Consider the following 576,716-nt stretch of genomic DNA (forward strand, 5'->3'; position numbering starts at 1 on the left):
TTCTAGTCAGGCCAAAAAATCTGCGCTACTGTCTAACACTATTGGTTTATGGATGGAAAAACATTTTTCCATAAAATAAAACCATAATATGAGTATACTCAATTGGGCAGTTTTGAATTTTTAAAGTGCTTAAAGCTTTCCAATCATATGTTTCTCCTCTCCTCTCATCTCAGACAATGACTAGAAACACAAAGACAGCATCTATACTTACAAATTCATTAATAAATGAGTTATGTGAATGCTTCATGATGTTCGGCAACATTTATTTTGCTGTAGATTAAATGTTTCAGTGTGAGTCTAATCTGCCAGAACATTCTAAAGGGATCAAGAAATGCAAAACTCTGGGCAACTAGATTATACAAAGCCACATCACCAATCACATTTTATCTTAATTTCATTTTAATTGAAAATGTTTAATGGAATGCCTATCACTGAGTCAGCAGCAATGGAATATATGCATAAAAATACTTATGTAGGGAACTTGTACAAGAGATTCTTTAGTTAGTGCTTTCATAAAAGTTAGATTCCAAGTTAGTGCTTTCATAAAAGTTGCTTTTCAGTCCAGGGAAAACACATAGAAGTGAATGAAAGCAGTATTCGACTTAGTTTTCAGAACTGCGTAACATACTCCTTTTGCAGAGTTCCAAGTTAGTTCCACCTCTTATTGATGCATTGGAAATAATCCATAATTATTATATATTTTTTCTTTTCTTACAACCTTGACTTTCTATACATCTTTATCATTTAACATACCGTTTACAGGAGCTATAAAAACATGAGATGTAAAATCTCTGAATTCAAATACTGGCTCTACCACTAACTTCATATTATTTGAAAATTACTTAATCTCTCTGTGAATCCATTTCTGCATCAGCTTACTTCATAGGGCTGCTGACAAGTTTCGATGGCCTAATACCAGGAAAGGGCTTAGACAGTATTGGGTACACAGTATATGTACTAAACACCATTTTGTGATTCTGCAGCTCATCTGATATAGGAAGTGACATCCAAACTCTAGAAACGGTCCCAACCAGAACTAGCCAAGAAAGCCAGGGATATGACTCCACTTAAGCAGTATTTAAAGTACTTTGCTTTAGACTCAGAAGTAATATTGAATCCAGTAAGATGCAACGAAGAATATAACAGTACTTAATATGAGTGCCTGTTATCTATATGAGAGGCAACACAGGTTTTAAAGTGTTGTGAATTCATAGACCACCCTAGGTACATTCCAAATTTTATTTCTTTACTGTGCTATGGATCTCATCTCTGGTTTTTAAAACAGATGAAAAGAGATTGACTAAGTAGGAAGTCAGACACATCCTTGGTACAGCAAGAGACAGAGAGGAAGGATGGGTGCAGTTGTGTGAAAATCTCAGGTTCGGTGATAGGTGGTTGATGAAGTTTTATCTATTGGCTTGAACCAATGATAAATTTCTCAAGAAAGGGCTGAGTTGGTTTTTCAACATTATTCTTCCTTCCCAACAATGACGGGTATTGAACTCTTTACCCTTTGAACATTCAACAAATGACCTGTTGTTTTCTGAACAACAGAAGTTGTTGGAGTCTTCATTACTCTCAGACACAGAATGAAAAACCGTAATTATAAATTAATGGGACATTTCTATAGTTCATACATGTCTTCCACTCTGATGGAGCTTCTGAAACAGGGATAACAGTATTTATTCCTCTAACCCATTACTAACAGAGAAGCATTCAATGGATCTTTGGGAAGAAATCAAGAGAACAAAACTCATTTTTAGGTAGATGTCCTTAACAGATATTATTTTTGTTGTTAAGTACTGAGGTAACATTTGAAGATTACGAAGCTCTACATAGCGGGAAGACACATGTTTGATTAACATTTGAATGTTATTTGAATTCCAATTCTATTCATTTGAATAGAATTCTATTCTAAATAATTCTTGATTTTCATTATTGTTCTCTATTTTTAAACAGAGTGTTCTAAAATGTCCACATAATCTTTGAAGTACTTTGTTTAGCTTGGAAAGGTACAAAAGCTTTTAAAATAAAACAAAGAGCTTGGGTGATTTCACAAGAATATTTACTGTTAGAAGTTCTATTTTCAGAACGGCTCAGCTTTGTCATTTCCTTCAGATTAAAATAAAACACAATTGTGTAAGGTAGAATTTGTCATCACTTAAAAATTAAATGTTCTTTGTTCTTTATTAGACACTCATTTCTCACCACCACCCCTCCCCTTCTTTTTGTTCCAGTTACATCCAGGAGCATTTGCATCCTTCAAGCCACGATGCACACATCAGATTATCCCTCTGGATGAGCCTATTGCACATCTGTATATACTGTAAATATAAATTTGAAGGTACAAACAAGAAGCCACAATTCTAATAAAGGCACCATTATTCTCTGCTCCCCATCAGCCTAACCAGCAGGAAGACAACATAAGGCTGCTGACCCACATGAATGCCAGAGAGGTAGAAGTGAAATTATTTTAATGTTCCAAAGATGTCCTTCTGTGAAGCAAGAGGTGGGAAGAGTTATGTCATTTGTTGTGGTTCTAGTCAGGAAAATATTTAGTGATGCATGACGTTCAGCACATCACTACTGATAGAGTTAAAGGAGCTTGGGCCTGCAAGGCTGAGATATCTTGTACCAAATATAAGCAGATATCTTTGGCTCTCTTGAGTTCTCTGAGCCGAGGTTTACTTATCTTTAAATTGGAGACTGTAATACCTAGCTGGGGCAGACTGTATTTTCTAAAAATGGCCACAGCAATATTCTGGTCCCACACACTCTTCTAGAATCTTGTCACTTCCAGCCAAAAGGCAGGTTCTCTTCTCTAGAACCTGCACTGAACTTTACAATCACCTTTACAGACAGAGTCAGTACAGGTTCTTTCTGGGGATGTGAGCTTCTGGTGCCCTGTGCGGTCACTTAGGAAGCCCAGCACCCCTGAGGCTACCATAGAAGAGAAACTATGTGGAGTCTTCCAAGCCCAGGCACCAGACAGGAGAATGAAGCAGCCCTAAGGCCACCATCTGTCTGCAATCTCCTGAGAAACCTAAAGCCAGAACCACCAGCCAAGCTCCTCTTGAGGTCCTGACCCATAGAGACCATGAGAGATGAGAAAGGATGATCACTGTTTAAAGCCAGTAAGTTTTGTGGTGATATGTTACAAAGCCATAGATAGCTAATACACTGCCATTTCATTGATTTGTGCACATTGGAAAGTGTACTTTAAAACTTTGTTAGAGAAGCTTCTCAATGAAAAGCAGATGTTTATTACCATAGGCAGATATGATACACACACATTTATACTTCATTCATCCATCTTTTTTTCCCAACAATTTCCAAATATAATATGAAGAAGAAAAAGAGGAGGAGGAGGAAAGGAGAAGAAGAAAAAGAAATGAAGAAAAAAATAATTATTTTCTTCTGTAACACATTTTTGTCTCTGAAATTCTCAACCAAGCATAATTTTATTAAGAATCATATAACGTTGGTGAGAAAAGGCACAGACCTTTATCTGATGCCCTTTCTTTTTAATACACCTGAAAAAATGAATTAATTAGGCCTCTGTATCCAACATTTTATCTCATCTTTAATTCCTTGCATTCCTAATCTACAAAGCAAGTGATTTTGTCATGGCGAGGAATATTATAATTATGGCAGGACAACCAAATATAATTAATTAGGACATTCTTAATAGTAATAATTATAAATCATAGCATTCCATAATTGAATCAGTGATCATTTTTGGCATAATAGGCCATGTACAGATGTATAAACTATAACTGACAGAATGAAATTGCTTTTCCAGCCTCACAGCAAAGACCAGTAAAAGTGTTTGTGTCCGTGTCCTGGAGCTGAGGGGGACCTTTAGAAGATATTCAGCATGTGTTGGCCATGCTGAATGAGGCTAAGCCAGAGGAACTCTCTTTACCTAAGAAATTGGAGGAATGGGGGCTTTTGTTCCTGGGAGTGAGGGAACAGAGAACATAGACGACAGAGAAAGGGGTGATTGTCTAAACAACATGACGGAATTGACCAAGTCTTATAAAAACAACAATGCAGATGTCTTAACGTCAATAATTTTTGTTTTGCATATGCGCCATGTTACATCCTTCCGTCTTTACAACCCGGCAGTAAAGTCTGCTGTATATTCCAAACAACATCCAGATGGTTTCCCAATACTGAAACCGATGTGAAAGTGATGTTACCTCAGGAACCAAGATGGGAATGGAGAAAGCATGCTTACCTTTATATATAAAATAGCCTCCCACCCCTTTGCAAATGTTATATAGTTGATTAGCACTCAGGAAACTTTCCCAGCCAGTCTTTAGAGATGGCTGAACCATGCTGCAAATTACAGCACTTTGACAAATTTTATTAGTAGTGATGCCATCTTTCCAGCAGCTAGCAAGAGGAAAAGTATGGTGATTAACATCATGCCATTGCACACTTCACATCAACGAAAAATCCCCTTCCACTAGAAGTTGGAATGATTTTGCAACTTCACCAGCGTAGCTACTTCTGTTTCAAATTAAGAATTGGCAAACCCCAGGTCCGTGGTCTATGTACTCCACAATAGCTATAAAGTCAAGTGATTTTTGTGGAAGACATAGACTGAATGATTATATCCTGCAGGAAAAAAAGAGCGTTGGCTACCTGAGCTATTAGAGTTCATTTAAAAACTGCTGGAAGTATTTCATATCATTATATTTTGGTGACTTCAGGGTATTCTCAGAGCTGCAATCCTAAACAGCATACAGAAGCTAAAACACTTCTCTCTTTCTCTCTCTCTCTCTATATATATATACATACAGAGAGAGATTGTTCACATACCACATGTGCCGGTTTGAGTGTATTGTGTCCCCCAAATGCCATTATCTTTGTGGTCTTGTGTGGGGCAGACGTTTTTGGTGCTGGTTAGATTTGCTTGGAATGTGCCCCACTCAGCTGTGGGTAATGATCATTTTGATGAGATGTTCCCATGGAGGCATGGCCCCACCCATTCGGGGTGGGCCTTGATCGGTGGAGCTACATAAATGAGCTGACTCGGGGGGAGGAAACGAGTGCAGCTGGGAGTGATGTTTTGAAGAGAAGCAAGCTTGCTATAAAGGAACGTCCTGGGAGAAAGCCGTTTTGAGGCCGGAGCTTTGGAGCAGATGCCAGCTGCCTTCCCAGCTAACAGAGGTTTTCTGGACGCTCTGTGGCCTTAAGACTGTAATTGTGTAGTGAAATAAACCCCCATTTTATAAAAGCCTATCCATCTCTGGTGTTTTGCATTCTGCAGCATTAGCAAACTAGAACACCACACATACCATACAACTATCCAAAGATCCAAAGTGTACAATCAATTTCCCGTGGTACCATCATACAGCTGTGCATCCATCAACACAATTAATTTTTTTTCAATTTTTAGAAAACTTTCATTACTCCAGAAAAGAAATAAAGACAAAAAAAGGAAACTCAAATCCTCCTATACCCCTAACCATGCCCCCTTCCATTATTGATTCATAGTTTTGTTATAGTACATTTGTTACTGTTGATGAAAGAATGTTAAAATACTACTAACTGTAGTATATAGTTTGCAATAGGTATATATTTTTTTCCTATATGCCTCTCTATTATTAACTTCTAGTTAGTGTCATACATTTGTTCTAGCTCATGAGAGAGATTTCTAATATCTGTATAGTCAATCATGGACATTGTCCACCACAAGATTCACTGTTTTATACATTTCCATCTTTTAACCTCCAACTTTCCTTCTGGCGACATATGTGACTCTGAGCTTCCCCTTTCCACCACCTTCACACACCCTTCAGCGCTGTTAGTTATTCTCACAGCATGCTACCATCACCCCGTCCATTTCCAAATGTTTAAGTTCACCCTAGTTGAAAATGCTGTTCATAATAAGCAACCACTCCGCATTCTTTAGCCTCATTCTATATCCTGGTAACTTAAATTTCATGTCTATGAGTTTACATATTGTAATTAGTTCATAACAGTGAGACCCTGAAATATTTGCCTTTATGTGTCTGTCTTATTTCACTCAATATAGTGCCCTCATGGTTTCTTCATAAACCCATTTCTTTTAAGATGGTTTTGTTCACACACCATATATTCCGTCCTAAGTAAACAATCACTGATTCCCTGTATAGTCATGTATTTATGTATTCATCACCATCACCACTATCTATATAAGAACATCTCCATTTCTTCCACAAAGAAGGAGGAAGCATCAAAGAAGGCAGAGAGACAAAAGAAAAAGAAAAAGAGAAACAGATAGAGAAAAATAAACAAAAACGAAAGCAAAAAAAAAAAAAAAAAAACACAAAACTTGACAGCTAGAAAGCAACAAAAGGAAAGATAGCATTAACCTAAAGTAGAATAAAGAGTCAGACAACATCACCAATGCCAGGAGTCCCATAACCTTCCCCTATTTCCCATCCCCCCATATGCATTTAGCTTTGGTATATTGCCTTTGTTAAATTAAAGGAAGCATAATACATTGTTTCCATAAATTATAGTCTCTAGTTTGTATTGATTGTATTTTCCCCCCAATCCTACCCTATTTTTACCACCTTGCAATGTTGACGTTCATTTGTTCTACCTCATGTAAAAACATATTTGTACCTTTTATTACAATTGTTGACCACCCTAGATTTCCCTGAGTTAAACAGTCCCGGTCTTTATCCTCCGTCTTTTGTTCTGGTGTCCTGCATGGTCCCAACCTTCCTCTTTCAACCATACTCACAGTCATATTTGTTCCATCTACTTACATTCCTCTGTTACTATCTCCCCAAACTGTTTTCCAAACCTCTCACTCCTGTCTTTTCCTTTCTGTCTGCAGTGCTTCCTTTAGTATTTCCTGTAGAGCAGGTATCTTGTTCACAAACTCTGTCATTGTCTGTTTGTCAGAGAATATTTTAAGCTCCCCCTCATATTTGGAGGACAGTTTTGCCAGATTCTTTGTTGGTAGTTTTCCTTTTCAGTATGTTAAATATATCACCCCACTTCCTTCTTACCTCCATGGTTTCTATTGAGAAATCCACACACAGTCTTATCAAGCCTCCTTTGTATGTGATGGATTGCTTTTCTCTTGCTGCTTTCAGGATTCTCTCATTTTCTTTAACGTTTGATAAACTGATTATTACGTGTCTTGGCATAGACCTATTCAGATCTATTCTGTTTGGGGTATGCTGTGATTCTTGGATCCATAATTTTATGTCTTTCGTAAGAGATGGGAAATTTTCATTGATTATTCCCTCTATTATTGCTTCTGCCCCTTTTCCCTTCTCTTCTCCTTCTGGGACACCAATGACACATATCTTCTTGCTTTTCATTTTGTCCTTAAGTTCCCGGAGATATTGCTCATATTTTTCTATTCTTTTCTCTAGCTGTTCTTTTGTGTGTAGGCTTTCAGGTGCCTTGCTCTCCCGTTCCTGAGTGTTTTCTTCTGCCTCTTGAGATCTACTGTTGTAGGTTTCCATTGTGTCTTTCATCTTTTGTGTTGTGGCTTTCACTTCCATAGATTCTGCCAGTTGGTTTTTCAAACTTTCAATTTCTACCTCATTTATACCAAGTGTTTTCATTATACAGTTCATCTCTTTTGCCATATCTTCCCTAAACTTTTTGAATTGACTTATTATTAGGTGTTTCAATTCCTGTATCTCAGTTGAAGTATAAGTTGCTCCTTTGACTGGGCCATAACTTTGTTTTTCTTAGTGTAGGCTGTAGTTTTCTGTTGTCTAGACATGGTTTCCTTGGTTACCTCAATCAGGTTTTCCCAGAACAGAACAGGCTCAGGTCCCAGAAGGAAGAAATATTCAATGTCCAATTTCTCTGAGGGTGTGTCTTGGAAAATTGGTATACCCACTGATGCCTCAGGTCACTGTGCTTTTCTGCCCAGCAGGTGGTGCCTGTCAGCCTGTAACTCCAGACTGGTGTAAGGAGGTGTGGCCCGTGGCTGTTGTCAGGCTCTGGGGTCTGGTTCTAAATGAAAGGTGGGTAGTAGAGCTGGGCCCCACTTCTTTTCTCTTAGGGAAGATAACTCCCCTAGGGAGAGGTCATTAGCATTTGAATAGACTCTGCCTGTGCTATCTGGACCCTTGTCTGGGTCAGAGAGCTGGGAACTGAAAATGGCTGAGGCTGCACTGAGCCAAAACAGGGACAGAAAGCCCCCTTCAGGGCCAGTCCGCGGTGAACCTCTGGCTCTCCAAGGTCAGTCATCACCCAAAGCCTCTGTCTACTTGTTGGGGATTCATACTTTGTATCAAGCAGTCCATGCTTGTTAATTAAAATCCCAGTTGGAGCTCAGCTGAGCTATATTCGCTTGCTGGGAGAGAGCTTCTCTCTAGCACCACGAGGCTTTGCAGCTTGGGCTGTGGGGGGAGGAGACTCCCAGCTGGGATCTGCAGTTTTTACTTACAGATTTTGTGCTGCAATCTTGGGCATTCCTCCCAATTCAGGTTGGTGTATGATGAGTGGATGGTCACGTTTGTTCCCCACCACAGTTATTCCGGATTATTTACTAGTTGTTCCTGGTTGTTTATTAGTTGTTCCAAGGGGACAAACTAGCTTCCACTCCTCTCTATGCCACCATCTTAGATCCAAGTCCTAACACCCTTCTTTTGAAGTTAGATACACCTAAAACCAAATGCCACCTCAGTCATTAACTAGCTGGTGACCTTGATCCAGTTACTTAACCAGTCTGAGCCTTAGTTTTCTCCTCTGAACTGTGGACAATGGGAGTAGCTATCCCCTGGATCTGTGCTGAGGATTCAATGAGGTCATCCATGTTCCAGGCCCAAAGTAAAAACTCAATAAATATTAGCTCTTATTGCTATGTTCAATTTAAAAGAAATTATTATACACACCTGCAATAATATAAGATTTCTCCTAATGACTAATACTGACAAGAGTCCTTTATAGTTTCAAAGTGCTTTCATACAATCTATCTCACTCTTTACACCGACCCTAAGCACCACATATTCTGGTACCTCCAGTTTAGAGATGAGAAAGTTGAAGGTCAAGGACTTTCCCAAGGTGGCTCATGTACTTTCCAAGCAGAATCAGAATTGGAACCTGAAGACCAGGTTTAATACACTGATAACACCATGCTGTCACTATTATCATAGCAACTAATTTCAAAGCTTAAAAAAAGGCAACAGGAAGTAATGTGTCTCAAAACTCTTCAATTTAAAATATCACATGTTCATTTGCAGTCCTGATATCTTGATATTATTCCCAGCGATGCATCGGTATCATCTCACTCACGTTATTCCTTTCCCTACCCTTCCTGTGCTTTCATTCATGCAACTCTGATGCATCTTGCTCACTTCTCCTTCCTCCACAATCAGCCCCATCCACTGGAGTCTACATACTAGTTTCGGGGAAAATGGCTACTCCACAAAGAGGAATGTGACCCAAGAACTAAATGAAATGTTACAGGTTGTTTTGTATCACTCCCCTGTTCAGACGACAGACAAAACTGCATCCTCTTTGCAGAACTTGAACTGGAGCAATAGATTGAATTCCTAGCTGGCAGAAGATTTGCAAACCTTCTTGTGTTTAAAACACACAAAGGGAAAAAAAGTCCACCTCCTTTCTGACTACAGCAGTAATGTCTTTCAGCTACATGTTTTGCTTCACTTGAGCTTGTTTTGTGGTGGGGTCAGCTCATTTGTGGACCTCTGTCTTCTTCACCCTATTTCATCTTAAATACTGGGCTTATTTGTCAACAAGATTCAGAATAGAGAGCAGAGTTTCAAAGGTGAAGAGCCAAGGGTCTCTCAGCAATTCTGAGTAGGACAGTCAAGTAAAAAGGGCACTGGAAACTACAATTAAGCAGCCTTGAAGAACTTTAAACAGTCAAGGTAGATAGCAGCTCAAAATGTGCTGTGGGTCTTGGAATCACTGAAGATTTTTCCACAAATGGTTTTCTGTCTCCCAGAGTTATTTGGTACATGTGTCTTATGCTTGCTTATAAATTTATGCTATAATACCCTTGTTTCTCCCCACAGCCAGAATGATATCAGTAATGGTTCTTAACTGAGAGGCTGGCTCCCTTTGTAAGGCAACCATGGCTAAAGGGACTAATTGCATATTTCTTGTCTCTGATTTATTCCCTAGTGTATCCTTCAATTATTTACCATTTATGGAGCAAGGCAAAGAAATCTGGAAATACCATCATGATCTTGTTGTGCAGAGCTAGTGATATCATATGATTCATTGCCAATACCATCTCTCAAGACGTGCATTCCAGGAACCTCCCACACAAAGTCTACATAAGGAGTGAAGCCTGTTGCTGGCCGCAGTGGCAAAATCTTCAAGAGAATGCACAGTGACAATTATGGTCATTGGAAACCTTTAAGAATATTCCAGTCCTGTTATACCACAAGTGGAGTTGGACATATTATGGCATATAGATGGTCAAATATTTTAAATTGTAAAGGAGGTTTCCCCATCTTAGTCAATGGCACCACCCTCTATACCAAGTTTCCCTAGGAAAAAACTTAGAAGTCAATCTGGAGCCCTCTCTTTTATATATTCCATAAAATTCTCAAGTCCTTTCTGTTCTCACTCCAAAATATATTTTGAATCTCTCTCTGTCTCTCCATCTGCACTTGCTGCTAGACTTGCCCAGCACTCCATCATTGCTGGCCTGGATTGCTTTAATCTACTCTCTTTGTTGATTCCCACTCACTACTATCCATTGTCTACACTGCACTATTAAATTCACACTCTTTTATCACAGACTTATTGCTGTTTAAGCTCAAGTTCCTGCCTCACTCTCTCTTTGTCTACTACTACCCCTTGCCAAATTGGCCTTCTATATCTTCTCTGAATACTTGACACCTATTGTTGCCTCCTGCTTTCTCACCATTCCCACATCTTTCCTGCATGGCTGGCTCCATTGGCCGTGCAGGTCTCATCTCAGTGCTACCTTCCTTCCTAAATAATGCAACCTAAGTAACTATCCATCAGTGTGTTTTATTTTGCCATTACCTTTGCTATCTGACTTTTTTCTAAAATTTGTTTTCAATTATGGTCTGTTTATAGTATAAGCTCCATGAGATTAGGGAGTGTGTCCATCTGGTTAATACATTGTGCCCAATGCTTGGGACTTTTCATGGACTTTTCACGGTATGAAGTAGTAATCAGTAAACATTTTTTAACGGGACCTATAAGATATAAATAAGAAAAGTACAAGGAGGAGAAAAGAGAAAGGAAAAAGATATGCCATATAGATTTTATCCTAATTTCAAGGTTTAAAACCAAAGATGAACCTTTGAAAAGTGACAATTTTTATAATATTTTAACATACATTTTATAAAATATTGGCAATATATCATTTATTTTATCATACACTGTTTTATGAAGACATGTAGCAAAAAGGGTTTACTGTTACTTTTCTGAAATTTTATTTACATTCTTATTGGTTCCTAGAAAGGCTAACTCATGAAATGCCTATTAAGGAAGTAAAATTTGATTGCAAGAATTACCAAAAGGCAGTGTACATTGGGCTTTATTCCTTGATGAAAGACTGAATGAGCTGAGCTTGGTATTTTGATGAGAGCTGTGAAATGCAAGCATATTTGAGAATACAAACATATTTTTAATAATTAATGTTCATTAATAGCCTCTAATCAAGGCAGAACTTGTTACTTAAACAAATAATCATCTTTCAGAATTGAAAGGCAAATAAGAAGATAATTCATACCTTTGTTTATTTTTCTTTCTAATGTGTTTTCAAACAGGTAATACATGTTCCATATGGGAATGTGAGCAAGGATTCAAATAGTTGCATCTATCTGCAAATGAAATAAATGGCCTTTAGAAAAATTTTTAGGAGACATTTGGGGACACTCCACCACATAAAGGCTGTTACCCAGAGTTCAAAAGTATCTAACTTAGAGAGTTTGTTCTCTTTCTTTGCTTCCCCAATTTATGGAAGCCATTTCTTACAACCTGAATTTTCACAAGTGCTGACTCAACGGGAACAACTTCACACTTGCCTACTTCCTCCTCTGTGATATCAGGTATCTTACTTATTTTTTAATGACCCTTAATCCATATTCCATGTTTCAGCAAAGCCATTAAGCTTTTGGTCATTTTGGGAGCAGCATGTTGTGGTGGAAAGAATGTAACTTACAGGGTCAAACAGACTTTGATTTCTAAGTCTGCTACTTGCTGGCTGTATGACTGGAAGGTTTCACCTCTGTGAGCCTGAGTTTCCTCATCTAGGAATCATCAATCTCACCAGGTTATTTTAAAAGTTAAACGAGCTGGTGGATGTAGAAGTGCCTACCACATGTGTGGCACACAGGGTCTTCTCTATGTCTCTTCTAGTCTCAGGTCTGACACTTAGTAGCAATGAGACTTGTCAACTCATAACCGGGTCTGGGTTTCAATTGTCCTCTTCAAATAATGGCATGTTTTCCTACATGTTCTTAAAAGGACATATTAGATCAAAATTCTAAGAATGTTACTAAGAGTGAACAGTGCAATCACACATATGGGAAAATGTTTGCTCCCACATCTCTGGTAATTCCTTACACATTCACTTCTGTTTTCCAGTCTTTCATCCCTGCTTTCCCATTAAAAGTGCTAAAACTGAATATAATTTCCCTGCAAAAGTCACTAGTATCTTTCAGATGTATCAAGGGCTGAGCCTGCGGGAAGCTCGGTATCCAGGGTAGATTCTAATGGAAGACGCAGTGGCCCTTGTGTTCTTGGCAATGTCCTTAAAGGGACATGCACTGAGAGTTTTAAATTAAATCAAACATCATTTCTAAATGTTTCCAGTCTAACATGGGACATCTGTGTTTTAAAAGGCAATTGGGAGGCTAGAACACAACGGCACCAGACTGACTCTTGCTTTTCTCAAAGATTCAGCCCACTAGCCCTAGATCAGGACTTACCAACAGACGCAAAAAGTTTCCCTCTCCATTAAAATAATTCCCTCCCCATTTAAAAATCCCCTCAGCTTCAGTTTTACTCTGTCCGTATACTAGAGCCCAACTTGATTCTTTTCATATTTTGTCAAGTAAGAACACAGCATAGATTAAAAAATATATATATGTGGTTGAAAATGCATTCGTATTTTAATTGAGAACTGTGTGTTCAGGAATTATCACTCATGCAACGGAGAAAGTCATCAATCATAAGTGCTCCTTTGAATGTGTAGCAACTTATTACAGAAAAAAGAAGAATTTCTGGATCCTGAGAAATTTGCTGTCAGAAATGGTACACAGAACTCCTTTCCTTTTTTAATTTCCTGCTAGCCCCGGAAAGGAGAGATGAAGTAGGAGAGGTGCTTTCATCCTTTGTTGTGGCCTGAATATAAGAACAGACATTAATCTGTGACACTGCTGGTTAAATCATGACCCTGGAAACAGTAGCCACCACTTTATTCTTTAGTACTAATAATTGTAATAGCACAGGTATAATATTTTATAGTTTATATGTGTGTGTGTGTGTGTGTCTGTGTAGGTATGTGTGTATAATTTGATTTATTCAAAAACTATAAAACTATTTTAACTGCGACTCAGGGAAAAAGTAGGACTTGGGATGTGAACCCAGGTCTTCTGACCTATGTTATTTCCATATCATATTGCCTCATTTAATTTCCTATATAAAAAATCAAAGATTCAGTTGGAATAATAAGAATTTGAGGGATTTGAACAATACTTTATTTGTATCTGTATACACACACATATACACATATCCATATATATATATATATATATACAAATTTTATATAAGCATGTGTGCAAGTGTACATATGTCTGTCTCTATCTAGCTGGATAGACAGAGAGGTAAATAAGATATAACTACAAAGCAACAAAATTGTTTTCATCTCTAATATTCAAGATTTTGGCTAACCTTTGTGCAATGTTGGAGAAATCTTTTTAGTGTTCAATATAGACCTACTTTCTACCTCTATTTTCCACATTTAAATGATCAAGTTTCAGAAATGCCCAATAATTTAAACCTCCAATCATTGTCAACCAGATACGGGACTGAAGATCATCTGCAAGCTGCTTGATAAATGCTCTTGATTTCAAATAACCTGTGAACAACTTCATGGTGGAAACCATATTTTCTTTTTTATGATCTCTTACACTATTAAGTATTGAGATATGTGTACAGTGGGATCCTTGCAAAATTTGGCTGTCTGAATCTAATTGTGCAGGCCTTTAACATTCCACTAACATCTCAGTTATGTGTCTTGACATTCTTTTCTTATACTTTAATCTATCAAGTGGAGAATTCAGCGGAAGAGCATTTAATATAGGTCTGATCTTAACATAGGAAATAAATCTACGTTCGCTCCATCCAGAACTCATCCAACCACTACTAATGGGTGCTAAGCAGTGTTGTAACTTCCCAGATGTGTGTGGGAAACTCACGTGAACACCAAGTCCTACAGTCCTTGAAGCAGACAGTACTGTCCAGTCATTAAGAGTACGATGTTTAGAGTTAGACAAATCTAAATTCATATGGAACTTCCTGTTTGGGGTCTAATTGTGTCACCCAAAAAGATGTGTTGAAGTCCTCATCCCTAGTACCTCAGAATGGGACACATTTGGAAACAGGGCCATTACAAATGAAATTAGGCAAGTTAAAATGAGGTTCTACTGGAGCAGCTGGCCCTTAATCCAGTACGAGTACGACTGGTGTCCTTATAAGAGGAGCAGTGGAGACACAGGCACCCACAGAGAGAAGGTGTCCAGGTGAGGGTGGAGGCAGAGAATGGAGTGATTCTGCCACAAGCCAAGGAACAACTCGGTTTGCTGGCCACTGCCAGAAGGCGGGGGAGAGGCAGGGAACAGATTCTTCTCACCAACTTCAGAAGGACATGGCCCTCTCAATGCCTCAATTTCAGATTTACAGCCTCCAGCAATAAAATTCAGTTGTTTGAAGCAACATACTTCGTATTACTTTGTTACAGCAGCCTTAGCAAATGAAGACAGTTTTCTGTGTGATCTTGACTGATTTATGCCAGCCATTTAATCCTCAGTCACCATATCTGTAGGGTGGAGACAATAATGGGAACTAACCCATTGGCTACGTTTGATAAGGATCATAAATTAATGTATATATAATACTTTAATGAGTGACTGCCCATGGTTACTCTTCAATTAGTTGACAATACTTGGTAGTCACTGTTTTATGATGTTATTTATGCTTCTTTTGATACAGCTTACCTTTTTGCCTACCATTCATTCATTCAACAACTATATCTTGGGTGCTAAATATGTAAAAAGATATATTAAATATGTTTCAGGTGCCAGGTGAGCAAAAGCACATGTCTCTGCCCTCATGGAATTTATAGTTTCTCTATGTGAATGAATACATTCATCATAGTTTTGTATTATGTATTATCTACTATAGTTTCTAACATATTCCTATATTAAATTCATTCTCAAATAATACCACAAATAAACATAAAATTGAGACCAATAGATGGCTCAAAGGTAGGGTAGTGTTATGAGGACCTTGTTGCTTGCCCACATTGATGAGCTGCCCTGATGCACAGCTATTGTCCACAGAATCTCAAGGTTAAAGAGCACTGAAAGGATACCCAGTTCAACATGTTCGTGTTTGTATTTTATTTTCTGTAATTATTCCCCCCATGTATTTCCCACTACTTATTCTAATGGAAGTTCTTTCTCTTGATTTCTTGTCACTTTCTTAACTTACTATGAGGTAAGATAAATAATTATGATCAGAAAAAAGGTTGGGATATAGATGAGAAAACAATGTAGTAAAATCTTGTTAATCCAATGTGAGTTCATTCAAAACAACATTCAAATCGAATCAACAGTTATTCCCCAGTCAGATAGATATGGTTTTCTCATTAAAATTGTTCATTTAATACAAAGCATGCGCTATGAATAATTTAAGGGGGAAATTAGGCCCGAAAACTACCTTGCATTATTAAAAAGATAGCAAGATTCCAAGGAATGCCCTAAAACAGCTGTACATCAGTTACAAGGGGAACTCTGTCTGTGGACCTACGTGATCGCAGTTGCAGGATTTGCTAGATAAGACAATTATTCATTTACCTCTTCTCTTCCAAACAAATATTTCAGACCCTTTCTATACATGGAACATTTTCCAGAAGGACAGACCTTGTTTCTCCGGATAGTGTTCTGAAACCTGGTGTCAGATTATCTAATTTTGATAATTAAAAATTACTAATCCAAGAAGTTTTCTCTCAACTATGATCTAATTTTCTGATCTCATGTTTCAGTGGGAAACTAGTCTCTTTATGATCTCTCTGAATTTCTAAAATTGGAAAAGTTTCCATTGCAATTGCTCTGCTTCTATCACTGAAGAGCAAAAAGAAACTAGCTGTTAAGTAAAGGTTCAAAGTGTGCTTTGGGGAACTCATTGGAAGACACAGGGCTGTGTTTTTGAGAGACAAATTTCCTCAGCTTTGAGATCTTGAAAATGGAGCTACAGAGGGTCTCTGAGCTTTGTTTTCCAGACTTAATACAATTGTTGTGTTTAAGGGCTTGAGGATTATCAGATTAGAAGAGCCGTGAGATTACAAATATCTGGAATATATAAAATGCACACTGTATCATCTCATTATTAAAGGAAATCTTATTTTAGTTAGAATTCCTGGGGGTATGGAGGGTATTTCTCTTTTTAAACCATTAAACAAACTTAGAGCCTGCAGTACAGTAAATGTGGTTTCAGTTCCCAGGCATGATTTTAGCATAAGATTCCCCCTCTGCATAACCATTGAGAACAATTATTCCCTGCTGCGGCCCAAGTTGTGTCAATATGACAATTCATTTGGGAGATTTGTAAATCATTAGAAAGGGTTTGCAGTATTTTATCCCCCTAAGGACCACAATGTGCAATGTCACCATGGTGATTTATGACTCCTTCTGAATTTGTCTGGGATAGATAAACCATGTCAGTTTAAAATCCTATACTCTTTAAATTAACCAGCATAACCATCTCTACATGATCCATTTGCAACACAGAGAGGGGTAGATTTGAAGATTAAATCACAAAGGCATGCTAACACAGGGTATGTGTTTTATAGTAATAATCCATATAATGATTATTACAGTTTTAAAGACAGCCAATTTAGCTCATGATAGGGTCATGATAGCATTAACTTTGCCATTGTAATTTATTAAAACAGGCATCCATCCAAAAAACATTTTTGTTGACTATTTTCTGCTCATCTTCCTAGGTGCAAACAAAGGTATCTAAGATAGGTGCCAATCCGCAAAAATTGTAGGCTAAAAATCTTTGTTAATTTCAGGTCTATCAAACCAGAAACAAAACAAAGAAAACTACCAAACACACTAGAAGCTTCTCTCTGCCTTCTTCCAGTTTTTCTCTTAGAGCAGAGCTAAGATCACTGACCTAATAGCTACTAAACCCTGATTTATGTGAGACAGTCAGCTATAATCGTCTACTCTTTAAATATATTTCAAAAGCCAAAAGAAGTGGAAAGTCAGCTGAAGTGCCCCTGGGAAGACCCTGGTGTTGACATCTTCAAGGGAGGGCTTGAAGAGGTTTTTCTGTTCCTGATCAAGGGAGGGAGGTGTGTGGAGTGAGTTGCTATATGGTGTGTTGTGGGAACACAGGCTCAGGCACAACAGGAAGTTTCAGCAAATGACCACTTTATTACTTACACAGCCCAAGGGGCACAAAAGAGCAGGGGAAGAGAGCCCATCATTGCCCGTCTCCTGGGAAGGCCAGTGGGATTTATACAGCCCCAGGGAAAGGGGGCCTGCCACTGAGAGTTCTCCCTTGATCAGCAGCGGGGGCTGCTTTGTTCCAAGTTTTGGGTTCAAGCTATGGTCAGGCTGTTCCCTCAGACCTAACATCATCCTGGGGCTGTGGAATATTTAAACATCTGCACACGACAGGAAAGGATGGGGGTAGGACTGGCGAGGGATGGGGGGATGTCTGCTAGGTGTGTCCCTGACTTCCCCAGAGAGATGTTTCTCCTTTTCTCTTCTGGAACCCCCAGATATTTAAACTCTCCATTGCTGAGCCTCCAAGATCTTAACTCTTTCAGCTTCCAGACTCTGAGCCTGAGTTCTCTCACCCTTTGCCATGTCCTCCTACCATTGCCCACCTATGGTTCTTGACATTACTGCATTTTGCGAATAACATTGTCTCCCCAGAGTTAAAATACAAATTGCATGAGAACCCAGATCTCATCTTGATCATCCTTGCATTTCCAGTGCTTAGAAAAGGGCTTGACATTTATGAGATACTTGATGAGTTAATTGATGGATGAGCCCTCTTCTGAATTACTACATTCTAATTTACTACAGGGGTTTACACAAGATAGAGTGAGGGACTTGCTTTACAGAGCTCCAGAATCAGAACAAAGCCCTGTGAGTGGAAGTTCTGTGGAGGCCACATTGGAATGGACATAAGGAAGGGATATCAACCCAAAAGGATCCATCAATAACTGACTAAAGCCATCACTGGACATGTTCAAGTAGTGAATGAATGATACTTTGGTGGAGGTGTTACACAGGAGAATCCAAAAATCAAATTCGTTTGTTCTAGATGGACTTCATTTTTTCTCACCTTTTCTGTTGTCTATGCAGGTACCAAGAGTGCAATTATTCACTTTTATGTTTCATTTTTAAATAAATGAACCATGGACCTGTTTTCGGTGTGATAGGAAAGGAGCACAAGCAGAACATGCACTTTGAGAATATAAATCTCCATGGTTGATTCTGTCTACTTCACACTTTACTTTCTTAGTCTCCTTGCCCAGATTCAAACTAACCTGGCAAGTGAGGTCTCAGCTCACGCTCCTGGCTCCCTGGGTTCCAAATCCTTGGTGTGGACCTAGCTCTTCAGGTTTCCAGACGGGGCTTGTTTCCCTGGATAGGACTTCCTCCCTTGTTTTTCTGAATCATCAGCCTCTGCTTCCTTCCTCATCTTCACCACTTTTTCTGATTTATCGGGACCATCTGTCACTCTCCTCTCTATTTCCTCCCTATCACCCAGTCCCCTGCCTCAAACGACCCCATCCCTTTAGCCCATGACCCAGCTTGCTAGAGTCAAATATTTTTGGCAGCTAATTGCATGAAAAAGCTTCGGCTCAGTCCACCCAGACTGTGGAAAAGGGAGAGACTGAGTCATAAAGTAGAGAATTGGCTCAGTTTTAAACATCACAAAAGCAGTGGCAGCAGAAACAAATTCTCCATCGCTTTCTATGACCACAGTCGTCATCACCATGTCTGTTTTTCCTGCTTTTGGTCAGGGTCCTGTGACAAGCCCAGGCAGAGGAAGTCGTTTTGATTTTTTTTTTAATTGCAAAAGAAACTCTTCACTCTAAGTGTTTGTGCACACCTGTCAAAAGGTCACCCTCAGACACTCAGAGCTTTGCCATCTGAACTCAGAAAGCAGAACCATCCATGTCGAGGACAGGAATCAGTGTTGTATAACGATTCCAGGTCAGACAGGTGGGACAGTGAGATGACAGCGGCGTTGGCGGCCCCTCGTCACCCCGCGTTTCCAGGGTTACACATAAATGTAATTAAGGGGCCCGCGCGGGTGTGCCTCCGGCCTCAAGGTTAATTAACCACGGGAAAATGGCACTTTCAGGTGTCCTGTATCATAGCAGCACTCTCGGAGAGAAGCACGACTTTAAACTGACAGCCCTGACACCACCAGGCAGCGCAGTGGAAACCAGCAGGACTGACATAAGTTGCTGCACTCCCATGAAATGGAAGGAGGACACTTCACTCCTGCCCTTGGGAGAAATAACATTGAAACAGAGAAATAGTCACCCCGATGCCTCGGCGTTGAAGGGGAGCACCACACATTCTTAGCTGCACAGGGAAAGCTGCATTCGCTGTTCCTTCTGCCAACGCCGTTCCATCACACTTAGGCTTGGCATTTCTTCCTCTAATTCTTTCCCTGCATGGGCCAGCACAGGACCAGCTAAAGCCCCTAACTGTCCCAGGCTACTGAGAACTTCCAGCAGGCCCCTCATCTTCTTGTAGCGCCTCAGCTGCTTGTAGGAAGTTTGTTTTCTCTCAGTTTAATGGCCCCTTTTTAAACTCTGTTATCTTTTCTTTATCCAATTCTTAAACTACATTCCGACTGGTCTGCTTTTATACCTTTGTTTCCCAGCTGCTAAAACAAAAACCCAGCTTAGATAACAGGAATCTATTGGCTCACTGTTCTAGATGAGGGGCAAGATGGCTGGCGTCCCCCTGCGGTGGTAACATTTGGGCTGGCAGGTAATCCTTCAGTCCCTAGGCTTTCCTGGTGACAGGGCGTTGTCCTGTGCTTTCTCTTCTGAGTTCCCACCACTGACATCTGGCTTTTGGCTCCTCCCCTTGGCTATCTCTCACTATCTCTGAATTTCTTCTGCTTATAAAGGATGCCAGCAAAACAGATCAAGGCCCAGCCTCATTTAATTGAGCCACACCTTAATTAAAAACACCCTCAAGAGGTCCTATTTACAATGGGTTCACACTCACAAGGACGAGAATTAAGACCAAGAACATGTCTAAATTTGGGGTATATTGCACAAGCCACCACATTTGGGATCGTGCATATCCATGAGAAAGAAATAAACTTTCTGCCCCCTCAACACTGAAGATCCTTCGGTCTCTTTCTCAGCAGGTGTTTTCTGCCTGCCCACGGACCTGGGCCTCTGCTACCTGGTCAGGTGTGTTTGTTGGGGAATGGGAAGGAGGTGTTTTTCTCTAGGGTGACTGGAGCCCAACCGATGAGCCTAGAGCCCTACTCGGTTTTCTCTAAGCCCGAATTGCGACCCGCTCAGCAATCTCTCCAACCAAATCCCTCTGCTATCAATTTGTAAACAACTCAGCTCTGCCTGCATAATGTGTGAGCAGGCGACGCCAGTGCCCACTGTGCCCTTCCCTGCTTCCAGCCAAGTGCACCTGCTGCCCAGGGCTCCGGTGGCTGCTACAGCGGCTGCTGTCATTGTGCTCGGCCGTTGCCGGCCCTGCTGCTTGCTGGGCTGGCGGCACATCTCCGGCATGGGGAGGAATGTTTATTAGTTTTAATTGGTAGACACGGGTGGAAGGTGACATTTGGGGAGTATTGTGTGTCATTCACCCTGCACCGGGTGCCGGCTGCGACGGCAGATGTAGGTGGATCAACTTGGAATACAACCTGCAGATTATTGCCTTTCCAGAATAATGCACCTGCTGTGGTTCTCCTACCTACGGGAACACAAACTCTTCCCTTTCTTTTCGCCACCTCTTGTGCTTTCCTAAGTGGAGAGATTTTATTTATTCCAAAATATCATGGTCTTATTTAAAAGAAAAATACCCATCCTCTCTCCTAAAACCATAAATATCTAAATTCTACAAACGCAAGTACCTTTCTTTATGTTTAACCAAGCTTCTCCCTGACTTTAAAGTTAATATCCCATATGTTGCAAGAACTCTTGTTTTCTGGGTGATGTGCAGGATATCAACTTAGGACATCTTTTTATACACAAATGAAATGTTTTACCCTCAGAATCTCCTCCTATTCAAGACTATAACTACCCCTTCTCTGATAAGAAGCCTCAAAGCGGCATGCTTTTCAATCTAGCAGAGTTAGTTTTAACATGTTTAGCTGTACGTTGCCCCGTCGTTGCCCCATTGTTCCCTTCCTGCAGGGCTCAGGGCTAGAGTCAGTGGCATTGCCAACTGCCTCCCTTCGATGCATCACTCCTGGACAACAGCACAAAATCACACACACACACACACACACACACACACACACACACACACACACAAAGCCTAACCTCGGGAAACAGTCATTTTTCAGGATTCCTTCCAGAATCCTGAAAGCCCATTAGCAACACATCGCCTGCACCAGGCCATCGGAAAGCCAAGAACTTGGCTTGGAGTTCAATGTTGCTCCGTGCTTTAATGACGATGATGTGTGTGTCCCATATAGCTTCTGCTGGTTTATACATTTATATCAGCCTCAGCTGCTGTGGGAAGGAGCACAGAGGGTTAAGAGCTTCCGAAGCCCAAGAGCCAGAAACTGTGAGGCTCTCCTGCCACCTAGCGGCAGAGCCAAAGCTGCAACCTTCAGGAAGTGTAACCATGTTTATAGGGCCTGGCCCAGGAGATCAACTTGTTCAACTTATACCCTGTGTCCTTAAGGGTAGTAACTAAAAGTGACCTAAAAAGTGATGTTTTGATGCTGCCAGACCTTTAAAGGCTAAACGCCTCAGCAAAAATACCTTATGCTGATAACTAATTATCTTGCTCTGAATGTTGATTTATAAAACAAAGTGAGCCAAGCAAATAAAATCATTATATTGAATTTCTGCTCCGGATTCTCATTTCTATTTTACCATTTGTTGTTGAGGTATATATTGTTTTGAAGTGGAGGGAGGGCTCAGAGTGTGGTTATTGTGGAAAGGAGATTATGAGTTTTGAAGAACGCATAGCTCACATCACATCATAGAGTATATATGGTCACAGAAAGTGACACTCATTTTAAAACATTGGAAAAGATCAGGATCCACGAAACGCACACACTATGAAACTGTAACTGTCGAACCCTATCTTTGTGTAGTTTTAAACAATGATGCAAAATGCATAAACACTGCAGTATAAACCAATGCATTTTAAACCATCCCCAAATCACTGCTGAAGGAGCGCTGGCTGTTGCTTTAATGCAAGTAAGTGTGATTGCCTAATGGAATCACTCCATGCATAATGAGAAACTGATTCCTCTCCAACAGACAATAGGGTTTGAGAAAGAATGAGTACCCTAAAAGGATCTCAGGAACATACTCTACATAGCTGATAGTACAACTCCTTACGGAGGCTCAGTGCTCAACACTGAGACACATCCAGATATTGCTAAAGGTGTAGAAATTGCAGAATCAAGTATCTTTCTCCCCTTTAAAAATGTAAAATAAGAAAACAAAACCTATGCATAATTTATGGATGCCCCAGGACAGTCTTAAATTATGCAGCCCACATAGTCAGGAAAAGTTGCTTAATGTATTCCTTAGTTTGGGTGTGATTTTAATGCACCTCCACCCCAGAGTCCCACATATACTTCCTTTCAGAGATGTCAATCAGAGAATCGTGCCTGTATCCACCATGTGAGATCATACATCTCTCTAAAGGAAATATGCCAGTGAGCAGGGAAGCACAGAAGGCGTTTGCTAACTAAATGCTTCTTTTATCAACTCAGTGGTCTCCCTGCTCAGAAAGCTGCTCAAATGAGCATAATGGGATTAAAGGCACTCTCAATAAAGTTCATTACCTTAGTGGTCCTTCTCATCTTCATGTGAAATTAACTGAATCTCCTAGATGTGCATCTACTTAAGGTGGTAATTTAATGGCAATAACATCTATATCTAAGAGGCTGACTTTTCCCTCGGATCTGCTTCACACTTAGAGATCTCTTCATGTTGTTTAGAATAAAAAGCAGAACCACTGTTTTACATCTGCTTTAGTGAAACGATGAAAGAAGTGACAAAGGAGAAAAGTTTAAGAATTTTAAAATTGGTAATCCTAGAAATCAGTAATACTACAAATGAATACTTAAAACGAGTTTTCAATGGGGCAGATGCAGAATATAATGGACTATCCATATAGTGGATTCATATTAAAAATACTCCAAAAACTTCAATCTTCCATCAGATACTCTCTTTTCATCTCCTCTCTTCATCCCTTCCCTTCTCTTGCCCTCCCTCCCTCTCTCTCTCTCTCTCTCTCTCTCACACACACACACACACATATACACACACACACTCATAACCTTGCTCCATCTCTTTATTTTGGCAAACCATGTCCAGCTCCCCTATTTTCATACTTTCAAGGTAGGTATTCTTATCCCATATTTTAAAGAGACATGTTCCTTCGGTTTGCTAAAGCTGCCAGAATGCAAAACACCAGACATGGGTTGGCTTTTAACAATGGGAATTTATCAAGTTATAAGTTACAATTCTAAGGCTGTCCAAATTAAGGCATCAAGGGGATACTTTCTCTGAAGAAAGGCTGCTGGATCTGAGGTTCCCTTGTCAGATAGCAGGGCACATGGCTGGCATCTGCTGATCCTTTGCTCCCAGGTTTCATTGCTTTCAGCTTCTGATTCCAGTGGCTTTCTCTCTGAGCGTCTGTGGGTTCTCTCTTAGCATCTCTGGGGCATTTCTCTCTCTACTCTCTGCCTTTTATCCTCTTATAAAGGACTCCAGTAAAGGATTAAGACCCACCTTGAATGGACTAGGTCACACCTCAACTGAAAAACCTAATCAAAAGGCCCCACCCACAACAGGTCTGCCCCCACAGGGATGGATTAAAGGAACATGATCTGTTCTGGGGTATGTAACAGCTTCAAACCAGCACAGGTGCTTAGTGTCATAAATGCTAATTTCCCCTCCTCCTCCTTTGTGGACAGAGCCTGATTTATTTTTAGCATTTCCATCTTGCTCCCAGGTGACTTAGGAAAAACATTCTTTCGGGCTCCAGTACTAAATCCCCATTTGCCTAAACTAATCATTATAATCTCATTATGTTAATTAGCTGAGGGTGGGCACATGGCCCAGTTCTGCCATATGTAATAATGCAAGGTGTTCTGAAGGGGTGGTGGGTGAAGGATGATTCTGAACACCTGAGAAGACAAGGCCAGGAAGAGGGAGACTTCTTTGCATCTTTGGACATTGGCCTTTCAAGAAATAGCTCCTGGAACTGTTACAGCTATCTCATATGCCCAAGAGAAAGCAGCCTTCAGAATGATGGCAGAGATTAATGAAACTTTGGTCTGTGATGGCATTGGGTGGTGAGGGTCAACTCAAGTCAGAGTTTTAGTGTACTTTGCCCAAAAGGATCCTAACCTGGTCTTGCCCAGTGGCACACAGCTGGAAGAATTCTAACCCAAGCGTCTCTATTCCTTCCAATGCTGAACGATACTAAAATCTTTGCCTTTTCTATGTTACTACTTGAAATTATCCCAACTGCGTTCCATCCTTCCACCCCTCACATGTAGTCATCTATCAGATCCTATAGATCTTTACTTTCTAAATCTCTCTTAAATTGGCCTTTACTAATCTATTGCTACATTCAATATTTCAGTTCAGGTTATCATGGTTTTTCTCTTTGACTAGTGTTACAGCTTCATAACTCCTCTCTGTAGTTCAAATAAATCCTTCGTTTTGCCTCTGATATGACCCTTGTAAATTTCAACTACAATAGGTCCCTTGCATGCTTAAATGCATCCCCAAACTTCCACTGAGTTCATGTTCAAAACTAAGCTCTTTTGCATGGTAAACAGGCCCTTTCTGATTGTCACATGCCTGAAAATCTAGTTTCTTTTCTCACTCCTCTCATCTTTATCCTGTATCATTCTGCCATACGAAACCATAGATCTAAAATGTTATTTAATGCCTCTGGGCCTTTGCCCTTTGGTTCCCTCTGCCTGTGATAGCCTGTGGCTCCAATCAACTTCAAGTCTAGCTTACTTCTGCTGGTTGCTTTATGATTGGGTATCTGAGAAGCCATCCCAACCATCCAAACTTCTGTTTTGGTTGCATGCCCCTCTTCCTCTTTCCATAAAATACTGCATTTACATCTTACATACCACCACACACACTTCCTGTCATTTTAGTTGCTATTGTTGATTCCCAAATTTGCCCCATTAGCTCATGAGCCCTTTCCAGGTATGGAGCATATCTTGACCAACACCTTATATACTATCCCTGATGCTGATAAGGCTTTCACTAAATGTTGTGGTTTTGTTTTGTTTTGTTTTTGTTTTTGTTTTTGGATAGATGAATGAATATCTAATGACCTTCCAACATAAAAAGTAATAATTCTAAAAGTCGTGGAGCTATTCATTGGCACCAGTGCAAGTAGAATTGAGGCCTCTTGATTCCCAGTCTGGTTATCTTTCTACTACAATATACTTTATCAGACTTAGTTTATTCTGGAACCTATTGGTTAAAAGTCAGAGTTGTCATTCATGACGAATGGCTTCTTCTAAGGGTTTTACCAATGGCTTATAGTTAGAATTGCCTGAGGCAAATCTTTTAACCTTCCTATCATTCTCATTCTTATTTACAAAATAGGGCCAACAGTATTGCTCATCTCTTTTTGCTAAAGAATGATTAATGCAAGGGCCAGGGAAACCTATATCCATGGAAATGATGACAGGCATCATTTCCAGAGGTCGAAAAGAATGTCCTCTTGCTCCTTTTTGGTTTGCTAACATCCTTCTGTGTATTTACTGCTACAGCTGAAGTCCTTATAAGCAAAGGAAATTGAATGCAGAAAAAGAAACCATGGAGAGCAGCCAGAAGCTGGAAGTCAGTGGAAGCTGGTACATTGCCATGTGACAGAAAAGCCAAGGAACCCCAGGTTGCCAGCTAGCCAAAAGATAACGACCTCAAGAGGAAGGAAATTTTCCAGCCTCTGAAACCACAACCCAATAAATACCTGTTATTGAGCCATTTTATGGCATGTGGTTTAGCAGCTAAGACACCAAACACTAGATGATAAGCATTTCTATCTTGATATCCTGATGTTATTGCATTATTCAGAAATCATTTCAAGTGTGGACTCTGGAATTTATAGTCCCTGATACTTCATCTCACGGAGGGCAATAGACAATTGATAGAAGGCTAAAAGAAAATTAATAGTTCCACACTTTATCCCACTGCTTTTAAAAAGCTGCATTTATCCTCAAAGATACAAAACATGAGGATGTAAGTTTTGAGAGCAGAATGTCCCCTTGGCTTACAAAGTGCTCTCTCAACACCAACTAATGCTACTTCTGGTAATCTGCATGCCTCCACAGGAAGACAGCAGATGAAAGTCTGTTTCTAAGTCAACCACATTTTCTTTAATGTCATCTGTTGTAATAATAGGTCCTATTACTTTGAAGATCCCTTGGAATTTTGCAGGTAAATAAAAGAGTGTAAATTAATTTTAAAGAAGTAAGTATACTTCCCAAAATAACTCCAAATAATTTTATTTTCTCATTTGTAAATGTTGCAATAACTTACATCAATTCATACTGGGCTGCCACATCCAAGACAATTCAAATATTTCAAAAGTTAGACTACATGTTAATTAAAGAAGTGGCCATTGATGGAAAACTTACTAATTTTGAGGGAAATTACTTTTTCGGACAATATCAGAAAATAACGGACAATCACATATGAAATTGCAGACTTTATTCTACCATCCTTCTAAGGTAGGTATGAGTTTATTTGAGCTGACCATGCCCAATTTTCTTGATGAAGTGGAGGGAAGAATAATACTGATACATTTGAATGAAATAAAGTAATTCATAGATTGAATGAGTTATGAATTTTCCATGCAAAAAGTATTTCAGGAAAACACACAATAAGGTAAAATCATGAATAATTCACCACTCTGATTCCAAAAAATACTCCACTCTGACTTTAGTCCTGAGCTATTTTACTCGATATAAATATTATATTTCCATCTCGTGAATGTTACCAGAATATGTTGTCGAAAATTATTTCAAGCATTTTTATGTGATGTTAAAAAAGAGAGAGCAAGAGAAAAAGAACACTTGCAATATATTTTTGTTTTAAAAAATTTTTAATGAAAGAATATTTATTTTAAAAGTAAGTTTTATGTGATAAACAGCATGTTTATGGGATAAATTTTGAAAATTAATAAAAAAAACCTGCCCATTTCCTATTCAAAAAATGTTCAAGTTTATAAGACAATTCTGTAAAGTTTGTTTTCTCTTGTATAGGTAAATCCACGTGGAGAAAAGCTAGGAATAAAGACAGAAAATAATTATAAATTTAAGGAATAATTAATGAGTAACTGCTACAAATGGAGGGAAATAGAACAGGAAATAGGACAGTGATAATACAGATTATGGTAAATGCCAAAAGGGATACACACACAATTTCCTAAAGGCCTTGAAAATGCAAATGAAATATCACTTCCTTTATGCCAGCCCTCACACCAATCAGATTTATAACACAGACAAAGGGCTATTACAAATGTTAACAAAATAGATGTAAAGAGATCAGAGCAGAGCATTGCATTCATATTTTCAACTCATTCTAGTAAGACCAAGACCATGAACTCAAACATTCACTTTACTGTTGCATGGTTTGCTGAAATTCGTTCCTTCCTTCCATTATGTTTCCTTCCCAGGCCTCACAGAGAACCTTCCGGAGCTGCAATTCACTCTGACCCTCTCAACTTGACAGGCTGCCATTTGATATCCCCTTTTGTTCCTTCAGCCGGTTTTCAACACATGTGATTGGTCTCATAGCCAAACCAGCTTATTTTGGGAGTAAGATTCCATTAAACACTACATCATATGCCTCACAAAATCAATACATATTACATCCACACCTCATGGCCTTCCCTTGCTCATGCTGAAGTTCTGTCAAGCTCTGGCAACAAATAGGTGCTCCAACATCTACACAGGATACCTATTAGTCATGCTCGGTTATCCTTGGAAAGTTTACAGAAATATTTTCCTTAAATTTCAAATTGTTCTTTACTAAGGGGAGGGCCAGACATAGCTGAGTAAAAAAGCTTAATGACCCTGTCTATTTTCGAAATTTAATTACACATTTTGCCGATAATGTTTTCTAGTTTTCAGGTTCTGTGACTTCTGCAAAGTCAATCATTCTTTATTGGATAATGTGTTCATTCCCTTAAACCATTTCTATCCATTATGTTCTCAGTTTTGCATGATGAAAATACATAAAATACATTCTGTAATTGAATTACCATGGTTTACATTAATAAGCTCTGTATACAGTAGTAGCTATTTATTGGAAAAAAAATTTTTATAGTTGAATGATACATGTTTTGACTAAACTGAAAAAAAAATCTGCCTGTGAAAGATACATGCTACTTTCTATATTCTGAACAATTGTAATGACGGCTTCAATGAACTCACAGAACATTAAAAGTCAAAGCATGCTCGTCAAAGGCAGTCCTAAAGCCAAACAATTGCTTTTGGGCCATGATTGAAAGGGCAGTATGGGATGAAAAGTCCTCTGTCCCCTCTGGCCATGCCTACCTGCACCCAGCTGAGACGGTAAGGCAATTCAACATTTTCTCTTAAAATTTATAAACAAGTACAAATAGCAGCTTGGTTATTTTTGGTCTAAAATTACTGGTAATTTCTACATGTCTCTAGTTTGCCTTTTTAAGCAAAACTCTAAATTCACTGGATCTACTTACCACTTCTCTTCAGGTCAAAAGTGACACTAGGATGAAACTAAGGAAAGACAAACTATTCATAGAGACACAAATATTTAGAATTTTACAACGTTTGAGCAGAGAAGATCCCTAGAGAACACTGACTTTAACTTCCTTATATAAATTTCCTCATTCTTCAACAGAAGGAGGGTAACACTGCTGTGGAGTTAACGGGACTTGAAATACTTCTGAAAAATTGTTATAATGTCTAGAGTTTCTAATTCCTAGGAGTATTGGAGCAAGGAGAGAGAAACTATATTGATGCCTTGTTCAAAATCGATTGCTATTTTGCATGGATAAAATAAATATTTTATTCCTCATATACCACTTTATAAGGAGAAATATCTGGTGTAAATCAGCAGAGACAGTCTCTCTACTTAAAATAAAATTCCATTCTGTCACATGATTTCAACTCCCAGGTACATGACGATGATTATTACATACTCTGTATCTCCAGCCCAAGTTTTGCTTTGGCAACTCAGCCTTCTATTTAATGGTCAACCCTACCTAATGACATTGAGTGCTTCAAATTCAAAATGTCAAAAGTGGAACTCATTATCTTTCTCCCACCACTGAACCCCACAAAAATGAAGATTGAATGAATGAGTAGATGGATGAAAACCAAGCCAAGCTTTTCACTTCTTATTATCAGAGAACAGAACCAGTACCCAGCCCTCAAGCAACCCATAGCCTAAACCATACTGCAAATCCTCCAGCTCCTTCACTTCCCACATGGCATCAGTTACTAAGCTTGATCTCTGTATCTCCTAAATCTCTCTCACCTCCTAAATATCTCTATCTCAACTCCCATCCACTTCTCCCTCCTCCTACCACCAGATAAACCTTACCTCAGACCCCCACATTGTTCTGATGTATTAGTAGAATAGCCCACCACTACATCGTCACCAGTTTTATTTCTAAAGCCTGCAATTTCATCTCACAGAGCACATTCTTTACTCTGGCATACACGGACTTCCATCATCTGACCCAGGATTTTCTCCTCAAGTTCATTTCTACTCATTCTTCACTACTGAATCTTCACCCAGAATTATTTGCAGTTCTCCTAAAGTTATGTGTTCTCCTTCATCTTCAGGCCTTTACAGAGTTCATTCCCTGTGGATGGAGTAACTTCCCCTTCCCTAGACATCCTCAACTGGCTCTATCTTTATAACTGAGTGAAGATTCTCTTCCTTCAAACCCAGATATTAACTCCTCCAGGAATCCTGCTGGTTTCTATAAAAAGTTAACTGACTGCTACTCTAAAAAATTAAATATAACTCAATTAGTAATTGCCACACAGTATTGTCAACTTCCATTTGAAATCAATTTTTTAATTTATTTTAAATTTTATTATGCCCTCCAATTTCCCCTTCAGGAAAACAAGGAGGTTGGTTTAGATGACCTTCAATAACCTCTTAAGTGTAAATATTCTGTATTTCTAATAGCCTACTCTGCACTGATTTTAAGGAAGAAGAGGACTTCTTAAGCTCTATTTTGTATATGGTATTATCCATTGTATCTTTTAATTTGGTGTCTATGTGAATAGCTTCCATTACAATAACAGAAACTTAATTTAAACCAGCTCAAACAAAAAGTAATTTTTGCCTCACAAAACAAAATAAGTCCAGAAAAAAAATGCAGCTCTAGGTACAACTGGATCCAAGGCTCAACATCTCCAGGATTCAGTCTCTTTTTCTCCTAATCTCTTCTCTCTTACTTCCTCCGAGTTTGCATCTCAGGCCTTCTTAGAAACAGTGGCCCTAAATAGCTGAAATTTCACTATCATTCAGCTAATAATTACAGGAGAAAAAAAGCTTTTCTTTCCCAGTAATTTAAAGAAAAATCCCAGGATCAGAACTTACTGGACTAATGTGGACCAAGGACCGATCTCTAAATAAATCCCTGTGGCCAGTGAGATTGAAAAGCAGGATTAACCAGGCCTCAGTACCCAGACCCAAGGTAAGGGGTGGCAGAACCGAGCCCACTTCCATTTGTGGCTTCAGATCAGTGTTTGTTGCCCAAAGAAAATCCCTTACTAGAAAAAGTGAGATTTATACTGGATCAGGCAAAAACAGCAGCTAGTCCACAACACATTCCAACAATTTGTGACGTTGGTATTATTTATTCCCACATATTTTTCCCACTAGACCACTGATCAGGAAACTTCAAGAAAGAGCCAGATAGTAAATATTTCAGGTTTTGTGAGCCACATATGGTCTCTGTCACATAGTCTACTTTTTTTCTTTTTGTACACTTCAGAATGTGAAAAACTTTCTTAGTTCAAGGGCTATATAAAAACAGACTATAGGCCCAATTTGTCTCACGGGTCATTGTTCGTCTACCTTGACACTAAAAGTGAGTAACCTGAAGGCAGAAGTCACATCTTATGTTTGTATTTCCAGGGTCAGCACATGGTAAGTGCTCAGTAAATGCCTGTTTGCTGAATAAATGTAGACTTGCATCAATTAAATTGAGAAGAGCAACGAGAAAATTAATCATTTCATAGTTTGAATTATAATAACCAGAAATGGAAGCTCTTTCTTATAAACTTGACAAACTTCATGTGGTCTCAGCTTGGGGAAAACAGAGTTAGGGGAGAAGGGGAAGGAAGGGCAAGAGAGGCAAATTGTAATCTCAGAAAGCCATTCCTCTTGAAATTCATCAAAACCACATAGAGACCACTGTGGAGTTTCCTTTCGGAACCGTGGAAGAAAACTAGAGGGTCTGAGAAAACAAGCTCTCGTGAGGCATCACACAGTTGATACAATCTCCATTGCCCACCTAAAGTCCTTGAGTGAAACTGACCCAGAGGTACGTGGCAATGCCCACAATTGTATTTTTAAGCACAGACCTGATCTAACTTATGCTTCCAAGCTCCTAAAGCCTACAGCAATCAGTTTCCGACAGTCATGCTTGCTAAGACCCATAACTGGAGCATAATCAGAAAAGATGGAGCTTTTGTAACTGCTAGAATGAAATGATATAGTGAAAGAAAATTACTATCTCTTATTAGGAAGTTTTCCTTTAATTCATGCTATATTCAATATTTTCTCATTTATCTTTGATTAATATATTTCTCAATTTATATACAGATCCCACTCTGCTTCCCTCACTCATTTCAGTTTATTCCTTCTGGAACTATGACTCTGACTTTCTTTCAAACTCACCTAGACCCCTATCCTTTTGATTTCAGCATCTTTTTCATTGATTTGCTCCTTTTCCTTTCCCCCATTCCAGTTTAAAAATATACATTCATAGGAGTGATTGCATACAACTTCAGCTTAGTATTTCCACATTTTTCCCCAGTCCCTCATGGGAGGTTGAAGGGGGGGGTCTTCACAAATACTTTTTTATTTTCTCCCCAAATTACGCTGGGATGTATCAGGACTTCACACAACCTGTACAAACCAACCAGATCTCACTCCCTATTCAAGATTCCATGTACTTACATGTTTGAATAAACTGACCATACAAGTTAAATTATATTGTGTACAGTCCCATTTCTTTACTCTCTTTGATAACAAAACTCCAGTAAGATTTGTCTGAAATACTCTCTCCGATTCCTGACCTCTCATTCTCTGATAAATTCACCCCATCATGCTTTGGTCTCAACACTCCACCACAGCACTCTTGTCAAGGCAAATTATGACCTGAATGTTGCTAATTTGGTGAGCAATTCCTTTTGCTCCTATTACTTAACCAATCAGTAATACTTAGCAAAGGTTATCACTCCTTAATATTGTGTCTTTACTTGGCTTTTAGAATCCCATGCTCTTTACTTTCATGCCTACCTTACTAGTCATTCTTTCACATTCTCCTTTCCTAGTTCCTCTTCTTTATCCAACTTCTTAATGTCGGCATGCCCTAGAGATCTGTCCTTTGTTCCTGCTCTAACTACGCTGTCTTTTATGGCCTCACCCAAGCTCAAGAATTAGAATGTCATCTATTAGCAGATTATACCTAAATTTATAGCCCCAGTTGAAATGCCTACCCCAAATTTTAGACTTCTGTATCCCACTTTCTATGTGACGTGCCCATTCATCTGCACTCAGAAAGCAGACACCTCAAATTTAACATATCCCAAACAGAAGCAATTTTCTCCCAATGTCTTCCCCATCTCAGTTAAAGGCAATTCCATTAATTAGTTGCTGAAGTCAAAAGGTCCATGAGCTGTTCTCATCTTTGTTTTCATCACATGCTTTAAGCTAAGATTTACAAATTCAAGAGACTGCAGAAGCCAGCCAAGCAATGAAAATGAGAAACCTGGGCAAATGTTCAAATAAATAAGTAAATAAAAATAATAGTAGTGACTGCAGAAAATAAAGGAATTTTTCTTTGCTTACTAGAGATTGGTACAACTCAGCTACAGCCACTTGTTACCATTTCTGTGGACTCTCAAATCCAGAAATTTGAGACATTTTGAGAAACCTCTGTAGTTATAAATGTTAGCTCAAAGTTTTTATAACACTGTACAGACAAAACAGAACACATTGGAAGGTCAAATTCTGCCCCTGGCTTCCATTTTATAACTTCTGCTTTAAACTCTCATTGGTTATCTGGGACCAGAAATTTTAAAGCAAAGGATGAATGCATGCACACACACACACACACACACACACACACACGTGCCCTCTCATGAAAACTTTTGTAAAAATGTCATTTTTTCCTCATCTTTGGTATAACAGACTTCTTAAATTACACTTGGACTAAGTTGGATATTTTTAAGTGGTAGGGTCATGAATTACTCACACATACTCAGAAAAACATAGTTTCTTTATTCCATAACTGACTTGAACTTCCCTCATGAAACACACCCAACTGGATAGTATAGATAAGAAAAAAAATTCCAATCTAAGAAAGCAATCTGTTTTTAGGCGATTCATTCTCTTTGAGATTAATGCTCAATCTTATAAAATCTCCTCTTCCTCCCCAGCTCCTTGCTCAGATGGCACCTGTGTGTATGGGGTGAGGTGGCTTGTGTGAAGATATTCTGATATTCTTCTCTAGCTCTTCTGGTCTGTCTACCATGGTGCCATTTGCCTGTGCAGTTTCGGGGGGCCCTGAGGACAGTCAAGAGCACAGGCTATGGCCGGTGAGATGTGGTACTTCCCTTAGGCCCAAGCAGGACTCTAAGGGAAGTCATTCCCTCTATAGGGACAAGGTCTCTTTTAGCTTTCTCTGGCTCTTTGTGTCCCTGAAGTCTGGCAACGACTCAGGTAGTCCACAGGAAAGCTCTTGCTACAGGGTCTTTTCACCCAGCCACAGTGACTTCTCATCCCCCTGCCTCCTGTACCCTCCACGTGGATGTCTTTGTGACCACGTGAGCTGAGATGGTTTCTAGGGTGCGAAGCCTCCGGCAACACTTTGCTTAACCAAGATGAGCTGCCATCTCTACCCCATGGCAGCCACCACACAGGCTGTGGAGGGACATCTCCTCCCACATTCTCTCCTTAATCCAATAACCTAGGACAGGCAGGTTTGGGCAGTTCCTCATTTCTCCTCTTTGGGGATATGAAAAATATATGATTAAGACAACTGAGATTTTGATGATGGTAAAGGAGTAGATACAGGAATTTAGAAAATACTTTTCTCACTGGGTAAAACAAGCTCCAAGCCTTCTGTCTTATTGGGGACTGGAAAGTCCTATTTTGAGTGTCGGAAGCTGAATACTGCTTTTCATCTTGTTTGGGTGTATATGCCATGATTTCCTTACACTCTTGGAGGCAGATGGATGCACCAGGCTGAACAGGGAGAAGGTCACGTACAAGAAAATAAGGAAAAAAGCACAGTAATATATTACTCATTACCTGTATATGAACAGTAAACTAGAACAGGGATTTCTAGCATATTTAGTTTGGATGCTCTACTGAACAGATTGAGGGGACATCACAGATTCTTGCTTGTGCCTTCTAGTCCTCATCTCTAGACTTGACAAATATTTGAAAACTATGAGAGCTGGAGAAAATAATTCTTTCAGCTACGGTCAGTTTGAGAACATCTCTTGCTTTACTTTTGCTAACTTGCAACCTCCTCCGATTTTTAGGGACCAGGAACCAATATACATTACTCTTGGTATAAGTCGCTTTCTTCCATTAATTTTTCTTCTTCAACACTGGATCATTTTCTTCTTGCTCCTAAAAATTTCTTTTAATTTAAAATATCTAGCATTCTAATACCAAAAGTGTCTTTTTCCATGGCAACATATCACAGCGTTATTCTCTCATTCATTAAATATTTATTTTAATACATTCATTAAAATTTTAAAGTAAAATTACTGCTAAAAACTGTTTTTCACTTTAATATATACAAGGTTTTCTTTTCTGAACTTTGAGAGTTTACTTTTGATAGATTTTTAATGGCAAAGTCATCTTTCTTCCATGTTAAATTGATTCTTGAGTTCTCAATTTTTCTCCGAGGTGATGCACCAGAATTAACCTGAACATATCTTTGATGTTTTAGGATAAGTAATATTTCTTAAAATCTGTTGCAAAGTATGTTCTTTGTTTCACAGCAAATATGCTACATTGACAGACACATACAATTTTAAACAAAGGGTCTTTTCCAAAACCTCTTTGTAAGGTAATTAATCTCATTCAATTAAAACTAAGCATTAGGGTAGGAAACGAAACTTCAAATTTAACTGAGAGTTTCACAATATTCTTCTAAATGACCTTGAAAAATACACATTCACTCTGGGCCATGTTCTTTCAACAGTTGACAGAAAGTAGATATATTCTCACCCACCAGATTACATTTTAGGGTGCTTGAAATGACTAAAATGAATCATTTTCTTGCTACCTGTTTTGGAAATATGTTTGCATAAATTCTCAGGAAACAAGAAAGTTCTGTTGTTTCTTTTCAAATGGCATTGCTTTATTAAAGATAAATTCTAAATCCATGGGAACATTGATTCTTGTAGTTCAAACCTAGATCCAAACACCCACCATGCTTGACACATACTAGCTTCTCACAGAGGATTAAATGTTGTAATTCAGTAACATCCACTCTCACTCTCCATGCCATCAAAGTCGGGCTTGGCCATACGAACATGCATTGGTTAGTGGAACATTGGTGAAAGCCAAGGAGTGTCAACGCCAATGGAACCTTTAAAAGTCAGTGCACATTTCTGCTATCTCTCCTGCCCTCCTGCCATCTTCCCTCTGCCATGCAAATAGCACTTCCAAATTAGAGCTGCTCCTTCATACTCAGTTCTTGAATAAGATGTCATGGGGAGCAAACTAAAATATGACCCTCAGCTAGGAGCAAAGCTGCAGCAGCCAATCCACAGATTTCTGGATGAGAAATCAGTACGTATTATTGTAAACCACTGAGATTTTGGGATAATTGGGTTCATAGCATTGTTGCAGCAATAGCTTTTAAAAATAGAAATCGAAACTAAGAAGTGGCATGCTGCCACAATGAAAACCTAAAATACATGGTGTGTGGCATTAGCACTGAGTGGCAGGCAGCATGGAAAGTGTTTTTCCAGGCTAGGCAAACGGTGATTCATATTATGTGTGACAAATATTTGGCAAAACCATCAACTGCGATAATTTAGAAGATAGGAAATATTTCTAATGAACCTGTGGCTCTGGGCGGAGAGATTTTGTGATGGAATATTCCTAGCATGAATCAGTTGTTTGCTGCATTTGACAAGTATTATGAGAAAGAGATGAGCTGAAGAAAGAACTGGGCTATTTACCAAGAGGGATGAGTGGGAAAAAAAATCCAAATATCCCTGGACTTGCAAAGTTTAAAGATGAAATTGATTCTCATCTCTAGCCTCTTCAGCCTGTAAATGATTTCCAGATGAAGAGGGAGCTAGGCAGAAGGAAGAGAGTATAAGGCAAGACTGCTACCCATTCTCTTAAGACCCCGGCTTGGATTAAGATGCCTTCCAGTAATTTTTTTTTCAATAAAATGGTGTGAAAAGAGACTGAAGACATAATCCTCAGAAGGCTAATGATCTAAGGATAGCCATAAGTTGCTAGAGATACCTATGCATGGTAATGCGCGAAATCAAATACACTAAAAAAATTTTTTTAAGAGCGCTGCATTGTCAAGCGTACTGTCAAACTGGACTGTGAAAGAGTGTGACTGTTCAAAAAGTCAAACAATCACTGGCCCTCGAATTTCTAAGAACGAGGGCAGACCGAGAATGTTGCTCAGCCCAGCCCCTAAGGAGAGGACTTTTCTCAATGCCTCCCTCGGATGCGATGAAGAAACATCATATAATAGGAAGGAGCTTCTAGCGGGTAGAGTGCAAAACTGTGGAGAACCATGAAGTGGGGAGCTGCTCTCAGAAACAGAACCGGGGTCTAATCAGGGAATATTTCCTCTACCCAGCATAAAAAGCCTCACAATACCTTCCTGCTGGGATTCATTGCTATGCATAAATGACCACTGTGTGATTCCCATTCTTCTCCTTTTTGAATGGGAGTGCTTAGCAAGAAGATCTTCATCCTGTTGGACTACTGGGTGTTGGAAATGGGGAAGAAGATAACTTGTTTTCCTCGAGTACAGGTTGCCAGATGATTGAGCTGCATCCAGCTGTGAGCTAGAGGTTATCGCAAGATGTATTACCCCATTATAATTGCCACTTACATGAATGAATTGAGTAAACGTTAATTGAGATGGTATTTAAACTATACATTTTGGCCAGAAAAAATCTATTGTACACAATTTAACCATTTAATACACTCATTCAACCACATTTATAGATGCAATAATGGACCAAGAAATCTTCCAGGTACTGGGGACAGAGCAGTAGCCAAAGAGACAAGGTCCAGGCTCTCCCACAACTCACGGGTCAAAAGCAAACAACTTTAAAAAAATTATTATCTTTCTCTTGCTGCGTGTGTATTTATCCAACACTCGATGCTTGTACACATTCCCCCTTGGTGCTAAATCCCTGACAATATCTGTAAACATAGAGGTCCTAAGAGAAAAGCACTATCCAGCTTAAACTTCTAACTGAGGCATGGAATCTCCAAAGCAATATCCCTGATAGGAATTTCAAGTTTCTGCTAGATCCTTTCCCCAAGGCACTATTACACTGGGAAGTTCCCCACTTACAAATCAGAAACCCATTTTAGCGAGTTGAACACTGCCCCTCCTCCCAAAGATATTTCCAAGTCCTATGCCCTGTCACCTGTGAATGTGACCTTATTTGGAAAAAGGGTTTTTATAGATGTGATTGAATTTAGGATCTTGAGATGAGGTCATCCTGGATTAGCTAAATCCAATGACTCATGTTCTTCTTATAAGAGACAGAAAGAGAAGAGGTAGAGGCATAGGCGAGACAGCCAGGTGAAGATGCAGACAGGGATTGGAGTGATGAATCTACAAGCCAAGAAATGCCAAGGATTATTAACAGTCATGAGAAGCTGGACAAGGCAAGGAAGGACTCTCCCCTAGGGCCTTAGGGGGAGTGTGGCCATGCCAATACTTTCATTTCAGATTTCTGGACTCCAAATTTCTGTTGTTTTAAACCACAGAGTAATTTCTTACCGTAACCTCTGAAACTAACAGTCATCCTTCATGCCTCTCTCTCCACTCTCCCCCAGTTGCCTCCCTGGAAATTTTCTTTAATCTTTCTACTATTCTTTTCCCTATAACCACAATTCAACTTCAGATCCTCATCATGTTTAAATCTACAAGAATCCTCTAACTGATCTCCCTTCCTTCAATCTTAATGAGTAAAACATTTCCTCCACATAGCCGTAAATTCATTTATCTAAACAGCAGAGCTCACCACGTCAGACACACCTGTACAATTAAATCTGGGTTGTCCTTTTTATCATCTATTGGATAAGGTTCATACCCCTTTGTAAGTTATACTGGCTTCTCCATAAAGTGGTTCCTGCCTTCTTTTTTAATCTCATGTTTGCCTCTTTGTCCTCAACATTTAGAAGTCTAAATATTAAATTGATGAGAACACCAGTTGTTTGATTATTCGCAAATTAACTGATTTTACTAGATATATCCTCATACTGCAGAAGTGACCTAACCAAACAGACTCGGCATCTGAGATATTTCAGCAAGAACCCAAACAAGGAGTGATGAATTGACAAGGACATCTGTGTTACATTTGTTTTGTTTTGTTTCAGAGTCCCTTGACTCACCCTTACTTGACCAGGAATCATTTTACTGAATTTACTCTTTGAACTGAGCAAAGGCGAATTACATGCTCAGGCTTAGAAACGTCAGCCTACAGCATTATTTGTTGCTTAGAAATAATAAAATAATGACAGTACGAGGGGAAGAATCATATGAGAGAATGGTTTTCTTTTATTTATTTCTCAAAATGTCAATATACAGAAAGAAAGTATTTGTGGAGAGAAATCTGTACTTGGCAACTCCCAAACCATCAAATCTTGGTCAATTTGAGGCTCAGAAGAACACTGAGGCAGTCAGATTGTATATAGATACATATCTGTCAGAAGCCCATTAAAACCCACAAAATTATACAAAATGTCAGCTGATTTTACCTGAATTATGTTGATTATACCAAGTGTTTCGGTTTGCTAATGCGGCTATTTTGCAAAACACCAGAAATGGATTGGCTTTATTTGGTTACAGAGTTACAGTCTTAAGGCCATAAAATGTCCAAGGGTAAGGGATCAACAGTAGGATACCTTCACTGAAGGATGGCCGATGGTGTCCAGAAACATCTGTTAGCTGGAAGGCACATGGCTGGCATTTGCTCCAGCATTCTGGTTTTAAAACAGCTTTCTCCCACATCGTTCTTCCCGAGGCGTCTGCTTGCTCCTGGATTGCGTTCTCCAAAATGTCTCTGTAAGCTGCAGCTCCTCCAAAATGTCACTCACAGTTACTCTGAGGTCCTTCTGTCTGTGAACTCCTTTATACAACTCCAGTGATCTGATTAACACCCATCCTGAATGGGTGGGGTAACACCTCCATGGAAATTATCCAATCAAACATTTCACTCACAGCTGATTGAGTCACATCTGCATGGAAACAATCAAAGAATTCCAATCTAATCAACACTAACACGTCTGCCCATACTAGACTGAATCAAAGATAATGGCGTTTGGGGGCCACAATACACCCAATCCAGCACACCTCAAACTCAGGACTTGTTGATATTTTAGGCCACATCTTTGCTGTGTGTGCAGAGGGGTGGGGAGTTTCATGTCCTATACATTGTAGGATGTTTATCAGGACTTGAAGCCTCCACTCATTAATTGCTAGGGACATCTCCCCATTCATGACCATCAAAAATGTTGCCAGACATTGCCAAATATCTCCCGGTGGGATGATAAAGTATTTTGAAAAACGGGTGTAATTTTCCCCTTCATTTTACTCACCTAGCTTTATCTCTGTGCACGTGTACCTGTGGCACTTGCAAATCATCCAGATGGCCCTCTCAGTGAGATTTTATGACAAATTAGTCCTCCAAGTATTCAGAAACAGTAGAAAAACTTCCTTGAACTAAATTTCCCCACTGGACAACATGACAATAAGGCAAGTACTTTTGTAGCTTACTACAGTTGAAAGAAAATTAGACTTTTGGCCCAAAGATCTTGTGTTCTAGGTGTGATTTACAAACAGGCAGTCAAAAGCTCTTGGGAAATCATTTAATTAACTTAGCTTCAACTTCCTGATATGCAAAATAAAAATTATAACTGCGGATTCAACTTTAATGGATGGCCCTGAAGATCCAAAAATTTAATGAATGTGAGAGTATAGTGTTTATATGGTAAAGCATCCTAAACAATCATTTATTTTTACCAACTTTTTATTGAAGTAACAAATATACATCACAAAATTTCCCATTTTAAGGACATTCAAGTTACAATTTAGTAGCATTAATTATAGTCACAATATTGTCCTATCGTCACTATATCCATTACCCCTACATTTTCATCACCTCAAACAGAATCTACTCACTCATCAAGCACTAACTCCCTCTCTCCATCTTGCCCTCACCCCCAGCTCCTGGTAACCTATAAATCATCATCTAACTCTATGAAGTTTGCTTCTTCTAGGTAATTAATGTAAGTAACATCACATGACATTTGTCTTTTTGTGCCTGGCTTATTTCACTCAACAGGAAGCCTTCAGGATTCACCCATGTTGTGGCATACATCAGAACTTCCTTCCTTTTTACAGCTGAATAATATTCCATTGTATGGCTCTGACCCAATTTGTTTATCCATGCATCTGTTGATGGACACTTGGGTTGCTTCCATCTTTTGGTTATTGTGAGTAATGCTGCTATGCACATTGCTTTACAAATAAGTTATTATTTTTAATAATGCTATTTCTCCAACCCTACCTTCAATATGGGAATTCAGATATTCAGCTTGGGTGACATCTCTAGTCTACTCCCAAACCTCTAAATTAAGGCACTTCTATAAAAAGATCAAGAAGGAATATGATAACAGTTAACTCTTTTTAAGTCACGTAGCAAGTATTTTCAGAACCAGTTAAATTTTAATTGCTTGAACATGGATTACTCTATAGTAACTTTGCTCAGATAAGTGCTTAATAAGTACTTGTGGAATTGAATTAACTGAACCAAAAAATATATTTCCTTTTAATAGTTATAGCAGTGTGACAGTTACTAGTTCCATCTTGCAGAGATAAATTATAATGCTTTTAAAAGGCAGTTTCACAAGGAATTGATAAAATAAGTTCAGAATAAAATATTCTATATCCATTTATCACTGTTTCTATATTTTCTTTAAGTTCACTCCTATACCATGGATATTAATAATAATTTTTAGAATTTACCTTGAAGCTGATAGTTTTAATACAGTATTTTTTTATCTTAGTATTCCCATCCCACCTTTCTGAAATGTCCCCATTCTTAAAAACCCAAATCAATTTCTACCCTCTGCACAAACCTTCCACACATACTCTGAACCACATAAATCTTTCTTTTGAATTTCATTTGACTACTGACTCTACAAAATCATGAAATTCAACACTTTACTATGTTATTGTCTAAAGTTCCATGTGTTTTGCATTTCATAATATCATTCAGTAAATGGATGTCAGTTTTGTCTGTCTCTGCAATGTGTAAATTCTACAAACGTAGGGACTGTCTCTTACACCTATTTTGCATTCCATGAAGAATACTTCTTTCAACAAATATTTGCTGAATATCTGCTTTGTGCAAGTCACTGTGCTGAGTGTTTGGGGGTGGGGGCGGGGCAGACACAAGATGTGTCAGCTGTGATCTCTACCCTCCAGTAGTTAAAATGTTTAATTGATAAGTGCCCTGAAGCCTAACTTATAATTACATGAGTTCATTCAATTTAGGTTATTTTAATATTTTCATTTAATTTCCACTACCACCTATTTCTAGTTTTGCTGTTGTTGATATTTTTAAACTCAGCATCTCAATAGGAATTCAAACGAATCCCTTGCGTATCAGAAATTCTGTGATGTGTAATGACATTCTTGATTTTACTTTCTTGTTATATTTCTTTTCCATCAAAAGAATGCCAGAATACACATTTAAATCAGAACAGCTCTCAACTTGGTCAGTTGGAAAGTCAACTTGTCAATCTTTAGTCCTTGTCAATTATGTATGTACAACCATACTATTCTGTTTCAAAAGACGTTCCTCTTCCTGCTTACCTTAGCTTGCCGGGGCTGCTGTGACAAATACCGCACCACAGGTTGGCTTCAACAACAAGCATTTATTGTCTCACAGTTTTGAAGGTGAGGAGTCCCAAATCAAGCTGTGGGCAGGGCCATGCTTCCCGGTGGAGTCAGCTGCGTTCTGTTGATGGCTGCCCTCTGCCACACACCTGAGCTACTCCCGTGGCTTCCTCTGATTCCAGCTTCTCTAAGGTCACTATAGCATGGATGCAGACTCGCCCCTGATTCAGCTGGCCACACCTCACTAATAACATCTTCAAAAGGTCTTATTTACAAATGGGTTCCCACCCACAGGAACACAGATTAAGATTTGAACATGGTCTTTTGTATTTTGTGCACAATCGAATCCCTAACACCACTCCAAGTCTTACTGCATTCTTTCCTTTGAGATAACTCTGGAAAATAGAGTCAACCTCTGGGTAAACAAAGTCTGAATAAATGAATTGCTACCTTTTTAGGAGCTTATCCTTAAGATACTGTAATTGTCATCACAAATGCTACTTAGGCTGGAAATAAAGGCCTTCAAAGGCCTGAGGTGCGTTGGATGAATTGGTCCATGATCAATTCCATGTAACTTTTTAACCATTCATAATGCCACCTATCACACCTAAAACAATCTGCGTTTCATTTTCTTTCCTGCTATTCAATAAACTTTCTGTATATCATGCTTCAAGTTTAAGTTTTTTAGAACTGTTGTATTAATTGAGCTCTTTAAGCCATTAGTTGATCATAAATTAACCCAGGGGAATACATAGGCTCTAGAATTCCAGGAAAGTAAAGAGCTTCCTATTTATCATCTGATTGTGCACATTATTTATTGTTCCAGGATACCTGATATTTCTGTTAACAATATGAACACTGACTAAACACTATTTGCTGGTAAAACACTATTTGAAGGAAAATGGATATGAAAACAAGCCCCATTCAAGATATCTCCATGCCATATTCAGGAACTTGGGAACTGACTTGATATCCTGAACAGTTATCCTGAGCTTCACCTTTTGACAATGCTGCCTAGACCCGTTTGAACTGGAACTACATCCCGGCAAGAATCTATACAATAGGCCTCTACTCTTGATTTAAAACTATCCATTAAATTATTGTTATGACTGAATGCAGTAGCTATTGGAATATTCCCCCAAACCAGTGGATTCTGCAGTCTTCCCCATCACAGTTAATGCAATCCTATTCTTCTAGTTGGTCTGATCAAAATGCATCATGGTTTCTTTGAAACCTCTCTTTCTCATTCCTAGAGGCCACTTGGTTCTATTTTCAAGATAACTCAGATTCTAACCATTTCTTATTATTCCACTGCCCCTAGCCCTTCCCACATCACTATCATCTTTCAGTGGATTTAGGCAATAGACTTCCACTGTTCTTTCTGTCACTGGCCCTGCTTCTTTGAAGACTTGTCTGAATATGGCTGCTAGGCTATGCTATTGAAACAGGTTAGACCTCTTTTGTTGCTCAGATGTGGCCTTTCTCTCTAAGCCAACTCTGCAGGTAAACTCACTGCACTCCCCACTACGTGGGACGTGACTCCCAGGAGTGTAAATCTCCCTGGCAATGCAAGATATGACTCCTGGGGATGAATCTGGACTCAGCATCATGGGATTGAGAATATCTTCTTGACCAAAAGGGGGTGCAAAATGAATTGAAATAAAGTTTTACTGGCTGAGAGATTTCAAATGGAGCCAAGAGGTCACTCTGGTGGACATTCTTATGCACTATACAGATAACACCTTTTAGGTTTTAATGCTTTAGAATAGCTAGAGGTAAATACCTGAAACTATCAAACTGCAAACCAGTAGCCTTGACTCTTGAAGATGATCATATAGCAATGTAGCTTACAAGAGGTAACAGTGTGATTGTGAAAGCCTTGTGGATCACACTCACTTTATCCAGTGAATGGATGGATGAGTAGAAAAATGGAGACAAAAAACTAAATGAAAAATAGGGTGGGGAGGGGATGATTTGGGTGCTCTTTTTTACTTTTATTTTTATTCTTATTTTCACTTTTTCTGGTACAAGGAAAATGTTCAAAAAATAGATTGGGGTGATGAATGCACAACTAGATGGTGATACTTTGAACAACTGATTGTACACTGTGGATGACTGTATGGTATGTGACTATATCTCAATAAAATTGCAAGGGAAAAAAAAACAGGTTAGATCATTTCATGCTCAGATCCCTCCTATTATCTTCCACCTCACTCAGAGCAAAAGAAAAGATTTTCAAATTATCCAGAAGGCCTGATACAGTGGACTCACCAGACATGACCTCCTTCTACCCTCACATTTTTCTCACTTCTCCCACCACATGAGCCATGTGTGGTCACTCAAACAAGCCCAGAATGCTTCTGTCTCCAGGTCTTTGTCCCCACTTTTCCTTCTGCCTAGAATGTTCTTTTCTTAGAAAGCCCCCTGGTTGCTCCCTCACTTCCTTTAGGTCTTCACTCAGTGGTCACCTCCTCTCTGAGGCCCTCCCTGGTCACCTACATAAAACTTCAATTCCCATCTCCCTACCTCCCTCCAACATTTCCTGTCCATCTTAACTGCTTTTTTTTTCTTAAACATCATTACTTCTCACACTATTTACTTGTCCACTAGATTATTCTGATCTCCCATACACAAAAAATGTAAACTCCATGAAGGCAATTTGTGTTTTGCCCCTCGCTATTGCATTCCCAGCACCTGGCACAGTGTCTGGTACATGGTAGACTCTCTCAAGACACTTATCGAGTGACAAAATAAATGAATGATTCTTTCCCTAGTTAGAGTATTTTTTAGATTCTCTACCACAGTCTTCTGTTGAGAGTCTCTAAAGGGCAAGAATCATAACCAGTTACTTTCCTGATTAAACAAAATGACATTAACTGAATATATAAAATGTTTATGAATTTGATAATAGTGTTCATCATGAAAGAGATAGATAATAAAATCAAAAGTATAACCCTTATGCAACAACCTAGTTCATCTACTTAGGAATCTTAGTGTGGAAATGCATGACTTGGAAAGATTCACAGAAGAGAAAATCAAAAATACCCAAAGGGATGCAGTAGCTTCCATTGCTAAAAAATGTTCTTCTAGCCAAAAAAAGAGCTTGAAAGGGCTTTGTCTGCATCTTTAAGGTCATTATAAGTGTGACTAACATGTAAACTAATTTGTCCAATTATCCAGAATGTTCACATGAGGGAACAGTCCTTGAAGCTATAAAAAAGAGTAACCCTGATACTTTATAGAGCAGGTAATAAAAATACACAATTCATTAAGAGTGCAGAGAGCTAGGAAACAGAAACAAGATAAAAGGAATTTCGAAAATATATGGGTGAAATTAGTCCTTAACTAGTAGTTAACACAAAAAAAGAGGGTTCAAGGTTTATCCTCTACCTTTAGAGATTTATGTCGTGAAGAAACACCACCAAGTAATTTTGCTAAACCTTCCTCTTGCCCCATCAGATGTAAGACATTGGGATGTACCTTTGGTCTGATAAACTGTAACATTTTTTATGTTCTTAGGTCTAAGTATCTCAGCTCCATCTGGTTCAGCTGCACTTATATAGACCCTGCTTCGGTTTCTTAAATAATAGAAGTATTTTACTAGGGAAATAAAAATAGCAAATGCTGATCACTGGTTATGAGTTATGAAAGAACACATTGCTTGTAGCTATAGATATATATTGAGTCCTGATGAGTTAGAGTTTATGATTGCTCACAAAGCTAAATTAATCTTCTCATATGGCACAGTAGAGCAAATCAATGTAAGAGATGATATACCTTGTAATCAAGCAAGGCAAATAAATCAAATAATCAACATAAAATCAATATGCAAGTAAAAATGAAATATAAAGTAATAACCAGAGGTAAAGTCTCAATATGAGTAGTGATGCAAATCATTTAACCTTTTTTTTTTCCCTCAATTATGGCTAATGATTAGAGTCATCCAGGGAGATTTTTTTTTAAGTGCAAGTTTCTAGGCCATACACCCAAAGATTCTAACTCAGTAGATATGGAATAGGATCATAAAACATTAGTAAACCATTCATATAAACATTCTTGGTAATCAGAAATTATGATGCAGTGCTTTGTTGGTACTTTTAAAGACACTGGTGATCATTTGAAATAAAATGAGCTTAACATGAAGAGAATCATCTATAAACTTTAGTACTTGTCAAATACTTTTCAAAAATCGTTACAGTGATTTGACTTGCATAATGTAGTGATACAAGTTGAAGTAGCTAGAAATATCAGGAATGTAAATATTTGGGACATTGTGTGTAACCCAGTTTTGGTTATAGATGGGGAACCTATCATATTTGGGGAAACTTTTTGGACTCTATCAAGCCACTGGAATGCAAGGTCAACCCCTCCATTAGGCAGCTTTTCATGGCCTTTGAAGAAAACTCAAAGAAAGACGGAGTCAAATTAAAAAACAACACACAGACACAAAAAAGAGGTCAATGTATTAATTTCCGTGTTGCTTGTCTGATCAGTAAGATATTATTTTAACAAAGCTTCTAGGAGTCGCAAAACATCAGTTTCCATCTAGGGAAAGCATAGGGGTCTCCTTTCCAGACCCATTCTCACAGAAGGTGCTCTTCGTGCTATAAGTTCCCCGAAGATTTCAATATCCAGTTTCAGACATTCTGCATTCCCCCCTTTCAAAGTTAGATCTCTCAACTCCAGTTCCTTCAACAGTAAAACGAGGATAACAGTAGCATTTGCCTGTGTCTGTTAGCCTCTTCTGTTACAACTGGCAGAAAACCCAACCCAAACTGACTTAAACCAAATGAAAAGGCATTGTCAGCGCCCAGGGCTAGGGCTCGGCTGGAGCTCATTTGGATGAAGAGGCTCAAATGAAGTCACTTAGATTAGATTCATTCTTTTTTTTTTATTTTTCACTTAAACAAAAACATTTAGACATTAAAATTAAAACCTGGCTTAAGAAAAAAAGCATTATAATATAATGAATGGTCCCTCTTATACATCCTTGATCTTATCCTCTTACCTGACCCTTCCTACCATCCACACTTAGGCACTGACTTGTTTGGTGTTTGGAATTTTACTATATATACTCAAACCATAAATAAATAGATACTGAATAAATAAATACATACAAACACGCACGCACAATTGTTTTGCAATGTTCCAAATGTTTTACAAAGGTCTCAGCATATATTCTTCCACAGCTTGGTTTTGATGCTTGACATTTTTGTGGAATTTATCCATGTAAATATATGCAGCACTAGTTGATTCACTTTAACAGCTGTATAATATTTTAATTCCAAGTTTTGACCATTTAGGTGGCTAGCAATTTTTTTTTTTTACTACCAGAATAAGGTTGAAATAAAGATTCTTATACATATCTCCTTGAGTAAATACACAAAATTTTTTTCTTTGGGATTTCTTGTCTTTTTCTTATCAATTTACAGGCATTAGTTATATGAACTGCATTGCGATTATTTGTTATTGATGTCTTGCCAATTTCTTCTTCCAATCCATAGCTTACCTAATGTCTTGCCCCAAAGAATATTTATATTTAAATATTATCAAATATTGTGAGTTTTTCCTCTGTAATTTGTGCTTTAGGAGTATAATTTTAAAAAACGTATTCCCTAGCCAAATATCTTAAAATGATTTCCCTTTTAATTGCTTTTATATATTTTTTTTTCATATTTAGTGGTGTAATCTACCTGGAATCAATTTTTGGATATAATATTAAATATTTTCAATTTATTTTTTAGATAAAGACTTGCTTACTGGAGAAACACTTATGGGATCCACTAACTGCCTCAGGTCTGGGACACATATTGTACTCCTAGAGTTGCAAATAGGTCTCCCAGACCACATGGAATAGGAACAGAGAAAATCTGGATCCTACACATTCCTATTGGTAGTGGTTTGATCAAACTATTAAATGGGAGCAGAAAAAGGGTTTTGGGGGTTTTCATCTACCTTGCCCAAACTAACTCAGTTTAGGGAAACATGAACTCACAAAATATATGACTCTTTCTCAGGAACAAAGAGTATGCAGATTGCTGGGAGGTAGCTTGTAGGCTCTCTCAGAAGTATAAGCTTAGAAGTGGCCAAATGGGGAACAATGATAGGAGATAATCCTCAGTATGAAATTTCAGTAATAAAAAAAAAATCCCCACCACATTTCCCAAGCAACTGGCTGCCTACCAATTTATCCCTAGGTGAAGCCATACATTTGACCACCTCACCCCCTCACAGACTTTAAAGAGCCAGCCTTTTCATTCAGAGGGAGGCCTATCATGTAATCAGACACACAAGAGAAGAGGAAACCCAGCCCAGCTTTCCAGATTAATCCAACTCTATCATTTTACAATATCAATAGAAAGTTACTCATGAAAAAAAGCAAATAGTCGCAGGAAAGAGAAAGATAAAAACAAATCAGCAAAATAACAATGAAAAGAAAAGAAGCAAACTAAAAACCTGAACTCTGAAGAAAAACACAGTCCACAGAATAGAAAAGAACAACAACAAAATCTAATGTAAGAAGAACATACATTAAAAGGAACAACCCAGGATAAGAAAAGGGGTTTAAATTAAAAGCTAGGCAGAGGAAAAATAAGAGACAGAAGATCAGCCAAAGATTTCCAATATTAAATTAATAAATGTTCAAGAAATGAAAATAGAAAGTAGGAAATTGTGAAGGATAAAAGTCGAAGAAAATTTCCCAGCAATGAATACATAAGCCTTCAAATTGAAAGGGCTCAAAGAATGGAAAAAGTTCCAGTTCTAGACTCAACCTCCTAAAGTTTCAGAAAACAAAAGACAAAGATAATATTTCCATTGTGCTAAAAATAAAGCATATACAAGGGAATGCACATAAAACTGGAATCAAAGTTGAAATCAGCAACATTGCATGCTATAAAAGTTCTGAGACAATAACTTTTAAACTGTAATTCTATGCCAATACAAACCATCAATCAAGCATAAGCTCAAAATAAAGAAATTTCAATACATATGAATATATTGTTAATTTCTCACATTTTTTTTGAGGAAGAAGGACACAGGCTATAAGAAACAATGTGAATACTAAATCTTTATATAATTTTTTTTTCTTAGTTGCTAGGGTATTAGAATAGCTAGAAGTAAAGGACTGAAATGGTGGAACTGTAAACCACCACCCCCCTCAAAAAAAGAAACTGTGATAAGAACAATTTCCAAAGGATGCCTGTATGGTTGGCATGAAAAGACATTGGACATAATTAGAACAGGAAATCAGTGATTTATGAGAAAAAAAATCTTCAACAAAAGGTACAATGTATTATATCTAACAGACACACACTGTAGAAAAGCCATAATTTTTACATCCAAAAAAAAAACCCCACAGAAAATGATATGAGAAATCCATTTTCCTTGATACTAATAAACTAAGAATTACAGTATTATTTTGACCACCTGATGGAATGTACGATAAGAGAATCTATTAGAACTTGATATTTAAAACAGTCCCCTAGAGTTCACAGGGGTCATTTTGTATTTTCACAATGTGCTTCGGTTAAGTTTTTTATCTTTACTTAGATTTAAATTTATAATATATCCAAAATAATATATATAAGCATATATAAAATATATTTTATATACTTAAATGAAATACAAGATAACTGATGAAGAACAAGGATAGTTTACTTAGCCCAACTCTATATGTAACTGCTAAAATATATAATGCAGCTCTGCCTCATTGATTCAAAAAGAATAAAGCTGTTGGGGCTGGTAGTAAATTAATGGGCTTTCCTTGGTTGGCAGAGGGTTTCAATGAGCAAAAGAAATGCCTCCGAGGTGGGTAATGAGAAGGCTATGTTGGTTAAAAGAAACTCAGTTACCTCATTCTTTTTATAATGTACTATCATTTTAATAAAGTATTAATAAAATATTTTGGCCCCTAACTACATAAAAAATAAAGGCAATACAGTATTGGAAGGAAATTTAGTTCATAAAGGAATTAGCACTTTTTAAGATGCCAAGAAAATGCTGCAGTTATTAAAATAAACCTAATAAGGCATTGTTGTTCTCCAAACGTTTTTCTATAGAACTAAATAATATTTTTATTTTATAATAATCATTATTTCTTTTAAAAATTTAAGAGTATCTTAGTGTTGCCTTAATGAAGAATAAATACAAATATCCTAATTTCTAATTTTCTTTGACATTTCTAAATAGAAAAATTAGAACATCATTGGGTTTTAATGAAAAGCACACTTGCAAGATTACTAGTGAAACTAATTAAGAGCTTTTTACATAACTTTATGTATCTTCACTTAAAGTGCTATCTAATACCCTTAAATTATGTATGATGCTTTCAAGGAACTCCAAAAGATGTCATATTCTTCAAAGTCATTTTGTCATTTTAAACCAACTTCCCTGAAGAGCAATATTTACACATCTTTTTTTTTTTTTTTTTTAACTTTCACTACATCAAAAGTAAGGTAGGTATCTTAGCTTGCCAGAGTTGCTATCACAAATACCACTGACTGGTTTTGACTTAAGCAACAGGAATTTATTGGCTTACAGTTTTGAGGCTAGAAAAGTCCCAAATCAAGATGTCATCAAGGCTTGCTTTCTCTCCCAAATCTGCACACTCTAGCACTGGTCTTTGGGGTGCTTTGGCTTCTATCTCTGCCTCCTGTCACATGGCAATGTGCTTTCCTTTCTCTTCTCTAATTTCCCAGTTCTCCTTATGAGGCCTCCAGTAAGCCTCTAGTTCACCCACAGGAATGCATTAAGATTGAGAACATGCCTATCTATTTTGGCATACATAATTCAATCTACCAAACGGGTGTGGGTGAATTTCTGATCTATGTATCCAGTGATACTGTTTTTTTTTTCCCTTCTGTTTATTAGAAAACACATCTGAAAATCTGAGAAACATTTTGAATTCTTTTCCAGATAGGGGCTACAAATGCCATTTTTTACAGGGGTTCTATACATCTATGAAGTTCTGGATATTGTAGACAAATATGACTAACATTTTTGGTACAATTAAAGGAAGAGTATCTATATTCTCCACTATAGTTTCAAAGTCATATAAAACATTTATATTGAGTTAATAAGTATACTGATTTCAGAAATCAATTACATTGTTCTAGATATTTTAGGGCATGCAAATGTATTGATTTTTTAAATGTTCAGTATTTTAAAATTTAAATTATTAAATAAAAACAAACTGATTAGAACTAAGACTAACACAAAGGAAACTGGGCAAATGATACACTTTTGATTCATTTCTATATTTACCCTAGATTAAAAAATGTTATTCATAATATTGGAATCATCCTCTGACAATGAAAAACCCATGAAAGCCTTGTTGTATCCATGATTAAAAATTGAAAAATTAAAGCCATGTACTCAGAGATCCTTAAGATATCTTTTGTGCTATTGTTACCAGAGTTTTATGACTCTATTTAAAGAATGTATGATGACAGCATTAAATAAAGCCTTACAGTGGCAAATACAATTCCCATGACCTGCAATTTCCTCAAGATCATGCTTAAAAAGGATCATTTATACACACTATACTTAATTTTGGGATCTAAAATAATAGTATCTGTGATACAAACAGTTTATTTGTACAGCAGCTCGTTTCCCTTTCTCTCCCGTGCACACAGCTCTATTGCATTTCTTTACATTCAGATCCAATCACAGGACTAACCTCTGCCAAAGGACTGCAGGCTGGAGAAGGTACTCCTCTTCCCAACTAGCTCCTACCAAACCTCTGGTGTGACTTTCAGCTTTCCTTTGTCTTGCAGGTGAACAGAGACGGCAAGAAGGAAGGAACCTGTGTCCCCAAAGGCTTGCAGAGCCCCTCCTCAATGCCATGCTTCCGACTGCAGCATGGATGAGCAATTCATTTTTAAAGCCACTGAAATGTTGGGTCCCTTGTAGCAGCTAGCCTACATATATGTTCTGCAAAATTGTACCAAGTCACCAATAATACGGTAACGTAAACATCCCTAGGTTACAAACCAAGAGACCTAGAGCCTGGCCTGGCCCTGCCATCTCTTGCACAGTCAGCCATAGTTAGCGTCAAATGTGTGACTTCAGGTGAATCTTCTCCAGGCCACACTACTGCTTATTGATAATTCTGGTAGGAACTCATGCAATAATTACTCTTTGCTGAGCACCAACAAAGTTGCTTACAAGGCAAGACAGATATTAAGCTAATTTCACAGCTTTGCTTTTACAACAAATAGGCTCAGAGACTTTCAGATCACGTAGGTACCAAGTGGCAGAGGGAATGGGAAAATCCAAGTCTTGCCTCTCAGTGACTCCTGGGAAGATTTTGCACAGTCCCTCTACTTCTCGATGCCTCAGTTTCCTCATTAGTAAAAATAAATGATTGGACCAGAAGAGCTCTATAAACCCTTGTGACTCCAAGATTTCTCTGTGAGAAAATAAACAATAAATGTCAGGAAAAGAAAAATGGAAATGGTGGCTGCCATGCTCACATTGGTGTGTCTTAGTTTGCAAGGATGCTATGACAAATACCACACACTGTTTGCCTTGACCATGGAATTTACTGCCTCATGGTTTTGGGGGCTGGAAGTCTGAAGTCAGGGTGTTGGCAAGACCATGGTTTTTCTCTAAGTCTGTAGCTTTCTGGTGCTGGCTTGCTGCAGTCCTTTGCGTTCTGCCTCCCATCACATGGAGATCTCCATCTTATGGTATCTGTTCTTACAGTTTCCACTTCTAGTTTCTGCCTTCTCTGGCTGTGCCTGGATATCCTCTCTTAGTAGGGTCTCCTGTCATATAGATTAAGGCCCACCTTCATTCAGTCTGACCATACACATATAGGATCATAGAAGATCCTATACACAAACAAGCCCATAACTCAACTGATAATACAGCTTTAAAGGATCCAATTTATAATGGGTTCATACCATTGTATGTGGATTAAGATTAGAAGATTCAGGAATGCAGATTAAGTTAAGAACATGTCTTTGATGGAGTACATCATTCAATCGACCACATGATACTAAACTATGAAACTTCAATCAACCATATAGTACTAAACTATCAAACTGTCCTCTCCAGAACCGTATGGAGAAGCATAGTGGCCATGGTCACTCATATTCCTTCCATCCCTCCTCTCTCTTCCTCCCCTTTCCTACACACACAGCCCCACACCCACACAACATCCTCTATCATCTGCAGCAATCCAAAATGAGAGTCATTTATTTGGCAAACTTATTTGAGAGTTGAATGTCAACTAGAGACAATATATGATGTTAGGGAGACTTAGGAAGACTAAGTTACCTATGATATGAACTTTACACTTAAATAAATTTTACATATTACATGGGGAGGTAAGACCTACCTAAGAACCTATAATCCTTAATAGAAAGGTGGTATTCTCAACAGGGATGGTGATGTTAGTTCAAAGAGCTTTCACAAGTGAGGGAGCCAGCCAGGGTGACCTCTGAAGGAAAAGTAGGGTTTGTTTATGTGAAATGGGTACTTGATAATCCCACTGGAGAAGGCTTAAGAAGCTAAGTGGTCATGAGGGTGGGTGTTCTAGTTGGCTAATGCTGCCGGAATGCAAAACACCAAAAATGGATTGGTTTTTATAAAAGGGGGTTTATTTGGTTACACAGTTACAGTCTTAAGGCCATAAAGTGTCCAAGGTAAGTCATCAAAAAGCAGGTACCTTCACTGGAGGATGGCCAATGGCATCTGGAAGACCTCTGTTAGCTGGGAAGGCACGTGGCCAGTGTCTGCTCCAAGTTCTGGTTTCAAAATATCTTATCTCCCAGGATGTTCCTCTCCAGGCTTCAGCTCCTCAAAAATGTCACTCTTTGTTGCTCTTGGGGCGTTTGTCCTCTCTTAGCTTCTCTAGAGCAAAAATCTGCTTTCAAAGGCCATCTCCAAAATGTCTCTGTAAGCTGAAGCTCCTCTCTCAGTTCCAGTTTGTTCTTCAAAGTGTCCCTTTTGGCTGTAGCAAGCTCCCTCCTTCTATCTGAGCTTATATAGTGCTCCAGTAATCAAGGCCCAAGCTGAATGGGTGGGGCCACACCTCCATGGAAATTGTCTCATCAGAGTTGTCACCTACAGCTGGGTGGGGCACATCTCCATGGAAACACTCAAAGAATTCCAATCTCATCAGCACTAAAATGTCTGCCCCACAAGATTACGAGATTGCGTCAAAGAATATCGCTTTTTCTGGGGAACACAAAACATTCAAACCAGCACAGTGGGAAACATGAGAACATCTGTGATGTCTGATTACAGTATGTGTTATTTCTCTCTACATAGTCTTCTCTTCTACTCTCTGACTTTAACGATGTCAGTGTTTCTGAGGATCTCCTGTCCTGTCCTCCTTCCATGTCTACTACTTTACCACCTATATCCCAATGCTTTCCTAATCAATATGCTTGTTTTATTTCACTTAAAAAACATATACATGGCACTTAACTATGTGCCAGACACTGTTTGAAGCATTAACAAATATTAGGTCATTTAAACCACATAACTCCAGAAGGTGGGGGTGTTTTACAATCCCCACATTATAGGTAAGATATTGAGGTTCAGAGATTGAATACCTGGCCCAAGAATGCAGAACTTGCAAGATGAAGCCAGGAAATATCCATCCACTGTGGATTCCTGAGCAGTCATACTCAGATACTTAGGGTATGGCATGAATTGGGGGAAAATGTGATTGTTGAAAATTTGAGAGGGCTCAGTGTCTGTCAATATGTACAGAATGCTGTGAAAAGAACAAGGGATAGAACCCTGGAAAGGCCAACTTTTAGAAGCAAAGAAGGAATTAATCAGGGATAGAATTGGAAATTAAGGCAAGGGAAATGAAGACCTCCATTGTCATATGATTTAGGGGAAAAGAGAGGTTTAACCAGAATGGGGACAAAGAGACTGGTGCAAGCACTAAGAACTCACCACAATACTTGGTGTTCTGTATAGAGCATACTGAGGTTAATGAAGTAGACTGAATTATGTACCCCAATTTAGACACATTCATAGTCTTAATCCATGTCCCTGTGGGCATGACCCCTTTGTAAATAGGGCCTCTCGAAAATGTTATTTTCAGTTAAGCTGTGGCCCAACTGAATCAGGGAGGGTCTAAATCCAGATTACCAAAGGCCTTATAATGGGGACCTGGAAGTCACCGAAGTAAAAAAAAAAGGAGATGACATCACTGTATGACAGGAGACAGAGAAGACGAGAAAGCCCAAGGATTGCCGAGCAGCTAGTCCCAGAACGCTGTGGTCTTCAGGGAGAAAGAAAGCCTTGCTGATCTCTCAATTTTGAACTTCTAGCTCCTGAAACCATGAGCCAATAAATTGCAGTTTATGGTATTTGTGATAGCAGCTCAGGCAAACTAAGACAGTAATAACAATGAACTAGAGACACCGAATGTAAATTTATAGGGAAAAAAAGTGACATATAGACAGTGCCTTAGAACACCTCGTTCTGCTCAGAGATTTGGGAATGCTTTTTTTTTTTTTTTAACCTGTCTGACCTTACTTTCCTCAGCTTATAAAAAAGGATTTGGCCAGTGAGTTTCTATTTAGATTTATGATATTTTCAGAATATTGATTGCATATGGAGAAAGGAGGTAATTTTAGAGGTGGGCGTGCATGCTTGAAGTAAATGTTTATCGGTGGGGGCACTGAGGAGTAAACCAGCTCCACTGACAAACCAGTCACGGAGGAACCCAGCTAAACAGGACTCACAAAAGTGCTCGAAGCAAACTAGGTAAAAATTAAACCTAGCAGACATTCTGTTTTATTTTCTAATTTCACCTTTGAAGTGAGCATCCTCGTGACTTCTTGAGAGGCTAAAATTACCACCGAATGCTTCTTTTTCTATGTCAGCCCTTAATTTTGGCCCTCTTAGTCCCTTCCAATCCCGGGTTCAGACAGAGCCATCAAGTGCTCTGGGTGACCAAATGTGAACTTCTGCTATTTGCCATCATTTGATGTAATTTCAGTGTCAACTTGTTAACTTTCAAAATGTCAGCAACACTTGTTCAAACTGAATCAAACAGAAAAACTTTGATTTGTCTGAGCATTCCAAGAAGTCATGGAATGAGAGATAAATCCTAACTGGCAAGTGTTCCAAAGAACACAGTGGAGTATTAGCACTGACCTATCAAAAGCCATAAAAAGACACCATAATCTATACACTGGAACTCCCTACCAAACCTCAAAGGCATTTTAGGATATGTAAATGCAAGTAGAAGAATCTAATAGATGTAAGCAAGTCCCATTTTAAAGGGGATCCCAAAAGGCTACTGTGGGGAACAGGGCTCAGGCTCCCCATCCCTAATGGGGAACTAGGACCCACAGCACATAGCAGTCTGCGTGACTGGGACAGAAACTGAAGGTCATCAGACCTTCTCAAGGAAGAAAGTATGTACATATGGCATTGTGAACAGAGCTTTGAAACTCCCCTCCCCTGATCACTGCTGATAACAAATTCCAGACCCCTGTGTCATGAGACCCTGCTAAAACTCTGTTCTCACACCCTGCAGAATGTCTTGGTCCTAAACCACTATAAGATGTCCCTTCACACCGCCAGCCTTGTGGAATGCTAATTCCATTGTCCTCGGCTGGCCACCACCGGGGACCCTCATGCTTCTAAGTCCTAATAAACCCACGTCTAACTCTGTGTCTGGAGTGTTCTTTGGTCTCAATCTCAAGGCTGCACCGACCCGAGTCCTCCAAGAGCTAGGCTGGAACAGCTACTTAATTCAACTGCTGGTTCCTGCATATGTTCTTAGGGTGACGTGGTGGACATGTCTTACTAGAACCTTCAGAACACCCTCTTATGTAATTTTATACGCAATGAGTCCTGATTCCGCAAGGTGGAGACCCTCCCACCAGCTTCTCTTGCAGCTGAGGCACAGGTATACAGGTTCTACAGTTGGGCTAATAAGATGCAGGCATCTGAGACTTCTTTTGGGAAGAGCTATGTGGAGAGAACAGCACTGACTGAGGGTGGCAGAGAGAAGGATGGTCACTTCTTAGAGGCAGCAAGAGGAGAGGTCCAGGCCTAAGGTCTCACACCCAGAGACCCCTGTGTGGGCCTCCTGTGCTCGTAGACAGTGTCTGCAGGGGTACCTCTGAGTCCTAAGGAAATTCACAGCTTTGCAGCCTGGAGTCTGACTCCTCATTCTATGAAATGTCCCTTTCTCCTTATACAGGATATTCTTTTTTTTTCTTTAAACTCAGAATGTTTACCTTTAAACGGCATATACAAACAATTGATTTTTGAAAGATACGCTGGTCCTATCTGTTGTCGCTGTCCATTGTGCTGATTTTTCCACGGGGGGGGGGGGGCGCGTTTTTTTTTTTTTTTTTAATTTCTCTCAAACCACTTCTGGAAATGCATATGGAGCCTTAGTTGTGCTGGCTTCATTCACTTGTGTATTCATTCGACTGTGATGTGGTGAATATCTACAAGGCTGTCTAGTATCCAATGCATGATGATGAATGAAACTGTCCTTGACCTCAGGAAACTTACAGGGCTATTGGTAGACATGCACTAGGAAACAAGTTATGTACAATACAGTTAACTTCAGGTAATGAATTTTAGGATGGGCGTGGGTACAATTTGCTAGGGGAGCACAAGGGAGAGGATTCCAACTACCCAAATTGGGGGAGACAGGAAATTTAAGAAAGACTAGATAAAGAAAACTTCAAGTCAAGAAATAAAGGCTGAGTAAGGGGTAGTAAATGGGGAAGGGAGTGATTGATGGAGGTAAGGAACAGCATAATCAAAGGCTTAAATCCAAGAAAAGCCATTGTATGCCTGAGGAATTACAAAGTATGCAGCAGGAGTTGAGCTATAATGAAGTACACTGTGAAAAGAAATGAAGCCAACAGGTATACATGGACCACATCACAATATTCCACATTGAGGAGCTTCTATCTTACCTTGTCAGCAAGGGGAAACCAGTGGGGAATTGAGGATCTTTAAGGCTTGAACACAAACATTCAGTGAACTAGAATGGAGTGAATGCTGATGCTATGATGACTTCTAAAGGGATAGTTATTGAAGCCTGATGGATTAAAGAGGCTTATCATTTTTCCATAAAATGCAAAATAATTGTATTTATAATTGCCTCACTGTAGGGTCCTAATGTAACTGTCTTGTCCAATTTGAAATCAGCCTGAGTTCATATGTGCACATTAAGTGCTGAGCAGAGGAGAGTGCTAGTGTTTTCCTCCCTTCAGAGAGTAATTATCAGGTTTCTCTCCTTCAGTCATCCCCTAGTAGCTTGGCCACCCCAAGGTGCAATGCAGATCAGGTCTCAGAAATGAACCCAGACTCACGTCTACTTGGGTCTTTATATCATTATTCCCAATTAATAACATCCCTGCTATTTTGCCCCCAACAAAAGATCAAAATCTTTTAACATATTCTTACTTCTTCTGTCTCAAATCTCTCTCCTTTGCCTGAAAATAAAGGGCTTTCTACGAAGCTCTCCTTCTCAAGCCAGGCACTGTGATATTTTTTACTTACTCCAACTTTTCTACAACTGTATCAATTATCCCTGTGAAGGGAAGTTCCACTCAAGGGAAGCTCCACTCAACCCCTTCCCACCTTGTTAAATCACCCCAGAACCTGGTTCCCAAGGTTGATTACCTTACCTATTCTTGGGTTTTTTTAATCAGGTTTCCCCTTTCCACAACCCTGTAAGAAATAACTAAAGGCTAGAAAAAACCATTGGGTTGCTTGGGACTCTGCAATATCCACTCATTCTGCAAGCACCGAACATGGACATCATTTCAAACATGGGGCAGGGCACTGAAGAGCCAAGGAACAAAGCAGACATGATCCCTGCTTGCAGCGCTCACAAGCTAGTAAGATACATTTGCTTAGTCTAGAAGTCCTGGAGGGTTAAGGACTCCGCAACGCTAGTTACTTCTCAGTACCCAAGCCTAAGGTTGTGCTCTATTAGGTTCATTTCAAATGTGTTTTGTTTTTTTGTTTTTTTGTTTTTTGTGTGTGAAATCAGCTCTGAGCCAGTGAATGGTGTCTTATACTTTGAATAGACTCAGAATTCGGTTTGTATGCAACAGAAAGAAAAGGGTTCACTTCTAATAATAGCTTAAATTGCTGATGTTCATATTATCTATCATTGGCAAATGAGTGGGAAAAAAATTTTATGGCATTATTATAAACTGACCCTTATAACCTGTCCTGTATCAAACTCTTGATACTTTTATTAAAGTGATCCTTTGTTCTGGTATCGAGTTATAACTTTGAGATCAATAACAAGTATGCTAAATAATGAATGGCAGATATATTCAAGACTCTTTTTACTACGACTCCTGGACATGACTGTAGACCAGCGGTTCTCCAAGTTCAGTCCCCAGACCAGTACATCAGTGACACCTGAAACATGTTAGAAAGGAAAATTATCTGGCCTCACCCAAGACCTACTGAATCAGAGACTCTGAGGTGGATATCACAAATCTGTTTTAACAAGCCCTCCCCTGGCTGGTTCCAATGCACAATCAAGTTTGCGAACCAAGGCTGCAGAAAACACAGCCTTTACATTTTCAGCCTTAAAGAACGTGAAGAGAACCTCATAAAAGGATACAAATAGTTGCATAAAAGGGTACTTCACCACAGATTAAATAAGTACACACTAAACAAACATATTATTCTAAGTTTTATTTATTAAACTGGCAAAGATTTTGTAAAACCACAATGCCAAAGTTGGCAAGGGGCCAGGGGAAAATACACTGGTAGAAGTATAAAAATGTTCATGTTCTCGATGGCAATTTGTTAATCGTAATCAAATTCTTTAAAAATATTCAACCTTCTGGCCCAGAAATTCCAATTCAAGGAATTCAGTGTGAGGAAATAATCAAGATGAAGAGCTTCTGCTCTGAAGTTAAGCAGAACAGGACACACATTTTACTTCTTTCCCTTATTAGCTGTATAACTTTGGGGCAAGTTCTTTATGCCAAGTCTAATTCTTCTCTGTGTCTAAATGGGGTTAATGACAATCACCTCATAAACTTATGTTTTAAAAGAGATAATCCATATATTTAGGGTTGTCAGAAAAAATACAAGTCACCCAAATAAATGTGAATTTCAGATAAACCACAAATGCATTTTTTAGTATAAATACACCTCAAATATTGCATGAGACACACTTAAACTAAAAAAAAAAAAAAAAAAAAAAAAAAAAAAAAAAAAAATTCATCATCCTCTGAAACTCAAATGTAACTGTGTCCTATATTTTTATTTACTGAATTTGGCCCTCTACAGATAATATCCTCAGTATAACACCTGTATATGGTACATATTCGATAAATATTAGCTTTTTCATTATATTATCATTACTTAAAAGATTTTAAAAAGCAAATCAATAACAGGAAGGTTTACTGGTCTAAATCCAGATTAGGAGTTCTGTGAAATTCAGAAAAGTTTATATGTAAGAAAACTTTATGAAATGCAGATGAATATGCTAAAATACAATCTTAGGAGATCTCATATCTAGAAATACTCCTGAGTAATCAAAGACATTCAGTATCCTGGGTTTGAATAAACCCAAATTAACTGGAAAACCTAATTTGTTAAAACATTTGAGCATCCCAGTTCTGGTGCAGTACAAGAAAATATTTGCTTATACATGTATCAAAAAACTTCTCTGATAATAGAACAAAATATAGAAAGAAGGGCTGCTGACGTTGTAAGAAACAGAAAGAAACCCATATGCTATCAATTTGTTACTAATAAAATGTAAACATCCTGGAACTTTAAATTGCATTTGATTCAGCAACCAAAAATAAATTCATCTTTTTAAAACTGTAAAGTTATCTCTTTATGCCAATAAGACTTAGTGACTTATAATTATGCCCAAAAATGTATGTGGCACAGTTTGAAACAAAGTATCAAGCAGAACAGCGATGGTTACAATTTGTCTTTTTCTCCCTGACTCAGAAAACTGTGACTGGATGCAAATGATGACAGAGGACAACACTGTGACAGGATCTGTCTGTACCATCAAAGTGACTAGCTCATGACTGGTCAAGAATGACCAAGTCATTTTGGTTGTCCTAATGACAGATGGAGATACCTCCCTGATCAATACTGCCTGCTGCCGTGATGGGTATTGACCGACAAGGCAGGTGGAAATGACTGAGCTGAGGTTTAATTCACTGGCTCCATAAAGTTAAGCCTAAAGTTATGGTTGTTCAGATAAAAGTGAGATCATTTTCTGGTGCCACTGTCAAAGGAAGATCCGTGAATTTGGTCTTGAAAATGAGTAGGATTTAGCAGATGGAGAGGGAGAAAGAGGCATTCCAGGCAGATGGGAAGAGGTTAAGAGCAAGTCTCTAGGGGAGTAATGAGAAAAGTGGAGCAAAAGGTTCCTGAAAAGACAAAATGGGAAAAAAAAGGCTGGAGAAGTAACTTTGAGCCTGCTTACGAGGTACGTGGTGTACCATAAGAGGAAAATATGAGATAAAGAGAGAGGTGATAGGTACGAATTCAGTTTTCAGAAGGCTAATCCCTCAGGTATATAGAAAGTGTGCTGGTGGAAGGAGGAACTGAAAGCAAAGAGTCCGGTAGAACCTCTCTCAGAAGTTTCAGCATTCACAGGTGAGGGACTGGCTTTCTGGAAGCAGAGGTTATTGAAGATAGAGCAGCCCTAAGAAGCAACAATTGCTAAGACATGGTTTATACTGGGAGTGAAATGGACGGAGAGGAAACCTGTTTACAGCAGGTAGTGGACAGGGGTCAACCTAAGGAGCAATGATGTCTGGCAGGGGTGACCGTGGAAATGTCCAGTAGCAGCTGGAAATACAAGATTATATTTCCAGAAACCTCTTGAAGAAAGATTATTATGTGTGGTTAGAATGAACAGTTCAGCCCTCTGGGTTGGAAGAAGGATAGTAAGCATTCAGGAACACCCCAGTCCCATCCTGGCCAAGCAAGTTCCATCTAACATACAGCAGACATTTCCTCAACCGCTTTTGAGTTAAGCAGACACTGCAGAGTTTTTGTTTTCAAAGTGGCTTGTGCCCTATGGCCATCCCAGGGGGTTTCATTTCAGTGCCTATTCCCTATTTGAGGCTCGTTGTTCCATGTAATTAATGCTGAACAAATACCTGAAGACTATTTTTTGAAGAGGGAGGAATTAATTTGCTTGAAACAGCCACAGGTCTCAGCCTGACCCTGACCTCTATTGGGCCATCCGTCACTGGTAGCTACCCACATTCGTACCCAGCTAGTGTGGCTTCTTCACGGATCTATGTAATGCAGCAACGAGAGAGATAAACACCACAGATTCAGGAGAGACCACAGGAGGGTACACATGCCAGATCAGGGGAATGAGGGCTTTATTCTCTGGGCTAAGGAAGACACTGAAATTAGAATTTAAAAATCTATGTGATAAGTGTTCTGGAGACCTCCATTTTAAACTGAGCCCTACATGTACTAACTGTGTGATCCTGAGTAAGTTGGTTAACCTCTCTAAGCCCGTTTCTTCACCTATGAAACTAAAATACCAGCGCCTACTTCATCAAGTTGTCGCTGTACCCACTGGCAATTTGAAGGCAATAAGATGTGGTGGAAACCAACATGAAGGGGATTAGAAAGGAATGAAAAGTGAGGGCAACTCTCACAGACATTCACAAAGAAGGCTATGGGCAGAGGGAAGCGGGAATCAGTGTTGGATAATCCCATCTTCCTCACTCACTCTCTTTCCCCCTTCCTTCCTTGTTATTTCTTTCTTAATCAGAGAAAAATTATTTTTGTTTAGAGCAAAGAAGCAGCCACAAAGGCAGTTAATGGCATGCATAGATAGACAGAGAGATAGAGAGACAGATACATTGATAGATAGATAGATAGATAGATGATAGATAGACAGATAGGCCAAAATGATAGTAAGCACAAATGCCACATAAAAAAACTAAACTTTTTAAAAAAAAAGGTCTTTCTGCTCTGAGGTATTTTTTTTCTTCTTTTATATACACTGTACAGAACATAGGGTGGAGTACATTTATATACATTACAGAATTTCCCTAGTATTTGGGACACTGTTTTGTTGTTTTTGATTTATTAGTGTATTGCTTGTCAAATTATTCTAGGTTTATCACTGAGGTAGCTGCCAAACCCATTTTTTTAACCGATGAATACAAAGGATAACAGGTCTAATACTGGCTACTGACAGAAGCCCTGGTAGATATTAGTGAGTAAAACACTTTTTAAGGTGCTGCCTCAGGACCCTGTGTTTCCCCCAAAGAACTGCTCACAGACAACTGTGCTTGGGAGGTTACAGAGTGGATGGAGACTGAGTGATATCGTCAAACTCAGAGAAGCTTATTCTATCACTAAAATAACCAATATTCAATTCCTGTTTGCTACCTGATTACTTGTTTCCATTCTTGTTTCTGTCTTATATGAATCATACAAAAATTTACTTTTATTGTGGTCAAGACAAAAGTGAAATTTGTATTTTAAAAGCACTAGAAATATTCGCCTACCCTGCTTCCCTCATGGCCCACCGTGATCCCCAATCTCTGTGTGATAAACAGGTAATTAATGACACCATTAACTGATGGGAAGTTACCATTTTCTGCTGCTTCTTTTGACCTCTCTTCTCCAGTCAGATATGTAGAACTTCTGTATGGGTCATGATGTGATCTCTAAGAAAAGCCACTGCCCTTTTATATCCAAAGGAAAATGTTCTACTTTCATGCATCTGTAAACAAGGAATGGGTGACAATCCCAGAAGAGTTAGGGTGATTTCCATTTTAATCAAATGCTATAAACTATTAATGTTTACTCTTAAATTTATAATAAGAGATTAAATAGTAATATTGCTCTCTGGGAAAACAGATACCTGGGTGCCGTTTCCTTCAAATTGAATTAATAGATAATAGAATGGTTGTTTTGGCTTTGGGTCTGTCATACATTACATTTTGAATTTCATCAATTTAAAAAAAAAATGTAAACCATTTCTATTAAAAAAACATAATTAACGCTGTATATTATTGTAACTGCTTTATTGCTAAAATAGGCATTTTAATTTCATTTTATATTCTACTTATTTGAAAAATGTAAGTTGGAAAGTCATTTTTCTAAGTCAACATGGCACAGTCAGGTATAAATTAATTGAATAATGGCTTCACAGAACTAGAGAGCATAAAATATGTATTTTCCTCTCATCTAACTTCAAGCAGAGCACACTTACACCATCTCAAATGGAGAACACCATAATCCTTTTAAAGGACCCGAGATATATACCCTCCCCACTCATTTTCCTCATCTGATTAATGTGATATTACTAACTTCATAGAATTGAAATATTAAGGAAATTATATATGGCAGTCAGCACACTTCATAGCACATAATATCTATTTTAAAAGTTGACTATCTTCTTCTTATTCCAAGAAAAATTTCATATATATGTACAGGTGTGTAAATATATATGAAAAGAAATTTCAAAAATGCAAACTAGAATGCATTTCCATATAGATTCATTTATTCCAGTCCACGTTTTTTGTTAACTTACATTTGTTAAGCATGCACCTTGCACCAGACAATTTGCAAGTCGTTAGGAATAAAAAAGCTACGCACAAACCTTGGCATTGTGGACTTTGCATAGTTTTACATCATGACAGCAGGCAATTCCTTCCATCCTTTTACAGGCTAGTTGCTCTAATGTCTTATATAAGAACTGTTTGGAAAGGTACAATATTAGAAACTGCTCACTGCTATAACAGAAAGGATGCCGTACAGAAATTATTATTTTTCGTGCTTATTTTTGTAAATCAGGTTTTTTATCTTGCTCATAAAACGAGGAAATGAAATCTTGATTTATCTCAAAATCAACAGGGTACGAAGGATGCACAAATCACAGTTCAATACCCATTACCTGTTCGAAATCTGTTTGATGGATAAACTCACAAAATTTGAAAGCTGTAAACAAAAGATCATTACCTCAAGCACAGCAATTATATAAGCACAGCAACAACCAAATGTAATCCTTTTTTCATATAAAAATAAACATATGAAATGCCAAGTTAGCCCAGCAGCCTATTAACAACCACCATGGACTCGTGAGAAAGCATTCTTCCAGTGATGAGATGAAAAAAAAAAAAAAAAAAATCATGTCACAGAACAATACAAGCACAGTGGAAGACTTGGTAGACTACGCAAATGAATCAATGTGAGTCCTGAGATGAAGAATCACTTTAGAAATGCAAATGAAATAAAAAGAAAGCCTGACCAAAAAAAAATTGTTCCTTTAGGGCTGTAAAACAAGGGCATTATGCTTTTTACCTAAAGCAATGACTCTGCTTCCACCATGAAGGAAATCTTATTTTAACCTGTCTAAGCAAGAGAAATTGTTTTCCTATTCATATAAATATTTGTTCCATGTTTGTACAATATTGTAATTCAATAGGAAACAGAAGCTTATTATCCATCCTTCTTCAGCAACGAGGCCTGTGCTTCTTCATTCTTTATTCTGATGACTGTGTCATTGACAACATCATCAATAAACACTTATCATTAAGCCAACAAAATTGTAGCCATAAAGACAAAAATGTATTGTTACACATGGATTCCTCCACTGAGAGAGTTTTAAATTGTATCCCAAGAAAGTTTCAAGAACCCTGGTAAATAACATTGTCATCCATTTACCAAAGGATTAATATCTATTTCCTTTGTGCTAGAGATTGTGCTCGGTACAAAAGCAAATAAGTTCACAGTCCACTGGTGGAGAGGGACACTAAACCTATACATAACAATATGAAATGGAAAAGTCTATAATGATGATATGCCAAGGGAAAATGTGACTTCAGAGCAGATTTGATTCTGTCTTCCATTGACTTCAGCAGGCAACAGACTTCTAAATATACAAGCCTTCATCACTGCAACAAAAAGCAGGATTTCTTAAAAATTTTTCTATTGGTGAGAGAAAATAAGAAAAAGAATAGAAGCATTCTAGAAGACCTTGGAGAGAAACCAAGAAGGAAGATGAAACAGCAAGAGTAATTATTGGATAAATTTCTGCAGACCTTTGGTTCTGAAACATTCCTTAAAAAATCAAGCTATGTTCTTTTCTTGATGGAGCTTTGGATAGACCACACAGCAGAAGCATTTTAGCCTCCCCAACAAACACTGCTTTTCCAGAAGCTCTTGCAACTCTTCACATGGGCAAGGAAAGCATGACTACTATTTGCAATCAGATCTACTTCTATGACTTCATATTTGCCAAAGGATTTTTTTAAAGGAAAATAAATTAAATTCATTAGTAACTGAATTTAACTCCATTGGTGAGAGGTTATATTTCAAAGGAACACCTTTTATCTCTCTCTCTATCCTTTAGTAAAATACTTTATTTCTAAGATGCATGGACCACTTTTCCAGGTCTGAGAATTTTCCAAGAAGAGGGAGAAGGGGGCATGGCCCAAGGACATTTACAGAACAGGACCCTATATGGAGACTTCTCAGTCACTTGCTTTTTCTGACTTCCAAGGAGAGGAAGACAAAACATGCAGGCATCCTCTCATTTTAAAGGGAATCGCTTCTAATTCCTAGAAAGAAATAGGGAATAACTAAAAACTTAAGTAGAGTTTAGTGAAATCTTATGAATTCTTTCACTGCACATGGCTCACCGGGGTGCTCACAAAAGGTAGTTCAATGAATGATCTGTACTCATTAGTGCTTCCTTCTTCCAGTTCTTAAATGAAAAGGGGGAGGGGCTTGGCTTTTCTTACAACATGTGGACTTAACTTCCAACATGTGGACTGTAACTTCTGACCACGTCTTAGACTGTGGTCAAAGAAGAGAGGAGCCAGCTTTCAGGCAGAAGTCAGCATTTGGCCCAATATCTTTCAGGATCAATAGGAAGAAGAAGAATGTTTTTCAGTCTTTTTTGCCCTAGAGATGAACTCACTGGAGAATATCTGAATAATGGGGTGGAGGATAGCTACAAGAAACGAAAATGGTTTGAATTTCATGACAAGCTTTGTTCCTACATAAGGAAATCAGTACAGAGACGTTGAAGAGGCCATTTACTAAAATCTGATTACATCGATGAATCCCAATCACATCCTGTTGTCAAAAGGGTCATTTTCAAAACTGAAAACAATACTGGAGTCTTCAGAATATAGGGTAGGTTAGGAGCAACATGTATCTGAGACATCTGAGACAGCATCATTCCAAGACAGCATTTCTTCTCTTTCCTCCACTGACACATTGTGTCCCTAAATCACCAACCCCTCAACACCTTTCACATCTTCTCCCAACACTTTCACCTTATGTTGCAAACCTTTTCAGACTCTGCCTAAAAACTGCCAATTCTTAGCCCACCACTGCCTGCCACTGTTGGTTTCACCATTTCACCTCTGTGACTACAACACCAACATGAGTCATCTCTTTAGCTTCCAGAGCCTCTCAGTCATCCTTCCTCCCAGCTCACCTGCTCCACATCCAAAATCCCTCTCTCACCCGTGCCCTGCAACTTTCTCAACTATCATCTCTCTATCATTTTGGTCAGTATCAATGTAAATGCAACGATATAACACTAAGAACAACAACTCCTCTTTCACCTCAAACATTTTCTGTACCTACCTCTCAGACATTCTCAAAACTTGAATCTTAAAACTGGGAGAATTTATGTAAAGTAGATTCAACTGAAAGTTCTTCCAAATTCTCAAAAATGAATTCACCTTGCTAACTTGCCTTTCTTACTTTTACTTGTTACAAAACAAACACACACAAAAAACAAAACAACAAAAAAACAATATGGCTGCCATGATAAACATTAAACAAAAATCCAAAAAATTTTAAGTATTTCCCAGACCTAAAAAAAAACACTAAAATTATTGATTGGCTGCCTACTCTGCACAGAATAGAGTACTTACTTTGGTGAGAAGAAATTCGATCTAGGAATCCAAATATCTTAGAAATTATAGGAAACAAATACATATAAATAAATATCATTTTTAATACCCCTGCATCACCAGATTGTATCTTTATATAATACTCAACCTCACAACCTATTAGCAGACTGCTTGCAGGGTGGTCTAGACTTGCTTTAAACAGTAGCAGTAAACAACACACACACACACAATTGATGAAGGGCAATTTCAAAATCCTTCCCCAAATCTGTGAATATTTTAAGAGATGTAAATAGTGTAGCAGTTCTTACATGTTATGAAATCCTGATGTAATTTTAGAACATCTCCCATTTCTCCAACAATGTTACCGTCTAAATAAAAACCAGGAGTGGTTTTTATCACTATCTTAGTGGTGCTATCCAATTCAGTCTGTACTCCCCTTCTTTGAGGATTTTAGCCCTACCAAGTTCCTTTCAGTGATCTATTTGCCTTCCATATTGTTAAAATGTGGTCTTCTTGCCTCTTTGATGGCCAGTTTTGAACTTCTAGCTTTTACTGTTTTTTAACAGTGAGCTGAAATACTCTTTCCTCTTCTAGACTTCATAAGTTATTCATACGAAATACTGAAAACCTCTCACCAAGAGTTCCTCCTTGCATCTTCTTACTCTTTTCATTTCAGATCACATCGCATTAACATTATAAATTTTTTTCTTATAAATGAATAAACCTATAATTTTTTTCTATAAGCAATTTAGAATGAGCTCATGGGTGCTTTTGAAAATGGATTTCCCATTTTTATTATCCAGCTACTAACCTTAACCCATCTGATATTTCAAATTTTCCTCTAAAAGGTGAAGGGTGAGAACAACTATAATTAGTAATTTTCATCATTGAAGACTATAATTTCTATCTGGGACACACTTAGAAATCATTGATTAATCATCACAATGCTTTTATGAAATGGATATTATCTCCATAGTTACATCATTTAGAACTGAAGAAACTTTTTTTTCTAATAAACCTTACAATAACCTAGTTTGCAGAGGATTCAGATCATTAGGGAAAATGTGTTAATATGTAAATTTGGTGATATAAAATATAATCAATTCATCAGAGTATGCCACTGCTTACCATTGATTATTCTTTTAATATACCTTAGTTTGTAATGAAAATCATATATGTTTTAGGACCATACTCAGAGAAAAATTTGTCTAGAAATATTTCTAAATATATTTCTGAAAATATTATCTTTTAAAAAAGATCCTGGGGTTGATTGCATAGGTTTGCAATCTATGTATGTATAAGAGCTTCTATTCAGAATGCCAGCCTAAAACATCAACCAAGAGAACTCTTTATAAAAATAGCACGTTTAGAATTTGGCATTGAAAAACTCTGATGGGAAAATGTGCACTAAAATCTCCATGACACTTCACTGTCTCAAGGAGATATATGAATGAAAGTAGTTAATCAAATCAACATTCTCTTTTGTCTGTCTAGCACATCAGTCCACATCTATCCTTTCCACATGATTTTTAGACTTACAAAGAATCAGTTCTCTTTGTTCTCAGACCTATCCATGGAAGTTGCACTTTATGTTTTAATTATGTAATTTAATAATATGTAAACTGATGAATTACGAGCACAAACAAGAAATCCCTTCTCCAAAAGGTAATCTGCTTAAAAAAAAAAAGGGTCAAATTAGATGTGGGTTAAACGATTATGAGATTGAATATTATAAAAATACAAACACCCCACCTTTAGATTGCAGGATTTTACCAAAAATTTTTGTAATTTCCAACTACTTCATATAATAAAATCAAAATCAGTAATCATTAAGGGCTGCTATATGCACATGGCTTTTACAGAAACAGTTATATTAAATTCTTAATAGCAGTCTCACATTGAGAGAACATGCCTTGCTCTTTTATTCAAACATGAGTGAACTTACTAGGTACATACATTGGAAATTAAAATAATTTAGATATTTGTGTATCACCTTTAATGATTCTACATTGTCTCTGATGCTTTTGATTAACCAACCAAAGACACCTACAGACAGAACTGGATAGAAAAGTTTCTAGTGTAATATCTCTAACCACAAAAAAATCAACCATATGAAGAGACAATTTGCCTCCAATGTTCAGGATTTAGACGGTATAGATGTATTTTTCTAAAGTATAACTTAGTGGTGAGAATCTGCCTTTTGTTTCCCAGAATTAAAATGGAACCTAAGAAACCAAGCGTGCAATCTCAATTTTTGGCAAAAGGAAATCGTAAGGTTAATCAGAAATGCCTTATTTCCACTTTTTGCTTCTCCCCCTTTTAATGGGTACCTCTGCCCACCCTAAATGAGATGCCAAGAACTGTTTTGTCTACCCCATTTTAATACCTCATTTATGTTTGTACTCCTGAGTCATACTTCTTCTAATGTTTTTCTCCATTATTCTAATATATTAGACCCAAGAGAGGCCTGGTCAGGTACACTGCACCCATTGTATTGAGAAAAAGAGATTGACTATTGTAGGAAAAGAACATGAATCACCAGCCCAAGATTAGGTTTCATTCTTTTCTCACCCTCTTACTAGTTATATGACTCCTAAGAAATCACATAATCTGTAACACTAGAGAGCAAAACTAGAATTATAATGGCTTACAATCTACCAGATGCTCCATTACACATTTTCCATTTATTGTCTTATTTTATTCTCACAACACCTATGTTAGGTAAATATTATCCCCATTTTACCTATAAACAAAGTGAGGCTTTCAAGTCAGACAATAGCAGAGATAAGAGGCACATCCAGGTTTACCTGAGCCTCACATTCAACAGGATAATTCAAAAGCCCCCTTTAAAAAAAAAAAAAAAAGCATCTTATTGTTGTAAATTAACCAGAATGGCTGAGAAAATGATTCTGCCTGCCTGAATATTTGCATAATTATCTGCCAACTTTGTCAACTGGGCATAGATAAAGCCCAAGCCAAATGACAGCAAAATAAAATGACAGCAGAATAAAGGCAGAACAGGATAGGCAGAAGTCAACGAGATTTCCCATTTTGCAGCATTTATAAACTGAGTTTCCAGGCCAGTCACTTCACCTCTGTGAGCTTTTTAAGTTTTGTTTTGTGTTTCATCTGCTACTTGTTTATTTGCTTTACCATTTCTGGCATCATTAGCAGAGAAGCAATACTTTGAGGCCAAAGGATTAAGAGACATATATGGAAGACCCACTTTAATTTGAGGAAAGTCTATGAATTGCCATATTTTCTCCTGAAAATCAGGAAATGTTTTGGTGAGGCACCAGTTATTGCCGTAAAAGCTCCCTAATATCAGATTTTGTTTGCTTATGTGATAGTTCAACAGGGTGTGGGCCAGCACTCTTCCACTTGGTGAAAAGAGGACACAGTCTCCTCCGACTTGTGGTTCTTCCAACTCCTGAGGATTTCAGAGCCTCCACTTCATCATCTGCATGTGGCCACAGGACCGAGGAGAGAGAGCGTGTAGGATCACTTGGGAAGTTTTAGGGGCCAGGCCTGGAGGTGGTGTGTATCGCTTCTACCTACTGTCCACTGGCACAAAATCAACTGCATGCCCCTGCTGAATTGCAGAAGCCTGGGAAATATAGTCTAGCTGTGTGCCAGCAGGAAAAGAAAGCACTGCAATGTCTTTGCAAGCTTTTTTAAGTTTTTCATATTTTTTATGTATATTATCCTTAAAGCAAATAAATGCAAGGTTTCTGGATCAGGAGAAACTATTACTTACATGGGTTCCCCATGCCCCACTCTTCCTTCTTAAGGGCAGTGCAATGAGAGCCTGATGCTCCCTTCGCTTGCCAAAGGGGCTTCCTTTCACCACAAGGGAGGAACCCCAAAATTATGAATCTGGGAATTCATATGGGCTACATCCTCCCCTCCCAGCTGTTTACTTTCCTGAGAGGAGGAGAAACCTTACTCCCTTTGAGTAGAGGAGAAAAGAAGGTGCTTGCCCCCAAATACAAGCATTTGGCTCCAAGGAAGATAAAATTCATTATCCTTTGAGCCAGAGCAGACAGCTCCACCATGGAGGAGACAAGCAGCTGTAGCTCTAACCCTCTAACATCCTAAGAATGGGAGGAGCAAATGGGTCCAGAGAAAAGGAGCCATGCTCCATCTGTAAAGCATATAAATTTTATTTTTATTTTTACTTAGAAAGTCTTAACCATGTGGAAATATGAAAACATTCACATTGCTTCCCAATACCGCTGAGTCCTCATCTGTAAAATACAAAATCCCAAAATCTCATCCAGTTATGTCATAATAGAAGAGATAGCTCTACTTGGAAAAAAAATTTTAAAGTCTAGAAACAATAAAACTAACTTGACATTTATGTTGGCAAAATGGTTAAGTGGAAAAATCACCATTCCTTGTATTGTTGGGCCTCTGATTTGGGACAAATCACTTCAACCGCATCAGCCTCCATATTCTCATTGAATAAATGAATAGCATGGGCTAAATGGAATCTAATATTCCTTTTGACTATAAGATTATAAAATTATACCTGAAGTAGAATAAATGGATATATTGTGTTTAAATTATATATAGATGTGGATAAATGTATTTGTGTGTATATGCATATATATAAAATTCCATTTCCCATCTCAAATTTGCATCAGCAACTTTATTGACCAGATCCATAGGTGCTAGGTGAAGTAAAGAAATATTTAGTCACTCACCCAATTCAGGCCATGAGTCTGCTTTTCATTAATCCTAATCGAGAACAGGTATTAGCTAATTTTCCTTATTTTCCCCGAGAAAACCTGGAAAAGAATGATACTTGAGCAGCGGCTTTTGCACTTTAGCAAGCATCAAAATCACCTGGAGGGCTTGTTAATATGTAGATTGCTGTGTCCCACTAGAGTGCCTTATTTATTCAGTAGATCTGAACCAATATGAAAAAGTTATATATTTTTTTAAGATTTCTTAGGTGCTACTGATGTTGTTGGCCCATGGACCACACTTCGAGAACTACCGAACTACAGGACTCCAGCAGTATGTCTAAAACTTGAATGTATAGTAATCACTGGGGAGCTTGGAAAAATGCAGATTCTGATTTAACAGGTCTGGGGTGGAGCTTGGCATTATGCATCTCTAACAAGCTCCCAGCTGATATTGCTGCTCCCTAGCCCATGAAACACACTTTGAGTAGATAAGGTCAGCACTAGTATCACCTGGGATCTTGTGAGATGCAAACTTGGAATCTAAATGTACAAACACATATGGATAGCCTACCATGTATCACAAACTATAAAAGTTGCCAGTGCACAAAAATGAATTAGGCATCTGTCTGTACACTCTAGGAAGTTTAAAGAGGAAGTCAGAAATTTCAACTAACACATACGATAAGTATAATGATAAACACATATGAAAATGCTGCAGAAATACATATAATGAAGCAATTAGCTTTGACTAGAAAGGGTGGTGTCCGGGAACAGAAAGAAGGGACCATTTTCTAAGGCAGGAAAATACGATTTTATTTTTCCTAAAAGACTCAGAAAAATTAAAGCTAGGCTGCACAATGAGAATGTTGGACTTACCTGAATAAACACAGGCAGGAGAGTAGGCAAAATAAATAAATAAATCATCACTTTAAGTAGCTCAAGCAAACAACCATTTTCACTTTTAAAAGGCCCTGAACTTAGCTAACCAAATAAACAGGCATTTTAAGCCCTACTTAAAAAAATAATAAAATAAATAAGCAAATAAAATGAGCCCAAAGGATTTCAAGCAAGATAAATAATGCTCCAGAAACACTACTCACAAATCGAAGGATTTAAGTTAATGCAAATACCACATAAGCTAGTGCAAACAATGCCTTACCAGCTTCCTTACACGTCTCAGGAGGAGGTACGGCCCCGCTGAGCATTTTGGGCCAGATTTTAAACCTCATCAGAACTCTGATTGGCCAGGAAGTCGCGAACCTCCCAACATTCCCTGGCCTCATAGGGTATCCTGAGCCCCGTATAATTGAAAGGCTGATGGAGAAGTATTTGCTTCTGACGTCACAGAAAGTGTAAAGACTGCAAGTCTTCAGCACCCCCAGGCTTTTTGTTGTTGTTGTTGAGGAAGTAAACAAAACAACAACAATAAAACCGTGCTTTATATCTGAACAGAGAAACAACTTACAAAGCAAAATGTAAAACATTCCGACAAATAATTAAGTATAATTTATACAGCCCTGAAAAAGCCGTTTTCTGGTAGAATTTCACGGCATTTCCACAGTATGAGAGCAAGGAGGATAAAGATGACAACGGATGGGGGATTTTTGATAGCTGTGCTATTTGAAGAAGGAAATGATGATAGGGCTGTAGGAGCCTCACAGTGTCACCTGATAAAAGCATTGCCCTTTAACCCCTGGCAGGAGAGAAATAACTGGAGGTGAAGCTAAGGCTCCTGTCTTCCGCTCCTCCCTCCTCTGCGTTTAAGCTCAACCCCTGATCTGTTTTCGAAAGTGAAGAGACAGCAAATTGTATTACTATAGCAAAGGCACAAATGTGTGGAGAGTTCAAGTCGAGCGGTCTTCTATCTCTTCGGATAGAGAATGAAACTTCTTGCAGAGAAAGGGGGAAGCCGATCCACCCACTGCACTGTCAACTCCTGTTACTTAAAGCCCCAGCGGGGAATATTAATGCGCTCTCTTCCTTCTGACCCATGATAATGTTCTGTGTTTATTGAATGCCTACTATATATAAAAAGATACAAATATATAACTTCAGGGAAAACTCCATGGTAATATTGACCAGTTTGCAATTTAGATTACATTGTATGTAATGAAATACCATCGAATACACAAGGCGATTGACTAGGCACCATCAAAGGCATCTTTCAAGTCCATGCCCTAGTGTGGCCGTTGCATTGTAAAACAACTTACAGCGGTGCCGCACACAGCTACAACCTTGGGGCCATCACTCACCTCTTGTTTATTTACTTCGTTTTAATGCATGGCAGAACGGAAGGGGCTTTTATATGCCTAGGAATGAAAGTACTGTCCCTGCTTAATGGAATAATACAAAATCTGCAGGATTCATGGCCCTGACTTTTAGGTAGGCTAAATGGAGAGAAGAGATGAGAGGACTAATAGGAATAATCTTTTTTTTTTCTTTTTTAGAAAGAGGCAACAATTATTTTAAAGAAAAGGCACCTCATCTTTCTCTTTTATTTTACTTAGTTTTGAAATTCCTATTTCTATAGTTAAATATGCAGCAGTTAAAGCCCATACAGTAAAAAGGCAGAACAGAAAATGAATGTAAACATTTTCTGAGAATTGCCCTTTATAGATTTTAATGTGATGTTACCCTCTATTTAAACATATGCTTGTAAGTACACTGACTCAGAGTATATTGGATATGTCAGAGTGTGCAGTTTTAATAACTGGGAAAAGATCTCAGATAAACTTGACTCTTAGACATGAACAAAATGTCATTCTTTTTGCAGCTAGATTTTAAGGCATCCTTCAAGGTGAAAGGAGTGTGGGAAATCAATAACAAATCCCAGGATCCTTCTGCTGAGATATTCAAAATGTTAACTCTAATGGGAGTCATATTAGGAAAAAAAAAAAGGCAGATATAAGCTAGGGCTGAGCAGTTCACACAAGAGCTGGAAAGAGCTATTGCTCAAAATCTAAACACACCTTGTGTCTTTAAGAAACAAAATAAACCGTTTATTACTCATCATAATTTTAGCAAACAATGTAGCCATTTTCAGAACTGAAAGCACCGATTCGAATGCAGGTAATTTTGGAGAAATTATTTTCTCTTGTTTGGTAATTATCAATAATGAAAGAAAGATTTCTTAAATACTAATAAATCAGAGCTGAATTGACTGACCATGCATCCAAATTGCTGCATTATTCACACTGGAATTACTCCAAAGATTAGCTGCAAATTGCCCTCTAAATTGAATTTATGGTTTCATTTTTCATAACTACTGTGTTGTGACAGATGAGAGGGAACTGAGAGGAAAATGGCAGCGATGGGCCCAATTTCTTAGTATTCCATCTTCAAGATAGAGCCAAACTCTCTCTGTAATTTACTTTGGCAAGCATAAAACCCTGAAAGACCGAAATTCAGGATATTCTTCATCATTTTCCACCCGGGGAGAATGGAAGGAAAGATCAACATTGCATTTGCATTAGTGGAAACGGTTCAAATCAACATACCCAACGGAGGAAGGAAGTTCCCATATATGATGTAATGATTAAATTTTATATTTTATTTAGTCCTCACAACAGCACCATATCCCCATAATAGAGAAAACAAAAATGAGGTGCAAAGAGGCTGGGTAATCTGCACAAGCCTGGGATGTTGGGAAGTCGCACCATCTGCAAAACTCATGCCCAGAATCCTTGCCATGCCACCTCCCAGAGATTCTTTACTAATTTCACCTATTAATTTTATGTCTGGCATATCACTTGTGGTTTCACTTGCATCAAGGAAACATAAACGACTGCAGTCCAAGTTAGACACGGAGAAACAAACCAATTCTAGAAACTGGGGCATCATGAATGCGCCTGAATCCTTTTGTACAACTGTTTTTAGACTATTATTGAAAAGCTGAGACAAACTAAAAGCTGCCAGATCAGAGAGACAATAATGGCCTCCCCTTCTATACAAGGTATACAACTCAATGCAATACGGAGAGGGGAAGACAATTTTGTTAGCCTTTAAATTGGGTGCGTATCATCCAGGCCTCTTGGGTTAGAAATGATTGAAAAAAAATATTGGGTTGGAGTTAGTGACAAATGCAGTTGATGCCTTCAGGTTCATAAGACATCAGTGTGAACATTTTCTCTGTGCGTAAGACAAATGATGGGGCAGCCACCTACAGTTTTCTGTTTCTAAAGGTTTGGAGAGTGCCACCATTTCTCTTCTGTAAATGCCTCAGCTCTCCTTTCTTTTCTCAAACTGGCTCTCAGGTTAACATAGACATATCCAGGCATTAATGGGCATTTCTAAAATGTGCAGAGGCAAACGAGGTTATTTTTATTTACAAATGAGCATTTTCACATTTTTACACCAAGCTCATCAATACAAATTTAAATGTTCCTTTAAGTTGATAGGAAAAAAGAAAAGTTACCAGTTAATGGGAAATTGCAAAGTTCTGGAGCTCTGGATAGCTAGACTCTTTGTGCCTTTTAACCTTTCAATGCAGTTATTTTATTACTGAACTTAAAATGCATCTTTTCTTAGAGACCTATGATCTAAATTTTTTGCTCTTGCTAAGAATATTTTTAACTTTAATATACATTTAATTTAGTGTAAGTTATCAGCTCCGTGTATTTCTACTCTACTGGTGTCAGGTGCTGCTAAGCCTCATGAAACTAATCCATTTGTGTTTTCCCTTTGATTATTTTAAATGGAACTAAAAAGTTGATATTTGAATTTAAAGTCAAAGGCTATCCTCAGATAATGACAAATGTGAAAACCGAAACTTTACTCAAAACATTCGTAGAAATGGACAATAATATAGCCAACTTTGGATATCTAGAACAAGTAACCTCTTTTCATGAAGAATGTTGACATTATGTATGAAAGAAAAGCCAAGGTCCATCGAGCACAATGTATTTTAGTGGAGCGAACACAAATGTTCAACCAACTGTGTGACTCCAAACAAGTTCCCTAATGTTTCTGAGCTGTAATGTCCTTCTTAATGATGGGGTTAATAATACGTATCATAGGGGCATTGTGAGGATAAAATGAGATGGCATACTACCTGTATCTTTTCATAGACATGTCTTCAGCCTTTACACCATTTCTGAGAAGAGGTTGAACTTCACAAGAAAAACAAAAAGATTCCAGTGATCAAGGCACAAGCAATACAAAATGCACATCACTGACTTATATTTTGGTTTTTAAGAATGACTTTAAATGTATGGTATATATAAAAATATGATAGGGAAAACCAGAAGAATAGAATTTCATAATCTTGGAACGTACTTCCTATTACCATGATATTGTTTACGAGGTAAAACATCAATATTAATATATCAATTTGAACTGTATGTAATTGCTGTTTTTGTAAGTCAAAATGGTTTAATATCAGCAATTTCATGATTCAACTTAATATCAAGATAATTTTAAGACAATATTGCATCCAGGTTTAAATGAAGATATCCCCCAAATAAAAGCATTTCTACTTTTATAAACCTCAACTCGACAGCTGCTAGAGATTCTCAGATTTTTCTAGACATTTTTTGATAATCTACATCAATGGATGGAAACAGCAGCATATATAAGCCAAATTGACTGAAAGTCAAAAAGTTCTTCATTTATGGCTTTCAAATATTCACCAAGGTAAAACAATATATGCCTTGGTGAGCGATGTCAACCACTGGTTGGACAGCTCTTCTGTTAGACCATAAGATTAGCAACTCAAATGCAGGGTGTACAGAATGGAGAACCCTCAACTTCTCCAGCCAATAATGGAACAGTTCTGTCATGCCAATGATTTAAACAGAGGAAACTTTAGCAAAGTAAATCACACTCTAAGGACAAATAAAATCTTCTTCATCCTGAACAGAATCATCGTCTCTTGTATCATCAAAGCCCTAACTGACAGAAATTATGAGATGTAAGTAATAATGGCAACAACAAACAAAACCATAAAGTACAGTACCCTGAAGAAGCAGCTGCTTTGATGATTAAATTTGTGTAACCCTAAACTGTGTTTTTGGCACTCCTAGAGGAACTTGAGGTTACTGCCAAGACTCAACTGGAAAACTGCAGAAAACAATTATGTATGAAGGGATTCTTGGGACTTCCAAAGAAGTCGGTATTTCTGACTACCCTGTTTCTGACATCCCTTTCCGGGTAAAGGAATGAACATTCTGTGGCTGGCACTAACCCCAAATCAAAGTATATGATTTGACAAAATTTTGTGCACTGAACACATTCATATAACCCATTACCATGGCAAAAAAATTAAAAAAAAAACCTTATCATTACCCCAGAATCCTTCCTTATACTGCGTTACAATAATTATAACACTGTCTCAAAATAGTAACTGCAATCCTGAATGACCAACTACTTCTAACCCAAAGACTACGTCTGCCTGTTTTTGAACTTCGGAACAATGAGACTATGCACACATTCTTTTGTTCCTGTCTTCTTTCACTCAACTCATGTTTTTGTATAAAGAGGACTTTTGCTTGTTTTGTTGTTTGTTTTAATTATCATTGCTGGATATATTCCATTGTTTTTTAATGACACAGTTTATTTCTCCATTCTATTTTTGATGGACATTTGGGTTATTTCCACTTAATTATTTTATGAACACTCATGTACAAGTCTTTTGCTGCACATATAGTACATGTTTGGGGGAGGTATGCACATAGAATATTATTATGTAGAACTTTAGCAGATAAGGCTAAACAGTTTTCCAAAGCAGTTGTACTAATTTACACTTCCAGCAGCAGTGTATGAGATGTCAAAAGATAATTTCTGTAAAAGGGTGAAATCATCACACTCATACAGATATAAAAATGAGCACACGTAAAGACTTTAACACATTCACTGAGGGAATCAGGTAGATGTTATAACTAGTTCAAAAGAGAAGCCAAGGAAGAAGGATATGCATACAGAGCTGTAAAACTCTCAAAGACCATAAACAGCACAAGAATCACTGAAGCACAGATAGGAAAGGACAGGCTGGGTGTAGAGAACGCATTGTTGTAGAATAACTCAATGACAAGGAAAGACGAGAATGAAATGACTTGAAGGGTTGTCCACAAGACAATGTATGGTGTTTCATTGAAACACTTAATTTGTTTCTTATAGAGTGCTCCAATTGACCCATAACTTCTCTAATATGTAGTCTTTTTTTATGTTAACTATTCTTAAGAGTATGCACTGTGGATTTCATTTGGATTTCCCTGATGACTTAGAGGATGAAGCCATTTCCACAAGGTATTTAGCCAATGGGCTAGTCTCTTTGGTTCAATATCTATTGAAAAATTTTGCCCTTTATTCTAGTGTGTCTGTCTTTTTCTTACATATTTGGAGATCTAGATACAAGTACTTTGTCGGTACATGGATTCTCAATATATGTATGTGTATCTATTGGTATTGGTTTGCCCTTTCGCTTGCTTAATGGTGTCTTCCGAATAACAGAAGGAACTACCATAAAATCTTTGCTCAATACTATTCTTCAGTTCTGTGACTTATTTTAGATTCATGATTTTTTTTAAATCTGAGCCCTTTAACGAGGTTATTCCATTCTTCACAACTTCTTTTTGCTTTTAACATATAGGCTGTGAGTTTATTTATTAGCCTTTTGCAGATCTCTGTGGTTGCTTTTAAAATTTTTTTCTCAGTTCAGAAGTCTTTATTTTGACTTTAGGGTTCTAAGATTCAGTACTATGTGACAAGATTTGGATTTAATTCTATTTAACCTACTTGGAATTCTCTGTGCTTTCTGAATCTGAGAATTCAGGTCATTCAGCACTTCTCTTCAAATGTTTCTCTTAAAGACCTTACTTCTCCCTCATTCACTCTATTTCTCCTTCAGGAACTCCTATTAGACATGTGTTTGATCTTCTCATTCTCTCTTCCATGTCTCTTTTTTTTATTCAATTTTATTGAGATTGTTCACATACCATACAATCATCCAATGTGCACAATCAATTGCCCACAGTACCATCATACAGCTGTGCATCCATTATTCCAGAAAAGAAATAAAAACAATAAAGAAAACTCAAATCCTCCCGTATCTGTAACCCCACCCCCTCCATTATTAACTCATGGTATTGGTATAGTACATTTGTTACTGTTGATGAAAGAATGTTAAAATACTACTAACCATAGTACATAGTTTGCAATAGGTATATTTTTTCACTATATACCACCCTATTATTAACTTCTGCTTATAATGTCATGCATTTGTTCTAGTTCATGAAAGAGATTTATAATATTTGTACCATTAATCATGGACATTGTCCACTGTTTTATACATTCCCATTTTTTAACCTCCAACTTTCCTTCTGGTGACATACATGACTCTAAGCTTCCCCTTTCCATCACATTCACACACCATTCAGCACTGTTAGTGATTCTGACAGTAACATGCTACTGTCACCTCTGTCCATATGCAAACACTTAAGTTCAACCTAGTTAAACATTCTGTTCATAATATGCAACTGCTCTCCATTCTTTAGCCTCATCTATATCCTGGTAACTTATATTTCATATCTATGAGTTTACATATTATAATTAGTTCATATCAGTGAGACCATACAATCTTTGTCCTTTTGTGTCTGATTTATTTCACTCAATATAGTGCCTCAAGGTTTCTTCAACATACTGATTTTTGTTTTTTATTTTTTTAAGAAGGTTTTATTCACCCACCATACATTCCATCCTTAGTAAACCGTCAATGGTTCACTGTATAATCGCATATTTATGCCTTCATCACCGTCACCACTGTCTATTTAAGGACAGCTCGATTTCTTCCACAAAGGAGGAGGAAGAGTCAAAGAAGATAGAGAGACAAAAGAAAAAGAAAAAGAAAGAAAAAAAAGACAACCAAAAAGCAAAAAAAGGAAAGATAGAATTTAACTAAAGTACAGTAAAAGAGTCAGACAATGTCACCAATGCCAAGAGCCCCATACCTCTCCCTTAAATCCCTCTCTTATAGGCATTTAGTTTTGGTATATTTCCTTTGTTACATTAAAGAAAGCATAGTACAATATTTCTGTTAACTATAGTCTCTAGTTTGCATTGATTGTATTTTTTCCCCAATACCACGCCCATTTATAACACTTGCAAGGCTGACATTCATTTGTTCTCCCTCTTTTAAAAACAGAAAACATTTTGTATATTATTTCACAATTGTTGAGCACTGTAGGTTTCACTGAGTTATACAGTCCCAGTCTTTATCTTTCCTCTTTCCTTCTGGTGTCCCACATGCTCCTAATCTTCCTCTTTCAACCATACTCACAGTCATCTTTTTTCAGTGTACTTACATTTTTGTGCTATCATTACCCAAAATTGTGTTCCAAACCTCTCATTCCTGTCTTTTCTTATCTGTCTGTAGTGCTCCCTTTAGTATTTACTGTAGAGCAGGTATCTTGTCCACAAACTGTCTCATTGTCTGTTTGTCAGAGAATATTTTAAGCTCTCCCTCATATTTGAAGGACAGTTTTAATGGATATAGGATTCTTGATTGGCAGTTTTTCTCTTTCAGTATCTTAAATACATCACCCCACTTCCTTCTTGCCTCCATGGTCTCTATTGAGAAAGACACACATAGTGATGGATTGCTTTTCTCTTGCTGCTTTCAGGATTCTCTCTTTGTCTTTGACATTTGATAATCTGATTATTAAGTTTCTTGGCATAGGTCTATTCAGACCTATTTTTTGGGGGGTATGCTATGCTTCTTGGATGTGTGTAATTTTATGTCTTTCCTAAGAGATAGGAAATTTTCATTGATTATTTCCTTTATTATTGCTTCTGCCCCTTTTCCCTTCTCTTTTCTTTCTGGGACACCCATGACATGTACATTCATGCACTTCATGTTGTCATTCATTCCCTGAGACATTGCTCATATTTTTCCATTCTTTTTCCTATCTGTTCTTCTGTGTATAGGATTTCAGGTGTCTTGTTCTCCAGTTCCTGATTGTTTTCTTCTGCCTCTTGAACTCAGCTGTTGTATGTCTCCATCATGTTTTTTCTCTCTTGTGTTGTGCCTTTCATTTCCATAGATTCTGCCAGTAGTTTTTTCGTACTTTTGATTTCTACCTTACATTCACCCAGTGTTTTCTTTATATCCTTCATCTCTTCCCTCAACTTGCTGATTTGGTTTTTTATTTAATTTAGCCTATTTCTTTGGAAATCTTTGATTGACTGTTTCATTAAAGTGAAACAATATCTCAACTATATCTTGATTGAGGTACAAGTTTTTTCCTTGGACTGGGACATATCTCTGCCCTTCCCAGTGTAGTTTGTAGTCTTCCGTTGTCTAGGCATCTGGCTTCCCCAGTTACCCCAATCAGATTTTCCCAGACCAGAGTGAGTTCAGGTCTCCAAATAAGGTTATATTCAGTTTTAAGACTCCCTGAGGGTGTGTCTTAGAAATTGACAGACTTTCCTGTGAGGCCTCTAGCTGCTGTGCTTTTCCTAACCTGCCCAGCAGGTGGCGACTGTCAGCCAGTGACTCCTGACTGGTGTAAATAGGTGTGGCCCTTTAATTCTTAATTTAGGTTGTTTCTGTTTTGACTGTTTTTCCCCCAAGGGTCTGAGTTCTGAGGGGAGGGCAGGCCCTTGAGCTGGGCCCCACCTCCTTCCTCTTAGGGAAGATACACCCCCTAGGGAGCTCTCTTCTGCATTTCAATAGTTTCTTTGTCTCTCTGACTCTGTCAACTCCACCCCTGTCTGGGTCAGAGTGCTGTGAACTGAAAATGGTTGAGGCTTCACTGAGCCATTCAGGTTGACAGAGAGAAAAAGGGAAAGAAATCCCCCCTTTGGAGCCAGTCCATGGCTCCCCAGTTTCACCCATCAGTCAGATAGATCACTTTGTCTTCTGAGCTCCCCTTCCTGGGGCACAGGTGTTTTCTGGCTCTCTAAGGTCAGTCTCTAAAAGTATCTGTATGTTTTTTCTTTTTTAATTAATTTTTGTCCTCTCCATCAACCCCACCTCCTCTCCACTGGGAGTGACCTCGGGGTACTTTGCTGCTTGTCTATGTTTGTAGCTTTTTTTCAGCAGTCCACATTTGTTCATCAAAACCCCAGTTGGAGCTGGACTGAGCTACATTTGCTCACTCAGAGAATGCTGCTTTCTCCCACAGTGAAGTCCTGCAGCTTAGCCTGCCATGGGGGAAAGGGGCTCCTGGCATGGTTCTGCAGTTTTTACTTACAGATTTTATGCTGTGATCTCAGCCTTTCCACCCAATCCAGGTTGTTGTACGACATGTGGACAGTCACGTTTGTCCCCCAGCAGTTGTTCCAGATTATTTACTAGTTGTTCCTGGTTGTTTATTAGTTGTTCCAGGGGAATAACTAAATTCCACACCTCTCTATACCGCCATCTCTCCCCACCCCCTGTTTTTCCATGTCTCTTAACATTTATATTTTCCATCTCTTTATCTCACTCTGCTGGGTTTCATGTAATTTTCCATATGCATTCTTCAGCTCACCGTAACCTCCTATTTAGTCCATCCTTTGTGTCCCACATTTAAATGACAATATGAAATTGTTTGTGTGGTCCCATTTCTTAATTGCCTATTGTTTTATTATTTTTTAGCTTCTTTTTCTTTTTGCATTCTTTCATTAACCTCTTCTATCATTTTTAGCATATGGTTTTTGAAGTCTTTCTCAAATTATCTATCATTTGAAGTTTTTGGTGGTCTATTACTGCAGTTTGTTGTTTCTGCAATCCTTATTTGGTTTATATTACTTCCCTGTGTATTTGTGACTTAGAATTGTGAGCTCACCACCTTTGTGTAGGAATGCTGTGTAGACTGAGTTGAGGTCTTGTACCTGCATGGAAGTTTTGGGTTGGCTTCAACGAGTCCTCACATTGGTACCACTCACCCCAGACCAATCTTATCATAATATACTGGATAGGAGATTCCTGGATCATGCAAATAGTGTAAATATAACCAACCATAGTATGTGAAATACATTCCCTTAGTAAAAAATTCTCAGGGAAGCCCTCCCACTTTGTATATTTACTCAGATCTCAGACAGAGCTAGCAAACTTCCTTATCATGACATACAACTGGTGGTCAGATTTTCTTTCCTTTCTTATTTTTATGAGCATTTTCTTTTCACATTCTAATCTTAAAAGGAAAAAATTAATATTTTTATACAAGTCTGTCCTCAAAGATTGCTTCCTAACTAAAGCAATGGTATTTCTCGAATCATGATGTTTCCCATACTAGTTTGGAAACTATGTACTCTAATCCTAACTTGTCAACCTATAAAATAAATCAATATCATCACCATCCTCCTGAACAATGAAAGGCCATCAGAGCTCATTAACAGTAATCATTCTTCTCCTAAGTTATAGGTTATATAGGACTCATATTTTTGGTATATGGTTTTCTAACAATTTCACAAGTTTGTATTATTTTTGTTTGTTGTAATTAACTCTTATTTATCCATGTTTACTACTTTCTTTGCTAATCATTTTTTTAAAAATTCAGTTTTCTTGAAATATATTCACACACCTCACAATCATCCATGGTACACAATCAACCGTTCATAGCACGACCACATAGCTATGCATTCATCACCACAGTCCACTTCTGAACATCTTCCCTACATCAGAAAGAATCATAACAAGAATAAAAAACAAAAGCAAAAAAAGAACACCCAAACCATCCCCCCATCCCACCCCACCTGTCATTCAGTTTTTATCCCCATCCCTCCACCCATCCATCCACACGCTAGACAAAGGGAGCATGATCCACAAGTTCTCCACAATCACACCGTCACCCTTTGCTAATCATTTTTGCTTGCTTCTCAGACCTTGCAACTGGGATCATTTTCTTTCTGTCTAAAGTACATCAATTAGAATTTCCTTCCATGGGGATCTATTGACCACAAATTTTCTTATGTTTATTTGTCTGAAAATATCTTAGGTGTATCTTCATTTTGAAAGATATTTTCCCTAGGTATACAATTTTAGTGCAATTTTAGATGGGCATTTACTTTCTCTCAGTACACTGAAAATATTTTTCCAGCATCTTCTGAATTTTATTATTATTGAAAACTCAGTTCCCAATCAAAATTATACTTCTTTAATAATGGTCTGTGTTATTCTCTTCTGCTATAAAGATGTTCACTTTTTATTCAGAGTTTTGCAAATTCAGTCTGATAGGTCTCATTATATGAGTTTCACATTCTCTTTAGAGTCTAAGGATGGAAGGCTTTCATAATTTCTAGACACTTCATTGATTTCTCTTAACTTCTGTTTAATTTTTTTTAACTCTTACTGTCTCTATGCTGTCTTTGGAATAATTTGTCACAAATTTTCTCTTCAGCTATGGCTAGATTGCTGATTGACCCATTCATTACATGTTTAATTTAAAATATATTTTCAGTTCTAGTAATTCTATATGGTTGCTTTTCAAACCATTTTGGACATTTTAATAGTCTTTTGCTCCTTTCTGTTATTGGCAATCCATTAAATAAATTCTTTTAATCAAATTACATCTACATTATATTCTGGGGCTGATACTTCATGGACAAGAATTCTTAGCAGATCTGATTCTACTGTCTATTTCTACTGCTTGAAAATTCATGAGGACTTGCTTCCTTGAATGGTTTGTAATTTTTCACTTTGAGTGCTCATATTTCTTAAATTTTATCTGTGGCAATTATTTGAGTCCTGGTATGAAAGAGGATTCCTCCAGATAGAATTTTTTTCCCTGCCACATGTCTGGCTTGAGTTTATCAGATCTGCCACATAGTATGGATTTGGGTTGCAAATCCACCAAAAGTCTACTTAGGAATTCCAGGGTCATTTCCTTGCATCTCTACTCAGCACAAAGTTTCAAGAAAGGCCATTGTCTTTGCAGTCCCATTGGGAACAGGTTCATTTGTAATCACCTGTACACTAGTGGTATAGTTCTTTAGGGTTTCCATTGATATTTTCCATCCTGCAAGGCAAATGCCCTCAAGGCCAAAGCCAGCTTCGATGCTCTGATTACCACTGGGGGTTCTGCCTTCACTTAGGTTTTGGTCACTGAATAGACTTTATAATTTGTCATCCATCAGTGCATTTTTTAAATAGATTCACTGAGCGGGTAGTTCTCTACCAGACTTGGGTGTGGGTGAAGGGTGCAGGGGTGATGTCACTTTGTCTTGGTGGTACACATCAATACAGGAGAAGCAGCCCCTTAAAAGATCCAGCTTTTAACAGGGTGGTCTCAGCTCTGACTGCCAATCACAGGGCTTAACATCCTATCCCCTGGCTTAACATGAGTTTTAAAAACTCTGCACCCAGATTGCCTAAACAAATACCCTCCTGCGATTCTCACCCCTTTTTTCTCCAAATAGGACATCTGCAGGTTTTTAGTTTCCTCTTCATTTTTCGTCCCTGGAAATTTTCATTACTTGATTTAAAGTTCAGCCTGGATGAACAAAAAGAATGTTTGTTGCATTTTATAGTATTTTCTGTCATATTTCTAGACTTTTATAGCTGGTGTATTCAGGTTATCTATCCCACCATGGTGTTCCTTAAAAGTGTAATAGAATTACACTTACAAATTTAAAATAGCCAATTGTATGGCTTAATTCAACAAACATTTACCAAATTTTCTGAACCATATACAAGGTATAGTTCCTTGAAAATGTGCTATGGTGTCTTGCTCATTTCTGATAGTAATTTTATGGCATTTTTCCAGTGTGCAACATATTGTCATGTCTGGGGAAAACATGCTGTTTATTTCCATTTATTATAAAATGTCCTAATCTATGAAGTGGTTCAGACAAATCACTAGGTAGTAGAAGTACTGGATATGCATTCATTCCAAATATATATTAGCACTAAATAGTCTAGGTACAAATGTATAATCTAAATAATCTAGGTGCAAATTTATAGTCTTATCATCCTTTACATATGCCCAGTGCTTAAAAGTTCGAAACAAATATTCTCATGTATATCACTTCATTTCATCTTCAGGTCCTACCTGCAAAGTACTATAATGCCATTCTTATGGATAACATTAAGATTTAGTGACTTGCTTAAATTCTCCAAACTGATAACTAGCAAATCTTGAGTCCAACTGACTCAAAATTCAGTGATTTCCAGCAGAAACCACAGTTTCCACCTTAAATGCTTCAGTTTTTTTCTTTCAAAAAAGAATGTATCTTGTATTTTTTGTTTCCTCACATCCCCACAAAAAAGGATGATGTCATCTTTGTCTTTAAATTTCTTTAGAGTTATTTGTACATTTGACCTAAGAAATGGGCATCAGTTTGGTTAACAAGTACATGTCCATTTGTTTATTTTAAGTTAGAGGTTAGCTAAAGAAGCTCACTATGAAGCAGTGGTTGAATTCCTTTCTCTTATGGAGGGTCTCTGCTGAACTTGATTTAATGCAAGTACAGTGCTGTATAATGAATATTGCATTTTCCATTTCTATAGTGAGCTAAAATAACCCATTGTGAGTGTTAGAATGTAATAATCCATACATTATTATGTTTTATTGATAGGGCTTTGCATTCCGGAATCCATTCAGGCATATCCAACCACAAATACCTTTAACTGAATTTAATTCTGTGCATGAAAGGTGTTATATACATCATCACAACTTTTTACCTAACTGCAAAATATTTAATTTCATGACCATAATGGGACTGTAGACATTAGCTCTGTTTTCATATATTGGATTGGGAAAAATGAAATTCTTTTTTTACTATGATCTAAGGTGAATTCTTACACCATGGCACTTAATTGAAACTAATATTTCTTCCTGGTTGTTTCAAAAGAGTAGAGGTGATGGATCAATTAAAATCAGAGGGTTATAATTCATCAGACTGGGTTTAGGCTAAGAGATAATTCCATGTAAGGCAAACAAAAAATACTATTTTTATTATATTTTTAGTTTGTAATCAATTTTTATCTCTAGAATTTAAATAAGTATCTGAATTTCCTTCCAATATATGCAAAGGGTATTTTGACATAGAGAAGTACAGCAAAGTAAGACATATTGTAATAATTAACTGAATTATTCCTGGCATCCCGTGAACAATTACAGGATTAATAACCACCCAGCCAAACGGTGTTATGTTGGAATAAATTGACCGACAAGGCTTCTCAGCTAGGAAATGAAGCACGGATAGATCATCAATAAAAAACAACTGTGACGAGAATTGCGTGAACTCAGTGTTTTACATTTACAAAATATGGACATGATAACTGTGCTTAATGATTGGAAGAAGGTATTTAAAAATTCATTTGGAATATTTTGCCCTTTTTAATTGCCTGCTGAAAGACATAATGTTTGATGGACACAAATACATCATGCAATCTATATTTAATTAGATATCTCTAAGCCCTAAAAACCACTGAAAAAGTCTCTCCTAAATATAGAAAAAAGAAAAGAAGAAGATGATGTTGGGAGCTGCAGCTTGATCAGAAAACGCCATATGCATCCATATTTAGAATGATATTGGATAAAATAGATACTTTTTTTAGAATGAATGAAGCCGTATATCTATACTCTGAGAGTAACGTAACCTGATGTGAGAGTATATAACCTGCCTTAAGAATATATTTATAAAAATGTTTTGACTTAAATAGCTTAAAGATCAGGTATACTACCAATATTTATATTTTCTTTTACATACAGTCTTTTTTAATAGTTGATAATTTGTCCCAAGAAAGCTACTGTGAAAAATAAAGTGGACAATAAAAGTATAAAACATTTGAAAACCTTTAAAATGTACCTTGATATAAAGTAAATAGTACCCATAACAACACTACCAAGTCCAAAAGCATCTCTCTGCAGCCTGCTCCCTTTGGTCTTACTTTAAAAATCAGGTTTTTCACAAAGTCTCTTCTTTCATCTCTCTGACTCTATACATTTTTATTGGCAAGCTAAGTCACTACTTCAACTACAACTTGGCTGTGCCTGTCTCTCTCTCTCTCTTTTAAATTCTTTTTTCATCCTGAACATATCCACTTGGATGCCCTTATATACCTCAAACTCAACATATTCAAAACAAAATTAGCATCTTTATTCTTTAAACTCCTTTTGTGTTCCCTCATGGTAGAATGGTATACCTCCTCATCCTTACCACTTATCCCAATGAGCTTTCAATTCCTCTCATTGCTACCATCTTATATCTTTGTCTCAGTTTTCCTGACCTGCTATCACAAATACCACACAATGAGTTGGCTTAGACAACAGGAATTCATTGGCTCACATTTTTGGAAGCTAGAAAGCTTGATTCCTCCTGGGGCCGGTAGCATTCTGACTGGTTGGCAACTCTTGGGTTCCTTGGTTTTCCCATCACTTGGTGATGCCCTTTTCATTCTTTTCCTTCAGGTCTGCTGACTTCTGGGTTCCCACTGATTTTGGCTTCTAGCTCCTTCCCATGGGTTTCTCTTTCTATCACTGAATTTCTTCTGCTTAAAAAGGACTTCAGTAATACGGATTAAGGCCCAACCAAAATAAATCTTCAAGAAGTCCTATTTACAGTGGATTCACAACTACTAGACCACAGACCAAAACCAAGAACATCTCTAAAATGGAGTATAAAATTCCATCCACTTCAGTCTTGATACTGTCCACCCCTCTCTACCTGGGTTTCCATAACCATTTCTTAAGGAGACTTCATGCTTCCTCCCTCACCTCATTCCAGCCCATGCTGTCATTGCTGCCTAAATGACCTTCCTGACCTTCAGTAGTCTAACTGTTCTCCATGTAAAATGCAAATTTCTCTACATGAGATATCAGGTCCTTGCCTACCATTTCATCATCATGCTTCTCCACTTTCTCTCTTGCTTATAGGCTAACATCACACTGAACTACCAAAAGTTTTCTGAATATGCCATGCCCAGTCATGGGCCTTTCCCTTTGCACATACTGCTTTCTCTATCTAGAAGGTGCTTCTCTTTCCATCCTCCCTGACAATAGCTTGTCTGTCCAACTTATAGTGATACTAAAATCTAATTTCAGAGGTCACCTTTTCTAGAAAACCTCTCCTGATGCCCACTTCCAACCCAGTCTGGTCTAATTGTCTTTCTCCCAGTACCATGGGCTTACCTCTACTAAAGTGACTTTCAAAATATGATCACAATCATTAATGCACACAGTGGTCCTTCCAAGCAGACTGTGAGCTCCCATTGATGGTCAGTTTCCCCGGGAAGCAGATGCTGAGATAGAGATTTTCATGTAGTACATTTACTGGGGAGTGTTCTATTCTCAGGATCAACAAATATGGGAGAGAAACTGGGGAATATTTTAACAGAGAGAAGTTGAACTGTGTGTTGCTGCAATTATAACAAAAGCCTCAGCTAATCTTTTGGGGAGTTCTGAAGCTAGGATGACATTTTAGAGTAGTCCCAAATAGGATAAAGAACAAAAATCTCCACTATGACCAGTCATTGGATGAGGCCTTCCTCTGGGATGTGGTCATGACCTTGGGTGAAGGTGACTTTTTACAATAATGGGCAAGACCCCAAGAGGGACTCAGTTAAGAGCTGTCAGCCCCAACTCCCCCAGCTGGAGAAATGAGTGCATCAGTCTTGGTAGATGGTATATGGACAGGGCACCATGGAATCCACTACAGCTCCTTAAAGACAAGAACTTTTTCCATTCATTTTTATATGTCCTGCTTTAGCAGAGACTGAATTACAGCAGGCATTCAAAAATAAATGTTTATTGAATGAGTGCACAGTATGATTTTTAATCAAATTCATCTTTCTGAAAGCAATCTGTGCTGCAGATACCTTATGTTCAATCTGAAAATAAAGACCAAAGAAAATACAAAGCAAAAAATAAATGGCTTTTAATCTAGCTGCATTCCCTTGCCTTTTGAGAAGATGTGTAATGATCCCGTATCTTTAATCTCCTCAACAGAATACAAAGTTAAAAAACACAGCAGCTGGGATTGAAATACAGAAGAAAATGCTTTGTATTAAGAGAAAATTCATATGATTTTTCACTTGAAGAAATTATAAGGCTGCAGCATTCCTAGAACTTGTTGAATTCCAAAGGAGAAATAGAAACCAATTGGATAGCTATATATATGTATGTATATCTTGCTATAAATCCCATTTGATTTATTTTAAGGAATTGTCTCACAAGACGGTGTGGACTTGTAAGTTCTAAATTTGTAGGGCCAGACTGGCTGACTGGAAACTTAGGAAGGAGTTAATTCTGCAGTCTTATAGCAGAATTTCCTCTTCTCCAGGTAATCCCAGTTTTTGCTGTAGAGGCCTTCAACATAATGGAGGAGGCCCAACCCCTATTATAGAAATATATATCCTTTATTTAAAGTCAACTGAGTCTAGATGTTAACTACATCTACAAAATTCTTTCACAGCAACATGTAGATTTGGGTTTCATTAAATAACTGGCACTAAAGCCTAGACAAGTTGGCACATACAATTAATCATCCCAAGTGGCCAAGTGTAGGCTTAGACAGTCACATGCTATCCACCTTAGAGAATGTTTTCATGCGTAATTTTTACCTGAGCAACAGAGAGTAACAAGAACTCCTATGGACGCTAGGTTTAGGCTTACTAATAGACAGGAGAGAACCATGAAAAAGGCTATGTTTGGTGAGCAGGCTGGGAGTGGCTGCTGTGAAGATACAAGGAAGGTTGGTAGCTTCTCAGTGAGTTAGTACTCAAGAGATCAAGCTGTCAAATGTGGCACTGTCAAAAGTAGTTAAAAACTACTGAAGGTGACGGTAGGCAGAGGAGTAGAATAAATTACTATAAATCAGGCCCTGACCATTGAGGCTGGAGAAGTGGGGCATTTTGAATGGAGAAGAAAAATAACCGATTGTGGCAGAGATTCAAAAGTCTGTCCTATTTTTATATTGATTACACATTAAAATAGTACTATTTTGGGTATACTGGGTTAACTGAAATATATTATTAAAATTTTTTAGAAAGTCTATAGAGAAGACTTGTAAATCAACTATGGAGAAGCAAGGAAATATGCAAGAGAGAAAGGGGAAATACCCCAACTCCCACTGCACTATACTCATACACTCACTGAATGAGAGGGAAGATGAAACTCGGGGACCTACTTCACAGAGGGCCTTGGACAAGAGGGCCACTTGGAAGAGGTTAGGAAGGGCCAAGACCTAAAAGGCTTTAGCACTTGAGTTTACATAAGAATCACGCTGGCAAACAGTCAGTTCTGTTATCAGGGTGGTTTTGAAAACGTGAATTAGTTCCAATGTCATTGGCATATTTGGTAGCTATTTGAGCAAAACGCAAATTTCACATTTGCTTATGTGCAATTTCATCAAGAAAAAGGACAGGTGAACTTCATCAACTGCACCCAGTTGAACTGAGCATCAAAATGCACACACACACATTAAACATCTACCAGTTACCTCAGTTCACCATGTGTATCATGAGTCATACCCATGCATATCTGGTGTTTCAATGTTCCAGCTGATTTCAAATAAACCAACTTCCATTATTAAGCTACAACTCTTCCAATGCCTACTTCCACTAGCAAACTTCAAGTCTTTTTCAGGGAAAAGGGATATTTTTATTATAGTATTTATATATGTCTTGACCATTTAACTTGTGTCAACTGTGCTACCATTTTCATTAACTGCCTATCTTTCTTTTAATGTGTCACTGACTAAGTTTTTAAGTGCTGTCCCTCTAACTCCATTTTCCCATAAGCTCCATGGTTTTCACTGTGCAATTTTGTATAGTGCAGTGATTTACAGGAACAGATAAATCACAGAGCAGAATTGACTGCATTTATTTAAAAAAAAATGAAGATTCTCAAATTTCTTCCAAGATTCTGATTCAAAAAGTTTGAGATTGGACACAGTGTAATGGAAAACTAATTTTTTTTCCTTCCAGGTTACAAATGTTCTTCCAATTTTGGATACATATTCCATTGTTCAAACTCAGAGAAAATCAAGACACAGGTACTTAGCCACTGGATGTTCCTAACTAAGATGAATATGGAGTGACCTAAGAAAGAATCTCATGAAATACGATTATAACTGAGAAGTTATTCCCAGAGGCAGTAGAAGCAGTGTCACTGAGCTAAGAAGAGAGGGATGGCAATGGCAGTCGTCTTGGTGTCAGTGGTGGTATGGGGTACCAACCACACTTGTTGACCACAGCCATGACTCTGCTGCCCAGCTGTCTCAGTTAGGGTTCTCCAAAGAAACAAAGCCATGGTATATATGTACATATATATAATCTATTATACGAAAATGGCTAACATGACTATGTGGGCTCGCAAGACTGAATCTAGTAAGGCAGGCTGGAGGCTGAAAATTCCAGTAAGAGTGGTGTTGCAGCCCTGTCCAAATTGCCTAGGCTGAAAGCTTAGAAAGGAGTAGAGGATTTAGTCTTGAGTCAGAATTCCTTCTTCCTCCCAGAACCCACACATTCTTGCAGTTAAGACATCCAAAGAATTGGATTACCCATATTGTAGCAGGTAATCTACTTGACATAAAGTCAAATGACCATAGATTCTAATCCTATCTACAAAATACCTCCACAATAATAGCTAAGTTAATCTTTGACCAAACAACTGGACACCAAAATCTGCTCAAGTTGACACATATAATTAACCATCATGCCAACCATCCTTAGTTCCTGTCCATTCTTCATACCTTTGTTCTGTTATCCATACCAACTTTGTGAGCTGCCCACTAGACTTCCAGTAAATTTATTTTCTACTTGGAAAAGCCATGCATGCAAACAAGAAACCTCAACACTGGAACAACTTCTGGGGAAGATAACAGGGTAGGGAATTCCAGGACACTGTCCTTCCACCAAAACAACTATTAAACAAGCAGGAACTGTCTTAAACAATTATTTTGAAATTCCAGAGGCCAGAAGAACACTGTACAACCCCCAGGGAGGAAGAGGGAGATAAATTATGGTAAAGAACAGTAATTGTTTTCTGCACAGGATGGCTATTAGCACCCATCCCTCACTCACTCAGCAGGCAACCACGGGACTAAGTCCCTAACTAGGTCACTGATGACAGAAAGGGACATAAAAATCCATCCCCAAGAACAGGGGTGGACATGGCCAATTGTGATCATGGCTTTTGATTAGGAAATTCTGATTGCTGGGTACTGACTGAGGGCAACTGTCGTTTCAATCCACCATGAAAATAGGCAGTTACAGCTGTTGTTTCAACCTTGCTCTGAGAAAGGCAGCCATTGTTTCAACTCTCCCCAGACAGGCATGGAAGCAGCAAAAATTAAAAGATGCAGCACTTCCTCGGGGATGTGGGGGAGAGTTAGCTGAAGGGCTGCATTTGCTGGACAGACCATAAAAGCTCAGCTTTGGGGAGTCATTGGAGAAGATTTTGGAGCCCTTCCTTATCCCCTTATCCCCTGCCCAAGGCACTCACATCCCCTTTGTGAGTCTCTGGCCCTGATTTGGCTGGAAAAGATTGACTTGGGAGTCCTCTCTGAGGTAACCCTCCTCCTAGAATTTGTTGTCCAGGCAAATGGAGCATAAGACAATGAAAGCTGGGTAAGAAACTACAGAGGTGAACAGTCTGGGACAAAGGCTTGTCTGAGTCACAAACCCTGGAGAGGGAGGTCTGTCTCCTGGGAAACAAAGGGGGCAGTTAAACTCCTGCAAATGGGGGAACTCCAAAACAACTAACAAGCAAAATCCTGGGACAAAAAAGAGGCCCCAAAATACAGGGAAAACCCTACACATTGCATTTGCCTTTGGCAGACCTTCCTGATAGAAGGACTGAAGTTCAAGAAAATCTCTATCTAATCACCAACTGGTTACAAAATCAAGAAACAGACATCCCAGGGAGTATATTCCAGAGTTAACCTTTTAAATTATTAAAATGCCCAGTGTGCAACAAAAGAGTACAAGACAAACAAAAAAGCAGGAAATGATGACCCATCCAAATGAAAAGGATAAAAATATAAGAAACACCAATGAAGAAGAAGACAATGTGTACATACTGAACAAAGCCTTTTAAAAATGTTCTTTTAAAATGCTAAAGGAGAAGAAGGAAAGTACAGAGGAAGAACTAAAAGATATCAGGAAAACAATGAATGAGGAATACGAGTGACTAATGAAAGAGATTGAAATATTAAAAAGGAACCAAACAATTATTGGAGTTGAAGACCACATAATTGAAATTAAAAAATGCCCAGGAGGGTTTCAAGAGCAGATTGGAGCTGGCAGAAAAAAAGAATCAGTGAACTGGAAAAAGAAACACTTGAAATGAGTCATCCAAAGGAGCCAAAAGAAAAAAAGAAATATTAAAAGTGAAAATAGCCTAAGACAGCTATGAAACACTGTCAAGAGCACCAATATATGCACTATGGGAATCATAGAAAGAGAAGAAAGAGAGAAAGGAGCAGAAGGAATAGTCAAAGAAATAATATAGAGATCTTCTAAAACTTAGCAAAAGCCATGAATATGCACGTCCAAGAAGCTTAGAGAACACCAAACAGGATAAACATGAACAAAACTACCCCCTCCATATATTGTTCACACTATCAAATGCAAAGGATGATAAGAGAGTTCCAAAAGAGGCAAGAGAAAAGAAACCTGTTATATGCATGGGAGTCCCAATTAGATTAGGTATCGATTTCTCATGAGAAACCATGTAGACAAGAAGGCAGTGCTGAAACACTTAAAATGCTGAAGGAAAACAACAGCCAACCAAGAATTATACCTGATGAGAATCTCTTTCAAAAATGATGGACAGATTAAGACATTCTCAGATAAACAAAAGCTGAGGGAGTTCATCACCACTAGACTGTCCCTACAAACAATGATAAAGGGAATTCTTCAGACTGAAAGGAAAGGACACTAGATAGTGGTCAAAGTAGCATTAAAAAAAAAAAAAAAAAGTCCTGCAGTAAGGGTAACCATTTGGGTATTTGTAAATGCCAGCATTACTGTATTATATTGTTGGGTATGTAACTCCATTTCTTACTTCCTACAGGTGCAAAAATGCAAATGCATAAATAGTCATGGTAAGTTTAGGTTTTTGGACATATTCTGTACAAAGATGTAAGTAGTAACAAGTAGAAAACAAAGGTGGGGAGACAAAGGAGTATAGGAAAATAATATTTGCATGCTATTGAATTTAAGTTGGTATCAAACAAAATATGGTTGTTATATGCTTTGCATGTTAAATTTTAATCCCATGGTAACCACAAGGAAAATCAATGAAAAATATATCTACATAGAAGTTAGAAGACATTCAATATGGTACAAAGCAAAAAAGCAAATAAACATAAAGATAGAGTTCAAAGGAAATGAGGGACAAAAATGGTTTAAGACTTAGGAAGTCCAAATAGCAAAATGGCAGAAGAAAGTCCTATATTATCAGTAGTGACTTTAAATGTAAATGGATTAAACTCACCATTCAAAAGGCAAAGCTTGTTAGAATAGATTAAGAAAGCATGACCCACTTATATGCTGTCTGCAAGAAACTCACTTTAAAGTCAAAGATACAGGTAGGTTGAGGGTGAAAGGATGGAGAAAACTTATGCCATGCAATTTTGCAAGTAGTAACTAAAAGACAGCTGGAGCGGCTATACTAATGTCAGATAAAATAGAGATTGAATCAGTATTCAAAAACCTCCCAACAAAGAAAGCCTAGGACCAGATGACTTCACAGGGGAAATCTACCAATCATTCCTGAAGATTTAACTCCAAATCAGCTCAAACTCTTCCACAAAATTGAAGAGAAAGGAACACTCCTTAACTCATTCTATGAACAACTTAATATTGAAAGACTGAAAGCTTCCCTCTGAAATTAGGAACAAGACAAATATGTCTACTGTCACCACAGTTATTCAACATAGTACTAGAAGTTCTTGCCAGAGTAATTAGGCAAGAAAAAGAAATAAAAAGCATCTAAATTGGAAGAAAAGAATTAAAACTTTCCCTATTTGCAGATGATATAATCCTATATACAGAAAATCCTGGAAAATCCATATGAAAACTCCTAGAGTTAATAAATGAATTCAGCAAAGTGAGAGGAAACAAGAATGACACCCCAAAATCAGTAGTGTTTCTATAGATAAACAATGAACAATCAGAAGAAGAAATCAAGGAAAAAATTCCATTTACAGTATCAACTAGAGTAATCAAATACCTAGGAATAAATCTAAACAAGGATGTAAAGGACTTCTACATAGAAAACTACAAAACATTGCTAAAAGAAATTTAAAAGTTCTAAATAAATGAAAGGACACTCTGTTCATGCATTGGAAGACTAAATATTAATAAGATGTCAATATTATGCAAAGCAGTTTATAGATTCAATGCAATCCCAGTCAAAATTCCAGCAACCTTCTTTGCAGAAATGGAAAAGCCAATCATCAACTTTATATTACAAGGTAAGCCATCCCAAATAGCTAAAGCCATCTTGAAAAAGAAAAATGAAATTGGTGGACTCACTCTTCCTGATATTGAAACTTATTACAAAGCCACAGTAATAAAAACAGCATGGTACTGGCACAAGGACAGACATATAGACCAATGGAACAGAATTGAGAGCTTAGAAATCAATTCTCAAATATGTGAGCAACTGATTTTTGACAAGGTGGCAAAGACCACTCAACCGGGAATTAATAGTCCTTCAATAAATGGTGCTGGGAAAACTAGATCTCTATCCACAAAAAAATAAAAATAAAAATAAAATATGAAGGAGAACCCCTACCTGATACCATATATAAAAATGAACTCAAAATGGATCAAATTCCTTAATATAAGAGTTGAACTACCAAACTCCTAGAAGAAAATGTGGGGAAGCATCTTCAGGACTTTGTGCTAGATAATGGTTTCTTAGACTTTACATCCAAAGCACAAGAAACAAAAGAGAAAGTAGATAAATGGGGCCTCATCAAAATTAAAAACTTTTGTTCCTCAAACTACATAATGGCAGAATATATTTGGAAACCACATATCCAATAAAGAATTAATATCCAGAATATATAAAGAAAGTCTTCAACTTAACAACAAAAAGACAAAAAAAAAAAAAAAAAAAAAAAAAAGAATTAAAAAGGAAAAAGCCTTGAACACACATCTCTCTAAAGAAAATATAAAAATGGCCAGAAGGCACATGAAATGATGCTCAGCATCATTAGCCATAAGGGAAATGCAAATCAAAACCACAATGAGATACCATTTCACAACCATTAGAATGGCTGCTATTAACAAAATGGAAATTAGCAAGTGTTGGAGAGGATGTGGAGAAATAGGAACACTCATTCATTGCCAGTGGAATGTAAAATGGCACAGCCACTGTGGAAGACAGTTTGGCAGTTCCTCAGAGAGCTAAGTATAGAACTACCATACAACCCATCAGTCCCACTACTAGATATATACCCAAACTAATTTGAAGCAGGGACTCAAACAAATATCTGCACATTTATGTTTATAGCAGCAGCATTATTCTCTATTGCCAAAAGACGGGAAGCAGCCCAAGTGTCCATCAACTGATAAATAGATAAATATAATGCAGTATATAAATACAATGGAACATTATTCAGCCATAAAAAGGAATGAATTCCTGGTACATGCAACCACATGGATGAACCTTGAAGACAACATGTCTTGTGAAATAAGCCAGACACAAAAGTACAAATGCTATATGATCTCACTGATTTGAAATAATTAGAATAATCAAACTCAAAGATTCATAATCTAGAATATAGGCTACCACGTGATGGGGTGGGGATAGGGAAAGGAAGTTAAGGCTTAAAATGTACAGGGTTCCTATTTGGAATGATGGAAATGTTTTGGTAATGGATGGTGGTGATTGTAGCACATTGTGAATGCAATTAACAGCACTGAAATACATGCTTGAATATGACTTAAAGGGGAAATGTTAGGTTGTATGTAGAACAGCAGAATAAATTAAAAAAAAAAAAAAATCCATGGACCTGCACTACACAGTGAACCCTACGTTAAACCATGGACTTTAATTAATAGTACAATTAAAAAACGTGCTATCATCAAGTGTAACAAAGTTTCCATACCAATGTAAGGTGTTGGTGGTTGGATGGTGTATGGGAATCCTGTATTTTGTGCATGATTGTTCTATAAACCCACAACTTCTGTGATAAGAAAAGGCCTCTCATTAATTCTTCCTGAGGTCTGATGATTCTGACAAAGGGGACTTGAGGAATTTGATTTGAGAATTATTGTTCTTTGGCATATCACAGAAAAAAATTTTTGAAGCAGTTCAAGATAATACCATTTAAATTCACCAGCCACTTAAAAATGTTTTTCCTTTTTTTCTGGGATCTGTGTTACTAATTATTAGAGCTTTTAAAAGCAATGTTAATTTTGCCACATGAATCCAGCACAGACAATTTTTCTTGAGGTATTCATGCATTTAGGAGATATGAGGACAGAAAGCAGATAACACTTTCTTCCTTACTTTTCTTAACTCTTAATTCTCTAGGCCAGAATAGTAGTCTAAAGTTATCAGTATTCTAATCAGCCGTCCTTTCTACTAACAGAAAAGGATGCTGGTACCTATGGAAAGCAACAAAGAAAAAACAAATCTTGTAAGCTTTTGCTCAGCAAGAATAAAGGAGATAGACGCATGATGGTTGGCCATATCCCCTAGAAAACATTAATTTTTAATGGCAATAAAACTTTGAGAGTAAATCACAAAGCTTCATACATTTTTCCCAGTAACCCATTTCTACTTCCCCAAATATTTGGGTTTTTAAAATCCAGCTGAGGTGATAGGCGGAAAACCACATAGGGTGAAGCTGGTTATGTTTTATGGAGTCTTTTGGTTCCGGATACTGATTTCATTGCCTTTAAAACACATGGTGTTTACCTGTGTATTCCTCAAGATTCAGCAAGTAGCACAGTTAAATATTGGACATGTGTTGTACATCATATACACCGAGTGATGTGTTCTTACAAAACTGCATATTAATTTACGATTCAAATGCTGATTTGTAACAGCCACCATGGTGTGTGAGTGGGTTTCAATTTCCTCACCTGTAAAATAAAATGGAAGCTGTCCATGGCCCATTCTTACCCTAACATTCTCTTGCTTTTATAAGCACTAAAAGCAGTGTACTGTGCACATCCTTTCTTGATTCTTATTCAAAATATTTAATCAACCCATTAGTTATGTATTTTTCAAGTGTAAATCCCTCTTTTCCATTTCCAAGTTGACATAAAATGGTGTACAAATATTTTTATTATGCACCTTGTGCATTACGAGCATTATTTTATGGTCACTAAAGTATCTAAAGCTAATCCTTCCTCCAAGGTCAAGTTACCCAGAAAATTTAAAATAACAATGAGATATCAAATCACTAAACCATAATGAGACCTCGATTATCTGGCAATGGGTGTAAAATTGGTCATTTTGTATAACTGAGTTTTCAAGTTAAATGATGATTAACACCTACATAGCAAAATCCCTTAGCAGAAATATTCCTTTTTTGGATTCACAAAGATTCACAGATCTTTAGGAAGAATATGCTAATTTACTCTTTTATGAACAGTTAGCCCAAACTTGGAAATAAAGTAAGAGAGTGGGCAGCACTTCTTTTCGATATCATATGGGAGTTAAGGACACTTAAGCATTACCTAGGGTTTAGGTGAACATACTTAGTTTGAATCACTGTTTACTATTGATTAAAAGTCTCAGACTAAGTGAAGTTATATGTTGTATGTTAACTTGTAGACTTTTGTCTAGATTAGATGCCAAAAATTTCTGCCCTGTGGAATAGATAATCCCAGAGGTTATGGAATATTACCCTGTAAGCTATTAACCAGTTTTGTATCTAAGCCAGAAATATTCTTAATTTTCCCTATTAAATTGTGTGTATGTATACATGCACACACACACACACTTGCACACACACACACACACAAACACACCAGCTTCTCAAATGCTCTTTGAACTGGTTTTGATATCTTAGCCATTAATTAATGAGCTGAATAAAAGCTTTGCCACCTGTTCACTTTATCTTTGTCTGAGAGTCATGATATTACCCAATTGAAAAATGGACTTTAAGAATTCATTCATTATAAATGTCCCTAACATCTGAAACGCTTCCGTAACTGTGCTGTGGGCTGCTCAAAACAAACCAGTGAAAGTAGATCCCTGTCCTAGAAAAACTCCCAATTTAATCAAACAGCTAACTAACTAGAGAGTAAAGAGATAAATGCTTTGGCAGAGCGTTTATCAAATTGCCAAGGAGCTCTGAGGGAGTCTTACCCTCAACAGGATTTAAAAAAAAAAAAAGGAATATTCCACAAAGGAAGCAGCATTTGGACTGATCTTTGAAGGGCACAATTGATTCTCATTTCTTGGGAGAGAAGTGCAGGTTTTGTTAAATTCTAAGCTCAGTGCATAACTTGAAAGTCACCCATAAACAAAACTACCCTTGAAAAGGCCCTTGCATTCCCCCATAAAGTGCAGTGTTCTTTGTGTATATATATATATGTAAAACCCTATATGGGTGCTAGGGATGTATGAATGTCTAATGGATAGAGTGATATAAAGTTAATAATTCCAGAGAGAGTTCATCTTAAGAAATCTAATCATTCAAAAATTTTTTGCTGCTTGGAAAATTTGAGCAAATTGTGGCTTGTTCTGTTCTTTGTCATCATTTTCCTACAGATCATTCTTACCAGCTCTTTCGACTCTTATGCATTGTTTCTCTATAAATGCTTCTGTAAATAAAAGCCATCACTAACAATTCCATGGCCAACTGAACAATATAGCTCACTTATTTATTAATTGTCAGGAAACCACTAAACTTATTCACACATTTTTTTTTCCATTGGTTTTGGCCAATAGACAATCACTGCTTCAGGCTTAGGAGCAGCCATTCATTGCCTGGGGGCATATAGGCTCCTGGCCAAACAGAAGGGTAGAAGTTACTAACCTTACAGGTTTTTTGTGCTATTGTTTGCAATTTGTTTTGTGCCTGTGTGGTGATGTGGGAGGATTCTGTTTGCTGAGCTCTAAGCATGTATAACTTAATTTAAGTAAGTTAAATGTGTTTATGTACCATGGAATTCCATTGTTACAGAAAAGCTACCAGAATGTATACAGCAAATGGGAATTTATAAGCAATAGCAGGTGGCTTGAACCAATGTGGCAAGTTCTGCTATCTAGGCAAATCCTGGATTGGCTCTGATTCTTCCTTTCATAGTTTTTTCTTTTAACACAACACTGTGAATGTACAAAACACCTTCATGAAATACCAAGTTGGGGTTACCAAACCATCATATACCATTGTGAAGTGAAGGTATTTAAAAATGAATTTTGATGGATTAAACACAATTATTTATCATACCTATTGAACTTGAAAACATGCCATGTAATAAACTTTTCTAGAAATAAAATGAAGCCTAAGAAGCTGAAATTAGAGAATTAGGAAAAATTGGAAAATGGAAAAGCAAATGTTTTAGTTTCCTGGGTTACTCAAGCAAATATCATTGAATAGAATAGGTCAGTATAAACAATGGAGATTTATTTGTTCACAGTTTTGGGGTTAGGAAAAGTGTCCAAATGAAGACATCAACATCAAGGAAATCCTTTCTCCCCAAAAGACTAGCATTCCGGGGCTGGCTGTCAGTGATTCTTGGTCCTTAGCTTATACCATGGCAAGGCACATGGTGGCATCCCCTGGTTTCTCGAAACTTCTCGTCTGGTTCTGTTGTTCAGCTCCTGACTACTCCCTCTGATTTTTTTCTCCCTCTGTCTGAATTTCATTCTCCTTCTAAAGAACTCCAGTAAAAGAATTAAGACCCATCCTGATTGTACTGGGCCACCCCTTAACTGAAGTAACCTTATCAAAAGGTCCTACTTACAATGGATTCACATATATGGGAATGAACTAAATTTAAGAACATGTTTTTCTGGTGTGCATACAGCTTCAAACCATCACAGTGAGTAATGACAAAATAATAATTGAATTGTCCTTGAATCTGTTAGCTGAATAAGACAAGACAAAATCTATTTTTCAGGGTTGAGTGAAACAATACGAAAATTCTTGGGAAGTAAATCAAGAGAGAATTTAAAAACTAGAAGCCAGTTTAAAAATCTTCTAGTCAAGCATTTCCTAACTCCAAGAGGCTCACTTTCATTGCTAGGGTTATAAATTCCTTTCTAACTTAAATAATGATTTCAGTATTTCCTTTATGTTAAAACAAAAGAATTTGAAGTTGAATGTATATTGAAAACAGAGCAACATGTACAAATTTTAAACATCTAGCTTAAAATCACTAGCCCTAGCATTGAGTTTGATCTTCATGTAGTTTAAAATGATTTTTAATTGTAGTTATATTTACACATAGCTATATGTAGTTTAATAAAAAATTAATCTATTCTGGGTAGTAGAGTCAATAAAAGAAGCAGAAGCAACACTGTTAAACATCTTATGTATGAAAATTATAATAAATCTGGAAAATTATTTTGAAAGGCACTTACTAGATACATAATTTGGAATTTCTTGCTCAGAAATGGAATATAGCACATCAAGAAAGTGCAAATATTTAAGAAAGTATTAAAGGGCAAAAATAAGTTGACAAATACCTCTAATTCAGATTAAAGGATAACACCTAACCAAGCCCAACATGTAATGTATGAAACACTCCTGCAGCTTAAAATCATTTTTTTATAGGCATTTAAGAAACAAACAGAAAAGCAACAAAAGATTATAAAAACATGTCAGGCAGAAATGTAAGAGCTAAAACTATAATATTCTAAGAAAAAACACAGGGAAAAATAAAGCTATGTTATCTTGAGGTAGGCACATATTTCTTAAATATGGCAAAAAAGCATGGTACATAAAAGAAAACATTGATACATTGGACCTTATAAAAATTAAAACCTTTTGTTTTTGCAAAAGACCTCATTAAGGAAATGAAAGACTCAAAAAATCAACTCAGAAAATATTTGCAAAACATTCAATAAAGAAATTGTATGCTAAATATACAACCTTGTAATAAGGCTAACTAATAATAAGTTTAAAAGGGTGAGTGTGGGGGAGAGATTTGAATTCACCAAAGTGGCAGTGAGCTTAAAATCATTAATCATCCCAAAAATATCCTGTACACTTAAATTGGGAAAATTTAAAGATATATAAATTGTCCCTCCATAAAGCTGCTTTAAAAAATAAACCAGATTATTTTATTCAAGCACTCTATGCTTCAATATGGATATTTTCTACTGGCCCATTTTTTCATTTCACTAATTCCTTCTGTTGCGTCTGTCTATTGATTTCTTAATTTCAATTACTGCATTTTAGGGATCTAGAATTTCCATTTGATTTGTTTCCACAACTACCAGTCCTCTACTAAAATTCTCCATCTTCTCTTCAATTTTTGGAAACACTGGATTTTTTTTATAGTTGTCAAAGAGAGTAGTATTTTAATAGTTCAGGTAATTGTGCATATTCCTTTTTATCATACAATTTTATTGAAATTGTTCACGTACCATACAATCATCCAATGTGCACAATCAATTCCCCATGGTACCATAATACAGCAGTACATCCATTATTCCAGAAAAGAAATAAAAACAATAAAGAAAACTCAAATCCTCCCATACCTGTAACCCCACCCGTTCCATTATTGATTCGTGGTATTGGCATAGTACATTTGTTACTGTTGATGGAAGAATGTTAAAATACTGCTAACTATAGAACATAGTTTGCAATAGGTATATTTTTTCACTATATACCCCTCTATTATTAACTTCTACTTATAGTGTCATACATTTGTTCTAGTTCATGAAAGAGATTTGTAATATTTGTACAGTTAATTATAGACATTGTCCACCCCAAGATTCACTGTTTTATACATTCCCATCTTTTAGCCTCCAACTTGCCTTCTGGTGACATCCATGACTCTAAGTTTCCCCTTTCCACCACATTCACCCACCATTCAGCACTGTTAGTTATTCTCACAATAACATGCTACTGTCACCTCTGTCTATTTCCAAACATATTTTACATATTATAATTAGTTTATATCAGTGAGACCATACAATATTTGTCCTTTTGTGTCTGACTTCTTTCACTCAATATAGTGCCCTCAAGGTTTCTTCATCATCCTGTGTTTTGTTTTTGTTTTTAAGATGGTTTTGTTCACCCACCATACATTCCATTCTTAGTAAACCATTGATGGTTCCCTGTATAATCATGTATTTATGCATTAACCACCATCACCACTATCTATAAGGGACATCTCCATTTCTTCCACAAAGGAAGAGGAAGTGTTAAAGAAGGTAGACAGACAAAAGAAAAGGAAAAAGAAAGATTAACTAAAAAGTAACAAAAGAAAGATAGAATTAAGCTAAAGTAGAATAAAAGTCAGACAACACCACCCATGCCAAGAATCCCATAACCCTCCCTTATATCCCCTCCTTATAGGCATTTAGCTTTGGTAAATTGCCTTTGTTACGTTAAAGGAAGCATAGTACAATGTTTCTGTTAACTATAGTCTCTAGTTTGCATTGATTGTATTTTTTCCCCAATACCATCCCATTTTTAACACCTTGCAAGGCAGACATTCATTTGTTCTCCCTCATGTAAAAACATATTTGTACATTTTATCACAATTGTTGAGCACTGTAGGTTTCACTGAGTTATACAGTCCCGGTCTTTATCTTTCCTCTTTCCTTCTGGTGTCCCACATGCTCCTAACCTTCCTCTTTCAACCATACTCATACTCATCGTTGTTCAGTGTACTTACACTGCTGTGCTATCATCACCCAAAATTGTGTCCCAAACCTCTCATTCCTGTCTCTTCCTATCTGTCTGTAGCATTCCCTTTAGTTTTTCCTGTAGAGCAGGTATCTTGTTCACAAACTCTCTCATTGTCTTGTTTGTCAGAGAATATGTTAAACTCTCCCTCAGAGCTGAAGGACAGTTTTGCAGATATAGGATTCTTGGTTGGCAGTTTTCTCTTTCAGTATCTTAAATATATCACACCACTTCCTTCTTGCCTCCATGGTTTCTATTCAGAAATCCACACATAGTCTTATCAAGCTTCTTTTGTATGTGACGGATAGCTTTTCTCTTGCTGCTTTCAGGATTCTCTCTTTGTTTTTGATGTTTGATAATCTGATTATTACATGCCTTGGCATAGGCCTATTCAGATCTATTCTGTTTGATGTATGCTGTGCTTCTTGGATCTGTAATTTTATGTCTTTCATAAGAGATGGGAAATTTTCATTGATTACTTTCTCTATTTTTGCTTCTGCCCCTTTTCCCTTCTCTTCTCCTTCTGGGACACCCATGACATGTACATTCATGCCCTTCATGTTGTCATTCAATTCCCTGAGACATTGCTTGTATTTTTCCATTCTTTTCCTATCTGTTCTTTTATGTGTAGGATTTCAGGTGTCTTGTTTTCCAGTTCCTGAGTGTTTTCTTCTGCCTCTTGGACTCTGCTGTTGTATGTCTCCATTGTGTTTTTCACCTGTTGTGTTGTGCCTTTCATTTCCATAGATTTTGCCAGTAGTTTTTTCAAACTTTCAATTTCTACCTCATGTTCACCCAGTGTTTTCTTCATATCCTTCATCTCTTTTGCCATATATTCCCTGAACTCATTGATTTGGTTTTTAATTTGAGTTAGCATATTTTCTTTTAAAATCTTTAACAGACTATTTCATTAAAGTGAAACAATATCTCAACTGTATTTTGATTGAGGTGTACATTTGTTCCTTTGACTGGGCCATATCTCTGCCATTCCCAGTGTAGTTTGTAGTCCCCTGTTGTCTAGTCATCTGGCTTCCCTGGTTACTCCAATCAGATATTCCCAGACCAAAATGGGTTCAGGTCTCAGAATAGGGTTATATTCAGTTTCAAGTTTCCCTGAGGGTGTGTTTTAGAAATTGACAGACTTTCCTGTGAGTTCTCCAGCCACTGTGCTTTTCCTAACCTGCCCAGCATGTGGCTCCTGTCAACCTGTTGCTCCTGACTGGTGTAAATAATTGTGGCCCCTTTAATTCTTAGCTTAGGTTGCTTCTGATTTGACTGTTTTCCCCCAGGCCCTGGGGTCTGAGTTCTGAGGGGAAGGGCAGGCCCTTGAGCTGGGCCCCACCTCCTTCCTCTTAGAGAAGATACACCCCCTAGGGAGCTATCTTCTGCATTTCAATAGTTTCTTTGTCTCTCTGACTGTCAACTCTACCCCTGTCTGGGTCAGAGTACAGTGAACTGAAAATGGCTGAGGCTTCACTGAGCCATTCAGGTTGAGAGAGAGAAAAACAGAAAGGAAGCTCCCCTTCAGAGCCAGTCCATGCCCCCTCCCCCCAATTTTGCCTGTTGGTCAGATAGAGCACCTGGTCTTCTGGGCACCCCTTCCTGGGGCAGGGGTGTTTTCCAGCTCTCTAAGGTCAGTCTCTAAAAGACTCTGTATTTTTTTGTTTGATTAATTTTTTTCCTCTCCATCAGCCCCACCTCCTCTCCACTGGGAGCAACCTCAGGGTACTTTGCTGCTTGTCTATGTTTATAGCTGTGTTCAGCAGTCCACATTTGTTAATTAAAACCCCAGTTGGAGTTGGGCTGAGCTATATTCACTTGCTATGAGAATGTTGCTTTCTCCCCCAGGAAGGTCTTGCAGCTCAGCCTGCTGTGGGGGGAGGGGGCTCCCCAGTGTGGTTCCACAGTTTTTACTTACAGATTTTATGCTGCGATCTCAGCTTTTCCACCCAATCCAGGTTGCTGTACAATGTGAGGACAGTCACGGTTGTCCCCCAACAGCTGTTCCAGATTATATACTAGTTGTTCCTGGTTGTTTATTAGTTTTTCCAGGGGACTAACTAAATTCCACAGCTCTCTATGCCACCATTTTAGCCCCTCCTCCCTGGAAAATTGGATTTTTGAAATATATTTTAGTGTCTTTTTCTGACAACTGCAATAGTCGCAAAAGCGTCAGTTTCTCAGATTTTATTTTTCTCCAGTGTTTTCTTGGTTTGGCACTGTCTTCTGTCATGCCTGTTAATTTTTACTGAATTCTAGACAATGTGTGTGAAAAATTAGAAAAGCTCAATTAGATATTATCTTGCTCCAGAGAGGATTTACTTTTCTTCTAGAAAGCAATTAAAGGGCAGAAGTATCACCTTAATCCAGTTATGGATTGAACTAATTGGAAGCACATCCTCAGTTTTATAGTTCTGGCCTATTTCCACTTGAACATATTTCTAGGATGTAGCAATTCATGGGTATCAGTTAAACATGTGGGATGTACACCAGGGATCTTCTTCAGAGCGGACTCTGAATACAAGCTTTGTTTTGTTTGTTTTTTTTCCCCCTCTTTCTGGAACTCTGAGGCCACCAAAAGCTTCATTTACCTCTTAGCCTCTTAGCTGATGGTTTCTTAGTTTTTATTTCCTAATCTGCACAATTTATTAACTATAAATACTTGTACCCAAAGCTGCATTCTGTTTTCTCCAGAACCTTAGTCCCTTAAGCCCTGGCTGCCTTAGTCACCCCGAACTTTATTGTTGTCTCCCAATCCTTCAAGATTGCCAAATACTCTAACCCACGAATTTCTGCCTGGCATCTCAGCCTGTGCTGCTTATGAGCCAGCAAGGGGGCAAAGTGGCAGGGGGTGGCAGGCTCCTGCCGAGATGTTTCAGGATCTGAGCTTCCTTGAGGCCCTCAATGCAGGAGGTGTTCTCTGCCTTCCCTTAGAGCTGATTTTTGTTGTTTTATCCAGGTTTCAAAATTCTTAATTAATTCGTTGGTCTGATACAAGCTATTGTTTCATGACCAGAAGCAAAAATGGTAATATTCCTTACAATTTATTGGATGTGACTTTGCTTGAAATAAGGATTTTCTTTTTTACAGATGTTATAAAGTTAAGGGCTCAAAATGAGATCATCTTGGATTAGGATGGGCCCTAAATCCAAAGACCTTATCCGGTGTCTTTATAATAGACACAAAAGGAAACAGAGACACAGAGAGAAGGCCCTGTGGACATGGAGGCACAGATTGGAGTTATCCAAACCAAGAAAACCTGGAGCTACCAAAAGCTGGAAAAGGCAAAGAAGGATTCTCCCCTAGAGCCTTTGGAGGTTGCAGAGCCCTGATGGTATTTTGATTTCAGATTTCACAACTGTGAGAGAATAAATTGCTGTTGTTTTAAGCCACCAACTTTGTTGAAATTTGTCACGGCAGCCCTAAGAAGCTTCTATAGTGACAAGCCATGCTTTTAAATTTATAATCAAATGTAAAGAGTAAAGTATATGCCATTTTTCATTCCAAATGGCAAAAGCATTTGAAATATTCCTATATTAGATCTATTAGTTTACCCATTATTAAGAAAGCTGATATTGTGTCAAAATATTGGAAATACAGATTTGTTTTAACGACCTTATTTTACAAATGAGGTCCTCAGACATGAAGGGAAGTTCATATATTGTCATATATTGTCATATATTGTACTACTTTGATGACAGATCTTGCCTAGACCACTCTGTGATTCTTGATAGGAAGGCATTCACTCAACATTCAAAGTCTTTGCCTTCTCTCCAAGGTACTGACCCAGGCAGTTTCTCTGTGTACTTTTCCAGCTTTGTTTCACTGTGATGCTAAGGAATCTGGGAAATATTGTTCTAGACCATATTTGAAAACTGCAGATTCTCTTTTGATAACTCTTTGGCATTATAGGAAGCTAAGCCACCAACATTACATATTCTCTATGCCTTTTTCCTTTGTTAATATACCTACTGTCAACAATCTAGTTCATTTATCTTTCTAGTCAATTATCTAGCTATACCCAACCATTAGCAGCCCCCAACCAGTAATCCCTTACAAACTGCATGGAAATTACTGACCTTTTATTCTATTTCTCTTATAGTCTGTAAGTGCCTGGTGGCAACAGATCATGTTCTATTTGCCTTTGAAACTTTCTATATCTAGTCCTACTATGCATTCCTCAAATGCACACTGAACTGAGTTGAACACAGAAAAGGAGAGTCCAGGTGCTATTATCAGAATAGTTTGCAATGCTGCCTCCACTGGGTGTGAAAATAGCAAACCACACAATTCTAGGCACCTCATTCACCCAGGGTCATCTATGGGAAGGGAATAGCATAGAATCATTCAGTGCATGAATTGTGTGTTCACACACGGAAGTTTGGTCATCTTTTTTTCTACAACCTGCCATCTATATTGTGATCCCCCTTTTCTGCCTGCTTCAGTTTGGAATTCATCATCAATTCTTCTAATGAAAAACTACTCAGTACCTGCCCTTTACACATACTGTCTCATTAGAATCTTTTTTATATCTGATTACTTCTCCTACACATTAGGAAACTGAATTTGAGAAAAATTAAACGGGCCAGGATTTATAGTCATGAATTCCTGACATAAAATCCATACCATTTCCATGACACCTTCCTTCTATTGCCCATAATCTCAGTGGAACATGTTTCATTTGTTTTGTTTCTCCGAAGTGATAACTTTTAGTTTAAATATTATGATATAAAAGTGTGATAAGGACTTATAATATTATATCTATATGCACACATAAATTGATATGATATATATATACGTATATACACATACTTATATATAGCAATATGCACCATCCAATAGCACTCCTTAGGTCAAAGGTGAAAATTACCCATGGTACAATTAACTTGGCTAATGTGCTCTCTTGTTAGTGGACAGTGTGGAAAATAAAAATGTAATGGAAAGATAAAAAATATTGTCTACCTGTTTTCAAGTTCTCCCTAAAACATGTATGCTCAAAGCTCAATTTTGGAGTACAGACATTTTTCTCTGTTTTGATTCTAGAGTAAATACAAACTTAGTAAAAGGGATCACTTTTTTGTTCTTTGCCTTTCGCCTTCTTTGGCATTGGACACTTCTCATTTAGAATGCATTTTCATCCATGTCCTGTCAATATCTTTCGTTTTGAAGCAGCATTTTTATTTTTCCTCCAGCCCTTGTAATATGATTTCTAGTGTCTTTCTCTGCTGTTGATTATTTTCCAATACACTGATTAGTTAGTTGTCAAGTATTTTCTCCCTGGCTTATATTTGGTTTATGAATAAGGGAGATATATGTTGGCTACACTTTGGAACACCCTAGGTTCTCTGTTGCATAGCAAATTTTAAGTCTTTGGAGGTTTCTTTACAGCTAGTGAAGTATAACTTCTGACTTGAAGGGAAACAGCTTAAGAAGGCTTACCCAAAAGATACACAAGATTTCTTGAACATCAACAAGTCTTAAAAAGCAATGTTTTTGATGAATCAAATGCAATGCATCTTAAAGTTTGCTTTACTCTTATTTGAAATGCATGCAGATCTAAATAGGGCACAACTGAAGTGGCTGAAAGACTGTATTTTTGATAGCTTCCCATGAAAATACATCACAAATATTTACAACATTGGAGTCATTCAACTTATCCAATAAATTCTTGTTACCCAAACTATTCACATTCATTTGTTGCTTCAGATATTTTGCAATTTACTTAGGAGTTTGAAATATACGTGAATTAATAAGCACAAACTTTGCACAAGAAACCAAACTCTCACTTGATGTCACCATTTTGCCATTCTTAAAGAACTCACCTGTCTTCTTTTGTGGACCACCTGCTCTAGATGATTTTGCTTATCAGGAATTTCTTGTGCTGCAAGTGGATTAATTGTTCATTTGGCCCAGGTTATAATTACTGCACTTGTAGACAGGTATTTTTCTATCAAGCCCTTGTATGAATAGGTACCCCAATTTTCCAGCTCTGTTGTCTACATCCATGGATCACATCTATATTGATAACAATGGTTTCAAGTTTTCAATAGAGTAGAAATTGTCCATTTGCTCAGCTCTTCCCAGGTTTCTTAGAACATAGATGCTATTAAAAGCTCTTTGACAAGGTTGAGAAGTAGAAATGTTTATAGTATCTGAGTTTACCTTTTCAGCATTCCATGGTCTCATTCTTTTATGCAAAAGAAGTTAAATTACAAAAGACATAAGACTTCCTGTTACTTTGTCCATTTAGCTGAATTCTCCAAAAAAACAAAGAAATTCAAAAGGATTAAGTTGTTACATTTTCTATTAATTTTTGTTCTACATATTTTTCTATTTCTTATCTCGCATTGTGTGCTTTGACTGTCTTCTACAATTATTTAAGAGAGCTGTCTCATCAAATCAAGTTTACAAATCTTGAGCAAAGAAAAAAATATGCTAGCAAGGGAATTGTGTAATATTGTTAGCAGAACTTCAAACTCCTTTGAACAAAATTTCTAGAGGGTTGATGTAGGCAATAATAGCTTAAAAATTGCATATAAATGTTGAGTATATAATTTTAGAATAGAGCATGTACAATAAATATTGATGAATTAAGTCTTAACTCTGGTATCTGGCAAGATAATTCACTTATTCTTGACATTAGTACAGAACTTCAACTGACATTTGTATAACTAAGCTTATTGTGTTCATCTTATCTATAAATATCTTCTTTGTATTTCAATTTTGCAAAGTACAAGCAAAGGTTCTGGTAATTATTTCAGCTTACAACATTGCATCCTTTTTTTCCTAATAATTGCTGATCATTTAAGGTGCTTAAACTGTTTACAACATTAGTAATTTACTATTTATATTCCCATATTTAACATTAAACAACTAAGTTTGAATTTAGTTCAATTTCAGGTTTCAGTAAAGATAAATTTTGATCCAGATAAAATAAAAGAAACAGTAGAGTAAAAAGAGGTTTAGACTCTTAGAGAAGCAAATATGAAATACATTTAAGTTATGTAAAAGCTGGTGCTATGATAACTGCAGAATCTTAAAGTGTCAAGGGAAATTAAAGATCATTAAATTCAATCCCTTCCTTTAACTAGTGATGAAAAATGATGCCCCAAGAAGTTTTAATGACTGCCTGTGATCACACAGCTAGCTACTGATTAAACTAAGCTAAAACTCATGTCTCTAGCTCCCACCTGCTGTTGTGGTTTTGCTATTTCCACTATGTATACTAGAAATAATAACCAAATGGTGCAAAATTGAACTAAACAGCAAGTGTGTGCCTCTACTTCTTCTTACACTGTAAGTTCCTTTGTTAGTGATCTTCAGTTAAGTTTCAAAACAACAATGCTTAGAAACTTTTCAAGCATAGAAAGCCTTCAATGCACATTATATTATGAAGACACGATGGCAATTTTAAGTGTGTATGTTTAGTCTGGCCATCAGTACATCATAAATCCTCAGAGACACCTTCAGTTCTTTCAGAGATCAACCTCTCAAAGATACTGGAGTACATTTGGAGCTGGAACTAGATTTTCCACATTGAATCAAAACAAATCCCCCAGTTTCACAATCCTGGTGTGAAAGTTGTCTTCTAGAGGCTTGAGGTAGCTTAACATTCTACACCCATCATCTCTGTAAGTTGTTTGACATCTCTGAACTTTGAACCCTGAACCACCACAATAAATAGTTGCCACCATGATTCTGAAATACAGGATTTCAAAGTATCATTCAGCTCTAGGGTTCTCTGATAATCTTCCACACAGTAGAATAATATGGCCACCAAATACTGTAACATGCATCACAGAATATAATAAATGGATCAGGTACATTCCAAAGAATATTGTATTATTTTCTTACCTATGGAAAATTGAAACTTCAACTTCTAGTCAACCTTCAGATAAAAGGTAGACTTGTTAAAGTTTTTTATTGAAGTATAATGAACACAGAAAAGTGCACATAATGTAAGGGTATAGCTCAATGAATTTTCACAAACTGCATAAACTTTTGTAACCAGTGCCCAATTCTAGAAAGACCATCCAAAATTTCACCCTGAGTCCCTTCCAGTCACTGACTTTCCACCCGCAATGGGATCAGTTTTCCTGAATCCTGACACTGTTGATTAGTTTTGCCTTTTTTGTGCTTTATACAAATGGAATCATACAGTAGGTATGGGTTGCTTCTGGATTCTTGTGCTGGCATTAGGGCTGTGAGATGCATCCATATGGTTGCATGTAGATGTAACTCATTCATTTTCATCGCTATGCAGTATACCACTGTATCATTAGATCACAATTTGCTCATCCATACCATTGCTAATGGACTTTTGGTAGATTCCAATTTTAGGCTATTAGTAATAGTATTATTGTGGATGTTCTACCATATGTCTTTTAGTGAACATAGGTTGTGTTTCAATGTGTCTCCAAAATGTGTCTCTCAGCTGCTCTACAAAATGTCACTCTCAGCTGCTCTGAGCTCCTTCTCTCTGTGTACTCTTTTATAGGACTCCAGTGATTTAATTAAGACCCACCCTGAATGGGTGAGGTAACAGCTCCATGGAAATTATCCAGTCAATTCTCACCCACAGTTGATTGAGTCACATCTCCATGGGAACACTCAATCAATAGGTTCCAACCTAATCAACACTAGTATGTCTGGCCCCACAAGATTGCATTAACGTACATGGTGCTTTGTGGTACATAATACATCCAAACCAGCACATATGTACATACCACGTTTTGTTGATCCATTCATCTGCTGATGGGCACTTGGGTTGCTTCCACCTTTTGACTATTGTGAATAAAGCAGCTACGAACATTGGTGTACAAATATCTGTTCAAGTCCCTGTTTTCTATTCTTTTTGGTATACCCTATAATAAGATTGATGGGTGGGTCATACGGTAATTCTACAGTTAATTTTCTGATGAATCACCAAACTCTTCTCCACAGCAGACACACCATTTTACAATGCCATAAAAAATATATGAGGGTTCATATTTTTCTGCATCCTTAGCAACACTTATCTTCCATTTATTTAATAGCCATTTCAGTGGGTGTGAAATGGCATCTCATTGTGGTTTTGACTGCATTTCCTCTTGGCTAATGAAATTGAGCATCTTTTCCTGTGTTTATTGGTCTTAGTATCCCAGCTGCAATCACAAATATCCCACACTGGGTTGGATTAAGCAATGAGAATTTATTGGCTCACAGTTTTGAGGCTAAGAGAACTACCAAATTGAGCTGTCAGCAACATGATGCTTTCTCCCCAAAGACTGTGGCAGTTGGGTGCTGGCTCCCAGTGATCTGTGGACCCTTGGCTCCTCTGTGACATGGCAATGAGCCTGGTGGTGTCTTCTTTTTCTTCCAGGTTCCTTGACATCCAGCTTCTACTCCTCCATGTGGAGTTCTTTTTATAAAGACCCAGTAAAAAGATTAAGGCCCAACATCATTCAGTTGGGCCAAAGCTAAGCCAAAAATAACAGCTCCCTGAACACTACGGATGGTGTTCAGGCTCTCCAAACACCAGGGGACTCAAGCACCTCTCCAAGTATTCAGATGGCAGCCAGGCTCTATGCAAAAGCCAACACACAGGCATCACCATTTCCAAGCACTGGGAGTCATGCAAGTGTCATAAATATCATAAAGGGACCCGAGAAATGATAGCAAATTGAAAGCAGATTTGCCAAGGGTATAGTTTGAATGCTCAAAGCAATTAATTGGCTTGCTTAATTGCAAGCTGCCAGCACAGCCAATGCACAATAACCAGGTCAAGGGCACACAACACATTTAAAGGTGGAAGATTCCAGTCTGAGGGCAGACACAAGACAGGTGGGTACCTTTACCCAGGAGTCTTGAAAGCTGGTCTATGCTGCATCAAGGAAGGTCTGAAACCATCAGCAAGAGGCATGGGTATTCGGAGCGGCAATGAAGTGGCAGCAAGGAATGGCTGGACATTGGAGCTGGGAGTCAGAGTGATCAGGTATAAGTCTACCTCAACCTGGTGTTCACTGGCATGGTGTCTGCACTGGGATTTTATGCCTCAGATGTCTGGTTGCCAATGTCCTCATAGAGGGTGTGCCCCTCTGGCATGCATCAAGCCAGTCCATATCTCATCCTCATCCAAATGTCTGCATATCACTTGTTACAAAAACACATTTTCTCAATTTGCTTACATTATATTTCTGGTCAACCTGTTTACAATGTTTTTGGGATTCAAAATCATTAATATCATTTTAATACACAACAGAATGGCATCACTCACCTAGAACATCAGGGCACAAAGCCCGCCCCCTCCAAGCATAAGGGTGGACCTGCACTTTCCACATGTGAGGGCTGGCCTCCTCTTTTTCCTGAGGAGATCTCTTCAGTCCAGACTCGGCTTTCATGGTTCTAACACTGAAGTCATTCTTCCTTCAATTTGTCCCTTCTCTATCTCTTTCAGGCTCCTTGCAAAAAACTTGTTGGCTTTGTGTGCAGTTAACAAGGGTCCAAATCATCAGATAATAGGACGTTCCACATACCCTTCCTGGATAACTGCATTACCAATCCTGACTTCCTCTTAGACGTTTGACTGGATCCATGTTCAGCCACACCATTTTTAGCAGAAGGTTGTTCAGCTACACCTTTACATGGAACCCTGTTCTCTGTGACTCATGTCCCAGAAACTCAGGGAGGTCCCTGATATTGCCACCTCTAATCAGAGCATACTCTCCAGGTGGACTCAGAATTTTCAAAGTCATCAATTTTCTGGTACTTTGTGCTTAAAAGTTAATTCTCAGATTATCCTTTTTCTCTCAGCTATTATAACCTGCAAAGAGAAGCCAGGTTGTACCTTCTGCACTTAGCTTGGAAATCTCAGCCAATATCCAAGTTCATCACTTAGAAGTGCCATTTTAATCCAAAATAAGAACACATTTTGCAAAGTTCTCTGCTATTTTGCAACAAGGATCACCTTTCTTCCAGTTGCCAGTAACACATTCATCATTTCCTTCTAAGCTTCATTTTAGAAGTATGCTTAATGTCAATATTGCTACTCACAGTCTTTTCAAAACAATTTAGGCTTTTTTTTAATCAAGTGCCTTACAGTTCTCCCAGCCTCAACATATTACCCAATCCAAAGCTGATTCAACATTTGTAGGTATTTGCAATAGCAGCACCCTATTTTGGTACCAAAAAATGTCTTTGTTTCCTGGTTGCTAAGACAAAGACCACATAATGGGTAGGTTGAAACAATGGAAATTTACTGGCTCATGGTTTTAAGGCTAAAAGATGTCCAAAATTGAGATGTCAACAAAAGGTGGAGCTTGTCTCTTTGTGAAGTCTCCAGTGATGGGATTAAAGCCCAACTTGATTCAGTTGGGACACACCTTAACTAAAAATAACATCCTCAAAAGGTTCTATTTACAATGGGTTCTGATCCACAGGAATGGATGAAGATTAAGAATGTGTTTTTTTTTCTGGGGTTCCTAATTCAATGTACCACACCTTCCTTGGGGAACTGTCTATTCAAGTCCTTTGCCCATTTTTAATTGGGTATATTGTCTTTTTATTGTTCAGTTGTAGGAGTGCTTCATATATTTTGAATATTAAAACTTTATTAGATATACAGTCTCCAAATATTTTTTCACATTGTCTAAGGCGTCTTTTCACTTTTTTGATGATGTTCTTTGATGCATGAAAGGTTATTTTAATTTGTATCTATTTTTTTCTTTAGTTGGTAGTGTTTTTGTGTAAAGTCCAAGAATCAGTTGCAAAATACAAGGTCTTGAGATACTTTCATTTTCTTCTAAGAAATTTATAACTTTCATGCTTGTATTTAGGTTATTGATCCACTTTTAGTTAATTTTTGTATATAGGTTGAGACAGGAATCCACATTCATTCTTAACCATTTGTTTAAGAGGTTTTTCTTTCATCACTGAGATCCCATGGCACCCTTGTAAAAATCAGTTGGCCATAAATACTTGAGTTTATTTAGGTACTCTCAATTATTTCAACATACATACCATTGGTATATATGTCTGTCTTTTTTGCCAATACCACACTATTTTGATTACTGTAGCTTTGTAATAAATTTTCAAATCAGAAAGTTCAAGATCTTCAACTTTTAATTTTTTTCATATGTTTTTTTTATTGAGATTGTTCACAAACCATACAATTATCCAGAGATCCAAAGTGTACAATCAGTTGCTCACGGTACCATCATACAGCTGTGTGTCCATCACCACAATTAATTTTTTTTCAATTTTTAGAACATTTTCATTACTCCAGAAAAGAAATAAAGACAAAAGAAGGAAACTCAAATCCTCCCATACCCCTAACTACCCCCTCTCCATTACTGATTCATAGTTTTGGCATAGTACATTTGTTACTGTCAATGAAAGAATGTTAAAATACTACTAACTGTAGTATATAGTTTGCACTAGGCATATTTTTTTCCTATATGCCCCTCTATTATTAACTTCTAGTTGTAGTGTCATATATTTTCTAAAGTTCATGACAGAGATTTCTAATATTTGTACAGTTAATCACAGACATTGCCCACCACAAGATTCACTGTTTTATACATTCCTATCTTTTAACCTCCCACTTTCCTCCTGGTGACATACGTGATTCTGAGCTTACCCTTTCCACCACATTCACACACCACTCAGCACTGTTAGTTATTCTCACAATGTGCTACCCTCACCACCATCCAATTCCAAATGTTTAAGTTCACCCTGGTTGAACATTCTGTTCATAAGCAGCCACTCTCCATTCTTTAGTTCTGTTCTGTATCCTGGTAACTTATGTTTCATGTCTATGACTTTACATATTATAACTAGTTCATATCAGTGATACCTTGCAACATTTTTCCTTATGTATCTATCTTATTTCACTCAATATAGTGCCCTCAAGGTTTCTTCACCAACCCATTTTTTAAGACGGTTTTTTTCATACACCATATATTACATCCTAAGTGAACAATTGATGGTTCCCTATATAGTCACGTATTTATGTATTCACCACCATCACCACTATCTATATAAAGACATCTCCATTTCTTCCACAAAGAAGGAGGAAGAGTCAAAGAAGGCAGAGAGAAAAAAGAAAAAAAGAAAGAGAAAAAAAACATGACAGCTAGGAAGTGATAAAAGGAAAGAACAGACCAAAGTAGAATAAAGAGTGAGACAACATTCCCAACGCTGAGTCCCAGACACCTCAACTATGCCCCCCCATATGCATTTAGCTTTGTTATATTGCCTTTGTTACACTGAAGAAGCATAATACAATGTTTCTGTTAATTATAGTCTCTACTTTACATTGACTGTATTTCTCTCCCAATCCCACCCTATTTTTAAAACTATGCAATGTTAACATTCATTTGTTCTCCCACATTCAAAAACATATTTGTACCTTTTATCACAATCATTGAGCACTCTAGGTTTCACTGAGTTACACAGCTCCAGTATTTATCTTTCCTTTTTCCTTCTGGTGTTCCATATGCTCCTAACCTTCCTCTTTCAACCATACTCACAGTCATCTTTGTTCAGTGTACTTACATTGCTCTGCTGGTATCTCCCAAAATCGTGTTCCAAACCTCTCACTCCTGTCTTTTCCTTCCTGTCTGTAGTGCTCCCTTTAGTATTTCCTGTAGAGCATCTATCTTGTTCACAAACTCTGTCATTGTCTGTTTGTCAGAGAATATTTTAAGCTCTCCCTCATATTTGAAGGACAGTTTTGCCAGATACAGGATTTTTGGTTCGTAGTTTTTATCTTTCAGTATCTTAAATACATCACCCCACTTCCTTCTTGTCTCTATGGTTTCTGCTGAGAAATCTGCACATAGCATTGTTAAGCTTTCTTTGAGGTGGATTGCTTTTCTCTTGCTGCCTTCAGGATTCCCTATCTTTGACATTTGGTAATCTGATTATTAAGTGTCTTGGCATAGGCCTATTCAGATCTACTCTGCTTGGGTTAAACTGTACCTCTTGTATCTGTAATTTTATGGCTTTCATAAGAGATCGGAAATTTTCCTTGATTATTTCCTCTATTATTGCTTCTGGCCCTTTTCCCTTCTCTTCTCCTTCTGGGACACCATGATACATATATTCCTGCATTTCATGTTGTCATTCAATTCCTGGAGATGTTGCTCATATTTTTTCATTCTTTTCTCTATCCGTTCTTTTGTGTGTAGGCTTTCAGGTCCCTTGCTCTCCAGTTCCTGAGTGTTTCTTCTGCCTCTTGAGATCTGTTGTTGTATGTCTCCATTGTGTCTTTCATCTTGTGTGTTGTGCCTTTCATTTCCATAGATTCTACCAGTTTTTTTTTCAAACTTTTGATTTCTACCTTATGTACGCCCGATGTTTTCATTACATGCTTCATCTCTTTCGCCATATCTTACCTAAGGTTTTTGAATTGATTTAGCATTAATTGTTTCAATTCCTGTATCTCAGTTAAGTGTTTGTTCCTTTTACTGGGCCATAACTTCATTTTTCTTAGTGTAGGTTGTAGTTTTCTATTGTCTAGGCATCTGATTTCCTTGTTTACCCCAGTCAGGTTTTTTCAGACCAGAATGGGCTCAGGTCTCAGAAGGAGGCAATAGTATCATGTCTCCCGGAGGGTGTCTTAGAAGATTGATACACCCTCTGAGGCTTCAAGCCACTGTGCTTTTCTGCCCAGCAAGTGGCTCCTGTCAGCCTTTCACTCCAGACTGGTGTAAGGAGGTTGGCCCACGGTTGTTTTACCCCAGGCTCTGGGGTCTGGATCTGAATGGAAGGTGGGTAGTGGAGCTGGGCCCCACCTCTTTACTCTTAGAGAAAATACATCCCCTGGGAGATATAATTTGTATTTGAATAGTCTCTCTGCCTCTGCTATCTCCACACTTGTCTGGGTCAGAGTGCTGGGAATGTAAAATGGGTGAGGCTTTCTCCACTGAGCCAAAAAAGGAACAGAAAGTGCCTGTTCAGGGCCAGTCCACAGCCACCCTCAGTTTCACCCATCAGCCGGAAATAGCACCTGGTCCTCTGGGCTCCCCCTCCCTCCCAAAGAGGTCCTCTGGCTCTCCAAGGTCAGTTGTCACCAAAAGCTTCTGTCTGGTTTTTGGGGATTTGTGGCTTGTATTGAGCAGAAACATTTGTTAATTAAAGCCTCAGTTGGAGCTGGGCTGAGGTATATTCACTTGTTTAGAGACTGCTTCTCTCTAGCACAGTGAGGCTTTGCAGTTTGGGCTGCCATGGGGGTGGAGCTCTTGGCTTGGGCCCACAGTTTTTACTTACAGATTTTATGCTATGATCTTGGGCATTCTTCCCAATCTAGGCCAGTTTATGATGTGTGGCCAGTCACATTTGTCCCCCAGCAGTTATTCCAGATTATTTACTAGTTGTTCCTGGTTGTTTATTGGTTGTTCCAGTGGTACTAACTATCTTCCAATCCTCTGTATGCCACCATCTTCCTCCTCTTTCATACGATTTTTGTTATTCAGAGCCTCTGGGCCTTCCATATGAATTTAATGATTGTTTTTTTTTCCATTTTTGCAAAAAAAAAGACTTTTCAAATTATGATTGGAATTGTGTTGAATCTGTAAGTCATTTTGAGGGAGGAATTGAAAAAATCACAATATTAAATTTCTAATCTATGAACACAGGCTATCTTTTCATTTATTTGGGTCTTTCAAAATTTCTTTCAGCAGTGTTTTGTAGTTTTCAAGGTACAAACTGAAATCCTTGGTTAAATTTGTTCTTAGAGATTTTATTCTTTTACTTGCTATTGTAAATGGAACAATTTTCTTGATTTCCTTTTTGAATTGTTCACTATTGCTGTATAGAGACACCATTGACATTCATGTATTGATCTTGTACCCCACCATTTTGGTGAACACATCTATTAACTAGAAGATTTTATGTAGACTTTTTGGGATTTTCTATATAGATATATGATCATGTCACCTGTGAATAGGGATAGCTTTATTTCTTTTCAATTTGGAGGTCTTCTATATCTTTTTTTTATGCAGTGGCTCTAGCTAAAACTTCCAGGTCAATGTGGAATAGCAGTGGTGAAAATGGCCATCCTTGTTTTGTTCCTGATCTTAAGGAGAAGCCTCATAGTCTTTCACCATTGACAATGCTCTTAGCTGTGGGTTCTTCATATATATGCCCTTTATCATGTTGAGGAAGTTCCCTTCTATTCCTACTTTTCTGAGTTTATATCAAGAAAGGGTACTGAATTTTTTCAAATGCATTTTTGCATCGAGATGATCATTTTTTTTCCCTTCTTTTAAAATGGTGAATTACCTTAAACAGTTTTCTTATATTTAACTACCCTTGCAGTCCTGTGATAAATCCCACTTGATCATGGTGTACAGTCATTTTAATGTGCTGTTGGATTTGATTTTCTAGTATTTTGTTGAGGAGTTTTGCATCTGTATTCAGAAGGGATATTGATCCCTAATTTTATTTTCTTGTGATATCTGTATTTAACTTTTGTATTAGGATACTGCTTGCCTCATAGAATGAATTAGGAGTATTACCTCCTCTTCAGATTTTTGGAGAAGTTTGAGAATTGGTGTTAGTTTGCAATGTTAATTAGAATTCCCTGGTAAAGCATGTGGTTCTGGGGTTTTTTTTTGGGGGGGGGGGATTCTGATGATTGATTCTATCTCTTTATTTGATATTTATCGGTTGAGATCTTCTATTTCTTCCTGAGTCAGTTTAGGTAATTTGTGTTTCTAGGAATTTGTCCATTTCATCTAGATGACCTAATTAGTTGCTATACATTGTTCGTAGCATTCTCTTACAATAATTTGAATTCTGTAGGGTCATTGGTAATGTCACCCTTTTCAAATCAGTTACTTGCATCCTTTCTCTCTTCTCTTTGTTGGTATAGCTAAATGTTCGTCAATTTTATTGATCTTTTCAAAGAATCCATTTTTGGCTTCATCAATTCTCTCTATTACTTTTCTATTCTATATTTCACTTATCCCTGCTCTATCTTTCTTCTTTCCTTCCTTCTGCTCACTTTGGGTTTAGTGTGTTTTCTTTTTGTAATTCTTCCAGGTGTTTGGTTAGGTTACTGATTTGAGATTTTTCTTCATGTTCAACATAAGCATTTACAACTACAAATTTCCCTCTGAGCACTACATTAGTTCTCAGTGTCAGAGAAGTAGGTAATAAAGTTAGTAGATGTAGCCGTGTCAGTACAATAGAAACATAGTAGAAAAATTCTTTCTAGATACCAAAAATTGGAATAAGAACTCTGAATCCCAAGCTGCCCTCCAGATGTAGATCAGAAAATTTGCAGTTATTAAGCAAGTAGATAGTGGGCAAGATCTACAGCAATGAAAAAACCTCAGTGTTGGGTGTAAATAGTGTTATCATTTTTAAAGTAAGGGTAGCTGTAAAAATGTAATGCATTCCATAGCATAAACAAAAGGAAAATAGAACATCTTGAAAACTTAGAAAATAGAAGTTATGTCTCAATCTCATTATTAACTATAGGTCTAAGAAGTATATAATATTATTTGGAATTCTGAGCATGATGCAATTAAATATAGCCATGAAGAAAAAGGAGCAAAAAATCATAAGAGCAGATCAGGAGGAAACTCAAAACTGCTAAGGTACAATGGGAAAACAGGATAATATGTGAAGACAATTCTCCAACAACAGAGTAAAATTGTCCATTGGGGGCAATAAAAGAACAGAGAGAGTACTGAATGAAATTGAAACAAGATGGGCTGGATATATTTGCAAAGAACTCTTAGAATTAAAAGGAAAAAGACTATGTGTATATGTGTGTGTATATATATATATATATATAGAGAGAGAGAGAGAGAGAGAAAACACAGAAGGGAGAAATGGTATATTAGATATATTAAATTAATACTAACTTTATCAAGTGTAGTAATGGTATTTTAGTTATGCAGGAGAATGTCATTAGTCCCAAAATATATACTCACAATATTTAGGAGTAAAGGGTAATGATGTCTGCACTTTGCTTCCAATGGATTCAGCCTATATATGCACACAGATGTTTGCACAGAAATACTTACACACACACAATCTTTCCATTTATCTACCAATTGATCAATCTATTATATGTATACATATAAAATTAATATATACAATATAAAAAGAGATTAAGCAAAGGTGACACCATATTAACAATATCTGAAAGGTTTATAAGGCTTTTTTTGTCTTATTTTTTTCACTTTACAGGTTTTCTATTTTTCAAATTAAAATATGGAGAGAAATATTGCCATGTAATAGGAGTTACGTTCCAACAAAAATTAGGGGAACAAACTTTATATAATCCAAGCAACATTTTGAGTTATAAATACAAATTTAAAAATCTCACAGGTGGGTGGGCAGACAAAACAGATTACAAAAAAATATAAAAACATAATTGTTTTCAGATTCTTCTCCTGCAGCACTAAAAGGCAGTAAAGCCCAGAAGATATTGGAATTTCCACCAAATATTTAATGAAAAATATATCCAGGATGCTTTACATAACTTCTTCTACTTTGGTGAAAGCAGATGCAAGACATTTGCAAGTAGTGCATCAATTCAATATATGCCCTTCTTAGGGAGAAAGAAGAATTCAAACCAACTGAGCAAGAAATCACAAGTAAGAGAGCAACAACAACAAAAAAGAACAGCACTAAAGAAAAAGATGGTAGGTATTAAAAATCAAGCACATATTGTAGGCTAAATAATAGTTATAACTGTCATTAAAATGTTGGATAACTGTGTCCAAAACATTCATTTATAACAAAACCTAGATTCTGTTCCAGATTCTATGAAGGATTGAAATGCTGAAGAAGAGGGAAACGGTACATAAAAAATTAAGTCAGAAGGTTCCATTTTATTCTTGAGTTTGAAAACCAATAAAATATCACTAAAAGATAATTTTAAATTTTTATAATGGTTAATATAATTAGAAATTTTAAAGCCTACTTTCCAAATCAACACAGAAGACAAAAGCAATCAACACACAGTCTAAAAAGTAGACAAAAATTCGGTAGAAGGTGAATGCATTAAAGATAAAATACATTAAAGGAAATAAAGGCAAAAGCCAAGATTACAAAATTCAGACAAAGCATAATGTTGGATATTCTAGTGGCATGTAAGGAAAGGTGTAATCTGACAGTCTAAGTAGTAGGATCCTCAGTCCACAGAAGAGCCATGTATAGCTCAGAGCAGGGGAGTGAAATGAATCCCATCAGTGTAGAAACTGACTTCCTGAGGCCCAATACTCTACTCAAACTGTACTTCCTTGGATCTTCTTATCTATTTATTTCTCTATCCTTTTGAAATGCAATTTAATCAGAGCCTCGAAGCACTGTCTTCTTTCATCAATACCAGCTTAATAAAAGCTACTCCTTTTAGATATGCATTTATCTTCCAGTGCTCAAGCCAGACTTCGTTCTCCTTATTCCCTGAATATCTGCAAAGAGCAAGCACCATCTTCAAAGGAAGAAGCCTGTTCTAAAAAGGACGAGCAGTTCACTGAAACTAACAGCACGGCTGCTAGTGATAATTTTAAGCAAAGTTGCTTCCCGATTTCCTCTCCTTGTATGATTTTTAAATTACATCTCAATTTAAAAAAAAGAAAAACAGAAACAACCAGGATGTAAATAAAGATAAAGGTGTGCATACACGAATTTTTAGATTGTTTAAAGATAACAATGAAGCTTCTATAAAATGGCAGGCATGGTCTGTGTTCAAAATTATCTTCTATACATATCAAATTTTTATTTCCCAAATCAAATGTGACCCTTACATTTTTGTTTAGACTCCAGATTCAAGATTAGTCACAGCTTCATATTACTTTATCAGGAAAGCAAAATTCAAAGAAATCATATCTTTAAGATAAAAGATTGTTTTATTTTAGTCTTAGTTTTAATTTTTATTGAAAGCATCACATGGACATTAAAAATATTTTATGATCTGATGTTGGGAACTTGTAACAACCTAAATAATAGACCTGGCACAAAACTTAAAAAGAAAAAATAAACTTGATCTTTAAAGTGATTTTATGCTTGATATAATATCAGTATGCTTTAAACACTGTAAATGGTATCATATTCTAATATTCTAGAACCGAAGATTCTATTTTTCCAAAAAAGAAAAGAAAGAATGAAATTCGAATAAAGAATAAATGCAAATATCCCCCAAATGATATTAGTTTAAACACTCAAATTCAAAATACTTGGAATTTCAAAATCTAAAGTTTAAGCACCAATAATGAGTTCTACTCTGTGTGTATGTAAACACTTCATGATCTAATAATCGTATAATTTTCCCAAAATAAACCACCAAGTTTGGCCATAATATGGTCAAATTAGAAGTACAAGTTGATGACCATTTTTATGTGAATAATTGATATAAAACATGGTAACTAACTCTCTGAAAATATAGTCTACTGCATGTTTGTGACACTGTTCATCCAAGTTCAAATTATTCTTATAAATAAAATCATTACCTTCATTCAAACTTAAATGTTAGATCTGAAATTGTATTAATGGAAACTATGCCATAGTTCTAATTTATTATCTTGAAAAGTAATATTGGATTAATATATGAAGTCTGCTTCAAGATTTTTATTTCAAAACACTTTGCTGGCATATTATTTTATGCAGGGCATTTTTTTTTTTTTTTTTTTTTTTTTTTTTTTTGCTGCATTCATCTACTCTGTCTATTTTAACTAAATCATCATTGCATTCTGATGTCTTTGCTAATTTTGGATGATGGATCCATCACTGTTTGTTTATAAAAGCTGATTGGAAACAGGACATTCATTATGTCATGCCTGATAATCTGTTCACTTCATTATTACAGGGCAGTTGCTGTAGCTGCATCTTTGTTATCATCAAGTTTTTATAAATATTGTGTTCTCTCTTGATTGATTTTCCTTGGCGGTCTAGTCTTTAAACTCGTAGTCACCAAGTTCTTATCACTTGTGCTAGCTTACAAAACTCTCTCTTAATATTCAGAAAATTACATTTTCAAGAAAACCTACGTCTCCATCATTTCTTTAATAAATCTTTGATCCACAGATACGCTATTTGGGTAAATTAACAAATAGGCTGCTATTCCCGACGAGCATTGCTTTCACTGCTACAATCAGCTTCCCTAATGAATTGCTTACTTCATTGTATTGTTGAAATCTAGTTATTTTGAAAACCTTCTCAATTCATTACATCATGGCAAATTCCACTGTGGAAAATAAATTCCTACATACCATTTATGAGCACTTAAAAAGAGAGAAGTGATAACTTTTAAATAGATCTTTGAGGTGAATATCATTCCAGTAGATGCACAAGGGAGGCAGGTGAAGGGAATAATTGAGCTGTGATTTTCTTAGTTCTCTCATGCTGTTATAACATTGAAATTGATATTGATTCTTCTGAACAATGCAGAAGGAAAATAGTCGAAAATCTGGAGAGTTTACATAAGATATGAGAAAGTGATAACTTGCTTTTTCCTTTTAACCCCATGTATATATTAAAAATGGGGCCTATAGGGAAACACATCCAGGGATTCCTAGATAACCATGATCATGAGGATTCAGGGTCCTTTGTGCCATGAGTGATCTGTGTTGTGTTGTTCTCTGCCAGTCCAGTCCTCTAATCTCCACATTCTTATGGTCAGTTCATTCAACTCAAATTATTAGGAATTGGAAAAGTATCTGACCTGTAATTTATATGATTTTATTTGAGAAGAAGTTATCTACAGTCAAAACCCACATTGCCAAGATATATACCAGAGTCATTATCTAAAATATTTACAGAATATCAATTTGCACAGGCACTTTGGGCATTGAATAAAACAAACAAACAAACAAAAACTTGATTTCTGATTATTAAAAATAACCTAATAACTTGTCAATACTCATTAGAGTAGCAAGGACCTATGCACAGAGAGAAGACTTAGAAGCCAGAAACACCAGTTCCACTTCTTTTGCATTCTTTCGAAACTGCCAAAATTAAGAATGACTCTTCTTTGTGGTCTAGGCTTGTCTCAGTTTACCAGAACTATTATCACAAACATCACAAACTGGTTTCAGCTTAACAAGAGGAATTTCTTGGCTCACATTTTAGAGGCTAGAAGTCCAAAATCAAGATATTGGCAAGACACTTTCTCCCCAAACCCCTGCATTTAGGTACTTGCTGCATGGGGGCTCTTTGGCTTGAATTTCTGCCTCCCATAGCCTGGGAATGTCCTCTCCATTTTCACTCCTGGTTCTCTTTGCAAGGCCTCCAGTAATCCAGATTAAGACTCACCCTCATTCAGTTGGGCCACACTTTCACCAAAATAGCACCTTCAAGAGGTCCTATTTACAAAGGTAAGATGAAGAACATGTATTTGTTGGCGTGCATAATTCACTATACCACATAAATTCATATTTTTATGACCCATATGAAATATTCCCAACACATGAACGTGTCCCCTACCCCACTGCACAGATATTAATCCTTTGTAGCACTTGCTTCACATCACTTTTCCTAAAATTAATCAAAACTTTGTGTTTTAAGACCCACCTTCTCATCCCTTGCCTCCCAAATTCTCCTCATACATGGTAACTGAGCTAGAGGTGGTGTATGGGATTTCCATGTATAATTTAATAAATTTACTATATGGGTGTTTATCCATGAACACCATAAATATTGTTTTAAATGTCTATGTAAGTGGTAATAAACTCTGCATATCATTCTGTAGCTTGTGTCTACTGTGATAATTATTTATCTAGCCCATTTGCCTCTGGCTGAACCAATATACCACCATTTAATTTACTATGTGTGCCAGTTTGAATGTATTGTGTCCCCCCAAACACCATTATCTTTGATGCAGTCTTGTGTGGGCAGACATATTAGTGTTGATTAGATTGTAATTCTTTGAGTGTTTCCATGGAGATGCAGCCTGCCCAACTGTAGGTGATAACTCTGATTGGATAATTTCCATGGAGGTGTGGCCCTGCCCATTCAGCATGGACCTTGATTAGTGTACTGGAGCACTATATAAGCTCAGACTGAAGAAGCAGGCTTGCTACAGCCAAGAGGGACACTTTGAAGAACATACAGGAACTAAGAGAGGAGCTGCAGATGAGAGACAGTTTGAAGACAGCCATTGAAAGCAGACTTGCTCTGGAGAAGCTAAGAGAGGACAAATGCCCCAAGAGCAATTGAGAATGACATTTTGGAGGGACGCTGAAGCCTAGAGAGGAACGTCCTGGGAGAAATCCATTTTGAAACCAGAACTCTAGAGCAGACGCCAGCCACGTGCCTTCCCAGCTAACAGAGGTTTTCCGGACACCACTGGCCATCCTCCAGTGAAGGTACCCCCTTACCTAAAACATTTTATGGCCTTTAGACTATAACTTGGTAAGCAAATAAACCCCCTTTTACAAAAGCCAATCCATTTCTGGTGTTTTGCATTCTGGCAGTATTAGCAAACTGGAACACTATGTGTCTATAATCATGGAGTGCCAGAATCATTTTACCCATATTCCTCAATATCATCTAGATATTAATAGCATTCCATGTTCAGTTAAGTTTCATGGTCAACCCTACAGGGATTTTGAGTGGAATTTCAATGAATAGATTAAATTGGGGAGAATTAGCATATTTAGGTACCTTAATGCCTGATACATGCATGTGGCATACCTCACAAATTATGTAGTTAAATTTTTTGTCATTAAATGAGTTTTATAATTTTCTCCACAAAGTTTGAATATTTTGTTAGATTTTTATCTCTATAATTTATAATTTTTGGTACTACCATCTGCGCTATTTTAAAATTACATTTTCTAGCTCTTGATTGTGTATTGGAACTCTACTGCTGTTCCAATATTAACTTTACATTCAGCAAACTTGCTGAGGATTTTTTATTAGTTCTGTATTTTGTAGATTCCCTTGGATTTTCTACATAGACAATCATATCATCTACAAATAATGAGAGTTGTCTTTTTCTTTCCAATCCTAATAGCAATTGTTTGTATTTATTATTATTATTATGTGGGCTAGGGCCGCCAGTAAAATGCTGAATTGAAAAGGGCAATGGCAAGCATTCTTGCTTTATTACTGATTTTAATAAAAATGCATTTATGATTTCAAAATAATAATAACAGCAAACACATTTATGTATGCATTTGTATGTGCGTGTATATGTATATAAGTGTATGCATACATATGTGTGTGCTCATGTATATGCACGTATGTATGCATGTGTACATACATATGTATAGACATATTATCACTTAGCCTCAAAATAATTCATGAAATAGCTTCTACTATCTCCATTATACAAACAAGACCATGTAGGCAGACTTGCTTGAGGTCACAAGGCCAGTAAATGGCAGAGGCAATGTTTGAGCCAAGGTAGTTACACTTCTTCATCCATGCTGTATGCTGCTATAAACTTATATATGCTATACTGCTTGTTTGTTGAAGGGTGATGAGGAATTCTTTTGCTACACTTAATTTGCTTCAAGTATTTATCCTAAATTGATATTGACAATTTAAAATGATTTTCTCTTCATTCAAGGGGATAATTATACAGGTACCCCCTTTAACATGCTAATGTAATCAATTATATCACAACATTTTTCTAATGTTAAAATATCTTTGCATTCTTGGTGTTAATCCACCTTGGCTAAGATTTGCTTTTTGCATACATTGCAGGATTTGGTTAATTAATATTTTGATTAGTGCTTTTGAAGAAATTAGTTCATAATTTCTCTCCTCGTATGATTCTTGTTTGGTTTTGGCAGAAAGATTGTACTAGTCTGAAAAAAAAAATGTATTGGAAAGAAATCTCTCTTTCCTGTGCAAAAAAATGGTATAAGATTGGAATTTATATTTTTGATGTTTTGAGTTGCCCACCAGCCTACCCGTAAAACCACCAGGACATGGCATCTTTACTGTAGAAAGGTTTTTCATTATTGATTCAACATCCGGTGGATACAAATCTATTCATATTTTTAAGTTTCTACTTGATACACATTTGTTTAATAATTTTTTTTTTAGGATACTAGCCATTTTTTTTCCAAGTGGTCAAATGTATTAGCATAGATTTGCTCGTAGTATTGTTTTTTCGGTGGACTGGGGAGCTGTTTCTGTAGTTAGGTCTCCTTTTTTCCTCCTAATACTGCTTCTTTTGACCCTTCTCTGTTTCTCTTTGAATGTTTTGTCAGATGATGTGTCAATATCATTAGGTTTTCAAAGGCCTTTTTAATTTTAATAATACTTTCTAGTTCAATAACTTTCATACTTTATATTTATTATATTCCTTTAATTACTTTCTTTAGATTTATTTTGTTTTGGTTTTTGTTTAGAACTTCTCATGAATTTTCAACTTTCGTTTTCTAATATAAGTAATTAAGGCTGAAAATCACCCTCTGAGTATAGATTTAACCATATCCTATAAGTTTGATATGCAATATTTTCATCTGAGTTCAGTTACAAACATTTTCTGGTTTTCATCATTATTTCATTTATTATCCAAAAGTCATTTAAAATTGTGCTGTTAGATGAATACAAAACTGGGGACAAAAATTAAATTAATATGGGGAGCCTGGGGAGAGGGGATGTTTGGGATGTTCTTTTTTCTTTAATTTTTATTCGATTTTTTTTTTTGGAGAAATGAAAATGTTCAAAAATTGTGCTGTTGAATGCACAGCTATATGATGGTACTTTGAACAACTGAATATACACTTTGGATGATTGTATGGTATGTGAATATATCTCAATAAAATTGAATTTTAAAAATTGTGCTGTTAAATAAATGAACATGTAAGATTCATTAATTTATCTGGTTTTTTTTTTTCATCTTATGATCAGATATCATAGTCTCTATGATATACATTCTTGGACAATTATTGTGCTTCAAATTTTCCATACCTTGACTAGTTTTTTATTTGTTTGATATAGTTTTTCTGAAAGAAGTATCATAAAATTGCCTACTATGGTAGTGAATTAGTAAATTTCTCCTGTTCAAAACCTGCCCTTGGGATAAAGTCTAAAACCCTTGCAAGGCTCTGCATAGTCTGGCTACCACTTGCCTCTCTAGCTTCATCTCTGCCACTATGTCTCATAGTCTACGTCATAAAAGCAATAACTCTTTCAGTTCCCAAATCATACCATGCCCTGTCCTACCTCTAGAGACTCTTCTATAAGCTCTTCCACCCATCATCTGATTAGACTTCCTCTCAGATCGGTGACCTCCAAGGAGCCCTGTAACTCTGAGGAAGGGGCTCCCTGTCATAACATGTATTCCCTCTGTTTTATTTCCAATACTGTGTTTTAATGCCCTACTCTGTGGGCTTCCTGAAGATAATAGCAAAGTCTATCCTATTGTAACCCCAGGCTATAGCACAAAATCAGATACACAGAAAAAACAGTTTTTGAGTGAATTAAATCCATACCCTTGAATCAGCAGATAAATACAAGGACCCAGAGATAAAATTTCTCCTTACTTAAAATAAACACACCTTCTTTGACACACACACACACACACACACACACACACACAGCTCTTCTTGTAGATTAATTTTGTGCATCAACTTGGCTAAATGATGGTGTCCAGTTGTTTGGTCAAACACAAGCCTAGTTGTTGCTATGAAGGTATTGTATAAATGTGATCAATATCTACAATCAGTTGTCCTTAAGTAAGAACATTACCCTAGATAATATGGATGTGCCTCATCCAATCAGTTGAAAGCCTTAAGAGAAAACCGGGGTTTCCCAGAGAAGAAAAAATTCTTCCTCAAGACTACATCATAAATTCCCATCTGAGATTCCAGCCTGGTGGCCTGTCCTATGGAACTCAGAAGTGCCAGTCCCCCCAATTGCACAAGACAATTCCTTAAAATAAATCTCTTCATATATATATGTGTGTATATATATATATGTATATGTGTGTGTGTGTGTGTGTGTGTATATATATATATATATATATATATATATATGTGTATATATATATATATGTGTATATATATATATATCTCCTTTTGTTCTGTTTCTCTGGAGGACCCTGAATGACACACAGGGAAAGAAACCCTTCTTCTCTGGCATACAGCAAGCCCAGAAAGACATTCTGGAAGGGATATTCTCCCTTCTTAAGCTGTCCTTCCCTTGGGTATTGAGTGATTCCTTTTACATTTTTAAGATTCTCACTTTGGCTGCTCATTAAAGAGAAAAAATCCTAAGACTGAGAGTCTTTTCTGCATTATCCTGCAGGATTGAAAATTCTTTCCTGCTGGTAATTTTCTTAAAACTAATGGTTTCTTCTATGCATATATTAAAAATTGACAAACGCCTCTCTGTACTGTGTTTCTTCTCCATAACAGCCTAAGCCTTGAAAAAAGTTGGGGCCCTAATTGTACAGTATTATAACATACAAAAAAGGATGGTAAGAAATCTCATTCCTGACCCAAGCTGGTCAGCTTATTCCATATCATCTTTCTTTTAATTCAGCCACAACTCAGACACTCTTTTCCGTGTGTCGTATTTTGAGTCATTCTCAGTAATTTACTGCCATAATTTATAATCACATAGAGTCCCATAGGTTAATTACAGAATCTTCTGTGTAAAAAAATGTATTTTCCTTTCATCTGTTTCAATGATGTGGCTTTTATTTCATTTAGGATTCTCTAGCTTTTTTTTTTTTTTTTTTTTTTTACACAATAGAAATGGTAAGTAGACTGGCTCGGGCTGACCTAGCCATAATTTGTAGACTCCTTTCTCAACTCTTTCCTAATTTCTTTTTGAAATTATGAAACTAGTTCTCATATCTTTGTACGACATTGCAGTTTCACTGACCCTAAATTCTATTGCTGCTGATGGGAAAAAAATCTACCATTTTGCATTTACAAAAATCTTACAATCTTTTGTATAAAGAACAAAGTTCCACAAAATTGAGTTTTGTTTGAAATCCACATACTTTGTAATTCCCCTCCCCTTACATGCACACACATACTTAATGATTGCTTTCCCATAAAATTATAATTATTTCCTTACTAAATGGGATCTAACTGCAAGGATGTCTTTATTCCCAGCATTTATTGTAATTAGTAGATATGAATAAATTCTTATCACAGTTGAAAATAAGTGCTTTTAATGGCAACTCTTCTTTGAAAAAAAAGCATTATTTTACTTAATACAGTCATTTCTCATAAAGAACTAACTTCCTGACACAAATTGGTGATGATGTGATTCCTCAGGAAGTATTGTTTGCACAATGCAGTCCATTTTTATTTATACCTCAATATGGAACTGAAGATCAAATATGGAAGCTAAGATCAGGAACTAATATCTCTTAAGTAGATAGAAAAGAGCGTACAAGTAGAATATCTGTTTTGAGTTGATTTGTGTTTTCCTATAAAGAGGTGATAATGGATTTGTAGCAATTATAGCGTTGGCGATAGGAAAAGAAAGGGCATTACTCTCCATAAAGAGCTAGATGCAAACTCTGGATTTGCTTAGTGATATTTAGGTTACATAGCTATCCTCTTGGATTTATTAAAAACAAAAGAAAGCCCCTTTATTGTTAAAATTCTTTCAATGTAAAATAATGCTGATAACAATATGAATTTCTAAAGATTAACTGTGACTACACATTGCTTTTCCATTGACTAAAGAAACCAAGGAATTCTTAAGGAAATGACTTTCATTTCACTAACAGTACGGCCTGCATCCATCTTGTAAGGTTAGTAGTTGGAAGTTGAGACTCTGGAATTAGATTTCCTGGGTTTGAAGTCCAAGATTCATCATATGAACTTACGCAGTCTTGGGTAAATTTATTTGACCTCCCTAAGCCTCATTTTCATCTGTGGAATGGGAATATCTCATGGAGATGTGGAGAGTATTCAATGAGCTAAGAACTTAGCATACTATCCATCAAATAAGTGCTCAATAAATCTGTTATTATATCTGTTATTATGAAAATAAATTGCAATTTTGAGTGTAGTTTCTGGTGTCAACCATATCTGATCACCACTTACAGTCTTTTAAAGAAAAATCAACTATAAATCAACTCTCTTTGTTTAGCTATTCTTTCTTTCCCCATCTTTCAAGCCTCTCTTTTTCTAAATCAAATTGGTAGCTTAAACCTTTTCCACTGATGCTACTGTGAAATATGGTGTTAGTGAAGAGTAGAAAATACATCACCATTAAGAGGTAGTTGTGAAGGCCATGCCACAGAGTAGAGATTGACCACTCCCACCCAAAATTTGGTTTCATTGTCAAGACTAATGGCTCCACATGTGCACCAAGAACATAGGAAAAGGTTGATCACTCCCATAGTGAGGCTTTCTGGGGAGAGCAGGGCAGGGTCCCAAGCAGGTCCAACAGTGATTTAGAGAGTAGGGAAAGGAGACTGACTTGGCTTGAGTTGTGCTTAGTGGTGGTGCTGAGGTGAGTGCTCCCATATGCGTAATTTGAACTTCCCACCAGGAGCCAAAGGAAGGAGCAGAAGACTCCCTTATCAGCTTGCCCAGATGTGGGGCAGAAGGGGAAAGGGAAGTGGTGGGGATGGAAAACTGTCAGGAGTGAAAGATCAAAAATGGAGTCCATCTCTTTTTATATGCCAGTAATGGTAGACTTTCTGTAGTTTTGCAGGGGAAAATATATAATTAATCAAAATTTCTTAATTTTGTTTATATGCCTTAATTTTTAACATGTAACTTGTTTTACCCTTTGCCTGTATTAAAATATAGTCTATTTTTTAATTTAGAACAAATTTATAGCTGTAGCTGAAGTTTTAAGTCTGATATGTCAAACTGTATGCAGTTCTAGATGGTGTGCCATATTTCTCAAATGCTCTGCTATTCACACAAGGTTGAGAACCAGTAAACCAGAAGAACTACTAGGCAAGTTCATGGTAGCTTATTTATTCCATCATTTTGTTAAAATTAAAAATAAAGCAAATGTTGATGGGAGGGAATGCTGAGATGAGGAAATGAGCTCAGTCAAACAAGAGTAAGAATAAAAAAATAACAATCATAACAAAACAACAGTAGCAAAAAATATTATTTTGATTATTTCCTGAAGTGTAAAGACTTGAAAACTGGTGTGAGTAGACTGAGGAAGACAGGCCAGCACATCCTCTTTTTGTACTGAAGCGTGGACAGACTCTGAACCGATTTGGAGCTTTCAGACCTATGTATTGGGTAGAATCCCCAGCTCCCATGGCAGTCTGCCCTGCACGGCCTGGGCTTCACATAGAGACTGAAGCTCGATCACCTCAGCAGACTTAGGGACTCTAGTTGGTAACGAGAAGTTTGCTACAACATAAGGACAATGTGGAGACAGCCAGCCCCTCAGACCAGAATTAAGTGGAACCTGACAGACTTGGGTTGGGGATTAACAGACGTTTGTAAAAGTTTTCATAGGAAAATAGAATTATATTGTAAATGTTATTTAACTAAGAGTACACTGACATGCCATAGTTTCTCTGAGTTATGGAAGTTGGATGTAATGTTATCACGATATTTTAGAAAATTGTGTCTTCCAGCATTCTGATTTCATTACTTTCATTTTTGGAAGAATGCTAACCAAGGTCAAATAACTCTATCTAGGAATGGTTCATGAATAATATTGGAATCAGTTAAAAAATTAGTCATTGGATAATCAAACCAGAAATAATTCTTTTTTTGGGGGAGCAGTGTTTTGGTCTCAGCTATCTGGTTATTCTAAAAAACTGGAAGATTAAATAGCTTATGATATATATTTTGAATCCAAGAATTGCTAATGAAAAAAATCTATGTGCATGCCCTTCTATCCTGCATTTGAGCCTGTAATCCTTGACTAACTGGAGGAATCCAGGGTCTTGATATAGATCAGAAGTGAACCCTGGGTAGAGAATTGAACCATGGGTAGAGAGTGTTACCACAAATAGCCGTCTTTGAAGATGGGTGCTGGAGGGTGCCAAAGGAGATGAATCAGGAGACAGAATCATCTCGAAGCTGGTTTTGCCCAGAGGATAAGCATCAGCAGCAGAAAACAATAAGCTGCTGGAGAGAGAGGAAGAAGTCTATCAAATTTGTTTTGGAATGCCTACACATAGCATTCAATAAGTATTATGGGAATAAAATGAGGGAGGTGGGAGAGATCCAACACAAGCAGCAATAGCTTAAAACAAGCCTAAATTTCTATTATACCCCTTGGCCCATGGGAAAAAGAAGAGTTTGAACAAGACTCTGCCTGCATTCTGAGGCCAATACCTTATTCTTTTCTCTGATTACTATTACTGTGTACTTTGAGGATGGTCGTCCATATTTATCCTCTTTAATTCTATTGTGTATCACATCTCTGGTGCTTCAGAGGTGTCTAAAATCTTCCAACATTCTTGATCCCAAAGATGAGAATGAATATATGGCACCCGGGCTGGCTCCTAACTTAGATGCACTATTTATTTTATTTTGCGTTCTGAATTTGCATTTGAATTTCTGAATCACTTCCCTAAAGCCCTGAGGGGTTGCAGGAATGGTTAATGAGGTAATGCATCAGGTTTCACTATAAAGGATATTTAGCATTATAAGACAAGAAATGAGGGCTTATGCTATAAAACCCAATATTTACAGTAGAAAACAGGAAAAGTGGAGTTGAGGGGAAAGAAGAAGCTGAGTCAGAATGAGAGAGAGAGCAAAGCAAGTGTCAAGGCACAGTTCCATGGCACTAAAATTTGGCAGGTGTTGGAGAGGGGGGAGATGAAGTAAACCAATGTTGTCAGGTCAAAATGTCCGGCTCAGTTTTTCTGACCTCTGGCCTTTGGATAATCTAGGCAGAAATAAAGCCATCTTGTTTTAGTGTTCTGGGTCTACTGTAACAAAGTACCACAAACTGGAGGCCAGGAGAACTAAATTTACAGTGCAGAATCCTCTCTCGCATCCTCCTGGTTTCTAGTAGTGGTTTGCTGGCAATCTTGGGCTTCAAAAAGTGGTCATTTGGCATTCTTCCCTGTGTCTGTCTGTGTCTATCCAATTCTTGTAAGAACACGAGTCATGATGGATTAGGGCCCATCCTAATCCACTTTTGCCTCGTTTTAACTAATAATATCTTCCAAGACCCTATTACCAAATAAGATCTCATTCACAAGACTGGGGGTGGGGACATCAACGTGTATTTTGGGGCACACAATCCAGCCCATGGCATATGCTATGGTGGAGTGTAGCAGGAGAATGTCCTGGACACAGAGAACACATATATTAATTGGAATATAAAACAAGATACCGTGTGTAAAATTAGTTACAAAAAAATAGCGTCTAGAATAGGCTGAGTGTTGGGGAAAAAGGCAGCCTCCTGTCCAGCTTATGTACCCATTTGCATAGCATTTTTTCATAAATATGCAAAGATTTTTAAATGCATATATTCCTTGAACCAGTAATTCAACGTCTAGGAATTTATTCCAAGAGGATTATGATGAATAGCAGAAAAAATTCATATGTCAGAATGCCCATCACAGCACTATGTATAATAGTGAAAAATTGGATACAACATTAATGCTGAATGATAAGTGACTGGTTCAATAAATTAAGACACATAACTATGCACAATTACAGCACATAATTTATTGCTACATCCACAAAGTAGACTACTATGGAACCATTAAAAATCATATGGAGAAAATTATTTAACTATATATAGATACTCCAGATATCAAGTTGGAAAAGCGAGCTACAATATGATATAAACAGAATTATCACATTATTATATGTAAAAATACAATCATGAATACTTAAAATATAGCTAAAAATAATTTTAATTAATTAATGTATTTTTAATTAGAGAAGTTTTAGATTCACAGAAAAATCATGGACAAAACACATAGCTTGTACATAGCCCCCTTCGCACACTGTGGTGGTTTGAAGCTGTATGTATTCCAGAAAAACATGTTCTTAAATGTTCCTGTACCTGTGAACTCACTGTAAGTAGGAGCTTTTGATGAGGTTACTCCAGTTAAGGTGTGTCTCACCTCAGTAAGAATGGATCTTAATCCTATTACTGGAGTGCTTTATGAGTGAATGAAATTCAGACACAGAGAGAGAGAAAACCACAGGAAACAAGAGGTTGGACTTTGACAGAACCTGGAAGAGAAGGGAGAGACCAGGAGATGCCACCATGTGCCTTGTCACGTAACAGAGGAGCCAAGGATCCCCTGCAGCCAGTCCCAGAGTGCCTGCATTCGGGAAGAAAGCATCATTTTGATGACGCCTTGATTTGGCCTTTGTTTTAGCCTCAAATCCATGAGCAAATAAATGTCCATTATTTAACTCAACCTATTTCATGGTATTTTCTTGTGCAGCCTAGGAAACTAAAACACACATGCAGTTTTACTTTTTTTTTTTTTTGATACCAACTTAACTTTAATAGCATACACATACATACACATACACATACATACACATACTTTTCCTATATCCCTCTGACCCTCACTTTTTTTGTACTTTTTACCATTTTTATCTTTGTACATTTCATGTCCAAACACCTAGATATATCATTACTTTTTATGTATTTGCATTTTAGCACCTGTAGGAAGTTAAGAAGTAGAGTTATACACCAAAACAAACAAACAAACAAAAAAACAAAAAACAGCCAATACAGTAGTACTGGCATCTATAATTACCTAAATGGTTGCCTTTCCCAGAGGTCTTGATTTCTTTATGCTGCTTTGAACCACTGTCTAGTGCCTTTTCATTTCATACTGAAAAACTCCTTCTAGCACTGCTTGTAGGGCAGGTCTAGTTGTGATGAGCTCCCTCAGCTTTTGTTTATCTGAATTTGTCTTAATCTCTCCCTCATTTTTCAAAGAAGGGTCTCACCAGATATAATTCTTGGCTTGCAGTTGTTTCTCTACAGCACTTTTTTTAAACTTTATTTATTGAAAAATTAAAACAAACAAACAAAAAGCACACATTTCAAACAAAACAAAACAGAGGATTAAGAAAATCAACCTAAATTATGTACATTGCTTCCAACATGTTCCTACCATACCCCAAGAAAATTAACAAACCATAATCAAAGGCATAAGAAAAACCAAATAACCCAAAATAACTACATTGAAGCTTTTTAATGCAATAGCTTTTTTTTTAATTTAGCAAAAAATTAAAGATGAAGAAAATTCAAACAAAACAAAGGAATAAGAAAAACAAACAACCTAAAATAACTTCATTGCTTCCAACATGTTCCTATCATACCCAAGAAAATTTGCAAAGCATAATCATTCCTGAGTATTCCCATAACAGTGAGATTACCTCAATAGCTTATCTGTTCTTATTAGATTATCGTTCCCCCTTCACTAGTTGCTGAATATCTCTAGGTCCCCTACCTTCTACAATATAAAACATATATTTTACATTTTTCACACAGTTCACATTAGTGGTAACATACAATAGCTCTCTTTTTGTGCCTGGCTTCTTTCACACAGCATTATGTCTTCAGGGTTCATCCATGTTGTCATATGATTCACGACCTTGTTCCTTCTCACAGCCACGCAGTATTCCGTTCTGTGTGTATATACCACATTGTGTTTACCCACTCATCTGTTGAAGGATGTTTGGATTGTTTTCATATCTTGGCAATTGTGAATAATGCCACTATGGACATTGGTGTGCAAATATCTGTTCATTTCACTGCTTTCAGATCTTCCGGGTATATATTGAAAAGTGAAATTGCTGGCTCAAAGGGTAACTCAATGTCTAGTTTCCTAAGGAATCCTCAGACTGTCCTCTAGAGTGGCTGTACCATTACAGAGCAATGAATAAGAGTTCTAATTTCTCCACAGCTTCTCCAGCATATGTAGTTTCCTGTTTGTTTAGTGGCAGCCATTCTAATTGGTGTGAGATGGTATCTCATTGTGGTCTTAATTTACATCTCCCTAATAGCTAGTGAAGATGAACCTTTTTATGTGTTTCTTAGCCATTTGTATTTCCTTTTCAGTGAAATGTCTTTTCATATATTTTGCCCATTTTATAGTTGGGCTGTTTGTACTATTGTTGTTGAGTTGTAGGATTTCTTTACATATGCAAGATATCAGTCTTTTGTCAGATACATGGTTTCCAAATATTTTTTACCATTGATCTGGCTGCCTTTTCACGTCTTTGACAAATTCCTTTGAGGTACAGAAGCTTTTAATTTTGAGGAGTTCCCATTTACCTATTTTTCTTTCATTGCTTGTGCTTTGGGTGTAAGGTCTAAGAAGCAACTTCCTAATACAAGTTCTTGAAGACGATTCCCTTCATTATCTTTTAGGAGTTTTATGGTGCTGTCTCTTATATTGAGGTCTTTAATCCACTTTGAGTTAATTTTTGTGTAGGCTGTTAGGTAGGGGTCCTCTTTCATTCTTTTGGATATGGATAGCCAGCTCTCCCAGCCCCATTTGTTGAAGGGACTGTTATGTCCCATTTCAGTCATTTTGGGGGCCTTATCAAAGATGGGTCAACTGTAGATCTGGGGGTCTATCTCCAAATTCTCAACTTGATTCCATTGATCAATATGTCTATCTTTGTGCCAGTACCATGCTGTTTCGACTACTGTGGCTTTATAGTACACTTCAAAGTCAGGAAGTGTAAGTCCTCCTGCTCCATTTTTCTTTTTTAGAATGTTTTTAGCAATGCAGTTTTACTTTTAGTAACACTTTCCAATAATGTGGTATCATTGTTGCAATTGATGAAATAATATTACTATGATATTAACTATAGTCCATAGTTTATATGAGGGTTCACTGTTTTTGTTGTAGAGACTGTCTGATTTTTTATAATTTTTATTCTGGTAACTTATATGCAGCCTAAAATTTCCCTTTTTAACCACATTCAGATGTATAATTCAGTGATGTGAATTGCACTCACAATGTTGTGCTACCATCACCACTATCCATTACTAAAGCTTTCCATCACATAAGCAGAAACTTTGTACCAAATAAACACGAACACCCCATTCTCTACCCCTACCCCAGGCCCTGGTAACTTCATTTTAGTTTCTTACTCTATTAATTTGTTTATTCTGATTATTACGTATCAGTGAGATCATATATTTGTCCTTGGGTGTCTGACTTATTTCACACAACATGATATCATGTTCATCCATGTTGTTGTGTGTATAAGAACATTTCTTTTCATGGCTGAATGACATTCTATTGTAGGTACATAATTCATCTTGTTTATCCATTCATTTTTTGATGGGCACTTGGGTTGCTTCCATTGTTTGGCAATTGTGAATAATGTTGCTATGAACATTGGTGTGAAAATATCTGTTCAGACCCCTGATTTCAATTCTTTTGTGTATATACCTAGAAGTAGGGTTGCCAAGTCATAAGGTAATTCTATACTTAAGTTTCTGAGGAACTACCAAATTGTTTTCCACAGTGGCCGCATCATTTTATATTCCTAAAAACAATGAACGAATGTTCCTATTTCTCCACATCCTCACCAACACTTGTAATTTTTGGTTTTGTTTTTTTTTTTAATAATAGCATTTTAATGAGTGTGAAATGGTATCTCATTGTGGCTTTGATTTGTGTTTCCCTAATGGCTAATGATGTTGAGCATCTTTTCATGTGCTTATTGGCTATTTATATATCTTCTTTGGAGTAATGACCATTCAAGTCTTTGTCCATTTTTAAATTGGGTTGTTTGTCTTTTTGTTGTTGAGTTGTAGGATTTTTTTACATATTCTGGATCTTCTACTTCTTGAGTCAGTCTAGGTGGTTTTTATTTTCTAGGAGTTTGTTCATTTCATCTAGGTTATCTAATATTTTGACATATAGTTGTTCATAGTATCTTCTTATAATCCTTATTTCTTTGGTGTCAGTAGTAATGCTCCCCCTTCACTTTTTATTTTAGTTATTTGCCTGCTCTGTCTTTTTTCTCTGTCAGTCTAGCTAAAGATTTATTGATTTTATTGATCTTTACAAGGAACCAAGTTTTTTGTTGTTGTTGTTGAATCTATTATTTTTTATTCTCTATTTCATTTATCTCCACTCCAAACTTTGTTATCACCTTCCTTCTTCAACTTGAATTTTCTTTGCTCTTGTTTTTCTGGATTCTCTAGTTATTGAGTTAAGTCTCTGATTTGAGATCTTCTTTTTTTATACAAGCATTTTGAGCCACAAATTATCATCTCAGAACTGCTTTTGTAGCATCGCATGAGATGTGGCATGTTTTGTTTTCATTTCCATTTGTCTCATTATTTCCTAATTTGCCTTGTGATTCTGCTTTGACTCATAGGTTGCTTTAGAGTGTGTCATTTAATTTCCATGTTTGTTAGTTTTCTTGCTGTCCCTATGTTATTGATTTCTAACTTCATTCCATTGTGGTCAGAGAAGATACACTCTATGATTTCCATAGTTTTAAATTAATTGAAACTTGTTTTGTTGCCCAATAAATGGTATTTCCTGGAGAATGACCCACATATATTAGACCCATGTTTTCCTTTATGTCCTTGAACATACTGAAGATCTTTTTTTTTTTTTAAAGTCTTTGTCCAGTATGTCCAAAGTCTGATCTTTCTCACTGATGGTTTCTGAATTTTTAAATTGTTCTTCCCTGTTTTTTTTGATTTGTAATCTTTTGTTGCACACTGCGCATTTTAATACTTTAATATGTCGACTCTGGGATTAGTTCCTGCACTGTCTGTTCCTTATGTTTGTATCCAGCTAGTGATATGACAGAAATGTCCTTGAGCACCAGGAGTTAACAGAAAGAATCAAACCAATGCAAAAAACACCTTTCACACTCTATGCAAATTGCCTCTGCATAATCTTGTGTTCTCCATCAGAATTTAGCCCACCTTTCAACAAGATCAGCCCAAGAAAAATGTGAAGTGCAAGGTCCTCTCCATCTTTTCTTTCCTGGGCTTGTCTCTGTGGCTTTAGAAATTTCCCCATTAACAGGAATTTGAATGCACTTCTACTCCTTTTTCCCCCATGCATGTCTTTATTTTATTACTCATCTAACCACACACTAGATAAAGGGGGTATCCATCACAAAGTTTTTACAATCACATGATCAAAAGATAAAAACTATATAGTTATACAATCATTATCAAAGATCAAGGCTACTGGATTACAGTTCAACAATTTCAGGTATTTCCTTCTGACTATTTTAATACACCAGAAACCAAAAAGAAATATCTACATAATGATTCAGTAGTCATGATCATTTCTTAAATCCCAACTTCTCAGTTATACCTCCTCCTTCCCATCTGATCATTCTCTCAATCGTCAGGAATATCTGGGCAATGACCATTCTAACTTCTTCATGCTGAAAAGGGGTGTCAGCAGTATGGGGTAGAGGAATGAAACTGGTTGAGGTTCTTGGAGAGACTAGTATCTCTGGGTTCCAGGGCTTATCTGGCATAGGAACAATTAGAAATTTTAAGTTTCTGAAAAAATAAATTTAAAAAGTAAAACTTTTTAGAGTCTTAGATACCTCCCAGGGTATTCTTTAGGGTTTCCCTCTACTCCTTTTGAAATAATTTTCTCCCCTTCTGGGTGCTTTACTGTATGACTTAAAGCAGATTATCTTTCATCCCAGGCAGCGTTGACTTAATTATTTCTTATCCTGCATTAGTTGTGTGCAAACTCTTTCTGCCTACAGGGCAAGTTCTGGGAGGGTGAGCCAGAGAAAAGTTTTCTGCTTCAGTCTTTCAGACTGCCACAAGGTAGAATGGCACCAACATACAGCCACCCCAGTATGTGATAATGGTTACTCTGCTCCCTCCAGAACCAGACCAGTGGCCCACAATGGTAGTGCATGGTTGGCTCCACAACACACAGGAAGTGGGTAGGGGGAGGTCAGCAAGAGTACAATGAGCTTCTCTTACCATTTTTAGAGCTGTGTTTTCTTGATTCACCATTCATCCAGTTACTGCAACCCTTTGACTTTTTTTCCGGAATTTTGAGGCAGATGGTTTTGCCAATTTTTGCCTGTTATTCAAATTCCTTGGGGGAACAGCACCAAGGAGTGTCTTACACTGCCACCCTGGTTGACAAGAACTTATGGTTGTATTTTTATACTTGTGTTACTAATGAGGATACTGAGGCTTAGAGAGGTGATGCAACTTGTCTAAGCACATTTGGTGGTGGAGGTGGGGTTCAAGGAACCAGTGCTCTTTAATGCTTACCACTATATTATGCTAGAAAACCGTATTTTAAAGGTGTTTCCAGAAAGGTAGATGTGTCACTCACCCCATGAGTCCATGAGTAAAAATAATCCTGAAAAATCACCTTGTCTTCAGAAAATACAGGGAAACAAAATGAGTGGTAACTGTAAGTTGGATCCAATATCCATGTCCAGGTCACTAGGAGGCAATCAGCTTTCCTCCAAGTCCCTTGATTATCCAATTTTTCTACATTATAATGTCATATTGGATTGTTTTGCCTTGTTGATTTCATATGTAAATCCAGCCTTGCTTCCTGCACTGAACTGTGGGCTCATAGGAAGTACTGGCTTGGTAATTCAGCACTTTTATGACAATTAATCTGTGAGCAATACCCCTAAGTATGTCTCTTACTGGGTGGATGAACTTGGGCAAGTCATTTAATCACCCTGAGCATCTGTATTTTCATAATTTAAAGGGAATAAACTAAGTACTTCAGCAGGATCTGCTCAGAAAACATATGAAAATACACTTAAAATTATTAAGCACTATAGCATTGTAAGAAAACACTAAATTTTTTTGTTGTTGTTTCTACCTCAATATTGTCTTGTGACCTTCTCTAGTTTTCAAGGACAGATAAAAGACTGAAAATTATCTGGTGCAATTTATTCCCTAAATTTTGCTGTTCCTTGAAAAGGCTCTGATAAATTGCCCACACTTTACAAAACAAAGAAAAAAACTATTTTCCTTTTATCTACTGAACTGCATAGCTTCCATCTTTCAAAGTATTGCTCAAAATCCAGTTATCAGTCTGTCTTCTAAGTTACGGTTCTTTTATGAAAATGATTTTGATACTTTGCCCCATAAAACACAACACTGGTATATTTATCTATATAATTTGTTATTATTTTGGATATAAAATGTAATGTTAATATCTCGAGCTCTTGAGTTAGAAACCTGGGTTCAAATAATAGCTCCATGTTTCAGTGATGTAACTTTGGTCAAAATGCAATCCCTTCTGAGCAATTCCTTTGTCTGTAAAATGGGGATAATAATAAAACTTAACTCATGAGATTCTGAAGATTAAGTAACATATTTAATGTAAAACCTGCCATAAGTAAGGGTTCAATAAAAGTCTGACAGTTTCATTCACTGATATCATTAGTATCCACTTTACATGTATGGAGTAAATAGTTATCACAACTACATGTTTCTATTTTTTTTTTATTCACCTCAATTTGTATTTTCTTCTTTATTATATCTTCTTCATGATCTATAAAAGCATATACTCTCTCAATCATAATGTTTTCTTGTTGCCATGTTTATTTTTCTACTAATAAATGAGCTTCAAAATAAAAAAATGAAAGCATTTTTCAAATAAATATGGACTTTTTAAAATAGAACTCACTAGCAACCACAGTTGTGTATGAAAGTTTCATTAATATAGAGATAAGCCTGTCTATTTAGCACCCTCCCTCCAATAATTCTAAGACACCTGGGAATGATCTCTAGGCCTTTGGATTTTTAATTGATGTCCTTATGTTCCTCTAATTTGCATGACCAGATCATGCTTCCTTATGTTCCTCTAATTTGTTGTAGCAACAACATTTGGTGAATGTTTTAGAAATTTAGTAAATTTTATGGAATTGTGCCCATGTAATTATGCAGCTATATTGCAATCATTGCATAATTTGATCTTTTACACCTCATTTTTCCATAGTCTAGTCTCTGCTCAAATTGAATGACCTGTTTTGTTACCATGTTCTCCCTCAGCCTTGCATGCACGGGAATTTTTGGGGAGCCACATTCAAGTGTGGATCTGCTGAAGGGTAGATACACCTCAACCAGGATAACAAGAACTGATGTATAAAACTGGAATGATAATTTACTAATTTTGAAAGAAAAATAGAACTATCAAATAGATGAAGATATAAGTAACACGAGCACCATATTCTGATTGACATCACAAATAGGGATGATAAAATATGATTAATTAGATTCCATAGTGAGAAATTATTTTCACAGAGACTTGAAAAACTTGAAACTTAGTGAACAGGACATGTTCACCCTCAGCAGTCCTATATCAGAGACAGCATTGCAGTTAAAGTGGGCTCAACGAGCAAGGGATCAGATCGATGGAAGTTCAAGGAATCACATGGCTAACAGGTCTAGAGAAAGATCTCTCCAGTGGAGCCTGAGTTCCTCTACTTTACTGGCCAGGGCTTCCTTTCACTTGGACAGTGCTTTAGTGGGCTCAACCAGGGATCTCGCTCTCCATTGCTCTGTCTCTTCTCTCTCTCTCTTTCTCTCCCTCTCTTTTACTCCTCCTCTCCTTCTTTCCTTTCTTTTTTTTTTTTTTTTTTTTTTTTTTTTTTTTTTTTTTTTCCATTATTATTTTTATTTTTATTTATTTTTTTTTAATCATCATTTTATTGAGATATATTCATATACCACGCAGTCATACAAAACAAATTGTACTTTCGATTGTTTACAGTACCATTACATAGTTGTACATTCATCACCTAAATCAATCCCTGACACCTTCATTAGCACACACACAAAAATAACAAGAATAATAATTAGAGTGAAAAAGAGCAATTGAAGTAAAAAAGAACACTAGGTACCTTTGTCTGTTTGTTTGCTTCTCCTACTTTTCTACACATCCATCCATAAACTAGACAAAGTGGAGTTTGGTCCTTATGGCATTCCCAATCCCACTGTCACCCCTCATAAACTACATTTTTATACAACTGTCTTCGAGATTCATGGGTTCTGGGTTGTAGTTTAATAGTTTCAGGTATCCACCACCAGCTACCCCAATTCTTTAGAACCTAAAAAAGGTTGTCTAAAGTGTGCGTAAGAGTGCCCACCAGAGTGATCTCTCGGCTCGTTTTGGAATCTCTCTGCCACTGAAGCTTATTTCATTTCCTTTCACATCCCCCTTTTGGTCAAGAAGATGTTCTCCATCCCACGATGCCGGGTCTACATTCCTCCCCGGGAGTCATATTCCACGTTGCCAGGGAGATTCACTTCCCTGGGTGTCTGATCCCACGTAGGGGGGAGGGCAGTGATTTCACCTTTCAAGTTGGCTTAGCCAGAGAGAGAGGGCCACATCTGAGCAACAAAGAGGCATTCAGGAGGAGACTCTTAGGCACAAATACAGGGAGGCCTAGCCTCTCCTTTGCAGCAGCCGTCTTCCCAAGGGTAAAACTTATGGTAGAGGGCTCAACCCATCAAACCACCAGTCCCCTATGTCTGTGGTCATGTTAGCAACCATGGAGGTGGGGTAGGCGAATACCCCTGCATTCTCCACAGGCTCCTCAAGGGGGCACTACATCTTTTTTTTTTTTTCCCTTGTTTGTCTTTTTTCTTTTTTCTTTTTTTTTTTTTTTAACTTTCCCTTCTTTTTTCAAGTCAACTGTATGAAAAAAAAAGTTAAAAAGAAAACAAACATACAATAAAAAAACATTTCAAAGAGACCATAGCAAGGGAGTAAGAAAAAGACAACTAACCTAAGATAACTGCTTAACTTCCAACATGTTCCTACTTTACCCCAAGAAAGTTACATAATATAGCAACATTTCAGTGAACTTGTTCCTACTACATCCATCAGAAATTAACAGACCATAGTCATTTCTGGGCATCCCCAGAACGTTAAATAGCTTATCTGTTCTTCTTGGATTATTGTTCCCCCTTCCTTAATTGCTCTCTACTGCTAGTTCCCCTACATTCTACATTATAAACCATTTGTTTTACATTTTTCAAAGTTCACATTAGTGGTAGCATATAATATTTCTCTTTTTGTGCCTGGCTTATTTCGCTCAGCATTATGTCTTCAAGGTTCATCCATGTTGTCATATGTTTCACCAGATCGTTCCTTCTTACTGCCGTGTAGTATTCCATCGTGTGTATATACCACATTTTATTTATCCACTCATCTGTTGAAGGACATTTGGGTTGTTTCCATCTCTTGGCAATTGTGAATAATGCTGCTATGAACATTGGCGTGCAGATATCTGTTCGTGTCACTGCTTTCCGATCTTCCGGGTATATACCGAGAAGTGCAATCGCTGGATCGAATGGTAGCTCTATATCTAGTTTTCTAAGGAACTGCCAGACTGACTTCCAGAGTGGCTGAACCATTATACAGTCCCACCAACAATGAATAAGAGTTCCAATTTCTCCACATCCCCTCCAGCATTTGTAGTTTCCTGTTTGTTTAATGGCAGCCATTCTAACCGGTGTTAGATGGTATCTCATTGTGGTCTTAATTTGCATCTCTCTAATAGCTAGTGAAGCTGAACATTTTTTCATGTGTTTCTTGGCCATTTGTATTTCCTCTTCAGAGAACTGTCTTTTCATATCTTTTGCCCATTTTATAATTGGGCTGTCTGTACTATTGTCATTGAGTTGTAGGATTTCTTTATATACGCAAGATATCAGTCTTTTGTCAGATACATGGTTTCCAAAAATTTTTTCCCATTGAGTTGGCTGCCTCTTTACCTTTTTGAGAAATTCCTTTGAGGTGCAGAAACTTCTAAGCTTGAGGAGTTCCCGTTTATCTATTTTCTCTTTTGTTGCTTGTGCTTTGGGTGTAAAGTCTAGGAAGTGGCCTCCTAATACAAGGTCTTGAAGATGTTTTCCTACATTATCTTCTAGGAGTTTTATGGTACTTTCTTTTATATTGAGATCTTTGGTCCATTTTGAGTTAATTTTTGTGTAGGGGGTGAGGTAGGGGTCCTCTTTCATTCTTTTGGATATGGATATCCAACTCTCCCAGCCCCATTTGTTGAAAAGACCATTATGGCTCAGTTCGGTGACTTTAGGGGCCTTATCAAAGATCAGTCGGCCATAGATCTGAGGGTCTATCTCTGAATTCTCAATTCGATTCCATTGATCTATATGTCTATCTTTGTGCCAGTACCATGCTGTTTTGGCAACTGTGGCTTTATAATAAGCTTCAAAGTCAGGGAGTGTAAGTCCTCCCACTTCGTTTTTCTTTTTTAGAGTGTCTTTAGCAATTCGAGGCATCTTCCCTTTCCAAATAAATTTGATAACTAGCTTTTCCAAGTCTGCAAAGTAGGTTGTTGGAATTTTGATTGGGATTGCATTGAATCTGTAGATGAGTTTGGGTAGAATTGACATCTTAATGACATTTAGCCTTCCTATCCATGAACATGGAATATTTTTCCATCTTTTAAGGTCCCCTTCTATTTCTTTTAGTAGAGTTATGTAGTTTTCTTTGTATAGGTCTTTTACATCTTTGGTTAAGTTTATTCCTAGGTACTTGATTTTTTTAGTTGCTATTGAAAATGGTATCTTTTTCTTGAGTGTCTCTTCAGTTTGTTCATTTCTAGCATATAGAAACATTACTGACTTATGTGCATTAATCTTGTATCCCGCTACTTTGCTAAATTTGTTTATTAGCTCTAGTAGGTGTATCGTTGATTTCTCAGGGTTTTCTAGATATAAGATCATATCATCTGCAAACAATGACAGTTTTACTTCTTCTTTTCCAATTTGGATGCCTTTTATTTCTTTGTCTTGCCGGATTGCCCTGGCTAGCACTTCCAGCACAATGTTGAATAACAGTGGTGACAGCGGGCATCCTTGTCTTGTTCCTGATCTTAGAGGGAAGGCTTTCAGTCTCTCACCATTGAGTACTATGCTGGCTGTGGGTTTTTCATATATGCTCTTTATCATGTTGAGGAAGTTTCCTTCAATTCCTACCTTTTGAAGTGTTTTTATCAAAAGGGATGTTGGATTTTGTCAAATGCTTTTTCAGCATCTATTGAGATGATCAATTGATTTTTCCCTTTTGACTTGTTAATGTGTTGTAATACATTGATTGATTTTCTTATGTTGAACCATCCTTGCATGCCTGGAATGAACCCCACTTGGTCATGGTGTATGATTTTTTTAATGTGTCTTTGGATTCGATTTGCAAGTATTTTGTTGAGGATTTTTGCATCTATATTCATTAGGGAGATTGGCCGGTAGTTTTCCTTTTTTGTAGCATCTTTGCCTGGTTTTGGTATTAGATTGATGTTAGCTTCATAAAATGAGTTAGGTAGTGTTCCATTTTTTTCAATGTTTTGAAAGAGTTTGAGTAAGATTGGTGTCAGTTCTTTCTGGAAAGTTTGGTAGAATTCCCCTGTGAAGCCATCTGGCCCTGGGCATTTATTTGTGGGAAGCTTTTTGATGACTGATTGGATCTCTTTGCTTGTGATGGGTTGGTTGAGGTCTTCTATTTCTTCTCTGGTCAGTCTAGGTTGTTCATATGTTTCCAGGAAATTGTCCATTTCTTCTACATTATCCAGTTTGTTGCCATACAGTTGTTCATAATATCCTCTTATAATTTTTTTAATTTCTTCAGGATCTGCAGTTATGTCACCTTTTTCATTCATTATTTTGTTTATATGGGTCTTCTCTCTTTTTGATTTTGTCAGTCTAGCTAGGGGCTTGTCAATCTTGTTGATCTTCTCAAAGAACCAACTTTTGGTGATATTTATCCTTTCTATTGTTTTTTTGTTCTCTATGTCATTTATTTCTGCTTTAATCCTTGTTATTTCTTTTCTTGTACTTGGTTTAGGATTGGTTTGCTGTTCATTTTCTAGCTTCTTCAGTTGATCTATTAGTTCTTTGATTTTGGCTCTTTCTTCCTTTTTAATATATGCGTTTAGTGCTATAAATTTCCCCCTTAGCACTGCTTTTGCTGCATCCCATAGGTTTTGGTATGTTGTGTTCTCATTTTCATTCGTCTCTATATATTTAGCAATTTCTCTTGCTATTTCTTCTTTAACCCACTGATTGTTTAGGAGTGTGTTGTTTAACCTCCAGGTATTTGTGAATTTTCTAAGTCTCTGATGGTTATTGACTTCTAATTGTATTCCATTGTGGTCAGAGAATGTGCTTTGAATAATTTCAATCTTTTTAAATTTATTGAGGCTTGTTTTATGTCCCAGCATATGATCTATTCTGGAGAAAGTTCCGTGAGCACTAGAAAAGTATGTGTATCCTGGTGATTTGGGATGTAATGTCCTGTAGATGTCTGTTAAATCTAATTCATTTATCAGATTGTTTAGGTTTTCAATTTCCTTATTGGTCTTCTGTCTGGTTGATCTATCTATAGGAGAGAGTGATGTGTTGAAGTCTCCCACAATTATTGTGGAAACATCAATTGCTTCCTTTAGTTTTGCCAGTGTTTCTCTCATGTATTTTGTGGCACCTTGATTGGGTGCATAGACATTTACGATTGTTATTTCTTCTTGCTGAATTGCCCCTTTTATTAGTATGTAGTGGCCTTCTTTGTCTCTCAAAACATCCCTGCATTTGAAGTCTATTTTATCTGAGATTAATATTGCTACACCTGCTTTCTTTTGGCTGTAGCTTGCATGAAATATTTTTTTCCATCCTTTCACTTTCAGTTTCTTTGTGTCCCTGTGTCTAAGATGAGTCTCTTGTATGCAACATATTGATGGTTCATTTTTTTTGATCCATTCTGCGAATCTATATCTTTTAATTGGGGAGTTTAATCCATTTACATTCAACGTTAAAACCGTGAAGGCATTTCTTGAATCGGCCATCTTATCCTTTGGATTATGTTTGCCATATTTTTCCCTCTCTCTATTAATATCCTTTATTGTACCCATACCGAATCTCTTTAGTACTGAACCTTTCTCCAAGTCTCTCTGTCCTGTCTTTGTTTCTCTGTCTGTAGGGCTCCCTTTAGTATCTCCAGTAGGGCAGGTCTCTTGTTAGCAAATTCTCTCAGCATTTCTTTGTCTGTGAAAAATTTAAGCTCTCCCTCAAATTTGAAGGAGAGCTTTGCTGGATAAAGTATTCTTGGCTGGAAATTCCTCTCACTCAGAATTTTAAATATATCGTGCCACTGCCTTCTCGCCTCCATGGTGGCTGCTGAGTAGTCACTACTTAGTCTTATGCTGTTTCCTTTGTATGTGGTGAATTGCTTTTCTCTTGCTGCTTTCAGAACTTGCTCCTTCTCTTCTATGTTTGACAGTGTGATCAGTATATGTCTCGGAGTGGGTTTTTTTGGATTTATTCTATTTGGAGTTCGCTGAGCATTTATGATTTGTGTATTTATGTTGTTTAGAAGATTTGGGAAGTTTTCCCCAACAATTTCTTTGAATACTCTTCCTAGACCTTTACCCTTTTCTTCCCCTTCTGGGACACCAATGAGTCTTATATTCGGACGTTTCATATTATCTATCATATCCCTGAGGTCCATTTCGAGTTTTTCAATTTTTTTCCCCATTCTTTCTTTTATGCTTTCATTTTCCATTCTGTCATCTTCCAGGTCACTGATTCGTTGTTCAACTTCCTCTAGTCTTGTACTATGAGTGTCCAGAATCTTTTTAATTTGGTCAACAGTTTCTTTAATTTCCATAAGATCATCCATTTTTTTATTTAGTCTTGCAATGTCTTCTTTATGCTCTTCTAGGGTCTTCTTGATTTCCTTCATATCCCGTACTATGGTCTCATTGTTCATCTTTAGTTCTTTGAGTAGCTGCTCTAGGTGTGTCTCTTCTGGTCTTTTGATTTCGGTGCTTGGGCTTGGGTTATCCATATCGTCTGGTTTTTTCATATGCTTTATAATTTTCTGTTGTTTTTGGCCTCGTGGCATTTGCTGAACTTGATAGGGTTCTTTTAGGGTTTGTAGACCAGTTGAAGTCCTTATCTCTAATTTATCAGATCTACAGCTTCGTGGAGTACACTTTCTCTAACTAACCAGCAGGTGGCGTCCACGAGCCACCTGTTCTCCACAAGCCAGATCTCCCCTGCTTAGCCTTTTTGGTGAGTGGGGGAGTGAGTCTTGTGGGGCCCAATTGGTGTACCAAGCTTGCGTGTGTAGTTGGTGTTGCCTGCCCTGTATGTGGGGCGTGTTTCTGGGCAGTCGGGGAGGGGGGGTGGCCCTAACAGTCAAATCTCCCTGATGATCCTAGAGTTTTAAAGCTACTGCAATAGTCTAATCCTTCAGTTCAGTCCTGCCACAGTTTGTCTCTGCCACTGACCCACAAGTCTTTGGTATTGGCGTATGGCTCCTGAGACTTGCAAGTGGGCCCCTCTTCCAGGCTGTGCACCCCGGGTCCTCTGTTGAGGGATGACTGTGCTATGTCACAGGTGAGTGCCGTCCCCCCAGGGCAGTTCTGGGCTGCTGGGCTGTGTTGGGAGGCTCCCAGTCTGCTCAAATGATGGCTGAATGGGGCTCTGTTAATTCACACTGCTCCCCCTTCCCAGCTCTGGGACATTCAGCTGAGGTTGCAGGGAAGGCTAATGTCCACGCCCAGTTTTGCGGTGTGTGCCTGTTATTTGAAGCACTTCCGTCACACTGGGTTGTCTGGGGCAGCTCTGGGCTATGGGGCTGGCGATGGGCAGGAGTGTTTCCTGTCCACCAGGATGGTGGCTGTGAGCGGACACCCCCCTTTTCTTGGGAAGTTGTGTTGTTTAGTGAATTTTCTCAGCCACTGGATTATTGCCTTTTGTCTCAGAGCTCTCTTAGTTCTGCTCTTGACTTGACGTGCCCAAATTTCAATTCTTTGAAGCTTTCTGTATTGAGCTTCTTAGAGTAATTGTTTTAGAAAAAGCAAAAAGGATTTAAAAAAAAAAAAAAAAAAAAAAACAAAAAAACCGGCCCTCCTCAGAGATCTAATGGGTTATTGAAATGCTAATAGACAAAGCAACCAGGGCCATTAAGGAAAGGTGGACAGGGCAGAGAGATCAGCCTTGCTTCGGGATTTGCATATGCGCCTCAAGGCCTGATCTCCGCCCTTCCCCTTTCTGTGTTCACCAGAACTCCAAAAATCCTCTGCTTTTATTTTGGAGTTTTTCGTGTTTTTTTTTTTCTATGCCTGTCTCCTCTCTGCTGGGCTGGCTGCTCTCAGAGTCTCTGGTGTCTGGTCTCAGTCTATCTATGGTTGGAGTTTGAATCAGTAGAATGAGTTTCCCATAAGAGCAGCCACTGCAATTCTCCCTTCTCCTTCCTGGAGCTGACAGCCCCTCCTCCCCCGGGACTGAGCCTGGCAGGGAGGGGCGCGGGTCCCCTGGCCGCAAAAACTTACAGATTTCGCTGATCTCAGCAGTTCCACGTTTTCATGAGTGTTGTATGAAGTATGCCCAAAGACAGATTGCTCTGTGGTGTCCAGTCCACGCAGTTCCTGGCTTTTTACCTACTTTCCTGGAGGAGTAACTAAAACATACAGCTCACCAGTCTGCCATCTTGCCCCGCCTCTTCCTTCTTTCCTTTCTCAGCTGAGTCCCCTCCTAATGCGCACATGCTCTAGTTATATAGAAATTATTCAATTCACATTATAATTAAGTCTCCTTATGGCAATGTTGGATTTTTCTACCCTGATGTGCCATTTATTGATTTCATAATTCAACATCTTCATTTCTTTATGTAAATTCTTGGGGAAAACCTCACTTGGATATAGATAAAGACTCCAGAACATTTTAGCCTAAGAACATTAGCCATCTCAGAGGAATGTGTTACTTCATAAGGAAAAAAAAAAAAGAATCCACCCTGGGTTTGGGATTTTTTTTTTTATAAGCACATCCTGTCCCTGGACTCACTCTACCACTTTCCTCCTTTCTTGATTGGTAAATTTGCAAAGAAGAACTAATCAGGCATACTCAGTTCAGTGTATTTTCTTTCTTTTTGGGGCAACCCTGTCTCCATGTCTGTGCTTTTAGTCCAGATACCTAGGAATGCTGGAGAGCATCTGTCTGACTCGGGTTTGGAATTAAAAAACCCACATTGCCAACAGTCTCCGAGCCTTGCCCTCAAACCTTACCTTGAATGTGATGTTTTATCCTCATTTACTTCTTCTTTCTCAGTATGTTGATAAACTGGGTGGGAAATGGGGATACAATTTGTTAATCCATATCCTGGAGATTCCATATCCTATGCATGCTAAATTATTAGTCATCTTAACCTGGTTTTTCTTTTATTTTTTTGTCTGTTTAAATTTTCATCTGGCCCTCAGATTATGTAATTACAAAGTTTTGTACATAAGAAAAGTCAGAAAGTATCCTAAAACCCAGGTACTTCTTTAAAAAAAAAAAATGTGTATTCATAAAAAAAGGGAGATTTTCTGTATCAAAGGTAATAACGATACCGACAAAACTTAAGTACAGAACATTTGGTTTAATGATCTTTTGAATCAAAATATATGCAACCCTATGAACTTCTGATGACAGAAATGGAATCATTGATAAATAACTAATACCAATACAGAAAACAAAGTTAATATCAAATTTCAGATCCCCAATTTACTCTTTAACCGAGAGAAGATGCTACATTATTTGTTTAGAAATGCTTTGTAGGCCAGTGCACACATTTTTCTAAAACGGAGTCATGCAAAGCTTTCCACATGCCATTTGAAGAACTAATATACTTCTGAGACTACACAGGTCTGAAAGGATGCAATTTTTCTTCCCAAAGACATCCTTAACCCAGATACTGTAATTAATTATTTGGGGCAATGTATTAAGGGGAAATTCCTGGGACCATTTTCACTTATGCCCCCAGTTTTTGTGGAAAAGGTGAGATGTGTTTACCATCAAGTGTCAATTACTTCTACCTTTTCTCTAGTTGCCAACATCAGGTCATACTGCCGGTAACAGAATCTTTTAGGACACTCGTGCCACAGGGAAGATAAAATGCAACAGAATTCTCTCCTTTTTAATGAGAAAGCTTTTCCAAACTTGACAAACCCATACTCTATGACCACTTGATTTTAGTCTTTATGAAGTAAATTTATTCCCAATCAATTCCCTCCGTTCTCAGGTAGATTTAGCTTTTCATTAAGATTTGTTAGGATAGTGATATTCGGTATTTGCTGAGTCTCTCAGTAAGACACTGAATTTATTGGCTACCTTTTCATCTTCTTTCAAGACTTCAGCAAACACATTTTAAAAAGTCGGTTTTTTTTCATCTGGAGGAATGATGTTGACTCCTTGTTAGAATCCTGATTACACAGCACACCCTTTAAATGTAAATTTCAGAAGTAAATACAGTTGCCAAAAGCTCTCTTTCTTTTAATTAGATAAACGTATTCTTTTGAAAAAATACTTATTCTTCATCCTCAGATCTCCTTGACATTCAGAGAAATACCAGACAACTGGTCAAGTGGTTGAAAAGAATGCTTTGAGTGGCAACATAATCCTAAAAATAATCAAAGAGTGTTTTCCCTTAGAACATTCTATAAAGCACAGGAGTGACTTAGAAATTGAGTCATACACTTAGACTTTCCATATGACAAGAACCCTTGTTTATTGATGACTTCATTCAGACATGCAATAGTCTATTTTACTTTCTAAATTATGATTTGTTTCCAAGAACTCAAGCATCCTTTAAAGCCCAATGTTTTCCCCCATGGGATAGAAGTACAGAGCACACAGTTAAAACAATTTTTTTTTCCCACATCGCCCCCAATAATGAAGACAGCCTGCACATGGGAAACACGGTTTGAACCTGCTAAGCATTCATCGAGCATTTCTCCTTTAACACAGTCCTAACTTGCATTTTCCTAAATCAGGTTCATGCAAGGGTTAGGCTGATATGAATAAAAACTGGAGAACCCAGGAAGTTGCAGAACATTGGGCTTCCACTTCAAGCTTCCAGAAATCCCCTAATCATCATCAGTTAAAAAAAAAAATCTTCCCATGACGTTGGTCAATGTAAAATGGGGGAAGTATCCAGTCTGAAAAACACCAAGAAAGAAAGCTATCATGAGTGATTTTGTTGAAACTTTGGATTGACCTTTCCAATGGAACAAGTAGACCATGTGGTGGTCATAAGGCTGGAGAATAAACATAAGTAGATTCTATATAGAAGGAGGAGAGTGTAAACTCCAACTAAAAGAGAAGTCAGCAGGGGATAAGCTTTCTAAATTGTTTCCCCTGCAGGGCAATGCTACCTCTACATCACCTAGGTTGATCCTAAGACAGCTGTTTTTTCTCAGGAGTCCACTTCTTTTCAACTCTTTGAAATCTTTGAGATAGCACTGTCAGCAGCAGATGAGATGAAGATTTATAGCTGATGTCAGTTGCATATTAATGCCTCCACGGTCTGTGGTATCTTACGAATTTCCTCTGTGATTTCACATAAATTTTGACTTCAGACAAAAAAGGATGGAGTAGTCTTTTGGGATAGCAGAGATAAGGCCGTTAAGTTAGACAGAGAAGGGAGGGAGATGAGTAAAGAATCCTGCATCCGAAGTAGCTGGAATAGTCTCTCAGTGGTTTGGAACCAGGAGTTACTTAATCCAAAAGGATGCCTCCTCTCCAGCACCAGCTGAGGCAGGGTTTCTCCACAGTGGCACGAATGACATTTTGGGACTAGATAATTATTTGTTGTGGGGGGCTGCCTTATGCATTGTAGGATGTTTAGCAGCATCTCTGGCCTCTACCCACTAGATGCCAGTAGTTCCCTCCCCCCAAGTCAGGAAAATCAAAAATATCTCAGATACTGTCAAATATTCTCCAGGGAAAATCTTCCCAAGCTGAGAACCACTGGTTTAAAGCGGCACAAGTTCATCCCACTTAATTTTTCTATCATTTTACCCAGGAACTTATTTTGTACAATCTATAGCTATGCAGATGAATTTTTTTAGGTAATTTTATTATTAATGTTTTCAGATATAAGGGGTTAAGAATTCCCTGAAGTCTAAAATGAATTTATTATCTTTGATTTACTTTGGAGTTCAAATAATAGCCAGAGCAGCAAAACCCCTTCTGCTTGTATGTTGTGAATCCAAATATTATTGGAAATAAAGTTCAGGCTTTTAGAGAGTTTTCAATAATTTTCACAAAATTGTATGAAGAGCAATTCATAGATTTATAGTACTGGACAGTTCATAATGCAATTCTGTTTTCCTTATTTCATTTAAACCTCAATTGACTATGCAATCTAAGCATTATCTCTATTTTGTAGAAAAGACTCTGACTTGCCTATAAGGGCATTTTCAAGGAGCCAGAAATCAAATTCATGTCTTTTGACTTTAAATCCAAGCATTTTCCAACAGAATACCTGGTGTCTCTGCTAATGAAGCTGTAAGCATTGAGTAAATATTCTCATCACTAGGATGAGAAAGCTCCAGACGGAAATGGGGTAGTGGTATTTTCTGAATTGATAAACCAGGCTTTGTAGGCTTGCTGGCTTCTTAAAAGGGCATGTGATTTTATTTAAAATTAAATATTTTTTAAAATTTTGTCTTAAAAGATGGGTGTGATTTCACGTCATATCCTCTCTGGTCTCAGAGCACATTCTTCTCAGTTTCTTTTACTTCCTATTCAGAAGGAAATTAGATCAACCCTGTGTCAGTCTTAAGTGGCTTTACCACACCTTAGGAGAACAGGAAAAATAGGTTTGAGCCCACACTCTTCACTTACTCTGTGATCTTACACAAATGACTTCCTTTTCTAGCTCCATTTCCTCATCTGTAAAATGAAGATCAAAAGTTTGTGCAGATTACCTATGAGAATGACCTGGTCACAACAAATGTTTGAAACTGTCAGCCAATATTGTCAATTGTATGCTATGTAAATATTACTAAATTCATGATCAGATACCATCACTTATTTTCCCATGATGCTGATAATTTCTAATAACCCTATGTGCCTTCTTTCTACTCACTTGCATGATTATATGTGCCATATTGCAGCCTTCTGCTATTTCCCACATATTTGCACAAATGCTTCTCCAGGAAACTGCTCACTAGAACCTTTACCTCTGAAACTCTTCTTATTCTTTGTTTTAGTATTCAAATATGTTTCATTCAAAAAAAAAAAAAATTAGTGACATTAATATTTCTTTTAACTTCCCTTTAAATAGCCCTTGCCATACTGCTGACAAACTTCTGCTTTTTCTGTAAATAAATAAACAAATGGAAAAAAAATCCAAGATAATACCTATGTCTCAACATAGACCAGAAGGAGTGAAGTAAGAAATTTGGCTATCATTAAGTTAATTGAATCAATGAAGACAGTTAAAATGAGCCATATTAAAAGGGTATCCTCTTTGGGGCAGAATAGTCTGATGTATTTAAATTGATAAAATACATCTGGCCATGCTTTCTTCCTTTGCACACAAGGTAGAAGCCAACACAATGAGTTTCTAATAAAAATAATATAGATGGTTTGAGATATCTTACTGTGGGAAAGAAAACTTACCCCTCAAGTTAGCAGCTTAAAACAAGAAATCTCACACTTTGGGTTGGTCCAAAATCCAGCCGTGGTTTAGCTGGCAGTGCCTCTGGCTCAGTCTTGTTGACTGGGGTTGCAGTCATCTCTGGCCTTGATTGGAGAGGATGGGCTGCCAACCTCAGTTATGTGACCATTGTCGGGCCATGGGAATCCAGTTCCAACCTCACTCATGAGTCTGTTGACAAGCTTTGGGTCTCTGCTGATGGAGCTCTTAGGTTCCTGCTTTATCAGCCTCCGTGTAGGACAGCAAGGCTCCCTCAGAGCAAACCCTTGAAAGAGGGATGGAAGGTGCCCACAATGGAAACCATAGTCTTTGTAACCTAATCTTGAAGATGACATCTGTGCCAGTTTGAATGTATTATGTCCCCCAAAATGCCATTATCTTTGATGTAATCTTGTGTGGGCAGATGTATCAGTGTTGATCAGATTGTAATTCTTTGAGTGTTTCCATGGAGATGCACCCCACCCAACTGTGGGTGATAACTCTGATTGGGTAATTTCCGTGGAGGTGTTGTCCCGCCCATTCAGGGTGGGTTTGAATTAAATTACTGGAGCACTGTATAAGCTCAGACTGGAGTGAGCTTGCTACAGCCAAGAGGGACACTTTGAAGAACGCACTGGAACAGAGAGAGGAGCTTCAGCTTACAGAGACATTTTGGCGATGGCCTTTGAAAGCAGACTTTGCTTCAGAGAAGCTAAGAGAGGACAAATGCCCCAGGAGCAACTATGAGTGACATTTTTGAGGAGCTGAAGCCTAGAGAGGAATGTCCTGGGAGAAAACCATTTTGAAACCAGAACTTGGAGCAGACACCAGCCACGTGCCTTCCCAGCTAACAGAGGTTTTCCGGATGCCATTGGCCATCCTCCAGTGAAGGTACCCTATTGCTGATGTGTTACCCTGGACACTATGGCCTTAAGACTGTAACTGTGTAACCAAATAAAACCCCTTTTATAAAAGCCAATCCGTCTCTGGTGTTTTGCATTCCGGCAGCATTAGCAAACTAGAACAACATCCCATCACTTTTGCCATATTCTTTTCATTGAAAGGGGAGGGAATTATACAAAGGTGTGAATCTCAGGCAGCAGCTTCTTTGGGGCCCATCCAAGAAGCCCTATCACAGATAAAAGAAAATGAGTAGGAAAGGACAACTGTAAACACTGGGTAGGTAAGGTGAAATTAAGTTCTGAAAATTCTGGATCCTTCACTCCTACTGCAGGTTGCATAGCAAGAGATTATAAATTGGTTTTGAGTGAAGAGTTTCCACTCTCTTTCATGGTGCCGAGTATAGACGTATAGCATTTTAAGAGGGATTCTTTGAGAGAAACAGCACAGCACCAACCAAAGCTAATGAGCGAACACCATGATACTATTTCTAGAAGTGTCACCTTTCCGGTGATCTTTTTCTTTAAAATTCCCCTGGAGGTCTGCATTTATGTCCTTTGAGTAGGGAATGAGCAGTAGCTCACTGCAGAAAGATGGAGTCCCTCAGGAGGAAACCTTCTACAAGATATTATTTATTCTCTTCCTCCTTACTTATTCTAAAATGAAGGGAAATTGAAATAGGGGAAGCTTTTGAACACAGCATGAATGCAGAGCTTGTAACTGTCGTGTTACTTTTAGTTTAAACTTAAGCCTCTCTTATTCTTCCAGTAGACCCTTTGAAACTGCTGCTGCTGAGACAGAGGACAGCGCATTATTTTAGAGTGACTACTTTTCAAGCAAACACTGCATCTAAGTTAATTAAAATGCCTATGTCGTTTTCTGTCTCAAGCCTTAACAGCTTCAAGGGGGAAAAAAAAGCAACAGACAATTCAACTGCCAAGGAGAAAAAAAGGGAAGTCAAACAAATTGACAAAAAATTCATGGGCTGAATGCAATCATCACCACATCCTTCAAGCTGCACGTTTCTTTTATTGGCCTATTGTTTTCAAATTGTTCCTTCTTTCCTTACATCTTGCTGATGGCCAACGGTCCATTTACCTCTGGGCTTTAATGACCATGAACGTCATTATAAACTGCAATGCTTTGGATTCCGCTCCCTCCCATGAGGCCAGTGGACTGCCACTAGGACTCGGTCTAGAGGGGAGATGGGTGTGCTCTATGGCTCAGCCACATAGGTAGAGAGAGTAGAAGGGCCCATGCGGTGATGCAAGCAGAGCAACCTATTGTTAAAGTGTTAAAGTCTGACAGTCAGGAGTCTTCCTTGCTCTTTGCTAGTTTCTCACTTAGAAAATGCCCTTGAGGGAGAGTAACTCACGCAGACACAAATAATTTCAAGTGCATCAGGTTGCTTTTCTTTGGGATGACAATGACAAAGAAAGCAAAAGATCACAGACCATTTATAGAAACTGTACCTCCAAACCCAGTCCTATCTCTTCTCTCTTTACCCTGCAGGACTGCAGGAATCCATAACAATCCCAGGTACCTCAAATATGTGCTATTCTCATTCTTAGCATCACCAGCTAGTGCCATCTCTATGGTTGTGCTGCAAACAGCTACTTCTCTGATAGATCCCAGCTCATACCAGGAGAAACACACTTTGGAAAATGTAAAACACCTTTAATGATGAACTCACAGATAACAATAAACTTATTAAGAAATCTGGTCATACATCTTAGAAAGGGCATTGATTCATGCTTCCTTCATAGCATATATCTGTGTAAAGACAAAGAATAAACATGTCTCTTCATTATGGCCATCATTCTAAGTTCAAAGAAGAATTTAGTCCATTAAACTCAAATATTTGAGTGGGTTAAGTAGTAAAGATGGAATTAAGTGCTGGAAGAGACTGCAATATGTCCGCTCAATACTTTTTCCCATTGAATATCTACTTTCATCTTCTTTAATGATAGATGTTTTAAATATGTGCTAAATTAAAGAGCACAGTTTCTAGCTTCCCTTGTTGGGATGTGTGTCTATGTGACAGCATCATGATCAGTGAAAAGTGAGCAAATATGATATGTGGCTTGGGTTGTTATTCCAATTTGGGTTTGCATTTCAGAAAGAAGTGTATCCCTTCATTCTTCCTGGTGGAATGCATACTTGTAGTAGGAGCTAAAGAACCCATTTTAGACTGTGAGGTGAAAGCCATGGCTTTCTGTAGATGGAATACTCCTGGTTCTTCAGTGCTGGCACCACCATTTGATGTTAGGATACTTAGGGGAAAGGCTATTACGTGAAAAACAAATAAACCTTCTTGCATAGGCCACTGTTATGCTGGCCACTGTTATTGCAGTAAACCTATATCCTAACTAACTTATAGGGTAATGTGTCATCACAACTTGACGAAGCATTTTCTAGAGTAGCTCTTTAGGCATTCACCTTAAACTCTGGCTTCACTGAATTTATTATTCTTAATCAACCAACAGGTACTGATTGTTTAACATATGGCAAATATCTGTCTAGACACTGGGGTGAAAAAATAAATAACAGTCTGTGCCCTCAAAAAACTAACTGTCTAACAGGAGACTGAAATATGTAAACCGATAGTTGCAGTGCCATTTGAGAACTGCAAAACGAGAGGTATGCTACTAAAATCCCTCTGTCATACGGATTCCAAACACTCAGAGATTCCTTGTTTCACTCAATCTCACGACTGTCAGCCACACCCAAATAAGAAACTTAGAAGTCATTATGGAAATCCTCCTTCTCTTTCATCCTCTTTGCTAATCCAATCAGCTTTACTTCATAAATATCTCTGAAAAGAGGGTAAGAGAGAAAATTGGAAAGATATTAATGAGTTTGAGTCTATAAAAGTTGATCACCGATCAAATGTGTTGGATGAGGGAAAAGGAACACAGGATAACCCCCAGGTTCTCTAATTAGATAACTGAGTTTACACAAATGTCTCTGGATGAGACACAGAATATAGAGGAAGAATATGTTTTTTGACAGCATGGTTGCAGTTTTGAAATTTTGATTTTGAAATGTCTGTGAAAGTGCCAAGAGAAAAATCACGGCAATTATTAGACTTACAGATTTGGTAGAAAGAAGCTGTGTGGTTAGGACTAGAGATATGAGAGCCTGTCAGCTTATACACATCCACCAAGGAGAGACTGGAGCCAAAAATGAAGATGAGACACCACGAAACAGTGTCAAGGTGATCAGGAGACATAAAGGAAATCCAGAAGGAGCAAATGAGACAACCTGGGGAGTACTTTATTTTCTACTTTCCTTCCTTCCCATGGAAGGGTCCAGTACTAAAGAGAAGAAAAATAAGATAAAGATTTTAAAAGTGCCCATTACTGTCAAAAACCAGGCAGTTATTTGGTAACCTGAGCAAGAGCAATTTCATTGGAACAGAGCCAGACGGCAGTGGACTAAAGAATGGATGAGATGTGGGAAACTAGAAATGGTTAAAGGGAAGAATAGAAGTAGAGAAGTAGCTAGGAAGCAGGCCATGTTCAAAGAGGGGTGCATATTTTAACTATGGGAGAGTCTAAAATATTCAAATTAAGGACATATTTTTGCATACTTTTGTTTGTTCTTTTTTAACCATGGAAGAGTCACTTTTCAATATATTAATATGGTGAAGAGCAAGAAGCAGCAGGAGAGGTGTTCCCAATTTGAGAAACGCCTGTAGAGGGATCCATAACTCCCTGAAACTGTAGACAAAGGACTGTGAATATACTATTGTGTGTAAGTAAGTTTCTCTGGGGAGAAGATACTTAGCTTTCAAAAGTCTCTAACATACACTTCACAAAATTGTTGGATTAATGGATTAATCAGATAAACCTGGGGATGTGTGACCCAAAAAGGGTCAATAGAGAGAACCTTTAAAGGTACAATCAAGAGAAGCGCTAACGAGAATTTTATACCAAGTGAATACAATATTTATTTTTAAAAATACAGGCTTGAAAAGACCCTAAAGCATATTGCACTGGGTACACTCAACCAATCCTTAGTTAGCTCTGAGATAACTGCGCAACTGTGGGGAATGGCTAAAACAAACCTAGTTTTCTGGTATATATGCCAGTACTTTAAGTACTTGATAATTTATTTATGCCTTCAAGGCTGTCACTTCTTTTTGACAAATAGAACATTATTAATAGCATTGGTTTCTGATCCTTTCTCTCTTTTTTGATACGTGACTTTGTATCACTACCAAAAGTCTTTTGTTAAATACAAACATTAAGTGGATTTCCTTACTCTAGGACTAGTTTGAGACAGGGCAGCTCTGCTTAGCCTGGTGTTTGGTCTCAATCTGAGAAGGGCATGAGGAGAGTGATGAGTTGCACTAGTTTTAAGGAAATTCTCACAGTCATTTGTCTTAACGGGAGTCTGGAGAAAGAGCCAAGAAGAAACCTTAATAGGAGGCATTCCATTTTGAAAGATTAACATAGAACCAGGTACTAAACAAAACAAACCACAAATACTTAAGCTGTAAAATGGAAGGAAAGAAAAAAAATTATATATATACTCTACCTGTATTAAAAGAATATTAGGTAGCTATATAAAACTCTAGTGAGGGTTAGGAGAATGAATCTTTAATGGTATCATTTATGTTTGTCCCAGTGCACTACGTTCACAATGAGAGCTGCCTACAAATCTTGATGTACCATTTTATTGCGCAGAAAACAGGCCTCCATCTCGCAGAGCAGCAATTGTAAATTAGAAATATATTCTGTTTGGTTGGAGCACAACACATTTGGAAATTTACAAAGTTGCATAAAAGCACACAGAAGCTTTTCTGAGACATTTTAGCCCTGTGGCTTTCTTCTGGTCTTGGGATTCGGAGAAGGGGGGAATAGGGGCCGTCGACTGCACTGCAGCTTCATCAGGACTCCTAACACGTGTATCCGACAGGGGCTTCCCACTCCTCCTTATCTGGCTGGAAATGACTCCGAGACCCCCCACAGGGACTGGAGGAGATTACCCGATGGCCTTAAAACCTTCTGAATCCTGCAAAACAGGAACTTTACGCTAAATGAGCATGGTGAGGTATGCGCCCGTCCCTCACGTTATTTTGTTACATTTTAAGTAAACAAGACCTTATTATAGGGATGATAATACATGTCATGCAATCTCAGATCTAAGAAGCTGAATCAAAGTTTTCATGACAAAGTTCTACTCTGATACAAACATACTGTATTTTCAGTGATTATTTTTGCAATCCTCCTTTTATTGAAGTATCAAAGATCATGGACTTTTTTTTTAATTAGTAAAACAGATTCTGTTTCTCCCACTTCTATTTCTCTGAGATTGCTGCCACACCCAGTGTGTGGGGTTCCAAATGAAATACTGATAAAAATCTTAAAGAATGGGCTTAGCTTTTACTTTGTGTCCTGAATAGTCCTCAGATTAATATTGTTTTATATCAAAATCAAATACTAAGCTTAGCTATCCAATTTCCAGATTTCCTTCCAGATTTATGGCAATCACATGAGCAGTTTCCAAAAGACAAAACATTTGGTAGATAAGAATGATAAATATATTTTGTTTTTAAATTTTCAATTCAAATTAAATAAATCTGGATTTAAATAAAATCAAACCCTTATTTTCTTCTAAAAGAAAACAGTCCCACATAAATAGTTGAAGGAGAAAGATAAATGACTGACAGTGGAGAGAATGATGGATAATTAAAAGGTAGGATGGACAACGTCAAAAGAGAAAATCTGGGCAGATAATTTCAAGGGTTTGGAGGAATTCATCACTGAAGATAGCCTCTAATAATTTGAGAACTAGTGAAGACATGATGTAGAAAACATAAGTTGACAAAGGTAGACACATATTAATGATATTCCACTGTGTGGGGGCAAGACTAGTATCCACACTAAATGCAAGTAATGCAGCCAACATATGCCTCACAATTAATGTGGCCTTTAATGAAACAAAGGAGAACAATGCCACAGATACTTCCCAGGAGGAGTTGAAATTATTGAAAGGAACATGTTTGAACATAGTGGAAAATGGCATCTATAACCTTCAACAATTCTTCAAATCACGAGGATTGCGTTGATTTCCAGCTATCAGGAATCTGGTAAAGATGGATGAGCAAACTTACAGATATGATTTAGATGTCAAACTGAATAATGGCTGACAAAACAGGTCTTGTTTATAAAGTAGTGTAAACACCCCGGTTCTGTGATACTATACTGATTTCTCTTTGGAAGGATGATCGAAACTCAAAACACTGTATTTTCAATTGTCAATCATTTATTCATTATTGTCTATTCTTTCAGAATTACCATGTTTACTCAGTTTCTGATGTAAGTATAGGAAGAACATTTATTTTTGTGAAATTTTATCATAAGCTGAGAAATTATTTAAGAATGAAAAGTTAGGGGATCTCTTTCTTTTTCTAAGGATTGAATAAACAGAAAAATAAAAGAGAGAACTGATAGTGAGGAGTTACCAAAGGGACTCCATAATCTCATATTATTTTAGTGAATCTTTTTCTTTAAGTGTCAAAACCCTAAAAAATTATATATTTGATTTTGAATAAAAATTCCAGAATTATAATTGCAGAATTAATAAATAGAAACAATAAAACCCCATTTAATATGTTTTTAAGAAAATTCTGAATTGTACTTAGTAAACAAATCTCCCAAATATCCAAGTTAATTGTTGCATTATATAATCTGCTTTCCAAAAGCTCCAATTAGCTTTAATAAATAAAATAATAAAAAGACCTTTAAGTGTTTGATGATGTTGAGAAATTAATTTATTAAAATAAAAAAACAAAATAAATTCTCACTTTAAATGTGTTACCTATCATTGGTGATAGGCAAACTCTTAGATGGCCCCCATATTTCCATTCACCTTCTGTAATCTCTTCCTTTGAGTGTAAACTGTAGCTAGTTCTCCCTTCTCATGCATAGACTGTAGCAAAAGTAGTAGGATGACGCTTCTGATACTTGTTACAAGAAGTCTGGACTCCTGTCTTGCTTGCTTCTCTCATTCCCTTGCTGACTCACCATGAGGGAAGCCAGCTGCCATGCTGTAAGCTGCTCTGTGGAGAGGTCCAATGACAAGGAGCTGGCCAATAGGCATCGGGGTCCTGAGCCTGCCATTAGCCTCTCAAGTGAGCCAGGAAGTAGATCCTCTCCCAGTTGAGCCTTGAGGGGACTACAGTTCAGCCAGTAACTTGTGACAAACCCCAAACCTGAGGCACCCAGCTAAGCTGAGCCCACATTCTTGTCACACAGACTCTCTGAGATAATAAGGGTTTGTTGTTTTAAGCCAGTAAGTTTTGGGGTAATTTGTCATACAGCAATAGAGAACATCATCTAAATACATCATCTAAAAAAATGTACCTATTTTGACCCATTCCTAAGAAGTTTTGATGTCTGGGAGAAATTATACTGTGTCCAGTGGAAATATTTGTACAAAACATTTGTGTGCAAAGAAAACCTGGTTAAAGTCATGATCAAAGATAGCCTGAAGGAGAAGAGACTGAGTCAAGATGGGACTTAAAGTCCCAATGAAACAAAAACAACGAGACAAGGGACAGTTAACCTACCTTGATTTGATATGGATGTCAAGATGGGAGAAACCTGTGGGAGGCTTTCCAGGGAATCCACACTGGCTCTCATCACAATTATTCATAAGTCTTTGACTGGCTACATTGTTTTTGAATGTGTAAGACCTTGCTAAAATTTATGAATGTTTTATCCATAATCTTCAGTGGGCTCCAATCCTAGCATTTAGAAATTCAGCATTTTGTGGCCATTTATATAAGCTGATTTTTCCAAACAGTTCTGCCTTCAATGTCTTATTATTTTTTTAACAAACCATTTTAATAATTACTACCATAATTGGGCAATGGTTATTTTAAAAAAAAATCTGTTTATCTATTTACCATTAGAGAAATTGTAGGTATACAGACACATCATGTAGAATATACAAGGTTCCCATATACTCCCCCTTACATGCACAGCTCTCCATATTTTAACATTTTGCAAAGTGTGGTAACTTTGTTACAATTGAAGCAATATTATTATAATTATACTATTAAGTATTGTACATAGTTTACATCAGGATTCACTGTGGTATACAGTTCTATGTTGTGGCTGTTATATTTTCATTCTAACAACATGTAAACAACCTAAAATTTCCCCTATTAATCATATTCAGTTATGTAAATCAGTGCTGTGAATTACTTTCACAATATTGTCCTGCCATCACTGCCATCCATTTCCAAAACTTTTCTATCACCCCAAGTATTAACTCTGCACCAATTAAGCACTACCCTCCATTCCCTAACCCCCATGCTAGCCCCTGGTAAACTATATTCTAGTTTATGACTCTATGAATGTACTTACGATTATTTCATATCAATGATAATCATACAATATTTGTCATTTTCTCTGGCTTATTTTACTCAACATGATGTTTTCAAAGTTCATCCATGTTGTCAAATGAATCAGAACTTCATTCATTTTTAATGCTGAATAATATTCTATTTATACATATATAACAAATATTGTTTATCCATTCATCAGTTGATGAACACTTGGGTTGCTTCCATCTTTTAGCAGGTGTGAGTGATGCCACTATGAAGATAAGTGTGCAAATATCTGTTCTAGTCTCTGCTTTCAATTCTTCTAGGTTTATACATAGAAGTGGTGATTTTATACTCAACTCTCTGAGGAACTACCAAATTGTCTTTCACATAAGCTGCACCATTTTACTTTCCCACTAAAAATAAACACTTGATTGTATTTCTCTACATCTTATCCAACACTTGTTATTTTCTACTTGCTTTTTGATGGTAGCAATACTTGCAGGTGTGATATGGTATCTCATTATGGTAGTGGTTTGAATCTACCTAATGGCTATTGATGTTGAGCATCTTTTCATGTACTTTTTGGTCATTTGTATATCTTTCTTAGAGAAATAGGTATTCAAGTCCTTTGCCTATTTTTAAACAGGGTTGTTAATCTTTTTGTTGTTGAGTTGTAAGATTTCTTCAAATATTGGATATTAAATGCTTATCAATGTGTGGTTTCCAAATATTTTCTCTCGAATATTTTGTCTTTTTAGTTTCATGATGAAGTCTTTTTTTTCCACAGTATCATCACATATTTGTGTGTTCATCACCATGATCATTTTTAGAACATTTGCATTACTCCAAAATATAAAGGGAAAAAAGAAAACCCCAAACATCACATAACCCTTATCCCTCTCTCTTACTGACCACTAGTATTGCACACTACCCAATTTTAAGACATTCAATAGAGGTAGGTTAACTAAGACATTGTAGTATTGACAGAGATAGATATATAGATCAGTGGAAGAGAACAAGACATCCAGAAGTAGATCCATACAAACATGGGAAACTGACTTTTTTTCTTTTTTTTTTTTTTTGCTATGTAGTTATACAATCATTATTAAATGTCAAGGCTACTGGATTACAGTTCAACAATGTGAGATAGTCCCTTCTGGCTATTCTTAAACTCTGGACAATAAAAAGTAACTACATAATAAGTCAGTAGTCAGTCATTTGTTAAATCCCAACTTCTCAGTTATACCTCCTCCCTCCCATTTGATCTTTCTCTCAAACTTCAGGGATATCTAGGCAATGACCATTTTAACTTCTTCATGTTGGAAAGGGGTGTTGACCTTATAGGGTAGAGGAATGAAACTGGCTGATGTTTTTGGAGAGACAGTTACCTCTGTGTTTCAGGGCTTATCTGGCATAGGATCAATCTGGAGGCCTTAAGTTTCTGAAAAAATAAACTTACTAAGAAAACTTTTATAGAGACCTAGAGCCCAGTGCACAACCTACAGATTTCAGGAATACTGTTGGTTCGGGCTTGGCATACTGTGGTAGTTTGTAACTTCTAGCTAAAGCTTGCATCAGAGTAAACTCCAGAATGACCTCTTGACTCATTTGAAATCTCAGCCACTGAAACTTCATTTTGTTCTATTTCTTTTCCCTCTTTTGGTCCTGAAGGCATTCCCAATCCTACGATTCCAGGGCCAGGCTCACCTGGGAGTCATGTCCCACTTTGCCAGGGAGACTTACATCCTGGGAGTCATGTCCCATACAAGGGGGATGGTAGTGAGTTTATTTGCAGGGTTAGCTTAAAGAAAGAGGCCACGTGATGAAGTCTTTTGATGCACAAAATTTTTCAATTTTAATTAAGTCCCATTGATCTATTTTTTTCCTTTGCTACTTGTGCTTTGGATGTAAAATCTAAGAAACCATTGCCTAACACAAGATCCTGAAGGTGCTTCCCTATGTATTCTTCTAAGAGTGTTATACTTTTGATTCTTTATTGGTCTTCGATCCATTTTAAGTTAATTTTTGCAATACAGTGTCAGTTAGGGGACCACCTTCATTCTTTTGCATATGGATATCCCATTTTCCCAGTACTCTTTGTTGAAAGACTATTCTTTCCCCATTGAGTGGCCTTGGCTCCTTGGCTATAGATGTGAGGGTTTATTTCTGAATTCTCAACTCAAATCTATTGATTTATGTCTATCTTTGTGCCAGTACCATGTTGTTTTATAACTGTAACTTTGAAATAAATTTTTAAATCAGGAAGTGTGTCACCTCCACTTTTGTTCTTTTTCAAGTTTTGGCTATTCAAGGACCCATGCTCTTTCATATAAATTTTGATGGTTGTCTTTTCCATTTCTGCAAACAAGGGTATTGGAATTTTGATGGGTTTACATTGAATCTGAAAATTGCATTGGGTAGAATTGGCATCATAACAGTATTTAGTTTTCCAGTCCATCTACACATAATCTCCTTCCACCGATTAGCTCTTCTTCGACTTGTTTTACCAATGGTTTGTAGTTTTGCATGTCAAAGACCTTTGCAATCCTTGGTTAGATTATTCCTATATATTTGATTCTTTTACTTGCAATTGCAAATTCTGCAGATTCAATCGTATTAAATGCTCCCTTTTGTTTTGAGGATATTTAGGTACCAAGAAAAAAGAATAAATGACATGAATTTTAATGGCTGAAGTTGCTTCTACCTTTTCCTGTCCAAATGGATTCCCTTTTCTTGACCTTGGTAAAGTGTATCCAATCATTTAACCCAGACAGGAAAAAAGTGCATTGCATTAAGAAAGGTCTTCATTCTCAAATTGCTAATGAGAGGTCTAAGTGGGAGTTAAAAGAAAAAAAAAAAGAAAACTTGTAATTTGCAATGTGGGTAAGTCACAATTGCAGGATGAACCACAATTTTGTTTCAAGATAATAACTCTTTCCATTTTCACCTTGCTGTGGCATTAATGTAAGTTTAGCATGAAAATCTCTAGACATAAAGTAAAAAGGATAAAGTATAAAGGACAGTGGACACTTCAACTTTCCCAATTCCTATCTGAAAATCCTTGTCCTAATTAGCTATCTACTATTATACTGCAAAGATTCATTGGATATAATAATGACCCTCACATCTTTTCACAACTTACAGTTTCATGCTCTTATCTCATGTTGTCCCATTAGAGGAACAGAGGCTGTATAAGGGCTCTTACCACCTATATCTCCCAGCTCTGGAGGAATAGCTATTAAGTTTAATGTGTTTCATATTAACGCATTCTGTCAGAAGAATCTGATAGATTTGAACTAAGGGATCCTGCATCTCTCCTTCCCTAGTTGTCAATACACTGCATTTCCAAACTAATCTTCAAAAGTTGTTTTTTTATGTAATGTGCATGTTCAACATAGGGAGAAGTTTAAGAAAACTTTTTTATTCAAAAAATTCACTAAATCCCTGCTATTGTAAACTTCAAGTGAATTAAATATCTGCTTCTGCAGAGCCTAATTTTACTTCCTTCTGATACCAGAAAGCACATAAAAATCCCTCTCACTATGATCGCCAGGCTTATTCTTTATTGTATTCATCTATTTGCTTATTTAAAACAAGATTTGCTAAAGATTGTTGATTCCGAGTTTCAGCATCTCTACAGAGACTCAAAGTAACTTGCGTGCTTTTATAAGCAAAATTTTGGTAATCTTCCATAGTGTTTGTTATGCAACATTGATGCAGGGCCAAGATTCCCTGTTCCTCAGGGAGACTTCTCCAGCCCCACCTCAGATCTCAAAGTTCTGGTACTTCAGACTCCAGAACAGGCAGCAGAACATAGCACTCCACTGCAACCTTATGTCAACAGCCACCCCACGGATGAGCCCTTTCTGCCCTCTTAAAAGACAGGAAAGCTTTTTCTTCATTTTTGAGCAGCAAGTGGAAGTGCTGATTAGGAACACAATCTCCAAAATCAAAAAGAATGATAGATGTTCTCAAAAACATCTTCCTCCCTTAGAGGGAAGGGATTGTAAAGATTGTGTGTGTATGTGTTTGTCTGTGCTGGATGTGTCTCTGGACAGGACAAGCTTTTAAATTATTAAAAAGAACAGAACAGCACTTGCAAATACATAAATAGAGAGTGGAATTTCTGTGGAAACAAAAGGATACCTCTTTTTAAAAAGGAAGTAAGTTCCTTTAAGTGTTTGTTTACAGATTGTTTCAACTTAATACAATGAGGAACTAATTGTGGAAGTGTTTTAAGTCACTTGATTCAGTAACAGAAATTATGGTAAGGAAACATTAAAATTTTAATAAATATATTTACATGAACATTTTAAATAATTTTTAAATTACTAAATGATTAAAAACCTTTTGGGTCAAAGTACTGAATCTTCCCTTTGTTTACCTTCCAAAGCCTTGCCCTTCATCACCATGGCAGTACAGTTCCGAAATCTATGACCTGCCCTCCACATCTACCATCACCATCCTAGTCACGGGTCCATCGTCTCCCGCTGCCCTTCTTCGACCACAGCCACGGGACTGGTCTCCTTCCATCCCCTCTGGTTCTTCTCTGATGCGTTCTCATAGCACCTTTCCATCACTCCTTCTCACTCTCCTGCTTCATCCACACTCCCCTTCCTGCTTCTCCACCAATTCTCCTTGAGACTCTCACCACTAAGCTTTTGCAATACTCTCCCCACTGTCTTGGTTGGCTTTCCAGTTGCTTTTCATATTGGGTACCGATTCTTTCTTTGGCTTACCAGTTCCCCAAATGTTTTTGATTGTGCCTCAACAGTAAAACTTTTGCACTCATGGTCTAATACACACACACACCTACACATGCACAAATTATACACAGGTACGACTATGCTATATATGTGATTAAATATACTTACAAATAGAAAATCTAAAAGATATACTAAAGTTGAAACAAAAATATTGCTCTTGTTAGTTGTATTTATTAATGATTAAGAAGCTCTTTCATCACTAAAAATAATGTTTTCTATCATAGTTCAGTAAGAAAATGTGATTACATATGCAGTGATTTGAAAGTCTGTTTCTAAATTCCACTTACTTTGATTTTTACTGTTAATGGCTGTTATAGCTGATAGGAGACAACTCCCAAAGAACAGAGAGGCAGTAGATTTGTTCTAGGGCCAGACTGTCTAGATTACCCTGGCTTTACCACTTTCCAGCTGTGTGATTTTCAGGAGGTCTCCCAACTTCTCTGAACCTCAGTTTCCTAATCTGAAAAAATGAGCTTTATAATTGCATCACCCTCCAAAGAGTTGTGATGACTAAATGAGTGAAAAGGTGCCTGTCACTAAGAATAGAACCTGCCCTGAGTAAATGCTTTATGAATGACAGTTGTCATTATTGTTGCATGTATAAAATCAGGGATGTCTCAGGGCTCCTTGTGTACTTCTGGCTTTGAGCTCTCTTCTTTACTATGAATTAGATGCAATGGGAATATTCTAAGTGTGATGCTAACATTGTATCTTTGCCCCACAATCATTCTTATATTTATAAATTTTGGGGCCACGCAGCCAGTCTATTGGAGTTTACACCTACACAGTTTGTCTATAAAAAGTTTTAATTAAAGAAGTCCTAAGCCCAATGCATCTTTTCTTTAGTCAAGTGGCTCACAAAAAGTAATTACTTTAAAATTTCATTATTAAAACAGAATCTTGCAAATACCATAAGCTCAGGCATGTTAGAAACATCTGTTCTTTCATCCAACTGCCTTGCAAACCTCCCACAGTGTGAATTTGTTCTAATACTTGTTCCTTCAAATATTAAACAATATTTTCTCTGTCAGTATTTACTGACTAACGAATGTATTTTGGTTGGTATCTTATTGTTCTCCATATCTGCTTTCAGAGATTCTTATTATGAGAAATCCAAGTGGCATTTCAAATTCTGTCAATAAATAGTAAATCTCAAGAGGAGTTTTTAAACATGTGTCCTTATACTTAGTGAAGACCCACAGGGTATCACAAAATGTTAAAAATAATTGAAAACATCACCCAAGTTTGTCCTCCTGCCCTATGTTCCTAGTCTGCCTACTATCATTAGTTAGTTTCTCAAGACACTATAACTCTACGAGTGATTCATAATGTGGCCTTAAGGAGCTCAAGTGGGATTGGGAGAGTTAGCCTGCCATTGTCTCATTCACTCTCTTTGCATTATTTCTTTGTTCTTCACTCTATGATTTCCGCAGAGTCATTTTGTTTATGCTACATATTCATTTTATAAGGATTAATTTAGTTTAAGAATGATAATATAATCTTACACGATATGACCTGAGCAAACGTATACCATGACATATCTCAATAAACAGAAAAGCAAGCACCCCTGTCAACCCCTCAGGATTGAACTTCCTCTTGTCCTTCAAGACGCCTCATGGCCTAGACATGCCTTGGGTCTGACACAGAGAGCAAGTTAGGCTGCCCATGGTGTCCACATAGAATTAAGCAATGGTCAAGTGCAATTTCTTTCTAATTTGTAGATAAAATAAACATGTGTGAGCTTTAGTATTATCCTGGTGCCTCCCCTCTCTCTGCAATGTAACCTTTGTGTACACTCTGGGGTATGTTTCCATTGTGGAGGCCACTTCTTTTGCTCTCTTCTCAATCATCGTTTCTTCAGAGGAGCTTGGCACGGCAATAATGATACAGGGAAACTGATGGTTGTATCTATTGACTCTGTGGAAATGTGACTTTTCAGGGGTTGTCATGTTGCTTTTACATTCTTGACAGACAGAAGGTCAACATGAATATTGTGTACACTGGTCTAGCAATGTGCCTTTTTCCATATGTTAGAGCTCTTGGAGATGAATTGATTTTAACAGGCCATTCTTGCCATTCCTGAGCCAAACACTCCCCGATTTTGAGTTAGCTTCGACATACACTCTTTATTCTTTTTTGTTACTATTTGAATTGGTTTTGATGTATTCCAAATTCTATCTCGTAGGCTTATTCTAAGTCTCTCTCTTCTTAAAGTTCACAAGTTTCCCTTACATTAAATTGGCAGATGCCCAGAAAACTGGGTCTGAAAAGAGGTAAGCAGTCACAGAATGTAAAACTTGGAATAAAAGCCTAAAAAAATTCAGTAAGGAAAAAAAGAAAGAAAAGATTACACAAATAGTTTCATTTATGAAGCCCTCTCTGAGAAGTGGCATATATGCAGTTTAGCTAAGCAACGATTAAGGTTGACAGACATGATAACTATCTGCAAATGTCGCAAGGCACACATTAAGGATTGAGAAGAATTTCCAAGTAAAATTAAAGGCATGAAGTTAAGATACTGTAAAATATATGCTCTGTTTTGAAATACTTTTGAGAGTAGAGAGTTGTAGAATAAGAAATAAAGATTAGCCAAGAGAAATGAAAAACAAAATCACCTGTTGCATCTAATTACAGAGGACAAAACACTCTTGAGATGTGTTGTAAAGAATAGCCCTGCCATCACAAAACAATCTATCAGACTGAATTGCTAGATTTTTCCACATCTGATTTTTCAAATTCAATCAATTTCCAACAAGCTTTTCTACTTTGCCATCTGTTTCTAAAGCAAAACTTAACCACGGTCTATGGAAGGTGAGCTTTGTTTTGTTTCTTTTCAATCTACAATTCAGTGAATCATGTCTAGGCTAAATTCCAGGTTCAATGGATCATCAGAAACTGGCATCACAGCCACATGTTTTCTTAATTTTAAAGCACAGCATGTTGTCTTTCTTGTTACATTACATGTGAACCACAGAAATAAGATTTACTATGCTAAAAAGCATCCAAATAACACATGCAGTTACATTTCCTAGGTAAAGAGACAGTTAATGGGCTTTTCAACACTGTTCATCTCTACCAAGTACTAAATTTCCACTGTTAACCCTAATGCATTTTGAAATACTGTTTATTCTGAATCTGAGGGTTCTTATGCAAATGAATTTCACATGCTCTGTGTAGGAAAACCTAGCACATGCTGATATGTAAGAATAAACAAACCTCACACATTTAGAATTCTGATTCTAGTTAGTAGTGATCATGAGTTCAAATTTATCCCACTGGGTTATAAAAATTCATTATTGTATCGCAATGAATTTCCATGTAACAGTACTTCTTTTGTTCTTTCTCTCAGTGAAAAATGAATTCATCCTTGAAGTTTGGAGGAAAATGAATTGAAAACACAGTATATAAATAAGGACAAAATACCTAAACCAATATAACAACCCATAATAACTAGGGCAAAAAATATGAGGCTCGACTGAGAATTAATACATGAGAAGTAGTTGGTACATAAAAAGTACTCAATAAATACAAGTTGTTATTAGAATCAAAACAACTCTTAAAAAAAATCCTAATTTTTACTTTATAAAGTGATACATGAAGCAATTAAATGCTATCCTTTTCCAGTGAAACTATGACTTCTTTTAGAAAAAATAAAACCCATTTTAGGATGAGTGACCACCTCACAGCTTCTTGTATTTAATATAAAGACTTACACAGAATCATGCATGGGGAATGGCGGGTGTGTACTGAGACACTGAAAAAGAACCCCGAGGGTTGATTCAAAGTGCTTACTAAATTCCCACTCAAATGCTGCATTGTTACTTACTTGATGCGCTAGACTTAGTTGAGACTTGAGAGTCAGGACATAAAAAAAGAAGTTCAGCTATGCGAAGGAAAACTCACTCCTAGAAGCTTCCTCAGAAAACCTTGAACCCACATGATTATCATTAAAACTCGCATCCCTTCAAAGTATTGGATTTGTTCCACATTGAATTACTTCTCCGTGATTAAACAATTGTTGATTTCAAGAAATGCACTCTTCAGCAGATTGTAAATTTCCTAAGGTTATTCTTAATTTTCAAACAGCTTTAGTGAGATATAATTGATCTACAATTAACTGTACATATTGAAAATGAACATTTGATGATTTCTGAATGCATAAACACCCATGGAGCCAGTGTCACAATCAAAGTAGTGAGCAACATATCTATCACCCCCAAGAAGATTCCTGATGTTGTTTGTAATCCCTTCCTCTGGCCCCTTTTCATTTCACCCCCCCAAGTCCACAGGAACTGATCTTCTTTCTGTCAGTAATAAATAGCCTGCAATTACAAGAATTTTCCATGAATTGATTCAATCTAGTGAGAACTCCTTTTGGTATGGTTTTGTTCATGCAGCATAACGATATTCATATTCATCTTTGTTACATTGCGTATCAATAATCCATTCATGTTCAGGCCTAAGTAGTATTGGGAAGTAAGTCAATTTTTTATTTCTTAATGATCTAAAATACAAATGTATGAAAACAATCATATTTCTATGACATTGAGAATGCAAAAAATGATGCAATTTATGACAAAAACAAAGAGGGGGGAATAAGAGCAGAAATTGTGTATGCTTTTGAAGATAAGTTGGTATAAATTTGAATTATATTAGTAAATATTTAGAATATTTAATATAAACTCCATAGCAATCACAAAGAAAATGTCTAAAATACATACATAAAAGGAAGTGAGAAGGGGATCAAACCATTTCACTACAAAAGATCAACTATACACAAAAAACAGCAGCAATAGAGGAAATGAGGCATAAAAAAGTTATGAGACATACAAAACCATTGAAATTAGTCCTGTCTTAGAGGTAATTACTTTGAATGCAAATGATTTAAAATCTCCAATCAAAAGACAGAAATTGGCAGAATGTTTTTTTTTAAAAAAGAATGATCGAATTATATGCTATTTACAAGAAACTTACCTTAGACTCAAATACATCTGTTGAAAGTGAAAGGATGGAAAAATGCATTCCATGTAAATAAAAACAATTACGTAGCTGGAATGTTTGGTCTTATATCAGGCAAAATAAATTTTAAGTCAAATTCTGTTAGAAAAGACAAAGAAGGGCATTATATATTAATACAAGCATAGATTCATTAGGGGCATATGATTATAATATTAGGTGCAAAAATTATGCACCTAATAACAGAGTCCCAAAATATATGAAGCAAATGTTGACAAATCTGAAAGGAAAATAGTTCTATAGTAATATTTGGGGACTTCAATACCCCACTTTCAGTATGGATGGAACATCTATATAGAAGATCCATAAGGAAACAAAGGACTTGAACAATTCTATAAACCAACTAGATCTAACAAACATATAATGAACAGTCCACACATACTCAAAAACAGAATACATTTGTTCTCAAATACTCATGGACCATTCTCTGGGATAGACCTTAGATTAGGTCACAAACAAGTCTCAATAAATTCAAAAAGATTGAGACCATACAAATCATCATCTCTGACCACAGTGGAATGAAGCTGGAAATCAACAATGGAAAGAAATTTGGAAAATTCCAAATACATGGAAGTTTAAAAAGTCACTCTTAAACAACCAATAGGTGAAAGACGAAATTACAAGGGGAGTCAGAAAATTCTTAGAGCCAAATGAAAATGCAAACACAACATGCAGAAATTATTAGAAAAGAAGAAAGATCCCAAATCAATTACCTAGCTTCACATCTTCCTGAACTACAAAAAGAAAAGAAAACTAAACCCAAAGTTAGTAGAAGGAAGGAAATAATAAAGAGTAGAAGAGAGATAAGTAAAATAGAAAATAAAAAAAAAAATCAAGCAAGGGAATCAAAGAAACCAAAAGTTGTTTCTTTGAAAAGATCAATAAAATTGACAAACCTTTAGCTAATCTGACAGTAAAAAAGAGAGAAGATGCAAGTAACTAAAATCAGAATGAAAGTGGGAATATTATTAAAGATCTTACAGGAATTAAAAGGATTGTAAGGGAATACTGTGAACACTTGTATACCCCAAAATCAAATATCTAAAGGAGATGGACAAATTCCTAGAAACATACAAATTGCCTAAGTGGACTCAAGAAGAAATAGATGATCTCAACATACATATAACAAGTAAAGAGATTGAATCATTGATCAAAACCTCCCAAGGGGAAAAAAAATCCAGGTTCATATAACTTCAATAGTGAATTCTATCAAACATTCAAAGAAAAATTAACACCAATCCTTCTCAAATTCCCCTTAAAAATTGAAGAGGGAACTCTTCCTAACTCATTCTGTGAGGCTAACACTGTACTAATACTAAAGCCTGATAAAGACATCACAAGAAATGAAAATTACAGACCAATTTCTCTTATGAATATATATATATAAAAATCCTCAACTAAATACTAGAAAATCAAATCCAACTGCATATTAAAAGGAGGACATACCATGACCAAGTTGGACTTGTCCCAGGAATGGAAAGGTTGGTTAACATAAGAAAAAATAGATAAAATGGACTTCATCAAAGTTAAAAACTTTTGTACATCAAAGGACATTATCAAGAAGTAAACAGCAGCTAAAAGGTGGAAGCAGCCCAAGTGCCCATCAATGAATGAATGGATCACCAAAATTACATGTATACATGCAATGGAATATTACTCAGCTATGAAAAGGAATGAAGTTTGGAAACATGATATCATATGAATGAACCTTGAGGACATCATGTTGAATGAAATAAGCCAGATGCAAAAAGATAAATATTGCAATCTTGCTTATGTGAAATACCTAGAATAAGCAAGTTCATCAATGCAGAATGTATATTTCAGGTTACCAGGTTCTGAGGAACATGCAGAATGGAAATTTATTGCTTAATGGGTACAGTTTCTGTTTGGAATGATGAAAAAGTTTTGGTAAGGGATGGTGCTGATATACATTTGAAACTTTGAGTTGTATATGTGTTATCACAATTCAAAAAACAACAAAAAATTATAAACATAAAATAACAACCTAATAAAAACAGGCAAAATTTTTGAATAGACACTTAAGTCAAAGAAGATTTTCAACATCATTAGTCACTAGGGAAATGCAAATTTTGTTTTTTATGCTTAATATTTTCATATCATCATACCATTGTTTCATTTACAGTTTTAAAAAAAATTCTTTGCTTGCAAAATCTTTTTGCATCTTAAGACAAGTAAATACACACCCATCTTTTATTTTATGTCATTTAAATTACATTTGTGTGTGAAATCTACTTTGAGATATAGTTATCTGTTTATGCTTGCCCTTGCTTAAGAACGAGAAGGACGTTTTTGGTGCACAACACAGAAAAAGTTGCATCTTTTTTTCCAGAGTTGGGTAGGCTCATTTTCCTGCTTCATTGATTGGCTCTGCATTTTTCCACCTTGGTTTTCACCAAGGCATCCTCCACATGGCAGGGAATGTCATGAGCTTTGGAGGCCCAAAGCTCACGACCACAGAAAAAAATAACCTTTATCTCCTAGACTCTGAGTGGCTCCATTTGGATCATTTGCCTACCCTTGAACAAATATCTGTTTACAGGGAGCTAGATTATTCTAGTTGAACTGTCTTAATCTTGCATTCACCCAAGCACAGGAGGAAATGATATGTGGTGCCTGACAATCCTACCAAGACCATATGGATTGGGGAAGAGGAGGGGTTTCTCCAAGACTGGAACGCTGACAAAAGCAACATTATCTCTACTGATATGGGCTAATTAGGGATGATTACTCTGTGAGAGCTTTGTAGGATGCATTGCAGAAAAGAGAGGCTGAAAGTCAAGGATACCTGCTATCTAGCTATTGTTACAATGCAGACAAAGAATAACAAATTTTGCATGATGTAATGGCAGAGAAAATGTCAACAAGCTGTCCATCTAGAACTGCATATGTTTGCAATTGATATTTTTATCTTAGCATATGCTATCATTTTATATCTTTGATATCACAAGGAATTTATTTAATTCCTTCTAGATGCACTGCTTCTATGTGTTCAGTAGTGCCTGAATAAACCCTCCTCATCTGAACAGCAAAATCTTTCATAGTAAAGAGAGATGACACACATTACAGAATGCAATATGAAGACTTATACCAAAATTCAAAATAAATAGCATCCATTACCTAGTTCCTTGCTACTCTAAGTTGGTCTTCAGCCAACACGAATTTTGTCAGCTGGAAAGCAATGTTAGAAATCCAGCATTTGGGCCCTACTTTGACCTACTGAATCAGAATCCGCATTTAAAGACAAAAAATCCCCCTGTGACTCAAATGGACATTAGAGTTCAAGGATCCTTGGAATCTAGTTCTAACCTGGCTAGAATCTTCCTAGCCTATTTTGCTTCATGATGTGTCAAAATTCCCCTCCCATTTAGAGAATCTTATCCATGAATACTTAAGTTATCCTACAAGAAAATATAATGATCTTCCCCAAATCTTTGCCTAGTGGTTGATGTTTTCAGGTATCTGTGTCTATCACTGTCTTCCTTTCAAATCAAAGTAAGAGCAGAAACCTACCAAAATCCTACATGCCCTATAGGTGTCATTATAAACCCAGTGACTGTCCTTTCTGTTGATCAGAAAGGAGTCATTTTTATCTACCTGCGTGCCTTAACCTTAGCTCTTTATCTTTGGAAGCTAAAGTTTTCAGGTGTGTAATTTGCATTGAATAATTTCTGTTTATACCTTAAACATATCCTTTAGTAACACAGAAAGTTTTACACACTGATTTTTGAGACTGCCCTCATTTTTAAAGCAATTCTGCTCCAGTCTCTGAAAACACAATTCGAAAATAATGTAGACGCACAATAAACATGTCCTGATATAGAATTGCAAATTGGTTTTTTTTTTTAAATGTGTAGCACTTTGGTTGTTATTTAGCAAAACTTTAAAGAAGAAAACATATACCCTAAATTTGTAATTGGCAGTATGCCCTCTGGATGCCATGTAAGTGGAAGCTAAGAAAGTAAAGAATAAAGGAATTCTCACCTCATTTTCTCTTCCTTTGTAGCCACGTGAGGTATAAAGAATTGGCAAAACAATAAAATCAGTTATATTATATGTTTAAACCTGGTTAACACTGGGCTTAAAAGTGGATGTGACTGTCGGTGACTGTTCTCAATATATACGGGAACATGATGTTCTATTAACATCTACACGAAAGCAAACTTGAGTTCAGATTGATGAACTGGTAAATAATTAAGGATCTTTCACTTATACCTATATAAGAAATTAACTAGGAACTGACACTGGAATTGCCAAAATACTAGAGTTAGACAATCTTTTCATTCTAGAACATCATATAAGGCTGTTACTAACTATATTTTTTCTATTTCTAGATGTATTTTGAAAGTGAATATATCAACTTGTATATATTTTTTTCAAAATGACTCCTAATACATTGACATCATCAACTAATCTTTTAATATGTTTCAAATAACTTAGATGCTAAAGGTTTCTGGGTATATGAAGTGCTATATGCTTTCATAGGGATTATCAAATTCTGGAGAAAAACAGGTTGCTTAAATTTAACTGGTCATGCTAAGATTTTGCTCTTATTTCAGGTGTGTGTTTGACATGGCTCACATATAATGAACTATTGAGAAAGGCCTTCATTTAAGATGAATATCTTTCTCACTTGAAAAGGCAATGTGATTTAAAGTTTGCTGAAATAATAAAACCAACTTTCAAAGTGAAAAACAAATAATTAAGAAATAGTCAGAAATGCTTCACAAATAGAAATGTAATAAAGACACATCAATGGCTCACTTCTCGTTTCTCAGAAATACCATACCATGACCTTTTCTCTACTTGACTCTCTGAAGTTCTTTCTAAATACATTTTGCATTGATGCAATTCAGTTCTCTTTTTAACTCATTGGTGTCTTTTCAGCTTTTGTACCCACTTTCAGTGACACTTGTCTTTCTTCTACAGATTTCTGTAACAGCTGTAAATAAGCAGAGCTTGGAAAACAAGAAAAAAGGGATCAAAGTGGTTCAGCAACAAGCTTTTGCTCTCCCTTCTCTGTTGCTTACAGAGGATTTAGCTGGTTTTGTCATTTTTCCCCTGTGCTATAGACCATGAAAACAAAACCTTTAAAGTTCAAATGCACAAACTTGGGCAGAAAAACAAATAACAAATTGACTGGTCTCAGCAATGCAATGTTAATTGGCATCTCAGAGATTCAGTTCCCATCAGAAGGGTCCTTGGCACTGATTCCCTCAGCTAAAAATTTTCATCAGGACATTAACTAAAAGAGAGAGCGAGAAAGAGGGAGAGCATATTAAGTGGTTTGATTGGAGAGGGAAAAGTTCAAATCTTCTTTTCAGTATTAGTTCACTGCCAGATGATTCCTTGGAGAGAATTCTGCACATCTTGCCAGCAGAGGTACTGACAGGTTTTGTTCTGAACTATCTTTTCGAGGGCATTTGTATAGCAAATGAACACGGGAGACTGAGAACTTTCTCCCACTAGAGAAGAGGAAGGTTTTTGCTGCCCACTACAATAAAGATAATATCTCCTCCTGGGGCAAATGTTGAGCAGGTTTGCTTGAAGCCTGTCATAAAAGATTGGGGTTCCCTGAGCTTGAGGTTCCCCAGCTGTGATGCAAACTCACTGAATGCACAGCATTCATCTAGATACACCTTTGTTGACTTGTGAGACCTAAAGCTTATGCTTCATGCTGTGTTGTAATAAAGTCCTTTACTCTGTCCCATGAGTCTCGTGTCTTCTGCTATCATCTGTGAAACTGTGGCAGGCTCACTTCTTAACTTGTGAGCCGGGTACACTATCAGACCCTTTGCTGTTCATGATGCTGTAGAGCAGCCATTTCTGAACATCTGATGCAGCTACCTTCTTTGAGCCTCACTGATACACAAAATGTTTTCTTAATGATGCATTGAACCAGATGTTTGGGATGAAATGTTGATGTATTCTTTAATCCATAGATAGAACACTCACAAAGTAGTTTTAATGGCAATCAACCTTTGGTGTGGGTGAAACAGTTGCAATATCTTTATGGTGAATCTGTTTTATACAATGGCTCTGTCTCTGGTTTCTGGTCAAAGAGCCTTGAACTGGTATATAAAGTAATCAGCAAGTTCCATTAGAAAAATATCAGGGTAGAGCCTGTCACAATTGTCAATGAATTCTGTAAAGAGGCCACAGGAAGGCTGAGAGGCAACGGACCACAAGCCCAGTATCCTCAGCTGGAAGACAAGCCTATGGATGTATCAGTTGCATATGAATGCGTTACAATGGCTGCTAAGCTTATGGCTGGCATCTCTTCTGACTGCTCAAGCCCATATGCTGACTTCTGTCCCTACTACCGCAACACATTCTTTCTTGTTCTGGGGAAGACTGTTGGGACTAGGGATACGTGGCATCGGGATCTCTTCCAATAATATTTTATCTAACCTCACTCTCTCATGGTGTATTAAGAAACAAGGTGACATCAAAGATTGGCAAAGATCCTGGATAGAATGGACAAACAACAATCAGAAGGAACTCTGCTCAAGGGAACTTATGACTTATTATGAAACTGGAGTTGAGTGTAGAAGACTCAAAATGATTAAAAGCTGCTAAATAATATAGATAGAAGGAACTAGTGAATTTTCAGATAAACATGAGAATAAGAGACTAGTAGACTGAAGGAAAATATTTATTTCCCTTCTCTCATCTAAACTGACAAGCTATTTCTAGGATTCACTGAGTCAAAGAACAAAAATATCTTAAACAGAGAAATGACAATGAAAGGGTGCATGCAAACTGCATGCTAGGCAAGAGAAATTTTATTCACGGCATTCTTTGAGAAAGACATTGGAATGTGGTGTCCTGCTTATTTACCTGTGAATAAAACTAGGTCCTTGCCCTCAGGGGGCTTCCAGTTTAGTTGGAGACAATGGTATTCACAGACAACTTCAAGGCCATGATTTAAGGGAAGCTTGGCCAAGGTTAGTACAACGTGCTGTGGAAGGACAAAGAAGGCACACTTAACCTGGTGGGGAATATTAAGATCAAGACATTTTTCTTGGTGATTTTCTTTTCAGTTGGACGCACTTGTGTGAGAAAAGTTGGTTGGCTCCTAGTCATGGAAGCCTGTTCTGCAGGCGGCTCAGCTCTCTGACACATCCCTGTGTCTAGGTCTTTGGCAGACTAGACAGTCAGAAACAGCTACATCCAGAAAAACCAGCAGCATCAGCATATGTTTGGAGCCCTGTTTTCTGACCCTACCAAATTCAGAAGTAACTTCTGTAGCACACATAGATTCTTTAATCAGTCTCCACCAACAAACCAAATGTGTCTGTCACACAAAAGGATTAAGGGCCTCTAGCTATAATACTATTCCTAAACCGTTACTTGTATACACAGAATGAAATGAAAAAGAACAACTTCAAGGAATCTGTCCCCTGTGTAGTTAAATTTGAAGCAAAGCAACTTTTGATTTCAAAAACTTACCAAACCCTTTAGGACAAAGGAAAAACGCTGTAAGATAGTTTAAGCTGCTTACTATCCTCTGAAGGCATATCCCAAACTCCCTTGAGCTTCTCTGCCTGTAATACCTGCAGAAAGTTTGGAGGAAACACAAACTGTAGACGAAATCCCTTGGAGACCAATGGATTTGAAGAGAATGCTAATTAGCGTGGGAAAGGAAAAGTCCTAAAGCCACATCCATCCTCTCTACTTGTCTACAATCTGTCCTAACAGAGGGATTTGAAAATGAGTGCTGCTCTGTCCTTTATCCACTTTTTGGAATGGAACAACTACCAGGGTTTGCTGAGGGTTGAAACAGCAAGAAACAGAAAAGTGATAAGCAGACTTTTAAGTCCCTTGCTACAAAATCCACTCTGAGAAACTCCATCCTTCATCCCCTCCATGAACAATTGTAACAACAAGAAATAAACACACACACACACACACACACACACACACACACACACCACAGACTAAACCCAAACCACTGTGGAGGTACAATACCAGGCCCATCCTTCCTGAAACAAACAAGGACCTTGTTCTATAAACACATCACTATCTTGGAACATGGGCCACTTTACTTTGCTTCTGAGGTTACATGAAACCTCTATTGACAAAGACATAATCAGAGATGGTAGCCACTCAAATGCTCAAATTGATAATGGGAAATTACTTTATATCCACAGAAGTAAGTTTCTTCAAACTTAAGATATCAATGAATGCAGGTTTGTAGAAAATAGAAAAATTGGACACTCTGATAATGTTATCTGAGCCACCAGTAGTAGCAAGGCAAGAGACTAAAAGCTTTTTTCATGCTTTAGTATGTTTTTTTTTTTCACCCCCTTCTCTTAAGAAAAGGAAATAAAATCAAGGTTTGTTCCATCTGCATACAGACAGCGAAAACCATGAGTGCCCACTCATTTTGCAAATCCTTGCTCTTTTGAGCCCAAGAGGGGCTGAAGGGAGCTCTGTGCATTTAGACAGAAGAGATGAGTTGTGCCAAATTAGCGTGTTCTGTCTCTGCCAAATGACATACATCACCTGAATGTTTAGCTCTTCTAAACTTCTGAATGTTTAGGTGAGCAGATGAGTATTTGCATTTATTTTTTGAGGCTCACACCACAGGATTCCTGAGGGGAACTGGAACAGTGGAAACAGAGCCTGATTAACTCGGATGTGAGGGGCATTCTCTGAGATGGAAATTAAGTCCTGGAGCCTTGGGGACTGCTAGTTACTTTAGCTCTTGAATGAAATTAGAGGTTGCAGGAGCTTTTTTGAGAAGTACAGTCTTTGACTTTTACAGGAAAAAGGTTAAACACTTTGTTTCTTTTTTTCTCAACAGTTATTCTTATAATACTCTTAGACTTTTCACAGGAATTTTCTTGAAAAGCTTTCATTTCCTTGATAGGTATGGAAATGTGCTCTTTAAAAAAGTAAAATGTTCTCTGCCTGCTTGTCTACACAAGAGAAACACACCCTTTTGGGGACAAGCAGGGTGAGTTCTCTTTGCCTAAAGAAAGGGAACTAGCATTGTGGAAACCGTTCTGTGTATTAGGTGTACATATTAATATTGTGTCCTGGGCACATAGCCTCTCATTGATAACCTAACATTGAAAGCCAAAATATTGACATGGTAGAATATATAAGCCTGCCAATTTCAAATGACCAGTCAGTTATTGAAACCAATCAGTTAGTATTATTATTTTATTATTATTACTGGTAGTAATAGTAGTCATAGAATCTGAGCTTCTATGATGTTCTATCCTGATGCATAGAATACTTCTAATCCTTTCAATGACCCTTACCTATAGTATTTTTCTGACTTTACGGAAGGGAATGCAGAGTGTGAGCAAGGGTTTGATGCCTTTTTGCACAGCTAACTTGAAGAATCAAGCTTCAAAGAGTGAAAACAAAGTCAAGAAGGATCGAAGTTGAGAGAACGGACACCAAGCCGGCTCCCAAGACGGTGGAGCAGTTATCCATCTGCAGATCTCAAGTCTATAAATTAAGGATGCAAGCAGTTGAATCATATTTTTCCAAACTGATCTGAATTTTAATTTAAAATATGGAGAAATACCATATTTTACAGGTGCCAAATAGTAAATTGCAGTCCTCAGGGCAAGGGAATAGTTGGGGTAGAGGCTTCTGCAGGGAGAAGGCCTAATGGGGAGTGGGAAGTACCTGGGCCTTAGCAGATTGGCTCTCCCCATTGGCATCCACTGAGACAAGCTCATTATCTTTTCTGGTCTTGGGCAGCAGAAGCCGTTGCTTGAACCTCTCGGCCCGTGTGACCAAGCTCTGCTGATTCTCTGGGCCATGCTTATTCCGGTCTTCTGTGAACATGAAACCTCCTTCCTCTTCCTCTTGTCATGAAAGCAGAGACTGTGAGGCTGTTTTAGGTCTGCCTGCATGGATTTTCCACACAGTCATTTCTTCCAGGCTGGGCGTGATCCCAGATTCTCAACCTACCTGGCTGTTCTGTCAGACAAGGCTTGGTTTAGGGAAAATCAGCAGCTTAATGGGTGTGCCGGTTGCCTGGTTCTCATCCTCTAGTACAAAGGCATTTGAAGCAAGATGAATCCAAGACCCCATCTCATGGTGGGAATGCATGTCCCCTACAAAATAGATAATCTCCACTGTGTCTAGGGCTGGGATGAGAATTGCAAGAGACTAAGAATGTAGGCAGAGTGCCTCATACTGACTTGTTCTAGAAAATGAAGAAAGGGCATAAAGAGGCTTTGAGGCTAACCAGACAAGTTCAGACTTGGATGTCAAAAGGGAGTCAAGACCAAATCCTGCACCTACTACCCTCTAGCTGGTTTGCCTATGAAGAGTTTCTTAACCTCTTGGTAATTCGGTGAACTCATTTACAAAGGGTCATAATAACACCATCATTATGAGAGCTTTGTGAGGATTAAATGTGAACTAAAGCAAAATCTTTTATAGAGCGTTCATATGTCAGGCACTAGAGGGTTTTATGCATAATAACTCATTTAATCCTCACCCCAATCACATGAATAGGTGTTATTATTATTCACACTTTGCAGAAACCACAGTATGGAGATATTAAGGAATTTGCCCAAGGTCACATGACTATTCAGAGAGAGAGGTGGCATTTTTCCCCAGGGACTTTTATGCCATTATATGGCCTCTCCACTAAGACTGGAAGTAGGTCACCATATAATTAATTGTCCAAACCAGGTCCCTTTTGAGTAACAGTTGGCCCTATAGTAAGGGCACTGGAACAAGATGGGTAAACACAGATTCTCCTGGGGAAATCAGTACATGAGGGCACCCTAACAATAATGTGCCTCTTAATACTTCACATAAGGCCTTAATGAAATGTGTAATCAGAAATTTAAAAAAACAAATCTAACCTGAATAGAATGCACGTTGCGTTTGTGTTTATTCCATTGAAACCCAAACATTGTAAGTTTTATCAAGAGAGTAATAAAAACCAAAATTAAGCCACTTCTTTGTATGAAGCATGTACACCTATTGCATCACATTTCTCCTCCACGACCAACCTGCAGTAGCTCCACATCATCCCGTCTTCTCCCCACCACCAATTGCCAGAGGGTTTCTCACAGCATCTTTGCAAATTACTCCATTCTGCCACCTACAGAAAAATCAACCCAGATCCTCACTGAAAACTGAGAACAATTGAGTCAGGCTCCACTGCCAAATGCCTTCCCAGTGAAGACTCTCCTTTTCCCCAGGAAGCACTGCTTATCTTCCAGCTGGAAAGCCCCTCCATCTCAGCAATTGGAGGTGTGGGGTGGGTGGGATCAGTGATGGTGCTCAGTGAGAGGCCCTGGCTGCTGTACTGTTTTTCAGGCACAGTAACTTTTTTTTTAAGTTGCATTGTAACACTGGTGACACACACTCTGTCTGACATTCAAAATAAATCAACCAAAATCACTCAATGCATATGCATTCAACACCTATTTTAAATGAGCAGAGAGGCTGCCCTTCTTCTTTACACAGCCAATTTTCCCCTATACTGCTGGGGAAAAGTTTCTTTTTCTCTCCAAGGCCCACTACCCTGTCCTTGCCCTCATTGTCCCACATCAAGGTTGTCTTTGACTTCCCGCCCAGATCACCAAGGACATTTTGAATTCTGATTCAGACTTGCTGAATCAGAATTCCCATATCTTGGTGCAAATGGAATATTTCATGAAAAAATTTTGCTTTCTGACTCTCCACCTTGCCCAGTGGCCATTAATAATTTTGAGGGCAGGAATGGAATGCAGTGGACAATGTTCTCAACATGGTGGATGTATTAGTTATCTACTGCTGTAAAACGAATTACTCCAAAATGTAGTGATTTGAAACAATAAACATTTGTGATGTTTCTGTGGGTTGGGAATCTGGCAACAGCTTTGTTGGGTGGTTCTGGCTTAGGATCTCTTATGAGGTGGCCATCAAGATGTCAGTCAGGGCTTTAGTCTTCTGAAGGCTTCCCAGGGCTTGAAGATCCATTTCCAAGCTCACTCAAGCTGGGCAGCAGAGGCCATTGCTTGAACCTCTCGACCCGTGTGACCAAGCTCTGCTGGTTCTCTGGGCCATGCCTATTCTGATCTTCTGTGAACATGAAACCTCCTTCCTCTTCCTCTTGTCATGAAAGCAGAGACTGTGAGGCTGTTTTAGGTCTGCCTGCATGGATTTTCCACACAGTCATTTCTTCCAGGCTAGCGTGATCCCAGATTCTCAACCTACCTGGCTGTTCTGTCAAACAAGTCCTCACTTCCTCATCCATGTGGACCTCTTCATTAGGCTGCTTTAGTGTCCTCAAGACATGGCAGTTGCTTCCTCCAGAGAGAAGGTCCAAGAGAGCAAACAAGAAGGAAGCTGCAAAGGCTTTGTGACCTAACCATACACTGTCATTTCCTTCTTATTTTATTCATTAGAAACAAGTCACTAAGTCCAGTCCACACTCGAAGGAGAAGAGAACTAGGCTCTGCCTTTTGGAGGGAGGAGTGGAAAAGAATTTGTGAACATAATTCAAAATCACCTCAATAGGCACTCAAAAAAGTCTATCCATAATGACATATTTGTGTTGTTCCTCTAGAGTTTCATTAGTTTACTGGCCCATTCCCTGGAAATCAATAACTCATGTTTGAATAGGATAACAAAATTTGCAGACCACTTCTCAAAAACTTTATCATGCTTCAATTTTCACAATCTCCATCATAGGAAAATTAAGGTTCAGAAAGGTTGAATGACTTGTTCTTGGTCCCACAGTTCATTGAAAGATCAAAGACAAAACTCAAAGGAGAGTTTTTTTCAATCTAGATCCGTGAAATTTTCCTTCACAGAGCCTCTTTAGCAGTTGCGTACACACCTAATATTTGTGGGATCTGGGATTGGTAGTTTTTCACAATGTTTTTAGCAATCAAATTCCTTTCAAAATGAAAACTTACAGAGAATGAAATGTATGAAAATGTTAAGGGTATCTGATGAGTTTAAGATGAGTGGGGCTGGGGCCTGATGAAGCTATGCCTGCTCTATCTCTCATTTCCTCACCGTAGAGGACCCAGGCTGACATCATCAAGAGTCTATGGAACCTGGTTTGAAATCCACTGTCCTAGACCAAGTAGGTCTTTCTATTGAGAATGAGGCATTGTGGGAGGAACAGAAAGGCCATTTCTCGAGTCAGGAAGGATTATTGGGCCATCACTGTCATTTTATTTTTAGCCAGACAAGCCTCTAGCTCTGGCATTCGAGACAAGCACCTGGAAAAAGTCAAAGGTAGATTTGAAAGGCAGAATATTTGATTGTGATTTATCTTGGCCCACATGAACTCATAATTTTTAAAATTGGGTCCAAGTTATATTGTTTCTGAAGTTAGCACTCTCCACAGTTGTCTGTGTTGTAAAAAGAGCATTTACAGAAGTAAGCTCAGATAGAAGAGCAAAAAGGTTTTGAAGAGGTACTTGGCAAAGTGAATGAGAACATAATTTAGAATGCCTGACTATATTACTTTTTATAATTAGAACATTTGGGGATTGGAAATAGTTGATTATAAAATCTCAGCTAACCTGTCAGCCAGATACTTTCAGAAAATCTAAAAAGAATATTTTCTAATCGAGAAATAAAGTAAGTCAAAATAGCGACTCCATGTCTGGAATGAGATAAGGACAAATGGTCTCCAGGGAGTCAAGCTAAACTAAAAACAATACACCCAGCTCCTGTTGTCCGCAAGAGATACAGAGAGGTATACCCCATACTAACTTTTGACACCTTTTACCAACTCAGATCACTAAATTACATCACGTCACCAGCCAACCAACAAACATCATGTCACTAACAACAGCCTGCCGTTAACTGCAGGATAAAATTTAAATTCCTTCTCTGGCACCTTATCCAGGCCCTTTAAAATATACCGTAGTTCAGTGTTTTTGCATTATTCACTGCAATCCAAATAAATTTGATAAATATTAGTTGAGAATTGATAGGTCTGTGCTAGTTTTGAGGAATATAAAGAAAAAAAGACACACCGTTAAGAAGCTCTTAGTTTAATAGGGTAGGCTAACATGCCCACAAGTAACTGAAATATACCATGGCACATACAATAATAGATATAATACAAGGGACTAAAACGGGGATGGTAAAGTGGGCATGGGGTCAAGGGAGACTACCCAGGATAAAAATCTAGTTCTAGATGTTGAAAAATAAACAGATTATTTTTCCAGATAGAAAAGTTAGCTAAGTGGGGGCCAAGGTGGTGGGGCAGCAGGTGGACTGAGGACAGGTCTGATTCAAGCATAGAGTATGGCTTAGCTAAAGCTGTGTAGAGAAGTTTCCAGAAGCTTCCACCCCCAGAAGCAGTTATGGCAGCTTCAGAAGCAAAGGACACATTTCCTGTCTTGAATTCTCTCTGCTTGAAATGCCAAGAGTAAATTAAGTTATTCCAGTTCGACATTGACTAATGTAAGATCCTAGCACAGTATTAGCCCCAAATAAATAAAAGAACAAACAGATGAAAGAATGAATAGATGGATGGATAAATGATGAATTAATGAGGATATACTTACTCTCAATAGAAAGCTTTGACACACATCACAATGCCATTGTGGGGTTTGAGAAAAGCTCCATCAAAGAATGGAGAATTTTCTGATATACTTAAACAAAAAAGGAACTTACCAGTGTTTCAATGTCAGCATGTGAAGATACACTGGGGATTTTCTAATCTCCCATCATCATTCTCCAACAAATAAGAAGAGAGAAAATCAGTTCTCAGTTTACATTTGGATATTGCATGAGTTTCAATGAATACCTAAGCTGTCCATTTTCTGCTGAAAAATGAAAACACTGATAGAAAGATTTTATGCTTTTCATTATAAGCTTCCTTAATCCCTGTGCTTACTTTAGTTCTATATTCATAGAGCCTTTGGAGGTCACATCACAGTTATCCAGTTTTCATTTTCAATGAGGCCATAAAGTTTAACATGTACAGAAAATCATGTATTGACTATACAGCATTTGAGGCTATTAGGGCTCAAGCAAATAGACTATACTTTTCTTTTGCGAGGCAAGCAAAGATCAAGCTCTGGCAAGCAAAGATCAGGCAGGGGAATTAGAGGGATAGTTTGATTTCTCAGGGAGATCAATGAATATGACAGGTTAATAGATGGCACACAGCTGGTGTCAGGTTCAGAAGAAGTGATGACAGGGGACGAAGGCAAAGACAAGATGAGCGTTTATAGAATCAGAGTCCAGTTCTCTGCGGAAAATTGGAATCCCTGGGGAGGACAGGGTCTAGTGGTTATCTTTCCTGGGATAAACAGGGCAATCGAAGCATCTTAGACAATCAGAGGTTCCCTTAGGAGCCCAGCCAGTTCCTACTCAAGACCACAGGGACATACCTGAGCAGCCATCCTTGTAGTGAAGACATTGGCCATGGTCGCTGTATCAGTGTCCCCTGCATGTTGAGCTTCCCTAGGAGAGATAGGGAAGAGTTCCCACCTGGTGAAGGTCAGGCAGCCCTCTTCTCTCATGGCTGTTCCCATCCGTGAGAAGAAGTGTAGCAGACAGAAAAACATGGTGCTAGAAATCAAATACACTTGTGTTGAAATGCATTCTCTACCATTTATTAGCCAGGCAAGTAACTCAGACTCAGAAGTTTCCTTAGCCATAAAATGGGAATAATAACACCTACCTCCAATGAGCATTGAAGTTAAGTGAGATGATGATGAGGATGATGTGATGATGGTGATGATAATAAAAGCAAATATTTGGGTGAACTTTACTAACAAACACAGTTCTAAGTGCTTTACATATGCCAAATCATTAAGATATGTAACATATAGAAAGTGCCTGAAATGCAGCTGACACATTGAGAGAGTCTAATGAATGGTGGCTGTCTTGTTGGTGTGGGGTGGTGGTGGTGGTGGTTATATTATTGTTCTTTCACCTTGAGATGTGACCACTTTGGCTGTTAGTGAATCAAATTGAACATGCCTTCTCAGCTTCAGCTAAGTCATCAATAGGCCATCTTACCTGGGGAGCAATGTAATCTAAGCAGAATTTAGGCCATGGCAAGAGAGCCAAACAGCTGTATTCATAATATTCTCAATATCTTTGTTCCCAATCATGCAATTTTAAAAAGTAAGAGTACCACCAGGAGGGTAATTTGGGGCATAGTGACTTTCAAACTATGGGTAAAAATGCTTAAAAACCATAGTCTTAGCTTTTTTTGGCAGCTTGTTGAAGAAGGCACAGCAGAAATAAAGGTGCATAACTGACAGAAAAGAGCACATATAATATGAGAAATATGTATGTAAGGGAGATCATTGAAACGACAATTTAATAGTAATGTTGATGCTCCACATATTTAAGGAGAGGCAGAGGAGCACACTATACATCAAAATGTTACAAATCAACAAAACATGAAGATAAAAGCAGAGAAGTATCTGTATGTAGAGAATATATGACATGATTACTTTTGTAAATAATTTATTTAAATCACATATTAAAATATTTACAAAAATAGTGAGGGAGTGTTGGCAAGGACACAGACATTAGATCCAGTCTCTTAATCTGGCAAATTGCTTAACATGTCTGAAGTGTCTTGTCCTTATCTATGAAATGAGCTATTCACGGCTGCCTCACAGAACTGGCTCTGTTAAATGGAGTAATATGAAGTGAAGCATAGAATGTGGTAGTCCTTACATAGCATGTGCTCAATAAATGTTGGCTTTTTTCCCACCTGAAAACCTATGATCTCTTCGACGTTAACTGCTAGATGAGACTTGACCGATGCTTTGGATTAAAAATGCTAGTTTGTGGGCCCTTCCTGGTACCATATAAGAGCAATTTGATAGCAGTTGGGGGTGAAATGTTTGGTAACGTGTATTATATGATTAATGATTATTGTAATGAGATAAATCAAAATAACAACCATAATCAATTTTCTTTGCCAGTTCTTTATAGAGTTCAGAGTATTCTGAAATGATGACCGTTAACAGACATATTAGTAAGAGGGACAGAAAATAAAAATTGAAGAACTATGCCATAATATATTGAGAATAGTCCCTGGCAATTAAATTAACTGCCATTGGAATGCTGAGAAAAAAAGACTTTAAAAGAGAACAAGGTGTATAGGTAATAAAATGTCCCTTTGCCAGATGCAGAAGAATTTGTAATAGGCACAAACTTTGCAAAATAAACCCTGTAAAATGCAATTGTAAATGACAATTAATATTATTCATATGCATGCATTGCCATTGATACTTTCAATAGATCATAATAGGATATTATGTCCTTATTTTTCAAAGAGCGTTTCAAACAACTGCTGACATTCAGTAGGTGGAGCCTTGGGGAGAGGATGGCCTGAAGCGTCTTAGAAATGGAGTGCAAAATGGAATATCCAGACCTCAGTTCAATATCCAGCCATCACCCAGTTTTGTCTGGAACCAGTCACTTGTAGTACCTACTTTAGACATTTCAAATAAAGTGCCAGGGTGAAAGGAGAAAGGCTGTCAGTGGAGTGTCAGCTACAGTAGGGGAAGAAGTGTTTTCCTAAGACTCCTCTCTAATTGTTAAGAAGATCCTGCTGTTTGCTCCCCTGTGCTCTCAAAACCCTTAATTAGCTGGACTGCTGGGCTGTAGGACACGTCTCGGGCGAGATGTGTATGTTTCAAGCCCAAGTACACCTTGTGGGGGTGCTTTGTGAGTTGTCTGATTTGAAATTGCTCAGAATGAAACTGATGTCTGTAAGCACACACTGATTTTGTAAGGGAAAAAGCATTACTCCACTGAAGAGTTCTTTTGTTCTGTTTTGGTTTGGCTTTTTGCTTAAAATGTTTTGTTTTGTTTTTGTTTTTTTTAACAATGAAGTGTTTCCCATTTTCTCGATCATTTTCAATAACAACTGTTTCTCAGAATCCTTTCCATGTGCCACAATTTTATATGAGGTACAATTTTAGTAAAGAGGAGAAGGGTTGAACTCACCTTTGGCTGTTCATACCTCAGAAATCTAGCTATATTCCTTGATAATTCCCTTTACTTATTCCCACCTGGGATATTTCTTGAACAGTTACTATGTGCTCAGATTGCCGAGTGTTAAATGATCAGAACAATTCAAGCCCACCCCATTCCCAAATCCTATAAACAGCAAATGAAAACTTTTAAAAGCTATAAGAATATGATCAAATGATAAATATGGCTTTTTTCAATCATAAATCAAGCAACCAACATCTTTATTGATCATATATTTTGTGAGGCAACATGGTATATTTATGGGAAGGCAAGGTAATGCAACTTATCTGTATCCCCTTCTCTCATGCATCCCCTACTCCCATCTACCCCTGAACATTTAAGAATTCGAGGTCAAGGAGACATAGGTTTAAATACAGGCTCTGCCAATATACTAGCTACAAACTTGAACAATTTACTTCTTATCTAATTTCCTCATTTATTAAATGAAGGTAAATCATATCATGAGATATCATATATAAATACATATAAGACAATACACATGAGATAATGTCCATAGTCGTTGCTTAGGAAGTAGGTGTTCATTTCCTTATGTGTAAGTTTTGTCCTGACAGAAGGGTTGGGAATGGGTAAGACAAGAGAAGAGAATTTCAAAGTATAATTAGATATATTTTTGCCCTCAAGAAAGTTCTGCTTTAATAATATCAGAAAGATACTCATGTATGAAAAGTTAATTCAAACATTTTTCTGGCATGGGGGTTTATAATGAGATGCCTATAGATATCAAAGGCAGATTCTATATCTGAAGATAAGCTAGTGAAATTGTGCCCCTGATGGATGAGACTGGCCTTCTGTTGAAGGGGGTCATACTAACAAACAAGCATCAGAAAGCCTAAAGCTGAGGAAGTGTGGGAAACGCCCAAATCCAATCACGTATCCTGAGCACAGTTTGGGGTTGCAATGAGACAGAGGTCTGTGAGGGAGGAAACCTTAATTCATGGACACCCATGCCCTAGGCGGTCAATTTAGCAACTACCACCGTTAACCTCAACCGCCTTTGCTCTGATTTCAGGTTCACAAAGCCGTCTTTTGACCATAACTTGACTTCTCGTGTAGATTTTCACCCTGGGGAGAGGATTGACCCACCCACTGACATAGTGTTCCCTTCTGTTTGGAAGTTCTGTTTTCATTTTAAAGTTTTTACTCTCATTGATAAACACACCAGTGCTATGAACTGAAATAACCAGAACCAGTCCTCTTGAGCCTAGTCATGGCTGGGCACAAAGACAAAACCAAAATGAGAGTCTGGACTACAAAGCTGTGATGAGATCCTGGATTATGGACAGTGGCCTGCTTTTCCCAGGCTCAACAAATACTGGGCAGCAGGTTTTATGTTCCACATCAGTGCTACAAAATTAAAATTAAAATCTGAAGTATAACAGAGAAAGAAAGAGCCTCACTTCTTGTTTGGATCACTGAGGATGTAAAATAGCACATAAAGCCTCAAATGCTGAGGAAATGGTTCTCTCCTGGGGTTACACACCAGAACCATCTGGGTTGTTTTGTTTTGTTTTGTTTTTATATCAGTGTTTAGGCCCTACCACCCATAAAATTAAGACCTCTGTGAGTGTGGCCCAGTATGTGGGAGGTCTGGGTTTCTGTGCTTTCAAAAATTCTCCAGGTGACTCTAGTGTGTTGCCAAGATTTGTGAATCCATGGTCTCTAGGCAAGTAACATCAACCAGTAAATATAGGAAGCCAGGTCCGGATTATAGGGAACTGGGGATGCAAATCCACCCTGAGAGAGCAGCCCCTAGTGCACTATCACTAACTGTTTCCAGGTGGCATTGCAGGCTTAATGTCAGGGAATCTTTGGAATATTAGGGAATTCAGAAATCTGGAATGTTTGACAAATTTCCTAACTTTCTACTGTTGACAACAAATCAAAAACTTCAAATAATATTCTGTGACTCTTGCAAAACACAGACCTGCAGGTCATGAGTTTGTATCCTTGGATAACAAACTAGGACAGGCTGTGACATGCACAGCCAACAAAGAGGTTTAAATAAGCCAAATCTGTTTAAAAACAAGGAAAATATCAGTGCTTCCACTGACTGTTTGACATCCTGCAGATAAAATGATCAGTTGGTGTACTGTTTTGCTTCTCTGATTTTATCTTGACTTCAGTCAAGGTTGTGAGTATATTGAAAGCAGGAAATAGACTTAATTTCTGTTGGTTTCACTTCCCTAGCCCTGAACACATTTATACATTTATACACATTTACATTATAAATTTACACATTTATACATGCATGTTATACATATGATGTATGAAATGCTTTAAATATAGAATTAATTAATTTACAGAATAAATTAATTTTTGTTTCACTTCCCTAGCCCTGAACACATTTATACATTTATACATTTATACATATTTACATTATAAATTTACACATTTATACACATTTATACATGCATATTGTACATGTGATGTATGAAATGCTTTAAATATAGAATAAACCAGTCTCCTTTTTTTCATGTTCACTCAGAAAACTACGACGTCAATTAAGCTGATTATCCAGGTAATGTAATTAGTGTTCACAACCATTCTATTAATTGTAGTATCTAACCCATCTCTCTCTTTCCCTCCATGTCTCTCTCTCTCTCTCTCTCTCTCTCAAGCCTGGGATTCATCCAGTCTTGAAAGCAGCACTTCATTTTCCTATGTAAAAACAACCTACAGAGAAACTAAAGGGAATAACTTTTCTTAAGACTAACAGTTAAAAACCAAAGAAAAGCTGGAATATTGACCACAAAAGATTTTAATTACTCTGATATCAATCAGGAGAGTGGCAATGTAATTATAAAACAGAACAAAAGTTCTATCCTCAGAGCCACATTGTTTTCTGTTTCTAAGTGTTTTCTTGGCTAGTCTTTAAGGAGAAAAGTTGTGTTTCTTTTTTTTTCTTTTTTTTTTTTTCTTTTTTCTTTATGTTTTTCCTGGAACCATTCCTAAAAATTTAGCCAAGTATGATAAGTCAGACTGAAGCTTGGGAGCATCTTGAATCTAGTTATCAATTTATTATTTGATTCGAAATGCTCAAGAGCATGTGCTGCTTATGAAGAGAAACAAGGCAAGCATTTTTGACTTTGAAAAAAATAGACTTTGAAAGAATGAAAAATGCTGATTGTAATTCTATAGGGCATGAGAAATCTACTGCACATAAGTAAGGAATTGAGCATTTAGAAAACAATTGGAAATGCTAGCATTGAAATTCAACTGGGACAAGTAGCAATCACAGCACTGAATTTAGAATGAAAAGGTTGAATATGAAATAAAATATAAAACAGCTTACTAACAGACCATTGAAGGCAGTGCTTGTAGTTGAGAAAACTTTAGAAAAAATCTCTTGTCCGTGACAGAATTTATCCTAAAATACCTAATACATCAGGTACTTCAAATTTGCAATAAGTATTTTATCTATCATGTTCTGGTATAATAGAATTTATATATGTAGCCTCTGATTAAACAATTCTTATCTGTGAAATTTATTTACTCAAGAAAAAAGATGTGAAAACTTTGGATCTTTAAAGTGATTAGACTTTTCTAGGAAACTTTTCAAAACTATCAGTGTCAACTTTCATTATGTAAAAATTAAAAAAAAACTATTTGATTAATTTGATTATTGGTAATCATTGGATGGAATTAGAGATTTTTTGTTGTATAGGAATTTGGTTTTAATGGCTTTTGTTAGACTGTGAATGACTCCATATGAGACAAATAATTTGTCTAATGAGAAGATTGTAATAGAAACATAAGTACATAGTGGCATGTGGTGAAACATGAGGAAGAGACCAAAACATGTTACTCTGTGAGAACTTAGAGCAGTCCTTCCCCTTAGCTCTTTCTCCACTTTAAATCTTTTAACATTCTGTTCTTTCATTTTGGATTTTATTCCTTTTTTATCCCTTTATTCATTTTAAGCATACGCATTTTATCATCTCTTTCAGATTATTTTTATTTCCCCCAAGTTCCTACCTTGGTAGGTAAGTTCTGGCTCTCTCTGGTAGATCATTTCCTCCTAGAGTTTGTAAGTTTCACCATGGATTATTTTAACTCTGGGAGTTCTGTAGAGCCTGGGTTGTAGATTTCCTAGAGTATAGTTATGAGTTTGTTTCTACAGAGAAACATGGATTTTACCAGTATGGGACTAATTTTTATAATTAATTTCTTGGCTTGAGGATTTCCACACCATGCCAAAATACAAATTTGGTCCCATAATCCAAACACGGCACAGTTAGTGGCTTTGATTTCTCATAGGAAACCCTCTTCCCCTTATCCCTAGAGCTTCGGGCAGAGTACACTGAATTCCACCGATCAGGCAGCATTTCCCGAGTCCCTGCTCTAAGCTTGAGTCCCAGTTCTAGCTCCCTGCTTTTCAGAAGCCAAGGTTACTATCTCCTGTCCATGTATGGATGTCAGAATCTCAGTCTCCAGCCTGAAACCCTATAACCAGGAGTGCTAGACCCCAGTTTGTGGTGATATCAGCTAGGATGCTTACTGCTCTGGCTTTAATCTCTGATTTCAGCATCTGGGGATTTCCCTTTCTTTTACAAAGCTCAGTTACTGCATAATTAATTCCACTTTCTTTTTATGCACTAGAACTCTTGTTTATAATAGGAAGAGGTCCATGTTAAACATCTTCCATGTTGCTAAAATCACAAGTCTCCTCCTCCACCTTCTGATAATGGGAGAGGAAAGATTTTCCATGAGAAAGTTATCAAAAAGAAAACAGAAACTCTCCCAGATTTTATTCAAAGTTACCATGGGATGAGTATCTCAACACCATTAAAATTATAAGAAATTGAGTATAAGAAAATCTTGTCTACAAAATGCTTGTTCAAATGTAATGCTGGCCATTCGGATAGTATGTTTTCCTTCCACAAAGAAGGGGAGGATATCGATGCTATAGAAATGGAGTAGGTGTGAATCATTGATCTGGACTAAGATGGGTGGTTTACCAGTGATATCAAGCACCTGTCATACAGTCCCCTTAACCTGACAGAGGCTGGACGACCAAATGAAGTGGGATGGAATGGGGACGGCGGAGGATAAGGGTGCAGCAAAGGATTATAGGGCATTGGATTAGCACCCTGCCCTTTGCTTTTGAGGAAGCTGTCAGGCAGTATAGAGCCATGGCCAACCAGTTCCAAAGATGTCAAAGAATCATCCACACTGGAGCCACATATGGGCAATAGCAACACACCAAAGAGCAAAACAGGTAAGAGGAAGCCAGAGTCTGCCACTGGGCATGTGACCAATTAGGGAGCAGCCAAGCATCAGGATTGCATCCAGGAGGCCAGTCTGTCCTGAGAGCATATTTGCTATGATGAACGGTTCTGACACAGCATCTAGTTCCATCTAAAGGCTTAGTGGGAAGGGCCTGATCTCTGGGCACAACCATAAGCTCCCCCGTCACCATGCCTTCTAGTGTTTCCACAAGATCAGCATCAAAGCATAGGCTTCCAAAATGTACATCAGCACGAATCATCTAGTATACAGGATAGGAAGGCTCTTTTGCTCATGGTGATTAAAAGAGAAACAAGGCTTGTGTTCAAAAATTTTTTCACTCAAAAATAATTATAACCCTTCTAGTAATTGTACATATGTGTGAGACTTTCACTGTATGAATCAGAAGACTGTATTTACATTAAACTTAAAAGCCAGAAGAGACTTTACGGAGCCAAATGTCAAATACTTGCACTTACAGAAGTGAAAATTTGGGTCAAAAAAGATTGAAGTTGTTTTTGTCAAGTTTTACAACTAGCTAGTAGCCCGGAAAATATGGCAGAACAAATACTAGAGCCAGATTTTCTGACTCTTACACTTAGTCCAGTAGTCTTCCCAGACAGGAATGCTGGGTATGTAATTTTAGATTACCAGTGCAGAGTCAAGTTAATTGTAATCCTCACTTATTCGCACATTACCATCCTTGGTCCATAACTCTTTTACTTTTTACATGTTTTTTGTTCACTTTTTCCACTCATCTTTGGTCCTCTCTCCATTTCCCCTCTTCCATATAGGAACCCATTCAAATATGAGGAACATACGAACTTGGGTATGTAAATTTTGTATATTTGCATGTGTGGGTCTGTGTGTTTTAATCCACCTAAATGGTATAGCTATAGTTCTAGTTTTTACTCCTTTTTCTAAAAACTACATTTTAAGAACTGAGCATGTTGCTCCATGTACATCCAGGCCATTGCTTCTAACCATTAAATAGTATTCCAGAGTAAATATTTACCACATTTTAGTTTTCTAAGCATTCAATAGTATTCCACAGTAAATGTCTAGTACATTTTAGTTATCCATTCTAAGATCTAGGGTCTTAGAGTTGTTGATTAATTTTCTGTTAATGTTTCTTTTTTTCCTGAAAATCAAACAGTCAGTACAATCAAGACCAGATTCTATGGTTCAATAAACCATGTCTTTCTGGGTTGTTGTTTTTGTTTTTTGTTTTTGTTTTTTTTTTTTGGGGGGGGGTGTTGTATATTGGATGATGTATCACATAGATGTGTTTTGGCCTCCTGTTTCGATCTATGGAAGTTTGTTCATTATGTCATTTCTTAAATATAATAACAATAACTAATAACATGAGAAAATTCAGTGGTTAGTGCAATTTGGGAAATACACAGGACTGATGGGATAAAGATTTTCTGTGAGACTATAAATGTGTTTTGGAATAACTTTATTTGTGTCAATTAGCACTAAAGTTATTGGCTGACAGTAGAAAAGAACTTTATAATATGTGGGGATGTCTCTAGCCCATTAAATTTATAAAAATATAAGGCCATTGTTCTCTTGATGACTTTAGTCACAAGTAAATAATGAGAAAGTATTCATACTACAATAGGTGGGAGCAAATACTCAATGCAACACAAGCCAAGGATCTCTCATCCCAAAGCTAAATATTGCTAAGAGTTTCCACAGACTCCCAACATTAAAAGAAAAAATGTATGACTCCATTTGTTAGGATACTTAATCAGACAATATATTCAGATAATGTATTCTGTTCAATATGCATAACGTGCTTTTACTTATAATTTTAAACTGAAACTTAGTGAAAGAATGATATGACATCAGGCAAGCAAGAGATTGAGAAGAATGGAGAATCTGGACAAGCAACCCAGCATGGCAAGGCTAAGAATTATGTCATACATATTTAAGAGCTACATTAATATGTAGCCTGAATCCCAAACAGTGACTGTCAGGAAAGCTGAGCTTTAAATGGAACACCTTGTTTAATTGATGTACGACTTTAGGCTAGTCATCTAACCTCTCAAGAATATCCTGTTCCTCCTCTATTAAAAGACAGGAAAAACATGTCCCACCTCACAGAACATGTTGTGATCATAAAACCCAGTGACAGGAAAGCACTTAGAGTAAAAGTGGGCATAAGCAGTTTAATATTCCTACAGAATGATTCATAAATGAATTCAATGAGCTGACCACCAAGAAGGAAACAGGTATAATATAGAAACTAGGCTTTTGAGAATTCTCCCTCACAGCTGAATTTCTTTTTATTGAAGTTGATGCATTATGACCTGAGAATAATTTAAGATAGACGAGTATGTAAAGGATCAGAGAAATTTCATTTAATAAGATTATGAGGCTAATAGACACTGAGTCATCAACCAAGAAGTGGTACTGGGTATCACTGGGATGCAGGATGCTCCACAGACAGTCACACAAGCAGAAGAGACCCCACTGAAGCTTCAATGAAGGGCAGAGAAATCTGAGGTTGTGCTTACACAATAAACATTTCCCCGCACCCAACTCCCACCCTCCAAAATACTCACTCACCCCCCACACACACACATGTGCACACATGAATCAGGGAATAAAAATAAAGAGCAAAAAGTTTCTTAAAAGAGCCAACAGAAAAGCGATAGCAGTAAAATTACATGAGCAAAGGTAAGAAGCTTACAGGACATATCCTGGAGGTCCATTACGCATTTGAAACGAAACTCTAAAGAAAAACAAAAAGCAGTGAACAGAGAAATAATGCAGGAAAAAAATCTACCGGTGAAAGAAAGAATTGAGTTTGCAAATTTAAAAGGGAAATGTAGTGGGTTGAATTATGTATCCCAGAAAAAAAAAAAAAATTTTAATCCATTCCTGTGGTTGTGAACCCATTATAAACAGGATCTTTTGAAGATGTTATTTTTACTTAAGACATGGTCCAACTGATTCAGGCTGGGCTGCAATCCAAATTACTTGGGTCCTTTATAAACAGAATAAAATTCAGGCCTTGAACGAGAAAGCCACGGGGAGTAGTCAGACCTGGAAGTCAACAATCCGGAAGAAAAAGGAAGGGTGCCACCATGTGTATTGCTATGTGATGGAAAAGCCAAGGACCCAAGGACCCCTGGCAGCCAGCCCCAGAGTGCACCCTTGAGGAGAAAGCATTACCTTGTCGATGCCTAGATTTTGGACTTCTCCTACTCTCAAATTGTGAGCCAATAATTACTGTTGCTTAAGCCAACCAGCTATATGGTATGTGTTTTAGCATCTGGGAAACTAATACATAAGAATACATAGAAAAATTCAAAATAGAGTATCAATTACTAGATCTATCTTAAGGAAACTTCGGAATTTTAAAGATTAAAAAAATAAAAAGTCAATAACCATTAAAACAGGAAAACTATTCCAACCTACCTACATAAAAATTAAGTGGCAGGCCATAGAAAGTATGGGCAGGAGGAAAAGGAAGAAAGTAAAAGTATTCCTTATCTTACAGTGGGTTATAATAGCATTTTTACCATTTATAATTAGATAAACAGAGAAACAGAAATGCTTTTAATGTAAAAGTAGTAATAAATAGAACAAAAGGAGCATGCATGCTTTCCGAATCACTAGCAACAAAAAGAGGAAACAAAGGTCATAAGAGAAAAACAAAAGTATAAAATTAAAAATAATGGGAGAAATAGCAATAAAATATCAGAATGGCATCTGATTGACAGCACCCACAATACTGAAATTTAGAAAAAAAGTGGAATAGCAGTACAAATTGAGAGGAAAAGATTGCAACTCTATCAATTCCCGATAGCATTTACCTGTTATAATGAAAGAAATTTATTCAAGGATAGATGGATGGATACATAGATAGATAGATATGATAGATAGCATTTATCTATAGATAGCATTCACCTGTTATAATGAAAGAATCTTATTCAAGGATAGATAGATAGATAGATAGATAGACAGACAGACAAGGATGAAGAGAAAATAGATTACTAATACAGAGGTATATTAGTGTAGGGACATTGCTTTACGGAAAGTGGAGCAAGAAGGAAAATAACAGAATGGATGGCATCTATTTGAAATGCATGTATATGATTACTTATTTATCAATGTAAATTATATTTGTGAGGATATGTATAAATTAAAATATAAAAAGCTTAAAAGTTATTTCTGAAAACAATTCACTTCTAAAATTGACTTAATAGAAAACATGAATAAATCCATAACCAAGAAATAAGTTGGAAAGATGTTTAAGAAGTATAACTTAAGCAGAGGCCTAAAAATATAAAAAGCTAAACTCATAAAACTTCCAGGGGAAAACATAGGAGACTAGCACCACATCCTTGTATTAGGCAGGACACAGAAAGTACTGACTGTGACAGAAAAAAAGTTGCAAATTAGAAATCTTCAAATTAAAACCCTCAGCCTATCAAAAGACAGTGTTAACAACATGAAAAGGCAAGACACAGACCAGGAAATAATACAGACATCTAAACTAGGACTTTTGTCCACAACGTACGAAGGATATCATCAAAGCAAGGATAATTTTACAAAACAATAGTAAATGGGTAAGGATTTGAAAAGACACTTCCCTAGAGAACACAGATGAGTAAGCACATGGAAGACGATCAGCATCATTAGTCATCTCAGAAATACAAATTAAAATCGCAATGAGATTTCACTTCACATCCACCAGAATGTCAGAAAAACTGACAATACCAAGTGTTGGTGATGACGGGAACAATTGTCATTTTTACTCATTGCTGGTAGGAATGTAAAAATAGCACAATCACTTTGGAAAATAGTTTGAGAGTTTCTTATAAAGCCTCACTTATGAGTCAGTAATTACACTTTTAGGTATATATCAAAGAGAAATGGAAGTATATTCTCTCCCTCCCAAACACAAACTTAGCACATATCTCCACACAACTTTACTCACAATAGCCGAAAGCTCAAAACAGCCCAAATGTCCATTAACTGGTGAATGGGTAAAGAAACGGTAATATTTATACAATGGAATATACTCAGTAATAAAAAGGAATGAATCACTAATATATGCAAGAGTATGAATGAATCTCAAAATCATTATATTGAGTGAATAAAGCTAGACACAAAGGGGTACATACTGAATAATTCCATTCACATGAAGTTCAAAAACAGGTCAAATTAATCTATGGTGATAGAAATCAGAATAGTGGTTTCCTCTTGGGTGGTTACTGGCAAGTGGCGTAAGGGAGTTTTGGGGATGATGGTTCTCCTCGGTAAGAATGGTAGTTGCAAGAGTATACGCATTTATCTCGAGTCACCAAAATTTATACTAAAGATCCAAACATTTTACTGTATATAAATTGTATTTCAATAAAACTGACTTTTAAAAGAAGAGATGACAAAGAATACAGAGTAAAATGGGCATAGACTACTATGCTGGAAGAATACACAGGAAACATTTCACAGGTGAGGAAACTGAATTGGAAAAAACTCCAAGAATTAAGTGATAAAATTAACAGCGATCTTAGCTATCATTTATTAAGTGCCTTCTATGTTCCCAAGTGCTTTCCTTGCCCTTTACCATCTGATCCCTTTTAATCCTGATAATAGTAATGGCACTGATAGCTTCATGCCAGGTCTTTCCTACCAGCTTCTGTTTTTGTTCAAGTTCCCAGCCCTCTCCCACAGAGCCAGGCGCCTCAGGAAAATCTCTACCCCCACTCTCAGTTCCGAGGCTAATTGACCCATGTGGGCATGGGGCACATTCCAGCCAGGGAGATGCAAAAGAAAATCTTGTGACGTGCTCCTGGAAAAATGTCCTCCCTCTTAAGCAATCCATAGGAAATTATCTGTCTTCTTCCTTGTGATGGTTAATTCTATGTCACCTTGGTTAGGGTATGGTGTTCAGTTTTTTTGATCCACCACTGCCCTAGATGTTACTGTGGAGGTATTTTGCAGATGGCATTAGCAGGGAAAATCAGTTGACTTAAGTAAAAGAGTTTACCGTCAGCAACGTGGCTGGACCTCATCCAATCAGTTGGAAATCTTAAAGTCAGAACTGAGAGTTTCAAGAATAAGAAGGAATTCTGCCTGGGACTACACCTTCTGCTCTTTCTGGTCTCCCCTCTAGACTAGAACTTAAAACTTCAACAGCATTCCTCCTGGAATTTTCCCTATGGAATTCAGACTCACAGACCCCATAATTGTATAAGCCAATTCCTTATAGTAAATCTCTTATAAATACACACACGCACACACACACAAACACCCTATTGGTTGTGTTCCTCTGACTAATACGGTCCTCTTGACACAGTCATATCTGTATGCACTGCCTAGGATTACTGCAACCATCTCAACTTATTGAAGTCATTGTGTTGCCAATCTGGAGTCATCACGCAGTTATTTGCACCTAAAAGCAGCCTTAGTGACAGAGGTAGTTACTAGCAGTCTCACTTTCCAAATGAAGAAACTGACACACAGAAGTTAGATGACTTGCCTAAGGTCACAAGTGGTAAAATCAGGATATGTCTCTGGATCTACCTTATTCTGAAATTAATATTCTCCCCAGTGCTCCTCATTGCCTCCAGTCAAGTTTATTTTAGGGCCAAGATGAAACCCCATGCTTTAGAAATCCTAGTCTGTTGCTCTTTCTGCTACATCACAGTGTAAAATATTCCTGTTACGCACGTGTATAAGGGAAGAGTTAACTTGCAGCTCCTTTTCTTGTTTTTTCCAGATTGCCCAGAACTTATGCTCTCCTTTTGTATCATTGGTTAGAAGGGTTAAACGTTTCCTCTGGCAAATCTTCCTTGACCTTTGCAAACTCTTAAGCTTTTTCTCTTTAGTCCTCTTTGCCTTAAACAACGTCTGCCCTGTCATCCGCTGTTCTAGACCGTTTTTATTCTGGCACATCATGCCATAGCTGGTGCATCATAGATGACTAAGGGTTATGTAGAAGTCCATGAGCAAATTGTTGAATGAATGAATAAATGAATGAATGAATGAATTATGGTAAACACCACACCCTATAGTCTAGCTCTATTGAAATTCCAAAAGGGGAAATTGACTTTGTTATGCCCTAATCCTCTGAGTCCTGAAGACATTTTATTCCCCTCCTATGGCACCCACTTTCTGCCTTGTATTAAATTGTGACCAGTTATTTTCCACTTAAATCATAAATTCCTTGAGTTTGTGATCCCTGTCACTGTTACTTATGTCTAAACAGCACCTAGCATGGTGCCTTTCACTTAGTAAAGGTGTAAGAAATGGGTGAATCAATTTGGAAGGATTTTACCAGCACTGGGAGAGATTCGGAAGACTCCGCATTCTGAGGATGGCAAATATGGCATCTGGTGGAATGTTCTGAGCTCTATTCATGATAGAGCAGAATTCCTGTGCTTCTTTATTTGGTATCTCCATAATGTTTTTGGAATTGCTGTAGTATTTAGCACCTGCACTTCCATAAGGAATACTTGTTTTCAAACAGCCTTATATTGTTTATTAACTGTCTAGCAACCACCAGCCTTCTCGACAAGATTGCTGGTCTGAAAGGAGAAATTGGAAACATAGAACTCTGATCTATGTTATCGTTGAGAGTTGATTCCTGTGTTTCTACTCAAGAACCAAGGCATGCATTTTCTTTTATGATGCCTGCCCTAGTGCTCGGCACAGTAAATATTTGCTGATCATCTGAACATCTGGCTGAGTGTGCCAGGAAATGTGGGAGGTGGGCTCTGAGTCTAGTGGTGACATCATTAAAAGAGGAAGGGATGTGCATGGCGTTGTATCTTGACATTTTTGAAAGCTCAGAAAAGTCACTCCCTACTGAGGGAAATCACAAAAGGGAAATGAGGATGACAATTTGCCAACTTTGGCTCATTGCATCACTGTGAAGCAGGGGTATATAGACATGTGTCAAGACACAAATTCAAGCATAATCCTCCCGAGTCATCCAGCAAATAGCAATGTTGAAAATGATCCATGAGAGTAAATTTTACTAAAGAACATAAATTATTTAGGTTGAATATTTCACAGCGATAACTTTTTTTTTCCCAAATCCCCAACCTCCAGGAAGTGGGTGAACCAGGGTTAGGCAAACTATGACCCATGGGCAGGCTACCTCTTCTTAAAAATAAATTTTATTGCAACACAGCTCCACTCAGTCATTTACACACTGCCCATGGCTACTTTTGAGCCACAATGGCAGAGGTGAGTAATTGCAAAAGAGACCAGATGGCTTGCAAGCCTAAATATTTGTTAGCTGGCTCCTTAAGTAAAAGTTTGTTGACCTCTAGCCTAAACTACCACCTACAAGTGTCAAATTGTTATGGGGGTGTTTTATCACAGTTGAGACACATTCTAGAAGATGTGCCAGAGTTATGTTTGCCATGATTAGGATTAATTCGAGGACTTCTCACTGACTTTGAGGGACAATTCTGGGGATCTAGGGAGCGTAGGCAAAACAAAAGCATTAATGAATTACTCAGAATGAAAATTTGTCTTTAAAATGCCAAGTGGCCTGTTTTTCTTCATTAGAAAACCGTCGCTGGGACATGTACAGTATGGACTATCTCAGCAACAACATTCTAATTGCAGGCTGTGAAGACTTCTAATTGAAATAAGATTAATGAAGAGCAATGCCAGCCTTCTACGATATCACAATCTATATGAACACTGAGCTTCTGTGAGTCATTTTGTTCCCCAAAATAACTCAGATTAAACAGCGCCTTCCAAACTAATGGCAACATTTCCGAACAGATTTCTCTTTTTATGTCTTGTATCATGTTCCAGGATATAGCACACAGAGCAGGACTCATCTTCTGCCATCAGCTAATGTTGCTAAATGTCAGGCATTTAATAAAGTTAAAGGGCAAAAAAGTTTTAAAGAACTTATTCTGCCTCACAATCAGCCCTTAAGAAGGCCCAGGAAACTTTACTGACTGGATCAGAATGAGAATTTTTCTTATCAGGTTTTGAAAAACATAACCCAGTGCCTTTAGAAATTTTAGATCTCTGTGAAATGTATAGATACATGTATTTTTGTTTTCTTGATTGTGCATATCTACATATTTAGGGATATGTATGACATATAACAGCAAGTGTATTAACTTGTGTATTAAATATGGACTTTGCATAAGACCAAGGTGGGTTAAATTCAGGTGTTTGCAGCCAGCACACAATTCCTAAGAAGAGCTGTTGGTATGTTCATTTGCTGGAATAAGGGGTACTTTCTGTACATTGCAAGGGGGTGGGAAACATCAGGGGCTCCTGACTTTGGAAACTGAGACAAAGGCGCTGTCAATATGGAAATTTGTCCAGGATGCCTGGGAAAGGCATCCGCTGTGGGAGGGGACAGTCTAGCAGAGCCTGCTGCCTTGCCCTGGGGCCCTGGGATCAGCCTGTGTGAGTAGTGCTTTTGCTGGTGACCCCAACACCTCGATTGTAGTGGGTTGCCATCTCTTTAGGTGTCTCTCCTTCAGACCAACATACTCCCAATTGACCTCCACTATTCTAACATTTCAGTGCTTCAGACCCATTCACTTGTCTCTCCCTCTCTGTGCTACAAGCTGTTTTTCAGTGACTATGTCTGAAAACCATCTGTGCCAGTTTGAATGCATTATCTCCCCCAAAACGCCATCATCTTTGATACAATCTTGTGTTGGCAGAGGTATTAGTGTTGATTAGATTGTAATTCTTGGCACACTTCCATGGAGATGCGACCCACCCAACTGTAGGTGATAGCTCTGATTAGATAATTTCCATGGAGGTGTGCCTTGATGAGTTTACTGGAGCACTATATAAGCTCAGACAGAAGGAGCGAGCTTGCTACAGCCAAGAGGGACACTTTGAAGAACATACAGGAGCTGAGAAAGTAGCTACTGCTTACAGAGCCATTTTGAAGACGGCCACTGGAAGCTGATGCAGACATTTTGGAGAACGCCATTTTGAAACACAACCTGGGAGCAAGCAGGTGCCAGCCACGTGCCTTCCCAGCTAACAGAGGTTTTCCGGACACCACTGGCCATCCTCCAATGAAGGTACCCGATTGTTGATGACTTACTTTGGACACTTTATGGCCTTAAGACTGTAACTGTACAACCAAATAAACCCACTTTTATAAAAGCCAATCCATTTCTGGTGTTTTGCCTTCTGGCAGCATTAGCAAACCGGAATACCATCCCTCGACCAGAAACATGGTAAACTCTACCAATTAGCTATTACTATGTAAGAAACCACCACAAACCCCCGTGGCTTTAAACCATTTATTTAGCTCTGTGGTCTATGGATAGTCTGGAGATTCTTTGGTCTGGGTAAAGCTCAGCCAACCTCAGCCAGATTAGCCTACAGAGTCAGATGGCAAACTCGCCGGGGATGTGGGTGGCAGAATGGCCTCGGCTGAGTTAACTCAGCTGGGCCCCACATGGCTTCTCAGCCTCCTGGCAGGACTAGAGTTCTGAGACAGGGCTGAACTTTACCAGATCCTTTGAGGCCTTGGCCCAAGACTAGCACATTGCACCTCACCCGTATTCTCTTGGCCAAGGCAAGGCACCCAACCCACCAGATCAAGAGGGAGGGAAACTGGTTTCATTCCTTAATGGAAAAACCTAGAAACTCTCATTGCAATAGATGTGTGCACAAGGAAGGCTGAATAATTGTAGCCATTTTTGCAAGTAATCTACCCTGTAGATACAGATTATCGTAGGCTTCCACCCACAGATTTCCAACCCATACTTTTTTTGCCACAGGTGCCTTTGTCCTTATAAGAAGTACCATTGGGCATTTAACTAAGGTAACCTAGTAAAATGAAGAGTAATAGATGAACTCAGCAGGTTTTGCCATATTTTGAGTCCTTGTTTTTCTATTTTCCCCATAGATATGTATACTTGGTGCCCCACCATGAGTCTTTATACACATACATGTGCACAATCAGCTCATTCCATCCACTGACCCTAGTAGCTACTCTTAACTTACTTGGATGCTCACCAACAGATAGACTGTAGTTACAGCCTAAGTCGCACATTTTCAACTACTTCTGAGAGCATGATCTGCTCTATCAGTTTACCCAGGCTTCACACTGTGGCCTGTGTCAATTATCATATTTCTTTTCCTCATTCCACTGGAGCTCTCACATGGTAATTTTCCTAGGAGGATAGGCTTTGGGTTTTATCTTGGCCAGCTCTGGAAGCTCCCCTCCTCATCAAACCCTCTTCCACCATCCCCACCTACGCTAAAGGACTTGGGTCCTACTCTAGCCTTACTCTTGGCTGATAAACCTCCTTTGATGCCAACTGCCTTTCTGCTCCCATGATTCCCCATCTCCATAACTCTAAACTGTATGTGCCCATCGAAACACCTCCGTGTTGATCAAGGTCAGTGCCTTGCCCATGGCTCTCCATTGTCTTGTTCTTTCTGTGTGGGGCTTGTTTACTAGGATTATGTCTGGTGCATTCTGAAATCCAGTTTCACTCCGCCAGGCAACCCTGGCTCCCCAGTGCCAACCTCTGTAGTTTTGGGCCATATCCAGCTGTTCCCTAAGATATGGCAGCCAGGAACATGGTCCAGGGGGAGGCTGAGGATTGAATCGAAGGGGCTATTCTAAGAGCAGAAGCAACAGGAAGGCAGCACAAGTCCAGACAAATAATCTTGGTCCAGGGTCCAGTAGAGTCAGCCAAGGCTGGAGGTGTAGGAGAGCATTCCCAAAGTACAAGCTAAGGAGGAAAAGATGAAACCACTGTTGCAGAATAGAGAGAGAGAGGATGAAGAGGGCCAGGGTTACTCTTTTCTTTGATCAAGAGTAAAGAGTGTTCTACATAGCATTTGGTGACTAGCTGCAAAATTCAATGAGACAACTTAATTTTAAAAAGAGTTACTGTTTGGGAAACAGTGTATTGTGTCATACCATCAAGTCACTTACCTGCATTGAGGACCCTCAATCCCTCAGCCTAGTGGCTAATGGCAGGTGACAGTGGAGGCCATTAGGATTCAGAGCATAAGTGGAGATGCTGGCTTTAGAAAAGTACAAGGACACTTCCAGCAGGAGAGAAGAGAGAGTACATGGGTTCAGGCACCATGGACTTGATGATAAAAGGGTGAGGTCTTTCTCTCCTTATCACCCTGTGTGGTAATTTAAAGTTGTGTGTATCCCAGAAAAGGTCATGTTCTTTTAATCCATTCCTGCCATTCCTGTGGGTATAGACTTATTGTGGGTGGGACCCTTTGATTACTTTATTTCAATTGAGATGTGACCCACGTCATTCAAAGTGGGTCTTACTCTTCTTACTGGATGGAGTCCTTTAAAAGAGGATAAAGACACACAGAAGCTGAGAGATGAAATTAAGAGAACCACATGCAAAAAAGCCCCAGTGATGCTAAGAGGAAGCAAATGAAGACAAACACTGGAAGCAATGAAACTCTGAAGGGCAGGGCCAGCAGAAGTCACTGTGTGCCTTGCTATCTGACAGAGGAGCCCAAGCTTGCTAGCAGCCAATCTTCAGAGAAGGTACCATCTGTTGGTGCCTTTATTTGGACATTTTTCATGGCCTAAGAACTGTAACCTTATAAGTTAATAAATCCTCATTGTAAAAGCCAACCCATTTCTGGTATATTGCATTTTGTCAGCTTTAGCAAACCAAAACACCTCGATTTCCTCTTTAAGTATGTTGCAAGGGGAGAGAGAGAGAGAGAGAAGTATGTTGGAGAATTGAAAACAACAGTTTGAAAATGTCATCTCAGATAATTTAAAAAAATGAAATTTGCTAGGAAAGGGTAGTAAGAAGCTTTGGATGTGTTGAGTGCCCTACCTTTATGGAGTTCTAAGATAGACATTAGGGAACTCTAGTGTAGGTTTGTAGAGTTAAATTTTAAATCATGTGTTGGAATCTGTGTTTTCAGTACAGACCCTAGGCTTTAGATCGCCGTTAGCTATCCTAAAATGGGAATACCCGAAGGGAAGGACTGATTTTAAAAAAGTATGTACACTGAATAAAATAGTAGTGACTGACTACCCTTCTACTCTAGTGGCAAATTGGAAAGGAAAATATTTATACATGGAGTTATATATAAAACCTCCAGAGCAAGGTGCCAAGAGCTTGAGAAATTGTTTCCTCAGATCTCTTGGGTTGTAATGACTAGCCAGCAGCATTCAGTTCCAAACTGGTCATTAACAAGAAATCTAATTGCTATTAACAGACAGATAAACAACTCAGACTGGCTTCAAAAGGCACATGAAGGGTCATTTTATATTAGCAAGTGAAATTTAGGTGTTTTTCAAGGAAAAAAATAGTAAAACCACTGTCTTTATAAAACTCGATTGCACCTCCTCTTCATATACAATATACAGAAAACAAGAATAGTCACAGGAAATGGTGATGAACTCTGGGACCCTATGCTTTTCGGTTCAGTGCAAGTAAAGTTATTAAATAAGTCACAATTCCCATTTAGTAGGAGTTAAATCCATCCTATCATATAGGGTTTCAAAAACTTACACCACTATTGGAAATTTGCCTTTTGATCAAAGGTGATCAAGAAAGACTTTACCTATGTTTATATTATTTAAAATCCAAATATGTATGCATATATAATATGACGATAATTATTAAAACAAGAAAAAGGCACGTATACAAAAGACGTATGAAGAAAATGTGAGTTTAAAATAACACAAGATTCTGTGTTGAATTCAACACAGTTTCAAGTTTCAAGTTCCTACCTCTTTTAAAAATATCTGTTGGCTACTTTAGCAGAAGTGCCAAAGTTACTCTTCACCTTTGTGATTTTGCACAGTTAGAATTTATCAGAGCTTAGAAACACACACTCATACAAAATGATCAAAAACCTTCCGCAATCTTTTCCTTGCTTGATTGAAGACAAAGCTGAGAATTTCCACTTGCAGAGAGAATCTAATACTAAAAACCATTAAGGACCAAAATAAAACAAAAAAACAGACCTATTATTAAAGGCACTTTCTTTATCCACATACTAACTCCATTTGTTGATAAGCAGTTAGCAGGGTGGACATGCATGGCGGTTCATGAATAATTTCAGACTCCTATGGCATTCTTTTGCAACTGTAAATACACAAAAATGGAGCCTTAGTTTAAAAGGTAAATATTAAATTCTGTCATCAATGTCATGATCAGTTTTGGAAAACCTAATTTTTATCAGGAATTATTTTAAAAGTAGACTTTTTTAAGTATTGAAGAGGATCTGAAAGGAACCATGCAAGTTACATAAGGCCCAAGCCATCTCAGTTTTATTCCTATTAATTTTGTTCTCAGGCCTGTATACCTTTGGCTCAGAGGGAGATGAGTGGACCAGGTGACATTCACCCTAAACCTCAGTTTGGGAAAGTCCACAACACTGCCTCCTCCCCACATTTACCATTTTCCACATTTAATAGTCTCCATGGTTAAGAAAATATATACTAATCATGTTCTTCCTTGTCTTCAGTCTAAGTCCTTGCCACTTTGCAAATTCATTTTCTCTTGTTTTTCTCTTTGGAGATCAGAGAACAGCTGGTTATCATCTTCCAAATACTGTAACAATCCCTCATATACTTGAAGCTAGTAATTAACGCATCCTCTCAGCCTTCTCTTTTCGAGACGCTCAAATTCCTATTTAACACAAATTATCAAAAAAATTGCCACAGCCTTGGACACTAAAGTTGTAATAACAATTGTATTGCATTGTAAATACAGTAGCAACTGTATAAACCCTAATAGTTTCTGTAAAAGATTCCTTCTCCAGAAGCAAGAGAAGAAGCACGTCACCTTGATGGATTTGAGTTCCCACTGGAGGGTCTTATCCTTCATACATCCTAATCTTACCAGTGAACTTGAGCTCGTGGTTAACCTCCCACCCACGAGTGCTTTGCAGTTCTCAGTTAAACTTGTGTGACTCTTACCTCCCAGTTACCTTTCACTCTTTGCCTCCACCTCCTCACATTCTAAAACTAGAAAACGTCTTGGGAAGCAGGTTTTTTAGCAGCCGTGATCAGGGTGCAGCTCCAAAGACTGGTTAGATTACCTGAACCAAATGCACCATTCTCACCAGGGTGAGTTTTCTTCACAGGGTGTTTGTATGGTTATATACTTTTAAAACAAACACAGCTTTCTTTTTAGCTATATTTATATTAAAAAGAGCAATCAGCCACTTGCCGTATGAAAGAAAACAAAATCTAGCTTGCTGGCTGTGTAGACTTAGGCAAGTTATTTAATCTCACATATTCTCCATCCATAAAATGGAATAATCATAACCTGTAGACTTGTGTGAAGGAATGAGTGAGATAGTATAAGCTACCCACCACAGAACCCAGTGCACTCCCCTTCTCAAGCACCAGTGCGATGCTTTCATCCCTTGGTGTACTGTTTTTCAAGAAAATATAATGAATTAATGAATTCATTGTCCTGGGTGACATATTTGCATTTAAAGGGGAGCTTTCTGGAGTTTTGACTTAAAAAAGGACTCTTACAAGAAGCATTTCAAGTACCAAGACAAACTCATAAAAGCAAGGTTCTGAGGCAGGATTACCTCACAAATAAGGTGAACCCCACTCACAGATGTGTGAGCTTGCTTCACATGCCAGGCATGAACATGTTTATTTAGAGACAAATATCCTCAATCCCAGGGATGCTGAATACTTTATAATAAGATTTTCTCTGCAAAACAAAACCATATATGTTACATTGTATCATTTCACATTGGTAAAGAGGATAACCCTAATCTTGGAAAGAGTTGACATGTCAATTTATCCACGATATAGAGCCGGAATATTAATGCACAACTTTTTACTTCATTTTGCTTTGAAGAGAGTAATAGAGTTATTCTATTTGAGCATAGAATATTGCAAGTGTGAAAAAGTTGAAAATCTTATTTTTCTCAAATGGTTACAATTTAACTGTTCACATCCTCCCTCTCTTTCTCTCTGGCTATATGGTCTGAAAATAAAGTTGAACATGTAGAATAAATATTCACACTCCCTGAAGGGTTTAATAAATAAATCTTGGGGAAGGGTTTGATTATCAACTTAACCCGGAGGTAATAGGGTAGACAAGATGACTTTTAGAGTTTCATGATTTATACATACTGGTTTCTAGTGTCCACAGATAATGATTGATGGTCTGTCCAGTAATTAACTTCACTTAATCTAGGAACTATAAAGGAGAGGTGGGAAGAAAATTGCCTCGTGTAGGAAACAGCTATCATTTGTTAGAAAGAGAGAGCAAAATTAATATTCTAAGAAGGCCAGCTAAATGGCTCAATCAGCTACCATAGGAAACACTTCCTTAGGTAGAATAAGCTCCTTAAATGTCAACCAATAAAAGTCATCATTTACCTAGAATATGTATCTTTTCTGTGTTGAGAAGAAAGCTACCTATTTATATATCCAGAATTATGTGTGGATGTGTGTGTGTTTGTGATTGTGCAGTGTTTGTGAGGTGGAGGTGCTTGGAGGGATTCAGAATTATAGTAGCTACATGTATTTAAAGCTACCATTGCTCTTCTCTAAATGGCAGTGCTAATCTGCTATTTGGTGACTCATTTTGTAAGGTGATTCATTCTCACCCACAGACATTTCCATTTTTGGAAAAAAATGCCAGGAATTTTTAAACAAGTTGCATTTTGTTGATGAAATATTCTACCCCAAAAGAGCCATTATAAGCTATCAACCTCACAGTGATCTCCCTGCAAGGAAGTGAGGCCAAGGGGCACAAAAATCCTGATGTGAATAAGTGAGCTAAGAGCATTTCCCCTAAGAATTTCAGTAACAGTTTATCACTTTCACCAGAAACTCTTATTCTGCTAAAAAAAAAAAAAAAAATCACCAACATATAATTTATTTGATGAAGTTTAATGCAATGCTCAATAGGATCCTATCTTTGCAAGGGTTGTGAAATTTTCTTCTTACCTCTGTTAACTCCTGACATTCCCAGAGCTCTGTGGAGGGTGGTATTTCGGTTTGCTAATGCTGCCAGAATGCAAAACACCAGAATTGGATTGGCTTTTATAAAGGGGATTTATTTGGTAACAAAGTAACAGTGTTAAGGCCATAAAGTGTCCAAGGTAAGGCATCAACAATCAGGTACCTTCACTGGAAGATGGCCAATGGTGTCCGGAAAACCTCTGTTAGCTGGGAAGGCATGTGGCTGGCGTCTGCTCCAAAGTTCTGGTTTCAAAATGGCTTTCTCCCAGGATGTTCATCTCTAGGCCACAGCTCCTCCTCAAAATGTCACTCTTAGTTGCCCTTGGGGTGTTTTTCCTCTCTTAGCTTCTCCGGAGCAAAAGTCTGCTTACAATGGCCATCTTCAAACTCTCTCTCATCTGCAGCTCCTCTCTCAGCTCCTGTGCATTCTTCAAAGTGTCCCTCTCAGCTGTAGCAAGCTCGCTCCTTCTGTCTGAGCTTTAATAGAGCTCCAGTAAACTAATGAAGGCCCATGCTGAATGGGCAGGGCTGCACCTCCATGGAAACCATCCAATGAAGGATCTCGCCCAAAGTTGCGTGATCACATCTCCATGGAGACATCCAATCAAAAGTCTCCAACCTGATTGACACCAATGTTTCCTATCCACACAAGACTGCATCAAAGATAATGGCATTTTGGGGGACATAATACATCCAAGCCAGCACAGGCGGTGAGGATGGGAAGCCCATATGATAACTAGCCAACATGGGAAGGACAGGGGAAGTTCTGGATTTCAAAGGGTCATTCTCTCTAGCCAGTGCAGGCAAGTAAGGAACAGAGGCTAATTTGTCAGAATAACTTCTACCCCTTAACATTCCTCTGGGTAACAATTTGGCCATTTATTTCATTTGGGCATCTGCTTCGCTATTATTGACTGAAAGCACTACTATCCCCTCCATCTTCCCTCTGTCATCCAACCCCTCCTCGGTCTGACTTATCCTATTTATTGATTTGTAAGTATTACACATAATTTAGTTGCTCTTTTAAAGGTCATAATAGCAGGGAAATTTGTCTCCAGGACTTCCAAAGTTACTCTCTATGACTTGTTCTTAAAAATTCATTTTTTGATCATCCACAATCAGTAGGCCCCTCTTCCCCAGTCCTTCTGGTACTGCTTTCTTTCAATAAGACTTTCCCTCTTCTGTCCATATATGACTCCTCAGTTTCCACTTTTATCTTTATACTGTCATTTTTTCCTTTCTAAGTAGAGCCATTGGACTATTAGTGGAGCACCTGGTTTATATCTCAATAGAATTGCTCAGAATTACACATATAAATTTCATTCATACTTTCATTCATTCCATAAACTCTTAAAACTTACCAGAAATATGGGGACCAGTAGGAATACCCTGGCAAGCAAGACATAGGCTTACTTACCAAGAATTTGACGAATAATATCTACCCAGGCTCATCCAGGCACCATGCACAGTGCACAGCTACCTGCAACATACAGCCCCATGTAAAAATGCTGCCATATCATATCTGTCAACATTCCTCCCAAAAGAAAAGGAAGGAAATAGGGAGTGGAGGAGAAGAAAATCAGTCAGTGTATGTCAGGATAGAGGAACAAAATGGCAGTACCAGACACAGATCAATGAGGAGAAGTCACGTACTTAATGAGTCAAGTGCCCATTATTTGTTGGAGGAAAATAATTCACAGTAAGCATGGGTAGTGGGCCCGGCTGAAGGGTAAAGACTGTGTAAATCTGTGAGTTCCCTTAAACGGACAGTACATGTTTCCAAAGATTCAAGAGTCAAGGGAATGAGGCAGCAATTCTCTCTGGAAATTGTCTGTATAAAGGCATGGGGAAATATGAATCTTCCTAAACAAGTAAAGGAGAAAGAATAAAGAAGAAAATTGAGTGAAGTAAAGGTGAAAGTGGGTAAGTACAGGAAATTTAAAATGACACCTGTTATCAATAAGGAGAAGATTAAAATTTCAGCACTGTTTGCCAGTATAATTACCACAGACACACACACGTGTATGTGTGCTTGTGTGTATGTATGCAGAAAGGGGGATAAGACATAAAGGTATTTCTGAATAACTCTATATGTAATTTGGGTTAATATTTGAATAAATTTTATGGGATTTATATATTCAGGTTATAACTGAAGTCAGGTTCAGGGCTTGATGGGACTGTGAACAGCTCTGGTCAATATGTGGCAATGGATTACTTTTAATTCCCTTTCATATTCAGATAATCTTGCAAAATATGTGAACACATAAGAAAAGAAGTAAATTAGTACATAATGGACACATCCATCATGACCTTGTTATTATGTTCACAACTAGGTTAAGTATGTTGTACAAGGATCTCATTCCCTGAAGCGTTATGTCCAATTCATCATAGCCCTTTTAAATCCATGATCCTGATTTTTCCTAAGCAATGTTTCTCACAAAGAGCTTTAATTACTGCATGAGTTAAATAAACCAAAATGCTAAACTTGGAAGGGGAATAGTGTCTAGTTACAAAAATAAAGGGATAATTAGGAATAAAATATTCTAGAATACTCAGGACTGTTTACTTCTTGCAGGCAATGGTTTTTCCAAATAAAAGCTTGGGTGAATTACTTGCTGTAAAATAAATACACAATCAAGCAAATAACATTTTATAATTCTGAAACAAGCATATAATATAAACCATTTTGAAGATGCCTAATCCAAGGGAACTGGCAACTGGAAGTAGAGTTGTGAATTAGCAAATGTGATTATCTGGCAGTCAAAGTCTCTGGTTTCGAGTGTCTGAATACGTGCTATAGAATCATCGAAAAGCACACAGGAAATTAAACACATTCACTGTATGAAAAATTAAGCAGGTGGAGGAACGGATACAAGGAATGGGTAAACTTGTCTAGAGGGGAGTAGAAAAGCAGGGAAATTGGAGACAGAAGAGGAGAGGGAAATGAAAAATACTTGACTACTTGGAAAATTTATTTATCTTCTGTGTTCAACATCTTCTATTGATCACCCTCAGTGTTGGCCCATTCCTTGAAGCTGTGATCCTGAATTGATACTTAATTAAAATCCAGTTCTATTTTAATAATACAGTAAACACATCACATTTCAGTATGTAAATAACATCAGTGGATGAAGGATAAAAGAAGAATCAAAACTAGGAAGCTGACAAAGAAGGCAAGAAAGGAATCGTGCAGAGGAAAGCAATAATTAAACTCTTTCCAATTTATTATTATTGTGGTATTTACTAAGCTACTGTTTTAGTACAAAAGTTATTTTCTTTTTATCTTATTTGTCTTGCCATGGAGGAAAATAAGCACAAATAGCATTTTATCCCTCTTATCTATAAAATCAGAGCCAAGTTCTGCCTTCAACAACCCACTCCTAGCTCTCCAAGGGCTGTTCTTTTCTTGATCATTAATATTAACTCCCTTTTAGTTAAAAATTTTTCCCTAATTCTGACCTCTGGTTACCTGAAAATACCAGATAACACAAATCATATGTGAGTTATTTAGGGAGATATTTGGCATCTAACAAAATAGATTCTACTGGTCAACCCAGCCAACTTCTTTGTAAGTTACTTTTATCTTCAAGTGTCCTAACAATTGCTATTCTATAGGTGTGTTTCAGCCACCTAGGAACCATTGCCATGAAAATGTTCATATCTATATATTTGTGTCTGTGCATATATAAATGAGAAAGTATTTACGAGATTGCTTTGCAATTTGTAAAGTCCTTTCCAAATTCAAAATAATTTTATAATTATAATGGTCAGTCCGTGTCATAGATCTTTGTGCCTCATGGAAGAGGAAGACTAGATTACAGTTTCCTAGAGACCTGGAAGAGTCACAAATAGAAGAAAACTTTAGGCTCACCAAGCAGCGAAGATTTTCTAGTAACCACAGCTTTTCTTCCTCTCCCAGAGAGTAGAAGTTCTAAACTCATGAAATAGAATTGCTGAAATTTCAACCTTATTCCATCTTCCCATTGATCCCCTGTGCCTTGATTTCGTTGTAAGAAAATGGGAAGCAAATGGAAATATCAAATAAATAACTTCTTTAGAATCAGGACTGGAGCTGCAGGTCCAGAAAGAAGATGAAATCCAAGTTTCTTGGGCGATCACAGCCTAATCTACCTATACCCACTTCCTCCCACGTTTCTTGAGAAACCTCCATGGGTTTGCAGACAGAGGAAGGAAGCAGACAGCCCTTCCCTCTAAAGCCTCTCATCCCTCCCAGAAACAAAAATTGCCAGTGTATTTCTGTGCCTCATAGGTCTGTTAGAAAATACACAAATCTTAGAGACCTAAGGTTGCTGCCCCAGGTGATTCTCCAGGTGAGGGGAAATAACTTTATCATTTGCATACACCTCAGAGTTGTGTGTAGAGTTATATAAAGTGGAGAAGCTCATTGTACTTCATTTTTCTGTTCTTGAACTAGCCAAAAACTCAGAAAGAATATCGAAGCTGCCAAAAGGGGGGCTTTTCCTTTCTCCAAGACTAGCAGAATGAAAGTAAAGCCAAGCCTACAACTCCTCAGCAGTTAGGCACACTAATTATTTGAATGGAAAGAAATGTGCCACTGCCAGAAACATAAAACAGACAGAATAAATCCAAAGATTTGCGAAAAGGATGTGATTTGGCTAAATTATCACTCTTGCCTTTCTCCACTTTAATTCAAGCAGAGCACATCTGGTGTTTTATATAAAGTCAAGAGGAAAACCTCGCTGAGCTGATGCTAAGCAGCTCTAGGCTGGGAACTAGGCCATGCACTCATGGAGATGGAGAAATCACAAAGCAGACAGGCCTGCCAGTCTCCAGCTTTCAGAGCCTAGGATTTGTACCTGGAGTAGCTCCACCGCAGCTACAGAAGAAGTAACAGATAAGATACAGACAACCGGAAGTAAAATCGTATGGCTCCCACCCTATTAAAATGCTTGACCCCATGGCTCTGCTGTGATCTCCAGCTCATTTCTAAACAGTAAATTAGAATGGTATTTCCTGCATTCTTTTAGATGATCACTTGCTTTTGAATTCAAAGGGATTTGCTTGTAAAGAAAAAAAAAATTTCATTTTGTCAGTGATAAAACTTGCGAGGTTATAATTGCGAAGTTAGAGCTGAAATATTCCATAGGTTGCATTTGTCCATAGGTCAAAATAAAATACACACACTTAGAAGCTCGGCTCGCTGCACACACCACACCCATTGGCTTAAAATGAACTCTGACAGAGTGCGATGTCAGCCTGATCTCACCTCAATGACTGCGGCGAGTAACACCACTGAGAAACCTACTCACTTCTTCTGAGCCTCATTCAAACAGTGAGAATAATATCCCACTTGGAGGGTTAATGTGAAGACTGTGATAATATGAGTCTAGCAAAGTGCTGGCACATAAGATATGCTAGGAAAGTAATAGGGCCTTTTACTTTCTTTTAGCACCATGGGTCTCCACTAATGCTGAGAGCTGTCAAGTTAACAGGATAGCTAAGGAAAAAGATTATGTTCCCAAAAACATTAAAAGAAGAAAATCTGTGTGCATAATTTGAAAACCTAGATTGATGCATGGCCATTCCCTCAGGAACAAAAAGGAAAATTGCTCCCCTTAGGAAATCCTATGGCTACTAATCATAATCAGAATATATCCTGCCAACTTCTGATCTTTCTCTGTCCAAGTAGTAGTCCCAGTTATAGATGAATATTTTCAAGTGATTTGTCACAAGTTCCTTAATTCCAATCTGAGATGATAAGAGAGGCACCGTAAATTTTTGAGTACTCCTGGGGTATTTCCCAGTTTAGCCTGACTTCTAGTCGAGATCCTTAACTCTCATTATTTTGTTCAATTCTCAGGGATCAGTCAGAGCTTTAGTTCTTATTGCCTGTATTCCCTTCAGAGGAGTTCTGAGATATGTTTGATTACTCTCTGTTGTACCAATTTAAAAAAACAAAAAAATCACAGAAATTTTACTTTCCTTGAGACCTCAGTGTTATATACACATCTGTTCAACCAGGGACAGTGAATACTCTTATAGAAACAGGAAGTCATCTGCTCCTGTTTCCTGCTGCCCCTACTACTGTTTCCTGCTACTATGTCTAGATAGTATGTGGGGCTGATGCCAAAAAATGGACAGAGGATATGGTGGTCAGAGGCCCTGGTTGAGAGAGGGGGAAACAGGGATCAAACCAAGGGCATGGGCAGGAGAGTTGAAGAGGAAGTTTTGTGAAATTTGCTGTCTGTCTTGCATATGCTAGAGCTGGGAATGTGGCAGCCATTGCAATGCGGGGTAAAGAGGTTGAGGTAAGTTCAAAGGGAGTAACATAAACAGAAGTAAACTGCATAATGCATTGGCTAGTTGATTCATGCAGCTAAGTCCATGAATCAAGGATACATATGGGGGCATTTCTTCAAGAGAAGCCAACTACCAGCTAAACTGGACAAACTGCATAAACCAAAATACCGACAGGCATGGCTCATTAACCAATGATACAGCCCTGTAAGCTGCATCTTTATTACCTACCTCTGTTTTCCACCTGAAGATGTCTTTAGGAGTTTTCAATCCTTGGAGTCTGAAAATTATTTTTTCTTTGAAAAAATAATGACACCACCAAAATGCATTCACTCTTGCCACTTGTCCTTCATCTTTTCCTGTCTGTGATGACAACAAAGCAGCCAGAAATCGCAGTCAGTGTGACAGTGACCCTAACTGAATTAAATCAACATTATAAAACATGTCAAACACACCCTGTGGCTACAGTTTTGTGCATCTCTCTTTAGAGCTCCATTAGCTTGGACCTGAACTCCAGCCCTTTGCAAACGTCACTCCTGCATTGGTCATAGAGATAGTAAAATTCCTTACCTTTGGTTCATTAATCTGATAGCAGTCATTCAACTGGTTTGAATTCACAACCCAGGGCCATCGGTATCAGGACATTTTCAAAAGAGAAGAAGAGAACAAGAGATAGAGATGAGATGGAGTTAGAGCTAGAATTTGGAGACAGATGCTATTATAGATAAATAGAGTATTACTCTCATATTATCTCACACATCTGCCACAGCAAATATTCCATGAATACCCCATTCATATTCCGTTAATGAACTATTTTGTTACTCCCTTAGAGAAAAATATTACTAAAATTATTTTTAATTGCCTTGTATCTATACAATGTATATTGTAGATTCTATTCTAGACTTGATATTTGTTTGAGATACCTTTGGCTCAAAGAATTGCTGAAAGGTTATCACCAATCCCCCAAATCAAGTTTAAACTCTCAATACTTTAAAGAGTAGAGATTTTCATTCTCTTCATGGATATAAAAACTACAGAGTACCATACATGGCTTTGCTCAACTGTTAATTGCACAGAATAGAAACGGGGAAAACATCTGAACAGGCTATGAAGAAAAGACGAGGGCAAAATGTCAGAGGGGAAATAGGAAATTAACCACTTTGGAGAGATACATGTGATAGAAAATTTAGAAATGAGACTAAAATATATTAGCAGACAAATCACTTTTCCTGTGATTTTTAACATTTTCTTGTTCTGAGAGGTCAACGATGCCATAAAATCCATCTTACTGTATTTAAACATCTTCAAGTGCACAGAAGTTTGGAAGTTGGTCATCTAAAAATGAAACAAAAGTTAAGCATAACTCTACCGAACATTGAAGAGAAATTTCAGTTCAATTTAGAAGAGTACCTAATTTTTCCTGCTGATTTTTCCATTTACATCTGTGCGGTTAATTTGTGTCTCATATTTTACTCCCTTTACTCACTAGTTTTGCAAAGAAATAAAAATAAATTCAATCTCACCTTTGAGAGTGATAATTATGTTTCCATCGCTTGCATGAAAGATCTTAGTAACTCCCTCATGCCTGAGGCTTTTTTGAGTTATGGTCTTTCACCTTCCTGACAGAAACATAATAATCATGCCTCACAGGTGAGACATTTCTGCAATTGTGAGTGGGAAGATAGAGTTCCAGTTCCTCCTAGAAAAATACCTGCCTGCCACTGGAGGGTGGGAGAATCAGCTCTGATTCATTCAAGTGGCTAATCCCTCAGGGAGATACTGTTTTTTCCAGATAGCAGTTTGGAGATTGAGAAACTGGGAAACCATCTCACCATGGGAAACGTAATAAAATTTGGGGATTACATGCATTAGAAGGTTTTATTCTGTGGTTCTGATTATTAGAACAGATGGGTTTATTAAACATAAGAAAAATATTGTTTTGGATAAAGAAGGGAAAGATATTATTAAACATGTCAAAAGATTTCTGTTTTAGGCAAAAAGGTTGATTCATATGGAATGAAATGGATTTTAAAGGCAAGAAATTGTATGATACCACTCCTTTCCTATACCTCTCATTTCCTGTGTCATGATCACAGAATTAGAGTCCCTGAGAATTATAGATTGTCCAGGATTTACTGGGCTCTTAGAAAGCATCTAGAAGAAGCACCCATATCAGGCAGACATCACGCTGACAACATCTCTGCTCTAATTTAAGTTTAAATTTTTACACTGCCAGTGAAGGCAAATTCACCATGTCCTGAAATGGTCCATTCTATTATTAGACATTGGATTTGTTAAAGAGGATAGCATAATACTTAAGCCACAGACTTTGCAGTCAAGCCTACTTGAGTTCAAATCCCTTTCCCAATACTTTGTAATAGTGTAACCATAAAGAATTTCCTTAACTCTTTTCACTTAATTTCCTGCATCTGAAAAATGGTGATTGCTACCTGATAGGGTTGTTAAAAGGGTTTAAAAGAGAAAATGTTTGCAAAACACTGTGACTGAGGTTTACCATATGCTCAAAAATGGTAGTTATTATTATTATTATTATTCCTTATTTTGAGTGAAAATCTCCATAAACAACTTTCATTGGCCCTAATTCTACACCTAGACACAAGGGTAACAGCACACTTGGTGGTGAAAGCATGAATAATTTCCCTCTAAGAACAAGAATGAGACTAGGATGTATATTCTCACCACATCTATTTAACTGTTTACTAGAGGTTCTTGCCAGTACAATGAGGCAAGAAAAGGAAATGAAAAGCATTCGTGTTGGAGAGGAAGAAAGAAAGCTATTTTATTTGAAGATATGAATAGCTATAGAAAAGTCATTTGGACTCTCCCAGAAATAGTAAGTGAGTTTAGCAAGATTATGGGATACAAGATAATCAATTGCATTTCTAGATTCTACCAAAAAACAAACAGAAAGTGTAGCTGTAAACCATAATACCATTTGCAATAGGATCATATAACATGAAATGTTTAGGGAACAATCTGACAAAAGATGCATATACCTGTACACTGAAAACTGCAAAACATTGCTGAAATTAAAGAAAGCCTATATAAATGATGAAACAAACCATGTTCATGGATTAAAAGATCATGATAATTAAGATATCAATTCTCCCAATTGAACTATTAATTCAAAGCAATTTCAATCAAACTTGAGAAGCCAATCTGTAATTGACAAACTGATTCTAAAATTCTCATGGAATTTTAGACCCAAAATAACCAAAATACCTGTGAAATATTTAGACCCAAAATAACCAAAATACCTGTGAAAGAGAATAAGCAAGTCAATGAAGAAAGGATAGTCTTTTCAACAAATGGCACTGGAACAATTGACTAAGTATATGCACACCAAAAAAAAAAGAAAGAACTTTGTTCCATACCTTGTAATACACACACACACACACACATATATATATATTAAGACAAAATGAAGCATATATCTAAATGTGAAACCCAAAACTACAAAACTTCTAGTAGAAAAGAGCATAGAAAAATCTTTGAGACCTTTGGCTTAGCAAAGCTTTCTTTGCTACACCAAAATCAATATCCATAAAAAAATAAAATAAAAAAGATAATATTAAAATTAAGAAATTCCTCTCTTTGAAGGGTGCTGTTATGAGAAAGAAAAGCAAAACCACAGACTGGGGGAAAATATTTGCAAATCACATATATCATAAAGGAATTGTATTCTCAGAAGTCAAGAATAAGAAAGCAAACAATCCAATGCAAAATGAGCAAAGATTTGAACAGATATTTCACAAAGAAGATACACTGACAGCAAATAAGTACATGAAAAGATTTCTAACATCAGCACATCAGTGCTGTGACAAGTCATATTGGTACCTGAGGCAAAAGGAAAAACTAGCAATACACTTACTGCTTATAATTGAAATGATGATATTTTGTTCATTGTGGATTTTTGCATTGTGATTTTTTAAAATAATGCATTAAATTACTATTTATCTTGATTATTAGAATTTTTGGCACAGCCCCTTGAATTAGTCTTGGCTCCATTTAATAACATTAGTCATTAGATAAAAAGAAATTAAGTCCACAATGAAATAAATCTACACACTTATTAGAATTTCTGAGATTAAAAAGGCTGATCATTCTAAGTGTTGGTGAGGATATAGAACCACAGGAACTCTCTTACATTGCTTGAGGAACTCTAAAACAGTACAAACACTTTGAAAAGCAGTTGGATACTTAAAAAGTACAAAGCCATTCCACTCATCTTTGCCCATGAGAAATGAAAGCATATTTCTACAAAAAGACTTATACACAAATGTTTATAACTGGTTTATTTGTAAGAGCCAAAAACCGGAAACAATCTGAACATCCATCAGCAGATCAATAAGTTAATCAACTTTAGTGTATCCATTCAAGGGAATTATGACTCATCAATACAAAGGAATAAACTGATACATGCAAAAATATGCATGAATCTCAAAATAATCATGTTCCATGAAAGGAATCAGACAAAAAGAGAATAACTACTATGTGGTCCTGTTTATATAATATTCTAGAAAATGCCAACTTATCTATAGTAACACAAAGTAAATCAGTAGTTGCCTGAGAGTGGGAGATGGGAGGGTCAGAGGGAGTAATAAGGAGGTGGGATTGCAGAAGGTCACAAAGAAACTTTTGGAAGGAAGGATATGAGCATTATCTTGATTGTGGTGATGGTTTCACAAGTGGGTGCATATGTCAAAATATGGAATTCAACCATTCAAATTTGTACAATTTATTGTAGGTCAATTATACCTCAATAACGCTGTTTTAAAAACCAGGGTTGTATAAGAACAAGTCATCTATCACGCAGAAATGCCAAGAAAAATGGCTGGGAGAATTAAGTGTGTTTGCTTCTGGAATAACTGGAGTTCAAAGCAGGGAATGGGAACTGCTATTTTATTTTTTCATTATATATCTTTTAGAGCTTTTTATTTCAAAACAATCTATACATAGTATACTTTTTGATAAAATAAAAATAACTATTATAAGGGGAAAATACACAAATGATTCTGCTGCACTGCAAATGTGGAAAACGATGGTAACATTAAAAATATATTAATAAATCATTAGTGGGGAAGATGCTCAGACTGTCTGGAGTTAAACTGATTATCACCCTTATGGTTTATCTGGAATTCTCTAGATGTTGAAGGAATACCCTTTTTATTCTAGAAGTAATAGTCCCTGAAACCTTAGGAAACTATCTCCCATTCCCCAAAGAAGCTTCAACATGTTGGGTGGAAGAGCCATATTTTGATGACTTCTGGGGGATAAAGTATAAAAAGTACTTTACACATTACTCTGTTAGATCACACAGAATCCTTATTTATTAAAAGGAAAGAAGTAACCTCATTGTGTGGACAAAGAAGATAACATTATTAACGCTAAATCGACCTAGTTCACCACAGTCATCAGTGGAAACCTCTAGAAAGTCTAGCTTGTCTACATGTAAATTTATCACTGTCAAATACTAGAGAACTTATAATCATGGGCAAATCATTTAACTTCTTTGAGCTTTATTTTCTCAAGTACCAAATGGAGAAGCTCGACAGCTGTTTTCTAAATCTCTCTTGGTTTTAGATATATTCCTTTCTATGATACAATGACTATAAAATACCATGTCCTTGATTGTAAGATGCACTATTATTTTTACCACAAAGGAAGAAAAACTTTGCCAGTTAAATTATGATACAGCACTTTGTTGTCCTTTGGGATTTTTGTTTTAAACTTATTGAAAGCTCTTTTAAGCTTTCTTGGGCAACACTCTTTTACTTTTTTTTTGCACCTAGCATTTTTGTACCTACATTAAAGAGAAAAATGCAAATGAAACAATTTGTCTGAGGTATTTGCAGAACTTCTTTGCATTCTGAATTTGACTCTCCTGGTCACCTTTTGACTCAGAGTATAGGTGCGCAGCATTTCTTAAATGGTGCTCCATTTTTGTCTCCAAGATTTTCTTCCAAGCTGCTTGTAATCTTTCTGCAAAATTTCATATTGGTCCTTTCTTGGAAATGTCTCAGACTAACAACATCATATTCCTTCCTCAAATGGTTCTAAAATGGTATGTTGATTGCGATGTCAAGGGTTGCAGTTTTCCAGTCGTCCACTAAGCTCAAGCATTCACAGGCAAAGGCAATGATGCCAAATTGCCCCTGGTACTGTCAGTTAGAAGAAGTTCTTGATTTCAGAGAAGGTAAAAGTGTGGAGAGAAAACAACACTCATCTTAGAATTGATGAAATGCATTGATAGCAATGATGAATCAGTGAAGTGTATAAACTATTAACCTGCTACTTTATAGCAGCTATACTAATGGAACTAACAAAGGCTCAGGACACATGCCCACGGACACACACACACACACACACACACACACACACACACACACCTTAAATAAACCAGGAACTGGGAGGTGTGGCAGCAACACTCATAACGTTGGACGACACCTCTTTCAATTTAAGCAGTTTATTTCATATTAACATCTGTGATCATACATAAACTGTTCAATTTCTATTATGCTCTGTGCAAGGAAAAATTTGAAAGGACAATCAAAATGTACACCATTATCTTAATCATGTAGTAATTTCTGGTGTGCATGCTTCTTATCTCTACTAAGATGTTGACATTTAAATACATGATGTATATTTCTCCCATCATACCAACATCATGCATGCTCAAACAAGTAAGCCACATCTAATGGAAAAACCTTTTCTTAGTTCCTGCTCCCCAGTGGTCTCTGCATTTCACCTGGTCAAGTGGCTTTAATCATATCTCATTGCTTGAGTGGGTGTTGGCTCCTCCCAGAAGGCAAAAAGGCCTGTTTCCTCTAAGAATTGGAAAAGCAAAGCATGGCAGGGTCATTAGTAGAATTATTGGGGGGCAGACTGCAAATAGGAAATAAATATACATGGGTCCTCATCACTTTCACAGAAAATGAATAGGCAGGGGAAAATACCCAGCTGATCTGTAAGAAAATATGTATTTACTTTTGCTTGCTCAAGCTTGGGAAGGAGTGTAGAAGCAAGCTAGCTCTGGGACCAATTTCTCTCTGCCCTTGCTGCCCTGCAAATGACATTCTTATCAGACCATTAAGAAAACTGGTATAACTTCTGGTGAGACCACCTGCTAGGTCTCGGTGCTGGGACGATTACATCTATCAGAAATAATGACCCATAACTAGAATAAAACACATTAATAACATCACATTTACCCAGGATAATACATTTCACCATTTTATATTGTAGAGACCAAGTTAATCAGCAAAAGCATTACCAAAAAAAAAAAAAAAAAAGCAACTAACAGGCACAGAGTAGATAATGAATATAAAAGCAGAATGTTCAGTCTAGTTCATTTTTTTCCTCTGTTACAACCAAGAAGTGCAATGGGCAGTAATGGATGGAGCACTAGGTTGGGAATGGGTAATCCTGGCTCTGTGGTTCCAAATGCTAAGGAAGAGCTGGAAGTGCTTTCCTCTGGACATAAGAGAAAACATGAGGTTGTGAGGTGCAATGGAAAGAGTCTTGGATTAGGAATCAGGAGACCACAGGCATTACTCTAGCTGAGTTGATAACAAGCTGTGCAACCCTGGGCAATTCACTTCACCTCTCAGAGTCTCAATTTCTTATCTGCAAGATGAGCAGCTTAGAGTAGGTGGTCCCTGAAATCCCTTTCAATTCTCCTACATTGTGATGTGAAGCAGAATGGTAGCCTGACATGGGGATGCTGTGAACTTTAATAAAAATGCCTATAAGACCCTGGAGCTTCATGATCCTTAGAACTGCAGGAGAAGGTACCATAATGCAGTGGCATTTAGACTCATTCAACACGGAGCCAGGGCAGGGCTGCATCAACACCAGAGGCTGTCTTTTGGTTCTTCTGTCAGTCACTGTCTTAGGAAAGTGCTTGGGTTGATTGTCACTGATTTCAGGAAACTCCAGAATCTATAATAACAGGACAAAACTAAAAAATACGATTGAGAACATGAAAGCTAAATAAATCCCAACAACTGAGATGTGAAATACACCTAAAAGTTAACTTCACAACTCAGTATTTATAGAGGTGAAGGGAATTAGTAAAGTATCTTAAAGTCCTCAATCTCTCTCTTAATTTTCTGATTTATTTCTAGGACTGCCCACTCTTTTTTTGTTTTAGGAAAATGCACTTCTAACCCACAATGACAGCACTTCCACTGACACATAACGTGATCAGAAAGGATGATGAGAAAATGTATAGATGAAACCAGAAGCTCGAAAGGTCCTGAGTCCCAGGCCTTCTGCAGGTCCTGTTTCCTTGAGCCTGGTTTTCAGATGTTCCACTTGGAATTTTGGGAGAAGAAAGCCACAGTAACCTTTCATTTTATTCAAGACGCAAAGTGTTGAGTTGATTTTAGGGAAGGGGTTGAGTGGATACAGTACTGCCCCCTGAATGCAGAGCCACACTGACATCTGCACACCAGCTCTCCAGAACACAAAAGCCTCTTCCCACTGCGTAATACCATTCCATTTTGGCCTGAAGTTATTAGTTGAGTCAAATTTTAAATCCATCCACTTAAAGAACAAATTAGGAAAGATTTAATTTTCCTATTCCAACAAATCCCGCCACAAGCACAAGCCACCTGAGCCAAGAAAATTGCATGTTTTTTTTTGTCCAAATACAAGTGAAATAAAATATCAAAATCAACTAATTCTCCCTCAAAATAAACGGGCAATTCATTTATACTAACGATCATTGCTCAAGCCAAATTTCAGCCAAATGTAGTCAGAAACGGTTCTTAAATCAAGCATTCACCTGGTTACCCCTAAATAAAATACAGAAGATAAGAGTGAGGCAATAGCTTCTTGTTATGAAGGCAAAAGTGATTGGAAAAAAAAGATGTAAAAATCAATGATACCTGGCTGACACTATTTAAATAGACAATGGCTCTATCAATAAAAAGAAGCCCTAACAAATGTGTTTCATGACAGAAATATATTAACCACTTTTCATCATCTGGAACCTTCATACATCAATAAGAGACAATATTTACTCTATCCTGCTGGTGTGGTTTTTTGTATTTCTAATGGAATTCATTTAATTCTGGTTGCCATAGTTACAACAGTTCTAGAATGAGTTTTGTTTCATCATAATTGCTGCATCTTAGTATATAAACAGCTGAACTCTACCTTTAACCAGAGCCACTCATTTGTGAATAAAGAAAATCCTTTATGATAAAGTAATTGAACAGGAATTCAAAATATCCCATCAAGCCCTTGCACTTCTCAGAGAGTGGTAAATATTTCTCAAACTTTTTTTTAGCATAGTTATCTCTGAAAGGCACATCAATGGTACAAAAAGATCTTAGAAGACTTAAAATGTTTAAAGTGATGAGAGATTTACAGAATTTAAAATAATTCATTCTTGGTCTGTGCCATAAGTCATGAGGACAAATGTGGCCTTCCGGCTAATTGGCAACCCTTGACTGATGTTTTGTACCATATACAGTTCATGCAGATATTAAATTTGCAATGTGTTCTTTCACAGTCAATTCAGTGCCAACGGATTTGGTATCAGTTTACCCATTAAAAAGGCACAATCAAGCTATTGAAGTTACTGTCAAGCTTCATATTATATTTTAGCATCAATTTCAAAGGCCACAAGGAATAGGAAAGAAAAGGAAAAACATTTATCCTCTTGTCACTTCTTTGAGGCAGCAAACTTCCAGAAAGCACAAAATCAAAAGGGAAGAACTGAATTCTGTCACTTGGGAAATAGGATACTAAGAAATTAGTTATTTCTGCTGTAAGGAAAGCTCAGACCAAATTTTCATGGATAAAAAAACCAAAGATTTTAGCCAATAGCAAGTAAAATGTCAGTTAAGTTAAAGATACAACCATTTAAATTTTGAAAAACAAAATATCTTCTGTTTATCGCTAATTCTTTTAAAATATATATTTTCTGCTTTTGAAATTCTACACTGCTGACTGCAAAATCCAAAAGGACAAAGGATCATAAGACTATAGAAGGATAAGAACATTCAGCCAAAATAGTCTTTTTCTATATGGCAACTTAGGACAAATGGTCTTAAGCATTTCATGTTGAGATAACGTGATTTTTAAATAACTGAAGATTCCTCAAGTTATTCTAGAAATGAAAAGAAGAAAGAAACATTTGTGTACATCCATTTTATAAGTTTCCTATTTAGAGGTTGCACTCAATGTATTTCATTTGAAACTCTTTATTTTTTATACAGTTTATATTTATTAGTTTTGGGGAGAACCATCTGCTTATATCTGGTAAATTTGTGCAGAAATCGGCATGAAAATTTATTAAAATATATGCTTTTGAGCATGGACAAGAGAATGCACAAATAATTCAAGAGATCTGAAGATAAATAAGACAGTTCTTGCTCGAAGAAGCATGTAGTGGAAGAACTTAGTAGAAGAATGGGGAGATATTCTAAAATAAATAATACCACGTGCTACATAATGTGGTTACAGTAAAGAAGTACTAAAGTGCTATGAGAGTCCACACAGCAAAGAGACATGCTTTTACCAGGATCAGAAAAGCTTTTAGCAGGAGATGTCATTTGAGCTGAGTGTCCTGTTGAAGATAGAGCAGCCACGTTTGTGTGATGTGAGGCAGTGGCCTGAAGGGGGAAGGATGGGCCCTGGAGTCATCCTGCTTCCCTTTGATTGCCTGCTCTTCCACTTACTAGCTGGGTAAAACTGGACAAATTATTTAACCTCTCCGTGCCTGTTTACTAATCTAAAGTAAGGACATGACTGTCATGAGTATTTAATGAATTACTATGTATTAAGCAATTAGACTAATGCCTGGCAAATAGTACACAGTGTATAGTAGCTCTCATTTTCATTACATAGAATGGGATTTGAAAAATTTTAATTTTGATATAGATATTTTTGAAGACTTCATTTATTTTTTTAATTCAGTTTTATTGAGATATATTCACATACCATACAATCATCCATGGTGTACAATCAACTGTTCACAGTACCATCTTACAGTTGTGCATTCATCACCCCAATCTATTTTTGAACATTTTCCTTACACCAGGAAGAATCAGAATCAGAATAAAAAATAAAAATTAAAAAAGAACACCCAAATCACACACACCCCCATCCCACCCTATTTTTCATTTAGGTTTTGTCCCCATTTTTCTACTCATCCATCCATACACTGGATAAAGGGAGTGCGATCCATAAGGTTTTCACAATCACACTGTCACCTTCTCTAGTTTGCTAATGCTGCCAGAATGCAAAACACCAGAAATGGATTGGCTTTTATAAAAGGGGGTTTATTTGTTTACACAGTTACAGTCTTAAGGCCATAAAGTGTCCAAGGTAACACATCAGCAATCAGGTACCTTCACTGGAGGATGGCCAATGGTGTCCGGAAAACCTCTATTAGCTGGGAAGGCATGTGGCTGGCGTCTGCTCCAAAGTTCTGGTTTCAAAATGGCTTTCTCCCAGAATGTTCCTCTCTAGGCTGCAGTTCCTCAAAAATGTCACTCTAAGTTGCACTTGGGGTATTTGTCCTCTCTTAGCTTCTCCAGAGCAAGAGTCTGCTTTCAACAGCCATCTTCAAAATGTCTCTCATCTGCAGCTCCTGTGCTTTCTTCAAAGCATTCCTCTTGGCTGTAGCAAGCTTGCTCCTTCTGTCTGATCTTATATAGTGCTCCAGTAATTCAAGTCAAACCCACCCTGAATGGGCGGGCCAACACCTCCATGGAAATTATCCAATCAGAGTCATCACCCACAGTTGGGTGGGGGCATCTCCATGGAAACACTCAAAGAATTACAATCTAATTAACACTGATAGGTCTGCCCACACAAGATTATATCAAAGATAATGGCATTTGGGGGACATAATACATTCAAACTGGCACACACCCCTTGTAAGCTACATTGCTATACAATCACCTTCAAGAGTCAAGGCTACTGGGTTGGAGTTTGGTAGTTTCAGGTATTTACTTCTAGCTATTCCAATATATTAAAACCTAAAAAGTGTTATCTATATAGTGCATAAGAATGTCCACCAGAGTGGCCTCTCGACTCCATTTGAAATCTCTCAGCCACTGAAGCTTTATTTCGTTTCATTTCTCATCCCCCTTTTGGTCAAGAAGATGTTCTCAATCCCATGATGCAGGGTCCAGATTCATCCCTGGGAGTCATATCCTGCATTGCCAGGGAGATTTACACCCCTGGGAGTCAGGTTCCACGTAGAGGGGAGGGCAGTGAGGTTACCCGCCAAGGTTGTTTAGATAGAGAGAGAGGGCCACATCTGAGCAACAAAGAGGTACTCAGGGGGCGACTTTTAGGCACAATTATAAGCAGGTTTAACTTCTTCTTGCAACAACAAGCTTCATAGGGGCCAGCCCCAAGACAGAGGGCTCAGCACACCAAGCCATCAGTCCCCAATGTTTGTGAGAACATCAGCAACAATCCAGGTGAGGAAGTCCAACACCTCTGCATTCTCCCCCAGCTCTTCAGAGGGGTCCTGAATATATATTTGAAGACTTTATTTTTTATAAGTAACCTCATCTGCTCTGGATCATCCAGGAATCTCAGTAATGAGGGGTGGGAGGAATAAAGTAAACTTCCCAGTTAAAGACAGCTCCCTCCCTTCCCATGTAAAAATCTCCTTCAAATTCCTTTTTCCTCATTGCCTCCTATCTAGAATCTGGTTGTGTACTTTTTAATCACACGGAGAGTTTAAACAAACAAACAAACAAAAAACTAATGCCTGGATCCCAATCCCACTTCCAGAGATTCTAATTTAATTGGTCTTGGCCAACAGGAGTTTAAAAGCTTCCCAACCAAAGATCTCAATATAAAAGAAAGCACTATAAAACTCCTAGAAGATAATGTAGGAAAACATCTTCAAGACCTTGTATTAGGCGGCCACTTCCTAGACTTTACACCCAAAGCACAAGCAACAAAAGAAAAAACAGATAAATGGGAACTCCTGAAGCTTAGAAGTTTCTGTACCTCAAAGGAATCTCTCAAAAAGGTAAAGAGGCAGCCAACTCAATGGGAAAAAATTTTTGGAAATCATGTATCTGACAAAACACTGATATCTTGCATATATAAAGAAATCCTACAACTCAATGACGATAGTACAGACAGCCCAATTATAAAATGGGCAAAAGATATGAAAAGACAGTTCTCTGAAGAGGAAATACAAATGGCCAAGAAACACAAGAAAAAATGTTCAGCTTCACTAGCTATTAGAGAGATGCAAATTAAGACCACAATGAAATACCATCTCACACCAATTAGAATGGCTGCCATTAAACAAACAGGAAACTAAAAATGCCGGAGGGGATGTGGAGAAACTGGAACACTTATTCATTGCTGGTGGGACTGTATAATGGTTCAGCCACTCTGGAAGTCAGTCTGGCAGGTCCTTAGAAAACTAGATATAGAGTTACTATTCGATCCAGCGATTGCACTTCTCGGTATATACCCAGAAGATCGGAAAGCAGTGACACGAACAGATATCTGCATGCCAATGTTCATAGCAGCATTATTCACAATTGCCAAGAGATGGAAACAACCCAAATGTCCTTCAACAGATGAGTGGATAAATAAAATGTGGTATATACACACGATGGAATACTACAAGGCAGTAAGAAGGAACAATGTCATGAAACATATGACAACATGGATGAACCTTGAAGACATAATGCTGAGCGAAATCAGCCAGGCACCAAAAGAGAAATATTATATGCTACCACTAATGTGAACTTTGAAAAATGTAAAACAAATGCTTTATAATGTAGAATGTAGGGGAACTAGTGATAGAGAGCAATTAAGGAAGGGGGAACAATAATCCAAGAAGAACAGATAAGCTATCGTGGGTGAATTTAATGTTCTGGGGATGCCCAGGAATGACTATGGTCTGTTAATTTCTGATGGGTATAGTAGGAACAAGTTCACAGAAATGTTGCTATATTAGGTTACTTTCTTGGGGTAGAGTAGGAACATGTTGGAAGTAAAGTAGTTATCTTAGGTTAGTTGTCTTTTTCTTACTCCCTTGTTATGGTCTCTTTGAAATGTTCTTTTATTGTATGTTTTTTAAAAAATTTTTTTTTAATTTTTTTATTTTTCATACAGTTGATTTAGGAAAAAAAAAAATTAAAAAAAAAATATGCAGAGCCCCCTTGAGGAGCTGGTGGAGAATGCAGGGGTATTGGCCTACCCCACCTCGATGGTTGCTAACAAGCCCACAAACATAGGGGACTGGTAGTTTGATGGGTTGAGCCCTCTACCACGGGATTTGCCCTTGGGAAGACTGTTGCTGCAAAGGAGAGGCTAGGCCTCCCTATAATTGTGCCTAAGAGCCTCCTCCCGAATGCCTCTTTGTTACTCAGATGTGGCCCTCTCTCTCTAGCTAAGCCAACTTGAAAGGTGAAATCACTGCCCTCCCCCCTACATGGGATCAGACACCCAGGGGAGTGAATCTCCCTGGCAATGTGGAATATGACTCCCGGGGAGGAATGTAGACCTGGCATCGTGGGATGGAGAACATCTTCTTGACCAAAAGGGGGATGTGAAAGGAAATGAAATAAGCTTCAGTGGCAGAGAGATTCCAAAAGGAGCCGAGAGGTCACTCTGGTGGGCACTCTTATGCACAATATAGACAACCCTTTTTTGGTTCTAAAGAATTGGGGTAGCTGGTGGTGGATACCTGGAACTATCAAACTACAACCCAGAACCCATGAATCTCAAAGACAATTGTATAAAAATGTGGCTTATGAGGGGGGACAGTGGGATTGGGGGGGCCATGGGGATCACACTCCCCTTTGTCTAGTTTGTGGATGGATGAGTGGAAAGGTGGGGGAAGGAAACAGACAAACAACCAAGGGCGCCCAGTGTTCTTTTTTACTTTAGTTGCTCTTTTTCACTTTAATTATTATTCTGGTTATTTTTGTGTGTGTGGTAATGAGGGTGTCAGGGATTGATTTTGGTGATGAATGTACAACTATGTAATGGTACTGTGAACAATCGAATGTACGATTTGTTTTGTATGACTGCATGGTATGTGAATATATCTCAATAAAATGAATATTAAAAAAAAAAAAAAGCTTCCCAGCTGATTCCCAGGTTGAGACCCACTGATCCAATGGGTAGATTATCTGCCAATTTGAAATTCAAACTCCCGATAAGAGCTGGCTCATCCTTCTCAAGGATTTTCCCCCTCCTTCCCTTCTTCACCCTCTACATTGGTTTGGGGGAAATTGTGACTCAGGGTGATGGGAAAGGATTTTGACTTGGGTCTCATTAGGCTTCCCTATCCTGGGTTTGGTCTTCTTTTATTCTTGGGAAGCCTGATGTCTATTGAGTAGATCCCATCTGGACCCAGGATGCCCTGCCCTGCTATCAGCTCAGGGAACACGTTATCCTCCCTAGATTTTGAAGGCATTTTGCTGGTTCTGTTGCTGACGTTCACAGCCTTGTGTCCCTGGCTGCAAAGTTCTGGGTGCAATAGCCTCTTTCTCCTGACATCTCACTTCCCTGCTGGTCACAGGTCTTCTTGAAACCTCTCCAAAGCCCCACCCTCCCACCAACTCCACCCTCAACACCAGTCATGTGGGAACTCCAGGCTCTTTTGCAAATCCTTATGTTGCCCATGGGGCTTGGGATAATTTTGCAGGTGCAACTGTCTAGACATTCCTTTCCCTCTGCCCTTACTCTCCTGCTCCTAGGCTATACTGGGGGCAAGGGAGAGAACTGTCCAGGGCTTCGCTTGAGTTTTCCATCTACTTTCATCCAAGGGACATAGGAGCTCCTTCCCCCAGACTCGGCCCCTCCCATCCATGCCTTCCCCCATGACAGAAACCCTTTCTCCCTCCTCTTCCCATTTCTATCTCTGTTTCTTAGATCACATTCTCTGCCCTCTCTACCCTATGGCTTAAGGAAAACTCTTCTAGTCTGACTTAGGCTTTGTTCTGGATATGGAAAGGGGAGATTTTTGGAATTCAGATAAATCTCTTGCAGTAAATCCTGGTATATCATCTCACTGTGAACTCAAGAAAAGTATGTTTTCAAGTCAAAATGTGAATAGCAACTTTTTCCCTTTGTGTTTCTACCCTAACATTCTTGACTGTCTCCTTCCTGAGGCAATGGAAATAATTGGCTCATCCAGGGGGCAGGTCCACAAAAGGAAGTGCAAAAAGGAAAAACACATAATGTTTCCACCTATATTATCCCCATGATATTTGTAATTGAAAATAATTCCAGCATGGATCTCCCACTCATCTTAAAGCACTTAACTTCTAACCCAGAGACAAGAAACACCTACTTTCAACCCCATGGCTTCAGCCCAATGATCTCTTTGCCACTAATTCTTTCCTTCTGTCTCTCTTAACCCAAAACCTATCGTGTGTGTTAATTGTTGTTTTGCTCTCTAAGTGATTTATGAATATGTCAAAACATGCCAATAGATGCTAAAACATAAGAGTAGGGCTCGTGCCTTGATTACATAACTGCAACCCAGTCTAAAATTGTAGAGCACATGGTAAGAATCTAAAAATATTTCTTCACCACCGACAATCAATCTCTTCCGGTATCCTGGATTTGGGGACTTATTGGAAAGTCGTATCTCCCTTCCATTTGGCTTCCTTCTATGCTTCATGGAAAATACCAAAAGCACTGAAATTCTAGCTCCTCTCTCATTATAAGATGGAATCAATGTCTAAGAGATCCAAAATCTGTGCAATGTACCTATACCTATGGAAACCTGACGGAGCTAGCCTCACACCACACCTCACAGACAGCCCTCCGCCTCAGCTGCAGGCCCATGTTCCATCGATCTTGCTCTAGAATGCTACCAGCATGACTAATTTTTCACCTTGCCTCCCCATTAAAACTGGTTAGGGTTTTGTAAGCTAGCAAAGGGGTACTTCCATTGAAGAGGCACTGAAAAATTGAGAAAACGATAAGGAACAAGCAAAAACAAACACTCAAAATGTAATCATTTTAGCATGTTTTGTTCCATGAGTAGAGAATAAATTATTAAGACACAGCTGCCTTTTCTACTTTAGAATGCATTGCAAGAATTTATTCATGCTATTGAATTGTCTTTGCAAATATTTGTTCCCACTGTTTTTACTTTAATGTGTAAAATTATGATGAAAATAACATCAACAATATGAACTCAAAATAATAATATTACTTAAACTTTATAATTGCCATGCCCTAGGCTAACTCTTAATGTGTATCATGTCATATAATCCTCACAATAACTTGGTCAATCAGAAAACTGAGATTTAGAATGATTAATTTAATCAATGACACACAAGTAATAGGAAATAGTTTCAGGACTAGAATTTAGTTCTGTGTGACATACAACCTGCCTTGTATCTAAATCTATTTCCACAGGAAAAAAAAAAAATCCCCAGAAGGAGAGTCAAAAATTCAAAACATTTTAACTCATTTGTGCTTTTGACATCCATTACTAAATTGCTTTCTGGAAATGCTTTAAAAAAATTTATAAGCCAATAAGCAGGTTATAAAAATGCATGTTTCACAGCATCTTTTGTCACATTTTTGCCAATCTGATAGGTGAAAATTTGTAACTCATTGTGTTTGAACATGCTTTCATGTTTATTGCCCATTTGTATGTCTTTTATGAATTGTCTTTTCATGTCTTTTGTTCATTTTTCTAATAAGATCTTTTTATAGTTGAGTTTTAAGAGTTTTGAACATGTAATAACTTATCATCTTTGGTCTGTCATGAATGTTACAGATATTTTCCCCCAGTTTGCCAAGTTCATTTTAATTTTCCCTTATGGTGTTTTGGAACTACATAAGATTTTAGTTCTGTTTTCTTACGTTTGATTTTATGTCAAGTCAGTCTTTTAGTTTGTTGTTTCTTCAAAGCCTTTATGATTATAAAAATCCTTCCCCATCAGAAGAGTGGATACATACCTGGTAGCTTAATTTCTCATTGTTCTATGCTTCACTAGATGTAGTTCATTGTGGCCTGCAGTGTGTTTGCTCCTCAGTGAGATGGTCTGGGTAGAATCAAGGTCAACTGCTCACCAAGTGACCTTGGGAAGCCACCTCCTACATCCGAGACCCAGTTTCCCCATTTCTTCAGTATGGATGACACCTCCCTCTAAAGGTTCTTATAAGCACTAAAGAATATATTAAAAGTGCAGAGCACTTGAATAACGGTAGTTATTATTAGTTCACTTGAAATTAATTTTTAGTGTATTATATAACATAGTTAACATTTGTAGTCCAAATAGCTGATCAGTTTACCCGATTTCTTATATCCAGATATCTTTCCTTCTGTTCACATGTGGTGCCGCATTTTATAGCTACTAAACCTCTGCTTCTGCTTGAGTCTGCTGTGGAAAGAAGGACCTTATTATAAAGTATTTGTATGCATGTACTATTGCTTAGTCTAGTTGCAATTTTGTACCATTCTTTGATTGTGAGAGCTTGAGCTTTTCTGCCCAATGCTTCAGATGAAACTGTCTGGCAAATCTATCCAAGGGAAGGGTGAGAGGAGTCAAGGGCAAGCTGTAGACCCTGTCTGTTGGCACCACCATATTGGAATATACTCCTCTTCTTCTCTATACCACCACCTCGAGCCCCCAGGTAGCAAGGCCAACCTGAACCACCAGGTGTATGAGGCAGCCCACACCTAGGACTGCAAAACAAGCTGCCCCCACTTTCTCTACCCACAACACAGGAAGAGAAATCACTTACATCTTTTCATTTTTGGCACTCTGATGGAGCTCCATAGTAACAAAGGTGAGGCACTAGATATAAGAAAGACTATTATTCTCCCCACTCAAGGTGCTCCTTTTCCCCATCACCTTTATTCTCATCGTATCCCATGATATCCCACAGACACCTTGGGTAATTTGTCCCAAATGGACAAAGCTTACCCGAGATGGAACTCCCAACCTGTCTATTGATTGTTTTCCATAAAAACATAACTTGTATGTTTTTAAAAATATTTTCCTCCAGCTCTTTAATTTAGCTCTCATCCAGCACAATGGAAAGAAAAGAAAGCCTCTATTATAATAATATGGACATCTATACATAGATTTTTTTCACATTTGTTTTCAAATACAAGAGAAAATAAGATTCTAGCCAATTTTACAGGATGTAACAAGCTAACTACAGAAAATATAAGCTTCCACAATCTGAGTAGCCCTGGATTGTGGCTGAATTAGGTTATGTCAAACACTCCGTGGTTCCGTTTCCATTCACCGATGATTATCGTAGTTGGTTGGTTCTCTCCCAGAATTCTGCTGCCAGTTTCTCTGCTCCAGCCTCTGACTTAGCCTGCCACTGTGAAGTGTGCCTTGGCTCGTTAATTCTTATGTGGGTTTCTGACCTGCCTCCAAGTCATGATTCTCTGTGGCTTTTCCAGGCACCTGGAAGCACCTGCTGCTGTCAGGAGCCACCCACCCCCACCCCCACCCCCAGGTTTCCTGTCAGTTCTCAAGGCCAGGCATTGCTCAAGGCCCCAGACTCTAAAGCTGAGTGAGAAAGACCCCTCAGGAATGGAGGAAAGCATTTAAGCCTTTTTACCTTCTTTCCCAGCTCTTCTCTTTGGGGTAGAAAGAGCTACAGCAAACAAAGACTCTTCATCTCTTCTCCTGGGAGGGTTTCTTGACTCATATTAAAGCTGCCTCAAATATCCCAGCTCTGCTGCCAATTATATTCTGAACCTGTCCTTTGTGGCTTTCAGTTACTTTATTCACTCGAAATCCCCTCTGCTAACAGTTAAGGATTTCTCTAAAAAGTGGCCTAGGTTTCTCTTAATGTATCTGCTTTTTGACAAAGACTAATTTATTGAAAACTAGCTGAATATTTGAAAACAGATACTAAAAAAAAAAATACACCTCAAGCCAGACAATGGCAACTTCTCAATAAAAATTAATACCAAACAATTACCTAGTACTTACTAGGTGGCAAGCACTAACATGGCTTCTTTACACTATTAATTCATTTATCCTTACAACAACCTAATAAGGGATGTAATAGTATTGTCCTCATTTCCTCATTTTACAAATAAGGAATCTGAGGCACAGAGAGAATAAATAACCTGTGCAAAATCACACAGACAGTTATTTGCAGAGGCAGCCTCAAACCTGGCACCTGAGGCCCTGCTCTGAAGCCATACTTTCGTACTATGCCAATCTCTGGTGGTTTCCACAACCACAGTTTGTTACCACTGTGTAACCAAACATTCCACCTTCTGGGTTAGCAATTCATTCCTGAGTGTATCACTGTGGATTTATCCACAAGGAGATAGGCACTGATAAATTCCACAGAGTGAGGGCGGCTGTATAAGCAGGTGAGTACAACAATTGAGCTTGAAATTTCTACAACAAAATATCCCTTTTGACACATGCATATCCAATATTTAAACTATATCATCAATTTTTAAGAAATAGTCTAGAAAACATTGCTTCTGTTTTATAGAAGAGAAAACCAAAGCTCAGGGAAGTCAAATATCTTGACTATCATCACATTGGTAACGGCTGAGCTGTTTGCCAAGACAGAATATACTCTATCCACCCTAACACACTCTCCATTACATAAAGATATTCTAACAAGTTACATAATATAATACCCAACAAACTCTAACAAATTAATCTGAGGGTTAATTCTATGAGGGGAGAGGAGAGAGACTAAAGTAGAAGTCTCTTCTGACAAATGAATACTAGCAATACAATATGGTTGTGATTTGGAACCTCTTCTGAATAACAGTCTATAAGTGTGGCAGACACAAGCAAAGGCTGATGTTGCCATTCCCAGCTGTCACGTGGCAGTGCACTAGGAGCCCTCCTGACCACTGTATGATGGACAGAGCACATCCCTTCTGCACCACGTTGGTTTCTACCAGGCCAATAGGCATTGGTGCCATGCTTGTATTCATTAATTGCTTGTAATTTAGCTCTAGAAATAGATCATCCTCAATAGATTAAACACTGTTGACTTTCAGTTTCTTGGAAGTAAAGGAGGTAAAGCCTAGGGTAATTCTCTTCAAACATCAATCACCATCTCCCTGAAAAGCAGATCACCATCTCCATGAAACTTCTTTGTTGGATTCAGACAACCCTCCTGAGACCTTCAAATGCAGGGAGTGGTACAGAGCTGGTCTAAGGTGGAGGTTCTGATGGAAGGACCTGGCAGAGGTGACACAGGGACAGCTTGCCATATATATTTCAGAAACATACTCTAGAAGTTTTCTGGAATTGCACAAAGAGCTGAAATTGTTTCCTTTAATTCCCCTAGTCAGCCCATTCAATGACAAAACACCCAGATGGACTTCTCTGCTAGGTGACAGCTCATCAACACATTTGCAAAGAGCAAAGGTTCACTGTTCCCAGAATGCTGGCAGGAATTTTCCCCATCTCCCCTTCCTCTTATAAATCCTATTTCTGCCTTTGTTCTTAACTTAGCCTACCAGCTGACTCCTTTGCATACAAAAATTATGGAACAGCATGCAACGTAACTTAATGTGTCTTGAGTTATTCTTTAACGCATCCAGCTCTGTAGGTCACCTACCCATTATCTCTACCCAGCATCTCTGCAAAAGTTGTATTAGACCAATTCAGACTAAGATAATATAGACTGCAATGTCTCCCAGATGTGACTAAAATCACTCATGAAGAAATCGCATTTGTGATATGAGATTTTAGGTCAGGACACATTATGCCTTTTTTTTCCAGTAAAGAGAATTTCATAACTCATTGGAATTTTCTTTTAGTTTGATTTCTAAGAAGCTGAAAACCATATTTAATAATTATCTTCAAAACCCTCAGTAACCCATGTTTGTAGGATACATATCTAGTACAAGGTGATTGTGATATTTTACCCTTAATGCCACAGTTTTATTGCTTCTAATGCAAAATTCTTTTGATCCTCTTGAGAAATGTATGGGGAAAGAAAATATGGTTGAGTGAAATATATTTTCAAAATGTTATCTCACATTTATGTCTCTGAATATTTGTGTTTGAAATAGAATAGTTTGTGATTTACTTTGGTCAGCTTAGTTCATATGGAAGGCAAAATAACGTAATGATTCTGAACATGGATTTTGTCCAAGATATATCTGATTTTTGACTTACTTCTGTGACCTATTTACCATGTAAACTTGAGTAAGTTATTTAAACTCTCTAAGCCTCAGAGTCCTTATCTGTAAAATGGAGATGAAAATAGCACCTACCTTAAAAGTTGATTGGAGGATTAAATAAGATAATACACATAATTCATTTAAAAAACAAATGGGATTTAAGAGGGTCTTTATACATGTTAGCTCTTACCTTTATGGACTTTTCATCTTTGGTAATCCCATAAAAACTCATACAAGTTATCAGAAAATTCCTTTTCTGGTCTTGGTAAAGATCCTCATTGCCAGAGAGACTCCAACTTGAAGAGAAAAATTAAAGAGGTAATAGATTTTTAGGAGAACATTTGAATCAAAGGGTTTAATAGACCGGTTATAAACCATATTTCATCAAAATATAATCGATTACAGTGACAGATGCACAACTCTGTGATTATACTGAAAGCCATTGATTGTACAACTTGGTTGGGTTGTACAGTGTGGGAATAAAACTGTTAATTATATATATATATATATTTATATATATATATATGCACTGATCATAAACTCCCCTACTCTGAACAGTACACCCCACTCACTATCATTATGCACATCTCAAGAACAGTGATTAGAGGACCCCATGAGTAGCACTGCCCCTTCTCTTGGGGCTGGTGGCTTCTGCCATGTAAAGCCCAGACAGTAAAGTTTAATTGTTAAAGTGTTTCTAGTAAAATAGATAATAAAATTGTCGTCTCACCTACTGAAGATTTAAGTGCCTCAGCCATCTTACTCAAATTCTCAGCCTACTCTACCCATGTACAGAAAGGCAAACTCAAGCAAAATCCATGACTTTCAAATCTCCCTCACTTAAAAATGTAGGAAATCAGTGTTTCAACTATAAATCCATAACATTTCCAAAGTATATTCTCATTATTAAAGAAGGAATATTAGACCATACAGCCCCTTAAATGGTAGACAGCCAAAATCACTGTTTGAGGTATATAAGGTCATAGTTTTCTAATATATTTAAATGAGTGAATTCTCTAACCTTAGAAACGTGTTGCCTCTTGACATGCTTTTATTTTTCTTTCATCTTTTGCTCAGATTTTCAAAAGACATAAACCACTCTTACTTCAGGTACCAAAAATAAATTCCAGCTGTGTATATGTCAGAGATTAAATACACACACTCAGCTCATTATCTACTTTACTTAGGAATTAATCTAATGATTGGCACATGGACTTCCGAAGGCAAGGGGAAAAGTTTACTGGGTTTAGAAACAAATTGGAATATGTGATATCTTCACTTAAGGAATAAGGAAGGAACTAACATACAACGGGATTATATTCTGTGGTAAACACATTCACTCATTCATTCATTTAATGAATTTTTTCAGCCACCTACTCTTTGTAAGGCAATGTTCTAGGCAAAAATACACAGGTACCAACAAGACAGGTTTTCTACCCTTAAAGAATTTATAGTCTAAAGTGGGATATTGACAAGAGAAAGGTACAAATAGATACTGTATAAGCTTTCTCAAAGAACTAATGCTGGTTTTAATGGGAACACATTGAAGGAAGCATCTAACCCTGAATTGTGGGGTGCGTGGAACAGGGGGAGGTTATGAAAGGCTTTCTCCAAAATGTGAACACTCAACTGAGCTTCATTTTAATCTTCTCTACAATACTGCAAGGGTGTCATGTTAATTTGGTAACAAGATGAAGAAACTGAAACTCAATGAGGTTAATTAACTTGCTCAGGGTCAAGCAGCTAGTGAGTAACATGGCCAGATTTCAAATAGAGAGAGAGATGACTGAATTCAAAGTCCTTGTTGACCATTCATTTATGTTAGACTCTTCTGGAAATCTGTATTCAGAAAAGGAAATTAACACTACCAGGCATCACCATTCCCATTTTGCAAGTAAAGAAACTCAACATTAAAACGTTAAGATATTTTACCATGAATATACAGTTGCTAGTAGTGAAAATGGAATTTTAATCTGAGTCATCTGACCTTGAAATTCATGTTTCCTTACTCTGCAAGCAAACCAAATCTGTGACTAAGTAATACCACCATGTTAATTAACATTCCACAAAACCAAAAGAGAAAGTTTAAAACTCCCATTGACTTCTTTTCCTTCACAAAATATTCATGACTGTTTTGGTTATTCCATTTTAGCTCCTCATATGTCAGTAAATCTTTTCAGGCTCTGTGGTGTGACACTCTGAAAGAGAATAGTATTTATTTAAAAGAGTGTCGACGGGATTCAAACCCAAGTAATGCCACGTACTATGAGTGTGAACATGGAAAAATATTGAAATCCCTCCAATTTTCATTTAATTAGTTTTTATAGAAGATAAGACATTTTTATTAATTTGCAAGAATTTGGGGAAGGCAATAAATAACTGTCCTTTCTTCCACTCTTGAGTTTAGACTCATCTAAGAAATAAGGAGAAGAAGGACCAATCCATCTCACAGCATCTGATTTATTGAGAAAATTGTATTAGAGATCATGACTGGAGACCATGACTTCAGATCCACTACCAGATTGAGCCATCTACATTTATCCACAAACGGACATGATAGTTATCCAGCCCCCGGGGTCTGCCCTGGAGCTACCAAATGAAAGGTCACACCTGTGTCGTGATCTCCAAAAAGAGGTGATCCAGAGGGAACAGATCCCAGCAAGCTCAGCCCCTTCTACCACTATTACCAATAATATGTCATTCTTCCCAGGGGCGGAGACAGTGAGGAAACAACGAGAAGTTGGAAGTGTTCTCGTATTTACCTACTACGGAGTGAAACGAAACTCCCTTTTCTATGAATTCACAGAGGACCAAGAAAGAGTATTCTTCCTAATACTCAGTACCAAGGGCAATGTTTTCAGCTAAAAACCCTCTTCTGCATATCTAACGGCATACTGGGCATTTCAACTTAGATATCACACAGGCACCTCCAATTCAAAAGCTTGAAACTGAATTAATAGTCCTATTTTACTTTTCAACTTATTCCTTCTCCTGTTTGCTCTTTCTCTATAAAATGTGCCAGCACCCACCCAGAGGCTCAAGCCAGAAATCTGGGGGCTATGCTTGATACCTCCCTATCTGACCTTCTTTATTAAACTAATCACGAAGTCTTATTTAATTTCACCTCCTAAATTTCTTTCAAACACGTCTCAATTTTCTTCCTTTCCACAATCACCATCCTTTTCCAGGACATCCTTTCCTCCTGGATTGTTACAGTTACTTCCTAAATATTTTTCCTCCTTCTACTCTTGTCCTCCACCCCATCACTCACTTGAATTAATTCTCTAAAAAATTCACCCAAATCGTCTTCCAAACATATAAATTGAATTCTATTTATCTGACTGCAACTCCCACTGTTTCCTCAGGGTTCAGCTTAAATCTCATTTTCTCAAGAAGGCCATCTAATCTCCCCTATACTGAGGCCTCCTACTATTTACCTCAGTGGCACCCTGTGCATCCTCCCCCGACAGTACTCACTATTATAACTGCTTTTTAACATTTGTCCTCTCCACTAGCTCCTAAATTCCATCAGCAATGGGACCAGGGCAAAATTGTTCACAATTATGTACAGAACTCCTAGCAAAGTAGGGTGGAAGGAAGGAAGGGAGGGAGGGAGAGAGAGAAAACTGTCAACAAGGTCTTCTCTACCTGGTGAAAATATTCTTCAAGAATGACAGCAAAATAAAGACATCTTTGGATAAAGGGAAACTGAGGGAAAAAAGGCTGTCAACAGTACTGCAATAAAATAAATGCTAAAGGAGAAGTTGTTTAGGTTGAAGAAAAATGATACAATGAAAACTCAGATCCTCAGGAAAGAAGGAAAACATAAAAAATGGTAGATATCCAGACAAATGCAATATTTTTTTCTTTGCTTCCTTCCCCTTAAATCATATGGTTTAAAGCAAAAATTATAACATTACATTGAGGAGTTTGTAATACATGTAGACACAATTCATATTACAAGATGTGCCAGTATTCTATCACTGGCATAACAAATTAACACAAACTTTATGGAATAAATAACACAGATTATTATCTCACATTTCTTGTATGTCAGAAATCTGACATGGGTCTTACCAAGCTAATATCAGGTATCAACAAAACTGTGTTCCTTTCTGGAAGCTCTAGTAGAGGATCCTCTTAGTTGTACGTTCAGATTGTTAGCAAAATTCAGGTCCTTATGGTTACAGAACCGAGATCTCCATTTCTTTTTTGCTGTCAACTAAGGGTCATTCCAGGTTCTAGAGGACATCCAATTCCCTGGCTCATGGACTTCTTTCTTCATCTTTAAAAAAAAGTGGCATGCCAAATCCATCTCATGGTTTAAATGTCTCCTCCTTCATCTCATCTCTCTGATCCAATGGGAAAGCCTTTCCACTTTAAAGACGCATATGATTATATTGGGATCACCCAGATGATCAAAGAAAATCTCCCCATCTCAATCACATTTGCAAAGTCCCTTTGTCATATAAAGTAGCATATTTACAGGCTCCAGAGATTAGGGCTTGTACATCTTAGAGGGACTTCAGTCTGTCTACCACAGTAGAGTATCATAAAACATCAGAGAGAGAATATGAATCCATAAGCTCATAAATATTTTTTGTATTTTATGGAAATTCATGCAATATTAACTCAAAATGGAATATGAAAAGTTAGATATTTATTGTAATACCAGGACAACCATTTTAAAATGTTAATGCAAAAATATAGATAAGAAGACAAAAGAAAACGTGAAATGAAATTCTAAATAAATTAATAAATTTAAAAGTGGCAGGAATGGAGGAAGCAAGGACACAGAACAAAGGAGACAAATAGAAAACTAAGGACAGGTGGTGGAAGCAAAACCCAAACATATTGATAATTACATTAAATGATAATGGACTAAACATACCACTTCAAAGGCTGATTGTCAGAATGAATTAACAAAGGAAATAACAATGATATGGTGTCTACAGGAGATGCATTTTTATTATGACCCAGACTGGAGATTAATGGATGGAAGAACATAAAACATGCACACTGTAAACATGGGAAGGGTGGATTAGCTATGTTACTATCAGATTAAAGTACCTTTGAAAACAAAAAGTTATTACCAGAGGAAAAAATCTAGACATAAAAAGCTATACAATGTATGCTTTTTTATATGAAATGTCCAAAATAGGCAAATAGTCCACAAAGAAAAAAAGATTAGTCATTGCCAGGGACTGGAGAGAGGGATAATGGGAAATGGCTATTAATGGGTATGAGGTTTTTTGAGAGGATGATGGAAATGATTTGCAATTAGATACTGGTGATGGATGCAAAACTGTGACTATACTAAAAACCACTGAATTGTACACTTTGAAGAGGAACTTTATGGTAAGTGAATTCTATCTTGATTAATCAGTTATTTTTTTTTAAAAAAAGAGAGTATTCTCAGAGAGAGAGGGACAATTCATAATGATATAATAGTCAATTCATCAAAAAGACAAAACAATTATAAATGTGTGTGCACCAAGCTTCAAAATACATGAAGTGGAAATATTATAGAATGTAAGGGTGAAAAAGACAATTTCACAATCATCACTGGAATTTTAAACTCTCCCATGTCTTCTTTGGTAGAACAAGCAGAAAAAATATAAACAAAATGCAGATCATCTGGACAATACTATCTACCACTTTGATATAATGGTAGGTAGATTGGTTAGACAGACAGACAGATAGACACATAGACAAATGAAACAACATATCTAACAGCAGAACACACATTTTTCAAGTACATATGGTGCTTTCCCTAGGGTAGATCATATGAAAGACCATAAAATAAGTCTCAATATATTTAAAAATATTTAAATCATATAGAGTATATCCTCTGGCCTCAATGACATTAAATTATAACCAATATAAATAATATAACTAGAAGAGCTAAATATATTTGGAAAATAGAAAACACAGTTCAAAAAGTTCCATTGGTTAAAGAACAAATCCCAAGGGTATTTATAAAATACTTCAAATTAAATGACAATAAAAATACCACATATCAAAATTTAGGGAGGTAGATAAAGCAGTGCTTAGAAATTTATATTTGTAAATGCCTATATTGAAAAAAATTAAGATCGAAAATTAATAGTCTGGGTTCCCATCTTAACAAATTAGACAAAGAGAAAAATGAACTCAAATTAACCAGAAGGAATAAAATAATAAAGATAGATGAAACCAAATAAACAGAAAACAAAAATAATAGAACAATTCAATAAAACCAAAAGCTAGTTCTTAACTATGTATATATATATATGTATGTATATGTATATGTATATATATATAATAAATAAGCATCTCTCTATGCTAATCAAGAAAAAAGAGATACATATCCAAATAGCAATAGTAAAAGATCGTACATCACTACAGATCCTACAGACATCAAAAGGATAATAACGGATAATAATGGAATTGTATAAACAATTTTATGATAATAGATTTAACAACCTAGATGAAATAAACAAATTCCTTACAATACAGAAATTACCAAACTTGACCTAAGAAGAAATAAAACACTGAAATACCTGATATCAATTAAGTAATTCAATTTGTATTTTTAAAACCTTTCTATAAAGAAAACTCTAGGCCCAAATGGCTCCACTGGTAAATTCTATCACACTTTAAAGAAACAATAATATGCATTCCACCCAATATCTTCAGGAAATGGTGGAAAGAGAACTCTTCCAAGATCTACCTTAAGACTAAAACCAAAAACAGCACATGAATAGAAAACTATAAGCCAACATCCATCCTGAACATGAATACAAAACTCCTGAACAAATTTAACAAATTAAACCTCACAGTATAAAAAAGCATAATACATCATGATCAAGTTGGATTTATCCCAGGCATGCTAACTAACAACTGAACATTTTTATTTAACAACTGAAAATCTATCAAAGTAATTCACTATATAAGAAACATAAAGGAGAAAAACCATACAATCCTTTCAATAGATGCAAGATTTTGTGAAGTATTTCACAAAATTCATGAGAAAAACTTAAAACTAGGACTAGAAAGCAAGTTACTCAACTTGTTTAAAGGCATCTATGAAAACCTACAACTAACTTCATACTCAACAGTGAAAATTGTAACGTTTTTAGCCAAGATAAGGGGCAAAGCAAGGTTTCCCACTACCCCCATTTCTCTTAAATATTTCACTGTCCTGCCCAGTGCGAAAAGGCAAAAAGATTGGAAAGAAAGAAAACTCTATTCACAGAGGACACGGTTGTGTTCATAGAAAACTCTTAGGAATCTCTGAAATAATAACAAGAACTAATAAGTGACATAAGAAATGCCTCAGGATACAAGGTCAATGGAACACAATCAACTTAATTTCTACCTACTAGGAATGAACAATTAGAAAAGAAACTTTTAAAATAAAATCTATTACAATAGCATTGAAAATACACAAGAATAAATTTAACAAGAAGTGTGCAAGAAGTGAACACTTAAAACTACAATACATTACAAATGAAAAGCAAAGAAGACCTTACTAAATTGAGAAATAAACCATGTTCATGAATCAGAAGACTCAATATTGTTGAGATAGCAATTCTCCACGGATTGGATATAGAAATTCATTGTAATCCTAATTAAAGCCAAATAGACTTAATTGAATAAACTTGTGATCTAATTTTAGAATGTATATGAAACTGGAAATGACCTGTAATAGCCAAAAACAATCATGAAAACAAGAATAAGGTTGGAATATGTACACTATCTGCTTTCAAAAGGTACAACAAAATTATGATGATCATGAGAATATAATAATAAGGAAACCATAAGGAAAAAGTCTAAAAATAGACTTATGCATTTACTGTCAATTTTTAACAAATGTGCCAAAGTAATTCACTGAGGAAAAGCTAGTTCTTTTCAACAAATCATGCTAGAACAGCTAGACATGTGTATAGAAAAAAATAAAAAATAAACCTCAATTTTTACTTCACACCATACACAAAAGCTATCTCCCAAAGAATAACAGACCTAAATGTCAGAGCTAAAACTATTAAACTTCCAGAATAAAACATAGGAGCCACTCTTTGTGACCTTGGGTTATGCAAAGATTTCTTACATGGGAACTATAAAAAGAAAAATATATATATGATAAAATAGAATTCATCAAAATTTAAAACTTTTCCTCTTTGAAGGATGTGTGAAGATCATACAGAGGGTAAATGGGACATCAGAATAGCAGTTTAGGTATGTTTGGTCCAAAAGCCCAAGCTTTTTCCACTACTCCATGTGGTGTCTGGTACTTGCTCTGGGGTAAGGTAATCTAGACAGAAAGACATAGGATTTGCATATAAAGAAGTCTAAAAATATCCTTAACCCATCACATCAAAGACCAACAATAGCAGCCAATACGAGTATTAAATGGAACTAACTTGCAAAGCAGAAGTCTCCAAAAGACAGATAACTTTTTCCTCAGCATATTCCATAGGTAACCAATAAAACACATGACCTAATAAAGTATTTGCAGAATGGAAATTGCACCAAACAGGGACCTTTGCCCTAGTCTTAACTCCCCACCAATCAATTGCATGACCTTAAGTTTCTGCACCTTAGATTCCCTGTATGTAAATTACAAAGGGTTGACTTTGAAGGATGATCCCTTACAGCTCTTTCACATCTATAGCATTAGCAGTAGAAGAGTCTCCAGTCCTTCAGTCAACAACTATTGTTGCCAAGTTCTGACTGGGGGAGTTGCTGCAGGCTAGGGCGGGGTGGTTAGAAGTCAAGACCATCACAGCCACACTCCCACTCGGCAGCTGAGCTGTGTAGACCCCGCCAGGGCACCGTCTGTCACAGCCACGTGAAGTCAGAGGCAGAGAGGTGGGAAATGTTCACTGGCTTCGATAGGTCATTTTTCACTAGCTGCAGATGGCCATATGGAAAGAAAAAAAATAGGGGGCCTCAATGACTGGCAAATTATACCCAAAAGAGTTACCTGAGATGAATGAGCTGTCCGTCTAAATTGGAAGATAGGCCAGAAGATACACTTTGGGGAGAGTCTGGCCTCTCCCATGTTCTCTAACAGTCTCCATCCAAAGTCCCCACAGGCCTGTGGTGTGCAGTTCTGCACAGTTTCACGAGCCCTGGATACCCAGTGAATTCTGATGATGGGATTCAGTGAGTCTGACTCTCATCCATTCTAGAAGTCTCTATAAAACAGCAGTGTGCACCTTCCCACTGTAGGTGCTTGACGAACACTTAAAAAACATATTGCATTGAAAAGTCATCCCCTTCCATAGTGGAAACATACAGATGGGGGTTTGTTCTTTCACTTTTACACAGCATTTTGTGAAAAATAAGACTTTTTAAACTTAAAAAGCTACATCCCTTTCAATCTGATTGTCTCTGTTGTTCCAAGTCCTCTTCCGTGCTCCCAAATTCCTGATTTAATTTTGAACTAACTGAAATTGAACTCTTATATTTCAACACAATGGGGTGATGGGCAGATCTACAATTAAAGATGAGAGTTTGGTCTTGGTGGAATTTATTTGGGGCCTTCAAAACAGTTCTTTTCTACATTAGTTATAAATCCCATCAGATGCTCTCTCACCCCTCTCTGAAATAACTTGCTTTCAGAAAAGACCCTCCATCCTTCATCTTTACCATAGCATAACTTCATTAACTTGATGAGATTCCAAGAAATTTACATTCTAATGCATGACTAATTGTTTCATGGAGATCTTAGCCACCTGTACAAGCAACTCAGCAACTGGGGGGATTCAGGGAAAAAGCTTTTCTTCGTAGCATACAGGCTACCATCTTGGAATGTAAACTTGACCTTCCTTGACTTTCTGTATATTCTCCGTTCTCTCAACTCTCCTGCACACCTCCTTTGGACCTTTCGCTATTCCCACACCTGCTTCATTGTGTTCCTGTGATTGCTGCTAAAATGCCAAATGGATGACTAATGGCTTAAAAGAACTATTGCCAAGGAGTGATTCACTGTCTTGGAAGAGACAAGCAGAAAGCATCACAAAGCACCCCTGCGCACTGAAAGAGTTAACGTCTTTCTAAAGGATTCCTCCCCATTAGGAGGCTATCCCTCACTTTGAAGTAAAATGCACCTGAAAAAGGGTGGCTGCTTTTAGGAGAGAGTGAACTCCAGACCTTAAATGATTTAAATGCAATTCCCCATGTGCAGCTGCTAAACCAAAGCACCTCGCCCCAGGGAAGAGATGAGAAATTTTGAGGGCGATTGAACACTGAGAATTCTCATCGTGGCTTAGTGAAAAGTGACTTAGCACATGTGTTTCGGTAATTATGAAGAATCGGGTGCTCACTGGCCTTGAAACACACAGTCACTGGTGTGACAAGTCTGGTGCTGGTGTAGGAGGCAATCAGACAAGGCAGGAATGAACACCTTTTGCCTTTGCAATCTGCTAATGCTCCAGGCAGATTTTCTTCCAGGAATAGGCATTTGTGTGGTGCATTCACACCAAGATTATTCATTGCTTTTGAAGATTAGGTGTGCAGAGTTAATCAGGGGGAGAAGAGGGAAGTGGAATGATTATTAAGGAGCTACCATGTATGCAGCACCTAATAAGGACCTGGAATTTTACATTACATTCCTTTAAAAAATGTGAAATTCCGCAAACATATAGAAAGGTACAGAAACAGCAAACTCCTCTGTAACTCTGCACAGATCATAAAATAGAATATTTCCAGAACCTCAGAAGGCTTCTGCATAGCCCATCACCTTCACAAACACCTCCCCTTTTTCTAAAGGTTAGCATCATCTGGACTCATGGCAATCCTTTCCTTGCTTTGCTTTCTATGGTTTCCACATAAGCATATATTCCTCCAATGTTACATGGTTGCATTTGTTTCTGAACTACATACAAATGCAATCATACAGCAAAGAGTCTTTTTATCTGGCTTCTCTCACACAACACAAAGTAATGTTTATGATGTTCACCTTTGTTCATTTTACTGCTATCATATGATATTGTATAAATATATCACAGTTGATCCATTCTACTGTGGATGGACTTCGAGTTGGCACTACTATGCATAGTGCGCTATAACAAGTTTCGTGTGTGTCTTTTGAGGCAGGTGGGCATGCATTTCTGATGGGTGCATACCTAGTAGCAGAACTGGGAGTCATCGTCATGTGTGTCTTCAACATCAGTGAACAGTAAAAAGCTTTTCTCCAAATGTTGCCCCAATTTACATCAGCAGTGTTTGAGAGTTCCCGTTGCTTCACATTATTGCAACAGTTGGCATTGTCTTTTTCATTTTAGCCATTCTGGTAGATGCACCATGATACATCATTTTGCATTTCCCCTAATTACTAAAAGGTTAGCATCTTTTCATATGTTTACACGGCATTTTGGGTATTCTATTTTTAAAGCACCTTTTCAAGTCTCTTGTCTATTGTGTAATAGGTTGCATCTTTTCCTTATCAATTTGTAGGCGTTTTTATATACCCTGGACTCACACAATGCTACATTAAAAAGGTAATTACAAATATGTTCTCACACTTTGTAATTTCCCTCTAACCGTCTTATTAGTTTCTTCTAAGGAACCAAAGTTCTCTATTTAATTGAGACAATTATAGATATTTTACCATTTTAATCCTATTTTAAAACTATTACCCTTCCCTGAGGTAATGAAGGTATTTTCCTACATTATCTTCTAAAAGCTTCATTGTTTTACCTTTCAAATAAAAATCTATACTCTACCAGAAAGTAATTTTTTTGGTGGCATTAGATAAGGGCCAGGTTTCATTATTTTATATGTCGATATCCTATTGGCCCAACCCCAGTATTAAGTCCATCCTTTCCCACTGACTTTCAAATTTATTATAAATCAAGTGTGCACAGATAAGTGGATCTTTTCCTTGGCTTTATTCCAGTATCCTATTTGTCTATCTTGTACCAAAACCACAGTATTTAATTGCTGTAACTTTAAATTAAGCACTGAGATTTGGAGTCCAAGTCTTCCTGCACTTTGTTCTGCTTCGAGTGTCTTGTCTATACTTGACCCTTTGTGTTTTCAAATACATTTTAGAATCATCTAGTCATCTCTCTTCCTCTCTTTCTCACTGTTTCTCTCTCTGTGTCTCTTTCACACACACACACACTCACACACACACACTCACACTCACACCAAATCTGCTTAGATTGGGGTTGTCATTACACTCAATATAGATATCAATTTGGGAGAAACTGACATCTTTGCAGTAATGAGTCTTCCATTCCATAAACATAATATGCCTCTCCATTTATTTAGATCTTTTTTAATTTGTTTAATTATATTTCCTTTATTGAGATCATGTACATCCTTTGTTAAACTGGTTTCAAAGCACTTGTTATTTCTAATGCTATTTTAAATGATATTTTGTCACCTGTTTATTGCTGATATATAACAATACATTTTAAAACAACAGATCAGCTTTTGCTTAGCAAACATTCAGACTTTCAAAAGATTCTTTTGAATCTTCTAGGTATACAAATATAGAATAATAGCATCACCATTATTTTTCCTTTCCAATCATTACGTATTTTGTCTTTTGCTTGCCTTACTGCATGGCTGGGAAGCTTAGTACGATGTCAAATAGCAGTGATGGTAGTGCTATTCTTAATACTGTTTCTAGTTTCAAAGAAAATGATTTTAACATTTTGCCATCAAGTATATTTGCTATTGAATTTTTAAGGCAACTTTTATTAGATTAAGGATGATCCCTTCTATTACTAGTTTGTTGTTTTGGTTCTTGCTTTTATAAAAAGGATGATGATTTTTATCACTTTTCTCATATCTATTAAAATGATCATATGAATTTTCTCTTTTATTCTCTTAATGAGGTATATTTTATGTATTCTTACTAATCCCTCTTTTGCATGTAGCAGGAATCTGAAGTCAAGCAGTAATAATATTAGCCATTGAGGTTTAGACAAGCTGGGGGTGCTTAATGGATAGGGAAGTAGGCTTCTCAGGAGTTTATTGCATAAGCATATCCTGACAGTGAACCCGTGAAGAAGAGACTGAACAGATATGAAGTTTCAGTGTCAGAAATGAGGAGCAATTTTACTTTTCACAGGTATCTGTCCTTTAAATATTGTCTTTCAACAAATCTTGTAGACACCTGCCTGGTTCCTAAGGGAAGAGAGAGCAGAGAATAAAAACAGAACAAAATGATATTAATAAAGCTTAGATAGCCTTCTAACAAAGAGCCACACAAATGAGGAGAAAGGCATTCCCCTTAAAGGACATTTCGGGTCTCAGAGAACATAGAGCAGCTTTGGTATTTCAAGAGTTCCTGAATGCTAGCAGAGGTGGGAGAGGGTCCAGCTAGAACTCAGAGAGGGATGCCTAGAGACTGAGTCAGAACTGAGGAGTCGTGCCTAAGGGGAGTGGCAGGTTTGTCATCAGACAAGGTGATCCGCAATAGAAGCAGGAGAGGTACCCAGGAGAAGGGGCAGTCCTGGCAATTGCCATGTGGCAGTGACGGTGGTGTCCATGACCCAATGAGACATTCCTTGGAAGCTCCAGAAATAGTTTAGGAGGACTGTGCAGGAAATTAAAGGTCTACACACAGCAAGCAGGAAAACAAAGCCAGTGCAATGGCTCTCAACAGGATCCATTTAAAATGCTACCATAAGGCAGACTGGTGGGAAAGATGAAAGATGAGGATGGCAACATGAGTGCAAACAGATGATGCATTCTGAGCAAGGCTGCCCTTCAAGCTGGTGGCATCAAGCATGCGTTCTCTTCACTCTGCCAGGCTACCTCCATCGCTCTACTGGGCAGCTCCTTTCATCTTTAATGCTCCAGGTTTGAACCAGCTCTAGGGATGCTCTGCTTGTAAACTGCAGTATCATGGAATAGGGATATACAAGGTCAAGGTCATCTACAAGAATAAGTTCACTGTATCATGGCTGCCTATGGATATTTCTGAAATCCATATGCATGTGGTTGGGAATCAGGAGTTGTTCAGTCAAAAGCTATCCCGCACCCATCTTATATGGTTCACTGTGCTGGAGCACTCACAAAGAAGAATAAAGCATACAAAAATTTCCACTCATTCATTCATTCATTTGCTGTTTGTTTCTCATCAAGCATCAACTACATGCCACACATTGAGCTAGGGACCTTCATGGCATTGTCCTCTGTGGAGAAGAACATTCTAACAGGAAATTTGAATTACAGAACCTAGTAGTTTATAACTAATGAAAGTTGGATCTCTTTATTAAATCAATGAAAAGCAGAACTATGGATAAGTGAAGGAATTTATTCAATGTCTACAAAGAGCTGCAGGAGTCAGATGTCTTGCTTCTCAGACCTAAAGAAAGCTTTTCTGAGGGGAAAGAGTAGAGTCAAGGAAGCAGGAGTTGTATGCTCATATTATTTAAATCCAGCTGCTCCTGAGACCCTGTTTTCTCTTTCTTCTCCCTTCCAAAGCTACCCAGAGACAAAATTAGGAAGTAGGTAACTGACCAAAGTGAAAAGTTTGGTTTTTTTGTCAGTGTCCAAAGACTTAGCCTTCTTTGTTTTCTACATCTTCCTTCTGCAGGTACCTATTCTAGCAGCCCTGAGGTGCCTAAAAAAACTCAATCCAACTCCTCTAAAAAATACATTGATTTTGTTAACTCTGCACTCCCAGCCTCACCCACCATGTTGCCACAGCAGCTATAGCATGGAGGAACCACAGCTACAAGAGAGTAATGCACCTTTTTCATATCTGATGCATTATTTCTGGCAAATTAGATTTGCATGGTCACTTTAGCCTTATTAAAGCTAGCTCAGGCTGAACTTTTCCATACCTTTCTCAAAAACCTTTGAAAAGTTACAAGTTAGTGATTTTAGAAGAGTCATTTTGACCTATTTCCCCCTTCATTTTTTAAAAGTTAGGACAACACTGTTTTCTTCCAAGACAGCATTGGTACTTTTGAGTTTCTTTGCACTAAGAGTTGGAGAATTTGGTGTAGAATAGTGGAGAGAGCATTGGATTCAGAGGCAGAATGCATGGTGCACATCCAGGTTCCCAGGCACACCACCAGCTCCATCTCAAGGTGGTTACTCTTTGTAATCCTTTTGCAAAAGTTTTTAGTAAATAATAGGTGCCTAAAAATGTTTCTCCTTTTCTTTTTTGCTTGAGTCAAGCGTTGGGAAAAGTGCTTATTCAAGTCATTGGGATAAATTGTCTTCAGGGTCTGATCAAGTTCCATATCATTCTGCACAAATAGCTTTGTTCCTGGTTCCAATGGTAAGAACAGTCCCCAGGAGGAAAGCATCATTGTTTGAGAAGGGGCATAACTATCTCTGGGACGACTAAGCCAAGTCCATCTTCACTTACACAATCCATTTCTTAAAACAATGATGACTTTCTGGTGTTTATACCTTCTTCTACTTCCTCAACTCTTTTTTAAAAATATGGGACATCCCAAAAAGGGACCAGATAGTCCTTTTTAATTCCAATGTGGGGACCAACTACCTACAGTCTCATAAGTTTGTACTTGTACTCCATGCATTAGACAACCAAGAAAAAAAAAAAAAAAAAAAAAAAACAACTACACGCTATACAGTTATGCTTTTTATCTCTGGGCCAAGAATCAATGTTGGAAGGCACTGGGACATGGCTCATCTCATTGTAAAAGAATTCAATCAGGGCTCAACCTACAGCAGAGTTAAATTAGTAGAATGCTTATCTTTCAAAGTGCTCAATTGGGAGTGCTTAAGTTTTGATGCTTTTTACTTGGGTACTAATAAGCAACTAGCTGACTGCTAAATGGACTGTCACCTTTCTTTCTGACTACTGAAAATTACCCCCTCGATGTTATATGAACATGGGGGAAAATGGATTGGGAAGGCAAAAACAGAAGATGGGATCTCGTTTGGTGCAGTTATGTGAGAATTTTTAGTGTGCTGCTGCTATTTAAGGACTTCAGTAAATGCAAAAGAGGGGAAAGTGTTGGGAATGACAGACACTGAGTTCTACTCAGCAGGCGTTGGACTCTATAGTCAAAGTATAAATGGATCTAGTTCTTTTTAAATGCTAATAAGCTTTTGTTTTAGAAGGAATTTCATATGTAGTTGCTGTAATATCAGGCACTGGCCTATTCTGTGATTGCCAGTTGGATTAGGTGTTTGAATTGCTGCTAACATTAGGTGAGAAGAAATCCAAAAGAGGTGTTTAAATTTTAATAGCAAATAAAGTAACAGTTGGAATATAAATTCCAAAATGTATTTACTTCATTCACGTCTATTTCTTAATTAGCATTATTTTGATATGGAAATGAAATTTCAGTCCATGATGACAATGGTTACCTGACTGATAGAGAATATACAAAAGTAACCATGAGCATGAACTCAGGTAAGAAGGAACTCTGCTTTCCAGTGCCTGTAGAAGGGGGTTTTCCTAAATATGTAAATATGTAATTGTGACTTTCCAGTGGTTGGACATTTTGGAGTTTTATGGTCATCTCAAACATTTACATTGCCTGCCCCAAATTTCTAGGCAGCAGATGTCACAGTGATGAAGTGACATGAGATGAGGTGGAATGGTATTATTTTGGGTTTAACAACACTTAAATGATATTTGTCTTAACTTCTAGAAAAAGAGTAAAGCCTATCTTAGGTGGAGTTCAATATTGGAACTATAATAAAATAAGTGTCATATGAACTTACCTAATGAACATAATACATGTACATAGGGCTCTAGAGGTCAAGATCACACAGGCCAAAAATGTTCTCTTCCTAGTTGCCTGGGATAAAAGGAAACAAATATATACTGGAGAAAAACTGATTACATGAGTTCAACTCCTCTGTGGTGGTTTCTTAAATCTAATCCATTCCTTGTGGGTATGAACCCATTGTAAGTAAGATCTCTTGATAAAGTTACTTCAGTTAAGGTGTGGTCCACCTCAATGAGGATGTGTCTAATCCTGTTACTGAAGTACTTTATAAGCAGAGTGGAATTCAGACAGACAGAGAGAAAGCCATAGGGTGCATCCAGAAGCTGAAATTCAATGGAAGCCAGAAAAGAATGGAGAGTCCAGGAGAAGCTACCATGTGCTTTGCCATGTGTCAAGCCAAGAGCCAAGGATCACCATCAGCCAGCCCCAGAAAGCCACAGTCTTTGGGGAGAAAGTGTCACCTTGACAATATCTTGATTTGGACTTTCTTTTAGCCTCAAAATCATAAGCTAATAAATTCCCATTGTTGAAGCCAACCCATTTCATTGCATTTGCTTGAGCAGCCTAGGAAACCAAAACACCTTCTAGTCCACTAAAACAGAAGGGTTGGAGTCTATCCATTGATGCTAGGAAGCAGCATTGCTCATTTACCATAAGATCGTCTTCTTAAAGGGACAATCTGCAAACTCTGAGTGAAAGGTCTGTAATGTATAGCATAGAAAACAACTCCAGGTGCAGTGTAGATGACTCAGTTGTCAAGACTGAGAAGAAAGATTCACCATGTGGGAGAAAAGAACAGGAAAAGCATAAAGAGTAGATTACAGGAGCATAATAAATATATAAATTCAGTGTTCCAGTTTGCTAAAGCTGTCATTATGTAAAATACCAGAAATGGATTGGCTTTTATAAAGGGGGTTTACTAGGTTACAAATTTACAGTCCTAAGGCCATAAAAGTGTCCAAACTAAGACATCAACAAGAAGATACCTTTATTGAAGAAAGACCAGTGGTGTCCAGAATACCTCTCTCGGCTGGAAAGGCACGTGGCTGGCATCTGCTGGTCCTCTGCTCCTGAGTTGCATTTCAAAACGGCTTTCTCCAAAATGTCTCTGGGCTTCTGTCTCTTTTAGATTCTCTTAGCTTTCTGCTTGTTTCTCCTGGAGTGTTTCTCTCTGTCTGGGAGTCCTCTCTTAGCTTCTCCAGGGCAAATCTGGGCTTCATCTCTTAGCTTGACATCTCCAAACACTCTTCTGTCCATATCACAAAGCTTCTCTAAGTATCTCTGTCAGCTCCTATCTTCTCCCAGGGGCAAAGTCTGGATTTAGCTTCTCTCCAAAATGTCTCTCTTAGCTTCTCTGAGCTCCTTCTCTTCGTGAGCTCTCTTAAAGGACTCCAGTGATCTAATTAACACCGGCCCAGAGTGAGCTGGATCATGCCTCTATGGAAATGATCTAATCAAAAGCTCTCATCTACAGTTGAATGGGTCACATTTCCATGGAAACAACCTAATCAAAAAGTTTCCACCCTATCAAACGACTAATAAGTCTGCCCCACAAGATTACATTAAAGAAAATGGCTTTTGTGAGGGACATAATAGATTCAAACCACATTCTGTGAAATACAAATGATGATGGAAATTGAAAAAAAAAAGATAGACTATAGTTCATCTCAAAAAACATATTGATGCCACATTTTTAAAAAGATAATGAAAAAAACAAGTGAGAAGGGATGAATCTTAATATTAAGACTTATTAAGTAGTTGTGACAATTAAAACAATTAAAAAAAATGTAGTATTGGAATGGGAACATACAAAAAGAAAAGAGTAGTCATCTCTATCTGATCTTTTACCTTTCAGAAAAAAATATAAAATGGAAGAGTATTGGACTGAACTTCTTCACAGCTCAACCCAGATAAAATTATAATACACTCGTCCTACATATCTCATGTTATTTAAGACCAAACATGTCAGGACCCACTCAAATTGGAGTGCTATTTCCTGGGTGTATTAGTCAGGTCCACAAGCTGGACCTCCAATAAAAGTTTTGATGAATTACCCAGGAGCAACTGGCGGGGTGAAGCAGAGGTAGAAATTCTTCTTCCTGACTGCTGAAATCACCAATTCTTCCTTTAAATCCTTCAAATGATTGGATGAGACTTCTCTCATGCTGAAGGCATTCTCCATAGTTGATTATAGATGTAATCAGTCATAGATGAAATCAACTGACAAGTTATTTAAATCCACAAAACACCCTCACAGTAACAATCAAGCCAGTGGATGTTTGATCAAATGATGGAGACCATAACCTAGCTAAGTGGACACATGAACTTAACCATCAGAGTCAGCTATTATTTAATTGTATTCTTCAGGCCTAAGGACTCATGCACACTTCATAGCTAATGGATAAGATTTCCATGAAAAGGAGTAGATATTCTCCCTCTCCATTACCTGAGGAAAAGGCATATCCTGGAATAGATAATGAAGACTAAAGAGTTATTAGACTGAAAGTGGGGGAATCACCTTTCTCCAGACCATGGAAGGTAGGTATGGATTTCAGAGCATGGAAATCTTTACTGGACTCAAGATTATGGAAATAAACATGGAAATATTATATAATGAAATTCCATGCATGAAAAACTAAAAAATATATCATTAAGGGATACATGTATAAGAGGTGAAACTCTAAAGAAAAGCTAAGAAATGATGAACTGAAATCAGAGTTGTCATTAGGTCTCAGGAGAAAGAAAGGATTGAGATCATGAGGAACATAGAGTGAACTTCAACTTTAGTAGTATTGCTCTGTTTCTTAACCTGGTGATGGGCATTTGGTATCCTTTTATTATTATCCTTCATACCATGGATTAGCAAACTATGGCCCATGTGCCAAATCCAGCCCACAGGCTGTCTATGTACAGCCCACTAGCAAGAATGGTTTCTACATTTTTAAAACTTGGTTTAAAAGAGGAAGAACAGAGGAAGGAGAAAAAAAGATGATGATGACTACGCTACACTGACCTGCACAGCTTAAAATATATACTATTTGCTGACCAATGATTTATAATGCATTTGTATCTCATAAATGTTTTGTATTTTTGAAATATATTTCATCATATTACTTTTTTAAACTTACTGCCTTGTCTCTATTTTGTGGGAGGAAATTAAGGAAGGATGCATTATGTGCTTAACAGAATGATCTGAGAATTTTTACCCTTGGCAATCACATGAAATAGTGGGTTACCTCTTCTTCCCCTACTCCTAAGAAAGATAATCTACGTCCCAAAGGACTGGATTAAAGGATACGTGCCAGGTGTGAGACAACAATCTTTGGAGATAAGAGTTGACCCCAGGATGATTTATTTCTCTCTCTTTTCCCCTAGGAGGAAGTTTGAAGTAGAATGAAGGGGAAGGAGAGAAGGCAGGGATTTGTGGAAAATGAAAACAAGGTACCTATTCCTCTAATGACTCTCACCTACCCAAGAGTTGCCCATCAAGTCTTCCTCAAACTTTGGTGGTTCCCAAGGGCAGAAAGGACCACCATTGTGTTTCTCATATTTCCCATTTGCTCCTCCATAGATGAGGAAGGCACTGAATGAGGTGGAGTGGGATGGGGAGACAGTGGAGAACGCCAAAGGACCACATAGGAATATGTACTCTTGTATCTATGATCCCAGAGCTTGCTGAGATCACTAGCAATCTATCCCCATGCAAATGTTGGGTGGCCAAGTTGGAAGAGTCCAGCTGCTAAAATAAGAGGAGGGGTGCTTGCAGGGGTGAGGGGATGGGTAAGGAGATGTCCAGCTTATTTGGGATCACTAGTAAGTACAGGAAGCTGGGCAGGCAGAGAGGACACCTGATGGACACCCCCAGTGAGCTAACCAAAAGAGATGATGTGGGACAGGCAGAGACAAGCATGAAAACCCTGTGCTCTTAGAAAATAGCTAGCAGATGGAAAATAGCGAGAACAGGGGAAACTACCTCACCCCAAACTCTACCTCAGTATTTTCCGTGTATCTCATTTCTGACTCTCAGATGGACATCTCTTTATACAGATTATTTTCCCAATTATCTAGGATAGAAACCTAAACCTCAGAAAAGTTAAGTAATTTGCCTAAGGTCACACAGGTAAGCAAGGGAAGCTTTCATCAAACAACAGATGCTTTCTTCAAGCTTCTAATATGTGTTGAATCTTTTCCTAGCTGTATCCACATTTGATTCTTAAACTCTGAGATTGGGTTAATGATATATCTCTACAGATAAGGAAAGAGTATCTCAGAGAAGCTATTAGGCTATTCAAATTCAATCAATCCAGAAGATAAAGAAATCTAAGTTGAACCCAGAGTTCTCTGACTCTAAAGCCTGGGGTTTTCTGCTTCCTAAGCTGCCTCTCCAAGGGCTGACAGACATGCCGAGTCCTTCTTTGGAGCTGAAGCTCAAGTTGGTAAAAACACAGTGAAAAGTCATTCTCAAACCCAAGGGACAACCAATGATGCAGTTCACCTGTTTCGGCTCTTTTTTGTGTGTGTGTGCTCTGCACTTGTCGTTAGATACATTCTAAATGACTCCTAGCAAAGACCCTGCTGAATTATCAGCAACCATAAGTGAGGCATAAACCTGTAGTTCTCAGCACTAGGACAAATCCCACTAAGATGCTTCCAAAATTAGAGAAGATTTATGCTTATGTGCAACATTTCCAGATGGCTTCCTGCAAGGCACACAAATAAAATTCGCTCATCCTTACCAACACATAACCAAGCCTTTCAAATGACTTACGTGGGACCAGGGCAGCTACACATCTTGTCTCTTCAGCATTGGCCATGATGACCAGAAAATTCTCTCTTCAAACATTAAATATGTGAATGGGGTGGCTACTTGCCTTCTCAATTCGTGGGATGCCAGAAGAGTCTGAAGAGGTCAGTGAGTGAGCAAAAGTTTGCAGGACAGTACTTCAGCCTGACCTTCAAGGTGACCTGAGGGAAAAGTTAATAGAGTTGGCTATTGTAGTATGTTTCACTGCCATCTGTATTAGGGTCAGGTTGCACATACTACTGAAAGTGTGATGCAACAGGGTGAGCCTATGTGGTGAGGCAGTCCTAAAGGAAGGACAGAAAGGGACCAGTAGTGAGTCATTTTCTAAGAGAAAATAGAGATCCCAGGAAAGTCTCATGAAATCAGTCCATCTCCCAGGGTATGCACCACCTTCTTGAACATGAGATGGGAGCGGAAGGTCCATGGATTTATGCAACAGGCCAAGTTGGGTTCAAAGTCTAATTCTGCCACTAGCTGGCTTCCTTCACCTTGCGTTAGTTTGTCTTCTCTGAGACTCCGTAGTTTCACCTGTAAAATATGACACTAATACCTGCTTCTAAGGGACGTGGTAAGAACCAAGCTGAGATATCAAATACGCAGGCACCAGGCACAGAACACAACGTGGTGCTGCCTAGTGGATGCTCCATGAAAGTTAATTTCCTCACTTTGTCTTAAATATGTGACCTTCTATGAGTTGCTCATTTCCTCAGAGCTTCAGTTTCCTCATTTGTAAAATGTGGGTAATAAAATCTATTGTGAGTATTAAATTAGAAAATATATGCAAAGTGCCTTTCACAGTCCCAGGCACAGATTAGCACTCAGTAAATATTATTTTTTGCTTCCCTCCCAACGGGTTCTCCCCCAAAGCAGACCTTATTTCACTTCAGCAGCACCGCTTGATTTTACATTATATTCACCTGAAGTTTGCACACCAGCATAGGACTTAAAATAGGCTGCTCTTCTCCAACAAGGAGAAAATGCCTGCCTGGTTTTAGCCATCACACCATTAGGATCCAATCCAAAATATGTGGCCCTTCCACCCACCCAGACTCACCCAGTCTAATCCTCTCACAAGTCCTCAGCCCAGTGACTCACCTGGCCAGCCTCATGTCACAGAGATACCAGTTTTTCATGCTGGACCTGGCTGGCAGCCCTTTAGTCACTTACTTCATGCTTCTAGTGGCAAATGATATTTGACTTTCAATTTAAGATGCAGGATGCTCTAAAGTAAAGCCTGGGCACAATCATGGTGATAAAGCAGCAGCACATGCCATTTTGACAGGACGGATTTTTCTCATCTGTCGCCATGAGTCTCCCTCTGCAGGTATCCATGTCCAAACATCCCCCACCCCTAAAATGCACACGCATCAAAAAATGATAGAGGGTCCCCCTATAAATGCTGCATCTTGAACTCACAGGGAACTTGCAGCCCTAAGAAATTTCATTTAGGAGGGCATTACTGTCTCATTGAAAGTCATGGGGGTCTTACTTAGGCTTGCTTCAGTAACCATGAAATGAATGAAGTTAGAAATGGGAAGAAAACCCTTATCTCAGCAAAAAAGTTTTTGTCTTATTCAGTCAAGCACATATTTGCATCTTTCTTTGGCAAAGACATCAGGTTCTCCAGTTGGCGAACTAAAGCAAAAGGTGCCAAAATGTTTTGGTTCTCCCTCTTGAATAAGAAACGTTAACTCCGATTTTTCAGAATGAACCTTTGGCAATTATTAGATGCATTTTTAAAATCTGTTTGGGTGTCTTTTCGGTTACTTAATTCTGGAAACACAATCTGGGATTTAGAGTATTTATTTAGAAGGAGGGTATTTTATTTCAATAGTATTATCAAGGAAAGTGTGAAAAGCTTGGTCAACTCTGAGTGGGCAATCCAAAAGCATTTTCATTTGGCCATAGAATACATTTGCTTACTTACATTTGAATGAGGGTGTTGGACCTGTGTCATGGAAAGTACTTGATGTTTTTAGCATCTTGGAATTTGAAACCACGAATTAGGGAATTATTAAAGCCTAAATCCTCTCATGCATTCTTCACCATGATACTTCTTCACATACAATGTTGTCATACTGATTAATACATAATCTCTGTTATGCCCTCCAGTTGGAAAGCAAACTGACTATTGAACAAGCCAAATTAAATTCTGATGCTGAAAACTTTAGAATACCAAAAATACAGTACCCTAAGATAATTCAACTTTCCCTTGGAGATATGTAAATTATATATTAAAATTTACTGTCTATCAGATATATTCAGCAGAAGGGTTTTGCTTGCATAGAAATTGGCATTTATAAATATTTGACAACTTTTTCCAGGCCATAAGTTTAAAGAATTGAGAAGTGATCTTGTCATCAGGGGGAAGGAGATATGTGACTTGTCCTCAAAGGATTTGGGCAGCAACTTCTCCTTCTGTATCTTTTTCAATTTTCCCATTTGCCACTGATTTCAGTAGTTCCACTTTCCCTCACATCATCTGGTATTTCTGGGTCATGATTGTTTTTATGATTTGGGAAAAAGAAACGTTGGTTCAGCACACAAGGGGTTTCAGGCTTGAGATCTTGAGAGCCAACCCCAGGAAAGGAAAGAAAGTACAGATGGAAGAAGAAAATTCCAGAGGTTGCCAGAAGTGAGCAGCACAAGTGAAAGCTCCCCTGCCCCACTGACCGCCCTGTGATTGGAGAAGATCTGCCTCATGCACTTAGATCAGAAAGCAAGAATGCCCACGGCCAGCTCCAGTCCAGTACTCCCCAGACTTCCCCGAACTAACGTGACAGCTTATGTTTCCGGGAAATGAAAACATTATCTCCAGAATTCCTCTTTGGAGCACTACATTTTTCACAAGGCTCTCCTTTGGCCCAATAATCATGGCAAGATTGTAGTTAATATCTGTTGAATATCTGCTTTTTCTTGGACACTTTTCCAAGTGCTTCATGTATTTTACCGCAAAATAACCGTATTATTACCATTTCCATTTTACTGGTGAGAAAATAGAGGCAGAGAAATGAACAATCTCTCTGATAAGTAGAAGCATTGAATTTGAACCCCAGAAGACTAGTTCCAAAGCTCAGTGTCTTAATAGTAACCCTGATGTTCCATCAGTGTTTTGCTTTTATTTTTGTTTTCCCTCAGCCTAACAATTTTAGCAAGGCCACAATTTGGTATTTGAGGCCAAAATCAAGGTATTTGGTTCTGGACTTTTATTTTTCAATTCCTACTACTTGCATCGAAGGAAACTTATATTGCATTCTAATTATACAATAGGCACTAAGTCACTACTTCAAGATGTACAAAGCCAAAGAGAATCTGCCTCCAACTCCCATAGCCTGCCCTTCATTTGCTTCATTCACCAGCTGATCAATGGCTCCTGATTTACGCTGGCTCACAGGGCAAGGGATTTTTGATTCAGTACAGTTAAGAATATTGTCCCATTCCTGGAGCCAGGAATTCACTTATGGAAGAGAATAATATCCTAGGGTGAGTCCCCTGAAACCACCTCATCTGTCTAATCAGGAATAATTCATTGAGGAACAGAGAGAGTATGTGATAATAGGAATTCTAAAAGGCACAGTGACATGACCTGGGAGCTAGAAGGATGCCAGAAGTCCAAGGAATCATAATAACCACCACATTGCCCACCTGGAAAACATCCGCTGTATGCCAGCAATCCACCAGGCATTGTCATAATAATACATGGCATGGTTATGCTAACGCTTATGTAGTATCCCCTACTTGAAGGCACTGCTCTAAGTTCTCTGGGTACATTAACAGTTTGACTCTTGACAGCAGTCCTGTGAGTTGTATACTATTATTATTCACATTCTATAGATGGACAAGAGGGAATCCTAAAAAGGTTGAGTAATTCCCTGTGGGCTGGTGTAGAGATAGGTTCTGTAGTATCCTAACAAGGTGAAAGCCTCCAACTTGCAATATATGACAGTTTGGGACTAGAAAACCAAAGACTTGAGTGATGCAAACTCAGAAATGTCTAACAATGAAGAGTGGGAGGAGGCACATAACAGTAAAACTCTAATAAGGATTAATTTATATGCCGGTTTTGTATCTATTATGTCCCCCAGAAAAAGCCATATTCTTTGATGCAATCTTGTGGGGGCAGATTGATTAATCTTTTTGATTGGGATGTGACCTTTTAATTGGATGTTTCCATGGAGATGTGACCCACCCAACTGTGGGTAATACCTTTGATTGGATTATTTCCATGGAGATATGGACCCCGCCCATTCAGGGAGGGTCTTGATTTAACCACTGGAGTCCTATAAAAGAGTTCGCAGACAGAAGGACCTTGGAGCAGCTGCAGCTAAGAGAGACATTTTGGAGAAAGCCATTTTGAAACACAACCTGGGAGCAAAGGACGAAGATGCCAGCCACGTGCCTTCCCAGACAACAGAGGTGTTCCAGATGCCATTGGCCATTCTTCTGTGAAGATACCCTACTGTTGATGCCTTAGGTTGGACACTTTTATGACCTTAAGACTGTAACTTTGTAACCAAATAAACCCTCTTTATAAAAGCCAATCCATATCTGGTGTTTTGCATGACAGCAGCATTAGCAAACAGGAAAAGCTTATAACAGATAATTTTTAAAACAGGAAGAAAGTTAACTTCAAGGAAGATAACCAAAGCATTTACCAAATGGAAGAATTTATGCTTTAGGAAATGAAATTGGTAAGAGGAACTTGTAAATAACTTTAAAAGACGTATTTTCAAGAACCTGAAAGAGTTAAAGACAGAGAATTCTTAAAAAGGACAAGAGGTTATGAACAAAAAGAGGCAGATATGAATCAAACAGTGACAGATGGAAAGAAAGATGTCAATTAGAAATTTTGAAAATGAAAAACTATTGCCACTGGAGAAAAAATTATAATAGATGATATAGAATAATTGTATGCATAGTAGCAGTGTATTATGGAATGGACATAATTGTAAGAGGGTTATTGAATTAGAAGACACTCCCAAGATATTTACTTAAATACAGTTCAGAGCGATGAAACTAAAAAATTTGAAAGAAAATCTGTTAAGATATTGGTAAACTCCAACAAACTATGAATTCAAGAATAAACTGAATCAGTATTTGAAGAAATAATGGCAGAGAATTTTAAAGAATAAAATAAAAATATGAATCCTCAGATTCAAGAAACATGATGTTGTGAAATAGGTTGATAAAAAGTAAGAAAGCCATTAAATATGCATGTATACTTTAACCCAGCAATCCTACTACTAGTAAATCACCCTGAGGATACCCCTCAATAAACCAAAATAATACTTGCACACACTTATTCAGGGTGGGAGTTTTTTGTCACATCAAAATATTAGAAGCAACCTAAATGCCTATCGATATGAAACTAGTTGAATAAAGTAAGGTTCATCTGTAGAATGGAATAACATGAGGCTATTAAGAAAAATTGAGAAAGTGCTCTATGAACTGATATGGAATGATTTAGAGGGTGTGTGATTAAGTGAATAAAGCACAAAGAATACAGACAGTATGAGGTGTTTGAGTTAGATAAATAGGAAATTATGTATACATACACATGGACACACACTTGTTTTTGCGAAAAGAAATACACAACAGATTAAAGTAGGCACAAACAAACAAAAGTTCTCCTAGATGGGATGGGGATGAACCTAGTGAAAGGATTATGAAGGGAATGAAAGTATTCTTAGTACACAGTGAGAAAAAAATTACTATAGAAGGAAAGACATGGAGGAAAGAAGCAATGGAAAGTAAATAAGTTAGCTTGAAATGTTGCAACATCTATCAACTGTTATTTAAACATTATTATTGTGATATTTTGTTGGTTTGAAATGTTGAAAATATAATTGTGACTGACAAAGATTTGGAAATGCTAAGTTCTTTGTCTTATTTTTGCAGGAGGAGAGAAATGATAAGTACTTTTAGTCATTGTGTGAACAAAAATTAAACATTTATGTTAAAAATGTAACAGTGATCACTAAGAAAATAGCAACAGAATCTATATATTCAAGCCAACAAGGAAAATAAAGGATCAAGAAACATTTTATCAATCAAACAGAAGAAAGGAAAAGAAAAAAAGGAAAAAAGAAGCAAACTGAAAGGCAAACCATTTAAGATAGTTAAAATGTATCAGCAATTTTTAAATGTTAGTCAATTATGCTCCTCTATAAAATTCAGATTTACAAGGTTAAGCAAATAAATTAAAAGTTGAAAATAAAAAATAAGGAAATAACTAAAAGAATGTCCATGTGTCATTATTAATGTCAAATTAAACAGAATTAACAGAAAAATATTATTTTTTTAGAAATAAAATATTGCAGAGATAAATCCCCCTTTACACTCTTCTGTGATCCAGTTACTTCCCTTCTGTGCCAGTTTGAATGTATTGACTGGAGGAGACAGACAAGGAAAAAATTAAAGGAAAAATTTCTTCAAAGACAGAGCCGTGGAGGTTGAGGTCTGGAGTCAGGAGGTCTCGGGCTGGGAGAGCGGAGCAGCCCACATGCAGGGAAAGGGTGAGTTTGCCCTGGAGGTCGAGGGCGGGCCTTCTGCCTCGTTGCTCAGGAAATGTCCTGCCACCCCAAGCCCCAAAGAGGGTGGAGCACATTCCCAGGGAATTGGGGAGAGCCTGGCTGCCACCACGCTGTTCTGAAGGGGTTGAGCGTGTGCCCCGGAGATGGAAGGGAATCCGGGAGCTGCCCCGATGTTTGAGGAGGGTGGGGCCAAGAAGGTGGTCTCCCCAATGTGTGGATATATTGGAGCACTCACCTAAGTGTTTGGAGAGGAAAGGGCTGCCGAAAAGGCCCTTAGGAAGGGTTAGGCTCCCGCTCTCTCAAGCCCCAAGGATGCAACGTCGTTCTGTAAATGACTCTCAGACTTTGAAATCTAATGGAGTTTGTCCTGCAGGTTTTAGGAACTGTTTTGGTCCTGTTAACCCTGTTTTCCTTACTCTTTCTCCTTAGGCAATGGGAATGTTTATCCTATGAATGTCCCTCCTTTGTATATTGGAAGCACATAACTTGTTCTAGGTTCACAGATCCACAGCTAAAGGAAAATTATGCCTTAGGACTGACCACGTCTAAATTGATTTTGATGGGATTTTGTACTTAACTTTTGTTACTGAAATGATTTAAGTTTTTGTGATGTTGTGATGAAATGAATGTATTTTGTATTTGGAAAGATAATGTCATTTTAGGTTCCAGGGGGTGGAATGTGCCAGTTTGAATGTATTGTGTCCCCCAAATGCCATTGTCTTTGTGGTCTTGTGTGGGGCAGACGTTTTGGTGCTGGTTAGATTTTCTTGGAGTGTGCCCCACCCAGCTGTGGGAGATAATTTTGATGAGATGTTCCCATGGAGGCGTGGTCCCACCCATTCGGGGTGGGCCTTGATCGGTGGAGCTATATAAATGAGCTGACTTGGGGGGAAGAAAGAGAGTGCAGCTGGGAGTGATGTTTTGAAGAGAAGCAAGCTTGCTAGAGAGGAATGTCCTGGGAGAAAGCCGTTTTGAGGCCAGAGCTTTGGAGCAGATGCCAGCTGCCTTCCTAGCTAACAGAGGTTTTCCGGATACCACTGGCCGTCCTCCGGTGAAGGTACCCGATTGCTGAGGTGTTACCTTGGATGCTTTGTGGCCTTAAGACTAATTGTTTAGTGAAATAAACCCCCGTTTTATAAAAGCCTATCCATCTCTGGTGTTTTGCATTCTCCAGCATTAGCAAACTAAGACACCTTCCTTTCCAGAGCTGATAGTCAACAAATGGTTGTTCCTTAAAGATTAGTTGCAATGGGGAATATGAAACCCTATCCATGAACTTTTTAATACTATTACATTAAAATCCATTGTCCCTCTTCTAATTTGAAAGGATTTTTACCAATGTGTGACTTTGTAACATCATTCATTGGTCATCTGAAAAAGTGTACAATATCAAAAAGTCACATCCATTAATAGCACTACCAATCTCATAAGAAAAGCCTTAACTATTGGAAAATTATCAAGCTCAGGGTGGTAGATCTACATTTCCCAAAATTCTAATTTTTCCTTGAAAGCTCCGTTCTATCATTGGCAACAAACACTATGAGTTGTTTTTCTTGACATGATAGGCACAGCTCATTCATTTTTGAGGAAATGTCAGCCAAATGCAAGGCTGAAGAACCATAATTTGTCTGCCAGTCGTTCTTCTTTCAAGTATAAATGGTGTTCCACAAAGGAAAAAAGCAACTAATTCAGCTTGCAACACAAGCAATGCCATGAATAGTTATTCTCAAGACAACCAGTGTAGTCCAGTAGGCAGATGTATTTTCAGCCAACTTGTCATTTTATCACACAGAATATTAAAAACACATGTTCAAGGGTCAAGATTTAATAGGTTTCCAGGGGCCGGAGTGCAGGTAGGGAATACAGAGAGAATGCTGACATTGTAGAGTTTCTATTTGGGGTGACGGAAAAGTTTTGTTCATGTATGGTGGTGGTTGTTACACAATATTGTGAATGTAATTAACAGCACTGGATTATATATTTGGATGTGGCTAAAGGGGAAGTTTTAAGTCATATATATGTTACTAGAATTAAAATTTCTAAAAAAGTTCATAGGACAGTACAACACAAACAGGGAACCCTAATGTAACCCATGGACTATAGTAAATAGTACAATTAAAATAATATTCCTAAGACAATTGTAACAAATATACAACACTAATGCCAGATGTTAATAAGGGATGTATGGGAACTCTGTATTTTCTGTATGATTTTTCCATAAACCCTTAACTTCTCTAATTAAAAAAGAATTTAATAAATTTAATAAATTTGATTCCCTCTTCAAAGGACATTTTTCCCATTCTTCTTCTTTTTTTAATATTACTTTCTTTTACTTTAAAAAAGAACACTCCACCCTCCTTCCCTTCACCCATTCCCCTGTAACATGGAATCTGATTTTTATCTCTGCTTTCTCTAGTCATCGCTCATAAGTGATATGATACAATATGTGCCTTTATCTGCCTTGCTTATTTCACTGGGCATAATGTTATCAAGGTTCTTCCATGTTGCAGCATGTCTCATAACTTCATTTTTTCTTATGGCTGAGTATATTCTATTGTGTGCAAGCATTTTGTATATCCATTCATTTATTCTGTTTTATCCATTCATTTATCAATGGACAGTTGGGTTGTTTCCAGCTTTTGGCTATTGTGAATAATGCTGCTATAAACATTTGTGTACAAGTATCTATTTGTGACCTTGTTTTCACTTTCTTTGTGTATACACCTAGAAATGGGATTGTCAGGTCAAACAATTATTATATATTCAGTTTTTTGAGGAGCTGTCACACTGCTTTCCACAGTGGCTGCACTATTTTATATTCCCACCAACAATGCACTAGACTTCTTTTTATCTGCATCCTCTTCAACACTTGTTAATTTCCATTTTTAAAATATTAGCCATCCTAGTGGGTATGAAGTGGTATTCAACTGTTGTTTTAATTTTCATTTCCCTAATGGCTAATAATGTTGAGCATACGTTTATTAGCCATTTGTATGTCCTTTGGAGAAATGTCTATTGAAGTCCTTTATCCACTTTTTAATTGTGTTGTTTATCTTCTTGTTGCATTGTAAAAGTTCTTTATATATTCTGGATATTAAACTCTTATCCAACATACGGTTTGCAAATGTTCTGCCCAATTGTCTAGGTTGTCTTTTCACTTTCTTGATAATTTCCTTTGATGCACAAAGGTTTTTAATTTTGATGAAATCAAATTTATCTATTATTTCTTTTGTTGCTTGTGGTTTTTGTGTCATACCAAAGAATCCATTGCTGATTCCCATGTCAAGATTTGACCCTTTGCTATCTCCCAAGAGTTTTATAGTTTTAGCTCTTTATTTAGGTTCTTGATCCATTTTGTGTTTACTTTTGTACACAGTGTGAGGTAGGGATCAAACTTCATTCTTCTGCCTGTGAATATCCAGTTTTCCCAACACCATTTGTTAAATAGTCTTTCCCCACTGCATGTACTTAGTACAGTACACTTGTCAAAAATCGGTTGGATATATGGATATATTTTTGAACTTTCAATTTCTGTTCAACTGATCTACTTGTCTATCTTTGTGCCAGTACCATGCTATTTTGATTACTATTGCTTTGTAAAATAATTTGAAATCAGGATATGTGAGTCCTCCAACACCATTCTTTTACCAGATTGTTTTGACTATTTGGAGTTCCTTCAGGGGCATTTTTAAGTAAAACAGTTTTCATTTGCTTGTTTTACTGCAAATGCGTGACTATGAAGAGAATAATCCCTAGTACTGTCTATTGCCACTGCCCTGATTTCTAGTAAGGTGCCATCAGTTTAAATCATCACTGCCTTCACATCATCAATGTAAATGTCAACATATGAAATTACATCTAAGTATTATTATGAAAATAGTTTTGACCTCATGGATACATCCAGGAACATCCAGGCGTCCACAGACCACACTGAGAACTGCTAGACTATATGCTATTACTTTTTACAGTATGGGTTTAAGCCAATTTCCAGAGGAAAGAAATTTAAATAAAAACCTCTCCTCCCACCTCTTCTCTCTCTCTCTTCCTCTCTCTCTCTCTCTCACACACACACATACATACACTTACACAAACACACACACATTACTGTTCTGTTAAATGAGTCAAATTTGGTTTTGAAGTTATAATTCTTCATTTTTATTTTTTTTTTCTTAATCTTGCCTGTAAAATGTCACAGCTTCCTCTTCTGTTTGGCCCTGTTCAGCTCGTCTCTCCTGCACCACCTCCTGTCTTAGGATAAAATCCCCACATCTGATTCATGCATCCTCTATTGTGCATCACCTGCCTATCTACTAATAACCACCTTTGCTTTGTCCCTTTTGTCCTGCAGTAGCATTTCTCAGATCTGGTTACTTTAATTATGGATTCAGAAGTGGAATTTTTTTTTCTAAAACCAATGTTACAAGTAGTCCCCAACTTCCCCTAGAAGTTACTCACATATACCTAAAAATGGCTACCAATGCCAGCTTTCCCACTATCAGACACTCAATTCCTTCCCCTTTGGAAACTGCTATGGAAAAAAATAAAAAGCTGCATTTACAGAGACTGTAGTTTCAGAATTTGAAGTGGGAAGGTAAATATTTTGAACAAACATTATCTGAGTGCTTAAATGTTTGTTAAATTAATTTATTAATGAATAAATAGAATATTAAAAATCAAAAGCACCTCAAAAATGAATTTTAGGACAGTATTCTAGGCAGTGCTGGCTTGACTATGTCTTGTATCCCTCTGATCCAAATCATCCTCATGCACACACACACACAGTATTTCCACTTGACCTCACGACTTGAAATTCCATCAATCAGAGACTCAGTAAGGTTGAGAAGGTGTCTGTGTTAAACAGGCAAACACACCTAGTATGACTGAACTGAGCATCCTTCTCCTTTCTGCACCAAGAGAGCTTCTCTGGCCTGGGGGGTAATGATGGGACGGATGTCTAGAAATAGGTAATTTCAGAATGTGAAAAATGAAAGTAATGGGAAATAAGGCAAACTAAATACTGAAAAGTAACCAAATATATTTCATCTACTCAAAAATCTTATTTAAGTTCTGACCAGATGTTGAAAATGGAGGGGGGATGTCCTCTCTCTTCCTTCCTCCATCCCTTCCTCCCTCCCTCCCTTTCTCTCTCTCTTTCTTTCTCCTGAACTGCAGGACACAGACTGTAGATCTCTGCCATCAGCCCTTCAGTTACGTAAGGGTTAAAGTTGCCCTGAGTGCCGTGGTGCCATGTTTGGAACCAAATTAACCTATTTCAACATTTCTACAAGCAATTTTTTTTTTTTAATGAGAGAAGACAGACTTGAAAAAAGTATTCTCAAAGCATATAATTGACAAAGGATTAGTGTCCAGAATGATATCAATTCCAAACAACTGATTTACAAACATACATTTTGTACATAACCCCTCTGTTAATTGAGTTTTTTCTCCTTAGGAGAGCTTTGTATTTTTTTCCTCTTTTTCAGTTTTCTCTAATTGAAGGGCCAATGTGTACTGGGAATCTTGCAGGGAAACAGTCCATGGTTGAGTAAAACATGGCACTTACCCTTGAAAAGTCCTCACAATATAGCAGAAGAATTCATTGTTGAGGCAAAAGTGACAAGATAAAAGGAAAGAAGAAAATGTGAAAAGTAAAGAACAAGAATTCAGTTAAACACATTTTCAAATGGTCCATCCAGTTTTTCGCATTACTTTCTACTAAAATTTTGATTTCATTAAGGAAGTCCTCAAGGAATCTTTAAGTTAACCAGATATATAAAGATAATTGTTCAAAGTCTGCCTCATGAACTCACCATCACCCCCCTTCTCCTCCCAGAGACAGCTGACTTGCTCTTGTGTATGTATTTGCAGAGCTTAACCTGTTCCCTGCAACGACAAGCCAGGCACAGCCATTAAAGTGTCACTGTTTTGCCCACAACCCATAGTCTCCGCAGAGACAACACTGTCGGCAGTTTTTAAATGGTGGATGTTGCATAATAAGCACTATGCACAAATGCATAGTCCCCAGCGTAGCTGCTTGCCATACTCCAGAGGTTACACTTTGTGAAGTTCATGCCAAAACGTTCTGCTTCCACTGAGTGCTTAAATGCTCTTAGCAGGAAGAGCGGATAAGATCTGTTCCCCATCGAGGATCTGGAACTAAGTAGAATTGCAAAAAGTGAAACCTCTCTAGTCAGCAATCTGAGCTTAGGAATGAGCTCTTGACCGACAGGAATTTGTTAAATTTACTTTCACACTCTATTTTTTTTTAAGTTCTTCTCATGTGGATTTAGAGAGTCGTCATTTGATGTATTGCCAGCCTTCTCCCTTGCTTTTTCATTAAGTGCTGTTTGTTGTACTTTGTCTTCCATGAAAAGACTGTCACAATTATAGCCTGTGGTGGCTTGGAGTGATGTACCCCAGAAAAAAAAAAATGTGTTCTTAAACTTAATCCATTCCTGTGGTGCAAACCCATTGTAATAGGACCATTTGATGATGTTAATTCAGTTAAGGTGTGGCCCAACTGAATTAGGATGGATTTTAATCCTATGAGTGGAGTCCTTTAAAAGCAGAATGAAATTCAGACACACAAAGAAAAAGCCACAGGAAGAAGCTGGAAGTCAGTAGAACCCGGAGAAGTCAGGAGAAGCTGCCGTGTGCATTGCCACGAGACAGGAAAGTCAAGGACCAAGGATTGCAGACGGCCAGTTCTACACACCACAGTCCTCGGGAAAAAAAGTATTGCCTTGATGATGCCTGATTTTGGACTCTCCTACCCTCAACCGTGAGCCAATAAATTTCCATCATTTAAGCCAACCTATCATGCGGTATTTATTTAAGCAGCCAGAAAACTAAAACACAGCCTGTTTCAGTTTGCTAATGTTGCACTTAGGCAAAACACCAGGAATGGATTGGCTTTTATAAAAGGGGTTTATTTGGTTACAGATTTACAGTCCTAAGGTCATAAAAGTGTCCAAACTAAGGCATCAACAAGAGGATACCTTCACTTAAGAATGGTCGACGGAGCCAGGAACACCTCTGTCAGCGGAGGAGGCAAATGGCTGGCGTCTGATGGTCCTTTGCTCCTGGGTTGTATTGCTTGCAGCTTCTGATTCCAGTGGCTTTCTCTCTAAGCATCCAGGAGTCCTTTCTTAGCTTCTCCAAGGCAAACTCTAGGCTTCTTCTCTTAGCTTAGCATCTCCAAATGGCCTTCTGTCCACATCTTCAAGGATCTCTAAGCATCAGCAGCTGTATCAGCTCTTGAACTCTCTTAAATACTCCAGTTAACTAATCCAGACCCACCCCACATGGGCAGGGTCCACACCTTCATAGAAATAATTTAATCAAAGTCCTCACCCACAGCTGGGTGAGTCACACTCTATGGAAACAAGCAATCAAAACATTCCACCCAAAAAGATTGAATTAAAAGATTCTGGCTCTTCTGTGGTCCATAACAGCTTCAAACTGGCACATAGCCTTTGCTGAGGATCCGCCCAGCAGGGCCAGGACTAATTTCTCCCTTTGGTGAACCGATCATGCCCATCTTCCATCAGCTTCTCAGTTCTGAGCTCAGCTCAGCTATTCCCGTAGCAACCTCAGCCCAGCCAGCATCTTCCCTTGTGCAGTTTCAGCTGTGATGTTGGAGAACATTTGCAGATGACCCTAGACCTACTATTTCTCTCTTTGGATTGATCTCCAGGCTTTCCAAACCTGGCTTCCTTCATGGATACTTCCTCCCCAGCTCCTTAGAACAACAACTGGCATTTGTATAAGACCAGCATTTGCAAAGTGCTTCCACATACAGGAAAAGACAAAATAGACTAAATACCTGCTAGGGGCCAGCCACTGGCCAAATCACTTGACAAGCATTACTATGTCTAGTCTTCAGAACTCTCTGTCACATCTTATTATTCCCATGTTACACATGAAGAAAAGGAAATATGCATCTCCTAATTGGAATTCTATCTCAAGATTTTTGCATATGCTGAACCAAAATACAACATTCCATCATCTCAGTTTCTGTTTCTTAAGGAGATTTGTTATACAATCCTGAGGTCAAGAACCAAATAGAGATCTATGATTATATCCTCATCTTTTACAAGCATCTTGACCATAACTAATTCAGCATTTTCAAAAAATTTAGACACTTAGACTTTACTGAGTGTGCTCAAAACATTGAACTTAGTGTTATGGAGACAGCACTTTTTCCTTTAGAATTCATGTTTCAAATGATTTACTGATTAATTGTATAATTTATTATGTAGTGATTAATGATTGATTAAAACAAACAAACGCCATAGCAAGTACAAGTGGCATAAACAATCTTAGGATGAGCCCAGTCAACTCTTGGTAAGAAAAAATTTCTCCTTGTAAACCAGGAGTGTACGAACATGTTAGCTTCAAGCCTAAGTCTGAACATTTCAGAAACTGGAGCATGTTAGTTACTCAGATGGACAGTGGTTGAGAGATATTCTCTACTGAACTTTCTTTCGATTTTACTGCTAATTGATATGTACTTTATGATAATGCTGATTCCCTGTGTGTGTCTCTAGTATTATGAACAAAAAAAACCTAAACAGGCCAAGTATCTATGCTTTTAAATTTTTACAGATTCACTTGGGTTTGTTGCCGAAATTATCTTAATCTACCCAAGGGTAATTTGGGGGTACAGGTGAGGTATGAAGCCCCTTGGAATGGCTGCATTTTAAGTGCTGGGCATAAGCTGTGTCCACAGTTAAGTCTAGACTGAAGCAGGATCCAAGGTTTATTTCCTATTAGAAAAAATACAAAACATTACAGCCTGGGCACTTTGATTTCCATCTGTAACCAAAATGCACCCATTCATTTATTTATCAATACTCAGTGATATTTACTGAGGACCTTCTATATTCCAGGCACTGTGTTAGCCGATGAGGACACAGTGATAAACAAACACAGACCTTGGTTTGTATCTCAGCGGGGTTTTCAGGCTTTAATGGAACCCTCACAGAAACAAATGTTAAGCTGTAACTATGACAAATGTTATAAAGGAGAAGTGCCTCATGCTACAATTTAATGTAGTTGGGAAGGTCAGGGAAGGCTTTGCTGGGGGAAATGACACTAAAAGTGAGATTGGAAGAAGGCAGAGGAACCAGCTTGGTGGCAAGAGGAAAGAAGAGCATTCCGGAGGAGGGAACAACACATAAAAAGACCCTGTTGTGGGAGGGAGCAAAGCAATTTCAAGGTAATAAAGTGATCTATAAAGATAATAAGGTGTCTTCAGTCAAAAGGGACATCCCAGAAGTAATACTGGGCTTTGCCAGGAGGCATCTGATACATTATAAGGCAAACTTACAGCTTCCCTTGGTGACTTCCCCAGCTTCTAAACAAAGCAGTAGCATTGAGTGACTTAAAGGAAGATATAAAATAAGAACTAAACTCTGGGGTGCAGGGTGAGGAGGTGTGCAGAGAATGAGAATGACCAGACAGGTCTAGTGGAAAGGACACTGGGGTGCATGTCAGGAGGACCTCCGTTTCCCTCTGTACACATACAGTCAATACCACTTTCCCCCTAGAATCGTCGTGAAGATCCAATGAGGTAATTTATGTAGATTGCTCAGTTATAGCAGATGTCGTGTGCCACCCATACATATCCCGCGTACTTTTCGGTGTTTGCCACACACTTCCGGTTGCCCATAACTGTGTCTTGAGCCTGAGGACTCTTTTCCCAAAATCTTGGGAAGTCACTTTACCCATGCAAAATTGAAACTACCCTGCCCTCCACACCAGGCATCAGTCAATGACTCAGGACTGCGCATAAATGCCCCAGCTGCCTCACTCTCTAAATGAAATAATTCTGAGGCTTGGCTTTTACACCTATTCCTAGATTTTCACCATAGGATTAAGTTCCACCCACCCTGTGTGTTAGGAATAAGCTACTTAAACTCCAATCTTTACCTTGAATTCTGCTTCTGGGGGAACCCAAAGGAAGACAGTACAACACCTATCACATATTAACCATTCAATAAATATGTATTTAATGAATAAATAAGTGATGATGAAAAGCTATTACACCTACTAAAGAAAAAAATAAGTTTTCTAGGGAAACTGTAAAGATTATTCCAACACAAAACTTGGAATAGAAAGGATGCATCATTTTTGTCTGGTAGAGATAGGAGGGCCCCTATATGAGCAAGGTAAAAGGTGAACAGATGCAAAGCAAAGGTCACCTGGACAGTTAAGAAAAACAAACAAACAAAAAGAGCTGAAGATAGCAGCAGATGCTATCTATAAATTATTCATAGAGACTTAAAGAAACTGCCTAGAGCCAAATGTTGGTGCTTGCTCTAGGACCCAGACCCCAGATTCCTCTTCTGCTTAGCAGCATTTGGCTCTACCTCCTGTCCTCCAATAGTTCAGGATAGTTTACATTATAGAATTGAGGTGCAGTCATGGCTACTAGGAGGCCTAGGCATGGCTTGGCTGATCAGTAAAAGGACAACTGTGGTTATAACCATTTTTCAAGCCTGTAAGAAGCTGATTTATCTATTATGCCCATGCCTGGTTCCACTGGCAATGCCAAGGTGTGGGGATGAGGGTAATGGTAGCAAATTCCAGCCACGAAGGGTGTTGTGCAAAATGGAGTGGCCATTCCAACTCTGAGCCATGTGGGTCCTTTCACCCCAGAGCCCTCACCATGGATCTCAAGCTGCGAATCACCATTATACCATTTTCATTATTTACTAGTACTACCTTCATCATGAAAATCTCTTAAGAAAGTTGTGGGTCAGCAGGCTTTCAGTTAGAGAACAATGGAATAGACAGTGGAAAATGTTTCCCAGGGTTTTCAGCATGCACCCAAGCCAAGAGAATAAAACTAACTCTCAAATTTTAACTTTCTTCAATAATAATTTCTCACTGTTTTACTTTGTGGAAGACTTTGGGCAGAATATTTTATGTGTATTATTTTATTGATCCTCATAGCCATTTTCTGAAGTCTACCTCAGTCAGCCATTGATACATAACAAACTGTCTTAAAACTTAGTTTCTTAACACAATAGTCACTTATTATTTCCCATGGGTCTAAGGTCGAGCTGTTCCGAGCCAGGCTCAGTTGATATAAGCTGGGCTCGATCACACGTCTGGGGTCTTGGCTGGGCCAACCTGGCTGACCTGGCTCTGCCCCACGTTGTCTCTCACTGTCCAGGGAGCGAGCTCAGGCGTGATGTCATGGTGCAGGCAGGGTTCTGAAAGTGCAGAAGCAGGCAAAGCCTCTTGAGTTTGGGGCTTGGAACTGGCATTCATTTTCTTCCACCACAATGTGTTACCAAAGCAAGACCTGAATTAAGAGATATGGGGAAACAAAATCAATTTGCAAAGAGCATGGATACTGGTGAAGACTTGCAGGCATGTTTTGAATCAGTCCACCACATTGGATAATTGGTTTAACAGTTTCCCTGATAGTGTGAAAAAACACAGTAGATTCTTGTACATTACAAAGTCTGCAAACCTTTGTGCAAACGTTAGGGCAGTGATAGGATTAAGATTCCTTAGAACATGCTCTTCATGCAACTCTTCATTTGACTAACAAGATTGCCCTCCATTCCTCTGGGAAGGCTCCTCTAAATCCCAGGGACACTTATGTATTAGTGGAGCACACTTGAATTCGTCAATAGTAGCTCTTATCAAATCATATTTTATTTTTTTGCTTAACTCTCTGACTTCCTTTGGAAGGTAGCTTCCTGAGGACAGGAGCTCTCTCTCCTGTTAATCATTATACTACACACACATCAACTGGCAGAGAATCTGGGCAAGATTCGCCACATGATAAAAGTTGTATTTTTTGATGAATGAATGAAAATTCACACAAGTGTGAATGAAAAAAATTGGGAGTCACTGTGGGACTGCGAGCACACAGGCAAATGGTGACTCATTATTATTCAAGTGAAGAGAATGGAATTACATGGGATAGATAGAGAAATCCCAGCAGTGAATGCTGGATTCCATGCAGAATCCCTTCTTGTTTTTTCCTTCGAGTAACTCTCTACTTGCTAAAGAACCATAGCACTTTTAGCACCAGGAAAACAAAAAACAAAAAACAAAAAAAAGCAGGCAGTCACTGGTCTGCAGGCTCTTGTACAATGGAAAGCTAAAAGTCTATCAGAGGTTCTAAACAAAGGTGCATTTCTTGATTGGATTTCTGTCTCCAAAGGAGATTGGAAATAAATTGTCCCCAATTGTTGGTGAGGTGCACAGATCTGCTGGGCCATTTTCCTTTCAGCCATGTTACCAATCACTAACTAATTATTTTCTCCAATGCCTACCTAATAAAACTGTATTTGGATCAAAATTGAGTAGTATTGGTTGTGTGGAACTAGCTCTGGAAAATATTGGGTAGTTAGAGAATATATTAGAAGATAACAGGGTTACTTCGTTGGATATGATTGGCTTACAAAAGGAAATTTTCTTCAAAAGAGAAAAATAAAGTAATGCAATAAAGTTTTTTTTCTGCAACCATTTTTCTTAGCATATTTGAACTTTGAGCAAAAAATAATACTAGGTTACATGTGAATTGCTAGGTTTTTAAAGTAAGCCTCAATAAAACAGATGCCTGATTACATGTGTTTGAAATAAAATTTGATACAGGCTCTATCAAGTTCAGAACTTACGCAGATTCATCAGGCAATTCAGCGCTAAGAAACTAAAGACTCCAGAGGGAAAAAAAAGAACAAAGTAAATACACAGAACACATGGATATAACAATTTAACCTGTAGGAATTTATTTCAAAGAAAACACATTATACAAAAATGCACATTAGACAATACTTATTGACTATTTATAATTAAAAAAACTATTATGAACAATCTAAACATTCTAGAAAATAGTACTGGTTAAATGAAACCAGAATATATAAAAAATGGAATGTTATACCACAGTTAAAATGAACAAGGCAGCACATATGAACCAATATGAAACTGTCTCCAAGATATATTGTGAAGTCGGAAAAAAAAAGGTAAGGTAATGAACAATGTATAAGCATAACTATGTGTAAGCATACTAAAATTTCTATAAAATGTTTTAAAATGCTACAAATATTTATATCTTCTGGAAGGATGCACTAGACATTAATAAGAGTGATTTTTGCCTGAGAGAGAAATAAAGGGGGTCTATGGAACAAAAGTGAGAGTTACTCTTCACCATATTTGTCTTATAGCTTTTGATTTTTTTTTTTTACTTTATGCTTGCATTATCTAGTCAAGAGCATATTAATAAGGCTGAAAACAAATGAGGCAAAACTTATATCTGTAGGAAGAATATTAATGTAAAGATGTTAACTACGTTCAATAGTTTACATAAAGGTAAACCAAGAGTTTTAAAGGAAGAACTTTGCTTCAACATGTGCATACAAGTTACAAGGACAAATGCAAATATATTTAAGGCACCTCATTATGACTCAAGAATCAGTTCTGATGAAAAATTGCTTGCTTTTTAGGTCAACTATATCATTTACACCCTAATTAAAAAATGGTCCGATCCAAATCGAGTTTACAAAACAGGAAACACACACACACACACACACACACACACAAAACAGTGAGTCATCCTAACACAGGAAGTGTCACTTGTTTAATAAAAGGGCGGCCTTTCCAGTCTATGTTTGTGAACTGAGATATCCAAGAGTCTTTCATGGGGAGGTTGGTGTTTGAAGAACAGAGATCAAACAATATTCACTCTGTTAAGTAGAATAGCTTACTTTTAAGATGGAAATGCTAGTATGTGCTTCAAAATAGATGAAGTGCTTAAACAGAAAAACCTACAAGGACAGACCTTCAGCATCTAACTATGGCAGAGTAGACTGTATCCAATCAACTCACTGAGATCAACTATAAAAGCAGAATAAAATACAAAATGAACCAACACAGCTTTTGAAGGGCATCAGGGTGCAGACAGGCAACCAAGACATAAGATGCTGGGACCCCTAGGAGAAGGGACATGCATGGAGCAGAACCCAAATTCACAGCCACTTTTTCTCCTAAAGGTATTTGCTAATTTCTTAGTGGCACAGACAGGGTTTCCAGGCAGGAAGCATGGGCTCAGAGATCTAGCCTTTGTTTTGGTCTGGGGAGACAAAAATTGATATTCAGGGCTCCCAAACCAACCAGGAATGTGGAGTCCAGAGCTAAATGAAAAGGGAAGCTCAGGGAAGTGAGGATATACTTCCTTTTCCCTTAAGCCATTTGAAAATGCCTAATCTGAATTGGCAAGAATCCAGTAAACCAAGCAGCTAAGAAACTAAAAAGCAGGTAAGAGCTTTTTCAGGTAGGGAGACGAAAATTGGAGATCAGAAGTCACTCATTATTGATAAGGGGCTCTGGTAACCAACCCAGGCTTTCAAGTAAGACCCATGAGGGCCAGTTCCTAGGGAAAAAAAAGTTAAATAAGAAATAGACCAGCCCCTGCAAAGGTGGAAATCCAATCTCAAAATACTGCAATCCCTGATTGGAGCAAGGTGATCTGCCTCAGCTCTCTGGAGAAAATAACATCCAGATCTAAAAATTTGTATTCACTGAGTCCAACATTCAATTAAAGAAAATACCAGGAACATCAAGAGACAAGACTAAATAACTAAAAATTAAGAAAAAATGCACTCAAGAGGAATCAGAAAATCTATATAATCCTACATCTATTAAATATTTGAATATGCAATATTACACTTTCCTAAAGAAAAAAAAATCCAGTACCAAACTATATCACTGGCAAATTCTTCTTGTGATCTTTGATATTTCTAAATTAGTATCCTCTCATTCATTCCAATATGGAAAACTGATGAAATTATGGAACTCCAGTTCCATGGAGAATTGCCCAAGGAAATGTCTGTTTGTTGGGGCTTTCTAGGCTGCCACTCTACTTTCCCCAAGTATCAAATCATTTCATTGTCATCCTGTTCATATTTTCTTTGTATTATTACACTTGAACAAATTGACTGTTCTTGTTTTCTTTGAATTTGAAGTTGAGTGCGTTTGCATTCACTAGAAAGGTAGAATTTGAGACAGACAATACCAAGCAATGACCAAGATATGGAATAACCAGAGAATCCATCATCTGCTGGTGGGAGTGGAATTTGATTTAAGCTTTTTGAGAAATGTTGGACAGGACTGCCTAAAGCTGGAATTCCAAATACTCTCCAATCCAGTATTTGCACTCCTTGGTATATGCCTAAGAGAAACAAGTCCTTGTGCCTAATAGATGACACACACAAGAATGCTCAGGGCAGCATTATTTTGCAACAAAGATACAAACTGGAAACAACTCAAATATCCATCAACAGAAAAATAAATAAATGGTAGTATATTCATATAATGGCATCACCATGTAGCATGCAGAATAAGTTACTGCTACATGTAACATGGATTATGAATGTTGCTTAAAAAATTGTCATACAATCAAAGAGCACATACTGCCTGATTCCATTTATATAAAGTTCAAGAACCAACCCAAACTAAACTATAGCAATACAAGTCTGACAGTGGTTACCTTTAAGGTGGTGTAACAACTTAAGAGTGATTAGAAGCTTACTTCTAGTGCACTAGCAATGTTGCTTTTTCTCTTTTTTTTTTAACCTGAGAGGTAGTTACACGGGTCTGTTTACTTTGCAACATTCATTAAACTGGGTACTTTTCTGCGTGTATGTTATACTTCAACAAAAATGTATACTTAGGAAAATAAAATTTCAACCACAGGGGTGTCTCAGTCAGAGCAGAGATTTAATAGTATGAAACAGGGAGGGTTACACAGTGCATGCCTTCTACCCAGTAGGGAAGCACTTTTCAGGTTGAACTCAACAGAGAAGCTGCACTCTTCCTGCCAAAGAAACAGCTGCAGTGAAACCCTTCCTACTGCTAAGGTGCTGAAAGACCATTTCAACCCAAAATCACATAGGTCGTGAAAGGTATGTGGCCCAGAAAATATCAATGAAGGATGCAGAGCCAGGATGAGGAAGGAAGAGAGGAAGGAGAAAGGAAGGGGGGCAGGGGCAGCAGAGAAGGGGAAAAAGGAGAAAGAAGACCAAGTAAAAATATTTCTCTTAGCTGTGTATTCACTCACATCTTAGTTTTGCAGAAATAGACTTTGGACAAAGATTTGTGTGCAGGGGATTTATCAAGGACAGGCCACCCCAACTCACCCCCGCAGAGGAAGAGTAAGGAGTGGGAGAAGTAAGATGGTGAAGTTCAAGAAGCCAAGCAAGAATGTGACTTCAGACTTTAGACAAAAGCATGATCCCACAGGGGAGCTCTGGAGTATAAATTGTGCCGTAGAGTTTGTCTCTATTCAAGACAAGGGACTAGATTTCCATACTTCTGTACCAGTCATTTCACAGGGGCCATAGCTAGGAGGCTCTGAGTCCCCAAGCATTCCCAGTTCTGCAAGTTCAGGCAGAGCAGCTCTAGTATTCTAAGGACATGGCCTCCAAAGTGAGTTGCAAATATGGGTTGTTAGAATCTAAAGCATACGGAAGCCAAGGAAGGGGCCCACAAATGTAAAAGGAATCCCAGAGGATCATGGTGAAGCAGTAACTGGGTCCCTTACCCTTGGTGAGGAAGACTGGATATCCATATGAAAATATGCTGCGTACTATCGACGTTTTGTTGTATTCATTCTTGTTTATATTAAACAGTTAATATGCTATATCCATTGCCATTCTTAGTTCAAGAGGAGTCATTCTCAGTCAAACTTTTATAATGTCCCAAGTTAGACAGTCTTGTAAATTGTTGTTAAAGATATTTACTCACACTGGGTGAATTCTGGTCCATAATTTCAGTCCCAATTTTAGGGCTCAGGAAAGGAAGGTAGGGATAGAAAATGCCCCTTACCTTGTGGTGTCGAAAAATCTTCAGCCTCTCCGAGTGTGCTATGCTTGTTGATTCAAAAGACGGTGAGTGAGAAAAGCATTGTGCCAGGTTCTAGTGATGCAAGACAAACAATGCCAACCTTCCCCTTGAGGAATTCCTATTCTAAAGAAGGATGCAGCCAAGTTATAAATTATAAGACTATATGGTAATATAATAACAATAGGAAAAGCAAATGTGTAGAGAAGTAGTACATTTGAGCAAAGCTTTGCAAAGCAACTTCAACAAATGTTTGCTTCATTCAATGCATTTTTTACTGAGTGCCCTTTATGTGATGACATGGTGCTGGGCAGACGCATTCTCTCCTGTGGATGCCCGTAATCACTCTATGAAATAGGTAAGGTTTAGTGCTTTTTAACAAATGAAAAAAGGGAAGTTGTAGGGAAGGCAATACTCCCACTGCTTATTAAAAATTTATTTGTATGCTTGGTGAACCTGATCCAGCAGAAACAATTCACCACAATGTTTCATTTTTTGTTTGTTTGTTTTTCAGTTGTGAGCACAACATACTGTATTATGCAACCGGGGCTGGGAAAGGACTGTCCACAGGCCAGCTCCGGCCCAATGCCTGTTTTTGTAAATAAAGTTTTATTGGAACAGAGCCACGCTCATTCATTTACATAATATCAACAGTTGCTTTCACACTACAAGGGCACTGAGGAGTAGAAGTGGCAGACATCATTCATCCCGCAAAACCAAAAATATTGACTGTCTGGTTCTTTAAGAAAATGTTCACGAACACGTATCATACCACATTAGTTATAAGCTAAGAAATTGAGCATGTCTGCTCAAAATTTACTTACAGCTTTACAGGAATGCTAGGATATCTCTACCGTCTTAGGAGTTCGGTGTGTGTGCCATTTCCTGTCTAAGGAGCAGAAGTGATGCCTATTCATATTCTTTCTACTTTTAACACAGCATGTAAAGTCAGGTACTTAAAAATAAATGTTTGGGATGACTTTTTTTCAGCCTTTCTATTAGCAGTAAATGCAGTAGACACTCAATAGTTGCTTATTGGGTAAACTGCCACCATGATTCTCCATGGTCCTGCAGGCTTATAAAAGAAGTTTTTAAAAAAATCTTTAGACAAATATCCAATACTCCCAGTTCAAAATTCAGATAGAAAAGGCCTACTATTGCCTTCAGTGTTTGTCCATCTGAAGGCAGTGAGAAAATTAAACCACCTATCAGTCCACAGAATGGAGGAGAGAGCTAATTTAATATTCAAGAATGATATATGGGGTTACTAAAAAAGAATGAAATAGTTTTGGTGCTGCCCCATTTTCTAACTGTTATAGAGCATGAATTTATATAGGACAGGATTAAAAGAAAGCTTGTTATAATGGCTTTCTTCAAAAGAACCCATGATAAAAATGAGGATAAGTTACAGGTGTTAATAACCAACCCAAAATTTAGGAGGTTGTAAGATTCACATATATTGTACAAACATGCAAGCAAATTGAGGATATGTGTTACTGCTACAGAGACAGGATTTAAAAATTAACTAGAATAAGGATCTCCAATAAGAAAAAAGAACAATATGCCCTATAAATTAATGGCCAGACTGATAAAGATTTGGCTTCACTTATATAATTGCAAACTCATTAAAAAAATTCCAGAATCAGTTTTATGTCTTAAAAAAGAAATATGTGTCTTTTATCACAATGATATTTATTATTTACATTTCTGAAGGACATATGGTTCATGTGGCATGCCAATCACATCATATCTGGATCTGCAGTTTCTATCAAATTCTACCAAGATTTATTTCCAAGTGGATTTATCCATAACCTTATTGCAGTTCAGCAATGTGCCTGCCCCCTTTGAGAATTGATTTGGACAAAGGTCTTTGGCTTTCTGCTGTCAGTAAAGAGTACACATAAGCTTGAAGAATGATTAAGGTAAAGGCTCAAGTAAGTTTCTTACTCCAGAAAAATATCAAAACTCCTTGAGGTTGTGCTTTCTTCAATAGAGCCACTTGCACTACATAACTCAATTGCTAATTATTACAAAGTTTGTGAAGTTTCAAATTTAGTTGAGGTTAAGTTGGAGCTTCTGACCCCCAAAATTAGAGCATGGTCTTGCCTCCCCGTGACTATGCCTCCCGAGTTTCCTGGATTTTCCTTCTTTCCTTTACTTTACTCAGGTACAGAATTTTATATTAAGAAACCAAACTTTTCCATTAAGTTTTGCTGTATTTATTTTTGGTTTGAGCCTAATAAGTAGCCTTCAGCATGGAGCTCATAGACTTTTGCTCTTACTGGGCAGCTCAACCAATGGTCTTGGAAAGTACTATCTTGAGGATCTAGTAATGAAAGCAAATACTTGAAAGCCTCAGCCCCATCCATTAGCATAAATCTAAACCCCCCTGCAAGTCGCTGCAGGGCCAACACCAAGCTGACTCCCTTTTCAGTCAATATCTAAATAAGAAGGAGGTCTGTACCTACAGATTTTGAATTATTCCAGCAGGGAGCTGAGTTCCAGCCATAAATAAAACAAATAGCTTGCTCCCCATAAAGTTGATCCAAGGTAGGAAATCAATTTCCCTCTTTGCAGAAAACAACCAGTCCTCCACCACCCAGAAGGTTTGTTTGGAACAGTGCCAACTGCCTAATGGGTACTCGATAAATACATCCAGGATTTTTCCAGTCAAATCCAATGTGGTCTCCTCAGAACATGTCAGTGGCCCTTCATGATGTCTGGCATTGTTCTCTTGGGGTCTTGCTTGTTTGTATAGAGCAGGGATTGTATCCTTAGTTATCCTGAACTTTGGCTTAGAGCTTTCTCCTGACTTGGCAGCTCATGCTGAAAATTTTTCCAATAAAACAGGTCCTGCTCGGGAGTTATTTTATAACTGGACCAGGAGACCCATCTGACCAAACAATTAGTTCTATCTTTACAGCAGGTCTGGGACAGAACATAGATATATTTTCATGGCCCTTCCTTATAGTCCTGTGAGTTTCTGATTTAAAATCTAGATGTAAAATTACTGTTCTAGAATTTTTTTCTCAGTGGGTCCTTCGAAAAGCCAGTCACCGTCACTCTGGACAGATTCTGGTTGATGTGTTAAGAAGTAGTCAGACCAAGGAAAAGATGAATGATGAAACTTCCTTATGTTAACATGATATATTTTTCTCTCTTTATAATTGAAATTAGCTGATACAGAGATCTAACATCTTTTCATTCGGTAACACAGAATTGTTCTCCTTCTCAATTTCCATGAGTGGAATAATTTCATCCCTCTATATTTGTCTGTCAGTCACAAATTTTTATCCTCCCCTCCCCACCCCTCACCTCATAAGCCCTGCAGCATTGGTTAATGTGCCAGTCTGAATATATTATGTCCCCCAAAATATCACTATCTTTGATGTAATCTTGTGTGGGCAGACTTATCAGTTTTGATTAGATTGTGATTCTTTGAGGGTTTCCATGGAGATGCGCCCCACCCAACTGTAGGTGATGACTCTAATTGGATAATTTCCATGGAGGTGTTGCCCCACCCATTCAGGGTGGGTCTGAATTAAATTACTGGAGCACTATATAAGCTCAGACAGAAGGAGCAAACTTGCTACAGCCAAGAGGGGCACTTTGAAGAACGCACTAGAACTGAGAGAAGAGCTTCAGCTTACAGAGACATTTTGGAGATGGCCTTTGAAAGCAGACTTTTGCTCCCCAGAAGCTAAGAGAGAACAAATGCCCCCAAGAGCAACTGAAAGTGACATTTTCGAGAGAAACTGAAGCCTAGAGAGGACTGTCCTGGGAGAAAGCCATTTTGAACAGACGCCAGCCACGTGCCTTCCCAGCTAACAGAGGTTTTCCGGGCACCATTGGCCATCCTCCAGTGAAGGTACCTGACTGCTGATGTGTTACCTTGGACACTTTATGGCCTTAAGACTGTAACTGTGTAACCAAATAAACCCCCTTTGTAAAAGCCAATCCATTTCTGGTGTTTTGCATTCTGGCAGCATTAGCAATCTAGAACAGTTAATATTATAGGAAAGGATTTTAAATACTTTGAGGCTATGGACCTCATGTGCTTCAAACATTCTCTCCTTGTTTAGTTAACAAACACGTCCACTAATTATCCCATTTCCCCCCAGAAGAATTCCATTATTCATTATCATTAACTACATTTTTTCATATCTCCTTCACGAAGTCTTTATTAAATTAAAAAAACTGTAAGCTTCAAAAATATTAAATATTTTTACTAATATAAATATCTTTCAGAAATATAAATAACCTCCATTTTAAAGATGAGAAAACTGAAACTTATGGACTTAACCAAGGTAACACAGCAATTCATTCATTCATTTAGTGAGCATCAAACTGGAAAGAGAGTTTAGTCTTTCCTCTGCTTAAAACCCTCAAGTGTCTTTTAATCACTCTTAGAACTAAGTCCAAAGTCCTTAACTTGGACTACACAGCCTTGAATGATTAGCCCCTGCCCCAGACTCCCACTTCAACTCATTGTCCCTACTCCTTCCCCTCCAGTGGCACTGCACACCATCTACCCCTTGGAATTCCATGTCTATTCTCATCAGTGGAACGTGGCATAAGCCAATCTCTCTTCCTGGGTAATCCTTTCCCATCTCCTAATAAATGCTTCTCATCCTTCCAACTTAAATTTTAGTTCCTCCAGGAAGCCTTCTCTGATCCCTCTCAGACTAGGGGAGCTTTCTCCTGATGTATGTTCTCATAGCACTTCTCATTAATACATTGATCATAATTGTTTTCTAACAATTATTTGCTTAATTACAAGCCCCCCAAAGGCAGGAACTGTTCACAATGCTTTACACAAAGTTGGTAATCAATGAATATGTATGAATGAATTTGCATGAAATGAACGAAATGCATGAAAAAGCAGGCTCTACCCACAAAAGCAATCATCCTCCTATAATATGCTTTAATAACTTAAAACATCATTAAAAATTAATGACTCTGTCCTTTCCATTTCAATCTCTGAATTTTACTCTCAATCATTATTTCTTGTGTGTAATAGTGCTAGATGAAATTAAACCAGCATAAATTATGTCTTAACTGTTTCCAACTGCTCTTCTCTTAGCAATACTTTATCTTTATCTGTAAACATCCTCAGAGATAATTTAAGAAAACACAATAATAATAAACTATAATAAATTACGGTCTGTGCATATTGCACATACAAACATACATTTACAATACATACTATTGTTATCCCAGTTTTACAGATGAGGAAATAATGCTTCAAGTGATTCATTACTTGCCCAAGGCCACACAGCTATCCAAAGGCAAACATGGGGTCTATATGGCTTTGACTCCAAAGCACATGCTCTTAATCACCATGTTGTATCATCTTTCCCAAATCTTGCCCAAACATCTGTCTATCCATTATGAATCCTCCTCAAAATACCATCTGAGAAAAGTGCAAATATAATCTTAAAAAGCTGAATAAATGTGTCATGGGGCTTGCTTATGATGTGATTTATAACCCATTACATCATTACTATTGCATTAGCTAGACTATTTTTCAGTCTGTGCTGAAGACTTACGTCAATTTTCATGAGTAAACATTGTTATAATTATACATTTATTAAAATTAATGATATTGTCATTCATTGATAAATGTTTTTGCTCTAATTCAATTCAGAATTTATTTATTATTTAGCATAAATCCATTATGTCAAAGACCTTATATATATAAAACAGATACTCTAAAACAATAAATAATTGGATGTATAAAGAAATATACATTTGCCTTGGATGGGAAACATATAAACAGTGCAAGAGGGCTGCATTCGAGTTCTCCCTCAGTTCATATCATGTAGATAATTACCATCAAACTCATTCATTTGACTCTTATACTTCTTCATATAGTTAACTTTAATGTATGCATTCTGTATCAACTAGTATTTACTTCCTTAAAAACACGGCCCATATTCTCTAGTGCTTTTGCATCCCACACATTGTCTTGGAAAAACTTGGCAATGTGGGGTATTCAGTGAGCATTTATTAACTCTGTGATAGCAACATTGGGGCCATGCTTAAAAGGCTTTTGATGATTATCAAGAAGCAATTCAGCTTAATCCAAATAGCAAGGCAAAATCTCTGAATATTTTTGATCAGGTGAAATTTTTCATGACATCAATATTTTAGTGAGTTTCAGTTGCGGGCATTGGGAGAGTGGGCAAGGGGCAGGAAAGACTGGATTTGGAAAAATCAGTTTGGTAGTAGTGGGAATGGAAGGTAGAGTAGAGCAAAGAAATATCTGCTGGCAGACCCAAAAGGACTTAGTGAAGATTTGGGAGATGGAGTGAAGACCAGTAGTCAGTTAAAGATAACTTTAAGGTTCCAAACATAGGAACTGGAGACAATGGCTTGTTCATTTCCAGAAATAGGTAATTAGGGAATGGAGTCAATTTAGAGTGTCAGAGGATAATCAGCAAAATAGCAGTGAAACCAGGCAGTAATATTTGTGAACACAAGCTTGAATCCTGAAAGAATGGCCATATTAGAGATAGAGATTTGGTAAATAGCTATATAGAGCTGATAACCAAAGCCATGAATCAGACAAATAAATTATCATACTCTTGGAATAAATGCAGAATGCATTTTCTCTCAGATAACTATCTCTAATTCTTAATATTTTTTATAAATATAATTTCTGTAAGATATATATTTATAAAAAAATTTCAATTCTTACATACTCCCATATGGTTTTGCCAGATCATTTTCTTTAAAATTAACTCAGAAGCTAAAAAAAATGAATTTTGAACAATTTTTAAGGTTCATTCTTTCTTAGAAATTTTTCGCAGGATATATTTTGTGTTTTACACTGTATTATAGAAACCCCAAATGTTGCACCGTGCCAGCTGGAACTGTATTCCATTTCTGTTTTGGGGTTTTCCCTAAACATTGCTAATATAATTAATGAAACAGACAAGAAAATAGGAGTGCTACCCCTCCACCCCCCCCCCACCCACACACACAACTTCTATGGAGGTGAATGCAGAAGGCACTTTAATAAACATTCTCTTTTCCCCTCCTTCCACCTGAGGGAAGAAATGCACATTTCTGTTTCTAAGTTACACATCCTTTCCAGCATCAGGCTTATTCCCAAAGGATTTTCACCTCAGAAAAACAGTGTATTTTCTGTGCAAATCACATAACCAATCTAAATTTTAATATCTCCAATATTGTGCATTTTACCATGTCTGCTGCAAATAGAAATGAAAGTGTGACCTTCAGAGATCTTCACTTCTTCTGGAACTCACCTCTTATGCAATGAGAATAACTGTGACCCTTTGTCAGGTGTAGCCTATATCCAAATGATTCTCCAGACTCTCTTTCATGATAGCCTCAGGGGTGTTCACCTTAGCTCTCTGACTGCAAAAGTCCTTTATCAAGCATTGGCAACCCAGCTGTTACCAACTGCAGCCCATAATTTTAATGGAATATTCTTTCAATATTAAAATCAAGGAATATTGCCGATGGTAATAATTAAAAGGATTCAGAAAGAAGGGCAAAATATGAGCCCAGGAGATACATGTGTTTCATATTACATTTGAGATAAACTTTATCCAAGGTACATAACTGTGCATTGAACATGTACTCTATCCTTTGAAGAAAAACCCTGTTGTTTTTGTGAAAAGATTTCATGGGGAAGATGTTTGGACAAGCAGAAATGAAGGATGCAGCAAATTAGCTATCATTTAGTAAAACCAAATGATACTCAAAGAGTGTCTTCAGAGGATCCAAAGGACCTTCCCAAACAGCATGGTGGTATCTTGCAACCACCTAGACCAAAGAAGAGGGACTATTGTGGTCTGGCTGAATATGCATGAAAGCACAGAGGGAACTCATGGGAGTAGCAGGTGCATCTGGTTTTGTCCTTTACAATATCCAAAAAATGGTACACTGCAAACATTGTGGCAAGAGGGTTGGCCTAGAATGGGATTATCTGTGTGTATGAAAACAGCATCAAATATCTATATGTATAAAAACTGATTTGGGGATGACTTCCTGGCTGAAGATTGAAGGAAACCCAAGTCACATGTCAAATATTAATATTGGCAATATAAGATTTTTGAGTAAACATACTCATGTGACCTAAATTCCAGTCTTCTGTTAACTCTCTATGGTTCTCAAAGACATTAACCTATCACTATGGGAAGTCTCAGTAATATCAAATATCCATTAAGGAATTCCACATTTCTCTCAGCCCTAATCCCCAATAAGAAATTCTGGACTCATCCCTCCATTAAAAAAAAAAATCCTAATTTGGAATCTACCCCCAAACTTGGATCTATATTGGGCACAGTGCAGCAAAAAATAAAGGTTTTAGGATGGTTTGGTGAGCCTTGTTCTGTTACATTTATAAAAATAGGAATCTAAAACACAAAAGAGTTCCACAAAGAGTATTTCCCTTCAATCATCAAAGTGCCTGGATCAGAAATGTTTCTGGACTTGGAGATCATTCTGTGCGAGTCTCCTGGGACATCTTGCAATACATCCTTCCGTCGTCATGCCATCTGCTGAAAGCACCCACGTGGGATGAGTTTCCCACACAAGATGAGTTTCCCACACAGGGAGGATCTCCTCTCCTCACCACTCCTCACTCGCCTGGGGTAGTGGGCTCTCCTCTTACTCTCCTTGAGTTGTCCTCTGTGTTCTAGCACACGTCCTGCCTAGTGTATCCATTCAGTGGATGCCAGCTCTCTCTGCATATATTGAATAGCAGAAAAGGATTCTGAATCTGTCAGAGCTTCCTCCTCCTCTCAGCACTGCTCACAGCTCTAGTGACAAGGTGCCTGGTCGGGGATTCACTCGCTCTTCCTGAAATGCATGCCTTCGATTTCCTGCGTAGTTGAATGCAATCACAGTTTCTCCAGGAGGGAGGGCCTCCACTATGGCTCTTCACAATGATGACCTGTCTCTGCATCGGACGTCCACCTCTCCTCTCAGCTATAGCAAAGTGTAGCAAAATTCTTCTCAAGTAAGATTTGAGAATCATTTGTTCCTACCTCTTCAGCAAAGGAATTATCACTCTCTATGTCTTTTTCTTCCTACTGGTCTAGGAGCTGACAAGTGTGTAACTTTCAAATAATCAAGATCTCAGTTCACATTAAGCTGGTGTCCTACCTAAAACCTAAAAAACACATTCCTAAAAGACCTCCTTCCTTCTCTTTCCATGAATTATTGTTTGCAGATGTCTCATCATGAAAATTAAAAGCATATATAAAAGATACAAAGAATCTTTTTTTAATTGTAAGAGATTATAGTTAAGCTAAATTCACTTTATAGGAGGGGTGCTAGTAAGCTTTCATTACTTTAAACTTCAATTAACAAACAATTCCCAAATACCAGTGGTTGACATAATCACTCAGATTACAGCTGTATGTCATTGCGGCTCTGCTCTGTGATTCAGAACCTAAGACAAGCCATTATTATGGTAGAGGACAAAGAACAATAGTGGAACCTAGCAATGGCTCTTAAAGCTGTCATTGGCCAAAGAAAGCCATACGGCCCAGACGAAAGTGGTAATACAACTGACCACAGCACTACAGATACTGCTGGAAGCAACCTGAGGTTGACTGTATCCATTTAGGATAAAGTTAACAATCTCCAGTGTCCACACAAGACTGAAAAGTAACGTGTTTAAGTTTGCTAAAGTTGATGAAATGCAGATACCATAAAATGGACTGGTTTTTAACAAAGGGGATTTATTAGTCTATAAGCTTACAGTTCGGAGGCCATGAAAATGTCCAAATCAAGACATCATCAAGACAATCCAGCGACCCTGTACTCCTCTGTCACGTGGCAAGGCACACGGCATCATCTGCTGGTCCTTCTCTCGCAGTGCTCTGGTTTGCTAATGCTGCTGGAATGCAAAACAGCAGAAATGGATCGGCTTTTATAAAAGGGAGTTTATTTGGCTACACAGTTACAGTCTTAAGCCATAAAGTATCCAAGGTAACACATCAACAATGGGGTACCTTCACTGGAGGATGGCCAATGGCATCCGGAAAACCTCTGTTAGCTGGGAAGGCACGTGGCTGGTGTCTGCTCCAAAGTTCTGGTTTCAAAATGACTTTCTCCCAGGATGTTCCTCTCTAGGATGCAGTTCCTCAGAAATATCACTCTTTGTTGCTTTTGGGGCATTTGTCCTCTCTTAGCTTCTCAGGAGCAAAAGTCTGCTTTCAGGGCCGTCTCCAAAATGTCTCTGTAAGCTGCAGTTCCTCTCTCAGCTCCTGTGCATTCTTCAAAGTGTCCCTCTTGGCTGTAGCAAGCTCACTTCTTCTGTCTGAGCTTTTAAAGGGCTCCCATGAACTAATCAAGGCCCATGCTGAATGGGCAGGGCCACACCTCCATGGAAATTATCTAATCAGAGTTATCACCTACAGTTGGATGGGTCACATCTCCATGGAAACACTTAGTCAAAGACTTACAATCTAATCAACACTAATAACATCTGCCCACACAAGATTGCATCAAAGATAATGGCATTTTGGGGGACACAGTACATTCAAACTGGCACACCCAGGTTTCCTTGCTTTCAGCTTCTGGCTGCTCCATCTGTGGCTTTCTTTCTGAACTTCTGTGTCTCTTTCTTTCTCAGCTTCTGTCTCTTTCTCTCTGTATTTCATTTCCTTATAATGACTCCAGTAAGAGGATTAAGACCCACCTGGGGCACACCTCAACTGAAATGACGTCATCACAAGGTCCCACCCACAATAGGTCTGTACCAACAGGAATGGATTAGCTTTAAGAACATGATCTTTTCTAAGGTACATAACAGCTTCAAATCAGCACAATTATGTGAGTTATGAGAATGGGATGTAAGAAAATGAGATACACCTACCGAGTAAGGGAATAGATGTATCAAGCTTGCCTACTATTTCAATCCAGGCTTCAGGCATCATTGCAGATCTGTGACAATCTTTCTGGCAAAGTTCCTACTCTTGGTTCTGTAGGTTGAGAAGTGCAATATCTATGCATTCACCTGGGAACAAACAGATTTTGTTCATTGACTCACATGAGCCATCCCTACAGGAGAATTATTGATAAATTAGGTTATAAACCTAAAGAGTATTGATGAATAGGGGATATTAACATAAAAAGGAACTGAAACAATTACATCTAAAATTCAAACACCCACAAAGAGTGTCAAGGAACGTGAAAACCTAAATTGGTCATCTGAAGGTTTGTTTATTAAACCAGGAAACAAAAGTTGAGTAGTTGTACAGAGTATGTAATTTCTATTATATCTGAACTTCCAGACGGAGTTCACCCTTGTAGTTATTTAAATGTTTCTGTGTACCAGATAATGTCTACCTTACTTTTGAATAGTTCAAGGGTTATTTTTAAGATGGTCTCTCCCTCCTCTTTGCATTATAGTATAGACCATTAAGTAAACTAAATTTGTTTGCATTTGCCATTAAGTCACTTCCCTTCATTTCTCATAAATATGTTATAATTCCAACTTTGTAGATACTGTGAAACTGATTATGTCATAGGTTAGTTATTTTCTGATTACATAGATGAGAGAATCTTTAACTCATCAGTAAATACTCCCTTTCTACATTTTGCAATGAATGGTTTCTGATGCTCTGTGGAGAATTTGTTTATTCAACTTACTTTATAAGGTGAGATAGCTCTTCTTCTTGGACTGTATGTGATTGCCTTTTCATTTTAATTTTCTCTGATAATTTTAAGATCTGTTCATTCATTACAACATATGGAATTAATTTGATTTACAGATTGGTTCCCCAGTATATTAATGACTCAATTCAAATGTGGAAAACCATTGGGTTCTGCCAAGGCTGCCAGTCAGTCAACCAGTGTGTATTTGTTAATTGTCTATAAACATGCACTAAGGTGGGGAAGATAGAGACCCTACCCTCAGAGAATTTACAAAATAGCATATGAGAATACACAAGAAACTGATAGGCAAGGTGCTGTTTTAGAGTACTGTGAGAGGACTATGGGTATCAGGAAAAGAATGTCTGAAGACATGGGCTTTGAAGAATGAGCATAATTTTGACAGGTAGAATTGAGCAAAAACACATTCCAGAGATAATTGCGTCTTTCTGGCTTCAGGCAGGAAATCGTTCTGTTTTTTTTTCTTATCAAAGTCAAGTTCTCTAACGTCTTACCAATATTTTTATATATTTTGATTCACTCTATTTACTCTATTGATCTCAACTACTGGTGATATTTGCATATTCATCACTTATGTTTTCAAAGTGTATCGTTCCAAAGGAGATACTATGATTTTCAAGCATTTTGATTATTTCTTGTTTGTTCAGTGCTTATCTGTAATTTGTCAGTTCTCCAAATACAGAACATAATACGCAGTGTGCTTCCTTAGTGCTAATGGGAAAACTGTAAAAGCAGCTGCTGTGGGTTCTACCAAGAAAGCAGAAAGCAGAACTTTGATGTAAAGGTTGACTGTTGTGCAACTGCTTTTGAAGTTGTAGGCAAATCTCTAAGTTCTTTTATGATGGCTTTGTCTACTTGCTGGAGAGGAATATATGCTTACTCCATCTGATCAGGCTTTAGAGGTCAAACTCTGGAGCTAGACTAACACAGTTGAAGCTCCAGCTCTTACAATTACCAGATCTGTAACCTTAAGCAAAGGACTTGGTTTTCTTCCTTTTCTCCATCAGTAAAATGGGGATAGTAAAAGAAGCAACATCACAAGGTGATGTGAATTCAATTAGTTAATACATACAGAGAGCGCACAACATCATCTGGAGCATCAGAGGATGTCAGGAAATGATAGTTAAAGCCCAAACTTCAGTAAACATCCTGCAAGTGTTTGCTGTTATAATTATTATTGCTATAAATGTTAGATTCATTTAAGGAAAGAGGATGCTGACTGACCATAGCCAAAACTGACGTGGCAGAAGGCTTAATGTGATAGAAGAGTGCTAAGTGTTTATTATCAGCCTGTCAGGTGAAGGTACTTTCAGGAAAATCAAATTTTAAATGTGGTTGATTCCGTAAGTCAGAAATTTACAAGTGGCCTATGGCTCATTAATGAAGCACTAAATTGGACAATCAGTGTTAATGGGAATTGCACAGTAAAAGCCCTGCACATCAAGTTGAGACTCTGGACAAAATGTGTAATCATACACTTCAGCAATTCAGTTTTCCCAGCACTCTTTGTGTCATCTTTCAGATTAGACAGATGGGTAGATGGATACTCTTTATTTGAAGAGAATTTTTTGTTTGTCATTTGTTGATTATAATGGTATCTCCTGAAAAATAGAATTAAAATTTAAAAAATTAAGACAACTAAAACAGAAGAAGAAAAAATACTAAATCGTGGCACAGAGACAGAATAAATTAATCAATGAATTAGGTGAATATAGTTACTAGGATTGAATATAAAACTAAGCTCAAAACTTCATGGCCATCAAGGATGAGAAGGAGTGTTTAATATTATTGGTAAATGTCTTAGCAAAAAATTATTTCAAATTTATTTTACCTGTATACCTGACATGCTTTCTCTAGTAAATGTATAGGAAGCACTCTCTAAATAGCCCACATCTGCCCCTCACTGCTTTATAGTTTTATTTTCTGGCCGTTTGTTGCAGAGTTTGTTTGCCATGTTTCTAGGAGGCCTAGCTCATCCTGAAGCAAATAAGCCTACTTGTGTGATGGCCTTGACTTCCAGAGCCCCCTGGGGAAAAATGGAGAGGAGCCATCTTCACAACATCCCTCCTTGAAGAACTAACCTTTTGCTTGTGTGATGAGAATCTGAAATACATCTCACTTTCTTTTTATGGCTTATATTTCCTAGACAGATGATTGACATGACACTTCACAGTTTAGCATCATGGAGCGGTTAAATCCGACTCCATTACCTGTCAAATTTAGTTCCTTAATCCCAAACACAATATGCACACAACTTAGCCATATCCAGCTTTTATTTAAAGCTCATATCAGTGCTTTATGTGGAGTCAGGCAGTATTAAACAGTGTGGAGTAAAGCAAATGGAAAGATTAATTTTGCAATGTGACACTAAAAAGAGCACTTTAAAACAGGGATTACAGACTGGGTATGCTCAGGAGAAATACTAAAACATGTTCATTAGAAGCAACACTACCTCTCTCTACTGCCATGAGGAAACCTAGCTTTATAAACATAAATGCTCTGTTCTTAGGGAAAAACACATTTAAAGTGGAATAAAAAGCTTGACATTGCTGGCTGGAACTGGTCTGGCACCATCCTGATTTATCTTCCCCCCATTTATCAAAAAAAAATTGTTAGAGCAAAAATAAAACCCAAATTTCCACAGGAAGAAAAGAAGTATGTAAAAACGTAACTTTTAGAAAATGTGAGCTCACAAAGCCTTAAAACCATGTGACTGCCCTCAAAAAGTTATCATTACAACCATTTTGGAGACTGTATGTTATGCTATGACTTTTCTCGAAGCAAAAATACCAGAGAACTAGAATAATAACTTAGTTTTGATTCAGTTTCTTGTGCTTCCTCTGATGCTCAACCTTTTGAACATAAGTATGAAAACATCCATATTTTCTTCCAAAAAAAACTAAATCTATAGTGATCATTAGAAGGCCCATTATTTTTTCCTGGGGAACAGCTGAAGGAAGAAGACATAAAACGAACTTTCAAGTGTATGAAGGGCTATCACACAGAGAATGTCAGCTAGTTATTGAGAAGAAATAGCATGAGGTATTTAGATAAGAACCGAGACCAAATGTCCTGATGATTCATGCTGATAAAATTTGGGATGGGTTGCCAAGAGATGCAGAGGAATCTCACTTTCAAGATGTCTTTAAAAACATGATAGATTCTCATTTCACTGAACAACATTTATTGAATTTCGATTCTAAGTAGAGCACTGTACAGAGAGTCGTCGGAGGGGGGTTCAAAAGAAATAGAAGATATTTTCTATCTTGGAAGACTTTGAGTCAGAGGAATGACAACTCAACTCTAGAATGATCCAAAAGTGCTGAATCAAAGTAAAGTTGACAAGTTATTGAAGTTGGATAGTAGACAGCCATGGCAGTGAACACTTCTTGAGTAGCCAATATGAACAGATACAGATAGATGGAGAGGAAAGAAGGCCTTCCAGGCTAGGGGTGTCTTGTAGAAGGTATAAAGTGGTATAGAGTATGTCTAAATGACCATGAATGTACCGAATTCCATAAAAATAATATTGATGCATTCTGTTTCCTTCTCTGAAAAATGAGAACATGCTTGCAAAAGTGAATAAGGTAATATGTATGTTTTAGTTTGCTAAAGCTGACAAAATGCAGTATACCAGAAATGGGTTGGCTTTTACAATGGAGATTTATTAATTTATAAGTTGACAACTCTGAGGCTGTGAAAATGTCCAAATCAAGGCATCAGCAGGTGATGTTTTCTCTCTGAAGACCCGGCTACAGGCGATCCTCAAGGCACATGGCGATGTCTGCTGGTCCTTCTCTCCGGAGTTTCATTGCTTCCAGCTTCTGGTTTCAGTGGCTTCCTCTGTTTCTGAGATTTCTCTCTGTTTTCTGTCTCTCTCAGCTTCTCTGGCTGTTCTCTCTGAGCTTCTCTGAATTTCGTCTCTTAGAAAGGACTCCAGTAAGAGCATTAAGACCCACTGGGACAGTTTTCAACAGAAATAACCTAATCAAAAGGTCCCACCCGCGATAGGTCTATACCCACAGGAATGGATTAGCTTTAAGAACATGGTCTTTTCTGGGACCCATAAAACATCCAAGCCATCACAATGTATAACACATTGCCTGATTAAGAACCCAACAAATAGAAACCATTACTAATAACTGCCATTATCATCATCATCATCATCAACACCTTCATCACCTACTTCAATTACAGTCTGACTGTTCTTGACCACCAGAAACAGAGTTGAACCTAACAGATAGCACTTTCTGGTGTTCCACTGCTATTGTCATCTGCATTTAACTTCTGTCTTTTGGCTAGCTCATATTCATGCTGATTAACATGCCTGAAGCCTTGTGAATCCTGTGGTGTTAAGCAGCACCTGATAAACTCGAAATAATAGATCCTCTCATTTCTCTCTAGGTTTAACAGGAGTCACCCTTGTCTGATCACAGAGAAGCTAATGCCTCAAACCCAAACTCTCAGGCAGACAAATCAACTGGATGAAACCACATTAGTGTCCAAGATTACTACATTTTACCTGGCATTTCCTAAAAGAAAGACCTACACTTATGGGAAGGATATTTTTCAGGTATTTTAGTCATATGTATCACTTTCATGAGGGTGGTGAATTATTTTATTCGTAGTATTCATTCCACCCTATAATCTGGCAACTTTCAGCAGATATACTCACTAATTCATCATTGTGAATTCTATCTTCAGTCAGAAGCAAAAAGTTCATTATTGCATTCAAAATAGTCCTTAATGAATGTGCTAATTGGGAACACATTAGCACATTTCATTTGCTTCTCTGTTTGTTTCTAAAGAAGAGTAGTAAATTTGCTTTCCTATGTATGTTTAACGTTTAATAAATTTCTCCTGTAAGAAAACCATTCCCAAGTTCCTCAGCTCAGCAGCAAAAGGAGGAAAAATTCACCATCGAGATATTTTTCAAGGTGAAATTATTCAAAGGAAAATTGTTATGATGCTTAATAGAAATAACTAAGGATGTCACAGGTGTCTGTGTTTTGTTATGAAGAGAAATCTTTCATGACAACAATCAACAGGCGTTTACTGAGCCCCTGACACTTGGCAAGATCCCACCGAGTTCCAAAACCCCTAACAGAAATTCGTAGGATCAGCAAATGGATATTTATTTGGATGTTCACTGAAGCACATTTCACAAGGTAAAAAAAAATAATAATTTCTCACTTTCTAGAGGAATTATTCTTTTAAAATGGCTCTGATTCTGCCAAGTTCCCAAATAACTCCAGTTTAGTTTAGAGACATAGTGTTTTGGCACATATACCTGATAAATTGCCTTCCATTGTTGAAAAAATCCTATTTCCTTCATTATTCCTTGGGTGTTCAAGATCCCAGGCTTTTTCTTACTTTGGATCCTTAGGGAATGGGCTCCCATGGTCAGTGAGAAATGCGGGACTACCCTTAGGAGGAATTACAGATTCTACCTACGTCCTCCTTCTGCACCCATTAATTCTTATATTGAAGAATGACTTGCAGTTTTGTTATAATTCAAAACTATGGTCCTGAATTTTAAAGGGAAGCTTTGTTCTTTTGTAGAGAGCATGGATCTCTTGCCAAAGGATGTGAGTCTGAATCTCAGTCTGTCTCTTTCTGGTTTTAAAACCATCGGCAAATCTCTAAATCTCTCTGAAGATTAAGAAATCTTCTTATTTGTAAAATTGCTGAAAAAATAACAGTCCATGTCAGAGCATTATTATAAGAATCATGAGGTAAGATATAAAAGAACTTGGTGAACTGTCACAAGCAGGGTACATGAAAGCTACTGTTGGGGAAACAGTCTATGTACCATCTGCTACCCTTCCCCAGACTTGCCCAATCAGGGCCCGGGACCCGGAGCATTCCCTCATGTGGAAGCTGGCCAGTGAGCTCATGCTCAATCCAGATTCTTCTTCCATTAGGACGATTCTCCCCTGTTCCGGGTACACGGTGAACCTCTTTTTCTTGTTTAAGAGTGTTTTGCTAATGCTGCCATTATGCAAAATAACAGAAATGGACTGGCTTTTGTAAAGGGGGGGGGGGTATTTGGTTACAAAATTACAATCTTAAGGCCATAAAAATGTCCAAGCTAAGGAGTCAACAATAGGGTACCTTCGCAGAAGAATGGCCAATGGCATCTGGAATACCTTTATTGTCTGGGACAGCACGTGGCTGGCTTCTTCTTCCTTTGCTCCTAGGTTATGTTTGAAAATGGATTTCTCCCAGGACATTTCTCTCTAGGCGTCTGGAGGTATTCTCTTAGTTTCTCTCAGGCAAATTCTGGAGTAGCAAATGTCTACTTTCAATGGCCATCTTCAAAATGTGTCTCCCAGCTGCAGCACTCTCCAAAATGTCACTCTTAGCTGCTCTGAGGTCCTTCTGTTTGTGAACACTTTTATATGATTCCATGATTTAATTAACACCCACCCTGAATGGGCAGGGTCACACATCCATGGAAATTATCCAATCAAATGTTTCCTTCACAGTTGATTGAGTCACATCTTCATGGAAACACTCAGTCAAAGGATTCCAACCTAATCAACACTAATATGTCTGCCTTCACAAGATTGCATCAAAGAACATGGCATTTGGGGGGACATAAGACATCCAAAGCAGCACAAAGGGTGTGCATCATAGGACTCTTGGCCAACCCCATGAGGAAACCTCTTCCCAGCAGGGAGAAAACAGGGTCTTCCCACTGCAGCAGGAGACGAGTTCATGCAGTCCATCACCCTGTGTCAGCTGCCAGAAGGGACCCTCTGGCCATGGGAGCCCAACATCCACTACTGAAGAGGACTCTCTTCTGTCTCTTCTCTACAGTGAGTAAAGCATGGCTCCAACCAGTGCTCTGTGCTGTGTATCTTCCTTGGCAATTGCAATACCGCAGTACCATGGCGTGGGCCCAAGTATTTGACTCCAATTCATGGTGACTGGCATATCCTTCGCCCTTCTCCACATGGTGGACCTTCTTCTTGGTGGTACCCTGGACCTTTTTTCAACAGTTACTGTCATTAATAATATCAGCAAAAATGATATCCTTCCTACCACTTCAAGTCAACAAGAAGCACATCCTGATATGGGGGCCCATTAGGGAAAATAGCTGAGGAATATAAACAGTGAACATCCAGAAAACCTGCTCTAGCAGTTGTAAGGGGCTCAGACTACTTTGGTTCTTCCTTACCTTTCTTGTCCTACCTATTCATATATCACCAATGCTTCACACTCTCACTCATATTCCATTCTCTGCTTAAAGCAACTCTCACATAACAGAATTTGAGAGGGCATCAGGTCAGTTTTTATCAAAACTGTGAGACACCATCTTCACTGTGTAGTGTCTATCTTAAAATGCAACACTTCTAGCCCTTCCTATCCCACTTCTCTGCTGAATTTTCTCCTTAGCACCTCCTACCAACTAACACATGAGTGTGTGTGTGTGTGTGTAAAACATACATGTTTATTGTTTGTCCCCTGTATCAGAATATAAATTCCATGAGGCCACAGACCTTGTCTGTTTCATTCACCTCTGTACCCCGGCAACCAGCATAGTTCTAACCACACAGTAGATGCTTAATATTTATTAACTGAATGAATGAATAAATGTTTGGACAAATAATTCTACTATCACAACTTTCTAATTTGAACCATGACATATTTTTTAGACCTCTAGAGTCTACTATTAATACACAATATCTATGATGATGATTACTGATAAATCCTGAACAAACAGCTTCTGGGCTAGGGTAGGGTCAAGCTGATCAAAGTTCAATTCATTTCAAGAAATATTTTTGAGTGCCTACTATATACTAGGCACTGTTCTAGGCACTGTACATGTTTAACAATTGGCCCAGGTGATTTCAACTTTAGGAAAATTTAAAAGCCACTGTGGTCTAACCATCTGCCAATTTTCCTATCACCTTCCCACTCAATAATTGCAGATTAGTCATCACGAGCCCCACTTTTATTATATCTTCTCTAGGCAGAATACTCAGAATTTTATCTGTTACCTGGAGGATTAAATTTAAGACTTAATCACATCCCCACCAAGTTAATCACTTCCTTCTTATTGTCCCCCTAGGCTGAATGCTTATTTTTCACCCATTAGCAGAACACAACTTATTCAACCCCATCTTCAAGTTTTTGCTCCTTCATTGCATTTTCTAGGAATAGATGCCCAATCTTCTGCATTAATCTATATCTGACTCATCTATCCATTGAAATCCAGCAGAAGGTCCCTGCATCGTGGCTTCCTCAGCCTTTCTAGCCACAAAAGGCTTTCAATTCCTACAGCATTTGCATCTTTGTCACTCATGTGGCACTTGTCCTACTGGCTATATAATAAATTCTGTGAACATAGTATAAATGACTGTTACTTCTTGCTAACTTGACTGAGTCTACTGTTAATTGTTATTTTAAAATTATTCTCTCCATATCTTAAAAAGAGCTCTGGAATGTTGGGTTCTTGCTTTCTGTTTTCTTGAACTCCTCTTTTAAGCATTTAGATACCTGGAATGTATTGTCTGAGTCTAACTTTTTAGAGTTCTGCAAAACTGACTAAACAAAAAACAAAATAACTTCAGACACAACCCACTTATAACCATGATTATGGATATTCTGCTATTTCTTTCCCACAGAATTTAACTTAAGGAAGATTCTACTTTTAAAAAAAATTCTTCAATGCCTCCAAATAGACATAGGACCCTCTTTATGATCCACAGTTTCTAGAAACATAGAGCCCAGGTGTAGATTTCCTTGGGGGGCATTGCAAAATAACTGGAGTTATGATATAATTGTGCATTTGTCATTTGCAAAACAAAATTATGTGGGCAGATTTTATTATAGCTGAGTAAATTTAGATAAATGAAGTGTGTCCACCCAGTAATTACTAAATGTTATATGTGAAGTAATTAAAGCATGAATGCCTTAGACACTGCTGTAGCTACAGCCTATTTTTTTTATTAATTGTGATTCAAAATAATATGAGCTAGCTTAAGAATGAGTTAAATGGGGAACAAAGGTGAAGATACCCTAGGAATCATTCTACTTTTAGGAAAATTGGATTTTACCCTTTGGTAATTAAAGGAATAGCAGTGAGATGACTTTTTAGAATGACATCTTCTTCCATTGTACTAAAAAAATGCACCGTGCTTGATACTTCTAATGATCCTGAAAGCATAACTGAGGCAGGGAGATTGTACTTTTTATACAAAATTAAACTATGATTCAGCAACTAAAGCAAGACAGGAATCTAGAACTCATATATTACATATTAAAACATATACTGTTGACAGCCCTAATATTAGAGCATTTCTCAAACCCAGCAAAGTCTGAATTCCCATATAATGAACAAAATATAGCATACATAAACTTTTTGGCAATAGGCTATACCAAATGATAGTAATTTACAGAGGCTTTCCTAAAGTGAGTTGATCAATACTCTCTTTTCTCTCTAAATACGTTGCAATAAGATCAAGCCATGCATTCATTTTGTTAAGCTTTGAATTCTCATCAGTTCTGGGAACAACCAATTTTACCTATATTGATATTTGGCTCCAACTTAAAATGAAAAACCAGTATTTTAGAGAAAGAAATGTGCCGTGCTCTTTAAATATTCCCTTAATAGATAAGTCACAAAGTACTAACTCTCCTTTCTTCCTCCCCGCCCCTTCTCCCCTTCCCCTCCCCCTCTCCATCTCTTCCCTCCAGTAGCTGAATTTTAGGCTCCAGGGTGATACATATTGAAATGGCAAGAACTGATGTAATTCTGGTCAATACATAGGGTGGTAACTAGCACCTCTTTGTCTAGCATTATAAAATCATCCACCAGATGATATTCAGTCTCTAAAGATCTGTCAGTTATGCCCATATTTGATCACTCCTTGTTAATGGTATCTCGACTAGGTAATATAGCCCTGAAATAGGCTACATGGAACATGGTGGCAGAGATTACAAATTTGCCCCAAATCTGTCATTTTAAACTGGGCATATGGCTACCCATAATAAAGCTACATTTCCCAGGCTACATTGTGTTAAATAGCAGAAGTGAAAAGTAGGAATTTCAGGAGTGCTCGTGTTCTGGTTTGCTAATGCTGCTGTTATGCAAAATAGTAGAAATGGACTGACTTTTATAACGGGGATTTATTAAGTTACAAACTTAACAGTCCTAAGGCCATAAAAGTGTCCAAATAAAGGCATCAACAATAGGGCACCTTCACTGAAGAACATCGCTGGTGTCTAGAAAACCTCTGTCAGCTGGGAAAGCACGTGGCTGGCGTCTGCTCCAGGGTTCTGGTTTCAAAATGGCTTTCTTCCAGGACGTTTCTCTCTAAGAGTCTGGGGCTGTTCTCTTAGTTTCTCCCAGGCAAACTCAGCTAGGAAAAGTCTGCTTTCAATGGCTGTCTCCAAAATGTCCCTCTCAGCTGCAGCACTGAGCTCCTTTTGTTTGCGCTTATAGGGCTCCAGTAGATTAATCAAGATCCACGCTGAATGGGCGGGGCCGTACCTGCATGCAAATAATCTACTCAAAAAGTTCCAACCTAATCAACACTAATATGTCGGACCCCGTAAGATTGCATTAAAGAACATGGCTTTTTCTGGGGGACGTAATATATCCAAACCAGCACAGTTCTTAAAGTAGCATGCCCCTTTACCCTTTCTTCTTCCTACACTCTGAAACGAAAACATAGTAGCTGGATCTTAAGCAGCCCATCTTGGATCTTGAGGTAGAAAACATATTTTGAGGATAATAAAGCAACACGAAGGAGATAAGCTGAAATCTGATGACTATGGAGACACCATACCAGCCCCTGGCTGCTTACCTCTGTCAATAAAACCTCTGTATAAATTAAACTATTATTATTTTGGAGTTTCAATCACATGCAGCCAAACTTATTCTAACTGATGCAAATATAGAAATACATGCTTTTTCTGGATATGGAATTGCCAAAATCTGAAAGATGGGTTCCCTTGAGAAAAGAATACTCTTCCCATTGCATTTATCATTTGATTAATCTGCTCCTTTCTAGTTACCTCTTCTGAATTATACTTAATAATTCATAATATGTTTCTAAAACAATTGAAAGCAAAACATGCACTTTAAAAAAAAAAAGAAATCTGAGTTATGCTGATGACACTAAACCGATAGTGACACATGACAGTCTAACCAAAAGGTTGTTCCCTCTAACTTTTGTTTCTGCTCCAGTTTGTGTTTATTTCCAGGAAAAAATATAATGTGAACACCTGCAATGAACTTGCTGAAAACTCCAGCTCCTGCTGCCATCACCCCCTTGCTCCACAGTGAACCACAAAAGTCCCCAGTCAATGAAAAAGCAAGAACCCATCTCAAGGCTAACCTCAAATTCCTGCCATGCCACAGCTGGGGAAGATCCCTTCCCAGAGTATAGGCACTAAGCACCCAACCCTGACCTTACTTTACCTTTGCTCATTATAGTAGTAAAATCTCCACCTCAGGGCGGGATTTATACACCATTTTCTGAACATGCAGTGTATGTTGAAGTATGTTCTAGCATTACTGGGGACTGCACATGCTCAAAACCAATTCTTCTGAAATCCCCATGCCCACTTGCACCAACCACCTGCACGTGTCTCCCTTGACCCCCTATAAAAGAACAATGTTCATCTCTCTTTGGGGAGAAGTTACCTTTAGGACCCACGTCTACCCTTCTCCATTCTTTGGCCAAAGAATAAAGTGCTGCCTTGCTTTACTGAAACTGGTTTCATTCTATTGGTGTGAGCGACACTGGACAGGAGACTTGTTTTGGGGGTCCGATCTAAAGAGGGTGGGTTAACAATAGGCTCAGCATTTTCAGGGCCACTTGAAACGTGTATTTAACATTCGGTTGACTCTAGTATTCTAATCAATACCCAATTCATTAAGCCTATCTAATCACAAATACCTATTACAATTCTAAGGTTAATCCAATTACCTACCACCTGGATATCTTCAAGAATTCTAGTCACCCTGGGACAACTTTTCCTTTCATATGCAAATAAATCAGCTCCAGCCCGAGCCACCCCAGCAACAACAAAAAGTCTGAGAAGTCTTTGGAGGGCTTAAATTCCTCCTCATCTAACTCCCTCCAGGTTCTTGCTTCCACTGACACTCCAGTCTCCACGCTCATCTTGCTTTCTGCTGCTCTTCCCTTTCTTCTATGCTTTACTCTACACTGGACACCAAACCTATTCTGTCTTTTAAGACTGCTGTGTGTATTTCAAGTCAAATTCCTGATCATACATGCCTTAGAAAATTTTCCCTGCCCATCCATTTCACTCTGGCCCTTTCTTTCTGCAGAATTCTCTCCTTCTTTCTCCTCTTTTCCTCACCTCTCTTGTCCTGAGAAACCTTCCTCTCCAGTTTTCAAGTGTCTGCCCTCTGATTCTATTACTTTGTTTGCAGATCAGTGTAGTCTTATTTTCGGTCATCCGTTTTTGCAGCCCAGTTCAGAAGTATGGAGAGGCAGTTGGAAGTGGGCTTAGGTACTCTAAAAGTTTCACAACCAAAAGGCTCATTAAGGTAATAAGTTAAAAAATACAGACATGAGAGATATACCCTGTATCTTCACTTATTAATAACAATCAGAAGAATAAAAAGTATCAGTTTTTCTTAATTTGGACCAGGTTAAAATTTAAATAATCAGAGCATTCTCCTAAATGACAAAAGTCCCCTGCATGAAAAGGGTGGCTGTAGAACAGTTTCTCTGACCTTCAGATCACATTCTCCAGGAGCACGGTTTGTGGATTTTTTTTTCTTTCCCATTACATAAGCCCAGTGCCTTCTATGTATAACACCACCAAGGACTTCTGACTTTCAGGGCACTGCTCTTTCCATGAAATCACAATGCTTTCCAGACCACTTTATTGGAGTTTCTTTCCTAATCCATTCTGATCCCCAGTACGAAAGAACAAACTTTAATAACCACCTTTGAACAACGGGTCTCTTGAATGAATTAATGATAAGGCTGTCTCGTTCCTTTGAGTAAGGGCATGACCAGAATGCATCTGCTTTTCGTGAGTGAAGAAGCGTTCTCATCATAGCTACCACCTCACGATCCTCATATACAGGACGAAAGCCTTTTCTTAAATCCCAAGCATGAATTCCTACATTTTGAGAATTATTTCATTTTTCTCAATAATCGTCCATTGGACATCTTTTATCTGCTAGCCATCACACTAGTCACTAAAGCTATTTAAAGATAAGTAACATTTGACTTTTATGCTGGCAGAAGAAGAAAATGGAAGAGGGACTTGATAAAGATTTGATAAAGAGCTATGTGAGTGCAGAGGAGGCCCTTATCCAGTTAGAGAGGTATCAATTAAAGCTGCACAAGGGAGGTAATATCTGAGCTGAGTCTTGAAAGGCAAGAGGAAATAAAAGTTAGCTAGAAAAATGAGGGCTCAAAGAACATTCCAAGCAAAGCAAACAACGTCAGCAAAGATTTGGAGTCCAACCTCATGGGCAAGTAGCTTAGAAGCACTAGGGCAAGTAGCTTAGAAGCACTATGGCATTAATTGCAAAGTGAGAGATTGCAGAAGATAAGGTGCAATTTACTTAGGTATTTGCTTATTTATTTGTGGTTTGTCTGTCTTCCCCACTAGCTCTATGAGAGCAGGAGTTTTGTCTGTTTGGTTCTCAGCACTTAGAGCAGTTTTGGAACATAGCAGGTGCTCAATAAATATTGGTTGACTGACTCTAAATGTAGCCAGGTGGGAGATGGATTAATATAGCGATGAAAAATTGAGCTCTGTCCAAAGGAAACTCATGCATACACACAGTAAAAAAGCATTAATAGGTTGTATACAGCAGGACCATTCACAATTGAAAAAAAAAAAAAAAAATCCTGGCCACAACCCAATACCCATCAACTGATGACTGGATCAATAAAAGGCAGTATTTTCATAAAATGGTTTATTACATAGTGGTCAGAGTATAATAATATAGATGAATCAGCAATATTAAGTCCCTAAAGATTACATACATCATGATAGCTTTTTTGAAGTGAAAAATATCTAAAATAAGGTGTGTGTGTATCCATATATATATATGAATACATATGACTACAACAAAACTGTATAAAAAGTTTCAGGATAATGATTATTTCAGGGAGGTAGGGGGAAGGGAAATGAAATGGATGGATCGTATTTTTAAGTTTAAGTTACTGCCAGGTCTTAACTCATGTTTCAGGTGGTGTTTAGGGATATTTATTATGTTATTTAAAAAAACGAATTACACATGTATGGCAACCTATATCATAAGTATCAGAAAATGTATCATAAAAGAAACACCATACCAATTTTGTGCAACTGAGGACCAAAAAAAAGAAAAGAGAAAAAGGCTTGTTCTGAGCATCTGTTCTCTTCTGGGGGCTGCAAGGGGATGGGGGGGGGTGAGGTGGGGGGAGAGATTTTCTGCTTTCTAGAATCAGGCCATGTGGGTTCAAATTCCAAACATGCAGCTTCCCTCAAGGCTTTGTGCCTCAGTTTTCTTATTTATAAATGGGGGTAAAAACGGTGCTTTCATTTTAGGGTTGTTTTCAGATTAAATTAAATACATGCAAATGCATGTGCCTGGCTCATAGTGCTAAATAAATGTTGCTAAATACATAGCAGCTGTTAGTACAGGAGCAGACAACGGAAGGTGTTTTGTATTATGCTAATTCATTTTGTATTATTTCAATTCATTTTTGCTTTACCTGTAAAGGCTTTGGGAACTCCAGAAAAAGTTCAAGTCTGGAAATAGAATGATTAGATTTTCCTTTTTCAAATGGCCCCTCTGAATGCAATATGCTGGAAAAGTCCAAGACGGAGGCCAAATGACATATTATTACAATAGCGCTGGAGGTGATGGAAGCCTGAACTAAGGCAATGGATGGATATGATGAAGTTGCAAAGGGTCCGTGCACAGTGGTTATGGATTGAGGAACCTCGAAGGGCTCCCAGGATTGAGGATTGTGGGAGAGTGAATGCTGGGCTCCCACGACAGGAAACACAGAAAGAGGAGAAATGGCTTAGCCTTGGCACTATTCACCTATAGGGCTGACTGAGCCCTAAAAATACAAAAGGAGCAGAGTTATAGGGAAAGATAGTGAATTTGTGTTGGAAATGTTGACTTTGAGATGCTTCTGGGGCATGCAAGTGGTGCTGTCTAATAAAGAAGTGGACGTTAAAAGTGTGTGGTTCAGGAGAAGACTCTGTATCTCAGATATATATTCGGACTCTTAATTTATATATTAAACTGATCTATGAGAGGCAATGAATTTCCTTAAAGGAGCATGTGGAGTAAGAATAAAAAAGCATTGTGCATATAAGACTGGAGAACAACCAATTCAGGGATGAGCCAAAGAAGATAAACTCAAAATAGACTGATTTCTTTTTGTAGTGAATTAAAAGAAAATAGGAGCTTTTGCTCCGTCATGATGCCCCGGCATCTCAGACCCTGTTGTTAGGTCCCTCAGTGACAACAGCTGACACCTGCTGATGCAAGATAAACAGCTTTTCCCTCTCTTTCCCGTATCCTACCTAGATCCATGCCACTATGACTGTTAAATACAAATTCCTCAATCCCCACTCTTGCTTGACAAGCCACTTTGCCCCACCCATGTAATACTAAAAAGGCACAATCCCCAGGTCCACCATATCCTCTTGCTCTCTGCCCACTTGGATGAGCTCTCTGCCTGCCTGTACTGCTGACATGTTTCCCTGTGTGGCCCTGCGAGGCCTCCTGCCACTCCTCTCTGTTCCAGGACCTGTGAGTACTAACAAACTTCCCTTTTATCCATCTCTGGAGTCAGCCATTCTTACTGCACCTGACTTTCCATATATATACATTTCCTCATACACTTTTTTCTTGTCTTATTGCATTTGCTTTCATGAGAGTATTGATATAGCAGTGATAGTAAGCATTATTTTGTTATTCTCAAATACTATGAGACTGCTTCTAAAGTTTCACTAATTAGAATGGTGCTTCCTGGAGAATTCCAGTAGGTTCCAAGATTGTTAAAGACCTTATTTCCAAGGAGATTGAAATAGATTGGACCAGGGACACTGGTAGGAGCCTTCAGGAGGATGTATCTCTTCTGCCAGAAACGGAGAGAAGAAAGAATGGGTTTTCACTGTTTTCTCGTAATCACTTCCTTCTTTTATATGTAATAGATCAAGTATTTAAGTTTCTTAGCCCTGCTTGCAAAACCTTTCTGCCAATAAAATCAGAGCAGTATTTTGAGATGTACTTTTGAGTTAGGGAATGAGGAGGAGTTTATGCCTAATAACCAAAACTTTTGATTATTGACTTCCTAGTGGATTCAGAGTGACCCACACTGACTAGAAACCCAAGCTTTACACGGTAGAGCTGAAAGGGCTGATTGCATCTAGGGAAAATAACCATTGCTTATGATTTTCTCCATGTTTAAGTTAAATTCTTTGGCTACTGAAAACTTTGAAAACCCTTGGAAATTTCTTTCATTCTTTCAGATTGAAATGGTATAATCCTCCCTCTCAGACAAAAAAAAAGAAGATGGCAAAATGAATGATCCAGAATTGCAAAGGTCAGTAGATAGCCCACAGGCCAAGATTGATCAAAAGAAAAGTGCATCCATTTGCTGTTTTTTTTCTTAGACAAACTAAACTACCAGATGTAAACCACACAATGTCGTGGTTAGGGTAATTCAGGGTTTTTCATCGTTGGCATTACTGACTCTCTGGGACTGATAAGTCCCAGGTACTGAAGGATGTTTAACAGCATCTCTGACCTCTACCCACTAGATGTAGGTAGCAACCCCTCTCTTGCCCCAGTTGTAACAACTAAAAATGTCTCCAGACATTGTCAGGTGTCCCCTGGAGGTGGAGGACAAAATCAGCGCCAGGTGAGGACAGTGGAGTAATTAAAGACAATGAACTTCTCTATACCTGCCTTCTCCTTTCCTGTCAGTATTTTAGCTTTGTAAAAATTACTTCATCACTTTTGGGAAATCATTTCAACCATACTCTGTCCTTGATCAGTATGAGAACTGTCATCACTGGATGGCTGTATCAGAGCCCTCCCTTGGTGATAGGGAGGGGTAGTAGGTGCAGGGTGGAGGTCAAGGGGAGCAGAGTATAAAGGCAGAGGGGAAGAGCATACCAGCCATCGAAGGTGTCCCAGGTGAATAGATGGAGACATGGAAAACAGAAAAGGAAGCAGAGCTTGGAACTGAGGAGCTGTATCCAATACCCAGAGTCTGAAGTTCCTGCCAAGGACGAAAAGGCCAGAAGCATGGATTAAAGCAGAACCACAGAGCCAGCAAGATGATGGCAAGCAGACGACATCACATCTAAATGGGGAACCATCCAAGACAGCTGTTTTGGAAGACTTCATTGCCCACGGCTCTTATTTACCAGCTGCCATATGGTGTTCGAACTGACTGGCCAAGTGGAAAGGGCCAGAGAATAAACTGACACACTGATGTGAATTACTGGCAAACAGAAAATCCTTCAGATACCACATCTTAAGAAGGAAGGCTTGGTGATGCCCCTGTGGTTAAGTTAAGGCAGCGTTTGGTCCCTAAAGCCTCAATTTTTCTGGTGCTCACTAACAGGAAAGGGAGCATACGTTGCTAGAAAGCTCAACCCAAGCTTAGACAGAGCATGTGGAAGAGATCGCGACCTCTTCCGGTAGCTTCACTCGCTCCCTGTTCCAATCTGCAGAACATCTATGTTTAGCCCCTTTTCTATTAGATGCAAATTTGTCTTGGTACTCGAGGGCCACCTCCCCCACTGGGCCATACCAGACAAACCTCTCCAGGATGTGGCTGTTTCTGTCACTGCAGCACGCAGGTGGCGACATACCCAATTACCCAGGTGTTTCTGAGCAGAAATTCTTTCTGCGTATTTTCAGTACTTTTTGTTCCATTCCTCTTATTTTTATTAGAGTGCCCTTCTCGCAACCACATAATTCTCCTTTGTGGCTGGGACAGTCATCTGCAACACGGCAGGGACCCAGTAAAATGCCACCCGCCTGCCTGACCACTCAGACAGGGACTCCCATCCCCAGCATATTAATGACAGGATTTCTTTAGAGATGACAGCGTTGTTGTGCTCTGTCTAGGCTGGATATTCTTTGTGTCTCTGTTGGTCTCTGCCTCATTATCTCTTTTTCTAAAGGCTTTATCAGTCACACGCACAAGAATTCTAGCCATGTCTTTCCCGGAGGAATTAGAATATGGGCGAGAATAGCACAATGAGATTCAACTTAGAAAAATGCATGGAATTTTTCCTAAGAGAGTCTAAGAATGAGGAAAAACAATTCAATGAACTGGAGGGGAGCAGATTCAAAAGGGAGAGAGAGGGAGACAGCTAGCAAACAATAGCCCCTCTTTTTATGGGCTGCCCTTGGACACTTAGGATCAATTTGTACTTGTCTGAATGAGAGATAATAGTCCTCTTTAGAGCAATGGCTATTGTTGTGTATGTGGGTGTGTGCATGCATCTGTTATAAGTACATGGAAGTATAGTACCTCTGTATGTACATGTAATAAACATAGATGCTTAGTCTCACCATTTAATCCTTGGTGTTTCCCCAAGAATAACAATCTTGGGAGATGGACCAGAACAAGTTAATTGATCAAGCAGTCTTGGAAATGCCTTCTCTGGTAGATGCACATATTAGTGTTCAACTTTGTAATTTTATACTACGTGTCCCCACCTTGTCTGACTCTGAATCCCTTCCACCACATCACTCCTATTCCCAGTCCATTGCTATGGTGGGAAACACGGCTTTGTGTTGCAAGGTGAGGTTAGAAAAGGTCTACATGGCAGCAGCTAGCACCTGCTATCTAAAACATAGCTCCTCTTGATTCCTGTCATCTTACCAGGGAGCAAAGAGCACCAGATGGGCCAGCCTCCCCTCTCCCTTCAAAGCAGACAGCTTTCATTAGCACACACAGCTAGGAACAGAGAGAGTGCAGCCCACTCACTTGCTCCCCTGTGACTTTCTGAGGCCCCCAAAGGCAACCTGAGGCCAGCAGCAGAACCATAGCCAGTCCTGACCCAGGCCTGGCAGCCAGTAGGCTGCATCGAATCCAAAGAGAATCTTAAAAGGGAAAGTAGGAGAGAAGGATGCTGGGTCACTGTCCTTTTCAGTTAAAAACAATGACTGCAACAAGCTAGCATGACCTCCCAGGCCTGGCAACTCCACTGGCCTTCCTTTCGGCTCTTTTCATTCTGTTTGGAACCCTGTGAGTGACAGTTGCAGGATGAAAAAAGACATAGACAAGTCATGACACCTGTTCTTTTTCTACCTTCTGTAATGCAAGCTTCAAATCTTGCAGAAAGGCCAGAAGTTATGCTATGACTCTCTGTACTGTCTGTTGTTAATGAGGCCTCCAGTGACATTTCCCCGCCAGACAGTGAGACCCGTAACGATATTGGTTCTGAGAGTCGAGAGGCGGATCACACCTGGGGCATCCCTGATTACTTCCAACAGCCGACCCCTACCTTGGGGGAGCCCTGGCCCTGGCAGGTGTACTAATCATGGCAGAGTGGCTTGGATAAAAGGCCCTGGATTATTGGGGTGGTGGCCAAGCCAGCCTACAGAGCTTTTTGCAAATACTCATCTCAGGGGTTTTGCACATGAACTATCCGTGCAATGGGTGGGGCTGACTCCCAGGAGCCTCCCATTCCTTTGCAGCTCATCAGCCAGGGCAAGGTTTGTCCCAGGCATTTGTTGACATTCGGTCACCCAATAGGTGGGCTATGCCTGGCTTCATCTAGAATCTAAGCTGTGTACAAAGCAAAACAATATCATTGCAGAGACTAAGTTTTTGGCTCCCCAGGTAAAAGCCTGGGAGACAGTACACTCAGAAATGCTTCGTAAGAAGAGTTCATGGCTGCTTCCTTGGCACGTTGATTTGTTTGGATAGATAGGGTGAGCTTTAGATCCTTCTCTCCCCCAACCATGCAGTACAGTCCCTTCAGGCCAGCACATGGCACAAGTGTTGCCCGTTTATGTTACCCATGAACTGGCTCTTTCACACACTCTGATTCCCACTCTTTTTCTTCCGTGGCTCAGTGTATCATTATATTCAGTGCAATTGCTACTTCCCTGACTATGATTGATCCCCACTTATTTCATCCTGCATGCAAAGCATTTGATTTCAAGTGTGGTTCATTCTGCTCGGTGAACTCATTATAAAGTCAAGCCGAACATCTCACAGATGTGAAGCACCTTGTCTTTGAGGTTCAGCAATCTAATTTGGAATCTCATTATAGATATTCTACCGGTGGTGGGGACAGGGGCAACTACCTGGTTGGTGTTTTCCTGTCCATCTCCTCTTCCATAAAGAAACTGTCATTTCAATATAGGCACACCAGAATAGTCCCCATTTTGGAAAACAGCTTTATTTATCTCTCTACAAATGCCTCTTGGCACTGATGAAAGAATAATACTTTGTAGGCTATTTTATTAAGCATCTGAAGAGGTCAGGTGCTGAAGGCGACAGCTCGCAGCTGCTTAGCTCCAAACTATTTATCAGGCTTCTCTATGGACTTTATGTTACATTTTCTAAAGTCGGCACTGTGGTTGTCATTTTCCTAAGAATCTATATACTAAGAATCTTCGCCTGGCATGTAACGTAGTTTAACTCAGGGAGGTTCTGATTTCTCTAAGGCAGATGAAGAGAGAATGGGGTTGAAATGGAAAGTTTGCTTTATTTGCAGAGCGCTGCATTGATTCTGAAAGATTGATGCATTCTTTTTTGTTCACCAATTTGGCCCTTTCAAAACCAATGAGCATCCAGGGCTCAGTACTGGTTACTAATGAAGTTTTTATTTCTCCACTTTCTATTTTAAAACTTTGGTAAGGGAGTTTATTTGCTTTTCCAATTGCAACTGTTTCCATTTCCCTACAGGGCAAAAGCAGAGCACTGAGGAGAACTGGAACTTTGCTTCTTTGTAATAGAAGACTAAATAGATTTCTGAAAGCACACAGAAGGAAAGGTGAGCTGATAATATCGATACATGTTAATGAATAGGGATAGTTTAATGTATCCATGTTCAGCAACTTCTTTAGATATTTATCTTTCATTTTAAGTGCAGCCAAAGCCCAGATTCTCCCAGGAGCACACCCATCTCCTGATTTTTTCAGTTTTTTCTAGGAAAGGGGTCAGCAAAATACAGTCTGTGAACCAAATCCAGCCTACCACCTGTTTTTGTAAATAAACTTTTTTGAACTGCAGCCATGTCTGTTCATTTATGTCCATTGCAGCTTTCAAGCTGCCAAGGCAGAGTTGAGTAGTTACAGAGACCCCATAGTCTAAAAAGCCTAATATGTTTACTCTCTGGCCCTTTGAAGGAAAAGTCTGTGATTTCTGACCTAGGAAAATGAATTTTACTGTTCTGTTTATTTCATGCTTAACCAAAGTATATATTTTAAAAATAATTTTCACTAGGATAATTGGGATGACGATTACAGCCAGTATGGGATAAGGATCCAATCTTACTGACTTTTCAAGAAGGCCTTAAGAATCTCTTAAACCTCTGGTATCTCCACCCAAGAGAGGACTTTGAATGGAATGGTTAATTAATAGCAACAATTTGATATAATATGTTTGTATTTTGAATGACTTTTTGACTCAGAAAAACTCCATCTCCACTGACTTTAGAATTCCACTTGTGGAAAGGGAATTAATTATTTCATTTTATTTTTATTGCATTACATTTGAGCCAGATGCATTACTCAGGCAAGTTGGAATTACGGATAAGTGACAATAAAATTTTATAGCAGATCTATCCCATAAAATTTTCTCATTGCTTATATTTCTCCGCTTGTGGTCCTCCCTTCTGATCATTTCCCTTTGGTTACTCTGACCCTTTAGAAAGCACTGGCACCTTCACTGGTGTAGACCATAAGGTTTGGCACATATCACTACATAGTGGGAAGATGTCAGCCACCCTTGACTACTGCCTTCTGGATTCTACTTGCAGACCATGAGTTACATACAACCGTTCAAAGGGGTATGGCAAGGCAATGATGAGAACAATGGATAGACTGGGTTACATAGAGTTGATAGAAAGATAGATGATGGATATAGATAGATGTAAATAGATACATAGATATGTGGATACATTGACAGATGAGAGATGATGGAAGATCAATGCTAGATGTAGATAGATTAGATACATAATAGGTGGTGGATCAATAGATAAATAGCTCAACAGATAGATACATAGACGATAGAAGATAGACCCATAGATCAATAGCTTGATACACGATAGATTAGATGATAGATGATAGATTGATAGATCAATAGCCCAATAGATAGACAGACAGGGAGAAAGCACAGGACTAGGAGTTAAAAGACCCAGGTATGAATTTTGCCTCTTCACTTACCTCAGCCAAGGAAGCACCTCTTTCCAGTCTCAGTTTCCTGAGAATAATATTGCATAGTGAGAGTTCCATAGGGTGCTTTGAAGAGGAAATGTGATAATATATTTGAAACTACCTTTAAGTTACAAGTTATAATTATGAAGTTATGGCTATTGTGGCATGACTGAAAATTTCCTTTTACATACAAGTTCACAGCCTTTCCCCTATCCCCCCGCAAAAAAAATCCTGATGTTGCTCAAGCTAACCCCCTACTCCCACCCTGCTTTTAAACAGAGGGAGTCTGTAGAGCTGGAGAGATGTCCCAAGAAATAGGGGTGGGTGGAGATGAGGGGCAGGGGGTGTCAGACACTGGGGCACTGGGTTTGGAAGTTGTCCTAAGTTAGAGCTGCAGAGAAAGAGCCTCCAGAGCAGCTTCAGGTGTGTGATGGAAACAGAGAGGAGAAATATCAGAGCTTTCATAAGTGATGCTCTGGATGATGGATTTAACTACCTTTCACAGGCCAAGAAATGCAGGTGAAAGATTTATTTCAAAATTCATTGGTTGCTGGAATTTGTTTCTTTTAACGGGACAGTATGAATAGGGACTGAACTGTAGACTAGTCAGGCTTTCAAGGGTGTATTACACATTGCCATTATTAATAGTTTGATAGTATTGCTCTTGAGCAGGACTAATTTTATGCAAATTTGAGGTTTTGGGTAATTTTTAGGTGTATACTAAAAACTGCCTATTTATAAAGATCACCTCATCATTTATGAAGGAAGAATCCCCCTCCACCCTGCCCCAAATCAGAATCGCCAGTTATTTGTATTTGTCAGACAAGAGTAGGGTACCATTTCCAGAGCATCATGATTCAAATATTATTAGTCCACAGATTTGCAATTTGGGGGGATTTGTGGGGATGTGGTGAGAGTATAGTTTAAAACAAAAAAAGGCATATTCAACCAAGGTATTGCTTTCATAAAACAAACTAAAAAGGATAAAACACACATCTTCTTGTCCATCAGCAAAATGTAGAAGACAGAGCCAGAAAGACCATCAAGGATAAAAAATGAAAAAATGGAAATGTTTTAAAGATTGAGAAGCCCTAAGTGTCAGGTTATCATGACAATAAACTGGTCCTGAAGTCTTTAAAACAAAAACTAAAGTTTAATGAAGAAAACAAAACATTGTTGAGAACCTTCTATGTGCCAAAAAAAATGCATTTTATATTTATTTTCTTTTTTAACACACACAATACCTTCCAAAAAAAAAGGTATAATGATCATTATTGTATAGAAACAAAGTTGACATTTATCCAAGATGGCACAGGTAGTAAGTGATAGGGGTAAGGTGTACCCCCTGGAGTTCTGGCTCCAGAGTCTGAGTTCTTATCCACTCTACCAAGCTGTCCTGTGTGAATGGCAGTGTCCAGACCAGCTAGTCACAAGATGTAAAAGCAAATTTTGGAACTTGAAAGTTTGCTGTGAGCCCCTCTGAGGCTCTGAGAAGTTAAGTGGCTTTTCCAGGAGCCCATAATTGGGGAACATCCTATAATCTTAATCCCCTGAGCCACATTCATTCCTCTTTCTACAAGTCAGGGAGGACAGGCCAATCATCCCTGGAAACCTGGCCCCATGACCCCTGAAAAAGGCAGGTTAACCTCCACTAACAATTTTGGGTCTTCTTTTTCTTTCTATCATCACTGCTGGTCTTTATACCTCTCTTCCTTGAGGCCTATATCAGACAAATATAGCAAAACTTATAGCATTTGCATATTAACCTTTTCATGGTTTCTGGGGAAGAACCCAGAAAAGTCACTCTGACCCATGAGCTGACTAACCAAGTCCACCTGATCAACTGTGTTCCAGTCACAAACAAAGGAGTTTCCCTCCTTGACTTAGTGTCACAGATACATCTGCTGCCAGCTTCGCTTTCCAGGGGTTGAATGACTCAGGCTTGACCAAGGTGTAGTGGAAAGAGTGAGGTTCTTGGAGGTAGAGACGGTGGTCTGAGCCCCACTGGTTTTGCCCCTGTGACTTTGGGCAAGTTGCTAAATGTCCTTAAGCTTTAGTTTCCTCATCTTTGAAATGGGAACATCAGTAGCAACATCTACACCCAATTTTGATGGTTGCATATAAAAGTGCTTTGTAAATTATACTATAGTAATGTTTATTATTAGCTTGTTCAAAGTCCAAGTAAACAGTCCTGTTTTCTTGTTTTATTTTGCATAGCTGTACTTTCTCCCATTCTCCAAGGATCAGCATTATTCCTAGAGTATTTTTTGAAGACATTTTTTGCATGTGAGACCCTAGGCATGATCTAAAATGATTCTCTGTATTTTATATTTATATTGAGATGATTACATGTAGGTGTGTACAGGAAAGCAGAGGTGACATAAACAACAGTTTATAAAATCAAATATTTCAAAATAAGAGATAAATCTAAATATTTCACTGTATCTATGACTCACAATATGGCTTATCCTAATAGAAGATAAACAAGAAAAAGAGAGAGGGAAAAGTTAAATGTCTTTGGCAAATACCATGTAAACTTGTCCTTCTGAAAGCATTTGCATGATCATTTAAAAGGAAATGAATAATATAATTCAAAAATATAAATAGATGATCATATTGGACTCAATGAGAGCAGATGTTTTAAGTTATGTAAAATCTTACCCCATCTGGTAAACAGTAAAAATGTCTCAACAACAACCCACAGATGAAATGTTGCCAATAAAGTGAGTATAGTGGAGCTTGGGTAGAATTCGATTTTACAGGATTACTTCATAAAATGCTTAAAGGCTATTAATGTACATTTAATAATTTCACCTCTTGCAGTGATCATCATTCCAAAAATTATTTTTCTGAAATTTTAGAAATTCCAGCAGACCAATGGCCTGATAAATTTCATCATGAATCACATCTGTTAAATTGAAGAGTTCATTTTTTCCCAGAGGACCTCGAATCTAGAAACCCATCCCAGAGTTGTGATATGTTTAAGTTAATTGAGACCTTTATCCCATCCCCAGTTTAATCAGGATGAGTGTCAATAAAATAGAATAAAATTAGAAATGAGCCAGTCTCCCACTGCTGCAGATCCCATTCTGTTTATGAAGAGTAGGTGGATCTATCACGAACATTTGGTGTATGTCAGTTTGCCTTATAGCTGGGTTTCATTGTGTGAACTATTTCCAGTCTTTTTAGCTACAAATAGGTGGCTACCAATATAAACTTGTTGTGTTATTTCAAGTTGAATTATTACCAGAAAACTTTTCGAAGTGCAATAGAGGTATCTCCAAACGGAGTTAAACTTTGGTCATTGTCCTCTCCAAAACTTGGGGTTGAAATTTGCTGTCCCCATAGCATTTCTTTCTCCTCTCTTTAACTGCTCTGTGGGAATGCAGCACAACTTTGCTTATTCATCCCAACTGGGGCAAAGGCCAGCAAAGGCATCCGGAGCTCAAAAAAAAATCTGTAAAAAGTACAATTAGTACTCTTGGGTATGTGCAAATTCCTGTAGAGCCAAAAAAGGATTTCTTACATTTATGAGGGGAAATCCTGGATGTGAAAAGGGGTAAAGTGAAGGGAGGAGGGTATAATTACAAGAACAAGCTATTGTGCTAGTCATTTTTCATAAAGTTTATTCTGTGAATTCAATTAAAGAGGTATGCATACTGGCACAAACACATGCCACCCCATTCCCCAAGGTTCTCTTTAGACTAGAAGTTTGTTTAGCAAAACCTTCTCAGAGATTGGTAGGAAGGAGTCCGTTAAAGCTAGCTAAGACAATAAACATGAAAACTTTGAATTCAGTATGCTTTTATTTTTCATGGTTTTTTAGTCTTACTCACTGAGTCTACAAATGTTCTGCAAATATTTCAACTGAAGAAAAAAAAATTAATATTCAATTGAAGTAAATAAGCCCTATTCTTATGAAGAGATATTTCAAGTCAACAATTTTCTATACTATCTTTGAAAACTGCAATATCACTTTCCTGCTTAAAGTCCTTCATTGGCTTCCCACTGCATTTAAAATGGAGCCCAACCTCCTTGTGTTTGGCTTTTAACGTCCTAGATGATCTGGCCCTGCCTACCTGCTAACTCTATCTCCTAACCCTCCTTCCCTTTACCACAGAATGACTTCTGAATGTTCCTAGAATTTGCCAAGCATTCTCCTCTTCAGAATTGCATTGATTCTACTTTCTGGAATGCTCTGCTCTGCCTGCCCCATCCGTCCTACCACCAGGGTGAAATTTCCTCATCCCCCAGGTCACCACTATAAAGACACCTGCTCCTCCAATCCCATCTAATGAAGACTCTCCCCTCCCCAGATACTCTCTGATCCCAGCACCCTGTGTGTTTGCTTTATGGGACTTATCATAATTAGTAAGTATTTTCTTTGTCGATGTTCCTGTTTATTGTCATTCGCCCACCACAGGAATGGAAATTCTGAGAGAAGAGAGACTACGTGTGGCTTGTTCCCTTTGTTTCCCTGGAATCTGGAACCATGCAATTAGAATATGCTCAGTCAATGTTCCTTGGATGTGCTACAGAGGGATAGAAACACCACTAGAATACAGAGAAGAATGTGCAAATGCTAAAACTGGGGACAAAAGCAAAATGGTATGGGAACAGAGTGGAGGACGTAATGATTTGAATTGGTCATGGAGAAGACTGAATGAAAGTCCAAGGTGAAATTAATTGGCATTGGGTCATGAAGGGTGATAAGGACATTAGGAACAAAGGCATGGAGTTGAGTGTAAGACAGTCTGCAGGAAGATGGAGAGCTTGGGGTGGATACCACAGGGGGTCTACGCAGTGGAAGTGAGACGGGAACTAAAGCTGGAAAGGTGGGATGGGAGCTAGGGTGGAGAGTACAGACACCCTTCTGAGATGTTCAGATTGAGCCAGGGAATCCGTGGCCTCAGCAGAGAAAGTGATCACATGGATGTCCGTACTCTAAAAGGTCCAGAGTAAAGGAAAGCCAGCAGAAAACCAGGCAGGCCCAATTTGCTTTGATGCCTTGATGAAACTCTTTTCACATCTTTTATTCTCTGTTTGCCCAGCATCTTGGGCTCTTGATTGAATCAACCCTAGAGAGATACTGCTTCTATCAACTGTGGGTCAAAAATGAAATCTTCCAATTCATCTTTCAGTGCATTTCATTACAAGTAGTTACTTTTTCTGTTTCCCCAATTCTCAAAGGCACTGACCAGTGGTAAAGGAAGAAAAGTAAGGACTTGGGTATTTGAGGTTTATGTTTCTAAGTAGTGCTTTTAAACTCATTTCCGGTTTTATCAAGAGAAGAAATCAAGCAATTTTTCACAGGGTGAAGATAATGGCTTATGCTTGTGGCAGTCAAAGTATCTGCACCGCACCCTCTTTATTTGGCTTTACCGCTGACTACTGCAGCCCTAAACCCCTGCCAGACAAAAGGTGATGCAGTCAGCGGACAGTTTTACCAAGATAAGAATAAAGGTGAAAATAAGTCTTCATGCCCTAGGCACATCTGTTTTACACTATGATAGCAGGAAACCCATCTATTAGCTTCTTAGAAAGCTGTTTCTAGTCGACGTAAGGGAAAGAGATTTCAAGTCATCAAAAGTAACACTAAAAATTCCCCTGAGTAAGACCTATAACCTTTAGGTCTTAGCTAGCAGTTTACCTCTTTAATGCTACATTATTCAGCATTTTTTCTGTGGGGAGCTTTGATGCCCCTGCCTCTCACGATGAAGTTTGGCACTCATTTTGCTCATTTGTCACAAGGGCTCTTGTAACTTGATCAAGCTGCAACACTAGGAGCTGGTCTCGATGCAATTACCTGATTTTTTGTTATTCTGAACATAACTGCCTTTAACCACAAAAATAATACTAAAATACATAGTAACTTCTGCATTATTTATACGTGGCTTTTCTAGCCCTGCATAGGAATTAAAATATGCAGATTGATCCAAAATCCTGTGGGGAGTGAGAGGGTGAGAGGGGAGTTGGGAGGGAGACAGAGCAACTCCTTAAGTACATCTCTCCTGACCCTCAAGTTTGGGGACATGCTCTTCTATAAACTCCTAGATCCTCTGAACTTCAGGCGAGGAGAGCCGGTGTCACATGCCTTCAGATTTTCCATTTTTGTGTGATCTTCCACCCTAGCAGTAAGCTTGTATCTTCTTCTCTATGTATCTGTAGTTACAATCTAGTAATAGCAGACACTCAATAAATACTTAAGAATGAATGGTTTGAGTAAAAAAAATTTGAAATTCATCAACTTTATAATAGTATCGGTTTTGTCAAGACTCCAAGTTATATCAATATGCCAGGTTTACTTAGAAATACAGAGAAAATATTCATGCTTGCCAACACAATTCTGATCGTATCATTCCCCTACTTGAAAACTTTCAGTGGCTTTGCATTGCATTTAGAGTAAATCCAAATGTCTCCTGATGGCAGCCAAGTTCCTGCCTGGTCAGATCCTCTGCCTGTAATGTACTGTTCCTACCTTCTCCCCTGCACAGTCTGCACACTCTGGTATGTTTTTAGTTCTTAGAACACTCTAGACCTTTCCCACCTCAGTGCCCACTGCTCTTTGGCTTGGAAGGCTCTCACCTTCCCCACTCCCATCTTTTCAGGGCTAAACTCTTTTATTTTAGGTCTCAGTGTAGATGTCGCTTTTTCACTGAGACCTTTTCTGATTACCTAAATTATATTGTTGCATGATTATTTGCTTGCTTTACCATCTCAGCCCCTTTTTTGTTTCCTCCATGGGCCTTACATACAAATTTCTAATCATTTTATCTATATATGCCGTTACTTGGGTGTGTATGTGCTCACGTGTGTTTTCTGTCTCCCTGCTCCATGCAGGCAGGGCTCCCTTCTGTCTTGTACACCACTGCATCCCCAGCAACTAGCATTGTGCCTGGAACGTGGCAGACATTCAATAAATATCCATTGACATTACATTTGAAGAACTAGTGCCAGGCAACTAGAACCCTGGTGCTTCTTCTAAAACTCCATCTCTGGGGAACATTTTTAAGCATAATTGTTTTAAAGCATCCTCTGACCCATGTTTTCCAGACAATTTCTTGGAGCAATGAGTCATTAACATCTCTAGCACAAGGGTCAAGTGACTATCTACTTGGACAGTTGAGCCATTTAAGTGCAATCCATTTGCAAGTACAATTGCGGGTCATTTTGGTGAGTATAAAATTGCATGTACTTAAAGGGAACGCTCCCTTTTGGAAATGTGGCTCATTAGTAACGTTGAGGAGTAATGGAGTGTGATCAGGACATCAGTGCTTTCCCCAGAAGCAATGGTGCCTTGGGGCTGCTGTCTAATAACTAATCTCAACTCGCAAGCACCACAACTCCACAGCCTCACACCTCAGATCCTGCAAGATCCTGCCTGAGGGAAACAACCATATGGCTGGCTTCTGGCCTACCTTATTGCACAGAACCACAGATCTTTCTTTCAGCTTCTGAAGTGTATCATTGCTTATTTAGCTAACAAAGAACAATCTAAGGACCATGCCCATGGGCTCTTCGATGCCAAATGCATGCTCTCAGCTGTCAAAAAAGAGAAAAAAAAAAAGATCTCCCTGTTATTTACAGATCTCCCAGCACCTTATACATTCATGTCTCCATTTTGTATAAGTTGATAAATTTGCTTAGGGTTCATTTTCACTTTGCAACAGTTGCTTTGCTTGTTTAAAATTCTCGGAGGTGCATAGCATATGGAGATGAAATGCCCCTAGGAAATTTAACTAGAAAGGCAATGGATTTGTCTGCCACTTTTTATCAAAAACCTCAGTTTCCGTTCCTGGTTCTGTAAATCTTGCTTTGAGAAGTGCAACAAAGGTCAGCTGAAATTCAAGTCTCATCAAGTTGCCCCTAATTGTCAGGAAAGCGTACTTCAGATTTTGAACAAACTAAGAAGTGTTTGGGCACCTTGAGTTGTTTGCAAGGTAGGTCATATTTGTTGACAGTGTGATAACTACATAAAGGTACGTCAGTTGCCCAACTGAAACTTTACTGAATTAATAGGTTTTTGAGTATCCTCAGTACTCTCAGAAAAGTTTGACGTTGCTAAAAACCACCTTGAACGGGCAGCCATGCGGGTTTTACAACAATATTATCAGCATTGATGGCAAATATTTCAAGGAAATACAAGGATTGGACACTCTGCTTAGGGAGGAAAGACATATACATAAAAAGTTAAAAGATAATATGAGGAAGAGGCTCATAAGTGAATTGGAGCACATCCATTCATTCTTTAAATTCGACAGTGGTATCCTGTTGCATCTAGAAAAATTCCAAACTCCTCACCAGGGCCCGTAAGAACCCACATGATTTGCCCACAGCCATATCTCTGACCTCTTGTCCTCCCACTCTTTCCTGACCTCACCATGCTAAGCTTCTTTCTGCCACAGGGCCTTTGCACTGGCTATTCTCTCTGCCTGGAAGTTTATAACCCCAGATAGTAGAAAACATTTCAGCTCAAATGATATGCCCCTTTCTTCACAACCACCAATCCTGTTTCATTTTCATCATAGTGTTTATCATAATCTGAAATTATCATTTGCCTACTTATTACCTGCCTCTCTACTCCAGAATGCAACCTCCAGGAGGGCAGGGAATTTTTCTATCTTATTTTCTGTGGTATATATAGAACCTAGCTCTGTTCATGTCTCACTGTGTTTGATGGATGTGTTGAATGAATACATTAATGATGAATAAAAGCAATAATAATAGAAACAAATACTTGCAGGTTTTACATATATTAAGGAACAGCATCAAACAGCACTGTGAGGAAGGAATAATATAGGTAAGAAAAAAACAAGACCTAGAGCAGCTCAGGGTAGAAGAGCCCCTAAGGGAAAAACCCATCCGAGGCACCCCTGGATAGCAGGCTGTAAAGAAAGGGTGAATTTAGAGACAGGGAGTCTTGGAAGAAGACATTTTCTGGAAGCAATAGGAGGAAGAAGTGATGCATTTGGCATGTTGGAGATCATATAAATTGACCAGAAGTTACAGAGGTTCAAGTGGGAATATAACGGGAAATGAGATCAGAGCATCTACTCTGTGGGGCCTCAAAAGCTAGGTTAAAAAAAATGACAGCATTGCTGGGGGTTACAAACATGGAGATAAAACCACACAAGAGCACGGAAATGCTTATCACAAGTATTAGAAACTGTTACCTCTGGACAGGGAGGTGGTGTGGGAGAGGAAGGTTCTAGAGCTTTCTGGAAGCTTTAGAAGCTTCTGGAAACTTCCTAGTGCTTATACAGGTGTCTTTTTTATAAATGTGCATGTGTGAGTTTGTGATATGTTTTAAATAGTACTCTGTTGTGTATGCCGTCTTTCTGAAAGATAAAGTCTTTGTTTTTGTTTTTAAAGACAATAAAATGAGCAGGTTAGGGCTGGGGACTCTGTTGTCAGACTGCCTGGGCTTAATTTCCAGCTCTGCCACTCGCAAACTGCCTGTTTTAGAGGCTGCTGCTTTATCCCTCTGAGCCTTAGTTCTCTTCCTGGTAAAGTGGGGAATAATTTACTACCAACCTCAAGGATTGTCGTGAGAATTAAATGAGACCATACAAGTAAACCATTTAGCAGAGTGCCTGGCAGAGAATAAACACTTGTTGTTGGGATCTCTTCATATTAATTCTGTGGGTCTGTGTATCCCAAATTGCATTCACCAAGCCACATCTTCACTAGGACGCCCCATCCACACACCCAAGGGAGTGCGTGTTATTGCCAAAAATGCACAGATGCCAGAGGAGATTCTGCTGATAAGAATCCATCCCGGAAACCTGCCTAATGGACCTTCCCTGGGTTTCAACAATATATGACAGAAGCTCCAGTGACTTAAGGTTTGAAAATTCATGTGCAGATATAGGGGCTTCAAAGTGAAGTATCCTCATAAGATAGATTCCTACAGAGCTACCTATCGGAGTCTCAACCTCAAACTGAGAAATTTGATGTGCCAATTATATTATTTAGTAAGTGCATAACAATTAAGAATTTCTTTGTATGTCCATGACATGCATACACCAATACTGCTTCTTTCAGCAACTGGGATTTTCTTACATTTAAAATATATATAGCACTTACTTTACGCCATGCCCTGTTTTGGCATTTTGTAGATATTAATTTATCTAATCCTCATAATTACTGTTCGAGCTATTTGGAGGTTTTTAGACAGGGGAGTCATAATCCCATTCAAAGCCCATGGCTATGTGGAAGGATCACCCAGGAAGCCATTAAAAATAGAGTCCTAAACCATACTAGTTAAATCAGAATCTCCAAGGATGGGACCAATTTTGTAATAAACTTCCTGGGTAATTATGGTGCAGCTATCCAGTAATGGGTCTGGGGGTTTGTACCCAGAAACAGTCAATATAGCCAAGGGGGTAGTAGGGAGAGATGCAAGGGGTGAGGAGTAGTTGGAAACATCTGACTATAATAGTTCAAGCACAAAGAGTGAGGAGCCAGACTCTAGTGACAATCTTAGCAATGCAATTGACACTTAGTATGAGTGTCAATTTTAGTTGTATATATATGCTGGTTTGAATGTATTATGTCTCCCCAAATGCCATGTTCTTCAATGCAGTCTTGTGGCGGCAGATGTATTAGTGTTGATTAGGTTGAAATCTTTGGATTAGGTTGTTGCTATGGAGATGTGACCCACTCAACTGTGGGTAATACCTTTGATTAGATTATTTCCAGGAGATGTGGCCCCGCCCATTCAGCATGGGTCTTGATTGGTTTACTGGAGCCCTATGAAGGCTCAGACAAAAGGAGCTCAGTGCTGCTGCAGCTTAGAGAGACATTTTGAAGATGACCATTGAAAGCTGACACTGACATTTTGGAGAATGCCATTTTGAAACGCAACCTGGGAGCAAGCAGATGCCAGCCATGTGCTTTCCCAGCTGATAGAGGTTTTCTGGATGCCAATGGACTCTCTCCAATGAAGATACCCTATTATTGATGCCTTACCTTGGATACTTTATGGCCTTAAGATTGTAACTTTGTAACCAAATAAACCCCCTCCATAAAAGCCAATCCATTTCTGGTGCTCGGCAAAACAGCAATATTAGCAAACCGAAACAATACATGTTACCAGAATAAAAATTTTTTAAAATAGAACTATGCAACACAAAGAGTGAACCCTAATATAAACTATGGACTACAGTAATTAGTACAATTATACTAACTTTGTTTCATTGATAGTGACAAAGTTACCACACTAATGCAAATGTTAATAATGGGGAAAACTGAGTGTAGGAGGTTGGTATATGGCAACTCTGTACTTTCTGTATGATTTTTCTGTAACCTACAATAGCTCTAATAATTTTTAAAAAGCATGAACCAGACAATGAATATTATAATGGGTTGGAAAGCAGAGGAAAGAGCCAGGTAAGGCTTTAAGTTCAAGCCTTAGGGGCTACATGAAGAAGCTAAATAATCCCAGAGAGGGGAAATGATTTTTTCTTTTTCAACAATTAAAATCAACATATACTAAATAAGTATTTTACTGAGGGGAAGCACTGCACTAGGAACCAGAAACACTCATAAAAGTGAGTGAGAAACCATTTATTGCCCCCAAGCTGTTCACAACTATTGGAGGAGAATATAGATGAAACAATTACATACGGTTTGGTAAAGACTGTAATTGGGGTGACTGGCTCCTATAGGAGGAATGTGGGAGCCAGATGGAGGGTTCCCTAGGAGTAATGCAGAGGAAGCGACTGTGGGCATTCAGGAGGTTTAGACTCAGGAAAATTTCTGTCTCTTAGCCTTCCAATCTATGCAGTGAGAGTGAAGGATGGGGGGACCGACCTCCAGTCCTGGTGCAAACAGGACCGAGAGACAGGTTCTTGTTCCTGTTTATTGTGCAGATACATGCAAGAGTCATGGACAATGTCCAGCGCCAGGGGTTTCCCTGCTCTTTGGTGATTCATCCCTAAGTACAGGTGAGATGATTTCGTTTTTGTTTTTCCCAATTTCTGTTCTCGCTGATATCTGTCCGCCGGTATCCAAAACCAGACAGAATTATCTTGATTTTTTATAAAGTACCAGACATCAGAGAACTCAAAGAAATTCTTTGAACTTCAGTGATATTTAGTCCAAGTCCTGCCACCTCCGGCCCTGTTGGATGGTGTGTTGGACATAGAGACAGGTCATGTTAAAATCAGAAGCGGGTCCTCCTTTAATGCTCGGCTGAGCCTTTTCCAGAATTGCTTTTGTATCTTCGCTGGTCTGTTTCTCAGGAGGACAGCACATGTGCTTATCTGCTGTAGGCTGCCAATTCATTTGGAAAGAGATAAAAGTCTTTGCACAAATAAGGTGGCCGCAGAGAGCAGGAGGAGAAGCAGAATTCCCCATTTCCCCCCCTTGCCTCTTGGTTCCTCAGGGGTGGAGATGATGCTGTGAAGCCCTCTAGGCAATTATTTCCCTTCCTGAATTGAGAAAGAAGATGAAATCTTGCTATGTCACAGTTCTTGTATAATCAGGCTTTGTTCTTCTGGAAGAGCTGACAGTCATTATCAGTCCATTTCTGAGTGCATTAGTTTCCTGTTGCTACTAAAACAAACTTAGTGGCTGAAAACAATACAAATCATTCTAGATGTCAGAAATCCAGACTGGGTCTTACGGGCTAATATCAAAGTGTCAACAGGTCTGCTGCTGATCTTTCTGGAAGTTCTGGGAAGAATCTGTTCCCTTGCCTTTTTCCAGCTTCTAGAAGCTGCCTGCATTCCTTGGTTCGTGGTCTCTTCCTCATCCTCAAAGCACATCACTCCAAACACTGCCTCCCTTGCACATCTCTTTGTCTGATCTTGACCCTCCTGCCTTTCCCTTATAAGGATGCTTGTGATTACAATGGGCCCACCTAGATAATCCAGGATAATCCCCCCATTTCAAGGTCCTTAACTTAATCATGTCTGGGAAGTCCTTTTGCCATGGAAGGTAACAGGTCAGTAGGTTCCAGGCATTAGGGCATGGGAACCTTTATGTGGGAGGCTGGGGGTCATTGTCCACCACACTGATTAAGGAGCTATGCACAGTTTTTGGCTCTCTTGAACCAAAGTCCACGCCACAAAAATATATCTTCAGATGGGAAAGAGCACACAGCTCAGATGCTTTCCTATTAGCCATCTCCCAACAACATCTTAGACTCCAGCTTACACGGGCTTTAGAACCAGACTCCTAGCAACCATCAAATGAGTTTAAAGGAGAAAGGCTGATACAATTAACAATGCACTGAAATAAATCATGCCTTTGCACCATTAACTTCAGTGTAAGATTCTCATGTCTCCAGCAGAGCTTTGCACACTGCCTTGTACATAGTAGGTTTGCAGTGGCTTTAATCAACACTCACTGAAAGAGTGAACTAGCCTGTTTTAAAAATAGGTGCAATTTTACATGCCAGTATGCTTGCATAGCAGCCTCAAAATCAATAACAAAATAAAAGGGTTGTAGTCAGAAAGCAAGGACTTAACACTCATTTGTGGTTACTACTGGAAAAGTGGGAATTTCAACTTGGTTCCCCAAACTGCTTAGAAAACAAAAGCAAACAAACAAAATGTATATTTATAACAAGTTCCCACTCTTTAATGTATTTATTGCCAGCATATTTTCCTAGGCATTTACTTGGGTGCTTGATATATTACAAGTGAAGGTAAAATATTTTAAGGCAACTGGACCCCACTTTCCTTTCACAGTAAAGACAGCCTGTGAAACTAGACTAGAAACAAGTATTCACTGGATGTTACTAAAACAGATGTTTTATCTTTTGCCTGCCACCTCCTACCACTTTCGCCCAAAATAAACATGGCAAATTCACCTTGTTCATTTTGTTTCATTTTCTATGAAAACAAAATCCCATTCATATTCTCCAGTTTCTTTGAGTTAGTCATCAATCTGCATATAGATAATAGTAAACTCATCCCCCCATTTATTTATTTAGTTCTTATTCCCACAAATCAACGATAATAATAAAAAATTAAGGCTCAAATTTTCCCCAACCCCTCCAACTCATACCAAATAAGGAAAGTAGTAGTCCTTCTCACACCACCAAAAGCTTCTTGGTCTAAAAATCTGTTAGTTCTGGAACCTTAAGAAAAAAGTCATTTTCTTCTGCACTTTATAAATGAACAGTTTGCAATAGATTCTCTTTCTGAGCGTGAAAGACTAGGAAACGAAAACAAATGCCTATTTGTTCTCTTTGTTGAAAAAAGTCTAATGTTAGAAGAAGAAACTTTGGTTTCCACAGAAAATATTGGCTTCCCCATTAGCCATCTGCTAGATGGTGGGAACTTTCCGTGTGGTTTTCTCAGCTGGAACATTTGGAAAATGAATACATTGTTGCAAAAACTCACATGGTTGGCCATAATGTTTGCAATAATGTTGTTGACTTACCAGATGTCCTGGAAATTCCTGGGGTGGAAGTATTTCCAGTCCTTCCAAACTCCTCTGTTTTGCCACAGAACCATGGTCAGTATCTATGACTCTAGCTCTTTCTTACGGTTTACAATGGATTTTCTCATTCAGTCAGTCATTCTGTAGGCTGAAACAAGATGGAGATAGATATCATTGAACTGCTTCACATTATCCCAAACTCTAAACTGATCGCCGGTGCATAACAAACCTATTATTTGCCATTTTTAAATAATTCGTCCTCTAACCCCAACTATATACACCTCTCTGTATGTAAGATTAAATAGCATGACCTTCATTGTGCTTATCTCCAGCTGGTAGAGAAGCAACAAAATCTGACAGTTGAATGCTTCGCTCACTCATTATGCTGAAGGAGTTTGTCTGAAATGTGAATAACCTCTGTTTTCAGTACCAGCCTTTCCTTTTGAAATTGGATTAATGAAGTGATGAATAAAGTGAAAACTCCTCTACACTTTGGCATGAAAATAGATTAGACTTCTCTTGCAAATGGAATTATCTCTTACCAGTCTGCTTCTCTACATGCTTGCCCTTCATTTAAAGCAACAGATTTCTCCGATCAGAGTGAGGACTTGTTCAAAATGGAAATAGTTTTAATACTCCATAGAATTCTAACAGCTGCTTCAATCCCACGTGGGAATATGTACCTGTCAAACTACACTTTGTGATTCATTGGTATCTTTTCCTTATATCCAAAGGAGATAGCATAAATGTTTACATCCCCAAATATTTTTAAAGGACAACTTAATTTGTATTTGGAACTCCTCCTCCACCACCCATAGTGTCCAAGTCAAGGGGTGGGCTCTCTGGTCCTATGTCACCCATCCCCACTACCTTCCACTCACTTGTCCATCCTCCTCCTTGGTGCTCTGCCATCAGCCCACAGTCGCTAGTGCGATGACCCTGTCCCACTGACCCCTTCAAGTCTAGAGGCACTTGCTGCTCTTGAGAGCATAGAGATACCTGATGAGCTGGCTATAGCATGTCCTCTTAGGTAATCCTGCAGTCATCCCCTCCCCAGGTTTTTCCGCTTGCAGGGGTCTCCATTTAGAAAGTGGTCTAAGTCAGTTTTGCACCTCAATCACACACCCTTCTGAGGTGCTCCCCAGTGCTCCTTTTGGCAACAAAGCCAGGGCCTTTGTCCCTGTCCCTGGGCCCACTGAGGTCTCAGTCCTCACCAACTTCCTCTTTACTCCTCTTTTCTCCATCTCGATCTGGAAGGCATCCCCCCATCTCAGGACAACCTCCTTCCAGGGACCAGGTTTTGAGGACCTAAACTCATGGATATCTTTTTCCCTTGCTCTGTCATTAACCTGAGGCAAAAACTATAAAGCCAACTATCTGTTTGGAGGCAGGGATGCAGGCATGCAAAAAAGGAGACACAGGGAGGAGGAATTAAAACACATCTGGTGATAAATCAAAGCTATTATCCCACCATGTGACTATAAATCAGAACAGAGAACCAACAGATGAGAAGACACAAGTGGAGGTTGGAGCACTGGTAAGTGTATCAGCAGTTCCCTGACGTTTGAGGAACTGTGCTCCAACCACCTTTCATAGAGGTCAGAATCCTTACCACCTAGCTTCACAGTCCTCTTTGCATCTGTGCAAGTAAACCCAGGCCTCATATCCCTAACTTTGAATTTGATAAGAATCCCCAGGAGTTGTTCAATCTATGATTAAATGAATGAATAAATACGAATTGATGGCAGAAAAGATACTAACCACCGTATCACTGAATACCATACGTTGTTCCGAAAGAAAGTTTTGTTTGTTAACTAAAGCACCCTCTACTTTGGAAATATCTGCATTAGAAAGGAAAATCATGGAAACACAGGGCTGAAGGGCCTTCAGAAATATTAACCCAATTGTTCTCAATCTTGACTGCACACATCAGTCACCTGGGAGATGTCCAAAATATACAGATGCCTGGATCCACCTCAGACTAATTGAATTAGGATTTCTGCAGGTGAGCCCTGACCACTGGTTTTTTTTTAAGAAGTTCCCTAGGTGATTCTGATGCACACCAGAGGCTGAGAATCACCATTCTCTCATCTACCGCTCACATTCCACAATGGAGAAATGAATGCAGGTATGTTAAGATTATCCAAGAAGCATCATCATAAATAAACAAAGCAAGAGTTTTAAACAAATTCTCCTGACCGACCCTCCATTACACATTCTTTCCACTCTACTCCACTGAATCTCAACACTTAAAGCACATTTTATAGTGTCCAGAAAAGATTCTGTTCCAGTTTCTTTCACTATTAAAGAGAACATGTTTGAATCATATCAGATTTTATGCGCATGTTTTACCCACTAAAAAGTTATGAGTTTTGCTCTCATTTCCCGAAAGAATCCCTGTCCAGCTCCCTAACCCCACTCCATCCGTGTGTTTGATAAATGTTAAACAACACCTTTATGAGATGGCATCCCATTCTCGAGTGACATTTAAAAGCTCTGAGGTTTAATTGCCCTAGATAGCCATCGATCATTGCCGGATACCCCTGGGACAGTGGACTTTGAGGTGTGTCATCCATCTCGGGGTGAGACCGCGGCTGGCTGCCTTTCTCTCTTCATCACCGGGTGATGGGGCCAGTGGAGATGGGCTGCTGCACTTTGAAAGTGCCTCCCATCCTCTCACCTGCTCTGCGTGACTACTGAACTGAGCCGTGTTGTGACAGTCTGCCTGCTCTTCCCTGTGCAGATTAATGAACACAGCTTTAGCTGTTAATTCAAAGCTAGTCAAGCTTAGATCCAACAATTAGAGACCAATTTTCATATTCAGCTCGAGTGTTTGTGCGTGGAAGGGTGTGGGAGAGGAGTGCAATTTGCCGTGATGCTTTATGTCTAGGGTGAACATGAAGAAGGAAGAGCAAGAGATACCGAAGACAGTATCTAAAGTGCTCACTGATCTGGCTACAATATAAATGTTCAAGCCTCAACATCTCTGCGTGCTGCAACAATGTGACCCTGGGGGGTTGAGCTTCCTGTCCAGCTCGGTCTTGCTCTACTGCAATCCATCAAAAATAACAAGCTCAGGGCAGACCCCCATGCACTTCTGGCTTCCAGAAGGGTCAGCAGCCCAGTCTGTGTTTTGAAGGAGCTCTAGAATCAGAGCCCTAACTCACCCCCTTCTCCTGTCCCCCCTCCACAATCAGAAATGAAATGTTTCATAGGAAGCGACCTCATATGCTACATTTCAGGAACATCCAGGGCAACGGAAACTTACTATTTAATTCTCAACCCTGAAATGTCCTCCATGATTAAGCAAGGGCTGCAAATGCCCTGTCTTGCATGCAAAAGCTGTCTATGGACCTCAGCTGCCAAGCACTGTCAAAATGCACTCCCACCGGAATCTGTTTTTACATAAAGGGGAAAACATGTCCGGTCAGCAGGTCCTGCCTCTGCTTGCTGATGTTAGAGATGGTTCAGAGGAGGAGCACATACCCAAGTTATATTCCACCTTTGCTCTGGGATTAGACATCTCTTCCTAGTCTTTTTCACTGATGTTCTTTTCAGCTCGTGGTCCAGGTTGGAGCACAATGCACAGCAGCTGGTAGTAACTGGTCCCATTGATAACATTTGCTACTTTCCTTATGTAATTTCATTGTATTCTACCTTAGTATTTAGCAATTGTCTTAAGTGTCAGAATAGCTCAGCCATTGTAGAAAAAAAACAAAGAAAGGACTTGTTATCCTTGTTTGAGCAGTGCACCCCTGGGGATCATGGTGGAAATGGCAGTGGTCTTTTTCTGTTTGAACATCCCCACCTGGCAGGTGAGACCCAGGCAAAGGGTCAGAGGCAGCATGTATAATAATTGTTTTTCTGGATATCTCTTCTGCTCAAATTTTATAAGTCTCTGATTTTTGCTTTTAAAGAGAGTCCTATTACTTACCTATCAACCAGTGATTAAAAAGACCCAACTTACAGAATTGATGTTATGGATAAATGAGATGATCCATGTAAAAGCACTCTAGAATGGAGTTTACCATGTAGGTAGAACTTAATAAACAATATAGTGGAAAATAGGTCAAGAATGGTTCCTGTCTTCCTGGATGTTTCTGTCCAAATAGGGACACATACAATAAACAGTGGAACAAATAAATAAATGGTTATAGATTAAGGGCTATGGCAAAAGGAAAAGATACTTTACTAGAGAATAATTGGGGATGAGGTGGCTGCTTTGGATGGGGGGGTCAGGGACAGCTGCTCTGAGGAGGTGACATTTAAGCTGAGACCAGAGAAGGAGCAGCCAGCAGACTGGGGGCTGGCACTGCATGCCCAATGAGCAGGAACCCCAGAGCCCCAGGAATCTGCATTTTAATAAGATCTTTGATGTTCTCTTTGCACATTTGAGGTTAAGAAGCACTGGTTTAGGAATCCACTGTAATGTTTAGGTGGCACAGCAGTGTGCTCTGCTTTACATTTTTAACAGGGTCATTCTGGATGCAATGGTGGCAATGGATTGGGGAGAGGAGATTGTGTTTTTATTGATACTTTATTACTACTTAAAGTCACATGCCTTGATTTCTGCTCCTTTCAAATCTGGGTCCTGCTGTAGTCTGGCCAGTTTTTCACCTGAAGCCCAGCCTGGTGGCCACAGCCCCACTTTCTATTTACCCATTGAGCGGTGCCACCGCCTGTCTGCCTTGTCCCTCAAATGTCACCTGCTCCTGGGATCCTCAGATACAAGCTCTGCCCACCCATCAGTAAGCTCCACCCTCTTACATCTGTCAGACCACTCAGGCTGGAGACAGCACCTGCATTCCCTATTGCATCCTGCTCTTTTCATCCCAGCCTCTGCCTCAGAGATGTTTCTTGCCTTGTTCATTGGTTCCAACTGCAGGTACAATCCATGCCCCAGGAATTCAGGGACCAAGGAAAAATAAGCACTCCTTGTGACTTTACTTAGGTCCAAAGGTAAGAAAGGAGTTCATAAGTAAATGCCAACCCTCTTCATATAAAATATAAAACTTTTTAATCAATTGCTGGGAGGGGGGGCGTTAATGAGCTAATCACTTTTAATTCAGTATTTGACAGTAATTGCAGCAGAATTACATTTGACAAGATGGGAACCTCTGTGGGTTTTTAGCAGGCAAACGAGGTAACGGAATGGCTCCCTCCAAAGAACTGAAATACAGTCAAAGGAGACTTCATGCCCATTGTTGAGTCTGAGTGACAGGACTACCAAGAGCAACCCCCAAAGATGGATGATCCTGGTTGCGAGGAATAAGTAAAATACAAGATTTCCCTGTGCTTAGTGCAGAACAGTCTAAATGTCAGGGCTGATGGAGCACCCAGGTTGTTGAGGATGGTTGGAGATCTTGCTCAGTTAAAGCTGTCAAGGAGGCTGGAAGCCAAGGGGGGAAAGGGCCTTGCTTATGGAGTTCTAGTAGAAGTTAACAGGTAACTTTTGCAGTGACCCTATGACTAGATATAATCCCTCTCCCATGAGACAATGATGCGGTGAAGATTTTTTTTTTTTTAATTCTCTTTGTGCTTTGGAGACGAAGAGCAGTTTGCACTGCTGCTCAGCATCCTGTTCTCGGAATGGCATTGTAAAACCCAAGCCTTGTATCAGCAGGGTTCACTCAGACCCATGAAATGAGGGCAGCGTTAAAAGAATGGTGTTTATCTGGGGGACACAGGAGGGATGGTGAGGATATTTAAGGGTTTGATCAGCTCACACGGCATGATATCCCAGGGCTGCCTTGGGGAGATGTGAGTTCTGCAGCTAGGAGCACCATAGAGGCATGGCTCCAAAATCGTTTTCATTATGCACTTTCTTGAAACCCTCTGAAGCAGCTCACCTCTCTCTCCTTAAATGGCAAGGTCATCACCTTTATTTCTGCTCTCAACCTAGCTTTAATGGATTTTCTGAGCTTTCAGCTTTGAAGCCACATAGAAAGAACAACCACAACTGAGGACCAGAGCTGTTACTCAGATCAGATGTCATCCGTCCCCAGGGTCAACTTTAAACTGCAGAATGATGCTAAAATTCGGGGGATTTAAAGCCAAGCAAACAGAGTTCTGTATATCTTCAATGGGCTCTAAAAGAAGCTTCAGGAAAAAGACTCTTTTGTCTCAGTGTAACACTGTACCTTTTATGGAACAAGAGAAGGAAGTCAAAACACCATTTTTATATGATGTTTTGGGGGAAAAGACTGCAAAAAGAAAGAAAAATAACCAGCAAAATACTCACATCATTGTATATGGAAAAGGAATATTTGGCTACAAAGTTCACATTTGACAGATAATGTGACAATAAAAGGGGTAGAAAAAACACAAATTAAGATGCAACAAAAAGTTCATACTCTCCATGCACAGAAAAATAAATGATTGTCCTTAAATTGATCAGCTTTCCTGCTGGGGGAAGAGTTGCAAATGATTAATGGATGCATGATGCTTTTCCCTTTAGATATACGTTGAACCTTAGCAAGGACATCAATCTGAGTCACTTTTTAAAAAGAATAAATATTTATACTTTATAATGTCTTATAAATGTTTTATAAACATTTTAAATGTACTAATGCTTTACATTCTGTAGGAAGTTAAATGTGCTTTTAAGATTAATTCAACACCAAGTGATAGATTGGCGGTAGAGAATGAGGGATTCTATGTATTTAGTATTAAGAAAAAATGCTCTAAATATTGGAATTCATTTGAGAGAGTTAAACCTAATGATGGTGTCAGACTGAAGAACATTGGGGGAAGAGCCAGGGCTAGGATATCACAGCCACAAACCACCAGGCGAGTTCTCGAGTTCTCAATTTCTCACCACTAAAACCTAGAAGACCTGCCACCAATCAAGCAACAGAAAGATACAGTACAGATTAAAATAGTGTTAAAATAGAATCAGATTATATGAATAAATGTAATTCTCCAAACTGCTCATGAAAATCAGGTGGGAAAATCAGGATGTTGCCTATAGCTTCTATAGCTTGAAGCCGCTGCTTCTTTCTCAGGCTGAGTCAGCATATTTCTAGACCAATGATTAAGTACAAGGCCCCCATTGTAAGGCCAAAGAATTTGGAGGATCACCGTGTGTATAGTTGTACTGTTGGCTAAATGAGAAACCTAGCAAGCATGTGTGGGCTCCGAGGGCTCTAGAGGTGTCTGTCCTCACTGACTAGGAATCACTGATGTAGACCGGAAGCTTCACCAGGGCAGGAACTGTGCCTTCTCCATCACTGTTTCGCCAGAGCCTCCCATGGTGCCTACTACACAATGAGTGCTCAAAAAACATTCATTGAACTAATTAAGGAATTGTGAGGCCTCCAAATCTCTACCAATTTCTATCTCTTGTGGGAATACAAAAAAGATCAGAGTGGAAAGCCCTTCATAATGAAGCTTCATATCTCAGAACATCTGGGACCAAGAACTTTGCCTGCCTGAACTGAGACCAAATTGATTACTCTTCTTTGCATCTTTCCTTGTGTTTATACAATGATAGACTCATGGGAGGGGTAAAATAAATTACATTCATTGAACAAATACATGTATCTTCTTTTAGGGTCCTTAAGAGAATTTAGATTCATCAGTTGTGAGGGAAATTTTTATAGTGGGTCTCTTCTACATTTTTTTAAATAAATGGGCACTCAAAAGAATCTATTAATTATATCTAAGCTATACGAATGTCACATTAATTCACATGATTCATAGTTTATGAGAAAGCTATTTTAAGATTCTTAAGTGTCTTAACATGTTTTAATTTTATCAATTACTTATTAATTCAATAGAAATGAAGGTGCACAAAAGGTCAAAGTTTTTCCCATCATATCTAGCACATGATTTCCCCTTTTCTATGGCGCTGTCAGCCAGAGTTAGAGGTAGAACCATATCTCGGGATTTCTAATGATCTTCCCAGCACCTCCCTAGTCATGTATCAAAGTCCTGACCAATGGAAGGTGAGTAGAAGTGTGTGGCCAACTTCTGAGTTAATATCATAAAAATGAAGCCACCTACCCTTTTCTCTCTTTCGTCTTCCCATTGGAGAGCTTGTGGACTTGGCAGTGACCCATTTCAACTAGGCAGACACGGACTACGCTCCGAGGGATAGTAGTTCATGTCTACGTGATAGAGCCACAATATGGAAGGAACCAGGGTCTCTGATGCTGCCTTGGGCAGAGCCTTCCTGACAATCCTGAACTCCTTACCTCCAGACTGTTAAATGAGAAAGAAATGAACGTCTACCTTGTTCAAGTCCCTGTATTTATGTTTTGCTTATTTGTTTCAGTAGCTGAGCTCATACTTAAATAGTATGCTTTTTATTCTAAGGTTCTGTGATTTCATTTGTATCCAATAGGCCCAACATCTAATTTTCCGTCTGCAAGAACTATATTGGGTACCAGTTTTCCCCAAAAGGGGATTCTATGGGTTAAAGCGAGAATTCATCTCTGTTATCCTTCAGAGAAGATAGCACCAATAGAAACTGTTCTCAAGACAACTGTGCCAAACAGTGAAAAAAAGGTGAGACCAAGAGGCTAAAAATATTATGATACATAGGATTTTTGACCTGGAAATATCATCTGAAGTCACATTTTGTTTGGCATCTTTTAAACACATTCTCAGTGACAAGAAACAATATTTGTGAGTCTATTTCTGGGCATGTGCATAGAGTTAATTAGCAAACTCCCAACTTACTGTGCATGCAAATTTCAAAGTTCAAGAAGTGGCAATTTGCCCACATAAACCTTATGCAGCTTTTATTGTTTTGTCAGATCTGCTTACTTACATGCATAAATTAAGTACTATGCATGGCACCCTCTTAAAAATATGGCAGGTTTCCTTGGGAGAAGTGAAAATTAAAATGTCAGAGAGAAAAAAGCTTTGCCATCTCACCATCAAAGGTGGGTCACGGGATGAAAGTCAGTTTTGGAGATGTGTTGTCCGCCAGGCCAAATGTAGCGCCCACATCTGGTGCTTCTCCCAGACCAATGTCCACCCCAATGCACATACCCTCAGAATAAAGGAAGTCGATACACACTGGACATTGAGAATTCATGAGCTTAGCTGTACAGCCAAGCATACATTTCACCTCTCCTTTTCCGGGTGTCTAATTTGACATTTCAGAACAAAAAACGGATCCAAGATTCTCAAGAATCTCAAGAAGAAGCAGATCTCTTCTTCCTTAACTGCCCATGCATTCTTGGTTGAAGGCTGTATTTGCTTTTGTCCTGCCTCCTTCAAGACAGGGACTAACCCCCCCCCCCAAAAAAAAAAAAAAGATTTCACCACAGTACTCTAAAATTGCCTTATACTATAGTTATTCAATCAATTTTTTAAATGCTGCAATGGGACTGCTTGGAAATAAATTACTTATTCCTATATTAACTGAGATTGTTTAATGGTTTCCAACCTGGATTTTAAGTCATCTAGGTATCCTTGAAGATCACTATATTTGGTATTTCAAAAAGACACACACACACACAATATGGATCCACAGGTTAGCAGACATGAAAAATTTATTTGCTTTATGCAGGAATTTTTCCAAAGCTGGAATTCTATCAACTCAACGTGGCAAAACTGGTTACTTTGTGCAAGCTAGTCAGAAGTTTTGATCAACTGGTATATATGTATCAATGAAAATATGAAAGAGTGACTTCTTATTTAATGCAATTTCATTTTGATCAATGGTATGTTTTTCTAAACAATGGACCTACTGGGGGAGGGTGGAAAAATAATAAAGTTTTCTTGGTGCTTAAAAATTAGGATAAATCTGTCATTTTCTCTGGAGATTGCAAGATTTTATCCGAAGATAATTTTAAACAAGCTTTGATAATACTGTCAAACTATTCAAATGGGATTATCATGGAGAATCCTACTTGTCATCCACCCATCCCTACCAAATGTGGCCTTTACAGCAGATGACACCACCTTTTCATCAACCACCAAAGGGAAAAGATATCCCTCCAATTTCTGTATCATTTACTACTCAGAAAAATTATCAAAATAGAACCTCTGTCCCATTTTCATTCTCTTGAAATTTTGGGGGATCAAAAAAAAACCCTGATATTGCTTCTCGTTCTACCATTCCTTCTTCCCTGCCTTAATTTTTTTTTTTTAATCTTCATTTTATTGAGATATATTCACATACCACGCAGTCATACAAAACAAATCGTACATTCGATTGTTCACAGTACCATTACATAGTTGTACATTCATCACCTAAATCAATCCCTGACACCTTCATTAGCACACACACAAAAATAACAAGAATAATAATTAAAGTAAAAAAGAGCAATTGAAGTAAAAAAGAACACTGGGTACCTTTGTCTGTTTGTTTGTTTGTTTCCTTCCCCTAGTTTTCTACTCATCCATCCATAAACTAGACAAAGGGGAGTGTGGTCCTTATGATTTTCCCAATCCCATTGTCACCCCTCATAAGCTACATTTTTATACAATTGTCTTCGAGATTCATGGGTTCTGGGTTGTAGTTTGATAGTTTCAGGTATCTACCACCAGCTACCCCAATTCTTTAGAATCTAAAAAGGGTTGTCTAAAGTGTGCGTAAGAGTGCCCACCAGAGTGACCTCTCGGCTCCTTTTGGAATCTCTCTGCTACTGAAGCTTATTTCATTTCCTTTCACATCCCCCTTTTGGTCAAGAAGATGTTCTCCGTCCCACAATGCCAGGTCTACATTCCTCCCCGGGAGTCATATTCCACGTTGCCAGGGAGATTCACTCCCTTGGGTGTCTAATCCCACGTAGGGGGGGCAGGGCAGTGATTTCACCTTTCAAGTTGGCTTAGCTAGAGAGAGAGGGCCACATCTGAGCAATGAAGAGGCATTCGGGAGGAGGCTCTTAGGCACAATTATAGGGAGGCCTAGCCTCTCCTTTGCAGCAACCGTCTTCCCAAGGGTAAAACCTATGGTAGAGGGCTCAACCCATCAAACCACCAGTTCCCTATGTCTGTGGTCATGTTAGCAACCATTGAGGTGGGGTAACTGCCTTAATTTTTAAAATGCAAAGTACATTTTTGACTGACTAATCCTCACCCCATCCACCTTACCACAGGCAGTTTAAAGGAACATAAAAGAGAGAAGATGTAGCATTATATTCTATTATCACTGCTGCCTCGGCACCACCATCTGGCTGATACCCACAACTCTGGGTCTCACGTAAAGTGTTTGCTTTTTACCCTTTCAAAGTGTTTCTCTCTGATAGCGCTCCTGTCAAATTTATGAATAAGTCTGGAAATTTTCAAGATAAGCTGAAATAGGTCTTATTTGTTGGCTTCTGACTCAAATTCCCTCTACCTCTTCAGGGAGAAAGAGACTGATTTTAGAATCCAACTGCTCTATGTTTCTTTTCCCCAACTCTAGCTGTAAATGACACTCAGTTTCACAGATTTGATAAAGCCTATAAGCTTATAATGTCCCTGCCAGAACTAGCCAAGAGTTACTTCCCGGGGAATGGAGCCAGTCAGTAACCCGTCTGGCCACGTAAATATGACCCAATTAGGTGGAAGTCAGCAGACTTGTCTAATGGTGGGATTTGCCCAAATAACTCCACAAAGTAACATGATCAAAGTGATAAAAGAAATTTCCTAAAATGACAGGAAAGTAAAACCAAACAAACCAATAGAGGGTTCTGCAGTGATTCCTTTGTCTGCCCTTCAACTCTGCTTGGATTTTGCAGGAAGAAGGATTTCCTACCAAAGCATGTCCTATTTCTATAGCAAAAAAAAAAAAAAAAAGCTTGTACACTAATAAAAACCATCCCTAATAGTTGAGATCCCACATCACACCACAAACTACTGTTTTGAAAAGTGAAGGCACAGAGGCTCGGGTAAATTTTGACAGTGATGGGGAGTGGGGCAGGGAGTTATAAAAATTCAGATATCAAGTTCACACATTTCATGTCTTTCCCATCTTAAGATATATTCCATGTCCTTTGACAGTCCAAGTGTCAGCCAATGGTAACGGCATAGAAGAATTACGCTGTCACATTGACATATATTTCATCCATGAATAAAAAGGGCATATGTGATAGAGCTGATAATGGTTTATTATCACAAGAACTGCCTGCTCTTATGTGACTCTATCAAAGACCATCTACTAACATGGAAATACGTTGTTTGCATAGCCACTCATTATTAGTTTTATTCAATAGGTGTCAAGCATATGCTATACACACACACCATGTGCAATTACATCTGAAATTACTGACACAAAGAACATGTGTGCCTGGTTTCAGGGAGGCTGAGGGCACAGAAGGCATTCAAAATCGAAAAGTCAAAAGGGAAGTTTGGAGGATTTTCCTCCCAATGTAGATGTACACTGTTCTGCTTCCAAATAAAGGCATTTGTAATCCATTATATGTGTGAGTTAGGCCTTCCAAGTCTTCAGTAGTGAAGTCTGAGAATAAAGAAATCTAAGACCTGAATGCTATTTATATTACACAGACAGACTTGAAGAAATGTTGACAGCATTATTCTTACTCCCTAATATTGCCTTTAATAAAATAAAATGATAGAAAACTAAATGTAGGCATTTAAAAATCTGACAGGAATCTTAAAGATAAAATAGCCCAACAATTACCATTTTACAGATGGGCAAACTGAGATCCACTGGGGTTGAGTTTCCCAAAGTTGCACAAATAATTGTGTGATGCAGAAATGATTGATTGTATGAAGGTATTGAGGTTGCATCTAGTACACATTGTCACTATCTGAAATAAGAATTGTGTTCAGCTTTGTGCTTGTGCTATGGGTCCCTTTGTTCGATGCTCTGGGAAAAGTGAATATGGTGATTAAGGAAGATTTTTCTTCTAGGTCTTGAAAGGGTTTTCCTGACAGGGAGAACTCACTTTCAAGTTTCTCTCTCAACATGGGTCTTGACAAATTAATGGATGAGATTAAAATATCTCAAGTTAGACACTAAATTCTGTGAATTGTTTTCACCATGTAATTAGAATAAAAATCAAAATTGGGAACTTGCCAGTTCCCAGAGCTTTTCAGGTCTTCACAAAAGGGAAATGCACTCTCTCCTCAACTTTTTATCAGGGACAAAATACACTGGATAAGCCTGACCGGCCTTGGATAGACGGTAATGGTTTGCATTTCATCGTGTGAGAGCCCCTACAAAGAGTCCAATCATCTGGCAACTTAAGAGATACTGTAAAAAAAAAATTAATCAGGCCTTCGTGGACTGAAGGCAACTCATCCTCGGTAAGCTGACAGATGCAACTGTGTCAGCTGACAGCCAGCGTGTACTGAGTTACTTGACACAGAAAAGGCCAGGATTCTGAATCTGTCATTTAAGGTGCCTCTGCCCTGGCAGAACTTCATACCACACATCCCCTTCATTATAAAAGGACCCCTCTAGTGGATTATATAAACCTGTTGCCCATGGAAATACCATGTCAGTCCGAAGAATAAATAAAAGTGGGTATAATGTGCATTCTCATTTTCTTCCCATAAACCATCCCAAGCAAAAAATATGAAGCTAGGGACAAACTGTACAGTGAAGGAGTTATGTGGAGATTTTAACACAATCTCATGAGAAACACAAAAGAGAAGTATCCTGAGGAAGTGCTGATGGAGAGTCCCATTCTACAAGAGCAGAGTCTGAGGTGGGTCGACGTGCCCCAAGATGCCACCATTTATTGCATGCTGTGTCCCATTCCAAATGTTTACTCTTGTGGCTCCATAGAACAGTACAGGGACACTTCTCCAGCTGTCTTCCATTAAAGGAGGAAACATTTAGTCATTAGGAGGAAGCATTTATTCATTCTTAGAGTCAGCAGAACCCAACAACTAGAAATTTTCTCTAATATCTAATTTTCAGAGACATCTGGGAATACGTAATAAAATTATGATCTATAGTCAGTCAGAGCTCTCGTTTTCATATCTGTGTGAATCTCTTGGTCTGTAGCATCCTAAGAGATTACAAAATTATTTCTTTGGGATAATCATTATTCCAACATCTTTGAAGCACTTCCCAGTTTGCAAGCAGTTTTTACACCCATCACCTCATTTAATCCTTACAACATCATGAATAATCTATTTTAAAGAAGAAACTGAGGCTCAGGAAATTTAAGTGGTTTATAGCTGGTCACACAGATGGGAAACAAGAGGCATAATTTGAATCCAAGTGCCATGGACTCTTGTCATGTTTTGCTCACCAGCACCCAAACTCCATCCCTAAATGTGGGGAGCTCACTATTGTGTGTCCTTGGTAGAAGACATGGTGAAAACTCCCATCTTGTGCAGGATAGAGTTGTTGCTAGACATTTTGTAAGTATAAATGCAAACCATGGATAAAAACATCCTATGGAGAGCTTGTAAGAATTCCTTGTCTAGTCAGCCGTTGCCTCTGAAGACTGTCATCTACTTCCTGCACTTCCTCTCTCTGGCCAAAGAAATTTCAGAGAATTGTAGATATCAAGGAATCAGAAAGGGATTGATAATCCTCTCCCAGCTTCCTGGAAATTACACATTTGGCTCAAGACACAGGAGTAGCCAGTCAGAAGCTCTTCCTCTGGTCTGAAACTTGAGGGGGTCATGAAAGGCAAAGAGAGAATTAGGGAGCACTCAGGGCAACAGATCAAGCACCCACTTGTGGTGAGTGCTCCTGGGAGGAGCTGGAGAAGCTGAGTCCTACCCACAGGCTCCTTGGTAGCCCAGGCTTCCTTGGCTTCTGCCTGTTCCCTGCGCCTGGTTTTTTGAGGAGTCCTGCCAGTTCTGTGGGCTACCTGGTATCCTTCCTATAAATTCCTTTTCTGTCTAAGTGAGCCATGGTCATTTTTAATTCTTCACCATAAAGAACTCTGCATGGCACACCCACTTTTCCAAATACATGATTCTTGGTTTTTCAGTTACCCTCAGCCTCTTACTATAATTATATTAGAAATTAGTTAAGGTTCTTACTGCCTAATGTACCCTTTCCTGAGAATCAGAAAAACTACAGTATTTTATGCTCAGAATGCTAACCTGGAGTGCAAACACATTAATTTTGAGGTTTTTGGCAATGTATAATATGGAGTTAATCTAAGGTGAGGCTGTCTAAGGACCTGTCCTTAGACTGTAAGGGTCAATTTTACTAAATTATCCAAGATGACTCCAGCATACAGTAAATGCTCCCCTGGAACTCAGAACACTCACTGTATGAACCCTCATTTGGCGATCACCTATATTTGTGTGATGTCCTTAAATATATCCTTAAATTTGGCTTTTACATTTTTCATATACTTTCATCCAATTTACCTAATTAGAATTATGGTAAGCTGAAGGGCTGGGACTGGGCATTAATTCTCTTTGTATTTCCTACCAGCTTCATTGCAGAGAGCAAGTACCCAAGTCTACAAAAGACATCTACCCTTATGCAAATTTTATGCAAACATTTTTCTTATGATTTGAGACTCATCAACCATTCTATTTATTTATATATCTTGCATCTCCCCTTTTTCTACCTTCCAATCTTCTAGTGCACATACTAGATGACTAATAAATATTTGAAAATCAATCATTGATTTGTTCAGAAAAGATCCCTGATAACTATGACGGTCCGATATTATTTAAACAGTAGTTGACATGATATGACCAGAGAGGAGGATAGGAAGAGGATTACGATAATTATACAACAAATAAGGGATTCTTTATATAAATATTCTCTCTCCATATGTGTATATATATATACATACACACACACACATACACATATATATACACAATGCATAGATAGAGAGCCCTTTCCTTCTCCCCTCCCTGCCCTTGCCTAAAAGGAGCTGTCAATAGTTGTCATTTTTTTTTGCCATGGACCCAATCTTTTCTAGTCATAACCCAGCAAAACAAAACAAAACAAAACGCCTTTAGTAAGCACAGACTGTAAAAGACAGGAAGAATCGCCAGTGAGAAATTGGTGATGGTACATGCATATTTTAAAAACATTTCTTTCAACTGCCAGTTGTCTTGTCTAATTAGAGCCCCTCTGTTCTGAAGAAGCAAATATCAAAGTCAAGATGGAATGTAAATGCAACATTATAATCTATGGCATGTAGAATGAAGACATGGCAAAGGTTGACACTGATGATGATTAAACCATTTGGGATTTGGTCTTAGAGACATAAGGCTGGAATCCATAATCACCGCCCTCCTCTCCTCTTTATGCAGTACCTGTTAATATACACCAGCTTTGTAATTACCTACTAAAGGATAGGTGGGGAGTTCATTAACCACGCTAATTACAAGAACAATTTATGCTAAATCATCAGTGGGAACGTTAAAAACACTGTTTGAAAACCAAAACAACGTAAAACCGACCTTCATGGATGCAGAGCATCTGTTCTCTGGGGTGTGGGAGAAAAGGGAAAATCATGAGAAAACAGAGGAGCTGAGAGCAGGAAAATGTTTTCTTTGTCATTCCCTACTCAACGGCAGCTGTAAGTCTCTGCTGAGAAGACACCGGTGTGTATTAGAGACGACGACCTCACAGGGAAAGGGCCTTACCAGCAGCTGTCATCTCCTCCAAGCGTCACCCCTTGTCTTCAGCAATTTGTTGTTGCTCAGAGGAGTTCTGGCTCCTGCTTCCTCCTCTCTGAAGTGTGAGTCAGACAGAGAGGAGCAACATTCTAGAAGTTTTTTGAGATGTGTTTTAAATGTCATGTCCACTTTTATGTAACACTACCAGATGTTCAGAAACCAAAGAACAAAAGATAACGGCTGCCTAGTGACTTGATGGTGCAGGATGGAGAAATGTAATTGCAAAATTCGCACACGAAAAAGTGATAGCGAAACATACTTTCAAATGTCATTTAGTAAGTACATGTAAGCATCAGGAATTAAATTTTATTGAAGGGTGTCTTTGAACCTACGAGTTTTAGGACTATATTATTTCATGATTTTGAAATAATTCCTTGCGATTAGACAGTATCAACTAAGGACTTTTCTTCCCCCCACAAAAGCCATCCATATCTAAATGCATATAATTACTTTTTTCCCTGCAGGGATAGAATTTTTAAAGGGGGAGATGATTCGGGTAATGACAATAGATTTTTCAGTCTTCCCGTGTATGTAAGCTAGTGCTGTTCTCTTTAAAATGGATCTCTTTAAAATGGAAAGATCTCTTTAAAATGGAAATGCTTCTTTGGAAAGATTCCACGCATTTGGCATCAGAAGTCCCCTCTGTTCGAGCTGCACTAATTAGAGGCTTGCATGTGGAGGTTGTGCCTTAAGGTGAAGGGAGAGCCACATTAATGACCCAGGCTGTGATATCATTTGTGAGGACTTTTCACTGATCTGATACCCATTGAAGTTCGGCTGTCTGTTCTGTCTTTGAAGCTCAGATCAAGCGGTGTCATGGCCACATGTCTTCTGTGTTCCAGAGTTATGGTTTTTCCTAAATTGTTATGGACTACCTGTGAAAGAAGGCATCCTCCCCGACATGGGCAACAGACAACACTTCCAACTAGGTTTCTATTTGACATAAAGTCAACTGTGTCAACTTTTGGGGCTTTTTAGTGGCTTAAGAAAGGGCCACATCATAAGAGGAAACTATTACCTTAGAAATGATAAACAAGGACGAGAAAATTTATTTCAACCAAGCTCTCCTGCCTTTCCCTAATTCATGACCTACTTGTGGAACTGACCAATAGGTGGACCCAAGATTGATAATTCATGCCAAGCAAGGTGGGTGATTCCAATAGCAGCTCAGTAGGAAATTCCTTTAAGGCATTAGGTTACTGCTGTTCCTTCCATGTCAGAAAAAAACGAACGGATCAGTCAGAAGAGCAAAATTGTTACCCATTGGCAAGACCCTTCATTTCTGTCTGGCGCCACCTCTCTCCATCTGAACATCCACCTGATGCCTGGGCTCCTTGCCTACCTGCTTATTTCAGTGGATGACTTTTGATGTGGAGCAGTAGCTCACAACCCCCACAATGGGAGCTTTATAACAATGCCATTGCCTGGGCATTGGTCTTTCTTAAAAAAAAGAAAAAAAAATGTCTCTAGGGGATTCTAACATCCAAACTAAATTTAAGAACCACTGGTCCCAGACTCATTATGTCAACCTCATCTAAGACCTTGTTAAAACTGCAGGATCTCAGGCATCTCCCCAGACCTTCTGAATCTGAATCTGCATTTCAAAAAGTTGCACTGCAAGACTTCAAAGAGACCTGCTATTAGAATGCTATATGTTCTTGTTACTGCATTTTTTTCTGGAGAAAGGATCAATAGGTTTTATGATATTCTTAAAAGGCTTTGTGACTCAAATAAGGGGAATAAACAGAGCTAGTGATCAGACTAGAGGTTTACTAAAATATTGTAGGAGGCAACCATATGAAGTAAATGGGTGAAGTTGGTGGAAGATATGCCCACAAAAGAGAAAGAAATATTCTGCCCAAAAAAACACTACTATTTCCCATCTTTTTTGAAACACGTTGCCCTATATGCACATCTTTAATTTTACCACTCTGGATGGAAACATGGATTCAAAACAATAACTCTTTACTATAAGAAGAAAAGGCACCTGTGCAGTGGTACATGATGACTGACAAGTCTTGGGAGACAAAGAGAGAGATGAGGCAGTGGAGACTGGGGGAACACACCCCTGGTACAGGGGAGGCAGCAGCCCCTTGGCTCCACCACCTGGCAGCAAGGAGGAATACAGACCCTGTCTATCAACTCTTCTGACTTTTCAAGAGAGCCCAGATCTCCAGATTTTTATGTAAAATGAAATCTTTAAATATGCCATCAATGTTTTTAATACTGAGGCTGTGGGGACCAAATAAAATTCCTTTATCACCATATCCAGACAGTAACAGCCTCTAGTAGAGACCTCTCTCTCTCTCTCTCTCTCTCTCTCTCACACACACACACACACACACACACACACATATATATATATATATATATATATATATATATATATATATACCTCTTACTCCCAAGGGAATATCTTTCTAGAATATATTCCTGCTAGAATCAAAACCCTATCAAAAAGATCAAGCAACTGCAACTTCTCAGTTTAACAATGAGAAGCCAGACAGGTGAGGTGTCTTAACAAAGGTCATAGTAAATTAACCCTGGGTTAATGTCAGTTTGGAAATCAAAGTTCCATCAGGAAAGCTGAAAGTGAATTAGGCTTTTCAAACAAGAAGATTTAAGGCAGGGAAGTGAGTGATGGAAAGGGTGAAAGAGTGAAGGTCTGGGAAAGCGGTTTCTAGCTCTCGAGCTTATTGCTAGCTTTTAGAGTCAGGAAATGGCAGTGACTACAAGAAACTACTAGTAATGGTAACAGCTGCCTGTAGCACTGAGTTTAGTGATTCGCAGGAAAATGCTCAGAGGAAGCTTCTGAACTCCACTGGTCTGCCTGCTACCACCTGAGGAGCAGTAGTATGCATTCTGCTTCTCTCCAGCCTTTTAAAGTCTTGCACTAGTGAAATCTAACATAAGACTGTTGACAAAGGATTCTGGAAATTTAGTTTGCAAGCTTTCAACCCCAGCAATGCAAAGCAGAGAACAGAAGAGAGGCAGGGAGGATGCCAAGTTGACAACTGATAATCAGGCACAGCCAACTAATCTAATGTTTAATCTACACTGATGTTTCATTTGTTTCCAATTTATTATAAAATAAGCCTTCTAGAGGCAACAGCACTAGCTTACATACACGGGAGGACTGAAAAATCTATTGTCAAGAATAAATTTTATTCTCCTGGAACGGTGGTTCAGGAATTAAAGAAAGGCTTTGTTTGATGGAAGGTATTTGGGGAGTAAAGAAGATATGGTGGCTCAAGAAGAAAAAGATGGCAAAAAATAAATTTATCTATATGAAAAACCTAAGCATACAAAACCATTTCCCTCTAAATTTTAGACTTTTTACTAAGCTGCACCTTATTGGCAGCATGTATTTTGTGTCAAGGGAATAAATTAAATAAAACCATATATACATATTAATGTCAAAGAGATTCAAGAAAGAGCACAGGTGTTTGGACCCATGGTAGATACAAATCAAGCTCAAAACAGTCTTAGTGAGTTACCTTTTTCTTCATAACTTATATCCTTTACATGATAAGTAGAGCATATTTTCCCTTATTGCATTCCTAAGCTGAAAAACATATAGAAATAGATAGATATAGATAGGTGATAGATATATGATGTATGGAGATAGATAGATAGATAGACAGATAGGTAGATAGATAGAAGTGATAGAGATAAATAGGTAGACAAATTGATTTAAATGGATGTATTACTAACTCCCTGAAAGATGTTCAACCAGATTTATGAAGGGCACCAAAAATAACAGGATGAGAGGAAGGGTGAAGATTGACAGCCCTTTAAGGCCACCATACTGAAGAGTTGTTTGAACTCTGAGTCAGAAGTTCTTTCCCCAGATCTGGAACTCATTCGTTTTCTATCTCTGAACTTCAGTTCCTCTCAGGCAAAATGGGGACTTATCACAGGTCAGCTATGGAATGATCATAAAAGATGCCTGTGCAATGAAGAGATAATAGAAATAGAAACATTCATAAGAGTATCACTAGGCATAAGCCAGCAGTAAAACAACAGAAATCAATGGTATCAAGAGAGGTGTATTTTGTCTTCTGTCAAAGAAGAGCCTTGCTGAAGTGTACACATTTAGGTGGAAGTAACACAGTGACTGCTTCAGAAAGGCTTCTAGGTTTTCTGGTTGATTCAGTGCTGGAGAGTGAGTAGGGGTAAAGGGAATTACTCCCCAATATAAAGCAGGCCACAGCAAAGTTGGACTGTTTAATAATCATAATAAGCAATTGTTGGGGACTGAAACATGTCCCCCACAAAAGGCATGTTCAGGTCCAAACCCCTGGTCCTGTGGGTGTGAATCCATTTGTAAATAAGATCTTTGAAGATGGTATAGTTTAAGGTGTGCCCAAACTGAATAAGGGCGGGCCTTAATCTAAATGGCTGAAGTTCTTATAAGCAAAGGAAATTGGATATGGAAAAAAGCCATGGGAAGCAGCCAGAAGCTAGAAGTCAACACAACCAAGATGACAAAGGAGAAGATGCCACCATGTACATTACTGTTCCGGTTTGCTAAGGCTGCCATTATGCAAAACACCAGAAATGGATTGGCTTTTTTAAAGGGGATTTATTAGGTCACACATTTACAGTTCCGAAGCCATGTAAGTGTCCAAACTATGGTATCAACAAGAGGATACCTTCCCTGAAGAATGGCCAATGGCATCTGGAACACCTCTGTCAGCTGGGAAGGCACATGGCTGGCATCTGCTGTTCTTCTGCTCCTGGGTTGCATTTCAAAATGGCTTTCTCCAAAATGTCTCTGGGTTTGTCTCTCTTAGCTTCTTCAACTCCTGTGCATGTAAGCATCAGGATCCTCTCTTAGCTTCTCTGGAGCAAATTCTGGGCTAGCATCTCCAAACATCTCCAAGCATCTCTGTCAGCTCCCAAGCATCTCTCCAAAGTCTCTCTCAGCTGCTCTGAGCTCCTTCTGTCTGTGAGCTCTCTTAAAGGACCCCAGTGATTTAATTAAGACCCACCCCGAATGGGCGGGGTCCATATCTCCATGGAAATAATTTAATCAAAGTTCTCTTTCAAAAGATTAGTGTCTGCCCTCCCAAGACTGCATTAAAGAATGTGGCTTTTGGGCATAAGATATCCAGACCAGCACAATTACCATGTGATGGAAAAGCCAAGGAACCACAAAATTGCTGGCCACCCAGAAGATACTGACCCTGGGAGGAGGCCACCTTCTAGCCTCTGAAACCATGAACTAATAAATTCCTGTTGTTAATCCAACCATTGTATGGTATTTGTTTTACAAGATTGGAAATTGAAACTCTAACATTTTCTGTGACTTACCGTGTGCTAGGCATTGTTCAAAGTGTGCTAAGCCAAGTATTAATTCATCTAATCCTCATAGCAGCTATTTTACAGATGAGGAGACTGAGGAACAAGGAGGTTAAGTAAACTGACCAAGTCACACAGTGAGGCAATCAAAGAGCCAAGTTTTTAACCAAGTCTATGTTCTGAACCATTGGGCTATTATATCATTGAATGCAGTTTCCCAAAAGTTGTACTAGCTTGGCCATTAGTGGGAGTTCCCCAAGGGTTTGGCAATTGTGAGTCTTAGTTCTTAATGTTATTGTGGATTTCACTTTTTCCAATGTCTGTATAGTTATTTTAATGGGAATTATGGAGAAACATCCTGCAAGAAACCATTTTACACAAGAAATCGACCGACATTTAACTTCCTGTCTTGGATTTCAGGCCAAACTTCTGACACCCCTACTTCCTTTCAGGGTTAGGACACACCCATACAACCCAAGTAGCTTGCAAAATATAATAGCTACAGACTGAATCAGACACGGAATAAAATCTGTTAGAATAGATCCTAGGGATTTTGCTTGGTCCCTACTCACCAGATGCAAACGTCCCTTTGTTTTCAGAAACTGAAATAATTGGTTGTCATACAAATCCCAACAGAAGAACATAATGAACAATTTGAGAGCGTAAGTTCTATTGTCAGGACAGAGACAAAAAGAATGCACAGAAAGAAATACAAATATGCACAGGATTAGAAACACCACTGGAAACGTTTGGAACGTCAATTCTAGGCACCCACATCAATTTACCCGCAAGCACTTTCACAGTGGGAGGATGAGGACTCTCAGCAATGTTTTAATCTCTTTCTAAACTAAAGCTGTCCTAATTTTCAAACTGTATTACAAATTTGAAAATATTTTATTTCAATTTTCCTCACCAGAGATATTTGGATAACCACTTGATCACACAAAATTGATTTTTAAAGTAGCAAGGAAATATATAATATTAGTATTTTTTATGTATAATTAAAATATATACTTTTACATATATTTTTAATTATATAATGTTACATATATTTTTACATATACATTTTTAAATATCTTTTACATATAATTAAAATGTTTTATATATAATTAAAATATATTTCTTCAAAGGAAACCACATTTATCAGAAAATTCTAAGGTGTGACCAGTTCCCAAAGCTCAGCAGGCTCTTGTTTTCAACCACCAGTTTCAAGCATTGCACATGTTCTCTAAAAGTTGTAGCTGAAGTGGCCAAGAATCTCTGGGCACTCACAGAAAACTGCTCCTTCAGTCTGCAAACTGGGAATCCTTTGAAACGTGAGTATATCACAAGATAGCAGGTAGAATTTCTATACATATGACATCTCTTTTCTAGAAATCTCTTTACAGGGCTAGCAGTTATTTGCGTGACCCCCTTCATCAGAACCAAATTCACATTCAGAGGAAGAAAGAAAGGGATTTGTATATGGACGACACTCTACCCCAAACCATGCAAGTAAAAGCCACTTTGATCTTTCTGCTTGCCTTCAGACCCTTCTGCTAAAAATCAGCAGGGAAGGCTAAGAGGCAATCTAGTTGAACCAACGTCTCCAGTTGAAAGAGTCCTAACTTGTAAGGACATGTTTCTCTCTCAGCTTACAAAATCAGTAATCCAAAGAGCAGAGAAATTGGACCTGAGTAAAAAGATTGGATTTAAATTACAAGTTCAAAATTTAGTAAAGTCTGTGGACTCTAGTCCTCACAACAACAAGAGGAAATAGAAAAGCGGTTACATAAAGGCTATTTCAGTAATTTTGCTGTGAAAGAATTCACTGTTTTTATTTTCACAAGTTGAAGCAAATGCTTATTTTTTTATTTAACATAAAACCATGTATAGAACCCTTTCAACACATAAAAATTAGTAAGTAATGTAATAACTATAAAACCATATTTCAAGAGAAATAGTTTCTCTAATGGTGTAGTTACAAAGGAAACCGACACAAAGTTACAAAGAAAAAAACATGGGGGAAAAAAACAAAAAAGCAATAGACCCCCGGTATCTTGGTTTCATATGATACCCTGTAAAGATTTAAGTTGAGTTCAATACATACTTTCAAGTCTACACATCAATGTAAACCATGACCCTTTTTTGAAAAAAAAATCTTATTTCTCTTAAATTCCATGGAAAAAATGAAAAGCAAATCCAAAAACAAAAATTGGTTTGAAGACCTGAACCATCCTATCACACGACATCTCTGAAGCACAGAGAAAAGAGGATGTTTGTTGGCTACCTGATTTATACAAGCTATGTTAAAAGCACAACCAAATATTTCAACTACAAAAATAAAAAGCCCCCCAAATTTATTTGGAGCCACTTTATTTGGATCTGCTATTTAGAACTATTAAATAACAAAATGACTGAACTTTACTATTTGCAGGATGTGCTAGAGGAGAGGCATTAATAGAAAAAAAAAAAAAAACTATCTTAGAAACTCAGTTTGACACACAGCACATTTAAAACTCCACGTGTACCCACACACAACACGGAGATCTTAGGGACTGTGTTCTTCAGAAGGAGAAACCAGAACTACTCTACACTCACGACCTGAATCTGTAATTACTCCACTTCTAGGTCCCATGCCAACAAAATAGTTTTGCTTTACATAATCAATTTTAAGGAAAACAAGATTTTTTTGCCTCATTTTTCTGAATAATTGCCTCAATCTATATTCTACATTCTGGTTTGCCTGTGTAGACCCTCAAAATTAGAAGAAAATGAAAAAAAAAAAACAAGCTTTAAGAGAAAGGTGTATGAAACCTTGATAAGGAGGGAGATGAATTAATTTTGAAGGTGGCCAAACTTGTTGGCAGTAGGCTTCATTCTTCCAGAGAGTTTGAAAATGTTTGCTTTTCTTCCTCAATATATGTTTCAACTCTAGTTTGAGAAATAGGAAAAACGGCTTATTTATTGATTAATAAATATTCATTATAAGCTGGACATACTAAGCAGAATAACTAAAATTCTACTCCCCTATTTGACTCTGCTTTCTTTGTTAGATCTACCATGAAAAACGCTAGCATTTCTTCCTGGGAGCAGAGTCCATATTTGGATCGTTTGGGGGGACATTTACACATTGGTCTTTTTCTATCATTCACAACTTAATGTCTTGAATGTCAATATTCCAAGAGCTTTCAGCTATTTCCCAACTGTAGCCACTTGTCCATACACAGTCCCAAACCTGCTTGCCTCTTAGAGTTATTCTAATGATTTGCATTGCTCCCAAGCAAGACAAAATGAATCCCATTAAAAAAAATCTTCATAGGTAACAAAGGAAATGACTTCTTTCCCCTTTGCCTTAGCCTCAAAATCGATGCCTCTTGATACCTATGGAGACGACCCAGCTGACCAGGCAAGCTCAAAAGAACTTCACCTGAGCACACCTTTTTCTCAGCACCGGTTTCTAGGGGAGAGGGATTTTTCCTAGCCACAGTTCTGGCCCATCTGCTGCTTGTACTCTTTCTACCAGCTGAAGAGATGGAGGGATCTATCTGATGGTGAGAGCTGGGAAAGATAACAGGGCTTGCTCAGCATTCTCACACCAATATCCTCCCTCTTGGGAGCCTCGAGCTTTCAGGGAGCTGGCTTTCCTCAGCAACTCTAGAGGCTCTGTCTGCTGTCCTGTAGGAGGAGGTGGCCGAATCTGCCTATTTTCATTAGCTAATTCACTTGGTTAACTGAGTGAAAGCCACATCCTCTAGCCTCTATCAGTAATGAGGTGATATTTTAGACCCTTCCTGCCATTCTTAAATTTACATCTCCATGTAAGTGGAACAAGCTTCCCCATTGTTTCAGGAGACAATTCTGAGACTGTTCCTTTTAGTTCCTTGAAGGGTCCTAAGTGGGCTTGAGACCCAATTACCCAAAGAGGTAACACACTCTTTACCATAGACTTGATTGGTTTTTCACCCTTCCAATCTCACTCTCCTCACTACCTCACTGGTGCTTCCAAGAGTCACAAAAAAAGTCCTGAACATAGGATCTGCTTTTGGTGGAACCCAAGAAAGACTGCAAATTGCAGTCTAACCCAATTCTAACCTACACGGCATGGACAAAGAATTGCCAACTATGGTTGTTTAAATCCCAGAGGCCACTTATTTGAAGGCAAGAATCCCATCTAAGGGACAATTTAGAAACAGATGCAATTTAGCCAGAGGGACTAAATCACGTCTTTGAGAGAGGAACATCAACCCTGGTTAAGTTCTTGATGATACATAATCAAGGCAAAATGGAGCAAAGTTTAAAGGACACTGTCTCGCATCTTCTGAAGAAACCATCACATCTCAAATGGGTTCAATTCACTCTCACCCGGACTTCTTGAGCAAGACTAGCCTACCATACAGGAATGGGACAATGATGCTCAGTATGAACTAACGGGATGTCCTACACAATGGCAATATTCAGATGGAAACCAGGGACAATTATTCAGATTTTCCAAATAAGTGAAACTTCTTTTTGATGATTTTATTGTGAAGCATTGTAATGTGATTCAATAACCAAACTCTTTCTCAAAGAGAAAAATTTCCTTAGCATTAAGATTCCTTTTATATATTGGCTGAAAGGTATGACATAGGCAAAAGATTTTCAAAGAAAAATGCTATTATGAATCCAGTGATTCACTGACACATCATTCTAAGAATTAGTTCTTCCAAAATGGGGACTTTCAAGGAAGTATCTGATTTTCAAAATAACTGTCTATGGACCACTAAACTTGCATATGTAACATCCTCCCGGCCACAAGGCTGAAAAGATTTTAACATTGTGGAAGGAAGTGGTGACAGTGGTAAGTTAATAGGGTTCTACTTAAGAAATAACTGGGCATTTTCCTTGTTTTATGAGGCAATAATTTTACTCCTTAGTGAATAAACACAGGAAAAAAAATTGGATCACAGCCAAAGGCATAACCTATAATATATCAAATAGTACCATTACATTTCTCTTAACTGCCTCTTGGAGGTCATATAGCTACTTACAGGGGAAGCTTTTCTGATTATTTTTTTAAAGATTTAACAAATATTAACAAATAACAGTCAAACAATGTGAAGATACAGTGCTCAGTCTTCCATACATGACTTATGGAGCTGCTTCTCAGCTTCCTAAATTCATTGCCCTTATTATCACCATACTATATCATTGCTTCTTATGTAAATAACCCAGGAAATACTTGTCACTTATACTATTGTTTGTAAACACGGAAACAGGAAAGGGTAGGGTTTGTCGCCCAAAGAGGGCAGAGCCTCCATTAAAAAGAAGAGGATAACTGCCATTTTTTTCCATGTTGCTTGAAAGAAATAAGCATTAAAAGACAAAGTGTTTTAAAAGGTGGTGAATCCATCCCAGAGTAATTTGGGCAGATAATAAAAAACATATTTACAGCCTCCCCCTCCCCAGCCATGAGGATCTGGGGGAAGGTGTGGATGTGTTGGACATCCTCACCTGGACTGGTGTGGATGTTGTCACAAACATTGGGACTGGCAGTTTGATGTGCTGAGCCCTTGAGCATGGGACTTGCCCTTATGAAGCTCATTACCACAAAGGAGAGTCTAAACTTGCATGTAATGGTGCCTAAGTGTCTCCCCCTGAGTACCTCTTTGTTGCTCAGATGTGGCCCTCTCTCTCTAACTGAGCCATCTCGACAGGTGAACTCACTGCCCTCCCCCCTACATGGGACCCGACTCCCAGGGGTGTAAATCTCCCTGGCAATACAGAATATGACTCCCGGGGATGAATGTGGACCCGGCATCGTGGGACTGAGAGTATCTTCTTGACCAAAAGGGGGATGCAAAATGAGATGAAATAGTTTCAGTGGCTGAGAGATTTCAAATGGAGTCGAGAGGTCACTCTGTTGGACATTCTTATGCACTATATAGATAACACCTCTTAGGTTTTAATGTATTGGAATAGCTAGAAGTAAATACCTGAAGCTACCAAACTCCAACCCAGCAGTCTGGACTCCTGAAGACAATTATATAATAATGTAGATTACAAGGGGTGACAGTGTGATTGTGAAGACCTTGTGGATAACACCCCCTTTATCTAGTGTATGGATGAGTAGAAAAATGGGGACAAAAACTAAAGGACAAATGGGGTGGGATGGGGGGATGATTTGGGTGTTCTTTTTTCACTTTTATTTTTTATTCTTGTTCTGGTTCTTTCTGATGTAAGGAAAATGTTCAGAGATAGATTGTGGTGATGAATGCATAACTATGTTATCATACTGTGGACAGTGGATTGTATACCATGGATGATTGTACGGTGTGTGAATGTATTTCTATAAAACTGAATTTAAAAAAAAAAAAAAAAGGCTCTTCAAGTTAAAAAAAAAAAAAAAAAAAAAGGTGAATCAAGTGTATCAGCAAATATATCACCCACCCAAATGCAAATATAAGAGAATCCTTCTTGAAAATGAGTTATTGGAATTGTTTCTGCTTATGTGACTTAAAAATAGTTAATCTGAAATCAAAAATAATGTGTTCATAATATAGAAACATGCCTTAAAAAGTAGACAATAAAGTGGCCTGATCTAATAAAGCCTACTGGTCAAGTCAGTCCTATATGAGCAGTCTTTTGTGTTTTCCATTAAAAAAGGTGCCCCTTGGTGACCTCCCCAAGTCACCTCAAAGTTTTCTGATATAAGCTTGCTGACCATGAGGTAAGAAAGATTGGCACCAAGCTTCCAAAGTTGCAGAAAACTGCATGCTGAAAGGAAGTCTACCTTATATGTCGGTAGCCCACCCTGCTCAGAAGAGGGAAATCAACTCATTTGAACCAGGCTATATCTGGGATTAAAATAACTGCGAAAAAATTTCAATATGCATTAATTTTGCCCACAAGGATATTCTATGGGTAATCGTGAGTTTCTAATTACAGTGCTGTGCTTTAAATTTGCTGATTGACATGAATTTCAAATTGCATCTCAGTTTTAACTCATTTGCCCTATTAAATAGGTTGTCGGGTGATATTATTATCCTCCTACACGTCTAAAGACTTAGTGCAGCTGAAAGGTTAAGCAACTTCACCGCCATCACATGATGAACTCTTTTGTTTCATTCAAGCCCATTCTCTTCCTGCACCTGGAGAATGAATTTCACTCCCCCCTCTCCTCTCTGTAATAGTGACGTCCCCAAGGCCCATCCTCAATATGGGCTGGTCCATATTTAGACCTGCTGTCCTGAAGAAGGATCTAGGTGTTTCTAGGGAACTGAAAGAGGATGCTCCCAGAGCATCACTCAGCCCATGTCGCACTACCCTTGTTGCACAGGAAAGTACTCCAACATTGTGCAATGAGGAGCCCATTCCTCCTCTGCTTTACCCCAAGCCACCACTTCCCCTACCCCTGAGAAGTCACAGTGAGACATGCAGGACAAGGCCAAAGCAGCAACTTCATCTCTGGGGCTCTCTCACTTCTCCCTCAGCTGCCCTCACTCCTCAAACAGCATGAAATCCCCTTTGGTTTTTCGTACTCAAAAACACATCCTATCCTGTTCCCAAAGCTTCTTGCTGTCCCTGTTGACTAAATGATTTCTGTGAGTTCTTGCAACTGAGAAAGGAAGGAAATAATCCCTAGTTTCCTAACAGAGCCCTGTTCCCTTTTACACGTGGGAAAGGAGGAATGTAAAGGGAAGGCGACTTACACTTGTGGAGCATCCACTATATGCCAGGAACCCTGCTAAGCAAGTAGCATGTTTTAACTCATGTGTGGAGGTGAAACTTTCCATAGCTAACTATGCAAACTAGTCTGATACATTGTTCCGTTCATCACCAAGATGAAGTCTGACCAAAAGTTTGTTCCATCTAACTTGTGCCTCTGCTTAAGCTGTATTTATTTCCAGAAAGAAGAGCAAGCAAACACCTGCTGGAAGCAGTTGAGAACTGCAGCCTTTGCCCCTTGGCTCCACGGTGAACTACAAAGTTCCCAGCCAATGAAGCAGCGAGAACCCATCTCCATGCAGCTTCCACAGCCAGCGGAGCCCCCTTCCTGAAGCATGCGCGCTAAGCCCCCAACGCTGACCTTTGTTCACCTTTGCTCACCTTTCATCATAATAAAAGTAAATTCTCCACCTCTGGGTGGGATTTAGACGCCATTTTCTGAACATGCGATGTTAGTTAAAGTAGGTTCTAGCAGGATCAAGGACTGTGCATGATCCGAATCAGTGACGAAATCCCGCTGCCCACTTGCATCAGCCACCTGCACCCGTATCCCCTGCCTCCCTGTAAAAGAACCAAGCTCACCTCCCTTCAGGGAGAAGGTGCTTTTAGGACACAAGTCCTCCCTTCTCCATTCTTGGGCCAAAGAACAAAGTTCTGCTTTGCCTCGAATCTGGTTTCATTCTACTGGTGCAAGCAACCCTGGACAGGAGACCCGTTTCTAGGGCCCGACCCAAGGAGGGTGGGTAATAAGTTGTCCCCCACGATGGCAAGGGACTATACGAAACTTCCCTGACTCATCATGTCTCAGCCTTCCTCACTAATGCTGCGTGATGCAGTGACCCGTCGAAAATGCCCCTTCTGCCCTACAGCAGGAGCTCCAACTCAGCAAACAGCAACACAAGCCCTCAAGAGTTTGAAGCCTGTTATAAAAATGAAAAAGGAAAGTCCCTGATAGTCTGCTATAAAACACAATATTCAAGAACAAAACATAAAAAGTAAACACTGTGCACTGCTAAATATTTAAAAAGATGAAACGCTGCTACACAGATTCTGTTTAAGGTATGTAATTTCACACTTTCTAGAGGGAAAAATGTAAAATGCTATATGTATATATATATATATATATTTAAAAAAAGGAGGCACTTTGCAATTTATGTATTCGCTGAGGTCAATTCCCATAATTTCCAAGAAAAGAAAGAATCCCAGTGTCTAGTTAGAAAGGAAACTAAAGAGATGGAGTGGTTTGCATGCCATTATGTTTGCCTGAAGCATAAACCACATTTTACTTTATTTCAGTGGGGCTAGAACCTGGCTAAGAGATGCAGATGAAAGATTTCAAAATCAACTGCATAATTGGGATATACTTTGGTGCATTTTTCCCAAAGAAATAGAGATACATTTTACCTTCTGATCAACCTCATGCTGTCTATCGAATGACCCGGGGCAGAATCTCCTTTGTAGTTTCTTCATAAGTAGGAGGTAGTACCTAGCAGTGGATTATCATAATATCAATAACCACAATTAAATAAACAATGACAATATCAGTAATAATAATCATCACACCATTTATTCGAGGGAATGTTTTATGGCTTCTATTTCATCCTTTTAAAAATGCCTACAAATCAATGCAATCTGAATGCCACTAGAAAAATGGGGAAAGGACATTAACGAAAAATGCATAAACACAAAACAATTGTCAATAAAATTAGGAAAAATTGTTCAACCTTGACAATCAGTAGAGTAATATGAATTAGAACCAGACTGCATTTCTATTTCTTATTTGTTTTGCTAATAAAACTATCCAGTGTTGGTGAGAGTGTATGGAAACAAGCACTCTCACCCACCGCTGAGTCTTGGAAATTGGTAAGACCTCACTGGAGGACTCGGACATTTGGCAACTGGGATTAAAGTCATTATAATATGCATAACCTTGGATCCAGAAATCTTTTTTCTTCAAGCTGATTCTAAGATTGATAAAGACACGTACTAAAGACTTATGTATAAGGATGTTTATCACAGTATTACCTATAGAAGTAAAAAACAAAAATGCACTAAATAGAGTTAAATTAGTTTGGGCACATACCTCTGATGGAATATTGTGTAAGCTGAAACATCGTGCTTTAGCAAAATATTTTACAATACAGAAAATTAAAATATTTGTAGGAAAAAAAACATATCTAAAAGATATGGTATTATTCTGATGAATGCTGGGGCTTTGCAGAGCCCATTTAACTTCCCTGGGCCTCTATTTCATTTTCTTTGAAATCATTACATTGGACTGAGATCCCTTTCCAGTCTCGAATCTGAAGTTTCAAAGTGTCTTTGGTTTTGACCTGGAGAGGTTCCCTACTGTATTTCAGGGACAGCAGATAGTTTCTGGCACTTTCAGCTCTAGATCACGTCCTTGATTGCTCCATCAATGGTGTCGCTGACTCTGGCTGTGTCAATTTCACTCTGGTGGAGAGTCAGTTTGAACAGGTGGAAACACGTGGCACCACCCTGTAAGTTACACCACAGAGGCAAATTTGAGTTTCTTTTCAAAAGTGGATCCCATTTCACAATAGGGGCTGACACTCCCATTTAAGCTTAGCTGTTAGTCAAGCTTATATGAGTATTTACCTCCTGGCACAAGGCTATAGTCAGTCCTTCTAAAGAAATAAAAAGGTCGCTCGGACATGAAAGTATGGGAGGATAAAAAGGGTTTGAGAGGAGTAGAAAGAGAAACAATTTTGAAAAATGTGTAGTCCCTGAAGAAGACACATTGAATCTGGAAGGATGCTGTAGTGGGAGCAGGGTGGTGGGGGCAGGACTAGTGGGGCTAATACTGTGTATAACTTAAAGAATCAGGAAAGTAACGAGTCCCAAGGAAACAGAGAGGACGCCAGGTAAAAGGGTGGAAATCAGAGGAGGGAAAATAAAGACAAAAGGCCTACTTGGAATTTTATTTGGTGATTAGAGTAGAAACCATCAAACCCTGGGAACCATATCTTGCTGCCGTGGCCTGTCCACTGTGGATTGTCGATTCCTGCACTGGGCTAAAGAAATAATAGAGCTGACTCCACTCAGAGCAGAGTTTCTTTCAAAATAAACTCACCAGTTTAATCAGAAAGAGAATTATCTTCCATAATCCCCACTTAAGTTTCAAGTACACAGATAAATGCTCATTTGAATTTTGCAAAACTGGACTTGGCTAGGACGGTACTCTCTCCCACAGAATCAAAGTTAGGTTACTTTGCCTACTCTTGACCTATTATCAGCAACACATTTGCTTCCTCTTACCTTCCAAAAACATGCCAGTAGAACTCATCCACCCCTCAATCTAGCCAGCCAGGCAGCCATCCTTTCAAAACTATTTATTGAGTGCTACTATTTCATTAGACAATGGAAAAGACTTAAAATCCTAGAATTAATTGTGACTTCCCCTTCCTCTCCCTCCTCCCCCCACGTACAACCAATCTCTGTATTCACTACCAAAGTGATAGAATATTGATAATCTTGTTTTCTGCCTTTGTAATAAGCTCTCAAATCCCCACTACCCCTCTACCACCAAATCCTGTGACTTTCTGCTATCAGGAAGTGCTTTAGAAAGCATAGTTCCTACGTTTCAGTGCACTACTCAAAAACTTTTCATTTTTCTTCCTTTCTTATAGAACAAAATTCACACTCTTTATCAGGGAATTCGAAATACTCTCTTTCTATGCCTAATTCTCATCTTTCCATTTAATGCAACTTCCATTTGAATAAACACTGAGATTTCATACCTAGATGCCTTTGTTCAAGCTGTTTTCTGCCATAATGCCTGCCCAACCTTGTCCCCGTAACCTATATGTCAGCTACAAGTCAGTAATCTTTCCAGTCCAACTGGCAGAAACCCAGCTAACCCTACCCTGCAGAAAAAAAAGCAAAATTATTGGCTTAATGTATCAGAAAACTCCAGAAGTACAAAACAGCTCCAGGCCTTAGCGCATATCTGGATCTCATCAGGAATCTCTCTCCATTTCTCACCTCTGATTTCTTTATGGCAGCTTTGCTTTTAGGATCTCTGCATGTGGTGACTGATTAATCAAATTACAACAAAGTAGGGCATTGGGGGGGGGGGGGGACCAGTGCAGAGATACAAGCAGACAGACACTCCCTGGTGGAGCCTGTTTTTCGCTTGTGTCTGTAGCATTTTTGCAGGGTCTCAGGGCCATTTTCCACTCTACTTCTCTTACCAATGATTGGCCTTGGCCTTGGTCTAAAGAAAGACTTTGTGGCTCATCAGTCCCATCTGTCTGCTCCGGCCCTTCTAAGCTTCGTTGAATCCATATACCTGATGTATGAACCAAAGCGTTCATTTTAGTTGGCCATAATAATTTGGAGAAGCACATAGTTAAAAAGTACAAGTTAGAATAATGAGAATGATCTTAATTCTTGGACACATGCCTTACTAAGACAATTGCTGTCACTTATCTCTATAGTTTTTCTAATTCAACTGATGGGAGGTTAGTCAGCTTTCAAAATTCTCATGTCATAGTTTGGTTACCCTGGCACTAGGTGCAAGATGTGTGTAATAATCATGACAATTACTGTACAAACCATAAAACATAAGCCCCAGGTTATTTCACTGAGATCTCAAAAAGCAACTTTTGGCTTGAACTTCACAGTTGGTCATTAAATGTCTTCCACTAATATATATATATTTATATATATATAGAAATATATATATAAAGTAAGCTATTTCATGTATATGTGTATATATGTAGATATGTATATATATATGAAATAGCTTACTTTAAGTAACCACTAAACGACCAACAAGTAAAAAATTAAAGTCAATGCACCCTAGATTTGATGATTGCCTCATGATTTCTTCCCTGCTTTGAATTCTTGGATTGGAGTCTAAATTCCACCTCAGTAGTTTATCCTTAATCTCCATCCTGGCTTAGCACCAGTGTCCCTCAGATGTTTATCTCTCCATTGCTGGATTACTGCTCCTCAGTCATATATCGTCTATTTTATCTGCCTGAGCAGTGCAAGAAAATCAAAGGAGAAGGATTTTATTTTTGCCTTTTCATGATGTCATAAAAATTTTCATTTGGCAGTTCTCTTAAACATCTCCTAATCCAACTACTTATTTTATAGTGGATAAAATTAAGCCTAGAGAGGTTAGGAAATTGTTGATCAGCACACAGCCAGCTGGAGGCAAGGCAGAAGCTAACACCCAGCTCTACCTCAAGTACTAAAGAACTGATGCAAGAGGAATCTGAAAATAGTCAAGAGAAAAACCGAGTCCAGCCACACTGCGGTTGTCCGTGGACTACTCACCCCTCCCTAGTGCTCCTCTCCTTCAATGCACTTCAAGGACTGTGCTTCTTGCCTTCCCTGTGGTTGGGTGGGGCCATGTAAGTGGTTCTACCCATCAGATTGGGAGTAAATGGCACGTACCCAGTCACTGGGTCCCAACTCAGGAGAGGAGGCCATGTGGCTTGTTCATGCCTTCAGGCTAGGAGTAGAAGCAACACATAGCCTTCGCCTGGCCCATGACAGCACTGTCACTCATGATGTACACCCCTCCATTGAGCTGGGATGAACACAACATGGAGACCATCCCCTAGGTCCCTGATGAGGACTATTAAGACAGGGAGTGGAAGCCTCAGCTGACCCTTACTGGACCTGTTGGATGAGTGAGAAATAAGCCTTTGTTCCTTTAAACATTGAGATTGGAGAATATCTATTGATTGCATCATGATTTAGCCAACTCTGACCAATGCAATCATCCTGATCTTGCATAGTTATTTTAATGATTCATTTCTTATCTGGCATCTGTAAAGAAAAGAAGGAGGAACAATAAGAGTAGAGATTTTGAGTCAGTATGTGTGCTGGTTTGAATGTATTATGTCCCCCAAAAAAAGCCATATTCTTTGATGCAATCTTGTGGGGCACACATATTAGTGGGGATTAAGTTGGAATGTTTGGATTAGGTTGTTTGCATGGAAATGCGCCCCACCCAACTGTAGGTGATAACTCTGATGAGATATTTCCATGGAGGCGTGGCCCCACCCATTCAGGGTGGGCCTTGATCAGTGGAGCCATATAAATCAGCTGAGGGGCAGAGGGAACTCAGTGCAGCTGTGAGTGACATTTTGAAGAGGAGCTACAGCCAAGAGGGACACTTCGAAGAACACACTGGAACTGAGAGAGGAGCTTCAGCTTACAGAGACAGTTTGAAGATGGCTGCTGAAAGCAGACTCTTGCACCAGAGAAGCTGAGAGAGGACAAATACCCCAAGTGCAGCTAAGAGTGACATTTTGGAGGAACTGCAGCCTAGAGAGGAATGTCCTGGGAGAAGGCCATTTTGAAACCAGAACTTTGGAGCAGACACCAGCCACTTGCGTTTCCAGCTAACAGACATTTTCTGGACACCATTGGCCATCCTCCAGTGAAGGTACCTGATTGCTGATGTGTGACCTTGGACACTTTATGGCCCTAAGACTGTAACTGTGTAACCAAATAAACCCCCTTTTGTAAAAGCCAATCCGTCTCTGGTGTTTTGCATTCTGGCAGCATTAGCAAACCAGAACAGTATGGAATTCTGGATTTGAATGATAGTTCTATCACTTACTAGCTGTGTGACATTAAGAAATTTACTTAATCTCCCTGGGTCTCAGTTTCTTATATCATAGGGATAATAAAAGCATTTTAAAAGGTTGTTATGAAGAGTAAACAAGCTAAAATATAGCAGGTGTGTCACACTATCCTGAAAAGTTGAGACACTCAATAAATAGCAGCTTCATAGTATTAGTATATACAGACTGAGTCCTCTGAGTCCCAGGCCATTGCTCTGTCTATGACACTACCTCACTTCCAGGCAGTACCTGCTTCCATCAGACAGGAAAGAAATAGCATCATACTGCTAGGATTTGTGAACCCTATACCACCACCACCACCACCACCACTCCCACCCTGGGCAAAACTTTCATCAATCAGTAAACTCTTCAATTTTCCCCTCCCTCAGCTACTTAAATGTTAGAACTGGAACCTTATTTATATATAATGCCAATCGCTTTTAAAAAATTATTTAGGGTGGTAAACATTACTTATCACCAATGGCTTAAGGTAGACTAGTAGGGTAGCCAAGATGATTTCTTTAGAAAATATTTTTTCAATGAGCTTGGTTTTTCTTTTACATAGAAGAATGCAGTTTGGATAAAATTTTACCAGAAATGTAATTTAAATAGAGATAAGCTGATAAAGAGATAACAAAGGAGGTAGATTTTCTCAACTAGAAAAGAAAGCTTGACAGAGAAGATGCCCAGTTAATAAACATGGCCGCCCAGGAAAGGAGAATGAGTTCAAGTGATCAACTTGATGAAGCAACATAAATGATGGATTCTTGAGATTGCCTTGCAAGTGATTATCAGAGCTGTTTCAGCCCATTCACTTCTTTGGACCACAGAATTTTCATTTATGGTCTTACTCTTATTAACATGACAAGATCTTACAATAACTATCGAGATGCACTCGTGAATGGTTTCCCATGGACAGACTCTACTGGGTGTTCTGAGTTCATGCCTGAATCTTGTTAGGAGTGATTTAGACACTGGATGCAGAGCCAATGTTTATTTCTTGGAAAACTTGGGTTATGCCTTCATACGTTAGGTGTTTCCAAACTGAATTGTATTAATTGGTGTTCTAGTCTGCTAGACTGCTGAAAGCAATATACCAGAAATGGGTTGACTTTTAGCAATGGGAATTTAATAGTTCACAAGCTTACAGTTCTGAGGCTGTGAAAACATCCAAATCAAGGCATCATCAGGCAATGCTTTCTCCCTGAAGACTGGCTGCCAGTTCTGTCACATGGTAAGGAACATGGTGGCCTCTGCTGGTCTCTCCCTCCTCTTCCAAGTTTCACTGCTTTCCATGGCTTTCTCTCTTGGCTTCTGTGGCTTTCTTTCTGTTTGAATTTTATCCTCTTACAAAGGAATCCAGAAAGGATTAAGACCCAACCTGAATGAGGTGGGTCACAACTTAAGATTCTACTCACCAAAAGATGCTACTTACAATGGGTCCATACCCATTGGATTAACTTTAAGTATGTTCTGGGGTCCATACAGTTTCAAACCATCACAGATGGGTTTCTCCCCACCCCTGTTTAATTTTTGTTCACTCAAAAGTAAGGGTAACTTTTTTAATGATCTAAAGCAGACTGTGAGTTGGAATGACTAAAAGAAAACCAATTCATAGGATTTCACATGATGTATTTATGAATATATTTACTTCACAGAGCAGAATTTTCCTGAAATAAAATGATTTCTCCTTGTTCCCCCTAGGGATATGGATAGAAAAAGTGAAGCAATGTGGACACACGAAACATTTATTTATCTATGCCCCAACCAAGGTGGCTGGAGGCAGAACATGTTTTCAAGACAGAGAGATCTCATGTCCTCAGGGCCAGTTTATACATACACAAATTCATACCTTCATACATACACAAATTCTTCTGCTCATGGTCTGAAACATCAACTCACCCAAGTTTCTCCCCAGATGCCCCAATTGCTCTCCCTCTGCTTTGGAGCAAACTTAGACAGTGCTTGGCTTCATTGATGCTACGTCTTAGTACAATGCCATAAGCTCCCAAATGGAACCACAGTTCAGTTAAGCTTGCATCTCAGATTTTCTTGACTGCATATAAATGTACATTTTCAGTGCTTTTCCCCATCTGCAGTGGCAAGGATACAATTCCAGAGTCTTTTATTTCTCCTTATTTTATCTGTTTCTCCACAACTGCCAACTGACCAGCATACTTTAATTCCTAAAGTTTACTCACAAAACTCAGTTTATTTCTACCAACTACACTTGATAATGTCTGCTCGTCCAATGTAATAGCTTTCCTAATTTCATCCATACTGCCATTCAATACTTGCAACCGTGAGCAAAAATACAGCTTTCCCCAAGAAAATGCTGCTCCGAAATGTTAACAAGGGTTTTGAAGGGAGGAAAAGAGTATTTGATTTTTTGAAAGTTTGAGAAGTGCTGAGTTAAAGATTTTTAAAAGATCTTTATTTCACATTTCTTTCAGAACCCTTACTGTGGATGTGCCGCTATAAAACGCATATACTCAAAGGGGGATACAAACATGTGATTCCTTCTACTATGTGACCGTGATTCACCTTCATAACTTGGTTTACTGTCATAGACACTCTGCATATGAAAAATAGAGTATTATATTTAGCAGCAGCTAATCTGGGATTCCTATGCAACATTCCCTAAAATAGTCCCATTAATGACTTATGTGGCAGTCTTTTTTTGCTACAGTTATCCAATTTATTTATGACATGACTTTAATGAAAGAGATTTCTGATAGCCTCAAAAAATTATTTAAGAACTATAGGGTAGGGGGTGATGTCATCAACATGGCAACGTGAACAGTTACTGAAAACTTCTCTCCAGAGATTAAAAAAAAAAAGACAATTCTGAATTGTTTGAAACTCTGGAAGATGATATGGACTGGAGAAGTTCCCTGCAAATGCTGAATTAAAGACAGAGAAGAAGTATCAGGTAGGAATCTTCCATCCCAGACCAACCAGTCCTCTCCCCTCCCCCTCACTTAGTCTCAGTGTGGGAAAGGACAGAATCAGCAGACAGGACCCCTCCCAACAGGGGCACAGTCTATAAAATCTCTCACAGCAGTGAGATATATACCTGCCATTTGAAGACTGGGGGACAGAGGAGGACATTTCAAGGCCCAGGTCAATGAGGGACAAAGATACTGAGAAAACGTGGATAAAGACTGTGTTTCCAGCCCTAGGTCTGAAAGCCCTTCCTGCACTCTTGAGGGAAGCAGCAGCCTGCAGACATTTCCTTGCCTTGGAGACAGCTGGAGGGCTGGGTCAGCTGAGGGAGTACTTTACCACAGGTGGAGCCCCACGTTGAGCCAGATTCTGGCTGACAAAGTGAGGGCGTAGGAATCCCACAGTTTCAGCTCCCCTGTGCAGATGCAGCCTGTGCTCAGAGGCAAAGCAATCTCTGAAGATGATTAAGTTACTGGGCAACACCATCTGCTGGATGGTCCAGAAAGTGCAAGGGAATTGAAACTGTTTAAAAAGATCCAGACCCTTTCTTAGGATCACAGGAGCTGGTCTACATGCCCTGGATGGAAACCCAGCCCTGGTTTGGCTGAGAAATATGGAAGATCCAACTGTTAAAGCAGGGCTCTAAAACTCAAGTCTTGCTGGTTGGTGGAAAACAGAGCACCACTGGAAGCCAGCAGATTTGTATTACCATACATAATGAACTTGCTGGGGTGCCCAGTGCCTACCTCCCATCTTTGTGGCAGGCCACAGTGGACACCTCATTTTGGGGAGAAAACTGGGGGGCAGATCCAATCTGACAACTGGCCAGTGAGAGAAACAAAGAAAAGATAGAGATCAAAGACAACAAACAAGAAGAGCCTAGGAAAAAGAGATAAAACAACAATCAGAATAAAATAATCAAGAAAATCAGAAGCCTAGACAGCAAAAAATCATGAGCCACACCAGGATACTTGAAGATATGGGCCAGTCAAACAAACAAACACCTCAACTGAGATTCAGGAGGTGAAACAACTACGTAAAGATTTTCAAACAAATCTCTGAATCAAGTCAATGAGTTGAAAGAAAATGTGACAAAAAAGATGAAGGATATAAAGAAGACACTGGGTGACCATAAGGAAGAATTTGTAAACTTCAAAAAACAAATGGCAGAGCTTATGGGAATGAAAGGCACAACTGAAGAGACGAAAAACACAATGGAGATATACAACAGCAGACTTGGAGAGGCAGAAGAAAGGACTACTGAACTAGAGGACAGAACATCTGAAATCCTACACACAAAAGATCATATAGGAAAAGAATGGAAAAATAGGGTCTCAGGGAATTGAATGACAACATGAAGCACACAAATATATGTGTTATAGGTGTCCAGAAGAAGAAGAGAAGGAAAAAGGGGGCAGAAAGAATAATAGAGGAAATAACCAATGTTATGAAAGACATAAAATTACAGGTCCAAGAAGCTCGCATGCCACAAACAGAATTGATCCAAATAGACTTACTCCAAGGCACTTACTAATCAGATTTTCAAATGTCAAAGACAAAGAGAGAATTCTGAAAGCAGCAAGAGAAAAGCAATCCATTACATGCAAAGACTAAGTGCAGATCTCTCAGCAGAAACCATGGAGGCGAGAAGCAGTGTTATGTTATATTCAAGACATTGAAAGAGAAAAACTGCCAACCAAGAATCCTATATTCAATAAACTATCCTTCAAAAAATGAAGGAGAGTTTAAAATATGTACAGATAAACAGACACTGAGAGAGTTCATGAACAGGAGACCTCCTCCACAAAAAAATACTAAAGGGAGTGCTATAGACAGGTAGGAAAAGATAGGAGAGAGAGGTTTGGAGAAGAGTGTAGAAATGAAGATATCAGGAGATGGAAAAAGGGTAGAGATCAGGCATTTGATGCTGAAGGAGTATAGAATGTTCAAGAGGATTGATTGTATAGATCCAGAAATGAATAACACAACACTGTGTGATGGTAGCACAATTTTCTAAGTACACTGAACAAAGATGACTATGAGTACAGTTTGAAGAGGAAGGTTAGGGGTATGTATGACACCAGAAGAAAGACAGAAGATAAAGACTCTGGTACTGTATAACTTAGTGAAACTTAGAGTGGTCAATGATTGTGATTAAATATATGAATATAAGAATGTTTTTACATGAGGGAGAACAAATGAATGTCAACTTTGCAAGGTGTTCAAAATGGTTTAGTATTGGGGAAAAATACAATTAATGCAAACTAGAGTCTTAGTTAACAGTAACATTGCAATATGCTTCCATTAATTGTAACAAAGGTAGTATACCAAAGCTGAATGCCTGTAAGAGGGGGATATAAAGGAAAGGTATGGAATTCTTGGCATTGGTATTGTTGTTTGACCTTTTTATTGTATTTTGTTTTATTTTATTTTATTTTTTCTATTTTTTATTCATAATTTTTTTTTTATTTTTATTTTTCTCCTTTCTTTTTCTCCTCTTTCTCTTTCTTTGTGGAAAAAATAGAAATGTCTTCATATGGATTGTGGTGGTAAATGTATAATTATGTGATTATACTGGGAACCATTGATTGTTTACTTAGGAGGAAATATAAGGTATGTGAATAAAACTGTTTAAAAAATAAACAGAGATACAAGTGCTGGAAAAAATGTGGAAGAGGAGTGTACCTAAAAAAATGTATAAGGCTCTATATTTTGTTACTGTCACTCATATAGAAAAAGAGACCATTTTAAATGTTCAATAAAATTGAAAGTTTAAGGTATAAAAAAAATTAAGGCTGTGGGCATAGGATGAGAACATAACTCATATTTTATATATATTTGTTTACAGGCTCAGTGTTCCATAAATCATGAATCAATCTCTTGATAATTCAAGATTAGATGCACATACAAGTTAACAATAACACTTCTATTTAAATAAAATGTGTATGTGTTTGACGGTATTTGGAAATTTGTAATGAAAGTTTACATTGATCAAGTTGATAAAATACTTTACTATGTTATAGGCATTGGACTAAGCTTTTTAAAATTTTATTGTAGTAACTTATATATAAAACCCAAATTTTCCCATTTTAACCATTTTTAAGTGTACAATTTAGTGGTTTTAATTATACTCACAATATTGTGACCATTACCCCCATCCATTACCAAAACTTTTTCATGGCTCCAAAGGAAAACTCTGTATCCCTTAAACAATAAGTCCCCATCCATCCCTCCCTCCAACCCCCAGTAACCTGTAATCTACTTCTGTCTGTGAATTTGCATATTCTAGATATTTCATGTAAGTGTAATCAGATATCTGTCCTTTTGTGTCTGGCTTATTCACTCAACATAAGGTTTTCAAAGTTCATCCATGTCTATACATACACCTTAAGCCCATGGGCTTATGCACTGTTTTATTGTCATGCCCCCTTTACAGATGAAGAAATTGGTGGGCAGAAAAGCAGCTCACCCCAGATAGCAGAGCTAGAAGTGGTAAGCTAGGATTCATGCAGCACTATTTAATACCAGACGCTGTTGGTGATATTGGTTAACGGCTAGCGTATTAAAAGGGAGGACCAATAAATATAATAGTAAAAAAAAAAAAAAATTCAGCATACAGATTTCAGAACTGAAATCTTCTAAAGCATAAAATGTAGCCCCATTGGCTATGATGAACCCCACCACTGAAATGAATCCAGCCCATCTGATCCAAGTCCTGGTGGCCATAGCACATGGCATCTTGGCTGAAGAATTATTTTTTTATTAGAAGTTCTAGGAGTTGCTGAACAAACCTTATAAGTGCAGTGGACTGCCCGGTGGTCTGTGTGTCTGTCCTGCTGGGGGACTGGTGCTGACCTCCTCAGAGCGTGATGCTGACTCTAATGCCAGCAGCACTGGCAATTCTGAGCCTGGGGGATGTCTCCACCTTCTGGAGACCAGGTGACCCCAGCATGACAGGACAGAAAAGCCAGGAAATCAACTCTCCTCCCAAGCAGCCCTCCACCCTCAACTGACAGTATTGGTCTATAAACACCCCAACTCCCTGCCTCCTCAGGGGAAGTAACTCTGAGGCATGTTTCTACACCGACTTCCAGAGTTTTCTGAGAGACACTAAGTTCCAGTTGCCCATGGGGATAGCTGATTGGCTGGCATCCATCTCCTTCCATCTTACTCCCCAACTCGCCTACCAGTAATTTCTGGTACCACCTTCCGAATAAACCACTTGCACTCAAAACAAACAAGCAAACAACAAACAAACTATAAGGTAAAAATTAAATGAAAACAGAGCCATCAGAGTAAAATGAAAATATGGGAAAATGTGCTAAAATAAAGCCAGAGTAAATAAATTGATAAATAAAAAAGATAAAAAAGCGTATCCTAAAAAACCCTATACAAAAGCTAATGGTGGGTCAAAATTGCCTCTCAGCTTCCTAATAATCCAATCAAAAAGGGAAACAGTCAGTTCCACCATAGATAAGAGCCACAAGATCAAAATGTAGCAGTTGCTTTGGTCCTGTGGGCTGAGAAATTATCTCCTCTAGATCTTGAAAGAGGCACCAGTGTGTGATTCAGCAGAGTGGTTCCCAAACCAGGCTACGCATTAAAATCACCTGAGGTTTGTGAGCTACAAAATTCCCAGTCCCCACCACAGAGCTTCTTAATCTACATTTTTAATAAGGTCCTTATATGATTCTTCTGCCAGCCTGGAAGATAAGAAATTGGGAACTCCTATTTTGATAAACAGTAAAAACAATGACCTTAGCCCCAAGATTTCACCTTCACAAGGAAACATGCACTCAATTACTAGAATGTATTCCTTTAATGTGTATTCAATTGTCTGACTGTTCAATGGCAGAGGAATTTCCTATAAATAAAAATAATAATTGATCCCTACTTCTCTGAAAGCTTGTGATTCTGTTACCCAATTGAAGTATTCAATAAAGCAGTGAATATGTATTTGGAAACACTCAGCTATATTAAAACACAACTTAAAAACAAAAGACTTTCATTTATAAGCATACTCTTTTCTCTCTAACTCAAAACCATCAACATTAATTGGCGACAGAATTCTCCACTTCTGAAAGCTATATAAACAAACACAGATGTCAAACAAGAAACAAATTGATAGGGTACACAAAATTATCTCAGTTGCCTTACAAGGTGACACTGAATATATTAAACAAAAGTTGGAAAGAAAATTTAATTTACAAATCTCTCAAGAATATTGGTTTCATATTACAACGGTTAGTCTTTTACTATGAATTTTCCCTCAGAAAGAGAACACCAAAGAAAAATAATCTCTAAAAATTTTCACACTCTAGTACAAAACAATAAAACAGATCAGAAATTATCTAATCAATGTTGGAAGAAATGTCAAAATACAAGCAGAGATTTACATTTCTTCCTGGGTGCTGACAATTGCTTAGTTTTGAAAGAAAAGGAATGGAAATTTTTAAAGGACGTGCTCAACAGATAAGAGAAAGACAAGGATTCCTCCAAGAGTGATGAGAACTCCATCAGCTTCGGGTCAAGAAGACACCTCTCCACAAATTGCTGCTCTTTGTTGAAAATGCTAAGGATCATGGGGCATTGTTCCTCTTAGTTATCTCCAGTTCGAAAAAGAGCAAAGAAAGAAACAGCCAGCAATGGTGAAACTGACAGGAAAATAAATGTTGGTTTTATCAAAGGAAGAACTCTCTAACAATTAGATGAAAGGGCAAGTTTCCTGACATTAGACGAGTTCAGAAAGGAGCCAGCGGACCATTTGACTGAGATGTTATGGAACAGTAGTTCTCAAACTCTAGCATGTATCAGAATCACCAAGAAGGCTTGATAAATCAGTTTGCTAGACCAGATCTCCAGAGTTTCTGATCCATTGTGTTTAGTGGGGGAGCCTACAATTTGCACATCTAACAAATTCCCAGGTGATGCTAACACTGTTGGTTTTGGACCATACTTTGAGAACCTCACTTGGAGAGTAGAGGTTACACATTCTCATGCTTACAGGGTCTGAGTGCTAATCTGAGTGCTGCCCAGGGCAGGTGTTCTAGTTTGCTAATGCTGCTGGAATGCAAAACACCAGAAATGGATTGGCTTTTTTAAAAGGGGTTTTATTTGGTTACAGTCTTAAGGCCATAAAGTGTCCCTCAGTAAAGGATACCTTCACTGGAGAATGACCAATGGTGTCCGGAAAACCTCTGTTAGCTGAGAAGGCACGTGACTGCAGTGTGCTCCAAGTTCTGGTTTCAAAATGGTTTCCTCCCAGGATGTTCCTCTGTAGGCTTCAGCTCCTCAAAAATGTCACTCTTAGTTGCTCTTGGGACATTTTTCCTCTCCTAACTTCTGGAGCAAAAGTCTGCAGCTTTCTCTTATCTGCAGCTCCTGTCTCAGCTTCTCTGCATTCTTCAAAGTGTCCCTCTTGGCTATAGCAAGCTCGCTTCTTCTGTCTGAGCTTATATAGTGCTCCAGTGAACTAATCAAAGCCCATGCTGAATGGGCAGGGCCACATCTCCATGGAAACTATCCAATCAGAGTCATCACCCACAGTTGAGTGGGTCACATCTCCATGGAAACACTCAAAGAATTACAATCTAATCAACCATGATACATTTGCCCACACAAGATTACATGAAAGATAATGGCATTTTGGGGAACATAATACATTCAAACCAGCACAACAGGTGTGCAGGATCAATGTATACCAGAATTCCAAAATTTTATGTGAGATCTCTTGATTTTTAAGTATTGACATCTGAGGAGAAACAGAAATGTTTAAACACTGAGTGAGCTAAACAATACACATCATGGGCCTAGCTAGCACCAATTACTGAGAATTTGCAATCTCTCTTGCAGAGGGATTCCTGCTACAGATAGCAATTTTTGTTTATATAAATAAAAACATATATATATGTATATATAATGACCTTCTAAAATCAGCAGTCAACTTCAAAGACCCAAGAGTCTTTTACAAAAATAATAAGTATACCACAATATCTTCCATTTTTTAATTTACTAAATACCTTTATTTTGTATCTCATTTTATCTTTAAAACCATAAGAAGTGGGGACTTTACTATTTCCATTTTCAAGATTTAGAAACAGAGGTTGAATACCCAGTTTTAAAACTCTAGCATGGAGAACTTGTACCATTTTCTTTGAGCTATAACTTTAAGCTTTTAAGAGTTATTCACGGCCGTGTCTAAAAGATTTACTTATAACTTTTGGAAAACCAACATTTCAAAAGTCTAAAAAGGGTAGAAAATGTAGATTTGGATTTGGATTCAGACTGTTTCAAGGCAGGTGGGTTGGGCAATCACCAAGGTACCCTCCTCAGCAACAAATAATTACTGAGTAATATGAAATTCAAAGTACTATGCTTACTAAAATGGAACTTCATGGACATAAAGTACAAATGTCCAGGCCCGCCCCCAAGGTTTCTGACTCAGAAGGTACAAAGTGAATGGGAAAGAGTGACCTTTTCAGCAATTGCTTGTCATTTACACTCACATGTGCGCCAAAAAGGCTGAATTTTGAGGGGAAATGTTTTACCTCACTCTTTTCTAGTTGATCAAAAATCTTGACTATAAACAGAAAAACAAATTCATTATATGGATCTTCATGTTAAATCATTCCAATGGGATGAAAAAAAATCTATTTTGTTTTTAAAGATAGCCAGAGAAAAAGATGACTCTGTTTTTCTGATAAGACTTTTCTATGTCCGAAGAACCTTCAGTTCAGGAAATTATTCTTTTCAGGCTAAAGTCTTCCAAATGGAGCATGCATAGTCTATGTTCTCTTAATTCCTGATCACAAGGCACATTATCCTGTCTAGTGCCTGTATGTAATTCAACACATGCCACAGTCCAAGGCCCATGGGATCAGTGAAGTTTCTTAACCATGTTTCTTTTAAGGAAGAAAAGGAAGAATGACTAACTTTCGAAACAGAACATCGGAATACAAGTACATGTCTTCCAAATAGTTAAAGTTCAAACCATCTTAGAAATGCATGGTCAATTGGATATTTCATATAAATTTGATAGAAATGTATGTATCTATTGATAAAACATCCCAATCCAGCCTCCATGCTCTCGATCACTCATTGATAGCTCAATGGAATACTTTTCTTCCCATTTCCCTGGGTGGTGAAATAAGGAACACATGGACTTGACCATCACACTGGCATGGCTGAGTGCCTTAAAGCCCATCACTTAACTTCTAGGGGTCTTAGAGTCCACTTTTGTCTGAAAAAAAATAATAAGTGGGAATAATTATACTTATTTACTGGTGCCTTTATGAGGTACAAATGAAAGAAAGGCCTGCATGTAGTTTCCCCAATTCATTTTTATTTCTGTCCTGTCTTCTTTCCTACTTCCCCAGCCTTCACCATTTGCTATTAAGTTGGGTGAGTGAGTATCAGGGTTTCTCAACCTTGGCACTATTGACATTTGGGGACAGATAACTAGTTTTTGTAGGGGTCTGTCCTGTGCATTATGGGATGTTTAGCAGCATCCCTGGCCCAACCTTGCCTTCTACCCTTCGGATGCCGCACTCCCCAAACACACACATTTGTGACAACCAAAAAACATCTCCAGACATTTCCAAATATCCCCCGGGGACGGGGGGCAGGGGGAGCAAAACTGACCCCAGATAAGAACCACTGGTGTAAATACAGGGACAACTGTAAGGAACAGGCAACTTTTGCTTGCAATTCTGACCACTCGTCTGAGAGAAGAGAAATAAGTGAGCAGACTTCAACCTCTCTCTCTTTAAGTTGTAGTGTTAGAGGCTAAAAAGGAGGAATCATCAAAGTAATGGATGACTCCTTCACTTAGGTAGTATGTATTTGAGAACGACAAAGACAGAAACAAAAGATAAAAATCACATTTCTGAGATGCTTCCATCTTCAAGCCAACTTTTAGATTACGACCCCATTAAAAAAGTAATTTCTTCCTTCCCCTACTCTATCTCCCCCTTCTGGCATCATTTTGTCCTTAATAAATTAGCATCACACACACAAAAACCATACTAAAATATATAGCTTTATTGAAGAAATTTCTAAGGCATAGTATCAGCGAGAGAGGAGAGTATCTTGAATAAATAGATTGTTGTTTTAAATTGAATTCATGATACTATTAAGTTTTCAACCTCATAGTCTGGAGAGGAGCATTTCAAAGATAAGCTATCTTGATAATTTCATTTCAAAGACAGGTAATAAGTGGAATACAAGAATTCTCAGGGAACTCCAGACAGGCATAAAGTACTTTGTGCAACCAGCCACCATTCTGAGGCTTCTCAAAGAGGTTTTCTGCACAGCCAGGCTGAGAAGCTGCAGGATTTGTGGTAACGGCTCAGCCTATGTGGTGATGATAGACTGCTTGATTCATAAATTCAGAAGGAAAGGGATAGAAGGGGAGGACAAGGTGAAGGGCAGGACTAAAATGAAGAGATGAAAAACATAAGGGAAAACATGGTCAGGTGAGGAAAGAAAAAAGTGGTCATGAATTGCACGTTTGGATATGCTGTGCTTCTGAGAAAATGTGACAGAAAAAATATGAAATATGTTCTTCCACCTACAATATATTCCTCCTCCCTCTCACATCTTATTTTATAGCCAACAAATGTCCTCAAATATATACAACACTGATCTACTCTGACAACTGTGTGTGAGATACACGTCTTTTCAGAGCCAGAAATGTCCTCTGTACCGAGAGACCCACCGTGATGAGCAGGGAGAAGAGTGTTTCTCTCACTCCTGTATGAATAAGAAAATTGAAGATTAAACAGAGCTTCCCTTGTGCTTTGGAACGTGTGCTTAATTTTATCAGGCACCCTAGTGATTCAAGGTCTTAATGAGTAAAAAAAAAAAAAAAAAAAAAAAAGCAACTTCCCTCAAACTTGCTGGACTTACTTTTATTCAAATGAAAGACTTGCAAGCCTGGAAAAAATAAAGAGGAAAAGACCCCTCACAGGAAAAAAAATAAAATAAAATAAAGCTCTGCGAAAAAGTAGAAGTAGCACATCAAGAATATTTAAGAGCATCACAGAGTTTATAAGGCTGTGTAGTATCTTAAGAGCGTTAGAAAATACGCACGCAAGACTCTGGCGTGATCTGTCCCTGTAAAATGCTCCCCGCATGCACTGGCCTTAAGAGATAGAAAAGGTATCTGTACCCAGTGCTGCTCATCTTCCAGAAAAGGAGCAGTAAATAAGGGCAGTGCCCGTTGATTTGTAGGCCCTAAGGTATATGGTTTCAACAGAAAGATTAGGGAAGTGAGCTCTGAGCGTCAGCTTCCGCAGCACTTACTTGGGTTGTCTCTGCTGGAGCAGGGCTTCTCTCCGCAGTGCATTTCAAGGTTGTCCCCCCTGCCTTCCCTCTAGGCTTGAACCTCTGCCCTGTCAAGCCCTCCCCAACATTTGACTCCTCACCTCCCTTCATGTCCTTGAGGAATAGCATTTGAGTTAAAGAATAGCTTGCAGTTAAAGAATAGCTGCAAAGATCAATGCCTCAGGCATGGCCATGCCTCAGGTGTCTGCAAAGATCACGTGTCTCCTGACCACATTCCCAGTCAGGAGTCTCACCACCCTCCACCCTCCAGTCAAGCCTTGCAGAGGTACAGATGGAAAAGTAAGGTTATCAGCCAATTTTCTCAGTGTAAAATCTCAGCAACAAAAAACACAACTGCTTTGATATTCAAAACAAACACAGGGTCCTAAAGCTACGTCTCTTTTGTCAATGCCCTTTGTTTGGTTTCCTGGTAGCTCTGTTTCTTTGGGGAATAATCAAGAACAGATTCATACTGCCTCAACTCTCCTCAAACAAGCCTAGATGGGCAGAGCTGCCTTAGTTTGCCGTCTGCTACATGGAAGCCATGCCAGATGTGGATTTTCCTTAAATCACCAGCTGAATCAGAGATTGTAGTTTAAACACCTTCTGTATCTTCAACTGTGGATTACATTATAGGACTGTCCTGTTCAAAAGATGTTGAACATCTCAAACTTCCTCTGAGGCATTTACTGTTTACTTACTACCTTAGAAATAAAGACATAAGGTGTCAAGACTGCAGAGCCCAATGTGAGGTGCCAAGGAGTGATGGCCAAGGGTTTTGGCCAGCACAAACAAGTATTCTTTAAATACCCATTCTAGTGGGAGTATGCTTAGCCAGGTCCCAAGAAATCACCCCATAGAGTCATACAACCAGAGATCTTTAGACTCAACAGCCTAACCAGGAATCTGGTCTAACTCAAGTCTTTCTTACACATAGATCAAATGAAATAGACCCACAATGGTTAGGTGCCTTGCCCAAACCACCCAAGCTGTGCTATCTTATTTTCTCATTGGCAAGGACTTTGAAGGTTCTGAGATTTTACCCAGTTTACAAGCTAACAAGTTGGCCTGCCACCGTATCACGGATACTGACGGAAGACATGAGGCTCCTGGGTCAGACACAAAGGTCTTTATTATTCTCAACAATAACAATAGTCAGAGGGGCAGTATTCCCTTGTACCATTCCCCAAGCCCTATTTCCCAAAGGCAGATTTGAAGCAGGCAAGGTCACCTCTGCCCATGCAGTGGGTTGAGTTACAGGAAAGGAAACCTGAGCTTATAGAGAATCCAGTTCTTGTATAATAGGGAGTAAGCATGGCTGCCCGTGGCTCAAGAGGAAAAGTCATGGTCATCAGGAAACTGTATATAGTCTGGAACAAAGATAGTCTGTGCTTCTGCTCAGAGGATGTGCAGAAATGTAAGAGACCATAGACAGAGAACTGTCTTCCAACAATATCCAGGGCTCCTTTCTACATCGTCATGGCTTCTGGAAAATTTTCCCATGAGAACACCACTCAGTCAGTGGCTCTGATAAATCTTACCAACAGAGACTGGTACCAAATCTGTTCAATCTGTCTTAAACAGCATTTAACTAAGGCTACTGTCAGACCACTGAACTACTGGCACTCCACCGGCTGGGCCAAACTCCCAATCCAAAAGGAAGACACACAAGAGATGTCCACCCACTCCAACACAGGTATCAGTAATGGAAGCAATGACATGACTCACACAGGCTCTGATAGAAGGAAGTTGACTCACATCGAGAAGAGACAGAGCAAGGCCAGCTCCACTAGTGGGCATCAGTTCCCCCACCCCTCATGGTGGCCAACGTCAGGAGACGTTCTCATCTATGCACACCCCTCTTCTGCCATAGTCAAAGGGCCCTGCTCTCTCCCCACCAAGAAACAGATATGTCAATGGGGTGGGGTAGATTTAGATGGCCATAAAATCATGCCCACTTGTCTCCAGTGGATGATGTTTACACATGCTCAGGACACTTGGGGCAGGCATGTGCCAGCAGAATGGCCACCACCTACTAGAGGATGTGTTTTGCCTTAAGGCACTCCTGAGAAGGGAGTCAGTCCACAGTCGTCACCCCATCTTAGGAGCCAGGATAACACAATCCTGAGCATGAAGACCGTCCCCTTCAACAGCTACTATCTACAGTTCTCTAGGCAGTAGGAAGACGCCAACATGAAATGTTGACCTCAACCAGGCCTCCATACCCCACACCCAGACACAACCAGTTGAACAGACCCCATAAGCCATCAGGTCAACCCTAGCAAGCTGGGTCGGCCTCCGTCCCCGGCTCCCAGACACAAACAGTTGAACAAACCCCATAAACCATCAGAGTCTGCCTCAGTAAGCCAGGTTGATTTCTCTGTAAGTTTTGGCATGACCTCTCTATTTGGTCTGAGATATTAATCCAGGGATAACACAAGGTATTTGTGATTGCACAGATTCTGGCTTGGCCAACAAGAAGGAAATCTAGGGCAATTTTATCATCCATAATAAACTAGGCCAGCAAGTTGAAGCCAATTTGGAATCCTTCCAGATGTGAGGGCCTGAAGACAGCCCCTACTATGAATGACTCCCATTAAGGCTAACTGCTTACAGAGGGTGCCGAAAAAAATGAGTCAATCATCCTTCTGGGAAGAGTCAAAATTGTTTTTGCCAAATTCAACCCAGAGATTTTAAGAGGTGAGAGTACCTCCTCCCTGCACTCTTCCCTCTGCCCCCAGCTGAATGCAGACCATGAAGCGCCCAGGGGAAGATGGAGCCACAGTTGGAATGAGGCTGCATCCCTGAGCCACTTCACAGAGAACCACCCACTAACATGAGCACCTGTTCTGGATTGTTATGGGAGCAAAAACTGAACTTGTGTCTTTGGGCCCTCATGGATTTGTTGTCTTTCAATAGCTGAGCCTACCTGAAATCATCACCCAGATAGTCCACTCACAGGTGTTCCACCCAAAGAGGCACACACATGTCTAGGAGCCTTCACAACAGCAATCCAAAGGAAAAATCTAAATAAACCATGATTGATTCAATGAATACTATACAACAAAAGGAGCATAATATTTTTACATGCATCGAGGTGCAAAGCGATACATACACTCTGGTGTCATTTATGTAAAATCATGAAAAGCAAAAATAACAGTGTATTTTATTTCTTAGTATCTACATAGCTAGTAAAGAATTAAGCCTCCATGGAAATGATACAAACCAACTTCAGAATAGCAACTGCTTCTGAAGAGGGAGAGGAGGAAGTGATGCAGTAGGAGAAGCTTTAGCTATATTGGTAATCCTTCTATTTTTTTAAAAGGAAGGAGAGAGATCTGCAGTAAAAACATTTGGCAAAATGTTAGCATCTATTAAATCTAGGCAAAGGGTGCATGATCTCCATTATATTATTTTCCATGGTTTTCTGCTCGGTTAAAACATCTCATAATTAAAAGTAATTTTTAAAGCAATAGAGGAATGTTTATCTATTCCCAGAGGTCTGTCACTACAAACTCCTACAGTGTATCTAATCTACTTGTGTGTGAAAATCTTCGGGGAGAAACAGGCATAATTTGACTAAAAGCAGGATGTTACAGAAGTCTTGCCCTCTAGGGAAATAAACAATGCACAGTAGCTGCTTCAGATACATAGTCAACAGGGAGTCCTCCACTTTCACTCATCTTCAGCAAATGCAGAGAATCAAATGCAAAATTGAATGCTGTGGGGCCACGTTGTGAAGCCATAGCATTCTCTGGAGATTTTCAGGTTTGTGAAATAATTAATGGACTATGCTCACCCATAACTAATTTTCTCATCTCTAAAGAAATGGACAGGAAATATTCTCACTGAATAACTAATCAGAGTATAACTCAATATGAACTTAAAATGTCTTCCATTGTTTTACCGTCTGAGAACACTCTTCACCCGATAATCTGAATGGATGGAGACTTTATGGCTGAGGAGTCATGGGAGTGAATCGGCAGATGTCACATCAGCATACGTTCAAGTCCTGCTGCCTCTCTCACAGGGTATTCTCTGATCAAGTCTGTAGAAAACTCCCCCTCTTCTGATATCTTAAAGACTATATTATGTCTACTCTCAGTTTCTATGTATGTGACTCACGATCACTTAACAGACATGCTTTCTTTCTTCATTCAATAATATATGCCATTCTTGGTATATTTTTGTCTCTCCATAGCACTTAGTACTGACCTTACACAGAATCAATGCAGAAAAAAAAATGTTGATTCACTGGCTGTGCATTACACAGTCAAAGTGTGATTTTAAGATTTAATTATACATCACTTGGATTTAGCCTTATACTCCCTCCTCACCTCACCTTCTAATCCAACAACCAGCATATCGTGTATGGCAAATGATTTTTTGATAACTCAGTCAATCAAAATGAATCAACAAATAAGTCCAAATGTCTCATGCAGTTCAGAATAAAGGGATACATTCTTCCTAAATTCTATTGATGGGGTTGGAGGTGAAATTTGATCATTCTTGCATTTAATAATTTTGCTTTTCTTCTGTTGCTTCCACAGTGAAAAGAGAATGACCATTTACTAACCATGCTCCAGTGCAAACCAACTGTTCCTGAGCTGTGTAAATAATGACAGAAGTTTTGAAAAGGCTTTCCTAGAAGAGTAAATTAAGAGAGAAAAGGATGCGCTCCATCCTTTACCTGAAAAAAACAAAAAAAAGATGTAGTCAAAGTCCAGACCTTAGCAACAAGCTTAGGCTTCACAAGAAAGGTGTATATCATCTTAAAAATTATGTCACCATAGTCTAAAGCAGGTAGACATTGAGGCATTGAGACATATTTACTCTGACACATCCATTATTATCCAATGACAAAATAATAAAACACTTATAAAAGGACCCAAAGAACTAACACCTCTGAAATAATGAGCAAGCACAGAATCTGCAGGTGACAACTAAACAACACAAAAGTCAGAATATCCATCCCATCACGGTTTTGCACCCACAAGTCAACTTTCTTTTGCCTATCTTAATTAAGAACATGGATATCATGGACAACAGATTCTAATAGACAAATATTTATAGTGGTGAATTCTGACCAAATATTTGAACTTCCTTCTGTCCCCATACAAATCGCATACCAAAATTAACAAACATGTTGCTTTCATGTTGGTCAATGTTAACTCCCTCTTCAGAAGCCCTCAGTGGTTTCTTATTACTTTGGGATAACGTTCATAATCCTTAGCAAGAGAAAAAATGTTCTTCGTGTTCAGATCTCAATTTATATTTAGAGACCTGTACCCTACTACTTCCATTCATCCCATGATTCTGATATACCAATCTCTCTGCTGACCCAGAAGTAGACTGTACTCTTGTTCTACTCAGTGTCTGCACAGGCAATGCGGCCTGAAATGTTCTGTCATACTTTCTCCACCCATTCAAAGTTAACATCCTCCAAGCCCCAACTCAGATGTTGCATCTTCTGTGATGCTTTCTCTGATCCCCTCAAGAAAATTACATGTTCTTTTTCGGTGGGATCACAGAAAATTTCTTGCACCTTGATGTAACTCTATTAAAAATCATCTTGTATAATAGAAGGCTACCTGCTTGTCTTTTCCCCTTCTATATTATACACCCTGTGGTTAGGATCCCTGTCTTGGAGTCCCAGTGCTTAGCAAATTGCTTTGAAATCAATGGATCATCGAATATTTATTCCATGATTAAATGAACAAATGAAAGTGTAGAGTTATTTGGTAAGCATTTTTAACATATTGATTTCATAATACATAGAGGATCCAATAAGCTATAAAATAGTTTACAACCAAAGGGAGAAGGAAGATGAGTAACCTACAGCTGACTGTAAATAGGGCAGAATAAGATAGAGATGGTTGAGACAAAGTCTAGTGCGAAATTCATGCTGCAGTGCAGTGTATAGGGATCAACACTCATTTGGGAGCATTCAGACTTGAGTCCATATTCCAACTGTATCATTTAACTCATCCACGTCTATTTCTCCACTGATGCAATGGAAGTGGAATTGTCAATGCTATTGTACAGACCAGGTGAGATAAACATGGGATGGGAAGGAGGATGGTACTATTATGAGATATCACCCCATACCTTTTTCCTGTACTACTGCATAACTCTTCTCAGTTAGGCGTCCAGCTCTTAAGAAAAGCATGAGCCCAGCAGAAGTGGAGAAAATAGGAGCAAATTCTTGGGTTTTGAGTTTCGGAAGCTTAAACTTCAGCAAGAAAAGGAATCAAGTGCATCGAACATCAATTCCAGATAATGTATGATAAGTAAGTGCAAACTTTTCTCCAGTGTCTTAGCTCCAAGGTCCCAACCCCTTAGTAGATAAGACTCTCCAGGCCAGATCCCAGAAGAGGCCTAGAGGGGAACACAGACTTTCTTGTGAAGCCTAAAATGCAATGCAAGGGAAAGTGGAGCCCTCCACCAAGACCCATTGCAAGCTGAGCTCTGGGAAGAAGGGACAGAATCATTGAATCTGACAGCACAGGAGGCCTGTGCCTCATTTCTTGGGAGACAGCAGGATCCCTGTGGAGACATGAGTCTGAGCCTTAAACAGCCTCAACAACTCCTCTTGGTTCAGTGTGGCCAAGAAGCAGTGGAAACATCCCACCTGAAGGCGACATGGGAACAGAGGAGACCTCCCCAACCTCCCAGTGCCCTGTGGGAAATGCATCATGTTTTCTGTAAACCTAGAGTGGCAGAGAAGATGCAAAGAGGCATATCCAAAAAGGGCCTTCAGAATGGGAACAGGAACATGATGGAGCAAGACCTTCACTGGTGAAAGACTGATGGCCTGACAGGAGTGAAGATGGTAGCAGTGTCCAGATGTTTTACACCCCATCCGACTTCTCCAGACCCATAACATGGATTAAATCCCAGAGAAGGAAGAAAGGGGATGATGGAAGTGACTGAGACTAAGTCTCTGTCATGGAGGAGGATGGATTTCAGAGTAGAATTTACATTAAGTTTCAGATAACATGAGGGTAGTTACATTTCTTACTCCCCTGGAGTGCCCAGCCCACAGTTCGTATATAGTACTCAACAGATGTCACTTCCTTTCTCTTCTCCTCTTATCTCCCCTAGACCCTTATAATGAAGATTTTGAATGGATATTTAGCATCTTAGATTAGACGCAGGGGTCAGCAAGCTTTTCTGTACAGGGCTAGGTAGTAAATATTTCAGATTTTGCTGACTGTAGGGTCAGTTGCAGTAACTCTCTTCTGCCATTGTAACATGAAAGTAGTCATAGACAATACAGAAGCAGTTGGGTGTGGCTGTGTTACAATAAAACTTTATTTACATAAACAAGCCATGGCCCGGATTGGCCTGCAGGTGGTAGTTTGTCGACTCCTGAACTAGAGGAAAGGAGAGTGGCTGTAAGGAGGCAATTAAAGTAGTTAAGAGATAACATAAGTCCGAGCTAAGAGGGCAGCCATGGGAATGGAAAGGCATAAGTAAATCTCAGGATGAGGAGGCAAGCAGCTTTACAAAGAGGGATGAGTAAACAATTAGAACACCTTTTCTACTCCGGTAGACTGAAAGAATGATAAAATTGGAGCAATTGGAAGAAGTTTGGAATCCAAAAAGAAAAGGGATTATAAATACCTCAGCTATCACAGTCTATATGCCCTGTGATTGCCCTCACACATAGAATTCAAAGGCAGAAAGAGCAGAGAAAAAATGGCAGGTCCTGCAAGTTCCAGCTCCAACACTTCAGCAGTCTTAACAGTTACCTTAAAATATTAATGTGAATGCTAGCAGGAGAAGCAAACTTCCCCAAATCTGATTTCCCTCCAACTCCTATTTTAGCCAAACAGTGGGCACAGAACACTGCATACCCGACATGGTCCTTGCCCAAATATTTCCGAACAGTTTTCCAAAGCAGAAACAAGCATCTGGAGAGAAAATTGAGGAAAGGGATTTGCCATTAGATTATCACAGTACATCTGTTTTTTAAAAGCCATTGCCATGATGTTCCTATCAGTAGGCTATTGTGCACTCCCTAAAATGCAATCAGCAAATCACGCCAAACGAGTTAACAGACTGAAGCAATACTCTCCTTGCTGGAAACTCGTGGAAACTTTGTTAGCGGGTGCTCTCTGCCCATGACTGTCACACGTAAATCACTGACGTGGGTTGTGAAGTCCCCCTGGAAGTGAATTTGAGTGTTGTCCCTGCAGGATGTCCGTTCCACAGCTATTTATGATTTACTCTCTGTAAAACTTGTTTCTTGCCATCTGTTCTGCGTTTGTCACCCTCGGTTTACATTACCTAAAACTGTAAACTAGATTGGCATTAAGAATGCAATTTAAGATTTTACTTCCATCAATAAATTCCCTCGTAACCACCAATTTGGGCTTTATGTAGCTTCTCCCGGCTCTCCATCATTGACCTCCTTAAATGACACTCTGGCGGCCTCACTTTGACTATTTCACAGGCATGTCTTTGACCTCCCCTTCATACTTTGCCCTGTTCTATCCCCTCCAGCACGTTGCTGTCCTCTGGCTATCCTGCTTGTACTCTGACCTCTTTCTTTACTGTTGCCTTTTTGGTATTTTCTTCACTTTATATTTATTATATTTCAAAAAGCTTCTCATTGCTTGACCTCTCCATTAAAATAACACAAAATGCCACTATCTGGGGCCTCTTCATGTCCTCACAGTCTCTAAAAATAGAATATTTTTATCCCAAGAACTCACAGAAAGAATATGAATGACAGAATCATGGCCCTGTTATTCATCAGTGCTTGACCAAGTCACGCAACCTCTCTAAGCCTCCATTTCCTCGATAAAATGGGGGTAAGGAAAGGAATCTACAACTCAGGATTAATGATAGGATTTAAGTGAAATGTAAAGCAGCTAACATAATGCCAGGTGCATCGTCGGTGCCCAATAAATGCTATTTATTGGTGTAATAATGGCCTATGATCTACTTTATGTTCTAACTGACCCTAAATTATTGGCTGTATATATCACTCAGTTTTCTGAGACCCAGGAAATGTTCTTCTCACATTAATGGCAGGAGCACAAGAGGACAAGCGCAGTTGCTCATGACACATCTGCTGATGTCTCATTCGCCTGAGCAAGTCACAAAGCCAAACCCAAGACAGACAGGAAAATATGCTCCTCTAGCAAATATTGGAAGGAAAGGGAAAACAGTGAAAATTTGGTGGACAGTAAGCTAATTTACCAAGGTCACCTTTGCATCTTTGCAAAATTATTGCCAAGAAAAGGTCTAATTCGATCCTAATCATGAGGAAACAGGAAATCCAGAATATGAGACATTCTGCAAAGTAACTGGCCTGGACTCTCGAAAAAAGTCATCGACATAGGGAGAAAAACAAAAAAAAGAAAGAAGATGGAGGAAGAGGTTTTCTAGATTAAAAAGACTTGATTAAAAACTAGAAATTTGGGCACTTCCTGTCATACCACGGAGATGCCCGCTGCGGAGAATAGTGATATATCAGCTCCTCAAAGATAGTGATGTAGGAGTCCTGGCAAGATGGTGGCATAGAGAGGCGTGGAAGCTATGTAGTCCCCCTGGAACAACTACAAAAAACCAGAAACAACTACTAAATAATCCAGAATAACTGTGGGGGGACAAACGAGACCATCCACTCATCATACACCAACCTGAATTGGCAGGAATGCCCGAGAACACAGCATAAAATCTGAGGAAAGGGGTGGGGCCCTTCCATTCAAACCAGACCCCAGAGCCTGGGGGAACACGGCCATACCTCCTCACACCAGTCAAGAATTATAAGCTAACAGGCATCACCTGCTGGGCAGAAAAGCACAGTGACCTGAGGCATCAAAGGGTGGAGCAATTTTCTAAGACACACCCACAGGGAAACCAGATACTGAATATTTCTTCCCTCTGGGACCTGAGCCTGTTCTGGTCTGATAAACCTGATTTGGATAACCAAGGAAACCATGCCTAGACAACAGAAAATTATAACCTACACTAAGAAAAACAAAGTTATGGCCCAGTCAAAGGAACAAACGTACACTTCAACTGAGATACAGGAATTTAAACAACTAATGCTAAATCAATTGAAAAAGTTTAGAGAAGATATTGCAAAAGAGATAGAGGCTGTAAAGGAAGCACTGGATATGTATACGGCAGAAATCAAAAGTTCAAAAAACCTACTAGTAGAATCTATGGAAATGAAAGGAACAACACAAGAGATGAAAGACACAATGGAAACATACAACAGCAGATCTCAAGAGGTAGAAGAAAACACTCAGGAACTGGAGAACAAAACACCTGAAAGCCTACACGCAAAGGAGCAGATGGAGAAAAGAATGAAAAAATATGAGCAACGTCTCCGGGAACTCAAGGATGAAACAAAGTACAATAATGTACATATAATTGGTGTCCCAGAAGGAAAAGAGAAGGGAAAGGGGGCAGAAGCAATAATAGAGGAAATAATTAATGAAAATTTCCCATCTCTTATGAAAGACATAAAATTACAGATCCAAGAAGCGCAGCGTACTCCAAACAGAAGAGATATGACTAGGCCTACGCCAAGACACTTAATAATCAGATTATCAAATGTCAAAGACAAAGAGAGAATCCTGAAAGCAGCAAGAGAAAAGCGATCCATTACATACAAAGGAAGCTTAATAAGACTATGTGCCGATCTCTCAGCAGAAACCATGGAGGCAAGAAGGAAGTGGTGTGATATATTTAAGATACTGAAAGAGAAAAACCGCCAACCAAGAATCCTATATCCAGCAAAGCTGTCCTTCAAATATGAGGGAGAGCTCAAAATATTTTCTGACAAACAGACAATGAGAGACTTTGTGAACAAGACACCTGCCCTACAGGAAATACTAAAGGGAGCACTACAGGGTGATAGAAGACAGGAGTGCGTGGTTTGGAACACAATTTTGGGAGATGGTAGCACAACAATGTAAGTACACTGGACAAAGATAACTATGAATAGGGATGAGAGAGGAAGGTGGGGAGCATGTGAGACACCACAAGAAAGGAGAAAAGATAAAGACTGGGACTGTGTAACTTGGTGAAATCTAGAGTATTCAACAATTGTGATAAAATGTACAAATATGTTCTTTTATGAGGGAGAACAAGCAAATGTCAACCTTGCAAGGTGTTAAAAATGGCGAGGCATTGGGGGAGGGATGCAATCAGCATAAACTAGAGACTGTAACTAATAGAATCATTGTATTATGCTTCCTTTAATGTAACAAAGGTGATATACCAAGGTAAATGCAGATAAGAGGGGGAGATAGGGGAGGCATGTTAGACACTTGACATTGGTGGGATTGTCTGATTCTTTATTCTACTTTGATTTAAGGTTATTTTTCCTTTTGCTGCTTCCTAGCTGTCATTTTTTTTTCCTCTTTCTTTTGCCTCTCTACCTTCTTTGACTCTCCCTCCTGCCTTGTGGAAGAAATGTAGATGCCCTTATATAGATAGTGGTGAAGGTGGTGAACACATAAATGTATGACCATGCAGAGAACCATCGATCATTTACTTGGGATAGAATGTATGGTGAGTGAACAAAACCATATTAAAAAAAAAAAAATGGGTTGATGACAAAACCTCGAGGGCAATATACTGAGTGAAATAAGCCAGACACATAAGGACAATTATTGCAGGGTCTCACTGATAGGAACTAATTATAATATGTAAACTCATAGACATGAAATATAAGGTACCAAGATATAGGACAAGGCTTAAGAATGGGGAGTGGTTGCTTAGTATGAGCAGAATGTTCAATTAGGATGAACTTAAATGTTTGGAAATGAACAGGGGTGTTGGTAGCAAGATGTGAGAATAACTAACAATGCCGAATGGTGTGTGAATGAGGTGGAAAGGGGAAGCTCAGAGTCATATATGTCACCAGAAGGAAAGTTGGAGGTCAAAAGATGGGAATGTATAAAACTGAATCCTATGGTGGGTAATGTCCATGATCAACTATACAAATACTAGAAATCGCTTCCATGAACCAGAACAAATGTATGACAATACAATTAGAAGTTAATAATAGAGGGGCATGTAGGAAGAACTATATACCTATTACAAATTATATACTACAGTTAGTAGTATTTCAACATTTTTCATAAACAGTAACAAATATACTATATCAATACTACAAGTCAACAATTGAGGGGGGTTGGTTAGGGATAGGGGAGGATTAGAGTTTCCTTTTCCTTTTTTCTTTTTTCATCTTTCACTTTATTTCTTGTCTGGAGTAATGAAAAGTTTCTAAAAATTGAACAAAAATTAAGTGTGATGGATGCACAGCTGTATGAGGATACCCAGGGGCAAGTGATTGTACACTTTGGATCTTTGGATAATTGTATGGGATCTGAACAATCTCAATAAAAATGAAAAAAAAAAAAAAAACTAGAAATTTGGCTGGATCTGCTTTTGAAAAAAAAATAGCTATTAAAGGCATTTAAGAGGCAAATGGGAAATTTTTTAATGGACTGTGTGTTAAATAATGGCATAGGATTCTTGTTAGATTCCTTAAGTCTGATAATGATATGGTGTTTAATAGCAAACCATCTTTATTCTTTGGAGACGAATGCCAAATATTTATGGGTGAAATGTCATAATGCCTGCAATTTACTTTCAAATAGTTCATAAAATATGTATTTAGAGGGGGTGGGAAGGTAAACAAAGGTGGCAAGATGTGAACATTTAATTTATCTAGGCAAAAGGTATATGGATATTCACTGTACTACTTACTATAGTGTGACTTTATTGTTTTGAAATATATATTTTTAATGTTAAAAGGAAAAACAGGAAAGGCTGATTAATAACCTGGAGAATTCGGGGAAATTTTAAATCATGTTGAGGAAAAAACAGGGCCATTAGTTTGGGGCTATAAGTATTATTTTTGCTAGAGGATTGCTTAGCAACCCAATTCAGGTTGCCCATTTCAGATGCCCACAATGGGTATAAGGGGCTCGACAAAACAACAAGCCTCAAGGTTTGACCCAGGGCATAGTTAATTAGAACATTTATTTAGTGATATAATTAATTTGGTTTAGATAAATAATTGATAGTGATGGAGATGACTAAAGTTTAGAGAAATATGTGCAGTTATGAAATAAGGAAACCAATGAGAGACACAAACAACCTCCAGGACAAATAAAGAATTGCTGCCAGAGCCACAGTTAGTCCCTCAGCTCCTGATCATTCTGACACTGGGGTATCCCCTACATATAGTCAATCTCTACCTAAGCTGCTCTGTTTTGGAAATAAAATCTCCGCTTTCTGTGAGTCACTCCTCTTAACCAACGCATCCTTGAGTCAGCTTGGAGTTCTTCACCAAATCCCCAAGAATCACAGTTCATGTTTCTTGTAAATAAGTTTTGATAAGGCTCATTAGGAATTTGGTCCTTTTCAAGCATCAAACTCTCACTTCGCTTCTGATCCCAGAATTCCTCTCATGGTCCTGGGTCCCTGTTCAGGGAAGAGCAGGTGAAAAACAAGAGAGAACAAGAGCAAATGCAAACTTGGCTGTTATTATGCGTATCCCTTGAGTGATTGTTTTCTAATCTACATACCATAAATTCAGCAAGTGTGTTCTGTTCTATGTTCTCTTTTGGGAACTGCAGTCTTTCCTGATGAGGAGTCTGCATGCTCATTAATTGGAAGGAAAGTTTAAAGATTTTTTGAATTGTTTAGTTCCCATTTTTTTTCTACAAAAGGGAGAAAACCAGTATTCTAACTAAGGCCGGCGTCAGGTAGAAAATAAAGTTTACCTTAAGGGCTTGATGTATTTGGGTTATTAAGCTTAGATATTAAAATTGCTCTAAAATCATTTTTTAGTACTTATTTAGCATAATCTTTGGTTTGATGGTCCTTGAATTGTACAGCCAATTTCTGAGACATGTCCATGTGGTCAGAGACAGTTTTATCTATAGGCAGAAGTTGGAAGACTTCTGGATTTTCATTCCTTTTTCCATTTTCCCCTTTATTTATCCATTCGTTTCTTGCACACCTCTTCTGTCCCAAGCACTTTTATTAGTCCCAGTTTGCCTCTGATGGTGCTTCTAGAAACCATAGCTTTCAAAACTAAATCAGGATTTCTCTCTCAAATGGGGACAAGACCAGCAAAATCCCACCCCCCCACCCTCACATACACATACTCAGCCTCCAAGAGCTTCCTTGCTTGGGAGGCCAGCCCAGTCTCTCCACACAAGCACGTTCTTCCAACCCAATGTCAATCTTGACCCCAAACATCAGGGTTTCAGGACTTTCAACTACCACTCATGGTCCAGGGAAACAGACTCTGCAATCTCATATGGTAAAGGAGATACGTAATCTAGAAATAGTCAACTGAGCAATTTAAAGTCCCATATGGAAGATCCAAGTGTCACACCACACCTCAGAAAGGTGTTTTTTTACTGTTGTTATTGTTGAGAAAGTCAGCCTAATTCTCAAGACTACAAAAAGACATACCACTGGGGATTGGGTCATGTCCCCTTCAACAGACATGTTTAAGTCTTAATCCACATGGCCCATTCACAAATAGGACGTCTTGAAGATGTTATTATGAATTAGGTGAGGCCAATTGAATCAGAATGGGCCTTAATCCGTATGACTGGAAGCCTTCTAGAGAGAGGAAATGCAGATGTGATCAGTCAGTAGAAGCCAGAAGTCAGAAGAAGCTGGAAAGGAGACAGAGATGGCCACGTGACAGAGGATGGCTGGCACCAGAAGGCAACCCATCCCAGGAGAGAGCACATCCTTGCCGACATCTTGAGTTTGAACTTCTGGCCTCCAAACTGTAAGCTGATAAATTCTTGTTGCCTAAATCCCATTGTGCAGATTTGTCATAGCAGCTCTGGCAAACCAAGACACATACCAGACCCAGAGGGGCACAGAAATGAAAATGGACTTGTCTCTACCATGCTACCTTCAAGGACCCTATTGCGCTCCATCGAGGAGGCAGCTATGACCCAAGGGATTCAGTGTGGAAACTGTGGGTAAAATAACCTGAAGGAAACTCACTTTGAGCTCCCTTGTTCTTAAGTTACAGATGAGATAGGCCAAGTGGCTTAAGTTCCCAAAACTATTTGATAGCAGTTAGGATTAGAATTCACAGCCTATAATCTCGGTCCATCATTCTATACTCCCTACTACTCCTAATCATTAAAACCTTACCCACCATTTTAAGTATATCTGTGGCAAATATATAAAAAGAAATCTAGCATTAATCAGAATGTAAGAGTTAGACCCCCCTGGCCCATCTATACCTTTTCAGTCCTCCACAGTTGTCCACATGCTCTCCGAAACATCTACACAGAAAAGGCTTGATTCGGAGTGTTCTGATTTCTATAACCAACCTCTGTTGTCACCTGCCTCTAAATAAAACATTGACCAGCTTCTTCAAAGCAAATAATGGCTTTTTCCCTCTTCTTTAACACCATCGACACTGTCCATCACTTTTTCAATAAACAAGGAAACATGGGGAAAGTATTATCCTTAGTTCAATTTTAGGAGTGTCTGGGATTTCAAGTGATTGAGCTGCCTTGTTATTATAATATCCTTACTAATTCTCCTTGATAAAACACAATAAAAATGAAGGAACTTTATGTAAATATCTGCATTTGTGTGCACAGTATGTATAGATACACACAAATATAAATTCACTCTATGAAAAAAATCACATAAAACCTGTGAGTAAAAAAAGAAATATAATAAAGGCAAAGAGGATTTCATGAGATGGTTGCTTTCTTACAGTTTTCACCACTCAGGACACCCAAAAAAAAAAAAAAAATGGATTAAAAATATTAAAAGCTTTCAATTTTGCTAATTATTATGTAGTGTAACATATTTTTAAAATATCTGTGCATATAAGAAACTATTTTTAATATACCAAATGTACTATGATTCATAAAACTGCGACATAAACTCAGCCCACCAAGGAAATACTATTTTGAGATACTGAGTTTTTGATTAAAGAACTCTGGGTAATTAAAGCCATAGCTGTTTTGAGACTCCTAAAAAGTAACTACATAGGTGAAAGAGGACAAAGGGGCGTTTCCAAAACAAAGGAACCCCTCTGAAAAATAATTCTCTAAAAATTTGTAAAAATCATTCCAGTCTTATGCACAGACAATGGAATGCTGATTTGGAAAATGTAAGTGTAAGAAAGCACAATGACAGATTAAAACTCATTAAAATTAAATGAGCTCATTGTGTAGCCTTAGCTAAAAGCAAAATGATTTTTCTGTAAAAACATGCATGCTCCTTTTTTTCCCCTTTATATGCAATGGTCTGGAAAGACAGTTTTCAGGTATTTTAATATATATTCCTATTCCTACAGTGTTGAATTCAACAAAAGAAAAAAAAATGTCAAGGCATCCAGCCATCCAGGACTTAAGAGAAATTTTGTAGAAGAAACTTTGGTTGACCATCAGCCACTGGGCTGAAACAAAAAAAAACAGACAATACTGTCATCACAGTCTCTGTGGGGGTTTTATGTGAAATTCTAATTAACGAACTCACATTTTCTTTTCAGATTAAAAAAAAAAAAAATCTGACTAAGGTTCCTAAGGAATTTGGAAGGAAAATTTGAATTTATGTGTGGCACACATTAGAGGGGACTCCCTACAGGTTCTTCAGGACGTATCTGAGCATCTGTATAAAACATTTTTTTTTTAATTTTTAAATTAAAATGCCATTCATCAGAAATCAATGGTTGCTAACATGCCCACAGACATAGGGGACTGGTGGTTTCATGGGCTGAGCCCTCTACCACAAGATTTGCCCTTGGGAAGACGGTTGCTGCAAAGGAGAGGCTAGGCCTCCCTATAATTGTGCCTAAGAGCCTCCTCCCGAATGCCTCTTTGTTGCTCAGATGTGGCCCTCTCTCTCTAGCTAAGCCAACTTGAAAGGTGAAATCACTGCCCTTCCCCCTACGTGGGATCAGACACCCAGGGGAGTGAATCTCCCTGGCAACATGGAATATGACTCCCGGGGAGGAATGTAGACCTGGCATCGTGGGACGGAGAACATCTTCTTGACCAAAAGGGGGATGTGAAAGGAAATGAAATAAGCTTCAGTGGCAGAGAGATTCCAAAAGGAGCTGAGAGGTCACTCTGGTGGGCACTCTTACACACACTTTAGACAACCCTTTTTAGGTTCTAATGAATTGGGGTAGCTGGTGGTAGATACCTGAAACTATCAAACTACAACCCAGAACCCATGAATCTCGAAGACAATTGTATAAAAATGTAGCTTATGAGGGTTGACAATGGGATTGGAAAGCCATAAGGACCACACTCCCCTTTGTCTAGTTTATGGATGGATGAGTAGAAAAATAGGGGAAGGAAACAAACAAACAAACAGACAGACAAAGGTACCCAGTGTTCTTTTTTACTTTTTAATTGCTCTTTTTCACTTTAATTATTATTCTTGTTATTTTTGTGTGTGTGCTAATGAAGGTGTCAGGGATTGATTCAGGTGATGAATGTACAACTATGTAATGGTACTGTGAACAATCGAATGTACAATTTGTTTTGTATGACTGTGTGGTATGTGAATATATCTCAATAAAATGAAGATTTAAAAAAAAAAATTAAAATGCCATTTATCAGAAATCAACCCCCCTAGAAAATGTCGATTTGCAAAACAGAAAACTGTAGCATTTCAGTGTCTTGAGTCGTTAAGAAGAAAGTGTGGATGATATATTTTTAAAGCCCAAATCCCCTCTTTGTACATCGCTTTTCAATGACTGTAAGTTCCGTGAGGGACAAGGTGGTATTGGCTTGTTTGCTGCTAGCCCCCCAGGGTTGCACGGTAGCTGGCATGCAAGAGCAGCCAATAACAGGTGCTGAGTTTTTTTCTATCAGGTTCTTTCTACACATAGGAAGAGACAGAGATCAGCAAACCTTGAGGACTAAGAGTCTTTTGACAGAGACAAAGAATGCAGAGAAGCAAGATCTCATGCCTGTGTTCCTGCTGCTAACATTTTCTCCCCACTTTTTGCAAGAAAAATCAGGATAAAAACAGTCGTGGCATAAGTTGAGAGGACTCACAGATAAATTTGCCAGGTGGTTTTCTTTGATCTTTAATGACGTATCACATTCACATGATTTTGTCCAGGATTCAATAAGCTGGGGGGTGAAATATATGAATCACTGACTCCTATTTTTGAAAAATTCCTAAGCAATCAATCGACACCGTGTTGGGCAGGGCATCAGAATTCAGTGTTTCTTGTTGAATCATACTCATGTTTGAAAACCTATAAAGCCTGCTTGGAAATTTGAAACCAGTACAAATATGCACATGTATGGCAAGATTTGCACAATTTGCAACCGGATGTGGCCTGTACAATGCCTGGGTTTAGGCACCTGTTCATTTAGAAAACATCTGTGGCACATTTGGCAGCCAACATGGACGGAACATGAGAGCCCCAGACTCCCAGACAGACAGGTGCCTGTGTCCCCTGCCTGTGAATTTTTCTGAGCCAATATCTTGATGTTAACATGCTTCCTCTGGCTTTGGTAATTATTCCGCAAGGCTGCGTAAAGCCTGTTTCCACTAGGGACACAATTACCATAGGTAACTGCATGTAGACAAATCTCTACCCTTCCATTGGGTAGTCACAGTTTCTTCAAGTCCCAAAGCACCAAACTCCCTTTATGGGGATACACTTGACATGTCATCGTTGAACTAATTAGCATGCTTGGGGATTTTAAAAAATGTATAAATGCATCAAATTTTCACCAGAGACTTTTTGTTCTTGTCAAAATCTCTACCATAACAATGTTTGAATTACAATAGGAGGTAATTGGAACACAGTGTTCCATAGGAACATATTGAAATATGGAGCTATCACTCTACAGCATTAGCTAGGGAGAGACAGATGCAAATATTTCCAAGCTCTCCACACCATTTTCCTGAGTTCCTGTTCACATGGTAGAAGTTCAAGTGCATGAGCCTGAACTAGTCACAATGGAATGGTGGTACAAAACACATTAAAAGCATGGAGTGCTCAGTATAACCCAGACAAAGCAATTCAAAGCACAATAAGGAATCCAGAGACTGTCAGTGCTCACTTGTTTCATCTGTCAGTGGCAATACTGATTTTATTTATTTGTATCTTGATCCGAAAGCTGTAAGTGTACCTTACAAAATACAAATAATACAATAGGATTTTTTTAAAAGCAGCTTCAGAACTCCAGGAGAAACGAAGACACAGAAACTGAAGTCAGAGGTGTAATTAATACACAAATGCACGCCACGAAGTCCAAATTTGGCCCTGAGCTTGGTTGTAACACACAGAGAGAAATGTGACGAAATTCTTGATGCAGATGTTCAGAAGCAGCATGGAAATCCCAGGTATGCAGACTGATAATTCCCAAATTAATTATATTTGGTTTAGAAATACACTTTGCGATTTATTTTCTCCACTGGGTTTACTTTCCTAAATAGTTACGCTTCTTAACTATAAGAAAAATAGCTCATTTGCAGAGCTACACACATCTTGCAGACTACTGTTATTCAGATTTTGGATTATCCACTAGGATGTTACAAAATTAATTCAATTGGGCATGACCAAATAAAAAAAAATATTAGAATGCATGGCACAGAGGATAATTATTGTTTCATGAAATTTTTGTTTCAGTTACATATGTATATGTGTGTGAGTACTGGATTGTGACATAGAAATTATATTTCTTACTATGGGTTGTGGTCAAAAAAGTTTTGAAAGCCCCTGAGCTAGTCCGCTGAAGTCTCTACTTGCTTTCATTGGGCATCTACAGGAAAGCTGACATGAAAAATGCACAGAATGGAGATAAAAGAGGAAAAGAGAGAGAGCAGGCTTGTGCTTTTGTGTCTTGCCAGGTAAGGAAAGCAGCTGTACATAGATGAGGTAGATTCCCTGGAGGATTCTGAGTGAGGTTTTATAGCTGCAAAAGTCCCAAAAGACAATTCTCTTCGGCTCCTCTCTTGCTATTACTTTTTGATGATGAATTTTAACTAGTATTGAAAAGAGGAGGTAATAGAAATTAAAGCTACCTTTAAGTCACCATTCAGATGATAATTCTGACACATGGCCTGCTACCCGCCTTGCTGGAGGAATCTGGAATTGCAGGACTCCCCAGCCCCAGCCGTCCTAGGCACAATTGATGGTTCCCACAATATGTTGTGCAGGCCTTAGTTGGGACCTTGATGACATTCTTATATGTGCATCTAACTTCCTCACAGGATGGAGAGACTATGCCTTTCCAGTCCCTCACAGACACTCAGAGCCTATTTGTGGAAAGAATAAATGCATGCATGCATGAATGGTCACTTGTATTTCATGTTTGTTGCAATCAAAATTGGCTCTCATCATGATGAAGCCCTGATGTCCCAAGATTCTATCATGCTTTAAGAATTAATAGACAAAGGGGGTGGGGGGTGGCAGTTAATGTTCATTTCAACCATTGTGATTTTTTTTAAGTCAGTCATTTAGATTTATCAAGGGTGGCAGGTCAGTTTCCATGCAGGTTGATCTAAGTGACCAGCAGGAGCTCCCTGGAGTGCTATGTGAGAAAAGACTCAGAGGCTGATGCTTGGCCAAGGGGTGAACAAGAGGAGACGATGATCACCAGCATGTCACTTGTCTGCCATCTCCAAATGCTTACTCAGAGGAACTACCTATTCATCTCTTACAGGTATCTGAAATTTGATTGCATTGAAATGGTACCCCCAGTCTTCCCAGATCTCCTGGACAACAGCCTACTGTAAGGAGTTTGGCAAGGAGCAATATAATTGTCATGATTGTTTCACTCCAGTCTCTTTGTTGGACACCAGCAAATAGTAAGAACATTAGCTCCCAAGGAGAAGAGATTACAATGGAATTTATTATAAACAATCTCTTCTCCCTTGGCTCTAGTAGAGGAAGAGAAACAGCAGTTCCAGGTCAAGGCTGCAAATCCTAACGCAGATATTTCACAATTGCTATTTAACAGCAATGTTTAGAAATGAAGTGAGCAGCGGTGATAATTATAGTCAACTTGTCAAAACTTTTCAGTGTTTCTTATTTTTTTGATAGGCAACCATTCGTCCCTTCCCTCCAGGATCCGTGGGGTTGCAAAAGGGTAAGTAGCCCTCTTAAAAGCTACAGGAGATATACATTTCAAAGAGGGTCTTTTGTTTTGCTTGGTTTTTCTTTGATCCATGTTTATATCCAAGATCTCTGTGAAGTGGAAAGCAATGCATACTCTAGAAGAAATTGTTTGCAAACCAAGGAGAGAATTCAAAATCCTGGGTCAGAGCTGGCAGAACCATTTGCTAGCAGTTATAATGAAAATTCCTGGTTAGCTCCCAGAGCACTGCTTGATCATTAAAGCATTGAGAAATTGGATGATGGGCTCTTAATCTCACTCACACCTCCAAGTAGTTGGCAACATTCTGAAGAGTCCCACTAATGTCATCCAGGGTGGAGGGAAGGTTCCTGATGGACGACAGGCATCAGTGGAAGCCACTGCATTCCACAGAGGACTCAGCAAAGTTTGGGAAGCATCTTATTCCCGCACAGGTGTGTGGGGTAGGAGGAAACAAGCAGAAGCCCACGGGATGGGGTACAACCCACTCGGCAGAGCCTATGTATAGGACATTTAACACATTTGGTCCTCCATGACCTCTCCAACTCCCCCACCCCATGTCCTCAGATGCAAGGAATCTGTAGAAAGTAACACACAGGCATCAAAGTGTAGCTGAGAGAAGGAAGGCAAGCTGGTTGGTCCTGGGAAGGAGATATTAGATAAATAAAAGATCTGGGTAGAGCTGCTCAGGTTAAACATGAACAGTGTGAAAAGGGACAGCATGGGAACTTCTACAGTCCAAGGAAAGAAAGAAAGAGGAAGGCAAAGGAAGCACTCAGTCTGGCAGTCTGGAAGGAAAAAAAGAACGCACTAAAATCAGAAGCAGTTGAAAACATATGTAATTAAAATATTACTAGGAATACAACATCTGTAAAACCAAAATGAAGTTGTAAACGACAATGACAAAATAAAATGAAAGGGAATGTAATAAATAAATTAGAAATGGGAAAGAAGAAAAGACATGTATCTAAAAGTCAAATTAATCACCTAGAGCAGAGATTGGCAAACTTTTTCAGTAAAAGGCAAGAGGGTAAATATTTTAGGCTCTGCAAGCCTCGGAGTTTTTGTCGCAATTACAACATGCTGTTGTAGCATAAAAGCATCCATAGATGGCAGGTAAACTGATGAGCATGGCTGTGTTGCAACAGAACTAGTTACAAAAACAGGCGGCAGGCTGGATTTGGCTCATGGGCTGTGGTTCACCAAGCCCCGGTGTAGACAACTGAACATACATGGAATAGGAAAAGTATTCAGAGATGAAAGAGAGGAAGTTTCACTGAACTATATAAAGAACATAATCTCAGGGAAAAACAGAATGCTGGACACCAGAAAAAAGTATACAGGTGATCATCATGATACAGTATGATGCTACAGGGAGAGGAGAAAGTTGGGGTCATAGGCAGCCTCTGGAGCCAGGCTCCCTGGATTCAAATCCTGGCCCTGCTGCCCACTGTGAGATTTTGGGCATGGTCCTTAACCTTTGTGAACATCACTTTACTCATTAGATAAACAGGAATAATATTACCAGCTACCTCATGAATTCTTGTAGGGATTAAATATATTAATGTACATGAAGTACTTGCAGCATGACCTAGGATAAAGCAAATGGCTATTATTTTGGTCAATGGCAAGACACATCCAAGTTGTTAGCAAACTTCAAAAATAAAGATAAAATCCATGAAGACATTTAGGTGAAAAAAAGGTAGCCACAGACAAGGAAATCAGGCTGTCCTCATGCTTTTCCACAGTAATATTTAATTCAAGAAGTCAACAGAACACTATCAATAACATATTATTAATGGGTGTGTGTGTGAAACCATAAATGGTACATCCAGTCAAGTTGTTCAGACACAAAAGGCTACGGGCAGGCATTCTCAGATATGAAAGAACTCCGAGGATGAAGAACTTCTAATCCCTCCAATTAAAAAAAAAAAAAAACAAGGCAGAATAAATAAAGATTTTTAAACTACATGACAACCAACCAAGTGACAAATTAAAAAGAAAACTCAGTAACAGAAAATTCTTGGTAAAAGGACTAGAGCTAAGCATTAAGTCCATTTAAATAGAGAACTCATAATGATTAACAGAAGGAATTACATTTGCAGAACAAAATGTAATGCCACAATGATGACAAGGAAAATACTTTGAAAATGAAAATAGGGAGGTAGAGGGAGAGGAGGACAAGTGTGAAGAAGTAAGAAAGTCCTCATCTCATTTTTCCTAGCAGGTTGCCTATCGATACTATTTAAAATAGAACAATATAAAAAAAAAAAAAAAAAAAAAAAAAAAGACTCCAGTCTTGTTGAAAGTCTTTATTCCAGAGGTGGAATGACATAAGCATTGCTATTTCTTATTGATGCAGAAACACTGGCAATTCCTTAAATTTCACTTCAGCTTCTTTTTCTTCTATTTAACTTAAAGTTAAATGCAGTATTTCTAATATAGCATGATTTTCCATTATTTTTAAATTATTTGCAATTTATCCCTCCACCCAGTTACCCATCCACTCTTTACATGTCCAGAAATAGATACACAGATTGATGTTCACCAACTTATCTTCAGGTGGTAGAATTCTGGGTGCTTTCTTGGCTTTCTTCTTTATACTCTCCTCAGTTGTGTTCTTGACAAACAATGTATTGGGATTGCTAGCTGCCCACCAAAATCCATTCTTCCTACCTTCTCCACCCGCAGCTAAGCCATGTTTCCCAACTTCCCTTGTGGCGAGATACGGCCACATGACTAAGTTCTCATCAGTGACATATGAGAAGTAACGTACTACTTACATCAGAATTGATCCTTGACTCCATTCTTTCTCTTTCCTGCTGGGTGACCAGAGCCAACTTAAAAAGCTTGTGTCAAAGATGGCAGATGGGTCAGGCCGTGCATCTGAAAGGGTGTGGACATCAGCTGGAGACACTCACCTTGGCTGGGTTATATGAGAGAGAAACAAAGGTTGTGTTCTTTAAGCCATGTTATTACGAGTCTCTTTATAGAGCAGCCTATTCTTTTACTATAGTTAATGTAAGCACACATAATTGTATAAAGAAATAAATAGTAGGGCAATAATCTGAAAAGAGAAGATCTAAGCCAATTAAAAAAAAAAAAAAAACTAGTCTAAAAAAAACAAAAAACAGGAGATACTCCCCAACATTGAAGCCACAGATTCTCATCAGTCCAGCAAAGGTATAAGACAAATGTGGCAGCTACAGCATGACTCACAACGCTTGGAGACAAATTTTACAGACTGGAAGGCCAAGTGGTAATGGTTCTTGGTGCCTCATGGGTCTTCTGAGTTGAATTCATCTTTGAAACTTCTGTTTGTTTGTTTGTTTGTTTGTTTGAGAAAGTCTGGCTTATGATGCTTCAGATTGTCCAAAGAATATGTTTCCCCTGAATTTGGAAGGATATTGGTCTCTAATATTATTAACCTTTCCATGCAACCCTACATTTTACTTGATTCTAAGGAACTCAGATGGATCTAAACCAAACTGTGTTCTCTAAACACTGTTGCACAACATTTTGAAAACTAATTTTTACATGGAACCTTATCTACCCAGACTAGTTATTCCACAGTCTGGGACATATTGCCAACACCCCATCCACTGTGTTTTTAGATGTGCAATAAGGGATTCCAATTCTATATCAGTATATATGGCTACTGAAGGCCAGTGAAATTATTTGGATCTTAATTATCATTGTTATTAATCCCAGAAGCTAAATATTTATAGGAAAAAAAATTAAAAACAAAAAAGGGCTTCAAAAGAATATTAGGTCCAAGCTTTTCTGAGAAAGCTATCAAATAGTTTGCTTAAACTTTTTAATTAAACTGAAGGATGACAGGTTTCCAGATTTTATTTATCACCACGGAGATAAATAGTTTTCAAATAATCACTGAAGAGAGGAACGTGGGAGGTTAAAAAAAAAAACAAAACTCTCATTTAATTCCCTTCACACATCTGCCCCTGGAAAATCTTTTTTGAACTCCAAAAACACTTTTTTTAAATTTATGAAAGAACAAATTGGAATATGAAAGGCACGCATATCCTAAATGTCTGGCTCATTTCCTCTCAAGAAATAAGACTCTTTCAATGCCGTGTTTGTAAGTTTAGAAACCAGACACAAACACTAATTTCTCAGTCCAGAGATATCCAATTTCCATTATAATGTGTTTAAATCTCTGCAAACTAGAGTGTTTTTAGAAACCATGCCAGTCAAAGATGTCTAAAACAATGTTGCTTAATTCTTTTCCTAAGTTAGCATTATACCAATTAGCTATTATTTCTAGTGCATTCTCAGCCTCCTCAAAGATAACCATTCCACTGTCTTTATTCTTGACTATCTTATTAATTTTGACATTTTTCCTTTTAAACATTAACGTAGCAATACCAGCACTATCAAATTCATCAAGTAGAGAAAGATGCTTCCAACCTGAAATCTAATTAATTTTTCATGTTCATTATCTTTTAAGAGTGTTTCTTGCAAAAGGACATTATCAGCTTCTCTTTTCTTGATAATTGATGCAGTTCTTCCTCCTCACTTTTATTTTTTCTAAGAGGTGAGGATAGACCTTTAATATTTATACTTACAATTCTTGCCAATGACTTTTTAAAGGATAAGTATTAAGTATGTCATTCAAGATGCATAATGTGTTACAAAAATCAGATCCATTAGAGTAAGAAACTCATTAAGGGATGAGTTTAAAGGGTTTACAGAAGTGCACCATTACATTATGAAGCCCAGAATTAATAATATGAGACATGATGCTATTACCTTTATATGTTTGAGATATCACATAAACAAGACAATTATTTTAGTAGAAAAATAACAAATTGTATGCTGAATACTTTTAAACACTGGCTTCCAATTATGTGTAATAAACTAGCCTAAAGGAAAAATTGGAAAATTTTGGAAATTTGAAAATTAGCAGAAAGCAGTGATGTGTGTGTGTGCATATGCATGTGTATGTTTTGGAAAAGAAAAGGGAAATAAATATTCTGGACAGTTGAAGTTCCATCTTGTACCTAAAGAACTAACTAAGCATTGAAATTAAATTAGTAACAAACAAATATTTTATATGAAAAAATTTTAACAATTTTTAAATGCTGGTATTAAAAATGCAGGAGTGAGTGAAAGTTTGCCATTTGGCATTGGAAAACAATTTCCTATAATATACTTACCTATGAAGTCCGTTGTTAAGGAATGTCTGAGCAAAGGGTCCCTGTCCCCATTCTCAGTTGGTCTACCCTGATGGTCCACAAATCTCCTGGTCACCAATAACCAATGGATGATGGGGATATCTTGTCAATTAAAGAAAACAGACTTTTCTGCATCAGTCAAGAAGAAAGAAAAATAGGGCTACTCTAGAGGCAATGAATGGGATTCCCAACTACTGAGCTAGCAGGTCCCTTAAAAATGCCTGCGTTTAAAAGGGGGGAAGAGCACGCACCAGAAGAAGCAACTTCCAACGTGAGCTTACGGGAAGGCATTTTTGTCTTTAAAAATAGGGATACAATTAGTCCCAGTGAAATTACTTTTCCCAATCAGTGCAGATTTGTCCAGCAAGATAGAAATGAAGAGGTGGTCCAAATCTAAGCTAGTAATAAGGCTCAATAAAATATGTACGAGAGTTAGATTCACTTTTCACACTCATGCTTTTTTAATACACCATGATGTTATAGATGCCAACCCTTTCCTTCCTTCAGTGGAATATTATGCCTTGAGCTGTCTTCTCAGCAAGGGAAGCACACTCTCACATTTGAGAATCAACCGAACATATTAACAAATTGAAGCCATAGCTTTTGCCTAATGAGTGGAATTTTTGTCTGTGTAAATCTAGTTAGTTCATTAACTAGGATCAAAACCATATACTCAGCTTCATTAGGCACATTCTATTCAACTGAACTATCCACCCCAAAATGACATTGAAATGCATATAGCATGAATAGAACCATTCTGAGGATTCATATAAATAGACACCCTTGCTTCTTTACCTAAGCATAGATGTAAAATTATTGAGAATAGTAAAGGGAACAAGAAAAATAGCTCACAATGATTAAGAAAAAGAAGGAAAGATGGAAAAGGAAATTAGAGAATTTTAAATTTTTACCTGAATTAATCCAGGTCTCACCATCAAAGGAGAACAGGATTTTGGAAGTTTTCTGGAGACTTTAGATGGCAAAACTGCTGAGAAATTCACAGTCCTGTGTCTAAGAATTTACACCAAAAACACAACAAGCTCTCAGCAGGGATAAGTAATTTTAAAAGCTGATTTAGAACATAATTTTAATGCTTCCAGAAATTATAGTTTTTTATATATTTGTTCTATCTCTAGCTACTTATATCTCAATTCTTTTTCTCTATCATAGAAAAAAATGTTAGAAAAATTTGGAACAGGAGGCTAAAAGGTGAGCTGCCTTCTAGCGATGAATCAGCTAATGTTTCCCTGGTCATGACTTTCTGTGCTTTATAATTTGAGGAAAGAATAAAATGAGTCTCGTCTCCAACTGATGAGTCTTCAATTACATTCTGAATAAACCCAATCATGTCACCATCACCTTCTCCATTTAGTCTTCAAATAGGTACACAAAAGTTTAAATTATCACTGTTCCTTAGGAACGTGCATAATCTATCCCTGTAAGAAATACTATTTCCTTTCTATGCTTTGTTGATACCTTCCTCAGGGGAGCTCATTTCTGTGTCCTGCGAAAGTGGTTTTGCTTGCCTGATCATTATTACCATTAAGCATTTATGAAACACTTTGGACTTATTTACTCAAGCTCACAGATATCCCTATAAGATAGGCTGGTATAATGGTCTTCTTATAAATGAGAAAACGGAGGTTAAGTAACATAGCTAAGGTCACATAGATAATTTGGATAAAAGACTCAAAGTCCCAGACTTACTATTTAGTACAGAAGTGAAAAAATCTCAGGTGGAATAAAAAGTTATCTGTTTCAAAACTTTATACCTCAGCTGTTCCTGGACATAAGTACCAGGAAAGATTCTTTTTTGCTTTAACCTTGGGACTGATGGCAGCGTTTTGGGGAGTGTCTGTGATGTCAGGGGCACTGCTTCTGCAGTTCCCTGGCCTCTTTTTTGGTACAGGACTATAGTTCCAGCTTCAGGCCATGTGTCTATTAAAGAGGAAAAAGGGGAAGAACTATGTGACCTGTGCTGCTTGTCCCCATCAGAAAAGCAAAATATTCCCCAGAGATCCTTTCTTCAAAAGAGGAGGGGTAAGGGAGGCGGGGCAAGATGGCGGCATAGAGAGGAGTGGAAGCTAAGTAGTCCCCCGGAACAACTACAAAAGCCAGAAACAACTAGTAAATAATCCAGAATAACTGCGGGGGGACAAACGAGACCATCCACTCAGCATACACCAACCTGAATTGGGAGGAATGCCCGAGAACACAGCATAAAATCTGTAAGTAAAACCTGCGGATCCAAGTCGCGAGACCCCCTCCCCCATAGCCCGAGCTGCAAAGCCTCGTGGTGCCAGAGAGAAGCTCTCTCCCAGCAAGTGAATATAGCTCAGCTGAGCTCCAACTGGGGTTTTAAGTAGCGAGTGTGAACTGCTCACTACAGGTACGCATCCCCAAAAAACAGACAGAGGCTTTGGATGACGACTGACCTGGGAGAGCCGGAGGGTCGCCTTGGACTGGGTCTGAAGGGGACTATCTGTTTCTTTATCAGCTCAGTGGAGAAAGCCCAAGTCATATTCAGTTTCCAGGGCTGTGAAGTGGAGAAGGGTGGAGACAGCACAAGCAGAGAGAGAGACCATTGAAATGCTAATGACCTCCACCTGGGGGCTCTGTCTTCTCTAGGAGGAAAGGGGTGGGGCCCTTTCCATTCAGAACCAGACCCCAGAGCCTGGGGGAACACGGCCATACCTCCTCACACCAGTCAAGAATTATAGGCTAACAGGCGTCACCTGCTGGGCAGAAAAGCACAGTGACCCGAGGCATCAAAGGGTGGAGCAATTTTCTAAGACACACCCTCAGGGAAACCAGATACTGAATATTTCTTCCCTCTGGGACCTGAGCCTGTTCTGGTCTGGGAAAACCTGATCTGGATAACCAAGGAAACCATGCCCAGACAACAGAAAATTACAACCTACACTAAGCAAAACAAAGTTATGACCCAGTCAAAGGAACAAACGTACACTTCAACTGAGATACAGGAATTTAAACAACTAATGCTAAACCAATTCAAAAAGTTTAGAGAAGATATTGCAAAAGAGATAGAGGCTGTAAAGGAAACACTGGGCATATATACGGCAGAAATCAAAAGTTCAAAAAAACAACTAGCAGAATCTATAGAAATGAAAGGCACAACACAAGAGATGAAAGACACAATGGAAATGTACAAGAGCAGATCTCAAGAGGCAGAAGAAAACACTCAGGAACTGGAGAACAAAACATGTGAAAGGCTACACACAAAGGAGCAGATGGAGAAAAGAATGAAAAAATATGAGCAACGTCTCCGGGAACTCAAGGATGAAACAAAGTACAATAATGTACGTATCATTGGTGTCCCAGAAGGAGAAGAGAAGGGAAAGGGGGCAGAAGCAATAATAGAGGAAATAATTAATGAAAATTTCCCATCTCTTATGAAAGACATAAAATTACGAGTCCAAGAAGCACAGCGTACTCCAAACAGAAGAGATATGAATAGGCCTATGCCAAGACACCAATGTCAAAGACAAAGGGAGAATCCTGAAAGCAGCAAGAGAAAAGCAATCCATTACATACAAAGAAAGCTTAATAAGACTATGTGTGGATCTCTCAGCAGAAACCCTGGAGGCAAGAAGGAAGTGGTGTGATATATTTAAGATACTGAAAGAGAAAAACCGCCAACCAAGAATCCTATGTCCAGCAAAGCTGTCCTTCAAATATGAGGGAGAGCTCAAAATATTTTCTGACGAACAGACAATGAGAGACTTTGCGAACAAGACACCTGCCCTACAGGAAATACTAAAGGGAGCACTACAGGGTGATAGAAGACAGGAGTGCGTGGTTTGGAACACAATTTTGGGAGATGGTAGCACAACAATGTAAGTACACTGAACAGAGGTAACTATGAATACGGTTGAGAGGAAAGTGGGGAGCATGTGAGACACCACAAGAAAGAAGGAAAGATAAAGACTGGGACTGTGTAACTTGGTGAAATCTAGAGTATTCAACAATTGTGATAAAATGTACAAATATGTTCCTTTACAAGGGAGAACAAGCAAATGCCAACCTTGCAAGGTGTTAAAAATGGGGAGGCATTGGGGGAGGGATGCAATCAGCATAAACTAGAGATTGTAGCTAATAGAATCACTGTATTAAGCTTCCTTTAATGTAACAAAGGTGATATACCAAGGTAAATGCAGATAAGAGGGGGGGGATAGGGGAGGCATGTTAGACACTTGACATTGGTGGGATTGTCTGATTCTTTATTCCTCTTTGATTTAAGGTTATTTTTCCTTTTGCTGCTTCCTAGCTGTCATTTTTTTTCCTCTTTCTTTCGCCTCTCTACCTTCTTTGACTCTCCCTCCTGCCTTGTGGAAGAAATGTAGATGCCCTTATATAGATAGTGGTGAAGGTGGTGAACACATAAATGTATGACCATGCAGAGAACCATCGATCATTTACTTGGGATAGAATGTATGGTGAGTGAACAAAACCATATTAAAAAAAAATGGGTTGATGACAAAACCTCGAGGGCAATATACTGAGTGAAATAAGCCAGACACATAAGGACAATTATTGCAGGGTCTCACTGATAGGAATTAATTATAATATGTAAACTCATAGACATGAAATATAAGGTACCAAGATATAGGAGGCTTAAGAATGGGGAGTGTTTGCTTAGTATGAGCAGAACGTTCAATTAGGATGAACTTAAATGTTTGGAAATGAACAGGGGTGTTGGTAGCAAGATGTGAGAATAACTAATAGCGCCGAATGGTGTGTGAATGAGGTGGAAAGGGGAAGCTCAGAGTCATATATGTCACCAGAAGGAAAGTTGGAGGTCAAAAAATGGGAATGTATAAAACTGAATCCTATGGTGGGCAATGTCCATGATCAACTGTACAAATACTAGGAATCGCTTCCATGAACCAGAACAAATGTATGACAATACAATTAGAAGTTAATAATAGAGGGGCATATAGGGAAGAACTATATACCTATTACAAACTATATACTACAGTTAGTAGTATTTCAACATTTTTTCATGAACAGCAACAAATGTACTATATCAATACTACGAGTCAACAATTGAGGGGGGTTGGTTAGGGATAGGGGAGGATTAGAGTTTCCTTTTCCTTTTTTCTTTTTTCATCTTTCACTTTATTTCTTGTTTGGAGTAATGAAAAGTTTCTAAAAATTGAACAAAAATTAAGTGTGATGGATGTACAGCTGTATGAGGGTACCCAGTGGCAAGTGATTGTACACTTTGAATCTTTGGATAATTGTATGGTATCTGAACAATCTCAATAAAAATGAAAAAAAAAAATATTCCCCAGAAAATCCCCAATACAATTTTGCATTTAAGACATTGGCAAAGGACAGTGATTTTCTATTGTCTGTAATGGAAGACAATAAAAAAGGGGGATTAAGAAGGACTATTGGGCCAGCCAACTAATGGTATCTGCCACAATTATTTGCAGAATTTTCTGTTGAATATTCATTTGCTAAATATTCTTTAGTTTTTAAAATTTTATTTCAATTCATTTATTTTTTGTTTTTCCAAACATACACGCTCACAAAACATTTTTTGGTTCCATCACATGCAAGTTTTTGCTAACAAAGCAGTGGGAACGGGCCCTGAAAATTTAAGAAAAACTTGCGATGAAAATGTTTAAATTGAGAAATTTTTGTCCACTGACTTAATTTGAAGGAAGGAGAGGAGGGGCATCATACAATGATAACTACATATCAATTTAAATCCACGGTCCAGCTTATTGTATTGAAAAGAAATAGAGTGAAAATTGCTATTGTAATACAAATGGCCACACGTTTTCCAGCTTCTATGCTTTTCCTTTCTGGCTACACATTTTTCAGCTTCTATGCCTTTCCATTTTTCGTGTCAGTATCCAACAGAAATACCTCATGCATCCGTCCCCTTGTCTGTCCAAATCCTATCTGCCTTCAAGGTTTAGTTCAATTCCTACCTCTTCCACAGATGCACTCTGCCCACTTTGGATTTAACTCCTGGCTCAATCACTGATGTCATATACCATCCACTCGATTATGAAAATTCATGTCAAGGATCTAATTTTCCATCTATGTTTGTCTCACATCCCCAAGGAGTGTGGCCTCTCTTTTGTTTTCTGGCTACACAGGGCAATATAGAGAGAAGCATTTGTTTAACTGCAGCTAACATTTAGTGATCACTCGGTATGTGTCAGTTAAATAAATTACACATGTTATCTTATTTAATTCTTACTACAACCCCATGAGGTCAGTACTCTCCTTATACCCATTTAATAGATGAGTTAACTGAGGTTCAAAGTGGTTATACAACTCACTCAAAGACACCCAGGTAGTAAATGATGCAGCTAGCATGCAAATCCAGGCGGTCACTTGGTCACTCTGCTTTTAATCATTCTGGGAAGGAAGGAAGGGTGGGAGGGAAAAAGGAAGGAAGACAGGAAGAGTTAAGGAGAAAAGGGGAAGTAAAGAGGGAGAGAGGCAAACATGCAGATATGGATTTACCAGGAGGCCAATGAAATTTAAACTTCAGCCTCCCTCACTGGCACAGGATTTTCCAAGGCCTTGGGTGGGTCCCTAATAATATGCTTTTTGTAAATTTTGTGAAATCTTCAAAAGATCTTTTAACACAGTTAGTTAAGACAACTGTCTTTTTACCCTGCCTTCCCCTCTGTCATGCCCACCCTCCTGTTGAAGGGTGTTGGAGATGCCATGGGCAATTTCGGATCCAGCTAAGGGTAAGTCACATTAGGAATGCACTTGGTTTGGATTTAGCAGAATAAATATATTTATGTAGTGTTCAGTGACTTTCATGTATAATATTTGTCATCTCCCAGGAAAATCCCCGTTACACTTCGTGCCACGTCACCAGTCAATTTACATGAAGGTGCCATATGCTTTTACTAGAGATCATATCACCATATGAAAGTGACCACATGTCTGGCTCCAAAACTATGTTGGCAGTGGAAGAGAATTGAGGTTTGAAATGCATGGAGCCAGAAGCTAGTGTGTGGAAAATTCTTTCAATTATCAGATATGTAAGATTATAAGCAGGGAGTCTGTTTGATGCCCAGTCAAAAATGAAGTTTTCTCTCCTCAGGAACATTCTACTTAATGCTGAATATGAAATTATGAAACACCTTATAGTTATTTTATTCTCAGTGGGAATTGCACCAAATAGGATCCATCAGCACCCTTGTGTTTGTAGGGCACAAACCTGCAATAGTAGTACTATAAATGAAAAATCGGTCTACAAACGAGCCCATGTGTTTTATGCATCAATGTGCTTTAATGTTGCATTACCATGTTAAGGCACCAAAGTGTAGCAAAAAGAAACTTTTGTCAATTGCCAATAAAAAGATACAAATGTCCATCAACACTGCTAGAGGAAAGGATAAATTTTATTTCCTCTATCTTTGTATATAAATTGGTATGACAAAATCTTTGCCATATAAAAAAGTGATTAACAAATGTATAGCCAAAACGTAGGAAAAAAAAATGTTTTAGGGGTGCACCAGGGGATAAAAGCTTAAATAGATGTGTGTGTGTGTTTTTTTTTTTTTTTCTGAATTGCATGGTGATTGTGGTAATTGTTGGTTTTTAAACATTGTAACTTTTTTGTCATTTATTTTCTTCACTTTAAATAAATATTAATTTTGTATTTTTTTAAAAGAGGCCCCAAATATCACATAAGTCTTGGGATTCTTCTTTACCTGGGTCTCTGCCCCTGAAAGAGGGAAGGAAAATAACCCCATGTTGTCACAATCTAAATAGCTCCTTAAACCATAAACAACACAATGTTTGTGTCCTTTATAAAAGCCTACCGGTGTCAGCACTGAAGGTCTCAGAGGGAAGGTGAGAAAAGTGTCCCTTCCCCAGGATAATAACTGTAGAGGATTCCCTTGACATCTCAGGGAGAACTCAGGGTTCTCCAGATCCCTAATGGAGAAGTGGGAACAGAGGATTTACTAATCTGAAGTTTGGAGATACTCAATATTTCTCTATCCACAATTTATAGAGCAGAATCAATATACCAATGTTAGTACAATCATGACAACACTCAGAATAAGGAACAAAATTGTTAAATCAGTTATGAAGAGCTTGGTTACTGAGGCAGATGGTGAATGATCCTAGTAAGATAATGTCACACCAATAATTAGAGCAGAGAAAAGTATGTGTACATCAGAAACAAGTGACAAACGATTACAAGAAAAGGATAAGCAAGGAGGACAGGGGAATGAGGGCCTAGCACTGATGAGGCACTGCTAAGTTAAATGTGGCTTCGAGGCACATTTCTTCCTTCAAGGCCTGTGGAGCCAGGGAAAAGGACGAAAGTGTCAGGAGCCGGTTGGGTTAGGTTTCCTGTCACTCTGGTTGGCTCAAGACCAAACGAGAAAAGAGGAAGTAAAACAGGTAAATAAGAGAGAATGGGGGAGAAACAGGAGATATAGAAGGAGAAAGATGAGAAAAGAATGACAGAAAAAAGCTGCACCCAATGTGGAGAAGATAGGAGGCCCCCTCAGAGGCTCACAGATTGTCCACCCTCTGACTATCCCATTCTCCTAAGGCTCTGCTCTCTGCTTTCACCAGAGACAATGGTTGGGTGGTGAAGAGTATTCATGGAATATGGCTCCCCAACTGAGCCATAGTCCAGAAGCAACCAGCGGTCTTCTAGTAGGGAGCAGGACAAAAAGAGCCAAGGGGCCTTGGAATAAGATGTCAGCCTCATCTATCTAGACTCACCAAAATGATAGTAATAACAGTTACTTTTGTTAATGGCATGTATACCATGGACCAGAGATGGGGCTCAGCACTTCACAAACATAATTACACTGAACATATACAACACCTCCTTGAAATGGGTGTATGTATTATTTCCATTTTACCAGTTGAGAAGAGTCAGTCTTGGAAAAGTTAAGAAATATTCCCAAGGTCACAAAAGCAGTAATTGGTAGAATTTTTAGGGTGGTCTTTCTGAATACAGAGTCCAGATTCTTTAGAACTACATCATAGTATCTACTACTAAATGATAAATACTCAACTCTAATTAAAATAAAAAATAAATACCCTCCCTTTGTGGTTTTGCTCACTGAAAGCCACAGATAGGATGTCATTCCCTTTCTTTTCATGCTTCTGCCTTTTACATTCACCCATGTACATCTGTGTCTGCAAAGAAAGAATCTCACAGCCTCACTTCCTCAAGTAGAAAAAAATTTTAACAACCTATTTGGAATCCCTCTTCTTTCAGGCTTCTTGTTAAGAGACAGGTATCCAGATCTTAGAACCAATCTCCTAAGTTAATGTTCCAGCCACAAACTAGAGTTGGCTTTTTGGCCAAGATTTTTATGTCCGCCTCAGAGGTAATGACCTTGGGTTCCTGGACAAACCCCAGAGACTTTCTGCATTCTCCTGAATCCCGTACATCAGTCATTCTTTAGTCAATTGTGCTGTTTAGTTCTCAGCATCTTGTCAGTATAGTGCATTCATACACTAATAAAAAATAGCTATGGCACTAGTCTACATTAGGAACTAGTGGTTTACAACATGTCTTGTCTTAACTTGAAACTGTTGGAGTTGGAAGCCACTAGATTTCTTTTTACCCTCAAGAACTTAAAATATCCAAAGTTGACCTAATATCATTTTTACTATACTATGTATGGATGATTCCTCAAGCAAAAAATATTAACAATAAACAGATATTTTAACTTTGAAAGAAATTTAGCACACCTGGACAAATTACAAACCTTTGAAGCAGAGATTTCTTGTCCAAGATTCTGGTGAGTTCTAACCTGGATATTATGGTCATTTAGCATATGTTTAAGATTGTACTGATGGTGAGTGTATTTCCTAACAGATGACTGATAAATAGCAGTCCTGGGCTCCGTATTATTGCAAATATTAACACGGTGCAAGCTCATGTTAAGAGTGTGATATGTAGAGGCTCCAGTTCTGGAAGGCTACAAACCGAAACAGGGGATATGCATCTTGAGTGAAGAATACTGGGCGCTGGGCTAATTTGGCCTTTTCAGACAGATCTTCTTTGACCTTGAGTAAACTATTTAACCTTTGAGAATTTCAGTTTCTTATCATCAAGAGAGGATAATAATTCCTGGTCCCATGGTAAACTGAGCATTAAAAACACTGTTTAAAGCATTATAAAGCAAGGGGTCATGGATCATTCCATAGGATATCTCTTCTTGCATGTCCTTTAGGAATTTCAAACCCAACACATTCCAAAAGGGACCTATCAACTCCCCTTCCTCTGCCTCCACACTGCTTCATTCCAGTTACTCAAATCAAAATCATAGGATAGTTCTAGAATGAAAATCTGATCCTGTCACTCCCTCACCTAAACCCCCCGGTGGTCCTTTAGTGATGCCAGTGGTAAGTCCAAGTTCCTAAGGTGGAATGAGGCCCTCTGTGTCCTTGTGTCCATGACTGGGGCTTGGCTCTTGGCTCCTAATACTTCTCACCCCACAGTCACTCTGCACATTAGCAATATTGGGCCACTTGCAGCAACTTTGCATGGGCCCCCTGCCCAGAAAGGCCCCACCGCACTTGCACTTCTCGTCTTTACACAGATTGGTGCTACTTACTCACGTGCAGTCCACTGCAGCATGAACATCACCTGGAGTTTGCTAGAAATGCAAATGCACAGGCTCCACCTCACACCTAGGAATCAGACTTTCAGGGGTCAGGGCTGGAAACCTGTGTTTTATTTTCCAGGTGATTCTGATGCATGCTAAAGTTTGAGAAGCACTGGCTTTGATGCTTTCTGCTTCTCCTGTGATTCCCAAATTAGGCACCATCTCTTGCAGAAAGCCCTCTCTGCTGTCCACAGCATGAATTAGACAAATCAGATGCCCTCTTATGTAATTCTATAGCATCCTACAATGGTGCTTATCCTACCATATGGCAATCATGTGTTTAGTTGCTTATTTCCCTTTATGGACTGTGAGTCTCTTGAGGGCAGAGTAAATGTTTTAGTTACCTTTGATTCCCCAATACCAGCCATAACATATATTTTTAATAATAATAGGAGGCAACACCTATTTAGTGTGCATTATCTAACTTTCCCTTGCCTAGCTCTTTACATATATTAATTCATTTAATCACAATATCTCTAGAAGATAGGTACTATTATTATCAACTCCATTTTACAGATGAGAAAATTGATGCAGAGAGATTAAATAGATTGTCCGAAATAGCCCAGTGAATAAGAGTGAACTAGGATTCAAACCCAGGCAAGTCTGGTTCCAGAGTCCTCTCCTCTCCTTACCTGCTCTGCAGTACTGCCACTACAGGAGAGCAAAAGAATGAGCACTGGAATTGCTGGGCATGGGACCACTCAGTGAACATAGCTGTCATCACCATCACCATCAGGCTCCCACAAGACCCATTCTTTGCTTATACCTCTGCCATCAGCTCTACTCTTGAATCCTTTTTTGTCTCAGAACATTGTCAGCTGCTCTCTTCAGTTCTCTTACCAAGATGGAAGGAGTTTCATAAGATGCCAACGGCTCCCTGGGGAAAATGTGTCATCAGCTCAGTCTCTTGGCTCCCTCTTTATCAACCTGGAAAAGCTCAGGAGCCTCGTATTACCCCGGTTATGCTGCTTCTGATCACACCCTAAGCCAAGCCTTCACCAATGGCGTTATTACCTCACACGTCTCCCCTTAGTGATAGCGTAAGAAAATGATAATTTCCAATTCCATTGGAAGCCATCAAAGGCAATCACTCACAGAGCTCCGACAGCCTCCTCACTCTGTCCTAGTGTGTAGACATAATGTGGCAGAATAAAAGGAATATTTTGAAATGCTTCCCAATGTACTTTCCTTTCTTAGTAATCCACATTCTTTCCCTGCAGCCCTTTTGCCATCCCTGTACCCAGGGTAAGGGCAGATGTTCAGCTCCAAGGAAAGAAGGATGATGGGACATAGGAGCAGCTCATATCAGGACAACAAGGAGTCAACAGTCCATCAAGAGTCAGGGGAAAGAGCTGAGCTAGAGGAGAGAGGAGAAGGAAAAAGAAGAGGGGAGAGGAGAACCAGGAAAGCCTTAAAGGTCTACCACTTTTAACCCCGAAGTTGAACTTCTGGGGAGGGATGCAGAAGAAACACCCATGAGAGGTGTCATTCCTCATTTCTCTGGGCAAAGCTTTGGAAATTTGCAAGCTCCTTAGAGAAGTCCTGAGTTGGTCTTGATGCCAGAGCACTATAGCCCCAATGGGTTGGGAATAAAAGTGGAATTGGCTGAGGGACCTATCCAGGTGGATGGATGGAGCTAGTATCCATGGTTCTCACAGCCCAAGGATCCAGCGGTCCCCATGTGCTCCGGTGGGGGTTTTGTGGGTGCTAAAAGAAGTTGCACTAGAGAGACCTGGGTCAGGACAGAGGCCATGACATGGGGAAACTCATGACCAGAGGTGACCGTCTTTGGTCTGAACCGTGGCTGCCAGCCCAATGCCCAAATCGTGAAGCAGGACTAGCCACACATCGGATGACTTCAGGTTGCTTGCTCAGCGATCATATGGAATGAGGTATATCAGCAAAAGCAGGCAAAACTCCAGAGGACAGTCAGTAAAACACACGTCCTTCCCCCTGCTCCCAGAGGACTCTCAGACACCTCCTTGCGCCTATATGGCATCTCTCAAAGAATGGAGGCAGGAGAGGCCTCTGTCACAGGACAAACATGTAAGAGGTTAGAATTTCAAACGGACTACATGTTTGCCAAAACATAAACCCTGTTTTATGCCAGAAAACAGTGAGCTACATGTAACTGACAAATGGAAGCATTTGCAGCCATCCCCAGGAAAGGGAATTCAAGGCAAGGTGAGTTTGATTATAAGATAGTTACTTTTTTATCTTGCACATCTGAATTATCTTAAGTTCTACCCCCACCCCATGTTACCTCATTAGATAATGAATTTAGCATGAGAGACAGATAATTTAAATTTAAAAAAATAGAATAATGGACTCTCTTCATTCATTCAACGCAGTGTTAACACTGTGTATAGAAGTGCCACATTTGGTTCTCCAGGGATTAAAAGCTGTCCAAAGGAGCACACGTGATTGGCCTGCCAATCCACAATCGTCACTCTTCAAGGGTACCCAGGGCAAAAGTTCCCACTGCATAGGATGGGATTTGTCTTCACCCTCTAGTGCACAGTGCTATTTTCCAGCATACTGAATCGCTCTTAAAATCTTCCAAAAATAGGCTGGAAAGAGAAGTGTCTGTACTGGGGGGTAGGAGGGGTTATGGTGGAATAAGTCATACATGAGATAATCTCCACTTTCAGAATCAATGAAGCTCATGGTTTACAGCACTGTTTTATCTCTCTGTGCAGCAAGCCTGCATCTCCTAATCTACATTCAGGTAGTGATTTTGAGTATTATGTAGCTTGAAAACTTGAAGTGAATTTTCTGGGTGGTTAATAAGCTATCTGTACCAGTATTAATGAACAGTGACCTTGCACTGAAACAAATGCTCCCTAAGTGTTTGTCTCTTCATTACTCCTCTAATATCATAGCGTTTTGTCTGCTAGTTTTCCAAGCTGATTATGGTTAGCCAACGTTTCACCTTACAAAATCAGACATGCTAAGTGGATGCACTGGATGGGTACACACACATCCTTCAGAAGCCACAACTGAAGGGTGTGACAGGAACCTCTGAGATGTTTTCTCCAAGTCCTGTCATTACCCAATATGTATTCATATAGTTTGGAATATATTATAGGTGTGGAGATTTTAAATAGATCCATCTGATTGTCTTACTGAGCAGTCACTACATACTATGCACTATCCTAAATGCCAGTAAAACAAAAAATGATGGAGAACTTACATAGTCTCTATCCTTAAGAATTATTTACAGAAGATTCTAAAGAGTCTACCTATATAGGAAATTGGCATTTAATATAGGCATGCATACATGCATACATATGTACATATGCAAATATATATATATATATATCATAAACATAAACATTCAAATACTATTGATAATAATAGCTAATGTTTACTTAAGTGCCATGCTCTCCATGTGATTGTGCTCGGAACTCAGCAGCATTTTTAATTGATCCCCACAACAATCCTTTTCATTAGGTATTGTTAATTCCATTTTACAGATGAGGCTATAAAACAAATTGCCTAAAATTTATGTGGCAGCTAAAACATGCTCAATATCCTATTCAAACCCAGGGCTATATAACCAATATTAAAAGGAACACTTGAATCCCCCCCTACATTTCTATTTTTGAAAACCCTGCACAAAAGACTCCGTAATATAGTGCTATATACACTCTAGTCTGACTAATTATCACAATTATTTGAGTGGCTTTTTAAAAACATATATACCTGGGTTCTATTCTTAGAGATTCTAACAAGGTAGACCTGAGCTGGGCTTACATCTCTATACATTTATAAAGCTACTCACCCAATTCCCGTGGCCCTTCAGGTTCAGAAAGGCCATGACTATAAGAGCTAAAGAGGCAGGGTCTACACTGAATGTAGGACGAAGTGCTGGAAAATATTCAGATTATTTAGGATATTTTAAACCATTGATTCAGAATAAGCACACACAGAGACAAAGACTGAAATCCTAAAACAGGCTGATTAGTCAGATTTATTAGGGAAAAAGTCATCTAGACAATTTACTGTGGGATAACCAGAGTGTCACTGAAAATACTTTGGCTCATGGGGTATGAAAATAGCTGACCTCTTGTGCCTTGAACAATAAAAGGCAGAGACTCACCAGATGGGTGTTTTGTTTTTTTTTTCTCAAATTGGTTTTCCCTGAGATTCTCCTGCTAAGACTGGATATCCAGAAATGGAGATTAATTTTAGGGCAGTCTAAAAGGACAAGACTATACCTTGAGTTATAGTTGCACAGATATCTGTGCTACCTGTACATGCCTTCAGGGAGAGCAGGAATCACCTTTTACCTGCTTGTGCTTCCCTCCCAGGGCCCCGGGTCAGACCCTGCTTATGGAAAGCACTAAAATATATTTGTGGAATTAGAGTCTCACCCTCTCTTCCTTCTTTTGGAACTCATTCTCTGGAACCCATAACTTCCTCCATCAAAGACTAGAGTTGAACCTTATGAGTAAGAACAACTGATTACTCAAGATTGAGACAACATGATGCTTCCTGGGTCTCTATGCCTGAGTCTCTAGCTGATTGACGGTCTCCAGCCACCACCTACAGGGTTGCCCTTGAGTTCCCGGATGACTTGATCTGGGTTCAAATCATTTCAGGAGTCGGAGGCAGTCTTTAGCTGCTTAATTATGTATGTAGAAAAGATATCAAAAGTTCTTCAGTATCGTCTGTCATATGCATAAAAGTAGGAAAATTAAATGAGTTTGTTGTCATAGACACTGCCACCAAGAGCAGATTTCTCTTAGTCTGTCCCTGGAAGGCAAGAAAAAAACAAAAAATGTACAAAGATATTTTCAGTCTTTATTGGAACTTAACTTGAACACTATTGTTTCTCTGCTCAAACACCTCATTAACTCATGCACCATAAACCTCAAACGTCAACTTTAAAAACTCTTACACAAGCACCAGGCATCATTATTTTAACTTTACTTCTGCCTGTCAAACTTAGAAACTGTCTCACTTACTCAGTATTTTCTCTCTGCTTCCTTTGTAATTTCTTGGCTACGGTAGATGAGTAACTATGATGAAGTAAAGCCCCAAATGTCAGGAGACTAGAAAGAAAGCTACCAGGCACACACAAATCATTTTTAAGCAGTGTGACTTGTCACAGTAAAGAACTTCTCTTCCATTTACAGAAAGCCACTCTGTCCCTCTCTTTCCTCACCCTTCCACTTACATGGACCTTCAGTTCTGGCCCTTCCCCTCTTCGAGCAAACCACGATCTAGGTGTTTCCCTGAGAGTGTTCTGTGCATGTGGTTAATATCTACAATCAGTTCACTTTCAGTAAAGAAGATGACCCTTGAAAATGTGGGTGTGCCTCATCCAACAGGTGGAAGATCTTAAGAGCAAAACCTGAGGTTTCTTGGAGGAAAAGAAATTCTACATCATCTGGACTAACGATGACTCCTGCCTGAGTTTCCAGCCTGCTGGTCTGCCTTGTGTATTTCAGACCGGCCAGGCCCTACAATCATGTGAGCCAATTCCTTAAAACACACACACACACACAAGCATATCCACTTGGGTGCGGGTCTCTGGAGAACCCTGACAGATATACATGGTCACCCAGAGGAAAATCAGGGTACTCCTAGCAGATAAGGGATGAGGTAGTAGACTGACAAACCCCAAATGTCCCTTTCATACTCATTTCCTTTTCTCTATCTCTCTCTCTCTCTCTCTCTCTCTCTCTCTCTCTCTCTCTCTCTCTCTCTCTCTCTCTCTCTCTCGTCCCTCCTCCATCTTCTCTCTGCCATCTACTCCACAGCAACACAATGTAAGCCCTGTGCCAGGTGCATGGATACACCATGAACTAAAGCAACGTCCTTGCCTTCACAGAGCTTACATTCTCATGGGGGCAGTGACACACAGTACATAAATGTGTACTAGTCATAGATACTGTGAAGAAAAATGAAGCAGGGCAAGTGGATACGGAATGGAGAAGGGAGGAAGAAGGCATGCTCTTCTCCATAGCGTGATCAGCGAGAGCCTCTTGGAGGAGGGAATATTGGAGCAGAGATCCGAAAGCAATGAGAGCTGGAGTAAGCAAGGCAGACGCTGGGGGAAGGGAGATGCAGGCAGTGGGAAGAGAGAGGACAAAAGACTCTGAGGGGAGGGCGTGCTAAAGGAGTTCCTGGACTGGAGACAGTGAGGGGAAGTGGGAGGTAGTGAGAGGAAATGCGGTCAGAGGGCCACTTCAGCCTTCTCCTTCTGGTCTCCTCGGCCTGTACTGCAATTTCTCTATCCAAGCAGAAAACTAGAACTCTGAGCTCTTTCCAATGGTGGAACCCATATTTCCAACTACCCTCATCTATAAGTCCCAGCTGCATCTCAAACTCAACATGTTAAAGTTAAACTCATCCTTTTTGGCTCAGACTCTTAACTCATCCTGGTATCTTCTTATTTGCTGGTAACTACACACTCTTCTAGCTGCCCAGACATGAACACCTTGGGCCATTGGTAACTTCTCTTTCTCTGTCACCCACCAAGGCCCATTCAAACAATCTTCATTTTTTATTCTCTTTCTGCAGTGCCTCTCACCTCTGCCCCCTGATCCCATTCTAGGTTAGGCCCTCCCTCTTCATGTCTGACCATGGACAATTGCAACAATTGTGGCCTGTTCTGTCAACCTCCACCAAGCCCCCAACTAAGACGGACCTTACGCAGCTGGTAGAGCAGTCTCTTGGCAGAACAACCCCAATCACTGCAGCCAAACCTCAATGCATTCAAATGCCTTCCAGATAAGATTTAAACTCTGAACATGGACCTACATAATATTCGAGGTCCTTAATAAGGTCCCAGACTATGTTTACAGCCTTGGGTCCTATGTCCATTTATTCATTTTGGGCTTTTCCCCCTTTCTGCCTCTCTAGAATGTGTTTTCCCAAGATCTCATATGGGAATCTTTTCAGCCCTCCAAGATTCAGTCCAAATACCTCCCTTCACATGGACCTTTCTTTATCCTACCCCTGGAAGTGATTTTTCTCTGATCATTTCTCAAACCATGTGTTACGTCATTTGGCAATATAGTCTTCTTTCCATTAAACCCTCTTCTTAATTTCCTTCCCTAAAACTACCCCCCGCTACACACACACACCTTTCTCCTGCTCATTAAATGGCATCAACATTTACCCACTTTTTGGGGGGTCAGACACCTCAGTGGCATTCTTGTTCCTGCCTTTCCCTTACGTATTACACCCTTACCATCAGCAAATACCATTGGCTCTATCTCCCCAACATCCTGAATCTCATCCACTTATTCCCTCCATCACTACCACCTGAGTGCAGGTATTATCATCTCTCACCTGTTCTACTCCAACAGCCTCCTATCCAGTCTCCCAATTTCCACTCACCACTCCCCAACACCACTTCAGCCCACACTTCACCTGGCTTCTACAATGGACATCTGCATCTCCTACTCCAAATGCATCAATATATTCCCATCACACTTAGAGAAGAATCCAGCTCCTCATCCTAGGTTGCAGGACCCTATAATATACTGTCTCCACCTCCCTTTCCAACTTCATTTCCTTACCACTCTTCCATTGTTCACTCTCCTCCAGCCATGTGACAGGTTGAATGATGTACCCCAACAAACACCTGTTCGTAATCTTAATCCACATCCCTGAGGTTGTGAACCCATTGTAAATAAGATCTGTTAAAGATGTTATTTTTAGCTAAGGTGTGGTCAACTGAATGAAGGTGGGTCTTAATCCACATTACTGGAGGACTGACAAAGAAGAAACTGGAAGCCAGAGTCAGAGGAAAGCCCAGGGAGAAGCAGAAGGTCAATGGAAACCAGAAAGAGTGACACAAGGAGAAAGAGTTTGCCATGTGATGTGAGGCAGTGAACCCCAAGAAATGCAGAAAACCAGCAACAGAATGCTACAGTCTTTGGGGAGAAAGCATAGTCTTGCCAACACTTTAATTTAAACTTCCAGTCTCTGAAACTGTGAGACAATAAATACCTATTATTTAAGGCAACCCATTATATGGAATTTGTCATAGCAGCCTGCCAAGCTAGGACAGGACACAACGGCATTTTTTTCTTTTCCTTTAATGTGGCAAAACTTGTTCTAATCTAAGAGCCTGTGAACTTGATGTTTCCTCTACCTGGAATAATCTGCCCCAAGATAATTGCAAAGCGGTTTCTTCTCATGGTTCAGGTCTCAGCTTCAGTGCCTCCAGAACTTCCCTGACCATTCTTGCCATTATTTATCTTTCTTCATAGAACTTAGCCCTACCAGACATCGTATTAGACATATTTTCTTTTACCTGTATACTATTGGTCCCCCTACTAGAATTTATTCCAAGCCATGAGGGACCTCATCTATCTAATTTTCCACTGTATCCTCAGCATCTAGAACTTCATCTAATACATAATAGAGACTCAATGAATGTTGGTTAAGTGAAATAACAATGAAAGATGAATAAAAGATGAATGGAAAAAAATGAACAAATGAAATTACACCAATTGCTAGCACCCAGTAGGTAAATAATAAATATTATCTCTCCTCATTAGTACCGTTAGCATTATAAGCTGAACTTTCTCTAAACGGAGTTGTGTCCTGGAGTCACATTATGATTAAATTTACTTGTGATGTATGCCTCTGAGAGACTGTATGCTTCTTGAGGTTAGGCATCTTGTCATCTTTATTCTTATTTCTCCCCAGCAGCCACCATATGCACACAATAAGTGTTTAATAATTAACAAGAGCAGTTATGATGTGTTGGCTCCCAGTCTAAGGATCTCACATTTATTAACTCATTTAATCTTCACCACAACACTGCGACATGGGTGCTCGTGTTATCCTCATTTTACAGGTGAAGACACTGAAGCAGCAGCAAGATAATGTACTTTCCCAAGGTCAACACAGTTAATAAGTGTACCCGTCAGTAGGACATAAAGAGATTTACTTCAAGGAATCGGCTTACATGATTGCATCGTCTTGATGGACAAGTTCAAAATCTGTAAGACAGGCTAAGAGACTAGAAACTCTTGGACATTAGTTGATGTAGTCCACAGGCGGAATTTCTTTTTCCTTAGGAAACCTCAGTTTTACTCTGAAAGCCTTTCAACTGATTGGATTTTGGGGGGATGATCACCTTTAATTGAAGTCAAGAGACTGTGGATATTAACCTCATCTAAAAAATAGTCTCACAGCAACACCTTGATTCGCGTTTGATTAACTGAGTACTATACCCTAGCCAAGATGATCCACAGAACTAACGATCACAATAGGTAACCTAACCAGGGTTTGAAACAAGCTTTGGACTCCAAGCCTAAATACTTAGAACTTGTGGTATGCTGCCTTGATCTAATGTCGTCAAATGAATAATATTGAAAGAATGACTCAACTCTCAAGGGGGATATCTGTTGTTGAAAGAACTGCCTGCTCTCCTTCTCACGTGTCCCAGCCTTGACTACCTCAGTCTGTAACTTGTTTCCAGGATTCTTTGAGCAGAGGTGTTTAAAATATATTTGAAAAGAGATTTGGTGTGTGAATCTTACTCGTTTGCTAGTCAGAGGTCTCCCAATATGTTAGGGATTTGTGCCTCAAAACCCCCAAATGGAATTTCAGCACATCTGAATCAAATGTCCTGGTTGCCTGACAATAGGATTGGCAGCCTAACAACTTCCAAGCTGACACCACCTTGCTTTCTTGGGGAGGGTGACTAAAAGCAATTTACACATTACAGAGGGTTGACAGTGTCTTTTCTTTGCCTGCTATAGACAGAACTGTAACCAACACCACAGAAGAGATTTAGAAAGTTTCCTCTATATCCTCCTTAGACAGAATCGAAAGTTGAATTTTGAACATCCATCTCCTTTTTATCATTCCTCTTCTCTACATGTTCTTTTTCATCTACTTAACAGCTACTATCTTGCTTTCTAACACCCCCAATTCATGCCTTTTCCAATATACTGTCAGAAATTCCTGACACACAGTAAGAATTGATTAAACCTTTAAGGATATGAGACTTTTTTTTTTTAACTCATTTTTCTGTCATTCCTACTTCAATTCCTTTTGAACCAGTTGACTGTTAGCAGGTTCCATAGAGTGAGCTATTAAAGAGGGAAATCTGGAAATAAAGCATAACTGAGAATTAATAGCTGAAAATGAACACACTGTGTGAGGCCAATGCTAATTGTTTCTAATTCTCTCAGATACTACTGAGGGCTGCTTATTAACAATATAAAGAATATAACTGAATTCTGTAAACATTTATTGTGTCTACCTCAGAAAAAGTACTCTGGAGAATAAAAAATTGAGAAGAGTGTGGGCCCTTGGAAAGCTTCAAGCCCAGCAAGGGAAACAAGTAGATAAATCTAGGGGTCTAAGGCATATGGGCATTCAAGAAGGAAGGAGCAATTCGGAGACTTTCTCTCAGGCAGTCTACATCCTTAGGTACTGGGGATCCAAGAGTTAACAAGAGAAGATGATATCTTTCTTTATGTGGGGGATGTTGGGCAATAAACAAGTGATAATAAAAAACAAGAAGTTCAGCAAGCATTATGTCCACTGAAGGAAACAAAACAGAGTGATAAGATATAGAGCAACTGGGAGAGGGGATTATTTTAAGCATGGCTAATGAGGAAGTCCTTTCTGAGGAGATGTCATTTAAGTTCAGATCCAAATTTTAAGAAGCAGAGATTTGGGGCTAAGTAGATATTGTGCTGATGGACCAACAAATGTGACATCCCAGAGGGGATGAAACTTTAAGTGTTCAAGGAAGGAATATAATGAACAAGGAAAGAGAAGTTGGGGATGAAGCATAAGAAGCTGCCAGAGAAAAGATGATCTAGAACTGTTGGAAGCCAATGTGGGGTTTTAAGCCAAGGGGGAAATGATGTGACTTACACTGTTAAAAGATCACCTTGGCGGCTGAGTGGGGAATATGTCATGGGGTCTGTAAGTGAAGGAAGGGGGCTTCTTTAGTCCTCCAGGCCAGGTGGGGGCTTTGGTGAGAGTGGTCGTCATGGGAGGCACGATGAGAAGTCCTCAGAAGTGGGGGAACGTATTTGGTAATAGGGTTGGCAGTCCTTGCTGATGGATAGATGGTGGGGGGAGAGAAAAGAAAGAATCAAGAACACCCCCCATGTTTGTGACCCAGGCAACTGCTGGATGGTGATGACAGTCACCAAACTGGTAAATCTCCCAGGATTCACTGATATTAACAGACCAGGGGAGGAACAGGGACCAAGGCCAGGAATTAAGAAAGGAAGAAAAATGCTCGGGAAATAATTGGGAAATATTTTACTAGGAAGCAATGGGCATTTTTAGAAAGCTGGAGGGACCAAGGCTGAAAAACTGAAAATATTGTGGAGCCACAATATTATGAGGATTATGAACACAGGGGCAAGGGTGGGGTACAGAGGAATAGGGGTGGCTGGATATTAGACAAGGAAGCCACAACTAATTTAAAAATTAAGAAAAAAGAGAAAACTGAAAAATTCTCTTTCAGATTTAGTTGCTGCTTTAGTAAACCCAGAAACCAAAGAGATCCAAGTGAGCAACTTGACAAAGTACAGAAAATGTGCATCAACCATCAAGAAGTACTAATGCCTTGTCCAAAAACAGGATGTGCTACAGACCCCTGCTTTTATGTACTCCTCTCCACTGGCTGCTGTTTGGATGCAGGACTGTAGTGCCTACTGATTTTAAGGTAAAGAGTAAAGAGTTTCCTTTCTGGCAAACTCATTTGCGATCCAGAATTTAAGTTCACACCCCTGACAACATATATGGTTAGTAAGAATAAGCCATTTTCAAACTCTCAGCAACTTTACTAGATGCACCCAAAATATTTAAAGAAACCTTAGAACTTTTCTAGTTTCTCCCCAACATATGTTATTAAAATCTTTTCCCCATCCAAAGCAGGGCAATGATTTTCAAGGGGAGAAAGCAAAGCTGCACCCTCCCATCTCCACTTGCTCTATGAAAATGACCTGAAGAGACCAGTCGTTTAAAGCACACATCTACCTCCCAGGGTTACTGAAATGCTGCCGTATCCCAGCGCCCCCTCCCCACCCCATCAGTGTGCAGCTCCCCACACTAAGAAGCATCCATATAGAAGGCTGAGAACCTCTGGGCATTTGCTTTCTGTCCTTACCGGTCACCAATATGCAATGTTGTATAGGCTCTCAGATTCTACAGAAAAGAAAAAGATCAGACAGCTCTTTGAAACCAAACTATTGCCTCCGTGACAGATAGCCACTGCACTGATTACAAGTATTTTTCCTATTAAGGTTTAGCAAATGCAAGGGGTATACTAAATAAGCTTTCATCTGCAGAAGCTTTTCAAGGAACAAATAAGCAGTAATACAAAGTAATCCTGGGAGAAGTTTACCTGAATTTAAAGTAATAGAATAGAGGGGAAAGTAGCAAACTATATACAATTGCTTTCTGGGAGTATCTTTCTTTCTACCATACAATTTATATGCAAATTTCATGTTATTGTAACAATAATTAAGCCTACTTGTATTAGGAAACAATACATACGAGATTACATCGGAGGCAGCAGAAAAAAATCTGAGAGTAAGTAACAATGCCCCAGACATCTAGGAAGAGTCCGACATCAAATAGTTAATGGAGAATTCAGTTCTCAGTTTCCTATTTTCAGTTTACCATTTTTTTGTTTCCTAGTCCGATGAGAGAGAGAGAGATAATTTCTCTGGTCTACAGTAGTCGGCTTGTTGTGAGATGGAATTTTCATTTTTTTTAGGACTCACCTAAATTCTATATGCAGTAATAACCACATTTCCAGGAGAAGTTAAAGAAACTCATAAGACTGCACATGAAAAAGGAAAAACAAGACAAGGTGGATACTGGAGTTTGCACTGGTTTGAAATAAGCCATGTATAGCTAATCAGTCAGAAAACCCTGGCTTACAACCAAACTATAAGAGAAGAATATAAATGAACACAGGGCCTGTGAATGATTCTTCCTGGGGACAGGGGGAGAAAAAAAAAAAAAAAAAAGCACCCAAAACTTAGATTATCAAGTAGTTTTCTGAACATTGAAAAATAGAAGATTCATTTATTGGCAGTACACATCCTCGATTAGGCAAATCTGTGTGTCAGTCAACCAGAATATACAACAGAATAATTTAGGTTCATTCTCTCTCAACCTACACACATAATCATTTTCACATGGAAACTTGGCAATGTCACACCTCATTTCTCAGCAGACTTAAGAACAGTGTGCAGTCCTGAGGTGTTTCGGATCACCTTTAGGAAATGAATCCCAGTACATTTCCACTTCCCTTACCGATTGTTATCATGTACAATTAAAGCTAAACTGCACTTGTCAAAACAAGATAACAAATCACACTCTCTGCTGCAGTGGCCCTAGATTTCTTTTTAAACATCCTTTATTGCCCGCTCACAAAGTTTACCAATTGAGCCATTTGCAATGCAACCCCCATACTTATTAGTGAGGGCTACATAGTTACAGCCGTAATTCCAACTTTAAAACTTATTCTAACAAATAATTAGCACTCAATAGCTTTAGACAATGTTTACCCAAGCAGTAACAATTTGCCAGAAATAAAAATTCAGACATTTTTTTGGTCTTTTTCTTTATGGATTTTTAAAATTATGATAAAATAAAACTAATGCTTACTTTGGAATTTAAAATATGGGGAAGAAGGATATAGATTCTCATGTGTGTCTGGAGGCTTAAGGATTTTGATCTTTTCTAGTATGACAGCCAGGACGGGCTAGGTTGTCAAATCACAGTGGCTTCACACTTGGAAAGCTTATTCCTCACTTGTGTTAATGCCAGATCCAAAGGGGACGAGAATGCTCTGCCCACTGTATTCAATCAGTAAGTCGGTGGGCGGAGGCTCCATCTCCACACGTGCTTCCAAAGCAAAGGAAGGGAAGCCACGCTCATCACTTCTGTGGGCATTTTTTTTTGTTGTTTTGGGCAGAAGCAAAAGTTTACCTTCAAATGGAGGGTAGGAAAGTGCCATCCAACCATGTGCCTGGAAGGTAGAGGACTGGAATATTTGTGAACAGTCCTGATGGCTCCCACATCTAGATATGAAAAAAAAAAAAAAACAAAAAACGACCAAGTGGTCACTGAAGAGCAGGTTCCTTGACAATCCCAGGAGGAAATAAGAAGTTTGCTTTCCTTTGCTATCTTATTTCCCCACAGAGGCAATGTCCACTATGAGGGTGACAGATTTATGAAATGTACAGTATTGCATACAGGGAAAAAAATTGAAATCATCAACAACAAAGTAAATAAGTGAATCACAGAAGAAAACACTATTTTTCAAGAAGATTCATGATAGTCTCTCTCCCCATAGGGTTTCCTGCTTACACATTGATCAGTGAATAACCATAAAAATAAGCAACAGGAGTGGATTCTCAGCTCTGCTAGTTCTGTGTGGGTGGGAGATGCTGGCACCCACTGATGTAGTCTGGGATCCCAGAAATAAGATATGTTACCGATCATTGCACCACTAAATTGTCCTTGACCGTGTAGTTCATAAGCAAGAAGCTTGCCTCTGCCCATTTAACACAGCCAATTCCGACACAATCATTCTATCCAAGGATACATTGACATCTAGCTTGACACAACCATTTTGACACAGCCTTGTCAAAATTGCCAAAGCAAAATGTAGTAACTTTTAAAATAATTGTCAATAACATATATAATAGACACTCCAGACCTTCCTAGGCTTCAGCTCATCACCAATCTACACTCTGTGGGGTCATATCTAATGAAAGTACCCCGCTCATGCTTTTTATTTTTAATGTAATAATTTCTACAGTCATACCACTGACCTCCATCTTATTCCTGAGACTCTCCCCATTCCTTAATGCCAACTCTTCTCCAGTGTTTGCCACTGCAAGGAAACGCTCATCATCCTTACTCCATCCCTGGACATACCCTTTCTCTAGCTCTTCTTCACTGTCTTTGCTTAACCTCAACATTTACAGTGGTTAAAGTTTATCCACAATAAAAATTTGGTCAATCCACCATTCTGCCTTCACAATATTTGGAAAAACCATTAACTATAATGCTCGTAATGGTACTCATTAAGAATTGGGCTAAAGATTGATAGAATAATTTCACAAATAATCCACAGGGAAACTGAGAGCCATTCATCTCAGGTATTTGAGGAGCGTTTCATTTTTCTCTTTCTACACTCAAGTTTTTTCTGTCCATTCTTGCATGTTACTATAGCCTTCTGGTCTTTCCCTCTTGCCATGGCTGTGTCCTTTGTCTCTTCCAGACTGGATTCTCTATATTCCATCGGTGAGTTTCCAGATGAGGAGGTTCCTTTTTAAATTCTCTCTGCACAATTGCTAGATGACTTCAAGTAGGAGATCATTTGTTAATATTCTTCCTTGACTTATTATGAAATGACTTCGCACACAGAAATATTGAAGATGGACAGTGTCCTTGATCATTTATGTATATGTACCTGGTAACTGTGTACACACACACACACACACACACACAGTAAATTGATAGATGGATACGTGGATACATGACAGATAAAGAAAGAGAGATAGATATAATCTCCCAAACAATTTAAAATTGGATGCAGTTCTATAATTGCATTCTAAGACATTAAGTGTACATTTTAATTGATAAGAAAATGTATTTTTATTTCTTAATAAGGACCTAAAAGAGTTTTGCATATGGGGTGATGCTCAGAGAAAAGTATCAGCGATGTGCGTTTCAAAAACAGTGCCTAGTAATAAACAGTAGAGTTAAGAAAAAGGGGAAGAATTAGCAATGGGACAAGGGCCAAGAAAAGAATATATACTGCTTTTTATCCACATTATCCATGGATTATATAAATTGGTGTAATGGTTTTGTTCTTTCTGGAACATAAAAATATCGCCAAGTCCAAATGCCTGCTTCAAAATGTCAGAATGTGGTTTATATTTCCTAAGTTTGCGTATCTAAATAACAATTCACCCATTTATTTCAAATATCTGTGAACTGGACTCAGTGTGCAATGCACTGTGCCTAAGTATTTTGGAAGATATTAGAAAAAGATACAGACTCTGACCTAAAGATCTTATCAACTGAAAAGGGAGGCAAGACTATTAAATACTGAACAGAGCAGAGTGACTAGGTCAGATGATGGTTCTTGGGCTTCAGTAAGGGGAGAGGCCAATTTAGCAGATTTAGCCCAGTGATCTAGAAACTCAGAGCCTCAAAAATAAGTTGATGTCTTTTCTCATATACGGTTATTCTTTGGAGGTGGAACTTGGGTTCATCATTCAGAAAAAGCTGAAAGCTGGATCTACGGGGCAAATTTAGATGCAAATCACCAAGTTATTTTCTGAGCAGATAAAATATGATTTCTAAAATATCAAATGTGCAGAAGATATTCTGTGCTAAGATGCATGCATATGTTGAAGTGCCAAGTGGTCTGGCAAAAGAAAGAGCAGCTGCCTGGGAGGCTATGGTGTCCAGAGACCTCTCAGCCTTAAAACATGGTTGGCAAGAAAAAGTTTCACTCTGATGCTATGCCTTCAGCTTCTATGTTCTCTCTCCTAAGTTCTCAGTGGGCAGCCTGCATTGCCAAGATCCTGCTTTTTCAAAGAGAATATCAACAATGAGCCTTCCAAATAAGGGCCTGATCACACATGCCAACAGAGGGCAGGTCATGTATTTTGTAGGATAAGCTTTTTTCTCAATCCATGGAATTGAACAGAGTGTTCTACTCTGCTCTGTAGACACCTGGGATTTAAAGCTGCAATTACATGGCCAAGTGTGTTGCTTTTTGCTAGCGTTCTCTTGTCGGCCATTGTCAGTCAATGTTGCATAGGTAATGGGTGGGTAGTTAGGAGAGGGAGTATCAAAAAGATCCTATAAGTAGCCACAAAAAAAAGCCCCATAATCTAGCATTGCATCATCACTCCCCTTGAGGACTCAGTACCATATTTAAGTATGGTAAAGCCCGCTACATGTATCAAAGAAGTGCTCTTTGAAAAACTGCATACATAAAGTTGTTCTAAACATACTGACTCTAGGCTAAATTGTAAAGCAGGCTCATTTTTTTTTTCTTCAGCAACTTCTTCCTTCCCTAGATCTTTTTCCTCTGTTAGTTTCTAATTTTCTGGATTCACACTCCAACCAGGTAACTAGTACCTCCCGATGCCCAACCCTCCAGAAGAAAACTACTCTGATCAATTCACACTGTTGACAAACTTGCTCAGAACATCTACTCTGTCCTAGGAACCTGGAGCCCTGAGCGTTGCTGCTCTCAAATGTCCTGTAGCCAAGTGAGGGTGATGGAAATGCAAAGGCCACATACTCTCTACAATTACAACCCACGATAACCAGTCTTCTGGTGGAGGGCAGCCCAGGTCGCAATGGGGAGCCTGGGGCACATCAGATATCCAGACCTTGTGGAAGGCTTTCTGGAATTGGGGACAATTGGTCTGAGTCTCAGAGGAAAAACAGGTGTTACCCAAACAAAAATAGGATATGTCGTTTCCAAGCACAGTCCCAGAGGTAAGAAAGGAAATGGCCATCAAGTGGACAAAGGGGCTCACCCAAAGCCAGGCAAAGCCAGCTGCAGCCCAGGTGCAGGATTCTGGCCTGGATACAGCCCAGCTGCCAAGGCTCCACCTGGGCACCTGATGTCCCAGCATGTTATTTGCCCTTCTGGAGATGCCCCAACCTCTCGATGCTCTACCCCATGGGCTGAGTTAAAATTAAGCCCATGCTGCAAAGTCATTTGAATTCTTTGAAAGAGCATCCTAGGGCATTTTCTATTTGCAACTCCACTTCTAATGATTAACCTTTACCATTCTCCATAGGAACTAAGACTTAGGAAACTGTATAATCTCTATATTCTAACTGGGGAAATCAAGGCAGAGAGAGATTACCTTTGTCAAGAAAGAGAGTGCTTTTAGGGCTGAGTCGCTTTCAAATTCACAGTATGTCCCAGGTTTGGAATACCCTACTAATGAACTGGGCACTATTTTCATTTGTGTTTGCTTGCATGCGTATTTACCAAGCCACTGGCATCGCATAAAAGCAGTATCCAAGCTACAAAGGCTTTTCAAATTGCTAACACCAGACGTAGTTCAGACTTTAAGTACCAGGAAGCAACTGGGAACAGCTGCCTGTGAATCAGACATAAATCTAAGCAATGCTCTGATATAGCAGAAGAGGAAAAAAGATCTTGTCTCATTAAATAGCTAACGGGAAAGTGTGTCTGATAGTGAAACCTTGGCAGATCATAAAATAGCTGTTTACTGCCAAATTCTAGTCACACAACATTAAAGTTACCTATTTAATCGCAAAGCTTTGGCTTCTCGTCATATATAATTCTATCAAGAAGTCTCCCTCGTGAATCTTAGTTGCCTTTAGAGCGAATAGAAACACGATTGCCAAGATAACTGGGACCCAACCTTGCAGGGATTTGTAGATAAAAATTAATCCCTTGAATTGTGCCCAGAAACAAATCAGTGACTAATGAAGACTAGTGAGCAGAAGCAACACGTACCTCTTGGAGGCTGTAGCAGCCAAAACTTTTGAATAATTTTCCAGGGTGACTCCTCACAAGGCACATGGGCAAAATCCCATCTGGATGCTAGACACAGTAGCTATACGGGCTCAGTCTGCTTATTTTCCCTTTATCCTTTGTCACCACCCTCCTCCAATTTTTGTATCTTAGCACCTTGGATTTGTTTCAGAGTGACCAACTCATGCCCAGGAAGAAGGTAATGCTTTACTTTTATGCAGCCAAGAGGTAATTTCAAGAAATATCTTGGAGAAAAATATTCCATGGGGATATTTTTAATCAAATAGCATAATATTTCCCATATAAATGCTGCAGTGGGACTGCCATGAGAATAACCCATTAAGTAAAATATTCGTAAATCGAATCTAATAAAGCTGGATAGAAAAATCTATTCTCCTACTTTGGAATAGAACATATACTAAAACTAGAGAAATGTTTGCCTCACGCTAAACTCTGCAAGCCTAGAGTATTCCAGAGCATTCACAGAAAATCAGAGAGTAAGAAATGGGAAAATAAAAGTGTGTCAGTATTCTAATATGGCCACAATTAATAGATCTACCTACAAATAAAAGAAAAAATCAATTCCATTAGAAAGATGTCAGGACAGAGCAATTATTCATGGCTAATTACTTTTTAAAAGATGATGACAATGGGTTAGTTTTCCCTGATATTGATGAAGGCGAATCTTTAGGGAAATCATTTGCAAAGGTTATCAAGAATATGAATTATTCTCTGGTATGTTGGAAGGCAAAGAAGAGGGAAGGATAAGTAAAATACTAGTACAGTCTAATGAAGGTCATTATGACAACTGAGCTGATACTATGAATTATCGTTTTCTAAAATCCAAACCTGTCATCAATATGTCTTCCAGTGACTTATTTCCTAGAAAAGATGATTTGTTATGAAATATTCAGGAACTCGCCAGACAAATGACTTTAAATAATTTTATTCAGTAGTATGTTGCGAAAGGCAAGATTAGATATAGTTGTTCTACCCATAAATTAAGAATCCCTTTAAAACAATTGCAGGAGGACTATTTTGATATGTGTTCTTGATATGGGCCTTAGAAAGTCGGTGGTATTTAGTGACACCTGCTCACAGAGTTCACCTGCAAAAACAAAATCCCTTGGTGATTTTCCCAGGCAGACTTTGAATGTAGTTTAATTATAGATTATAGTCTAGAGCCTGTGATCAAAGCCCACACATATTTATAAGATGTGAACAGGCTGTGGCACAGGGTTCCTCCATTCATTTTCATTATCAACAAGGCCTGTAGGTAATGGGAGCAGATGTGTATCAAAGAAAACCCTTCCCCTGAAAACGGTGAAGGAAGGGCTGTTTGCCATACATCAGGCTTTTCAGCAACCTCTGTATTAACTCCTTGCCCAAAATGCATATGTAAGTGTGTGTATATATATATAAATGTATGTGTATTTATAGGCCAATACATTATAAGACTGTGTTTCCCCACCACCACCACCAAAAAGGTCCCACAGAGAACCATTAATAATGCCTGATTTGCAGACACACTTTGGACAGAAAATACATTTGCTCACTCTTGTCAAAAGCTTGGTGAACTAAGTAAATACTATTAGCTAGTACAGTTCAGTCATCCAGTCTTTGATACTAAAACTTGAATCAATTACTGAGACAACAGGGTTAATTCCCACTTGGACAGGGATCTATTTATCCTGCCTTGCTGATGTCACAGCTGAAAATCCTAGCATGAATAACATTTAAATTATTTTACCTGGCATGTTGAAAATACTGCATTATCTCCCACTGCTCCAGGCCAAGTGACCTGTCCTCTGCTTTTCCCACCCAACCCCAATACTCTTTGCTGTGTCTGCTGATGCATTTTTAACTGTACCAATCCCTCCACTTGCAATGCCCTCCCTCTCCTTTCTCTCCCTTATATGTCTTTTATAGACCTATGCACACCTCTTCCTCATAGATATCACAGTTTACCTATGCCTCTTTTATCAAAGACAAGTCAAGAATTTCTCTCTGACACCAGCAGCCCATAGCGAGCCTATCAGCCTCTGCCAGACCATGCTGGAGAACTTGACAGCCCCTTACCACCCTCTACGTTTATCCATCTTGTCCGTGGTAAGCTGCTTGAAAGAAGACCAGTGGATAACACATCTTTGAGTCCTGAAAATGGATAGCATAGTGTTTCCTTTATAGTAAGTTCTCAAACAATATGTGTTGTTCGTGAACGGATTGATTTTAACTAGCCCTAAATGTTTCCCCAGATTTTACGTGGACAAATTGGCCTATAAGCAGATGGCATTCACACAGACAAACAGATGAATATCTGTTAACTATAGCATATATGCCAGAATTCCACATCATGATGTCACTGGAGAAACGAATCAATCTTAATTAAATCAACAATGGGAAAAAAGATATAAAAAGCGATTTTCACTCTCTTGGTTTACATTTTTCCTTATGAAGGTCATTGTTTTCAGTTCAGAAATTTGATGAAGATATTGTGCATGGTAACTACAAGTTAATTTTCCTTTCATTGGTCATATTCAAGAATTTTTCATTCACTGCTTTCCAGGAAAGCTACTAAGAAAGAGAAGTTGAAGATGGAAGTTTTCCAATGGAAAGATAATGGCAGTGAAACAGCTCTTGCCTGGATTTCTTTCTTTTAAATAACAAACCTGGTAATGGGAGGAGAAAGATAAAGAAACAGGGGGAGGAGGTATCAGAATCTAACATTCCCAAATCTGGATATACAGTATACTGAAATGACTAACTCCACTCAGCGAACATTTCTAGAGACATCCATTAGCCTCCTCTCTCCTTGAACAAATGACTGTTCTGCCAGAGTGTTGCTTCATGGCAAGACAATTTCTGACAATAGCGAGAAAGAAAGACCCACTTTACCATCCTGAGTTAAGGCATTAATGGAGTGACACTTTCACAGTCCAGAGAGATTCCAAGAACTGACATGTTGTCATCAACTCTGGGAGGAAATTCACCAGGTCTGTTTGTTAATGTGTATCACAAACACTTTCAACACTTTTTGCGAAGTTTCCATAGAATCAACTAAGGATGCTGTTTCCTCAAATTTTGGAGGTGTTAAGAAGTGCTTGGGCAGCCTCTCTTTGGACAAAAAGAAAGTATGATTGTTTGATCGTTCTTCCTAAAAAATATGTTAACATTATGAATGTGTTGTATCACATGTATTTTAACACAACTTACTGTCTTTTATGGGCATCTAGAGGCTCTTAAAAATATAATAAAATTTGAACTAAAACTCCACCAAAACTCAGATAAGAGAAAATTACCTATCTCCAAATCCTCTTTGGAGAATATTTTGGAAAGTTTGAAAAAGGACTTTAATGGATTCCTGCAGATGAAAGTTTAGGAAGTAATAATACCTGAATCTGAGCTGGGTGACAAAAAAAAAAAAAAAAAAAAAAAAAACCAACGAGAAGATGCTGAAGTGTCTATTCTGCTGATGCTTGATGTTAGTAGTAAATGGAATGGGATTTCATTAGGAGTTTTTTCCCAGTCACAGTAACTGCATCCTTGAAAGAGTGAGAGCAACTGAGAGTACCTGTTTTGACCATAGCATCATGGTCTCCAGGAAAAGAGCCCAAGGAAGTTATCAAGGCTGTAAAAGTAGACGAGGGAAGCATAAGGCACTGCCTACCAGCTCAACACTCAAAAGTCCTTGAGGCTTCAAAATAAAATAAATAAGTAACAAACTCATACAATGCCATTTAAACAATTGTGACTTTAAAAAAAACCGTAATGTCCTTTTTAAAATCAAAGATGTTAACACTAAAAACAGCCTATTTCCCTTGAAAAATATTATTCACATTCATTATTTCTTCAAAGAATATAAAGCCTCAATGATTGTCAAGTGCAGTGCTGTTTAAAGTTCAGGTAAAGTTAAAATTAACCATGAACATGGATAAGTCTTCCTATCATAAGTTCTTTAAATATAATAATTATTTGTACTTCTTTTATGATTATATTTTAGCTTCCAGAAGATACATGGCTAAATCAGACTTTGGCAAGATATTTTATAGAAATCTCTTGTATGTGGTGGCAGAATTCCTTTCCCCAATCTCTACGCCTGGGACATACATTTTCTTACCTGTCCCAGACTCTCTGAAATTCATGGGCTCTCATTGCAATGTGATAAGTGGTGTAAGGAGAAAGGGATAAAGAAGGTTTTAACTGATGCATTTTTCCCAGCCTTTCGGTCCTCAGTCTAACACAGTCTGAGAGAGGCATTCTCCTGCCTTACATTCCTGTTTAGTGAGGAAAGAGAGAGCTCCCTAAAACTATACTATGGTTAGTCAGAGGATGCGTGGGACAGTAGAGCAGCTCGGAGCCTGCAGTCCCCAGGGAATGCACTCCTTCAGGACTTAGTGGGGTTGGCCAAGCCTAAAGGCGGAAGGAAACCACAGGGCTAGCAACTCCAGATCTAGTCACGGTTGACCACCTGGTGTGCACTTCCTCACTTGACTTTCCATGGGAGATAAGGAAACCAAGTTTGACAAGCAATAGCAGAACCCCAAGACCAGGGAGAGATACAGGATAAGAGTACCTTCTCAAAGCTCCAAGCAACAGGGAGTCCTGACTCTTAAACAACCAATGCAAACTGAGATCCCACACGGTTGACTCCTGTTCTCTGCCCAGCTCCCAGCTCCATGCACACAGGCTGAAGCTCTCACCTTGTGTGGGGAGCAAGGAAAGCAGACACTCTCTTTCCTCATAGAAGATAGGGAGGGAATCCTGTCTAGTGAAAAAGGAGGAGGAGGATTGGTCTCTGCGTGCTTGGAATTCTCTCAGCCCACTGCGCATTCCTTCCCAGTTTCCACAGCATGTGCTTCCTTTTTCAATATCCATGTTTTTGGATTCCTCCCTTAGCCCATTCTCTTCTCACTCCACTAACTCTTCCAGAAGAGTCTAGACCCTTGGCTGCAACTTGAGGGAGGATCCAGACTTTGTGAAGGTTGAAATGTGTACAGTTAAGAAAAAGGATACAAAATTGTCAAGAGGCACTTAAGTATGAAGGGGAATATGGATGTATAACAAGAAGAGAGAACACAGTGTGTTAGGGGGCGGATCACAGTGGGTCTAGGAGCTACCCACCAGCACCTTACACTCTCACAGGATGGAGAGCTACTGTCACTGCCAATCAAACTGCTGCTCCCATTCTTACTCCCACCTCTTGTTGATTCCCATCACATAACTGTGCTCCAGAAAAGTACCTTTTGTCAAATAAAGAGGTACTGCCTGGTTAGTTAAGAGATTTCACTCATGCTTACGGCACTTTGGTACAGTACCTCATTAAGCTTTTACATATTCTGGATAATAGCTAAAAGAAGTGATAGGAACACAGTATAGCTGATATTACATTTGAAGAAATTTATAAAAAACAAAAATTCTTTGGACAAATTTGCAGTTTCTTTTTTTCCCAGGAGTTTGGTTCTACATACATTTCTTAATCATAACCCATGTAAAAACTGAATTTTATTTTGATAGCCCCACGATTGCTCTTAAAAATGCACATAGATTGGCAAGATAGCCAAAATATATAAAAACTCTACAAATGACTTCCAGTAGCTAAAATTCAATTGCATTGATGAAAGTATGGAAAAGAGTTCATTTTCTGGTGCCATCTCCTGGGTCTTTTTTTTTTTTTTTTTTTTGGAAATACTGTTTGCTGACTTACTCACTAATTTGGTAATTTGCAATAGGTTTCCACAGTCATTAGTACAAATTAGTGAGGTTTAGCTATAATGTGAATATTAATATCTTCATTTAGAACCATTCCACATGCTCTCTCCTGGTTTCTAAGGAGAAGTTGTTGTTTTATACTCAGAGAAAGGCTGTATGAAATACGTGAATATGACGTTTATGAAAAGGCATTTGATTCCCAAGACCTTCTTTTTCATTTTCTGCTAATAAAAGTCGGTAACTTTGGTAATATTGCATTTCAAAAACCCCAAAGACGGACATGCAGCCCCACATATATAATGTGCTACATGAAAGGAATATTGGTCCTTGGCTAGAAAGGATTTCTGGTCCAGGCTGAGCAATAACCCGTTGATCACACCTCTTGGCTGTGCCTAAGCCCCCGATGGTGCAGGATGTGCATCTCCCTTGCTAGCTCCCAGCCTGCCATTCAGCAGCTTGCACCGCCACAGGAGCCATGTGCCTCCAGCTTCACAACCTGCAGGGCATGCTGCAGAAATGCTGCCTTCTGCCCAAGACCCTCTGAAGACCTTTTAATGTCTTCCAAAGTTGTCACAATGGCCCTCACTTGTTTTCAGAATTCTCCCTGACAACCTCACCGTGGGACTCTAACTGAAGTACATGCTAGGGACCTCCATGGTCAATTTCCTTTTCTCCTAATACAATTTTCCTTGTGAATATACCAGAACTAGCCACTTACTAGATCCTGAAAGATTTCCTTCTCAGCCCCGGTCCTTCCTCTGCTGCTTTGCCTGCCTTGAGCCCCAGAGAATTCCAAAGCCTTCTCCCCACTTCATTCCTACACGTGGCATTATTTAAATTTAACGCTTGTCATCAATCTGCTTGGAGGCAAGAATGATCACATGAAACAGTATCCTCATGAAAAAGAAAGATAAATTTACCAGCTGAGACCTTAAAATAAGACAGTAAGATGGATGGTAGGAAGATAAATCAGAGTTCCTTATTTTTCTGAATTACATCACCTCCCACTTATAGTTCTAATACTGCTGGAAGCATCTCGAGCTTGGGGTTTGACTCTACACTCTGGCACTTCTCAGAGACCCAGTTCCTTTAATTGTAAAATGTGGATAATTATATTATCTTATAAGGTTGTAGTAAGCACTAGAAAAAGAAAAATCATAAAATACCTAGCCAAGAATCCGGCACATAGGGAGGCCTAAATAGGTAGTGATGTTATTACCATAATCGAAATTGACTATTAAAATGGTATGTATCTGTATGCCCACCCAGGCCCCTGCTGAGGCCCTGGGGTTAACCACCAGGGTGCCAGTGATGCAGCCATTGACAAGGTTTGGGCTCCTGTCATGGGTTGAATTGTATCCCCCCAAAAGATATGCTTAAGTCCTAAAACCTTATCCTATGCATGTGACCCTATTTGGAAATAGGATCTTTGAAGATACTATGAGTTAAGATGGAGCCAAACTGGCTTAGAGAGGGCCCTGATCCAATGTAACAGGTGTCCTTGTAAGAAGGGGAAATTTGCACAGAGACAGAGAGAGAGAAGGTAGCCATGTGACAGAGGCAGGGACAAAGCTATTCCAGGAGCAAGAGAATACCCAGATGGCCAGCAAGCCACTGCCAGACCCCTACAGTCTTCAGAGCGAGCATGGCCCTGCCAACACCTTGATTTGGGGCTTGCAGCCTCCTGCACTCTGAGATAATAAATTTCTGCTGGTGTAAGCCACCTAGTTTGTGGTCCTTTGAGACAAAACAGCCCTAGGAAACTTAAGTCAGCTCCAAAGTCAGGAGGGATTCTGATCAGAAGCAACACGGTGTGCAAAGAGCCAAAGGGGCAAGCCAGGCCTGGATTCTTTCAGAAGAGCCAAGTATCAACAAGCAAGATGTTCATCCAGTATTGAATCCAAAGGGCCAAGCGTAGGAAAACATCTGGGCCAACATTCCAGGGTTGGGATAGAGATGAGGTCAGAACTGGAACAGGTGGGGAGTAGGTGGACCCCAAACACAGGTGCTTCCTTGCAGCTCACCCATCTGAGCCAGTGGACAGGTTGATGGTGCTTGGGTGGGTGGGTTCTCAGATGGGACAGAGAGCATAGGGTATGTTTTTACCCCTTTTGAGCTATTTGTAAATGGAGCATAAATACTATTTGTGCCACTTTGAATGTATTATGTCCCCCAAAATACCATTATCTTTAATGCAATCTTGTGTGGGTAGATGTATTAGTGTTGATTAGATTGTAATTCTTTGATTGATTGAGTGTTTCCATGAAGATACAGCCCACTCAACTGTGGGTGATAACTCTGATTGCATAATTTCCGTGGAGGTGTGGCCCCACTCATTGAGCATGGGCCTTGATTAGTTTCCTGGAGCACTATATAAGCTCAGACAGAAGGTGCAAGCTTGCTACAGCCAAGAGGGACACTTCAAAGAATACGCAGGAGCAGAGAGGAGTTGCAACTTACAGAGACATTTTGAAGATGGCCGTTGGAAGTGATGAAGACATTCTGGAGAACGCCATTTTGAAACACAACCTGGGAGCAAGCAGATGCCAGCCATGTGCCTTCCCAGCTAACAGAGGTTTTCCAGATGCCATTGCCATCCTCCAATGAAGGTACCCGATTGTCGATGCGTTACCTTGGACACTTTATGGCCTTAAGACTGTGACTGTGTAACCAAATAAACCCCCTTTTATAAAAGCCAATCCATTTCTGGTGTTTTGCATTCCAGCAGCATTAGCAAACTAGAACACTATTCTAATGACACCACCTTTGGAAAGCCCCTGTATTCAGAGTCTGTCCACCTGAAAACCACAGTGTCTGCATATCAGTTCCATTTCCTGAAAATCAAGCACCTGCTGCCCGAAGTTCATACTCCCTGCTGTGCAGAGGCAGCTGTCAGATTCAACAGCTGTCTGCACTTGAACGATGCAGCAAAATGACCCTGTGGGGACAGCGGGCTCTGCAGTGCATCCCTCGGAATTGCCTTGGCATGCCCTCTCCAGCTGCAGTCAATCTGTCAGCAGTCATTTATTGGGCACTTGTCCTGGGGCTGTGGGCAGTTCCGGGAATCAAAGTGCTCAGCATTCTTTCCACCCCCTCCCGCAGGCAGAGGCCCTTCTCTCCACCCAAGCTCTCCCTCTTACACTTCATAACTTCCCTGCAGCCACCAGTCGGGTACATCTGTAAATGTTTAATACTTCAGCATAGCATGCCCCTCTTTAGACTCCTCGTGCCTGTACTTGGAACACATTGAACCCTTTCCTTCAGGTTATCACACACTTCCTGCTGGTCAATATGCACCCTCTTCAAAACTTCATTTCAAGCATAATCTTTAAGGGCTTAGTCTAAGAAGAAAATAAAAAGAAAAAAGCGAGACAGAAAGTGAAACTGAGCCTCGTGAAAAGGGAAAATCAGAACAGATTGCAATGAAGCTAAACTGTCTATTCATTTGAATCAAATGCTATAAATTTCTAAGCATAATGTTTGACAGTAAACTGTCATCAAAGCAACAGACTCATTATAAAAATGCTAAGGGTATATAAATCTCATTGACTGCTTATCATTAACTGCACAGGGGGCTGATAGAAAATGACTTGTTATAATTTATGTATCACTAATAAGGTCCATTTTAGAGTATAGCTGCCAAATCTATTACTCACCTTTCCCCAGTTTTATAGTTGCTCTGGACAGCACTGAAATTGAATGTTAAAAGTATAGTTTCAAGCATTATCTTTTTCTCTAATATCTCATCCCTGCATATTGAAGCATGCCTCACCTCTAATCAGAATTCAACCACCAGATTGTTTTTCAGAAAGCAAACCAAAAAAGAGAGAGAAAAAAAAACATTCTTTTAAAATGGCAAAATGTAGCATAAAGTATCACTTGCGACATTTAAAACTTAAAAGACAAAACAGTTAAAATATTGGCAATCACAATTATTCCATTTTCCCAACATGTTGTTGGAATGACTGATGTTCTTTTCATTGTTGTTGTTGTGATACTATGTGCGGGAGCAACGGAAGGCACTTCCACTAATTTTGTCTCACTTATATTTAGGCTGGTATTTAAGGAACTCAAGCAGTTTATCCAAATATTATGCTACATCCTCATAATCGCCTCACAATTCAGGAGAGCGCTATTGATACTGCACATGATGTCTAGAGAGGGAACTTGTCCGAAAAAAAACAGATACCAAAATAAAACAACACATTCCTTAACCTCTAGCCCACTTGAGGGCCCATGCCGGCAAGATGCCAGACCACTGAAAAAGTCACAGTGAACCTTGAGAGAAAAGAGTTTCATATTTTTGGCACATGATAGAATGACATGCTACATCTCCAAGGCACCAATTCTTGCTCATTAGAGGTTTCCAGGATGTTGAGGAATAAAAAGAAGCTTCCAGGGTGTGCAAAGCTGATGTGTTAGGCAAGGACAAAAACCAAAGGCCATGGTAAGAGCTAAGTTATGCCACATCGAATCAATGAAGACACGGTTCCTAGAAGCCCAATCACAGACCCACTGGGCCAGCTCTGAGTTGAGAAGTCCTTGTGTGAAAGGTTTAAGATGAAGTCCACTGAAGAATGGATGGTTGCCCTCAGTCAGTGGTTTTAACAGGAAATGCTTCCTCTTTTCATTACCATAGCCCCTGTCTATTTTAAAGTGACAGTATTGATGAGCTATCCTTGACACGAAGGATTATGTTTACAAGAGTGAAATAATTGGTTTCCAAGGTCACTACACACTGTTCTCTTCAATCCCCCAGCTAGATCATTCGGATCAAAATCTACATGATAAATTACAGCGAAATTAGTTGTTGGGTGTATCATTGACATATAGCATTGGCACTCTACTGCCACCTCCTTCTGAACTTTGCCATAACTCTCCAGAAGTTACATAACTCTCCACTTAGGCTATGGCTCTTTAACCAGAGATCTAAGGACTTCTACCCTTAAAATTTGCCAACTGCTTACTTTCCATTTTATGTAACCACCCGCCACTCTGCTTGTCACTGCTCTGTCATGCTATAAATACCTATCTACCCTGTCCCTTTTAGCCTCTTCTCTTCAATTTCCTTTTCACTTAGTAAGATGGAAAGAGCACTACTGCATTTAGTCAACCTGAATCAAATCCTGTCTCTAACATCACTAGATATTTAACCTGGGGTGATGTCCCTGAACCTCTCTGAGCTACTAACTCTTTAGTAAAACGAACACATCCATCTGATCCAGCACACCCCTTCCCAAATATGTCCAACAGTTCACAACTGCCTAAGGAGGAATTTCTGCTTTTTTCCTACTCACGTTTGACATATTCTCAAGGGAATACCTAGATTTTTATAGTCAGTAGAGCTGCAGCTTGGCTGTTGGTTATATATAATTGCTAACCCCTCGCCACCCACCCACCGCCAGTTGTCACAACTTCCACCTTGATAAAAGCAGCTTGTAAAGCATTCACGCTGAGGTCCTTCACTTGGCACCCAAGGCCTGCCTACTCCCACCCAGCTCACAGTCTCTCCCCTCCCCAAACCACCACCCCCAAATTTATTGCCTAGTAATACCGAACCACCCTGCTCTGTTTTGCCTCCGGACCTCAGTACATGATTTCCCCCTCCTAAAGTGCTTCTTTTTAGATGTAAACCCCTAATCATCCTAAAAGTCTCAAATCAAATTCTATTCTTATGGAGAAAACTTCTCTGACACCCCAGGCAATCTATGATTCTCCTTCATCTGTGCTCTCTGAACAATTTAAAAACTCAGTAACAGCAGTCATCATTCGTAGGTGTTTATTTGCAGGTCTAGCAGCCTTCTAGAGGTTAAATTCTTTGAAAGACTGTGTCTGTTGATCTTCTCACCTCCAAGACACGCTCAATCCCTGGCACATTGTAGCTGCTCAATAAGTACAAGGAGAATAAATGAGTGTTACCAATCTCTTCTACAAAACCTTTCCAAACACTTCAAAAAGAACCGACTATGATTCAGTGTTGTGGCTACATTCAATATGGTGTTGGTCTCATATGTTCTTCTGGCACCATGTCTATAATGAGGGCTGAATAATAATTTGCTCAATTTTAACTTCCTTGAGATACATACACAGATTGACCACGTGTGAAATCCATAAAACCATTATAGAGTCAAAGAGGATCAAACTGTGCAGCCCCATAATTCACATTCACTGGCCCAGCAACCTCCCCTGAGTAGGGCATGGGGATAAAAAGATGAAGATTGCATTTCAGTGGTTCTGGGGATCAATAAGCTTTTCACAGGGAAAAACTCTGCTGTTTAATGGCTGACCACCTTCCTAATTTTAGCCAGATATTTCACTAAGGTGAGAAAGCACATACCATAAATCCATCTCCACGGTTGGGAAGAGAATTCAATGCATCTATATTACTGATGGAGGAGTGATTATAGGCTTTCTTTAATGCAGGCAAATACATATATACACTAGATAGCTAACCTTTTCTAGATGGTCTAATTTGACCACCAATATAGTCAGAATCAACCTCAATGTGACAAGCAGTGCTAGTCACATCCTCCTCCTGATTTAAGCTCACCTCCCTGTTATCATAAACTAGTAATAGTATGCAGTTCAAGTACAAATGCTGAAGCAATAGCCTCGCACTGTACTCCCAAATCTCCAGACATGCTAAGCAAAGAGAAGCAAGTTTTATTTTTTTTTTTTGCTGATAAATGGTTTAATCAAAGCTCACAGATGAGGCAATATATTTGAAGAACATTTTGTTGCACAGATCATGGGGTCAGTAATTTTCTTTGGTGCAAACATATTACGGTGAAACCGAGTACATGTTGGGGCGTGAGGTGGTGAAGAGGATGACATACATTTTCTGCAATAGGTGGTGTATTATGTTCAATCTAGAAAATATTTTATATTCTTATATTTCAAAAATGCCATATGAGAAAAAACACACCAGAATTGATAGTTTCCTGTGATTTTCAGAAAGAGAATAAAATGGAAGTGCAATATCATGCTTCTTGAACAACTACCAAAAAAAAATAAAAATATTAAAGCAATAGAGGAATGAACATTAAATTTCAATGCAGCTTTCAAAATTCAACTCATTCTATATTTGGTATGAGGCAGACTTCAGCAAATGTCACGAAAAATAATGACCGGGTGGTCAGATTACTGTTGTGTAATTTGTACAATTCAATTCCGTAAAAGAGATGATCTCAGGCTACATTTTTGAAAGATGCTGCTTTTTGTGGCCGACCAGCCCTGTGTCACAGCCAAGAGTCCACAACATTCACAGCTGTGCATCATGTACTTGAAGATTTGCTTCAAGTTTCTACACAGGCCTTTTTAAAGTGCTTGAGATAAGACACTTCCAGAAGTATAGTGACTATAACGTTCAGTGGAAAAACTCAGCCCATATTCACATAGCATTGCTATGGGATAAGCATCATCCCTCAAACTTTCTGAGCACTCGTGACATTCAAATTACTCTCAGATACACTATCTTATTTGAACCCCAGCAACCCTGTGAGGAATATAGGAAAGGCACTCTCTCATTTTCCAGATGAAGAGATGAGGCTCAGAGAGGTGAAACAGCTGACCCCAGGTCAACAAGCTTTGGGAAATCTAACTAGATTCTAGGTCTTCCCACTCCCTGTTCAGGAATCCCATTACTCCTTACAGCTGCCAAGAGAGGGAGCTTTGGACTGCAAGGTCACGGATTTGAGTTTCAGTTCTACCAGTTACCTCAGTAGGACCACTGTGAACATGTGGCCAAATCCCTTCCCTCCTAGTCTTCTAGAAGGGAGCTATGATCTCAGTCAGCCTTGGCTTGCACTACCTGTTGCAAGTTTCACATACAGTTTCATTCCCTAGAGCTCCTGGAGGTTCTGAAACTAAGTAGGGCAGACATCCTAAAGATAGCAACCTCCTAGGTCTGAGACCTCTAGGCTAAACAACCATCCCCATTTGCACTGTTTGCTCAGGACTGAGGGGTTTCCCAGCACATGAGACTTTCAGTGCTAAAACTGAGACTGAAGACTTTTCTAGGAAGTGGGACTTCAGGTACAAAAGCTAGGACAGTCCCAGGCAAACCAGAACAGTTGGTCATCCTAGGTTTCAAAATTTAGGCATCATTTCTTTAGAAATAAGGACGTGATTCACGGATATGTAGAATGCTCTTCCCTTCTATTTCCATTTTGCCAATCAATAAAAATTTACCGAGGATATGAAATGAGGCCACCTATGAATGACCCAGTTTGGGCAAAAATAGGAACTGAACTGACCCTTCATTGAGCCCGTTAAAATAATAAAGTAGACAAGATATTATTTATGGGCATTTATGTGAGCAGTTTGCAATTCACAAATTGGGCAGCATCCTGATCCTATGAGGAAAGGAGCTTTGCCGTAGGGGTGGAAAGGGGAAGTTTACATAGAGGAAAGGCAGAAGGAAGTGAGGAAATGTTTTGATTGGCAGATGCTAAGTTTCCATTTGACATAGGGGAGTTCCTACAGCGCTGGGAGCAGATATACATTGATAAGCTCTCTCTATAGAACCTAAAGAAGTTTATCACTAAGTGTTGCTTACTTGCAATTCTATAGGTTTCATTGTTCCATTTTCTCAGAAAACCCCTGCAGGTCAATTGTTTCGTCTTCTGGAAAATCCCTTCTCAGAAAGGGGTCCCTCCCAGCAATGCCCAATGCAGTCATTTTATTTTACTTAACAAGGCTTTATCTTACTTTCACTCATTTAATCATCTTAATTGTTGAGTGTTTGCAATTGATGCTGAGTTAAATAATACATCGTTGAGTAAATAAGACATAGTATTTACCGTCAAACAACTAGAGAGGTATACAGACGAGCAAAGAGGCAGCTATTCTTTAGTATGAAAAGGATGCTATGGAAGAACCAAAAATGGCACATGGTCCAGGTGTGTTCAGGGAGGGGGAGGAAGAAAGTGGACATTCAGAAAAGGAATTTTAAATGAAGAGATGTTTTATCTGAGTAGAACTTAGTTGAGCTTTCAGAGGGAAAGGGGGGGACCGGGGAGGGAACAGGGCACTTTCCCCAAAGAACAAGTGACACAAAGGTCAGGAGCCAAGATGCACCATGATGCCTACAGCTCATTGGGGCGGGTAGCTCAGCAGAGGAGCAGTCGGAGATGACATTAGAGAGGTGAACCGAAAGAATTTTGCACCCCATGCTAATGAGTTAGGGCTTTTTCTTGTATACAACTGGAAGCCATTGAAGGGTCTTCAGTAAGGCAAAGGCATAATCAGATACACTTTAGGGAGATACTCTGGCTTCAAACTGGAGAATAGATTTGGGGGAGAAAAGAGCAAAACTGGAATCCAGCAGGTCTGGAGCTATTGCCATAAACCAAGAGTGCTGATTTGGAGCTGTTATGTACCCCAGAAAAGCCATGTTCTTTTAATCCAATCCAATAATGGGAGCAGACCTATAATTGGATGGGACTTTTTCATTAGGTTGTTTCCATGGATATGTGACCTAGCCCATTCAAGGTGGGTCTTAATCCCCTCGATAGAGTACTTTATGAAAGGATAAAAGGCAGATGAAGCTCAGAGAGCACAGAGAGACATTTTGGAGAGACATTTTGGAGACAGCCATTGAAACCAGAACCAGTAGAGAAGCTAAAAGATGAAATCCAGAGTTTGTCCCAGAGAAGCTAAGAGAGGACCCACAGATGCTTAGAGAGAAGACACCCCAGGAGAAGCAAGAAGGGCCCACAGAAGCTGACAGAGAAAGCTATGGACCCCAGAGCCCAGGAGAGAAGGACAAGCAGATGTCACCATGTGCCTTCCCATGTGACAGAGGAACCTGGATGCCAGCAGCCTTTCCTCCAAGAAGGTATCTTCCTCTTGATGCCTTAATTTGGATATTTTCATGGCCTTAGAACTATAAATGTGTAACCTAATAAAACCCCATTGGAAAAGCCAACCCATTTCTGGTATATTGCATTCAGGCAACTTTAGCAAACCAAAACACCAAGTGAGGGGAAATGGTGGCCTCCACTAAATGAGATAGACTTTCTGTCCTTGAGGAGCTCACAGCCAAAAGAGGGGTATGGAAAAGAAAAAGAGAAGTACAGTACAATGTGGTAAGTGCTAGGATAAAGGTAAACACAGTCATGAAGGAATATATAGAAGGAGCAGCTTACTCAGTCTATGGAAGAGTGTTGGTCCAGAGGCCCCTGGAGAAGATGATGCCCCACTGACTCATTACAGGCCTCTCTTAGGGTTGGTTATGCATTTCCATCTCATCCTCACCTCCTTCTTCCAGTGAGTTCTTCATGGAAAAAGACTATGTCTTATTTCTCTCAGAGCCTAGCACTGTAGACATGCAACAAGATGGATGGATGGATGGATGGATGGATGGATGGAATGAGTGAAGGGAATAAATGGATATTGACCTGACCTCAAAGGATTGAGGAGAATGGCCATCAATTCATGGAAATTACCAGACAAATAGTGCCTGATGGTGAAATGGGATTTGTTGAGAAGGTACTAGAGTAAAGGGGCCATTGGTTCAATTTTGTTTTGTGGAGTTTGCCCTTATCAGTTGGTTCTTGTTGTTTAATATTTATTGGGCCAGATTTTCTCTCTACTTAAGCTGCTCTCTGGGAGAAGGTTAGACACTTCTGGAAACTGCATTAACTCTTTCAAGCCACTGGGGTGCTATTCAGTGAATTACTTTTCAGTAGTTAAAGATGCTGCAAAACACAATGTGCTGGGAAATGAAGAGCTAATCTCTCTGCCTGCCTTCCCCAGCTGCCTATTTCTGATTGCTGAAGAGATAGGGTGCAAATGCATGGGGATTATACAATGACAGTTCGTCCTAGTTTCATACAGGCACCTACAGTGGTTTCTTCCTAAAGCCCATGAATTTTTCACATTAGAGAACAAAGATTAACAGGATCCAGTGACTAAGGCACTTAACAGCTCTAATCCTCATTCTGCAAAAATTCACTCTGTGGTTTTGTACTTATCTCGTTCAAACTCTCCACCTTCTTTGCTCCTCTCTGTGGGTCAATAGGATGATAAGAGGAATTGTGGACTCTGGACAACAGATAGTTCTAATCATTTTTCTTCTAATACATACACATATATTTTAAATAGAATGAGGTTTGAAGGACTCCCTGTCTTTTGATGCATGCCTGAAATCTATGCACTAAATAGAAATGGTCTGCCACCCTCCCTGACCCATTTACAACCAATGACATTCACCTTCCATTTTTAAGCATCTTGTGCTGCTAGTTTGCATCTTTAATTACCCAGAGCACTGGTCTTATTTCATAAGGCATATAACATGCAGTGTTGCCCTTAGTTCATTTAGGCAAAATCATCCCTGGATTGAGCCAAGGCATATTCAATATACAATTACCTGGTGGGTCAGGGCTCTGCTGTTTTGCCATTTTTTAGTGGCATTTTCTCCATTATTGCTAAGTACCGAACAGTACAACCTGTCAGAGCTACATGGCTGGCTTGAAACTTAATTTTCCTAAATTGCACAATTTTTCAGGAACAGCTCATCCCCCAAGCACAGGCCCCATGAGAAGGGGCAAATGGGGTTAAACTCCAAGCTGAGTTGAGTAGAGCTTACCGATAGCAACGGTAGGAATGAAGCAATTAGGCAAAATTTGGATTCGTGGGCTGAATTGGACTTCTAGAGACAAATTCATAAATCTGTGACCAAAGCAGCTGCTGGAAAGCCTTGGGAGAGTGAGAGGTTTTAGAGCATGTAGTGCTGGGGTAAAAAGAAGCATGCAAGGCCAGGGAAGGGATGCTTCCAGAACACCCATTGTGCCAAAGACAGCATGCTAGATATTTTTACATGCATTATTTCATTAGCTCATAAAATAACTCAAGTTAGGTTTCTTACTCCCATTTCACAGATGAGAAAATTGAGGTAGAAAAGTTAGCGAACCGGCCAAGTGACCACAGCTAGTGAGTTAAACAATCACCTTCAAACCAAGCTCTGGATCCACAGACAATGTTCTTTGCACTAAACCACACTGGAGATGGTTTGGAAGCAGCTTCCATGTAACAGAGGATTAGTAATCTTTAGTATTACAGTCTGCCTGGCTGAAAGTCCCCAGCAGTGACAGGAATCTGAAATGCCCAGTGTTCATCTTTCCTTACCCTCGCCTTTTTAACCTCAGCACTATGCATCTGCGTGCTAACTTGCCCCACCGTGACCCGAGAGAAGTGTCTCCTCCCTCAGTTCCGGTTCTGGGTAACACTGTAACTCCCTGCATTTACTTTGCATAAACAGAAGCCCTTTAAAGGTCAGTAAGTTACCCAGTCCCTACCTCCTGGAGAGTTGGAGGGTTGCATTAGCCTCAGACTAGCTGCCTGGCCCAGCTTTTAAGGAAGAACGGAGCAAGATCCCTGACTTTTCCCTAAATCAGAGTGTCAGTGAGCAAATATAAACTTCAGGGCACATCACAAAGGCAAATGTGGATTATTTGGAGATACCTGATAAAGCTCCCTAACACATCCTCCCTCTAACTCTCACATACAAACACACCTTAAAGTATTGAGACTTGGTTTTAACAAAATTTACTACTCTGACACCATTAGGCATTCCTGCTACAGCTTAGTGGAGATGACAACTTGGTCTATGGGTTCCCAGCCAATGAAGACCTACGTGAATGTAAAATCAGGGGCAAGACCAGAGAACAGAATCTCTTAACCAGAGATGTTCAATAGCATTCTTTTCCACTCGATGACATCTCCACCTGGCCCCTTGGTGATGGACAGTTCAGGACATGCAGTTTTGGAACATGGCAGGTGAACAAGAGTCTCCTAACAGTGTTTTGGTCATGCCATCCACACCTTACCTATGTACCGCAGCCTTTCACAACCTGATAAGCTTTCACCCACTCATTGGACCAACTTGCATTACCAAACCTATTCTCTGAGAACAGTCATTCAAGGCTGGTTCCATTTGCTTCTTCTGCTGGCCCCAAGTCTCACCTCCTTTCTTTCTCACTTGCTAACTCAGTTTCATCTGGTCTTCCATTTGGGGTCCTGAGATGCATCTTTCCCAGACTCGCCATAACCATCAAAGGTAAAAACCTTTTATTTTATGATCATGACTCCTTTTCTGCCAAAAGAAAATACTTTCAGTGGCTCAGACAGAGAGTAAATGCTTTATTCAGCTGATGCACATCAGGAAGCATTTGAAGATCAAGAGACTCTCCCAGTGGAAGAGAGCGAGGATTGGAGTTTTATAGGGTGAGGAAGAGAGAGGGGTGTGTCTACCTCTGGCTCAGGTAGCAGTTCTCATCTTCACCTGCTGTGAAACATGGCTGGAAGAGTTATACCAGGTCATTGATGCAATCTCAACCTGATAACTGTCAGAACAGTGCTCTTGAGAGATGTTTTTGCAAGCCTTGCAATTTTTTGCAAGTCTGGATTTGGGGATGTAAGGGGGGTGGGGGGGAGGTGGTCATTGTTTCCTTGGGTTGCAATAAATAAACACCACAACAGGAGTGGCTTAAATCCACAGATATCTATTCCTGTATGGTTCTGGAGGCTAGAAGTCCGAAATCAAGAGATTGGCAGGGCCATGCTTCCTCTGAAGCCTGTAGGGAAGAATCTTCCCTTGCTTTTTCCTGGCTTCCTGTAGTTTGCCAGTAATCCCTGACATTCCTTGGTTGGTGGCTGCGTCACTTCAGTCTCTGCCTTCTTCATGACATGTCCAGCTCCTCTCTCGGTGTCTGTCTGTACTTCCTCTCCTCTTCTTATGAGACACCAGAAATATTGGACTTAGGGCCCATCTGACTCCAGGTGACATCCTTTTAATTTAACTAGTTCTACCTGCAATGATTCTCTTTCCAGATAAGGCCCCATTCTGAGGTACTAGGAGTTAAGGCTTCAGCATATCTTTCTGGGAGACATAATTCAACTCATAACAAGGAGGTAGCAAAAAAAAAGGGAAGGGGAAAGGGGAAAAGGGGAAAAGGGTCAACGGCAAGAGAAACTGAGGCCCCTCTATTATGTCTGGTTCAGTCTTTTTAAACTTCCTACACACACATCCCAACACATCTAGGCATTAAGAAGCTGAGGTCCTCATGAGGTGTTCAGGTTTGTTAAAGCAGACAAAACACAGTATACCAGAAATGGGTTGGCTTTTACAGTGGGGATTTATTAACTTACAAGTCTGCAACTGTGAGGGCTTGGAAAATGTCCAAATTAAGGCATCAACAGGACGATACCTTCTCCCTAAAGAAAGGCTGCTGGTGAACTGGGACCCCTCTGTCACATAGGATAGCACATGGTGGCATCTTCAGTTCCTTCTCTCCCAGGTTTCATTGCTTTCAGCTTCTGGCTTCAGTGGCTTCCTTTCTCAGTTTTTCTGGGTGTTCCACTTTTTTCTGTCTTTTTTCCTCTTATAAAGGACTCCAGTAAGAGGATTAAGACCCACTGTGCCAGTTTAAAACTGTTATGGACACCAGAAGAGCCATGATTTTTTAATCCAATCTTTTTGGGTGGAAACTTTTGATTGAGTGTTTCCATGGAGATGTGACTCACCCTACTGTGTGTGAGGCCTTTGATTAAATTATTTCCATGGAGATGTGGACCTGCCCATTCAGAGTGGGTCTTGATTAGTTCACTGGAGTACTTAAGCAAGCTCAAGAGCCTACACGGAGGCTGATGCTTGGAGACGCTTGGAGATCCTCGGAGGTGCAAACAGAAAGACGTTTGCAGATACTAAGTTAAGAGATGAAGCCCAGAGTTTGCTGGGAGAAGCTAAGAGAGGATCCCCTGATGTTTAGAGACAAATGTCCCAGGAGAACAAGCAAAGATGCACAGAAGCTGAAACAGAGACACTAAGAGAGACAGAACCCCCAAGCAAGGATGCACAGAGGCTGAGAGAGAGATGCTAAGACAGACAGAAGCCCAGAGACATTTTGGAGAAAGCCATTTTGAAATGCACCTGAGAGCAAAGGACCAGAAGAAGCCAGCCACGTGCCTTCCCAGCTGACAGAGGTGCTCCAGACACCATTGGCCGTCCTTCTGTGAAGGTATCCTCCTGTTGATGCCTTGGTTTAGACACCTTTATGGCCTCAGACCTTAGGTTATTTGTAACCTAATAAATCCCCTTTATAAAAGCAAATCCGTTTCTCGTGTTTTTCATAACAGCAGCATTAGCAAACTGAAACACACACCTTGAATGAGGTGGGTCATATCTCAATTGAAATAACCTAATCAAAAGGTCCTACCTACAATAGGTCTACACCCACAGGAATGGCCTTTTCTGGGGTACATATAATTAAAACATCACATGCATTATCCTTTACATCTCCTGCCTCATCCAAGCAAGCATCTACTGTTTGGCATAACTGAGCAGGGCTAGAACATCCCACAATGCAACTGAAGCCTTGGTCCCTGTGGCTTTCTGTGGAACATAAAGAGATGCATGGCTTGTGCTGTGGGGTCCTGGTGTGGCATGCAGTGGCTTGGAGCCTTAGAAATGAGTCTTCTTAGCTGCCAGCACTCTGAGCTTTAGGGATGGTAATCCTGCATTTTTATGCTTTCTGGAAAAATAGGCCTATTGCAGTGCCAAGAATACCCCTCACTCACTGCAGCACTGCTTCTCCTCCAGGTTCCAGTCCTCTAAAAGCAGCTCCTTCCTCTCTCTGCCTCTCCCTTAACAGCCAGGGCAGGGATGTGTACTGAGCTTTTGGAAGCCTGAAGCATTGAGAACTCTTGAATATCCCTAAATATTTGCACTACTGGCTTTCCTCTGTTTATTTTTTAAGAAGCATTAGTCAGTTCTCTGCACAAGATGTCAGATTAGCCATTCAAGTAAGAAAATGGGCAAACAGGAAGAGTTTAAAAAAAAAAAACTTTATAAAACAAGAGAGGAAAAAAACTTCGAAGTCTTGCTATTGCAAAATACCACATGGAACCTCTAATGCCATTGTAGACCACCCTGGCCCGACCACTATCCCGGGAGAGAAGTCTTGGGCATGGAAGTCTAAAGAACCAGAGTCCAGGCTCAGCCCTCCCCTAAGGAGCTGTGTGACCTTGAGCAGGTGGCATGACCTCTCTGGGCCTACAAGTGGGCACAGAAGACCTCTGAGGTCCCTTGCAGCTCCAACGTTTTGTGTTAAAGAACGGGGAGAGGAGTGCGTGCTTTCCCAGGCAGGAGGGTTGAGGACTGGAAACTGAACGTGAGACAGTGAGGAAAGGAAAGGAGGCCCTTTGAAGCATGGCTGGCATAAAAAGAGAGTCAGATACCCCCTTTTCTTATAAGTGACTGCCTTGCCTGGTGTGACCCTGAGCATCTGGCTCTAAGAAAGATATTAAATATGTGAGAACTGCTATTATTCTAAGTGATGAAATGAACCATTGAGACTAGGGTGGAGGTTAAATTGAAACCAGCCTGACTGGTTATGCTGTCCTTGATGCTGTACTAAGCAACCACCTGAAGAGCGACAATGGTCTCTGATAAAGAGGAGAGAATTTAATTTCTTATCCAAGCCTAGAGAGATCATTTTAATGGTGAGACGGGCAATTTGAGATGATCCTATTAAAATTAATTATTCTTCTTCATTTACATTTTGAAGTATAGTTGTCAGGTGTTTTCATTTCCTTGCTGCTAAAACAAATACCATACCATGGGTTGGCTTAACAGGAACTGACTGGTCCATGAGTTCAGAGGCTAGAAGGCTTGTGTCTTCCCAGGGTCAGTATGTTCTCGCGAACCGCAATCCTTAGGGTTCCTTGCATTTTTCATCACATGGCAATGCACATTGAGATATCTTCTTTTTCCTCAGGGTTCCATGGACTTCCAGCTTCTGGCTGTTCCCTGTGGCTTCTCTCTCCATCTGGCTTTCACTCTGATTATAAAGGATTCCAGTCATCCGGGTTAAAGCCCAGCCTGATTCATTCGGGCCACAACGTAACTGAAGTTCATCTTGAAGGGATCATATTTATCATATTTATAATGTGTTCATGCCCATCAGAATGTAGACCAAGACCAAGAACATGTCCATACTGGGGTACACAGTTCAATCTACCATATCAGATATTAATATTTACATAAAATATGTAATCTGATATGCCGGTTGCAATTACCTTATCACTCTGACACTGTGATGGCTAAATTTTGTGTCAACTAGGCAAGGTTATGGTTTTGAGTTGTTTGGTCAAGCATTGGTCTAGGTGTTCCTCTGGAGGTATTTCACAATGAGATGATCACCTGCAATCAGTGGACCTTAAGTAAAGGAGATTATCCTGGATAATGTGATGGGCCTCAACCACTCAGCTGAAGTTCTAAGAGAGAGAACTGAAGGTTGGGGATCAGAAGCACTTCTGCCTCAAGACTTCAACATCAACCCTGTTTTAGTTTCCTGGGCTGCTGAAAGCAGATACTATGAAATGGGTTGATTTAGCAATGGGAACATATTAGCTTACAGTTTTGAGGCTGAGAAAAATGTCCAAATCCAGGCAGCATCAAGGCGATGCTTTCTTCCTGAAGGCCAGCTGCCGGCAGTTCTGGACTCCTCTGTCCCGTAGCCAGACACATGGCAGTATCTGCTGCTCTCTGTCTTCTCTTCCAGATTTTGTTGCTTTTAGCTTCTTGCTTTCATGGATTTTTCTCTCTTTATCCAAATTTCATTCTTTTATAAAAAAAACACCAGTAAGAGGATTAAGACCCACCCTGGGCCATGCCTTACCTGAAATAACCCACCTAAAGGTCCTACTTAAAATAGGTCTACACCCACAGGAATGGACTAGCTTTAAGAAGATGATTTTCTGGGGTACATACAGCTCCAAATCACTACAAGCATTTGCCAGAATTTCCAGTCTGCCAGTTTCCCCTAAGAAATTCAGATCAAGACTTCAGCATCACCTCTACTGAAATTTCCAGCCTTTTGGCCTTCCCTACAGAATTCAGATTTGCCAGCCATCACAACTGTGTAAGCCAGTTCCTTAAAATAAATCATATATATATATATTAAAAGGAATTAATACCTTGTGCCAAAGAAGCTGAAAACTTTTCAGCTTGAAAGGATCTTTGAGATCTACGCAACTTCCCCATTTACAGTGAAAAGTCAGCAGTGGGAAGGTGTTTACAGTTTACATTGTGGAAGCATGTATCATTTTGTTATTAGGGTTTGATGTAAAGTTTTGCTTAACTTTTCTAAGAAAATAAACAGTATTCCCCTTTCCACCTGAGCATGATATGGACTCAGTTTTAAGTCCTGCATTCACTAAATAGTCGCTATTTTAGAGTTTGACAGATTTTAATCCTCAGCCCCAAGATGGTGGGGAGATTTAACAAATAAAACCACTTACTATTTATGTGAGACACTAAGCTAGACACTGGAAAGGAAGCAAAGATGACAGAATTCCTGCCCGAGTCATGGAGACAAACGTGCAAACAAGTGAGAGAAATATTCAAAGGCAATGGGAGTATAGAGATGGAAATGTCCAACTCTGCTCAAAGGAACTGCAGATGCCCTTCTCTACAGGACTCTGTACCTTTATGCATGCAAACACGCCATGCATGCAATTCCTAAGCACTGTAGACATGCAACACTGGAAGGGCCTCTTAAAGAAGATGTTGTCTATACGTGCTACAGAAAGCCTTAGTCACCTTAAGAATGAGTAGGCCGAAAAGTTAGGGAAAGCTCCAATTCTGAGAGGTCACCCACAGGCCAAAGGTCACAGAGACACAAGATGTATTACAGAAGGCTGAATGCAATCCATTACATACCTACCAAACTCTCTGCCAATTAATATATCACACAATAGCAAAACAGACCAAGAGTCTCCATTTTTGGAATTGCACTTCTCTCTACCTCCCAGTGGTGCAACTTCCAGGCATCAAAGCTTCCGTCTGTCTCCTCTGGCTGCCCTGCCAATAACAGAGGCACAGCAGACCCCAAAGGAAGGAAAAAAGGGTGAGTATAAAATATGTTGTTTCTGTCAGCCAGGCAGCACAGTTTTCCCTGGAATCTGCAGGACTGCTGAGAGGTAGTGGAGAACTTTAAACAGCAGGCTGACACTTGCTATTTAGGATTGCAGCACAAAGTCCATTATATTAGCTGTTAACATTCTGAATAATACTTAAAAACAGTAATCTATTTATAATTTATCTTCTAATATAGCACTATTATTTCTGGAAAGCTTGCAGCAAGACTAAAATGGCCTTACTCCAACCACCAAAATCAATTCTTTTGTATAAATTTGATGGAGGCAGCCTGGGTACCATTTGAAAAAGCTCACTGAACTGTGAAGTCTGGCATTTGCATCATAAAATTTAGACCTTAGTTGATGAAGTTATTGAATACTGCATTTGCCTCATCTAAGGTTTAAGAGCAATCGTACATACTTGCACTTTTTCTCTTTAGGAGGAAGTTTTGGATAAGCAGCAAATCAGACTGCTTATGCTTCGGATTTGGGTACAGACACAGACGGTCTAGACTGAATGTAATGAAAACTATAAGTTAATTTTGAGTGTGAAGCTGGGGGTTCATTGCCAAGTAGAAATGATGGAGATTATTTTTAAAAGGCTATAGAAATGGGAAAAAAGACATAATGAATATGAGTATTTTCTTCACTAGATTGCTAATTAAAAGTTTATTTTCATATACTCTAATCTTAGAATTCAGGGGAAGTGAATGATTCACAAAAGCGTATCTGCTGTGCTAAATGGAGATAATAAAGAATAGGGATATCCAACTAACTATGGTAGGTTGAATTACGTACCTGACAAACACATGTTCTTAGTCTTAATCTATGCCCCTGTAGTTATGGACCTTTTGAAGATGTTAGTTTTAGTTAAAAACTAAAGCAGGGTGGTGAGGCCTCGTAGAGAGGACCCGGAAGTCATGTGAGTGAGAAAGGAGACGTCACAATGTGATAGGTGGTAGATGTATAAACCAAGGAATCCCAAGGATTACCAGTCAGCCATAAAATACCAACCCTGGGGGGAAGCAAGCCTTTTAGCCTCTGAAACCATGAGCCAATAAATTCCCATTGTTAAACCAACCCATGGTATGGTACTTATTGTAGCAGCCAACAAAGTAAAGCAAGCAGATACTTGATAATTCAGGTACATCGTAAGGTTTCAACTCAACAGGCAACTGCAGAAGTTTAATCCCACTCAATAAATCATTGCTGAAATTGTGACTTTATTTCTGCCTATCTTCAAATTGAGTGATTCTTTTAAGCACGGACCCTTTGCTAATAAGAGAATTCTCAGTCTTCACTATTTAATTCACAGGTACACTTTAAGGCTGGGTACATGCATATCTCACAGGAGTTCTCTACAAGGTGGGGCAGCAGTTAGATTATTTCTTTGGGCACGGAAATAAGGTTGCCCTATGAGAGCTATACTCTAAAATCAGCACAGAGTGGATTGGAACATAAGCATGCAGAGTCACCACAAAGAGGCAGAGTATCTTGCAGGACAGCTTGACCATAACCTACTACAAGATGTAAGCCTACTGCATCCATGAACCTGACAAGGGCCCTCTCTCCTCTTTACTGATTCTAAGTATTTGTCAAGGATCCAGCATGTGGTCAGAGCCTAATGCTATAGAGCATGCAGACAGAAGTGACTCTTCCTCCAACCCTATGATTACCAAGCTGCTGCTGAGCTTCTTATCTAGTTTGCCTACAAGGTGAGATAAGTTAATCAAGCCAATTTGAATATATAGTCCACTTAACATTGTGTTTATCAATGTACATTATAATGGATAACCATTAATCATTGCTTACTCCATACCAGGCAATATTCCAAGCATGTCATGTTTATTATGATGTTCAGTCCTCACAACAGGGCTGAGAGCTAAGTCACTTATCCAAGGTCATATGTTAAGGGAAGGCCAGGATTTCAATCTAGGAAACTTGCCTCTGGGATATGTATGTTCTTCACCATTATGCTCCCAACAATCTGTTTTTAATCATCAGGGTCATTGCAAACTTAGATTTCTCAATTGGCATCCCAACATCTGGTCATTTGTGGAGCACCAGCAGAGGGCATTCCAGGTCCAAGACTGAAAGGCTACAGCCAAAGCCAGGACCATGGAGAGTTCCCCCACAAAGACCCGCCAAGCTGGTGGGATTTTCTGGGCAGCCACTCCAATTTTTTTAGGCAGCCTCCTCACATTGCCATCCCTGCACATATTTTCTTTTGAAATTCAGCACTTGAAATTTTCCATGCCCTTGTTTTCTTTCTTGCAGTTTCGAATTGATTCTGTCCAGATATTCTGTCATTTAAGTAAGAAAGTGCACTCTCCAATGTTGCTGGGAATCCAAGAAGATGGGTTTCTTGCATGCCTTTAGTACAGAAAGTCAGAGACCTAGTCTCCAGTTTGTGTAAACCAAATCTCAAGATTCTGCTTTGAGGTTTGCCAAAGAGCTCCCAAATTGTGTTTGAGTGAAGACACAAGCAACAGCATGATAGGAGTTCACAACGTGATCACTAGCTTCAACATACCATGTGCCTCCCTGATGAGTAATTCAGTGAAAACTGGATTCAGTTTCCTTCTACTTTTGACATGAATAAACAGTCAATATCTCCATCCTCCATCACTCCTTTTTCTGATACCTCATCTTAAGTGAAATTAGTTCAACCTTACATGGATCAACTGTCTCAAATTCCTTGTAAGTATATGCATAGGTACTATAGTTTATGTGTCCTACTTAGGTAACTAGACATCTTTTTTTTCCTGAATATGTAAACATGGCATCACTTTTGGGTTTGGCATTTGTCTACTCCATTTTGAGCAGGTGCGCAATAAGATAATATATGATCGTCCACTTTAAAATACAAAGTGCTTTACAGACATTATTTGTCATAATTCAACATTTCCCAAATGTGTTCTGTAGAACATTAACTACACAGAATATTAAAAGAGGCAACTTTAAAGATAAAAGAATGTTTCTCAGGCCTAATAAAGATTGGAAACATTGAGGTAAATGAGTCTGTTTTTACTGCATGACTTCTCATAGCCTTTAATAAAATATTACATTGTGAATCTCTAAGGGAGAGCAATAGTACATGTCAGCACTTCAAATTCTCTTTGGGGAAGGTTGGGGTTTTTTCCCCCCAACCCATCATGGGCTCATACTTTAGTAACATATAATAAAAATGATATACTACAAAACTTAAAGATAAACAAGTACATTCAAAATACAATTTTTATTATTAGATTTAACAGATGTAAAATTATTATGTCAAATTTCTATATAAATCTCTAAACGCTTACTCAGTTTTTATATTTATCTTTATCACATAAGAGACAGGAAGCAGTTTGTAGACTAGCATCAGTTTGCAGACCACACTTTGATTAGGATTGGATATGGCAGTTACCACACTTATTTGATTATAAGTCATTTTTTTTCAGATAACATAATGAATCTAGTCTTCAAAGAAACGTGTGGGGAAAATATCACTTCCCTTTCAAAATCTGTTTTATTGCCACAGTTGAAGTGTTGGAAGAGGAAATTCATCTGAATAACTCTCAAGAAGTAAGGTGGACTTCTGCTTCTTTGAAGAGAACCATGTGGTGAACATCATTAACTACAGAGCATGTGGAATTGATGGTTGGGTTGGAAAGTGTAGAAGACGGGGGCAGGATAGGAAGGAAAGAAAAGATAGCTGCCAAATCACTGCTGTGGGCTGATATCTGCAAAGTCCAACAAAAGCAAGAGCTAGTTACAAGAAGAGAAGAAAAATGCACAGCATTGCTTATATTAGAGTTTATTTAAATAAATTTCCATTGTAAAGAGATAGATCTCCCATCCTAGATTTAAGAGCACACTGTGCAAACTCACAGGGTTCATGTAAATTTCAACTAACCTGATTATAGTTCTCCTCTAATCATTTTAGATCAATCAATCACATTTTTAGTTGACTATTTTATACCTTGTAAGGTGTTGGATTCTATATCCTTTCAGATTCAAAGCAGTTCTGTAATATAAAAGTAAAAAAAAAAAAAAAAATAGGCTTCCTAAGATTTGTTGGTGTTTTACCTAAGGTTTTGTTCCTCAGCACAAATGTTAAATTATAAAATCATGAAATACAGTTTAAAAATATGTGCTCTTGTCTAAAAAGAAAAAAAAAGATTAATTACTGAAAGTTTGTCAGTGGAAGAGTCATAAAAAACAAAAGCAAGTAAATTCTGTTGATGTTGCACTTTGACACTATTGGTGAAACCCAAACCAATTTACGTGAACATCGTTTCAGGTGATAAAATGAATCCTTCCTACAGCAAAATGTTTACACCAGAACTTAAACATATAGGACAAGGGCTTGTGGTTGTCACTCACTCTTCACAATGCTTTTAAGAAAGATGGAAACTTCTGCTGTACATACATGTAGAAGGCACTCATGGGTTGATAATTACAATTAAAATTTGTATCACAACAGATGAAATGGATTTTTAAGCTTCCAGGATCCTTTTAAAATGAGGAAATATGCTTGAAAACTAAATGAATGAGTCTGAGAAGAGGACAGCACTGCCAATATTCCAGGTCAGAAATATCCTGCATTATCCATTTACTGAAGACTGTCTCAGTAGGCAGGAACCTAGAGCCAATGGCAGAGTTAGGAAAAAAATAGATGCTATTATCAAGACTATCTCCACTTACCTAGAAACCCAGGAAACTGATAAGTAAAATGTTGTTGGTTTCAGCTGACCTTTTCTCTCCTGTTCTTTTCCCACTTTTGCTAATGCCCCATTTTAACACCTGGAAAGGTCATTGTCTTTTGTAGTCAGACACATGAGAATTGATAATGATGATGGAAATTTTGCCTTTCCCATAGAGTCAAACTATTGCACTGATTGTGCAGCATTATGATCTAGGTGGGGTAAGGATGACAGAACGGTATTGTATATGGTGTCACTTGAGAAGTACCAAAATATCCATTTTGCCCCCTGCAAATTTCTCTCCTGAGAATGCATTACCCTGTTACCTGAAATGTTTGTACTTGGAATTAGTATTTTAATTAAGATACAGCATCCTCATGCTTTCAGTATCCTTCATTAAGGCCTTATTGGGGATGATATTTTCTGATATGTGAGCCAGACACTAGCAAGGCGCTAAACCATGGGATGTAGAAGGTGTGGGGAAGGCCAGAAGGGTAACAAGATGTCCCGCCATGAAGTGCCTCCACTGAGCACTGGTGTGAGAAGAGCAAGAGAGCACTGAGTGGTGAGAAAGTACAAAGACTGAGGAACTACATAGAGGCTCCAGGTCATTGGAAGCTGTATTAGTTTCATGTGGCTGCTGTAACAAATTACCAACAGCTTTGTGGCTTAAAACAACAGAAATTTCTTTTCTCAGTTCCTGGAGATAGAGTTTGAAATCAAGGTATTTGTAAGGCTGCACTAACTGTGGAGGCTCTTGGGAGAATCCTAGCTTGCTTCTTCCAACACCTGGTGGCTGCTGGCAGGCCTTGGCTACCTCGGCTGCATCACTCCAATCTCTGCCTCTGTGGTCACACTGCTTCCTCCTTTTCAGGTGTCCATGTCATCTCCTTCTCTGTATCCTATAAGGATACTTGTCATTGGATTGAACTCCCCTCCCCCCAGTAACCCAGGGTGATTTCATCCCAAGATCCTTAATTACATCTGCAAAGACCCTTTTTCCAAATGAGGTCACATGCACTGGGCCTGCTCATTAGGACATGGACAAATCTTTTGGGAGGCTACTATTCAACCCACTGCTAAAGGGGAATGTAGAGGACCACAAAAAGCTTTGCCTGGAGATTACTAATGTAAAGTACCTGGCTCAGTGCTAGCACATAGTAGATGCTCAATAAACAGTCCTCCTTCTCCTGTCTCTTCTCTTGGGGAATGTCCTGGTCTAGGGGATTGGGTTACATCACAAAAAAAACCTGAGCTGGACTTCCTTGCCTTGTAGTTTGAGATAAACTTTCAGAAACAGATCCTTGCAACTATGACCAATTCATTTTTGCCAAGGCTGCCAAGACCGCTCACTAGGAAAGAACAGTCTCTTCAACAAATGGTGCTGGGAGAACTGGATCTCCATATGCAAGAGAATGAAAGAGGAGACCTATCTCACACCATATACAAAAATTAACTCAAAATGGATCAAAGATGTAAATATAAACCAGCACTATAAAACTCCTTGAAGAAAATGCAGGGAAGCATCTCTAGGATCTTGTGTCAGGATGCTTTCTTAGACTTTACGTCCAAAAGCATAAGCAACAAAAGAATAAATACATAAATGGGACCTCCTCAAAATTATAAACTTTTGTGCATCAAAGGACTTTGTCACGAAAGTGAAGAGACAACCTACTCAATGGGAGAAAATCTTTGGAAACCACATATCCAATATGGGTTTAAGATCCAAATATATAAAGAAATCCTACAACTCAACAATAAAAGGACAAACAGCCCAATTTAAAAATGGGTAAAGACTTGAATAGACATTTCTCAGAATGGGATATACAAAAGGCTAAATAAAAAGCACATGAAAATATGCTCACTGTCACTAGCTATTAGGGAAATGCAAATCAATACCAAAATGAGATATTATTTCACACCCACTAGAATGGCCACTACTAAAAACCAGAAAACTGCAAGTGCTGGAGAGGATGTGGGGAAACAGAACACTCATTCATTGCTGGTGGGAATGTAAAATGGTGCAGCTGCTGTGGAAAACATTTTGGTAGTTCCTCAGGAAGCTAAGTATTTAGGTACCATATGACCTGGCAATCTTGCTACTAAGTGTATACCCAGAAGAATTGAAAGCAGGGACTCAAACAGGTATTTTCACACTGATGTTCATAGAGGCATAAGTCACAATTGCCAAAAGATGGAAGCAACCCAAGTATCCATCAACCAATGAATGGATAAACAAAATATGATATAAATAATAATATTCCATTATTAATATATATAAATAATAGAATATTATTCAGATTTAAAAAGAAATGATGTCCTGATGCAGTGACAACATGGATTAATCTTGAGGACATTATGCTGACCTAAATAAACCAGACACAAAAGGACAGATATGGTATGATCTCACTGATATGAACTAATTATAATAAGCAAGCTCATAGAGTTAGAATCTAGAATATAGATTACCAGGGGATAGACTGGGGTTTGAGAATGGAGAATTGATGCTTAATTTGTGCAGAATTTCCATTTAGGTTGGTTGTAAAGGTTTGGAAAGGTATGGTGGTGATGGTAGCACATTATTGTGAGTGTAATTAACAGCACTGAATTATATAGGTGAATGTGGTTCAAAGGGGAAACTTTCAGCCATATATGTTATTAGAATAAAAATTCAAAGATAAAACATAGGACTGTGTAGCACAGTGAACCTTATCGTAGATGGTAGATTATAGTTAATATTACAAGAATATTCTTTCATGAATTATAACAAATACACAACACTAATAAAGGATGTTAATAATAGAGGAGTATGTGGGAAAAGTACACCTAATGTAAACTATGGCTGATAGTTAATAGTACTGTTTAGAAACAGGCAATTAGAAATAGTATGGTAATAGGATGGTAAGTGTTTTGATAGAGCAAGCACAATGGGCCATAGGCTGGACATACATACAGCTGGTAAGACCCAGCATGGATCCCCATCTGAGAACCAATCATACTACTTCTGTACCACTTGGTATAGAACTGCTAATCTGAGCCCCCAAAACATCTCCCTGCATCAACCTGTCTGTACCAGCCTCTCACCTGCACACACAAGACTGCCTCACAAACCAGAAACTGAAAGAAGGATGACCGGGACTTCCAAGGCTTCACTCAAGTGCGACATTGAATGAGCTTATTCATCATGCCTGTGTATCTCACGTTCCCATCTGCTAAAAACAAATGCCACACAGTGTGTTGGTTTAAATAGCAGTAATTTATCAGTTCATGGTTTCGAGGCTACGTGAAGTCCAAAATTGACGTATTGGCAAGGTGATGCATTCTCCCTGAGGATGGTGGCACTCTGGGGCTGGCTGCTGGCAATCCTGGGTCCTTGACTTTCCGGTCACATGGCAATGCACATGAAGGTGTCTGCTTCCTCTTTCAGGTTCCGTGGACTTTCATCTTCTACTGATCCAATTGCTTTCTCTTCATAAAGTCTCCAGTTATAAGATTAAGGCCCACCCTGATTCAATTGGGCCACACCTTAAGTAAAAATAACACCTTCAAGAGGTCCTATCTACAATGGATTCACACCCACAAGAACTGATTAAGATTAAGAACATGTTTTTTTTTTCTGTGGTATATAACTCAACCTACCACACTGTGTACACTGATTATTGAGTATTTCTTATATCATCCTTGGCAGTAGGAATTTATTGGAAATACATCTAATCCTAGGAGTGGGGAAAGATATTCCTGAAGAACTGGCATTAAGCTTGGGAAATGTTCCATACAGAGGGAACACTACAGCTGTAGTGATGTGTAGGCTTGTAGAGGCAAGCCTACAGATGAGAGAAATTATAACACTTTAGAGGAAGTGAAAGAAAGTCAATATGACTGACCAGGAATATAAAGAAAGGCCAGATCATACTAAGATCCCCTAACCCACATTACAGAGCTTAAGCTTTTTCCAAAGTCATTGAAGAGAGAAGGGTTTCAATTAGAGGTATCATGGTGATTTCTACCACATCTAAACCAGAGGGATAAGGGTCTCACCCAGGACTGCATGAGGTCCACAAATAAGTTTCATTTCAATGGCTCTTTCTCAATAATAACAGCTAACATTTAATGTTTGCTTGCTTTCTGCATGCCAGGCACAATTCTAATTAATGTATGTGTATTAACTCATTTAAGTCTTGCAACAAACATGTAAATCAGGCCCTACTGTTGTCCCCACTTCTCAGGTGAGAAAGCTGAAGCTAAGAAGAGGTTAAGTAACTTGACCAAAGTTACAGGGCTAGCAACTGCTAGAACTGTCCCCTAATTCCCATGTTTTACACCTTAGAGAGACTAAAGCAATTTCAAATTAAAGACATGCAATTCAGAATATGTTCTTTCCAGTATTTTCCTCAGAGCTGGGGCTGGGTTTCAGTACAGTGTATCTATCCAGATTAATAATAAGTGAACACAAACCCAAGGGTCAATTGCAGGAGTTTGCGTCTAAAAAACACATCGTGTAGGGTCAGCTGACCCCAAAGCCAGTGATGCATCTCACCACATCTCATAAATATATAATGTACAGAAAACAGAATAAAAGTCAATGGCCAGTCAATGATTGACATTTCTAAAGAACATCTTTGGGATTTGGAGTATAAGTGGAGAAGAAAAGGGTGAAATATTTATAGATCTCTACTTCTCATTTATCAGTGAATACAATTGTGAGTGATTCAAACATCCTTAGTAGGTACCACAACTGTGGAAGACACAAAAATATTAAGAGTTTGCAAAATATTGGTGACATGCTTCCACTCCCCAGGAGTTTACTGTTTCTATCAGAAAGCCAAGATAAATGGGCAAATAGCTACAATACAAGGCAGAATGGGACAAACACTCTAAGGCTATCCAAACAAAGTGCCAGCAGCTTTAAAGGGCTGAATCAGAGTAGGTAACATGCAGAATATGGACCAGGAGGTGGGTATTGATGGCAGGAGTGGGAAGATGGGAATATTCCAAGAACAGGAAAGAGCACAAATTGAGACGTAGGAAGTGCCATTTTTCAATTGAGGAAAAAGTAAATAATTCAGATCAATTCAGTGTATAATGAGTATGACTGAGGAATGAAGAACCATCCTTCAACCATTCAATGTATGTTTATTGGGTGCCTCCTACATGCCAGTGTTGTGTTGGGCAATGGAGACAGATGCATCAGTGGACAGAAAGGTCCCTGCTCTTATGGGGTTTACTGCCAGTAGAAGTGGCAGACAATAAATAAGATAGCAAATTTAAAAAGTGATTAGATTGAAATAAGTGGCCTGGAGGTAATGCTGGAAAAGTACATTGGGTCTGAAATGTGGAGAGCCTGGGATGCAAGACTAAGGCATTTGGATTTCCTTCTGTGGGCAATGTGGAATCATCAAAGGCTTTTGGTCAGGGGTGGGAAAGGGAAGGAGCAACCAAAGTGGATTTTTGAGACACTCAATCTCAGGACAGCGTATAGGAGGAGAGAATGGAAGGAAGGGATAAGTCAGGAGGCTGCTGCCCTAGTCCAGGCAGGACCTCATGATAAGCTGAAATAACCTGGAAATTTAAAAGTGTATATGAGAGAAAATGCAAAGGGAGAAAATGCAGGCCCGTCTGGAAAGCTGGATGTGGCAAATGAAAGGCTGGGAAGTCCACAGTCAGCATCTGCTCAACCAGGACACCTGTTGTTCTGCTAACAACCCATGTTTGATGCTTAGGTTCATGTGTCAATCTGGCCAGCTGATGGTACTCAGCTGTCTGGTCAAGCAAGCACTGGCCTAACCATTTCTGTGAGGACATTTGTGGCTGATTAATAAACCAACAGGCTGATTTACTAAATCATTGGTCAATTGACTGCAGCTGTGACTGATGACGTCAACGAAGGGTGTCTTCCACAATGAGAGAATGTAGTTGGCTGGATTTAATCCAATCAATCAGATGAAGACCTTTAAGCTAGATAGATAGAGGACCTTCACTTCTTCTTTGGCTGACCAGTGAAATATTTCCTGAGGAGTTTGTTGAAATTGTCAGTTCATTTCCTGAGGAGTTCGTCGAACACATTCATTGAATTTGCCAGTTCGTTTCCTGAGTTCATAGAACATCATTGGAGTTGACAGTTTGCTGCCTGCCATACAGAATTTGGACTCTTGCATAGCCACACTTGCATGAGACACTTTTATAAATCTTACATTCATAGATATCTCTCATTGGATCTGTTTCCCTAGGGAACTCTAATTAATACACCATGTAATGAGGAGAAGCTGGCTTTGTGGTTAAAACAAATTCAAAATTCTGATATAGTATCTATTTGGAAATGTCCAATACTCAATCAAGGTCAATAGCTAAGTACTTATTATGTACCAAGAACTATCTTAGATGCTTCCAACAGGTAGATGAAAAGACACGCCTTTAATTTGGGTAATAAATCTGAGCTGAGGAATTATTCATATAGACATGATTGTTGAAGCTCTAGGAAAAGAAGGTAACAGTGAGGCACATCTGATTCTGTACATGTCACTGGGATTTCATTTTAATTTTAGATATAATTTTTTCTAGGTCAGAGACAAAGGATAAGGATGTGGTGTTATTCCCTCTGAACGAAGCAGGAAAAGAAAACATAGAAAAGCCAGTGTTCTCAGGAGCTGCCTCCTGAGATGGTCATGAGTTGAATCTGCCTCATAAGGGGCCTTCTGAGGATGTGTGAGCACTCACTTTTACCTGTATACCCTTAAAAAAAAATTACAGTGAAATAACGTATACACTGTGCAGAAGAAAGAAATCCAAAACGGCCTCATGAAGGGGAGGATGATCTTCATTAGTGAGGAGATACTGTGGAATCTCTGAATGATGGAAATAAATGGAATCCTATTGAAGACTAACTGGAGCAGAGGAAGGTCCAAGAGGAGGCTACAATGGAAGTGGGAGCCACTCGTCCCCACCGACCAAGCCTCAGAGAGTCCTCAACTCTGAATCATCTGCACGAGAAGGAGCAGAACATTTTTGAGGATAACTAAAGGTCCAAAGGCACACCTGCCTCTCCACAACTCTTTGCAGACATGGGCATAGTAGTGGTGTTGGCCAAGCTCTGAAGAAACTGAACAAACTGTTTAGGGAGGACTGCAGCTGATATGCCAAGTTTAAAGACACTGAATCTGCAATCACCCCTTTTCAGGTACAAGACCTATTAGAGAAGTGTACCCATAATGCCAGAGGATTCCGGGTGTCCTAGTTTCCAGGTTACTATCACAAATACTCCACAGCAGGTTGGCTTAACAATGGAAAATTATTGTCTCATGGTTTTGGAGGCTGCAAGTCTTGCTTCCTCCTGGGGTCAGTACTGTCTGGTTGGCTAGCAACCGTTGAGGTTCCTCAACTTTCCCATCACATGACAATGTCCTCTCCTTGCTATTTTGGTTCCAGCTTACTAGGATGAAGACACTTCCTGATTCAGATGGCCCACACCATAACAAAAAATAGCATCTTCAAAGGTCCTATTTCAGCAGGTTCATACCCACAGGAATGGGATTAAGAACATGTTTTTTTTTTCTTAAAAATACATAGCTGGGGTACATAACTCAATCTGTTACATGATGCCAGCTGCCTAGTACTGAAAGCATCAATATAAAAAAATCACTCCAAGATATCCAATATTCATCTTATCAAAGTTCTAGAAGGAAGAGTAGGAAAAAAAAGATGGACAATAATTTAAAAAAAAATAAAAACAGAAGAAAAACTCCCAATGCTTGAGAAAAAGTCTAGGTTGAAAGGACTCATGGAATACTTTTTTAAAACTCTACACCTAAACAGGTCCCATGAAATTTAAATGCTATAAACTATATAGTGTAAAAGTAATAATCTATGCTGAAGTAAAGTAGGGAAAAGGACAAATAGCATATGTAACAAGAAGTCTAGACATTGCTTAAATTTGGTATATTAAGAAGTAGAGGTAAGTTATTATTTGGAAATATGAAGGTAGCCAGTAGAAGATTTAAAAATAATAAATAACAAAACTGCAATATTTTACAAGGGAAGCAATACATAGCTTCATGTAAGTATTCTAGAGTCTTCCTCTTTCACAATGGGGTAGTAATTGATATTCTCTGAAATCAATAAATCAAGGAATTGAGGTATAAAAGCATAGTATTCGGAGTTATACAGAAAACTAACCAAAGAGTTAGAAATGGCCAGAAGAACTATTAATAGAAACATAAACAGTGGAAGCAGTTACCTCAGGAGAATAGGCCTGGAGTGGGGAGATTGGAAAGGGGTCAGAAGGCAGAGAGAGATTTTATTTTAAAACTAGGTTTTATGTGCCTGAAATTTAATATGTGTTTTTCATTTAAATTTAAAGTCTGTCACCACTGGAGAAAAAACTGAGTTTATGAACTCTTCCCAAATCATAAAACGCATCACTAGCACAGACTATGCCAAACACAGTAGAAGGATATGTGACAATATTACCATGATAAAGAAAATGTTAAGTCCTTGACAGTAATGAGAATAGATGATACGATGACCTGCAGGGAAAGCTTTAAAATAACACGCTTTCAAGAATATGCAAATGGAAAGTTGTGCTCCATGATGTGTCAAAGTGAAGGATGCTCAGTGAGAACACTGATCCTATAAATTTATATGGCAGGCAATTGGTTGCTAGATAGCGGACTCTTTTGAGGGAATGAGGGAAGCAGACATGGGATAGTTCAAAGCTGGTGGGATTAGTGAGACTTTGAAGTAGTCCTGATGCCAGAATAATGTCTACTCCAGATCTGTCTCTCTCAGCCAACCTCTCTTTCCCAAATAAGACATTTATCTTTTAAAAGTCTGCTTCAGACTCCACTGAAATTTAGCAGACCCAGGTAAATGGAATGTCTTCTCAGGGGCTTGTTATACAAGAGCTCAACAAAATCCATATGGGATAAGCCCAAATAGACCAATGATGTGGCACATTATAACCAAACTTTTGAATGCCAGAGATAAAGAGAGAATTCTGAAAGCCAAAGAGAGAAGCAACATGTCATGTAAAAAGAAGCCTCTATAAGATTAAGTGCCAATTTTCATCAGAAACTATGGAGGTAAGAAGGCAGAGGGATGACATATTTAAAGAACTGAATGCAAACAATGTCCAACCAAGAATTCTATATCCAGCAAAACTATCTTTTACAAATGAGGGAAAGATTAACACATCCCCAGATAAACAAAATCTGAGGGAGTTCATGACCACAAGACTGGCTCTTCAAGAGATGCAAAAGACAGTTTTGCAGGTTGAAAGAAATGGGCAATAAACAATAGATCGAAGCTGCATGAAGAAATAAAGATCTCCAATAAACAGTAAAGACAGGGGCAAATATAAATGCTATTACTAACGTATTTTTTGGTTTGTAATTCCACATTTTCCTTCCTACAGGATCTGAAAGGCAAATGCATTAAATGTAAGAAATCAGTGGCTTGGGACTCATAATGTATGAACATGTAATTTGTAACAAGATCTACATAAAGGTGGGGGGAATGGAGGGGCATAGGAATGTATTTTGTGTATAGTATTGAAGTTAAGTTGGTATCAAAACAAAGGAGAGTGTTACTGATTCAGAATGTTACATTTAAGAACCATGGTAACTACAAAGAAAATATCAGAGGATATGCAAGCCCACAGGAATACAAATTAGGGTACAGGTTGCCAAGAGCAGAAGGCAGGGGGAATGGGGAGTTAATGTAAAATGGGTGTAGGGTTTCAGTTTGGGGAGATGGGAAAGTTTAACTAGTGAAAGGTGGTGAGGGCACCACAGCATAGTGAGTGTGATTAATCCCACTGAATGGAATGTTTGGGAGCAGATGAGATAGGAACATTTATGTTGTATAAATGTTCCCACAATTACAAAAGGAAAGGAAAGGAAAGGAAGGAAAGAAGGAGGGAGGGAGGGAGAGAGGAACGAAGGAAGGAAGGGAGGAAGGAAGGGCAACTAAAGACACAATGACATTTAAAGGCAATACATGATCCTGAATGGGATCTAACAAGGGGGGAGAGACTGCTCAAATGGACATTATGGGACATATGAAAAAATGGAGTAAATAAAAACTGTAAGCTTTACATGACTGTTAAATTTCTTTAACTTGATAACTGCACTTAAGGTGAGTACATAAGTAAATATTCTTGTTCTTAGGAAATGCACATGTCTGTATTAAGTGTTCAAAGAGTGTGATGTATACGACCTACATTCAAATGTTCAGACAATGTATTAATAAATAGAAGACAGATAGATAGAGAGATGGATTGATAGACTATGGATAGATTGAATGATATGGCAAATGTGGTGACATGAAATTTGGTGGATCTGAGTATCTGGGGGGATACAGATATTTTGGAGATCTCGGTATGAGTTTTGTATTATTCTTGTAACTGGCCTGTAAGTTTGAAAGTAGGTCAAAATAAAAGTTTAAAATTAAAAAAGCAAATACACTGACCTATTAGTGAGAAGAAAAAGGTATATACATATAGAAAAACCCATACTCTAATGAAATTAGACAATATATGCAGGAGGCAACAATTAGCAGCTTATAAAATACGAATGCTGAATTACTAAGACATCTGAAATAATAGGGGTGCAAACCTTGAACAAGAAATGCTTTAGAGGCACAATCTAAAATGTCAGTGGGAAGAGGAAAACAATAGTAATATTAATGTCAACATATTTGATTTTCCAACACTGGAACTATTGATTATTTCCTCCAGGACATAGGTTAGAAACAACCATTTGTCTGATATAATTTTATTTCAGTTGTTATTCCCAACAGCTACTTTTTCAAAATAGCAAGTGCAAAATAAAAACCAGATTTGAAAAGTTTGGAAGGTTTTTTTTTCCCCCCAGCGGGTTATAAGAAACAAAAGCTCAAAATAGAAACACATAAAGAAACATCAAGTTGGTCAAGCAAGGTCACTGATTGCAGAAAGTCATATTTCCGTTTGGGTCAGTATTTAAAGCATCTCAGAGTCCACCTCAAATTGGCAACTCAAAGTCCACACAAACAGCTCCTGCCAACCATAAAGGGGTTGCAACCAGAGAATTATGACAAGCCCCTAAGAAGGCATTCCACTTGTCTGGGTCTGCTAAATTTCACTGGAATCCGAAGCTGTCTTCTGAATGAAAGACAGAAGCCTTATTTGAGAAAGGGAGGCTGGCAGACAGAAGCTGGTTGAGACAGATCTGGAGTAGACATCACTCTGGCATTAGCCTCGCTAATCCTGCCAGCTTTGAGCTACCCCATGTTTGCTTCTCTCACTGCCTCAAGAGAGTCCGTTCTCCAGCGGCCAATTGCCTGACACATAAATTTACAAGATCCATCTTCTCAGTGGTATCCCTTACTTTGAATGCATTATGGAGCACAACTTACCATTTGCATATTCTTGAGAATGTGTTATTTTAGAGCTTTTCCTGAAGGTTAATATTCTTTCACTTATTAAAAGAATTCTGGATCTCAGGAATGCAGGCTTGCAGCCAGGCGGCCCACAGTGCTTATATGCTGCCGATTTTAATAATAGAATCACGCCATAATGAAACCTTTTTTAACGTATGGTAATTTAATTGCGGAAACACTCTCTGTTTCAACAAAAGCCTTCCATAAGTAGCTTTAAAGATTAAGTTATGGGGAGGCAACTCTCATGCCATCTCCCAGTGGATGCGTAGTACATTGCATTACATCCCTGCCATTCTAACACCCGCACAAAGGCAGGCTCGGATCTCCTTAACGGAGTTCTGAAATTAAAACTTAAGTTTATAAACCAATGAATCATTCTGCATAGTTGAGGGAGCTAGCTTCCAACCAACTTCAGAACTTAATATTCTAACTGTGTTGAGAATCACAGAAGGGAGAATAGGAGGTCTTGTCAAATAGGTATGATGATAGACATATTAAAAACAATGCAACTGTAATAGCCCGAATGCACTTAGCTTCGAATGTGCGTCATGAACTGGACTGTGTTTGATAGAGATTTTATCTGATAGACAGCCCTGAAGTGGGGTCCTTTATAGGAAGGTTTGACTGGGGAACTTTAAGCAAGCTCTGTTCCAGGCAATGGGATGACCATCACCAGTCCTTCTTTTCCTTAACGTGTTTTCCCTTGGGCTTGTCTCTGATTATTTTTGGAGATTTATTCCGGCTATATACCATTACCTATGTATACTTTAGACCTCTCACACCTGTTAGAAGGAGGCCTTGTGGTTCTGAGTGATCCAGCCTAACTCAAAAGGAGACTGTGATTAGCTTGGAGTGGCACTAAGCATATATACTCCACTGAAACTCTGGTAGAGCTATGGAGCTGGTCAAAGACTCTTGGAATCCTAGTTCTAGCAAATATCAACATTCTCATGTGTTACCCCCAACAGTGGGGTATGGCCTGTGTGCCGGTTTGGAAGCATTATGTCTCCCAAAATGCCATATTCTTTAATGTAATCTTGTGGGAGCAGATGTATTAGTGTTGATTCAGTTGGAATCCTTTGAGAGAGTGTTTCCATGGAGATGTGACTCAATCAACTGTGAGTGAACCATCTGATTGGATAATTTCCATGGAGGTGTGGACCCTGCCCATTCAGGGTGGGTCTTGATTTAATTACTGGAGTCCTATGAAATAGCTCACAAACAGAAGGACCGCAGAAGAGCTGCAGCTGAGAAGCATTTTGAAGATGGCCATTGAAAGCTAATGCTGACATTTTGGAGAACGCCATTTTGAAATGCAACCTGGGAGCAAGCAGATGCCAGCCACATGCCTTCCTAGCTAACAGAGGTTTCCTGGACACCATTGGCCATCCTCCAGTGAGGGTACCCTATTGTTGATGCCTTACCTTGGATACTTTACGGCCCTAAGACTGAAACTTTGTAACCAAATAAATTCCCTTTATAAAAGCCAATCCATTTCTGGTGTTTTGCAAAATGGTAGCATTAGCAAACCAGAAGAGCCTGGCATTCCAGATCATTCCTGGGAGATCTGGTTATGAGTAGAGTATGTCCTGAGGTTTCCTTGTGATGCTGGCAGGCTCCCAGGGTCCCGTAAACTATACTATAAATGACAAAGAAGAGACTGAGGATTAGAAAGCAAATGTGGGTCAGTAGGGGAAGTTAGGAAGAGAAAATGATAGAAGAGAAAGAAGTAGCTTCCAAGCAATGAGAATCACAATGCATCCGTTACGTCTTCCCTACCCAGTAAGGTATCCATTTAACAATTGGATTCTCCTTACAGATAGCGAAACTTCTGTTTGTGCAAAGATTTGTGCAGATCTTTGTTTGTGCAGATCTAAAATGAACTCGGGCTTCTGAGTGTCTGCGTAGGAGCCTTCCAGGGCAGGCAACCTTCAGAGTAGATTATCTGGGTTTTTTTTAAACATCATTACTGAGTCTCAACACAGAAATGTTAAAATCAAACAACCATCTTCACAGCCTTCTTTGCTGGACTGAGGGACAGCCACTGGATATTTTCAGAAAATAGAAAGCCCCACAACCTTGCTATTATCCATAATACATCAGCAGAAGGACTTCAGAACAAACCAATATTTCTACAGGGTTGCCTTAGGCTAGCTTCCCAAATCACCAAGACTGGCAGGGAAAACATTTTAAGGAGATAGCCTCCTTTCCCCACCAGTATGTGTCACTGCTCTGCTCAATGTATCGCGGCATATCACGCATCTTCTCCAGTATCCACCCACCCCCCTTAGGAAAACTATCAACCTTTAAGTGGACTATTTCAGAAATGGTAAGATTGACTCTTCCTGACTTAGCTTACCTACATGACTTGCCCAAGACCATCCAAAACACTGTGATCCTTGGAAAGGCCCAGGGTCATTAATTCCCAGCCCACTGCTAGAAACGTCATCCCACACCCTCCATCACTCCTGTCAGGACTCGGCGTACCTGCTTGCCACCCTGTGGTCCACCTCACTAGTGCGCTCTCTGAGTTTAGTCCCACTTGCTATTCTTTAGGGATGGATTGTTTAAACGGTTGATAACTTGTGATGATAATTTGGCAGGGCACCGTCACTTCATTAATTAGGTGAGCACTGTGTAATTTATTACAGCAGGAGCACTGGGTGTTTTCTTTACTTGTAATTGCTCCGAGCACACCTAGGGAATCTAAAATTGGAGCGGCCAGGGAATTGCTAGCCCTGCCTGAGGGAGAGAGTGTACTAATCCCCAGTTTATTCAAACCCAGCCTAGAGATGGCAGAGGTGGCTAAACGAGGGAGAGAAGGTGGTAGAGCATCCAACTCCCACCCTGGTCCCTGCTACAACAGACTCAAGGAACTCAAGGAAACTCAGCTTTTCAAGAAGGAATTGCCCTTGCTAGTTCTAAAATGAGGTTCCCTGCAACCTTTATAACATATCTCATTTGGGAAGAAGGGCTAAGTGGATTCAGATTCGGAAAGTCAAGTCAGTCTTATATAAATGTTCATGTGCCTTTTCATTGAAGAGGAGACTGCTGACAGCAAAAACACAACCCAGAGGGCTTGAGTTGGAAAGATGGTGCTTGCCTTCCCTCTCCTGGCCTTAGCTTTGTGGTCAAGGACAATATAGGATGATTGGCAGGAAGAAAAGCTGGTAGGGTGAAAGAAGCTAGGCGTCCTGAAAGATTTATCAGAGAGCAAAGTGAGGTGGGAATGAAGGAACATGACAGTCACTGCCTGCAGCCATCCTGGGAAGGCTAAAGCTGACTGTGCCGGTTTGGATGTATTATGTCCCCCAAAGCCATGTTCTTTGATATAATCTTGTGGGGCAGATGTTTTTAGTGTTGATTAGATTGGAAGTCTTTGATTGAATGTTTCCATGGAGATGTGACCCACCCAACTGTGGGTGATGACTCTGATTGGATAATTTCCATGGAGGTGTGGCCCTGCCCATTCAGCATGGGCCTTGATTAGTTCACTAGAGCACTATACGAGCTCAGAGAGAAGTGAGCTTGCTACAGGCAAGAGGGACACTTTGAAGAACTTACAGGAGCTGAGAGAGGAGCTGCAGCTTACAGAGACATTTTGGAGACAGCCTTTGAAAGCAGACTTTTGCTCCGGAGAAGCTAAGGGAGGACAAATGCCTGAAGAGCAACTGAGAGTGACATTTTGGAGAGAGACTGAAGCCTAGAGAGGAATATCCTGGGAAAAAGCCATTTTGAAACCAGAACTTGGAGCAGACGCCAGCCACATGCCTTCCCAGCTAACAGTGGATTTCCAGATGCCATTGTCCATCCTCCAGTGAAGGTACCCAATTGTCGATGCATTACCTTAGATACTTTATAGCCTTAAGACTATAACTGTGTAACCAAATAAACCCCCTTTATAAAAACCAATCCATTTCTGGTGTTTTGCAGCATTAGCAACCAGAACACTGACTTAAAGAGAGATTTTTTTTCTAACTTAACTCAATTCAAACTTATTTCTCACCCTCCAAACTTTGCCAATATCTCTAGTTTCTAGATTTATTAAGGTAGGAGAATATCTGCTTTTAACTCTAGAAAATGAATTCAGGTAACACCAATATCTGTTAGGCCTACAATGTTTTCTTAGCTTCTGTATTTGTGGTTTTCTTCAGAAGGCTGGAGACAATCTGCTTTTAAGGGTCTAGGCATGTGGGACAGTCTTATTTGCTTAATAAAAACTAGTCATGTTAACGTTTTTGAGACTTTACAATGGGCCAAAACTTCTACTAAGTGCTTTTATTTATAACGACCCTAAAGATCTTCAGAGGAGCTTGGGATTTGCAGTCACATCCTACATCTGCCTCTATCTGTGTGAAATTGAGCAAGGAAAATTTGGATAATAGTTATTCCTACTTCCTGGAATTTGGGGACTATTAAGGGAATTAGGAAAGCAGGTAGCACAATGCTTGACACATAGTCACAAGTCCTCAGGCATGATCCCTTTTCCAGAAGTCAAAGTACAAGTGGACAAAGTACAGGACAGATCAAGAAACAGAGACTGGGTTTGTGCAGAGCGTATATGTGGCTATATGTCTGTTGAACATTCTGGATTCTGCAAACCCACGCTTTTCCATTCAACCTTCATTTCTCCAACACAAGCCTGGAAATGTAAGTGAGTACCAGGAATAACAATCAGTCAGTAGATTAGAGGGGGCAGGAGGAAGGATTCAGTTCTGAAAATCTTTTCCAGCCAGCTTCTGAAGATCTGCTGAGAGAGGCCACTTACCTGTGCAGTCTAAAGAGCATTGTGGTGGCCTCTGTCCCTCCCAGCAGGACAACAAGGCTCCCAAATCACTGCACTGAAATTTTCTGATGTTTCCAGTGTTGGCCTTCTCCTACTGGCTTTCTCAAAATTCACTGCTTTGGCACGTAATACCATGTCACCTCCATCCCCCATCTCGATGCTGCCATAGTCTAGAACTTACTATTCACTACTAGAGATCCCTAAGACAGAGGGAAGCTACCCTAGGTTCTCCAGCCCCTCTAGGCTGACTCATGTCTGATTACTGCCTCTCTCCTTAAGGGCCTGACATAAGTTTCTTAGGAGCAATAACTGAAGGCTCTACAAGGGATTGTTCCAGTTTGCTAATGCTACTGCTAGGCAAAATAACAGAAATGGATTGGCTTTTATAAGGGGGGTTATTTGTTTAAAAATTTACAGTCTGAAGGCCATAGAAGGGTCCAAACTAAGGGTCCCAGGAATCAGGGACCTTCACTGAAGGATAGCCAATGGCATCTGGGAAACCTCCGTCATCTTTGAAGGCATGCAGCTGGCATCTGCTCCACAGTTCTGGTTTCATAATGGTGTTCTCCAAAATGAAGCCATCAGCTTTCAATGGCCATCTTCAAAATGGCTCTCTGAGCTGCAGCACTGAGCTCCTTCTGTCTGAGCTCTTTTATAGGACTCCAATGATTAAATCAAGACCCACCCTGAATGGGTGGGGTCCCTATCTCCATGGAAATAATCTAATCAAAGGTATCAGTCACAGTTAGGTGGGTCACATCTCCATGGAAACATCCAATCAAAAGGTTACACTCTAATCAAAAAGATTAATCAATCTGCCCCCACAAGATTGCATCAAAGAACATGGCTTTTTCTGGGGGACGTAATATATACAAACCAGCACAGGGATGCTCCCCTGTTAGAGTCAAAATTGTCCGCTCATGGTCCACAGACCAATCTCATGTCCTTGATTCTCTTTCTTCCTGATGTAAATTCCTTCTCCCTCAGATATTCCACTGGGAAGTTAGATGGTGGCATTTGCTCCCCAAATGCTTGGAAATCATAGTCCTGGGAAGAAAGATATCAGCCTTAGTAAGGTCTTCCTCTGGGATCCACCTGCCCTCTAGACCTGTCTTAATTCATGGGTTTCCTTTGGTTGCCTTGTTGTTGATGTTCTCTTGTTCTCCCAAGTCCTATTAAAGGATCACTTGAAAAGCCTCAATTTAAAATTGAAGGAATGCAAGTTAGATGGGTCTGTGCAGGTCCTGAGACTAAGGTCCAGGTGATGGAAGTCATCACCGCTCCAAATTCTGTAACAACCAAAGAGGGGTCAGAGCAGGGAAGAGAGCCAGGAATCAGGGACTATCAGAACAGCAAAGTCTGTGGATATCTTCCCACTGAGGGATTCCTTCCCAACCCTGTCTTGTGATATTTGTCAGAAATCATTTAGAAAAGTTATCCAAAGGGAGTACCCCATTACAGACCATGGACAGTAGTTTCTAGCATTTGCCAGAGACTCCTCTCCAAAATCATTATAGAATTCATACAGTTTGGACTAGTTTGATAGTTTCTAAATCGATAACAGCTCATGGGATATTGTGACTTAAATCTTTTATCTGTTACCAAATTGCATCACTGTCTTGTATCTCCAGGACAGCTGTGATGCACTGATGTGCTTTCAGTGATAGAGTTAGAGAGTGCTGAGGGTGAACAGAGATTAAGAAGACAGGCAGAAACAAAAAGATTTCAGATGAGAATATAAACGAGATGGAAAGGTGGTGAAAGAAAGTTGATGAAGGGAAGCTGAGGGCTGGCAAAGAGTGTTCAGCAGGAAGGAGGTTGTTTGGCAAAGATGGAAGGGATGCTTTAGCAGCTGCAGTGGCAAGGAATAGAAAAAAGCAAAAGTTATTCAGCCTCATCTCTTAAGTTGCTTTCAAACTCTGTGACTTCCAAAGCACATTAATATGCAAATCCTCAGGTCTGTTCATTTATTCAACAAATTTGTATTGAATGCCTGCCCCGTGCCTGTCACAGTTCTCAGTGCTGGGAATACAGCAGTGAGTAAAATAGACAAGATTATGCCTGTGGTGCTCAAATTCTACAGGGGGATACAAGCAACAATACATATAAGAGATCTGTAATGCAAGCACTGTGATGGAAATAAAGCAGGGAAAGGGTTACAAAATGGTTAACAGTGATAATTTTTAAAGGGTGGTCAAGGAAGGCCTTTCTGAGGTATTGAAAATTAAGCAGAGACCTGAAAGCAGCAAACACCTGGGGGAAAGTCTTCCAGGCAGAAGGAATAGCAAGTGCCAAAGCCCTGAGGCTGAACACAATTGATGTGTTGGAATGGCAACTTGGAATCATTGTGCCCAAAGGACCAGACATGGAGATCAGAAGTAGCCAGACCCATGCCACGCAGGGCCTGTAAGCTATGGGAAAGACCCTGGGTTTTACTCATAGAACACCCCTAATGAAAGAGGCAAGGCAGCACTCTCCCTGTCTTACAGCTGAAGAAACAAAAATGCAACTTGAATTCAGGGTTCCTCAACTCCAAGTTAGGGGAGTTAGTAGACAGGACAAAATGAGAAGGTGATGTTGGGGAATGCCATCAGAAGAACGTGGAAGGAGAGGTAAACATTAGGGATGTGCTATAATTTGTGAGGGAGAATCGGGAACATTTATGTCTGCCCCATTGCCACCATTATGAAAGACATTCCACCATGAGTAATTTATTCCTTTGAATGATGAAGATTTGCCCATAAACACAGTGTCAGAGACTGGTTATCAACAAATTGAGAAAGTCCCTGCTAAAATGGACAGAGTATAGTAAAATGTCAGTAAAATAATATGCTGGAAAGAAAATGGACAAGAGGTAAGCATCTCTTAACTGAATTTTCTGAGCATTTGCTCTTGCCAATCACAGGGTTGCTTAAGTAATAATTACCAAGTTAATTCTTACCTTCCTTCATAAAAGTAGTCAATATAATGATAAATAATAATAATAATAATAATAATAGCTAACATGTATATGTGGCCAACTATGTGCCAATGTTCTCAGTGTTTACATTTATTAACGAACTAAATCCCCTTAGGGACCCAATGATTTATCTCCATTTTACAGATGAGGAAACTGAAGCAAAGAGATGCTCCCTAGCCAAGTGACTGGGCATCCAGCAAGTAAATGGCAAAATCAGGTTTCAAAGCCAGGCTGAGCATCTGGTCCCACACTATTAACCAGCATACTATGCTGTTTGGCTATATTTATTGAATTACATTGATTTATACATAAGTAAATGTATTGGTTTCCTTGAAAATTGTATCAGTGCAGTTTGACCAATTGGTGACACAAACCAAGGTCAGCAAACTTCTTCTGTAAAGGGCTAGATAGTAACTATTTTTGGTTTTGAGGACCATATGGCCTCCGTTGTAAATACTCACCTCTGCCATGGTAGTAGGAAAATAATCACAGACAATACATAAATGAACAAGCATGGCTGGGTGCCAATAAAACTTTATTTACAAAAACACTTTGCCAAACACTGACATGAAGAATTTCAAAGGGAGATACACTTCTCCCAACCATATTACAGTTACAGGTGTACTGTCCCTAAATACAAAGTTCAGAGATGTCTGTGACCCAGAAGCCCCAGATTACATCTAAGTGTCCTGTATCTTTTCATCTGAACCTCCATTCAGAATCCTAGAGAAATCTCATTGGACAGTCAGTAGGAGACGACACACACGCCGATCACAAACATGTTGGAGAAAAGATATACTTAAAAAAAATAGATATATGTATTTCCCAACAAGACAACCAAATTCTTCAACCACATCACCGATATGGCCAGGCTATGCCACACTCTCCTAGTCTCTTCCAGGAACTTCTGCTCACCCAGGAAATTGCAGGGACAACTTAGAACCTTCCGGTAAGCTTCCTATCCCCCAAACTGACACACACTCTTTTAGGCATAAGTGTCCCCTTGGAAGGCTGCATACAGCCTCATCCAGACACCCCCTGAGAGGGAGTGGATGGGTCACCAAGGACTCGTCACCTTTCTTCCACTAAAGCTGCCTGCATTGCAAATGCTAAAATCTACACACCTTTGGATACTTTCAATCTCTCCAAGAGAGGCCCAAACTCAGAATCCTTTGCTCTGGCTAAGGCAGCTCATAGTCACAGTGCAAGTCAACAACTGGCCTATATAACATTAAAGAAATTTTTATATTCATTTTGCAGAAATACAACAGCTAGCCGATTTATTTCTCCTTCCTCTCTCCCCAACCATGCCACATCATTTATTGTACTTATTATCCCTATCTTTCACATCCTGGTTCTCCTACTCTTAGTTCTTGTTTTTGTTTTTAATAAACTTTAAATTTTAGAATACTTTTAAATTTACATTACATTTACTGTAATGATAGTATAGAGCATTCCCATATTACCCCACCCCCAGTTTCTTCTACTGTAAACACCTGACATCAGTAGGGTACATTTGTTCAACTAATGAACCAATATTGAAACACTATTATTTGCCAAAGTCCATACTTTATTGAGATTTCCTTAGTTTTTACCCAACGTATTTTTTACTGTTCTAGGCTCCCTTTTTTTTTTTTTTTTTTAAACCATTTCTCCCTATGACTTTCTTATGAGAAACTACAATATATATTTGGGAAACTTTTAGTTTCTACTTTCCAGACTGGATGGAGCATAGGGTTGCTATGGTGAATATTGAGAGATTGAGGTTGGAAATGGAAATTTCAGGCACATTCCCATGCCAGGCTCAACAGCTTGACTCCATTCTGTTGAAAACTGGAAACCATTAACAATTTTTAAGCAGAAGAATGACATGAAGTGAACCTTTAATAAAATTAATCTGTCAACCATGCACAAAATGGATTGGATTAGGAACATTCTGGAGGCAGGAAGATGACTGGCAGGGTCATGGCAGGATGGCCTAACAGCTGCCGGCTAAAGAGCTGGAAAGAACAGACACAAATATAATTGTGAAAGGCAAATTGCTAGGAATTATCAAATGATCAGAGGTGAAAAGAGATGTTAAGTATCTATCCAATAACTTGTGTCTCAAAAATGAAGGGAGGGAAGGTTGTACTATCTTCAGCCAGAATCAAGCCAAGGGAAGTTATTAGACTCTGGGAAATGATAGTAGGTGTGTATTTAGAACTCCTAAGTCTGAGTGTGGGTGAGATTAATTCGCCATGTCAGTAACGATGCCTTCTCTATCTTCCCGATAGCAGGGCTCTGAATGTTTCGTGTAGGCTGCAAATTTCTATAAAATGGAACTTTTCTGTCCTAACTTTGGATGGATTGTCCTGGTCTAAAACACTGTAAAAATTGCTACATCAAGCAACCAGCACAAGGGGTATAATGGATTGAATCATGTCCTCTGCAAAGACATGTTCAGGTCCTAACCCCTGGGCCTATGGAAGTGAACTCATTTCATAAATAGAATCTCTGAAGATGTTATTAGTTAAGATGAGGCCAAGCTGAATCAGGGGTAGGCGTTAATCCAACATGCCTGAATCTTCAGAAGCAGAGGAAATTTGGACTTGGCAGTAGGAAACCAATGGCCATGTGACGGGGGTGGAGGTTAAGATTTGCCAACAAGTCACCATCTGAACATGACAGACTTCAAAGAAAGCATGGTCCTGCCCAAACCTTGAGTTTGGACTTCTAGCCTCCAGAAATGTTAGAAAATCAATTCCTGTTTAGCAAATTAGTCTGTGGTTCTTTGTTACAGCAGCCCTGAACAACTAAGACAAGGGTGTCAACACCTTTTTGATATGGGAGCAATTGGAGACATCTATACCAATATATCAGATTGCTCATGTTTTAATGATATTGGATATCCAACACTGTTATTAAGAGTTCATATTGAAAACACTAGGCAAAAACTGCAAATGCCACTTCTGGCTTTTTCATTATGAGGCTGCAACACTTGCTAACATTTTCTGGATTAATGGCAAAATAGTATGATTTTGTCAATCAATGTCAACCTATGCTTACTGTGCAAAAAAAAAAAAAAAAAAATAGATGAAATGAGTCTTCTTTTTTCCTTTGTGAGATACAGACCCACCCTCCATTAACAAGTATATAATTCCCTGGTAAGGATGCCAAAGATTCTGGAAATAAGCCGTCCTATCAGTATTATGACTTACAAAGTAGAAGAAATTTGTTGCACCAGAGGAAATTCCAACTTTAAGGAATCTGGGGCCAAAGGCCAAGCAATCCGATTTATCTAGTAGTGGCCCTCTGTGCACCAATAATGCTGAATCACTACTTCCTTGGGTAGATTTGAGAACTCACTACAGTCTTTCAAACAGGATGCAATGTCTAAAAATACTTTACTCCATGGCCACATTCCGGAAAATTTTTATCAAGTACCTTGCCTGTGTTTCCTTTCCTATCGTTGCTGAATTCCTAGATACATACGTGTGATGGGAGCATGCTCATTTGTAATTATCTTGCTCCTTCTGCTTAATTCAGTTGGATGCATCGATTCAAGTTTTGTGACATCACAATTTCACCAGAATGAAAGGAAATGTCATATCTCAAGCTGTGAGTTGTGACATCACTGAATGACTCAGACACCAGGGAAAGGCTTAATTTAAAAAAAGAAGATTTTATTTACACCAAAAACTCCTGGGTAATCGAATGGAAAAGAAAAGCCAGAAAGGGTGCAGGCCATTCTGAAAGGATTTTGGATGGGCACAAAGTTCAACCTTTGTTGCTGACTTGAACAGTCTGGAAATTCATGCAATATTGCAAGGACCAATTTTACATTTCTATTTTGGGAAGTGCAAACTAATAAAATCATAGAACCAGAACAGATCCTAGAGGTTATCCACTCTAACACTCTTATGCATGAGGAAGCAGAGGCATGGAGAAGTTAAGTGACTGTCCCAAAACCCTGCAGGGAACAGAGTCAGATCAAAGCCAGGGTGCCTGCTGACCCCCTCCAGCAGTATTTGCAACTTTCCACTTTATCTGGATGTGCAAGGACCTAGAACCAGCATTCAGGACTCCTCTTCAGCAGAGATTCTGGGCCACTCTAGTAACTTACAGGAGGGCTAATGACACTCATGCTAATATAGAAGGTAACCTGCTATTATTGTTTTTATTGTTGCCTTTTTTAAGGTAAAGATGCCTTCACACATGTTTCTGCATATGCTCTATAATAAATCTCAGTAATGACAACTTTGCATTTCTGTATAATAATCCTTCATATAAAACCCTATCATGTTGGGAGTAATTTGGGTAATTTTATCAAAAGTGTAGTTTGCTACACTCAACCCACATTTCCCAGAATTAACAAGGCTGCTCCATGATTGAGCTAGGACTTGATGAACATCTTCTATTATCCTAGCCAATGGCTTCCAGTAATTCTTATGGTGTCCTTTGCAAAATATAGTGGTCTTCAATTGGGAAGAGGGAGCCTCTCATGTTAGTTTCCTTAATGCTTAGTAATTTTCTTGGAAGAGGTGATGGGACTAAAAAACGGATAATGCTGTATACTCTGATGGATTCCTTTGTCCTTCATCCCAATGAAACTTTGTTACTCTTATCATTATGCTCCTCATGTGTGCAAGTGTCAGCATCTCTGACTTGAAGACAGAAAGCACAGATTAATCTTCAGCTTCTGTCTTCCCTTTAGTGTTTTCACTGAATTAGTAGCCAAATTCTGCTTTGTCCCAATGTAAATCATCCCTGACATGTATCTTTTTCTAGAAACACCTTTGCCGATTGCTGGAATAGCAGCCTTCTAGGAGGAATGCTTAGGATTCAAGAAGGTCACTGTGAGCTCAAACATCTCCACTCCCCCTGATCCTCAGGCAGACACCACAACCTCAGAGTCACTCCTTAGACACCTAGAAGCTCCATATGACCAGAAACCTCTAAAGGTCAAGTGACTTGTCCATGGATTTGGCTGTTATAGGCCTTCCAAGTCAAGGCACGCGCCATGCATCCCTCTAACTTCTCACCTCACTGCTGGTTCCCAAGTTGTCTTCTGCACACATAGCTTTGAAAAATCTCAAGGTCAAAACTTTTAGCCTAGCCTAAGCCCTTGAGAATAACGTGCCCCTGTTACATACTGCTCACCCCTCCTTTCCTTCTAGATTCCAGCTTGGCCCATTCCAGTGGGCCTTCTCCAAACCAGTGTTGTGACTCAGTAATTCATTTTTATCCCTCAACCTGCCAATTACCTTCTATTCACCCTGTGAGTAAAATCTTGCCTCCATTCTTATGCCTCACATGTCCTCAATGAATATTTCAACTCCTTGCATATAAGCCCTTACGCGGTTCCTATTACTTTTCAGTTTGGGAACTGTAACTTTCTGGAACAGATCAAATACTAGATCATGAGTTATTATGAAGAAGTAAAAAACAATAATGGCATCAATGTTGGAAGTTTTTTTATAAAGCTAAATATCTGAAGAAATAACCTTTAACCTGAGATTATATCTTTCCTATACTTTTGGCAACCAAATGGATTTTCTTTTATAAATTGATAGTGATGATAGATAGTTAACAAAACCACAAAAAGATTAGCGACATTCTGTGAACTATCCTCCTGTTAAAAGTATTTTGTCTGTCTGTGAAATCTAAAAAGTTTGGAATCAATTGTCTTGGAGGACATAGAATAAACCTATAATTCTCTTTGGGCTATGTCCAGGACAGAGCTACCATAAACATTCAGAAATTAAAATGAGATGGTTTAAGACAACATTGGTAAACATTATTGCTGTTCAACAAATGTTGCCCATTCTCCCTGAGTACATGGTAGGATTGTAGTTTCTTACCCTTCAAAATTACATGTGCCCATGTGACTTGTTTGGCTAATAAAATGTGGATGGAAAGGAAGTGTATCACTTCTGAGTGCAAGCTCCAGGAGCTACAGCACGATCTCACACTGCCCCTTTCCCAGAGGGAGGTCCTGAGTGGAAGTATGGAGCGCAGATGCCCCAGCCAATCCATGCAGTATAAGAAAGTATAAAATAAGAAATAAGTCTTACTGGTCTAAGCACCTGAGATCCTGAGAAGCACAAATGCATTTTGAATGAGTTAGAAAAAAATCATATAAATGCAAAGTATTATTATTTTCCTTAAAATTGAGAGCTAGAAAATAGGCCCGAAAGAAAATTAGAAGGAAGTAAAGGATTTGTCTCAAGTGAGAGCCTTCATTTCATGTATTTTTGCAAGTGGAAGATCTGACTGACTATTGGCAGATCAATTAACGCTATTACAGGGGTGGACACAGAGGAGGGACAGAGAAATTACACCATACAGATCAGGCTGTTTGATCTATTCAAAACGAGATGTTATCTGGACTTCCCTCTTTCTGTGAGTTTAAGAAAACTGAAAGAGGAGGAAAATAGCTTGGTTCCTGCGAATGGCTAAGGCTTAGGTAGCATTCAACACAGAATTGTTGGTACAAAGACTTGCATTAACCTTGGCTTCCATCTAAACAGAAAAATTCTGAATTCATCCCCTTATCTCTTGTCATGGGGCCAGAACTAATTCTTCTAACTTGCTAGAATGAAAACATTCTCATGGTGTTTCAAGTCCCTTTATACACCAAGCCTAAGGCAGAGCCAGAGACAGTAATTGTGGGCAGGAAAGATAGAGAAGAACCAAAGGGAACGCTCCCCAGCCCTAATCTCTATGGGAACCACATTTCCCACGGTTGCATGGTCAAAAATACTGCCGCCATCCCACATTTCACGACAGCAGTTTGCTATGTGAAGGGATATTTATCTTTGAGAGCCTGGAAGCCTCTACCCAGCTACAGCCCAAAGTGTCCCCTGAAGAAAGAAGTCTGTAAAAACTGGAGGCCAACAACCAGGGCCACTGGTTTTGTTTCCACCACCATCTCAGATGCTAGTGATTTTTCCATATTCATGAAAACATTATGCTAATTTTGTTGAAACTTTAACAACTTCCTCGTGTGAATTGCTTAAAAATCCTAGTGTTCTTTTCACCAGAATGAGCTTAGCATGGTTATGAAAGAAATGGACTGCCAGAGCCCAACAAGACGGAGTTAATGGAATTGTCATCAGAGTGAGCAGGGAGCCATCTCCTATAGCTTGGAAGAGCCAAAGCAAACAGAATCTATTGTATATTAAGCGCTGGACATCAGCATTTACTCCCAAGGAAATAAATGGAAATTCAGGCAAGTATAACTCATCATGAGAAAGCACGATCTAATAATATGAGTGGCATGGGACACCTGGGTTCCACAGCTCTGTCACTGAGCAGCTGTTTGACCTTGAGAAGATGGTATATTGTTTTTTGGAGACTATTTCCTTATCAGGTAAATAAGGATGTTGGATTAGAAGACCCCTAAGAGCCCCCTTCCCTTTCTAACATTCTGTGATTCTCTGCGAAGTATTTATTGAGTCGGGCTGTTTGGAGAAGTATTTGCATGTCTACTGCCCTGCACTGACTGAGAATCCCATGCAAATGGAGCCAACACGTTCACATAAACCGAGTCTTTGCTTTATCAAGTCCTTTATCAAGCATGGGGTTTGCAGGGGAGTATGGAGTTAGACTCAAGCGCTAGATGAAAATCTGAAAGTCATTCGGCTTCCCTGAATCCCTTGGCTTCAGCTGTTTTTCTTGGTGTAAGAGAATTACCCAGTCTCTCTCAGGCTCAGGGTCCTCCATCACACATACCTCTCTGGTCCGTTGGCCCCACCAGTTTCTCACCTATGCCTAAACTTCTGCTGGTCCCAAAATGATCTAGAGTCATTTACATGATCCTCAATGCAAGCTCCAACTTCCCTCCACCACAGCCGTGTGCCCTCTGCCTCTGGCATGCTCTGACTGAACACCCTGGTTGTCCTAACTCTCTCAACCCAAAGCCCTTTCCTGAAGCATGAGAGCTTTTTGTAGGTCCCAGCATTTAGTGTCCACACACTCTTTCTGGTCACCAGCAAAGATTTCTCTCCAGTACCAGTAAGGCTAAGGACTAGACGTAGACATAGGACAATCCCTCTGGAGCTGTTCTGGAATGTGCTAAGGAAACACCCCTCTAAGCTGCGCCAGTATCTCTTCAACAGGCCCTGGCCTTAACTGTGCCTCAAAAAGAAGTTCATGTTCTTAGCTCTCCCTTATATTCACTTTCCACCCAAGGTTCAATCCTGACCTTTCCAGAGAAACTTCTCCAGAGATTTGAGGGCCACTTTTCTTTCCAACCTTTGGTGTAAAAGTCTTTAAACCAAAACCCAGATATTCTCTGTAGACTCATGCAATTAAAATTCCTGGTGGGATGAAGCACCTGGGTTTGGCGATCCAATTAAGAATCACCAGGGCCTTCAGTTCAAACAAACAAACAAAACTAAAAGTACAATTTAGACAATACAAAGAGTCAGCTGTGTGGCATAGATTATAAATATCATTGTCATTTTGGTGGATAAGAAATAACTTTAAAGCTAAAGGTGCCCATGTTACCTTCTCAACTAGATTATTGAGGGGAAAAGTAAGAAAACATGTTTATTGAGTCTCTAGAATGTTCCTGTGCTAATGTTTATCTTATTTAACTCATCCTATAATCCACGAGAGAGGCATCATTGTCCTAATTCTATGGATGATGAAATAAAGGTTAAGAAATGGTAAATATCTTGTTCTAAGACATTCGGCTGGTAAGTAGCAGAGCAGGTCTCTAATAGAAGGTCTGTCTGGCTCTAAGGAGGCTGGTTAGTCCACTCTACTAGTGTCTTTCAAAGTCTGAGTCAGGGACTATCTGAATCAGAGTCACCATTTACCTGTTAAAATATAGATTCTAGGGTCTCGCCCTAAACTTACACAGTCAGAATCTACAGGCACGGCTCCTGTTTGACAAGCTCCACAGGCAATTCAGATACAGCAACATTTACTTACCAGCCTTCTATAGCATGCTGGCACCTTCTAAAGTCAAAGGCTGTGTCTCATAAATCTTCCACCTCCCTGGCAGCATCAAGCACAGAATTGGGCACCTGGCTGATGGCTAATTGAACCCATGTAGAAACAGATTTGTTCAGACACAGCCTTTTCCTTCAACTGAGCAACAGAATCTGTGCAAAGGTTCAAGCGGCACGTCTTCCTTATACAAACACAACACTACACAAACAAACACAAACAGAGGGGCCCTGGAAGGAAAAAATGCCCCGGGAAAGCTTTCTCACTTTGATTCCTTTTGTCACCCCCACTCTGGGCCCTGGGCCACCTGCCACCCGTTTTGCAGGCCTGCCCCAGGTTGAGCTAGCATCACCCTCCTTATCTCCCCTGCACTCCCGAAACTGGCTCATAAATCCAGAAATAACTTCACTAAATAGTACACAGGAGTACTGAGGCAATATTTACAGAAAATATAAATAAAATGAAAACAGATCAATTTTTAGGATTTATGGGTCACAAATCCATTGGCTCTGAGATAGCACATATCACACGGGAATGGGATAACATCAAAGGAGACTTACTCCCTTTTCAACTCTTTGTTTCTACGTGAATTTCCAAAATAAATACTTGTTCCCTTATGCAGAAAAGAGAAAGGCAGGAAAGTGGTTTGTTTAACTCCAGCCTTCTATTTAAACAAAAAACAGAGAACATAAGATCTGCAAAGGATGGGATACAAAACCCAGGCTTCGTCCCATCTCCTAAAATCAAAGTACTCACAAAGGGAAAGCTCAGGTTTTCTCTAGTGAGTCCTTTTTAAATTTACATGTCAGCATGGCCTTAGGAACAGATTCAATTAAAATTCAGCCTGATTATTTATTGATTTTACATTTTCTTGCACTGCTACTGCCCAAGCAATTTTCTAACCATGCTCATGCTTCCTGGGAAAAGACTGATACAAACCAAGTATTCCCAAACAAGAGCTGAAATATAAAGCTAATTATTTCAGGCATGCCTCTGCTACTATGGGTTATGTCTTCATGGCTTCAACAGAAGTCTTAGGTCTGCTGCAGAGGCCAGATTTCAATTTGGGTAATTAGACTTTGCCCTACTCCTGAGAGTTGCCCTGACATAGTTTCCTTCCTTCTTTCCTCCTGGAGTCTCTACACATCTGTTTTTTTAATATTCTAGGTTCCTCCACATCCTACCAGCCTTCTAGCCTGACAGCGTATTCCTGGATATTTCTTGTCAGTGGGATCAGAAACAACAGCCCCAAATCCATCAGGACCAGCCCTAACGTTGCCTGCCCTAAAAAGCCTTTCCAGCCCACTCCCCAATAGAGTTGATCACAGCCCCTTTTCTATATCCTCTTATACTGCTCTTATTAACACACCTATTTCACCCAGCCCCATATGATAGTTAGCTGCATGCAGAGAATGTAAATGTTTTAAAATCAGAAACGCACCTTACTTCTCTCAAAAATCCCACAGTCCCTACATAGAGGAAGGGGAAAGGAGCTGACATTTATTTATTAAGGCTCTTTATGCACCAGGCACTACAAATAACATAATCTTACTGAATCCCCAAAACAACAATTGATGCTAATTTTACAAATGAAAATGGACGGACACTAAACAAGATGCCGTGCCCTCCCCAGGCTGCAGGGCTAATAAGTGCCAGAGCTGGGCTGGGGACCCCCAGCTCATTTCGCTGTCCAGCAACACTCACCTAACCTAGCCCAGGGCCTGACCCACCATGGGCGCTCACAGTTGGGTGTAGGATGGACAAAGAAGGGCCTCCGTCTACCACCTGTCTGCACCTTCCTCTGTGCTGATGACCCAGGCCACTGGCCATTTGTGGAGCACAGGTTCGTCCTTCTCATGGCCTCCATCCCCCATGTCTATGAAGGCTTTGGTAGAAGCCTACCTATTTCCACCCAAGGCCATTTGAAGGCTCTCTGAGCAATGATGGAACCCCCCTCTCTTATTCTCTCCCTACAACTCAAGGATTGGTCCTGGATTAGGTATCAGGCCAATTTCTTCCCCTTCTAGATCATGTGGATGGATCTTTCCATCTATTTTTAGGAATTCAAAAGCAAAAGCCATAGTCTTACACCAAACATAGGGAATCCATGGTGTGTGAAATAACGGATCTTCTCACAACAGGAATAGTGTACATATCTGCCCAGCCATGCCTGTGAATGAACCTCCCGAACACGTCTGCTTCCACCACTGCTGCCCCTCCAGCCTCCAAGGTGCAGCCAGAGCTATGAATCAGAGGCTGAGCTCTGCCAGGTGCTTCCTCTCAGCCCCAGCAGCTCTGGAGATGGCCACAGCCCCAGCAAAGCTGGACTGGTAAATATCAACTAAAATGGCTGCTGTCCCTCCGCTTTGACCGTCTAGCAAGTGAGGAGATGAATAACCAGCTACAAAGCCACATTGAAATGGATAAAACACAAGTGGTTTTTGTCACTTGTCCACACCTATACCAAGAATGATAATAAGAAATATCAAAAAAGGCAGGCGTAAGAAGGAAACTGCAGCACTCTATTGGAAACTCTTCCCTGAAAGGCATTAATTTATTTAGTTAATTAGAAGGTCATCTGGAGTTTTTATTTCAAATTATACAAAGGCCAGAGGCATTATTAAAATCCAGTATTTCTTTTGAAATCAGATTCCCTAATTCTTTCTGGAATCTTTTCCCTACTAACAATGCAATTTAATCCCTTACCGGGTGTGCCGGTTTGTATAAATTATGTCCCCCAGAAAAAGCCTTATTCATTGATGCAGTCTTGTGTGGGCAGAGGTATTAGTGTTGGTTAGATTGTAATTCTTTGATTGAGTGTTTCTATGACCCACACAACTGTAGGTGATAACTCAGATTGGATAATTTCCATGGAGGTGTGGCCCACCCATTCAGCATGGGCCTTGATTAGTTTACTAGGGCACTATGTAAGCTCAGACAGAAGGAGTGAGCTTGATACAGCCAAGAGGGACACTTTGAAGAACGCATGGAAATTGAGAGAGGAGCTGCAGATGACAGACAGTTTGAAGATGGCAGTTGAAAGCAGACTTTTGCTACGGAGAAGCTAAGAGAGGATAAATGCCCCAAGAGCAACCGAAAGTGACATTTTCAAGAGCAGCTGCAGCCTAGAGAGGAAATTCCTGGAAGAAAGCCATTTTGAAACCAGAACTCCGGAGCAGACACCAGCCATGTGCCTTCCCAGCTAACAGAGATTGTCAAATGTCATTGACCATCCTCCAGTGAAGATACCCAATTGTTGATGCATTACCTTGGACACTTTATGGCCTTAAGACTGTAACTGTGTAACCAAATAAATCCCCTTTATAAAAGCCAATCCATTTCTGGTATTGCATCCTGGCAGCATTAGCAAATCGGAACAGTGGGTAAAAAGTAAAGGGGTCTCCACGTCCAGGATAAGACCTAAAGAGATGGCCAAAAACAGCACTGACAATTCCAACCCATATTTGGGAGAAAAATATGGCAATTTAAAAAAAAAAAAAATTAAGAGAATTATTCACTACTGTTAAGTCTGCATGTCAGAGAATATGGCATGAGTCCTGACCTCATGTGACTCTCTTGAGATGTTCCTTTGGATGAAAACCAAATCCACTCAGATGTCATGATTTCTGTTTCTGGAAACATGGCCAGTAAAAGTATCTGGTCTGTATTACTCTGGAGATATTCAAACCAATAACCAAAATCCTGTGGCTGAAATTTCTTTACATGATTCTATTTTTATTGTTTCTGAGAGGTATAAGATTTTAAAGTCTCTCATTAAACATCTTCAACAGTGGAAGGAAAATTACAGCAGAGGGAGGTAGATGTCAAACAACCCATGTTAGCTGAGACAAGTGGACAACAGATGGAGGAGGCAAGAAGCAAAGTTACAGGTCAGAGAACAGAAGGGTGAGGCCTGGGATGGAGAGCCAACCCCCTACTCATCTGGAATACCCTACTCTTTTCTGTCTTTGGTGTTGGCAGCTGGTCAGGATTCCCTGATTAAAGGGACTAGGTAAATCCCTGGGAGAAAGAGTGTTTTTTCTTCCATGGCAAGTATTCAGAAAGTGGGATAAGAGCTTTACTTGATCAATTATAACTGCCTGTAAAGAAGCAGATTAAACAGACCCACACTCTGCCCTTAAATGGAAATACCAGCATTGGTGATCAGCACATTAGCATTAACGCAAATACATGGTTATAAACATAATATATGGCAGAGACCATTATCATCTGGACAAAGTGAGGACTTTATTTCAAGTTAATTGTTCTACAAATTGCATATGTCTGTGTGTTTATTTCACAATAATTCTCACATGAGTTCACTGATTTTGACAAAATTTGATTCATTTACAAAGGGAATCAAATATACATCACATGAAATCTATGAGTCAATGTATCAAATGATATTAGACAAAAACTTTCAAAACACTCTCTATAATTTGTAATGGCTTTCAGAGCCTTCATTCTCTTACCCTTTTTAACTACACTGAAGTACACACAAAAAATCTCCCAGTTCAGTTTGTCTCACCATTTTCTATATGTCACTCTCCAGTGTAAAAACCTAGCCCATAGTTGGGGATTGAATCCTGTCCCCCTCAAAAGGCATCATGATAAATCATGTCCCAACACCTGGTCCTATGAGTGTGAAAACACAGGTAATAAGATCTTTGAAGATGTTGTTTAAGCTGTGCCCAAACTAAAAGAGGGTGAGCCTTAATCCAATATAGCTGAGTCCTTATAAGAAAGGAAATTGGACACAGAAGAAGAAGCCACAGGAGCAGCCAGAAGCTGGAAATCAAGAGGACCCAGAAGGGAAAGAAGACAACACTGCCATGTGCACTGTCATGTGACAGAAAAGCCAAGGACCAAGGACCATCAGCAGCCAGCCCCAGAATGCCACAGTCGTTGGAGAAAAGGCTTCACCTTGATCACCTTACTAATGCTTCAATTTTGGATTTCTCCTAGCTTCAAAACTGGAAGCCAACAAATTCCCATTGTTTAAGCCATCCCATTGTATGGCATTTGTTCCAGCAGCCTGGAAAATAAAACACACATAAAGTCTAAATTCCTCCACCTGACTTCTGATTGCTTGATGGACAGGCAATTGTACCAAGACCTACAATTCATAGAATCATGAATGTATGAGCATATTTCAAAGCAGAGAGGGCATAAAAGGTTGTGAAAGGTATATTTGGGGATTCAGGGAAAATATCACCTCTCTCCAGTTGGTCAAGGAAACTTCATAGAGGCTTCCAGAATCCTGAAAAGCATTTGAAAGGTGGGGAGTTAAAGGTGACTGCGGCATACAGCTCTATTTGGAGCAAAAGTTCTGTGCAGTCAGGAGAGATATCTAAACAGCCATCACGAGAAGGAGAAATTTGACCTGATAAAAATTGTCAAAATTTAATGTGCATTAAATTTTCACTGTGCATTAAAGATTACTGGGGATCTTGCTGTAATGCAGATTCTGATTCTGTAGATCCAGAGTACAGCCAAGTTTCTGCATTTCAAACAAGCTCCACGTGACATCCATGTCCTTGGACCATACTTTGAGTAGCCAGCTCCAAATGATAAGGGATAGTTTTATTTAAACAATAAGAGCTGTCAAAAAACAAAGGAGAAAGATCTGTCAAAGGAGACGTTTCTTGTGAAATGGCAAATATGGCCATTTACCCAACACTACCATTAAATGGCTCAGTTTATTCATGGAATCGACATCTTTAGACTCTGTTCACTCATATTTAAAATGGGGATAAAAAACCAACTTGCAAAGACAGTGATAAAAATGAAATGAGTTAAGGGATCGAAAGCATCTATCCTGGACGCTGCCCGAAGGCAATTGTTCAACATATGGGTGTGTTCTTCCTCTCACCTCAATCACCCCTTCGTCACTGGGGATGTCCAGGCAGTGTTTTAACCAGCTCTGGTGAAGGAATTTATAAAGTGCATGCCAACCCCAGGTTGAGGACTTTGATGACCCTGGGGTTCTAAGCCAGGGATTTCCAGGATACAAACCCCAGATGCATCAGGACATTTAGGTTTGTTATGGTGAACATATCTATTATGCTCATAATGATAGATCAACAGTCTGGATTCAGAAGCTAATAGTAGCCAGTAACCGAATAAGCCATTCAATAATGAAGTGCATGTGTGCATAAACATGTTCCCATCAATCTTCTTTAGAAAGGGCCTTTTATACCAATACCTTCCGCTGAGTCTTTTAAGTCTTTAGAGAGCTTTCTGTTATATGATCTCATGTGAGCCTTAAAAGAACCCTGGGCATGAGGCTTAAAATACCCATGCCACATACACAGAAGCTGTTTTGTGAGTTGCCCAAGGTCACCACACCAAGCAACCCAACCCCAGGCCCCGGTGCTGACTTCTCCCCTCTGTGCTCTGCTGCATCTTTTAACACGTTGCTTAACCTGGTGGAATCCAACAGGTATTTGGTAGGTGCCCTTCATGAACAGAACCCTGCAAAAAAAATTGCCATTAAAGATTTTAGAATTCACAGGAACAGTTGCTTGCATCTTTTCCAATTCCTGCATTTTACAGATCAGGCCACTGAAGTTCAGAGAAATGCAGCAACTTGCCTAAGGTTGCCTGTTAGTTCTTGCCTAAAAGAGAAAGCACATCGTAAACATTGTGTTAACCCTGAGTGGCAGCTTTTAATATTCCCCACTCCAGGGCACACAGTGCTTTCGGTTTTCTTCCAGATTCTTTCTGACTAGCTATAATTACCAGTAAATCCATGGCTATAACCTACTTATTTTAACAAACATGGAAAACCTTGGGATTACAGTCAGGGGAGAGAACAGTCCTCTGGTTTTCTTTGTCCCTTTTGAATCAAATATTCTTACATGAATATTTGTTATGTTAACAGATATTTATGGGAAAGATATATACAGCTAATGTGCCAAAGCCAACAAGGGCTGGTGTCGACAGAGCTTCACAGGTGAACAAACCTAAACTGTTGGGAAGAGTCAGAAGTGCCATTTTATCAATAATGAATTAACCAAGCACCAGCCACTCTCCATTCCGTTTCTGCCACTTCTTTAATCAAAGCTGAACAGAATGAATTGCAAATAAAAAGGGAAAAGAGAAAACATTAAATATGAAAGGCCAACTTGCTCGCCTATATTTTTAGTTCAAGTGACAGTTTTAAAATTACAAAGGTAAAAATCCTCTGCTAAATCGTGTTTTAAACACCCCATTTGTCAAACTAGTACATTTTTACGATTTTAAAACTACTGTTTTATCATGAAAGGTAAAAATACAAAGTGGGGGGATCATTTTTCACTTCTACCATCACCACTACCCCCTTCTGCATTGGGGGATTTGCTTTTGAATTCAGGAAACGGGGCTGTTCTCAGCAAAACCCTTGGAAAGATACATTTTCATTCATGCTGTGATGCCATTAGGTATTTTCCAACATCAGAGCTGTTATTGTTTCACAGAGATAGGGAAAATGATGCTTGTGGTCACTGCAGAATTTCAGAGTAAAGGGACCCAAGAGGTGATCGAGAGCAGTGCCATCTCTTTGCAAATGAGAAGACTGAGGCCGCAGAGGTGAAAAGGCTTGCCTGGGTTGATTCAGCTCATCAGTGTCTCTGCCTCACCTAGATTCTCATTCTCTGCAAGCCCACTGAGTGAATTTGCATTGTGTCATGCTGCCCCTCCTGACACTGTCTGCCCAAATGGCCAGTGCTCCCTGATTTGGGCCTCCAGTCTCTTCTCTTTGTCAGCTAGCAGTAGTAGTTAGGGCTACTTACAGATTGATCCTAACCTGAAGACTTGTAGGGTCTTTGTAGAGAAACCCAAATGTGCTGGTTTGCATATATTATGTCCCCCAGAAAAAGCCATATTCTTTAATGCAATCTTACAGGGGCAAACATATTAATGCTGATTAGGTTGGAATCTTTTGATAGAGTATTTACGTGGAGATGTGACTCAATCAACTGTGAGTGAAACATTTGAGATTAAATTATTTCCATGGAGCTATGGACCCCACCCATTCAGGGTAAGTCTTAATTTAATCCTATAAAAGAGCTCACGAACAGAAGGAGCTCAGAGCAGCTGAGAGGGACATTTTGGAGAAACACTTGCTGATGCTTGGAGATGTGGACAGAAGGATGATCTGAGATGCTAAGCTAAGAGATGAAGCCCAGAATTTGCCCCAGAGAAGCTAAGAGAGGACTCCCAGATGCTTGGGAGAAAGAAACAAAGACATATAGGAGCCGAGAGAGAGGAGCTAAGGCAAAAGCCCAGAGACACTTTGGAGAAAACCATTTTGAAACACAACCCAGGAGCAAAGGACCAGCAGTTGCCAGCCACATGCCTTCCCAACCGACAGAGGTGTTCCAGATGCCACTGGCCGTTATTCAGTGAGGGTATCACTCTTGATGCCTTAGTTTGGACACTTTTATGGCCTTAGAACTGTAAAATTGTAGCCAAATAAGCCCCCTTTATAAAAGCCAATCCATTTCTGAGATTTTGCATAACGGCAGCATTAGCAAACCAGAACACCAGGAGAAAGACACCTTTTCTGCAAGATCAAGATAAAGACCAAATCCTTGTTTCATTAGACAGGGGATGCAGTCTCTGAGAGTGAGGCATGAGGATGTACTATTATCAAAAAGAAAGAAAAAGGAAGAAGTTACAAAGGAAACTAGAGAGTCTCTCCTACACCTCAGACAACTCTGCATTTTCTCCATGATTATCTTCAAAACCAACTTTGTCAATTTTCCCTAAAAAAAAAAGTGTTAGGAAACACTGATTTCAGAGGTACTCAGGGACACTCTTTTTACAGCTGTGGAATCCTTGCCTCTGGATATAAGTAGCTATGGCAGGTAGACAGTGGGCTGGCACAGTCATCAGGAAGGTAACCCATCATCCAAAAGGATTTGGGGACCAAGTTCTGCCTCAGATCTTCTATGGACTTCTGACCAAACCCCCTAGTTTTCTGCAGTTCCCCATACTTACTTCTAAAACAGAAGCCACAGTGACACATTTGTAAAGAGTCTTGCCACGTTCTGTATCAGTCAGTGTTCTCCAGAGAAACAGAGCCAACAGGAGATTTTTATATATATAAATACATATGTAAGTATATATATATAATATTTATTTATTGTAAGGAATAAATAGATATTGTGACAAATCTGAATTCCTAAGGCAGGCTGGAGGCTGGAAATTCCAGGGACAGTGATGGTGAAGGCTTGGGTCTGAATTCCTTAGGCTGGAAACTCAGCAAGGAGTGGAGACTGCAGTCTTGAGGCAGAATTCCTTCTGATCCCTGGAGCCCTCAGTTCCTGCTGTTAAACCCTCCAACTGATTAGATGGCACCCACCCATATTATAGAGGGTAGTCTCCTTTATGTAAGGTCAATTGAACTTAATCCCATCTATGGGATTCTAATCCCACCCATGAAATTCCCCCAGAGGACCAACTAGGCCAGAATTTAACCAAACAACTGGACACCGTAACCTAGCCAAGTTGACATGTAAAATTAACCATCATGAATCCCACCCACAGAATCCAGTAAGGTTGATCATTTCCCTCTTATCCTCTAGTGACAGCCTTCCCAAGAATCATACCCCCTCATGACAGGCAGAAGGGGACACCAGTGGATGAGACAAAGTATTTGCTAAATATAAAGTGCCACATATGGAACTGCAGTTCTCAGTCCAAAATTGAAAGTATTTTGCTATAAATGGCCTATCGCCACGTAATCTATTATTAATGAAAGAAAAAGCATGTATTCAAATTTGCTAATTATTTTTACTCACTTATGGCAAAAAAAAAAAGAGGGAGAGAGAGCTTTAAACCCTCTAATTTGATGACCAATTAGTCTTTGATTTACCCTGATGTACTTAGAGTTTTTTTAATATTAAAAAAGGCTTGCAGCTGAAAATTTACATTTAAAAAGTAATTAATGCCAATTCAATGAAGGGATCCTCAGTTTCCTACAGAATTATATTGAATGTTAAGCGCTTCTCAAGAATAGCAAGAACTGGTCATCAGTAAAAGAGGCTCCCCTGGTGCTCTGCTGGGCAAAATACACACATCACCCTTCTGTGCATGAATTGGTATCAGATCCCTTCCCGTGTTTCCATTCAACCTCAAGACCTTCACTCTTCATACCTATGTGCATTGCTGTTACTAAGAACTCAGAAGAGAGCATTTGGCTCACAGTCACAGTCAAGTTCCATGCTTTCTAGTTCTAACTGAATGACCAGTTCTGCTGCAGAGCAGCCCCAAGACAAATGATTTAGGCAGAACCACTAATATCCCGTCTCCGCTGAATTTCCCTCATCGCCTTTCTCTCTTCCAGCTTTCCTGAGATATCATACACAGATTCATACCCTGGCATGAACTTTCCATCTCATTCCTCCTTTTCTTCAAAATGATCCTCTTTCTGGAGGGGAAGGTATGGTAACTGGAAGAGCTGTTACCCATGGGGCAGTGGTCCTGCTTGCCATAGCCATTCTGCTCTTGTAAGAGCCACAGTTGTAGAAAATTAACATCTGCAAGGTTCTCTGAGCTAAGTAAAAGAGAATATATTTTGCAGTCCTGTTTTACTGTTGGACCAAGGAGAGGTTCTGTGCTGGTTTGGATGTATTATGTCCCCCAAATCGCCATGTTCCTTGATGCAATCTTGTGGGGGCGGAGGTATTTAGTGTTGATTAGATTAGAATCTTTTGACTGAGTGTTTCCATGGAGATGTGACTCCATTAACTATGAGTGAAACCTTTGATTGGAGATGTTACCATGCCCATTAGGGTGGGTGTTAATTGGATCACTGGAATCATATAAAGGAGTTCACAGACAAAAGGACCTCAGAGCAGCTAAGAATGACATTTTGGAGAGCAACTGAGAGTGACATTTTGAAGAAGAGCTGCAGCTAAGAGAAGAACATCATGGGAGAAAGACATTTTGAAACCAGAACTCCAGAGCAGATGCCAGCCATGTGCCTTCGCAGCTAACAGAGGTTTTCCAGACACAATTAGCCATCCTCCAGTGAAGGTACTTGATTGTTGATTCCTTATGTTGGACACTTCATGGCCTTAAGACTGCAGCTGTGTAACCAAATAAACCCCCTTTATAAAAGCCAATCCATTTCTGGTATTTTGCATAATGGGCAGCATTAGCTAACCAGAAGAGGTTCCATTTTCTCTTTTAAACTGGCACCTTCGGTCTACTGTGTTGGCATCAACTTGAATAAAAAATACAATTTCCTACAATTTCCCCATGTAAAAGAAAATAAATGGGGATATAGTATCTCTTGGTGTTTCCACTATGTGCAGTGCACATAATGATTTCATTATACCCCTACTATTCAGATGCACAACACTCTTAGGTCATTTACAATTCTCCTTAAACCAATGACCCCAACTGGGGGTGAGGGGCCAGGGTGAGGGATGGGAATCACTAGTGCTTATAGCATGGAATACATTCAAAACCAAATGCCAGACCAATAATATACAGTTGCCATATGGTTTCTGATCAACAGCAAAGGGTCAAAATGAGTACAATCATTGTTTCTGATGCCCCCAATTCACTATACCTTTAATCCAGTGCTCCATGACCTGGCTTTTAAGGTATGCATGTATGCATGTATTACCATTTCCACTTATTAAGCAGCCACTCTGCTCAAACATTATCTCCAATCTGCCCAACAGTCTACAAGGATAATCTTATTATGCCCATTTTATTAATGAAAAATCTGAAGTTCAAAGAAGGAGCTTGCCCAAGGTCATTTAGCTAGTGAGTGGCAAAAGTAAAGAGTCAAACCAGTTCTGTCAAACTCCAGAAACTACACTATAAAGATACTTGATAGGAGCCATTCAGAATTACAAAAATTACATCTGGAATTGGTACATATGGCCAGGAACTTCTGTATGATTTATTTATATTTAAAAATCTGAATGTCTGGGCTACAACTAATTATCTAAAGGCATCAGGCACGTAAAGTACTCGTATTTTGCTTTTGGCATCTTCATTCAGCAGCTGTTTGCTGGGTACCTTGGTGGATACCAAAGATCTGGCCAGAGGGAAGGGCAGGCTTGCTGCTAAGTCGGGAGACTGCCCCTCATAACTGGGCAGCAAGCTTCTCCCTGCCCATCTTTGTCTTCCTTCAGCTCACAGTAGCGCAGTTCTCCCAATTCCAAGTCCTAATGGATGGTTCTCTCCTGGGGCCAGCTCACCTCCACTCCTAAGACCCTGAGTTGCTGCCCAAGATGCCCAGAGCTTGCCCAATTTATGACAGTTCCCATCTAGATAGGCTTTGGTGCCACCAGCACCACTTGAGCTGCCTTTTCTCTCACTGCCATTATGGTAGAGAAGAGAATTGATTGCTTCCCCTCTCATTAGACAGCCCATAACACATCAAATAGCACATTATTAATTAATAATTCATTCATTCAAAGTGATCCTGTAGTCACCAGGTCAGTTTCATCTGATCAAAACTCCAATTCAACATTGGACAGTCCTCTAATCTGGGCATTTGGGGATGTATTTGGAAATATGCATGCAATGGAAAATTTCTCCATGGTTTCTGCAGTGAATGCCACCACGTAACCCCAGAAAGAAGCCAAGCCAAGAGTGCCCAGGCATGGTGGTCTGGCAAGGTCTCCTCAAGCCAGGAGGACCCAGTGTGCCCAGGGTCGCCAGGTAGAAAGAACTGGATGACATCCTCCCAGCCTCCCCCGGCATGTACAGATAGGAGCAGCACTGTCAGCAGTATAGCTTTTGACTCTAAAGACAACATGAGCTGTGAAAATGACATTACTTCTCTAGCAATTTCATCCTCTGCTAGAATAAAAACCAGCACAGCACCACACATCACTGAAAGAAGATTTTTCAACGTCTGTAAGCTTCAAAGGCAGGAACCTGATTGCTTACAAGACACACTTGGGCTGACTTGCCAGCTACGTGGTGGCGCTTGCTTCTAATAGCCTTGTTCCCAAGTCTGAGGCTGCCTCCTACACAGCCAACCTAATGAGTGATTCTAAGTTATCTATATCACTTCATTAATGGCTCAATCTAAATTATCAGATATTCTGAAATTTCTCTTGTTTTCCAAAGGCTCTCGTTAGAGCAGACTTAAAAGAATCAGGGTCTTGCTTAATGAGAGCAATAACAATATTCTGTTTGTATGTACTGCCCCACTGCCTACTAATTCAAAAGCTTACTGTATCTACACAGGCAAAGGGAACTGCAGGACCAAGCAGGAGCCTGTAAATATAATCACTATAGAGACTTACCCTGGTTCCACTGGCATAAGGAATATTTTTCAACAAATAGCAATTTAAAATCTGAATTATATTCATAATGACCTTGGCTCTCAGTGCTGTCCTGTTTCATTATATCTCAGCACCCCAGAATGATAATGCCAGAAGACCACAATGCGTCTTTGTGAAAGTCCCTTTGTTGCCTGTGTGCCAGCCAAAAGCATATCTCCTGGAAAATTCTCTCTCCTGAAGGGATGCCAAGAGGAAGAGTCTAAAGTCAGGGACAGTCATCCAGATTTAAATAATGCCTAGTACTGTATTTAAGAACAGGCCAAACAGTTGACACTTCATCCAATATGATGTGGAAGAGGACAAACAAGAGCCCCCCAACCAAAAAAATGTCTCCCCTTCATTGAACTTGTTCCTGAAATTACATAATCACTGCCTTTGGTTGTTGGAGATGTGCTAGTCTCCTGGATATAAAACAATAGTAAAAGCCTGGGCTTGAGAGCCATAAGATCTTGGTTCAAATCTCATCTCCATCACCTATTAGCTGTGTGACATAGGCAAGTTTCAGAGCCCCAGTTTCTCATATGTAAATAGGGATAGTGCTAACTTCATATAGTTGCATGCATTAAATAAGGTTGCACTTATAAATCCTTCACAAAGTGTTTGGAACATAATAAGAAATCCATAAATGTTAACTCCTTTTATTGTTGATGGTGATGGCATCAGTATTATTATTACAAATAAGCCAAGGCAGAGCAAGAGGTTACTCCTGGTCTGCTAATTCATAGGTAGGAGAGGAGGAATAGGGAATAAGACCAAGATGTTACAGGCCTAGTACCATGGACAGCTGCCTGGGCTGGTAGAAGTTATCAGGGCCGTTGAAGTTAGATTCCTAGCTGCAAACCAGAGGCTGGGAGCTCTCAGTACCATTTCAGGGATGGAGATCAGCCATTTCTACCCCAGATCCCTTTCCCTCTCCACTCCAAATCTTTCTGTTGTCTTCTCCAGAGACGGGAGCCCCTGGTGGGCAGAGGATCAGAGATCAGGAGGCAGTGAAGGAAGCAGTAACTTGGAGGGATGGGGAGGCCTGGGCACAGCAGAGGGACACACTACAGCCTTTGAGGAGCCTGTGGTGGCCACACAGAAGAGAGCTGCAGGTGGAAAGCCAAAAGTGTGACCCCTGTCTCCTCTGGCTGTGGATCAACCATGCACATTGGCTGCTAACTTTCTTCCACCAATCTTCTCTCATTATGACCAATTTAGTGAAAATAAACCCAGGGTGGGGGGAGGCACAACATAGATGAATAATCCAGATTCCATTAACCTCTCTAAGTACTCTACCATTCATGTTTATTTTTTAAATATGGTATTTATTATTAGTTGTGTACTAGAACCATATGGTAAAGATACAGGAAAATGTCACATAACAGAAAAGGCAATTACAATATAGTACACAAAATACTCCAATACAGATGGCACTGGGTACTTGAGGGCATAAAGAAAGGACAGTCAGAGAAGCCAAGAAAGACTTTCCTGTGGAGATGACACCCCAGCCAGCACCTAAATGTTAGGTAGGAGGCAGTAGGCGAAGAGGATGGATAAAAGTATTCCAGGCAGATGGAATACATATGAGAAGGACAAATCAAAGCTCTTCTTGTTGGAAGAGCTATGAGAATTTATTATTCAAAGACAGAGAAAGAAGCCTGAAGAACTAAAAACCACATGATGTAGGACCTTGTAAAGTAGAAGCACATCATTGCCCTGTTCACCTACAGGAAACAAATTAGCATGCAATGTCCATGTATCAGTTAGAAGAGGATAGGTTTTGCAGTGGTGACAAACAACCCCAACATAGCAGTAGCTTGGCACAACAAAAGTTTATTTCTCATGTATACTAAATTCTCAATACAGAGTTACATATACAAGATAAATTGGGGAGGGGGCTCTGCTCATCATTATACCCAAGGACTTAGGCTGGCAGAAGTTCTGTCTCCAAAAATTCTTCAGGGAACAGAACAAGACATTCAGATCAGGTTCCTAAAATCTTCTGCCTGAAAATGGCAAGTAATCACTTCTGCTCATGTTTCTTTGGCCAGAGCAAATCATATGGCCACACCTAACTTGAAGAGGGCAGTAAGGGGCACTCCCACCATGGGCTGGAAGAGAAAAGAACCAGAGATAAACTGTAAACTCTGTTTTAATGATGTCTGTACCCCTTTCCTGCCTCTTTGTGGTTAATTATAACCACAAAGGAATAAGCATATTCCTTAGATTGAATGTAGCAAATTGTTTTCATCAAAATGCTTTCACAAACTTACTTGAACCCTGCAGTATCCCTTGCAAGGGAGGGTGTGCTAGTTTGGATGTATTATGTCCCCCAAAACACCATTATCTTTGATGCAGTCTTGATTGCATCATATTGGTGTTGATTGGGTTGGAGACTTGGTTGGATGTTTCCGTGGAGATGTGATCACTCAACTGTGGGCAAGATCTTTCACTGGGTAATTTCCATGGAGATGTGGCCCCGCCCATTCAGCATGGGTCTTGATTAGTTCACTGGAGCACTATATAAGCTCAGACAGAAGGGGCAGGCTTGCTACAGTCAAGAGGGACACTTTGAAGAACGCACAGGAGCTGAGAGAGGAGCTGCAGCTTACAGAGACATTTTGGAGATGCCTTTGAAAGCAGACTTTTGCTCCAGAGAAGCTAAGGGAGGACAAATGCCCAAAGAGCAACTGAGAGTGACATTTTGGAGAGAAGCTGAAGCCTAGAGAGGAATATCCTTGGAAAAAGCCATTTTGAAACCAGAACTCTGGAGCAGACGCCAGCCACCTGCCTTCCCAGCTGACAGAGGTTTTCCAGACACCATTGGCCATCCTCCAGTGAAGGTACCCAATTGTTGATGTGTTAACGTGGACACTTTATGGCCTTAAGACTGTAACTGTGTAACCAAATAAATCCCCTTTATAAAAGCCGATCCATTTCTGGTGTTTCACATTCCGGCAGCATTAGCAAACCGGAACAGAGGGCAAGTACTATCATGCCCATTTGATTTAACAAGGAACTTGAGGAGCAAAAGACTGAGCAGCCCTTGATGATCCCTTTCAGAGGTAAGTAGAACAAAAGTCTTTGGCCCTATCTGTTGATTTATCCACTACAATCCTGTTTCTCAACTGCCTAGAGGAGAAAGTAAACAGAACCAAATAAAGCAAATTCCTGCAGAGGCTAGGGCTGCCCTCTTTCCCTGGGTCCCTAGCAGTGGGAGAGATAACCTGGAACAGGCACCCTGTCCTCCCACCCTGGGCAGAGCAAACATGTAAAGTCCCTGACTCTGAACCATGCTAATGAGACGGAGTCCTACAGGCCACTGAATGGTTCTGAGCCCTCAGAAATGAAATGCACTTAGAAAAGTTGATTCTTTGTAGGTTCACGGCTCCAAAAGTAATTTACTGAAATTTCCCTGTCTGCTTACAGTTGCGAAGTTTGAAATGGAAGCGTAACCAAACCACACCAATAGGATTCCCTGAAGTAGCACGTTGCTAGTGAATGTCAGAGACCAACTAAGCCAGCTGATTGGAGGAGTGAAATATTTTCCTGACAATTCAAGGAAGCCCAATTTCAGAGGATTGAGTTGGCTAGGATGTGGCTTAGAGGATTATTAAAACCAGTGAAGCTAATGGACTTTGTGCTTCACAAGTTAGTAACCACCAGAGTCCTTTCTGAGTCCTTTTTCACTTCTTCAACCATAGAAAGTCTTTGTAGGAAAGCAGATTCAGATATTATAAAAGAGGAATATGCAATAACTGAATAGAAAATATCACATATCATAGAATGAGTCATTTTCTTTCGCATACCAAAAATTCATTCTCATCATTCTAACAACTACTACTCCAAACTACGATAAGCCTGCTACAGTGATGACTAACTTCAGAGAAGAAACTGGCACCCCCAAACCCTTGTGTGGTCGGCAGGTGTGTGAGCTCTCACACGTCAGCAGGCATTTGAAATGTTAACAAAGAAAATGAAGGTTCTGACATGGTTTTCCCAGGAGCAAATTAGGCTGTGGCAAATGCCCAACCCCTCCCCCTTACCTTTGGAAAGGTTGCAAATGGTAAATCCACATAAAAGTCCAGCAGTTCTTCCTAAATAAAACTGAAATCCAGAAGCTTAAACCCAGATCTAAACACTCTACCGAGGTTTCCTTAGACCAACTGGTCCTGAACTCTGGGTGTGACTCATTAAAAAGAAGAAGAAGAAGAAAGCAAAGAAAAAGAAAGAAAACTGTGCCCAGCCAGTGTCCTGTACTCTGAAGTCTCGTGGGTAACTTGGAACAGACTTCATTTCCTGCTTTCTTCTGAGGGTGATTTAGCCTGAGGTATTTCTAAAGGCTTGGGAACGGAGATAAAGATTAGCTCTCTTCCTGCCCATTTCTCCATCAGTTCTGAGCTATATATTTGGGGTCTAAGACATATGTGTCCTCATCCTGGATATTGAATCCTGGGCTCACCTTATATATCACTCACTTGCTGCATTTCCTTGCCATTTTTTTTTTCTTTCTCTCTTCCTGTCTCCCCCCACACTGCCCCCCTTTTTTAGAAAGGCAGCTAGGTTGTTTGGAGCATGAAAATAAAAATCAGTCTTCAAATCAGTTTAACTTAAGTGCTGAGACTGCTCTCTCTCAAATATTTAAATGAGATACATGTCGCTGGTCTGAGTAGAAATTTCCTGACACGTGGGAGTGCCGAGAGCCATGGAGAGCTGACCAATGAATGGCTCTCAAGCCATCATCTGGTTGTCCTGGCTTTCTGCCACTCCTGTCTCCGGCATCCTCACATGAATGTTCTGTTTCCTGTAGGAGGTGAGATTGGAAACCTATCCATATTGCTTAGAGCCAAAATCAACTATGAAAGGAGTATTCCCACGGAACAAACTATCTCACACTCTCCCAAGGTCTGAGGTGATGAATTGAAGCTGTGACCGTGTCTTCGCTAAAACAGATGTGGTCTTCTGTTTGTCGCAAATGCCCCCACCAGCCAGCCAAGCTACCCAGGGTACACGATCCCTCTAAATTGGACTATTGCATTCGAGCCATCATTTTTCATTTTTAAAACCAGGATTCCTTCAGGTAATCAGTAACCTTGAGCAGAACTGAACTCCAAATCACGAGTTCTGCTGAAAGTCCTCTGGGAGTCTGGAAAAGTTGGTGAAAAAATATAAACATCAGTGATCACACCATCCCGTCACCCACCCTGTGTCCCTCACTATCTCCTTCTACCTTCGCCTTGAATGTTTCACAAAGTTTAGACAGGTTTAGGTTATCACTCAAACGCTGTGAGCTCAAACTCGGGGAAATTGCTCCTGTAATGGAGTTCTCAATTTATTGGTCAATTTCACCTTGATTTTGTGTCATTCCCAGCTTTGCTAGCCCTTCAGCTTGTATTACATGCTCCAAAAATGTGAAACACTTTCAAACATTTTAAATATCACAGATAATTTTATTCTGTTCATAATCTTCTGGAAAGATAAATAAAAATAATTTTTTTTAAAAAAGGCGACATTGCTTTCTGTACTCGGGTTTTCATAAATAGCTAAAATCTGCCACCTTCTGGATTTTTCAGGATGGCTTCAAGGTAAAGTAGCCTTATTTTCATTATCAACTGCTTGGGTGTTTTTCAGCTATGCAGCGGCACTGCCATCTAGTGGGCATTTTGCAGACCATAAATTCTGCAAAAATGTATGAAAGAACACGGTTCTGTCTGGGGAAAAAAATATTCATTTAAAGCAATTTACCCAAATTACAATTACCAAAAGAAATTTAACCTTGTACAGAGTATACCAGAGTGGAATCTAAAAGTCAGCATTTATAAACTAAATTTACAAAATATAAATACAAAGATATTTATGTTCAAATTCATACAGCCTCCCATGAAAAATGCCTTTTTTATTTCAAATGGCAATGAAAATTGGACAATGCCCACATTCACCCTCCACCTGAGGGAAGGTGGAGAAATCAAGCTGTTTCCCAGTCCTCACATCCCCTTTGTCTGAGGAAGGGACTGATATGTACCAGTCGGCTAATACTCAGCCTTAATATTGCAAGGGAAACCGGAGCAAGGCTTTTGCACTTTTAACCGTTTCTGGGTGCTGTGCTTTAAGCCCCCTCCTGGAATTCCTTTGTTCCTGCGGAAATTCCGTTTTGAAGTGCGCTGGAGCATGGCGATGCTGTTCTCGCACTCATCATCACCAGGCCACATCCCCAGGAAGCCGGATGCTGCGAGCTGGGCCCCAACTTGTGATGTTTCAGGGATGTCATTTCCATTGCGTTCTCCTCCCAGAGCCCTCTTTTGGTAAGACAAAGGGGTTTGGGGAAAGATTTTCCCCCCAGTGCATGCCAGTTTGGGGGGTTGTTGGGAATTTGACTAACCATCTCAGCTGCTGTAAATCTGCTTTGCACTGAAACACAAGGTAAAGTATATGCTATCTTCTTAGTGTGGTACCAAATTTAGTTTCGGAAAATCAAGTTCAGTTTTCCTGATTGAGAGAAACAGAGGCCGCATCCTTCTCATCCCTCTTCATGTCTTCTTTCCCAGCCATTCAGGCATCTGCCCTGTTTCACCTTCGCACAGGTTCTGGCCCTGCAAAGCAATGACCTGGAAGCTTTTTTCTTTGGATATACAGGTAGGCTCAGTTGATATACAGGTATATGCGGGTGGATATAACAGGTAGCTCAGCTCAACCCCACAAAGGCAGCCAGAGAAGAAGGCTTTTTCCCTGGTGGCATCAAATCTCTCCTTGTTGATGGTTTGTCTGTCATTTGTTGTGCAGAATGGTGGAAAAGGGTTGGGCTTGAACACATAAAATCAGCTGATCTGATCATGCCAACAAAAAGAAATGCTGGGTCTTAATCTAGCCTCTAACCTCATGATATTTTAAAACCTGGAAACACAAGCAGCAGAGGCCTGGTCTGGCCCAACTCCCAAGCTGTTTGGGAACTTGAGCGAAGGATTTCGGTAATGCTTCTGGTCAGGATGCCATTAGCAAGGCCATCCCCAGGGAGATATTGATCACAGAGGAGCACTACCGCGTACTAATCCCTCCTCCTTTATCTCTTCCCACGGCTGGAGGCCTGCCCCTGCAGTCAACCCCAGGTCAAACTGGATGGAAGATAAAAGGTCACAGGCAGAGTGGCCCTGTAGCTGGATGGGCACACCAAGGTGTTGGATACCTCCTGTTTGCACCTAGAGGAGGTTTAGGTCTTTTAGCTCTTACCTGCTGTTTCCTCCCTGAGATGGCTCCAGTTTTCTGCTCTCTGGGACCAAAAAAGGTATCCACATTTATCTCCATGCTTCATCATTCCCTCTCCTTCCAAAGGAAAAAGCAAAAACAGAGGCCAGGAAGATTGTATGAGTTTGCTAAATCTTAGGTGCTACTCTAGCCATTGGTTACTGATAAATTAGATGATGTAACAAACCCTTAGGGAAATCAGACAGAGGCACAAACATGTTCTGTGGACCAGATACCACAAGAGCAGCCATCCAAGGTGGGCAAGGCTGCTGGCAAAGGAGTTAGGAGCTTAGGAAATGCCTTTACTGGAGAATGAGCATGCTGATGAGGGTTATCCATTTCTCATGTAAAACATAAATATGCCCTGATAATCTTCTATGCCAAACTCTGTGCTAAAATCCAATTCAAAAACTGCTTGGGTTCTAAGGACCCCAGGCTAGAATGAGAAAGAACATTTATATAACTGCAAAACGACAGGGTAAGTAGAAGAACAAAGAACTGTGGGAGTAAAGACAAAGAGTAATTTTTCTGGGAAGGGTCAGGAAAAACCTCACAGAGGAGGTATCTTAATTTCCCAGGCTGCTATGATGAATACCACATAATAGGCTGGCTTAAACAATGGGCATTTCTTGACTTACAGTCTAAAATCAAAATATCGGCGAGACTCGCTTTCTCCCCAGAGACCGTGGCACTCCTCAGCTGGCTGCTGGCAATCCTTGGGGTTCCTTGGCTTGTGTTCTGCCTCCCGTCATGTGGCGATGTCCTCTCCTTTCTCTCCCAGTTCCTGCTGACTTTCTGCTTCTTCCTGTCACTTTCTCCTTATGAGACCTCTAGTAAGCCAGATTGAGACCCACCTTCATTCAGCTGGCCACACCTTTACTAAAAATAACATCTTGGAAAAGTCCTATTTAAGTAGGTTCATTCCACAGGGATACAGATTAAGAAGAAGAGCATGTCTAAATTGAGGAGCATAATTCAATCTGCCACCAGAGGCAATACTAGTAGGGCCTTGAACAAAATAAAGGAGGGAAGAGAGATGACGACAATGCAGAAAAGGGGCCTGGACAAAGTAAGGGAGATCAGGAAGGCTGTGCGAGTCCAAGGAGCCAAGGTAGGTGTTGGGGCTGGAACAGCCAGTTGGTCCACATCAGTTGGAAACTGAAGGCCTTGCCAAGAAGTGTGTCAAAGGGGAACTGCCAGAAGTCTTCAAGCAAGGAAGGATTTCAGAGATGGACTTTTGCAGCAAAGAGAAAAGTAGCTAAAGGCAGGAAGATTAGGTAAGCAACTATTTGAGTGGCCCAGATAAGAGATGACATGATCCTTAACTACGGACAGAAAATTATAAATGGAGAGTGAGAGATAGACTTGGGAGAAAAATTTGAAGAAGAATTGAAAGATTCTGATCAGAGACAAAGGGCAAGGGAAAGGTCAAGATGACTAATTTTGGTAAAACTAGTTACCTTAGGAGGGAGAGCAAATACTTTGGGGATTGAGTCGTAACGAATTCGGTTCAGATGTGTTGAGTTTGTGGGTCTTGTGTGACATACAGTGGGCAACTGGAATTACAACTCTGGGGATGAGGCAAAAAGTTAGTAGTACAGATGTGATCCCACAAGAATGTAAGCTCTGAAAGGACATGAGTTTTCGACTGCTTTATTCACTAGCACATCCCAAGCCTAGAATTGTGCTCAGCACATATTAGGTGCTTAATAAGTATTTGTTGAACATATGAATGAATCTGATGATCACCAGCCTGTAGAGGCAGCTGGAGGTGGGAGAGATTTCTCAAAGAGTGGAGAGCCAAGATGTATGACTGCAGGTGGAATCCAGGAGGACATCCTAAGAATGCAGAGGACACTTTCAAGAGGTTTGCTCTGAAGAAAGTGAGTGAGAGCATTGAACTTCAAGGTTTCTTTAAGATGGGAACAGTTGTAGGCTTCATCAATCAGTGTCCAGGCAGGCAATAGAAGACAATTCAGGTAGTACAGAAGAAGAGGTTTAAATGAAAGGACCATTGATGGAGGTCTATGCACCATTAAGGAAACCATAGAGTGCTGTGGCACCAAGAGATTAGCAACAGCTATTACCATGCCTAGGTCTGAAGGGGAAAGTAGGAGGAAATAGTGTGACCAGAGTCCAAGGGTTGCTGAAATCTTTAAGCAGGAACTGTAGTGTGAAGGCTATAACCATGGAGCCAAAGCCAGGAATCAGTGGGGAAGAAAAATCGTGTTCTATCTCTCCTCCCACCCTCTGACCCTTTGTCAGTGTCTCCTATTGGCAGAATCCAACTGAAAACCAGAGGGAGGTCAGCTTCCTGCACCCAGAGCATGATAGAGGTGGGAAGAGAAGGGAGCTGATGGGGTGGGTCAAATGGAGAATAACTGGCACATAGACTGAAGAAAAACAGGTAGGAAGGACAGAAAGCTCAAAGAGGCAAGAATGAAAGGAAATAATTGCTGGAGTTAGGTCCTTAATGATGTTGCAGAAGACAGCCTCAAAAGGACAGTAGATCAAGGTAAGGTAGATTTCGACGGCATCACGCACACGACCATCCCTGGGAACACCCTTTCTCGTGGCACCAGAAGTAGATGCTACATTGAGCTCTCCCTCCATGTCTCCTAGGATGACGTGGATGCTATGAGTTTCAGGGATGTGGTTCAACTAGTCCTTCCCAGGGCCACCTCTGGACAGATCCTTAGAGTCTTGCCCTTCTCCTTGGCACCCCCTCCACCTGCTACTTCCCTGGAGACATGCATCTTGTATCTCCAGAGTGAGGCAGGAAGAAGCAGAGCCTACAAAAGTGCTACAGCCACCAGATGCCTGGAAGCTGAGGTTCTGTCATATTAGCACATCCATCCCAAACATCAGTCTGCAGAGTCCTGCTGGTTACTTTAGATGTTGCCACGAGAACTCTCTAAAGTCACTGTGTCATCATCCCTGTTTTAGGGATGACAACTCCGGTGCTTTGGATTGTTAAGAGATTTGTCCAAAGTTCCCCTTTATCAATCTGACTCTGGAGCCCGCTCTCATAACCCTTTCTCTCAGACAACACATTGAGCATCTACTATAGACCAGGCACAGCTCTTGGCACTGGGGATTGACAATGAACAAGGCACACAAGTTCCCCACCCTCACATTTGAGGTGGGGTGGATGGACAAGCCTGAAAACAAAACTGGATAAATACAATCATTTCTGGTAATGATATGGCACTTTTTCCCAGCGTCTTGTGGTACAGTTTTTGGACACCCTCCACTGTCAAGCTCCAAAAACCCACGATCACAACAGAAAAACCCGATAGTTAAGAAGGCGACACACCCACCCAGCAGGCCTGTCTGCTGTATTTTCTCCATAGCTTCCACCAAGCCGGCTGCCAGCACTTGAAATGTGTTAAGTCATCATTGCCATTCCACCACAAGTGCATTCCTCTTTTATTTTAATCCTATTATAGAATTTTTTGATGGCAACCTGCTGTTAGAGTACATCTAACTATGTTAAAGCTCCCCAGGCCCTGCACATGAAAGCAGCTCTTCAGAACACACGCTAGGACAGGTCTACCTTGTTATCATGGAAATAAAAACAAAAAGTACTGCTTTGGGGCCAGGAGGAGGAAGATGGGTGATCTAATAGCAGCTCTTAGGAGGCAGTCTCTCCTTGTTCTCTCTTCTTGCTTCGGTGGAGGTGGCTTGGTGGTGAGAAGGGCTCTCTGCTGTGTTCTCCCCGGTGCTCAGTGTTTAAGCAATGGTGACTAGTAACAGCACTAGCAACCCTTTAGCTAAAGGTCAACTCTGTTGTTCTTAGGCTCTAGTTGCTTTCTGGTGCAAGAAATCAGTAGCCAGCATGACCTATGGGTTCTCTTCTGAACTTTGGAGACGTTTCTTTAACGAAGTAGAAATATGCATGATTTAAATGTGCAGGTGAACGTTTCTCTCCACCTGCAACTATGCAAATCGAGGGCAGCCCTGGCAGGGCACAAATAATAGCTTCCTAGAGAATACTGAGTTTGTATTCCTTAAACAAAGTTACATTTGAGGGCTGCCACAAGAATATGTATTTTTTTTAATTACAGAAGTTGTGGGTTTAGGTTTTTAATTTCTTTCAGTAACTATTTGTAGTTTTCCATGTACAAGACATTTATACCCTTGTTTAAATTTATTCCCAGATAGTTTATTCTTTTTTAAATTGGATTTCTAATTTTTAACTAAGAGAAATTACAGTTTTAGAGAAAAATCATGCAAAATAATACAGGATTCCTATATACCACCCTACTATTAACACTTTACATTGGTGTGAAACATTTGTTACAATTGATAAAACCACATTTTTGTAATTGTATTGTTAACTATAGTCTATGGTTTAACTTAGAGTTCACTGTTTGTGTAGTGCAGTTCTACAGATTTTTCCAAAATGTTTATTCTATTGCCATAGATACAACCTAACATTTCCCTCTTTTAACCACATTCAGATGTATATTTCAGTATTGTTAATTACATTCACAATGTTGTGCTACCATCACTACCATCCATTACCAAAGTATTTTCGTCATTCCAAACAGGAACTGTATACATTTTAAGTCTTACCTAACTATTCCCTATCCCCACCCCATCCCCTGGTAAACTATATTCTAGATTCTGACTCTATGAGTTTGCTTATTCTAACTATTTCATGTCATTGAGATTATAAAGTATTTGTCCTTTTGTGTCTGGCTTATTTCACTCAACATAATGTCCTCAAGATTCATCCATGTTGTCACATGCACCAGGACTTCATTCCTTCTTACAGCTGAATAAGATTCCACTATACATTCAAAAGAGTGGTTCTTTTGATTAATCATTTCACTCTAGGAAATAACAACTCAGTTCATACTTTATTGGTAGCAAAAATTAGAAAATATCCAAGGCACCTCAGCTTTCTGGGCTTCAATCTGTATGCCCATGAGAAGATATAATAGATGACATAAATAAAATTAATAATGAACATTCATCTGAATAAGAGATGAATAGACAGCCTTGCTCTCATTCGTGGTGGTGACGGTGGTGGTGGTGGTAAGAGCCATTAGCCACTCTTCGTGTCCTGAAAGCCAATTCCTGGGGAAATTGTACTCAACGATCAGGTTCTCCTCTGAGGATGATGTCTTGTTCACGATATTTTAGGTCCGTGGTACATTTTTAGATCTCATTGCATATCCTGGAGTCAAACTGAAGGTTAGGATAATTAGTACCTTCTGCATTTGTCTCCTAGGGCTGCCGTAGCAAATTACCATAAACCGGGAGGCTCCTCACTGTTAGAGGCCAGAAGTCCCAAATCAAGGTGTCAGTGGGATTGGTTCCTTCTGGAGGCTTGGATGGAGGCACCCTGCCGTGCTTCCCTCCAGTTTCTGGTGGCCTCCAGCAATCCCTGGCTTTCCCTGGCTTGCAGCCCCATCACTCAGCTCTTCCACCAGTGGCCCACGGCCTTCTTCCCTGCGTCTCTCCTCTGTGCCTCTGTGGTCCTCTCCTCTTCTTCTACGAGCACCAGTCACAGAATTTAGGCTCTACCCAACCTACATAACCTCACTTAACTAGTGACACTTGCAAAGACCCTATTTCCAAATAAGGTCACACTCGGAGATTCCAGGGGGACATGAGTTTGGGGGGAGGGACACTATTTCACCTACTGTACCTTCCATGTATTGCTTATGGATTCTTTCTACACTGACAGCAAAAGAAGATAGGGGCTGATTATTTTAAAAAGCCTTTGGCCAAACCATGTCCATATGTGTGTGTGTGTTCATTAAAGAAATATGCATGATTTAAATGTGCAGGTGAACGTTTCCCTCCACCTGCAACTATGCAAATGGAGGGCAGCCCTGGCCGGGCACAAATAATAGCTTCCTAGAGAATACTGAGTTTGTATTCCTTAAACAAAGCTACATTTGAGGGCTGCCACAAGAATATGTTTTTTTTTTTTTATTACAGATGCCTCACTGGTATGGAAGAGCGAGATACAATTACTCCCCTGAAAGAACAATCTAGAAAACCACACTGAGTGAATCCCTCAACTCAGGGGTGTTACTTAGAATATTTAAAGCCAGTCTGGCACAGGCAGGGGGCCATCAGAATGGACCTGGCTGTATTGCTGCATGAGCCCTGCTCCATCCACGAGAGGCTCTCCTGCAGACGGGTGCATCCACTCATTTAACAACAAATCCTCACTAACCACCTCTTATGAACATCAGAGACCCTGGGCTAAACACTGGTGATTCATAGAATAAAAAGATACAGCCTCTGCCTTCAGGGAGCTCAGAGTCGAGAAAAGGCAACAAAACTCAATTCAAAAACATAATACGCAATATGAAGCGTGCATGTCCTAAGAGGGATATGCCCAAAGATTACCGGGAGTTGAGAGAAGAAGTTATTTCTAGCTGGAAGAGACAGGTAACTCTCTCCATGGAGGAGGCAGTATTTTAAATGAGGCTTGGAGGATGGATAGGATTTAAACAGGAAAGTGTCAGGAGAAAGAGCATGCCAGGGGAGGAACAACGTTAACTAACGACACGGAGGTGGGAAAGTATGGGGCGTATTTAGAGAGCAGTTCAGCTTGCCTGTATTACAGGACTCACGATCCCCGGCAATCAGAGACACCACTGGGAAGGTAAATTGGGGTCAGATCCTCATGAGACCTGAATGCCAGAGAAAGGAATTTGGATCTCATTCAGGGGGCCTTGGAGCACAGCCAAAAATTATTTCTGCAGGAGAGTAACATGACCGGAGCTTTGTCATCCATCTACTCAACCATATTTTAACCTTAGCAGATAATGGTGGCAGCAAGCTGGCCTCGGAATGCCGAGCTCAGCTGCACGAGGTCAGGGGTGCGGTGTCCGTGCCTCCTGACCGGAAACCTGGAGGAAAAACTGCTTGTTCAGCCTGTCAGTTACCAACAAGCAAGAGGCACCCTCTGTGCAGGGACAACTCGAAGCACTTCTCCTAAGGAACACCCAGCAGCAGGATTTTGCTCTGCCCCATGGCTGTCACTGGAGACCAGGGCAAAGGAAAGACTTAAAGGGATCTGAGAGAGGAGTCTGTGGGCGCCCCTTCCTCCTGTATGTTTCCGTGAGCAGGGCTGATGAGGCTGGTCAGTGTGGATTTTTCTACATAAATGGAGAAGCCAGAACTCTGTTGATCTGATGTTTTGTGGCTGATCGATGGAGGTCAGAATGTGGGCTTTGGGACAAGCTGACGGGGAGGATCTGTGCTGCTTTGACGGCCTCGTGTGTGTCTTGCTTTCTTCTGGAAAGGAGGCAGGTCAAGGTGAATCCCCGTTTCAGACCCAGGGGGCTCAGATGACGTCAGCCCCGGGCAGAGAAGGTAATGGAGGGGGACGCTCCCGGCCTGGCCCAGCAAGGAGAGGTGACAGTGAAGGGCTTAGGAAGAAAAGCTCTGCTTTTGGCAAAGGGGCCCCAAACTGCACCTGTGTTTCTGCAGGCTCTTCACTTGCTTTTTATATCCTGGCAGGCTGTATCTGGAATTGCTGAAAGGTGGAAAACCTGCACACCCCTTAGGCTTTAAGAAAGACAACAAGGGCAGGGAAGAACCTGGGGTGAGCTGGGGAGAGCCGGCTCTCCAGTAGAGTTAACCTATAGATTCTGCAACCCTAACCTCGGTACCTTCAGCCAAACCTCATAATCTTTATTTCTATAATATTACTACTACTAATAATAGCTACCAACTATTAAATACCACTATGCTAAATGCTTTACATATATACTATCCCACTTAATCCTTGCAATAAAATCTAAGGACACAGTCACTGTCCTTATTTTATAGAAGAAATTGAAGCTCCAACAAGTTAGGCAGCTGACTCTCCATAACATAGAAACAAGCAAGAGAACAGGCTTGAACCCCAAATCCCATGGTCTTAACAGCTTGCCATGCTGTCTCCCCTGTCTCACTTTTTGATGGGGATACCACTGCAAGAACCAGAACCAAACTAAGCCACAGTGTAGGCAGGCCTTGTGAGCCACCAAGTGCTGGACAAATATAAGCGAGCACTGCTCTCCAACCCCTCTGCCTCCCTTTGACTGGGGACACAAAGGATTTAGATGGGAAGGAGCTTTCAAAAGCCAAATACACAGTACGAACCAAAGGGTTACTATCGTGAGAACTTCCAAGAGTCCATGATCCTGTCACCCTATCATGCAGCCCGAATAGGGGAAGCAGAGAAACCACTGTTGGGCTCCCCTGGGATCCACGGCAAACAACTGTCTAGGTAAAGAGGTCAACTGGCCTCGGGAGTAGAAGCAAGAGGAAGGGGATGCATGAAAAGAATCATCTGCTCAGTTCGACCCTCGCTCTCCTCCCTTCCGCTGACTGAAGCCCCACCCCCACCCCCCAGCTGTTCTGCTCCCACACAGTCTGCAGGTAAAAGCACCGTGTGGACATCATTAGAAGTATCAGGACCAGAGGCTGAAAGGAGATGATGATCATCCTATTAAGCAACACATTTCATAAACAAATGCAGTGTGTTCTGCCTGAAGCCTTACATTGCTGTCTGAGGAGCGTTGCTGAAAATAATTTATCTGGTCGTGTTCTGCTTAAAGTTTCAGACTCCGGAGAGTGCTGCTAAAGCCTCAAAGAAATGTATCTGCAAAGGGTTTGCTGCAGCCATTCAGGGGTTAATGAGCTGCCAGTCACCCCACTCCCCCCACCCTCCTAGGCCCCCAGAAAGCCCCTGAGTGTCCCTGTTGCTGTTAAACTGCCATGGCTACAAAGCCGCCTGTGCAGCCAACTGGAGCAACACCCTCCCAAGAAATGACAGATTTAAAGGAAGAAATACCGTGCACTTGCCGGAGGCGAGTTATTTTAATATAATGCCGAGATGACAGCTCTCCACATTTAATCATCAGACTCCTGATTTTTTTTTGCCACGGCATTAGAATTTCTCACAATTTTGGAAAATGTTTCTTTTCCATCCGTGCCTGACAGTTGCATGTTTGCAAGAAATGTCTGTAAACTTCTCCAATTATTTTTAATAAAATGGAAATGATCGTCTACATAAGTCCTCTCTTTCCCGGCAGCCTCCCCCCTCCCTCCATCCACCCACCTAACAAAAGGCAGCAGTTGTCCTTATTTTCCAGGCAAGGCCTCCAAGGCTTTGCAGTCTTCCACGTGGTACTAACTGGCCACTCAGGAGGCTTTCCTCTCTCTTTCTCTCTCACAGCATGACCATTTTCTTTTTTAATGGTGTCTGTGATCAGCGGCTGTCAGAGAGGCTGTGCATTTGATTATCTATGCCTAAGTGAGCTGAAGCAGCCTGGCTGGCTCCCAGTCATAAGCTCACCTTATCTCAAGGTTTGGCAGCCCATAAAATGGACATTTGCATAATTCTCTAGTGTGCTAATTCATTCAAGGCCCCCTAAGGTAGGTCTGTGCTATTCTCATACTCGTTTCTGTTTAACAGAGGAGAAGCTGAAATACAGACCTGTTATATCTTCATTCAAGACACAGTGAGACGGGATCAGAGCCAGGACCCACACTCAGTGCATGCACCAGAACTTCCCTGCTTTTCTTCTTTCTGTAAACTTTTTGAACGAGTGTCTACCATCTCGAGGCCTGGGGATGCAAAAATAATTAAGACATGGATCCTTCTCTAGAGAAGGTAACAGCAGAGAGACGGGTCAATAAATAATTTGAGCACCACGTAGCAAGCTCAAAAGTAAGCACGAAGTGCCATTGAAACATTTCCAGGACCGAGTTTGCCTGTGGGGTTGGGGAGGGAGTCACAGAAAGGACAACTGAGTTAGGCCCTGTAAAATGGCTCGGCAAGGAAAGAAGGGCCTCCGCAGACGGAACCACACTGCAAAGGCAGAAGACCTGAAAAGGCTCATCCTTGGAAGAAAGAGAAGAGTCTGCTGAAAGAGAAAGCATCTGGAAACTCAGCTAAAAGGAAGACTGGGGTCAGAAGATGGGCGACGGACATTGTAGCTTTCTACCTATTGGGGATCTAATGCCTGCTCCAAATCAGGCTGGACTAGGTCCTCGTAAGTCAGCAATCCTTCTCCCCTAGCTCCTGAGAAAGGGCAACCCCAAAATATACGGCCTCTTGGAGCAACATCCACCCACTTTGTAAAGTTCCCACTGCTCTCTGTCTTAAATCAACCAGGAGCCTCCCAAAGGACAGAGCAACTCCTGCGGCCCAGGAAAGCACTTGCAGTGCCTGCGGTAAATAGGAGGGACCTCCTTTCCCACAAGGGACCTAAAGAAACTCAGACTATTCTCGAACTCCTGTTAAATAATTCCTCACCTGCCCATTAGTGCTCAGCCCACCGTCACAGCCTTCTCTTTGGGTTCTGCCTTGCTGCACCTTATTAACTGGAGTGTGAGTCTCTCTGAGACACCCCTTCCTGTCACCTGAAAGAGAAGTGCTGAGACGCTTTCCCCTGGAAGAGTGATGGGTCACAGTCCTGGAACCACGGCCTGTGCCAGGAGAGCTGCCGCCTCCCTCCAGTCTCATTTTCACCTACTTCAGAAGTGCAAAGCTGGGACGTGAGATGTGATGCTCTTGATAATAGCATGAGGCATTTTGCAGATCTTGGTTAGCTTCCTGTCTGTATCCCGGGTAAATAATTAGTGTGTCTCTCCAGTGGTCTGCGCTCCAAAGCTCCACTCAGCAGGGACAATACATAGGGGATGTTTGGGTCCTCCCGAAGACGTCCCCAGCTCTGTCGCTGACCGTGTTTGACACCCGGCAGCTCGCCCAGCACCACTGACAGCGCTGATGGGCTAATTCAGCAGGTAGCCCTCTCGGAATACCTGGGCAGGCCGTTGCTTTGTAAGTGCGAAGTGTTATTTGCAACCAGACGGGTGCCTGGTTTTCAGCAAGGTATGAGATCCAGTTCTGCAGTCACTGGCACCTGCGTTATCTTCGAAACCTCTCTTCCTCCTTGTTCAGTGTGCTAAAGGGAGATACAAAGGAAGCTGAAAAGAACCCAAATTCTTTCACAAGCCATGTGCTTCAAAGGAAAAAAAAAAAAGCCCCTTAAAGTGAGTGTATTTGTTTCACCACCGTTCAATGTAACAATCGCCATACTACCTCACCGCAGGTTCCAAATGAAAAATTTTGAGGACAATTGAACACACTGCAAGTTTTCAGAGCAGATCCAAGAAAAGTTGTTTAGCACAGTTGTCTCGGTAATTGTGATGCATTGGAGAACGGAGCTGTGTTCAGTGGTCCTCGGCCGAGCCCTTGCACCTGGGTGGGGGATGGCCCCGGGGTAGGATTCAGCATCACAGCCCATTAGCGCCAGCAGGAAGACGGCTGCCTGACAAATGCATCCAGAGCCCAGGGCTTTGCGGCTTAATCCTATTTGGTTTAATGGATTTGTTTCCCCGAATCAGACAGCTATGAATTTAAAGGGCATAAAACCAGTGCCACCATGAGACCTTCAAACTGGACAGAAGTGCCTGTCAAGTGGGCCCCCTTCCTCTTATGGCCTCTTCACTTCTGGGCAGGAAGGCTGCTGTGGACATCCTCCAGCATCAGTCTTAGCCCAGAAGCAAGTGGAATGGTGCCCACCCCCAACCCCACACCTTATCACCCTCAACCCCACCCCTGGCTTCATGATCCAGCTCATCTGCAAAGCTCCTAGGCGTAAAAGAGATTTAGGGCATTTTCACCTGAGCATTTTTTTCTTTAATTCTCCATTCAGTTAGACATCTCTGACTGTCCTTTTGTTTCCTGACTTACCCATTGAAGGGGATGGCATGTAATGACAACAGTGATAAAAAGCTAACATATATTCCATGCTATCAAGGAGCCAGGCAGGCACTGTTCTAGGTGCATACCTTGTCATAAATTTTTTACTCCTCATAACAACCCTGCAAAGCAGCTATGATGATTATGCCCATTTTGCAGATAAGCAAACTGAGGCTGGGAGAGGAAATTATTAAGGCAACATTATTGACTGCAGGAATATGTGTATTATTATAACCACACAATAATGGGAGGGATCAGAGTTGATGGACTTGTAATGTCCTTCTGGAGAAGAAAGAATTCAGACCTGGGTTAAAATCCCAACTCCACTAGTGACTAGCTATGAAATTTCTTAATGTATCTGGGTTGCAGGATAATTGCACCTAAGATTGATTTTTGCAAGAGTTGAATATGAAAAAAATCTATGATGGGCTTAGCACAAAGTGGACCCTGAGCATACACTTCTATCCCTCTCTGTGCCTCCTACTTCAGTTCCACATCTCAGAAACCACGTTGCCTTAGAATTGCTTGCAGAAAGCCAGTGTTATCTTTTAATTATTTTATATCTCACTATTAAGATGTATAAATGAAAGCAGGGGGCAATATACCTACCCTTGGACCTATCCAGAAAGGGCACAAAATAAGGGCATGAAACACCAAAACACCTCAAATGATTGCCTGTGCATAAAAATTATTTACAGAGGAAAGCCTTATTAACCAGAAAACATGAGTGGACTCAGTTAGCTGGAATTTCTTCTCCCTTGACTACAGAACTATGAAATAAGGACAACAACAACAACAACAACAAAAAACTGTCTTAAAATAGACTAAGCTATCTTGTAAAGTAATGAGCTCCCTGTCATTGGATATAATCAAGCAAAAGCTGAACATCCAGCTATGAAAGAAGCTGTAAAAAGGACTAATGCATAGGCCAATAGTTAGCCAAGACCAGTGATGTGCAAACTGTTTTTAGTAGCAGAGCCTTTTAATATAAGAACTTTCACACAGAAACCCAATACGTAAAAGAGGCTGGAAGCCCTCATCCCTCCATAAAGGCCCCTGAGAAACCTCTGTGAAGTCATAGGACTCCACATAATTCTTTATGAACAATAGGGCTAGCTGACCTCTCTGATTCTATAATTCTGAAATTCTAAGATCCTAGCAGGAATTAAGCCAATAAGAATAACCCACATTTGTATAAAATCTTGGCACTTACAAAGTCTTCCCTAGTGTGCCTGTTATCTTGCAAAGTGTGCTGCAGTGTGTGTTCAGGACAATGTACACTGTGCCTTATGGGACTATGCATATATATGATGACCCATTTAAATGATTAAATGAAAATCAAAGGTGATATCATGAAGTCAGGTGAGAATGATGGGGAGGGGAGATGGAGGACAGAGGGATAGGAAACAAAAAGTATTATCCTCCCGGAACTTCTGCCCAGGAGGAGGGGTATGCTTCCCGGAACTATTCATTGAGTCAAAGCAAATGCAGCCTCTAAATTCTCTACCAACACTGTAGCCCAAGTTAGGGAAACAGTCCAGAAAAGAAATTCAGAATGTAGGAGCCATTTGGGGGCAATAAATGTCTGCAACCAGGATTTTGTGGTTTGCACCTTACAGGAGAGTGATGTCCTTAAGTTCTGACATCAGCATTAATCTGTGAAATAATAAAGCTGAATGGAATGGCAGCAAGAGGTATAGCAATATGGTTAATAGAAACTCATACTTGAAGTGGAGATTTTAAGCAATCACTGACAAATAAATTGAGATCTTTCTGCCATTTGAAAATCAGCCCTTACTCACACAAGGAAATTCCTATATCTCTAAAAGTCCACAGGCCTAGCATTGTGGACTCCATTGATCAAAGTTTTAAATGGCAACCACCTAATCTAGTGAGTTTTAAAAAAAATCTATTTAATATTGTACACACTTTACAGACTCCTTGGAGGGCTGAAGAAACAGATAAACAGATTCTGGGGTGAGCTTGCAAGAAATATTCCCAAAAATACAACTCAGAGCTCAGACATCAAGGCTGCTGATTCCACAGTAACTATCCTCCAACCACACAGCCTCCGTCATGGTCTGTGAAGGCAAAATAGATGTCCAGTGTTCTGCCTTTCTCACCACATAGATCAGTTCCAAATGAAAGCTGCACAGGCGTGCATCTTTTCGTTGACCCTAATTGTGTACAAAGCTGTAGCTGCAAGGGAGCCTGGAAAATGTGATTGCTAGTGTTCCATCCATCGCAGGCATTCTAGAAGGGGGTGGGAGCAGGTGTAGAGTGAGATGGTTCATAGTATCCTCCATTGAGCCAAAACAAAAAATTAAACAAACAGGATCTGGGCAAGATGGAGAAACTTACAGTTCCCTTAGCCCCTGTTTTAGATCCCTAGGATGTCACAAAATGGTTCAGCTTAAACAGTTGGAATTAATTAGCTTGCAGTTTTGAGGCCATGAAAAAGTCTAAATCAAGGCATCATCAAGGTGATGTTTTCTTCCCGAAGACTAGCTGCCAGCAATCCTTGGCTCCTCTGCTACGTGGCAAGGCGCATGATGGCACCTGGTGGTTGCTCCCTTCCCCTCCAGGTTTTGTTGATTTCAGCTTCCTACATCCATGGTTTTCTTCTCTCTCTCTCTCTGTAGTCACCCCATTTATAAGTGACTCCATTAAGAGGATTAAGACCCATCCCACATGAGGTAGGTCACACCTTAACTGAAGTAGCCTCATCAAAAGGTCCTACTTACAATAGATTCACACTTACAGGAACGGGTTAAATTTAATACATGTTTTTCTGGGGTACACACAGTTTCAAACCACCACAGCCCCATTGGGCTAAGAGTGCCACTTGTCAGTTAATGAAAGGAGATTGGAATTAACTCCAAAGCAATGTTGCGAATTACATCCAGTTTGCTGTATTACAAATGTTTTCTCAAATTCTGATCAGTAAACTGAAAATATTTTACTCCAGAATTTTATTAATTCTCATCTGATCCTTTGCTGCCATTATAAGATCTTGAACTGAAGGTGCCCTTCCAGGAGATAGCATATTGAATTTGATAATGTAAGGGCTTTGGAGTCAGAGTCTAGTCTGATTCCTAGCTTCAGCACTTATGTAACCTAAGGAAAGTTTGTTACTTAATTTCTCAAAATTTCAATTTCCTCTTCTGTGAAAATAAAGGCGTACCACCTTCAAAGTCATTGTGATTCCCAAGTGAGATAGTCAATAGTTTTTAAATCAGTTCTGGCACATAGCAGGCTCTCAATTAATTTTTGGTTATTTTCTCCCATTCTTGTTTTTATTAGTTAACCAAAGGTTTCCACTTGACAGATGTACAAAAGTTCTGTGGCCCCAAATGGACCCAACCTGGTAAGCAGCACCCCTTATAAAATGATGCTGAACTAAACTTCTTTCATTGTCTGATGGAAAAACAATTATTTATTCCACAATGAAAACCATAAGATACTATGAGATCAAAAGATTTTAAATGGGCTTGTTCTCTGTTATTTGCTAAAGTGGCAAAGTGGCCCCTCATGGAAGTTTTTCTAAAATTCCAACAAGAGTATGTGCCCTCTGGAAAGCGGACACCAGGAGAGAACAGGAGGGCAAGAGGCTTACGGCGTGGGGGCGGGGGGGGGGGGGTGTTGCACCTGTGAAAGATAAAAGGGGGAGGGAGCCAGCTATGAAAGCTTTTAATCCTTGATGCTGATCTGACACCTGTGAAAGGAAAGGGGAGAAGAAGCAGGATTGGGCAGGGAGAGCTGAAGACCATGGTGAAGATCTGACAAAGTCTCAGCCAACAGACTCTCCAAGACAAAGATTTTCCTGCTGGAGGGACATTTCTTGTTAAAGATGACTGGCATCAGGCAAAGTCAGGCCCTGGTACTCCCGCCACGCTCAGCCCTTGGCTCAAGGCAACGCAGAACAGTTGGCCTCACTGGAAAGTGACGGGGGGTCCTGATGACACCAGCAGTGGAAGGAGTCTAAGGACAAGTCCTTTTTGGAAGGGAGATCCAATAGCCCCTCTCCACGGCTGCCACAATTGAAAATTTATTAAAAACTAATCATCAAACACCATCACAAATACTATCATATCCAAATACTTTCATATGAGAACTCAGGCTTGATTATGATTAGAAGTTATTGATTCCCTCATTTAATAAATATTGTACCAAGCATTTGCTCTGTGTGAGGCTCCATTCTAGTAATTGGGATTATGCCAGGGATTAGGAATAAAAAGGTCCTTGCTCTTAGGGAGCTTACATCATTGTGAGGGAGAAGCAGAAAAGAACAAACAGTTTGGAAAATTATCATAAATAGGGTTATTCAATAAAGAGTGACTGTATGAACACCTTAAATTAAATGACTAATTTGGGTGGTGGGGAAAGGCCTCCAGGAGGAGGTGGTTTTTGAATAATGAAAGGGCACCAACCATGCCAAGTTCTTGGGGAAGCATATCCAGACAAAACTAACAGCTGGTTGAGCTCTAAGGTGGAAGTAAGCATAGACAGAGGAATCTGAAGACTCCTCAATCCAAGTAGGCAGGGGGCTTGAAAGCATTAAAATCAAGGATAGCACCGAGATTTTTGGCTTGAGTACCTGGGAAGATGGTGGTTCCATTACAGCTGCAATGATGGGAAAATCAAGAGTTCTTTTCTGGAAATTTAAGGTCAGGCACCCATTAGATACTCTAAAGCACAAATAATACAAATGTGAGAAGAAAGAAGGTGGGGGAGAAATGCACACTGACTTTGACCCGGTTTCTTTTTCTTTCCTTCCTCCCTCCCTCCCTCCCTCCCTCCCTTCATTTCCTTCCTTCCTTCCTTCTTTCCTTCCTCTTCCCTTATTCAGAGGGAGCAGTTTGGGGTAGGGGGTGGAATTCTGGATCCACATTCCAAGTGCCTCTAGAATACACTCTGTCATCACAGCCAGAACTATTCCTGCAGCCAGACGCACTACCAACCAGGAGATGGGAGGATTACTTAGTTGAAGAATTGAAGTCTACTGAGTCTTCCTACAGACATTCTATTCTTCAGAGGTTTTGTTCCAGTAGGAAAATGTCGATTACTGGTCTTCTAAATCTCAGGATGCCACCTAGTTGGGCAATCACTCATCCTAGGAAGCTATGAGGCAAAGTTGGCAAGCAGGCTCAAATCGCAGCCTCAGCTTTGTTCTTCACTGAAAGGCATAGTAAACGCAGCTCAGAAAACTCATCCCCAGTGTCCCTTCCCATTTCTGCCTGTGTGTAATCCAGCAGGGTGCCAGGGGCTGTCTGCCCAGCCCTTGAAATCAAGACACAAATCCCATTAAAAGGTAACCCCAAACTCATCACTTAGAACACGGAAACCTGCCTGTGAATCTTTTTCTAAGAAAACACACGCACACACACATATAATACAAATATATACTTGTATTATTTTAGGTATTTGGAGAGAGTTATTTGGAGTGTTTCAGTATTCCCCACCTCTCCTCTATATGCTCATTTTCATGATGTGACTCCATATGAATGAATAATAATTAAAGCCACTGACACATGAAAATTGTTGTTTCCAACATGCCCCATCTGCGAGAAGCTTTGAATTAAATGTATGGGGAGAGCCTTTGTGCAGTGGAAGTAAAAGGGGAGTGTGTGCAGGTTTGAAGGCCAAGATGAAAGAAAAATACTATAGTTATTCCACTCTAAGAGAGTGGTTTGATCAGCCTGTGGAAATACATAAACCTTGCTGATAGAAAAGTCACAAAAAAACCTATATACATGGTAAGGTAATGTGTGGTTGACTGAGAGTTGTTTGTAAAGCCCAATCAATCCAATTGATGGCAGCCTTCTCCGTTCAACAGCAATATTTCAGGCTTCTTTTCAACCCTTTTCCAAATCATGAGTTTCTTAAACTCCTATGTGCTCAGGTTATCAAATCACATAGGATTACTAATTCTAATCCCTTTACAATTGGGAACTTCAATGAAGTCTTCCCATTTGCCAACTATTTAACCCAGCACAGATTTGACGTCTCTCCAATTAATTTGGGGGATGAATCCAATTTCAATGAACATTCATCGAAAGTTGAACCCACGCACCTCCTAATTCAGTACTTTTTCTAGTAGTTCTGGAGAAATTTTTTAATTTATATTTCACTGTATATTAAGGATATCCTCCTTCAGTTTGCCTGCCTCTCCATGAGAACATTTTTCATATTTCAGATTAGGATACCAAACACTAAAACGAAATGGATAAGATCATTTTAAATATTATGCAGCTACCCACACAGGTCAGGTATTTTAATATTTTCTCATCTCTAATTTATTTCTGTACTTGTTGAATGTGGCTTCTCATGTGTCCTTTTAAGTATCTTCTTAATTTTAACGACATTTCAGAAAATTATTTGAGTATGTTCTGTGTGCAGAAGTTTTTATGTAATGGGAAAAGGTCATGGGGGTAATGAAGTAGAAACTATTTTGGTTGGGAGTTTTTAGCACAAAAAGTTCACATTCTGCTGCTCACAGTATGTTCACTGACCTTGGGCAAATCACTTAATCTCTGTGTAAAATGGGTCAGATGATGCCTGTCCCATTATCATCCACCCAACTCTCCCAAAATAAATCTTGGAGTCATTTATTCCTTGCTCTCCCACACCTATCACATCTCATCTGTCTCCACATTCTGCTGGCCCAGTGGTTTTTTTTTTTTTTTTTCAGTTCTATGCCCATCACTTCATTCCTACTGTATTAGTTAGAGTTCTCTAGGTGTTTGCTAACGCTGCCCTTTTGCAAAATATCAGAAATGGATTGGTTTTTATAAAGGGGGTTTATTTGGTTACAAAGTTACAGTCTTAAGGCCATAAAGTGTCCAAGGTAAGGCATCAACAAAGGGTACCTTCACTGGAGAAGGGCCACTGGCATCTGGAAAACCTCTGTTAGCTGGGAAGGCACGTGGCTGGCATCTGCTTGCTCCCAGGCTGTGTTTCAAAATGGTATTCTCCAAAGTGTTGTTCTTGGGACATTTTTTTCCCTGTCTTTGCTGCAACTGCTCTTCAAAATGTCGCTCTAAGTGGTTCTTGGGGTTTTTGTCCTCTCTTAGCTTCTCTGGAGCAAAAGTCTGCTTTCAACGGCCATCTTCAAACTGTCTCTCATCTGCAGCCAACACCTGGGCCTGTGTGGCTCTTTTTAAAGTACTCCAGTGATCCAATTAAGACCCACCCTGAATGGGTGGAGAAACACCTCCATGGAAATAATCCAATGAAAGGTCTCCCCCACAGTTGATTGAGTCACATCTCCATGGAAACACTCAATCACAAGGTTCCAACCTAATCAACACCAATACATCTGCCCCCACAAGATTGCATCAAAGATAATTGCATTTTGGGGGACATAATACATCCAAACTGGCACACTAGGGAAACAAAACCAACAAGAGATCTGTAAATATAAGATTTTATAAAAGTGTCTCACACAACTGTGGAGATGCACAAGTCCAAATTCCATAAGCAGGATGCACAAGTCCAAATTCCATAGGGTAGGCTGCAAGCTGGCAACTCCAATAAAGATTTTCAATGAATTCTCCGGGAGAGGCTGGGTGGTTGAAGTAGCAATGAAAGTTCTCTCGTCTGACTGCTGAAATCATCACTTCTCCTTTTAAGGCCTTCAACTGATTGGATGAAACATCTCTCATTGCAGAAGACACTCCCCTTAGTTGATTGTAGATGTAATAAGCCATAGATGCAATCAACTTACTGAAGATTTAAGTCCATGAAATGTCCTCGCAGTAGCAGTTAGGCCAGTGCTTGCTTGACCAGACACCTGGGCACCATCACCTAGCCAAGTTGACACATAAACCTAACCATCACACCTACCATCACTTTCCTGCCTGGCTCAAGCCCTTCTCACCCTCTACCTGGAGGGCTGCTACAACTTCCTCTTTGGGCTCCCTGCCACAACTCTCTCCTCCTACAATCCACAATTTCCTCTAAAACTCAGACCTGATCTTGGCATTCACCTGCCAACAATCAAACCCATCTTTAGCAGCCTCCTTCCCTAGAGGAGAGGTCATTCAATTCAATAAGCACTTATTGAACATCTTTCAAATGCCAAGAGCTCCTCAGCCAGACCATGAGGGACCTTCAAAAGCTGCTCTTAAAGGATGCCCTGATTGGACCAAACTGGAGAATCAAATGCACAGGGTATGGGGAAGACACAACCTGACCAACTATTGGTTTTCATAAATTTATAGGATGGCAATTCAGAGATGTTTTTCCTCTTATTGACAAAAACAAGGGGAATACAATGGTGCATTGACAGTGGTGCCTTTGTAATCGTGGTGGACTGAAAGTCAGAGGAGGAAATGGAATGACAGATGTCTCATTGTCTCCTCCCTAGGCCTGGAGGATGACTTAGCATCCTAGAGAGGGAAGAGTTCAGGATATAAACTAAGGAGTGTTCAGGAGAGTATGTAAGGTTCTGGGCTCATGAGACACAGCCTCATGGACAATGCTCACTCTTTCCCACTCTCTCTCTCTCTCTCTCTCTCAGATACCCATACACACACACACACACACACACACACACACCACAGGTGAAAATAAATACAGGAGAGAGCCTGGTCCATCCCCACTGTCCCACTCCCAGCCACAGGTTACAGGAAAGACTGGAGCCCTGCAGGTTGAGGGTGGCCAACAGCTGAGTGACCTGAGTTCAGCACAGAATGTTCTGGTGGAGGGTACAGTCAGCAGGGCAGGCCCAAAGTACCTCGATGAAGACACTAGAGCTGGAGGATGGGAGCACTTGATCCTGAGTCCAGGTAAGGCAGATGTCTCTGTGGAGTGCAATGAAAAATACTCAGGAGAGGTTTTGGGCATGAGATGCTGTGCTGGTTTGAAGCTGTTAGGTACCCCAGAAGAGGCCATGTTCTTTTAATCCATTCCTGTGGGTGTAGACCTATTGTAGGTGGGCTCTTTTGATTAGGTTGTTTCAATTTAGATGTGACCCACCCCATTCAAGGTGTGTCTTAATCCTTTTACTAGAGTCCTTTATGAAAGGATAAAACACACACAGAGGCAGAGAGATGAAGCCAAGAGAAGCTCACATAGAAGAAATGCCTGGAAATGCTAAGAGAGGCCCCAACAGGAAGCTTCTGGAACCAGAAGCTGAAAGCAGTGAAACCCAGGAGCAAAGGACCAGCAGACACCAGCCACACGATTTCCCATGTGACAGGTGAACCAGTTGCAAGCAGCCTGCCTTCAGAGTTCAGGTATTGTCCTGTTGATGCCTTGAGCTGGACATTTTCATAGCATTATAACTGTAAACTTGTAAGCCAATAAATCCCCATTGTAAAAGCCAACCCATTTCTAGTATATTGCATTCCTGCAGCTTTAGCAAACAGAAACAGACGCCTTGAAGGATTTGGTAGCAGTGAAGAGCCATCCGAATCAGGATGTTAAATGCTACTGTGACCTCCCCCCGCCATTTGTTCTCACCAGTGGGTAAGGCCTGGGACATGCCCATGGCAGGTGCATATCTCTCCACACTCCATCAGCCAGCTGCCGTGGACAACCTGTGCCCACCAGGTACCTGGGGCCTTCGTGCTAACATACTTCCCTTCCTCCTCTGGGTGGTGATATCCTACTCAACCTACAAGGCTGACCTCCCTCGTGAGTTCCTGCGTGAAACCTCCCCTCCCTCCATACCACCACCCCTCCCAAATGCCTTCCAGGAAGCATTCATCACTCTGAACCGTGCTTCCCCAGCACGCAGACATTGCATTTTCCTAGCATATTTCCAGTAATTGTTTATGCGTCTCTTCTTCCACTAGATTGAAAGGCAGAAGCCAGGCTTACTCAATTTCACGCCACCAGAAGGCAGCTGGGGGCCTGGCCATGCACCAGTCTAGTTTCCTGCGCCTTTCTTGACCCCGTGGACCTGGCTTAGGCACCTGTCCTTTAAGTTTATCTGCACAGGAGCACTTTTCACACTTGACCGCCTCTTCCACATGCACGTAACTGCATTAGGTCCCCAAGGTCCCTGACAGGGCCTGTCACACAACAGGTACTTGGTAACCATTTGTTGAATGACTAAGTGATAGAACAAATGAACAGAAAAAATGAAAAACGTAGTTGCCATGTTTCTTCTTGGCGTGAGTTTTCATGAGCATTCACAAATGATTTCAGTAAAGGTTCTATGAAAGAAAAAGTTTGCTTAAAATAAGTCCCTTTCTTTCTTTTAAAATAAAAATCAAATGTCAGCTTTGTGGTTTTGCCTATTATCTTAGGCAAGCCACTCTCCCTTCTGAGGTTTACCTTGTCTATCTGTAAAATGAGGGGATTCGACCATCAGCTGGAATTCATTGAGCACTGGCTACACACAAAGAACCGTGTTGATGGTATTATCTCATTTAATCTCCAGGAACCCCATGAAGGAGATACCATATTTCATATTCAAGAATTTAAATAATCTGCCCAAGGTCACAGAGTTAATAAAGTTCTGGATACCTGGGTCTAGGTGTTTCTGATGCCAAAGCTCAAATGCTCAACTTCTAACCCCTACTCTCTTTGAGGTGCCTTCTCGTTTCCAACATTCGTAAATTCTATCATGTTAGGAAATGTCCGTGACCTTGAACCTCATATGCCAGAACAGCTGTGGGTCCCTTTTCTCACCCAACAGCTATACAAGTTTGAGAAGGAAGTATATCGTGTAGTATATAGGAAAATATAAACAATATATTTTATTCCTTTGTACCATGACAGTCATATTTGCGACACTTCTGGTTCAATCTTTTATTTGAAAGTACACTTTGGAAATACCCATGCGCCTCCCAAATGGCTAATTGAAAAGGGACGATAGTCACCTCCAAAATTTGAATCACTGTCAGCTGCGAAGCAGATAGCTGAGCTATTACTTGATGGAGCCGTGAGGGAATGCATGAAGGACAGGTGAGTTTGTGAGTTTGGGTGGGTGGGGAGCGGTGCATTAGAGATCCTGGGCACTGAGCACTGTCTCACACAGAATAGAGGCTGGGCCAGCCAAGGCATAGCAAGGAGGCTGCAGGGAACACGGATGTAATTTTACCATGTGTTCACGTGTTGGTGTTTTGTTTCTTTTTTTAATTTAGAATTAATCCACTGTTTCATATCATGCAATGCAATCTAAAAAGTTCACTGGTTCAGTAACTAGGTTTTCTTCCTACTTTTCTATTTTTCTCCGTAAACAACTAGATGTGTGACCCCAAGCAAACCACTTAACCTCTCTGCTTTCCAATTGATCATGCAAAATATGAGTGGACAGGACATGAAGATATCTAATCTTCCTTCCAGCCATAAAACCCTGATTCTATTCCAAATCACCTCATTGCCACTCCCCTCCCACAACCTAACTAGCCTCATCACCCCACACAATATAATTTGCCTTATCTCTCTCCTTTTCAATATTTTAAATTTTCCTCAAGCATTCTGTCTCATTAAATGAAAAATATTTTTTCTGCATCATGAGGTTTTGCTTGCTTGTTTGTTTTTTGCCTAAGACACATTCTCTTCATTAACACAACCACATACTTAGTTTCAATTTAAATGATAAAGAAAACACAAAATTATCTGCTTACTCCCATTCTTCTTCCTCAAAAGTCACCAGCAGCCTCATTCCCCTGGAAACTTCCTTCCGGAAAAATGAAAGTGAAGAGTGCGGTAAGATGAAATGCTTTCTTTCTAAATTCTTTTTTAACTTGAAAGGAAATAAATTGCACTGAGAAAGCCTTTCCCTTATGGCAGCTTCTGCTTTAAACATCTTGCAACAGGAAGAAAAACAAAACTCTCAAGACGAAGAAAGTAGTCTACTCAATGATAATAAGATCTGGTCTGCAACAGACTATAGGAGTTCGAGAACCGGGTTTTAGCTTCTGACTTTCTTACTCTTTATCTGTTAAAAAAAAAACAAATAAAAAAGATGGCCATAGGCAGAGCTGGACTTCAGCTGCTGTGGGTGGCTCTGGCCATGTCTGTTGTTCCTGGTTGGCATCTTTTCTGACAGATGCAGCGGCTGGTCTGATTGGTGGGACAGGTGTTCTGATTGATTGGTACCCATGCCATGCAGCTGTTAAATATTTTTAATATTGCCCCTGGCTGTAACTCAATGACAGGAATACTGTGGTGGCAGACTTGTCTATTCTGGGTGAGTACCAGAATGATGAGTAAAGGAAATGAAGGAAGGAAAGAAGGTGCAGGAAAGGAGGGATCAGGGCAATTGCTACTGACATGTGTAATTGTTTTGCACTTATCACGTACAGATTGCATGAAGGAGATTTTGAAATTAACATGCTTTCTGAGCTACTACCCATATGACTCTATTCCTTAGATAAATAAGCTGAATTAAACAATACCTTGTTCTCATTCTGTTTACATTGCAGATTATTGTATTTGAATTAGCACAGCCTGATTGTCCAAAAAAAACCTAAATAGGAGAGTGCGAGGGAGGGCATAAACCTCCCTTCTATCATTATATTAAGGGTTTGTCCTGATATTTAAATACCATTTCCCAGGACATCAGGGAACTCTTTAGTGTCATGAAAGAAGCAGTTTATTACATGAAAACTCAGTTTTATTCACCGCCCTTGGATGAATAGTTTGCACGTAGGGAGTTAGTAGGTTGTTAATCAAAAGATCTGCCCAATGGTACCCTCATTAAAAAAAAATTTCTCCTGATTACTTAATTAAACATCAACTTTGTCCCATTGGTTAACCTGTAAGATAGAGTTCTCTGTATTGCTAAGCTTCAGCTTACTTCCCAACTTCCAAATCTGAAAATTTATCACTGTTCTTTAAATTTATATACCACTTTATTCCAAAATAGATTTTTTTAAAGATTACAAAATTATGCAGTATAGCAAGTGAATAAATGAGACAAGCTGTGAGGTTTAGAACCCATCCCCCAAGAAAACACATGATAAAATCTCATAGATTTGTAAGAAATAAAGCAGAAATGCAAAGAGAGCACAATGAATTATAGGGTTCATATTGCCTAATTAATAAAGAATACACTGGCTGATACTGGTACTTAAAGTTAGAGGGAAATTCTTCTTTGGATTCTTTAAAAAATAGTACAAGTAAATAAGCAATGTTCTTAAAAAAAATACATCCTTATGAAAAACATATGACAGAGTAGCTTGCATCAGAAAAACCTTGCTGCCTAGAAGAAGGAGGAAACTGGATAAAATGCAAAACATCCGTCTGTGGGCACCAAAAGCAAGCAGGGCATCCAGAGCAAGATCCTAGACAAAAGAGAACTGCAAGGAAGTAAGTCAATATTTTGTGCCACTTTCTCCCTAAAATCTGTGCTGACTTCCATACTTCCAATGATACAAAGCCAAGTATTCAGCAGAAACTAAGAGGCTAACAAGCTAAGCATACTTTTCAGCAGCCTCATGTCATAAAGGGAAAAAGGGCATAAAGAATAATAGATGAAATAATCAATGAAAATTTTCCAACTCTTTTGAAAGAGATAAAATTGCAGGTCCAAGAAGCACAGCATACCCCAAACAGAATTGATCCAAATAGACCTACTCCAAGACACTTACTAATCAAATTGTCAAATATCAAAGACAAAGAATTCTGAAAAATCAGCAAGAGAAAAGCAATCCATCACATAAAAGGGAACCTCCATAAGACTAAGTGCAACTCTCTCAGCAGAAACCATGGAGGTGAGAAGGCAGTGGTATGATACATTCAAGATACTGAAAGATAAAAACTGCCCACCAAGAAACCAGCAAAACTGTCCTTCAAAAATGAGGGAGAGGAGGGGCAAGATGGTGGCATAGAGAGGAGTGGAATTTAGTTAGTCCCCTAGAACAACTAATAAACAACAAGGAACAACTAGTAAATAATTTGGAATAACTGCTGGGGGACAAACATGACTGTCCACACATCATACACCAATCTGGATTAGGAGGAATGCCTGAGATCACAGCATAAAATCTGTAAGTAAAAGCTGCAGAACTTCACTGAGAGCACCTTCCCCCATGGCAGGCTGAGCTGCAAAACCTCACTGTGTTAGAAAATAGCAGCACTCTCCAAGTGAGCGAATATGGCTCAGCTGAGCTCCAACTGGGGTTTTAATTAACAAATGTGGACTGCTGAATACAAGCTACAACCCCCCAACAAGCAGACAGAGGCTTTTAGTGATGACCGACCTTAAAGAGCCAGAGGACTCCTCTGTCCTGGGAGGGGGAGCCCAGAAGACCAGGTGTTATCTCTGGCCAATGAGTGAAACTGGGGGGAATGTGTACTGGCTCTAAAAGGGGGCTTTCTATCCCTTTTTGTCTCTCTCAACCTGAGGGGCTCAGAAGAGAGAGCAGCAGCCATTTTCAGTTCGCAGCACTCTGACCCAGACAGGGGTGGAGATAACAGAATCAGAGAGACTATTCAAATGCAGATGATAACTCCCTAGGGGGTGAATCTTCCCTAACAGTAAGGAAGTGGAGCCCAGCTTTCCCTTCAGAACCAGACCTCAGAGCCTGGGGGAAAACAGCCAAAACAGAAACTGAGGAGGCCACACCTCCTTACACCAGTTGGGAGTGACAGGCTGACAGGTGCCACCTGCTGGAAAATCACAGCAACTGGAAACCTCACAAGAAAGTCTGTCATTCCTCTAAGATACACCCTGAATATAACCCCATACTAGACCTGAACCCATTCTGGTCTGGGAAAATCAGTCTGGGGTAACCAAGGAAATCAGAAGCCTAGACAACAGAAAACTACAATCTATTCTAGGAAAAACAAAGATATGGCCCAGTCAAAGGAATAAACTTACACCTCAATCAAGATACAATTGAGATATTGTTTCACTTTAATGAAACAATCTATTAAAGATTTTCAAAGAAATATGCTAAATCAAATAAAAAACCAAATCAATGAGTTCAGGGAAGATAAAACGAAAGAGACGAAAGCTATAAAGAAAACACTGGGTGAGCATAAGGTAGAAATCGAAAGTTTGAAAAAACAGCTGGCAGACTCTGTAGAAATGAAAGGCACAAAACAGTAGATGAAAAACACAATGGAGACATACAACAGCAGGTCTCAAGGGGCAGAAGAAAACATTCAGGAACTGGAGAACAAGACACCTGAAATCCTACGCACGAAAGAACAGATATGGAAAAGAATGGAAAAATACGAGCAACATCTCAGGGAATTAAATGACAACATGAAGTGTTTGAATGTACATGTCATGGGTGTTTGGAACACAATTTTGGGTGATCGTAACACAGCGATGTAAGTACACTGAACAAAGATGACTGTGAGCATGGTTGAAAGAGGAAGGTTAGGAGCATGTGGGACACCAGAAGGAAAGAGGAAAGATAAAGACTGGGACTGTATAACTCAGTGAAACCTTGAGTGTTCAACAGTTATGATAAAATGTACAAATATGTTTTTTTCATGGGGGAGAACAAATGACTGTCAACCTTGCAAGGTATTTAAAATGGGGCCGTATTGGGGAAAAAAAAATATGTTCAATGCAAACTAGAGACTATAGTTAACAGAAACTTTGTATTATGCCTCCTTTAATGTAACAAAGGCAATATACCAAAGCTAAATGCTTATAAGAGGGGGACATAAGGGAGGGGTATGGGACTCTTGGCATTAATGATGTTGTCTGACTCTTTTATTCTACTTTAGTTTAACTCTATCTTTCCTTTCTTTGCTTTTTCACTGTCATTTTTTTTCTTTTTCTTTTGTCTCTCTACCTTCTTTGACACTTTCTCCTTCTTTGTAGAAGAAATGGAGATGTCCTTATGTAGATAGTGGTGATGGAGCTGAATACATAAATATATGACTATACAGGGAACCATTGATTGTTTACTTAGGATGGAAATTATGGTGGGTGAGCAAAACTGTCTTAAAAAAAATGGATTGATGAAACCTTGAGGGCACTACATTGAGTGAAATGTCAGACACATAAGGACAAATATTGCAGGGTCTCACTGATATGAACTACTTATAAAAGGTAAACATATAAACATGAAATATAAGTTAACAGGATATAGAATGAGGCTAAAGAATGGGGAGTGGTTGTTTATTATGAGCAGAATGTTCAGCTAGGTTGAACCTGAGTGTTTGGAAATGGACAGAGGTGATGGCAGCATGTTATTGTGAGAATAACTAACAGTGCTGAATGGTGTGTGAATGTGGTAGAAAGGGGAAATTTAGAGCCACATATGTCACCAAAAAGGAAAGTTGGAGGTTAAAAGATGGGAATGTACAAAACAGTGAACCTTGTGGTGGACAATGTCTGTGATTAACTACAGATATTAGAAATCTCTTTCAAGAACTAGAACAAATGTATGATACTATAACTAGAAGCTAATAATAGAGGCATATATGGGGGAAATATACACTTATTGCAAACTATGTACTACAGTTAACAGTATTTTAGCACTCTTTCATCAACAGTAATAAATGTACTATACCAATACTACGAGTCAATGGCGGGGGGCGGGGGTTAGGAGTAGGGGAGGAGTTGAGTTTTCTTTTTTCTCTTTATTTCTTTTCTGAAGTAATGAAAATATTCTAAAAATTGGAAAAAAAATTAATTGTGGTGATGGATGCACAGCTGTATGATGGTACCATGGGCAACTGATTGTGCACTTTGGATCTTTGGATAATTGTATGGTATGTGAACAATCTCAATAAAATAAAATTTTAAAAAATGAGGGAGAGTTTTAAATATTTACAGATAAACAGAGAAAGCTTATGAACAGGAGACCTCCTCTACAAGAAATACTTAAGGGAGTGCTATGGACAGATAGGAAAATATAAGAGAGATAGGTTTGGAGAAGAGTGTAGAAATGAGGATATGAGGAGATAGAAAGAGGGTAGAGATTGGGCATTTGATGCTGAAGGAGTATAGAATGTTCAAGAGGACTGATTGTATAGATCCAGAAATGGATAGCACAATACTGTGTGATGGCAGCACAATATTGTAAGTACACTGAACAAAGATGACTGTGAGGATGGTTGAAAAAGGAAGGTTAGGGGTAGGTATGACACAGAAGGAAAGAGAGAAGATAAAGACTGGGACTATATAACTTAGTGAAACCTAGAATGGTCAATGATTGTGATTATATATACAAATATAAGAACGTTTTCTTACATGGGGGAGAACAAATGAACGTCAACTTTGCGAGGTGTTGAAAATGGGATGGCATTGGGGGAAAAATATAATCAATGCAAACTAGAAAAAAAAAAAAACAAACCACAGGGCTAAACCAGATTCAAGGCAGAAAGGAATACTTACTGGCATGAATACTGAGAGACACATTTATTATGGAAAGAGCATCTTTGAAGACTATGACAGTGCATCCTCTGGACCCAATGATTCATCTCTCTCCCAAAGGCAAAACATGTTGACTTTCTTACCAAGACTATCCCAAGACATGCCAATGTGGCTTCAGGCTTAGTTTGAAGTCCAGGATCTCATCAACAAAATCAGGTCCAAGTGCAAATAAGACAAATGATATGCCCCACTGCTCAAGGACACTCAGCATGCAATGGTAACACAAGGAAATAACTACAACAGACATTACCATTCAAGTGTTGGGGTGGGGGGGTGGGGTGGGAGTCACATAGCAGTCACTTGTCCAAAGATATTCTGAAATCCAACCGGGCATATATGTTGCCAGTTCCTTGGTTAGGACCCAATCCAGGGAGTTGTTTTCCATGACTCTTGGCTCCACTCTCTGGAATTTTGACTCCTCCCTTTTGCTGATTGACTCTAAACTTCCTTTTCCACAAGAAATTGTCCACATTTATAGCTAAGAATCTGTCTCAGTCTGCTTCCAGCCCATTTAAGTTTGGGGACCCAGAGGCCTCTTTTCATTTTGAACTGCTTCTGTCCCTTTTAGTCCAAGCTTGTGATGCTTCTGTCAACACCATTCTCTGAAAAGTTTTATGGGTTTCCTGTGAATATTATTGGGGTTCATGCTATTGGACAAAAACTACAACCAGTAATCTCTTTAAGACAGGCCTTAGCCTTCCTTGTGCTGTCAGGGAGTTGAGGGGCAACATCCTTAAGATTCTTAGAGAACTTTTTGTCTAACTGAAAGTGTATGTAAGGCAAACACTTAAATCTTTCTGAAATCTTAACATGTCTTACAGCTGCAACCTTGTGATGACTTTCACTGTGATCATGTCTGATATTAAGAGCCTTGCCATAAGGAGAGTCTGAGAATAAGATACAGTTTTATTTGTAAGCTTAGTAAGCCCTGGATCCTTTATATTTTTTCTATATTCTGCTTGAAACTGGAAAAGTTCCTTCTCAGTCTCTCTCTCTCTCTTTCTCTTTCTCTCTCATATAATACTTTATTATACGTTGCTAAAAATAACCAATAAGCACTTCCGACATTCTTTCTGGAGTTCTCCCTACATAGATTCACTGTTTCATTAGATACATTTTCCATTGTCCATCGTGCTTCAGATGACAGTTATCCTAAATTCCCTGACACTATATATATATGGGTTGCCTTTCTTCCAACTTCTAATAATATCCTCTTCACTGTCCTTCCAGTCACATCAAAAATTCCTTTGAGGATCTTTCAGCCTTTTCTTGTCACCTGATCGCAAAATTGATACCACATGTTTCAAGTTTTTGCCACAACCATACCCTCCCTCTAGGTGTTATTTTCTGTTCTTTTCATGTATTACTGTGTAACTAACCATCCCATAACATAGTGTCTCAACACAATTTATTATTAGCTCTCAAAGTTCTGTGGCTTGACCAACTTCAACTAGACATTTCTTACTTAAGGTCTGTTTTGGTTTGCTAAAGCTGCTAGAATGTAATATGCCAGAAAAGGGTTGGCTTTCACAATGGGGATTTATTAGTTTACAAATTTACAGTTCTAAGGCCGTGAAAATGTCCAAATTAAAGCATCAGCAGGATGATACTTTCTTTGAAGAAAGGCCATTGGCATCTGGGGTTCCGCTGTCATATAGCAAGGCACATGGCCTGCGTCTGCTAGTCCTTCTCTCCCAAGTTTTTTGCTTTCAGCTTCTGGTTTAGTGGCTTCCTCTGTGGGTCCTCTCTTAGCTTCTCTAGGGGCTTTTTCTCATTCTTAACTCTCTGGGTTTTTCTGGGTTTTTTTGTTTTGTTTTGTTTTGTTTTGTTTTGCCTTTCATCATCTCATAAAGCCCTTCACTAAAAGGATTAAGACCTACCTTGAATGGGGGAGTCACATCTCAATTGAAACAACCTATTTAAAAGGTCCCACCCACAATCAGTCTGCCCCCACAGGATGGATTCAAATACACAACAGCTCCAAACTAGCATAAGGTCTCTCATGGAATTGCACTCAATAGTCATCTGAAAGTTTCACTGTTTGGATTTCCAAAATGGCTTTATCACTCTTTCTGGCATCTCATCTCTTCTGGCACTTTCTTTTCTCTCAGTTCTCCTCTCACCCCTATGGAAACTTATCTTCCAGGGCCTCTCCATGCAGCTTGAGTTTCTCCTAGCATGGTGGTCTCAGTGGAGTTGCACCCCTTAGTAGCAGTTAGTTTCCCAAGGGAGTGAGTGTTCCAAGAGGCCAAGCAAGCTGCAAGACTTTACCAACTGGCCTCAGAAGTCATTCAGTGTCAAAGAGCTAATGCATCATATTGGTCAAAGTGAGTCACAGGGCTATCCCAGATTGAAGAGGGAGAACAAAGTAAAGGAAAAGCATAAATACTGGGAACATGGTTCATTCCAGGGTCATCTTTAGAGACTAACTACCACAAAGCACAGCATAGTAAAAATGTTGTAAAGCAACACACATAACCTTCAAAGTAGAAACAATAAGGCTGACAACTGACCCTTCAAAAAGAAAATTATGGAATCCAGGAAAGAGTGGAACACCATTTTTAAGGGCTAGAAGAAAATACTTGCCAACCTAGGATTCTATATCTAACAAAAATATCTTTAAAAAATGAAAAATTTAAAAAAAGATATATTTTACAATAGCATCAAAGAACATCAAGTTCCTAGAAATAAATCTAAGGAAATATGTGCAAGACCTCCACCCAGAATAAGAGATGCTTTAAAAGACACAGATTCAATGCAATTGAAATAAATTCAAGCTAATGTTTTGACAAAATTGACTAATTCTTCTTATGGAAATGAAAAAGGAGTAAAGAATAAACAAGGTAATCTAGAAAAAGAACAAAGCTGGGGAACATAGTCTACCATATATCAACACCTATTATAAAGTCAGCATGGGCATGATGCAGGGAGAGACAAACTGACCCATGGGACAGAGTGGAGACTCCAGAAACCAGTCCTCATACATGTGGTCACCTGAATCATAACAGCAAAACTGCCATTCAGTGGTAAAGGCTGGCCTTTTCAACAAATGGTGCTGGATCATTCGGATACCTACATGGGGAAAAATATGTAGCTCAAGCCCTATCTCACACAAAATACAAAATTAATTCTAGATGAGAGGCAGCTATAAATGAGAAAGATCAAATAATAAAGACTTTAGAGAAAAATGAAGGTAAACATCTTTGTGGCCTTGGAGTAGGCAAAGGAAACAAAAAGTATTAGATAAAAAAGAAAAACTTGATAAGTTGGATTATATTATAATTAAAACTTTCTGTTTATCAAAAGACACTACTAAGAAAATAAAAATGTGATTCACAGACTGGGAGAAGATATTCAAAACACATATATCCTAAAACTTATTTGTATCCAAAATTTATAAAGAATTGCAAACAATAAGGAGAAACCAGACAACACAGTAGAAAAATGGGCAAGGGCTTGAAGAAATACTTTTCAGAAGAGGACATCCAAATGGCCAATAAATATGTGAAAATTTGTTCAGCATCATTTGTCATCAGGGATATCTAAATTGAAACCATGATAAGATATCACTAGAATCCCACAAGAATAACTAAAATGAAAAGATAAAGTTTAAAGTATTTAGTAGGATCTGGAGCAACCAGAACTCTCATAACCTGCTGGTGGCAGCATATATTAGTAAAACTACTGCAAAAAAAAAAAAAAAAAAAAAAAAAAACTTTTTGGCAATATCAGCCACAGGGGGAACATATACGTACCCCATGACACAGAAATTCCACCCACATGTATAGACCCAACAGACATGTGTACAAAGGTCACCAAAATACATGTACTAAAATAGTCATGGTTGCACTATATGTAATCAACCAAATTTGGCAACTAATGCCTATCAATAGTAAAACAATTAAATAAATATTAGTATATGCATACAACAGAATACTATATAGAAATTAGCATCAACAGTCTATGACCAAATGCAACAATCTTACAAACATAACTGAGTAAAAGTCAGTCATGAAAGTGTAAACAACGTATGCTTCCTATATACAAAACACAAAAAGGACAAATGCAATCTCCAATGTTAAGAGTCAAGAGAGTGATCAGCATTTGCTGGGAATAGTGATGGGAAGGGAGCAGGAGTAGCTTCTGGAAAGCTGGTAAAGTTCTGTTTTTTGAGCTGGGTGCTGATTACATAGGTAAACTCATTTGTGAAAATTCATTGATCTAGATGCTTATTTTGTGTGTGTGTTTCTGTGTGTGTACCATACTTTGACCAAAAAAAAAAAAAGTTCTTTAAATGAAAGCAGAAAATTAAATAGCAATAAATTAAAAACTTAAGTTCACAATATGTAATGAAAGAAGAAAAAGAACAAAGGAAACAAATACAAAGAAAACAAATAGTAAATTAATAGATTTACATGCATGAAATAGTAATTACATAAATATAAACAAACTAAACGTTCTAATTAAAAGATAAAAATTTTCAAGCTAGATTTAAGGAAAAAAAACCATGCTGCTAGAGACATACCTTTAATATATGGACATAAAAGTACTGAAAGTAAAAACATGAAAAAAAGATATGCCATGCAAAAAGAAATCAGATGTGGTATAATAATATCAGGCAAAGCTAACTTTAAGAAAAGAACTATTACTAGAGGTCAGAAAAATAAAGCAGTTATACATGTGCATTTACATAGCCTAGCCTCAAAATATACAAATCAAAAACTGAAAGAATGAAGAAATAGACAAAAACATCCTTACAACCATATTTCTTAACTTGGTTTCTTATAATGTTTCTCCCATGCTATCCTTTGGCATAAATACAAACCCTAGTTCAGTAAAAGCAATTTCTTGGGAAGCCATAGTAATTAATTCCAGGTATACTGATCAATAAGGGCTTGGCTTGATCTACAGATAAATTTTGGGGTATCTAGAAGAATGCACAGTGTGCAAATCTATCAGAAAATCCCCTGAAAAAAGAAATGCAAATGTTAAAGTGAATCACATCCAGCTTGCCAGGGAAACTACTGACACATAAGGGTTTTTCTTGACACTTAACCATTAGAAACACAATTGACCATGATCCAAGAGGAGAACTTTAGTCACTGGGGTATACTGTGCTTGGTGATATTTGTGTGAAACATTTTGTTTAGTGGTTCACAGTCTGGGTGTAACTGTGCTTAGCAATATATGCGTGAAACACTTTGTTTAATGGTGCGTGATGCATTTGCTACTGTGTTTATTGATATATGTGTGAAACACTACCAGATCCAAAAGGGTGTGACTGTTGGCTTTATCAAAAGGGCAGCCAGGTGTGATGAAAAACATTTGCACTTTCAAGTCAGACATATGTGGATTAAAACTACAGTTTAACAATTTTATAGCTGCATGCTTAGGTAAGTCACCTAACTTCTCTGAGTAGGTTTCTTCAGCTAAAAATGGGATAAGATTCCTGCAAGGATTAGAAATATGGAGTACAGAGCATCAAGTCGTGTGCCTGGCACAGATACTGACATTCACAGCCCAAAATCACTTCTCCATGAGGAAGATCTCAAGGCTTCCAAGCCAAGTTCATCCCATCCAAGTTCAAGCACAACCAGCCAATTCCAAATACAAACTCAACAGGCCTTCAGAACCAGGACTGCACAGGAATGAATTTATGCCTGAGTTGTTGCAAACACAAACAATGAAATTAAAACTTGCTGTATTAGTTAGGGTTCTCTTGGGAAACAGAATCAATGAGAGATGTCTCTGATTATCAAATTGTAAAAGTGACTCACGCAACTGTGGGTATGCACGAGTCCAAATTCTGCAGAGCTGTCAACAAACTGTCAACTCCAGGGAAGGTGTCCGATGAACTCCTCGGGAAACGAACCGACAACTTCAACGAACTCCTCAGGAAACGAACCGGCAACTTCGACGAACTCCTCAGGAAATGAACTGGGATTTTCAACGAGCTTCCCAGGAAATGCTTCACTGGGCAGCTGAAGAAGAAGTGAAGGTTCTCTAACCATCCGGCTTATAAGCCTTCAACTGATCACCCGGACCAAATCCAGCCATTGCATTCTCTCATTGTGGAAGGCATGCCCCTTGATGAGTCATCAGTCAGCCGCAGTCAATTGACTGATGATTCAACAAACCAGCCGGTTGGTTTATTAACCAGCCTCAAATATCCTTAAACAAGCATTTCCTGAATGTCTACTGATGTTGGACAAGATGCTCCCTGGGGCCCTATATAGGGGGAAGGCGACAGTTTATCTACTTTAATTTTACATTATCTGCAAAAAAGACCAGGCTTTAGATACCCCTAACTTTACCATATCTTAAGTATAAAAAAAGAAAGAGGAAAGAAAGTATGAGTGAAATAAGATGGTTGTGTATACTTCCCATTTCCCAAACTACCCCAACCCTGCTCCCACAGATCTAAGGGTGAGAAGTTATTTCAACCATCAGGGGACCTGGGAATGCGCTCTCCTCACTGACAGCGGGAAACCATTATTTTTCCAGACTGTGGTAGACACTGGCATTTGATGAGGAGCTTGCAAAGCACAGAGCAGATGGCTATAGAGGAGATCCCTTTTGACAGACAGCTGGGCCCCCAACTGTACCCCAGCTGCAGACTCTGAGCAAGAAGGGAGATACTGAAAAAGGAATTCACAAGCCCATTCAGATGTGGACAAGTTTAGGGCTGATAGAGCATGCATTTTAGGACCTTTTTAGCATAAAGCAAACTTAAAAAGTAAAATTATGGAAACCCCCAGTCTATAAAACAATTTTTAAAAAGTCTCTTCTTTGGTTTATTTTAGAAAGCATGGGTTCCAGCAAAGGCAGCTGTTTAAAAAAAAAATCTCATGGCATGAAACTGAACTCCTAATTTTCTGTAAATTTATGGTTAAATGAAGTCTATAAATGTGACTCTTGTAGACAATAATTCTGAAGATTTTTAAAAACACAATCTGGATATCTAGTATAATCATTTCCCAAGTTTTATCTTTGTCTTTCTGAGGGGAAGTGGACAATTGATTGCCTGGTATTATAAATAAGACTGTGTGAGATACCCCTTTCCTGGGAAAAAAAAACAAAAACAACAGTACTCTTGTGGATGGAAGTTCAGAGTATGGCCGTAAGAGAGTACTTGTATCTACTTCCAGCCTCAATTTACTCCACCTGTCTGGAAAAACATTAGTAGAAACTTTGTACTGATTGTTGATTTACTTGACCGCTCTCCTAACACTTGTGATTGGCCAAATCACACATGAAGTCAAATTATATGTTGAGTTTCCTCACTCTCCTTTCCTGGTTCCAACACTAAGAAAATGCTAATCAGTAGGAAAATGACGAATAGTCGGGTGGCAGGATTTAAAAAAACAGCAGGGAAAGTTTCAGGTGATCCAGAAAGCTGAATAAGCTCCAGAATTAATGAAGGTAAATTATATATACATTGAGCTAGGTGATGACTGGAAGCCTAAGATACACATAAACAAGGGCAGAGTGTCATTGGAGGTTAATATAGAGCCGATCAGGAGTATAGTATGCAGTCTTAATGTTAGTTATTGTGCACTGAGCATTTTCAAAATACATTTTCATTGATTTTAGCTTATAGAGAGTTTTGTTATCTTTAGGGACTGTTATAAAAATAAGTCAGATGGCATTACTATAACTAGGGAAAGAAGGGCAAAAGAAAGTCATACTTTGGGTGCTTTATTAAAAAACCAAAACAGTAGTTTACTTTTACTTTAGGAAGTTATGGATTTGTGGATTACAGAAAAGGAACACAGGTTGCAAAAGGGTTAAAGTCCCCTTAAAGAATCATTGAATTGCAAGCATAACCCCTGACCAGGCCACTAACTGTTTTCTAGTGTTTTACATAAAATTCAAAATTGAAGTTGCCAACAGACATGGAAAATTAAATTCCCTCAAGAAAGTTGCAAGAGCCTGCATTTTGCTGCAGGAGAAATAGAACATTAATGGAAATTGTACAATATCTGTCTTTTTTAATCAAAATCTCAACAGGGCCCTGAAGAATAGCATGCCTCCAAGGAAGCACCACTGAGAGAGAGGCGGGGGGAGAAAGAAAGTTCCCCTTTGTGCAAGACCTGTCATGTCTTTCGGGAGTATGCATGATGGATGAGGGACGTTCAACCAGAGAACATATCATGGATTTGAGTGGTAGACTATGCATTTAGATAGTTCATATGCTCCTGATGATTTCAATAAAGAAACTACCAAACTGAGTTGTTTAAGTATTTTGATTTCTAGTAGACCTATAGACCTGTTTTAGTTTCCTTGGCTGCTCAAGCAAATACTATGCAATGGGTTGGCTTAAATAATGAGAACTCATTAGCTCACAGTTTTCAGGCTAGAAGAAGTCCAAATCAAGGTGCCTTCAAGGCAATGCTTTCTCCCCATAGACTGGTGCTCTGGGGCTGGCTGCCAGCGATCCCTGATCATGGGCTCCTCCGTCACATGGCAATGCACATGGCGGCCTCTCCTGGCCTCTCCCTTCTCTTTCAGATTATTTTGACGTTCAGCTTCTGACTGCTCCCTCTGTGACTTTCTCTCCGAGAAATCTGTCTGAATTTCATCCTGTTTATAAAGGACTCCTCCAATAACAGGATGAAGATCCATCCTAGTTGACATGGGTCACACCTTAACTGAAGTAACCTCATCACAAGGTCCTAGCTGCAATGGGTTCACACCCACAGGAATGGATTAAGTTTAAGAACATATGTTTTGGGGGTGCATAGCTACAAACCACCACAAGACCTAATCAAATGAAGAACTAACAAGCTAAAGGAAAGGCGGTAAGGCAAGTGGAACACACATTGAACCCAGAAGCCCTAACCTGGCATTGAAGCTCCACCACATACTAGTTCTCACTTGGGTAGTAACTTTAGTCTTATGTGTAGAAGAAAGATTACCACTCTACCTATTGCCCAGGGTTGTTGTAAGTGTCACTGTACACATGAAAAGCTATGCTGACATTAGTTATTACTACATCTTCATGTTTGATGTAGGCATTCACTTATGAAAGAATACTCCATGTTCTGGCTTGCCTAAAGCAGGGATCAAGGGGAGAGAAGGATCAGCAAGCCACCCCCCAAGCAGCCTCAAGAGCTTGCATTTATTTACTTGGTCAATTTACCATAATACGAGTCCAGACCAATGATATGCTGACTCAGAAGCCTGATGTTTCAATGGGATACATCCATCTCTGAATAGCAGAATCACATCAATCAACCTCATGGCAGTGATGCACAAAACTAAAATCATCAACAGTGAAAATTGTAATTTTTGTAGGAACATAATACTAGCTTCAATATGTCTAACCCGTTCTCTCAATGAAGACAGACCTAGATGGAAAACCAAATCATAAGGAGGAGGAGGATGGTTGCCTGGGAAGCACGGACTCACGTGTGGAAGCAATTGGCACACCTCGGTGTCCGTCTCTGTACAGAACCTCTGCTGTATTCTGATCTCCTGGCATTCTAGAAGGTGGCCTGGTTCTGGGGTCAGGGCTGTTTTGGGTAGTGGGCCTGGTCCTGGGCTTAGAGCTTGGGCTTAGTGTCTTGTGGCTGCCCCATCTCCATCTTAGAGAAGGCAGATCAGTGTGACCAAGGCAGGAAGTGTAAGCAGGAAAGTGGCAAGAGATAGAGGTGAACAGTGAGCAGGGACCAGAACATGTGCCTTTTATAAAAATTTCTATGAAAATGTCTGTGAATATCTGTGAGCACTTTCTGGGCCTTCCATGGGAGAAGTTCTATAGGATTTCCTGGCTCCAGGTTGGAAGAAAAATGCTTCTCAGGCTGAGTCCTTTCTGGAAGACACACTCTCGGTATTGAGAAATGCCTCACTCTCAGTCATCTCCCCAATGACCGTGTCCTGAGCTGGCAGCTAACCACTCGCCTTCAATTAATTCATGCCCCTGGTGGGGTGTTACAGCAACACCATAGCCCAATGGTGGATACGAAGTGCAGAGCAGGTGGCCCATGGGCTGAAATAAATGGCATGTTAACATTTCCCAAAGCAGGTAAATGCAGAATGCCATGATTCTGTATGTTCTTTTAAGGATTCTTGATTGAAAGAACCAGTGCATTTATTATTACTGGACTCTGATCTTTCTATTTAAATATCCTCATATGCCCATCGAACTCACAGCTGACTTGAAACACAACCACAAGACAAAATGACCAAACAGATCTAACTTTACAAGAACTACTGTAAAAATGTGCAATTTAAATGTTGTTAAGAGCTGAATTACGTCACCCACAAAGATCCCATTCAGGTCCTGCGCCCCCATTCTGTGGATGTGAACCCCACTTGTAAATGGGATCTTTGAAGATGTTCTTAGTTTGGGAGAGGACAAACTGAATCAGGGTGGGTCTTAATCCAGTACAATTTTGGACTTCTGGCCTCCAAAACGAGGAGGTAGTGCATTCCCATTGTTTAAGGCAATTAGTCCATGGTACTTTGTTGCAGCAGCCCTGGCAAACCAAGACAGGGGTCTTCTTATAAAACCAGAGTCTTGTACCACTGTCTGAAATATTTTTCTCCCAAGAGGAATTTAATCACTATTGCTCACCTATTAGAAAAGTTATTTTTAAAAAAATAATAATAGTAGCCAACCAGAAGAGATGGGAAAAATACTAATTGCACCAAACAGATTTTAGAACATTTGAAATAAGAAACTATAGCAACAGGATTTAAACAAGGGAAAGGGGAAATGAAAAATGTGTCTTGTGTTAATGACGACAGTCCCTATTTATTAGGTGGTCAATATGTGCAAAGCATGGCTCAAAACATTCCGTCGGTACCATTTCATTTAGTCAGCACAAAAACCCAGTCAAGTAGGTACTATTATCCTCATTTTGCAGATGAGGAAACGAGAAAACAAAGAGGTGGTGGTATTTCCCTTGAGAAAGAAGACATTATTTTCTCTGTTACTTCAGGCCACTTTTTACATGAATCATAGTATCCCAATACAGGGGCAGATTACACATTCTATATTCTCCCAGGGTCGAAAACATCACAATTTGTCAAATGGTCTACAACCCCTAGATGACAATGGTGATATAGATCATTCTTTAAGAAAACCAAGCACACTGTGGAAACCTGTTCTCTAGAATACAAGTCAAGTCATGCCTCGAAAATGTAATGCTGCATTGTCAAGAGTCCAAAAGATCTTGAGAGAATTCAATTAGCCTATAAAGTCTGTTTTAGCCCAATCTTTCAGCACCACATTACAAAGGACTCCTCTGTCCAAAATTTGACAATTAGAATCAAAGGGCATTAAATTAAGATGAACAAGAGTCTCAAAGAGGGTGATAGAATGCAAAGCTGGCTGAGGTTTTTCCTTCCACTATAGCTAAATACTACATCTTCCTCAAGCAAGTGAAATGACTAGCCCATGCCTAATTAAATTGCATAGTGATTACGCTGTGCTACCTTTAAAGAAGGACAGACATATTGCCTCACCAGTAGTAAGCCACAGAAATCCATAGCTGACATTTACTCAATGAAATACAAATTGAGATTAGCTAGCTTCACTTTTTATTCAGCAAAGTCAAGCCTGCAATCAATTCCTGTGCATGTGTAGACTATGGAAATTGGTTTTAGATTGATTTGTTTCTTCCTTAGCTAATTACAATATACAAGTAAATGAATAATCAATTGCTTACTCTACTCTTACTGTATACATTTCAACGAGCAAATTTAGTTTGTCAAAGATGGGAGTTATTATGGTCTTTTCAAAGAGAAGCTACTAAGTGCTCCACATACATTGTAATAAATACATCAGCTATTTAATGATAATTTAAAAGCCTCTCTTATTTGTTGAACAAATAGAAAACTTCCCCTGCTGTTATTAGCTAAGCTTATAGAAAGTCTTCAATTGTATCAAAAGCCTGCTCAGAAAAATAGAGCTTAGCAGAGCATCTAATGCCATACAGAGTTCTCAGGCAACATTTGCTGTTTTTGATGCAGTAGGTGTTATACAATGAAGTCAGAAAATTTGAGGCTTGACTTCTAGATCCATCACTCTTTCACCTAACAATTTCCCTCCTGGGTATTATGTCCAACAGAAATGAGTGTTTATGTCCACCAAAATACGTGTAAAAAAATTCATTATTCATAAAAGCCCCGAACTGGAAATTATCCAATGTCCATCAACTGCTGAATGGATAAAAGGAAAAAAAAATGCAGTATATTCATAAATGTAAGGAAGAACAAACTAGCATCAAGTGCAGGAAATAACCGTAAACCAGGCACCAAAGAGTGTGATAGCTTTTAGGTGAAGTTCAAGAAAAAGCAAAAGTAATAGCTGGTGAAAGAGGTCTGAGAACTGATTACTTTTGGAAGAGGTATTTCCTGGGAAGGTTCATGAGGGAGCCTTCTGGGGAGCTAAAAATCTTTATTCTTTGACTCAGGTGTTGGTTATATGGATGTGCACATACAAAATTACACAGAGCTGTAAACCCAATCTTCATGCACTTTACTGTAATATAAATTACACCAAAATTTTTAAAATTCTAGGTTCTGTCATTTACCATGTGCCCTCAGGAAAACTGCCCTCTAAACCGCTCATCTATAAAATGGTAATAATAATAGAAGTTCCTCCTAGGATGATTATGAGTTGTAAATATAATAATTTCTGTAAAGCAGCAGCACAGAGCATAGCACACAGTGCATATTTGATAAATACTACCTATTCTTATTTCTCACTGAAAATGCAATCATAAAGAGGCAGGATGCAGGAATTATAACCATAAATTGTCTCAGGATTCACAATTAAGGTAGAAGCTAATATCACTTATGAACCTGGTTTTAAAAAAACACATGAATATATCTAATTCCATTTTTAAAAATTCAAGGAAAAGTTTTAGATTCTTGACTTCTAAAAAATGTTCCCTGCAGAGCCCATTTACATAAAAAATTATTGTGACCCCAAAAATAGATGTTCATTTCATTTTTAAGGAATTCTTATATAAAGCAAGGTGCATTCACACTTGCTGCAGTCTCTCTGGGGCCAAGACCACATAATCTGGAAAGCTGACACTTGGGATGTCACAGTGACTCTCTAAAGACTCCTTGAGACCAGGAAAACAATTTCTACAGCAGCAATTTCCTGTGAGAGGCCAGTAGCCAAAGAAATTAAAAGTTCTTAACAGTGTCTTGCCTAAGCATGGCTAAAGAATAAATTACTGGTCTTGAAGCTGCTGAATTTTTTCTTGGGAGAGTTTAGGAGAAAGGGGAGATAGGTTTTATCATAACTTAGGCTACAAAATCCCTAAGGTTCTAAGACTGAATTTAAGACTATAAATTTAAGGTGCTAGCTAGAGCAGCAAATTCTCCAGCCCTATGAAAAATCTTGTAGTACCAAGAAGTCTTTGGAGATTTTTCAAATATTTTGGGTGTTACAAGTGCCCCAAAGACTATTTTATAATGTGTCATTCCTATTTGAAATACTTATATGAACCAATAAATGGCTAACTGTCATGAACCAGCGAAGCATGGAGAACAGATAAGTATACACTGTGCCCATATGTGCCAGTTCAGTGTATTATGTCCTCCAAGATACCATTATCTTTGATGCAATCTTGTATGGGAAGACATATTAGTGTTGATTAGATTTTGGAATCCTTTGGGTATTTCCATGGAGATGTGATTCAGTCAGCTGTGGACAAGACCTTTGGTTGGATAATTTCCATGGAGGTGTTGCCCCACCCATTTAGGGTGGGTCTGAATTAAATTACTGGGGCACTATATAAGCTCAGACAGAAGGAGCAAACTTGCCACAGCCAAGAGGGACACTTTGAAGAATGCACAGGAGCTGAGAGAGGAACTGCAGTTTATAGAGACATTTTGGAGACGGCCTTTGAAAGCAGACTTTTGCTCTGGAGAAGCTAAGACAGGACAAACGCCCCAAGAACGAGAGTGACATTTTGGAGAGAAGCTGAAATCTAGAGAGGAACATCCTGGGAGAAAGCCATTTTGAAACCAGAACTCCAGAGCAGACACCAGCCACGTGCCTACCCAGCTAACAGAGGTTTTCTGGACACCATTGGCCATCCTCCAGTGAAGGTACCCAATTGTTGATGTGTTACCTTGGACACTTTATGGCCTTAAGACTATAACTGTGTAACCAAATAACCCCCCTTTCATAAAAGCCAATCCATTTCTGGTGTTTTACATCCCAGCAGCATTAGCAAACTAGAACACCATATATACACTAAGCAAGTATGGTGGGTCCCTGGCTACCCTCAGAGCCCTGTCCTACTGAGGTAGTCTCAGACCTGCCCTTCCTTCTAGATCAGTGCCATCCATTAGAACTTTCTGTGAGGATGGAAATGTTTTATATCTGTTCTGTCCAATACTTTAGCCATTAGCCATGTGTGGCTATTGAGCAATTGAAATGTGGCTAGTGTAGCCAAGGAACTGAATTTTTCATTGTAATGAATTGTAATTCATTTAAGTTTAAGCAGAAACATATGGTTAGTGGTTACTGTATTGGGTGATAGAGCTCTTTCTGGACAGACTTTAATGGCCCCAGACTCTTCCAGTTGGAGTCACTAATATCCTCCACATGCAGACTTACTTCTTCCCACCATCTAAGCCAACCTTGAAGGAAACAACCCAGGTGCTTCCATCCCACCACCCAGCCTTACTGCTCCTGGATCTGGTCAGCCACAGATGAGGTCCAGAGCCTCCTATGATGTTCACATCCGTGCTTTTGGGACCCAACTCCTCCTTTTGCCCCAGTCTTCTGCCTCCATTTCCTCTTAGCCTCCTGTGCATGGGCAGGAGAGGAGTTCTGCTAGGAGCTCTAACCCCAATGGCTAAAGCCTTGAGATCTTCTCTGGCTCTTGCCACCCCTGCTCCAGGAAGCCCCAGCCTCTGATGGAATGACGGCTGCTGCAAATCACTGACTGCCTGTAAGCACAACATCCCCATCCACCTGCATTGGATTTTCACCCATTGCCAGAATCTGCCACTGCATTAAACCCTAGCAACTCTCTCGGATGAGGGATGATTTCGGTACCAGCATCCCAGAGCTGCCTGTCCACAGCCTCCTCTTCCTCCTGGGCCTCCCAGTGAAAGTTGGGGGCCAGGACCTTAATCCAGCCTAAAGTTACCCTGCAGTTGAATTACGTTCACAGTAGAATTGCATATGCATTCAAATACAAATGAACAGTGGGAGTAAATATTTTATTTACACTCTTAAATGGTATTAGAATTATAAAATAGATGTTCATTTATTATGTATGCAGCAATAAAAACTACTTCTAAGACCCCTTGGTAAAATATCCTGGATTCTATAAAACCGTCATGTGCTCTGACTTCGATTGTTGACATAATTTAAGGAAATGTATATCTTAACTAGGAGATTCATGTATGCAACTTGGCTTATAAATACTTGGCAGAAACATAAATGTGTATATTCCCAAAACACAACTGTCTATATGACTTGCAGCATTTCAGGATGAAGTGGCTATTTCAGGAGTATGTGACAGTAATCCATCCACTGAGGGAAGATTTCATTCATCAGTCTGTCCTAGAAGGGGGGAGGTGGCATTGCTGGCTGGTGGTTTTGAACTCCATCATTTGCACTGGGCAGCCCTTCACTTTGGGAGGCACAGATTTGAAAATAGCATCCACTAAGCTTCGGGTGTTCTAGTTGAAAATCCATAATTCTCAGCTGGAAAACACAAGGGTAAAAGGTACTTGAAGAATGGGTAATCCTGTAGCTATTTTCATGATGTGTCCAAAGATTCTTGCCAGTTTGGGATTCCTGGATTAATCTTTCAGGAAACTTAAAAGCTTTTCTTTCTGAATAATCTGAAATAACTCAGAAATAAAATGAAATAGTTTGAAAGCAAAAAAATAAAAAATAAAAGCCCATGAAGTTATGTAGCAATATATTTACAAATGCAAAGAAGAAGAAGGAAAAAAAAAAAGCATTCAATTCTTCAGGGACTGGTTTTCCAATTGTTTGTTTCTTTTTCCTTCCCCCGGATTTTCTACCAATGAATTCACACCTCCACCTGCTGGTGCACTAAGGAAATGAAATGGAAATAAAGATAATTAAATTATTTGATGGAAATTTTGATACAGGTTTGGTAAAAGCAATATTTGAAGTCTCTGAATATAAGTGGTCTATTTATTAATCCATTCATTCTGTGTCACCTGTTAAGGGTTAGATGCAAAAATTTAAATAACTTCACTGAACTTATCTCCTAGCCATCAACATCTAATTCAATTCTCTTGCCATCACCCATGTGTCATCCTTTCAATAATCCCACTAAAAGTTTTACAAGAGAAGAAGTCATAATTTAAGGAAATGTATATCTTAACTAGGAGATTCATGTATGCAACTTGGCTTATAAATACTTGGCAGAAACATACTTGGCAGAGTCAGAGGGTTGGAGTAGAAATCAATCCATAAATCAGAACATCTCATTGACTGCCCAAGATAAGAACATCTCAGGAATGTGAATTGGTTCTAAAACTTAGAAGACCCTGAAAAAAAGTGCTTAAAAACATACTGAAAATATGCTACAGTACAACCTGAAGAGCGTGGACTCAAGGGCCAGACTTCCTAGACTGGAAATTCAGTTCTGCCCTATACATCTGAGTGACTTGACCAAATTACTCTAACTTTGCACCTCAGTTTCCACATATGCAAAAGGGGGTTAAATGACAGTACCTACCTGTGCCAGTTTGTATATATTATGTCCCCCAGAAAAAGCCATATTCTTTGATGCAATCTTGTGGGGGCAGACGTATTGGTGTTTGATTAGATTGAAATTCTTTGATTGTTTCCATGGAGTCGTGACTCAACTAACTGTGAGTGAAATGTTTGACTGGATAATTTCCATGGAGGTGTTACCCCACCCATTCAGGGTGGATATTAATTGGATCACTGGAGTCCTATAAAGGAGTTCACAGACAGAGGACCTGAGAGCAACTGAGAGTGACATTCTGAAGGGTAGCAAAGACAGGACAAATCACCCCAAGAGGAACATTTTGGAGAATGCCATTTAGAAACACAACCTGAGAGCAAGTGGACGCCAGCCACATGCCTTCTGAGCTAACAGAGGTTTTCCGAATGCCAACAGCCTTTCTCCAGTGAAGGTGTCCGATTGTTGATGTCTTACCTTGGACACTTTATGGCCTTAAGACTGTAACTATGTAACCAAATAAACCTGCTTTATAAAAGCCAATCCATTAATGGTGTTTTGCAAAATGGCAGCATTAGCAAACTGGAACACCACCTAATGCCATTTTTATGAGGATTAAATGAGTGAATATTCATAAAGCACCTAGAAAATTCCTGGCATAAGAAGGGTCATGTAAACACTTATAAAATAAATCAAATTTTAGTGTTGACACAGGTAAGAAAAAATACTATGTTTTTTATTACCAAGAAGCTATATTCTAATTTCACACAGAAGACTACAAAACATTGCCAAAAGAAATCAAAGACCTAAATAAATGGAAGGACATTCCTTCTCATAGATTGGAAGAATAAATATTGTTAAGACATCAATTCTACCCAAACCGATTTACAGATTTGACTCAATCCCAATAAAAAGTCCAACAGCTTCTTTGCAGAAATGGAAAAGCCAAACATCAAACTTTATACAGAAGGGTAAGGGGCCCAATAGTCAACTCCATCTTGAAAGGGGACAAAATTGGAGGACTTCACTTTCCAATTTTAAAATTTATTACAAAGCCACAGTAATCAAAACAGCATGGTACTGGCACAAGGACAGACATTGGACCAACAGAGTTGAATTGACAGTTCAGAATTAAACCCTATGTCTATAGCCAATGGATTTTTGACAAGGGTGCCAAGTCCAGTCAATTGGGAAAGATTAGTCTCTTCAACAAATGGTGCTGGGGAAACTGGATATCCATATGCAAAAGAATGAAATTTGACCCCTACCTCACACCATATACAAAGATCAACTCAAAATAGATCAGAACTAAATATAAGAACCAAAACTACAAAACACCTGGAAGAAAACAAAGGCATCTTCAGGACCTTTTGTTAAGTGATGTCTTCTTAGACTTTACACCAAAAACCCAAGCCACAAAGGAAAAAATAAATGGGATAAATAGCTACTATTAACAAAAAAAAAGAAAAGAAAAGAAAAGAAAAGAACAAGTGTTGGAGAGAATTTAGAATATAAAATGGTGCAGCTACTGTGGAAGACAGTTTGGCAGTTCCTCAGAAAGTTAAGTATAAAATTGCCATATGATTCAGGAATCCCACTTCCAGGTATATATCTAAAAGAAGTTGAAAGGAGGGATGCAAACAGATATTTACACATGGTGTTCATAGCAGCATTATTCACAATTGCCAAAAGATGGAAGCAACCCAGTTGTCCATCAACCAATGAATAGATAAACAAAATGTTGTATATGCATACAATGGAATATTATTCAGCCATAAAAAGGAATGAAGTTCTGACACACACGACAACCTGGATGAACCTCGAAGACATCATGTTGAGTGAAATAAGCTACACACAAAAAGACAAATATTGTATGATTTCAATGATATGAAATAATTAGAATAAGCAAATTTATAGAGTCAGAAACTAGAATACAGGTTACAAGGGCTAGGGTATGGTAGAGAATGGGGAGTTAATGTTTAATTGGTACAGAATTTCTATTTTGGGTGATAGAAAAGTTTTGATAATGGATGGTGGTGATGGTAGCAAAACATTTTTAGCATAATTAGCAGCATTGAATTATATATTTCAATGAGGTTAAAAGGGGAAAGTTTAGGTTGTATACATGTTACTAAAATAAAAACTTTTAAAAAAAAACAGATGTCTGTCCAATACAAATAGTGACCTCTAATGTAAACTATGAACTATAATTAATTGTGCAATTATAATAATATTCTTTCATTAATTGTAACTAATGTACCACACTAGTGTAAGGCGTTAATAATGGGGGTAGGGATATAATATGGGAACTCTGTATTTTCTGTATGATTTTTCTATAAACCTACAACTTCACTAGTAAAAAAAAAAAAAAAAAACTGTATTTACAAAAAGGAAACTACACCCTCTCAGGTTGAATGCCCTGCCTTAATCACATTATTGCTTGCCATAGCAGTACTTTGAGCTACTCAGGATTCAGCAGGCCTCTTATTATGAAGAGGCAATGGAGTTGAGGAAAGAATTAGCAGGTAATTCCCAAAATAGAGAATAAACAGTAGGAGTTCCAGTAATTTGATGTTTTGAAAAGGCTAATTTAACATTAAATGGCCTGGAAAGATAAATTTGCTTTAAAATCTTTAAGTTTTAAGATAGCAATAAAATTTTCCAGAAAGTAATACAGTACAGGGGAACTTCAAAAAACACCAACACAATTTTACCCTATGCTAAAATCCAGTATGATCATAAGAATTAGTTATACAGTTGTTATGTATGTACTACTTAGGCCATGTTTTTTTATCCATCTATTCAGGAAATATATATTCAGTATATAATTGTTGCTGGCAATTCAACATGGAAAAGGAAACAATATATAAATAAATAAATCTAGAAAATAATATCAGGCAGTGATAAATGCTATGAAAAAAAAAAAGAAAGTGGGGCAAAGAGGATGGAGAGTGACAGAAGAGAGGGGCAATTTGAGATTTGGAAGAGCTTTTTTAGAAGGATATTTGAACAAAGGCCTAAATGAAGACAGGAAGAAAACAATGTGGATATCTCAAGAAAGAGCTTAAAAGTTAGAGCAAACACAGCAGTCACATCTATTCTTGAGTTTTAACTGTTACTTAAGAGATGTTTATTTCATACAAAATTTATATTCTCTGTAGCACACTATCTAATGTAACCTGTATGGTCAGTTTATTTAAACAACATAGTTACATGGAACCTAGAATAAGGAATGAGATCTTGTTATTCTGTACAGGTTAATGTGATACCTTGATACATCCCAGAGTATTTTGGGCAGAAAATTAAAAAATATATTTTTCTAGTTTGCTAATGCTGTGGAATGCAAAACACCAGAGATAGATTGGCTTTTATAAAAAGGGGGTTTATTTGGCTACACAGTTACAGTCTTAAGGCCATAAAGTGTCCAAGGTAACACATCAGTAATAGGGTACTTTCACTGGAGGATGGCCAATGGCATCCGGAAAACCTCTGTTAGCTGGGAAGGCACGTGGCTGGCGTCTGCTCCAAAGTTCTGGTTTCAAAATGGCTTCCTCCCAGGACATTCCTCTCTAGCAAGCTTACTCCTCTTCAAAACATCACTCACAGCTGTACTGAGTTCCTTCTCTTTGAGTCAGCTCATTTATATGGCTCCACTGATCAACGCCCTCCCTGAATGGGTGGGGCCATGCCTCCATGGAAATATCCCATCAGCAATCATCTACAGTTGGGTGGGGCACATCTCCATGCAAACAGCCTAATCCGAACGTTCCAACTTAATCCCCACTATTATGTCTGCCCCACAAGATTGCATCAAAGAATATGGCTTTTTCTGGGGGACATAATACATTCAAACCAGCACACATATATACATATATATATATATATGCGAAGTCCCCTTGAGGGACTGGAGGAAAACATGGAAACAATAAATTTCCACTCCTGGGGAATTCCTGATATTTTCACAAACATTAGGTACTCCCAATTTAATAAGTCAAGCCCTCAGTCTTGGGGCTTGTCCTTACGAAGCTTATTTCTGCAAAGGGGAAGCATAAGTGTACTTATAATTATGCTTAAGAGTCACCCCCAGAGAACCTCTTTTGTTGCTCAGATGTGGCCTCTCTCTCTCAGCCAACTTGGCAAATAAACTCACTACCCTCCCTCCTATGTGGGATAGGACTCCCAGGGGTGTAAGTCTCCTTGGCAACATGGGACATGACTCCCAGAGATGAGCCAGGCCCTGGCATTGGGGGACTGAAAAAGTGTTCTTGACCAAAAGGGGAAGAGAAATGAAACAAAATAAAGCTTCAGTGACTGAGAGATCTCAAATAGAGTGAAGAGGTCAATCTGGAGGTTATTCTTATGCATTATATGGATATTCCTTTTCAGTTTCTAGTGTATTAGAATAGCTAGAAGGAAATGCCTGAATCTGTTGAGCTATAATCCAGTAGACTCAATTCTTGATGATGACTATATAACTATATAGCTTTTATAGTGTGACTGTGTGATTGTGAAAACTTTGTGACTCACAATCCCTTTATCCAGTTTATGGGCAGAGGAGTAATTAAAAAAAGACAAAAAAAAAAAAGTCAGAGCAAACAATAAGTGCAAAGGGACTGTGGCCCAAGGTGGGGCTATGCTTTGTGTATTCAAAAAACAACAAGAAAGTCAATATGACTGGATCTAAACCATCAAAGGGAGGGGTGGTAACAAATGAGGCAGTAGAAGCATCCAGGGGCCAGAAAATGTAGGACTTTATGGGCATTTACAAACATGGCCCCCAAATTCCTTAATAATTTTCCAAAGTAGAGGTCAGATCTTTGTCCCCTCACCTTGAACTTGGGTGAGCCTGTCTGAAACTGCTAGGACCAGTAGAATATGATGGAAATGACAGTGTCATTTCTGAGGTTCAGTCTTAAAAGAAAATGTAACTTCTGCCTTCTTCAGTGTAACATTCACATTTGGAGCCCTGAGTTGTCATGTATGAAGTCTAACATTTCTGAGGTTACCATGCTATGAGGAAGTCAACCCACATGTGAAGGGCACATGAAGCCAGCCTCCCTGCTGAGTCAGCAGTCCCAGATGCCAGACATAGGAGCAAATAAGCCTTCATTATTTCAGCCCCCAGACCAAATAAGTCCCAGCCATCAAATCCTCCCTGCAGAAGTCCAGACACGTTGTTCAAATTGACCCATAGAATCCATGTTCAAATAGTAATTCATACACCATGATAAGGACATTGGATTTCATTCTAAGTGGGAAGCTTTGAGGGAGATGACTCATGTGATTTGGTTTATAGAGTAAAAAGGCAACTCCAGTTCCGGTGTGGAGAGGAGACTGCAGGAGGGCACGAGAAGTACAGAGAGGCCAGTTTTGAAGCTAGTACAGTAGTCCAAGCAAGGGGTGACAGTGCCTGGGGCAGAGTAGTAGGAATGAAGGGGGTGGGAAGTAAAATGTTTGAGAACATATTTTGAAAGTAAATCCAACAGGATTTGCTGATAAATTGGAAGTTGAGTGTGATAAGAGGCAAATAAAAAATGACACCAAGTGTGCCAGTTTGGAGGTATTATGTCCCCTAAAACACCATGTTCTTTGATGCAATCTTGTGGGGGCACATGTATTTAGTGTTGATCAGGTTGGATCCTATTGATTGAGTGTTTCCATGGAGATGTTAATCAACTGTAGCAAGATCTTTGATTGGATAATTTCCATGAAGGTGTTACCCCACCCATTCAGGGTGGGTCCTAATTAAATCACTGGAGTCCTGTAAAACAGTTCATAGACAGAAGGAGCTTAGAGAAGTGGCAGCTGAGAGACATTCTGAAGATGGGCATCGAAAGCTGACATTCTGGAGAATGCCATTCTGAAACTCAACCTGGGAGCAAGCAGATGCCAGCCACATGCCCTCCCAGCTAACAGAGGTTTTTCAGATGCCAATGGCCTTTCTCCAGTGAAGGTGCCCTATTGTTGATGCCTTACTTTGGACACTTTATGGCCTTAAGACTATAACTGTGTAACC

At 39.0% G+C, this 576,716-nt stretch overlaps 1 long non-coding RNA gene across 8 annotated transcripts; it reads right to left on the reverse strand.

The window, feature by feature from the left end:
• Window positions 1-158,055: 158,055 nt before the first annotated feature.
• Window positions 158,056-391,677, reverse strand: LOC119506949. 8 transcript variants are annotated; one of them, XR_005211074.1, is made up of 11 exons: window positions 391,578-391,675; window positions 373,126-373,207; window positions 342,211-342,358; window positions 304,648-304,788; window positions 288,075-288,240; window positions 249,113-249,218; window positions 228,083-228,128; window positions 227,364-227,396; window positions 227,025-227,156; window positions 195,733-195,913; window positions 158,056-158,150 (listed from the first exon to the last, which is right to left on the reverse strand). It is a non-coding gene; the product is annotated as an uncharacterized LOC119506949 (long non-coding RNA). The 8 variants fall into 8 exon arrangements; XR_005211076.1 differs by lacking the exon at window positions 158,056-158,150 and adding an exon at window positions 195,059-195,071; XR_005211073.1 differs by lacking the exon at window positions 158,056-158,150 and adding an exon at window positions 375,936-376,033 and having other exon boundaries at window positions 195,101-195,913.
• Between the last annotated feature and the right edge of the window lie 185,039 nt (window positions 391,678-576,716).

The sequence above is a fragment of the Choloepus didactylus genome, chromosome 12, assembly GCF_015220235.1.
Source record: "Choloepus didactylus isolate mChoDid1 chromosome 12, mChoDid1.pri, whole genome shotgun sequence".
In the NCBI taxonomy this organism is placed as follows: Eukaryota; Metazoa; Chordata; class Mammalia; order Pilosa; family Megalonychidae; genus Choloepus; species Choloepus didactylus.